The following is a 576,716-nucleotide window of genomic DNA, read 5'->3' as shown; positions in this document are numbered from 1 at the left end:
CTTTCAGAACCTTTTACACTGAATTGTTTACGTGGCAGATGGATAAAGCAGTTTATACAGAGGCAGCTATGATAGCTCTTATGCCTTCGCACAGTTTTTGGTGGGATGCCATGCTTGTCTGAGCACTAGTACTACTATAAAACAGCATCTACACTGGAAAATTTTGCCAGCATGATTATGCAAGGCAACAGGACCTCTCTGGTGCATGCTATAAATAAGACCCATATTATAAACAGATTGAGAACCACCACAGACTTCTCCCCTCCCATGGATTTGTTCATTGTTTCTCCATTACAATTGCCAAACCACTGACTGTAAAACTTCCTTCAGTCCCTGCTTTATTTTCATGGTGGGTCCCTCAGCCTTATCAACATGTGATATGCATAATGGCAGTCACTGCTGCTTTTTTTGCCATTCCCTGCTCTTCTGCTACTGAAATCCAACAGTGTTCCCCTCTGTACAGGAACAGATCTGTGGGGGTTTTTTCCAATCAGCAAAAAGCAAGGATTTTTAATGAGAAAAATCTGTGTGAGAAGGGAAGGGATGTGACACCTTATTAAGAAAAGGGCTTGAGCTGAGGACAGAAGTCTCAAATTTCCATTATTCCTGAAATACATCCCAAACTGTTGGCACTAGCTTTGTTGGCAGTGAAACATCACTCATTACATTGGAGCCCTCTCCAAAAGCTGCAACAAATTTGTTTTCTTTTTCCTTTAAAATGTTAGCATAACCAGTGCTTTATTTTACAAGAGTTAGAGTGGCATTGCTCTTTTGGATCAACAAGCTGGGAAGTGCAATGGTGTGAAGCAACAGTCAATGGCTCTGCTGTGGGGTGGGTTTTGGATGGGGATGTGATGCACATCTGGTCTGCAGCTCCTCTCTGGGAACAGTTCTAGTCACACTTTTTACACTTGGCCTCTGTTGACTTAGAAGCTCATTTGACATGCACATTGGAAAGGCAACACTGATGAAAAAGGCAGGGTACACTTTAAGAAAATAAAGCAAAAACAGAAGGAAGATTTTTTGCCTATTTTTTTCAATGTATTGTGAAAGAATATGTATGTTGGCTGACCAGTTTGAGATTGCAGCATTAGGAAAGCTGATGCAGTACGAATCAGTGAAGGTAATAGCAGGAAATCATACTCATGGCATTCCAAAATCTGCAAGGACAGGTGATACATTGTCAGAAAACAGCTCTATGATGTTCACATCTCATTTTCCATATTTTTTTCCTCTGTCTTCTATCATTTCTGGCATTCTAGTTTTGACATCTCTTTAATTTCTTTCCACAAACATCTGCTGCTTTCTATGCTATTTTTGTAGCAAAACTCCTACATGTATAGCTCTCATAAAATGAAGGTTTACTTTTTGGCATAGAGGACCAGGCTTCCCTCAGTTACCAACTGGAATGTTCTCACTTCAATGGATACTGAGAAAGTGTTTAAAGTTCCTGCTCTGTAATGTTAGAGACTGGCAAACCAATGTTCATCTAAATAACACCAGTGAAGGAGCAAGACTCCAATTTTATATATAAGCTTTATTTTATTATTTCTTTTTTTTTTTTTTTTTTTTTTTAGCTAGAGAAGAGAGATTTTTTTAAAAAGGAGTTGTAGATTGGATGAGTAAGTTTGGGGAAATTTAATTGCACAGAGTTCTGCTCTACTCCTCTCTCAAAGTGGAGGAAAACCTTCTCAAAGAAGAGGGACGCAGACAAAATTCTAGATGTTACAGTATGTATGGTATCGAGAAGCTGAACTTAAAAGAAAATACTGGGTTTTCACTATCAGCTTCACTGTCAGCCTTTATTCACTGTAGCAAGTACTAAATCTTATTCACCAAATAGTCTTACTGGCCTTGCTGACTGCTCACTCTGGGCGGAGGCTATTTGCTATACAGCCACTGATCTACTAGCATTTGTATTACAAAGTATGAAAGAAGTGCTGAGTTCACACATGGTATTATTTTAGATGACACCGCCTTTTCATGTGGTTGATTTTGCCCAAACATGTGATGGGGCATTGCAACAATGACTGCATAATGGAACTCTGAGAATGGTTTCTGGCTTCTGACATTTTAATGCTTCTTGGTTCCTCCTGAGAAACAATTCAGCATGATGGCCTGTCTTAGGTAAAAAGGATGAAAGGATCTGCTGTACAAGTGCAGCTTTTTTTGCTCCCTATACTATGCTTAGTATTTCCAGTGGTCTCTGTGGCATCTTTCCCCATGAATACTTGTGCTGAATACTCAGAGGATGAAAACAAGCTCTGAGTTTTGTCTGCTGGTTTAATTTCTGTCAAAATTCCTCTCTCCATCCCATTTGCCTTGTTCAGCTTCCCATGTCACGTCCAGTTCTTTTTCCTCTCCTACACATGGGAGCTATTGTTGCAGCTTGCTTGTTCTTCATCAGGGGTGTATGTGTGTATGTATGTGTATGTGGTGTGTTTCCTTGCAAGCCCACCTTCACTCTTTAAAAATAGATATTAAGTCTCCTCTTTCTTATCAGCAGCCATCCTTCCAAAACTTCATTCTTCCCATCCTAGCACAGGAATGGTGAATCAGGCTTTACAGATAGATAGTCATTTGAATCCCACTTCACATGCTCCTGCTTGACCTTTGGCTTTGAGTGTCATGTGGTGGCAACCGATGCCCTTTGCCTGGTGTGGCACTCCCCTGCCCACCCCTTGCTGCTTTGTGACTCTGCTTTTCTAAAGTTCAGTTGTGTGTCCTTCTCATTCTCACTTTGTCCATTTGTATTGGATTTGCATGGCAAAGTCTTGATAGCAGAGGGGTACGGGGGTGGCTTCTCTGAGAAACTGCCAGAAACTTCCCCCATGTCCAACAGGGCCAATGTCTGCGGTTGCATGACAGACTTTCCAAGGCCAAAGCTGAGCCCATCAGTGCTGGTGGTAGCACCTCTGGGGAAATGTATTTAAGGGTGGGGAAAGTGTTATTGTGCAGAAGGAATTGCACTGAGGGAAGCAACTCTGCAGATACCAAGGTCAGTGCAGAAGGAGGGGCAGGAGGTGCTCCAGGTGTGGGAGCTGAAATTCCCCTGCAGAACATGGTGCATACTGTGGTGCAGACCATGGTGAGGGTGCTGTGTCCCTGCAACCCACAGAGGTCCATGGTAGAGTAGAGATTCACCTGAAGCCCCTGGAGGACTCCACACCAGAGCAGGTGGATGCCCTGTGCAGGCTGTGACTCTGTGGGAAGCCTGAGCAGGATCACCTTTGCTGGCAGGACTTGTGACCCTGGGGAGGGCCCACACTGGAAGAGCCTGCTCCTGAAGGCTGCAGTCCATGGAGGGCCCACTCTGGAGCAGTTAATGAAGAACTGTAGCCTGTGGGAAGGACCTACTACATCATAAAGTTCAGTCTTGTTCTCCCATGGACTCTGGGACACCTCCTACCTCCATTTTTGAGTCTTCTCCTCTTCACCCAGAACTGCCTTTGCTCTTACCCATGTGTGATCATTTGCTATGCCCAAACTGAGAATCATCCCATCTTCCACATAGTCCTAAATCTTCACAAAGAATCTTCTGTGCTAGGACGTCCACCCCTCTTTTGCTGCATATTATTCTCAACATATACTTCTTCCTGGCAGGTGCAGCATAATTAATTACCACAGATGAGTAGTGTGGGCATATGCTGAATCTGAGTCTGATTTCTAATGGATTTGAGTTTTCTCATTGATCATGATTTCAGAGGGATTATGCTAAATCTGTAGCAGGAATATGCATCAGCACACTCCTATGGATCAAGACTTGAGGAATACTGCAACACACTGGAGAAACCTCAGTCTGACTGAACAGAGACATCAGAAAACCCATAACAGTGAGAAATTTGAAGACCTGGTTTATCTGCTGATTTGTAAGAATGATTCTCTAGCATTTTATAAAATGTAACCTCTGACTAAAGATTTTAGAAGTTAGACTGGTTGTAATAATTTTCTTGTCTTGGGATACTCCAGGTTATGTTGCAGAGGGTCATTCTTACAGCATTCATTTTTCTCTCTGTGAGAGGTCAGAGAGGGATTTCATCCTCTGGTTGGCTTCCACCTCCCAACAGCTACCAACAATATCATTCTTGTATTGGCTAACAAGGTCAAATCTGTTGGTATGCGATGAGGTGAAAGGGTTACCTCATAGAAACAGACAGACAATCAAACAGAACAGGATTCCTTAGGAAACTAGGCTGAAAAAACAAGAATGACCTGGAATGACAGTAAAGTGATCTATCTCCAGCACTTCAATTTGTGTACAATTATTTTGTGTGCTGCTTTCTTAGTATAAACTTCTTGGAAGAGAAATGTCCACTTATAATTCCACAGAGCATAGCAGAATCTTTGCATTCATTAAACAAATGGAAATATAGGAAAGTTAAATACTGGTCATTATCAAGTATGAGGATTTCTAATTTAAATGAGGGACACCAAACATTTTAAGGTCAAAGCCAATATAAAATCCCTTTTTTCTCTAAGACTTGAAACTTCTTAAAACAGTTCTGATGGTTTAGAATTACATTTGTGTTGGATGTCAGTTTCTGATTCTGTGCTCCAGATCTTGGACTTTGAACAGCTCACTTTGATTAATCACCAATGTTATTTTGAAACGTATTTTGTCCAGTTTCTTCTATGTCAGTGTTATCAAGTCTTTACATCTCATAAATGCTGGGTTTGATATCTTCAAATCAAAAATATTTTATATGCCTGGTAGAGCAGAAAAAATGCACAGCCATTCACCAGGTATGGTGAATATTGAATACTCAGCAACTGTGACTTACAATCTTTAACAACCTAAAAATATCTGCTTGGTTGAAATGATTGATGGTCCTTGTCTGAGAAAGTGTATCATGTCTCACACCCACTGAGATCAAAACATTGCAGCCAGCTACCTCCCAGCTGGAAAAGGCCTTGAACAATGGAATAAATAATGGGAAAAGCCCAGATTTTCTAGAGGATTTTTTTTAGGTATTTTTTTCTTTGTGCAGAATGAAGAAGCAGGTTTTGGGGCCAGGAGACACTTGACTGGGTGGCAGGATTGCATCCTGCAGGCCAGTTGGATTTCTCACTGGAGAGGGTCATTCTTCTTGTTCGAACTTGGTTCTGTATGGGTTTAAATGCACAATGTAGCTGGTGGCAGAGGTTCCCTCTGTAAAATACTTGCTTCTAAGGAACATTTGGAAAGAGGGGAAACAGTTTCCTAATGACTGTGTTAAGTCAAAGCAGACCTGTGAGGAGCATGGATCCTGATGGAATGAAATCACAACTTAGTCATCAAAACGAATGGTCATTTTAGGAATCTACTGAAAAGCCTTAAAAATTTATGTCGTAATGGTCGTAATGCATATTAACATTTCAGGCACTCTTTTATATGATGGACAGAAACCTGGCCAAATTTTCCTACTTTGCAAACAGTTCATACCACTGGGATATAAACTAGGAGAAGTATACGGGAAAACTGCCTTGCACCATAATTCATGTCTTAAAATTGTATTTGGGGGACTCTGCTTTTGACAGAAAGGAACAAAATTATTTACTTTAACTTAAGAGGAGTTCTTTACATAAATTACAATGATACAGAATTGCAGTATGTTTCTGCTTCCAAATTCTGATATAATCAGGGAGTAGCTGAACTTTTTTCAGGCTTGCACCAAGGTAAATGAGCAGAGCGTAGTATCACTCTTCTGTCTGGTCATTGTTAGACATACAGCCATCCTTTTGTATTGATTTGTAATACATTTTTGTGTGCAACACTACTACTGGCCTGAATCTAAGGGTTTGGGTTCTTATTTCAGCCTTAAAGTGTTGTTGTGTTAATCTAAGTTTACTTCATTTATTTGCCTGGCCTTTAAGCCGAAGGTTTCTACAACCCTTTTATGATCGTGTAATTTTGAGAAAATCCATTGATTAAAAAATCGCTAATGATCAGACAATTGCAAATTAAAATGATGAATTGAAAAGTCGTAATTTCAACTTGAACCCCATATCATTTGCACATGCAAATGGTCCCCTTCTTTTTCATGCATTGTCTTACCAAAAATGCAGATGAAAACACGTAAAACTTAAATAATAAAACTGTGAACATTATACAACTAGGTCTCTGTGGCATTACTACAATGTGTCAAATTGCCTAAGTAAAACTACCAATAAAATATCTGTGTTGCTGTAAACTACCATTATGCACACATGCAAGTCTCTTGTTCATAACAATCCGGGGGGAAAAGTATATGGCAGGTCAGAGAGGTACACAAAGGAGATTGTCTCTGAATAAGGTGATTGGTACTTTCATCATTAACTCTGTCTGCCCCCAAAAATCTGCCTGTCAGATTTTGTCTTTGAATTCTGATCTGCAGGCATGAAACGGATACTTCCTCTCTAAATAAATCCTTTTATATTCAAACAAACCAGAGCCTGAATGAGGAGACACAATCAGGACTCTTTCAACAACAAAACCATTAGCCCTGCCATATTTCTGCTGGCTCAACAAACAGCTGAGTGAGATTTATTTGCTGGCAGATGGAGGTGACTAATGATATAAGCAGAACTTTTTTGCATGGGCAAGTTCCAAATATTAAACGTTTAGCTAAATGATGCCTAGCAGGAAAGGCAAGAAGCATCAGATCCGCACGTTAATAAAGTGCCATTCTTTCTCATTTAGACCTTAGCTATTAAAAAAAAAAAATTGTTTTTTTTTTTCTTCATCTTTTTTTTTGAGGGGGGAGGGTTTGACTGGGACCTAGACCTATCCCTTGAGCTAAAGTGTCTGCTTAACACAAATTTAGTGGCATGTATCCATCCCCAGTAAAGCTGCATGCAGTTACTCTGTCTGAGAACAAAAGGGAGAGTGTTCTGATGAAATGGCTCTTACTTGGTTTGGCTAAAAGGTCCAGAATACATTACAGAGACCACCAAGTTTTAATGACTGTACTAGTCCTGCTCAATTCAATCACTTGCATAAGACTGGCATCACAAAATTTGTGAATGTGTCAGTCAAAACAGAACAAAATGAGGTTCCCTGTGGTGATCAGACATGTCCACTCAGAACTTGAAACCTCTAAAATGAGTCAATCTCCATGAATTGTGCTGTTTGAAGCCCTCACAGCCTTATTATCTGGTATTTGATTCTGAGGTTTGAGCTGGCTCTACTTCATAATTATTTTTGGAAGTCTGGAAGCTTTTAGTCTTTTATCCAGAACCTCTATTATTTCTGTCAGCTGACACCAAAGCACTTTCCTGCGGGATGTCCTATTTTCTCACATGATCAAACCACACTTTGAATATTCCCCTGGAGAAACCCATTCTCCTGAGATACTGGTCAGATCCCCTGGAAGAGTATGTTGCTATTCTTCAAAGGTGCAGTTGATTTGTCACTCTTCAGAGACCTTGTCACTGAAATCCTCCATGCTGGGGAGGCCACCCCAGCCCTGACTGTGGGAATCTGCAGCACTGGGACAGTGGGAATGAGAGCACCCAGAATTCAACTCCATGGCAAGGTTGTGGCTCATCGTTTTCTGGTAGTGAGCAGCCACCCTGCTCTGTACAATCACCAGTGTAATAACCCATAAATGTTTATGGATTTTGGAAAAAGGAAAATGGTTTCAAATCTGAGATGTAACTGTGTATTGTGGACTTGCTTACCGTGGTTATTGGAAGAGCAGCAAATATTTCCTTAGGACTGAGATTAATGGTTCACATGTACTTTATTTCTGCCCTTCTTGAATGTGATCGTAATGGCTATTGGTGATGCTTCACAGATAGTTCAAACAGTTGTTCTTCTTAGTTCTGAGCTTTAGTTTCCTCATTTTTGAGCTCTCCTTTTTTTGTGGTTTAAGACAACCGTAATCAGTTTGATTAACGTGTTGAAAGCATTAATTTTGAAGTGAGTTTTGCTTTGTGGCTCAGCTCCTGTGTGTCCTGAACTCACTTTTGTGCATTGCTGATGTGACAGCTGCTCTGTGGGATGATCCCTGTATTTTCAACACCTATGTGTGCAGCTGAAACTGTGCTTTGATATTCTTGAATATTGTGCTCTCAGTATTTTCTTGATTAGGAGATTAGGGAATATAAATCTACAGGCATATTTGTATTTTTGTCACGTCTTTATGGGAGAAATAAATCCTCCCTGCACAGACTGACGACAGATTTTAAAAATATCTCTCTGTTCTTCCTCCTCACACCGTTTATCAGGATGCCTGTCATCATAAAGTCTCTGTCATCATCAGATGTTTTATTCTATCAATGTTAATTTATGTTTTGGATTTTCTTTGAAGGATAATTTGGCAGGTTATTTTTAACTTTCTTGTTCATATAATATTTTGAACTGGGTTTCATGTCAGTCTAATCTTTTGTATCCAAATCAAACTTAAGTTTACCCAAGTACCTTCCCTCCCTCAATTCTCTCTGCCAAACCATTTGGAGTGTCCCTTAATCACTATCTGAAGAGTCCTAGTTGAAGTGAAACAGCATCAATTGTTTTGTTTGGGGTTTTTTTGCAATGTACTTTTCTGTCCTCAAGCTGTTTCTCAAGTTCTGCAGAAACTCTGTCCTGAAATGATGTAAGAACTTTTTTCAATTATACAAATTTGCATTTCTATCTAGAAAGAATATACAGGTCTATATTGAAGCTTATTGGATTTGATAAATATCTTTCCATTTCCATTGCATTTTTGATCCAGCTGTGAGAGACACATGGGAATCTTTCCAGCTAATTTCAATAGTTTCCCCAAGTATCTGCGTTTTCTCTTTAGGCATAAACCTATAGCCTTCCTGAGGGAAATAAGGTCTTATCTGGTGTATTTTTTTTATTTGAGGAAATAGCTGGAAACCTTTGACTTTTTATAGCTCTTCCTCATAAACTGACCCTGTCATGTGTCATCTGAAAGTGAACACTCCCTAAAACAAATGCCCCAAGTGATTACTTAGGAGAAATAAGCATATGGCAACACGATGAGGATTCTGCACGTTTTATTTACCCTGGAATGCAAGTTCTTAATGAGTCAGAATCCTCTTTCCCAATTTATTTCTTTATGCATTTGTGGTATTCCTAGAACTGCACTTGTTGATAAACCATTTAACTTCCTTCCTCAAAGTCAGGTGAGTGGACTTAAATTAGAACAAAATCCATGCTATTTGTGAGTGACACAGCCCAGCCAGCAGACATGACACACACTGGCCTTTCAGTGTAGCCCCAGGCTGTTACCTCTCTAGCTCTGGCTGTGAGGAGAGGAGAGCCCCTCAGTCTCCCATAAAAATGCTCTCTGAGTGAAGATTTCTTATTGACAAGGTAGAGGACAGCACCATGGGCTGTTCTGGGGAACACTACAAATGATGCTGTGCTCAGTGTAACTGATTAGGCAGTCAGGGCACACAAGTGGAGATAAAATACCCCATGCAATTTATTGGAAGCAATATTTTGCTGGACTACTAGACTTGTTTGCCTTTTTATTTGATGAGAGTGCAGCGTTTTCTTTTTTTCTTTCAAGGAAAGTGGAAAAGCCCTGCTGAACAAGTGCATGGTACTCTAAGAAGAGTCTAATTTCATTTTTATGTGAAATCTTGAGCTGGTTCCAATAATACTATTGGCCCCAGCCCTAAATTTCTCATAAAATTAAGTGCAAAGGGAAAAATTCAAGCAACTGTCTACCAGTGCAGAGCTTCAAGTACCCTGAAGGTTCTGCAAGCAGCAGGAATAACTCAGTGAGCAAGGCTGGAAGTACCCTGGTAGACCTGATGGGTCTAGGAAAGAGCTCCATGGCTCCAGCACCTCTGAAACATAAAAATGCACATTTCACTCTGTGTAATATTTTGGGGTAGAGAGATGGACCTAAATCTCTGCTGTGCCTCATGGTCTGCATAATCTGCTTTGGCTCAGACCTGTGTCAAATAAGCAACCCAAAACGTCAAAAAGTACTTTAGGGCAATTGAAATCCGTATCTGCTGCTTGTTTGCAAATGCATGAAGGAAGGGCAGGGGTGCAACAGGCAGACCAGAGCAGGAAGGACAGCAATTCTTTACAGTCCTGAAACCATTTTGTTAAGAGAGGACAGTGGCTCAGGGCCAAGTCCTCAGCTGGAGAAAGACCATGAGGTCCCTGTTCTTGCAGGGAAGGGGAATGATCATTGATGCCAGCAAGACTGCCTGGCCCAAGTAGCATTGTCCAGCTCTGTTGGTGTCTCCAGCCACAAGACACAGCTCTGATGAATGCCATGGGCCCCAAACAATCTGCTTTGGTTCCATATTGCTTGGAATCAGAGATCTCATACTCGATTCTACAGAAAGGAGGTAAAAACAGTGAGTCAGAATATTTGGCTGAATAAAATAAGGATAAAATTTGCCTGACTTTGGGCCTCAGGTAAACATTTTAAGACCCAAGGGCCCAAATAACAAACAGACTTTCAGATGCATTTTTGCATGTGGATCTAGAACCTTGAGAGTTAAACTAGAACACATCCATGACAACAAACAAGAAAATCAACACTTATGTAATGGATACTGTCAAAACATAAGGAATGGTTCCTCAGCTTGCATTGATTTTACTTCTTTCCCATTGCAGATTGCAGATACAGGTCTACATGGCTTTGGTCTATCAGATATGCTCAATGTTCAGATGTGCTGGGTTCTTGTGGTTGCTACCCCAGTCACTGTATTGTCAGGAATTTCTAGATTTATTTGGCATGTTTTGCAGTTTGAGGAACTTATACACACATCTGGGATTTAAAGGCTTTGTTTAAAACTTTCAGTATAATTTACACAAAGGTCTTGTACACTAAAAAGTATGAACAGTATACATTTTGGGCTGCAGGTGTTTCCTGAGGGAGGCAGTGAGAACCTAGCAATGTGAGACTGCACACAACCACACAACCCAGTGTTGCACCTAGGAATGGTTTCTATGTAATGGTAGGTATATTTTAATTCTATTTTAAAATCCATCTTTCAGAGATGCTTATTCTGAACACATGCCTGGCCTTACAATTGAAAAGCTGTGCTGGCATTATGCTTAATAAATGCACTAATTGTTGAAGTGAGGGTTCAATAACAGAGTTACAGAAATAGAGGTAGAGCTGATACAGATATTACAAGAAAAAACCCCCAACAATTATAGATCTCATCACAGAGTATGTTAGAAGACCTGAACCATCTTCATTTGGAATATTTATGCTATCAATGGAAATTAATAAAACTAAACCATAAAAAAAAATACTAAATTAAGTGATTAAACTGTGACATTGCAGGGGGTCTGCCTTATAAAATTGCTACAGATTCCTGCATAAGAGCTAACTATTTGAAACCTCTGAACTTAGAGAAGTGGTTGTTATTGTTTTTCTGCTGACTGTAGGCCCTTGCTTAGTGTTCATGATAAAACTAAAGCTTTAGGACAGAAATCTCAAAGTGTTATGCCCAAAATCAGTATTTCCCCTTCTCAGCTATGGGAAGTAGGACTGTGGAGGAATTAGGTGACTTGGCCAAGATCTCAGAGGTCTCAATAGCATTGCTAGGAATAGAAATGAGATCTTCTGGCTCTACTCAATTTTATGGGTTTCTGTGTGGCTGCTTTAGAAGGGGTTTAGTGATGTTTTTGATGTTTTTATAGTGATGGAATGCACAGAGAGAGCAGCCAAGGCAACTTTATCCCACACCAGCTCTTAGCTTTGGTGCACCTGTGTTTAAGCCCATAAAAAACTGAAAGTAATAAAACCTAGATTTTGAGAGCTTGATCTGAAACACGTAAGTACTTTGTTATGTTTATGAGCCTTGAAGTGTCCCAACTTGTGCACCCGAAGGGATAACTGAAAAGAGTTGGGGAAATGGTGCAGGATGAAGTCCTGTCACCTGCAGCAAGAGAATTTACAAGCCAAATTTCATGACTGCTTTTTCACATTCATTGAATTGTAGCACTGGTGAATAGGATAACCAAACTGATTGCAAGATACTGAGCTAAGAAGACTCTAGTGATGCATGGAGTTGAAAATAATGGCATACATCAACCTTAAAGATAAGGGTTTGTTAAAACCAATTTTTTATGCTAATCAGAATTAAGTAGTGGATCTGCCACATTTACTTATGTGTGACAAGCTGTAGCTGAACTAAAGACCCTTGAGCACTGTACAAAGAATAATTGATAGTTTTGTTTAAAGAGAAATAGTCCAAACCTGAGTCCTTTGGGAATCCAACATCTGTTTTGAAAAGGGGTTGAAGAGGTTGCCCCCCAGCCTTGTCCCCTGCAGGTTGGGACAGGAGAGGAAAACAGGAAGTTTTATTCATCTTACTTTCTCACTTTTCCAAGTTATAGTCTCCAGCTGTTTCCATCCACTTTGTTTTCTGGGGAAAAAAAGAGAGAGAGAGAAAGAGAGAGAGAAAAGATCTCTATAGAGCTCTTTAGCTTTCTTTAAGTGACTCTTTGTTGAAACCTGCATTGCATTTTTCAATAACTCCAGAGTAGTTTTCTTTCTTCTTTTCCCAAAACAAACATCTCTTACCCAGCTTCTCGGCCTGAGAGGAAAGAAATAAAAGCAAAATAAAAGCAGCAGACTAGAGGTGAAGGGAGAGGAATGGTGTCTACAGCAAGAAACATGGCCATGCAATGTCAGACCTTGAGTCTGTCTCAAGTGACAAGTGAAAGCCTACCTGCAGGCAGAGAGGGTGCCTTCCACTTTGCCTAAAATCAACAACATTTTACCTAACATTTCCAGGGACAGACTGACCATAGCACGTAGCAGTTAGGAACTAATAGGCTGGTATTTTAAGTGGCACTCATCACATGCTCTGCATCCCACTTGCAGGGCAAGTTCTCCCAAGTATCTCTGTTCCCAGAAGTGCATTAACCACAAGGACTGTAACATGGAGAAACTAGCTGCTCTCACCACTTGACCCCTTTTATATAGGAGCAGGGGCAGACACCCCTGTAAATGCTGGGGATCAATTAGCCAATTAGTCCTTGATGAGGTGGTTGAAATAAGTGACTGCTGTTCCTGAAACTATCAGGTGTTTTTCAGAAGGTGTCTGGAAGTAACTGTTTGAACTAGAGGGGGATACCCTGCAGAGGTGTGGTTTTATTTTGCAAGTCCAGCACATGTACTGGGGCCATGTAGCAGGAGGTAAACCAGCAAATCATGTTTATAGGCAACTGATATAAATGGTATTAAGATCAAATTGTGAATAGCCTTGGAAAATAATTTGAATACAATCTTTAATGCTTTGTCTTGTGTTGTTTTGTTGTTTTCTGTTTGTTTTTTGATGCTTCATATTAGTGAAGCATTAAAGATATCACCTGTACAGGGGGTTTACACAGCTGAAAATATAATGACAAGTTTCATACAACCAACCAGGTCTATCATATTGAAGACAGACCTATTCTGCTCACCCAAAACTCCTCCTGGTTTTCACTCACTTAAAATTTTATAAAACATTCACCATTTCAATGGTAAATGTCTGCTTTAGACTGATTCCTCCTGGAAAATTTCTGTAAAATTTTTAGACATTGCTAAGAATGAAACAATAGGGAAAGTCTTTTGTTGACTAAAGATTTTCTAAGGGAAAAATTATGAGTTTCAAATCAAAGTCCAGAACTGGAGCCTGATTGGAGAAACTATGTCTGATTGAATGAGTAGCTGTAGGTCTGAAAATGGTGCTATATCTATATGAGATGCAATGGGACTGGCCAAAGGGAAAGATAAGGACCTAACAAGGCTGAGAGAATAAGAAGAGGCTGGTGGAGAAATGAGCCAGGCATCAAGGCGTGTGTCCCTGCTCACTGGTAGTGGTGTCTGACAGCTATCACCATTTTCTGCATGCTGTTAGCCAAACAGCAGAGATCTCTGCAGTGCCTTTTAAAGGCTCCATTTATCTCCTGGCAGCCCTTGTGAGTGGCAGCACAGTGTCAAATATGGGGATTTTCTCCTGTTCTTGAAAAACAAGCAAAATACATGCCAATTGATGAAAGTACTATCAAGGGTGAAAACTTTGGTACTTCTCATGTTTATGCAAGTTGTCTTTCATGACAAGGTTCATTCTATAATCAGGACAGAGAGTTCCAGGAACTGAACATGGTTAAAGATTCCATAAGACCTGTTCCCACTCCATTGGTCCCAGAAACGGGAAAGAATATAGAGAATGAGACAGAATTTAGCGAGAGAACATATGGCAAGGGGGTGATGTTCTACCCTGGAGAATTGGATAGTCTCCCTTTTTCTGTCAAACAGCTCCCATGTGGTGATAGCTGAGTCACTCGAGCCAATCTTTTCAGAAGCTGTCAATAACTTTACATTGCTTTTATTCTTAGTGCAGGACTTGTAGGCGTGCTGAACTTTTTCAGCTGCAGATGAAGTCAGGGAAGCCATACTCCAAACACAAAATAGTATTTAAAAAAATCTGGTTTGGGGAATTTAAAATTTTGTCCAACATGGTCATGTTTGGCTTTACTCTTCCAGGGACTCACCAGATTTCAACATGAAGGGATACTGCCAAGCCCTCTCACTTTGAAGTGATACTGTGCAGGAAGTTCACTGTGAAACTCTGTCATGGCAACGAGAGATACTGTTTGCAGAGCAGGTTTTGAACATGGCGCAGGTAACAAGGCAAGCATGAGTTATGTTGAACAACTGGTTAACAAGTGACAGGAAAAGAGGAAATGTTGCACCAGGTTTTCATTGCATATTTAGAAAAATTTCTTCACCAAAAGGGTTGTCAAGCATTGGAACAGACTGTCCAGGGAAGTGCTGGAGTCATCACCCCTGGAGGTACTTAAATGATGTGTAGATGTGGCACTTGAGGACATGACTTAATGGTGAACATAGTGGTGGTGTTGGGTTGACAGTTGGATTTAATGATCTTAAAGGTCTTTTCCAATCTTAACAATTTGGTAATTCTATGATTGTATGTCTTGCTATCCACCAATTACTCCAAATTCTCCTCTCACTAACTGCGTTCCATGAACATTTAGTAGATTAGGAGTATAAATGAGGAAACAGACAGTTTCCCCAGTTCAGTCAATTTCCTGAGTGGGAAGACAGCACCTTTTGCACTTACATTTTGAAAAATAAGACTGTCAGTATCAGGGCAAGTGATCTCAGTCCTTTTCCAGGTCTGACAGCGCCAGCGTCTTCTCAAACCCACTCTGACACAAAACAAAGCAACTGCAAGATGAGAAAGAAGCCACTGAAAAACATACCCACTCTGCCCTGAACTACTGACTCCTTTCCCATTACATGATCACTTTATGAGCTTGTCTGAAAACCTCTTGAACTGCAGCTCTTTCAGTAAAGCAGCAATGGGCATGTTAGAAACATAATCGACTGACTGTTGAGCTGGGTGTGCTGTTTTAGGGGTAAATAAAGCAATACTATAACTTTTCAAGGTGACTGTGTGTAAACTTACATGAGCTGGGTAAAAATTTAAATAAAACCCCTGGGTCATAGGGGGTTCCAGCTAGGAGAAATTAATGTTTTCTGAAATGAGGTTTCTCTGATGCAATCCCATGTAATTGCAAAGAAAGTACAAAGCCCTCTTTTTCTTCACACAGCAAGAATTGCAGAAAAGGCATGGCCTCTGTTTACAGCTCAAGTCGATTTTCCATTAAACACTCTAAAAGCTCTTTTTTCCTTTTTCCCTTAGCTTTTCTCGGAGGCACATTCCTGGCCCTTGTTATGTCTGTGTTGTTGGCTTTTTCCTTGCCACCATCTGTGTCTTCCTTTGATCTTTTTGTCTTTCTCTCATAGACACCCAACTGATCACAAAACAATGGCCAGTAAAACCCTTCCACCCATGTGTCTTGCAGGTGCTCTTTTTTTGGACAGTGACGTGTGCTGGTGGTTGGAAGGAGAGCTACAATACTTCCAGCTTCTTCCATAATGAACTTAACTGTTTCTGACAACTGACCATTGCATAGGTAACGTTCGCCCTGATTTAGAGAGATTTTGCCCCAAGGGCTAATGAAACTGTTGATGAGAAATCAGACTGTTTCTCAGAAGCACTGAGAAACTTTGAAAGCAGAGCACTTAAGGCTGCTCCAGAGAGAACAAAGGTTCTTTCATCTTCTGGTTACAATCTCTGTGCTTCATCTAGTAATAAACTTGATGCTTTTTCTCAAAGCTGTTCTAACTTAGAAGTTTGAAGAAATGCACTTCATGCTTTCAAGCATTACCATACTTCTTTTTCATTCATTGTAAAGTTAAATATCGCTTGTCTTTGCCTGAGTTGTCTGAGAAAATAATATCTAGGTTCTCATCAGCACTGCTTTTCCTAGGTGACTCCTGAAGTTTATCCAAATAATTATGGAATTGCAGAATTGCTGGCTAGAACTTCTTCTGGAGTTCTCTGGTTCTACCTCACACTCACCACAAGTGTATTGCTGAAGTGAAAGCAGGTCAGCCACTGATTTGTCTACCGAGCTTTAAAAACAGTCAAGTAGAGAATCCTTAGCTTTCCTGGGCAGCCTTTTCCAGGGCTGCTCTGCCCTCCTCCTGGTGAAGCTTCTCCTAAATTCCTGCCTGGTGCAGCAGGTCTGTCCCCTCTGAGTGCCCCACATCCCCAGGTGCCCTTGCACAGTAGGTGCGCGTCTCTGCAAGTGGCACTGAGCAATGACAAGGACTATGGTTCATACAGCATGGGGGTGATGCTGAGGTGAAAGAGGTGTACACCTTTCATCAAAATCACTTCCATGAAGAAAAAGAAGGGACATTGTCAGAGGAGACTTTCTTAAGGGAAACAGAAGGCGCAACATGCAGACCTGACCCACTGAATCAAGTCTGCTGCCTCCCTGGGGCCCAGGCTGAAGATGTGAAGAGAAAGCTTCCTACCCTGGTATGGCCCTCAGATTACCCAGGTATGCCCTGAGATATTATTGATTTTTCAGGCAGGCAGCAATGAAAAATTGCTGCAAATGGCAACAAGAAATCTGAGGGCAAAGAAGAGACGCTTGAGGGCCTTGAGATGTCTACAAGTAATCTGATTGTTTTGTACAGGTAATATCTGCAAAGTTTCTTGCTGGGGTAAGCAGGGAGTAACCTGCACACAGCACTGTTCTATTAACTTTTGCAATACAGATAGGAAATGGTCAGCTCATTCTAGCAATGGTCATGAGTTAGGACAAGTAAAGAATGAAAAGAAGTCTTGCTTAAAACTCACTCCAGTATTTTGTTGAAACATTCTAGAATTTTTACAATTTTCTAAAGCAAAAAAAGCATAATGTTAGATCCTTTCAAAGACAAGATAGATAAAACTCATTTTGTTGCAGCATCAGGAAACTAAACTGAAAAGAAAGTCTGTATTCTATGTTCGAAGAGTATACAGCAATCACCAAAATTAAGACTTCTTCACTTCCTCAGAATAGAAAAGTCAGAATTTTAATAATTAGATTTTTCTTTGGACTAGTCTAGCATCCAGTACTTTCATCTGAGTAGATTCAGCAGATTCTTTCAATTCAAGACTGAAAGTTCCAGCAGGCTTAGGTTTCTTAGAAAAGTCAGAATTTTAATAATTAGATTTTTCTTTGGACTAGCCTAGCATCCAATACTTTCATCTGAGTAGACTTAGCAGATTCTTTCTTTCCATTTAAGATTGAAAGTTTCAGCAGGCTTAGGTTTCTCCTTTGAGACAAAAGCACTCATGGCATTCATTTACTTATGTAAGAATCTCATATTTGATTGGAAAGAGCAAAACAAAACATAGATGTGATGAATATTTCAAGACATCTCTTTCAAACAAGAGCTTTAATCCCACCAAGAGCTGATTCTTCATGTACAAATAGAGTGAGAGTGCCCCAGTACCTTCCTGCAAGGCCAGGGCTTTGGGTTCTGCTGGATATTGGGCTTTAGGACAAACTCAGGATATTTTAGGGCACAACTCGTTTTTTTATTTTTCTGGTTTAGAAAATTTGACTTCTGGAGTCTATACTTTTCAAAATGAACATTGTCAAATTGGAAGTTTCTTGGAAGAAAAACACAAGAATGATTCAGTCTGGAAAATTTTCCTTATACTGAGGGATTGAAGAAAAAGTTAACAGATTTCTATCTTGGTCTCAAAATACTTATGTAAGGAAATTATTTTTTTCTGGGAATAGATGACAAGTTATACAACAGCAGAAGGAGGTTTCAGCTCTGGAATCCAATCCTAGAGAAGATTATGCTGGAAAAGTGGTGCATGTTTTTAATAGCAACATTCATATGATGAATCCCTAATACTGGTGTCTTAGACATCAAGAATTAATGTCTTTTCAACCACTGCACATTAGCAGCCATGGGTAGGGCCAGGTCTAGGAATGACTGGTAGAGACTTTGGCCAGAAAATCAAACTAATACGGTAGTTGCTGACAGCTTTTGCAGACTGACTTTCCTGCTGCTGCCTTGTCTTGTCCTTCCTCTTACTTCCTACCACCTATTTTCTCCCCTGCCAGCTCCAGTTACTGCTTCTTGCATTGCTTCCTTGGCAACACCATCCTTCACTTCTGTTCTGGCTTTGCCTCCTCATCTCCCACACTCCCAGTGGCCCCATGACTGACTTAAGTAGCCCCACTGGCTTCTATTAGTTGCTGTGCTACTCTGTAATGCTCCTCAAGCTGCAGAGTGGGATGTCCCACCAGGCACTTTATGGGATTTGATGTGTGGATTTGATGGATAGATAGCAGTAGTACCTGGGGCTGAAGATCAGTAGAGGTGGTTTAAGGTTATGGCTATGTTTTACAGCTGTCCATGGCCATTTAGAAAACCCCACAAAAGTACCCGTCAGAAATCTGTTTGGGGAAAATAGGATGGGTATCCAGGCACAGAAGCATAATATGGTCTGCCATATCAAGTGCAAAGTAAGGTTTTCTTCCTCTTTTACTTTAAACAATGAAACACTGAAAACTAATGGACACATGAGAAAAAACAGTATTCTCTGTGAGGTTTCAGCTTTGATAAACCACATTACAGAATCCAGGTCTTCTACCATATAGTGAGACCTGATACACCTTCAACACTTTCACTGTTCTTTTAGACAAAAAAAATCAAGAGTTAAGGACTTGACAACACAAATACATGACTGAAAATGTGTGTCTTATTAGCACGAGAGTGCTTTTGGCAAGCCTGTTTTTAGTATGCCTGCTCTGGTGTTTTACTGGCTCTCTGCTGCTATAAACAAATCTGAAAGGGGAGGAAGATTCAGAAGCTGACTAATGAGTGTGAATGCTACACAAAGGAAATGACGATGAATGGCTATTGACCCTGTACTCCCTTATTAGACAGCAATTAATTTCTCAGTTGATAAAGCTGCTTCATCCTATCTGATCCCCGTGGTGGAATTAGGCAGTCAATACTTGGGAGGACCATGTTCCCAAGTAGCACCCACAGGGCAAGCCTTTTCCAGCCATCCTTGAGCCTTGTCTGGCTTTCTCCATCCTGGATTCCTCTGCTGTGGTTTTAGGATTAGCCTTTCTCTTAAATTGCCCATCTGGTCACATTGAAGGATGTTGGCACTTTTGTAGGCTCTGCTCAGTTTTGAGATAAAGTGGAAGGCTGCATCTTGGAGCCAAAACTATATGAAGTGGATTTCCACCTCCAGAACAGCATTGCAACTGATTTCCACTATAAAATGTAGTACAATCACAACATTGAGTATACTTTGTCTGTAGTTGATTCTCCAGCTGTTGAAACAGTATCTTTTTTCATTAAATTAAACCAAACTGTAGCCAGCATCAACATCAAGCTCCAAAAATGTAAATCTTAAGCCTTTTAGGCAGATGCTGATCTCTGAAACACTGGCGTGAGTCTAGAGCTAATGTATGTGAGATCAGCAAGCTTATTTTGGGCCACTGATCTGCTTTCACAGGTGTGCCTTATTTTAAGATGCCATCAAACTGACTTCTCCCCATCATTCCAAAGCTTTTGAAGGTTAAAGAGGAGCTTTACTGGTAAACAGAGAAACAAAGAAAAAGATGTGGAACAAAGGTTTGCTTTCTCTCTCAGTTAAATGCTACTTAAGGAAAAAAAGTTCTGGAACATTTCCTTTATATCAGTCATAGCATAATCAAAACAAGCTGGCAGAGTACAACTAAAAATGCTGTTTCTTAAACAGAGAAACATTCACACAAGCTTAATGATAAAGGCTTAGAAAACTGTGGTTTTTTCACTTCTTTTTTTTCCATTGTGTGTAAATCTTCAGGTTTTATTAAAGACAACTGCTGTAAGGTTTGTTCCATTGCACTCCCTGTTATCTTAGCTTGTCTTCGTGAGAAGTCCTTGGGGGACTTGGTGAGACACTGTTGTTCTGGTGGGGTTTTTCTGTTACAGACACTCAGCAACTGAGGAGAGAGAAATGGAATTAAACTGAAAAAAAGTGTATATATGGGAGAAGTGGAGGTCTCTGTTTTACACTGCTATCCCTCAAAAATATCTGAAGGGAGTTTTCCAACAATTTCCACATACCATGAACAGTTCATCCCTGGACTGGGACCAAACATATAAAGGATCATTCCCCAAAGGAGAATGTGGTGGAGAGGGTGTTTAAATAAAATGTGAAAAAGGAGAGTGATAATGGAAATCTGCCCATAAACAGAACTTTTGCATCCTATGTTGAAGGACATACTGCCTTAAGGAAGTATTTTTTCAGTATGCAATAGCATCTAAAGAGAAGTACCCAGGCAGCACTGTGCCTGTCTGATGTCCTCTGCTTTTGCACTGAGCTCAAAGCTCCCACAGGCATGGGCTTGGCACATTTGGAGCTGCACCAACCCAGTTGCAATTCCCAGGCATGTGCTGCCTGCTGGAACTATCCTGGGGAGACATGTCTGCAGCATGATACAGCACCATGAAAAAATATGATCTAGAGCCAAGCTGTAGATCAATGGCCAAGAATTTCACCCCTTCCTTGCTGTCCAAGATCGTTCTCAGGCACTGCATATGGGAATGCTGATGCTCCCAGTCATCATCACCTTTTGCAACATGCATTTCAAGATTTATTGCCAGTTTATCAAAGCTTGAAGAAAACAGCAGAAATCCCATGCACAAATTTTCTTGGCCAAGTACTGGGCTAAGAAATGTATATTCACATGGCCTCAGTCTGAAAATAAATCAATCCACTTCAGTTGGGGAGGCTTGGGAGAAAAAGAATACCTTTCTATGTTCCTTATAGAAGAAATTCCCCCATTTTCCTACTAGATTTTCATCAGTACAGTGACATGATATGATTATGTATTTATGTGTCAGCTTTTCCATTTTCTGTCATTTCAATAAAAACAAGCAAACAATGGAATCACTTAAGCCGTTAGTATTTGTAATTTAGTAACTCTTCCAGACAAGTCCCAGCATGTGGCAAGACAGCTTCATGTTTTGCCTAGATGGTCTCTTTTACTTCTTAAATGGTGTGAATTTTATCTGTTTCATAACATGAGAAAAAGAGGAATTCATGTCCCTCCTCATTTCTTGCCACCTCAAAACCTTTTATTACCTTTTAATTTAGCAACATGATATGAAATACATTAGTCTCGAATCCAAAAGCACAGTCTCATTGGTTTTAACATGAATTATGCATTGCAGGTTTATATGTATAAAGCAACATTGAAACCAAACTGCTTTCTGAGCCAAAGCCCTTTAAGCAACAGAATTAATATGGTGGCCATAAAACAGTCCAGAATAACATGATATTAGAAATTCAAGCTGAAATGCCCTTCCATGTGCATTAAAAAAATTACTTTTTAAAATAAATGACTCCCTATGTCATCTTTACTCTGTTTTATTACCTTTCTAGTAATGCTGTAAATAGATACTTTGGCTAACCTCATTCTTGTTTCAGAGAGCTGCACATGCCAAGAAGACTTGGCCACCAGTAAATTCTGCACAGCAGCTTACCCTCATTCATGGGAATACCCAGCCAGATACTGATCCCACTGATTCATGTGCAAATATCAATGGCTCTGCCTGGGCCTAGTGCTCTGTTTGCAATATTCTCATGTTCCACATTTTCATAGGGAGTCCCTCTTGCCTGGGATAAACAAACACAACAGCACACTCAAGAAGCAATAGGAAAACCAGACTGAAGAATGAGACGGCAAATAAAACAAACTCTAATGGAAAATAATGTGTCATGGCAGTATTTTAATTCAAATATTTATTATGCATTTGTATTGTAGCATTGCTTAAAGGCCAGGGCTACTTTGTGCTAACCATTATTCAGGCTTAACAAAAAGCCTGATCTCCAAAGGTGGGCCTGTCTGTCTCTATATTTCCATTTGCTGGTTTTATATCACTCATTTGACTTCAGGATATCAAAGCTTTAGAGGAAATCTCATCCACCTCCCTTTCTTTTAGACCTGAAATGCCAAGAGCTCAAATACAAATCTTCTCCTGTATATTTATTGCTTTCTAAATGAGATATGGGAAAGGATTATAACTCAGGCTGCAAAATTCTACCTTCAAAAGTGAGGAAATGCCAGATTAAATATGTAATAGCAATTCAGTTCTCTTAGGCATTATAAACATCATGATATAAGGTGTAATTTTTCCTTTCCCCTGACAACCTTGCCTCATTCACTACTTGCAAATGAATCAATGAGCCATGGTTCAATATTGCCTTTGATTAAGGGTAGTTGAATGAATGTCATATGCCTCCTTCACTGCATGCTAGTCAATGTCCTGGGTGAAAACTGGATGTTTTTCTCAGTTTTCTGTGATGCTTCTTGAACGTTTCAAGTTGGTTTTGTTTTGAGAAAATCCTTTTTTACATTACAGGTGAAAAATGATATGTGGGCTGGAATACTTCTCTTGCCAGATGGTAAAAATAGTGGTTGTTTTCATCAGAGTAATAGAGATACTGGGGAAACTGAGGTAGCTTTCTAGGATCTGAAGGCAAGTGTGCCCTCAGAGCACATTTCTTTCTCTTCCATGAAGCTTCTTCACCAGCCTTCTTGAATTTCAACTTTAACACACCTTCTTCTCTTTGGTTCCTCAATCTGCCTTCATCAGGCATTTCATGATGGTACATGTACCTTTGTCTTTTAAGTTTTCTTCTCTGAATTCTGAGTCCAGGTGACAAATCATACTTCTCAGCTCCTAATCTCTCCCTCTCCCATCGTTGTGGCTGTAATTGACATCTGCAGGGGCAACATGTGGGTGGATTTTGACAGGAGAGCTCCAGCCCCTTGAGGGCTACACCTGATTTCCTGTAGTGCCTTTAAAACCAAGGTCTGGGACTGAAAGCATAGTTTATTGGCATCCAACTAAGACTCCAGGACAGGAGTGGCCTTCTTGCAGGTATGCTTTCTTCCCTGTAAAACTCCCACCTTTTCTGAGGAATGCCTGAGAGCAAACTGTCAATGAACAAGCTGTCAACACTCTTCAGTGTTGTTAAATAACTATTTCCTTGCCCTAAACCACTTTACAGGATTATCAGGGACTATTCCAAGTTTCGAGAAAAAAAAAAGACAGGTTTCTAGCTTGTTGCATAAGAGTTGGAGATTAATCATCTGTGTTTGAGAGCTTTTTAGTGTGTGTGATCTGCAGGTGCTGCTGCAAGACACACTTATTTGGCAGTGCCATTTTCACAGTAAGAAATACCAGTGAGGTAGGATATATAACAGAGGAACAGCAGTGGGAAGTCTGCCAGGGAGATTGCCCACCTAGGCATGCTGTAGCTCTGGTTACAGTCCAGCACTGACATGCTTTTTCATCTATAAAAACCTTGACACAATCAAGTGGCAGATGAAAACAATGTGCATTTAGAGCTGCAATTGCACCAAGACTTTCAGTGTTACCTGTATATTCTGAGAACAGGCTGACTCAACAGTGCTTTGTAATACATGTAACAGAGCACGCATCAAAATGAGCATTTAAAGAAACACAGATCATCTTGTGGAGCAACCCAGGTCTTCATGCAAGTCTTTATTAAAGAAGCATGAAGAACAAGTGGCACCTGAAGCAAATGTGGGGGAATGAACTAACAGCATGCTCTGGTTTTGGTTGCCCTGAAGTGGCCTCCTTCTCATCTCAGTGTCCCCTGGGTGCACCTTGGTGATGTGACTCTAAGCAACATCATGGGCTGGCCAGAGGGGCCAGACAGCTCACACTGGGTCCACAGGTGTTCGACAGATCATCTCACAGTACATTCACACATTTGGAAAAGTGTTTGAGAAATATTACTGAAGTATCAACTCTGCTTTGGCTAGAGGTTTGTTGCTGCAGAAAGAGTGCATTTTTAGAAAGAGATGACTGACCCAAGAGACCCAGCACACTGAGTTAAAGTAATAGTCAGATTGCCTTTGATTACAATTGTTTAAGATAAAAGTGTCACAAACTTTACTTCTTGGATTCACTTATATTGGCTGTGCTAAAAACATTTAAAACCCTTGCAATTGTGATGTAGGTTTTTACATTAAAAGCCAACACCCTACAGGTCCCTTGGCTGTTGTGTGTTCTCCTTTTCCAGATCACTGCACAGGACCAAGCCGACGCACTACACGTCGCATCCACCAGCTGATGTCTCTCACCAACAAAGCATGAGTAGATTCTCACACGGGAGAAACTTCAGAGCTGTTTCACAGCGATCAGGTTTACAGACTCCATGGCTGGTTTCCCCTGCCTGCGTGGCTGCACTTCAGCTGTCGTGTTTTCCTCTCCCCCCGCAGATTTTGGTGCTCGGCAGTGACAAGCCCTGCTGCGGCTTCGCTGCCTCTCCGAGCCACCCCGGCGTGTGACAGCAGAGGGCAGCAAGAGGCAAAGCACATCGTTTCACAAATTGGGTCAAATTCCTTCCTCTGACATTTGCTCTTCGAATGCAGAGGCTGCCCAGGCTGCCCGCGGCTCCTCGGCTGCATCCCCAGCTGGCAGAGCAGCCCGGGGCTCAGCTCCGGGACATCCCGGGCAGGGCGTGTGCTCCACGGGGCCATCGCAGGCACCTCACCGAGTGGGTTAGAAAGGGAATCGTGCTGATTTTGGAGACTTTGCCCAGTTACAAGAACACCATATGGCATTTTATCATGCTTGCGTTGAAAAAGCTATAAAAATCTGAAATTAGCTGTGCTTAGCTTTCACCACACAGCAAAATGTAGCACTTACTTTAACGATGAATAAATAATTTCTTATATAATGACGAGAGCTGCTGAGCTGCATTCCTTTCTCCCTGTACTCTGCGAATCTCCAAAGTGAGGTGTATGTTTGGAAAATGTTTTGTACTGAAGGACAAAGTAAAAGGGTCCTTACTACTATGTGATTTTTAACAAATGCTATTTTTTCCACTACAGGCTCATGGAAATATGCCTTTCTTAGACAGGTGTATTTCACCTTACCCCAGGTGAGAAAACTCTAGGGCAATGCAGCTTTCCCTTCACTCTTCTGACACTATGTACCCAAAGCAGGTGGTTTTGGTACAGGGTGGAAACCCAGCAGCAGGTGTCCTCCCAGGTGACAGCATGAACAAACGTGGCAGCCACATTCCCTGCAGGGGAGAGTAGCTGCCCACAAATGTAGGAACTGAAACTGCTGCCACAGTTGGTCCTCATGCCCACCTGAAAATCACCATGCTGGTACCGTGCAGAGTGTGTATGACTTCAGGCAAGTACAAATGAGCTCTGTGATCTGGAATGAGCAAGTGCAGCGGGGTGGTTCCTCTGCTTACTTGCCCTTAGCACAACAGAAGGAATATCCAGCTCTGCAGAATCACAGAATCAGAGAATGAGACAGAGTTGGAAGGGACCCTCAAAGACATTCAAGCCCAGCTCCTGGCCCTGCACAGCACCATCCCCAGCTTGTATGTTTTCTTCAGTAATGGTTCATTAACTGAGAGGTGAGTGGCCTTCAGCTCTTCACATCATTAAGCTTCTCTGAACAGAAGATTTATTTCCAAGATGAGCAAACATTTACAAAATTCAGCACAATCTACATGTTAGATAAACATCTTACATCAATAGAATAATTGTGGAGGTTTTGTCCTACACAGTGAAAAGAGCAGTTGAGCTCACAGCCTTCAAAAATCTCTGTTTCTCCAATGTAGGGACAGAAATGTTAAAGAAACATGGCAAGAAGTGGTTTGGATGGATTTGAGAACTGTGCATGGGGGTTGATAGGAGACAGAGTATAAAGAAAAATCTGAAGGCACCTTCTCTTCTAATAAAAATATGTTTCAGAATAAGATAGCATTTTGACCTGGTTGTAGTTTTCATTTCTTTTCAATATTGTAAACTGAGACAGAGCACTGTCAGGCAAGCATGTGATAGAGTGAGGCTGTCTGGTTTTGTTTCACTGAAACTTCAAGAAGTTCATCCTAATTCAGATTCTCATTAATCTACTTAATATTTTTCCCACTAAGTAATCATAAGTGTGCTCTAGTACCTGTTTTACTTTTTGCAGCTACTGTCAAGAAGTGTGCACCTCTGCCAAGCATGGATCCAAACCTTGGCATTTCTTCCTTGCTGTCTCTGGATGGCCAAGTGATAAGAGAGTACTCAGCACAGCAGAACACATTTAGATGCTGTACAGCAAAAGAGACAGATCTCCAGATGCATGCAATGAAACTATTCCTGTGTACTTATGTAATGTATTCCTAACTTTTTTTTGGGGGTTTGTTGAAACATCTTCCATTTGGACCATTTTCCACATTAATATTCTTATGTTAAATTAAATTCTCTGATAAAATTAATAGTATTCAATGCTGCTATAATCTGAGAGCTGTACAATATAAGGGAGGGTGGGTTTCTGCCTAAACAAATTCTACTTATTATTTTTTTAATTCACAAGGAGCAAGATTTGGGCCTAAAATTCAGGGCAGTATCCATGTTGAAGTCAAAGCAACCACAATCTTTTCATAAACAGGCTGTGGTTGCTTATATTCCACAGTAATGAACAACGTAAAAAAATCACAGGGGGACACAAATTCAGGAGGCAAAATAATGAAACTCTGTGTGACAAATACCACTCTGCTGTGCAGAGCAGCCCATTATTCCTCACCAGGGGCTTTTCTTAAAAACTTTTTATATACTGGTCTAAGAAATGCCTTGTATGCTGATGTTTTTCAGAGTTCAATGAAGCTGTCAGCTGAGAACTTTTCAAGTGGACTTTAGAAACACTCCATGGTCCAAGAGAAAAAAACCCAACATAGTGTTTGTTGACCAAAACCCCACATTGTGGAAGCACATTCCACTTTACATTATTCAATTTAGTTGTGGTTTTCCAAAGCATGTAAAATACACAGTTGAAATTAAATGTAGTTTTAAATTAGAAGGGAATTTCTAACATTGAAAGGCTCTAACGTAAAACATGTAATACTGAAAATTCTATTCCTTTGTTTTTGACAGCAGAAATTGAATGCTTCTCATAAATTTGAAAAAAAAATTGTTTGTTAAATTACATATCTGGTGGACAAAACATATGTATAGAGTCTAAATACGAAAATTTTCTGCTTAGTCCCTGTCCTGCTCCTCATTAGAAATCTGGCCCTAAATGAATTTTCACAGAATTTAAATGACTGTAATATTTTGTAGATATCCATGAAAAATCTTGCAGAATATATTTTGCCAAAGTGCCATATTTCTCTGTTAATATTTTCCTTTATTGTTTTCTTGCCTGTATGCTTCCTGGATTACTGCTGCATAGTGAAAGCTCCTACATGCTTGTCAGTAAGCTGGAAGAAGTGCCATGTACCTTTGCCTTTAGGCACAGCTCTGTAACATCATCCCATACAATTAACTGCTTACCAAATGTTTATTTCTCTCACTGTTCACAGCACATATTATGGATTACTTGCTGAAATTTGTCTTCTCACCTAGGGCAGGAATCTGCTGCATGGCAAATTTCCAAAACACATCACCCAGGTGTCCAGATAGACTTACACTCCTTAGCATGAAAAATCCTTTTCCCCACCTGGAATTTCACAGTGATTGATTTCCTTCAAAGCATCTCACTCCAAAGTGAATTCAGGATTGGACTCAGCTCCTTCCTGCTTCAGGAACCAGGAGCATTTCAATAGCCAAATTCTTGTGCTAAGCTAAGTTTCTCCCAGAAGTCTTGCACTGAGCACACTGGACATGGTGGCACTGAGGAGGTGTGGCCATGAGTTCTGCTGTTCATTCTTCATTCAATCACATGCTCTGTGGGCTTGATCGAATAATTTGGGGCAACAGGTTTAAACTTCCCTTCATTTTGACATTTCCCACAACTGACATTTACTTAGTAAACCTTTTTTTCTTTGCTCCTGCTGCTCTGTGCAGAGCTGTTTTCAGAAGTGTCCAGTGAATCTTGTAGGTACTGACAAACAACTCTGTAAATCAGGTCGCAATTCACTGCTAATCCCCCATTCTAAGCAAGGCTGAAAGTCTCTTCCAATTTTCTAGCCTCACTGACCCAATCAGTGGGTTTTCCCCCACAGCTATAATCTGTCTCCCAGAAAGTTAAGTTGATTTCTGCAATAAAAGTGCCCAAGTACTGTTTTTTCTGCAATCTGTTAACATCATGAGAAGACACATTTCCAAACATTTGTTAGAGATGCACATTCTTCTTATAACTATTTAGCTAAGAAAAATGAATTGCCTCTCCTAGATTTATTTTGTTAATGATGCCTAGTTACAGTGCTGTTTGGTACATTGGAAATTAACCTCAATAGAGCTGGTCTAAAGAATTCATCTGGAAAAAACCTGAAATCAACTAAAAAGTTTTAGAGATGAAGGTGTCATCACAAACTCTTCTTATTTAAAGTATAAAGCATTTTGCATATGGCTTAATACTTTTATGCTGCATTTCAGTCTGATTCTGCTAAAAAGCAAACAGAAAATGCTTGAATAAAAGTAGGGAGGAAATTATTTAATGCATTTTTTCCTAGCAAGTAAAGGGGATTTGAAGCCTAAGAATACACATGTAGATGGCACAGGAGGGGCAATTATTATGATGGTCTGGCACATGGGATAGGCATACAGTGTTTGAAAAGCATTCCCAGAACCTTGGTATTATAAAATTCCTTTTTGACCTCAGTGCCTAACTAATAATAGAAGTCCCATAAGGTGCTCCTCTTGGCAGGGAGAAGACAATGTGGGATATAGACACTTTCTCTGATGCAGAATTTATGAACTGAGCATGGGACAGATCAAATAAGGAAATATTTCTTTACTGAGAAAAGTTCCTATCAAAGAGTTCAAAGAATGATAGAAACTCAGCTGAACAGATGAGTCTGGGCCTGAACTGTGGACCTGTCCTTTGCTATGCTACCTTTCTTTGTCCCAGCAGACATCAGTATGGGCTTCTTGTACCTTTCCAGCATTCTCCCTGCTCATTCCTGTGTGCCCACTTTTGTCTACACACTTGTTTATGGTTTATAGCTTTTGCAACACAAGGGTTTCTAAAGAAGGTTTTTATTTCAACAGCCTGCAGACAGTAGGGGTCTAGACAAAATGTTTACCTGCATGTCCAGCCCCATTTTTCTCAAAACTTGAGATTAAAGCTGTCCCCCTCAACTGTGAAAATCAGCTTCAGTAAAGGCCTTGTCTGGGTGATCTGGCAGCCAGTCACCATCTTACCAGGGCACAGTTTTTTCTCTCTATGCTCCCTCTTTGTTTCTTCCATGGGAACAGGAAATTGTCAGTTTCTATGTGTCTACAGTATTGATTGAGTACTGGGTTGTGCAATTTTTCTTCACGTTTCTTTGGTGAGACAGAACAGCCTGGAGCTATTTCACAATCAGCATCATCTAAAAAAACCTGGCTGTAGAAATACATTGACATTCACAAATCAATCACAGCCAGCCCTGAATTCTAAAGCTTTCTGCCAGCATTTATACCAGATGATACACTACATCTGTTTGTATCTGGTGGTCTTTCCTGCCTTCCATCTCTGGTATTTCTGACTCTTATCATGCACACCTGAAACTGTTAAGAAGAACCATGAGTTTTCCTTGGGAGACCCATGCCTGCTCTGTGCTTTTTGGGGAATGTTGACACATGCCTGATTTTGGCAAACTCCTATTGTTTCAGCTGCCTGGTTTTGAAGTGGAGTTTCACAACATTTAGAAATTCCTGTATTTATTATTGTTGTTATAGCATTACTACCTCCTATAATGAGATCTCTTTCCCTCTTTCCAAATCCCATCTCCTTTTACATGAGCAGATTTGAATTGAGGGGCTCAGTGCTGAGGGCTACAAGCATTGCTTTGTCTGTTCTCCAGTTAACAGGGCACAGCTCAGCATTGAGGCAGTCATTTTTGGATATCCCCTCAACTGGATTGTTTAATCACTGCAGTGTGCCCTAAATTCCACTGACACAAAATGGGACTGCAAGGTTTGCCATCTGTTTTTCTGTTAGCATCTCAAAGAAGCCAGAAACTAGACAGAGAAAAGTACTATGAAAGCATACTTTCCTGCCCTAAAACACAGGCAATTGCCATTGCATGTTGCATTAAAGAGATTTTTTTGATAAACATTTTTAAAAAGCTAAAGATTAAGTATTAAATATTGAAATTTCTCTTTTTTCCCCACCTCTGGGAATACGTTTTGCAATCTACTTCGTTCTACCAAAAAGTGCACAGAGCTGAGGATCAATGTGCTCTTTGGGATGCAAGGCTGTGTTTTGGGGAAATAAAACACTGGGGCACTTCACAAAGAATTTAAGCAAAGCTCTTTGGCTCCTGCATGGCATTCCAGTGCAGGCAGTGAGCTGTAGGGAACATACCAGGTAATTCATACCCAAAAGAATTCAAAAGGGAGGCATAAAAATCTATTTTTCTGAAAGCAGAAGTTCTAATCCTTAAATGAATGAAGGAAATTATTCAAACAGGATTTGCCCATAAGAAAATTGCATGCCTTGGGTGAGCTGACGGGTTTGTTCCATGGCCCATCTGCATTACAAGGCTGTGTAATGCCCAGATTGTGGCGTGCATTCATAGGCCTTTTCAAATCAAATGTGCCTGATGCTGTAACAAAGAGACAATTGCACAGATATACCTCTCACTCTTTCATGCCATTTAGGCGAAGCTAATCCTTTTACAGTCAAGATTGTAAACAGCTTCCAACCAAAAGCCCAATTTAGGTATCAACATTTCATTCTGTGTTTATATAGAGCCTGTGCAATGAGATCCTAATTCATGACTGGGCTTCTTTAGCAATACTGCAATAAGATTAACGGATCTTTCCTTTGTGCCAAGAGTACTATGGGGCCAAAGAAAAATGTCAGAATACGAGAAACAAAATGCCTACCTAGAAAAAAGAGGAATCCAGAGTATGCCTACTCTTTGTGGTCTAGTGATTAGATTTCTGCTGATATCAATCTTATTGAATTAACCAGTTGGTGGTCGACGTAAAAAACCACAGAGACGTAAATAATTATTTTAAAATCCTGGATGGTCATACAGCAAGATGTTTATCCATGTTTATGCATTTCTGAATGCATGAAGGAAAGTTCTCCTTTTGGATAAGAACTTCACAAGCTTGGCACTTGTGCTGATGAAATCTTGACTTCACATTTGCAGGTAGTCCTACTGCACTGAGTGGATTCCCTTTTGCATGTGGAGATAAATTGCACTGGACTGTGTGAAAATAACTACACTTACTAAGTAGTGCACCAGATAAACAACTGTTAGTCTGTTGTTTAGTCTTTCCACATCCAGTGTCCTCTCTGCAGAAAATTCAGAAATATGTATTTATTCATTTGCTTTTTGAATCCTGGGTGCACACGTGGCTGACATTATTCTCTTTGCAGTTTGAATTGCATTTTGCCTCTCCTGCCTTTCTTCTATCTCAATTCTCTTATGCTCTGTGAACTTACAAATTCCATAGAGATTAAAGGGAAGGAGAAAGAGCAGTTTAGCAGTTTATTACTCCCTTTATATAAGAAACTTCAAAATTTTCACCTATTTGTTTTCATTTTAGTCTGAAGACTTCTTTAGACTGAAGACTTTAGACTGAAGCTTTTAAGACCTTATAGATGAAATCATATGCCCCAAGGTGAAAGCAGATGAGATCTCTGATCCTTGTGAGTATAAGCTGAAGAAAATTCATTTTTGATCCCAAATCTAACACAACTGCACTCTGAGCAGATAACTAAGACTTACAGCAGGTTTTGTCTGCCAGTGGTGCTTTATCACAGCCCTTGGAGTGAGGGGAGAAAGTCTGACACACTGAGCCATGTTCATGGCATTTTCAGTCCATGCTGTACCAAGTCCATTGTGGAGGGATCCTGGTCCACACCCAGGTTTCTTTATCAAGCAGCTCTGTCATTGTGCACCACAAAATCACCTGAACTTTGAGCTCTGATTTTGACCACAGTTAGAGAATATCACCAGGTGTGACAGGAACACTATGGGTATGTCCAAGCTGGGTACAAGGAGGGGATGTGTAACAAAGGGAGTCCTGGCCACATGGAAGAGAAGCTGGATGAGTGCACTGACTATCCACCATTCACCTCTGTCCACTGGGGTTTTCATCTCAGAGCAGATTATCCTACTCCTCCAGAGCAGTGTCTGATCTCACATTGAACCCTGTTAAGGTGAGGTCCCATAGGAGGTGCCCTTGGGAATCTTGGACAGGGAGAGTCCTGGCTGATCTCTGATTGCTGTTGCTGCAGGACATCAGAGTCCTCCATGCCATCTGGAGACCTGGCTGAATTCCCTGGGGCATCTGAAAATAATACTTGCTACCTGTGTTTGGGAATCTGATTTGTGCACTTGGTAATAAGTTCCCTCTTCCCCTTACAGGCTGTTTCCAAGTATAAATAGTCACATATATCTAATCTTAAATCTCAAACAGTGTCCTTTCCAGCATGAATAAAGCTGTGCTCTGTTTCTCCCCAGACTATCATAAATCCTTTTTATGGTGTGTCATGTCTCTTTCAGAAGCTGGATCAGTTAAAAACATTTTCTGTGCTCTCTCTTGTAGTCCCACATCCTCCTCAATGTGTAAGCTCAGCAAAAGAATGAATTTTTCCATAGCAGCTTTACCCAGGCTGTGCACAGGGCCAGATTCCCTTTGCTACCTCTCTTCATTATTCTGTGTTTACTGAAGACTTATGGCAGTCTTTGGTAGTATTACTTCCAACAGTTTTGGCTGTTATCACCAGTCTGGGTCTCCTAGTCCGTGGTTATCTCCTGTGTCCCTGACTCCCAGGTGCAGGTTGGATGGTGACAGACTTACCTTGCAATTCAGATAACTCAGCCTCTGCAGTCAGCTATTCAATTATTTTTATTTTGATCTACAGTGAATGCCACTAGCAAATACTTCATGTTCCTAAATGATTGATAAACTGTTAATGTTGGCTCAGGGACCTGTCTCTATGGACCAGGCTGGAATGACCTTTGTAACAGATATATCTCCTTTAAGACATGATGAGATTCACCAATCAGGCAGTTTTTAGTTATTTTAATATGTACTTTGTTATTCTCCTTAAAATACTTTAAACAAAAAAACCCCCAAACCTGCGCCTCAATAAAATGCCCTGCAGAATTCAATGTAGACCATATCAGCCTATGTGGCCTTGGCAAATATGCCTGAGATTCCCTTGAAAAAAGGTATATTTAATGCCTTGATTTGCAGGTACATGGGACAGCATGAGTGCCATTTCATCAAGCATATGAAGTACAGCCTGAGGCACTCAGTTAATGGTGCGTGAAGATAATGCACTGATCTTGAAACTTTTTTCTAACCCTGACTAAAGAGTACTATTAGTGCTTTGATGAATGACTAGAGGTAACTGAGTTTCTGAAATTATTTTTGCATGCCATGATTTGCATTTTGGAAGGCTGATAAATGAAAAGCGGCCCTTAATTTACAAATAATTTTGATTTTAAATAAAAAAAGGCTAAGCTTTTCAGAAGACTGACATCTTTGTTCTGGCCAACTTTGCTCAAATACTGTAAATCATTTGGGTTTAGGACTGGTTGGCATTTTTTGCTGTTTTAAGTGATGGAGATCCCACAGTCAGAGAACATAGAATTATTCTTCATTGTAATTGGTTTCTTCTACCCCGTTTCTACTTTTATTTCTGCTACCTGAGAAAGTATCAGCTTGGAGGCAACTGGGCTAATGTTGCAGTTCTTTGGGCATAAATGCCCATACACTTTAATAAAGTATACAGAAGGTTTCAGTATAAATTAGTGAGCCAAATTCCACTTACATAACATTGTCTCCTGGAGACTTGCAGTCTGGACCATTACTCAATTGACAATTAAAATTCCAGCGACGCAGTAGACTCCTATTCTTAGGACTTTGCCTGTAATATATTATTGTGTGCCTTTTTGAAGATGATCTTTGAAATTAGAAGAAGCTTTATCCTTAGTAGATCTGAATATTTCAGCCCAGAAGATATAAAACAGATGATGATATGTCCCGGTTTTTCTAATTCAATTACCATCTATTTTTATCTCAGACAGAATTTGCATAGAAACAATGTAAGTGAAGGAAAATTATATCAAAGAATCAAATGGAAGGTAATCTAATTGGTGAGACCTCAAAACTATTTATCAATAGTTTGCACAGTAAGCAATTCTCTAGAATGCTTTTTATTTCTTATGCCTGTTCCTGTAGGGTGGCATTTAATCAAGCACAGCAAAACATTGGAGTAGGCTTGATCCCATTTCTCTTCATCTTCGAGTCGGAGAAGCTCAGCCAAAAGACCTATTGCTAAAAGTTGGTACATCCCTCTCTTTTCAGAGTGACTCTACGATTTGTAGTTCCCAGAGAATCCTCCTTTCTGCTCATATTTCATGGTCTTGAGAACATGGAGGTGTTGTAGGGGGGCTGCAGCGAGTGACCACTGTGGGTCCCTTGGGGACAGGCTCTCGTTGTGGGTCACACCAGCTGCCCAGGCCAGGGAGTGCAGTGTCAGGGGGGCTGCTGGAGGAGATAATGGGCACAGCTGCCTCGTGCTGCCTCTGCACAGGTAGGGAGAGCTTGGTCTGACCACCTGTGCAGCACCATCGTGGTGTGGGCTAACAAGGAAGAGCTCTTCTGCCTAAGTGGAGATTCACTGGTCAGTGAGACCCAAGAGCCTGGTTCCCAGCTGGCAGTGGAACCTGGGGAATTGTGATGCCTGGCAGAAAAACAGCCTGCCCACCCCTTATGCAGGGGTACACTACTCTAACCAGCAAGAGACTGAGAAACAACAGCAAAGTTACAGAAGACTGTGATAGGGAGAAGAGAGTCAGTGGAAGTTAGAGACTAAAATATAAGACTGAGAGAGGGGTTTTGCCTTTGTTTACACAATGCTATTACAATAAATTGGCAGGTTAACTCATTCTTGCAAAGAATAATTAACAAAGACTTCAGATTCTGCAGGAAGCATTAATCAACACCTTTAAAAAGTGATTGTTTGTCCAATCTTTTGCTGCATTTTGTTGCTGCATTCCACGCAGTCACTCAGTAGTTTCATAGTAATAAACCACTGAATTGCTGCCTGTGAAGGGTAAGGCAGAATAAGGAATTTAGTGATAACTCCGTGCCTACAGACTGCACAGGGAATTTGGTCTCCTAAAGCTCCTATGAGATCTGTGGAAAACCCCACATTCAGTATGCCAGCTCTGAAGTTTTGTGCCCCAATAGCTCTAAAGAGATTCCACTGCTTCCTCACCCATGGGGCTTTTCATAATACCAGCAGTGCCATCCCAGAGGCATTTACTTGCCTAAGTGGGAGTGGAATCATATGGGACTTAGAAACCAGAGCAACTATGCTGCTTCCCCAGCTGGAACAAAAGAGATTAACCAGAGAAATGCAGCAGACAGCATATTTAGCAGTGTGAGCAAATGCAAAGAGCTCCCCTTGGCATTCTGACTTGACCAGCTCCAGTCTTGGCTGGTGGAAACAGTGTGTCAGATGACAAATGTGGCAAAACATAGTGCTGTTTGCTCTGGGCTGGGTGTTTCCTGGATGTAATTGCATGTCTGTGGGAAACAGGTTCCTTCAGCCTTCCTGGCCAATTATAGGAGAACACGGGATGTTGAATGTTATTTGTACCATGAGGTTGCTGGTTCAAATATCCTCCCAAATGGCTTGTAACTAAATAGCATTACAATTTGATTAGAGCTCTGCCTGTAATATCAATTAGATAGCGAAAAAGGAACTTGTGGTTTTACCTTGATTCTTAATGTCCATATCATATCATACCAACTGAACCCTGTACAGCTCACCTGGAGTGGACAACTGAGGCATTTGGGAAAGCAGCTAACCATAATCCTGGAGGAAGCCATAGATGATAGTTGATGTTTCTGTACCCTTTGTGATAGAATACTTGACTTTCCAGTTCTTTTTTCTTTCATGTGTGATCAAGTTACTTTAATTATTTGCTTCTAATTAAGAATGGAAAGAGAGCACAGTTGTAGTAAGAGACTGATCCATCATACAGTTCAGGACAAATCCTTCTCCAGGATAAATAGACATTGCTCTAATGACTGAAGGGGAGCTTCAGTCAACTGGAAGTCTTCCCCATTAATTTGAGCAAGTTAAGCCCATGAGTCTGTTGTGGTCCTCAATAATGATTAGCATGCAAAAAATACTGGCATTGGCCTCTTGGCAATGATGTTTGATTTAATTATTTGAAGACAAAGTTCAGGGGAAGGAGGTCAGTCATAAATAAGAACAAATGCAAATTCTGTTCTCAGAGTGTTTTCTTACAGCTGTTCCACAGCCTCCTACTGAGGAAAAGATATCATACCTTAAATTGGGTGATGAGATAATAATGTGAAGAATAATTCCTGAGAAGATTTTATCTTCTTTGCCTTGCCCTGTATAATCCTCAGCTCCATAGCAAGAATGCTCTGATCACAGATCTACCACCTTGAACCAAACGCTATATAAACTGAGTTCAAAAGGAATACAAGGAAAATAGGAGCATTCCCCCATAATGTTAATCCATCATTTTATCTTGTAAGTGAAGGGTGTTTCCTACCCTCACCTTGAGTAAAAGACCACCTCCAAGATGCTGAGTTGAAAAGCTCAACAGTCTCCTGAGCTTCAAACTTCAAAGAACACAGTGGTAGTTTTTTAGTATTTACTCATATGTTTCAGATTCATGATGTAGACTAGAAGCTGACAAGAGGAAAAAAACCCACAGAACCCAAACCACTTGGTAACTGGTTGCAGCAAACCCATCAAAGTTTATTTTTATCCAGCCCCAAACTTTTCTTTAGTCAGAGTCCCTAAAATCATTCTATAGGCTGAAGAGAAATATGATTGTACAAACATGGGAAGAAATCTTTCTCTTCATAAGTAGAAAAATATGGCCTTTTATAAATGTTGACTTTTCTTTAGGTAGTCTATAATATTTTAATGTTGATAACAAAAGTAACTGAAATCCAGTACAATGAGCAAGTGGGTGGTCTGGAAAGAAAAGAAAAGCAATATGGATTGATTTACTTTTTTGTGGAGTCTGTGACAGAGTGGAAGTCTGTGAGACATTTTAGCTACATGACAGTTTGACTTTTTTACCTCTCTGATTATTCAGTATGAGATAGTAATAATGGTTGCAATATCTTTGAAAGCTTTGCTGCCTAGAAAGCTCTGAGACATCCTAGTAAACTCAGTTTTCCAGTGTTTATAAGGACACCAAACATATTTATGGAACTGGGCCAATTATAATATAGGAAGAGTATAGGAGGTTTTTGAGGACATGCTGAAGATTTTGCAGACAGAGGAAAGTCTTACTATGGATTTCCATTTTGCGTATTTAGTAGCTGATGAAAACTCCCAAGAGCTACACCTGTAATAGCAAAAGTGAAGTGTGAATCAAACATGACACAAGATAAAATTAATTGCTTTGAAGTCTTGCTCTTGATTAACAAAACTGGAGAGAGAAGGAAGGGAAAAATATCTTGTCTGTGACTAGGCAATTCCAAAGGGTTCATCTTGCCAGAGGTTATAATGCTGCTGCTGAGGAAAGGGCACTGGAGAGTCTCACAGGGCCACCTGAAGGGACTTGAGCAGCTTCTGCATCTCAGACCCCTCCCAGTGGCCCTGGGGGATGTTGTTCATTGAAGAAAAAAGCAGCACTTGTCTGTTTTTATTTACCCCAGAGAAATGCTCAGGGAAATGTAGTGTATTCATAAAAGAAATAGAAAGGCAACTCTTCCCAAACCTAGGAAAATAACAACCTATTCAAATAACGATGGTTCCATAATCTATGTGTTCTTTCTTACAGCTCATTGAGGAATTGTCTCAACTTTTGGCTGCTGAACTTTACCGTGTAGGGAATAGGAAATAACAAAAATGATGGTATCTGGCCACTGCCTGTTCTATAAAAAAAGCATGTGCCAAAACACTCTCTGGTAAACAAAACTGTTGTTTGATTATCAACTGTTAGACTGTTCAATAAAATGTTTGATATATAATTCAATGGAAGTGATAAAAAAATCGAACATCCTCTCTCTATTCATTATTTATGTTCATTGTAACTGTTTTTCAAATATGATAAAGTAATTTGGTGAGTGATAAGTTTAGTGCTGACATTTCTTTGTTGGAGCTGGATTCATAAAGATAAACTGAACTAAGCATTAGTCACAGTTTGCTGACATTAATGAACAAGGATGATCTCTATATGAATAAACTCATGGACACCTGCCTGATTAGTCACATGAGCCAAATTCACACAGAATCAGTCTGTGTTTTGTAAGGAACCTTGTATCAGATGATATATGTTTTTGATCTACTCTGTATTATGGGCATGGACTGAGCCATACTAAATCTGAAGACTCCTGAGGAAAATGTTTTACTGTTTGAACACAGGCCTTCATGTAAATGTCACAGTGGACCATGGCACCTTGGCTACAGCTGGGACCAAAATCTTATTCTATCAAACTTCCCCAGAGCTAAAGAGGAAATAAAAATCCAGCTCTGCTTGAAAAGGTCAGGTTAATCTCTAAAAATAAACACCAAGTGCAACTTTAAAATTACAGTGGATCGTGAAATCGCTGAGCAAACAAATAAGGTAGCACATCTAGTGTTTAAAAGCCACCATTTATTGACAGGTGTTGAAGACCAGTGCAAAGCCAGTGTTAGACCTGCAGCTTACACATTACAGCCCCATTAATTGCCTTCCCCCCATATTCAGATGTCAAAAGACTAAAAACTTTATACAGACATGTGAATAGCTGGAGATTACTCCATCTCTGATGCCTGGATTTTTTTCTCTGTCACAGCTCTTGCTGAACAACTCACATTTCCATACATTTGCAAAGCAGTGATCAGGACATTCCCAGTGGTGTAGTTGCTCTTGGTAAATCTCCCATGACAAGAAAACGTTTGCATGGAGGCATGAAAGGTAGCACCTTTTTCCAAGTGGATGAGGAGGGATGATTGACGACTGAGGTGGTAAGTGAGGGATGGTGCCAGATGCCCTCAAAACATGTGGTCACTGTGTGTCTCAGGGGCAGCTTTTGTTGGCAGGGTGAGGTAAAACCTTGCCACTGCCTCTTGTGACTCAATCATCAGGGTTGATGCAGCCAATGTCCCTTGCCCCACTTTAATGTTTCACAAAGGCGAACAAAATTTTCAATATTTACTGTGATTTAACACTGCCATTAAGTAAGAAGAATAGATTCATCTATTTAACCCAAAATCTTCAGGCTTTAGCTCAGGAGGAAAATGTGGGGATTCTCCCAGAGTTCTTAATATTGTCCATGGAATAATAAAAATATTTCAGAAGAACCATAGCCATCAAAATTTAGTGCTCATTTTCACTAAATTTTACTGGAACACTGGGAACTGAGTTAGCTGGACAAAAATGCAGACCTTGGAAAAAACCAGGACAGTTACATAAATCCCCAGAATTTCAGTAGTAAAATGAAGTCAGGGTGCTAGGCAGATACCATCAGCTCCCTCTTAAGGAAGCTTAACAGACCACATAGGTTTTTTTAACCCCTTTGTGTTATATTAGAATGCTGAGTAAACATCTGAGCTCTGCAATGCATGTAGACTGTATGAAAGATTAATGTGCAAAAAATAAACAACATTTATGTACATCTGGAAATAATTATTGCACATTTACCACTGGGTATAAATATTGTCATAATTCCAACCAGGAAGGCACAGGAGCTATGTGAGCTCATTAGCTTTTCCCCTTTAGAGAGACAGGTTCAAAACTTGTTCTCCAGTAGGAATGCAATGACTTTTGTTATTCTTGTTTATTTACCATGTACTTGGGTAGTCTCACAACCATGGGACTTGAGAGCATCTTATTCTGATATCTTGGGAGATACATCCCACCTTCTTTCTTGCAGTGTTCCCATTCACTCTTGCAGCCGTCCCATCCACAGTAGTGTGCTGGCACCCCGCAGTCTGCAAGGGCAGAGTGCACACGCTGACTGACTGGCTGCCCTCAGCTCAAAGCCACTGCAGGAGGCTTCTCTTAGAAATGGGGCAATGTTCTGTGTCTGAAACAGTGACCTGAGTGCTGTAATTCAGAGTTTCTGAGCAAAGCCTGTGTCCACTGCCCTGCTGCCATCTGGCCCGGGGGAGCTGGCGGGGCAGTGGTGGAAGGGAGGTGGCACACCTGGGGGAGTGCCATGGGGGCTGGCACTGACCTCAAGGTTTGCAGGACAGCATCTCAGAGAAGAGATGTGCACAAGATGCTTAACTGGGTTGTCATAGAATCACAGAATGGTTTGAATTGAAAGGGACTTGAAGATCACCTAGTTCCAACACCCTTGCTACAGGCAGGGACACTTTTGACTAGACCAGGTTGCTCAAAGCCTCTTGAATATTACCAGGGATGGGGCATCTGCAGCTTTTCTGTTCCACCTGTCCCAATGCCTCACCACCCTCAGAATAAAAATATTCTTCCTAATCTTATCTTAACTTACTCTCTTTCATCATGCCAATAGCAGTGGTAAAAGGAGTGGCTGCATTTTGGCTAAGAGAGGTTGAACACTGAATGCTATGCTCTTTTTGCATCCCACAAGTGATGAAATAAGTGGATATGGGACCATCTGTAACGTTTCCAGTATTTTAACACTGAAAAGATAGTGGTGGCAGTAGATGTCAAAAATTGGTAAGAAAAGCCCTATTGGCATAATTGGAGTAACTCCTTGTTATCCAGTCATTCCATCCTAAGTATACCCTTGTGCACAAACAGCACTGCAGATGAACACTTTGTAGTGATATGTAGTAGGTGGTTTAGAACAAGTTGGTTCAAAGGGTGTGTTCTGTATTTAAACTGCACTTGACATGACAAATCTTCCTCTTGTTTTCAAATGCAACACTAGCAAGGACATGCTTTGGCCTCATTTATTTCCCTCAAGAAGCAAAAGTAAAATGTGGAAATTTCTTGATCCTGCTGCAATCCATCAAAAACAACAATTATGCCCATGGTCTTTCAGGAGGAGACATAAATATTTTCCCCTCGAGGCATCTGAAATGCTGGATCAAATTTAAAATTAGAAGAATTCTATCTCATGAAATAAAATGGAGCACCAGGAAAGACACATGAAGGGGTTAAGTGGCAGGGTCAGAAGTAAAATGAGAGCCAATGCATTGATTTCCTGACAACAAAATGATGGGTTTCACTGCAAGGATTTATTACTCTGCAGTTCACAGTCTTGGACAATAAAGGCTTGGCTTTAATCTCAGTTACAAAATTAATATATTAATTAATCGTTTTCTCTCCCTCTACCCCCAGAATTCTTTAGGACTTTTGGTTGGGTATTTCCTGAAACTCATCTCTGTAGCTTAGATTACATTCTGAAGAGGAAGGTTGCTGGCAAGGAAGGTGTTCTCACATCCAATGTGTTAGTTGAGGTTGTGATCTGCTGCAATTAGCTCAAGACATGGCTGCATGTATTTTCAGTGTGGACAAAAGCATGACATAAACATGCACATTTCAGGTATGTGAATAGACAACATTTAAGGCATATTTTCCTTTTGAGGAATTTCCAATCCTCCAAATTTTACAATTTGATGAAAATCTTTTGAATAGATTTTTCAATCTCTTCCTGTGGGACTCTGCTTCACCATATCCCTGAAGTTACTCTGAGTGTTGTAATTATGCCTATGCAGCACACATCAGCAAATCACATGAAACTTGGTTTCAAGCTATATCTGTCCGTAGCATGCAGGTTTCCAATTCCTGGGATAAACACACCTTCAGATTATTTTTTTAATTATTTTTCTCAGTGCTTTGTGGGTAAGACAATAAATGATAATTACAAGAGTAATTTGAAGCTTTTTCTTATGATCAAAGAATGTACTAGGACTACAGTTTTCCTGTATAAAAAACATTCCTGTTGGTCATTTAAGAGAGGCAGTTCATATTAACTGTGTGGTTGTTTCTCTAGAAGGGAAATATTTTGCACTAAATATTCCTTCATAAAAGAAATGTTTGTTCATAAAATGCACGTGTGTATGCACAAAGATGGTGTTTATTCATCTCCTTCAGCTATTCCAGCTATTGCATATGGTAAAGAAATATCTCTTGAATCTTTCTTTTCTGAAATCTCAGTTTTTCCCCTTTAATTTTTAGATTGAAAAGAGCTGGGAACTGCGCCCTTGCCAATAAAAATAACTCCTGGTTATTTTGCCACCTCACATATGAGGTGAATTATTTGTTAATCTTCTGAAGGGGCAAAGAGAGGCAAAGAGGATGAGATGCAGCTACAGAAAAAAAGAAGTGACATGAGGGCCAGGATTTCACCACTAGAGAGTGTAATTCTACTACATAATTTGACCTTTTCTGCTCCTGGAGAGAAACTGATTCAAGGCAATCAACTGAGAAATATGTGATATGTTGACCAGGATTGCCTGAAGTACTTTCTTTAGGTCTTTTATCAAAATGAAAATCAAATGCTTGGAAGATAAATGCTTTACTTCCTCTGTGCACTACTTAGCATGAGTTTCAGGTGGCATTTTGCAAAGTAAGATGTATGTAAATTGGAATGAGAGCTTATATCAAACTCATCCTTGAGGCAGATGGTTATGTATTCAAATTTAAATTTCAGGCATTTTAATAAATGAAGTCAGCCAAAATGCATTTACATGTATTTTTTAATTTTGCTTTCAACTCTGTGTGTTCTATCACTATGCATTCCCCTTGGGCTGATGTTGCAATTTTTACCTCAAAGACAGTTCTTTAAAAATTCTGCCTTTGCTTCTGCTGGTGTGGCTACCAGACTGCACTGTGAAAGACACTGCTGTCCCATGGCTTAATGATAAGTAAACCAGGCATCTAGTGGTTAGAGAAATAGGGGAAACAAACCTGTCGCTTACATGTGATGCCACTTCTCTTTATGGATGCATAACTGTCATGAGGCTCACAAGGGGATTCTTCACTTGACTGCAGCAGTCTGTCTGCTTTTGGTCTCTTTCAGTGGTCACAGAGTCAGGCCTCAGGTCATATTTCACTTGTAAATGCCTGGGATTTCTCTGCCTTGCTGCAGCCTCTCTCCTTCTCACTGAATGGAGAGATGAAGCCACACAGCTGGCAGCCAGAAGCAAGAATTGGCACCTGCAGCACCTGCTGGAGGGCATGAGCTTTGAGGAAGCTCTGGGTGCTCATGGCATGAGTCTAGTCACAGACTGATGCTGGCAAAGAAAATGAGGGCTCTCAGGCTACCCCCTGTGGCCACTGTTAGATGATGTGAGGAGCCTGTGAAGCACAGAGTCACAGCTGTTGGGGCCATGGATGAGGAAAACGTGCAGCTTAGCATGAGATCTGTAGACAGCCTTAGCAGCCCTTGTTCCAACCAATGTCCAGCTTCATGAGAATGACCAGAAGGATCATTGAACCTGAGCAAGGACAAGGCTACTGAGTATACTCCTGTAATCCATGGTTAAGGGATCATTCATGGCTCCTATGTGTGTGCACAAGCATGTGTACCAAAAATACAGCACTTGTGGCTGGTATCCGGCAGGTTTAAGAACAGGCTAACTGAATTGTGTATGCATAGTATCTGTTCTTTATCATTCACTTCCCAAAGAGAAGGTATATTGGGAAAGAGTTGATATGACAGGTTCCAGTAAGCATTTAAATGCTGTCCTTGGGAACCTGGGAAAGAGTCATTGCATATGCTGAGATCTGTGAATGTGGCTACACCTCTAACAACATCCTTGAAAATATGTCTTAGTCTTCAAACTAGTGAAACAATTATTTTTGAGTGTAACTGCACTGATTTAAGCTGAGTTTAATATAAGGGTGAATCTGACTAAGTTTTTCTCTGCTGAAATTTTAAAACTTTACAGTAAATTGAGATATACACAACCCAGAACCTTTATTAGTGTTTTTAAAGCTTTGCTCCATTCTCTTTTCAAAACAAAGCTGTTATAAACTTACATCTCACATATACTAAATGCAGCAATTAACTCAGTTATAGCATGTTCCAAAGGACTCGTTGTTCTGTGACTGACCATTGAAATACCAAACCAATTATGCTCAATTCATGTATCATTTAGGCAGCACAAAGCATTTAAGAAAGAATGGATATTTTAAGGGAGTTTTATATAGTTTCCATGGTGATTGCACTAAAAGAAATAACAATAGACTTAAATATGTTTTCATTAGGATATCTTGAAAGAACTTGTTTGGTTCAGACATGCTGTGTTTACACTATAATTTGTTCCAAATCACTGATTATTATAAAAAGTAGATAAATCGGCGTGGCAGTATTGTTCAAACACTAACAGAGCACCAAAATAGTTCAAAGCTTGTTGCTCAATATTTTTATCCCAGCTGACATTAAAATGGGAAAAGGTTCCAAAAAGGCAGTAACATTATGATTTAAATTCGGTGCCACAGTTTTGCATTAGGCCATCTTCCAGAGTACATTTTGCTCTTGCTGTTTTATTATAGAATTCAGGAGCTTATCAAGAGACAGCTAAACTTTGTTGGCAGCTTCTCAGGAACACAGAGCAGCTCAAAACTGGGAGTATTTGCATAGGAGAGAGGGGTAGGGGGAACAGTTGTTATACAGATTACACTGATAGCTCTTCCTTTGGCCTTCCTTGAAAAAGATACTAAAACCACATCATCGTTGAGCCCACCTGCAACAAACAGCATTAAGGAATGGAGTGATGGTGCAATGAGTATGAAGTAAGGAACAAGGATTTGGGGGGGATTTTTGCAATGGAGATTTTCAGCTTGAACATCACTGTCTTCTGACTTCAAACAACTTTTTTAGTTACTACTGACTACAGGATGGAAGCCCCTTGAAAGGCTCTACTGCCTCTTGAAGCAAGGTAAGTGAGCCATACTAGTTATGGCTGCTGGGTTCAGCCAGCAGAGATACATATTCAAAGATATAGTTTCATTTAAATGTAGTGATATTTTGATTTAGTGTTTGTTTTCTGAATTAGCACCAGCGTATTGCTGAAAGCTGTACTTTGCAGTAAAATTTTCCTTCTCTCACTTTCAGGTGACCAAAACTAACAAAGTCTCTCTGAGAGGATCTGCTGCCTCCACTGAGCTGGGAAACAGCATGTGCAAACCATTTAGGAAAGCAAGGTAATTCTCTAAAGCCTCAAATTTTTCTCTGGCAGTGCTAATACCTTCCCCAGAAGGCAGCCAGGAGCATCTAGAGCTTGGCTTCTGTAGTGGATGGCCCTGCAGAAGTGCCTGACGGACTCCTCCAGCTGTGAGAGGTGCTGTGAAGATGAGCCTTACCATGCCAAAGACAGCATTTACAACGACCACTCCTCCATACACTTCATAACCATAAACCATATCCAGAGCCAAGTCTCTGGGCTTTAGATGGAGAGGGGAGCAAGATACCTCTGCAGGATGAATCGGGGTAGGTAGTGAACAACCTAGTCTTGGCCTCTCAACTGAGGAATGAGGTGAGTTTAGGCTTTTTGAAGCTTTGGCTTTCGCTAACTAGTGTAAGGTGGCAGCATGCATGTAAAACCCTTGTATACTTTTTAAAAGTCAGTCGAGACTAAGTTATGCTGTTCTTCTGTGAATTATAAATGCTGCAGCCACAGTTAGCTTCCAAGACACGGATCAAGCTGAGTGACATCTGGACTCTGAGGTAACCTTAGATGAAAATGCTCCTTCTGTGCTCGACTCAGGCTTCTTGGAAGTTTCTCCTCCATAAATGTTTAATAATGCACAGTAACTGCAGATAGTGGCCAGCTGGGATATGGATGCTTTTGTTCATATGCAACTACTTTGAAAAGCTGACATAATGCTAGAAAGACAACAGTGCTTGAACTGAGAAATATTCATGGTTATTTCTGCTTGACTTCCCCTCCCGTATTTGAATTTTGGCAGTCTTTCCTCAAATCTGCATGCAAATCTGTACTTTCCAAAAGAGTTTAGTACAAATGTGTATAATCATGTGCAAATGCACAAGGATGGTGGGTCATGAAAATGTGTGCCTGTGTTCTGAGACAACGACAGAGGAAGCAGAAACGTTACTGAAGCCCCAGCTTTTTGCTGGAAGGAAGTTTATATTTAGGGCAGGTAGAAATACTATACTTCTGTTTCAAAGCTGTCTCCTCTTTAAAGCACATTTACTCAGGACCTTCCAAAGAGAAACATGGCTTTACTTTTACATGAGATATTGGATTTTGGCTGGTATGCTTCAGCTGATCATGATGGTGTTTTGTAAGTAGAGACTTCTGCTCATACAGGAGGCTTGCAACTTGCTGCAGAGAATGTTACTGTTACTGGGTGAAATTCTCCATCCAATCTTATAGAGGTCAAACAGCCAAATCAGATTATTTTTGCCAAATTTCTTTTCTTTTTTTCTTTTTAATTTTCTTTTTTTCTTTTTTTCTTTTTTTCTTTTTCTCTTTCTCTTTCTCTTTCTCTTTCTCTTTCTCTTTCTCTTTCTCTTGCTCTTTCTCTTGCTCTTTCTCTTGCTCTTGATCTTTCTCTTTCTTTTTCTTTTTCTTTTTCTTTTTCTTTTTCTTTTTCTTTTTCTTTTTCTTTTTCTTTTTCTTTTTCTTTTTCTTTTTCTTTTTTTTCTTTCTCTTTTTAACTTGTAAAAAGGAAGCAATTATCACAGTGATTTCAAGCCCTTTCTAGCTTTCTGTAGGTCCCTGGCCTTGGCCACAGGCTCTGTGTAAAATACGAACATCTTGCCTCAGGTTTTCCAGGCAGTACATTATACCTTTAGACAAAGTCCACCACTCTTTTTGCACTGAGGTCAAAGCAAGATTTTTAGTAAAATTACTGGGGGGAGCTGTTGAGGGAAAAAAACAGAATAGATTTTGTCTCTCTTAGAACATCTCCTGTTTCCCTTTATCAGCCTGTGCATCAGGGAAAATTACCTCAGTTCGGGATAGATTTGACTCAGACCAACATTTATCTGTGGCTGTAGCAGCTACGCCCATGAGCAAAGCACAAAGATCAAGAAAAACAGTCTACTAAGTGTCAGAGGGTTGCAGTGGCCCAAATGAGACCCTGTACTACTAATAACTGGCTTTGCTGAGAAGTGTCTGAGGACTTAAAAGCAGCCTTTGTTTCTTTTATAGCAGGAGAAAAAAGGAAACCTGTTATACTTCAAGGGCTGCTCTGTGTGTGTGGTCTTTTCCTCACACAAGCTTACCTGAAAAGTCAGCGTTATGTTCATAAGCATCCTGCAGTTATTTTAACTTCTTTTTCTTGGCTGTAGTTCTAATACATCTTCTGCCCAAATATCAAAGTGTGCCACACACAAGTAACTACTCAGACAGCAAAGTAGGTTATCTCAGACCACAAAGCCAGCACCACACACACTGTATTGCACTCCTGTCTCTCATGCAGACAACCTTTGCTTGACATAAGGCACTTCTGCTGTAGAGAAAATTGACACATCTTTCATAACTGATGGTGATTTGCAATTAACTGTAAAGTGTAAAGCAGCTGTCCTAATTAAAACACAGGAAAAGAGGGCTTTTATCTCTTCACATAACATTGTACATATCCTGAAAGTCCTTGAATTATATATTCCTTGGAAATTACTTGCTGTCTAATTACAATCAGCAGAACTTCCTATAGTGATGCACCACTGTTTTCTTATCATCTCTACAACTATGGGGTAATAGAGCTTTCTGTTTTGATTCTAACAGCTTTATACTCAGGTGTCTCCAAGCTTTCTTTTTTTCTCTCCTTTCACAGAATCACAGAATGGGCAAGATTGAAAGGAATCACATTGGATCATCTTGTCCAAGCTCCCTGCTCAAGGGTGCTCATCCTAGAACACATTGCACCGGATTGTGTGCAGATGGCTCTTGAATATTTTTGTTACTGGATAGAATCACAGTGTTGTGCTTTCTGTTGAACGCTAAAAGTGAGCGGCAAGTAGATGAAAGTAACAGGCTGAAACATAAAAGTGCATTTTTGTCCATTTCACTTGTCTTTTAAAAATATTTTAAGTTTGACACTATAAAATACTGTCACTCTTCCTTTCTGTTTTACTTATGACTGTGATGGGGTGAGAGGGAAGATCAGACTGGATCAGACTTTTGAAATTTTTCCATTTGCCAAGAAGCCATTGAAATGTTTCTCAAACAATTCAGGAAGAGCCACTGGCCTGATATCCTGCAACCCCCTTCAGTGAGTTTGTGAGAGCACCCACTCCTGTGCAGATGTGCTCTGGGCTGTCTCCATGTTTTGGGCTGTGTGAGTGCTTTGGGCTGTGTAGATACTTAGTTTAAGCTGCCATATGCAAGAAAAGAGCCTGTGATCAGGTACATCCAGAAAGTCATATCAGAGATGTGAACCACTGTATGGTCTATTGCTCTTGTAAAGTACTTGCAAGATAAATTAGCAAAAGTATTATGGTACAGATAATGTGGTGGTACAGAAGGGAAGGAAATGGACTTGTGGAGTCCAAGGCTGCATGCACTTTATTTTTGCCACTTACTTTGATTTTTATTTCTGCCAGTAAATAAGCAATACCGTGATACACAGAAAATAAATTTACCTTTCATAAGGAAGACTGCATTCAGTAGGAACACTTTGATCCAGCCCAGCAGAGAATTTTACGTATTTCTTCTCATTGATGCAATTATCAATCCTCCAGAGCAGTGCATTGTTACTTTTTTGCAATATAGAGCACTGATTGTTTTTGAAATGCTGATGCAGTTTGTCAAAGCAATGAGGTTGTTCTCATTTATGAGAAGACTTTTTCTACAACTGGATTAGTGCAGTAGTGCACAGCAAGCTTTCAGAAAACAGTAAGTGAAGCTCAGTGCCTTTAATATGGCTGTATTTTTAAAGATTAGTTCTCATTACTGTCAGCAACTTTTATACCCAAGGAATCAGACAAAACATTGCAGGTAAACACACTAAAGCCTTTAGGGAGAAAAGAATAAATGGAAACTGTGATGGTTATAGGCTTTTTGATGGTCTATCTCTAAGAAAATGCTGCTTTAGGACAACTCTACCCCTACCAATATTCTTCAGCAGGCAGGCTATTTTTGTCTATTTATCAGACTTATATGTGCTATCAGTATTGACTCCTTTGATAATAAAGCAAAAATCAATGAAGCTGAAGTCAGGGATAGTTTGGTTTCTATTAGAGGTTCAGCATGATGTAAGAGGAGTTTTCCTTTGCTGGGTAACACATCGGAGTCTGAAATACTGGTGACTTTTGTGAGGAGAGAATTTATTACTTCAATATTCATACTAGGTATTTAGTCTTCCTATGTCTCCATGTAAATTCCAGGGGAGAAATGGTGAAATGGGAGAGATGTGGCTGCCTAGTTCTGCAGGCAGGTGTCATTAGTTTTATACTTATTTTTAAGTGGTACATTATGATATTAAACTTGCTGAAGATACTTGAGAGCAGGAAACAGGGCAAAAAAGGCTTGTAAACCCACTCACACATTTAAAATTACATTGCCAGATTTTCCAGTCTTTGAAGTCCCTGAAAATTATGGAATATTACTGGGAAATTATCTTAACTGTTCTGCAGACCTTCAGATACTATAAATTATCATCTTCCTACAGTAGTAGCAGTTTATATCACTTGAGAATTTTTTCCCTGTGTTGAACTTCTCAAGCAGTTCAAGCAACTTGCTGCTTAGAGGTGGGACCCAAAGTAGTGGTTGCAATGTGAATGATCTCTGTTAAATTCAAGCTCTGTTTGTGTACTCATTTATTGGAAAACCTGAAATCACTTAATGTTTCTCTTCTTTCTGACCAGTAATGCCACCAACTGATTATTCCTGAAGAGAGATCCCTCGAGAGAAGGCTGACATCTGCGTCACATATTGACTGCTCTGTTAGGAACCTACTGTTGTGTGCAGTTGGTGTCTGCTCAGATTTCATGTGCCTTGAAGTCCAGACAACGTGGAATGGGATATGCTTAGGCAGTTAAATCACATTAAATATTTAAACATAGAATTTGACAGCATCCATTAGTTCTTTTGCAGAATCTCTCTTCTTGCTACCAGAACTAACCACACAGCTTACAAATTGTATGGCTTTTAAAATGAGTAACACTATCTGCTTCCTTTGTCCCCCAAGAATAATTTTTATTTGTACTTTCCAATGTTTCCACAATATTACCAGCAATTTCTATGAAAGTTTCTAATCCTATTTCCACTGAAGACAATGTCACTAAAATTAGTTTTGTACTAATTTAAAGAGAAGAGAGAAATGAGAAGGGAACTTATAATTTATAGTACAGAAACGTATGAACAAACCTGGATGAAGGAAATAAAAAATTGTATCTATTTGTCAGTAAAATCTGAGTTCATCAAGCAAAATACTTTATTGTAAGACCTCCTTAGTCTAGTACCAAATCACCAAGGATCCCAGAAGGGAGGCTAGCAGTGCACTGTCAGGTCTTGGAATGAATTCCAGAACAAAGGAATTAAATATCTTTCTTGTGGCCAGGACTGATTTCAATGGCAAAGCTGAGGGCTGCAGCAAGGTTTTGTGACTGTCAATGCTGTCTTTAAATTGGTAGTATTTTGTTCTATGTTTGGAAGATGCCATGGTATCCCCATTGCTCTAGTTTGACTCCAGCTGTGGTCAGTTAATATTAAGTCCATACTCCATACATAAAGTAACAATACCATACCCAAACAGCATTTTACTTTCCTAGCAAGATTGGCACCACTCTAACAATGATGAAAACCCTCTGCATTGTGTTTTGTCTGATTTCATAATCTTGAAGAAATATTTATCAAGATACATTTATTCAAGAAAACAGATTCCTTTATGCACATCCCACTGTCTGTTTTTGAAAGCTGTTCTCTTCTAAGTCTTTGCAAGGCTCTGAGAAAAATCAACTTTTGTACTGTTTGCTATACATTTTTCTCAAATTTAGTGTTTTCTCTAAATTAGTGTCCTGATAAATGATTCTACTACAGAAATTGTTCAGTTTTCTTTATTCTGTTATTATTTAGGCCATTTTGCTTTGTGATTGCGATAGGATGGTAGTTTATGTAAGAAGGCAGAGCTAACTTGGGTGGTATTGTAATTTTTGCTGGATCTTCAGTAGCCTGTTGATGTGACATTGTGATCACTTTGAAGTAACATTCATGCTGAAATCAAAAAATGTGCTTTCAGGAGATGTTGACATAGAATATTTGTATACAAAATGATGCTATACAAGAAAATGAACTGTTATACTATGATAGCAAAAAAAGGGTGACAAATTATACTAGAAACAGAAACAATGAGTTGGGTTTTTTTAAATGCAAGAATTGTATGCTGCATTTTCTAAGAAACATTTATCTTAAGAAATGTAGATTTATGATTTATTTCAAATAGGTGGGCAGTATTGCTCATATATGAATCAATGTCATGGTTCTAAGCTCATTGTAGCTTCTAACCTAAAGGTAACTTCAGCCAGCAATGCAATTTTATGGGCAAGTGTAGGAGGAAGGTGACAGAAGGGTATGAAAATGATGACAGAGAGTATAGCATTTGGCCAGTAAAAATAACCTCCTTCTTGATCTATGTGGTCTGACTGTAGGAACCACTTTGGAAAGAGCTCTGTGACTGTGTCAGCATATTTGTGGGGAAGCAGAATGTATGTACTGCTTAGCAAACTCTCCTTACCTGTGGTGAAATGCATCTTGCTAACTTCTGTTGAGTTTTTCTGTAACAGGCTGTAGCATCCATCCTCACAGAGATTCTGTGCTGGATGTGTGTGGCTGAGCAGCCTTAGAGGAAAAAGTGGGCACAATAGGGGTGATGGCTGCCAGCTCCAGCAAGCAACCTGAAATTCAATGTGATGAATTTCCAGTTCTTGGGACTGCTTTACAAGACACCATGGGTGATGATGGTCCATAAGTCTTCATGGTAAGCTGCTCTCCCTGCCCTACAGAGTGATTTCTGTGAGAGCAAGAGCCCTTCTGTACAACTCAGTTTGAAGAGTTGCCTGCATGTGTGTGCTTTAAATTAAAATCAAATCAGGTTTTTGCCTAATCATTGGTAAACTGCTTTTTTCTTTTTTTTTTAACTCCAGCTGATACAAACCTGATTGATTTTCCCTCCCAAAGGAAGATGTCTGTGGTTTCTCGCATACACAAATCTGTGGATGATAAACAGAAAGATATATAGCACTGATGCATATATTCAGGGGGGGAAAAATCCTTTAATTGTACAAAATTTACCACTGAAAACAGATACTTTTTAAAAGGCCACAATTAAGACCTTCTGAAATTGGCATTTTCAAAAGAAAGAACAGCCTTCTGGACACAGGTTAGGGATAAGGTACAAAGGTCATGTGGGGACAGAGAAATATCTTTTGTCAGTACAGTCACCCAAAGGAAATAAACAGAACCAGGTTCCTTCCTTCTTCAGAATATCATCTCTGCCCTCTTCATCTTGATCCTTTGCAGCTTTCTCACCTTTCCCCCATATCCACAGCTACACTCACATGTCTGCAAACCTCCCACCTTCCCCATCTGCGCTTTCCTTGCCAGCCTGCCTCAGAGTGTGCCACACACCTAAGGAGTCAGCAGAAGGCATAATCTGCTCCTTTCCTCACTCTCTAACACTGCTGTGGAGGTTCAGTCTCCTCCTCACTCGTTATCTTTTACATGTTCTTGACTTGTCCAGTACAACTCTTGGAAAAAAATCTCCTTTTCTTCATACTGGAACTAGAATGTTGCTTTCTTGTCAACATGCAAGTCTTGTTAAAAGCTTCTGACACAATTCAAAGTTTTATGAAATGGAAGAAATCTCAAGATATCTGATTCCAGTTTTACCACTCTCAGAGTGAACTGTACAGTGTATTTTATATCATCCTGTTTTCTCCAGCTATAAGCCATTATTCACAAAAGTATTTTTGTCTTAGTTGCATTGCTGTGCATCATATTTTTTTCCTTTTTTGTTTTTATGTGGTTGTGCCTAAAGTTTTCCAGATGCCAAGTTTTGCTCTGCTTTTGCTTCTCTGAGCAATTTGACTTTAGCTTCTCTTTGCTTTTGAAGCTCTTTTGCTAGTGCCCTGCTTCATGATCTGAACAACAATGACCTTTGTGAAAGCAAACAATTTTTCAGTCTTAGCTTAGTAAAGAGCAGATTGAAAAGCAGTATCCCATTTCCTCTGAAAATGTCTGGGTTTTCTCCCCTGCTAAACTTTTGCCAAAAGAAATTGAACACTTCTTTCATTTCCAGTTTCTCAATGTGTCTTAGTTTTTTTGGCGCTGCCATCCAGCCTAAATTACCTTCCTTTGCTGAGGGATTTAATACCATACACTAAAGAGAACCGGCAGATACAGTAAAAGCTTCAAATACATTGAAGCAGTGGAAAAGCACAGTATAAAATAATTACCATTTTATTCATGTCATTAGGCTAGTCTGGCACAGTCCCTTTCAGCACACCATCTATCTTAGATTAAAATGGAAAAGCTTCTTATTAAATGATGCATTTGCCAGGGGTTCACAGCTACAGAACCAAAGAAATCTTTTAACATCTGTTCAGTCCAGAGAGATATGGACCTAAGGTACCTTTGAAAGAACATTCCTGAAATGGTGTTTTACTTCAATGGCTTGTGCATTACTTTTGTGCATTTGTTATTGTACATTTACTAATGTGGTTATCAAATGGGATTGTGGAAGGAACACCCAGTGGACAGAGTGGGCTTGTATGACCTGAGAGGGCCTACAGATATCCCTGGGCTTTTTAACTTCCCAAGTGCTTTCCAGGTTTTCAAACCTATATGGTGTGAGAGCTTGAAACTCTGACAGCTGTAAGAAGGCTATGAGTATGAGAAGAGAAAGGCACTATGAGATCACCAACACTGCTTAGTCATGGATCTTGCTTTGCCACCAGGCAGTGATAAATGGTAGCAACAATTGCAGCATATGTTCAGTCAGTAATGAATGCATTTCAGACTACAACAGTTTTTGCTCTTGTCAGGTTTCCACTGTGTTTGTTCACTGAAGAAAATGATGAGTTTATTCTTACTTGAGCATTCATCTCAAATGTGTTGGTGTTTAATAATCTCTTTGTTTGAAGCACAGGAAATGACTGTGTGCCAAAAAAAGGGACTAAATATTTAGATAGCAGTCCAGAAAGGTCATGCTATTATTCACAAGGATAAAGATAATCCATCTGTGATCAGCTGTCTTATTTAAAAAGCAAATAAAATGGCTACCTCCAGATACGATTAATATGTCTGGTAACCAGATCATGCATGCATGGCTGCTCCAGAGCTAGGATATAGCAAAGCTGCTGCTCTGCCACACAGAGACACTTAATCCAGTCGGTCCAGCATATGTCCATATTGACAGGCATGCACAGATTGATAATATGGACATGCAGAATAGTGCTGACATATCGGGATCTGTGTCTTCTGCTAGCCAAAAAGGCCTGGCTGCTCTTTACCTCAGGTTTTAAGTCAGTGAGATCCACTTTGACACAAAGATGCTGGAGGTGCAGGGAGCCAGCTGTCTTTGGCATCAGAAGGGTGGGAGCTACTGATGCCTAAGAATTTCTAGTTTTTACTCTTCATGTACCTGTAAGTTGGTGTAGTTCTGTGCTTCTTACAAAACACTAAAACCTCTGTTACCAGAACCTTTAGCCAAAACAATGCCTCTGAATAGAAATCCAAGGACACAGTCGTTGCCCTAGAATCCAAAGATATGTAAACAACGGTGAAATGGGGGGGGGAGTGGACCTGGGGTGGTTAACATCATCACCTAAGGGTGTGATTGGAGATTTAAGGGCCAATATGCTAATAGGACAAAACTTATAAAAGGTGAAGAGCTCATGGCTCGGCATCCATTTTGGGTGTAGCCTCACAAGGGGGCTTTGCTTGCCCTGAATGTATCATAAAGGTCTTTAATAAATTTGTCTGCTTTTATTCTCCTAACTCTGTCTGGCCTCTATTGCAGGTAGCCTGTTTTAGGCATCACTGCAGCAAAACCACCTCAGCCCCATGGGAGTGAAGCCAGATTGCTTTGGAAGATGGGCCAAGATGCATGGGGCAGCAGTGGAGTAGGACAGTTCTGTTGCCCAGTAGGAGAAGGGGTTCTCCTACCCAGCCAAAGTCCCATTAGCAGAAGAAATGACCAAAATATGCCTCCCAAGCTCATTATATCCTGGCTGTGTCTCCATTCTTCCCCTTTCTTCTTTCAGGGGATATATGAAGGAAAGCTTGGAATCAGACCATCATCCTCAGGGAAGTACACTAAACTTGTGAGATGATAAGAAGCTGTAAACTGGCTGGTCCATCACGTTCTTCTGCCACAGAGGTCTGGTCTTTGGTCTGATGCAGAGAAGTGGCGATAGAGCTAATTCTTGCAATCCCAACTTGATGGATGAGCAGTCCTGTTAAAACCAGCAGACCTACTTAGAGAGCAAAAATAAACACATGCAGGGTTTACCTACTCTGATACTGCCTTTTAAACAACTATTTAATGTAAGGATTAGATACCCAATTTCTCTGGCTCCTCACAAGTGAAAACGTAGTGATAAATGACACTTTGCCCATGTCTATCACTCATTCTGATGAGTCAGTGGACCACATTACTTGACTTAAATGTGCATTAAAATTTAACTGTGCTTAATCAAATTATCCTATTGCAAAGAAACCAACCTTCCTGAACTAATTTTCTCAGTGTGTTTTTCTGGTGTCTGCTTCTATGTTTCTTTTTTCTTGTTCGTTGTAAGAGAAAGGAGAATAAACGGAGTATTCAAACAGTTTCTGCCAGCTTCTCCAATGGAATGCATTCATCATCACCCTGCCAATTAGTAGTCATATAAACATAAATAGCTAAAATCCAGCCTTTCTCTGTGTGTGATGTTGCATTACCTGGGTTATTCTTGATTTTGATATGTGTGTAATATACCTAGAGGGAAAATCTTCTTAGGTCTTGTGTTTCTATTTCCTGGTAGTACATGTTTCCTAAAGAAAAATATATACCACATTAGCCATTTTTCTCCATTTAAAAAAGGAAAATTTGTTCTAGAACAGTGAAAAAAACATCAGACTACTTTAACAGAGAATTGGTGTCTGTTTCTTGTGTATTACTATCCATTATATAGCCCCTGTGATTACTTCCTCCATTGTATTTTGTGACAGTAATACTTTATTTTGCTAGATAGATATTTCTTTATAATTTGAATATTTCTTTTATCCAGCTGGTTTTTAAAAATCAAGTGTTACTTTCCTGATCCCATGACAGAGATAGAGTTCAACTTCAGTGAAAATTTCAGTAAAAATATCTGAATAATGTTAAGGTTCTTGTGTGGAAAAGCAGTGCAAAGCACAGGAGAGGTGATAAATTCATTAAACTGAGAGAGAGCAAAACCCAGAGCAGGTTTTCAGGAATCAAGCATAGCCCTGAAATGGTTACTCTGAGTAGCAAAAGGAAGATGAGGAATAGCTAAAAGTGGATATTGAAGGTGATACCAAATCATGACACCCCTGTTGCAACATTTTCATGTTTCAGCCTGTATTTTATGACTTGCTACAAATGAGGTATAAGGATCTGGGTAAGACTGAATAAACAGAGGATGCTTCTCACTTCAGCACATGTCAGATATAGCCCAAAAAATAGCTTGACAGGGTGGGTGTTATAGTTCAGAATCAAACATATGGTACAGTAAGAACAAAGATGCATATAAAGTTATTTGTGAATTTGTAATGTAATGTGGAAGATGCACTTTTCATATGGAGTCAGATGAGTGTTTAAAAATGGGCTTAATACTTGACATCTTTGGCTGTAAGAGAATTAATGAGGCAGGAAGATATGGTGTGTATGATATACAACACCTGTTTGCAGGGCGCCTTGTGACCCTGCCATTTGGGTTTCCTGATTATTAAACCCTTCACATAGCCCTGGCCAGGCATCTGGAAGCTTTTCATGAGAGCTCAGCTGTGGACTGCAGTTCCTGGTGTACAAAGGAGGATGGTTTCTATATTCTGCAAGGGAAACGAAGCTGAAAGGAAGAACAAGTGCCTATTTAAGCTGTGTTAGGTGTGGTATGTTTGTTCACCAAAGCCTGGAGTATGTTTTTGTGCAGTCAAGCAACAGTCATGGGGAATGGGAACCAAAAGTATGAGCTGGGTATAACTATACTTTTATGTTTTTCTGCTTGGGTTTGTTGGTTTTTTTGCCCCATGAACAAAGCTTAGGACTCTAACGTCAAAACATTGGGATAAAATGGATAATCATGACAACACTGAAAGCTGTTAAACATCTCTAAACATGGTCTGAAGGAAGCAGAGGTATGCTGTGTGACACTGAAAAAAACCGTAGTTCATGATAAGACTAAGAGTGGTGCTTGAGGCCACTTGCATCAGAAAGTGCATTCCCCCAAACAAAAAAGCTTGAGACACTCAGCTTGACCTTATCCTGCTGTCAGTCACAGGCACTTTTACAATGTAGCAAACTGTTGGTGACAATTTGAAAAATTAAAGAGTGATTGAAAGTCCAAATTTAGGCATCTGGAAATAAAAATGTGGCTTAGCACTGAAATTACGCCAGGTGTCCTCTACTATGCTGTATGTGGCATGCACTATTCTACTCTTTCAATTAACTATCTCTTCATCCCCTTGTGGTGCAGAAGCTTAGGTGAAATCAGTCTGGTTTGGACTCTTCTCAATGAACACGTCCCATCCCAGCTGCATTGCCATTTCAGTTGTTTCCTGGAAAAGGACATTTTCATGGTCAACACAGAGGAAACAGCCCCTGCCAAGCTGCTAATAGCCCCCATTGCTCTCTGCCTGCTTCCTGAACTGCATTGTTTGCTCATTGACTCAAGCTAAAATTTGCATTATTCATTATATTATTATTCAATTTGCATATTTGCAGAAACCTAGTAAAAGGTTTTCTTTCCCTAGCTGCCATCTCTCTCATGTAGCCTAGGCTAGGAAAGAAAATTACTTCAGTAAAAAATAATAGGACAGAAGGTAAAGCTGATACCTCCACAAAGACAGCACAGCCCAGCTACCAGGGATGGCAGAGCACAACAGACTTTGTGTCAGGGAAATGTTTCCAGTGCAGTGCATTGCTTATGGGAAGAGGATGGAAGAGTGCCATCTCAGCCCCATGGATCCTTTGCTGTGGTTAGAAAGTGCAGCAGTATATACAGGTTTCACCAAGCAGGAGGGAGGATATTGTGGCACTTTTTTGTGAACATGGAATGGCTACCTAGGCTTGAGCAAAATTTAAGGCTTAAGAATGCAGCAGTCAAAACCGAAGTTCCTAAGTAAAACTGCCATTGGCTTTAATTACTCAGGCATATGAAATCTGGTCTGTACTTAAAGGCCAGAGGATGACTAATATAGGCTGGTTTATTTAAATGTCCTCATTCCACAGTTTATAATATTTTTAAATTATATTAATGAAGAAAAATTATAATTATTATCTTTAGGATAAATTCATAGAAAAAACTTACAAGAAACTAGATCTTTTGGCCAAACACTTTTGTTTTAAAATCACAGTGCATTACAAAGCTACTTTTAAAGCCCACAAAAATTCTTTAATGTCTAAAATAGTGATCTGGAAACATCCTGATAAAGTAATGGTGACTGGGAATGAAAGGCAAAGTGGTCAGTCTTTTCTTTAAGAATTTTCCAGACACAAACCAGAATGACCAGGTTTTGTGACTAGATTAACCCTTGTGCAGCAGTTACCATCCAGCATGACTTGAATCTGTCACTTTACAGAGCACAATGAACAGTGAAGAGCTTTATTTACAAAAACTTGGTGACCAATACTACATTTGAGACTTCTTATAGTGGCCACTTCTCTTAAAGAAAGGAACTGGGGATCTTGCTCTACTTGCTCTACACAGTTTTCTTTCAGAAAAGTCAATGCATATGACCGTGAAAAAACCCAGGCAAGTGCTGCCTGCCAAATGTGGAAAAACCCTTAGAAAAAGATGAATAAAGAACTGGAGTAGCAAGTTCAGAATCTTGAAACCCTCCTCAGACCAGCACTCTTTCTGTAAAAGCCTTCTTTGTTAATGTCCCTGGTTCCAATATGGGTTTCAAGGGGACCTACTCACAAAAGCACATCATCAGCACTCTTTTTGAAGTGGAACAAAAAATTTCTGTCACTGCATCTAGCAATCAGAAAGTGCTGCTTCACACTTACGCTTCTTTTGTAGTATTTTTTTGGTTTTGTTGTTTTTTTCCTTGTTTTTTTGTGGGGTTTTGTGGGTTTTTTGGTTGGTTGGTTTTTTTTGTTTGTTTGCTGGTTTGGGAGTTGGGTTTTTGTTTAGGTTTTTTGTTTGTGTTTGTTTTTGGTTTTTTGTTTTGGTTTTTTTTTTTACTTTTTTTCTGTTTCTGTTGTTTTAGTTTCGGTTTTGTTTTGATTTTTGTGGTTTTGTCTATTTGGTTTTTTTTTAATGCCTGTTAATGTGAAATATCACTCTAAAAGAAGTCAGTGAGATATTCCAATAATGGTGAAATTTTTCTTTCTTGATTTCCCAAATTTAGCTTTTGTGTTTAACATTCATAACTGACATTCTTTCTAATAGTTTTAATTTTCCAAATGTTTAAAAGTTTTTATCTTTTAATTCAAGGTAGAAAGCTATCATTCAGATAAATAATGAGATAAATATAATTAATACAAAAAATTTCCACAGTCCAAAAGAAATTCCTTTACATACTTTCAATATATGACAAACCTACTTTGTTTCAAATTTGATTGACAGCAAGAATTAATTTGTGTTATCAGAACCTCCTTATGGTACAGAAATTCTGAATTTCAATCAGCTCTGGTCATTTCCAAACCCTGGGCTGATGTCTAGTTAGATGTGCTGTTATCTGCTGCAGTGCACATTTGGAGGAACTCAGGGGGGGAAGGTCACAAGGAAGAATGCCATGGTTAGTGGGCTCCTGAAATGGCCACAACTGAAGTAGCTCCTGACCTTGTAATTTTGGTGTTGAGCCATGCTGAGATGTAGGACTTCTGGCTCATCTGGATTTTAGCATCCACTGCAGTGTCTGAGCACAGTACAACACTGTCCTTATTTTGGTCAGAGCCACTGACACACCCAATGTAGAGGGAACCGAAATCTGTCGCTGTTGAGCCGCTAGCAGAGAAAAAAGACCCAGATTCTCAGTGTAGCATAAAGAGCTTTTATTATTTAATTCCAACTTATATAGATTTTCAGAGGTCACTCAGATTGGTCAGTCAGAAACCTCCCCCTAGGCCTGATTGGCCAGGCCTGAACTGTCCAAATCTCGAGACACTGTTTTAATAACATCCAAACTTTATCTTTGTTTATAAAACACAGGAAAAAATTCTCATGGGAAAGACCTGTGCTAGCCACAGAAATCCATGATGTATGGCATTTGGGAGCCAGCCTGGGTTCCCACTCCCAGGGGTTATCCTAGGCAAACACCCTTGTCTGAGCCCATACACTGAGAAGAAGTGCCTTTGTGGAGAAATGGGCTCTTGCTGGCCATTAGAGCTGGCAGACCCTTTTTTGGTTGGCAGGTATGAAGTTTTTCACTTATCACATTTTAAAACTGAAAAAGTCCAAGTGTTTATAGACTTATAAAGAAGGAAATTGGTAATAGGACAAATACCTAGGAAGATGGTTAATCGTTTACATGCCTGAGAGCCCTTGTTATTTCAAGGACCTGTAATCTGGCTTCCCTGACATGTCTCAGTAGTCAGAAATACCCTGTTCTCACCTGTGTTGGGCTGAGAAACACCTCAGAGATACCCTGAAGCTTTTGCAGTCATTTTGAATCACATGGGTCAGAAACAGCTGGTTTTGTGTCACATTTCACTGTAACCCTGAGCTGGATTAAGCTGAATATAGACACATTCTCTGCATCCAATTCAAGCTGATCTTTAAGCTCTGGCTTTGAAATCTCATCCAGGAAGACGGCAGGAACAAAGAGCAGAAAATTTCTTCAGAAGCTTTTATTTGCTTTTCATTCCTCAATTTGCCTTCTCCTTCCTTCCCACTCAGAAACAATAACTGCTTGTTTTTTCTTTCTAACTAAAAACAAACTATGAGAAAAGCAGGTATTATCCCACTCCAACAGCTGTGTGAGATTTACAGCACATATTGAGTATGTCTTCATTTTCATCACTTGTCTGAGAGCAAATGTAGCAGCTTGCAAGTGTGATCCTAAGAAAGTGCACAGCACAGAAGCACTGGCAATCTTGCACATTTGAAACAAGTCAGGCTAGGAAATTGCTCTATTATCTTGCTCACTGCTTGTGAGAGGTGTCTGAGGAGCTGTTAGCTTTGTCCACTGTGTCTGGTGGATAATAGCAGAGCCCTGTTCATTGCTATAGGCTAAGACCTCCTGCTTATGGAAACAACCACTACTTGTCTTATTTTAATCTGTTCAGATGTCTGTGGCTGTTAGTCAGTGCATTTCCAGAGGAGAAGAAAGTCTGAATGATTAACATCTCCCCTTAATTTATATTGGATTGCTGCTGGGACTTGACTGTATCAGGTCCTCCATTTATGCAGATCTGGACCAGGATTTTGACTGTTCAAGTGCACTGTACCCCAGGGTAGAACAATTATATAACTCAAGGAACCTTTCCTCATTTTATTCCCAACTCTGCCTTTTCGTGTTTTTTACCTAGCAGGGTTGACCTACAGTCATTCCATTTGCAGTGGAAGGTACTGATGTTTCAGTGCCTAATCAGGCAGCAACTCTCAGTAATACATTCCCTGTTAGAGACTAAGAAACAGAAGATTATTTTTCCTTACTCTAGCTCTCATGTGGCATCAGCACTGCAATGCTTTATTTTATGAGGCTAATAAATTAAACTTTCTTTCCATGTTCTGTGTAAAGACAAGAAGTTGTTATTTTTCTTGCAAAACCACATTAAAGAGAAAGCAATAGCAACTGGAGTATTGCTGTCATTGCTTAATGAAAACCAGAACATTGCAGTGGAAAACATGCTGGGAAGGACAGTTTCAATTAGAGGAAAGGGGAGATTAAAGACCACTCTTTTATACAACCTAGGGAAGGAATGTGAAAGAATGGGTTTGAAGAAGGCTCTAATTGAAGGATAAAATGGAAACGGTAAATGATAAGATCAGTAAGCAGAGACAGTGAAGCCGGTATTGCTAGGAATATGTGTAGAAGTTCATAAAACCCCCAAAAGCCAATTCAGTCTGGAATGGGCAGATACAGAGGAAATATCCCAGGAATTGTGAGTATGTAGAAATCCTATTGGACAAGGACAAAAGGTTTGAAAGGGAAGAATGTAAATAGTTTGAAAAACAATCAAGTATTGTTTGCATTAAAAAAAATATTCACTGGAATAATAGGAGAGTCAGGAAAATCAAGGTCTTTTCCTGAAGGAGGAATGAATGAAATTTGATGACAATTATGCACTGAAGATATCCCTGTAAACACAGAAAATTGGTCTTCTCAACAGAGAAAATCTGCATAGTTGGAAAGGTAAAATCTTTTTAACTTGAAACTAATATAACAATGTGTTATATTTCTTCTTAACACATTGTATCAAAGGTTTTGACTCAGACAAGTATGTTTTTAATTAATTTAAATCCTTAATTCAGCTGGGCTAAGAACAAGGTCAGGGAGAGAGGAAAGCTGGATGAAGGAAATTATTTCAACTTCAAAGAATGTTCAACTGCATTAACAAAAGAGAAATGGGAAACCAAGAAGAGGAGATTTTTTGCAAGCAAGTCCTCCGTCTCCCTAGCTTTTCTGTGACAGCTAAAAATTTTAGTCTTTTTGTTTGCTGCTTCTCTGATTTTGAGGCATGGCTAACAGACCTTGTTTTCACCCCACTACTGATGAGGAGAGCAGCTCTACCGCAGCAACCTGCCACTCTTATGTGCAGTCTTTTTTGCAGCAGTCCCCAGCTGGCACCACAGGTCAAGGGCTGCTATATCTTGTAGTTAGTATTGCCATCTGATACCACTGACCGTTTCACTTACTCCATGAAGTGTCTAAATGTGTCTGCCCTCATGAGAGGCTGTAGGTCCCATTTGTTTCTGCTCTTAACTGCTGCCTGCCCTGGCTTCATACCACACACTTGATTTTGTCACTTGGTGGTCTTTCCACCTTCTGTGCCTGTTCCACCAAGGTTCTTTCTCAGCTATTAAAAGCCCTGAGGCTAGCCCCGTATGTGTGCATAGGTAGGTATGAATATGCACATATGTATGTATTTCATTTCCCCAGGCCATGCCACCTCCCCGCTCCTTTTTGATGGCAGGTGCTTTGGGGATGATGTTTTGGGGACAGTTGCCTGGCACATGCAGACATCTGGCATAGTGGAAGGAAAGGAAGCAGTGCTTGAGAAAAATGGCTGCTTCAGGTCAGGCCTTAGAGACATAAGTATGTGAGGAAACTTGGCTGTTCCCTGCCGGTACCATATCTAGCTCTTTCCGATGCCCTGGATCCATTTATTTCATCAGTATTTAAAACCTCTTTGAAGTATTTATAATTTTTTATTGGGTGTTTCTAAGAGACACACATAATACAGTTGGTCCAACAGTAAATCTGCTATGATGTGTTTATAAGGCAGGCTTTAGAGTCTCCGCAAAGTTTAGTGTGGAACGATGCAAGTTTAGACTGAGCTAGAAATGTGAACCAGCAAATCTAGGTCATTATGGGAGAGTTTCTATTTTTACCTGAAGTAGATGAATATTGACTGACATCCTTATGAAAGGATGACACTGTTTTCTTATTGACTTATCATCACTGTGTTTTGCCTTTAGTTTAAATTCTGCCCTGGTGAAGCACTAGGGAATGTTCCTGTTGGAGCACCAGGGATATGTATGGTTATCACAATTTGACCTGTTATTCAATAAGGTGTATTCTTGCAGGCTAAACAGTATGCTGATGAAATTTGTAACTCAGCTGCTTTGCCTCCTAGGCACAGCTCTGTGCCATGTAGGCATGCTCAGATTGACCAACATGACCTGCTTGGTGAATGATACAATTTTTCCCCAGTTATATGTGACCATTAGAGGTTCACAACTGGAACTTGTGATCCTGTGATCCTGGCCATGAAGAAGAACAGGACCTGGAGCAGCTTTTGATCAACAACTACCTCTGGTCAGCTCTAACAGTCTGACAGGGCATGCTGTCCTTTACACCCACTCCAGGCAGGTGACTTCTACCTCCTTTTTTTATTCAGCACGTACATCTTTGTTAATGCTAAGAAAAGAGAAGTATTGCACTGGGTAAAGATTACCTCAATTTAAAATAGCTGCAGCTTCTGCAGTCAGTCTCTGTTCAGGTTGATAGGTCCATCTACCACAAGAAATAGGAATGGATAAAGGTTGTACCCTTTGTTCACTGCTGTGGCTGAGCAAGCCCAGGGAGGTGAGCAGTATGTTACTATGGACACTAATGGTAAGACAGGTTACTAGTCTTCCCAAAAACCTTTTGTGCTTTTGTGACTGCTTTACAAGCTAGAAAATATTCAAAAGCTATTTTTCAAGGAACAGGACAATGTCTCCAATTTAAATTTTCACGGGCTGGAGAAAGCCATTTTTCAGGCAGCTCTGATCAGGTGGATGTCACTGTGGCTTTTCCATCATCTCTGTCCTGCCACACAATGCTGCAGATCCTAGGGAAGGATGGTTCCATAAGGTGAAATCCTGTGTGGCAAGCACTGTTACTCATGTAACCTGTTTTTCTTGGGACTGGGTCTAGGGCCACAAAATAGTTGCTTAGGAGTGTTATAATGCCAGCTGCCTGAACAGCTATGCGGCAATTTGGAAGGTCACTGCCTTGTGCTCATGATTCTCTGAGAGATTTTCCTTTTTGATAATCTTCAGTCATATCCTGCACTTTTCTTGCATATTTTATGCCAATTTATCCTCAGGTCAAATAAATCTCAAAAATTAAATTGGGCTGTAAGAGTTAATCTATTCTTCTCTGTTCCTCAATTACTCTAAAGATGCAAATCCTGCAGAAGAAAGACCTTAACTACTATTTTATATAAAATATATATGTACATATCTGTGCTTACTCATTTGAAAAGGACTGCTCTACCTACTCTGAGGAGAGGCTTCATTGTGATTAATGTTTTATATATATAGATCGTTTACAAATCACAGTGTGACCACCTGACTTCGGAATTGCAGTGAAGCAGATTCTGTGTCTATATTATGAAATAATATTTCAGCTTTGACTTGCTTGGACAAGGAACTGCTGAAACTGCCTTTTAACATAAGCAAAGGTAGTGGAAATGATCTACCTTTTCAAATGCACCAGCTCCACCCCCCTTCCCTCCACCAAAAAAGGTTATTTGTGAAGGTATTTATCAAAAGGAATAAGGCTGAAATGGCCCAAGGCAGGTGTATTTGCTCCTGTAGGCAGCATTTGAGGTCATTAACATCACAGTAGTTTTACTATTTCCTGTTTTTAATTATTTTGAAGTATATTTGAACATAAGTGAAATTTTAAAAACTTGGTGTATTGTTCATGATGTTAGAAAAAGTAGTTTGAAGTTTTAATGGAGAACAATCTGTGTTTGAGATGGAAACTAAGTAGAAACCATAGAAATAAGGTGTAATAAGGTACTAAGTAAAGAAGGAGAATGATTTGTGACATATATTTTGAGCAGAATTGGTGGATTATGGTAGAGTTGACAGTGGCATGTCTGGGTAGTTTATTCCCTAGTGGGGGCAGAACAGCAAAGACAATAAAATCCAAGACTAGTGCAACTCTGGGCCTCCCACAGAGAACCACAGTCCTGCTTTTGAGGAATGAGCAGAAATAAAATCCTGTGAAGCACTATGGCAACCATCACCAGGGAGACCATCACAGACCTCAAACATGTTTATCCAGAAGAATTACAAGTCACAGAGTGAGATGATATACTTGGAAATGGTATTTTAAAAGTAAAAACACTGTTACCTGGTAATGGCAGTGGTATGGAAATGTGACACTTTGAGTTCTTAATAAAACAAAACTATTTTTAAGAGATACTGCAGTGAATATCTCCTAGAAACAGCTAAAGAGTTGTACTTGCAAAATAGCTGTACGTGAGAGAACTGCTCATTGTGCAAGAAGGGAGACCAGACCAACAACGTCACCACAGCAGAACTTGGTAAAGATCTTTAAACAAAATGGAAGTTAAAAAATTAATGAAACAAATAATTAAAAATGTTTTATGGTCCTTTATAAGACAAATATATGCTGACATCCACAGGTGATCATGTTTGCAGGTGAAACAATTCCCAGTGGGTGCAATGTGGTCCTCATAGATAGTGTTGTCCTAGGTTGCAATATAGATGTATTTAAGTATTCTATTACCACCGTCTCTGGGCCGTTAGCTGTTATCAGCTGCTAATGACCCACTCTGGATGACAGGCAATGGGCCATCAGGGACCCACCGTGTGACTCACGGACTTATCTCATCTCATTGTGGGATGCTCTGCCCAGGAGGGAGGAGCCAGGTGTTCCCACCTGGATATAACGTGGCCTTGGAACTGCCTGAGCTAGCCCTGTCTACTGGGTTCCCAGAGGACCAGAGCTACTACTGGATCTTCAGCTGGAGACTAGACCTTCACAGGATCACCGCTTCAACTGGACTACTTCAGTTGGACTGCTACCACCACCCTAACCGGGTGTCAGGTTGTATCTGACTTTGTCAGTACTTTTCCTTGTATTATTTCACTTATTTTTAATTTCAGTCTTGACCTGAGATCTCCCACTGGTTTGTTTTCAAACCAATACAAGTGTTCAGAAGAACTGTGCTCAAATCTGGCAAAGATGGAAAGCCCAGCCAATTCTATGCTCTGTTTTGTTTTAAAGAGGGAAATGGGAACTGTTATATTCTGGTCCTGGTTATACCATTGATCTATCATACTGAGCAATTAATCTGCTTGTTTCAAATTTCTATCCTACAGAGGAAGACAAGCTTGTTAGAATGTTATGAAGATGTGCTAGTTACCATTTATGCAGATCTTTACAGGTGTGGAGTGTTTGTTTACAAAATGCTCTATGATGCAATTTGTTGGCATTCTTCACAGTTGGCCGTCTTGAAAACTTTTCTGTTCCACCTATACTGCCCACAAGTCACCTCGTTTCTCCAAGAGCTTCTCAATGTCACTTAGCTCTTGTTGTCTCTGTCCACTCCCATCTTCTGCAGAGGTATAGGAAAAGAAAATGTTATCCGTGAGTACTGCTGAATTAATGACTGATCCTGTAAGAACAATAATGAATAGTAGCAGTTTGGGTAAACACATGTTTGTGAACAAGAGTTTCTTGCTGCCAAGCCTGGTTTGATAATGAATTTGAACAGACCTTGCTGGTGGTTAGATGGTTGCAGTCTCCTGTCCCATCTCTCTGGTTGTATAAATATCCACAGACCCTTGCAGATGACTCAGTCAATGAAAAATAGTATTAGAAATGATCCAGTATCCCACAAGTCCCTTGATCTATACCAGGAACACCAGCTGGTGCTGCTTGATTGCCCCATGGATGAGGCTGGTGTCCAGGAGCAAGACTGGGTCACCCTGATACAGCATCTCCATGTCTACTTTTACCCAGTGCCACTTGAGAGAGCCAATAATCAAGAGTGAAATCATCATCACTGATGATCCAGCAAGTGGAAAGCATCCTAGATCAGAAAAAGTATTTCCAGTTTGAGATCTGAAAGAAACAAGTAATGTTTTTGTATCAGGAGCCTGATTCTGACTTTGAATAACAAATAACTGTTTCTGAGTAACACAAAGGACAAAAGAAAAAGACAAATAAAATTATCAGAGACATATTCCTTCTTACTGTCAAAAATACTGTCATCTCTGTATTTCATTGTAACTTTTTTGACACTGATATTGTCAGTGTAATGTTTGCCTTCCAATATGACATCAAACCATTTCTCAATACTTACGTCTTAGCTTTGTTTAGCTTATGTGCTAAACAAAGCTTAAGCACTTTGTTCTTATGTATTCTTCAAAGAGAAGCACTTTGTCCTTATGTATTCTTCAAAGAAAGGAGCACTTTGTTCTTATGTATTCTTCAATATTATTCTTCACTGTTATTGGCAGAAATATGTTACTGTCACTCGCACACTGACACAAATTCAATCATTCTTTCAGGGAATGTCTTACCCAGATTAAATTGATCAGTGTGCATTTTATAAAAACATTTCAAGACAAAATGGATGAAGTCAATCAAATAAGCAAGAAGTCAAATGATTCATTACAGCTGATATCTTTAGTTATATTACTATTGCATCTTTAACGTTTATAAAGGCAATTTTTTCCCAGCCCTGATTTTCTTACTGCTAAACACATAGGCCTTTATAACTGAATTTTCTAGGAGTGGGGACCTGTATGACTTTTTTTGCCATCTAACTTTTTGTCCTGTTTTCAAGGGTGGAAGAATAGTTGCTTGGTCTGATGCAGGCTGCAGCCACTGTGTGGGTCACAAAAGCACTCTGCATGGCACCCACACTCTGCTTCCCACTGGGGCAATTGTTTCCTTTCCACTTGTGTCAGCATTTTGCCCACACTTTTCAAACCAAAGGCCACATCCTTATGGATCATTTTATTCTGAGTGATGAACCGTTCAGGTGGTTTTTCCCCTGGTTTATGAAGACTGAGAAAGATAGCAAAGCATCTCCTAATGATTCAATGTAATATTTTAAAAAGTCAGGGCTTATTTCTAGATGGATGTGGTCATCGTTTTCCCTTTATAAGTGCATGTGCCAATTACAACTCGACTGTACTGCCATATGAATCAGAAGTGCCTATGTAGAAAGCCTGCTGATGTGGGAGTTGCAGGCATGCTTTAGCAAAGAGAAGCTGTCACTCTACCCAAGTGTGTTTTGGAAGCTAGTCTCATCTCTGTTACAAACAGAAAAAACAACTACCTGCAGTAGGTACACAGCACAGATACTCTTTGCATTATCTAATCATGAAGACAGGGGTAAAGTGGAATGTTATTTCACTATGTATGAGTTCCTGTGAGGAAACCACAGAGCTACAGCCACAGGCTTGGTTGTTAAAGCATAGTTTAGATACTTGGAGCTCTCTCTTCTTGGCAATTATATAATCCATTTCTATAGCAAACTATATAGGAAGGGGATAGATGAATTTACCATGGTATTATGTATCAAAAATTCTAGGGCTGAGTTTCATAAAGCAGCTCCCCCATGCTCCCAAGGCTACACATATGAAATCAGAACCATTTGGTTAAGAAAAGACAGCAACAATTAAGGATGGAGGGTGGTTTCCATGTGGTGAGAATCAGTACATTTCCACAGCTCTCAGTAGACCTACACAGCCTATTTCAGCAGAGAACCTGGCTCCTTACTTTCCTACATGTCTTTTTGTCAAAGGTCACTCTGCTCTCAGAGGTGCATGCCAGAGTCAATGAGGTGATGGGAAGCCCCAGATCAAAAGATGCAAGACTAAAATAGCTGGACTGAACACATGTTAATACTGGGGGAAAATCTCTGTGCCTTCTTCCTTACTCCAAGAACTAGATACCACTGATGAAATGCCTTGATGGAAATTTTCCTCAACAATTTTCAAACTGGAATTTGTGAGTGTATTCAGTGTCAGACACTTTTGAATTTAGAGGTTGATAATGGAATATAAGGGACATAATTTTCCTACCTTTTTTAAGGCTTCAAACAGTGCAATTTACATAAAATCCTATCTGATTATTTAATCTCATTATTTATTTGATATAGTTCCTTTATGATGAGTCTGTCAACTAAGGTACAATGGGACTGGACTCTTTAATTTAACTAGATTTCATTAGATTCTTCCATTAGATTATAAGGTTCTCACTTGAATGAATGAGGAATTATGAAGAATTATGAATCACTTAATTCATGAAGAGCAGTAGTGAGCACAGACTGAATTTGAATGTATGGAGGGGGCAATGAGGAGCAAGAAATACTATTATTAGCTTTAAACTGCTGTTAAAATCCTCATGAGATCTATGGTTAAAAAAGAAATATAGAATGGGAATGCTTTGTTTGTTTCTTTTTAACTATAAATGCTTATTAACCAATCATAACATTCTCACATTTCGATAAACAGCTGTATGGAAACACAGTGTTTGAGTAAAGCAACTTTCGGCTAGTACCTTAAACTCAGTGTTACTTGCATTGAAATAAACTGATGTGTAAGTCCAAATAAACATCTCTTCCATTTTCCCATCTTCAGCACTGATTTCAGAGGAAGCAAAAGCAAGCCATTTAAGCAGCAATTATATACTCTTTGCCTATTTTCAAACCAAAAATTGGAGCAGAATATTTTGAATACCCACAAAATATTTGAAGTATCTTGCATTATTCTAAGTTAATACAAAAAAGCGCCAAAAGTTGAAAGAATTATAACAGAAATACTCTTATTTTTTGCTTGTAAAATCATTTATACTTATTACCATAACACTTGTATTCCCACTGGTATGTTCCCCAAGAGTCACTTTGGTGTGGTTAGTGGTGTTAATCAGTGAAACTCCAGCCCTTCCCAAAACCAGGTGACTTCCTGCTCTTTCCTGTAACAAGAGCAGATCGTTTACTGGTGAAACAATCAGCCTGGGTAAGCATCTCAGGGTCACAAGGCCAGTGGGCACGGGAAGAAGGACAAATGGTCTGAGGTGTGTATGGGTGCCAAGGGGACCCTGAGAAGAAGAGGAAGATGTAGGAATTAGGAGCTCTGGGCTTTATTGCCCACATGTCTCTGGTGTGTTGTGCTACTCCAGTCAAGGACTTTACCTGGACAAACTCCTGTAAAGGGCTTTACAGACTTGCTCCCTCTCCTGTTCCACAAGGCATAGGAGGCTTTTTGAAGGGGAAGAAAAAAAAGAGTGAATTAAGTAAATAATGACTACATAGTATGTCAGAATCTGTAAAATGTGGGTTTATAACTTATGTACACAGTAAACTAAAAACTTCCTGATGTGTTGCTATAGCAAATAATAAAAAAAAAGATCTTTGTAGGAGAGATTTTAGGCAGCTTAAATGCAAGTCATTTATGTGAAAAGGATCATAAAATTGTTAAAAAGTAAACATAATTTTCAATTTAATTTCCGTTTTCTCTGATATCAGAGACTGGAAATTTACTTCCACAGAGACAAAATACATACTGATTAGTGACTCAGGCAGCAAAGAATTATTGGGACACGGGACATTTTTATCAAAAGAAATGTAGCATTAGAATATATTTGATTATTTTTTTAGGGTTTAGTACATGCCTGCTCTAAATTCTCTTTACTCCTAACACCTCTGTCAAACAGACTCTTGATCAAACAGCCTAGAAGTTGTTTTTATTCAAGCTCCTTATTTACAAGTTGTTGTTATACAAGTCCTCAAATTACAGCCAGGTACTAAAAGAGAGGAGAAGAAAAATACTGACCTCCAAACCCTGCTGTTCCATGATGAACCACTCTCCTGGAGCTGATATCTCCTCCAGAAAACGGGCTTTTTTTTTTTTTTTTTTTTGGGAGATTGCCCTGGAAAGCACGGGCAAAACTCTCAGAGAGCTTATAGCAGCAGGAAATTCATCACAGGCTGCAAAAGTCCAATATCCCCACACTATATTTTCAAGTGCAGTAACATGCACCTAGTTGAGAGCATTATTATGTAGTTTCAATTAACAGACAGCTGGTTACTAACTGTCCTAGACAGCTTTCCAACACAACACAATAAAAACTGCTCACATTGACTCTAGTGAATGCCCCAAAGCACATTGAGTTGTAGCATGTAAAAGGCAGGATTTCTTTCCCATCTGCTCATGTGTATCAAATATTGCTTGAATGTAACGATGATAATTGGTGCCAGTTGGGAGTTATTTAGATGAGGTGCTCTGTTTTGAGCTCATCTTTCATCAGACCATTTTTATCAGTACCTGGGTCCATTTTGTCCACTGGCAGTTTTTCTGAGTTACAGAGGGGTTGCTGTGTTAGGCTTTTTATTAAATTCCTATTATGGAAGGATGGCAGGTAGGATTTGGGAGAAAGAAAAGCAGTGCTTTTTCACAGAAGGAGGAAAATACAGTTCCAGTGTGGGTGATTTCAGTGCCAGAATTCATCTGCTGCTAAGGAAATAAATTTTATTTGAAAAATAAAATCATAGTTTTCTCCTACTGCAACGTCTGTATTTGAATTAATATCTATGCTACAGTCCAGAGGAAACAGCAATGGGAAGAGAAGTTTCTGTTGCAAAACAATTGGGTGGGCATGGTATTAATACACATGGTATTAAGAATACTATTTTTTAAAAAGTAACAGTGGGATGACATTTGGTGTTCTCATTAGCATTGCAGGACACCATGGAGCACAAGGATGCTCATGCCCTGAAGCTCATGCCTGAGGCAGTCATATATCTCTTCTCCCACCACTCTCTCAAATAGATTTCCAACCTGAATGCATGATGCTCTTTGTGAGTGAAATTGTGTACTGACTGAGAAGCAAGTAAAAGGGGGTGATGTCTTAACTGTTTAGACAAAGTCCTTGCCACTTACAATTTCCTGTGTTACACACTTACATTAGTTATCTACTCCTCTGTATCAGCCAGCAGGAAAGGGGCACCAGCTGTCCAGCCTTCACTCCTTGTAAATGGATTTGAACTATAAGGCTTGTAAAACCCAGAATAGTCCTAACAGTGGGGTTAGTTGGGTGTGCTGCGCCTAAAAGCAATTATTACATACGTTTTTACATCAAACCAGTAAAACTTGGAACAGGTTTTGGGTCTGGATTTGACAAATCTTTGGATTTCCTGAAGTTTGGGAATGCTGAGGTGATTAGTAGGAGGCAAAGCAGAAACCAAAGAGTAAAGGAAATGCTTGGTGAATGTCCCCAAATGAAAGGACTAAGAATCACCAAACATTTTTGTTTCACATAACTGATATGGCTGAGACCAAGGGACAGTGACCTTGTGGTGTAATGTCCTTGACTTCACCTACTTGTTCTGTGAAGTGTCTCTTCATTAAGTGGAAAAATCCACCCAGTGACACAGCTTTGCTGACTTGTTCAAAGAAGCTGAGAAGGTTTGGTAGAGTCCCTTCCTGGCTCTGTGTGTGCTGGGTGTGGGGAGGAAGCAAAAGCAAATTATTCTGCTGTGGCTGGACAGCATCATAAAATTAACGTTCAGCTAAATGAAAATTTTCCTCTAGAAAAAAGCTGAAAAGCTTTTGCCTTTTCTTTGTTCTCTGACCAGTTAAAAGGGTCTGATAAAAATGGACATTAGAAATGAGCTTTTTAAACCACCAATCCACCACAGTGGCAGCTGAGGATGGTTCACTTCTGCATATTGCACATTGTTTGTTACAGACTCAAAATGTGGATTATTTGGAAGCCTGATCCATATGAGCTCCAAATGCCCATGTGGGCGAGGAGTTGCCCTTTATAAAGGGAGCACAGCATTTCTTACTCCTCTTCATGGATATTAACCCTTCCTTCCCACAACATTGCCATGACTTAGTTTTCTTCTCTGTTTTGCAGATATGAAAAATAAGATTAAAATGAAAGTATGAAACCCAAGAGTAAAATAATTTAAGGACAGAGTTCTGGAAAAAAAAGTTTCCATAAAAATCCTTACCTTTTTGCTATTTGACTTTATAAATCCAGTGAAGGGCTATTTCTTTTCTCAATTTGTTTTTGTTTGTTGGGTTTCTTGTTTGTTGCTTGTTTTTTTTTGTATAATCATATCCTTGTTAGGTCAGTTCTGATGATAATCATGTAGTCACTCTAAAATCATGCCAAGGGCCCAAGATAAGTAATAATAAGTAATGCTGTAAATAACATGATAATGTCTTATTATCAAAGGCATACATGGAAAATTATTATGGATGAGAAAATATTTTTAGGGGGAAATTTAGCTAAGCAAATACATGAAGAATGAGGCAGTACACAGTGCATAACCCATTAGCTTAATTCCTCTCTGTAAAAAAAGCAACCATAAACTGCCTAAGCTTGGAAAGAAAACTTCTTTCCCTTGTAAACTTTCCTCTCATTTCTTTCTAGGGAAGTGATCTTTAATGGGTCATTTATTTCATAAGCTGTCTGCAATAGAGTTTCCCCCCTTTCCTTTGAAATTGCTAGATATAGTCATGGTGAGAGACAGTGAGCTGAAAGAAACATGCAGCACTGTTTTTTGATCACTCTGGACCCGGTTATTTTTCACTGAGTTTGGTTGGGGTTACGAGGGGGTATGTTGCTTGGAAATAAAATTGAATAATACTGACCTTTTAATACTGAACTTGGAGCACAGTTGTATCAGTGAATTCATTCCTGCCACCTCTGGGTAGTTGTTTGTTGACTTTGTAGAGATCTTCTGTCAAATAGAAGTCAAGTACTCCTAATGTCTGCAAATCTCCCTCCTTGAAAGGAATGCTGCAATTAACTGAGGACTGCCTGAAAAGTAAAAAAAAAAAGTGATAACCTAATTATTGTGTCTGCAAGAGTAATTTAGGTTGCATCTTCTACACCTCTGATCTAAGCTCCATAGTTCTCTGGTTTATATAAATATTGGTCTACTCATTTTCTAATTGAGAAATAGAGGAAGAGAGAGGTTGCATTATTTGACCCATGTAAAATTAGCTCTTGACAGGGATGAGAATAGAAAGCACAGACTTGCCTGTCCAATTTATACACCTTGCTGCTTTCCTGAATGTCCTCTCTCAAAGGATGAGTACTATGAATGTGCCTAATAATATTGGCTAATAAATGGTTACAAAATTCAGTAAAGTTGGTGGACCGATATCGCAATCCCTTGGAGAAAGAGAAGCTCAGTACTCTTTCATTCAGTGAGAGCTGGAATAGTAGATGATACTGTCCAAAATCACAGGAGTAACAGGAAAAATAAAGAAACCCAAAAATAATGGCTAATGAGAAAGAAACCCAAAACACCAATATAAAGGGTACAGAATGTCACTAGAGGACTGCCACTGAAGGACGACCTGCATCTTGAGGTCTTTTTTCATTATGAAGTAGTATAATGAATTCAAATTTAACACAGTTTTGTGATGAAAAATGTTTCACCTGGGAGGCATGGCTCATTTTTGTATTACAGGGGGTTTGAGTAAAATACCTTTGGATAAATAAAGTTCAATTGTATATAGAGCATGGTGAATGAAGTGGTTTCTTTTCAGCTCAGTATCTGGAGATGGGCATTGGCTGCACAAGAGTCAGAGTGAGAGGTTCACTATATTAAGGGAACACATTCTCCAGGTACATTTCTTTTACCAGTGTCATGACAACTAAACACAGGCACTAAACAGTGAGCCTTTATTCACTGCTGTTACCACACAAACACTGGCCAGGCACAGTCTGTGCTCTGCAGTACCACTTATTTTAGGATAAACTGATTGTCTTTCCTCAACTTCTGTAACTGCACTTGGGAACAATAAATAAGTGTGAATGAGTAAAATTGCCATAAAATAAAGCTTTTTAGATTTCATGCACTGTTCTCTAAGTCACAGTAAAAATACAATTTATTATAAATATTGAATACTACCCTGAAGCATGGCAAAGCAAAAGTTTGGTTGATTCAATGTTGGTTGAAACGACATGACAGGATAGTGATGCAATCTGCCCAGAAATATACCCTAAATGTCAACAGTAGAATTAGTAACCTGTGCTTGAGCATTTAAAAATACCACAGTTGCAAAGGTTAGGGGGAAGAATTCTGCTTACCTTTTGGGCTTTATGTTGTTCTCAAGGCTGTATTCTGATGGGCAAGAGAGTGCCATGCTGCTGCCTTAGCCAGCACTGGACTCTGCCTGAACTACTCCTTTTGCAGAATTAAAACACTCTGTGACCTCACCTCAGAATGCTTTTGTTCATCTGAAAATGTAACTAGAAATATCCACAATGAAGAAAGAGAAATAAACCATAAATAAATTACATCATCCTTGCTTTACCTAATATTTTCTGCTAGTGAATAATAACTAACAATTACTAAGGAGCAAAAGAAATCGAATCCATTCCTTGGAAAGTAAAGTGCTGTAATGACAAACTTCCTGAGTAACTTTGGCTGTCCCAGTGCATTCCAGGCAAGATTAGCTGTTTCAGAAACAGCAAGGAATCAGGTTATACTGGAAACATGTACTCCAAGATCTGCACTTTGCACTGCACCCAGGAGTGAATAGCTCATCAAGGTAGCTACTAAGGAGCTGGTGAAAATGTTCCTACCAGTTCAACTGTTCTAGCTGAGGTGTGGCCAGATTCAGCTCATGTTGAAATTATCTAAAGTGCACACAGATTTTGGTACACATTACCTGGTTTCTACCATTTTCAGCAAATTAAGAGTTGGAAAATTATTAGATTATCAGGTAAAGTACCTTGAGGATGAAAAATGCTTCATAACTGACATTGAGAATTACATGATTAGTGAATAAATAAAAGTTAAGATTTTATTTGTGCTCCTGAACCTTGTTTTCAAAGAGCAATCACACCTGTAGTTCTTCTCCAGTGTTCATAGTGTTCCACACATTGTCATGTCTTACAGCTGCACAGAAAACACAGCTCTGCACATGAGAATTTTTATGAGGGGGTTCTAAGAAACTTTATTCCAGATTCTGTTATTACTAATCCCACTGTAAAGCTGCAAACCTGCCTGGAGCTTCTTTACAGCTACAGTGAAGTGATTGATCATAAAATTTGCTCTCTAAGCATTTGTGATGCCTAGTTTGCAATATTGGGTGACAACTGTATCTTCTGTTTCAACATCTTTGCTGTTCTGTTCTCTTCATGACTTGAATATTTTTTCTCATATGTGTGTCAAATGAAATCCAAAGGGTGTTTCACTCTGTCTTAATCTGAATTTCATTCAGCACTGACCTGTTTATTTTACCCTTGCAGTGATTCGGGGAAAAGTTTCTATCAGCCTCCATCTCTTGAGTTCTATTTGATCCTAGTAAGTCTCTCCATGCATCCTGGGACAACCTGGGTGTTGTCTCCTCTGGTCTTTCTGCATTCATAGTGAGATGAAATGCACTATTAGCACTAGGTGAAGTGTTTGTGACTGGTTAAAGTCTTCATTGTGCAGTGAGAGTGAGTGAAATTTAACAAGACAATGAAGTGATATTGAAGTATTTGTGAAAAAATTAATGAGGAACATTTTTTTCAGAACAGATAATTAAAATGGTCAGTTGCCACATTTATATATATAAAACGGCTGTCCTATTTTTCTTAAGAACTTTTACTGGATTTTAAAGTTGCACACAAGCATTCAAGGAAATTAAAAGCTCCAGAAAGGTTTTTTCCATGTCATGTATTTAGTCGTGTCTAATAAATATTGTTTGAAGTCTGGTGAGTACATTTAAATGAGTAACCTCACAATTTGCTGAGTTTTCATTTGTGATTAAATTATATTTTTAACATTGCTATGTTTATCTGGTGCACAGAATACAACCCAATCTAATGTAAAATGATGACTCTAACACAAATAAATAAAGAACAGAGACATAGGTAAACATCACACAGCTCCTAGGAAAGTGCATTTCTGAAGTGAGAGAAACTTTAGTGAAGCCCATATACAGTGATTGTAAGTCCTGCTGCTGGAAATTTTTCTTTGTTTCTTTATTTTCTTTATTTTCTTTATTTTCATATTTTCATTTTATTTATATTAATAAATTATATTTCTTCAAAATATTTTAAAATAGAGGATTTGTGATAATTTATTTTAGTCATATCCTGCAGTTATTTATTCAAAATAAATTTGAAGGTACATAAAAAATTTTTAATTTGAGAGGAACTATGTACTGTAAGATGTGAAACATTTTTCAGCCTAGTCCTTTGATAGTCTGATGTGCCATAAATCTTACAGTGTGTTAGCTATAAATATGACGTGCAGTTTGACAGCTGTGCTTGATTTTGGTTCCCTAAATGATTCCAAAGGAATAAAGACAATCCATTTAGACAGGAGCAAGAAACTCCAGTCTTTTATTTAACTCACTTTTGAGAATGTAAATCATGTTTGTTGATGAACAGCTTTAGGAAATCAGCAGACAACAGGAACTTTTCAATTCTTTGACAAAATTTTAGACCTCATCAGCAAAATCCTTTCCCACTCCAGTAGTCACAGGTAAAATCCCAGGCTAAAAGGGCTCACAGTTCCCTGAAGCAAAAGGCAGTTCAATTCTGGCTGATTTTTATTGTGTTCAGTTTTAGCTGAAACACTGAAGCTCAGAAACACTGACAAGGTCAGTGGTGTGCTTTTACTGGGTACAGCTCTGTCCTGCAGCTGTATGTATATTCCACCAAGGCAACTCACAGACTACATGCAAAACTTGTTCTCTTAAGACCCTTCAGAGGCAGTCAGCCCACGTGGTGAAATATTCCATAAAGTCACTTAAAACACAATGATCCCATTAAAGGAAATAAAAAGCAAGCATCAGTAGTCTCATCATCTGTAAGAGCACGGGTGTCTGACATGCAGAAGCATGTTGTGTAGCAACCAACATCAATGCTCAGCCTTAGGATGGCTCCAGCTGAAGTCAAAGCAAATTGAATGGAAGCAAGATCAGCTAGGGAGTTTATTTTACGTAAAATATAAACATGTTAACAGGAGAAAATACTGTTTTCTTATGTTACAACCTTAATAACCAACATGATTTTTATCTTACAGTTCTGCAGGTGGCGCAGGGTTCAATTACATGTACATGATGATTAAAAAGAGCAGATATTCATCTGTACACATACACTGAGTATTGTATGCTCTACTAAAAATCCAGTATTTTTATGTGTCCCCAGTTGTGTGCCTCATAATTTTACTACTTCTTATTCCATTTAAAAAACTAGCACAAAATTTTAAGTAGTTTTATTATGATTGCATCATTTTGACAAGGTAGGGAGGGACTATATATTTACAAACAGATACACATATTCAAAGCCTCTGAAAAAAACCCAACCCTTTCCATATTTCATCCTTTTCTCTTTCTTCTTCCTCCTACCCTACACTCATATTCATACAGGGTGTGGTAGCTTTATTCCTAAAGCATCATGACAAGTTATGGAGCTTATGTTAGGTCTTTTTTAATGAAAGCCACTGAGACTAGAAAATTGTCTCCAGGAAAAGCACTGGAACCTGTAACATGGCTGCCCTGATGTTGCTCTTGCTGTTAGAACCAGAGTTGAGAGAGGACTAGGAAACAATTTAGTTCATGGACACAGCCTGGAATGGGACATTTCAAACATCAACACCATTGCAAATACAAAGCTGAGGTTTAACCTCAGCCTGTTCAAGGAATGTATACTTATTAATGATATTTTGGAGAGCTGGGACAGGGGAGTTGCAAATACTCATTAATTATCTACTGCAGCAAGCAACATGTTTTGGTGAACTGCGAGATGTCTTCAAAAAGGGCTTACTCCTGCCACTTTGGAGTCCTAGTAGAAGAGTCAGGATTATCTAGAGGATGGAGGTTAGGAAGCTGCATGTCAGTCCAGCTTCTCCTACAGACCTAGTGTGCTATCACAGAATAGCTACTTACTCTTTCACATTCTTACATACAGTGAAGTTGCCACCTGCAACAGCCTTCATCAGAAGCATTAGGCTGTTTAATTGGCCACTGTGAATGGCACACACAAGTTAATTTATTTTACATAGTACAATAGTCCCAGTCTTGATAACCAAATGAAGCAGAATTTATTAAAGAATTATAGCAACTCTGAGACCATGAATAAAGGGAGTTATTTGCATTTTCATATTAAATCGTTCAGGCAAAACCAGACAGGAAACCTCCTAGAGGGTAAAGAATTATTAGTATGTAAAATGGTGTGGGTTTAGCCAGACGGTCCCATCAGGTGGGCACATACCTCCTGATAGGTGTTATTTGACCCTGTATGCAAAAGAAGTGCGTTATCTAAACAAATCTTGTAGACAAGTTCAAGCAATCTCTTTGAGGTAATGCATATTAACTGGAAAGAAATTAAATGGGTATCCTTAGAGGCTTGCAAAGGGCTATTTACACAGTAAGGGCCATGTTATATTGAGAAGAAACACCTCAGTATCAGAACTGACGCAAAAGCAAAAGGTCCTGGTCTTTTCATTGATCAAAGAAAATACAATATATAAAACACTAGGAATAACCCTTGCATTAACAAAACAGAAAGTCAGTGACTTTCTGATATGGACACCACAGATGTTGTCCTCTAAAAACCATCATTTCACACCAGCACTTATCTTACTTCATTATCTCTTTTCTTTATATTGGCCCAAGTGAAGAGAAGAAAAATGCAAAAATTTGCTCCCCTTGCCAGCACTCACACAGTGGCCAAGAATAAATGTGGCTAATCAGATTATTCACTTGAGACTGAATAGAGCACTGATAAAATGGCAGAGACCTGTATTATCAGTCAGCTGACTGACAGCTGACTCTGTATTTGGTAAAAGAGAATTCTCTTGTAAGAATTGGAACTTTTCTAAATTCTAGTAATTGATAACTCTGTCACAGGCTATTACAGTCATCCTCAGCTGGGTTAGCAGGCAGAGTGCAAAAGAGGCTGTGAAATGTGCATTGTGAGTGCAGCTCATGAAGTACAGACTGGTGTGTGTAGCAGACAAGCAGTAAATGCTGAGTCCTTTTTATATATGAGCAAATACATATGAAAATGCTTGGGCTTTCCAAATTTACAACCAAACTAGGACTACAAGCCTAAAAATGGAAATTGAGTTGTAACTACAGACATTGGATCACAAGCAAACAGCTTCAAAAGCAGGAAGAAAGAGGCAAAATGTTAAGCTGATTGGAATTTTACAAGATTGACATTGTTGCTTAAAGTGCTTGGGTTGATTAACGTAAAAAAACCAAAGTACATAAAAATTAAAGCACAACAACTAATATTAACTACATAAGTTATTATACAAATACAGTAACAGACCAACAAAAGAAAAATAAATTAAAACAAACCCTTCTAAAAGATACTAGCAAAGAACAGGTACACAGCCAAAACTTGTTAAAATTTCTAATATTCATTCAGCTGTAAGACTCTGCTCACAACTATCAGCCACAAGCAGCAAAAAAAGAGATAAAATAAGAAGGGTCTACCGTTGAGAGGCATCAAATCACCAGCAGCTGCCAACTGTCAGCTCAGGTGCCAAGCAGATGATGCTGGAACAGATGAGTGACTGAAATGTAATGTCTGTGGATAAAAGGTTGTGGTAGCACTTTAGGACCCACCATGTAAGGTGAATTTCAGTTTAATTTTATTAGGTTTTTAATATTTTTGTTAAACCTGATATGAAGGAAACTCCTGCTGCTTTGTTTTCTTTACTCCATCTGCTAAATGAACTAAACTCTTCATACTTAATCTAGTACCCTCAGGTAACTAAATTATTAAAATAGAATTAACAGGACTAATATTGGAACTTAATTTCAAAAAGGTGTTCTGCTTCACTGGCATGGTTTTCCATCACTCTGCTCTTCTGCCTCCTTCTGCTATGTCCCCAAATTAGAAATTCCATAAAGTCCCTACAGACTGTTCTGGGAAACATAAAAGTTGCATTCTGAGCTCATCCTCTAAGATAATTAATTCATCAGCACTGCAGTACTGTGGAAACATAGCACAACAAAAAAGATGGGATGTTTTCTAAGTAGAGAACACAGTAATAGGATTTATAAATGGACAGTGCATCTCAACAACAGTGTGGGAAACAATTGGAAAACTTCAATTGCTGTTAGACCTATTACACCTAGAACCTGACACCATAAAATCTAGTCATTTTAAGAAAGCACAGAATACTATCAGACACCTGTAGTAGCATTTCATTTTCTAGCTGCTAGCTGAAAACTTTTTATTGTCTTAGGTATTTTTCCGTTCTTTCATAAGGGACTGGAAATCTATGCACAAGCGTAAGAGAAAAGGGATTATGCTTTATTTAACCAAATAAAATGCTTTGCACCATATGATTGTTCTTGTGGGGATCCCAATCCTGCAAAACTTGTGCAAATGTGCTTAATTTGACAAAGAAGAGTTCCTCTGCCTAGACTAGCACTATTCGTGCAGCTGTGATGGACAGCTTTTGGACTGAAGTCAAGACATTCAGCATATTAGAGACTGGATCCAATTTATAGAATTGTGACTGCAATTTCTTTTCAATCAAAAGGAAAAGCCCCCTAATTTAGCTAGTGTTAGTATAAAGTGTGTATTCCACAATTTTTCAGAGCTGATGTCAGACTACTTATCTTGGACTGGTGTAATACTAGTGCTGTGATCTTTTCATGGTCTAGAATGCATTTAAAATGCTTTTTCATACTTTATGAAAGGCTTATTCTAGTCATTTTACTCTCAATAATTTACTGCAATGATCTGTATGTTTTACAATCTACAGCTGTCTTGCAGTGGAGAAAACCAGAGGTTATTATCCTGTACTTTAGCATTCAAATATTAATCCATACTATTAACATTTTAAAAAACTATTTTCACAGAAGTCAATTGAAATAAGGAATGTGTTTCCTAAAACTGATTTGAAAATTATTTTAATGAAAAGTTACTTTTCATATAAACACGAGCCCTGAAAATTCAAATGATACCTTAAGAATATCTGTTTTGTTGCTTCTTTTAAAACTAAAGAATATTGTTAGAATGTTCAGCAGTAAACTGCGAAATACAAACCTTTAGACCAGCGCTGGTTAATGCTGATCTAGAAAGTGATTTCATTCATGGTGAGGAAACCTTACCCATTTTAAAAGGCCAGTAATTATTATATTTTTATACAGAAATTCTGAATGCTTATAAATAAATTAATTAAAGAGGGATTTGCAGGTTTGGCTTTTCAGTGGTAAAGCTCCTGGGTCTCAGTGGAAGTTGAAGTCTCCTGTAAGATGTCTATCTTTTGTATTAGAGACAGAACAGTTAATTCTAATATCAATAAAAGAACAAGAGCTGCATCCTAATTATGCTTGTCTTGAGCCTGCATACCAGCCTTCATTCATGTGAGTGATCTCTGTAGACCACTACTATCATTCACTTAAGTCCTCTAAGGTTACATTCTACGTCTGTTTTCTTGCATCAGTATAATAACATGATAAATCACAAATAATCTTAGTTGAAAAGTCCACTTTTGTTTCTCATTCAGTGTAAAGTGCTACATAGCTTTAGTTTACAAAATGGCCATTGATAAACCAAACTGAGTTTCAAATGATGTTACAGTAGAAGCTAGTACTTCATTTTCACCATTATTTCACAAAAGGTATTTCACATTCACAGTAGAGTACAATGAAAAACATTATTCTCTCTCCTACAGAAAGTGAAAATATGAGATGCCACTGAAGTTCAAAAGCCATTTCTTGAAATGGAGTGTCAGCCATAAAGTGTCAGGCAGGCTTCTTAAAGAGAAGGACCAAAAGCAGCATTGTCTAATAAATACATAATGAGTGAATGAAATATAATAGGTAGAAATAAATTTTGTGACGTGAGATTATCTCCTAATAAATACTAGAACCAACAGTCAGTTCCCATGAAGACAAGAAGAGTGTTTTTGCTGTTGATGTCATTGGAATAGGACTTTGACTAGTGAAGTTCAAGAATTGTATAATGGAGTGAAAATGTCAAACTGAGCAAGGTGTCCAACTCAGCATTACCACTGACTCAAGCCACTATTGATCCCTTCGCATACCCTATTGATACTTTCTTCTGCATTTATTCTTTGCCAAGTTCAGGTATTCAGGTGAATTCAGACATTTTATTAGCCAGTGCATGACAAGTGCCAGTCAAATCCACCCAGGAAAATCACAAACTAAGCCTTTTGTACTGAGCCTTTTAATATTTTTCAAGCACTCCAGATCCCTATCTGTTTCTGTGGTAACAAAGTGCTGTCAAATATTACCAAAATGTTAGGGATGATATATACATGATAGTGTGTAAAGTAGTGGTTGCTATGAATTAGGTTGCTATGAATTAGGTTTCTAAGAAATGGACTCTGTCTTGAGAAATGAAAATGGGACCTACAGATATTTAGAAAATTGCAGGATCAAGCTGTGTCTTATGTACAAACAATGCTTTTTAAAATGGACTGGGTAATTTCAGTCCTGATGGATATGTTACATGTGAGCAGTGTTGCAATCTTTGCAAACTCAGTCTAAGTAAACAATCTATGATATCATTTTAACAAAAAGATAAGCTCAGTCTCTATAAATGTAATTTATCTCTGTATCATATGTGTCATCTTACTCCCTTTATTCCAGTGCTCTGTAAGTTCTGAAATATCACCTCATCTGTACTATTTCATGACAAACAAAGTGATTGAACACACAGAATTACTTAGTTCCAGTGTAATTTAAATCCCTCTATGTGAATTTTAAGTCTGTGGTTATGCACTGAAGGTTTTTAACAACCAAAATTGAAATTATTTTGGAAGAATATATTTTCTGCTGCAGAGTAATATGTAAAAAAATCCCCTATACAACCACAACTCCAATCATCATGAAATTGATTCTTTTCCTTACACTTAAAAGGGGTGAGTATATGTCAAGATGTATTTAAAGGAATGCTTTGTAAATCAACACACTCCAAAACCATTTAGAAAGTTTTAAATAATTTTGTCCTAAATGTAACGAACACTTCCATAAAAAATACTATTCTAGCTGGATTGGGTTTAACAGTTGACATCCAAATCTTATGATCTGTAAATATTAGTCCATATAAATTCCACTAAAATCTGACTTCAATTAGCTCTTCAATCAGACTTAAAAACTACAAACAACCCCCCTCTCTAAAACAAAGTTCTGAATGTCAAAAGTGGACGGTTATAGTCAACATCACATAGACCATTTAATAGGAGACAGAGTGTGTTGTTGTTCAACCATCCGAGATGTGGTCTGTGCAAAGTCAGTTCAGGGGAGCCATCACCTTCTTTCACGTGCAGCATCATTGTGTGCAATTATCATGGTTTGCCAAGTCACTCTCTTGACTGGTAGAATAAAATATAGCCAGACTCTGAATTTTTTGATATATCAGATGTCAGACCATAGAATTCTTCAATAGCTTGAGCATCTATTTTCTGCAAAATAAATATTTGCTTTTAGTATGCTGTTAGATAAAACAAATACCAAACAGAGATTAAATGACTGTATGAACAGAAAAGACAAATTCAGTTATTTGTTTTGGGGTAGCAATTAGCAAATTCTGTTTGCAGTTTAAGCAGTGAAAAGGTAATGTTCAGGAGCTGAGTCTTGCTGATCTCACTCATGGAAGTCATAGGCATGCTTCTGTTGCTGAACCTAACTGAATTGGGCTCTTTCCAGTAACAGAGAGACTCCTTGGAATGCAGCAGCGAACACTGTTAGAGCACATAAATGCAATAATATGATCCCATCTTTCTCAAATTCCCAGAAATCTTCTTCAAGACATGCCCCATCCAGCACCCCCCAGTGCTTAGTTTCCTTACTTTTTGGGAAATCAGATTTAAGACCTCAGTTTTGCCAGTGTTCCACAATGACATAAAGGATTTGCTTAAGAATGAACTTCAGAATGCTCAGACAGAATCTGTAACAGCTGTGGGACAAATACTACTCTAATCCACATTCAAGCAATCCCAGATTAACAACACAATTCAGACTTTCTTGTAACCTCCCTGTTTTTCAAGATTGAAAACTCTACAGCAATGCTAGCTTTACGTAGTTCAATTTTGCTAAGTGATAAGGTTTAAATGAATTACATTGATTTTATTACATGCAGAAACTCTAAATTAGAAAATTCAACTCTGAAAGTCTGATATTAAAAACATTTGATGTTGCTATAAAATAAAAAACTCCTCTGACATTGACAGAGCATAAACTACAGGATTAATAATTTTGTTTACAATCTTCCTAACAGAGTTAGGAAGTTGTCACGTAACTAAATGTTACATGACAACCAAAGTGTGGCTTTGAAGACTGGTAATCTCTACCGAATTCTGGATAAAAATTTTAACCCCAAGTAGAGAAGCAAACATAAATACAAAATTGTGTTTATGACATTCAGCATACTGACCTCTACAATGTCATCATCAAACAAGAGCCAAAATCCATGACTTTTCACAATAGTAATGTAATGCCCCCTATTCGGTCCACTAGAAAGCAAAACAAAAGACCAAACCACAAAATATTAGAAAATACTGTTGAGTCCATTTTGGTAAAACACATTTCTTTATGAAATTACAACTAAATGTTATGAAAAAGGTAGTAAACCCACCTCTGGTAGTACACTAGATATTTAGTCATTTCACCTTTTCATTAAGTTGTTGTAAAGTTTATCACTTGACAGCTAAAGGTGTTGTTTTCATCTGCCAGGACCATTTGCTAATTAACCTACAGAACACTTAACAAGTTGCTCATGGTAGGCAGCAAACACTTTTAAAACTTTATGAACTAAGTATAGGGGGGAAAATTGACCAAGGTGATCTGTTTGGGAGCCTACATGCTGACAGCCTCTGGCCCTCACAGAGTCCTGGCTCCCAACATTTTTAAGTGGTCTCATGAGGAAAGAGGTCGTTTCATCAATTTAAACCAAGCTTGTGACTTTTGAAGACCTGAGTACATTATTTCTTAAACAAGTATCGATTTATTGTGAGGGAGGTTGGCTAAAAGGTTCAGCCCAAGACACATGCAAGTCAGAGGAGCAGCAGGGTTTGAGACCTGCCTCCCACTCTACTCACATTCTGTCAGGGATGCCCCTGCCCTTGTCAAATGTCTGGCAATAGCTTGTGATACACATAGAAGTCCATTACCTTCCACAGTGAACAACAACAGCTACCAAGTCGTACATCCGATCTAGGTTGACAGCATCGCCAGATGTGTTGAAGAGACGTAACTCCAGAGGAAATACTACACGGTAAGACAGCTTAGTATACCTGTGCAATTGCTCCATGTACTTGAATCTCTTGAGGTGTAAGGCAAGAATCATTGGCAGTTTTTTTACTCTCATCCTGTGAAACCATTAAGAATGCACGTGATAAACACCTGATCAGTTCAAAGCCATTCTCTCTTCCCTTAATAAGCAATGTCTGCATTATAGAAGCACTTTGTCAATAGAAACAGTCAACTAGCAGTAGCTTCTAGACTAACTGTCTGCCAGTTCTCTGGTCCACACAGAGAACGCATTTGGGAGGTAAGGCTCCTAGGTGTCTAAACAAAATAAAGATCAAGAAGTAAATTTGTCACAGCCCAGGAGGGACACGGTGAAACAGCCTGCTCTTTGCTTACCTCTTCTGTGCCTCTTGTTTACTGCAGCAAGTTTCACAGTAGTATTTCTGTTCACTACATAGTGTCTCTGTGTTACTGAAGTCTCTGTAAATAAATACAATCATCAGTTCTTAAGGATATGAATACATTTGGCCCACTTGGGCTGATGAACTGGAACACAAAAGACACACAGGATGAAATCTTCACCCAGTCCAGTTTTCTAAAGCATCTGAAGCAACTGTACTGGTGTTTGCAAATGGACTTAAGGTATTTGGCTGCTATGATAAGCTATATTAGGAACTGAGGCCCTCCATATGATACAAATGGAGGGTCAGGTATCTCAAAATGGGACCTATATCTGGTCTCTCACACATAAAGGGGCTGCCCAGACTTAGGTACAGTCACCCAATCCATCAAGTTTCTTTTAAAATTATTTGTAAATTGAAGCAACTTCAAGTGCACTTCTGTCATCCCAAAATAGCTCACATTTTAAGGTGTTCTTCCATAAGATAGATTTGAATCCTCTTATGCAGAAAAAATAAATTAAACTCAGTTTCCTGCATCCTCTAAACTTTGCAAAGTCATCCAGAAGTTTTTAGATGGTACCTTTTCATTTTCTAAAATAGGAAAGAGGCAGCTGGGGTAGAAAATTTTTTAAATCCTAATCAAGTAAATACACTTGGAGATATTTCTGGATTGAGCTTTTGAAGTGACAAAGTGAAAGAGGAAGGTTGGTTTGATAGCATCTCTCAGTTCACAGAAAAGATTTGTTGAAAGTCACCGTGCTGATATTCTTTGGAGCAGAATTTTAGGTACCTGAAAACACTTAGCTGTAAAATTTTTAAAAAAAGCCATAATGTTTTTGTCACCTCTAGTGTTACATTGCAGCTGAGCAGGTGTTTTGAGAACTGTAAATGTAGATATAAGCACCTATCTTCCATTTTAAACACATGAGTTTTCTTGTAAATTTGGTCCTTAAACAGATATATCAGAAGTACAGAACTGTCTTACTGATTGCACCTACCTTGTACCTGACAGACTTCTGAACTCCAGGTAAATTCAGACCCATTCAGACCCGAAAAAATCCCATTCTACCATTGCAGTTTATATGCATGGAGGCTGAAGAACAATCTGCAACTTCAACTGCAACTGAAGCACACAATCTGCAACTTCAGTGCTCTCTCACAGTAGGCAGCACCAGAATGGTCTTACATGGCAAAGGGAAGATTCTGGATGATTATGTCTTCCTGACATCATTACTACAGGGGTAGATGGGAGAGATGAAGACTATATAGTTTGCTAGGGCGTAGGTATTAGAAGTTAATAACATAACTTCATACAATTTTAAGGTTGACAGAGCATGACAAAGAAGCTCTTTATATGACTGCATAATACTTTTAATAACTGAGAATACTTTTTCTGATTTATTTTCTGTATATGGTCTTAACATTTATAAGAAAGTGCTGAAATTTAGGAAAATACATCTTTTAAAATATAAGTTGCACCTAAACTTTGATCATACGTATATTTTTTCTCTAAAAGAAAGATAAAGCATTACCACTGGGAAGGATTTGCTTCAGTGGTAAACACTGATCTCAAATATCTGATTTCACATTTGAATTTAAACACAAAATTAACTGAATTCAGCCAATTCCTCTGAAAAACATGTTAACCTTTCAGGAAATCATGAGTGAAGAGCTGAAACTTTAGAAAACATTAGGGATGAGTTATATGTGCAGAGAACATAAAGTTGCAAGATTCAATAGAATATGTTTGTGAAAATTTTAGGTCTGCTGTTAGAGAAAGAGTATAAAGTTTATTTTCAAAGCCTAAAGTCTCAATTTAAAAAAAGCAAACAAATTTGAGAAATTTATTAGTTTTCTTCCTGCCTCAAAGTGAAGCAATGGAAATAATATTTTTCTAACATGAATAAACATGTGCAGATGGTAGAAATTTGATATATTGTTTTGTTCTATGCCAAGTCTCCCATGAAAATTAATTAAACTCCAAGAGTTTCTGAATTCCTTTTAAAATGTACTAGTTATTCTGATGTTATTAGTATCTATTATTAGTATTGTTTATTATTAGTAGTATTTATTTATTTAGTGGTAGTATTAGAGTGTCTATTATTAGTAGTATTAGAAAAAATTTGAGTGGAAGAACGGTTAGGTATTAAAATAATTGCAACTTCAGTAGCTCTTTCATCAGTTGAGAATTTTCAACACAGCACTTCTAACAGATGTTGAACAGGACCTCAAAAGGTATTGCAGCGTCCTTGCAGCTCAGTGGGATTTCAAACTGTCTTTGAATACCACGGGGAAAGGTAAGTAATACTGACAAGTTCAGGGTAGTGGCTACAGTGAGGAACACAAAAGTGTGCAAACAAAAGCCTGTAGTACAACACTGATTCAACTATCAGTTACTATGAACAGGTAAAAAGACTACAAGAGAAAAAGAGACTGCACTGCTTTCCAAAGCTTCTCCAGTTTGCTCACTTTTTACAGTGAGATAGAAGATACTTAGTGCAGTTATGTTATTCACTGAGAAATCACTGCTTTCTGACTCAGGAAATGGTTAGTACCCCACAGTCTTTCTATTTCTCTAACTATCAGCTTGGGATGAGACACCAAGAAATCCCTCCCAGGCATTCCAGAGTAACTGATAAACGCAATTTCAACCTTGATAGCAATTTTGGAGTTTGAAGGAGTTTGACTGATTGATAATCATTACCTTAGAACAGCAACATATTATCTTAAAAACAGGTGGTGGTTTACTGTATCAATATCAAAACTCTGGATATTTTAAATCTCTCAGAATAATCATGCAGGCAAGACTGAAAATTATTTTGATCTCCAAAGCAGAGATTTCTAAAGTTTTTAACAGTTAAGAATGTACTAGGAACAGAACTGAAATTTAGAATAAAAGACTCCACATAATTTTAGGATGAGACACAGAATAAGAAATTTCTGATAGAAAAATAGACTTTTGAAATCTTATGCCCTCTAGGGACTCTAGCACTCATTCTGCAAAACACACATTTAACTTTTAATATTCGCATAAGTCTTAATCAACAAAGCGCTTGTGTAGAAACTTAAAGATAAGCACACTTAAATCTCTTTGAAGTGAATTATTATTCTACAGCAATTCTTCCAGATGACAAGGCAATCAATTATTTTCCCTGAAAGATTAATTATTTTCCTCTTTCAAACACATACATTGAAAGAGAAAGTGAGTAAAGTACACTAATATGTGTTTTGTCATTAGAGGAAATATCTGGTTTAAAGTCTTTTTCTCTTGCTGAGGACAAGTTCAAAACTGAATGTTATTCTACTTTTCTATACCTACTGGACTTGAAAAATTTAGCAGTCAGACAGAACTGTCTGCCAAAGAGATGCATTCATTTACCTTAGACAGTGTGTAATCGATGTGTTCTGCTCCACATCAACAGAAAGGTCAAGAAAATCTTCATCTTTGCTACTAACCTATTGCAAAAAACACACATGTAAAACAGAGATGCCATACATCTAAATGTTGCTTTTATCTTTAGCAAATGCTAAAGATATTTATTTCTGTAGAAATTGCTCTCACACAAAAATAATTCATTTCAATGCTTTTAATTTCTCTTTTCTATTTCAGTGTAAATATATTTATAAGTAATTCTACCAATCCAGCTTTCATATAATTTAACTTCTGTCTACTCCACTTACCCAATCCCATCAGCCATGGGCCAGTAATGACAGCCTGCTATTCAGTAAAGGTGGACCGTCATCCCCTATATTAGTTGTGGTTGGTGCATTACATACATTTCCTTGTTATGCAACACAGTCTACTTTCTTATTTGACCAGAAATTTGCTTATCCTTTGTATAACATATTACACTATATATTCATATTTTATTCTTTTAATTATTTCCACTACATTCCACTTAATTATTTCAACTATTAAGGATGCAATGAAGAAATTTTCCAAATATGTGTCTGTCATGAAATGTCTAAATAAGACATTTAAATAAACCACCCTTTCTCTTTAGTGAGCATTCAAAAGGCTGGGTTTATATTTCTGGTTGACACAGCTACATTTCCCCATTGGATATTGTTTCTGGTCAATACATTTGACTAAAAAATTAAAATGTTAAAAAAATGGCTCTGATAATATTCTGCAAAATCAGTTTGGTACTGCCAATCTCTTTTTTTTTTTTTTTTTTTTGACAGAACAAGAGGAGAAAAAGTATAATAAGCAGTTTTTATTTAAAAAATTTAAGTCCAAGTATTTTCAGAACAGATCTTGATTTTTGCTTTGAAAATTATTTTCACTAGGAGTGTTTAACCTCAAAGGTGAAGTCATGTTAACAAAAAAATCATCCAAATGGATAATTCTTGTAATACTTCAAGCGAGTCAAAAGACTGCAGAATTACTTATTGCATGTGAATTCAGTCATATTAATAACAACTAATTTTTTAATAAAATGTTGCATGAACACCCCATATTTTGCCTCCTAGGACAGAATTTCCTCAGAATAACTAAATCACATGGGAGAATAGTGAAGTCCAAACCAGGAACTTCTGTGAGTGGATGAATCCATTGTTCTGGCAGAAGTCTCAAGCTCAGATTTTTGTAATTCTGTGGATGTGGTAGTTATGTACTACCTTGAGCTCATATTTGTGCTATGTCAGGCATCTCTAAGCTTGGTGAGTGCAGCCCATATCAGACCTGAATGCAGAGAAGCACCTTTAGCTGGACGAATTTTTATATTTTCAAAGATGTACAGAGACATAACACACCCCCAGCTGAAACAAACAGCAGTTCTTCAGAACTGAAACAAAAACTCCTCCCTGAGATGTGATTTGACCCACAGAGGACAGGAAACCACAGAACTGGCAGCAATCAACTGCAGTATAAATATACAGCTAAAATTTGAAAGATAAAGCAACTAAGCTTCAGAGAACATTGTGTCTCTACAGCTGGAACTAGAGTTCTGTCAGACACACTGAATATTATGAGAGGTTAAATACTTGGAAAGGTCCTTGGCAAGTATAGTGCTTCATGTGAATACCTCAAAGAAGCTAGGAATTCTGTTATTGATTTCTGTACATCAAATGTTTACTGGAAGGGAAGCTGAGCTACTTAGAGCTAGAATAATATGGACTAAAACTAAAGGCAGCTGGCAAACCAGATTCAAACTGCACTCTAAGTGAGCATAAGAGCTGCTGAAATCTGAACAATTCTTCATGCACTACTTAGGAATAATTTAGCAAAGGAATATCTTTTAATCTGTTTTACTATTTTCCTAAGATTTCAAGATATAATAATCCAAGAAAAAAATCTGGAAAAATATCCTGAGTAGTATACAGTATTTCTGCATTCAGAGGAAGCTGCAGGCAAGCTATATTGTTCCATAAAGCTTCATCACTTTGAATTACAAGTAAGGAATTGTGCAATTACACTGTTACCCAAGGACACATGCCCACTTCACTACAGTTTCTCTGAGTAAACACTAGATACTGATTTAGAATTAGGCCACAACCATTTAGAGAAGCTTGTCAGTTAAAAAGAATTCGAACTTCACACTCACTTTAACTTGCTATTACCTGAGGTTTTATAATTTAAATAGATTAAATAATTAATTTTCAGTATCTCTCTCATATGTTCACTTATACAAGCTTGTTCCAAACTTGCTCCAACTTGCTTTCTTCATGTTGACTATCATAGTTATCTCTTCTCCTCACCACCCTCCTCTGACCAAGTCCCTGGAAAAGCCATATTTGTTTTCTTGGCATACAGAGCTATTCGTTATGATTAGAAATATCAGACTGTGTTCTTTTACACATCTGGTAGGACCTAGGTAGGGCTTATCTCACTTCAGATGTCTAAAGATATTTAACCTCAGCTTGCTGTCTGAAGATACCTTCTCTGGGCACCTCCTCCCATCTTAATGCAGCTAATCTAAAGTTGTGTTTTCTTTAGAGGAAGCCCATAGTAGCAGCACTGATCTGAGTAAATGTACATTATTCTTAGGCCAGATCAATTTGTTGGCCCAGTTCTCAGCATTTCTGCAACAACAATTGCAACAGCTTAGTAACACCATGCAGCCAGGACAAGATGTTTGGAGCGAAACACTGGATACTGCTAAAAACTTTCTGTTTCAGGAAAAAGCCTAGAGACAGATGGAGTTTCCTGCAAAAGCTCCTTCACAATCTCCATCATCTGCCAAAGGAGTTGAGAAAACTAGTTCATCCCTGATGCCTATCAACTTTGCTTTACCAAGCAAAGGCTAGGTGATGTAAATTCAAACCTTTGCAGGAGGTCAGTCTCACTGTTGTCCCCAAAGCAGATGTTTTTCCTGTCTATGTTACTCGTTCATGCGACCTCACAGGAGCAATTGTAAAAAATTATTTCTTTTCTCTCTCAGTAGGAGCATGTGTTTGAAAAAAACAGTAATCAATAGGAAACTTGCAATCAGGCTTTCCAACTAAAACTAATTTTTACTTATGGTTCAAACAGAAGAGATTTCAAACTGACATCTTCATCTAGAAAATATTAGGGACATAACTGAAAATACATAGTTTTTTTTAATAATGAAGCGTTTGTATGCCAGTCACACTCTTAAGATTGAATTAACACAAATTCATCTTAACGTTTCACTTATTCATTGAATATGATGTGAATACCTTCTCTGAATGTTACAGTGCTGAGAAAAGGTATTGATTCACTAGCAAGGATTTTAACTGTAGAGATAAGTATTAGCACAGCAAAACCTGGCATAGATTAGCCAAGTAATGCTTAGAAAAATAAATCTTTAGAAAAGAATATACTCACTTCAAGAAGTAAATTCTACAGGAATATCCACAATTCTCAGATGTCTGAAAAGATTCATATATTTATATATATAAAAAATGTATCTATCTATTAATGAGCAACAACAACAACAACAAAAATCTATCCCAATGCTTACGGTTTCACAGTTCAAACATCTAGTTTCGTTAGTCAGCGTTCCCTGAAAAATCTCATGCACCCAGGTGAGTTCTTGTTTATTGTTCTCTTCAGCTTCATTCATGTTGCCATTTTTCAGTTTTCCATTTTGCTTTTCTTGTTTCTTCTCCTCTTGCAAAATGTCTGCAATGGTGTTGAGCAGGTAATTTAAAAACTCGTGTGCATCCTGCTGCATGTAGTTGTCAAAGAGATCTGTGAAGAAGAGAGTCAAGATTTGTACAGCTGAATATCCTTTCCTCCAAGAAAGAAAATTAATTTTTTTCCCAAATACTTGTGCTGGCCCTTGCTTAGCAAAGCATTTAGAATCATGCCAAAGAAGGACAGTTTTGCAGCCAGTCACCCTGGCTTCCGTGAAGCAACTCTGGGGGAAAACTACCTCTCACCTAACTTTAGCTGTCTAGAAAGTTACACACCACTGGAGCTGGGTGTGTAGGCTCCATTACAGTCAATGAAGAAAGCAAGAACATGAGTCATCCTAAATTATTTCCTTACACTAGACACTTGCTGCCTAACTCTAGTCAGCACTGATTTCCATCCATCCACATATTCCAAGTCTCTCAGACACTTAAGGACATCACTGAGTTTTGACAGTAAGCCACATGGCTGGTAAAACCGATTCCATTGGATGCTGACACATACTGGTGTACTGTGTCTGGCAGGGATGGAGTTTCCTTTCCTCACAGTAGCTCACAGGGTGCTGTGCTTTGTAGGTGTGGCTAAAATGGTGTTGGTGATGTCCCAGTGTTTCAGCTGATGTTGAGCAGCACTCACACAGCATCAAGGCTGTCCCTCCAACCCTCCTCTTTCCCCAAGGCTGATAGGCTGGGTGTGAAAGAGGTTAGGAAGGGGACAGACCTGAAGCAGCTGACCTAAACTGGCAAAAATCATATTCTATGCCATGTGACTTCATGTTCATCACCAAATTCTAAGAGAAAGATGGGTAGGTTTTCATTGTTAAGATACATCTCTTCCAAAGAAACACCCACACATGCCAAGGCCCTCTTTCTCAGAGAGTAGCTGGAAATCATCTGCTGATGGGAGGTAGAGAATAAATCTCCTTTGGATTTTTTTTGCGTCTGTACGTCATTTTTGCTTTTCTTTGATCTCAACTCATGAGTTTTTTTTATCTTACCTTCTCCTGCTGTCCTGCTGAGACAAGGAGTGAGAGACAGGCTTGGTGGGCACCTAGCAGCCAGTCAAGGTTAGCTCACCTCAAGCAGTAATAATAACACCACCTAACAAAGCTCATTTTTCACACACAATCTGATCAGAAGAGACTTGTCCTGTGCAATACAAAATGCTTGCAGGAAGAGAGGAAAATTTCCCAGTGGTGATTTAGTACAGACTTCTCCAGTAAAGGCTTAACTTACCCACCATGTCAAAGAAAAAAGAATCTGTGTTCCCAGAAATGTGTATTTTTATCCCCTTGCTCCTGAAAAAGTTCACATGGATTTCCTCAGAAAATATTGTACAGAACCTTTGGCTTTGTAATGTCTAGCCTGGACATATAAGCAGGGTAATACACATTGAGCCTGAACCTAATTTAAAAAAGCTGAAAACATAAGATCCAGTCTTTAAAAGTGATCCCCAACAGTGTGGGGGCCTTTATCACTAGATGACTCAGAGTTAACTTTTTCACAATTTCAAAAGTCTGCTCTGAAATGAACAGTCTGCCCATTTATATGCTGTTACCAGGAAGCAATTTCTTCCAGGTGTTTGACTCATACTTTTTCTCTTCATTCAAAGCCTCTCTGTTTCTAAGCATACCACCCACACTGATATGAATCCAGGCCAAAATGGAGCTATGACAAGCTTCTTTATCTCAATATGTTCTTCATATCCCTTAGACAGAACTGCTACAAGATTAGGTATACTCTATTGCCAACTTAGTGGTCCAAAGGGGTCTGATGCTTCACAAAATAAGACTGTGTCCACCACTTCCGAAGCAGGGCAGCAGCTGATGTGTAGTCGATTGACCACTGCACACATACCCAGTTACTTGTCCTCCAGGATGTTCTGGAGTTGGTGGTGCCTGTAGCCTTCCTAGGCCACACAGTTTCTATACTGCCAGCTGCCCTCACTGTTTGTCTCTGCCATACTCCACAAAAAAAGAATTAAAAAATTACAGCAGTGTCACCCTATTCCCAGCACCAGCTGACTCTACAGTAAGGTCTGTCCCACCATGCTGTGAAAACATCATTAATTCACACACCAGAGCATACGAAGTCTGGTATGGTTATTTCAAACATAATATCATGTACACAGCTACTAAAATAATGATACATCCCCCAAAGTACTAAAAGAAATTTACAAATCTAACCTGTATTTCTGATTAATATGATTACATTGCTCAATACTTATTTATGCTTTTTTGATCAATACATGCATACCTTAGAGGATTTCAGTTTTACACTTACCATTCTCTTTTCGTAACCTTGATATGAACTTCTTTGGTGGAATAACTCCAACTTTTTTCTTCTGAGTAGCAATACTGTGGAAAAGATCTGCCAGGCAAGTCAAGAGGTTTTCCTTCTTTTTCTGTTGGGCCTTGTATGATAATACATTTTCCCGAAACGGCCGGCAAAAATACAATGCCTGCAGCACGGAGTTACAGTAGCAGGTGTTCCCAAACTGCCATGCAAAATTAAAAACAAGCTTAATCCCTGTGCATCACAATAAAACTAGCTGTTCATTCAAATTCTGACTTCTGTTGCTGCCACAAACCAGCCATTTTGTAATATAGCTGCAGTAGCTGCAGTAGAAATATATTTCCACATCCCTCGTAACACTTCATGGAAAAAACTATGGTGTTTTAAATTAACTAGGATACAAAGTAAAAGTTTCCACTTGTAAGAGAAATATTTATTGTAGTGTATTTCATTAAATTTATTTCCATACCTGGGCTCTATCTTACTGCTCAGTAGCAGAATGACTAATATTTTCAATGGAAAAAATTACTATATCTGTATCATTTCTATGGGAATAAACAAGTGATTAAACACTCTTCTCACTCATTCTCTCCTTGGTCAAATAAAAAAGCTTCTTCTAGGAGTCCCCAATGCAGAATGTTGTACCTAAACTTGTGCATACTTTCATTGCTTCCTCCCTCCCATTTCACAGCTAAAATAGACATTTAACTTTAGTGAATGTATACTCAAATCCCTGGAAATATCCATAGAACAGTAAACTGTTCTCTCTGGGGTTATATGAAGCCATCTTCAAACATCTGATACAGTTTTGCAGCCCACTTTGGCTAAAACTGCAACCTGAGCAGCACTTAAAAAACCCAAAAAATGATACATTAGAATAAGATTGATAAGAGTAGGGGAGAGAGAGAAAAACAAAACAAACAAACAAGAAAAAACCCAAACAAAACCAAGAAACAAAGCAAATTTCACATAACATCAAAGCCATAGTACTGTGCTGCCTAATGAAAATGGTATTTATGGGTTGCATACATATGGGTTGCCTAATGAAAATGGTACTTACGTTGACCAATCCAAAGTAATGTTCATTGATTGGAAACTGCTCTGGGCCAATGTCTTTTTCCAGAGCAGAGGCATTGGTGCCCTGTACAAAAAAAAGGGGAAAAAATCAAAACCCAAACCAAACTAAGAAAATTAAAAGGGAAGAAATTATTTAGATTATTAAGATTCTAAAATAAAATTGTGGACAGTACCAAGACAGAAAATAATTCTTTCCTTTCTACTGTGATTAGCTAAGCTAACTCTGTCTTACTAATAGGCAAGCACAGCAGTCTCATGAGCCAATAAAAATATTTGCAAATCTGGGTAGTGGAACTGGCCTGGCATGGACCCTCTAGTAATGGCTGATTAGAAGTGAACAGGTCACAACAGTGGCTCTTCCTACACCTACCTCCCACTTATTTTTACTGTGTGCATGGACATCTGGATCCCATTACTCTCTTGCCTCACACAAAGATAATAGCTGATCTTAAGCACAACCCTAAAAACGAGTTCCTAGATGTAAGGCAGGTTTTCTAAGCATTACTGAAACTCTCCTGAATCCCTTTTAATTAATCATTGGCCTGTAACAATACTTGGGCTTCAGATTGGCACCTAGTTCTGGTAACAACCTCACAAATGCTAAAAGCAAATGTAATATACCTGTCATTTTGTCCTATCTAACATCAAAGAGCACATAAATCCAAGCACTGTTACATCTATTAGTCACTGCCCCGATGTGGCAAGTCATGTTCAGCTGTATCTTCACTCCAGCAGCAAAGTTGTTTAGGTAACTGCTGGTTGGTAATTACAACCACTAATTTGGTATGTTACCTGTCATTTTGCTATATTAAAATACCCTTTTTATAACAAGTTTAAATTACCGAGCGAGCAAGGTAGATTGCTGCCAAAGCAAATGTCATCACTCCTATAGACATTATAAGCTTGGCTCCATCCTCTGACACCCTCACTTCAGATGCTTATAGACATTGATGCATTCCCCCCCCCAGCTGTCTCTTGAGACTGAACAGGCCCTGCTCCCTCATCCTTTCCTCACAGGAGTGGTTCTCCAACCCCTTAATCATCTTTGTTTCCCCCCACTGGACTCGCTTCAGGAGCTCCATGTCTCTCTTGTCCTGAGGAGTCCAGAAGTGGACACAGCACTCCAGATGTGCCTCACCAGGGCTGAATAGAGGGGCAGAATCACCTCCCTCAACCTGCTAGCAATGCTCTTCCTAATGCACCCCAGGATACCACTGGGCTTCTCATCCGCATGGACACATCACTGGCTCATGGAGAGCTTGTTGTCCACCAGGACCCCCAGGTCCTTCTCTGCAGAGCTGCTTCCCAGCAGGCCAGTCCCCAGCCTGTGCTGGTGCAGGGGGTTATTCCTCCCCAGGTACAGGACCCTGCACTTTCCCTCATTGAATTTCCCTTCTGTCCATCTCTCCAGCCTGTTGAGGCCCTTCTGAAGGGCTGCACAGCTCTCTGCGGTACTGTCCACTCCTCCTAGCTTTGTGTCATCAGCAAACTTCCTGAGGATGTCTCTCTCTTCATCCAAGCCATTGATGAATAAGTTAAACAATTCCCAGTGTTGAAGCTTGGGGCACACTACTAATGTCAGGCTTCCAACTAGATCCCATGTCACTGATAGCAACTCTCTGGGATCAGTGAGTTCTCAGTCCACCTCACTGTCCAGTCACCCAGTCCACATTTCCTGAATTTGCCTATGAGGACATTGTGAGAGACAGTGTCGAAAGCCTTGATGAAGTCAATGTAAACACTTGCTCAGACTTCATCAGCTAAAATTTTCAAAGTAACTGGTAATCAGATATTTAGAATTCTGATGTCCCTACCCCATCTTCTCCCCAAGGCCTAGTTTGTGTTTCCTCACTGCACCTACCATCACCACTGCTTGCCAATTGATTACTGATTCATGACAACTCATTAAAAGAAAATTATTTTAGTCAACAGAATTAGCAGTGTGAAACTCAGCACAGGTGCTCTTTGAGAATTTGCAAGCCTTGAAAGTAAAACATCTCCTATAAGTTGGCAGGTTCCAGAAAAGCTCCAAAGAATTTTTTTTCACATCCCCTTCTCAGATCTTTTTCCATTCTCTCCCTTTCTCCACATACACAGAGTTCATTGCTCAGACCAAGTGTGTGTTATTTCCCAGACAATCCCTTCAAGACTGAAGTACTTTACAAGCATGTAAATGAAGCTTCATAAGGGATATATGTTCTCACCAGGCTCTGCTAAGCCTCAGTGAGAAACTTGGAAAAAAAGATTGATCAAAGCAATTATTGGCTACCATTCAACAGAGATGACAGTGTGATAATTATATAAGTCCCATAAAAAGATTAGCTTCATTGCTTGGAAAGTCAGACTTGCCAAAGATGCACATATTCAGCAAAGCATCTGACATTCCAAGAGAGAAGAAACTGATAGACATGTGCCTATCTGATATTAGCAGTGAAGAAAACAGCCACTATTACCCTTAAAACCTTGTCTGATACAAGTGAAACATGACTACAGAGGATTAATGCAGCTTCTGAGGAAAAATATTTTCATGTTAATACTCATTGTACAGCATTCAGATCAAAGCAAAGGTTTTCTTTGATTGACCTTTTAGCATTACAATCAAGTTCCCTAATGTAAGACTGAAATGGGTGTTTTTCCAGTTTTGTAGGAAGTATTCTCCATGCTGAAATAAATTATCCCGCTAAAGTTTATGGAAATATCTAAACGTAACCTCCTACTCTTTCATAAATTACAGGTTAGTGTATGCTGTTAGACAAATATGATGCAAGTGCTCTGCTAACTAGTTGCTCCTACATTACTCATTTGCCTTTCCTCCAGGGCCAGGGTTTCTTACTTCAGAGGGTGCCAGATGGTTGGACAAATCCTTTCTCGCATTTAAATTTTCTTGTAAATATTGTGAGAAAGAGCAAGAATCAGGATTTACCAAACAAAATTATCACTGAGAACCAAATAAATTCATGTGTACTAACCAATTTTCAGATAAAAACTCTACATTGCATGGAAATGTCCAAAGTACTTGCTGCTGAAAAAAAGCATATGCTTAGTAACATCTCATCATGGAGCTTTATCTCTCCAAAACCAGGCCTTGGCTGTTGCAAATATAAAATGAAGTAATGTGTGCCAGTGATCCAACAAAACAGGCTAAATTCAGTCTTTGGGTAAACTGACATAACTTGCTCAGACTTCATTAGGAGTCGTGCCTTCTTGTATCAAAGGCAATTTCAGTCTGGTTTATTTTGAGGTGTCCAAAAAGATACTGTTAAATCCATTGAAAAAGAAGCCTAGGAGCACAGGTAAGAAGCACAGAGACCTAATGCTTCAAAGAAGGATCTATTTCTTATATGGAGGAAAAAAGGTAGACAGGCAACTTAGTAAAAGTCAAACCATGTCTCATTAAATTTATATTACTTGTTTTGTATACGAAATCTCCTCCGTAAGTAGTTGACATGAGGACAGAAGAAGGAAATTTTTCAGCCAAAGTATACCAGCAACTGTACACCCAAGCGAGCTTTAAAATGGAAAAAAAGTGTTATTAGAGATGTGTTAAAGGTGATTCAGTATTCAGTTTAAATAAACCGTATCAAATATAGAAAACATGTTAGTCTACTGAGGTTAATCTACAGCAAAAGTCAACCATGGCTATTTAACATGGTTTTCAGCATGTTTGTGTTTGTTCTCACTCCCAGCAAGTTATTTTGGTTACTTCTATAGTGAAATCCTGCTCATTTTAATGCAACCACTCTCCATGGTTTTATGAATGCTTCAGCTAGGAGAAATATCCTACTGCAGATGAATCTACTGTAGTTCCACAAAACTAAGCAGAAGCAGCAGTGAAGCTACAGAGCCTGAAGTGAGGAGAGGCTGCATAAGTCAATGAAGTGGGATTTGGGAGTATTAAATAAATTCATATTAGAGTATAGAGACAGTAAAGGAGACTGGCTCCTTCTTAAAAGAGTACACTAATGAAGGAAATGCAGTGAAGTGAGACTGGCTCCTTCTTAAAAGAGTCCACTAATGAAGGAAATGCAGTGAAGTGACTGTGGTAGCCAGGCCTTATGAGAATGAGAACTAGGTCAATGTGGAAACTCCTAGTATGTATTCTGTGGTGTTGGTGAACCTTGATTTCTTAGAAGTTTTACCACTGAATTCAACAATCAGTATTCATCACTTGTAAAATGGCAAAGACACAGCTATGTGCTGGAGACATAGCCAAGCACAGGCCAATTCAGGCCAAGATTTCTACCACAGCATCACTCCAAAAACATTCTGCCCATATGACCTATATTTTGTTCTCTTGTTATTTTGCCCTAGACCTTCCAAAGGATAAGACTGCCAGTTTTCTTTTCAGCTGAAATTTCTGACAATGTTGGTAAGAGTTTCATTTGTGCTTTGCATCACAGGAAACAGATTAAAAAAAAAACCCCTGTATTCCTTTACACTTAAGCATGTAAAAAAAAAAAAACTTCAGGAAAAAACCCCCACCAAACAATAAGATTAGTTCATTAAAGCATATGTAACAAAGTAATCTAAATACAATTATTCTATGGAGGATAAGAAGTGGACAAGACTAATATGAAAGATAGCGTCAACAGAAGACAACAAATCAGACTAAATTTTGTACTGTGACAGAACTATAAAAAATGGCACTAACTTTCTAGAAATATGCCTGTGTTTAAAATAAATTAATATAGTAAAGAAACTAAGACTTTTCACAAGCCACCTATTAAGTGGGTATCACTAAATAAACAGAAACACTGTATGAAAACATAAAATTAATTAAATTTTTCTTTGTACAGAAAAATATGTCTGTACAAAGACAAAATAAGAAATAAGAAATCTCTTGTTCACAAGAAAATCTGGAAAATATAAGGAAAAAACCACATAAAAATTGAACAATTAAAACAGAAATTTAACAAAATATATAAAGAGCAAGAGATTAATAAAGGACGATGGCTGGTCCATGACAAAGGGTTTCAGATCATATGCCTCTGTAGACTAGATTTCTTTTTTCTTAATATTCAGGAAAAGTGGGAGCAACACGATAGAAACAAACTTGTTTCCTGAAGGGAGAAACCGAAGACTTAAGACAAACTAACGGTGATGTTTGGGCTAGTAAAGGAGAAATCAGAGTAAAAATAGAAATGGCTTCAGGGCTAGCCAGCCTAGATTTCAGGATTTTGGAAGACACAGCACATGGGAGGGAAGGGAAAAAGAAGATAAAGAAAGATGTGGAAGGCCTCATGGCCAACAAATGGCAGTGACAGATAAGTCAAAAAAGAGGAGGCAACTGTAAATAAACCCCAAAATTAACTCTCAGAAGCAATATAAAGAAACAAGAGTAAGAGAAGAGCTAACACTATCACAGCGTGCAGCATAAATGCAGCTACTTTCAATAGGTGCATCGCCTGTCACCAGTGCTGGACATTGGCTATCCTCAGGAACAATCTCAGCTTTCAGAGAGATATGGTGAGTAAATGAAATAGCTGAACCAGCCTTCTTAAAAACTCATAGATATTAAATGCCAAACCTGAAGCATTTCTGTAATTTTTAAAGTGTAATTCCCACAAGATGGTTGAACTTAACTACATTAGCTCTCTCTTTGTTCTGCAAAGAAATGTTTTTGTTCTTCCAGCAGAGGTATTTTTTGTCTTAGTTGCCACAAGGAAAAAAGAGGAAAGAGAGGGTGCTGTGAAAACACATAGGGGATCATAGTAAACACCAAAAGGACCTTGACTGACTGAAAAACCACTGTGTATTCATATTTTTGTAGGAAAGATGGTATACCAAAATGTATCTAAATAAATTATTTTTGTGCCTTTTTCCCAAAGAGTATTCTGATTATTAAGGCAAATTCTAAGAGCTTGAAAGGAGAGGTCTAACATTTGTGGGTTTTTTTTGCCAGCTACACTAAATGGTTTCTACATACAGATCTAAGTATCACATATACCGCAAATAACTTCAGCTCTTTACTGTGCGGTAACTAAGAAACAGATAAAAAATTGCAAGACCTGAAATCCTCAACCACTTAAAACCTTGGACTAAATTTTTAAGGCACTCAGTCTTACATAGCTGATAAACTTGGTTGTCTCAAAGCACAAAGCAACCAAGTACTGGAAGTGAGGTTCGTGTGAAGTGTTGCAAGTTCAGTGTCCATATCCATAAGAAATTTAAAAAGAAAATATCTTTAAACTTTCCAGGATTAGACAGCTTTTACTGAACTGCAACTCCATATTCTCTCATGAGTCTGCCTCTATCCCCAGCTTAACTGTTCTTTGACTAGTGGCACTCAGGCTTTTGCTGGAAGAAGTAGCAAAACTATTCATTTTGCCCAGTTTCCTTTTCCAAAGTGCATAGCATCAAGGTGGCTTCAAGAGTAAAAAAAGATTGAGATTTGCTTACAGACTATTAATTTCTTCAGTAACATTTTTTTCTAGGCCACCTAGACTGCATATGTGGTGTCTCAGAGCATTCTAAAAGCAAGGCATTGTCTAAATTCCATCACAGCTGCACCAGCTGGAATACTCTTTGATAACCTAGAGACAGAAACAAGAATATCTTCATTAAATCTCTCTACAAGATGAGTAATGAGGGCTGCAGTTATGTTGCAGGACAGGTTTAGAATTTAAAAAAAAATTTTTTACAATATTTTTCCTTTAGAGGAATTCTGTTCAGAGCTGAGACAAGTGCAAGATTCTGCACATGAAGAGAAGAATCACCATGTACAGAATGGGAAACAGAAGCACTGATACACTGTGGTGTTTAAGTACATAATGTACATAAATGGATATAAATGTATCTACCAAACAGCCAACCAAGGACAATATTTGAAGCTAAAAGAAGATCAGCAGAAGAGAATTGGCTGACTGCTTCTCTGGTTGTCTGGACTTACACTCCACAGACTGTGGCTCTTCAAATCCATCAAAACCTCACCTCCTGTGTGGCACTTGCCCACCACACACCGTTAATCAGGGTCCAGAGTCTGCTTTTAATGTCATTTCTTCCATAATTCAGATTCACTCAGCCTTGCTGAGCTGTAATTAAGAGTTTCCTTTATTGAGGTGTTTAGCATAACCACTGGTTTACTCTTAATTCAGCAACATGAAGCCAAAGACTACATGCATCTAAAAGAAACACACAGTAAACCACACATTGTGTTCATGAATTGTCCTTTTGTGCTTACCTTCTAAACAGCTAGTAAGTACATAATAACCACTTTTGCCATTAAAAGGCATTTATGCGAGAAAACCCTCAGCCATTACTCCAAGTTATACTTTGGAAATTATTAGGATGTTTCTCATTTTGAATATACTCCTCTACCCAATAATAAATATCCTTTGGGGACTTCTGTTTATCTTTTGATTAAGTGCACACTTTCTGTCTGTTGGTCCAGTACCCATTTGTCAGCCATACTATCAAGTTTCTCATTGCTTCAGAAAGTTATTACAATAATTAGACTTCATATTCTTCATACTTATACATATTTTTGTGACTAAATTTTATATGTCATACTGAAATTGTGCACCCTTGAGACTATGCTTCTAAAAACTGCATTGCTTGAACCGTCTAACTAATCTTATCAGTTGTGAAAATTTATTCTCCTTTATCAATCTAAATAGGCTTTCAGATAACTGTTTTATTGTCTGGCATATTTCGCCTTTATTTATGAGAAGATGTAAAAGACGTGAATAAATACACACTGCAGGTTGTCCAAATTAATAAATCCAGTTGAAAGTCATAGTGATCAATTCAGTAACCTAATAATAGTTATTGTATGAAACAGGATTTTACTATTTTTGCAGCTTTAAAATTGTAAATTTTTTGTATCAAGCATTTTCCAAATCTGTTTGTAGTTTCTCTCTTCATTTTACCGATGCCCTATGTTCAAATAAATCCTGCAATGAGTCTCTCAAATCATGCTATTAAAAAGAAATAAACAAAAATATCCAACATTTATTCTTGTTCCTGAATGTAAAGACTCTTAGGCTTGTATATTTTTTCTCCACAGTTTTTAAGATAGTTAGAAACTCTTTCTTTGTTTATTTCAAAGAGAAAGCTGAAATTCACAGGTATTCACATAATTCCTGATTAATTCTGTGAATGTTTTCATGCAGAAAAACAGCTATTTTTATGAAACTCATAACTATGATACTACGAGAAGAAAGAATAACATAATACACCAATAAAAAACCTAAATTAATCCAAATAACTGGAACTTTTTTCCAAAGGATTTCTATACAATGACTACCAGGAGTAACTGTGAGGTATCTCAGCTGATACCTTGTACAAGAGAAATCTGAATGTGTTTAGAGTACTCTGTTTATTAAATTGTCAGAAGTGCTAATTGGAATATTTGAAATACTATTACAAAATTATGAAAGAGGGGAATTAATACCTGTTCTCAACAGAATTCTAAAAGAAAGAAATATGGTCCACAGAGCTTGCTAGCCAGATAAGTATGAATATATGTCAATACATTCTGAAATGGTTAGATATCCTTCACTGCACATAACAGTAATATCCCTAGGCCACAGCTGTAGCATGAGCTTAACTCAGAACTCAAGGCTGTACCTAAAGCTCATCAAGAGAGAAGCATACTGAAGAGGATTTTGGTAGGTATGAAATGCCCAAATGCCTATCTATCTTTAAACCAGCATTCACTACTTGAGTCATTGGGTTATTTAACAGAAAAAATAACCAAAGGGACTACATCACATCCCTAGTTGGTGACTACATTCTACGGGTGTTACAAGGCACTGGCTGTTGGTATTCCCTCAAATAGAGCTTTTCCAGTGTATCTTATGCTTCTCCACATCTATTGTACCTGTCCTACACAAAAGATGACAATTGCCTATTGTATACATCCCTCAGTGGTGAACATGGTGTGCACACAGAGCGAATGAGCTTTTACAGTGTCTGAAGGACAGGTAAATTGAATATTTTGTGGATTAGACCTTCCTTTTCAATGAATGTGGCCCTCATGCCTACATTTCCCACCAATCCTTTTGGACACAGTTGCTTTCATCCCCTCCATCCCTTCAGAAAAAGCTTTAGCTCTTAGTTCTCATTAGAAAAATCAGTGAATAATAACTAGAACTATTGCTATTATTATAACTTAGGGTACAAAACTGGTAAAAGACAATAGAGGAATTTTGTTTAATTCTAGGAAGTTGTGCTAAAAGTTTAAATTCTTGTATTTAAATATTTGCTATAAATAAATGTGCCAAGTGGAAACTTCCTCAGCCAAATATTTTTTTCTTACTGGCTAGCTCCTACTGTGTCTGTCTCAGCATCTGAGAGCTCGTCCAGTGATACATAGTACTAAATATCTTTTGCAAGCAAGTTAAATACTGTCCCTGTCTTCCTTGTTTTGCTACTTGTTTTGATCCTTCCTGAAAAGACTAACCATCTCTACCACCTTTCGGAGGTCAAAATAACAACGCAAGATACCAAATGTCAGTCAGTCAACTTAATAGCAAATATACATCCAAAAATGCTGGCTAGCCAGGTTCTCTTGAGCTAAATTAATTCAGCTACATTTCAGCCATTTTTTTCCCTTCAGAACATCAGGGCACTTGGACAAAAGCACACAAAAAGACTTAGTCAAGAAAGGACTACCATTGAAGAGATAATCTAATTGCATTCAGGGAGGGACAAGTATTTCAGGACCAATTGCCATCTCTGTCTCTCTTCCACTACTCCCCCACCCCGCCCCAAAAGTCAACCAGAAATCATCGTTGGGATTTTGGGGGCTTTTATTTCAAAAAACAAAACCAAAACCAAAAATCCTCTGTGAACACTCTCAAGTGGAATGGGTAAAAATAAAGACCAGAACACTTATTGTTTTTATTACTGAGTTAAACCAGGTTAAAAAAATGTAGAAACCTACTATTATGAAGCATTATATAGAAAAATATATTATATTACCTAAGAATTACACAGCAATTTCTTAGTCCACAAATTATCAGTAGCTTAGTCTTTCAAGCGCTATAGTATAGTGTGGGAACAAAGTCTGGGAATCAGAATCTTTGTCTGATAGATCTCTACAGATGCCCTAAATCAAACTAGCACTGCAAATATTTAGGTTTTATAAAGGTTCACTTTTATACCTCTAGTCTTCTGGAAGGTTGTCATAGCTCCTTCTAAAGACCACTGAGTTCAAGTCCACCACCTAATCAGAATGGACATTTTTGGAGGAGCCATCATGCAGTGTTGCCAACACTTGCATGAATTTTTTTTTTATTTTTGCCTAAAAGAACTTCCAGTTCCTGTAGGTTATCCAGAAAAGATTAAATGTGACCAACACAATATAGCATATAGCATCTCTAAAAGCTAAGTACACAGACTTCAAGGAATATGTAGCCTTAAAACATCCTTATCATCATTATTGACTTCGCCTTCTGTCACAGTACCATGAGCTAGAATTGCCCTGAATTATGAGTCCTTGTACGCCTTTTCTGCTTGAGACTCTCCTTCTTCCCTTCAGTCTCTCCATCTCTCAGATGCTACTTTTGCAGGATATACTGGCAACGACAGCTGAGCAGCACACCATTACAACAACCTCATCACTTCTGCTGTGAATCTGTTCAGTCTTTGCAAGAAGTGTACTGCATAAAAGTGCATCTGTCTGAAGCAATCAAAAAAGTCAGAATTCCTAGTATTCTATGCCAAGGTGTTACCTCCACCTATGAACCTCCAACTCCCCTTCATGTGGTGCTCTTTTATACAGTTTGCGGGACATCACATCCACCATTAATCAGCAGTAAATACTGGAGCCTGCCTCAGAGAGAAGGTAAGTGCACTCAGATTTTCTCCTCAGTCCTGTACTGTTTCCTGAATCTCTCTTTGCAGTATTCCTGGTCGATTGGACTGGAAATCATTAAGAACAATGAAAAGTTCAGAAACCAGGTCACAGTTGGTGAAGAAAGGTGAGAACTGAGGTAATTATACCTCAAGTCTGGATTTTGTTTTAATTCTTTTAACCCCAGAACCAACTCACCCTCTCTGCATTTCAGACCCTAGTTCAAAGGGAGGACTGAGGTTGAAATCAAAACTATGCATGGGATTTCCCAGGCATCTCGTTTGAAACAAAAGAGCAATCCCACTGAAGTGGAAGTGTGGACACGTGGAAGGGGAGCAGGCTTGCAATCTGCACTCCCTCACCCAGACCCCGCAGGAACCAGGCCTCTGGGGCTGTGCCTGTTGCCTTACCCTAGAGACAGGCTCCATTCTCCAGGGCAGATGAATGGTATGTGTGGCATCAGCAGCACAAGGCATGCTGGGGCACCACATGGAGGGAAGCTGGCAACTGTGTGTAGCTGCTCTTGAAGAACCTGGAAATAAGGGTGAAAAATACAGACTAAAAACCCAATAAGTACAGAAATAGGATTCTTTTCTGTTTGAATTGGGGTGCTTAGCATGCAACTATTTCTTTGGCAAGTTTCCTACTGCCTCACTGTATTACTAAACCTTTAACAAAGTCGGAGCTTTCCCTCCTCCCCACAAGAAGTTTCAAAAACCTAAACCAAATTAGGTCCTCCAAGCTTGTTAGAATTAAAATTAAACCCAAACACATTGCAGAAAGCATCCTTTCAACTGTTTCATGGGGAGAAAAGTAGCAAAGTGAACACAACAAACAAAAATATTAATGTCTTCTTATTCCCTCCTAATTGCCTAGTCTGGTTTAGAGAAAGCTAAGTGATTCAAGAGTACTTTACAAACGGCAGTCCTCTTTGAGCAGCATGCAGTGCAAGTTATACTCTGTTAGCTCTAAAGCCAAGACTTCCTAGAACAGGTACCTAGCATCGGGATCCAAGAGTGTTATTAGGCATCTAAACATCCTCCTTTTCTGTGTCATATGGGGAGCTCCTGGCCCTGTGAGACCACAGGGTGCCTGCCTGAGAGGGTTAAACAGGGTCACTGAGTTAATGTGGATTCAGAACCCAATTTTGGTCCTTTCGCAGGATTATTAGGGCAGGAGGAAGGGCAGGAGGAGGAAGGGCAGGCCACGGCTCCGTCTGAAACGCGCCTCGGCCGGGGCCAGACCCGCTCCGGGGGGGCTCCGCACCGGTTCTGCATCTCCGTCCCTCCCCGGCCCACGCCCGGGCTGCTCCGGGAAAACTGCTGGGGACATCGTCACTCTCCGTCGGCCAACACCATCCGGCACTTCCCGGCGCAGCCTGCCCGGCTCCCCCGCCACCGGGGCAAGGGACGGAGTCGCCGAGGGCAGCCCCCCCAGCCGGCCCCCGCATGGGCTGCCGTGCCTCCCGCCCCCCGCCAGCACTCACCATATTACAGATGGAGGCGATGTTTCTGACAGTCATTAGTCTAAAGGTTGCAGCGATCCCACACCGCCATCTTTATAAGGTGAAAACAGCCCCGCTCATGGTGGGAAGAGCGCAGGAAGGGATAGGGGGCGGCGGCGGCTCCTGCTCCGGGGCTGGGATAACAGCAAGAGGAGGGGACTGCACAGGCACCCTTTGAGCCCGCAGAGCAGCGAGAAGGACAGACTTTCCCGGGCCTCCCTCCTGCGGGCGAGTGACCGGGAGCTTCAGTAGCTCGGGGAGAGCGGCCGCATCTCCGCTCCTTCCGCCTCTGCCTCTCGCACAGTCCGCAGGGCCCCGGGCTCCCGCTGGAGCGCTCAGCCGCGCCTCTGCGCCAGCCGGCACCGCGCTAATCTCTCCCTTCCTCCTCCTCCTCCTCCTCTCCTGGCGGCTGCCGCTGCCGCTCGCCGCTCCATCGCAGCGCCGCGCCCGCTGATCCGCTCTGACAGCGCCGGGGAAGGGAAGGGAAGGGAAGGGAAGGTCAGAGGCAGTGCCCGGCACCGGGCACCCCGGCGGGCCCGGCGGGGCGGCCGCCGCCGCAGCCAATGCGCTGCGGGGCCGAGGGGGCGCGGGGGGGCTGCGCCCGCCGCCCCTCCGATCGGGCGTTCCGAGAGGGGCCGTGGTGCCTCAGTCGTCGGGCCTGCAGTGGCCACGGGGCTGCGAAACTCGGCCTCGGCGAGTACAAAACCATACCGCCGGGCAGTAGGGTGAAGGACAGGAAGGCAGAGTGCAGGCAGGACGACCTGGATCTGTGGCAGTGACGGCGGCACTGCGCTTTGGGACAAGCTCTCCCAACCTAATTAGAGGTACACAGGAGCCCAGGCACTTGCAAAACCCAGAACCGTAGTCTGGAATGTAATTTACTGCCCACAGTCGGTGCTTTGTATTGCCGTTCAAGCAGATAACATTTATCTTCACAAATGCTGTTTTGGGACTGTGTCCACACCACGTGTGCAAGTGCTCACTCGCAAGTTCACAACATGTGGCATTTATAAAACACGGTTAATGTAATAACCTGTTTCACTTCAAACACAAGCAAGTCGAGGCCCGTGCCTTCCTCTAAGGTAGAGCAGTGTGAGTGTATTAAATTTACACTCGTGATAATAGACACATGGTTGTTAAATATCTAACTCGAGGTCATATAGTAAATCTCCAGGAGAAGCAAGAACAGAGTTCAGCTGGGGCAATCCTTATCTTAGAATTCCCCTTTCCTTAGCAGATGTTGCTTTTTTACAGCAGAAGCTTAGGGCCCATTTATTGTTGCTCTGCTATGCTGAGGAAATCATTCAAATGAAGAGAGAGAGCTACTAATATTTCTACAGACACCTCTGCTCCTAACAGCACCTGAAGTGTGACATGCTCATGTTTGGCTACGCATTTAATTTCATTTCATGATGCTAGAATAAAATAATTTCTGCCTATAGAGCTTGGATCCACAGGCTTTATTTACAGGAAGCATTCTAAAGTCAGTATTTTTTTAAATTATAATTTCAAAAGAAGGTCTATGATTACTAGTAAAAATCTGGCATCAGCAGTCCCATCTTAAGACAAATTCCTGCCCTGAGAATACTGTTAGTTAAGTGGCCTCAATCCAGCTCATTGTGGACAAGCGCCCACTTTATAAAAACAGTATCAAATTTGGCATTAGTTGGCATCCTGTTGACAGTTTCAGCAAAGAAAGTCAAAATGGAGATGTCACAGAGACAGAACCTCCTATCTTCAGTAAGTCAGATTAGTTATACTAAATCATTGCAGACATTCAAAATACAGGATGGAGAAAGATTTTTGGACATAATAGAGTGAAGTCCTCAGGGCCACTAAACTGCTTCATAAAACCACTAATCACTATGAGAAAGAGCCATCAAATAACATCACTGAGGAAAAAAAAATCTTTGGAATAATTCTATTAAGTTCATGGTCTTGCAATTATGAGTGAATTTGATCCTAAGTGTTAAATTTGCTTAAACTCAGAGGACTGGATTACACATAATATGACAGGTTTTCTCAACATAACCAGGGAACATGGGAATTAGTCAGGACTGAAGCAATGAAGGTCTGATCAGTCTCCAGTGCATTTCTAAGCAGCCTGGACTGGACAGTACTGCACTGCACCTGATTTTTAAACCCTCATTCCTTTTATTCCAGAAGCCTAATCATGTATTCTTTGCTGCAGCCTGCTTTTTCCAATTTACTCTGGAGAATCATACTTGCTGTCAGTGAAAAGTTATGAAGCAAATTAATGGGTTTGAAAGGTGATTAAAAATTTACATGAAACAAAATGCAGTATCTAATAAAGCCATTTGCCTCACATATGTTTTAATGTCAATAACATTATTTCCATAATACAAACTCCAGAGAAATCACAGAAAGTGTGAAAACAAAAAAGAAAAAAGCGTTATTTTCATAATTTTGCTTTTCTCAAATGCCAATTACTTGAATTCAGGGTAAGTTTTCAGTTGTTTCTGTTCATTAAACTTCTTGTTTTTTACACAAAATTAAATTGCTACTAATTAAGCACTTATTGATTATTCAAGGAAATATTTGTAAATATGTACATACATAATTCTATGAAGAATTCAGTATAATATTACTTAATGCTAATATAAATACTTTCATTTAAAGGTGGACACATTTCATGTCATATTTCTAAAGATTAATAATAAAAATAGGGAATAATATACAAGTATTTATGTGTCAGTTTGACAATAATCTAACACTGGCTTTTTTGCGCTTCAGACATATCAAAACAGGAAAGAGGAAAGAAACTTTCATTCTTGAAATGGACTGGTGTGTGTTTTTATTTTCTTCCGCTGTTGTCATTTTCAGGAATATAAACTTTATTTCTGTAGCTGTTTGAAGATTAAAAAAGTGCTAAGCAGTGCAACAAATGCTAGTTACAAACTTTATAGGAACTGTATAAATAAAGAACAGTGCACAATTGTTTCCACTCTAAAGCATTGCCCTATCTCTTTACAACAAACAACTGACCCTGTGTTTCTTCTGAGTGTTAGACAAAGAGAAGGAAAACAAAGGACTATTTATAACATAAGAGTGCTTATATAATTTCTGTTGAAAGGTCAAAAAATACCTCCTGCATTTAATTTTAGATCTGTCTTGGTCTCATCTGGTTATACACTTGAACATTTTTTTTCACTACATAAAATATGGATCTACTGTAAATATCCTCTTTGGCTAGCAGAGCCATGCACTCCCATAATATTTTCCATCTGACTTTTTCAGAGTACTTTTCAAGCATTCACTCAGACTTGTCAAATTATTGGGTGGCAAGTTAATATTAGCTTCTTTTACAAAGCAAGAAAATAGGCAGCAGAAATTTAGTGACTTGTCCGAAGTTACACAGGAAAGTTGCTAGCAAATCTGAGACTAGAATATCTGCTCATTCTGTGCTACAAAGAGGATACTGCATTTCCTCTCCAGAAATCTTGGAAAATTCCACAGAGGGTTCATTTATGTTTTTCTTGTAATAAACTCGGGTCCAGAAATAGGCAATCATTCGTCAGTTTGCTGAACAAGAGTTTGGATCAGATCAAATTTAGGATATATTTCCAACCAACTAAAAGGTCATTTAAATGGAAAAGGCAGTTAAAACAATACTAAGGTTTTCTGGAAGCATGTAAAATATATGAGAAGAATTATAAGAGAATTCAGATATCTGAAATACTTTCAGTGCTGACAATGTAGGATTAGAATTTTACAAACTTTTATGTTTTCTATTTCCAATTATGTTCTACCAAAACCCAGCAAAATGTCTTTAACAAAGTGGCAAATGTGTAGACACAAGAATGAGAAATCAGGATTTTCCATTAAGCTTGGCCCTCACTGCAGAACAGACTGATGGCTTTAGTAAAATGCCAAATGCCAACTTGCAGTCTGGATTGAATCTGTGGCACATGGCTCACAGCAGGTCCATGGAAACCATTCCAGCCTGCGCCTGAAATTCTAATGGTAAGAGTGAGTTGTAGTCCATTAAATATTTGTGGAAATCCATAGAAAATGTGGAGAGTCTACAACCAAAAAAACCAACCCAACTTTGGAACTACTATTCTTCTTTAAGACTGTCATCTTCAAAGCAACCCCTACCTAACACTTTCAAATTACCTGAGAAATTATTTCTCCTGATTGAAAACATTGTAAAACTTCATGTTTTGGTGACAGTATGACTTCTCAAGATTCTAAAGATAAAGCATGGAAAATAAAACTGCATTAAATTGATCCCTGAATCTTGCCTACCTTTTGCTATTGTGAACATTTTACTAGTTGGCAAGTAGAGAATACCATCTCTTCCTTTTTCTCAGAAATTGTGATTTTACAGAAGAAAACAAAACACATTTACAGCATCTGACCTCATCATTTTTGGCCAGACACCAGATCTGAAAGCCCAAAGACAGCAGAATAAGACAGATGCAAATATATCGATGTTGATGTACCAAAAGCTGACTGAGTAAATCCGAGGGGTCTAATTCTTCTCTAGTGAAAGCCATTAAATTCTATTCTAAGAAGAGGCTGTTAAAGCCTCTGCAGTCAGTTCAATGTGGATAATGGCCTAGAGGTGTGATTATCTCATATCTTACTCCTGTCCTTTTCCTTTTGCTTAATTGTGTTTCTGGTACACTGTGTTAAGAGCTTGGAACAACGACAACAAGAGAACTTCAGTGTATTGCTTTATCAGTTTAAAAAACACTAACCTGACCCACGGTCACTACTCAAATAAAAATATTCCTGCATTTCCAGAAGGTAGAAGCTTGAATAATGGCCTCTTTATCAGGCATTTTATTTAGCAAGGGAGCTCACTGGCAAACAAAATGTGCTTTCAGGTGGAAGAATACTGTTTAAATTCTGATCATACATATTGGTTGGAAAGTGGTAACCAAAAATTTGAACCATAGAAGTAATTTATCAAACAAAAGGAGACTCCCTGAGCAAAAATAAGAGAAACCTGAAGATTCTAACATAAATATATTGCTATTTCTGCCTCTGGAAAGGAAATAACAATTCTGGCTTGCCTTCCCCTTCTCCCAAGATTATATTTATTATTTTTATTCTATCTTACAGGCTCCAATTTTAACTCACAAACATTCTGAAAAAAAAAAAAAAATCCAAAGGACAGATAAGCTGTAAGCAGCATTTAGTCTATTTTCAGTATGAATTTAAAACAGCCTTTTCATTTTATTAAATTGTGCATAAATTAATTAAATTACTTTTTATTACAATACCATCTCAAAGTTTTAACCAAATTGTAGATATATAGTTATATATATATTTATATATACATATGTGTGTACATATGTATATATGTATGTGTATATATATATGTGTGTATATATATAAAAGGTTGTTACATTCTAAAGTTCCAAACCTAATAACATTTATTTAAGGCCATTGAGTACTGTAATTCACCTGCAAAGACTGATGGTCATATTGAGGTTTTACTTTCTTGAATATCAGTGTGGAGAAAGACGGTAAAATTGAAATGGTACATATATGACAATTGTGCATTGTGGTAAACTCATAATGCTTTTAAACAAGTGGTTTTCAAGAGTCTTTCTTCTGCAAGAAGTATGAAACCAGTGACTTTGTGACTTAATTCTTGCATCTGGCAAAGAGAGATTTGACTATTTAGGGCACCACTCTTCAAGATTTGAACAAGTTAATTCAGTTCATCTAACTCCTTAAAAAGCTCAACAGTAATCTACCCTGCTGCCACTTAACTAATTTCAGAATGGCCCCATGATAACTGAATTTCCTACAAGTTCTGCTCATGACCAGGCCTGTATCTCTATTGGTTAGTGATCTAGGTTAATCTCAAAATTAACCTGTACTCAGTTCCACCAATATTGTGTTCTTTCTCACAAGTCCCCAAAGTACCCATGTTGTAGGCAGGCTCAGTGCCCAGCCGAGAAGCTCATTTGGATAAAAGTTACCTCTCACAAACATGGAAACAGCAGATCTGCTCGTAGCCTTCTAGGCAGCAACTCAGTGGTTACGGCATTTTTCCAGGAAATGGGAGAAATAACCTGCAAGTGAAGAGGCTCAAATCCACATCTGACCCTTGCAGTAATTTATTAAAGGACAGTTATTTTATTCTATAGGGAGGGTTTGGAAAAGGGCAGACAGGTCAGGTAGCCTCTGCATTCCTTTTCTTGAAGTTGTGCCACTATCAGACATAAAATTAAGTTTCATGGAACCAGTGAGAAGACAAACAATGCAAACTTTGTATGGGGAAAACAGAAGAAAGCTTGTGAAGGGCAAGAAAAAGGCGTAGAATTATGTGAATTATTAAAATTCTCACCTGGGAGGAATACTGATCACTGGTTTGCTATGGTTTGCTGGTTTTCTTTGTAACGGAAGGGTGAGTTTACATTCTGTACTGGAAAAGAAGAAACCAAACTCTACGTAAATCCCATTGTCATAAGCAGTAAAAATTTAAAGGTTGGATGCCACTTCATCTTTTTGACTACATTACAAAAAGGACTGATCTGACTTAGGTGTCTGATTGTAAAAAATAGTCATTGCAGAGGAACCCACTTGAAATAACTTAAAACTACATGTCTCACAAATTTATCACCAGAGACTAATTTGCCTAGAGACCAGAGATAGGTTTGTAATCTTGATGCAGAGACAATAAACTTAACTGGCACAGGGTTAATCTGCAACAATGTTTTGAGTATCAAGAATTAGACTAAGAAGTGGCATGAAACAATTTTTAGAGTCACTCCTTGATTGCAACTATGTGGCTATTTGTTTCAGGCTGAATTAGATTGTTTAGATGTTGCCAGTAACTTAAATTCGGGGTTCAGATACGGTATAGTGGGCCAACTCGCTCTTTCCACAAACTTACGGGTGCTGTGCTGGTAGCAAATCGACCTGAGACAAGACATTTGTCTCTCGCTGAGACAGGAAGTCATGAAATATCAGCAATATGCACACCTTTTTGAGAAGCAGGGACTTTCATTCAACTCAGTTTGGACAATGCTCTCAGGCACATGGTGTGATTCTTGGGGTGTCCTGTGCAGGGCCAGGGGTTGGACTTGAAGATCCTCACGGGTCCCTTCCAACTCAGTATATTCTATGATATGTTGTGATTCCTACCCAGCAGCTTTGCTGGGCAACATACCAAGTCTCTGTGTTACAAATTACTACTTCCCTGTTTATACTAATCTGCTCGTAGTCACTCCAAAAGCTCTTAGTAGCATCTCCAGCCAGGCAGCACAATTTATCTGGGGCAGAACAGCAGCAGTGTTTTGTGCCCGTGCTGAGCGGGTCAGGACAGCCTGGTGCCACCGTGTCACCCTGACGGGCAGCCCAGCACGGCTGCATGTGCTCTGCGTCAGGGCATTAGCGAGGCTCGGGGCTTTGCCTCTCCATCCTCACAGACGGCTCCTAAGCCTCCTAAGCAGGGCTTAGAGAGAGTTTAGACAGAGATCAGCGGTATTTAGCGCCTCAAAACCGCTACACATCTGCCACTTCACACCGAAGACTCTTTTGTTTCCCTGCGTTAAGGACCTCCGGGCACCCAAACCCGGCCTGAGCAGGGATGACGAGCGCGTCCCTACGAAAGCCTCGCTGAATGAGCGCCGCGGGGAGCGCGGCTGAGCAGCCGGGCCGTGCCGTGCCGTCCCTCAGCTCCGGCCGTGCCCGGCTCCAGGCCGCCTCAGGGCCCTCTGCCCCAGCGGGCTTCTGCCGCCCCGCCCCGCGCGGGGTCACGCGCCTTGGCCCCGCCAATAGACAGCGGCAGCGGGAGCCGCGCGGGTTCTCGCGGGAGCGCGGGGAGGTATTTAATCCCCAGTGAAAGGCCACTCGTCCTTTCCGTTCGCCGGCCTTGGGCGCGGTAAGGTGGCAGCGGCTGCTCTCAGGGGGAACTGCCGTACTCTGCACGGACGGGCTGTGGGCCTGGGCCTGGGGTTGGGGGCGATGGGACCTGTGTCGCTTTCCCTTCACATCTTGCCCTCTCGGAGCTTGGCGGTGCTCCGGGGAGTCAACACGGGGGGATAGAGCAGCTCTCCCTCACTAAAACCCAGTGCGGAGCCCTTCCCTCCGTCCTGCATCCTGTCGTGAGGCACAAGTAGCCCCTCCCTCCATTCCCCCCAATGGCCCCCTCGCTGCCCGGCTGATGCCTCTCTCCCTCCGCAGTGTATCCCCAGGTCGCGGCGAGTCCTTCAGATGCCCGCGATGGGCAGGAGGCCGAGCGCGGCAGGCCTGGGCGGGAGGAAGCGCTGGCCGTGTGCGCTCACGCCTTTGGACGGCCATGGCTGAGGTGAGGGGAACACCGAGCTCAGCGCTCCTCTTACAGCCTGGGGCTGGGAAGAAAAGGCTTCGGCCTGCATGAGTGAAGGCTTTGAATTCAGAGACTTTCTAAAGACGAGTGTGTGTCTATAGGGTTGCTGCTCTGTGTCTCTGAGACAAAATAACTCTTGGTGAACTTTTGCACTATTCTGTTCTTTAAATCGCAGATATTGCGATTCACAGACCTTAAATCTGAGTCACTACATTAAGTTTTTATAGGCCATATCGAGAAAATTGCAGTTCTTACCTGCAGTGTTTAGGCTATAGACACTTAAGACTAAGGGCTCAAATGGGCTTCAAACAAAGAAAAGTCCCAGATTTCTTGGGCTTTCCCTGCAGCCTTCTAGTTCATCTGTAACAGTATCTTTTGATGTCTCTTTGTTGAGGTCTGTGTAATTTGTAACAAGGTGAATATATCTGTAAGTAGACACAAGGTAGCAAGGAATTGTCTGGCAAAGATTCAGTCGCATCTGCGCACTTACAGCTTACCTCGGTAGCGCCAGCACTGAAAGCAATTCAGTAAACTCCATTGTTTCTCATTAAAAGTGTATTTTAAAAGATGTTATCAATATGTTCTAGGTAGTTTGAGTGGGCTAGTGAAAAGTACCTTTTTGACAAATTGAACCACTGACTGCCTTTTGCTCTTGGTTTTGATGTGATAATCTACTTCATGTAAATGACTTCTGCAACTTAATAGAAAATTACTTTCAAAACACCTAATAACAGCTCTGTAGAATGTGGCTTTGAGAAAGCCTGTAGTTAACTATTACTTGCGATTTTTTTTTTTGTTTGTTTAGAGGCCTCACTTAACCTCATCCATGAGATGTTCTAGACATGGATAATCACACCTAAATGTGAAGCAATTCTCAGGGCTTTTTTGGAATAAGTAATGCCTTCTACTGGAAGGTAAGTGCACTCTCATCCAGTGACAATTGTCAATAGTTTTAAATCTTGCTCTTTGATAATTTTCAAATTTCAAACAAATTGTGATATCTCTTGAACAAATGGCAAGCTCAGATCATCTTAGTTAATAAGAAAACAATATAATATACTATAATCTACTCCCCTTTTATGCTTTGCCCTCTTAAGTCTGGCAGTGTCTTAAGTGGCCAACACAGAGGGGTAAAAAAGTTCTCTCGCAAACCCAGAGGTGAGGTTGGAACTCTTCTTTGGATCATGCTTACGAGGAACACATTCATAAAACTGCTAAACTTCCAGAATCTGCTAAATCAACTTTTTTAATGGCTTGTAGGAAGATTCTGAACTGTCCTCTTGTTATATATGAATCTCAATAGCACTTTCATGTAAATATTTTTCATATTTCTCAAATCTCTTTGTGCTTTGTGAACCTATGTGATAAATGTCTTGAGTGAAGAGTTTCTTGTCAATTCTTTGATCTCCAGGTATGTAATGTGAAAAGGATTATCAGATTATAGTGGATGCATTGTCTTTTATATCTAAAAGATTTTAATTTACTCCTTTCTGGAAAACAAGATAGTTTTGACTGGTGAAAAATCTGTGGTAACTATTGAAACTTTATGTAGATTTAGCCAAAAATGAATAGCAAAAAAATATGAGGAAAGCTTGTGATAGTTACTGGATAGGCTTATTCTAATACGGCTGCTCCTCAGGAATGGAATCCGTACTAATGGTATGGGAAAAGAAAATCCTGTCCTGTACAAATAATTTGTTGAGAAATGGCTCTGACCTAAGGGTTAGTGTCATGTAGAAGGTTCATGTAGATCAGCCTTAGGGTAGTTGCCTATTTTGTGTGTGCATGATGCAAGTTAAATAGAACTTCTTTTACAGGGATGAAAACAGCATGTGCCGAGGACTTGAACTGACATTAAACATCACTCCATGGTTTCCTGAGTGGCTGATTTCTGACTTCATATGAGATGATTCCAGTTGTCACCTCTAATGTATTGTCTTGGAAGTGGAATTAAGCAATGGCTAAAATTATATGCCTTCAATGATCATGTTTAACAGGAACCTCACCATTTGTTGAAACAGGTTTCCTAACAAAAATCACTGTGGTTTGTTACTGTGTTTGTGGATTAATTGAAATAAAATGAGTATGCTGCCAAAAGTTTGTATTCTGAGGGTTTCTTGTTAAAGTATTCCTTGTATGAAGACTTAGTTTCATGTATGTAAACACTTTTTTGCTGTCACACAGAAACATTTCTTGCCATGTGCAAACTTAATCCTAAATTTTTAAATCCATTGAAAAGGCTCTCTTACCATTTTTTTCTTGATCTGAGTTTTCTGACGTATTTTGTAATGCAAAGGCACAGAGATCAACCAGCCGACTCCTAAGTTATTTCTGTTATTACTGTATGTTTTTGCATAAGTTGCCAACTGTTCTATAGACCTCTGTCTTCTGTAGCCATGCTCAAGGATTAGATTTTAGTCTATTCAGTCTTGCATAATGGGGTTATGGCTTTATGTCTGTCCTGTGCAGGATTTCTAAATTGCTTCTCAAGTTCAGTGTTAACTGATTACATTTGGTATAGAGTGATTTCTAAATGTTTACTCCTGTTTTCCTTAACCAGCAAGCTTGTTTACATTTGATTGTTTGGCATGATGTTTTTTAGTGAGCTTTCAGAACTTTCCGAAGGAATCAGAAGCTGTCTCAGAATTAGGGTTGCTGTTTACCTTTCCAGGATCATCATGCATTAAATGGCATAAAATTCCATCTGCTGCTCTGTCCACAAGGATCTCGTCAGAACTGGCATATTTTGGAGTCTGTAGCCAGGATTAGTTCTGAGTATTCTGCCTTTTTTTTTAAAAGATAGTTTAACTGCTCTGTACTCTCCACTTATTTTCCCCCCCTTTCTTAAAAGGAGACATTTGTCTTAAGTTTCAAGGAGTTTATTATAGAAATGTTCTAGGATCTACACCTTTCTGCTACTGACAGCTGAAGTTTTGTTTTGTGTCAGTATGTCTGAAGTAGATGATATATTTTTCACATTAGTGGCTTACACATATATTGGAACTCTGGTGTAAAAGCTTGCCAATAGAATTGCTCTGTTAGTGAAGTCTTAATTTGCTGTAGCTTTTGAAGAGATGCCCACGTGCCACCAAGTGACAATTCTGCATGTCAGGTTCAGCCTTTGCTGTTCTCTTTTTATGAGACATCTGGTTATAAATCTTAATGAAAAGAGTCCATCATAGATATGAACTATTATTCTAATTTCACACAGCATAAATGGAGTAAGTTTAGTGTTTAATACATCTGGAGAGAAGTCAGGAATGAAATACTCTACTTGACTGGTGAACGCTTAATGTTTCACCAATCTTCAAATAACTAGGCAAATATAAGACATTGTTCTTTCAAAACTGAACTGACAACACAAAGTCAAAGCAGAGATTGTATTTTCAACTAAAGTATAAATTTCACATTTTTATAAGCCCTATGACTTTTTACATTTATCTATTTGTTATCATTCAATGGGGGCTATTACTCTATGCTGAAAGCTCATTTTGAAGAAACTGGTTGGAATGATAAGTCACATGAGAGTACTTTGTTCTATGACTTTGCATGAGTATAAGAAATCTCTCCTCAATTAACTTTGGCTTGCTTCTATTCCATCTACAAGCTGTTTGGGATGTAAATCAGTCACTTCAGGCATCACTCACGTAGCTGCATTTACGATACATCATGTTAAAGTAGTGAAGCAAAACAAAGGGATTAGTGTTAGTCTAGGTATGTGAAGTAGGTCTAAACCTGATAACTTCACTGGTGCAAATGAGCTCGTTTACCCTGAACACCACCCTGGAGGACTGTATGTTTGGGGCTGTGCAGTTCACAAAGAAACTTGGTTTGTTTGATGAATGCTATCCTCTAAATGAGTGATAACATTGCAATTTTCCCTTTTGTTACTCATTGGAGAAGTGAACACTCATGGGAGAAAAATAGCCAGGTTTGCCTGCGATTAGTCAGGGGCTACCTAGTTGGCTTACAGCCTTGTTATAGGCTAAATGACATGAAAACACTGCCATTTTATAAATTTTTATATGTGTGGTTTGTACAACAGGAATTATATGGGAGATTTGGGGAAAATAAAAAAGAGGGAAAGATATAATATAGGCATTAATTTGTGCACTTCTCTTTATTCTGGCTATTGATATGAATTATCAATAGCCAGAATTTAGGATTGCTGCTCTGGGTTTTCTTTGACTAAATCTGCAAGAAGGTTAATCTGTTCATCAAGACTGAAGACTGTCAAACAGAAGGGGGAATATTTACATATCTGTATTCCTGTTCTTGCAGACAATTGAAAAGCATGATATTTCCTATTTCACTTGCTTAGTAAGTTACAATTGATGAGACTCGATGAGCAAAGTAATGAAGAAAAAAACCAACTAAGAATATTATGAAATAAGGTATTTAGCCCTGGACAGTTTTCTATACACAGGGCTACATGAAGCAACATTGTGTCATGCTCTGTGCAAGGGTCTGACAAGGCACAAAAATGATTATTCTTTGTTGTTGTTCTTTGTTTGGGTTTTTGTTGTTTTTGGTTTTTGTTTTGTTGTGGGTTTTTTTTTTTTAATTTGTAAGGGTTGTTGGGAGACCGCCTTGAAAGTCTGGTACTCCTGAGAATTTTAGTTCTGAGGAAACTGTTAACATCAGAGCTTGTGTGGCTTCTTAGTAACACAGATTTGTGATCTCAGGAGTTTATACTGTGTTGTTTCTAATAATCTGAAGTTTGGATGCAGGTATTAATTCATGCTAGAGTGAGCTTTATGACTGCTTGTGACATATTAACAAAACATCCTTGCTGATATTCAGTGGGAAGCTTGGAGGTAATATGCAAGTTATAATGGGTACTTGTCCTACTTATTCTTTTGAGTTGATGGTTAGTTGACTGTGTCTTCCTTATTCCTCATCATGCCTTCCCATAAAGTTACAGTGGTATCCAGGATTCTTCAGTTCATGCGGAGAGGGTGAGAATGGATGCCGAATGCACTCGAATGAGAGAAACAATGTGCATTCATCCCATGTATTTTGGTTTGTATCAATGCAGGCAGACATTTCCTACCACACTAGAGTTTATGAGATGGAAAAATCGTGTTTCTGGTGATTACATCTTGGATCTATATAAACCACATTTTCTTAAAACCTTCTACTTTGGGTTTCAGATGCAAGTCCTATTGGATTTTTCAACACATCAATACTTTTGCTTACCTCAGTAAAGGTTGCCTGATATTTGCTGCTGCAGAGGACCTTTTTTGTTCAGTGAACTTTGATGTAAAGCTCAGAGATTTCCTCCTATTCTTTGATAATAACGTTCTACAGCTTTGACTCAATGCATAAATAATCAACACTATAATACCGAAAATACTCATACTTTTTCAGTTTAGAAATGCATGGAAGCTGTCAACAATGACTTGCCATCTTCAGATTGTACTGTATGTGTTTCCTGTAAGACACAAAGTTATTTAATTGACAACACATTCTAATTAATGTATTTCAACAAATATACTTTATTAAAAGTATGAGCAGGAAATAGGCAGAGGTCTAGAAAGGGCAGTGTGCATAAAACCAGGGAATGAAAAATGCTGGGAATTCCTTCTTTTAGCACTGCCTGAGTTTGGAGATGATAGGTCATGCAGATCTCTAGTTTTTTAACATGGTAGCAAATGAGGTCATTTTATTTCCTTCTCAGTGGTATATTGCACACCAAAGCAGAGGTGATACGTGGCCTATGTATCACCTTCAGAGTGCTTCTCAGGCTTTCTCCTTCTAAGTGAAGACTCACACAGTTTGGAAAATGGAAGAAAATCTATAGCAGATCTATAGAAAAAAATCTCAGCAAGCTACTCAAAAAAGGTTGCCAAAGGCAATGTTCTCAGGATCTTAGTAATGGACCCTATTAGGCTCATCACTTCAGGATTTTTTTTCTTCTGAAGTCTAAACATAAAATACACGCAACATACTTTTCTTGTAAATTAACTAGAAGGAAATAAAGCTAAGTACAGCACAGAGGACGCAGTCTGTTTCCAGAATTAAAGTATTCTCTTCCACATACCCAGACTCAAGACACTGATTTCAGGTCCAGTATGGCACAGCTTTTTAGAGTTGCTGGTATGCCATGACTTTGTTTTTTTTGTGTATACCCATGTGTTTCTGCAAAACAGCTGTTATAGACATTTCCATTGCTATTTCAATTTGCAGCGAGGTTATGTCCTCTCTGTCTTCTGTTGTGGGGTACAAAAGAAAAAAAACCTCAAAAAAGAACCAAGAAGAAAATAATAAAAAAGTCTCTTTGGCTGCTGTACATGAAATCTGTGGTTTTCATCTAGGTATGCTCCTGCTATCAAGGAAAGCCAGAAAGAGAAAAAAATGTATAATAATAGATCTCATATGTGTGCAATACAAATGTGTTAAATCTGTGATGTGTTTTTAGAGCAATAGTAATGCAAAACTTGTTACAAAGTATCTCCAGTAATGATAAGATGACATTAAGTCCCTCACAAATTCAAGCCATTGCAGCTTCTTATAGTGGATAATGAGTACAGTTATTAGAAGGCATATCAGCCACAGTCCTTTCAGTTGTTTGTTACCCCTTGTTCATGTACTGTTGATGGCAGGGCTTAAACAATTCTTGGCCTCATGCAGAAAGTTGCTGCCAAGCCATGTGTTCCTATCACCTTGTAGGGAGAGCACCCTAGGTTAGGTTACCTTAACTATAGGTCATCTTCTCTTCACACTGTTGCAGAGCTCATAACAATGTGCTCTTATTCCCACTTGTGTCACATTAAGGCTGAGAAGGTCCCATCTGCTCTCTTGTTCTGAGGTGGGAAATGATAGTTCCACATGCTATGGCTTTTCTCTAGCACTGTTTTACCTGTTTTACCATATGTGTTACTTAAAGGAAACTAGTTACACCAACAAGTAACAGAGTGACTTTTTTACTGCTACTGGGGTGCTGTACCTCCGATTTTTCTTCCAAATTTCTGTTTAATAGCTGTATCTGGTTTGATGCACAGTACTTCATCTGTTCTCACCTGGCTTGATATGAGACCTTTCAGTCTGTCAATTTACTGTGTGTCAAAGCAGAACAAAGATCACAAGATACTTCTATATGTTTGACCTAATTTAAGCCTATGCCAAATACTTCAGATTGCCACAATCTCTACAGGCTCCCCAAGCTGCAATCTTCCTCTGCAGCAGCCACGATTTTCACTTCTTATGGAGCTTCCTCCCTTCATCCAATTTGTGAACATTCAATAGATTTATTTTACTATTCAAGTTTTGCTGTTACTATGTCTCAGAAATGCTAAGCAAAAAAACATATTAAACTGACAGAATATGGAGAGGCAACTGCTTTTGATAAATGCTATGGAATATGTGTGCGTGATTTGAAAGAATTACAAAATTAGACAAGTTAAAACAAACACAAGTTTAAGATATGGAAAAATATTAGCTCTGTCTCATAGCTATCTCTGTAACCGTTGAATACTTACAATTAAACTTATATTTAAAAATTGGGAAAATTTGTATTTTTCTTTATTGCATGCCTACTGTTAGCATATTTTAGAGATGAGCAGGAAGAGAAAAATTACTGACATTGTCATATTTCCATTACTTTGTCATATTTTAGAGGTGAGCAGAAATTAAAAATTACTGACATTGTCATACTTCTGTAATTAAGTTAGCTTATGCACTAAATACTGTGTAGTCCACAATTTTACAAACTTTTCTTGAACCTCTTGCTCATTTTCTTTGAAAATTGGTAGGGAAAAGAAAGCATGCCAAGAATTCATCATAAGGCCTTGAGAATTTGAGTATTTGTATTTATGCTATTAGAGAGGGGCTGATGGTTTTACTTTTTGATTAGAATTATGACAACTGAATGCAGGTTCATTTATCAGATGGGACTTCTCTCTCCATGTTTGGATATAGGGCTTAGATATGAAATAAAAAGGTGAAGAAAAATAGTGAATATATTATATACCCTCCTAAATATATTATGTATCTCAGACTGCTTCACAATACTCAATTACTGTACTGCTGTCACCTCAGGAACTGTAAGCAGAAGCAGCAGTTGTTATGAAGTTAGTAACAACTCCCATGTGATCCTTGGACAGGATTTGATTTATGAGGAAGAATATATAGATAGGGGATGACCATTGTTTAATATAGTGAACGTTTTAAGAAAATTGTTGTATTTTCTTATTAAATGAAGATGTCATTCCATGTAAACTGTAGCAGGATGAAAGAGCTGTTCTCTCAGCTCTCTCTGGCTTTAGGCCTATCAATTATAATTTGAAAAGGCTGCTCAAATCTAGCTTTAAATCTTCCAAAAACAAGGTATGCACACTTAGTTGGAGGTCAATAGAATCTGTAAGAGAACTAACACAAATGTAGAGGTCTTCAGTCAGTTTCACCAAAATTCAATTGAACCCTGCTTGTTTACCTCAGCAGAGAGTCAGTCCACCCCTCCTTTGTAAAAGCCTTAGTTATCTTTCTGAGGTTTACATAACCTAATGTCTAAGAAGGTTTGAGGTTCTGTCCCTAGTCTTGCCTTATCTCAGAAGCTCACCACACCATTCCTGTTCAGTGCTGTGCTACTAGGTGCCAAGTCTGGTGTTATATAAAGTTGGGTTATTTGTACCGTTTCTCACTAATCTTCATGCTGTTAACCTGAACATGTCTTTGAACTTGTTCAATGGGGTGTCAAAAGATTCTAGCTTGACTCATACAGTTCCTCATGTATTAACTTTGCATTTCACTTTAAGAATTGTGATCTTTATTCTTCCATGTAATCGATCCATCCTTCCATTATGACTTCTGCACTTTAATTGTGAATTATTCCCATTTCACTAGTTTTTGGTTTTGTTTGGAGTAATTGTATTATTTCTGAGTCTACCTTAAGAAAGTTATTTAATATTTTGTATGTTTGTGTGAACACAGAGAGAAAAAAGTGCATTGCAATTTGTAATCAGAATCATTAAAGTAACTATAGACTGTGATTTAAGTGTCATTGTTTTTATTCAGTTGGATTTTTCCATAATTTATATATGTTTTTATTGTCTTGAGATCTGAGTACAAGTTGGACTGCCTGAGAGGGTCTTGCATAAAATTCAGTAGTGTAAAATGCTGTTGCCATTTTCTTACGGAAAAATAAATTATAACTGAATATTTCATGTATTGAAAAGGGTGTGGAGACAAATTGTTTTTCCTTCCAAGTAAATTATTTTCAGTTGTCAGATTTCAAAGCCCCAATTAAGAATATCGTATGGATCATCTGTTTTATTACATCCCCAGCTGCCCTTCAGATCCACTCTGGCAGAATTTCTTTTGGTAGATTCTCTAAATTGCATGTGTTGAAGTAATTTAAAATAAAGACTTTTAGGGTAGGATTTTTCAGAAGTATTCAGAACTGGATTCTTTCCAGTCTTTCTGAAGAGTTTTACTGTTGATATCAATAGAGCAAAATTTGGCCAGTGCCAAATAGTTTGAAAATCCCACTGCTGGTTACTAAAATAAAAATCTTTGGTATTCCTTAATCTCTTCAGGCAGCAGGATGTGTTTTCTTCAATCAGGTAATTTGGATTGTCCACACAGAAAGTCTTGTAATGTAACTGCATACTTATATCATGAAACAACAGGAAAAAACAATTTATTACCCTGTCAGCACTGAAGAAAATACAGAACGCACAGATGTGATTGTAGATAGTCTTTCTAGAAGTGTAAGTTCATGCCCTAGGTACCATAAAATACAGTAGAAAATATAAACAGTCTTGTAAATATGGACTATTTTAAAAGGCAGAAGCTAGATTTGAGAAAATTTTATTATTCACAATGCAGTTTGTTAAGAATCTGAGCTAGTCCTGTGTAAGAGTTAACTGCCTGATTGAATTTTGTTTCCTAATATACAGTCCTAGAGGTAGAGTTAATATTGACAGATTATACGCATAATCTGTAAAACAGTGCAGTAGCAACCTGTAAATGCATCCACAGAGCAAAAAAGCATCCACAGAGATAAAGATGTTTAGGGAAAAATAGATTTATATAGAGAATGGTATGGAACACAATCTAGAACACAAGGACAGTCTCAGAGCAGAGTGTGCATACCTCAGTGTCATCATGGTGGCATCACGGGGGTAAAAGAAAATCCTGATTAAACTATATGTAATTAATTGTAGTTAAAAGCTAGATAGAATATAGAGTTAAAATTATTAAACAAATCTACTCAGAAAATGACAGCTTGAAGAAGCACTATGAGATGAGTGAAAGAGGGTTTATAGCCATCCCATCCAGCACTGCTTAATTCTAATTTTACTTTGAAACTGGAAAGCTACCACAAATTTGATTTAAGTTTTTTGGCTCAGACTGAAGTAAAGTGTAGATATGGTTGTGTGAATGCTTCCCCTCCCAAAAAAAAACAAACCAAAAACCAAAAGGAGAAAGCAAAGAAGTAGTGATTTGTGTTTTGTATGTTGTTCAGGAACATTAAGAGTTTGGTTTGGTTGCTCTGGTTTGAAGTAGTTCAATAAACACTATTAACTGAGTATCTCTAAGTGTGGAGAATGTATTTTGTCAGTCATTAAAAACGTTAATTGAAGGGGAGAAAAAAATCAAAGTGCCTGCTAAAGGGATGTTAGGTTGTTTGTGACAACATAAGCTCAATAGTCTATTCCATCAACAAAGTGTTAATGTAAAGTGATTTACAAAATGTAAGTCAAAATGAGAATTGGTTGGTGTTTAAAACTTATCTAGAACTGATATAAATTTGGCAAGAACAGAACAAAACATAGAACAAAATACAGACATTTTGTGAAACTGAGTGTGTCTAGTCTGCATTGAACCTAAATTAGTTTTTTGTCTTGTTCACTAGCTTCTATAGCAAAACCAGAAACATTTTACACACCTCTCACGTTTCTGGTCTATAACATAAGCAAGAGGGGGGATATTCAACACAAGTAATTTTTTATCAGCATCTGTAGATTGATAGCTTAGGAGTCTGAAATACACTGCTCACAATCATAATCTCTTAAAACAATGTCTAAAACATAAGCTATATGATTAAATATATTACATAAAAATGCAGTACTATTGCTCTACAGCTCAATCTGGTATAATTTTTTTCCCTCCAAAACTGTTTGCACACAGCTTGTCCAGAAAATGAGTTATTCATTCAGGTAATTTCTGTTATTCAGCTGAAAAAACCCAAGTGTAATATCACCTCTGCTTCTTGGAAAAGCAGTGTGAAAATTCAGCAAAACTATGTTTAAAAAAAAAAAAATTGGTTGCATTGGCTGCGTGATTTCTGTGCTTACCTAACTAGAAATAGAGCTGTTTGAGATCAGACACTCCTGGCCCCTGGTTCAGCTATTGCTCTACTGAACCCCGTGCTGGGGAGTAGGTGACCCCATTTGCTTTCAACTTTTGATTCCAAGCTGTTTGGAGCAGGTCTGCTTATGTAAACATGCATATGGAAAGGATTGGTGCTCGGAATGGGTGGATATCTGAGACAAATCCAAACAGAGAAGATTCATCAAGAATGTCCATCTCAGCAGGCTCTGCTTCTGTGGCTTCAGAAGGGAATTAGAGAGTGAGGAGGGAATGTAATGGAAAATATAATTATATACCTGTGTATACCACTATAATTGTGTACCTGTGACAGTATCTTCTCAGATATATGTAGAACAGAAGGGTAGAGTTTCCTCACTCAGGAGTTTATTTACTATTCTCTCCATGGGGCTCCAAATTTACAAATTACCCTGAAGGGATGTAATCAATGCAGTGTGAAAAAAAATCCACTGTAATTTATGTAGAATCAGTCCTTGTTATGGTGGCAGAGAGGAACATGTTAAATAAACCTGTCGGGAACACCAAAACTGTAGCCTTTTTGCAGTACACAAATTAATCTGCTTAGACCTAATTTTGTGGGGCAGCTTGTGCCATGGAATCTGGAGATATCCTAAGGGCTCTCTATAGTGCTAGCATTCAGCAGCAGTGCAGGATGTATGGTGTTAATTTTTTTATCCCTAAGATAATTTTGATCTTCCGTAACTCTTTAATAGCTGGAATTGTGTGTAAAACAATAGGAGCAAATATATCTCTTTATAATTGTACTTCTATAAATAACTGATTTTACTGCATTGAGAAAATTAACTCCATCTGGCGTTATCCATTACCTCACTGTACCACAGCCAGACACCTTGGCTACCCAAGGACAAAGATGTCATTTTATTTAAAGACCTGCCCGTGCCCCGTTTATTCAGGGCATTGTAATTGTTAGGTTTGCTGCACATGGCAGCAGAGGTGCTTTTTCCCGAGTGATAGTTTATAGCAGGTTTACTCTGACTCACAACAACTTGAAAGAAGCCTCCCTAAATCCCAGAAATGGTAAAATTCTAATGAAGTGTTACATACACGCTTTTGAAACCTATTGAGTTGCAACAGAAAGACTTTTTGTCTGTTGAGGAAAATGTTAGTGTATCAAATCTAGGATATTTTGTATAATGAAGAGACTTTGCCTTGTTCAGTTTCAACACTTAAATCATGGGTTGGGCTGAAAGAATGAAAACCTGAAACAAAACAAGCGACAAAATACTGGACTGTGCTACTGAAAAGCAAAACCACTGCATGGTATCATCAACAAAATGGGAAAAAACCCCAAATTACTCTAAATTATTATGAAATGAAGTTTTGTAACCTAGGTTTCATTTTATTTTCAGTTTTGAAAATCTCAAACTTTCACAAAGCAAGGGAACAAGAGGAGAAAATTATCTAGAGGGTTGCATTAAGGTTTGCATGAGGCTGTGTAGGGTCCAGATCCACTGTTAAAACAACTAAGGTTAGTAATCAGCACTGAGGTAATATGGAGTTGGTAAGATGGGACTGGAGAAAAAACTATCAATGTTCTCCTCTTTGCCTTTATTTTGTAACTCAAAAATCCTGACAGATGAGGTATTTCCTAATTAGTTGCTAGTAATAATAATCTCATTTTAGAATTACTGCAGGTTTATGCTAGAACCTGGTGATTCTTGTTGAGACAGGCATCCTATGCACAGTTTTGTACTCATCTAATCTCTTGGCAAACGGAAAAAGCATACAGGTACATTTTGTTCTCAGAATAATTTTTGAAGAGGTTTCAAAATCATTCAGGTATAATGCTTCACCATTGGTGTTCACACTAGCCTACCCTCTAACTTATTCTTTTCTACACATACAACATTTAGTAAGTAAATGGGAAAGAACATTGTTGACCTTCTCGTTCCAGCATGAGGGCAGGGAACTTACTGCCACCATACTGTAACACTTCTGATAATTTTCAGCTGATATTGAAACACCAAGAGACAAAAATAACTGCATGTAAAGTATCATAAAAATCATACCTCCAAAGCCTTTTGTTACTAGAAAATAGGTCAATTTGTGCTATTTTTAAGGATGCTTGTGACCTTCCTGGTAACTATCCTGTTGGCTTGGTGATATGCAAATTATGATTCTATTTGAAAAATAGCACCTGGGTGCATTTGCTGTTAGGACACCTAGAAAGAGGACAAAAATCTTAATGAACTCCTAATTGAGTGCAACATGACTGGCCAACATTTGTGTTCCTGCTGATCAATTCTTCTGTTTTAGCAGCTCCTACAGCTGCATACAAATTCAGGGTATCAGAGCCCATTTTTAAGAATCCCACCAATTCAGTTTAGCTGCCTAAACTTCTTGTACCTTTTCTGTGTTTCTAGTTTAAAGTGGCAGTGCTTGTGAATGGTATCAGGTTGTCAGCACCAGAGAAAAGAACTGTTCCTTTTGTTCCCGGAACTGGAACTAGTACAGTGTGAGCCTGTGACACAGGATGACTTGGATGAAGAGGAGGGAAATAGTCTCATTTTTCTCAAGCAAGAGTTGAAAAGGATAACTGATTCTGTAGCTCAGCACTAGGCTTAACAGAAGAATTGATGCTGATTCCTGTGTGCACCAGTTCATGCTGGTAAACTCTCTCGCTCTCTTTTTTCATTCCTTTTTTTTTTTTTTTTTTTTTTGTGAAGACAGTGCTGAATAACTAAATCCCTTCTATCGCAGAGCAAAGAGCAAAGGTTCAGGGTTAAATATCCTACAGTACATCTGGACCCCCTTATTCGGCTGTTAAAGAGTAATTAATTTCTCATAGAATCATCTTCATATTCATAATGTCATCAAGATCAGAGTGGCCAAAAAGGTATGTCCTGAAGTACTTGCTGTTAATCAAATGCCATAAATCTGTTATCAAGGTTTCTTTGTCTTACTGTCATGGCTTAACCCCAGCTGGAAACTAAATACCACACAGCCCCTAATTCACCTACCCCTACCTCCAGTAAACTTTGTGGGTCAAGAATTTTATTTATTGAAATAAAATATTGTAATAATATAAGAAGAAGAGAGAGGGAGAGAGGAATAAACCCCAGAAGAAACAACTGGTGCACAGTACAATTTCTCACCCCTTGCTAGCTGATGCCCAGCCCATTCCTGGGCTGTGACCAGCAGCCCCCAGGCACCTTCCCCCAGCCAACTCGTGACAGCTTGTGTACTGAGCATGACATTCTGAGCTATGGAATATCCCTTTGGCTAGTTCAGGTCAGATGTCCTGGGCATTCTCTCTTTGGCTTCTTGTTCACCTGCTCATTGGCAGACATGGGAAACTGGGTTGTTCTTGACTTGGAGTAAGTACTGCTCAGTAACAACCAAAACATCAGTGTGTTATTAACTGATTCTCATACTGAATCCAAAGCACAGCCCTGTAGCTATTGCTAAAAAGAAAATCAACTCTATCCCAGCTGAAACCAGGACAGTATCCACCCCTCATTCCACGTGATTTACATCATGCCAGATCCCACACTTTCCAATGCACCATTAAACTATCCTGTCTTTGGAGAAAGGGATATGCAACTATCACTCCCTTAGCCTGTGGACAATGTCTATAGAAGTCTGTTGAGTTAATTTAGTTTGTGACCTGGAACTCCTTCCGTCTGTGGATCTGAGGTGTGTGGTTTTGGACTGTTGCATGTTGAAGCCAGTTCTGATTCTGTAACAGCTACACTAGTTCAGTTTCATGAAAATTCATTCTTTATTAACATGAAGATCAAAAGGGACTCAGATTCTGACCCCCAAATCTGGAGTGGTGGATACCGGCACCCAATGTGGTGATGGGCATAAATCCACCATGGAAATTATAATATGCCACATTATACAGCAATTAACATAATATATTTTAATTCACTGATTATTCTCACCCGGAATCAAATCCCCTTGAGGCAGGTACTAGACTACTCCATCCTCCCTCATTACCCACAAAGTGCACACAGGTCCTTGAACAGAAGCAATCCCATGGAGGGGTTTGCCTCTGCCTGAGGTAGAAATAAACAAGACTGTTTTCCCGAGCAAATTTTTAATGTGCACTGCAGGAATTCCAGCCCCTTCTACAGTACATAACAGTTTTGTCTGAGCAGGGCCAGCCCAACTGGCAGATCCCCTAGTGATGACTACGGGGGTGGCCTTTACTAAATGTGTATCCCACTGTCTGAAGATCCTGCCACCCATTGCTCTCAGTGCAGTGTTTAACAGTCTGTTGTATTCTTCAATCTTCCTAAAGGCTGGTTCATGGTAGGGAATGTGATTTACCCACTCAATGCTGCACTCTTTGGTCCAAGTGTCCATAAGGTTGTTTCAGAAATGATTCTCAGTGTCTGACAATTCTCTCTGTGGTACCATGTCTCCGTAAGGCTTGCCTTTCAAAGTCCAGGACTGTATTCCAAGCAGTAGCATGGAAGATGGGGACATGGTGTTTGCCTTGGTGGGTTTGTGGGAGTGTGATACAGTCAGTTTGCCAGGCTTCCCCATATGTATATTTCAGCCATCATCTTCCTTAGCAGAGAGACTTTAATCACTTGGCTTTCTTGACTGTAGTGCATGTTTCACATTCATAGAAAATCTGTGTGATAGTGTCAAACGGGTGCACCCCTTGGTCATGAACCCATCTATACATTGCATCTCTTGACAGCCCAGGATGTCATGGACCCACCGAGCTAGAAACCATTCACTCTTATGTTGCCAGTGCAAATCCACCTGAGCAAATTCAGTCTTAGCAACCTGATCCACCTGTTGGTTATTCAGTTGTTCTGCAGTGGTCTGGCTTTTGGGTACATGAGCATCTATCTACCTGATGTACCTTCACAACCAAGTCAAGTTCTCCATCGGGACCACAATACAGTATCCCAGATGGCACTGTGAGTTGTTCTGCTTCCATTGCTGTAACCACCCACACAGGGCATTTGCCACCATCCATGAATCAGTATGAGAGGTGAAGTATTGGCCATTTTTCTTGTTCAGCAATGTCTAAATCCAGCTGGATGGGTTTCACCTGTGCAATTGACTTTCCTTCTCCTTCAGCTGTTTCCACAGCTTGTCATAAGGGACTTCATATAGTTGTCTTCCACCTGTGATGTTTCCTACAGCAGGACCCATGATTAGACAAGGCATATTTCTTCTCACTTACTGGTTTACATACTGAGCATGACATTCTTGGGTGTAGAATATCCCTTTGGCCAGTTCAGGTAAGATTTCCTGGACATGCTCTGTCACAACTTCTTGTCTATCTGCTCACTGGCTGAGCATAGGAAACTGGGAAGTCCTTGAACTGGAATAAGCACTGCTAAGCAACGAAACATCAGTGTGTCATCAACATTTTTCTCATACTGAATTCAAAACACAGGCCTGTAGCAGCTACTGAGAAGAAAATGAATTCTATCTCAGCTGAAACCAGGACACTTACCTAGAAGAGGGAGTGGTTTTGGCAACTCCTGCTGGTGTAATTACTCTAATTCAGATCTAAAACATTGCTTATTCCTGTAAGGAAACAAATTTCCTGCACCTCCTTGCATGAAACAAATTCTTTGTATAGCTTCTCCTTAGCTGGCAAATACCGTTCTGTGCCCACGTGTTTCCTTGTCCAGAGCTGTCTCTGGGCTTTCTCCCCCAGTCCTGGACTTTTAATGTAATATTTCACCTCCATCAACATCTTCTCCAGCAGGCCTCCAGGAGAGAAGGGAAGGTGAACAGCAGTTTGAGTTAAATTATTTTCCCTCCAAAAGGTGAGTTTTGTTCCTCTGACATGTCTTCTTCCTGCTACTCACCGTCACCTCTCCTCTCTGCCAGGTGAGCCAGGGAAATCCACAGCCCTGCTGCTCAAGGTACAGAACACTTTGAAAATAAATAGAATAATATGGACCCATACATGTTTTAAACCACCGTGTACCAAGAACGCTATTAAAGCCAGTTGTAAATGATTTCATTATTCAGTGATTCAGTTGTGTATTTTTCACATAGGCTTGCTCTACAAAGAAATGTTTATTTTTAAATGTATTTTCAGGGTGAAGCAAAAGCATGTATTGCAAAATCACTTCTGTTAACATTAGAAAATTAGTTTTTCTATGATTTGTGGATTTTGGATCAGAAATCCCCTGTGTTGTATGAGTTCCCCAATGCTGCTGTGTAATTAGGCCCTGATGTTTCAGCAGAAGACTGCTCTCTAGCCTGCTGCCAGACCAGCACGCTCCCTGCTGCACCTGCACAAAGCTTCCAGATAACGCTGCTCCAGCTGGCACCTGAAGGAATGTGGTGTAGATCAGCAGCAAGTCACCAGTACAGTGGCTCCACTGTATCCTCAGTTAAGCTGTAACTGATATATAAACAGGAAAAAAAGCTGCCTTTTTGTTTGTAACAAGCAGTGCATAGAGTTAGAGCAGATTAGATTTGTATTTTGAAAAGAGGAAATTTCATTGGCTTTCAAGCACTTGGATTTGGTTCAGATCCTGCAACAATGGAAAAAGTTTGCAAATCTAAGCCCAAGCAGTCTCAGAATTATTATATTGGATTTTTCTCTATAACCTGCATTACTTCTCATAAATAGGACCAAATTAATAGTTTTCCCCTTTATTAAACATAGGTAACAAACATAACTGTTCTTCCAAAACTCATGTATTTTTTCTAACACTTTGAGTATGGATTGAAATTATGTGTCATACATTAACACTTTAATAATCAGCTAGGATCCAAGCCACATTCTGCTGAATTCTGCACACATTTGTCATGCTCAGGCAGTCTGCATTTTGGTAAGCTATTCAAATAAAACATACTATTTGGAAGAGAGAAGTATTTTTCTTAGCCAAATAAAGGTCACTGTAGAATCCCATGGACCAATAGTTTGGCCAATAGGATTCAGAGGGTCTGAATCACTGTCTTACTGACTGCTGCTCTTCACAATCCTGTTATATCCTGGATCTTCATCAAGCATTACAGGTGATAGACCAGCACCTAAAAGGGTACTTGGTATCCACGGCTCCCTTTATTTAGACAATTGGCTGATCAAGTTAGATATTACAAGGAAGACCAGATTAATTCTTGAGGTTATTTTTCTCAGATGTCCCATATACTTCTAGCTGAATTTTTATCAAGAAATCAGACCAGAGTAAGGGCCAGAAGGGGTCTGGGTGACTGATTTTACAGCTTTCAGATTGTGTGGCTCTGATAGCAGGTTGTGTGCCATGTAATGCTCAATTCTTCTGTGCCCTGCAGTGCTAGAAAATACACAGAACAGCCTATAAATTGCTTTTTTCTCTTTCCAATACCTTAAAACCAGATAAGCTCTTACTGAAAAGCTTTCAAATATCCTTCTGCTTCAGCTCTCCAAACAACAGACCACCGAGACAGTGTTGCTGTGAATAGACAACATCTCTCAGTGACTTGGAGAGTTTTCCTGACTGTAGATGTCTTCCTGACCCAAGTTCAAATCTGTGATGATGCACACCCTTTTGGAGCCACTTTTTCTGTGATATCTGGGTGGTTCTGGAGTCCTGAGTCTATTTATCTCTTCTGAGATAGTTACACAGTTATGGCAGCAAGGGAATCAGACTAGAATCTCAGAAATCAAAGATTATCAAAACATACTTGACCTTGTTAATATTTTACTAATGGTGTGGATGCATTTTTGCCATTTTTTGCAAATTTTTTTTGCAAAAATGGCCATTTTTGCATTAATGCCACACCATTAATGGTGTGGATGCATTTTTGCCATGTTTTGTTTTGCTTACATTCCGAGCTATCCTGATCTATCACACTTTCTTCGAGATAAATCCCCATCCCTTTTTAGCTTTGTTGCTAGTAGTGAAGTATCACTTGATGTGTTTAGTAATGATTTAATTATTACCCCTTCACCCAAGGTGAAAGAAGACAACAGAGGATATTGTTTTCAGAATATTATTTACAAGATTTCGCAAGAGGCGTCCTCTGACCCAGGCTGTGCCTCCACCTAGGCAGGAGGCACTTTTGCATGGGGGAACCTATAAAGGACTCCCACTGTGACATGGTCTCAAGGTCACCACAGCTGTGGTCTCAGAACATCTCCAGCTCTGGATAAATTATAGCCTTACAAACCTTTCATGTGGCATATACACCACTGCTGCAACAATGGGTTCATAGTGATACCAGCAGTGGAGGAGATGGCCATAAATGTGACAGAACATGTGTGCTACATGCCATTTATGGTGGCACCAGTTCCCACCAGGGAGGCTGGTGAGAGTCTTAGGGTTCATTTAAGAAGTTTAATGAGGGAAGGGAGACACCAGCATTGCAACCGAATTTCAGAATAACTGCTATCAGATTACTCATAGCTCTCTTACTGAGGGTGTGGGGGTGTATTTGAAGTGTTTCTACAAGACCAGATACATCCTACTGCCTTATTCATGAAAAAAAACTCACTTACTTTAGCCTGAAAGACATGTAGGAGGAAACTTTGTTCATTTTGTCCACAGCATGAGATTACCTTAATTTCTAACACAGCCAGTGTGGCTGTTGAGTTAGTGGTGAAGCTGTGTGCTGTTCACAGGGCATGATGCACTCCTGCCACGTGTGACACACTCACATGGGTGTCAGCAGGGTGAGGCTCATGTGTCCTTCATTTGTGGAAAAGGTGAAATTTAAAAAATCCCGAGCCTTTACTTCAGGACAGAGTGGGACAGGGTGAGCCATGTTACCAATCATTTTAACTTCTGATATCTGCCCTGTGCACATCCCAGTAAAACTCAGCTTCCCTTAGTTTTAGAGACTGGCTGTCTTTTTGAGTAGCTCAGAGATGGGAAATGCAAGGGCAGGTCCAGCTCAGAGCCCTGGCTGATTTGTGTCCAGCCCTGAGATGCTGTCAGTTTACAGACCACTACTGCAGCTTCATTTACCTGAGTCCTTTCTGGAAGACAGTCTTAGATGAACTAGAGACAAGGTCAGTTTCAAAGTGCAGAAGCTCTGGAAAGCTCTGTTTTAATGTATTTCCTTTCCTAAGCCAACAGAAGCTTGGCTAGAGGAGCCCCATGAAGAAGGTGGGGTACATTCAACAGCTGTGGTCTCTGAGTCACTAGTCACTAGAAAAAAAATATCTTTCAATTTATTTGTTTTACTTTACTTCTCCTGTTTACTTATTTTCATTTCATTTTCTCAGTCTGGGCAAAGCAAGGAATTTCTCCTTTTTCATTCATGTAATTAGTGACAGAATCCTCACACATCCATCTTCAAAATGTGGTATTTATTAATGTAAAAAGAAGTGCTTTTAAAATAAAATAGAAATTATTCATACCTGGTTTTATTTTACTGGTGGGGTTTAAATTTAGGCAAAGTTAGTCTAAATAATACCCTTTAGACAATGAAGCCCTGGCAAATATTTCTTTATATTATGTACTGTTACCCAAAGACTCAGAGATGTGGCAGCCAATAGGTACACATATCTATATCCACTTTGCCTGCAGTTAAATAAAGTTTTAAAGAAAATGCTCCATTAGCTCCTGATCATCAATCTTAATGTAATAATGGAGCTGTTTAAAGTCAGATAGGCTTCTCCCTGCCCCACTCCCCACCCCCACCCCATTCTATTAAAATATTTACATTGTAATAACTCAGCAGGGTTTGTGGTTTTGGGTTTTTTTTTTCGAAATTGAAGGTCTGTAAGTGGGTGAAAGTATTTTAAAGCAGGGTGAGACTGAAGGGACGTGACATGTTATTGAATTAAGGGCCTTAGAAGGTGAGGGCTGTGCAGTCATAAATTTCAGGAATGCGGATGTAACTCTCTGAATGTGTATATGAAGTTGACAGAGTTTGACAGCTACCATCTGTGAACAATAATGTATAGAGCAGCAGGGCTACATGATGCAGACTGGAATGTACCTATCAGGCTCTAAGGACTATAACAATTTACTACTCATTATCAGCGACCGTGGTCATGATTAGCTGCAGGGGTTGGAATGAAACTTGGAAATTAAGAGAACAAAGTTCCCCTTGTTAAAGCAGAGTAATTAGTTTAATACATATGAGGAGAAAACAGGCAGGAGATTTCCTTCTTTTTCCTGCTCATGAAAACTCAAAAAAAAAAAAGCACAGTGAAAATGGATAGACTGTTACCTCTTTCTGCATCACTTGAAATATGAGAAAATGCCTATTTTGTATTCATTCCCTTACTTTTCCAGGACTTTCCACAACTCTGCAACCTTTGCAGCATAGAATGGCAGTGACATAATTATGTGATAACTGTGTTAATGCTACATTCATTCATTAAAGCAGATTTCTTGTGGTCTGTGCTTTCCTATGTTCCATCAGAGCATAGCATTGCGGCCAAAATGTACCTTTGAAGCACAGCATCTTGAAAGTAAAATCTCTATCAAATAAAAATAATAATTAAAAAAAAACCCCAAAAAACCAAAAAACCACCACAACCAAAAAGAGCTCTTTGCTATTTTCTCAGGAGTTTGTATCTGTTCTCAGGAGTAGGAATTTGTTCTCAGGCAAACAAATCTGTGTTTTCCTTCAGGTTTATATTTTTCATGGTAGACATCATAAAGTGCAGTGCAGCTGGAGCCACAGAGAAATATTATGAGTTCTCATTTCAGGTTGCCCAAGTACACTATGTGTTAAGAGTGAGAGATTGCGTATTGCTTAGTAAAAAGGCACACGGGTCAGTCCCACTGGAAATTGTTTATACAAGCTGAGAATCTGTCCCAGAAAATCAAGAAAATTATCAGATAAAAACCAGAAAATGTGCAGTCTCCATAATACATATCTCAATGGCCATAATAATATATATTCCTTTTTTTTCCCTGCAAATATTTGCTTTTCTTACAAAAATGACATTAATCCTGGTCTACACACATTAGTCAATAGTGAACTCTGACAGCAGTTTAAGCTCCAACAGCAAGGTGCCCTGATTTCTAGGAAGGGCATTTGACTTTGAAAAATATCCAGCAAAAACAACACACTGAAAGAGAGAAACAGCAGGAAGTCTACTGAGCAAGAACAATATCATCCATCCTCTTTTAATTGAAAGAGAAGGGTTAGGGTTGGTCTAAAAAGAATGTGTGAGCAGACAAGAAAAGTATAGTAAGCAGTTCCTGTGATAGATGGCTTAAATTTAGTTGTTCTTGCCTGTGCTGGGGGTTTTGAGGTTGGACTGTGTGACCTTGTTGGGTCCCTTTTGCTGCTGTTTTTACAGGAAAGGACGAGGTAATTTCTCAGTTGGAAAGGTTGTATGTTTTTTCATTGCCTGCTTCAGAAAAACATGAGGTTTTCAATAGAGTGAGGTTATCAATAGAAAGCCATTAATATAGATAAACTGTGTCCCTGAGAAGTGATTGACTTACCCAGATCCAACTTAAAGGCTTGTCTGTCACAGTCACAGACATGCATCTTATCTCATAGATAAACGAGTTCTGAGTTGGCACCTCTCTGGTGTCCAGGCTACCTTGGTGTGTTTGTTTCTGCCTTGAGATGGCTGCAGGCTGAACATGCAATGGCAAAGGGCTGCAACAAGTGGGACAAGGTGAGACTTTTCTTTCTTGTGCTCCTCAGCTTGATGGGGAATTTTACCTACACCAGTCAATGCATACATAGCCTGACTAGCAGACCAGATTGTTTTCAGCTAAATGAAGTGAAAAGAAATCATTTAACATTTACCTCAACATTTTAACTTTTTTTCTTAGAACAAGCTGTATCTCAGAAATGGAAGAAAGGTGTGTAGGTTAGATTCTTGATGGAAATGGTTTGTGTTTCCGTGAAGTAAACCCCATTTTTCTCCAACTAGTTTTAACTACCCATGTATAAAAATAGGTCCTGAACAGAATTAACGTGATGACTCTTACTAGTGTGGGAAGGAGCAAGGAATGTAATGATTCAGTGTTGTAATGAGTTATTTTGATAATGATAAATTTGGGTTGTATCCTGTATAATTGTCAGGTAAGTGATAGCCACTGGACTGGCAAAGCATGGACACAGACAGATGCTGCTTCTGGTGCTATTGATGTACCATTTTGTGCCTTGCTTTCTTGTCTGGAACCTGTCTAGGAGCCTGTGAACCCAAATTAGTGGCATCAGCTTCATTTCTGCCCTTATGGTAGGCTTCCTTATTGCTTTGCCCTAACTGTACAGCACCTGTCCCAGCACAAATAATAGTCTTAATGATGATTGTTTGAAAATAAGTTAAGCAATGGGCAGGAGATGTTAAGCAGACCTTCTGGTCACTGCTTGCCAGGCTGGACTTGAGACAGTTTTACTGATTATTTCTGGTCTTGTCTCCAGTCATCCCTCAAGTGGTTTAAATCACCCATAGAGACACAGGCTGCCAAATATGCAACGAGTACCAGTCAGGAGCCCTGGGTCTTTGTGTTCTGAAAACTTCCATCCCTGCAGATCTTCTCTAACAGGTCTGTTCCCTTGGTATCATAGTTAACATGGATGTGATATGCAAAATACGCCCCCTGCTAACTGTCTGTGATAGCATTTGATGGTGCATGTGATTCAGTTTTGTCTGTAGGCTGTTCAGATTTCAGTGGGTGAGGGAGAGCTCTGTTAATTAGGCATAGTTATTACTTGCATCTACTGCCTATAAGACAGAAAAGTACCTATGCAACATGATGGACAGGCATGGACTGTCTGGAGCACAAACCAGCAAACCAAATATAAACTCACCTGGGGCAGTCTCTGCAGATGTTACAGACACGTGATGGTGTGAAAAGCCCTTTTTACATGCTATGTTTCTGATGCTATTGTTATCTGTAGTAGCAAGATAAAAGCTTGTGGAGGATTACCACACTATTTTGTGTCCTTTCTTTTTCTGTGTGGACATTTCCAAAGGCATTGAAGCCTTTGAGGCTATAGCAGCCTGTAAAAGACAACCATTTTCTAAGCCTGCCATTTTAATGCAGGTAATCTACTGCATTCCTTCAAAGCAGTAAAGAAAATAGCAATGAGGCTAAAATTGCCTGTAATTTTCCTCCTAGCATTTTGTAACAGGAGTAGTGCTGTGTTATTTTACCTCTCTTTTTTATGTGGCCGTAATTTCTGAGGCTTTGGGATCACATTTCTCTAAAAAGTCTTTCTTTATATGCTTGAAAATGTCAGTATTACATTAAAGTTGGTAGTGAAGCTACCAAACAATTTAATGCTAAGTTACAAGTATTTCTGATCTTTACCAGTGTTTGTTCCTCTCCCCATTCCAACAAGCCTGTAAGGTAGTAAGTCTGGGCAGTCTGATCTCATTCTCTACATTTCCTGCTTGCTCATTTTAAAACCTGTCAGCCAGAAATTTGTCTTACAAGTTCCCCCAGCTCCTAGTTCTCCTTTGCATTCAAGCTGTCTAGTAGTGATTAACCAACTTGTAAACACAGTAGGAATTATTACCAAAAATGGGTCTAACCTAAAAGATGGTAATCTCAAAGGGTTTTGTGGCTACTTCATGCCCTGCAAGTTCAACCTCAACAGCTTCCAGAGTTAACACACTAATTTCTGTGATGTGGTTTTGAGACATTATTGGGTTGTTGAGATTTTTAATCTGCCTTATTGTTTCTGCTTAAGCAATAAGTTTCTGAAGATATTTTCAAAATGTGCAACATCAGTCTAACTCAGCAACTATTTTTTGATTTTCATTGTTTTTCACTATTCCGCTCTTTTCTTTCCCTCTATTCCCAAGGCACTAAGCTGTAGATCTCAGAGGACAAAAGGTTAGTTCTAAAAGATAAGGTATGTTATGTCTGGCCTTGCAAAGCTTACTTCTAGTTTTACTGAGTATCTTCCTTTCCACTGAACACAGCTTTTTAAAGCATTTTTATTTCCATTCAAAGATCTGATATAAAACTTGACCTTTGTGCAGGGTTCTACTATGTTGAATATGCAGTGATTTTTGAAAAGCAGTACAAACACCTTTTATTCTGTGTATTTTTTGTCTTATTTAACTCAACTATTTCTAAGATGGTACTTCTCAGGTTTCAGGTACAAGGCAGACTTCAACATATAAGTGTCATGGTTCTTGTGAATTAATGTTTGGTGACATCTCTGGGTACCAAGAAAATGGATTCAAGAGTAAAATCTAATGCTGTCCTTTTAATAAGAAATCTGATAATGAACAGAAAGCATCAGCCTCTGAAAATGGACCGGAGCAGCATTAAACATCTCTGGCAGACAGGGCAGCATTAGCAGCAAGTCCAGGGTGCAGAACACATGCAGGCACATTGCCCTGTCTCCATATCCTGGCTAGTGGCTCCCTGCTTATCAAATAAGAAATAATTGAACTTGACCTTCACTCCCTCTCTCAGAATTTCAGAAGTCTGTATCACTCTTGGTTTCTATCCCCTGCTGTTCTCAAAAGAAAAGTCAGGGTGGCGGGAGAAAATGAACACCACAAAATCCATGCACTTGTTCATGCCCTTAACAAATCCACCCATCCCCCCCAAGTGGTCACTGTTAGGCTGCCTTGCTGCTGAGTTGGCAATCTTTGATCCCCTGTTATCACCACTGCAGATCTTACCCTCTGGCTGTAATAGTTACAGGACTGGTCTATGAAGTAGTGTCTTTGGACTAGCCCTGATTCCACCTGGCATGAGAAGGCTCCAAGGGAGGTCTGGACAGCTGCCACAGTGCATATGACTCCTTTTAATGATAGAGGTTGGCTTGAGCTTGTGTCCAGTTTGTGCTCTAGTGAGAGACAGAAGGTTACATTCATCAACAGAACAGCAGCCTCTACCTTTCCAGCTTGAAGTATGAAGGAATCATTGGTTTGCCTCTGCTCATGTGGGATATGGCATTCTAGCAACAGTCATTGTTGCTAAAGAAACCTTTTATTTTTCAAGAGAAGGACTGTCCATGTTAATTATTCTCACAGCTGGAATGGATCTATACAGCTCTTAAAGTCCTTTTACCATTCAGAGTTAATAAATGCCAATGAAGAATTCTGTATTTCATTAAATAAAAAGTTTTTAGCTGGGTATTTTCCCCTCTCAATATTTAGTGTTGTAAAGCATTGGCTGAAAATATATAAACTCTTCTGAAACCACTACCTCATTCCTTCAGCTGAATGTTGCAATAGTGGATGACACAGAGAGGCACTTTCTTGCTTGTTCTCTCTCTCTGGCCCTCTGAAACTTGTTTCTTGTCTGTTCTAGCACTCTGCTTTGAGAAAAGAGGCAGGGAATGCCCTGTCTCCACAGAATTATTCAGTCCAGAGGCTGGACAAGACTCCTGAAGGGAGCAAGATGTGGCTTTGACTCATTTCAGGCTGAGGAGAATACTGACTCTAGGTCTTCTGCTTTCTGGATGAGCTCTTCTGCCTCTCCTCTGTCATGGGCAGTCATAGGCAGTCTCCATCATTCTGCCCTCCGAAGCAAAAAGTGAGCTGAAGATCTGCACTCAAAGAACTGACCTGTGTCTCTGAGCATCACTGCCACTACTAAGTGTCTTAGTAAAGCTAGGTCTAAGAAACTGCACAGCATCAGTGTTCATACAACCAAGATCATCACGTGACCCCTTGGACATAAGGAATGGACTGGCTTTGTATCCTTCTGACTGACTCTGGCTGATAGCAAAGTCCCTGTCAAGCTCTGCTGGGCCACAGAAGGTCCTATGGATGTCCTCCTGAAGCTGCTTTGGCTATGTCCCAGGAGAGGATGACCACCACTGAAAGGAGCAGGCAAAGCCTCCAGACTTTTTGCCTCATCCTTGATTTAACTGTTGGTAGGTGGCTCTGCCACCTCGCCAAATTGATAAAAGTTAATCCCTCCTAGGGAATCATGAGACTTCACTCTCAGAAAGCTCCTCCAACCTTCATCCTTAGTCAGGACAACCTGGCCTCACTTGAACTTTGAAAGAACCTGCACTTTTTCTGTTTTTGCAAGCCATTATTTTACTAAGGATGCATCACAACTTGATAGTGCTTTTCATCCACTCACCTTTGTGTACTTGATGATGATGTGAAAGATTATTGTCTCATTCCAGAGATGGGCAAAATGGAAAACCAGGCAATTCAGGTCACTTTTGATACAATTCAGAACTGGAAGCAACATAGCTTTGCAATTAGGAAGTAACATAGCTTTGCAATTAGGAAATCACCTACATGTACTTTTTTTCCCCTAATGTTATTTTTGTGTACAGCACATTTCCTCTTGTTAAAGCTGATTGAATACTGGGGATTTCAAGAAGCAAGTATGTAGAAAGGCACTAGCAGAAGGCCTAAGAAACCTCTTGGAGCAATGGTGCTGGTTCAAGAGCTCATATGTTTCTTGTATCAGCGGTCTTGTTTGAGGTTTCTTACAGAGCCACATTAATCTTTAGCTGTCTCAAAAAAAGAGCATGCACCACAAAATCATAGCCCACTAGTACACAACACATATTGCTTCCATTCATCTCCTTGAAAGATACTGCATTTCCTTATCCACAATTTTGCCTCTCTGTGGGCTGGGGTATGTCTGAGCTCGGAGGAGCTTGCCCTGGCTGTGACTACCCGTGTGCCATCTGGGTCTGCTCTTTCTTCACAAAGGGCTGCAAGGCAGGACATGTCAGCTGAATTTGGCAGGCGAACAAAAGCCATTTGGAGACCATAGGAAAAACAACTGCTCCATGGTTTGGAAGCTCTTGCTGGATTGCACAGTGAATCAGAGCGTGTCCCTCACGCTTTCACTACAGCTCTGCTCCTCAGAGCACAGCCTTGCAGCAAGGCCAAAAACAAACCTTGTGGAGTATGGATTTTCATCTTGTAATAACAGCTTCATTTTGTAGACATGAAGTACATGTCCTCCAGTAATATGTGATGAAATGTAAATTGTACATATTCTGTATGCAGCCTCATTGCCCATGCTGGCAGCCTCTCGTTGGGAGCCTCAACAGCCCTGCACCCTCATCATGCTTATGTTTCCTCATACATTTCCCAACAAAGCCATGCTTGAAGGCACAAGCTTCACCTACAAACCACTGGCAATATCTTACATGATCTTTATGGCAATTAGCCAGGGGAAAATACATGAAAAGTTGTTGAGAGGACAAAAAAAATAACAGAAATAAAACCCTTGTGGGAGTGAACTTGCCATGAGAAGCAGGGTGTCCTGACCTCAGACCCAGGCCATTCACCTCCTGTACAGCACCACTGCCGTGTGCCAGCATCAGTGCCCATGCCACCAGTAAGACCATGAGGAGTTGTGAACCCCAAACTAGAGATGTCTCTGTGGTCCTCTTGGCCCCACTGGCATGGCAGCCAGCTGCTGTCTGGGGTGTCCCATCAGCACTGGTGGAGGATGGGGGAAGCTCCAGCTTCTTGCCCAGCAGGGCCTGAGGTGTGAGGGGGGCCTGGCACTGAAGCCTGCAGGAATGCCACCAATGCAGGAGCTGTGCTTTTGGCTCAGGACACCTAAAGACCTCTCAAGGCATAGCGTAGGAGCAGGCAGACAAGCATGAGGGCTGGGCTCAGCATGTGACTCTGTATGGGACAAGGGTGCTGGTGAGGAAAGGCATGGGAGTTTGGTTGGGCTTGGCTTGGTGCTAGGCTGGGTGACATGAAGATGGAGCCAGGGGATCGGGACATGTCATGTTTCATCCTGAGCTGTGACCAGAGGCAGAACCATGATCACTGCTGTTCAAGGTGTTGGCCATCCCTTTACATTTTGGTACCTGCTGCTGTCAGTGGTGGCTCCCAAGTTAACTTTGGGCACCTCAGGTGTAGCAGGGCACTCACCTCCTGGAGACTCTGAGACAAAGCCACCGAACTCCAGAATCCCTGGCGATGTCACTGAGCTCCAGATCTGGCCTTGCACTGAGGCTGGGCTGGACTGAGCAAAAGAGAAAAGTTACTTACTTACCCCTTCTGCTCATGGCAACAGTTCCTCTGTTTTCTGAAGCAAATGAATCTGCTTGCGTTTCTCTCTGCTCCTTGGATCTCCAGAGTCCATAGCTGCTGGCAGAGCCAGGAGGTGAGGCAGGCAGCAGGCTCATGTCTCAGTCCATAGGTGCTGCTGCCCATCATTGCTGTCACTTTTGGTGACTGACAGAACGTCAAGGATGTAACAACTAAAACAACTACCTGCAAAAAGTATGTCTGTATGGCTCTGTTTAAGAAACACAAGCATTATGGACTACAAAATATTACCATGTGAATGCATTCTTCCCACACCCCCCTTCTCAGAGTGCTGCCATGGGGCTCCATATCCAGCCTGCCCACAGCCTCCTTCTCTCTCCCCATCGAAAGTGTTGGCTGTGATTCACTTCCTTTGTAGAATTTGTTTTCTGTTCTCTGCTTGCTGTATGCTTCTTTTATCATATTTAAAGACTTTTTCCCTGAGAATATGTTGGGTAAATTTTTAATTGCTAGTGGGGTTACAGGCCTGAAAGACAACCCAAAACTCACATAATTTGCCTCTGTATTTTATTTAAAATTATGAGAAATGACAAATAAAATAACCTTGGTTAGGACTTCTTTGCTAACTAAAAGACAGTCCGTCCTAATGTTGGAAAAAAATGTAAGCTAAATTGGCATAGATGAGCTGCTGTACAGCTTCCAGAGAATCTTGGAAAAAAGTTTCTTTCTGTAAATGCAATATTTTCTTATAACTTTGAACAAAGTTTTCCACTTCTACAAAAGATTTAGCAGCCAAAGAAAATGGGACATCCTTTAATAAATGTAAATGTTGGTTTAGAAAATACTGTATGAGTAGAGTTTGAGAGAATTATTCTTTCTTGTACTCTCAGCAAGTTGTTCTGTTTTTTTCCCTGGAGTATTTTTATTGAGCACTGACTTTTTGTTCAGTTGTTATTTCAGAGTTAACAGTTCAGTCTCTCCCAGACCAGTAATAATGTAGTTGTACTGCTTGCTGAGAGAACAGAAGAATGAACTGCAACTTCAGTTTTTTCATAGCTGATTCACAGAACAAAAGAGAATGAATCTTTTATGTACCACTGCCTCCTGGTATTTTGAAAGAATACATATTTTGAAACAGCTGAGACTGCAGTTACTGCTCAAATACAAGTGAAAAACATTCTGGTTACGTGTTAATGTTTCATTCATTGCTATATGTAATATTAATGCAAAATACTTCTGCCTCTCAGTTAGAAATCCTATTATCAGTTTGTGATGTTTCAGCTATTTCAGATGTCAAGACGTTAGAGAACGTGGGATTTTAAGCAGTGAGTCAGCTGTTATCTACATCTACAGCTAAATAGTATGGCCACAATAACACCTCATTTGACTGGTTCTCTTAATTATTTTTGTGCAAAACCTACTCCTTTTCACACCCATGGGAATTCAGGAAAGATGCTGACAATAACTACTGGGGAGAATTACTGTTTGTAGTTAGACCTGCAGATACAGTGATTCTTTGTCTAGAATGCAGTAATAACCAATATGTATTAAATTTCAACATTGCCTAATTTTCCAGTAGTTGATTCTAACTGGAACTGCTCATAAGCCTGTCTTATTACACAATTTTTTTTCTATTGCTCTTAGCAAGCATATAGCTTGCTTTACAGCTATCTTAATGCTTTTTCTTAGTATTCTTTTCGGCAATTTGAAATAATGTCTTGAGTCACAAGGCAATCTTGGCCAGAATTCTTTTTCACTATAAAAGAAAAAATGTGTTTTACAAACAGAACTGTGAAAAAGCATAATTTCTCCCAGATTTTCTAGACACCTTTTTTCCCCCAACTTCAGACTATGGGAACACATTCTGTAGTCTGTAATTCTATTCCCATACAAAGGAAACTAATGTAAACTTTTATTAATATCATCAGTGGAATTGAACTCCTAGGAAGATACATACTGCATCAGTGGTACAGTGGTAAATAATTAGGCATTCTCTTACATACTCAAACAAAGGGATGAAGAGTAGTACTTTTAATTTAAAAGCTGCTTCATCTTAAATGTAAAGTGCAGTATTTCAGGTTGACATGGAGACTGTAGCTCCCATCCTCCCTTTGCCAGCTAATAGGTGAAGGCAGAGAAGCCCTGAGGTCAGACAAAGCCCACTGGTAGCTGAGCTGCCCTGAAGCCACTGCTCTGCAGCCTGCTCCCAGCACAGGTGAATGTCCCTGATGCAAAGAGCACAGCATTGTTGTGAGGCCTCAGGAGCAATACTGAAATGAGGATAAGCCATTGGCTGTCTTGATTGTTTAGGTTATATTGCAGAGAGTTTTATGTTTTGTAATAACAAAACCAAGCCCAGTACTACTTCCTAAATGGTGGCTAGTCTGCCGCTGGGAGCCCTGGAAGAGCCCAAAGACTTGCTGGCCTGTGTAAGGCTGCCATCAGTGCAAGCCATCTGTCCTGTCTGGACAATTGCTGTGGTGTATTTGCATCCCTTCTGCGGCCATCCCCTCACAGTGCGACTCCCTGGAAACCAGAAATGAAGGAAAACCCACATTAAACCAACAGATCCAGGTGGAAATCCCTCTGCTTTTAGCCAGCTGGTTTGCTCCCTGGGCCTCATACTCATACCTCTCAACAAAACTTGCTGCCCCAGCATACACCCAGGAGAGAGACCTTTCCCAAAGGAACTAGTTTAAGCTTAGGTTCCCTTTCATGTCTTCAGCTATGTCCAACAAGAATTAGTAGTGCCAGGCTATATTTGGGGCAGTGTGAACAAGAAACTTCCTCAGGTTGTAGTCCAATCTGGTTTGAATGACAAATACTTCCTAGGCAGCTGGATAAAATTCACCCCAAGCCATAGTGCATCAGGGCACCCTGGCACAGCCTGTCTGAGGCTCTTGGTTCTATAGCTTCTAGCTACAAGGTAGGAAAAAATCTGCTCTCTTGTTAGCATTTTTCTTTCTCATTTGGTGGAGATTTCTGTGACTCATTCAGAAGAAAACATGACATGTATTCATATGTTGAGACTTTTTATGTCTGTTTTTGAGAAATCAGTGAGACTGAGTTAAAGGTAAGTTGTAGTTCAGCCACAAAAACATGTCTCCAGGCTATTCCGGGCAAACAAGATTATTTCTTTTCAGAGTTCCTGCATATTTAGGGCAGAAGGTAAACGTGCTCTGTTATAGCATAAGACACACATGGAATCATTTTCCTTCTATCTGTAATTGATGCTTTTCTTTCTCTCTGTTATTAATATGCTATTATACCTTAAAATGTGCAATTGAATGTTCTGCAGCAGCGGTGTCCACTTCGACTTGGCCAGCCATGCTATTGCCCTGCAGGCTGCTGGGGATGCTGTGCCAGGGTGAAAGGAGGAGAAAAGCTGGAGGCTGGTGGGACCAGGGCCCCATTTCCTTCCTCGCCTGGGGACCCATTCCAGCCATACCACACCACAGCACTGCAGGTAGCGTGGGCAAATAACTCTGGGCTCTGAGCAAGAAAGCAAATACAAAAACGACCATGGAAATTGCCCAACTGGTTAAGTCTGGTTCCAGCAGGGAACTGAAGTTCTACCTTGAAATACTTAAATCCCATTTGGACGGCATAGATTTACATTCCAGATGAAGAATTAATGGCTTTCACACAATATCCTCTGCAGAGATGCCCCAGCATACCAACCTCTGTGTTTTCGGTAGATGGAATTTGTAACTCTTCCAGGAGCTGCACTCTTCCAAGTGTTCTTTCTATTTTTGGACTGACAACTTGTTTTATTTAGAAAAAAAAAAGAAAAAAAAAAAAAGAAAAAAAGAAAAAACCAAAAACCTGTGCTCTTTTCAAACTGCAGATGCCATATGAGTCATCTATACAATAGCACTAAACCATACTTCTCTGTTGTGGTGCAGTTCATCATTATCACAAAGGGGTTCATAGAAAACAAACACAGATGACAGAGTCTGCTCTCAAGCTTCCTGTGTTTAATCCTTGTGCGTATTTAGCCAGCTGAACAGTGCACTGTTGAAAAATGGATTGTTAGTAAAATGTTGAGTGTTGCAGTAGCTGCAAAGTCTCATTTTTTTGCTAATAAAAATTAATGCCATTCCTCTGACAATTTTTGGCTGCCTATCTGTAGTCATTTGCCTGCATAGTAATTGTGTGAATGCTAATGACGATCCTGAAACTTTGATGAATAAAATGTTTTTAAGACTCTTAAGACTGCCTTGTAGACAGCAATATTTTCTCATTTACATGCCTTAAAACACATCCTTCACAAAGTATCATCTGTGGTCTTTAGCCTCAAACAAAACAGAATATAGACATTTATGATACAGAAACACAGTGAAGCAGAATATAATCATCTTCTTGTAGTCTGCACACCTGTATAGCTCGTTAGTAGTATTTCCAAGTAGGAACCATTTACTTCACAGTTTTCCCTGTTACCTTTTTATTGTTTATCTAGTTTGGATATTGAAGAAATGTTTTGAATCACTTGGTTCCTTATGGAAATCTCAATAGTTCCAGGCTTTTAAAAAAACTGTTACAAATTGCTAACAGCAATTGCATTTGTAAAATGGTATGTAGATCCATTTCCTACTGCAAAGCAGGACGAATACAGTACCCAGCTCTTTTAAGTATTCAAGGTCTGCAAAACCCACTCATTAGGAAAACCCTTTGATGAGTTGCTCCTTGCTCTAAAGAACTCTGCTCTCTTCCGTGATCCATCTCTTGTGACTGGCAGCAGGTAATTATCATCTCCCCTCACAGGAACAATTTGCTAGGCTAAGCAAGCCCTCCTCCTCTCTTCTTGTGAAATTTGCATTTCACCTCTTGATTGCCCTTACAGCCCCTTGCTGCACCACTAACACCTGGAGCATGGGTGGGAAGACCTGGTACTGGTACTGCTGGGGAGCTCCCACCCACCCCATCACCCTTCCCTGCCAGGTACCTGGCCTAACATGCTCTACTGCCATGCTTGCTTCCTCTATATGCAAGTTGTCTCTTTCCTGCTTGGTTTCAAGGAAGCCCTTGGCCCCAGTTTGTGACACTTACAGAAGCAGCCCCAGAGATGTGGTCTGGCGTGTAGGCTGAGGTGTGGTTCTCTCAGTCTTCCTGCCCAAGTTGTTCCAGTGTCCTGAGGGATTTGACATTCATTCAGGTAAAGAGAGAGAAGGATTCCTTCCATGTTTCAGCTGCTCACATCAGAAACTTCAGGGCAGCAGTCCCTGCTTCAATGCAGTGTGTCTGTGGGACTTTGCCTCAGAGTACTTGGGTGTATAAAGAGCTGAGGTGTTTCAAGATGAGGTAGCAACTGGAAGGAGTTGGAGTGGCAGGTACATGCCAGGCTTAGGCAGCCTAGCTCACTTGGAGTTTGAATTTTTCTCATGCATCTTTGCTATACACCATAAAAAGCCTATGAAAGAGTTAGTAATTCCTGTACTAAGGGAATACTTCCTGTGTTGGAGCATGCACTGATTAACTGAGGATGTAAAAGAAATGCAGAATAACATTCACATCTTCAAGTATATTTAGGTTCTCTGTTCCTATGGGCAAATAGAAGACAGACTGCCAGTATGACAGGAGACAGTGTAATGGTAGAACATTATGCAGCTAAGGTTCTCATAAAATGCATATGCCTGTGGGAGGATGAGTTAAGGTTGCCCAGGCAATCTTATTTCTGGCATATTCTATATTTTCTGCATTTGACTTTACAACCTACACATTCACTCATCATAATTTTCTGTTGTAGTATGTAGCTATGACTTGAATTTACATCCTTCTTCCTAAAGGTGTTGTATTAGAAATGTAAAGTTTTCAGTATCTTTCGACTTCGGCACAAGGCCAGCTCAAGCCATGTTCAGGGCTGTGCCATCCTGGCTGAGACCCTGAGCAGGGCAGGACACGAGCACCCAGGACCACTCACCAGCTGGCCAATTGCTGCATGCCCAGAGGTGCCAGCTGAAATTTGGGGAGGTGTTAATCAAAGCTGCCTTCCCTCTCTGTAGTTTCAGGGATGTGACTTCTGGGTGACGACTCCACAAACTTAAAGGATCTGCAGAGGACAGACTTGCAGGTGGCACATGAAACAAACTCTTCATTTACTTAGCAGCTGAGAGAAACTGTACCAGCCCCAGAACTCCTCTGCCAGTGCCAACATCATCCCACAGTTGGCCTGGAAGAGCAGGACTTGTCATTGACCTTCCCTAACGCAACCCAGGCATTACCTCCTGATGAACTGACTCTGTTGTAACATCAGGTGAGATTTAGAGAGGCTGGTAATGTCACTTTAATGCCATAATTTTTAGAAGGCTTTAATATAGATCCTGAGGAGTTGCTAAAATGGCAAACAAAAATTCTGCAATGTTCTCTCATATACATTTTTTAATGAAGTATTAGAGAGTGTATTAATTCAAGACATTTTGTCACTGGGGCTTCCCCCCACTTTTCAGATCAAACCAGCACACTGTGTGCAGAACAACTGCTTGTACTGTGGGGGCACAAACCAGCACAAAAAATACTGACAGCAGATGGGCAGCCCTGAATGAAAAACAAAACCTTGAGCCTTTCACTTCTTGGATTAGTTTGGTAGCATTACATAAAGAGGAAATGGGGAAAAAAATGCAAGCTTAAAAGAAGATAAAATCTGATTAAAATGCAGACTAATATAATTGCAGAACATTACTCAGGCTTTCTTGTGGAGAGAGAAAAATGTCTGCTATTGTGCTGCTATAGAAACCACATAGGGCCTGTGAGTAGGTGAGAGTGCATGGAGCATGTCGTTCCCTCTCTCCCGCCTTTCTCTCCCCTGGAATGAAGATCCTATCTTGCTCTGTAAGCTTGGCCTTTGCTGGCTGGGAGATCTCTCCCAGTACAGAGAGAAGTTGTTTTCCTGCTTAAGTAGTTTCTTTTAATATCTCTGCTCCCTCCCTCTTTTGTTTTGCTCTTGGAAGGTGGTGCAGGGCTGTGTCGGAGGAGGGATGAGCTCCAGTCTTTTTGGGATTTTCACAGGGGCTGCTTCACTTGGCTTTAAATGTTGGGAGCATGGAACACATATGTTGTGCCATGGAAAGGGAGTTTTCTTGTATTTACTCTTATAAAGCCACAGAAAGACCTCACAGTGCTTTGGAAAGTAAATACTCATCTGGAATGAGCAGCCTTTGACTGTGCTTTTGCACACTGTGTCCACAGCACTTGTTTCTCTTAGGACATGAGTTAGAATTACCAAAGCACTAGATAACAAAGTAAGGTTTATTCCCTGGCTGTGAATGGAAATATGTTTATTGAAAGTGTAAACCACATCCAAACACACCCTCTGTACAGCAGCATAAAGTGAGCTATAGGAATACATCCTTGAAGTGTGGAAGTGTATTCCCACCAGCCCTGCTCCATGACCATCTGGCTAAGGCCTCGTCTCTGACAGCAGTAATTTCTGCCCGAAAGGATGATATAATAATTCTTTTATTTAAAAGGCTGGTGGATGAGAAAGCCTGTCCACACCACATTAGAGTTCCTTCTGGTCCATAATACTTAAGAAATTCGTGCAAAATTTGAGAAGATTATTTACTGCTGCTAATGAATTCTGAGGTAGCATGAAGTACTGAAAAATGCATCTCCTCCTTATTTATAAATGTGCACTCCTTTTATTACAGATATAATTTTAGTGCTTGTTCCAGTGCCTTCCTACAGAAATTGACTCAGTGACTCAAGTATGCATTTTAAAAGAACATATTTTGTATCTCAGTTTTTTCAAAAGTTTCACCTTTTAATCTGGCTGATTGTTTTGCTTTTGGTGTTTTGAGACAGAGGAAGAAGATGCTATTCTCCAGTTATTTTAGCACTTTTATCCAGTCCCTAATTAATAATCTCCTTTGTAAAACCAGTTTATTGAGGCGTTGTCTCATTTTCATCACCCTTTCCCGTTTCCTCTTTCTGTGGTTTCTACCACACCCCTTTATGTGTTGGAGACACCACTGCTGTATGCATCACTAAATGTTAGCATATTTATTTATGGAATGGTGTTAGAAATCTCTCTGTAGGCCTCTAGAAGGGATCATTGAATCTCACTGCCACTGAAGTACACCATGTATTTCCTTCTATAAAATCCTCCAGCTCAATTTTGCAGAAATTAGACTTGATTTTGCTCTTGCTGCTCTTGTTAGAGATCTGTTCCAGTGTTTTGCTTCTCTGACTGAGCTTATACTCACTTATGCTGACATTGGCCCTTAGTTTTAACTTTCCTGGCTCCTCCATTTTCTAAGCCCCACTTCTGTGTATTTTATTTTGTCTCAACTATTGGACTATTCTCTTACCTCAACCCATGAGCTTTGCTTTCTCTCTGATTCTCCTTCCAAGAGAGGCAGGCAGAGGAGAGTAAGCAAGCAGCTGTGAGGTACTTAGTTGCTGACTGGGGTTAAACTATGACAAACACTGATTTACTCTTGACTGGCTGACAGAATCATGCACTCTACTGCAGATATTTTCTGAAATTACTTATCTGACATTTCTAGGTTTACATTTCCCTTTTTAAATAGTTCCTACTCATCTTGAGATTAGCTAGTCTTTATTACCCAAGTGCTGAGCTTAATAGCCGATAAAAGAAATTTTTTTTATTAATATCTGCATGTCATTAAAGTTATCAAATTTAATTATATTTTCATTAAACCTGTTCTAACAGACATACAGTTTTTGCAGTACACTGCTCCCAGCTCTGTCAACAGCAGATTTCATAAGCATGCTTGTGTTCTTGATGACACTACTGTAATGAAAACATGAAGGATGACAGGAATATTGATGAATCACACAGAGCACTTTCCTTCAGTCTGACGCTTCCCATATAAATCACCCCTCTGTCATTGTCTCCTGATCCACATGCTCTTCTGATTCAACAGCTGTTTCCTATCTGGACAGCATCAGGTATTATTGATCCCAAATAGATTATATATACCACATTTCCTTTCTTGAAGAAAAAGGGAAACAGAGAAAGATATTTTGCAGAAGCGACATCTCATGTAACTGCATACTTAATATTTATTCCATTTATTCTCATATCTTTAATTATTCTTTCCTTCTAAATTTGTATAGATTATTGCAAATTATTTCCCCTCTTTCTTCAATGCAGTGTGCATTGTTCACTTGAGTGCTAGAGTGAAACTTTGTGCTCCTTTCACCTCATCCCCACACACTTGGCCTGTTTGCACTCTGAACAAGACCATTTGTTTTCCCCCACTGCAATAATTACCCATGACTTTCTTCCCATTACTCATCTTTCTTCTGCATCCATGCTTATTAAAATTAGAAGTAAAATGCTCTTGGTTTTCTAAATATTGTCAGGCTTCCTTCAATCTGTATGCCCCTCTGACTGCACGACTGCACCTCCCTACTCCTTTTTCCCTGGTTGAGGTAACTACTTCTAGCTGACATTATTTATCTTCTGCATTTCCTCATCTTGAAGACAAAACTTTCTTACGAGAGGGATCCTCTTCACTTTTACCTTTAGGTTCCCCATTTTCAATGACCTTAATTGCCAAGATGTTAGGTAATCTTCCATTAAACCCTTTCCTTTTGCTCAAGGTACAATGTCCAGATAATTTCTGTTGCATTGCCACAGAGAAATCCAGTCTTGCCTTTGTATTCAAGTCCTTGAGTCCTTCAGCCTTGTTGATTTTTTTTCTAATTGTATGTCTTACTCTTTCCGCTTTTGACTTTGAATACCTTTCCTTAAATCTGTTTTACCTATCTATTTATTTCAAACTGAAACTAGGAGACAATTTTTCCCCACTACGACCTCAGTAACCTTACAATACACCCACTACTCACTAAGCTAACTCACCATCGCCTCTGGTGGTGACCTGGTGGCCAGCGAGGAGAGCAGCTCCTGTGTTGTACCCAGCACTGCTCAGCCCCAGGCGTGCTTCATACTCTGCTCTCACCTCTCACAGCAAGGCAAGGCAAGGCAGGGCAAGGCAAGGCAGGGCAAGGCAAGGCAAGGCTAGGCTAGGCTAGGCAAGGCTAGGCTAGGCTAGGCAAGGCAAGGCAAGGCTAGGCAGGGCAAGGCAAGGCAAGGCAAGGCAAGGCAGGGCAAGGCATCCAGGGGTGGACACAGGAGGTGTGGGGCGGCCAGACTGACACCCACAGCACCGATGTCGCCGCCAGCCCGGGAACCAGGCAGGTGGCTGAGCCTCTATGGACGCCGCGCGTTTCCGTCAGCCTGGCGGGCTTTTGGGAGAAGACGGTGCTGTGATCTTCGGAAAAAACTCGATCCGCCGCCGTTGCGGCGCTGCGGGTGTATAACCCCCGAAGGGCGGGGAGGTCACACACACACCCAGACTCCTCAGTACGGACAGACCCTCCCGAGGCGCGGCTACTCCACCCCGCCGCGCCCCCGCCGCCGCTCTCCCGGCCGGAGGGGCGGGGTGAGGCTCGGGGCGTGTTTCGGGGCGGGACGGGGCGGTGTTCGGGCGCTCTGAGTGGCCGCCGGGGCCCGGGGCGGGACGCGGGGGCGAGAAAAGGGCCGGGGGCGCGGCGGCGGCAGCGGCGGGCGCGGGTCGCGGAGCGGGATGCGCCTGACGCAGAGCATGTGCACCATCGCCGAGTGCGCGCCCGGCGGCGACGGCCCCGCCAGCGCCCGGCCCCGCCTCGTCAAGATCGCCGTGGTGGGGGGCAGCGGCGTGGGCAAGACAGGTGAGGGGGGCGGCGGCCGGGGCGAGGGGTGGGGGGCTGGCGGCGGCCGGGGCGGCGGAGCGCGGCTAATGGTGCCTGTCCTTGCCTGCCCGCAGCGCTCGTGGTGCGGTTCCTCACCCGGCGGTTCATCGGGGACTATGAGCGGAACGCAGGTAGGCAGCGGCGGCGCGGCTTTGTTGCCGGCGGGATGGAGGGCGGGCAGGGGGCACCGCCGGGGGCAGAGCACTTTGCGGTGCCGCCCCTGCTGCTGCCCGGGCTGGTGGCGCGGGGTGCGAGCCCTGAGAGAGAGTGTGCAAACCCCAGCGTGGAGCCGGGGCACGGGTGGGAAGGGAAGAGCTCGCTCGTTCCCCCCGGGACCGCGGGGGCTCTGGGCAGGTGCTGTCCCCGGCCCGAATCCCCAGGGTGCGGCGGCTGCTGGCTCCCGGAGAGCCGCTTCCCTCCCCGCTCTGCTCGCAGCCCTCGGAGAGGGGCACGCCAGGCACAGCCACATGCGGGTTGTGATCGCAGCAGCTCAAGAGATGGGTTGTACCGCAGGTCTCTAACAGAATCCACTTTATGTAGTGAAAGTGCCCCTTTTGTGAAGGAGTCGTTTAGCTAAACAGGAACACATTCTGTAAACCAACTGTTGTATTGTTCTTTGCAAAGTGAGTGCCAGCGGCTACACGAGCTAGGCAGGGCCAGCTTAAAGGGGAAAATGGAGATGTGATGTTATGTACCTCGTTCAATGAGTACAGTGAGGAGTCTAAGCTAATGCCCGTGTGAAATATACAGCCTTCGGTTGAGGGAATTACTTGAAAAAGCCAAACAAATGAAAAAAAACCAACCAACCCAGAAAATCTTACAGGCCAGCCAACAGAGAGCTTCACTAAATTGTAGAAATACTAAATGACAAGAAAACTGCTTTTTTGTGTGAAAAAAGCTGGTTATTTTGCACACTTACCATCACCATTCAAGCTAAGACAGTCTTTAAGAATGATCAAGGGGCAGCAGAATGGGCAGCAGAAGCAACATTTGTCTGTAGCGTGGTGACTGTACTTGTGAACCTGCTGGTGTTTTTGTCAGGTAATCTCTACAGCAGGCACATCCAGGTGGATGGAGAGATGTTGGCCATCCAAGTGCAAGATACTCCAGGAGTTCAGGTGAGCTAGATGCAACCATGCAGTTTACCAGAGAAGCTCTAAATGTTTGTGTGCTTACATCCCTCTGTGCAGCATCTTGTTACGGTCTTTCTATAAAATATTTTGCTATCCATTTCAGAGTTTCATGTTCTGTGTGGGAGAGCTGGTAACTTGTGTTTTAACCAGTCAAGCCAGCTGTGTTGAGAGACTGTTTCACTGAATCATTTGTTCACTGGAGAGCCATTACTTTTGAGCGGCTGAATTACTGAAGTGCCTTATTCCTGTATATTGGGAACGTTAGGCACAAACCCAGAAACGATTCTGTGCAAATAAGGTATATGTGAAAACAAATGTCATGACCACTGCCCAGCAAGCTTCATAAATGCGTATGACAAAGTCTGCTACATTGTGGCTGTGCTCATTAGTGTGTCAAAAGTTAAAAGTTTTGAATGTATAGACCTGAGTAATCCTGGATTGTTGCCTTTTTGAACTGGGCAACACTCCAGGTCTAAATGCTTCCAGCTCATATCTTTGCTTCCCCAGACTTACTGTCTAGCCAGTTAATTTCCCATTCTGTGGAACTACAAAGTCTTTCTCTGCATGCAGAACTACTCAGGTCAATTTTCCATTTGAGTATAGCAAACTCCAGTGTTAAATTCCAGCTTTTTGCAGCTGAATCAACATCTGCATTTATTCGCTATGCTCAGATTAAGTTCATACTTACTATGTGAAATCCAAATATATGTCTGAAGCTGTAAAATGCTATTTGGCTTTACAGACTCTTGAAGACAGGTTCCTTTAATCTTTTATGACTTCAGCTATCTAATTTGAGACCATTCATTTTTCAGATCCATGAACACAGTCTGGATTGTAATGAGCAGCTGAACAGATGCATTCGCTGGGCAGATGCCCTGGTGATTGTCTTCTCCATCACTGACTATAAGAGCTTTGAACTACTCAGTCACCTTTACCATCACGTTCGTCAGCTGCATCCAGGGAACATGGTCCCTGTTGTCATCGTGGCAAACAAAGCTGATCTCTTGCATATCAAAGAGGTGGAGCCTCAGCAGGGACTTCAGCTGGCCAATATGCTGGGCTGTACTTTCTATGAAGTATCTGTCAGTGAAAACTATAACAATGTCTTCAATGCCTTCCATCTCCTCTGTAAAGAAGTCAATAAACAGCAAATAACCAGCACCCCTGAGAGGAGGAGAACCTCTCTTATTCCACGGCCAAAATCACCCAACATGCAGGATTTGAAGAGAAGGTTTAAGCAAGCTTTGTCTGCCAAAGTGAGGACTGTCACTTCCGTTTGACAGCGCTGCCCTTGATCTACCCAGCGTTTAGCTTGAGATTGAAACCTGGGGTGTTTAACACTACCCCATGTAGAATCCAAGGCATTGTGAAAGGAGGATGGTTTGAGTAGCCTTTTGCATGGTAGAAGTCTTTAAGCAATTGCTTAAAAAAGGAACATTATCAGATTAGAAAAGAAAAAACCAACCCAAAACCTCCTGAAAAATAGTTTTAGGATGTAACTTGCCGAACAGTATTTTCATTTGGAAAGGAAACTTTTTAGTACATGAAACAATTTGCCTTTTTTCCCAGTTGGACAGATTTGACATTCATTTTGCAGAAACAACCTTTTTGCTGAAACTCAACTTGAGCAGGGAAATGCCCTGAACTGCAGGTTGCTGTTCAGAAGTAACCACTTGAGTTTTGTTCTCACATGGATAAAGGACAGCATGACGCAACTCTTTAATTTTATTGCACAGTAGAACTTGGTTTTTTCTATGTATTTCAAAACAAATAAGCAAACAAGAAAAGTTTCTGTAAAAGTAAGTGTAAAATAAGTGGACAGGACTGAGCATCAAGACTGTAAACAATGGTCCTTTATTTTTACTAGCCATGTTATTGCTGACAACTTGACCAGTCTCTGTATGCAAAGCTATTGTCCACAGGGTGTAAACATATCTAATTACAAACAGCTCTTTTACTGTCTGAAAAAAGTACTCTCCAGACTAAATGGTCCAACACTGAGCTTCTGAGGAACGGGTGAGGAGTTGGAGTGTCTATTACAGATGCCATTCTAAGACATCCTTTTCTCTCTCTCCTGCGTGCAGTAGGCACAAAAAGAACAAAAGGTGTGAAGCATGGTTGGCTCCAGGCAATGAAGCTGATGGCTTGTTCTGAGCTGAGCCAGACCTTCTTCGTTCTTAAACACATGGCAGATTTATATAAATACTTACTTTTTTTTTTTAATATTGAGCCAATGGAGTTCAGAGCCTAAGGGCCTTATACACATGCACTTTAAAAAGCCAGTTGTGCTTTTGTTTAAACTGTAACTTATTTATTTCATGTACAGTTACTCCTTCTAGGGAGTGGACTTTTCATTCTTACTGCCTGGTACAACATTAAATTTTTGAATTGCATGTTTCCTTGTGTGTTCTTTGGGGGTGAGAAAAAACGAGTAACAACCACTGAAATGTTGAGACAAAGTAATAGCTTTCTCAAGGTAGTTAACATACATTGCAGAAACAGCAAGGTGTCCTTTCCTGCCTATGCTGTTGCTTTATTAGCATAAACCACAGCGGGGGAGCTCTCACAACTGCTTTACAACTTCCTTTTAAGAAATTCTTTTAGGAGAGGAACTGAATAAGGCAAAGACCTTTCAAATTAAAATGGGATTCTTCATTTCCACTTGTTAAAAATACTTTGGTAGTTCTCTCTAGTGAGAAAGGAATGGTGTGAGGTAGGTCAAAACCTGAAAGAACGTGAATTCTAGGTGACTGCAGGTTTTTTTTTTAAAGAATATTTATGTTTTGAGCTATATCACAATGAAGAACTTAATCAAATTGCAAATCTTCAGCTACCTTTTTCATGTTTAAAGCAGCTTTACTAGGAGCCTTCCTGAGGAGGAAGTTTGTGCTGGGACTAGGCTGACGACCATACAGGCTCACCTTGTTAGTACACAGCTGCAGTAAGTGGTGCAGGGAAACTGACAGGGTCCTGCTGATGATCCTTCAGACCATGAGTTACTAGCCAAGTGACTTAGGATTGGAGTTGCAAACAAAACTGAGCTTGCTCTTCCAGTCCAAGTTTATACCAAATAGTGCTTAGCTTATTAATATAGAAGTAAACCAATTTCCCAAGGGTGGCTTTATGTTTTTTCCTCTTATATATACTCAATACCTGTTGAGTATTGCTTGGTGTCACAGGCAGAGGACTCAGACACTCCCTGCCCATGCAAAATTCTTTGGTGCTGTTTCTACTCACTTGGAACTGGCAGGGAATTCCTCATCCCTCAGCCTTTTCCCCAAGCCCAGGTTCTGTGTAGCTGCTACATCTATTTCCTACAAATAAGCTTACTATTGCACTAGGGCCACTGGAAAGTCTCTGCTGTACTTTTGGTCTATAAGTGCTTAAGTATGAGATAGTGGCTGAGTTCCAGCATCAATCACCATCTCAGCCATGGTCCCACTGGCTGAGAAGATTCCTCTAAAGTGTGTGTGGGCCTGGAAAACTAGTTTCTGTCTCAGTCAGAGGAGTTACTTGACCCAGAGGAAGCGCAGGATCACCAGTGTCTACTTAGACTCACCCTCTGCCTTCTCAATACAGTAGGTCTTTAGATGGCCAAGTCAGAGACCTGAGAGCATTTGATGAAAGAGAGGTGGGGGAGTGAAGACCACAACTGGCAGCCTCCATCATCTCAGGAAAGCAGCAGCATCTCAGAGGTGTGAGTACCTGAGCTCAGCAATGGCCACTGGACATAGGTGAGCTTTTCTGCTAGGAGTGGAGTGTAGGAAATGTACTAGGATGCCTCCCAAAACAGAAGGTCTAGATTCCTAGGGGCAGCCAAATAACGTAAAAGGGGTTGCAGGAATATGCAGTTCTGGCACGTGTAGCTCTACACCCTAGGAAAAGGAGATGACCGATCAGGTTTGGCATTGTAAGAGCATTGATTTATTGATTACAGAACTTACAAAACAACCACATTCTAAGAAAGATTGAACAGTACAGAATGACAGAAAAACCAAGAGACTGGCTACTTGCTTTCCAGTTGCTCTAGTCAAACTATTCCTTGAGCTTTTAATACTGCAATCTCATAACATTTCTCAATTTTTATAGCACAAAGTTCCATTCTATAGTCATTCTTATAAATTTCTCTTCCATAGAGGCGACATTGTCCATGCTTTATAATCAGTCCATTGTTTCCTTCCAGCCACTCAAAAGTGAACTTAAACCAAAATGCACCCTTTTCTGAAGACCATTATAAACATTTAGGAGAACTAATGCTAGCTAGTGAACAAAATTTAAAAAACTACTTCCCATTTAATCTACTCCTTTGGCATAATAAGGAATACTATGATAGAGTGAATGTCACTTAATTTCACATTCTCATCTCAGTGTAAGCTGTAGCTGTAGCATTACTTGGATGAAGCAAGAGGATGCAGCTTTAGAGCTCCACCATTTTATGTTGCAATTTGAAAATCTTGGTGCTATATGCAATTAAAATCTCTATTGGCTGCTGCTCTTTCATCACGGATTGTAGCAAAGTTTTATAAAGAAAATTACATAACTGAATTTGATTGCAGCTCTTTCATGATCATAAATCAAAAATAAAAACTGTTCTCTAATCATGATGTTCAGAAATCTAGCTCAAGAAAGAATCTGTGCTGTGGCCTCTTGAAAATGGGATCATGCCCTTTTTTTCCCCTTCTCTCTTTTTCTTTTTTAAATGCATGTGAGGGGAGAATTCTTTTGGGGTTATCATAAAACCATCACAGCCCATATGGCCTCCTGCACAAATCTACAGAGACGTGTGCCATCAGAAACAGCCTTTTCTTCTGGGACTGTGGGTGGAGAAACTAGAGCAGGAAACGGAAAGCTGAGAGAAAAGCAGCCATGTAACCCAGCCCTTGAGCCTGGCTCTCTGCTTCCCTGCCTCTAAGAGTCCTGCTGAAAGAGCACCACAAGACTGGGAGCTGCTGTGCCAGCTAAATCAGGGCTGTGTTCTATAATCTCTCCAGAGTGAGGGACAAAGTAAGAGCAGAGGTTGTTAACATTGTATAAGGCACATGTTTTGGACGGTAGCATGATAGAGGGTGGATTTTGCTAGCCTTTCACTCCCTCAATAGCATTTCCCAGCAGCTGCAAGCCCAGCAAAGCCATTAGGAAGAAAGGTACTGCTTGGGGAGTGCAAACTGTGCATCACCTGGTCCTCAGCTGCTCCTGTTCTAGGGAATTATTACAAACAATCACCCTCACCATGCTGAGTGAGGCTGGGAGTGGTTCAGCACTGCAGAGTGCTATCGTTAAGGAGGAGAGATTTGTTGCATGACAACTGAACCATTTTGAAGAGATGCCCATGAGCTTCAGATGCTCCCTTGCAGCCAGATACCCAGCTGTTTCCCCTGGAGCTGTACCTGCAGCAGGTGACACGTCAGTTTTTGGAGGGCTATTGAGAAGAGTGCCAGACCAGGGATGTGATGTTTCCAGGCAAGGCATTCACTCAGCTTCTCCATAGCCTCCCCCATCAGATATCAGCATCAGGCTGGAGATGGTCTGGGGCAAACAACAACTCAACGGCACTGTGTGGTGTCAGGAGTACAGAGGAGAGCACAATTACCTGAACGGAAGGGAACAAGAAACAACAAGTCAAACTGAAAGGGATTGAGACAGTACTAATGAGCCATAGATAGGAACTGTTTGCTTTACCCAGCTCTAGACAGGCTGTCTGTTTCTGGTGTTTACTGACAGGGCAATACAACTTGTCCAGTGAAACTGTCTGCTCGCTAATAACTGCAGTTAAATCACTTTACGGAGCATAATGACTGGTAGCATTGTATACTTAATGAATGTGTGCTTTGACACATTTCTACCCCCATCTTACCCAGTGATTTATTGTGACTGCCATTGCATTTACTGCAAGGCACCAGCTGATGAAACTGTGGTTTCCTCTCCTATAGCACAGATTTGAGTGAGGCCTGTTTCAGCTGAAGGCAAGGTGAGCACCACAGAAGTTCCTGCTGCAGGGAGCCAGACTCCGTGTTCAGAAACATCTCTTCAGACCAGGCACAGGCTGTTCTTCACATCAGGCTCAACCTTCAGCACTGTCAGATGCTATCACCTTGCTTTCTTCCAGTTTTAAATCCCAGACAGGTCTGATGAATGAAACCATTGCTCACTACAACCATGAGACACATCCTGCTAGGTGCAGGTATCTGTTTTCCTTAAGTGAAAACCAGTATATAACTGCCTGGTGTGAAGGCTTCTCTGCAGGGCAAAGCTATCATCCAGGAGGGACTGTGTATACTCTTGCTGTGAGGAGCTAACCCAGGGTTGAAATCACAGGATACTGCTCTTACTGAGCCCCAAGTTTAGCAATGTCTGTAGGGTCAAGACTGCAGGCAGGATCTGGGGGCAGATTTAATCATACTAGCCCACTTGAAAATGAATTTGCTTCTTCAGCACAAAGGCAAAGAGAGGAAGCAGAAACATCAACAACAGAGTATGTCTGTGTGTCTGTCTACTGCAGCACCTATTAAATGCCTTGTACTGTCCATCACATGGCAAGTGTGTGGTAACACTGCATTTCAACTTTTTTTGTTGTTCTTTCTTTCATCTTTTCACTTCAGATACTGACAGGATCCGTTCTGTATTGGTGATAGGCCCCCCCCCCACTTCTCCTCTTCCCTTGTCCTCCCACACAATCTCCAGCAAACTGACACTGATTATCTCTTCCTTCATAAGCCTGAAAAACTCTCTGTAACTTGCAGATGCCAAAGACTGACACTGTCTCACTTATGTTACATGAGAATCAGACTATAGCACAGTATGTGCTCATCTTGTTATCACGCGGCTTAACTCTGAAAAACACTAAGGGACATGTTACCAAAGTTTTTGGGTGCACAAGCCAAACATCAACAATAGCCACTGACAGATAAAAGCAATTTCTTCTTGGAGTCCTACCACTGAACCCTCAGGGAATTTGTGCAACTAATAGCAAGGCCAGAGTGAAAAATGAGATCTGCAACTTCGATGTCTCAGTATGTCCTAGGGCTCATCAAGGGGGATAAATGTGAATGTTTTTTCTTTCATTTTTCAGAGAAGAGGGGAATTGCCCAGATAAGTAATGTCCATCTCTTCTCCAGGCAGCTCTCTTCAGGACAGTCCTTTGCAGACCTTCTCCTTGTTCCATACTCCATGCCTGTCTTACAGCATGCCTCTTTCATGCTTCACCTGAAGGGGTACCTCTCCTAGTGGCAGCCAAGGTGGAAGAGGCAGGAGCTCCCATCCTGACCCACTGAGCTCCAATGGCAAGTTCCCCCTCACAGAAGGCAGGGAAGAATGCAGCTAACATCTAAAGGTGCATCTGAAAGGGTTTATCTGTCTGCTTGCCTCAGTCACAACCACACAGAAGGTTGTGCATGTTGGGAGAAGGGAGGGGGAAACATTCTCTAATGCTTTCCCCTTTATTACTCTCCTGATTAAAGTAGAAAAAGAGAAGTAATTTCTTCAAAAATAGGATACTTCTCACTAGTTATGGGGAGCTATTTACCACTATCCAAAACCAAATGGTGCATAGGAAACACTGTATTCCTTTGTGCTTCTCCATGAGAAATAAAATTGTCATTCATATTCAGATGCAGAGCTGTTCTGTGGATGGAAACATGTGTCTCTTATTCTACATTTAAATGTCATTTGCCTCAACTCCAAACAGTTGCTGAAGTAATCAGTGCACCCTGTCAGTTTTTCTTCAGTTACTTTACTCAATTTTCGTATATTTGTCCATTTTTCCAAGAGCCAGTAATTAGTATAAATGTTAGTGCTTGGTTTGACTGGAAGGGACTTGGAAGACCAGTGTTTCCCTGAAGCCTGAACCTGATTGCCTGAACAGCACAAAAAGGCTCTGTTAAACCCTGGCTTGAGTTAGAAAAATGCCTGGCTTTTTGAAAAGAGAATAATCCTAAACAGGTGGTGCATATTCACAGCTATAGTGAAGAAATCCAGGTAAATCCAACAAACATATAAACTTTTTTTTGTGAGAGACTTGCACAACTGCTTTATTTCTTCTTTCTTTTCCTCCTCCCACCTCTCCCCCAAAGTCCTTTCACCTCTAACACAGCATATTTGGATAAAGGGCAAGATGCAGTAAAAGCTTAAAATGCTTTAGGAATCTGCCTTAGAGGGTGACCTGCTGCCAGGGTTAAGCCAAAGCAAAGCAACACCAGATCCTGTGTCACCACACTGTCAAGCCTTAAGTCCCTCTAGAAAGCCAGTTGAAAATCTCCCTGCATAGTTCTCAACCAACTCAGATATTAACCCTCTGTTTATCTTTCAGGGTGTCTTAATATATTTTGTGTGTGGATTAACTTGTCCATCAGTGTGTCACAACTTAGTTCCCCTCCAAGAGGGAAAAGAATTTAATTTGCTGTTTTGAGGAGATTAGCAGTAGGCTAATGGGGAAGAGACGTGTTATCAGATCAAAAAAATCACTGCTAAAAATGGTACTCCATCTTACAAAATACTGCTTGAGATTGCCTTGCAAAGACAACTGAAACATGGAAAACACATGTCAAACTGAGGGGCTGCTCTGCCTTTGGTTGGCTCCATTATGCTAATGATTTATCACTAATCAAAATTGCATTCCACAGTAACTGGAAACAAGATGTTTACAAGCCACCCTGGAAACTAGAGTTAAGTTTAAGATACAGCTGGTCACACAGCACTATAGAGTTTTTGTATTACCCTGTGCATCTGCAGTACTCAACAGACACCTGATTGGTCCTCCACAGTTAATGATGATTTTTAACAGCTGCTCACCCATCCTCCTCCTCTCCCTCCCTTCTCCATTGAGATGACAGTTTCTGTAGTCAAGTTCTGCTGCCAGAGACTGAATGAGGCAAAGACCAGCCACATGGACATTATTGAAGCTTCACTGTGGGAGTCAACCTCCTTCCAGGAGTCCAACAACACCTTCAAGGGAAGCAGAGACTTGGGGCTTTCTCCACATCACCTGCTTCAGGGTATTTAAGGTCTAGTGGTCAGGTATCTATCAGAGACACCTGGCCAGATGCAGGAACAGTATAGCTGTATCCAGGGTAATTTATTTTGCTTCTCACCTATGCTAATTGGTGGGCCTGCAGGATTACCACTGAAAAGTCACTAGGTGGTACCCAGACTCCTTCTGAGTATCCCTGCGCTATGTCCCGTAGATGGACTGCCAGGAAGCCTGGAGCCTTTTGGACAGCAAATGTTTCTGTTTATAAAGAATACAAAGAAACTAATCTTTTGAGACATGATGAAAGCTCCTTCAAATTAATGCCAGTCTGTTCTGAACTCTCCAACCTGAGTTTGAACTTTTGTTGCTGACTATAACATGTGAAAAAACAGACCCTTGGTGCCTGAATACTTTTTGCCTACAGATATTACACAGCAACATCCTAACATTGTTTCTGTGCATTTGGCTGTGTGCAAAACACTATTTGATGAGTTTTCTTACTTTTTGTTTGGATAGGAACTGTGTGTTTAGAGCTGTTTTTTTACCTGGGTACCAGGTTTGCGTGTTGCTACCAAATCCTTCACCATTTTGACCTCGGAGACTGACACTCCACCAACCATAAAGATAATCAGCAGAGGATGATCACCAGGGTGAGGGCGATTCACCTGTAAAATGAAGGAAAGTACTGTTTGTACTTGCTTCATCCAAATCCATGGATTTGTCCAAACCTAGGGATTATCAGTGATCAGCTCCCTGAGCTGCTCGAGGAAGACCAAAGAGGAAGCTCAGGAAGAAGTATTCATGGAATGCTGGTTTCTGTAGCAGCTGAGAGGGAAATCAATGCGATGATGCCCAGTTAGAACTATTTAACTGTTTCCAGGGAAATAAAGTCTCCATGGATTCCACTGAAACCTATGGGAGTTTCTCCTGAAGTCTCAGTGTTTCTCCCTCCTTTCCTTCTTTGTTACTTTCTTCCCTTTCCCAGAGTGGGAGGAGAGTACTTGGGTGGATGTTTATTTTGGATACACATACACATGAGACTTTAAGAAATGAGGGGTAAATTACTACCCAGTAGAAGCAAGGAGTCCAGCCTAAACATTCTAGAATCCCTGCCTGAGGTCGACAGGGAAAAGAATTTTATGCAATATGTTTTCACCAGTGCACTGAATAACCTTTTACCATTCATCCAATAAAAATAAATCAGCTCCATTGTAGTATAAAATCAGTTTCTAGCTTGTTTCAATTCAGAGTTTTCAATGCTTCTATGACTGCCTTGTAACTAATATAGAGAAACTTTAGCTCTAACGAATTGTCTTTAAAATGGCACAAACACCCCACTTCAGTTAAGACTTTATAGAACTGCATTTTCATTTAAAATGTGATGGCGATGTTTTACATCAGTTTCCTCTCAGCCACTTCTAGAAGTTTGATGACTTTACTGTTTCCTAGCAAACTGTTTCCTTCTTGAGAAAACACCCTCCCCTGACACTGCCTTGATCCATTCTTTGGGAGTGATGTCAACAGAGCCCATGCAATTGCTCTTGTCACATCACCCTGGAGTATGAAACACTCCAAATGTTTGGCTCTGAAAAGTGACAAAACAGTTTAATTCCTTTTTAGACTCTCTGCCTCCTTTCCTTGCATGAGCGTAGGCTTTTAACAGCATTCACTCAACAGGATGAAAGTGGTGTCAACCCATGTTTGGGCACAGCAGAGCTCCTTTGCTTTCCCCACCACAGCAGCTTTCTTTGATCCTTGTGGCTCCAGCTCCTGAGGGTACAGCTCTTCTTCTTTTCCTTATTGTGGCTTTCCTATATTTAGTCTTTTGGCACTTTTTCATCCTGCAGGTCTGTCAGGCTTTCTGCCTGGTAACCTTCAGCAAGGACTCTTCCTTTTGAAGGCAGCACAGGGAGATGGCATGTTCTCTCTCCAGGCTAGCTGGGTTTGATTACATCAGGCTCCCTGTTCAATGCTGCTCCCCAGGCAAGGAGCTCTTGAATTCCTGGGAGCTTGAAACTAATACAAAACCCCTTAGAAAGATGTATTAGTGAACTGAGTATTTGCATACTGGGTATCTTTTCTCTTACTCAGCCCCACTTTGCTGGCCATCTTCATTGAGCTGATGGCACAGATAGCATATATACTACAATTCCAGGGCACTGGAACAGGCTTGCCAGGAAAGTGGTCACAGAACCACGCCTGCCTGGATAATACTCTTGGGCACATGGTGTAATACTTGGGAATGGTGTTGTATAGGGCCAGGAGCCGGACTTTATGATCCTTGTGGGTTCCTTCCAACTCAGAATATTCTGTGATTCTGGGATTCTATGATTCTTAATATCTTTCCTAGCGACAACAAACTCATAATAAACATGCATGCAGAAAATTGGGCACTCTGAAAGGACACCCAGTATAAGAATTGAAAAACACAAGCTTTGAGGGTAATGCTAAAGAGAAAATGTCTTGACAAATCATTTCCTTCAGTCAAAATAAACCTAGATCCAAACACATGGTGCCTATATAAAACTTACTACTTTTCAAAAGACTAAAGTTCAAACCACAAATTCCAGAAATGCATATTAAAAATACTATTAGGCATGCAAACTCTAAATTAAATTAAATTAAAACAGAAATGAAAAGGGTCTTGGAATCTGTAATTTTGTTATGCTATGTGTAAGCATTTTGAAGGAGGACAATACTTTGGGTACAAAATATTTGGCTGAGTTAAGAATGCAAGTTTCTGCCAATTTTTTTTTTTGTTTGATAATACAACCACCCAAGACTCTCCCTTTTGAAGGATCTGGCTGCATGTAGCTAAACACAACTCATTTCAGTGATACAGAAGAAGAACTGAAATGCATTGCAACAGAAGTAATGGATCTTCTGGGATCCTTCTACAGTTCAGTTGATTTGGGACATTTCCAAGGCCTCTGAATTTACTGTGAAATTGGAATTTTGCAAAAATCCCAGAGTGAAATTCACTTGCCATACAAAATGCCATACATAAAAAAAAATGTTCCGAGAGCTATCTCAGGCAATTAGAAAGATTAACCAAAAAACCCTCAGTGCCATTATGGTGAAGTGAAGGAGCCCAAAGGAAGGGGGGATGGTGCCCTAAGCCAGCAGAGTGTCCCAGTAGGACATCAGGGCCTTCTCTCCAGCTCTGAGCTCACCATTCTGGGTATGCTCAGGACACTGGTGGTCAGAGGGCTCTTTGCTGGTGCATGTGTCTGCACAGAGGAGAGAGAGAGAGGAAGAGGTGGGAAAACAGGGTGGCAGTGCTCAATAAAACTCTAAAACTGAAGCAGGAAGGCCTTGGATGACAGGTTTGTTGTCATGGCTCAGGGCAGCTCACAAAACACAGCTTTTTTTCTCTGGGGAAAGTCAGCAGAAACAATATTCATTGTTCTGTGAGGGATAACTCACCCAACAAGGACAGCAGCACTGATGACTCTGGTATTTGTGACCAACCAGAAACCAATTAACTTAGCTAAATAAGGAAAAAGGAAAACAGGCCAATCACCAGAAACTAGGCTGCTGTGCAGGGCACTTGGTATCAATGACAGCGAGCTCAGATCATCAAATAACACATGTCATCTAGAGCAGCAGTCAAAACAGGAGTTCTTGAGGTAGGGAGGCCTTTTCTCAGCATCATCCTTTAACTTCAAAACAAACACTTCTGCCAGACAAACAACTTCTGGATGAGAGATATCTTTAAAACTCTTTAAAAGATATCTTTAAAAGTTGATATAACACACCTGAGGCAATCACCAAAGTATTTTTATGTGAGTTGGCATTCATACTCAGGCATTAAGAAAGAAACAAAAATAAGGAAGCTCACAAAATAATGACTGTGCTGATGGTGTGATTGTGTCAGAAATACAGGTTGGTCAGAAACTCATTCACACAGCAACTGAGCACATGCCAGCAAGCCAGGCTACAAACTAAAGAAACAAGCATGGACACATATCTGTGAGGTAGGGGACGATGCCTGTGAAATATTCATCCTACACAAAGCTCACTTGCTCATCTCTTAAATATTCCTTATAGAAAGATATTTGTCTCACCAGGAGAGGTGCACTTACAGGTACATATTGCCATAACATACTTATGTGTGTGTCTCTCTCTCACTCTCTCTCTCACACACACACACACACACACACACACACACACACACACAGAGTTAATAACGATAAAATAGTCCTCAAACTAGTTAAAGGCGTTGGTGTTTCCATCTAACCATTTAGGCCTTCTGAAGTCCTTATATTCTTGGGTTTTTTCTTTTTTTTTTTCTTCTTTTTAAGGATAAGCTATATTCCTGCTTAAAAAATCTGCAATAAGCAAAATACAATGAAATCAATACAATTGTGAGAATTACTGGTAAATTAAACCAACAATTTAAGAAATTACTTGGGTGCACCAGCTCAGTTACTTTGTTTGATGGTGAAATGTGTTTTTAATTCTACTATTTTTGGAACACTGGCATAAATTTTTCAGTTCTAACACAAGAATGGATATATATTGGGTCACTTTTTCTATAGCTATCCTCTGTTGTCTTGGGGCTTTATCATTAGCTGTGAAGAGCTGATAATTTCAATTTAGGAACCTAACTGAATGTATTTTGGAAATCCATTTCAACAGTGGAAAGAGATTCCTGAAAACAAGCACTGGATTTTAGGCTTATTTGCTTTTGTGCTCAATATGAGCTTTATCTGAAATAACAGAAAAACAACTGTTATTCTGACAGTGGCTTCTAGAATAGGACCAACACAACAGTCAAAACTATTTTTGTCACCTGCAGGTCTAGCAGGCATTTGCACAGAACAGAAAACACTTTTTTCTTTACTGTTACAATAGAAACACAGAATCAAGTTGGAAAGAATCTTTGTAGCTCATCTAGTTCACCCCCTGCCCAAAGCAGGGCCAACTTCAAAATTGTATCAGGTTGCTCAGGGCTTTGTTTGGCCAATCTTTGAATATCTCAGAGACAGAGAATTCTCTGGACTTAACCACTCTTACAGTTAGTATTTTTTCCTTGTATTCAACTGGAATTTCCCTTCCTGCAACTTGTGTCCACTGCATCACACAGTTTGCTGATGTCTCTTCCATGCTGAGGGGTGGTGGTGGTAAAACTGAAAGAAGAACACCAGACACAGTACTGAAATGTACTGTACTCATAATGATAGTATTGATGTGGTTTGATGTAAATTTGGGGTTGTTTTTAATGGAGAAATCAGAATATGCAGTAAAACAAGGCTGAATGTACAACATGCTGGCTACTCCACACTTCAACTCTGTAAATATTTAGCATGGGCTAATTTGTAAAGCAGAGAAAATTCTTGCACAGTGACTGTCTCAGATGCTAAGAGCATCCACAAAGTAATTTCTACCTAATAAGCTTCCTTCCTCCCCAGTACAACTGGAACCATATCAAATTATAGAAAAGGTATTGAATACAGAGCTCGTCTTTCAATTCCCTGTGAGACCAGATTGTTCATACTTACTTCTCTCCTATCTCAAGGCTGCTGGGTGTCCTTAAAGTCCTTTGATGAGGTGCTATGTGGAATGCCTTTTGGAAATACAAGTAGCTAATATGAATGGGCACTTGCTTATCAATTTGCTTGTTGGGTGTCTCCGAAGAGCTTTAAAAACTATATGTGAGTTAGGACTATCCTTTACCAAAACACATTGCCTCTTCCCAGACATATCATCCTTATTTTGGTGTCCATCATCACCCTTATTTAGATGTTCAGTCTGCTCCATTCCTCTTGTTTTTTTCAGCAGGTACTACCTGTCTGCACTGTACCTGCAATGTGATGCCTCAAGCTATTCCCAGTCCCCCTGCAAGGATCTAACCTCCCCTTAAGTTCTATTGAACAGTATAAATTCAAATATATAAAATCAGCTAGTTCTGCATGATGCTCTGACCTCAGGAAAATCTTACTGATGAACTTGGGAAGGCACATTACCTTCATGAACATGCTGAATCCAGTTTTAAGGAGATCAGTGAGGCCTGATGACATATGCTCAATATCAACAGGATCGGGCCTATCAGGATTACAGATCTCTTCCACCACCTGTTTCAGCAGAGGTTTGTAGGAAGCCTGCACAAAAAGAACAATGTGTTGTGAGCAAACCTGTTTAGACTCAGTGCAACCATGATTCTAAATATTTTATTTCTATTAAAGGTAACAGAAATAATTATCCCAGAAATGAAAGCATTCAGAGAGTTTGTGACCTTGACTCCAGAAGGTGTGCATCAGCACAACATCAAACTGAAAAGACTGGAAGAGAGCCACACATTTACGCTGCCCCATATGTGTTATATAGAGACAAGGAAGAAAGTGGGGACTTTTATTTTCTCTGGAATCTTTTTGGAGGTAGTATAGAAATGGATAATCATAGGGATGAGACTCTGCTGCCCATTATGCACCCAGATCTCATGCCCTTTTTAATGATTTTCCAAACACCTACACAGGGATTTTTCCTTAATTGACACTCCTGCCTTCTCCAAAGTGTCATGTCCCCACTGAAGTCTGGATGCCAGCAGGACAGGGAAGAGGCCAACTTGCCTATGTTGAGAGAGCAGAGCTAAGGAGTCACTGTTAGTCCTTTAGCTTCCATGGCCATGGCACTCCACATAATACTTCCACCTGTGGAAGACTCAAAAACCAGGCAAAACAACCCCACTGTTATCATGAATGTCAGAGCTTCAGAGAAGTCAGGGGCTAGAAAAAGCAGAAAATGTAAAGGTACAAATGGTTAACATGCTGGAAGGTCTACTCCCAAAGGATCAACCTTGTATCCTCTTCAGGGTCCACAAACCCAGGCTGAATGTGAATTAGTAGCCCAATAATTTCCACATTCCCATACCAAGGTTTAAACCACTCTGTCATCCTGAAAAAGTTTTTAAGATAAAACTTTTAGGGACTTACGGGAAGATGCTCTATAATGAAAATTCGGGCTTACTTGGTTTACAGATGGAGCTTTTTGTTACTGCTTTTAACTTTGCCCAAACTGCAATGGAACCGTGATCATTTCAGTAAGTGCAACCATTTTAGAAAATGAGCAGCTTTCAAATTAGCACATTTGTTTTCCTTTGGGACTAACCCAGGTATATATCATCCCCTAGATTTCTTAGGAGAATCAATTGTGATGTCATTAATTCTGTAAAGATGATATCTACAGGAGACATCTTGCAAGATAATAGTAAAAATGGTTGGAAAATAAAACACAAGCCACTTGGCTTGAAAGTAAAATTTTCTGGAGTCATTAAGGAAATGTTTTTCATCCAACACTTTGGAGTGAGAAACAAAGCTTACAGTTTTTGAATACAATCCTGTCAACAAAGATTTATACAACTCATCTAGTTCTTCTCACAACATGTGCATAATTTTTAGTTGAGCCAACAAAGCAAATTACAGCAGACATGAGCTGCAGGATCTTTTAGAACATGTCAAGATTTCTGTCAAATCTAGTCACGCAATAAACAACTGTTTGAAAATACACATGCAGGCATGAAGTCCTATTTATAAAAATCTGTTTAATATCTTCATAGATGAGGAACAGAAAAACATTAGGAATGAAATATTTTTGGAGCAGAGATCAAATCACAGTTTAACAGAGAGGCTTACTCCGTGAAATTAAAGGAAAAGTATCATCTGACTTCAGACAAAACTATGTACTCAAAAGACATTAAAAATATGCTATGATTTTGCTTGTCTGAATTTTCAGCACCAAAACTCAGTGCCCTTCAAAACAATCCAGTCAGATGACGAAGATACTAAAATACAGATAGCATGATCTCTTACCTTTTTTTTCAACTATAATGGTTTAAAATATTTTTTAAAACCTTCTATGACTTGAAATTAATCGACTAAATTTTTAGGAAGTTTTTATTTTTTTGTACAACCCCTAACACCTGCGTTGGTTTCTATCTCATATAATGAAACTTTTATCAATTTTAAATTTTGGCAGGCACAAATTGTGTTTAAAATAGCTGTTAAAAACCGCAATAGCAATGGAACACACTACAGACAATCTAATAAAGAGGAAAGAAAGAGAGAGAGAGAGAGAGAGAGAGAGAGAAAGAAAGAAAGAAAGAAAGAGAGAGAGAGAGAATGAGAAAAGGAGAGTGAGGGCTGGATGGAAGAAGGAACGGAGAAAGGGATGGAGGAAGGGAAGAAGGAAGGGAGAAATCTACTTAGATCAAGATGAAAGTAGTTTCAACAACAGGCAAAATAAACACTCTGTTCTTGCACGGTCACTACATGAACTGGTTTGAAAACCTGATGAAAACATCTATCATTTTATGTAAGACGTACAAACGACAACACTATAAAAAGTCCTTCTAAGAGGCTATCCAATGCCCACTTACTTATCCATAGAAACCTTTTTGTGAGTCTTAAGAAGAAGTGGAGGCTTCCCAGCTTTTAACAGATAAAGTGAAAAAGTATGTACAGGCTGAACCCATTCTCATAGCCCTAAGCAGGTTTGGGGATGAGTATGGTCACAGAACAGGCACTACTACTTCTGAAGAGTTAAACTGATCACACACAACACCTGCCAGTCAAAAGAGAGGGCAAGTTCTAGAGAGCTGTAAGTATTATGGACAATAATATACAGCCTGCTTATTTCTTTTATTATAACTCTCCTGGACTTCCCTCAGCAGAAGATTTGTCCTACTCAAGAAACCAGATCCATTGCATGGCTGGATTAAGGGGCTGCAAGGTGTTAATATATCCCTCGCTGTGTTCCAGCACTTAGCTCTAAGCAAGCAACCTGGATTACACCCAAACAACATACTGATGCTAATTATACTTCCAGGAAACTTTTCTTATTGTCTCACTGCCCCTGCACTGAACTGTATTAAATGTTTAACAGTTTTCCCCATTTCGGACACCAGACTGGTCCTAACTGCTAGGAGACTTCAGGAACAGGTTTTCTCCACCTTAGCTCTCCAGTGACATTTTGCAACTCTCATGACTTACATTCTTATAAAACAATGCTTAATTTGAACTACATCCCTTTGCTGGTTAGGAGTTTGGAAGGATTTTTTTCTGGCTCAGGGCTAGAATCAAGTTTTAAGATCTCTCTCTGATTCACTGCTTTCTGTTTTAAAACGCTGTTTTTAACTGGAAAAGGTAAAACCCTTCAGGGGAGACAGAGAGAAAGAAAATCACTGTCTGTTAGTCATGATGACCTGAAGTAGTATCACAGATCACGTGTTCCTACTTTAGAAACAGAAGCTGCATGTCACCTATTTACAAACATGTTTGTCTTACACTTACAGGGATGGGAGATAAAACACAAGAAGAATACAACTGCTGTATGGATGCAGACATACTGCTTCACTCTGCCTTGAGCAGTCTTAGTTGAGAGCCATCTTGACCTAGCCCTGCCTTTCACAAGCATTTATGTCATTCCACAGTGCTGCAGAGCAAAGCCCAAATTTCTTCCTCAGATAATTCTTGGCTGACATTGACATACAAATGCCCGAGTTTGGATGAAGGAAGTTCTTGATGATTAGGTCAATTATAAAATCTATACTTAAGTATCTTCTACATGGGCAGAATGTGTATAGGATTAGCACATCAACAAAATTAGTGCTGTAATTTTGACAGCATGACAGAGAAATAACAAACACAGGGAAAAGAAAGCTACACTTGCCTGGTGGGTGTTGCTGCCTGGATTATGTATGGAATTAAACTGTTTCATGTGTATTCGGACTCTGGCAATATCCCTGAGGGACCGAAAGATACCGTCCACTGCATCTGTGGCCTTCTGAGATGACAGGTTCAGTGACGAGCCACAGCCTAAAGAAATAAAGAAACATGCAGCTGAGTGAATGAAAAATTTTCATGTGTTTTGATAATAAACAGTAGGAAAAGAATAACTGGGAGGAAATTGTAAATTATTTTCATCATGTTATATTCTAGAAACTTAGGGGCTTGTTAGCATATCCTCAGCATGGCACAAGTCTCTGCAGCTAAGCAAGAAGGCAAAAATTCTGGACAGCAGGCAAAGTGAAGAGCATCTTTCTATTATTTGTAACCTAAATTACACAGCATTTTCATTGGCACAGAGTATGTTTTGCTCTCCACAGCAAACAGAAGGTCCTGTGCTAGCAGACCCCAAAGAAGAGCCCCCCATTACGTGGAAAGGAGCCAGCTGGTTTGCCAGCCTCCTTACTTCAGCCATGAAGATGGGAACTGCTCCTCCCTGGGTGGCAGCCTGCCTGCTGACTCCAAATACATTCCCTACCTTTGCAACAAGAAATATGGAAGAGTCTGAGCTAAATACAGTAGAAATGACAGCCACGCACTGGAAAGAGCTGCATTATCATAAAAAAGTTCTTATCCCTCAAATTGGCACAGTTATTACTTCCAATGTATTTTTCCAAAGCACTTCTGCTAAGGTATAATGCTCATCTTCCACTGAGGCCAAACTCCAATTACAGGACCATGTAAAAGATCCCTCCATGTGGCCAGGCAGTGCCTTGGAAAAGAGAAATTCTTAATCTTGGCTCCATCCCCCTCACCACAGGATCAATATTGCACAGAAGCATTGAAAAAAATGCTTCTCAGCTCAGCTGTTGATGAGAATCAGCCAAGTGAGAGATACGTGGGTCTCCTGATATTTTTATTGCCTTGTCAAGACACCTCTACTTCTTTTGACATCTCTGCCTACCTCTCTTCTTGCTTGACTCTTCATCCTCGTGGCTGAAGATCCATCATAAAATAACCCTTCCTGCCACATGCTCACACCAACACACTCACTCCTGCTTATTGCTGTTGTCTTCTCCAGGGATGCTCCTGTAGTGGCTTCTGTGTCCATCCCCCAGTTCTGCAACCAATCCTGCACCAGCAAACCTCTATGTGCAGAATCCCACTGAGAGGACAGGGTCTCCCTGCAGGTCCAGATTGCTGTGCCCATGGAGCCTGGAAACAGGCATCCAAACTGTCAAGAAGGTATCTGGATTTTTGGGCAGGAGAGCCCTGAACAAACTTTCCTCTACAACTGACAAAGGACAGAATCCTTATGCACAAAAAAAAAAAAAATTAAAAAGGTGGTATTTTCAAAATGTACAGGGAATTTTTGACAACTAATCTGGATTACTTTCACACCTTTGCATTCTGCACAATAAAACATATACATAATTTATTACAGTTATTGTGTATTTATAAAATTTATATAATATAAATGCATACACACATACAGAGTTCTGAAACTCTTCCTGCAAGATGGTGATTAGACACTGAGCTTTCAACTGTCTGAATATTTTTTGTTGAGAGGCTCCAAACTGGATCTCCAGCTGGTGTAGCAGAACAGATAAAATGACTGCTTCAGGGCTACATCAAACTGAGCTGCTGAGGATTTATGCCCTTATACCCCACAGAGCAATGAAGCGAGCATGAACTGGACCTCAGTGACAGTTATAATTCTAAGGCAGACACTCATATATTTTTGGATAGGCTCTTGAAATTGCTATTTTTTTTTTATGAGTGCAGAACAATTTATACATATATTTTTGTTGTAATGCTGCATGCTCTGATACTCTGATTGACCAAAATTCATTTCAAACCAGTTTATTACTTCTCATTTCCTGAATTGCAGGGCTGTTCCATCAAAGATGGTCTGTCATTGTAGCTGGAAGCCCCTGAAATGCTCCTCATCTTGCCTGGCTCAGCACATCTCACTTAGCTTGTTGTTACTGGGTCAATCTTCTCTTGAGCAATTTCTTGGTGAAGCGTAGCAACACCACTGTAACATCACTCATCACTTGAACCTCATTGCCAGAGAGATGCTGTCTGGAGCTTGGGCTTTCCTTTACAGCTTATGCTGACACACTCATGGGCTGGAGGAGGTCATGAAATCCCTCACCCTCACCATCTATTTCACAGGCCACATTGTTTCATTAACCAACACAAGAGCTGTGGGAGCTTTGCTGCACTGGGCTGTGTTCAACTGTGCCTTCTGGCAAAGCAGAGCGTATCTCGAAATACCACATTTGAGGAAATCAGGGATCTCTGTTTCCAGCCTGACACCCAGTACTTCTTTTTTGAAATGTAAATGAAAAAATGAGTTTTCTTTACAATCCCTTATTGTTGAAATTAAAATCTCTGAAGGGTGCTGTCTACCTGTTGCACTGTAGTAGGGTTATAGAGGGGAGCCAGGTTTCTTTCCAGCCTGGAGAACAGCAGAAGCTTGTTCTTTTCAAGTGGCAGGCAGCTACAGATCACCTCCCGTTCACACCTTCCCTGTGAATGGGGCTCTGCAGCATATGGAGAGCAGAACACAGTCCCTCTTCTCTGCTTGCTTCATGCTACCAAGAAATCTGCTCCTTTTACAACGGCGAAGAGGTGGAATATATTAGCTGCTGCACAGCTCATGCACTAATTAAAACACTTCCTGTTACTGTTTTTCCTTGGGAAGTTAAATGCCATTTGGAGAGCATGCTGCATGAATTCCTTTAAATCCCAAGCCCTATTATAAATGGGAAAAGGCATTTAAACAAAATTTGGGGATTTCCGGTCGGACTTGAAGAAGCCCAGTTGTGGCTAAAAAGAAAATGACCACTAACCTGCAGAGGACTAAAGATTTTAAAGAACACAACCTAGTCCTAGTAAGTGGTACCCAGCCTCACTGATACTGCTTCTGTTCTTCTTCTATCCACTTGTGCTGAATTTGAGGAAAATGAGACTGTTGGAGCTGCATTCAGTGCCTACCAGGATGAGATTACTGACCCTTATTTTTGACCTACTTTTGAACTTTTTCATCAGAGAAAGTAAATCTCCTCTCAAGCTACACATCTGCATAACCATTAGTACCACAACGAATCCATTTTCACAAGAAGTTTGAAAAAGGGAGAATGAACAGAGATGCTCTTCTCTACATTACTGAGTGACCCACTCAGTTTTCCTACTGATTTCTGAAACCAGAAGGAAAATGATTTAAGAAAAGGACGTGGGCATTGTGAACCCTTGAGATCTATAATTATAGAGCAGGATGTGATTGATTATCCTCCCACTACCCCCAAAAATGTAACAAACGACAATTTCAGACCTGAGTTTCAGAACAACTTTAACTGTGCTTAGTCTCTTTTGGTACCTGATAAAGGCATTATAAACAAACATGTTCCTTCTCTAAAGCAGTATGATAATTATCAACATTTTGTGAAGCACTTTGATAATTCTGAGACATCACTAGGCCTATGATTCTTACGAAGTTAAAAGTTTAGGAAAGCTGAAAGTTTACCATTCCACTCTGTTTTAGTGGTATTAACTTCAGCTCTCTCCACCTTACCCTCTCTCTCTAGCCCATTTACAGAAGTAAACAAATGAAAACCCTGCAAACCCTGGAAGAGAGCCAGCAGAGTAACCAAGCTGCTTTAGAGGCACGCATTGAATCATGGGCTAAATCAGAAAACTTGCACTTTGAGGAAGAGAAAATGCAGCATCAGGATTTCATTATGCAGGATTTCATTATTTTCTAGATATGCAGAGTTAATATGCTTGTCAGCAAAAGACAGAAGAACAAGAAAGATAAAGGGTTCCTTGAGGGTCAGAACTCAAAATACAGCACTATGATATTAAACTAATGAAAATCTTCAATTTTTATACTTCAGATAGCATAGCAATGTAACCCTTCTTTTTCTAGCAGATAAATCTAAGAACATACATATGTATACCCCAAGCCATATGTTTTAGAATAGTTTTGACATATTTGTGCATTAAGAATCTTTATGAAGAAGTAGGTACAAATGTGTATGGTGACACAGATCATTGCTGGTTTTTGCAGAGGAAAAAAAAAGTGTAAAACCAAAAACTAGGATGTAATTTGTAAGATTCTCCTGTCACTTTTCTTCCCCATGGATTCTGCCATATATTTGAATCTTATTCTTCAATCTGATTTGTACTGAATCGTCTGATGCTCTCTGGTGCATCTAAAAAGGGAAGCTGCTAAGTGAGTGTGACACTGTGGGACAAGGAAGAACAGGCCAGAAAACAAGACATCTGCCATTTCCCTGTAGTTACATCAGCAGAAGGTGAAAAATCGTAACTGATTCCGTTTTTGTTTGGGAAATTTCAGAAGAAAGCTGTGTTCCACAGCCCTTGGGAAGAGAATGTCCAGAGGGGACAGACACAGTGGTGCCTGTGACAGCTTCCCTGCAGTACATCCAGCCCTGGAGCTGGAGATGGTCCTGCTCTGTGCCCTCTCTGTCATCCACATCCCCAGCCAGAGCATGTGTGGTGCTGGATGGGCAGCTATGTCTGTGCTGCTGGCAGCTCACACTATTAAAAAAATAACATGACCATTTTGCTGAAGCCCTGGCAAAGCAGTGTGTTGGTGCTGCTGGCAGAGAGGGGAAGGAGCTCATCAGCTGAGGGAGGGCAGGCACAGATGTTCACAAACAATCCCTTCCCTATCAACATCCTTGTGATGCTCTTTTCCCATCTCCTACCAGCAACCATAGCAGATTTCTAAGCTATCATCTCAATTCAATCCCTTTTCTCACCCTCCCTCATCCCTCTGCCTTCTGGGATGGCTCCTTGCCCCAGTCATGCCTCAGCCTTTAGTGGCTTTGGGAAGCTGAACTCAGCTTGGACCATACAGATGCAAAACCACTCCAACTCCACGAAGGACAAGTTATTTCTACACCAGAAGTGAAGAGGCCCAAACTCCTCTGAGGTGTCCAAGAGATTAGCATCACTGCCAGACTGGGAATTTGGGATTTCCCAGTCCTGGGCTTGATCAGCCCTTCTGCCAGTCCACACAGCACTGAATCACAGAATCATAGAATGTTAAGGGGTTGAAATGGACCTTAAAGATAATCTAGTTCCCTGCCATGGTCAATGATACTTTTCACTTCACCAGGTTGCACAAGACCTTATCCAACCTGCCCTTGAACATTGTCAGGGGCGGGGCATCCACAACTACCATGGTCAGCCTGTTCCAGTGTCTAACCCTCACAGTAAAAAATTTCTTCCTAACATCTAACCTAAATTTCCCCTCTTTCAGTTTGTACCCACCACTTTTTGTACTACCACTACAAACCAATCAGGTCCTGATGAAGAGTTCTTCTCTGGCTTCCTTGTAGGCCCCCTTTAGATACTGAAATGTTGCTAGGAGGTTTCCACACAACCTTTTCTTCTGCAGGCTGAACAGGTCCAACTTTCTTAGCCTGTCTTCACAGGGGAGATGCCCCAGTCCTCCTATCAACTTCATGGCCCTCTTCTGGACTTGTTTCAACAGCTCCATATCCTTCTTACGTTGGGGATCCCAGAGCTGGATGCAGCACTCCAGGAGGTGTCCCACAAAAACAGAGTAGAAGGGGAGAATCACCTCCTTCAACCCACTGGCCCTGCTCCTTTTGAGGCAGCTCATAATTCGGACTGCGAATGCTAGCAGGCAGAAAAGACAGAGAGCAGGAGGAAGGGACAGACTAGCAGCATATGGGAAAAGCATTAGAAAAGGGAGGCAAAATGCACACAATATCAAAAATCAAAGCTCTGTGTTTCTATAAATGTAATTTATGATGTGATTGGCACATGGAGAAGGAAAACAGTGATGTGTTTTGGGGCAGTCACCAGCACCATGCAATGTGATGATGGTATGGATGTGGTGTCTGTGACAGGAGGAGAGTGTGTCTGAGCCACTTCCAAGGAAACCAGCACTGTGACCGACAAAGATGCAATTTGTAGTTTTACTCTCATCACAACAAACATCTCCCATTTGAAAAAAAAGCCCAGAATGGTTTTTTTAAAGAGTTAACTAAATTTAGAATCATGTTTCCCCGCTTCAGCTTTTAAATATGCATCCACACTTTAGCAGCGCTGAGCATCCAGGGATTCCACATGTATGTCTCCAAGGGCTTTTCAGCACAATATCAGATGTTTATTATATAGGGACACATCCTGCAAGCTCTGGAGTTCCCTGGGGAGCATGGTCGTCAGAAAGGTTGTTGTTGGCATCAAGTCTTTCAAGCCCCTTCTAGAAACTGCTCTTTGGTGTACAAGGGACTCAGAGCCCATGTGGATAACTACTTTGCTAGATCTCAAGCTCTAAAGCTGCACATGTAAAATTCTGGCAACTTACCTGAGTGATCAAATATGGATTTAAGAGCTACCTTTGGAGAGTAATATTTTTTTTTCAAATTTTGGCCTTAATATCTGTCATTTGGACATTTCTATTCTACAGGAATATTTTATTGCCTTCTTCTTGCCAAAATCCAACAGCACAACATGTAATATCAACTTTTATAAAGCATTGCAAGCTTAGTACTGCTGGTTCTCATGTTACATGAAATTAAACCTGTCAATTCAGCGAACAATTACAGGGAAAAACTACAGAACTTACTACAATAAATTACATAAATTAATTGCAGGAGGAATTTAAGTTAGGCTCAGATGTGCTTTCTGAAGGAAATTAATGTAACAAATTCATTAGGGAACCATTCAGTTGCTCCCTCAAGTCACCCATATCTTAATTAAAAAACCACAGATGCTAATAAAGCTATGGTAAATGCTCTGTAAGTCAAATAAGGCCTCCTAATAATGTTCTTGCAAGAACCCAGTAGAACTCCAGGTTTTACTAAACAATATAGAGCTTTATGAACATACCACTCCAGTACCCGTATGATCAAAAGTCCTCACTCATTCTTTTGCAAATTATTCTCAGATACCCTCCTTTTGTCTTCAGACTGGTGGCTGCACTGTGGCAAGGACAGATTTCTACTCCCATCAAGGCTTTCTTTCTATTCAGGTGGAGCATTAGTCAATACCTTCCAGTGCTGCTGCTACAATGTTTCACCCTTGGATCTGCTGCGTCCCACCTGGTCAACAAGGTATTCCAAGAGGTACCACGTATTCGAAGGACAAAGGACAAGGGATGAGGTTTGTGTCCAGGTAGCAGCAGGTGAGGCAGTCAGTACTACCAGAACTGGTTCTGCACAGCTGCCTTGGCCAGAAGATGTGCATGCACCCATGGGAGTCTAGATGCTTTACCCACTTGGATTTGGAGGGGAACATCCAAGTCCAAGTGGCAAGATCTGTAAATGTCTTTATCTTTTAAAAAAACCTTTTCTTCTTTATGTTGGTTATAATGAATCATACTTTTAAAACAGTAACAAAGTCAAATAAGTCAGTGCTTTTGTTTGATTTTACCATCTTTTTTTTTCCTTGGACAATGGAAATGAATACAAGCAATGTTTTTTGCATTCACAGTCCAATTTGTTTGTGTATTTCTCAAACTGCCAAATCAGGCTTGCACATATGATTGGAAAATGCTTCCTTCTGAAAACAACAGTCATATCTAGAATTTGTAAAAATGGGCGAAACTGTTTCAGCTCATGGATCTAAGAACGACAACAATGGGGAAATATCCAAGACACATTTTCTTTTCCAATTAAAGTTTTGAGCCAAACCAGAACTCACGGTATCCATAAACTAATGTAGGCAGCTTTATACAATAATGTAAATGTATAGAAATGTAAGACCACAATGAAAACTAATTACTGTAATCTATTTATCAGCTACTGAAACAAACCAATATTTTTAACAGAAAGACAAAAATAATCACATTCTAATGCTTTGTATAACTTTCTTTTCAAAAAGGCCTCCTCACTCTGTATACTATAGCACAGGTGAAAAGCCATCTGAAAACTGAGAAAGACAATGGGCAACCCAGGTTGCATTAATGGGCAATATTTAATGACAGAAAAAGAAAGATAGATTAGAATAATTGCAATTTAGACTTAGACAGCTACATCAGATACTGCTACTGCCTAAATAAAGACCTAAATAAGTCCAGGCTCAGTTCAGAGCAGATTTGCTGAGGGAGTTACGACTTACTGTGGCCTGCTGAGCACAAGGTGAGAAAGTACACAGCAGAGAAAGTCAGGTGCACGTCTCCCAGGGACTACATCCATTAGGAGGAGGAAGGAAGGGTTCCCTTTTTTCTATACTATCAAGCACCTGCCAAGCCATTAGAGAGAACAATTTTCTACCTGGCAGATTGCACAAGACGTTCTCTTGTCCTTCCATCAGTAGTGCAAGAGTCATGACATGCTGTGCCTCCCAAAACTGTCTACAATGTGTGAAAATAGTTATGATGCTGAAAAGCAGACAAATGTGGCTTGTGATGCTCTGCTGGAGACCTCAAGGCCAGGTGTTGTACTGGGCAAGGACCATATAACACTTTTTCTTTGTTCCTTATGCTGCTTCTGAAAATGGACATTAACACTTTGGACGCTGAGGTGGAACATGGGGACAAAACAGGGTAAGGTCAGAACAAATCTTTCATACTGCAAGTGAGAATAACTGAAGTATCACAACTTCCAGAGAAAAACCAGAAATATTTATGGTAAAGGGCTTAAATGTGTAGCACAAAAAAACCCCTTTTTAACAAATAATATTCAAAGAAACAGCCAAAATTCTCCACACTGAAATCAGAAATTCTACTTTAATAGCAACCTGCCATATTGCAAGTCACACATGACCAAAGACAAAAGGACTAAAAACTGGACCATTGAAAATTTCTGCATTTACACTGTGACAACACTTGTCCCTCACTGGAGCTGTTTTGTCCTGCCACCATCACGGGCACACAAAGAACTGGCTACATTCTCTCTGGTGTCCCAGCCTCATCAGGGGATGCCTCCAGCAAGGGGCTGAGGCTGTAGGAGAGCTGCAAAGAAGCCATGCCTGAGTCCCTCAGCTGGGCACATGTGCCAGGGGTGAACATAGAGCACACACATCCATACTCTGCAGACAGACAAGAAGTTACACTGAAGCACAGCCCTCTCAATCCCTTCCATCACAACAAATGGAGATCATGGCAAGGAGCTTGTGTGGTTTAATCCGTGCACAGCATCTACTCTATGTTACCAGCTCAACTGTATTGCACACTCCATAGAACAGACCCTCTGGACACAAACTCCCATCCTTGGTACTGTATTTGATCTACTGAATAAATGACCTAATATGAAGTTACTGTGTTTAAAATCTTTCTCTAAAAAATACACAGAGAAAAACTGCTGTTGTTGGTACAACTATTTATCTATTTGTAAAGTGCAACGTACATGTGGGCTTGGAATGCATGAGTCAATTTTTGAAGCCATGAATAATGAACAATTTAAATTTAGTTTAAAAGCAACCTGTATTATCTGTTACCTACCACAGTAATTTTTTATAATAAAATTCTTTGCATTTAGGTGATGAAGTAAAGGATAATTTAGCCTACAGCACAGGTGAATACGTTATTTGGAATAAGCATTATGTCTCTGATAAGATTAGGAAAACCACATTTTGCAGAGGCATTTGCTCTTCATGAATCTCATGGAAATATTTAAGCAAAACCAGTATTGCATTTGGAGTTGAAAATAAAACAGGAGAAGTCTTCACAAATTTCTCTCTCCAGCTTTGGTTTAAGTGGTTGTTTACATTTTTCATCACCTGCTGTAAAACTATTTCATTTGAAATCATTGCTGTAGTACTGTCCCAAAAGGTAACTCTTCCTGTTTTGGGAATATGTCACATCTGATTGAGGATAACATCCTATAAAAAGTACCTTCACAGAATATTTTTTTGCTTTATGGAGGTATAAATTATTTTAAAGTCCTTCTATATTCATCTATTCTTATAACCCATTGGAACTGCACTGCCCTTTGCAGAGATCATAAATACACAGCCCAGTCCAAACATTTTACAGTCTGTGGATGAACAAGAAAAGGCAAGCAAGTAAAAAGCCTGGGAAGAACAAGAATAAAGCAATAAAAAATGCAAGTTAGAAAGAAAGCACTACATGAATGATCCCACTTTCTGTTAATTTTTAACTTGAAACTACTTTATACAAGAGGCAAGACAGGCAGCATAAAGCATACTTTGGATGAAAAGCAAAATGAAAGAAGTGGGACTGTGGAAAGGATCTCAAGAGAAGAGAAGGAACCCTACTATGGGAAGATGGACCAATGCAGTGCTATTTTTTTCCAAAGAATGAACAACACAACCATGTGCCAAGACACCCCTTCCTCTGAGTACATGGGTGTTGCAGCTGCCACTACCAAGACACAGCAGATCTCCAGTTATGAACAACACAAAATTATACAACTAATGCTCATTTTTATTCTTCTTCTTGTCTGTTAATTAGAAACCATACTGTAGTGCAGATGGCAAGTATCAGTCAATGAAGAAAATGATCAGCAGTACAAGCCTCAAGTGCATGTAGGAGTATCCTAGAGTATTAAGTGGAATGAACTCATATTCATAAAACAGACAATAATTTGTAATATGTGCAATAGATAAAGATGCTGGCAGAGGTCTCATTTTCTGTTTTTTTTTAACAGAAAATGTAAACACACATTCAACTTAGAAGGTGTGACAGGATGGAGGTAGGGCAGTGGTTAAATGCCTTGTTGAATTACTCTCTGGTTTAAATTCAGAATTAATTGTGCTATTTTAATTAACAAACAATTGAATGGCTTGTGGAGTTGGTGTAAAATGTTTCTTAAGCACTCAAGAAATAGCATTTTTTGTCTTTAAAACCAATTGAAAACATTGGGTGCGTTTGTGAAAACAGCTTTTAATAGAAGTTTGAAGAAACAAGTAACGGACAGAAAATGCCTGAGATCTGTAGTCATTTCCATTTAGTATAAATTGTTAATGTTTTCAGGAAAAAGAAATAATGAAAAACACTAGTCATCTTGTAGTCAAGTTTCAACACCTGCTTATTTATTGTGGCCAAAAGAATAAGGATAACTTGATTTATGTTCCAAGTACATGGCAGAAGCACAGGGATTTTTTTGCTTTGAATTGTGCCTGCCTAAGAATGAAAGAAGACACGCAATTTCAGAATTAACTGAGGTTTTTTTGTTATTGTTGATGTCGTTTAGGAGACAAAGACATTACTAAGTGCAAACAACCAGTCAAGTCTGCTGGGCTGACAGCAGCAGTTTAATCATGAGGCTGATCAGCAGCAGCAAAATGCTGTTTGCTGTCCTGGGACTGGGCAGGTGCAGGGTGCTCATACAATGGCAATGGTGTAACTACAACAAAAAAATTAATATATAATATATCTAAGCTAATAGGTACTCAAATGATTAGTAGACATAGATGCACTTCCATGGATATCCACCTCCATGGAAGCCTGTGGAGGATAGGAGGAAACTTCCTAGACTCCTGCCATAACCATGTTTCATATCAGATAGGGAAATTACTAATTCTGATCCATCAGATTTACATGGAAGCATACTTTGAACAACAGAAGGCCACTATCAAAACCTTTCCCTGTGCCACTGCTGCTTGATGGACATCCTTCAGTCATTCCTATTTCCTCCTGCTATGAGAAGACACCACACACACAGAAGGAGATACACAGCACCATGCACAGTAGAGCAGCTCTGTCCTACTCAGCTCAGTGCTGCCACCAGAGCAGCCTCCATGTGCATCACTTCCTCCCTCCCAACAGCAATGTGTAGCACTAGGAGCCAGCCATTGGGCTTGGCAGCAGCAAATGCCACCCCAGAATTGAATCGCCCTGGAGTAGAGAAAGCATTTCCATCTTCAAGCTATGAAAAATATTAAATGAGAGAGTTTCCCCATACACTTCATCACTATGGGTTGTTTTCATTAGATAAGCAGGGCTGCTTACTGCAGATTATGTGCAACATTACAGTCTTGGCCAATATCATGGTGATATTCTAAACCATTCTCATTAAGAAGTTTTTACCGACGTCAGGTGCAAAATTATGATAGCCTCCATTATCTGTGATATAATGATGTCTTATTTTCCTTGTATTTGTGACCTACCTTTATTTTTTTAAAACAGATTTTTATTTTTGCACCAAAGGATTAGAAATTAAGCTATTCTATATGGCATCTGAAAAATACAGTTTTCTTGCACAGGTATTTTGTCTCTCCACTGGGGCAGAACAGCCCCAATAACTGAATAAAACCTGAGGGTAGAGCCTGGAAATCATTAAACAGCAACCTTTATGCTAGAGGAAAGTGGCAGGAGGCAGCACCATGCTCAAGTTCCTGGCCTGAGCTCAGTCTGTGATGCAATGCAGCAACACACTATTTTCAGCTCCCAGGAAAAACACTGACTTGCAAGGATGATACTTCATCCAAACCTACCAGGTTTGCCCATTGCAAGACCAGAATGCTGCAATTTCTGGACACAGCTGTTTTGCTTCCAGTTCCTGAGCTGAAGGGACTCACCTCAGCTGTCGCCAAGCAGAGCACACAGCCATTAGGTGTAATATCATGTTTAAGCTTCTACTGCAATGCCCCAGTCTTGAATTGTCCTGTCACAGCTTATTGTAACTCTCTGCACACCCACAAATTTAATTAGGCCATTTGTTGCTCTTGAAGAACAGCACTAGCACTTGTTTTATGTCGTTTATTTGCCATTAAAAATATTCTAGAGTGGGATTAATCTCTAACAATTAGCAATCTCAAAACCAGAAACCTATTCATTATCTCATCACAGGAAATCTCCTGGAAAGACCAACCTCTCTGCATTGACTAGAGGTAGACTCTAGAAAGTTTCACTTGCTAACATCAAACTCTGTGAAATAATTTCTGCTTTCAACTAAAGGGCCAAGTCATTAACATGGAATAAGCTAAAGCAATACAAATATGAGATAAGAAAAAAGACAAACTATTAATCTGTAGACCAAAAGAACTATGACAAACATAACAAGGCATGTGTTGTTTGTTTAAAAACCAGCTATGAATAGATGCTACCATCAGCCCCCAGCACATTCAAAGTCAGAAATGCTTACTCTGCAGATATAAATAAACTGTCCTACTTTCTCTGCTTTCACCAACACTACAAAAGGGAAAAAGGACAGAGATATTAGCTAGAGTACACCTTGTCCCGCAAATGAGAAATGGACTGCAACCCATTTGTGAAGAGTCTTTAATATGTATAATACTTGGCTTAATTTATTTGAGGTTTTTTACATGGTCTTTTTCATAGCTTCTCCAGAGTGCTGACCACAAAATTCAGGATCTTGCCCTCACAAAGATTACCTCAACCAACTCTTGGAGACAAAGGGAAAAAAGCAAAGGCAGAATGAGGCTTTGACTGAGCAGAAATGCAGTAGGATACAAAGCTGCAGTGAATGGAGCCAAAATGGACACAGGTTGGCTTAAAAATCTGAGCATATTTTTGCAGAGATAGCAGCTAGAAAAAACATATTTGCAGTTGTAAGTTGAGCAAATGTGATATGAGTCACAGTGGCTGTAAACATGCAACCCCCACAGAGCTGTTTGCAAATCATTTTTCTCCATATACCCACTTGCTTTCAATTGAAGACTGAATAACTGAGTAACTGCAGAACACCAAATACAGAATATAAACGTAGGGGAAGAGGACAAATTATACAGGAACCCACAGTTGAGTCATTTGCCTTTCAAACAGGCACAAAGTTCAAGCAGATTTTGAAATGAAAAACCAAGTGTGAAAAATGAATGAGGAAGACGGACAAAAGCTGACAGATGCAGGTGATAACCCAGCTTGCCTTATGTATTTCTGGGCGAGATAACTCACTGTGAGTGTTCAGCCCACAGAAGTCTGGATTTCAGTTAAACATTTGATACAATGTATCAGTTGTATAATTGTGTTACACCTGGAGATGGGGCTTCATAAAGGAGTTGAAAGGAACATGCAGAAGGTGAGATGACAATGGCCCAGGCTACATAGAGTCTTAGCAACGTTCCTTGAGGACTGGTCTTACTATGTTTAGTGACGACTTTCACACAAAAACTAGCAGTCTTGATGACAAAACTATGAGGTATTGGTAAAGGTACAGGGAGCTGAAATATAGAAGCTCTGAAGAACAAGAAATGAGACAAAAGAGACCAGTACAGCAATACAAAATGAGACAAACCTCACCCAGGCCATCAACTTAGTAGGCAATAACAGAAAATCTCTCCAGCTGGGACTCTGTGATCAAAAACAACAGGAAGAGAAGAATCTGGGTGGCATTAGTTGATTCAGGGACAACTCTGGGCTACCAGCACAGTATGAGACATGCAAAATTCATCAGATAAGACACTTCCTGTAGATATATAGACATGCTAGTTCTGTCCTAAAAATGGTAAAATTACCACAGAAACAATTCTGGTCACCAGTGCTTGAGATACTTGAATTAAAACTGCAATAGACTTAAAGCAGATCTGTGAGCATGACTGCAGAAATAAGAAACCATCTTTATCTGAAAAAATGGGGCTTATTCAGCTCAGCAACAGTAAAATTGGAGACATAAGCCAGAAAATGGAATGAAGTATCCAGCCACTAAAAAAGCCTTTGTGTGAAAGTAGCTGGATGCATCTGGAAATAAAAGCAGTTTCAAGACGGATTTTGATAAGTTTATAAGTGAGCTTATATAATGTTTGCCTTGGAAGGAGCAGGGGGTCTTGCCCTCTCTTTCCACATACACCTCTGATCATTGCAAACAATTTTTGTATTTCAGAGATTTAATATTACATCTAGGAAAAAAACCATGCAATTGCTCAATCTCTCTATAAATGTTCTCATAAATGCTAATGTAGGATTTTGACTATTAAAAGTGCAGCGATGTCTGGCAGCCTTTTTGAAAGCCTGGTTCAGTCTAGCTGCAGGCTGCCAGTGACCGATTTCACCAGGCACATTTTTCTGCCCTGACAAATGGCTCAGTGGATAGCTATGGGACAGCCTGTCTGAGAGGTTTACAATCCGCTAATGATGAAGTGCTCAAAGCTGGGAATCAGTCTCTAATAGAAATTAAAATATTTCTCCTCTCAGAAAGTAATTACAATTCTCATTCCTTCTCTCAAAACATAAATATTGAGTAAATTGTCTAGCTATTGGAAAAGCCTAGTAGGAATAGTAAAGCCATCAGAAAATACAGATGTGTAGTTCTTTACCTTTCCTAATAAACCAAGCTGCTTCTGCACTGAAGTGTGGAAAGGTTATCAGAGAGGCAAAGTAATGAAATAGTCAAGGATGAAAGGAAAACAGGCAGCTTCAAACTAGTGGTACGTTATATGTTTTTAAAAGGCAAGAGAAGCAAGAGGTTTTGTGGTGTACATGGGATTCTGTAGGATCTGCAATTTATTCTTGCAGGGAAGGACTTGCATCACATATTTCTAGGTGGTATGGCAAGGCAGACTCCCTTCCTCACTATTTAGAAAGCTTAGCTGAATGGAGAGAAGGATGAAGCAGGGGATATATCTGTTAAAAAGTATATTTTAAACTTCTTCTGCTGCCTGTGCTCCAGAGAACAGGGAGGTGGCATTTAGCAGCTGGCTGGTTCTACAGCCAGAGACATGCATTTCCTTGCTCCTCTGAAAGTCTGGGCAAGCTGTAAACCTCTGAAAGATCATCGCTCACACATGCTCAGCTAAGCCCTGCTGGATTTTCACCATTAAGATGTCTAAGGATGCTCTTGCCAAACATACTCCAGCCTTTCACAGGACATAGTGCTAACAGAGCAGTCCATCCATCATTGCTAAAGTGCAACAAGCTGAGATCTGTTACTTCCCAGCTCCTAACTGTCATCAGACAGCTAAAAATGTATCAGTTTCACAAAACACAGTGAGCCTGGCCCATTTCCTGGGCTTTACCCAGACCAAGGCTGCTCAGCCACTGCATGGGGTTACGCTCACTCCTTCAGCAAGGAGCAGACTACTAATGACACCCAGGCAATGATGAGGCTCTGTCCAGAGTCCATATTGAAAATGAGTTGTAGAGAGATTTTTTTATAAAATGTTTATTAAACTGTTAAACTAGAGAGGAATTTAACAAAAAAAACAACTGCATTTACCAATACATTTATGATACTGACATCTATTGATTTTATTAAACTTATTCCTTGCCAGGTTAGCTCCACAAAATTCAGCATCCTGTTTTTATAGAAGACCCAGGAAAAAGACATTCATATTTGAGATGCCTAAAGGGCTCCAATCATGCTCTTCATATTTACTAAGAATGTAAACAAAATGACATGACCTCAGTAGGAATCATTTACTCCATACTTTTCACAAAGGACAATAAACATATGGAAGGAATTACAGAAAGGGAGTCAGTTAAGAGGACTAGTTTATCAGAGAAATGGTTTGTATAAAAGAAAAGTGACAAAAAGTAGGCAAGCACAGAAAAAATGCTGAAGTGTGAGGAAGAGTACTCTTTACTTTGAGAATATATTTCTTGATGTTCTTGATGAAGTTTCAAGAGCAGCTGCTGTAAGAATGTATAATCAGATGTCAGGAAGCAACTATGTGTCATATTCAAGGATGGAATTTTATCAGGTTTGTTTTAGGGAGCCTTAAAATACTATAATCAGCAAAAAAATCACAAAAAGCATTTAAAAAACATGATTATGAAATACAGAAATTACTAGGAATATGGGACCAAATATGGCTGAGGTTTATTAAGAAGCATTGCAGAGGAATTGGAGGCAGCATACCTAAGAATACCTGGCAGTAAGCATGGAGAAGGAGATCAGAATGGACTGGGCATTTTCTGCTGCTTGGAGATCCTGCTCAACATGAGAAGTTCCCCAGTGACAGGACCTGATCTGCTGCCCTCAAGATGGAGAAAGCAGGAATGATCAGAATCAAAAATAGTGTGAAAGCCACAAGCAATACAAACAATCTTGAAGGTCCAAATCCTCATGGTTCTGTGCAGCTTTCAACTCCTTGGATTTTGGAACAGACTCAGTGATGTACAGCTAGACTTCCAGCTCAATAGGAATATACTTAGGGAGGATACACTGAACACTACCAGATGAAACCTCAGAAGACTGAGCAGCTGTGGGACATCGTGAACTTGGTTTCTCATTGGATACTACTACTTAGGTTTAGCTGACAGTCTTCTTACTAGCTTGTATAAGCTTGTTTCTACACCTTTATGAGGAAACAAAGTTAAGGAAAAAGCAATATTTGGAAGTGACATCATTGGAGCTACACCAAAAGGAGATTAGCAGTAACTTTGAGCAGAAGTTTTAAGAACCAAAGGCTCCAGAAGTATTAGTCACAGTTTAAACACATATTAATTAGCCTCAAAATATTGCATTTATGGGCTTAAAAACTGTTTTAGAAAGGCTCCTTTGGCTAATGGAGAGGTGGGAGATAAGGGTCTTGCCTTCTAGAGATGTGCTCTGGAGAGCTCTGTGTGGCTCAAATGTCTTTCTTCAGGCAATCACTGATCTTAACAGGAGCCCGTTCGAAAAAAATTATTCAAGTGATCTGAGTTGATAGATGCCTTTTAATTTTATGGATACCTGCAAATTAGAACACCAAAGCCAGCTTGGTCAAAATAAAAGCCAAATACTGAACTGGCACACAGAATAGCCTGGATCTTCCAGGGATGCTGGGAATCAAAATGAAATGTGTGCTGCTGCTGCTTTAGGTTTCTCTGCTTTGAGATAAAACCAGAGTTTACTGTTTCCCTGACTGTCAGTGTGTAGCTTCCACAGTCACCTCATTTACTTCACAAACTGAGAAGCCCATCTGCAAACACCATATATTTGTTACAACAGGATTTTCACTGCTGAAACTTCTAGGAACTATTAAAATATTTTAAGAAATGAACTGTATGGGCTGCACTCTACATTCAGTGAAAATGCATTTCATCCCTTGCTTCCCCAGGAGACACATTGAAGCAAAACTGAGCCCCAATGAAAATCGCATAATAGCTCTATTAATACAAGTCAGAGATGCTGGAAGTGTATTTTACACTAAGCATATTTTCAACTAGCAATCAAAAATGTTATGATAGATGTCAGCAAGATTGGTGGCCAGATTAATTAAATATTTCCATCTCTAAGCACTAAATTTAACTTGTTTTTCTTAAGAGAACTACTGGCATGCCAGCCTGCTGTACGGGTGGAGAACCTGAATGCACAGGGCATGCCAGAGCTGGTCACTAAGTGCTGCACTCTGAATAGCTGATTAAGCCTCTTTGCATCAGTGGCTACAGTCTGGCCTACTTAGACAGGTAGACAGATGTATTTAACCAATGGATCATACATTTAATATCAGATCAGAGTGATAGACATACACAAAAATAGGCAGTGGGTCAAACTCTTCTGGAGAGTACACCTGCATCCCTCTGGTTCATTTAGGAGAGATAGTCCAATGATAATATAGAGAAGCCATTTTTACAATAAATTCTGGTGTTTATTTTAAAGGTGAGATTTCTTCCTTTAAGATCCCTCCATAGTAAGATGACGGGGGAATTATTTCTGGTTTGAGTAGTCTATTACAATGTAACCAAGAGAAAGAAAAGACAGGTCAATGAACTGAACTAGTTTTAAAGCTCTCTACAGTGTACAAGGTATGTAAAATCACTGTTTTAAGCCATCATTTCAGTCCATAGTTTTATATATTAGATACTCTAAACAACTCTAAAACAGAGATGAAGTCAAATTTGCCAACAAACTCTGAAGCTCAACAGGGAGACTCACACTTTCTTCACAGTTGGAATCACTTCTCAGCAGTGATGGCCTTTGCATCTCCATCTCCAGGTTGCATCTTAGCCCTCCAGTAACTGCAACAAGTATTCAGCTATTCAATTGATGCCTGATGGGTTTTTTGTCCTTTTTAATTATACTTTTATACCCTTTTTATACTTTACATCCTTTCCCATTCCTGTACTTTTTAATCCCTGTACCTTAGCCCACATGTTTATAACCCTTGTACTCTAGCCTAGTTCAGAATTCTTTGGGGAAGATGAAACATCCCCAAAATCTCAAGAGCATGAGGCACCAACCTTGAACGGAGCCTCATCTCTGGAACATGTTTTTGTAAATTAAGTTGTAGCCTTTTGGGGGGGGGAGATAATTAGAATAAGGGGGCAATTACTTCATTTTTTAGGTTTCTTATTGGGGAATTTTAGATAGATATGCTAATTGGTGAGGTCCATAAAATTGTATACGCGTTGTACCCGGGAGCCTCTTTTCGTCGTGGTGCCACCTTTGACAATGGTGCACCTGGGATCATATTAAACCAAGGTAATACCCTTTTCCCTATACTGCAGTGTCTGCGTCTCATTTTTACCAGCACTTTAGGCATCACAATGACTTTAAAAACACTGAACACATTTTAACAATATTTTCAGGGCAGTTTGCAGCTACAGGTAAGAAAGGGGTACTTCTGCGGTGTGATCAGACAGCTCTGGGCAAAGACCAAGTAAATGTTTGGTCAATGCTTCCGTACAGGCTTTACCCAAGTCTTCTCTCTTTTCTCTCCTTTCTTTAGAGAAATCCCTTTGGTAATTCAATACTGCAATATCCTTCAAATGAAAGGAATTAAGACAATTGCTCTGACAGACATGTAGGAGATTCCCCAGCCTAAGGACAGAAAGCATGAATTTTAGCACAAGTCAGTGTGAAAAAGCTACATCAAAGAAACAGCAATACAACCCACAATTCTATAAACTACTTGAAATGATCCCTCTACACATTCATTAGACTGAAAAGGGGCATGCCATTGTATACAACCACTCCCAGCCTTAATGCTGCCTTCTGACCTCTGATGTTCAAGGCATGGCCTCAGGGAAAACAGAAAATTTAGAAAGAAGCAGAAGACTTTTTAAAGGTAGCTGTCTACCCAGTCTTCCTCCCTTGGGTAATAGCATGAGTCTCATCAGCTTCTATTTGTTACTTAAAAAGAGCTTTTGCAATTGAGAAGCTAACTAACAGAAAAAAAATATTAGGAAGAATTAAGAATTGTATGTTTAGTAATGTAGAAATGTGCTAAAAGAGATCCTTTGTAGAAAGCTGATGAACACACTGAGCGCAGGCAATTATCTGTTATTTGGTAGTGTTTCAGAACATACCCACTTGTGCTTTTAACAAATTAAAGGGCTTTCTCAAGTCAAGAACTTAAATTTGTCAAATTGTGTTGCATCATTTCCATAGAGCTTTTTTCTCCTCCCCCTTGAGGTGAAGTTTACTGATGCAGTATATTTAGCAGTAAATCTGTGTAGGCTGAAAAGAGGTCAGCACTGTTCATGCAGATTTTTTATGCTTTTAAATCTACCTGGTAAGAGAGCTTGGGATCAGATTGTTGATTCCCAGTGCTTGAGCATGAACATTTTAGAAATCAGATGAAGATAAGGCTTTTGTCATGTCCTACAAACCCTGCCCCCAATAATGTTTATTTCTAATATATCTATATTTACCAGCACTATTATCTTTAAAAGAAAATACTTTATACAAAACAAGTTTTATACCAAAAAACTTATGCTACTCAAACTCCAAGCCTAAGAATACCTAATAGACCTAAACATTACATAAAAAATATAAATCACACAACCAGCTAGCTAAGCCAGGACAGACATTAGGTGGTGGTGTCACTCCAGTTATCCACGCATGACTGTGCTCAAAGCCAGTTGTGTGTTCCCTTAAAAAATGCATGTAGAGAAGCTGAGAAGTAATTCTGATTCACTTTTAAAAGTACCTTTATGGTCCAGGCATTAAATCCCATTAGTTGCATCTACATTAGATTTTAGTTTGGATTAGGAATTTCAATCTACTTCTAGTTCCCATTTGCTGTGCTTTGATTTGCATTAGAAAGTAACCTTGGAGTGCATGAACTGAATTCCTTCTCACTGAAATTAAACCAAAAATGCCCTCCAATGACTAATTCATATCACAGGACCAGACAAGAATGAGTCTCCAGCACATCAAGCTGTATTCGCAGCATGAGATGTGACAGTGTGTATGGAGAATAAGCAGAAGGGAAGCAGAAAGTTACTTCACTCAAAGAGAAAATGCTATGATACACAAACTGAGCTAAGTGATTTAATAAAAGAAAAGTAACATTAGGAGGCAGCAAAGATGTGCAAAACTGCGATGAAACCTTCTGTTGTTTGAAAAGCTCTAAAAATAACAAATGACTGTGCTGCTAAGTTCCATAAAAGATAATGGTGTGGAAGTAAACATTTCAGAATTGTTAGGATAAAAGAGGGAGGAGATTGTTAGAGGATGTCTCTGAAAAGGAAAAAGAAAGAATGAAAAAAACATCTGTGAGTGAGTCTAAGTCACCCTTTTTCTACAAGGATGTACAAAGCAAATTAGACTTGTGCTCAAGGAATCACTAATGTCATTAAGGTCAGTCTTTGAACAGATCCTTTTTTTTGTTTTGTTTTGTTTTGATTGTGTTCCTCTCTACATCTCCTCTTAAAAAAACAAAAAAACCCCACAGTAACAACCACAAAAAAAAGCCCCAAGGCAAATTCTGTTGCCTGCTTTTTATTTCCATGCCCTTACTGTGTTTCATATTTTTATTTAGCTATGTGAGTAGAAAAGACCCACCATCAGTTCACAATAGCGAAGCTTGCAAAATAAAGACAGCAGTAAATGTATACGGGTTCACTATAGTCCTTCTCTGTCCTGTATCTGTAGGTTTGGGTCTTCAAAACTGATACAACTGGATACAACTGGGTTGAGGCATGCAGAGTTAAGATGCATCCCCATGCTAAGTTCTGTATCAGTGCTTGGCACATGGATGTTAGGAGGGATTTAAGGAGCAGAAGTTTCTCTTTTCCTTGTATTGACAACTGCTTGTACACCATCAGGTGGCATAGTGACCCCTAATAGATCTGTGCTACCATAAATTATGACCAGGTCTTTTCTAACAGGTTCTTCAAACCAGGTAGTTGGAAGTAATTGCATCCTTCTTTGTTATGCTAATATAAGGCTTCCATAGTACAAGAAATAAAGGGATTTTCAGGAAGAGTGCGACATCCAAGACAATCTCTGAAGACTAAAAAAAGGCTGTAGCTCAGCTGACCAATTTGCCTTACACCAGTCCAGTAAGTCTTCTGTGTCAAAAGACCAGACTGCCAAATTCCCACTCCCATCGATGAGCTGGCCTTGTGCTTTTAAAATTGTGTTTCAAATGCTTTTGTAGAGGGGAGAGGGGGGGATTTCCTCCCGTCTGGAGGATCACCTTCTTCCTCTGCCTCCAGTCACCCAAATCACCCTGTAAGAGATAGATTGTTTCGGTGGGAGTCAGAGAGAAAGCTCAGCAGGTGAGCCTCCTTCCAGGAGAGGTGGGGGAATTAGGATTGCAGGATGCACAGCAACACCGGGTGCTTATTCATGTGCCTGTTGAGCTGTACATCATTGAGGAGACATTACAGCACCACTGTTCTGTGAAAGAATTGCACTAAAAGGCTCAACTGCTGTCCTGTGTCAGAGGGCAAAACTGTCTCTCCTCACTTCATAGCACATGCTTGGAGTGCCTCTGGATTAAGCAGTGCCTCAGCACATTCCCCCTGCTCAGCCACACTGCAAATCCCAACACATGCAGCTGGATGGAGGGATGAAACACTGATTTTATTGCAGCTCAGAAAAGATACCTGAATACATGTGTCTAATATCCCAGATTATCCTTAGCTAAATTACAAGTTGCTGCGTTGCTTTTTTCAGTCCCCATAAGAAATGGTCCTCTCTTATCACAATAAATAAACCCAACATGTCAACAGAAATAATAGCATCCTTTAGTGTTAGCCACTAAACAATTCTGAATTTAATTTACAGTGTGTCTATGATACAAAAACATTTATCTGAAGAAAGCAAATGGAGTTTTAAGAGCTTCTCTCTTGTCACTAATGAGAACAAAACATGCTTCCTAAATGCCTGTATCCCTGCTCACCCTATTTTCCTCTGACAGTCTGGGTGCTCAGACACTCCTGTACTGCCCTCTCCTGTTCCAGCTTCAGCCTGCTGGGTTTGGACAAAAAATTAGCAGCTGGACAACCAAGCAAGCAACAGCTTATTTTCTTTTCCTATGAGGTAGGAAAAAATTAAGTTTCAATGTCAGCTGTCAAAACAAATACAGATTTGATTTTATAATTTTAAGAAAGGATAGAAACTTATAATGTTGACGGTAGGTAACATAGCACAGGTGGCACCAAAGACTGAAAGCAATTGCTTGACTGTATACAAAGCATACTGTGGTTTCTGTTTGTTCCCCAGTCTTTCACCTCTCCGGTGTCACACCATTCCCAAGTCTAACCAGGGTCATCTGAAAGATGCTGCACAAAGGCTACCTGGGAACCCAAGCACATTTCCTGATATCTCAGAAAATAGTGTCAAATTTATCATGTTTAAAACTGCAGCTCTCTTGTGAGAAATACACATGACAATAAACAGTCCTGGGCTGCTCTTGCAAATTACATTTTACATTACCAAGCTTTTAGGTATGCTAGGGCAAAGACTGAAACCTGCCCACAGTCTGTTGTACACCCTCCAGTCCTCCAAGTGACAGAAATGAATTTGTGGAGTCTCCAACCCCAAATGCTTTTTAATAACTTCTTTAGGTTAATGGCTGTGAGAATTCAGAGGATTCTTCTTAAATGCAGATTTTGTATTTAATACTGGTGAAAAGATACTGTTTTTTAACTGCAGAAAAACTAATCTGAATTAGCAATTCTTTTCCGGAGGAAGAAAGACACTGTTTTTGTCAGCTGAGGATTGAAATATCCCAAGTGCATTCTGATTTCTCTACTTCTTTCCTAATGAGCACACTGACCTCTGCTGTCTTGGGAAAGAGCCTGTTCAGAAACACAGCAAGGAGAACTTCCTCGCCTTCCTCCGCTTGATCCATTCCCTGCCTTATCCAGTGAATAAAGCAGTAGACATTTATTTCATTGCTCCTTATGTTAAAAGGAAGAGAAAATCCTTCGGATGTCTGTCTCAGCAGTGGAAAATCTATGGGAAACTGCTCTGTGTGGGCATCACCAGCATGTCCCAGAGGTGGTTTTGTTGTCCTTTATTTTTGTTCAGAGGGTGAGGTGTTGATCTTAAGGTTCCCTAAGTAAAGCAATGATTCACTGACTCTCCTATAAGATATAGGGATTATTTTTTAATCAACTGCAACCATGTCAACAGCTTCTCACAGCAGAAGAAGAACTGGTATCCATTTAAATCCATTCTGGGAATCATAAACAGCTTGTTGACAGAGGTCACATCCACAGGGGAGCTCACAGTTGATTAGTTCTCCTTCACAGAGCTTTTGCAGGCAGTGTGACTTGCGCTCCAGGAGAGGATTTAAGACAGGGATGTGCTGAACTAACCAGAAACAATTTCAAAAAACTGTGTTGTGTCTGCCAAGATGCCTAAATAAATGGGAAACAAAAATAGCCATGAATTTTGAACTCAGCTTTGCTACTTTTGCTGTGTGCTGTATGTCTGCATATTTGATGCATCAGCTTTTGTTCCCTATGCTGTGTTACACTGAATTCACAGCTTTTACCTCAATAAAAATACCTCTTAAATAATGACATGAAAATGTTTCCCATCACATTATTAACTTTGAACTACAAAAGTGCAGGTAATAGGGAGATTTTTAGTACATGTGAGACACATATCTATAGGAAACCAAATCCATCAGTTCTCATGCACTTATTCCTTCCCTCCAGCCATTTTATTGCATATGCTCCTTCTTAACTTCCTTTACAACTATTTCCACTGGATAGTATTGATTGAATTTCTACTTATTTACTTGCTGTTGTTTTCTTATCACTGTATATTTGCAAAATTCTCGATAAACAAACAAAATAAATGATAATATGCAAGGTATTCTAAATAAATAAAAGTCCCAGTATAATATATAACACGACTGTTCTACTGAATCAAAATTGATAAGTCAAATATTCCACTGTCTCTATTTACCCAGCCTGTTTATACTAACTGATGTCTACTACTACTAAAAGACAATGTCCCTAACCAATTATATTTTATACCTTCACCTGTATTGTTCTGAATGATTGTAATTTCTCTGTTAAATCCAGTTCTTTAAGCTCCCCTCTATTGGCTCTGTCCCCAAGGTATACTTCACAGTTTACCCCACTGGTGAACTTTGACACAATGGGCAATTCTTGCTTGCTATGTAATATTTTGGGCTAACTGCTTGTTTAAAGCATCTCATTAGGTGGAAACAATTATCAGAACTCTAATAAAAGATATTTTGCAACCCTTTGTCCATATATTTTCAATAGCTGTTAACATACAACCTGAAACAATATTTCTGTTTGCAAGTACTTTTTATATGTGTATCATTCAGTTCTGTTTAGTATCCTTCCAGTTATGTCTAATGTATTTCCCAGAAGGATTAGATGAGGAAATAAAAGGCACCCTCACTAAGTTTGCAGACAGCACCAAGTTGGGTGAGAGCACTGATCTGCTGGAAAGCAGGAAGGCTCTGCAGAGAGATCTGGACGGGCTGGATTGATGGGCTGAGGCCAATTGTATGAGATTCACCAAGGCAAAATGCTTCACACCAACCCCAGGCAGTGCCACAGGCTGGGGCAGAGTGGCTGGAAAACTGCCCAGCAGAAAAGGACTGGGGGTGCTGATGACAGCAGCTGAACATGAGCCAGTGTGTGCCCAGAAGGCCAAGGAGGTCAATGGCATCCTGGCCTGGATCAGCAACAGTGTGGCCAGCAGGATCAGGACACACTGATTGTCAGCCTTTACTTGGCACTGGTGAGGCTGCATCTCACATCCTGTGTCCAGTTCTAGGCCACTCACTACAAGAAGGATATTGAGGTGCTGGAGCGAGTCCAGAGAAGGGCAACAAGACTGGTGGGTGAAGGCTCTGGAGCATAAGTCTTATGAGGAGTGGCTGAGGGGGCTGAAATTGTTTATTCTGGAGGAAAAGGAGGCTCAGGGGAGACCTTATTGTTCTCTACAACTACCTGAAAAGAGGTTGTAGCCAGGTGGGGGTCACTCAATTCTCCCAGGTAATAAGTGACAGGATTAGAGGAAATAGCCTCACGTTGTGCCAGGGGAGGTTTAGATTGGATATCAGGAAAAATTTCTTCTCTTAAAAGATGGTAAAGCATTGAAACAGGCTGCCCAGGGAAGTGGTGGAAACACCACCCCTGGGTTTATTTAAATGACATGTAGACATAGCACTGAGAGGCATGGTTTAGTGTTGGGCTTGGCAATGCAGGGTTAATGGTTGGACTTGATGACCTTAAGGGTCTTTTCCAATTGAAATGATTCCATAATTTTGTAATTCTATATATATACACATGTCAAACAGGTTTCTGACTTTTGATTTCTTAACTTTCTAATGCCAGCAAACACACGCATACAGATAAATAATACTGAGAAATTGAATTATTACTGAACAAAGAGGTTTTACTTACTGTTATAAAAACTAGTATTTCTTAATATTCATATATATCAGTGGCTTAAGATTTTAATGGCTGTGCCATTAATGGCAGCAAAGGAGAAATGCTGACATATTGTATACTTTCCCCACTATCAGTGTAATAGCAGTGAAATATCTTATTTAAAGAGAATTTCCTTTCATGCTTCCGCAACTGCACATTGCTTCATAAAAAGCCCAAACAGACTATGACCTCAACCAACAACACAGAAAGAGGTAGAGAACACATATACATTCATACTGCCTTTAGAGAGACTCTATACACCTGAGCAATCCTGTAACCACATTTCCTATATCAGGTCTTACTGCAAGTCAGCGCATGCTTTGAGGACACTAGGGTCTGGATTTTGCCAAGTAATGAATCTTTAGTTGCATGAAATGTGACCTTTCCTTATCGCTGGAGCCACCAGAGGCAGTTAGTTCTAGCTGACAGTTGCCAATTACATGCAAAAGTCCTTCAGATTCTCACAATTCTGTAAAAACGTAATATTTTTTATCCAATTTCTCCTCACAAAGTCAATGTGCTCAGAATGAAGGAGTAAAAATAGTCCATCTGCTTCTGGGAAGAGAGAAGAGAAATTCCTTGCCATTTTAAATATTTTCAGCAGCTCTCTTTCTTATCTTTGCTCTAACACCTAGAAGTAGCTGGGAAGCTTAAATCAACTTTGAGATTAGGTGGGTATATATTTTACTGTGTCTGGTCAACATCCATTTTGATATGGCCAAGTCTTAAGTGTTTTTAAAGCACACAGCTGTAGCTTATGAATAATGGCAACTGAAACACTTAGGAGCAGCTTCACAGATCCCAGAACTGTGAAGCTCCAATCGCTGTATCTAGCTCCCACCTGGGGCTATTTCCACTGTTTATGCACAGCCCAGGCAAACTGAGGCAGGCAGCAATGACATAACCTGCCCCAGACCTCAGAGAAATTCACAGCAGCCCCCTGAGAAGATGCAGCTCTTATGCCTGTGCTGCAGGCTGATGGCTCCTCAACTTCCCATCCCTTTGGGAGCTGCCCGGCCAAATGTCGGGATGGGTCCTTCCTTGGACAGGAGGAATTTATATTCCCCTGGCTGCCTTCTGCCAGGTCTAGAGCAAGGAGGAAACACAGGGACAGGAGCCCCAGTCTTGAATGAAAAGGGTTCATTTCCTGCAGATTTTGTAAATAATGGAATAAAGCATTTTAAATGCCAGCAAGGGAAATGCAATTTCTTCATGTACAATCAAGGGTGCAGAGGAGATGAGCAGCTTCTCCAGCCAAGCCCCATTTCTGTTCCTGATAAAAGCAGAGACAATGTTGTCCTGCTCCTTCCAGTGACATTGCTAGGCATAGTGCCATACAACATGCTCCAATACTCCCTGCTCTGCTCAAGGAAGGCTCTACCTATCCCAAAAGGCAACTGGAAAAGTGGGGGAAAAAAAAGAGGATTCACTAATTGAGCCCAGCTCAGAAGATGGATTTGTGAATTATTACAGTTCTGACCCCCATAGCAACACAAATCCTGGGATGTGCCAAGAACAAATTAGGCTGTCTGCAGCTGGGACTTCTCCCCAGAAAAGAAGCCTGTTTTCTAGACATAAGAATGCCAGTGCTGGAGAACACACAGATAAAGAGTCCTTCCTGGAAGTCTCATTTGGAAAATTCAAGACTTTACCAGAATGAAGTGGGTTTTTTTTTTTTGGGGGGGGGGGGGAGGGGGAAAGGTGTTGTTTTTTCTGTGGTGTTTTTTGGGAGGGGAGGTTAAATTAACAACAACTTCCACTAAGTTCATTGCCTCCCATTTCTGTCTCTGTGTGTCAAACACATGCTCCTGGGGGCTCCATAATGCTTTAAAACAAGAGGTTTTGAACCATCTCCCTCAACTGCACCCAGGTGCTCGTGGGCTCTGGCTGAGGAAAGCAATTTTAACATCACTCTCAAGTATCCTGCTAATTTTCCAATCTCATTTTGTCTGTCAGACACAACTTTCCTTTCTCTTTCCAGGGCAAAATGAGATATGTGTAAACAAAGAATGTGGGATGTGATCTTTCCTTCCAAAAGCAGTTCTTCAGCAGAATGAATGAGAGGCAAAACATTAAACCCCAGGAGACATTGGAGAGAGCTCCCAGAGCTGCTCTGAGATCCCTTAGAAGGAAGCTGAAGTAAGTTCTTCAAAAATACACTTTTCTATAAACTGCTAATCAAAGCATTTATCTTCAGCATAGAATTAATTTGAGCCAAAACTAAAATTTCAGCCCTAACCAAACATGCAACCATAAAGAAAAACATTAGTTTAAAAATGATGGTACATTTTAACCTGTGCAATTTGTGTCAAGTTATAATGAAGGGGTAAAATATTTAGTTTTGCCAAGTTAATCTCTCTGTGCTGCTATACAGGCACATTGTTGATCCCTTAATTCATTTACGGTGCTCCAGTATAATTTTGCAGTATGACTGTTCTCGAGTAAGCTGTGCTATGCTGGGGGAAGTTCACTTGAGCAGAGATAACTCATGTTAATTCAGCTGTCAAAATAAAGCCAAAGAAATCTGAGAGTAGTGGTGCAGTTTCCTAATACTATCTTCCTCACTCATGTTTCATTCACTCCTGGGACTGTAATTGAGTTACTACTCAGTGTAAACCTTTTGCTCTACAGTCCAAATAGGAGAGAAGTGGCAAAAACAATCCATAGTATCACACTTCAGCATGCCTGGAGAAATTGAAGCACACTTGCATTGAGTGCCTGTGACTATTTTTGGTAGCTTGCTTTTTAAATATGTCCTCGTATTTTTAATATGTCCTCGTTTGTAACCAGCTAGTAATCTGAAAGTGAACTTTCCATACTGACCAGTGGCTATGCAGTTTATGCACAAGCCTTGGGTGATGGTGGTGGATGAAATGCAAGCATATTATCTGGAGGGTCTCAGCTGAAGACAGTTGATTTCTGGCACCTTCCCTACTCTACTTACTGACCACTCATGTGTCAGAGTTAATTCTGCAGAAGCCACATTGACTCTCCTCTCCAACATGACTGATGCAGACACTGGTTTATTAGCTCCCTTGTCTGTTACAGAGCATTACACCTCCAAAGCAGAGCAATGTCAATAGATACTGCTCAAGTCTGAATGTGATCAGAATTTTATGTCATTAGTATCTATGTTTTAGCACTTGATGAAGAAAATTTTTGAGGAGAATTTGTTCATGAGATAATAGTTTATTAAAAATAGTTGTATACTTTGGAGAAAGGCTCAGTTCAAGAGTAACTTTGTCAAAAAAGGAATACAAAAAAAAGTAAGTTACTAAATCTGACAGTTCTGATTAATCTGAAGCACACAGAAATTATGGGATTGTTTAGCACAGTGAGAAATAAGCTTGGAGAATGGAGTTTTTCCACCTGGTATACAAAGGGTTTCACTTCTTTTAAGCCTTCAATTTTACCCCTGAAACAGGCAGTCTTTGACAACAGCTAAATGGTATCCTTCACTTAACTATTTTGTTCCTCCAAACTCTCTGCAGTTAAATAAATAATATTAGGGTTTTACTTTGCTTAATGCTGGCAGGGAGAGTTGTCTGCATAATTTGATTAGTGTGAGTTACTCAGTTATTTCTGAATTAGCATTCAAAAATTTGGAAAAACACTTAAAAAGTCCATGTGCAATTTAAATTTTGAATTCTTTCATTGGCTTTGGCACATCTCAGGTTCATGTTTTCAGCCTCTTTTCCCAGCCACAAGGGATACCAACCCATTTTTTGTCTCAGCTAGTAGCTTAAACTCAGCCGCTGGAGTCTAAAGTGAAAGACCAAAACCTGACAGATGTGGACATGGGGCAAATGGAAGAGGGATGATAGAGGGAAGAATTGCAACTGACATTGACCCTGCCTGTACCAGCACTGAGTGGCACCAGGCCCATTTCTTCCCACAGCTTGGACCTGAGAAAGGCTGATAGAAAACAGTCTTCTTTCCATGTCCAGAATCCCTAATCAAATGAATTCTTCTCACAACACTCTTCTGTTTCTGACCCTATTTTGACAAAGCCATGCAGTGGATATCAGAGCACCAGGCTGTTTCTGCTCAGTGAAGGCTGCTCCAGCAGCTGAATGATATTTGTGTCCACAGATGCCCTTCATTCACCCTTGCACTGAAGCAAAACCACCTTGCACTTCCTGCTGTGCCCTGCTCAAGGTTTCACAAATCATGGCCAAAGCATCCTTCTCATACATTCAAGCAAAATTGCCCCCAAGACTTTTACAGTAAGATGATCTCTTTCCTCTGAGAGTGGCAAGTCTGCAGCTATTCAATTCCACCCAATAAATGGGAACCATATGAACATAAGGCAAAAGAAAGTGCAGCTAGTTTGCACTGCACCCTTTCCACTAAACATATCTCCAGTCTTTGCATGGGGAAAGCTTCTTCTGTGGTTGTCAGACCTGTTCATAGCTTGGGATAGTGCCAGTACAGATGTGGCCTCTTTTGTAAGTCCCTGAACAATTGTCAAATCTCTTTTTTACTCTGTCCTTTTTTTCCTGGTTTCTGTAGCTTGCATATTTATTTTCCTTCCCAGACTTTCCAAAATGTTTAATTTTCCCTCTGTGAATTTTGCCAGTTCTCCAGTGCTGGTTCCTAATCAAGTTTAAGGTATCTGAGCTCTTCCACTCCAAGGAATGCCAGTCACAGTTGTCACTGCTCCTCAGGGAAACTATGCAATTCCAAGTGGCCTAAACCCAACCTGAAGCAAGAGTCCAACAGCTGCCTTCTAATGCCTGAAGTGCAAATACCCAGGACAATGAGCTACTAGGTCTAAGAGATGTGCCTCTGACCATTCACACAATAATGACAGCAGGAAAGAGGTAGAGAGCACCTTTCTCAGGGGCTGACCCTAAAAGAGGTGCCTTATAGTACAGCTACTGAAGTACATCTACTCACTTGCAGAGCTATTAACATAAATGTAGTGGGAGGTGCTATGCCTGGAGTTCAGACTTCAACTGTTTACACACAGGTGCACAATGTTATGAAATGTAAATAATACCCAAACAGCTCTAAATTACTGACTTAGGAAAGTTGGGATGTTGTGCCAAAGGAGGTACTGTGCTCTACATGACCTCTGCGGCTGTTCTTTAATTCTCTACAGAAAACAGACGGCCAGGATTGCTAGCTCTTTGTTCCTACCTAGCACAACTGTGCTTGTTATTAGCTAATTTTCAGCTGCTCTTACAACTTCATCTGGCAAGATAAAGAGCTGTATTCCTGTAACTGCTGTTATCTGTACAGTGGGATCCTGCCTCCACCAAAAGGTGCTGCTGACTGAGTTGGGCACTGCCCGGGAACTGGAGAGGAAACACGCCTCTCCTACAGAGCTCACTTACCCAGGCAGAGCTGTCCTTTAAATAAGAAATCTGTAGGCAGCTGTCTTTCCCAATTTGCATGGTTGTCATCTTTCCTGTTGTGTTTTCATATGCTTGTCCCTACCAGACAAAAGACCTGCTCTCGCTTCTCCTAAGTCAGTGGGAATTCTGCCATCAATTCCAGTGGTAGCTGGATCGGGGCCAAAATGTTAGCCACTCCACTTCCCCTTAAGTCATTCACAAACAATACTTCTTTGATTACATACCAAGCCTGAGGGGTCTTAGTTATCTCCTAACCTTCTCCTTTATATCTACAGTATCTGTGGATTCCATAGTGTAGGCAGGAACTGTTTGAATAGAAGGGCCTTAATCATCAAAAGTACTTTCTTCCTCAGCAGTGTTTTTTCTCAAAGGGAGTTTGTTGCTAATTCCTTTGGGAATGAGATGGGGAAAAATGAAAAGGAAATGACACCAGTTTAAAGAGAAGCTAAACCAAAGGAACCCAACCCCACAGAAAGATACTGTCTGACATTTGAGTACTAATGTACCTATGATCAAATTCACCAGGAGAAAAAATATCCTGGTCTCATGGAAAATGGTGACTTTTAAAATTATACTGGATGCAAAGATGATCCAAGCCACAAGGGTAACCTTGGCTAGATTTTCAAGGGGGTTTGCAATAGAGGGCTGTGAAAGAGAAGAAAGGGGAATTCTTTTTATTTAGGTAGCTGCACAGTATACCAAGTCCAAAATTGCTTCAATTGATTCTGAATATCTTCTTGGACTTCTAAACAGTAATTGTGTTGTCCTTTAATTAGACACTGTGATTGCTATACTCTTCAATAAAGAGAAGACATACCTAGATATTTAGTTTTTAGCCACAGAGGGAAACACCACACTGTGTATGGTTATGTCTTACAGATGGGACTTGGTAAAGGAAGAAATGGCAACAGGAAACAATCAGTCTGACTCAGAAGACTAACACGAGTTTCTGCCCAAACTGAATCCTGCAAAAAATATTCTTGCAACTGGAGAACTTTGATGCTGAAGTTAGTATTGTTTATAAAAACACAAAGGAAAATTGATTCTGCTACATAGCTGAAGAGCTTCACTACAATTTGGACATATGGCAGATTTCCTATACTTCAGGTGAAATATATTCACTGTCCAAACAGGACAGATGAGAATTTGTTTTTCATTTTGCAAAATGAGCATGCGGCGAGGATAATGTGACAACTGCACTAAGCAATACACAGCTCTCCAATAGGCTGGGCATTACAAGAGAGGAAAAAGTGCTTTAAGAAAGAGTCACTGTATTTTACTCTTCCATCAAACAGCAGCTGAATAAAGGAATACATTCAATATAAAATCAATTAACAAATAAATTCAATACTAAATAAGCACATAATATTATAGGTTGTCTGTTTGCATTAAAAAGGCTAGGTACTGCAACATATCATATTTTACTGCTTTTCTCTGATTAGATATTTTTAGAGTAACTTCTAAGATTATGCTGAGTTGGGCCCTTAACATTTTGTTGAAGAATTTTGCACATGATATAATATTTGGGCTACTATATGAAATCATGAATGAAAAATGTCAAAATATTCATTCTTTATTTCATGCATGCAGGTCTTACTAAATATATGCCACCCTGCTAGAATAGTTGCCTTTCACAACATACTTCAAGAAGAAGGAGGCAAAGGAAGCTCTGCATGAAGAACCAGCAGGTTATATTTCTATCTGGCAAATGCATTTAAGGATTTATCTTCCACATCATAGGAATATCTTAGGGAAAAACATCAACACATCCAACCTGACTCTTTTGTGAGATTCCAGTGTGATATACAGAATTGGAAGGGAAGGATATAAGGAAAAAACAAGCAATCTATACTCTAAAAATGACTGTGAGAGAAAATAACTGTCTACATAGAGATGGTTGAGGCTACACAAGGATATCCAGAAGCTGGACTCAGGACACTTTTTTCTTCAATATTCACTGTTTACCACATAAAAACAACTGTCTTTTAAGTTATTCCTCAGAAAGGTTGTGGGATCTTTCTCTTCCTGTTTGACATTCACTGAAACAGAGCCATCGAGCGGATTTTTTTACACCATTGGTCCCCCTAGGAAGGAGAGTGGTAAACATGGATGTGTGCAAGCTCACTTTGTTTGATGTATTTGAATAAGACCGTGAATGCCCAAAGAGCACAGCAAGTCCAGCCTAGTTACAGCCACTTGGTGATACTGCAACACAACTCAGGAGGGGTTTCTACACTGGGCTAAAATACAGGACAGTGCAGGAACGGTTCTGAGAAGGACTATGTGAAGACAACCCCATACTTCATGTTCAAATCAGCTGTGTGCCAATACTGTAGATTTGGTGGTGGGATGGGGCTTGCTTGTGATCACCCACAGCCAGGAAGGGTGGATTCATCCCTCAACCTCTATATGAGCAGTTGAGAAATCCAGGTATGTGGCATTGTGGTTTCCTCACAAAGGAAGTCATATGAAACAGCAAATTTGAGGGTTGCACAAAACCACTCCTGAGCTCTAATCCTGATGGTGCTATAAACCACTCCGGGTGGCCTCGTGCAGGTCTATTGGATTCTCTCTGAATTTCTCTATCTGGGAGTAAGAAAAGACTTTCATGGAAGCATTGTGTGCTCCACCCAACTTACATTTTTACTGTACATTTTAAAATATCACACACCTGATTTGCCTTCTGCCAGATCTCTTTCATGTGAGTTGATAGAAAAAAGGCCTAAAGTTTGACCTATGCTCATTCACAGCCACTTTAAACTAATCAGAGCAAAGGACCTACCTGGGAACAAACTATGAGAGTCACATTCAACATGTGATCCCTCCAGGCATACTTAAAACATACCACCACCTTTTACTGCTTCTTAGCAAAGCTTAGGAATAATGAGGTGGGTTTGTTATTAGAAAGCATTTCTTTCCATAGGAGTTTTAAAATAGATCTGTATCTGAAAAGGAGGTATGTAAATTTGGTTCATTTAATAATTATAAAAGCTGAGCTATGAATAGCCCTGAATAAAGCCAGGCAGATTGCAGGCTGTAGCTACAGGACTTTCAAAATAGCAATGGCAACAAGCATCAGTCCCGCAGAAACCCAGCACTGCTATTTATGCTGAGTAACTAACTATTCATTTACTAAAAAGATTATATAAAATAAAGCTTATTTATCAGCTTGCTTATTCAATGTTTACCCATTTGTTTTTGAAGTTGAAAAGATTTTGTTTTGTTTTCCAAGCAATCCATGTAAGTTATTTATTAGATATTATACGCTATATCCATGTCATATGTTATATTATAACCAGTCCTACATTACCAAGGATTTAAGACAAGCTACTGTACAGGATGTCATTGCAGTAAATGCAAAGGCTGATTTCAGATGTCAAAATATGATCAGGCCATCTTTTAGTCCAACAGGAATTATTTTTTCCACATCCGTATTTCATTTTGATTCCTAACCACTAGCGTAAGCCACACGTCAACGAGTATGCTGTCTTTCACATTCCTCCACTCATCCCTCTTTCGAACTGAATATACCACCATGCCAGACTTACTGTTAGGAAAAATCCCAGTGTGACTATGTGGTTACCTTAATTAATCAAGGCCTAGCATATGATTTGGGCCTCTGGGAATATTATTACAATCAATCCTGCAAGAAGCCTGGGCATATGGATGGAGGATTTGCATATGTCAAAAATTAATTTCCTCTGTAGTCATGCAATTTAATCTTGGGGAAGCACTCTAGAGTATGTTAAAGACAATATTCTAATGGAAAGTTATCATCTAGCTTTAGAATTCTCTGTGATTAACAGTATATAAATTAACGCAAGTATTTACATTGCACTTCTGCAGAAGTTAACATTTCTGTCCTAAAGCTCCATTTATACTGGATGTAGTTCAGAAGTTAAAGACCAAAATACACTCAAAACAGCATCATGAAAACAAAATTGCGGTAAAAATTACCAGCATGTTTCTAGAAGGAAAAAACATCCTTACATTCAACAGGGGTTTTTACTGAAGCCCCAAATGCTTGTCTACTGTTTTAGGCTTAGAAATATTTTATGATTACTCACATATAATTTTGCCTAAGATGGAAAATGGAAGAGTGAGAAAGGGGCTATAATTTCACATTTTCTGCTTTGACACTCAGGACAACTTAATTTCTATTATAAAAACACTATTACAGGCCATACTTGCTGTAAAATCTTCATACTATATCCCTGTGCACCTTATGAATTTCACTACAACTTCACATTGAAAAAAAACCCAACCAAACAAAAACTGATTCCTTTCATAATAATAGCAAATAGTTCCAGCTTTCCACAGCTGCAGAAGTTTGCTGTCCCTAGAGATTTGCCATGGTACAGCTCTTGCTTCCAATCAAAACAGTGACATAGTGGCCATGATTTACAACTTGCAGGGGCTTGATTAGGGGATAGCACACTACTGATCAAATATTAAAGAACCATACTGAACTTTGAATGTGCAGCAGGGCTTTTAATATTTACACCCCCCAAAAAATTAAAAAAAAAATAAATTCCCGCACAAAAGCAAAGGGAAATAGGAGCTGGTACTTAAGACTTCTCTTCTTCTGTTGTTAGGTTTCAACAGAAGTGATCACCCATAAATGAGACTGGCTCTTTAAACAACTTCATCCTTACTATTTTAAATGGTAAACATCTGCACTGTTAACAGTAACAAAATGGCAAAACTTGCCTAATAGCAGGGAAGAATAATAAAAAGGCTTAGCATCAGGCTAAAAATGACTGTCAGGTAAAATCGGCAGCTTTCCTTATAGAATTACTAAGAAATAAATAGTGAGAAGAAAAATTAAAATCATGATAAATTATTTTAAAAACCAGTGATTTGATATATGAGAGGAACATTTGTATTTCTGTGTTCAAGCATAATGTCTTGATTAACATCAAGAATAAAAATTACTATGTGATGCCTTTTTGTTGTTTGCATTGAAGTTGCCTAAGCAGAATGGAAATGGTAACTATGCATAAAAAAGTTCCAGAATTTTTATTTTCTGTTAAAACAAGTCTTGAAACAGCCTACAGAACAATATAAAATTGCATGTAGCAGTTTTGCATGTAGATGTTTTGCAATTTAATTAGTTGCCAAGCTGTCGATTTTAATACCAAAGAATAGTTTCTACTCAAGTGTAGCAACTTCATTTTGAGAAAGTGAAATCTATTGCACAGGATTTGATAGTGATAAATTGACCTCCGTTTTCTTCAATAAAAGAATATATTAGATGAGTGAAAAGAGCATGTATTCTAACTGCTAATTCCTATCATTTTATTATATACTTTTGACTGTGAGAGTTGAATGAGATGCCAGCAGTTTAACGGTCCATATTTTTGCAAATTCCTGGCTTCACATGCAGGGTGATTTTTGGTTTTCTGTTTAAAATGCTGGCAGCTATGAAAAAAAGAAAACCACAATGATGCTGTATGGATTCACCACTTGACAGAGATCTCAAGCCACAAATACAAACGGTACATGAAAATTTTGAGTTATGGGGTCCAACAGTGAAATATTTGCAAATGTTGCTATTCCTCTTTCTGCAACTGCAGGGACATATCTGGTAAAAGAGAGGGGGAAAAGCCATGTTCAAGTCCTTAGTTGCAATGCTAATTCTGAATATATGGCTTAAAACTATTATCACATACGTTACTTATTAAGTAAAAAGCCTGAAGCTATTTGTCTGTCTACATTTAATCTGATAGTCTATTTTTGCTCCCAATAAAGGTTTTTAACAGACAGATTTTGGAGTACTTTTGTTTGCTGACAGCAGAATTCAGGTTTGCAGAATTATTTCATTTTCTGCAATTTGCAGTCTTAAGCAAAGAAAGTTTACTTCCAACACAGTTATACAGTGAAAACGCATCTGCATTTATGGAGTTAATAGTCCTCTTATTAATTTTACTCAGCCTTTTTTTTTTTAATAGAAACCTAATGAAAACCATGTTTATGTGCTCAAAGGCACAGAGGAAATTCATTACTCTGAGGAATAACACACTCCACAAGTGAAATGAAAGTAATCTTATTTATGACAGGAAGGGGCCTTCACTAGACTCAACTCCACCACACTTGGACTGATACTGGCTGCATGAAAGAAGCTGCAAATTCAGGAACTGGTTTCAAATGTAAGCCTCATCTCAGCAATAAACACATTTGCAGTTCAGTCTCGCAAACATTCAAATTCTGCTGAAGGGGAAGTATCCATTATTGTATTTACTATAAACATGTGACAAAAAGAATGCAACAATTACAAGAAAAGCAGTGCTATGGCCTCTCATTCCGGATGCCTTCCTTCCACTCAGGAATGAGTCTCCCCCTGTGCCTCGGTCAGCGTCCACCGCAACACCCACGCCTACAGCCAGCCTGCTCACTTATCAGATCTGGCCCTTTGCTTTGGGTTTCATAGCAGTGTTGCAGCGACTGAAATCCCCAAGTTTACATGCACTTGGTTGGGGGGAGAAGAAGGCTTATAAATACACTCGCCTGGAGAATCCTTGAGGAGTGGGAAGTGGAAGGCTGTGGGGAAGGATAGGTGCTGCAGGGCTGCAGCCTCAGCTTGCTAAAGAGCTCAACGTTCAGAGGGATACGAGGTACCCTGCACAGCTGGGTTATTCCATAAGCAGAAAAGGGAAATCAGAAATGCCAAAAACGATTTACTGTCCCATCCACCCAGCCCTGTATATGTGTGTGCCTGAGCATCTGGCATCCATGTGCATGTATGCCTATGTGTCTGAATTCGAAAGAAAGAGCAAAACCTTCCTGCAAACAGGGAAAATAATGAGAGAATGCCCGACAAGTTGCTACATCTATTTCTGTGCGAGATTGCATCTTTTTCTTGAACAAAATCAAACCAAAGAAGAAAAATGTTTCTTAGCACTGTAAGTCAAAACCTATGTTCATCCATTTCTGGAGACTTCAAAAGAGAACTTTCATTAATGGAAAGTTGTGATGTACAGCAAACTGGATGGCTCCACATGCGTTTGCAATTTCTGTATCTAGACCCACATGTTTTACATTCCTTGGGTTTCTTCCCCGAGTTTTCTTGATTCTAAAAGGGGCAGGCGGGAGGAAGGCGCTGCCGTGCCAAAGCTCCCATCCGGCAATAAGCCGCACTGCCCACAAGGAGGCGCTGTGTGTTAACAAATAGGACCACGCCAGGATTTCTGGAGCGAATTGAGCTTTTCCTTCCCGCCGACACTAAAGACCCAGCGCAAGATGTGTGGGTTTCTCCAGCGGCATGAAGGACAGCTGCCTTTGTCTGCCTGCAGATGTTTGGCCAGTTGCAGTTTGGATGCCTGACCAGTGAGTGAGATAAGCTCGTCAGCCTTGCACAAGGAATTAACTGATATTCTTGTACATCTTCCCCCAGAAAGCAACTTGTAACGCTAAAACAAGCTTGACAAATTTGAAGATTTAGTTAAAGAAAAACATATTTAGCTCTTCCTTTTTCATATTGCTTTTGCAATTACAGTATGTTTGCATTTGTATAGGCACTTCACTTTTCCCTCATGTGATCTAAATTCCCCCTCTGCTTCATGCCGCAACAAAACAATTAATCTTTTGTTTGCAACATTAGTCAGTTGTCATGGAAATTAATATGATTTCCTAAATTCAAAAGTATGAACATTTTTGGATCATATATTAAGAGAATAGGGTGTCATAGACAGACCATGTCTTTTAGAAATAGCTTGGTACACAGCGAGTGCATCAGAAAAAGGGTATAATTTATACCCTTTTAGGTATAAAGGTATATATTTATATTCTTTTGTAAGAATATAAAACTTTTAAAGCACATAAAAAACCTGAAGCCTTGCCTTGGTCTAAAGTATTGGAGCGTTTCTCCTAACAAGCAAATTGTACTTTAGATATTGAACATTCCTCCCAATAGGAGAACTGAACTTTAAATTATATGCAGCTTTGCATTTGCACAGAAGATTTCTCAATCTCTTTGTCTGGATTTGAACTTGTCAGCTAGGAGGGCAGAATTGAGACTCGCCTCTCCCCTTGACAAATGATCTATTTGCTGACAGAGATGAGCAAGGGAGTGGACAATCTCAATAATGTGTTTCTGTGGCCTTATTTTATTCCCCTCTTAATGTGAACACAGAAAAGCAGAAGCAGCTGCATTGAAGAAATAGGTGAAGCTGCTCTCTGTGATGCCTGTATACCTCAAATTGTTGGAAAATGCCTGGCATGGGCCAAAATTCTCCATAAGGACATGGCTAAAGTGCAGCACAGCCATGGCACAAGCAAGATCACTGCAGACTTACAAGATCTACTTTCAGGTAACGTATAAACCGAGACCCCTACACAATTCTGGATAAAACACTGTCTGAGCCTCATGAATGAGATGACAGATAGTGCCAGACGCCTGTTTGGGTTGTGGGAGCTGCCAGACTAGCTCTATATGGCTGAAAGATGTTGTACAGAGAGATCTGTCAACATTATCAGAATTGAATTAAGTTGAACTGGCAATAACTGTTGCAGTGAATTAGCAAGAGAGGTAGTATATGGAACTGCTTGCTTTCTAGCTGATGCCTCTTCTCCCAAATTAAGTTAGCTGCCCCCCTGCCCCAGCAGAAAGCCACCTACCCACACCTCATACATGCCACCTGCCTTGGGCTGTCAGGCACAAAGGGGACACAGTTTCCTCCCTTTCACACTTCTCACAGACACTGAACAGACTTGTATCACAAAGCACAAGCCATGCCAGTGTTCTTTGCTCAAAGATATGGAGGTGGAGTTTATAATGAGTATATTCACACCGTTTCAAGGGATTTTCAAAACAATGCTTGCCAACACTTACAACACCTATGTTCCTCCTATATGCATGCCACACTGATGTTAAGCATCTCAAAATGTAAAAAATGAAGGCAAGCTTGGGAGAAAATGTCAGCCTTAAGTTTCACTAAATCCCATAGCAATCCATAACCTACTCAGCATAAGAAGGAACAACGGGGCAAGTGTTCCCTTGCAACACAGGAAGCCAGTCTCAGTGATAACCACCAGCCAACCCTTTTCTGTCATGAAAGAGAAGTCCAGATTTATTAAAAAATATTTCTCATATATTCTAGAATATGTCCAATTACATTTTTTTCATTAGTGTATCTGGTTATATTAGAATGTTAGTGGAGCACTGGTATCTGAAAACCAATATTCCCCTGAAGCATTTGTAGTTCAATCCCTTGAGGACACTTTCAAGGAGAATTGGTTCAGCAAACAAGTCTAATTCTACCTCTTGGGCACACAACTCACATCTGGATTCAACGCTGGAGTGGGGCCACAGCTTATAAAAATCTGTGTAGATTTAACTCATGAAGCTACTTACTCCTAGGCAGAAAGAGTATAATTTATCTTTACTTTGATGAGATTGTGTTAGATCATCAAAATTAACTGCCAGGACACCTGGAATCTGCCACAGCATGGATGTTAACCTACCAAATTTTAAGCCCATGAGACACATGGACCAAATGAACTGTGTGAACACTAACCCGGATTTAAGTATGCCAAGATGCAATAATGTAATAACACAGTGAATCAGGTGAGAAAAGTCTGAAACTACACAAAGAGAAATGTGAGGCTGTGCTTTTATCTAGTATGGTAATCCTACAGCAGGCAATCAGAGGCAAATGCCATAAATCTGAGGAGCTTCATTTCACCCTGCATTAGGGTGAAACAGATTCTTTGTCACAAAGACAGCATTGATCCAATCAGCATGATTTTGGAAAGGTAGGTGCTTTGAAAGAGCCTTTTCTCAAGTTATAGCCAGTTGCCCTGAAATAAAAATGTACAAACCAGGTTCCCTGGAGTACTCATGTGCAACAGTTCAGCTGACTACAGCTTGCAAACACTTTGGGCTCATGGGTTTCCTTCTTTGTGCCTTTCCCAAATGCTCACAGACCCAAGGGTGATGCCAGCCACAAGTCACTGGCACCCTTTCAGATCCCACTCAACCCCTCCATTAGCTGAAATACAGTCAAGCTTACAGCTAACAATTTGCATCCTACTATTTTCTTTATGCTTAAATAGGTCTTTCCTGAAAATGGATCTCTGCATTATCTGTTCCAAAGATCATACGTAAACTCTTGAAGAACATTCAGAAAATATAGCACAGCTCTTGCCAGTCTAACCTTACTCATTAATAAGTACCTAGAGCATATGTTCATACATAACTCTGGGACTGTACTTGTACAATCAAATTAACCTTTAGACTGCTGGTGTTTGGCCATAATTTACTGCATCTAGTTTTCAACTGCATATACAGTGCTGCTAATAGTACAGAAGTACTATCCCATAAAAATCATACTCACTGATAACAAAGCGTATAATGGAGTAGAATGTTTCACTTCCACTACATTAGTAAAATTACCACTGAACATCCATAATCAATTGTGTCTGTATCACAGAAAAATGCTCTTATTTGAAGTCTTTGCTGAAACTCAGCCTTGAAATATTTCAGTGGGGGTGGAAGGGACAAAACAGCAAAGGCAGGGGAGGAAGAGACAAGTCAGTAACTTTCCAAGACACTGATTTAATTTAAAAGGGTAGTAGCTTTTTTTTAGTAGCTGGGCCACAGCATTGTTCCCACATTGCCTGCATTAGTTCCACCCCATTGCTAATTACTGTTTGAATGGGATGTCCTGTGCAGAGGCTAAACAGAGCAGTCTTCAAATCCTCCCCCAACTGACACTATCCTGCTGAGCAAGCAGGAGAGAGCTCTGATGAGGGAGGATGGCGTATGCTTGTCAGGCCAGGCAGAAGTGACCAGCCTCCATCCCACCCAAACCCACTAGAACACGACTCAACAAGAGCCTTCCCTACCATGAGTGAACACCAACAGCACATCTAATCTGAGGAGACACTAGCAGTTGTTCCCACTTCATCTGTTTGCTTTGAGCAGCTGTCTCCACTGATGGTGCCCAGACATTAAACCAACAAGTGGGATCTGTGCTGACCTCAGGTTTCCCCAAGTCCACAGGGCAACACACATTGCAAAAACTTTCAGCAGCACCAGCAGATAAGGGTGACAAACTTTGCATGGCACTGCTTCCATTTTCTGGTGGGTTCTCATGATGTGTAAATAAATCACCTCTCTCCATATAAAGACCCATTCTTCTCTGTGACCATTGAGTCGGAATTCCAACCTCAAAAAAAGCAAAATGCCTCTTTGTTGATGAAGAAATTATACAGGTGAAACAACAGCATTCAGAAATGCTGAGCTGGTATTCCTTTGACACATACAGTATTGGTTGACAGGGAAAAGAAAACCTTCCATTTTACAAAATAAACCTACTATATAGTAGGCTTATTATAGTTAATATTTTTTTATAGTTAATTCTACATATAAGAATATCCCACTAGAAAATGCAGGTTTTACTGTAATTAACTTGGAAATTACCTTAATATAAACCCTATGATATTTTTAAACTAAAACTAGCTTTCATAACCAGGTTTAGCATTTAACCTTAAAATACCAGAGCAAAGAGCAAATAATTTAAAATTTAAAAAAACAAAACAAAAAAAAACCCAAAACAAAAAACAAAATAAAAAAACCCACAGGAAAACCCCAAAACCTATTTCCTTTTCAAAATGGGTTTTTACTTTTTGACCTGTTTTGTGGAATAGCATAGGAATTTCTTTCCAAAGCAATGCATCACTACATGAATGTTTGGATAAGGATGTTGTTTTAATTGCCTGCTTTTACATTAGGAACACATGGCAAACTGAGGTGTGTGTGCAAATGAAATATTTTCAGCACAAAACTGTGAGGATGGATCTGTAGTGACCTGTTTTGAGGAGCTGTGCTCTGAAACTCTCAACAATGACAGACTAGGCTTCTATTTCAACTTGTGTTCAGCACAGCTTAAAAAAAAGCTGCACAATTTGTTTCTCATTTCTTACAGAAGAACAGTAAAAGAATGCTCATTGTGTAATACTTTGCTCCTTCTGTAGAAAAACCCTCATACAATACAGTTTGTTTCCTTCAAAACTGCAGTTTCTTTCACTTTACATAAATCATCACTATCTTTTATTGCTAAAAGAAAGACCTCAATGCCAAGAGATACAATGGATTGCCTGCTCTCCTGCAAGGGCTCTTGGCTTGAGAGAGACCTAGATAGGAACTGAGCAACCAACACCTCCTGAGCAACAGAGCCAAGACAGCAGCTGGAACTCATTACAGAGTGGGACAACCCAGTCCAAACAACTGAAAGCCAGGATCTCAGGGTACAAAAGGCTTAGAGGACATTGTCATAAAAAAGCAAGGATCTTCATGAGAGTTTGGATTTTTGGATTTAAAAGAAGTTTTGCTGGCTACTGAAAACATTCCTATAATTTTGGGTTTTTGATAATAATGTGAAAGGAGCTGTTCCCCTGGTACTGTGGCTCTGAACTGTCAATGGTCTTCTGGGAGAAAAACAAGAAAAATATAAGAGAAGAAAAGTAGGCTGAAAGAGCTTCACAATAAAAGAAGCAAAAAAAAAACCAAAAAAAAACAACTAAGTTTTAAGCTTAGAACTAGTAAATATCTCCTAACACACTCAGGAAACAGAAATTTTACCCCAAAGTGTTGCAAACCTCTGTTATGACATTACAGGTTTGCAGCCATTTTCAATAACTACAACTTACAACTTAGATTTCAATGAGACTAAAGATATGCAATTCTGTTCTGAGAAACTTTTGAAGGTAATCACTTTACGGTAAGGTTTCAATCCAAACTGGAGAAAGCTGAACGATAGGAAATGTGTAGATAACCATCTACTGCTGCAAAGCAATTCAAAACTTACCAAAGGACAGTTTGGAATAGAAACACTTCAGTTAGGAAGTGGGAGTGAGTGGGGTCTGTGAAATAAAGAAGGAGCACAAATCAGCTCAAAATACAGCAGTCTGTGCAGCCTCTCCCTTAGACAGGTCCAAGATGCTGTTTTCTGTCCGCAAAGTCCTTCCTTGCGGTGGTCCCGAAGAGCTGCTGCTGATTAGCCCATATCAGGAGCAGAGGAAGACTGAGGAAGATGAGCAGTTGGCCACAGCTGTAAAAGCCACGCCAGAGTGACACGGTAGGAAAGACAGAGAGCTGCCAGTACCCAATCACCAGCAGGATGGAATTCAAACCCTTCATTTCCACCCTACATATTGCCACAACATGGAAAACTCAGACTACAAGCTAACCCTGACTGCTGAAACACCAGCACCTGAAACGTGTTTTGTTCCTTGTTTATGCTATCTCAGTTTCTGTGAGGCACTCAGATACAACAGCCTGGGAATAGATTGCTATTTAGTAAGGACTTACAGCACAGGATAAACAACCGCAGATAGAAACCTGCTGTTTTCAGGGTCTGCCAGACACAAGCAAATACCAACGGCAATTTCCTCAAATCACTCATGGATTCTATTGCAATTGCCCCTCTCATTTTTGATAAACTTTGAATCAAATAGCAAGGCTACCTTCTCAAAAGTCCATATATTTAACAAAGGCAGGGCAAGAGGAATATTTGGGCTATATTTTTCATTACACAACTGCAAAAGCTATGACCACCAAAGCCAAACTCCACAAACAGATGCAAGTGAACTCTACAGGCAGTGTAAGCTCTGCAGGGCAACCACCAGAAAGCAGCAGAAAAGAAAAGGTGGGAGAACTGAGGTGGAGGAAGGACAGCCCAGAATGAGAAACAAAACTACCAGAGCAAATATGCTGGCAGTGGGTTAGTTAAAAACATGCCTCTGGCCTAGTTAAGTGATGGAGGGAGAAGAGGAATTGTGGCATCTCCTAGGAGAAAAAGCCCAGCCTGCTCATGATGGGGAGGGAGGGACATTGCTGTTCTGGATGTACCTTTGGGCTGGCTGCAAAGCATGCTTCCTGCCACTCTTGGTACTGGCTTCTCCTCCTGTGGGGAGTGACAACAGGACAACTCTGTAGTTCAAACTTGAATTCAGGTGAGAGGAGAGATTAATACCACCACCTTCTTAATGAGCTTGAGGCCAACAAAGCTTGCAGGCGTGAGAGGCCCTGCATGGCACAAGGGAGGCTGCCCAGGCTGGGAGGCTAAAAACAGCCTTAAGCATCTGGGTCTGCTGCTTAAATGGCCAGCAAAGACTGAGAAATGAGGAAAGGGAAATGATTCAGAGCCCCAGAAAAGAGCCAAAAACGACATTTGTCCAGCTTCAGGCAGCTGACAGATTCTCAAGTTTCTGGGTACAAAACCCAATACAAACTCAGGAAAAATAAGGTCATATTTTGAAGGGCTAATGTCTATGAACAAAACAAGGTGAAGGATCACACGTTGGGACACAGGAATATTGGGGAATCAAATATAAAACTCAGGATGAGAAACAGGCAAAAAATGAAAATGGTATCAACAATTTCTGGTTTTAATCACAGCTTAATAGCCAAGTCTGGAGCAGTTAAGACATGTGATGACTGCTTGGATCTCCTTAGGGACGAACTTGGCTCTCAGAGAAGGAAAACTACCCCTTACATGGGATGGATGGGAGCATGAGCAGGTCCCAACTATCATATTCCACCAGCAATTTATGATGTTTGACATGGATACGCCATAGTTTTTGCTCTTCAGATGCTGCTTTCCCTTTTTCATGAGGGAGCTTTTATTTATGCACCTGTCCATACAGCTTAGAGAATTCACTTTTTAAGACTATAATTAAAAAAACCCTTGGGTTTATTTTAAGAACACATGAACACTTTCAGTTTGGTGAGGCTGAGAATGACAGTAAGTAACCAACCACTGGCCTTGTCTATTGCAGGTGATAAGGAGGAAGGCAAAGACTCATCATGGTCTATGCCCTCGGAGGCTCTGCAGCTGTGCTGTTTCACTTTACATGTTTGTAACAAGCCCACAGTTATAATCCCTAGTGGAGGTGGTGCTCCAACGATAGACCACAATTAAATTAAAGTGAGAAGCACTGTTTGTTTGTGTCTGGATCAAGAACCGTTGCAATCAGACCTCACATTTCATGACCATGATCAGAACCAGATCATTCTACACAGGGCATGTCAAATGCACCCAGTGAAATTGTTTGGATTTTTTCTTAATTTTTTGTTTTCTTTTTCCCCCAAACAAAAATATTTTATTTGATTGCACTGAACAGTTTTTGCATTTTCATGGAAAGGATTTTTTAGAATTTCAATCTCAATTGTAAAATAAACCTGCAGGCTAAATCAGAAAATACTCTCCTCCTTTCTGAAAGCTTTGCGTGAAAGCTACACTGACCAAATTCTAGTCTGTTTGTGCAGATTTCCTAATGAAAAAAATTAAAAATATAAGTGAAATTAAAAATCAACAGAACAAACAAAAATACTGCTAAAGCTGTTAGTATATCCTATATGCTTTTTATCTATTTAATTATGATAGCTGGCTCACAAATGGTTGCCTTGGGGTGCAAAGAAATGGCAGAAAATTCTGAGTGCTCAATTGTTTCTGTAAATTTGGCCACACAGCTGTAATATTTCCTTTACAAATTACAAATTACAAAAATATTTTCCTTCCAGCCCTAGCTTTGTGCTAAGGCTGTGCACTCCCCATCTGAGATCTCATTTGATTTGTTAATAGAAGGTTTACAAACCTGGCAAAAGAGAACAGATCATAAGTAGATTCCAATCAAAATGATACTTAAGGTTATTTATGTATGGGCTATACTATACAGTTATACTTACAAGAAATGCAGACATACCAGGTAACACTTGCACAGTTAAGCATACAAACAACTGTACTCACACTTATCTTATTCCATGATAAAATTTTGATTACATTTAAAGCATTTGCAATCCCAGAGCAATGTAATGATGGAACTATCCTCACATCAAGGATTGTAAACCTGAGTTTATAATCCTTGATGTGAGGATAGTTCCATCATTCCTGAACCTTCTTTATCCTTAAGTCTTTAATTTTTTAATAATCTGTAAACATCCCTTATTTTATACATGATTATAAATGTCATATATAGTATTTCCATGGTTTGAAGCTATACAGTAATAGACATACATATATTTTTATGTACATATCCATTGCCATATCAAAGCAGATGGTGCACATCCACAAATAAGAAAAGTTTACAGTTAGTAAACCATCAGGGGATCTATGGAGCAGAGCAAGACAGCTGAGATCAATGAGCAGATCTGGTCCTTGGTATGTCAGCTGGAAGTTGATTGCAATAGATGTGCGAGATTGGCATTTACTGAGAAGGAAGATGGAGTCCCCTTCTCACAATGTCTTGGGGCTTTAGGAATCTGTGATTGCCTAAGCTACCCCAGAAATGGTGCCTAATGAGCAATGAAGCAAAAGCCAACGATGCTACTGGGAGCCTTTCAAGCACTGATGGATAAGCTGGTGTGCAATACATTAGGGCATCAGCAGCCAAGCTGCTTAATTAATGAAAGACAACTCTTGATGTGAATTATTCCAAATTATTCCTGATTTCTCCAAAACCAGCCTTGCAGTGACATTTGGCTTACATTTAACAACATGAAACTGAAATGCAGACCATGGAGTGCTTAACTGAACATTACCAACACACAAAGTTCTGCATTTAAAGGAACACATTTTTTTCAGGAAAACATCTCTGTATGTCTGAGGTCTTACCTCTGATATACCAAAACTGACTGGTTAATCTATCATGAGTAATAGCTAAACAGACAGCTTCAGAAGTAGGGCAATTCTCATCTTAAGCATTTTGAAATACTTTAAAAAATCTTTATTCATGGAGTAGGACTGCATGGACCAAATGCACCATACATGAGCTTCTGTCAAAACTTATTTAAAGGCAATTATACCAAAGGATCCACTGTTGGGATATATCCAGGTAGTTACATCTGCACTGCCTAAGCCTGTGCCAGGAGTCTTTGCTAATAACCGTTTACATCTTCAGTTGATTGTTTTTTACTTTTCCTTTTAGGATTTCCACCCTCATGACCTGCTTCTGTACTTGTGTGGCTATCAAAATTTCCACTACAAATGCTATTCCAACTTGCTGCAGTCAGTTGAAGCTGGTGACTAGCAGCATATCATACAGGCATGGAATAAAGACATTTTAGTCCTAAGAAATTTGGTTCCCAAGAATTTGCCACCAGCTTCAGCGGATTCAGGATCTTGATTACTGCTTCTAGACCTTCCAGAAAAAAAATAAAACAAACTCTACAACACACAAGCTCATTGTTCTAAACCTTAAAGGGATACAAATTGTAGTCTGGTATGTATAAACTCTTTTTTCAGGTTACTTAACTGCTTTTCAGTAAAAAACCCCAATAAATACGGGCCAACCTATTCTGAGAAATTAGGTAAAATAATATTTTTAAATTTTGAACAAATAAAGAAATTAAGGTTTGTTAAGCAAGTCCATAGTACAGAATAGTACAAAAATACAGTGTATTATTTAGTGTTTCATAAGACTTTTAACATGTGGTCTTAAAGACACACATGTACACCAGCTGTGCGGAAACAAAAATAAACTTCAGAACTCCAAGGGCCCATTTTGAGGTATCTTTTAGGTCAATCCTCTGCAAACTAGGAGTCTGAATCTGTACAACTCAGTAAACTAAAATCTCCGTGATTTCAGCTGCTAAGTAACATATCCTGAAAAGTCTACAGTGGATAGAAACTCAAGTACCTGACTCAAAGGTAGCAGGGTATTGTGCAGTCTGCTAGTATTTTCACTTTGATAAAGTGAAATGCTTGTCTGAAACACTCCCCACTCCTGGCATAAAGAAAGAAGGGTTGATCTTCATTGCCCCACACAATCCTCTCTTCCTACAAGTCTCAAAAAAATTATGATTGGCACAGCCTGAGTGCTGAATCTGGATAAGCCTTTTGATCCCCCCACCACTGCTATCTATGCCTGCCTGATCAGCTATTGTACAGTTTCACACTATGATCAAAATTATACACCTTTCTTTGAATAAAGGTTGTTTCTAGGCTTACTTTCTGTAATTGAAACACAATCTTCTAACTTACTGCTTTACAAGTAATATGGAGCAGGTCAATGAAACTAAGCATTTCCAGTTCAGCTAAATGGATTAACTTTCCAGCATTCATCCAGTGCAGCACTGGAAGGAAGATCACAGTGACTTCCTCCAGCCAATAGTGCTGCCAATTCACTGCTGAATATAAAATCATTTCAAGCTGGGGCTGCAAAACAAATGGAAGGCCTGCCAGCTGCAAGAAATCTAGGAAATAGGGAAATGTGCTTTTTACCGTTGAGAAGTTAAGGACAAGCCAACATGATGGTGAATTGCTTTGAGAGTGGGCTGTGTCCTGAGACAGGTCTGGGGTGAGTTAGGGACAGGCATTGCCACCACCCTCAGGGAACCAGCAGGTGGATGGGTTCCTACTCTTTGAAATTACTGAAGCTCAACTGAAGTTAACTCTTTAATTAAGGCCAAGTCTGGACTTATATGAGGGACTCAGAAGACATATCAACAGCTCTCATGCCCATCTGAAAATAAAGTTTAACGTAATTATAAATGTACACAAAACATAAATTTAGGGAGCACTAATAGCCAGAGATGAGCTGTCTTCACGAACCTTGACATCAGGTGATCTTTCCAAAGATGTCAAATCTTGGCAAGTGTGTGACTTTGTATCACAATAGCAACCTGTGAAAAGAACTTGTGGGGCCTAAGAAGTTCCTTTTAGACAGTCATGTCCTTCAACATCATTCTCACTACAGTAGTGTGTCTCTCCATGGCTCAGTGGGTCCTGCCATGGTGTGTCCAAGTGGTACCCAGGAAGAATGTTACAAAAGGTGTCAAAATTAATCTTTAAATGTCTTCTCTATGAATACAATCACAGTCTGTGGAGGAGCATTTAATCAGAATCCATTCTTTTGCAATGTTCATAATGTGTGGAAGTTTTCCAAACTATTTTGTATTCATAATTCTCCTCTCAACTCCCAATAATTCATATTCAGTACAAATAAACATATTCTCCCTCAGTCAAAAAAAGAAGAAATGCGTTGTTGTCAGTAAATGTCTTGAATTTCAACTTTTTTTTTTAATGCTATGAAAGTAACAAACACCAACTATTCAATCTTTTGTAAAGATTTTAGTTATCTGTGAGCAGGGCTACACTATTTTCAAACAGATTAAGTTTAAAGTCCTGACCCTGTTAGGCTTTAGATTCGGCACTTTTTTTTTTCTTTTTCACTCTTAAACGGTATTTAAGCATTTGTTTCCCTCATCCTAAAAAGGTTTTTGCACATTACGCATCTTCCATATATTGCTACGAAAATGTTGTTCTCTTTACTCAGATACTCAGTTGTTAAAAATATCTAAGATTTACTGTTGAAGCTATAATAAGAAATAGAAAGTTTCCTAGAAACTACATAACACAAATAAATTATAATTAAAGGGTTTAATTATTGTCTTGCTACACTATTTTTCAGTAAGTCATTTTGATTACATATTTTTCAGTAGTAACATACCTGATATGCTGCTCAAGTAACTATAAAAACATACCATTGCAGAAAGTTATTTCCTCTATTAACTGATTTTTAGAAATCACCCTTTTCATTATATAGATACACAAAAAATATCTCCTCAGCACACAATGACTTTTTATCCACTTTATATACCTGTATTGTACCATTTCTCCAAGTGGAGGACAACTTAATGCCTTCTAATATTGTGACAAACTAGCCCAATAACCAGGATTTTGCTAAATCAGGCCCGTGGCTGTATCTGTTAATCAAATGTCCAGCTGACTGAAGGTTAATCTACAAACAACCAGAACAGAAATAATTATGGGCAGATAAAAGACAATTTTGGCTAAATGGGGTCTGAAGAAAGCATGTTGCAGCAAGAGCTAAGCAGATCCCAGAAAAGAAGATACTAGCAATGGGGACAAGAAATGCTGGGACATGTTATCAGCCAAAGCAAGAATACATAATCACAGATCCCATGTCAGTGGCCAGGAGTTCAAAGTAAACCACAAATAAATGTATCATGTTCATGCACGTCTCCAAGGGTTGTTTAATGTTTTTGTTCCCTGCATTTCTGCATGTTCTACAAATAAATCATCCTGCATTTAGGAAATGTGTCTGGCCTCTCTACTTCTCTAACTCCAAAACATTTCCACTGCCAGTGCTACCATATGATCAAGAAAAAGCACCATCTGTCTCTTCCAAATGTGGTCTTATTCATTTACCACTTCCAACTTACAGTTTGCATATGCTGCTTGTCTCATACTTGCTTCTTTCCCCCAACTTCTTTTCAAAGCACAGAAAAAGAAGAAAGGGCAGCATAATGAAACAACACGTGGTAACCATGATCTAAGTCTTTTCAGATTAGCATACAGTGGTTAAACTTTCCTTTTTTCCAATTTGCACATCGTTGTTGTCTCAAATACGCATGCAAATATATCTCCCTCATATTGCAAGCTTTCACTAATTAATTTCAGAATTTTCAGAATAGGAACAAATACTCATTGAACTCAGAAGAGCATTTACAATTTACAGCATTATCATGCATCATTGACTCTCAGCTGTAGTTTCTTCTGGTGCTCAGATGTTCAAAACTTTTACAGAAGCAACTAGCAGAAGTGCCACTCTTTCTAAAACTGGATAATACCAGAATACACCCTTTTTGTGGTCAGAAAATTGCTGCTGTGTCTCGACGATGCAAAGAAGAAATAAACCTGCAGTTCTTTTTCATCTTTGGAACATATATACCAGAGCAATTTGCAGAATTTCCCCGCTGACTTTTACTTCACAGCAAAGAAAAGAAGCATCTGTCCCAGGCAGTAAGTATCCCAGTGCTTACATGGCAAAGACACAGTGGGAGTTGTTCACTACGCAGTGACAAAGTTGAAACAAAAATGGCAAAATGTTTTCTTTATGGACGGAGAAAGAATATTTTCATTATTGTGAATAAATGTGTGTGTATATTACATATAAAAATTTATATATATATATTAATGTATATATATTATATATATACATAATTAATATACATGTGACCAGTACATCACCCTATATCCACGACTTGCCACCAAACCATCCACAGAATGCATACCTCCAAAGAGTTGGGAGCATAAGGTGCTAAAGCACAAACATGACAAGAGCCATGATGTAACATAAGAGAGGCAGATTTGTAGATTTTTGATCTCTCAAAATTGAAAGAAGCCTGGACCTCCAGGAATGCTCCAGGAATGAGCATCCTGGCCTTGCGGCGGAGACAAGGCAGAGCTCCTGAGGTGAACAGGCTCATACATACCATGCTCCCTACCTGCACTCTCTGCACCCCTGCTGCTGCTGCCTCCAGGACCCCTCTGAGCTCAGCCCTGTGCTCACTCAGGGAAGGTCAAGCTCAGTCTGCCTCCAGATTCCAGGTGATGCTGTGGCTGTGTTTCCATTGTTTTCTAGAAAAAGAATCTGAGGCAATTCAACCTTGTCTGTAAGATGCTACAACATTGTACCCAAGGGCAATACAGACCTAAGCTTCCTGTGCTGGCACATCCAGTTCTCATCTCAAGCCTGTATCTATGTGCAAGTTGCCCTTCATATTCATGTAGAAGTTTGCCACCCTAGCCTAACACATAGTGCAATCATATGCAAGATATTAACGATTCACAGAATGAGCAATTCAAAAACTGAAAGGGAGAACATCCCAGGGAACAAGTCACAATTCACCACTTATCAGCACCATTAAAAATAACACTATTACCTATCTCCCGGGCAAACAAGGCAAGGTAGCATAATTTTGTAGTTCAAAACAAAACTACAAATCAAACAGCTTATCTTCTGTAATCTTATATTTTGATGGTTAAAAGTCTCAAAATATTGTATCAGCCTTTTATATTCCATGTTACAGCCCATTAGAATAGGCTTCTTTACAGAACTAGTGGCTCCCTGCCACTAGCAAGTTGGGGATCACCTGTGGTCATGAGTACACTTCCCTGTAAAGCACAGATTTGCCAAAGCTCACAGATCCACAAGTCTGCATTCTTGGCAAACATCTGTAATTCTTTTGCATCTCAGACTGACTCACTGCAACAGATGTCAGACCCTTGTAGGATGGTGCACAGGCACCTTGTCTGTCCAATATCACCACATGGTATCACAGCAAGACATTACAGGCTATGATGCAAAGGACTTGGCCAGGTAGACCTGACTGCTGCTGAGACTGTCTCATCCACCAGGCAAGTTGAGTTACTAAATTGGTAATAGAAAAAGTCATTACAGGCAGGAGTTTTCAAAATTTAATTTTTATGAACATCAGGAAACTTACTGAGATTGTAGGCAGCAACTACATTAGCAAAAACCTTGAAATGACTGAGTTCACCTGGTTTAGGATGGGAAAATGAAGAACAGGAACAGAAAAAGGATCTATATTTAGGAAAACAGGCTGAAAAACCTAAGCAACTTTGTATACAACACTACAACCAAATAAAAACTACAAGGTAAAAAGACTCCAGAAAGTTACCTTTTTCTAAAATACACAAATCAAGACAAAAGCATAAATTTCTCCCATGAGGCATAAAACCTAGAGAAACAGAAGGAGATCCTCTTGGCTAAATCATGAGGACTTTGCTGACTTCAAGAACAAAAAGTCATGGGAAGTGCAACTCAGCTCAGACAACTACAGATGAAATACAAGAACACAGGGGCAAAATCAGAACGAACAAAGGTGCTTTTAACATCCCAAGAGGGATGGCAAGAAAACACTTGAAGAAGGCAAGAGGAAAACAGGAAAGGAAGGAAGAAATTTCAGGGAGATGACAACAAAAATTGAAGACCATTATTAAATGCAAGGCAAATATACCCACAGTTATTACTGAGAAGGTTAGTAGGTTTGATGTCTCTTGGCTGCAGCCTTTGCTAGGAAAGATAGCGTAATCAGATGATTAGAATAATCATGGATAGATTAGAGGAAAACCAGACTAGATAAATTGAGACATTTTCATGTCAGCTGGGCCAGATGAATTGCACCTGAGAGAATTTCAAGAAGTCAGTGAACTAATCTTAGACCCATTACAGGCTTTCTTTGAGGAGGTACAGGCAATGGCTGAAATTTCAAAAGGCCAGAAGGAGGCAAGCAGAGTGCCTGTCTTTAGGAAGGGGAGCACAGGAACAATCCAGACTTGTAAATAGTGCCGCACCATGGCAGAAGAAGCAAGTCCCACACTAGGAATTACAGACAAATATCCTGTGAAAGAAACAAGAAATAATCCAGTCTTCTGCTCTGCAGAGATTACTCTCTTGCAGTATTGTTCCTCATTGTGACTACTGCACTTGACGAAACATGGAATACTTGGAGACACCCCAGAGCAAAGTGCCCAAAATCATCACACAGCTAGCAAAAAACAAAGTATAAGAGACCTTGGTTTGTTTAGTCTGGGGCAGAGAAGACAGGAAGGAACAGGGGAACATTTTTCAAATACTTTTCTTAGTCATGCTTTACCTAACAGACTTTTCTATGGCCAGTGAGGCTGGGGTTAAATTGCAGGAAGAATTACGGTACTGGATGTTAAGAGAAACTTTTGTAGTAAAAGGAGTTACATTACTTGATTTTCTAGGAAAGTTTTGGAAGTTTTAGGAGAGTTCACAGCAGTTTTCAAGAACTGTGCAGAGAAACATCTAGCAAGAAGGGTTTAGAACTGGGCCTGCTCAGGGTTGGCAGATGCACTGAGGGATGTTTCAGGATCCTGTCAGACTCCTTCTCCTGTAGTGCATAATGGGAGCATTGTCCCTCCCTCTGGACACATATGTACATATAAATACTTTACCCAATAAACTCTAACAGACGCATCAGTATGCAAATGCTGATTCTATGCCTCCTTAATTCAGTTTATAGATCTTAACTGTGACAAAAAGAGGAGAACAAAGAACTAAGGGCACCCGTTTATATTATGGATGGGAAAGAACATAAGATTGCAGCTAGGATTTCTCCCAGTGATGTCCAACCTGCCCCAAATGGAAAAGGAACATGATCTACCAGATGCGACAATGTCGAATAGTTCCAGATGTGCTCCCAATGAACTTGGCAGTAAAAATCTGGTAAAAATTTGTCAATGCTGTAATCTAGCTAGGGGATTTGTTGTAACACAGAATAACTTTTACAGAATGTTCTTGGTCCAACCTGACACGTTGATAAGCATGGGGTACAGCAAGAATGCTTGTCTTGCCTGTTTCAATTTGGCTGCCTACACTGACCCACTTGAGCTTGAAAAATCATTTAAATGAAAAGAATTTTAATTAACTTCTTTGTATATTAAGAGAATGAGATAGAAATATGATCATGTAAGATGCTTCTGGAATGGGAGAAAACAATCATAGCTCAAGAAATTAGACAGACAGTCAGGAAACTCTTGTTTCTAGCCCTATATTTTGTGGCCCTACCCTTTGTTATCCTGAATGTTTCACAGTCTCTGTTCTCGCATCCACAAGTTTATGATGGGGATGAAAGCAATGATCAATCTTTATATGGAATTTTGAGATACAAGGCTGGAAGATAAGAGTCAAAGTCTCGCATCTAGAAATCATGGATGCATTTATCCAAGGGTATTGCTGATTATATGAATAGGGTCAGCATATTAAATAAAGGCATGAAGCAGAGGATGAGATCTTCTTTCACACCCTGGCATCATGCAAAGGTCCAATATGGCACCAAGGAATCTGACAACTCTTTATATTTTCAAGGAAGACTTTCTGGTACAAACATTTTCACAGCTGTTGGCATGTAGAAAATGGTGTCAGGAGAGGAAGACGACACAGAAATTCTAAACAACTTTGTGTCCCTTTTAGTAGCTTTTAGCTGCTGCATTAAATTAGATGTACAATAAGACGCTCCTATCCCCAGAGCAGTGCATTAAGTAGGAAGATGAAAGGTGATGCAAAATGTACTGAAATTCAACACAGTCACTCCTCATCATGTTTTGCCTTTGTTTCTGCTTCTTAAGAGCTATGGACCAAAACTGTGTTCAGGATATTTCCATTCTTCATTTGGGAAATTTTGTGATACAGACACTTTTTTTCTTGTTGTATGGAAAGCTTTGGTCAGGGGAAAAAAACCCCTAACAAACCAACAAACAGATAGACACGGATTTAAATGCATATATACATATATGTACATAAGGTAGAACCCCAAAATTACGAACCTGAAGGATGGAAAATTCCTACAATGTAGCCAGTCTTTCCTTTTTACATTATGGAGCAGGACCAACAAAATTATGTGTGTCTGACACAGGTGGGGTATCTGAAACCCTTCATTTTAAGTCAGAGATAATCTCCTCCTGCTACAGCATCTCTTATAGTAGGTAATAGAGTTTTGGTTTTCTCATTAGGAGGGGGAGATGATCCTCATGAGAATCCTCAACGTCATTAATTCTTTTTAAAAAACCAACAAAAACGGAACCCTTAAACTAAGACTGATTGTGCTTTTTAGCTCATGGTAGATGGCTACCATTCTCTAAGGATGGTTACCATAGACAGACCCACAAAGGTTACCAAAATTATGGAACAAATTCTCAGATGGATTAAAACAACACAGATGCTCATATGGAACTACACCAGTTCATTCCTGTTACGAATTTGCCAGTTGTTCCAGATTGATATATCCACCCACCTGAGAGGTTAACAACTTGAAGCCCCTCAGATACCATGATGACAGCTCCAAAGACAAATGGAAATTGTGCTCTTTACTTGAAAGCTCATCATCATTACTTACTACCTACAAAACATCAACAGCGTGTACTTTGGGACTCAACAAAAAATGTCTACAAGTCAAGCCCCAGGATCAGTAACTACCTACTGCTGTTGTCATTCTATTGGGTGAGCAAAGCTGTAGACCCCTTTTTCAGTTTAATAACATCTGTAAACATAATAGCACAGAGAAGCATAAGACCATTTCAAATCCTAGGCTTTGTGTACCACCTTTCTACATAATGAAGTAGAAACAGTACAGAAATGTTTTTGGAAATGTAAATATACTGAAGGGAAAAAAAATATTTTCAGCATCTAAAAACCTTACACTAGGACCATCCTAGAAATTTGAGAAAGCACAAAAGAGACAGTAAAGCCTGCATGAACAAACATACCCAGCTGCTTGGAGCACAGATACCAACACTATTGTAAGCAAGACTTTTTAGTTGATACAAATTGTCAGAGCCATTGCAGGGGCATAAAACAAGATACTGAAGAGCTAACAGAAAAAGCTAAAACTACTAAGATGCTCGAACTACAAGGCTCACAGCTCTTCCTTGAATTGCTCTGATGTGACTCAACTGACCTTGAGGAGCAGATGATTTGAAACTGCGTAAGTGGGAGATGGAGAGGAATGGATTTTCAGTTCATTCTGGATCTTGCAAAAGCACCCCCACACCTTTTAGCAATTCTCAGGGCAAAATGCCCTTTTCATATTCTTGCTAAGAAATAATAGCATGCACACCAAAGCCAATAACTAGCATATACAAGCAAAATTACAGAAAACATGCTTATTTTTTTAAGAGTGAGCCTGACTCCAAGTGCTGCTCCCCATGTAGTCAATCAGATACAGAAAACAGAGCTGGCATTCACTGCATCAGTAGATATTAGTATTCCAAAGCTCAAAACAACACAGTGAATTTGGTATACCTAGTTTTCCATGTTTCAAACCACACAAGACCTTCCAGACTACTAAGTGTCCTCAGGGCAGAGGAATGGCTGCAACCTAACATCTGCCAACAAACAGGAAGGTTCTTTCTGCCTTAATTATCAGTTGTTAACCTCATGGCTGACACTGCCTTTTTCAACAATTTGGACTGAAATATCTGCATATTTTAATAAGCTTATTTTTAATTTTTATTAGCAAAAAATAGTTTCTGATAGTTGATATATGTATTAGGCTCAACTTTTTTCAACATATACTTTAAAGGTGGGGAGCTATGACTAACTTGAATTTTTCAAGCTTTAGGTGCCCAGCATGCAGTGCTTTATTATAATTTGCATATTCACTAATTAGAAACAAAACAATATATTTGGAGGTGTTGGATTTCCACAACGTTTGAAAACTTTACTATTTTATAATGGTCTGTTTTAGTTTCAGACAATTATAGACAGTTTAGCACCTTTACTTCTCTCTGGTGACCAGTGATGGAACCCAAGGAAACAGCAGGAAGCTGTGCCAGGGGAGGTTTAGGCTGGATATGAGGAAAAGGTTCTTCATCTGGAGGGTGGTTGGGCACTAGAAGAGGCTCCTCAAGGAAGTGGTCACAGCACCAAGCCTGACAGAATCCAAGAAGCATTTGGACAATGCTCTCAGGCACACGGTGTGACTCTTGGGGATGGTGCTGTGCAGGGCCAGGAGATCGATTCAGTCATCCTCCTGTCCAACTCAGAATATTCTGTGATTTAACATGCAGAAATTGTAGGCTCTTCTCCTCTTTTTACAGGTTATCAAAAAGATACTTGTGACATCACATCATTGCTGCTATGACTGCAAGAAAATGTACATTGGCATTTGGTGGGAAAGAGATGCTTAGCTTTCAAGAAAGAGAATTTAAATAACCTCTCTGAAGAGCTGTATCTTGGTACATTAATGAATTAATGTAATCCCACTTTTAGTGATTTACAGAGGAAGATGAGTGGGAATAAGGGTCCTTGAGTTTCCAAAATGAAGATGACATAACAGGTATTTAATTAATGAACATTGGCAATAATCCTAAGCAAGTGGAGATAAATATGTGGGAACATTAGGTAATTTAAGAAAGCAATGACTTCCAGCTCTGGCAACGAGGTAATACTTGTCTGTCTCAAATACCAGACTTGCACAGAAGTTTTGAAGGGGCTCTAAACACAGAGAAGGAGAAAGCTGTAGAAATAAAGGAGACAGAGCTCATGGTCTGAGGGGTGAGAGACAGCAAGAGATTTCCACAATGATCCCTGACACAAAAAATAGGCCATACCAGCAGAAGAAGCCATTTTCAACTTGAGAAAGGCATTCTTAATATTTTAGGTCAAATTACTCTAATATCAGAACCAGTTACATTACAGAAACCTTCTCTTTAAGTCACAGTACCTATCAATTTTTTAATTAAAAAATGTGCTTCCATCTATTTCAAATGCCCCTTAGTCTTGCAGTTTATAAATCCCAGAACACTCCTCTGCATTACAGTACTATTGTCACTACAAGATCCACCACTAGCCCCGAAAATCTTGTAATGCTCCAATAGCTGCAGAAATCAATGGCGTATCAGGAAGGAGATTCACTCCGAGAAAAGCAGGTTTTTTTATTTCCTTCTACTGGCCACTCCAGACACAGGTACTACCCTAAGCTAGTGTGTTCCTGTATGCTCTTCATATTTCCTTGGGGTTCTGAATAATTTCTGTTTAAGAGAAAACAAAAACAAAAACAAAGCCTTCCTCTCATTCCTGTTCAGGTTTGGCATTTCCAAAGTGCAAGCACAATCTCCACACTTCTTACAGTATTCTCTTTATGTATATGTTTTATAGAAACAATTTTAAACTACAGAAAATTCTACAAATATGTAAAAATGCTGAGTTCAGATGTTCATAAAACCTGAGTCACTACATTCCTGAATAAGAACAACAGATGTTTTCCATTTGCTTCTGTGCTACTGTATTTATTTAGCTACTCTTCCTTTTAAGAACAAAATTCAAAAGGAAAGGGGAATGCATGGTAAAACCAGGCAGCAAATAATGAGAACTAGATTTTTAGCAGAAAATGTCTCCTTTACTTGAGCAGCTTCAATATCACAATTTCTTCATGAGAAAACACCACCAGCACATTGAAATATTCAAAGCAACTAACCTCTTTAAAGTTCTTTAAGCACAAACATTAAAATAATGGAGCAAACCAAATTTTTTTCTTTCACAAAGCAAAACCAAGACTATGAGTTGGATTTGACACATTATCTGTGTGTTTGGAGCTTACAGCAAGGTCAACATCAAGTGAAATATAATGATGAATCCTCGGTGAGGGGAGGGAATCACATAAAGGAATCTGGCCTAGCTATCTGTGGTTAAAGCAATTTAATTACTTCAGGGTGTTGTGCAGTCAACCAGCCTCTATGGCATGGACTAGCAATCAGTTATTTCTCTTCATGGCATTTTTACCATGCATTTTTGTATTTTAAGTGTAAAAAGAAAACATAGTTACTGCACTGACACTTTTCAAGTGATATATTAAGTGTTTTTAAAATGCTCAGAAAAGCATGAAGTGAGTTTGCTGCTATTATAAATTTAAAGAATAAGTGAATTTTGATTGCATGATGGAATTTTGGTTATACAAATAAGTTTGTTTCAGTGATATATTTTGATTATTTTTAATTATGCCTCACTTAATTTGTAAAGGCTTCATACATACTCACTCAAGGTCTAGAACTAAAGCCTTCTTTGCCTCCCTTCATCCCCAGCTCTGCCTCTCCCACTACACCCTCTCATCCATTTAGCACTCTGCTATTGCCAAGGTCTGGAGAAAGCATGGGAAAGGAGATGCTTTGTGTGGAGTGGCTGGGAGGTCACCCAGCACATTAATTGCTCCCAAGCGGTGTGCTCTGCTCTCAGGCTCCTTGTCTTCAGACAGCAGGGTGGTCGACTTCAGCACCCCTGTTCCACTTGAGCTGAAGAGACAGGCAGCCAATATTCCTGTTAGCATGAGCCAACTGCTCAAAAATAACAGCTAAAACTTGAGAAAACTGCAGTCAATAGAAAAGGAAACTGTAAAGGAATGATACAATCGCTGGGAATCTCGCCTATCAAAACCATATTTTGCAACAGCTACAACTAGTGAGTTATTGGAAGATGTGTAAGAGCATGCAGTGTACCAGCAGCCACCCGCCATCACAGTGACTGCATATCAAGTCTTTTCACAAGTGAAGTCTGTTGTTTCTTTGATTCATTTTTTTTCTGAGGGATAGCAACACCTGGCACAGCAATTAACATCAAAATACAACCAGCACTGATAATGAAGATGCAGGTCTGCTTTGAATCTGTTAAAATGAGAAGTGCTGGGTTGCCGAATGCATGCTGAATTCTTTGGACAATACTTCCATTTTACAAGTTAGGTATAATGCAATTCACAGTACTAGACATTGAATAAGAGGGAAACATCACAAAAATTTAAACTTGCATTCGACTGTAGGAAGATTAACTTCATGTGGATTTATGGGTTTATAATGAGTTGAACTGCAAAGCACTACCCAAAGCTTTGCTGAGAATTTCAGGTAAGTTTTATCTTTAGCTTAGAATATTTTCCACTCTAAAATGAGGTTGTACAGACAAAAGAGAAGTCATGTTTTAATCCATAACAGCAGCATCAAATAGGAGGAAAGAACTTGAGATATTAGTATTTTAAAACTCCTAAAATAGCCAAAGAGGATGAAACCGGACATTATATATTAAAACATAAAGTATCATCCTGAAATCCACCATTATAAAGAGGCATTCACCTTATTGAACGGCATATTAACATTATAACACTAGCTGTCAGAAACTGAAGGTATTTGAGTTAAATTTTTAATCACTTCCATCTTCTTTTTATGGCATGGGAACATCTAAGGGCTGAACACTGAACTTTTTATGTTCATCTTTATGCAAGATACTATTGCTGGCAAAGCTGGAGCAAAAAGAAAACTCCTCTTATAACCTCAGTTTAACTTCAGACGGATGTACATGGTACAAAGCCAATGAAGTGATAAATAGTTTTTGGCAGCTCACCCTTCCTACCTTGAGTAGTGTTACAGTTTATCATTGGGACTCGCCATTCACCACAGGAAACAGGGGAAGCAGTGTCATGTTGTCTCAGACTATATTCACAGATACTTCATAGAAATCCTTGGCAAATAGTCAGCAAGTACTAAAAAGCATAAAAAGTGTCTTTATTTTGCGAACAGATATATCTCAAAAGGATCCGCTAGGAAGCCCTGGAGAGGGGAAGCCAAGGCTGGGGTTAAAATAGCTGGTTTATTCACTTCTGCACAGAGCACAATAGTTTTACTGATTCCATCCACTAGTCATTTGCTAATTTTGCACCTTGGAAATGAGTATGGGCACGCATACAAATCAACGTTTGCAGCTTAGACATGTGAAATTACTATTTCTCAAAGCAAATATCAGTGAAAACATTTTAATGATCTTATTACTATATGTAACAGATTCTTTGACAATACTGTAACTTAAGAGCCCAATTCTGCAACCATTACCACCAATAACCCATAGCAGCAACTTCAGTTGACAATTTGCAAGAATACAACTGAACTGTAGTTACAGAAGATGATCTCCAGTAATCTGAAAAGTCATTATTCTCTCAAAAGCGAAAAAAAAAAGGTATTAATAAAAACACCCTCTCTTCTCCTCAGTGCTAGCCCTTAGCAAACAGCAACATTCAGAAAATCGCCTACATATCAGCACAAAAGGGGGTCTACAAGAAAGCTGGAAAGGGACTTTTTACGAGGGCATGTAGTGACAGGACAAGGGGGATGGCTTTAAACTGAAGGAGGCTAAGTTTAGATTGGATATTAGGAACAAACTATTTACTATGAAGGTGGTGAGGCACTGGAACAGGTTGCCCAGAGAAGTTGTGGATGCCTCATCCCAGTTCAAGGACAGGCTGGTAGGGGCTTTGACAAACATGGTCTAGAGGAAGGTTCCCTGCTCACAGCAGTGGGTTTTGGAACTGAATGATTTTTAAGGTCTCTTCCAACACAAGCCCTTCTAAGATTCTATGACTCTATGAAATGACTTGTTAATAAAAGTATGGCTGATGTCACTTTTCCTAGATCTCACGTTATTCCTCTTTTACTGCCAACTTGTAGATGGCAATGCTAATTAGAGAAGTTAATTTTAAAAAACTGTTTTGAATTTAATGTCACAGCCTAAATGACCCCTACTGTAATGCCACTAAAACCAGTTAAATTGTTCCAGGAATTAATTGGTGTCTATGTGCTTAACGTTTGTTACTTGAACAAAGAATGAAAAAGGTGCCAAATTTCTTGTATTTCTACCCTGTATTTCTAATTAAACCAGCCATTGTGTGAGCCTTTACATCTGCAGGATTCCTCATGGAAAGAACAGATCATGTACAGCATAATGAGTATCAAATGCAGTAAAAATGTGCAATAACCTTTGTAGTGCAGAATTTAGAAACTGGCTGTTCTTTTGAAAATATCTGATCCTTCTCCCCTTCCCAAAACCAAGACTTGTCTTCTGCACTGGAAATTACAAGTCAGTGAAGGAAAAGTAAATAAGTTAACTGACAAAATAAATTCCTTTTGTTATTGACAAAAATAAGTTCTTAATGGAGACAGAAAAAGCAGTTCAATTTCATTACCATAATAAAAACTGTTCAGTAACATCTCACACAACAGAGTAAAGCCACTCCCACGTGTTTTTGCTGTTTGCAGAAGGCTCACCATCAGATCAGACTTAATGCTTAGAGCCCCCAGGTGGTCTGCATTTAAGAAGATAGTAAGGAACATTGTGATAGGAAAAGTGCAAGGAAGGCATGATCCAGCATGGCTCAGAGTGTTTGTAGCTTGACTTCCTGGTGCACTGTGCACCCTGTCCTAGGAGGGCACCTCTACACCACCCACTGACAAAGAGACAAATCCCCATATAGGTTCAGTGCTGTTAACAAACACTATTACTGTCACCAGTACAGCTGTGGAAGGTCCCAAAGCCTTGTTCCAGTTCCTCCTAAATAGGCTGGCTCAAGCTGAAGGCCTCATGTCTTATTTCAGCTGCTTCCTCATCATCTACAGCTCCTACTGTATATGGTAGCTGCATATACAGCTGGTGATAGCTGCAAATCCCAAAGCCTGAAAGATGGCTTTGTTCCTTTCCACTCTACCACTTTTACCAAAGTCCTCTGCAGTGTGAAATGCCTGTGACAGAGGCCTTTCTTAGGTCAGCAGAAATATGGTTTCCCCCACACCCCTTTATTATTAATGCTTCACAGAACCACAGAATAGCTGGGTTGGAAAGGGACCACCACAGATCTTCCAGTCCAACCCATCTGCCACCGAGCAGGGACATCTTCCACTAGACCAGGTTGCTCAGAGCCCTTTCCAGTCTGGCCGTGGACACTTCCAATTATGCATATGATCAACAACTTCACCACTAGTTCTAGACTGAACCTTGCTCATTTTAGACCTCACTGAGAGCACTTCTGGAGGAACTGCTACCCTTGATAATATGGAAAGAGTTTTGTAGCAGGTTTTGCCTTTCTATGCAGGAAGACTGCAAAATTGTCTGGGGACAGTAAAGTTACACGTTTTTGAAAACCAGATTAATGGCCAGCATGCAGGTGAGACTGTCACAGGCATGTGATAAATGACTGTCACATGACTACAACTCATCGTGAGACTCTGAGCTCTCCAGAATATCCAGTGTATAGGACTGTACAGATCTACTATTAAATACAGAACTACAGATACACACAACCTGCGTTTATGCTAGATAAAACATGATAATGAAGTAAGAGATCTCTGGACTCCTTTTTTTCATTCAGTAATAGACTAAATAAGAGAATCAGTTAATCACTCTAAGACTGCTCTTGCCATCATAGCAGAGTATTTTTAAAGTTGAAGGGGTAAAGCACAATGAAATTCTATGCCTGATAAATATTTTGTACACAATCTATTTTTCTTTTGCAACTAGAAATGTCATTATCAGCATGATGTGAAGTATGCATGTCTGTGTGTACATATGCACGCATATGGACACATTTTAATGCTTAGAATAATGTAACTGATCACTTTCCAGACAGGAACATGTGGCTCCCTTTCTTGCTGTGTGTCACGCAGCCAAGCAATTAATTTAGACAGGCTTTCTACTTGGAGGTTTGGGTTTATTATTTTTTTAGAAGTGCCTATGTTTAGAAAATGTTTTTGCAATAGGAAAATGCCTGTAACTAACTGGAGAATCATGACACATTTTGAAGACAGCTTCAAGTTACTTATTGCTATGGAAGTCAGGTACTAGAGCAACTGAGCAGGAAGGCACATGAATTTCTAGCTGTTGGGTGTATGTAGCATGTATATTTTACAGTTATGGAAAGAAGTCTTCCTTCTGGTCATTTTTTAACATGATCTAATTCATCTGTTTGAGAATGATGACAAGATTTGGGAAACCCTGAAAAGAACAGACCAAAAAAAAAAAAATGCACCCAACCTGACTTGGCTATGAGATTAGCCATGCTTATTTCAGCTGACTTTTTTTTAACTCCCAGATTTCAACAGGAGTTAGCATAAAAAAAGCACATTATCATCCAAAACATTTTTATTAGTCTAAAAGATGTCGTCTGTCCTTGCTGATGCACATTTTTCACATTTTTCAAGGGAAGGGGGAATCTTTTCATTAGTCTGGGGACTGGAACTTTTACTGAATAGGAAGATGTGAAAACTATTTCACAAACACATGAACCATCCCAACTCCCATAGGATGAAGTGAATGGATGGAGAAGTACACTTAAACACTGTACAGGTGAAACCCTAGCTCTGTAACACTCAGTGAGAGCTCGGACATTGACTTCAGGACTGGGACACCATGCTGCTCTCTCCCACACTTCCCTGTTGAAATTAAAGTATTTTTATGCTTTCCAGTGTTTACTAGTGAAGTCACTAATTAGGGCCTTTTGCTATTCAATGTACATTCCTCTTTTCTCCTGATATTTTAGCAATTTGTTTCAGTAACGCCTTTGTATCTGACATTTATTGGAGCACAAATCTATGTTAGATACTTGCTAGCTCATCAGGCCCAGCAGCAGACTACTTGAGTCAGCTTGACAAACGGCCAGAGTTCAGAGTCTTTCCATAAATAATGACTTTGTGTTGTCAGTTATTTTGGCCCACGCTTACAGCAATGCGTTTCCAGAGCAGATGGAGCCGCTCTCGGCTGCCATCCCCTGTCTTCTGTACTTCCTGTTCTGTGCATGGTTCTCATCAGCACCCATTCTGCAGAGATCACCTACTTCATAAAGTTGAAATACGTCTTTTTTAAAGCAGAAAGAAAATGGATTAATATCTTCTGTGGTTATAGAATTAAAAAAGCCCCCAAACAAACGTGCATTTGAATGAAAGTTTTAACCGCACTGACAGCTATGCATTGTTTCAGCTCAAAAAGAACCCTAATCTGAGCTTCAAATGGACTTAAATTCTATTACAGATTATTCAGAAACATCATCTCTTTCATGTAAAAATGTTTTTATGATCTTTAATTCTTGCTCACATAAATGTTATTGAAGTCACTCTTATTATTAACTTCTGCATTCATAAAAACATTTATTAGATTCTTCTGTCTTATAATTTTGAGGGCTGATTTGCACAGCGGTGTCTAAAGTGACCTTGAAAGTAAAAAAATGCATCAATTCTCTGCAAACCACCTCCCCTGCTGTCACAGTACATTATGTGCATTGTGTGATTCCCAAACACAGCTGTTCACAATTCTAACAGCTACGTTTTAGACGCCACTTTGCAAAGTTTATTTCAGTGCCCTTAGAAGTTAAATATGGGAAAAATCAATTTTAAAATATCGTAGATTTGTGGAATTATCAATTAAATGGAAGGCTTAAAGACGTTTACTTTTACAACAGCTATGTTTCCTTATAGAAGTTTAGAGACACACGTGTAGCCAAATCTAGCTACAATCCTGGACAAAAATATTTTAAGGAAAAAATATAGCAAATATATATATTTTCTAAATCTTTCAGTGTTGAGGTTCCCAATTCTCATCACTTTGAATTGCAGAAAGGAGTCACTCCCTTCCCTTACTATAATGTGTAGCAAGCCCACGTTGTGTGGCACAGGATCATTGCATTGGATGGATGGCTCCAGCAGACCTGGCCAGATGATGTTGTACAGTCATGGCACAGAATCCAGGCATGTGCACACATGGATCACATATTTCAGTAAAAGAAATGTCAGCTATGCAACAGTCTGTACATGTGCCGTGCAGCCCATTCAGTGTGTTGGGGATGTGCCAGGCCTGTTCTGTGTGCAAAACACAAATGCACTGCATAGTTGCTGCTGCACAACTACTGCTTTGGTGGAAAAGAGAGGACAGAAGCACCATGGAACAATGAAACTCCTTCCTATTGCTCCAAATTATTCTCTTGGTCTACTCCACATCATCCTTGTTGAATATTCAATTTTTCAAGTAATTAAGAAGGGAGATCCCAATTACACAGGTCTTGGCAGTCAGGCACACTCCAAGCACCCATTCTTAAAGGGAGGCTGAGCCCCACCATCCATGATGAAGCCAGAGACACGAATATGGAAGTGGATAGAGCATGCTTGGCAGACTTTGCAGCTCTTCTATACACTAATTTATTTGGTTCATCTCACTTTACAACCACTCTGAACATCTTTTGGACTGCATTATAACAACAGCTTCTAGATATTGCTAAAGTACTATCAATCACTATTTGAATCTGTATATTCCTGGCATGTAATGATTTTGTGAAGCCAAAAAAGACTTATTTTGCCTTTTGTTTGAAAGCAAGACATAAATGGGAGAATCTATATCTACTGTTAGGGAATGTGCCTATATTAAAATGGATCCTGCTCTGACCATCTTAAAAATGTAAAGATTTTTACTGCATTTGTAATGAAGATTTGTAAAACGTAAGACCTTTGATAGCTAGAAAGAATAGGAGCCCCTTATCATCTTCATTCAAGATGGTATCTCAAAAGGAATCTTGAACAGTAATTTTGGTAGGCATCAAATAATAAAAGCTTTGAATTGTTCAAATGCATGATTTTAATAGAATTAGAAATAGCTGAGGGGAGGAGGATGGAGCAAGATTTCATAAGGGAAATCCTCTCATCACCTGAGTGTTTCAAACGAGCTGAGAGTACCTGCCTTTTTCCCACAGGAAAGAGAGGTGGGTGTTCAGCAAAGCTGGAAGCACTGCTACTCAGTTTAAACTAAAAGAAGAGTAGATTTGTATTGACTATTTTATATTTATATAAGGAAGACCTTTTTTTTTATTATTATCTAAGTAGTGAGATACTGGAACAGTGCCCAGAGAAGTTGTGGACTAGCCATCACTGGAAGTGCTCCATGTCAGGTAAAACAGGGCTTTGAGCAACTTGAGGTAGTGAAAGATGTCTAGATGCACGAGATTATCTTTGAAGGTCATAATTCTGTGATTCTATGAATCTACTCAATTCTTCTCCTCTGACTGTAATGTCACACAAGCAACTTCACTAAGGCACTCCCCTTGGATTGAGGGACAAGCTGAGGAGTGTATACACATATTTCCTGGAGGGGAATTAAATCAGTAAGCTTTGCATGAATAATCTGAAAAATTAATTCATCCTTTATTGTCACCCCTGCCTTCAGCGTATCTACCATGGATCTAGAACAGTTTTTAAGAGAGCTGTGTTACTGACGCTCTGCTGTTTAGAAATATTTTGTTGAGCAGAAACATTCAAATAGAGGACTTATCTGACAGGATCAACTGAAGCATGAACTTGTGTCATACTGCATTTCCCAGGGTCATGACTGATACTAGCAAGACTGGGAGGCAGGAATTCCTCAAATGGAATCTAAGTCCAGAAGGAATGAGAGGACTCCAAGAGTCTTCCTTTGCTGTGCCTTTTGCAGAAGGCATGGAGTTCTCTCAGAAATTCCAGGGAATAGGAAGAGGATGTGGGAAGCTTTTAATCACCTTTTAGAAATTCATTTAGACTCTGCTGGTGAACCAATCAACAACTGCTATTCAAAACCTCAGCATAAATTTAATTGGACATCATTTACTGTAAACAGAGAAGTATTAGAGATGACTCCACATCAAAAAATGCATGTAGAAGACTTCTCTGGTACTTAGGAATAAGCTAGTTCTAATTAAAGCAAAATCCCCCAGGAATATCCATATGTACCCATCAATGTAAATAGAAAGCTTTGGTAAGTGAAAATGGGAGATAAGAGGATGATCTGCTCTGATGAAAAAAAGTAAGTCTATCTCTCTGTCTGTATTTTAAGTAATATTCGGTAACATTTACCTAAAAACTCAGAATGAAGAGAGTATGTCTATGTATCAAAAGGGCATACCCAGAAGATAATGTGTACATTTCATTTTTTTCACCCCTGTATCATCTGACAAGCATATTTGCCATCATCTAGACATTTCCATGTTGCAGTCCTATGTTTTTAATTTTTTTCCACCAATCTTCTGGGAAAATACAGTGAAATTCACTGTTTCCCACGTTCTTCTTCTGAACAGTTCTCCCTTTTTGAATCACATCATGGATGTTATATTTTGGTCTTAACTTTCTCTGGCTCTTTTCTGCCCAATTAGAGGTTTTAATTCTGTGCAGCCCTAGCATTCTGTAAGCATGGGTTCATGCTGTGCAGCTACCCTCTGTCTCCTAGACCTGCTTGCTCTTTGAACCACACTCCAAGCTGAGCTTGCTCCCTGTTAGTTATGAAAAAACCTCATCTGCACACCCATGAAGAAGCACAGTGACATGACTGCAGGAGGAGGAGTCCAAACAATATCCTGGCCAGCTACTCCTATGCCCATCACAGGAGATGTTTCAGTGCACCAAAGACACTTCTGCACAAGCCCAGAGGAGCACTGGGGCACAATGGCAGGTGGGGAACCTGAATGGAGGGCTCAGAGGAAGCAATTTATTTATATATACACCGTGTGTGCAGGTAGCTGCTAGGAATGCATTTTCAGCCCTGCTACTGGCTGAACCCGGGGACATGAAACTCCAGCAGCCTTCCATCTCATGGGCTGTCAGATCCAACAGAACATATTTTCCCCTACAAGTATGGCAGTGTATTTTCATTTTTTCTACTAGTAAATGCAATTTCAGAACAGAAAAAAAATCAGGAAGTACTTTTAAATGCTTGAAAGAGATAGCAAGAGAGATATAAACCCCTGCATAACTTGTGTTTAGCTTTCTAAAATCTTGTAATTTATGAACAAAAAGGACTGGAAATGTATCTCCTGACAATTATCAGTCCCTTGTTATAATTGCTTATTTTGTAGGCCACCCTATTATACAGTCCTACTTATTTACAGAGCACTGTTTGGAGAATAGGATGTTAGAGGGGGATTTCTGCACCCTTGGACCTACATACGAGTGTGCTACTCCACAGTTAGAAACTTGTTACTGGTTTTCTACATTATTTATTTTCAGGTTTATGCTATTTACTTTGCTATTATTTTCTACATTATTTATTTTCAGGTTTATTACACAAGTATTATCCTCTGAGAGATGCAGTGTACACCACTGTTTGCTTGGGTTTTGGCTCCCATGCATATTTACATAGAGCATCCACCTCCTCTCTTTGCCTTTGTAATGTTATGTAATTCAAACCAGCTAGTCCCCCATGTAATATACTCCTGCTTTGCTTCCTATTCTTAATCTTTAGCATCCAAAAACTTAATGCCTCTTTAGCATCCAAAAACTCATTCCTTAACATGCAACAAGGTCTCTTCTTAACTTGTTCCAGCTACAGTCAACCTTTCATGCGAGTAAACAGAACTAGAGGAAATCTCCTAGCCCAAATTCAGCAACATTAATGCCACATCTGCCTGGCTGTAATTTGTTGCCTGACATGCACCAACAAGAAGCTGTAGTTCAGGATCACCTGTCTGTAATCCCATGGCAATATACCACAGTCACTCTTTCCAGATGACGTCTCATTAGTAGTCTCAACATCTATTTTGACCTATGAAATTTTGCCCAGTCTCTAGTTCTTTGACACTGTCCAGCTCCTTCCTCCATGACAGCCCACCTTCCCCTGTACTGATAACTTTGGGTCACCAGCAACCTGCATGAGTGCACCCCTAATATGCTAAAGCCATTTATGGGACCCTATAACTGTGCTGAGTGCATGGAAGAACTTGGCCAGTTACCTCCCTGGATTCCAATCACTTCCCTCTCAGCATGACCCACTGTCGCCTCCACATCCGACAGCACTTTGTTCAAAAAACAGAGCCTTAAAAATAAGATCTGAAATGTGCACAAGTACACAGCTATCCAGGACACAGAGTTCTTGCAAATGACTTCCTAAACCATACCTGTTTTCTGAGACCTTTCTCAGGCCTCTTTCTCAGGCACCAGGAACTGATGCTCCATTTCTTTGACTGCTTTGTTGTAGAACAGAAACTGCACATAAATAAGTCAGTTCTAAACAGACATTGCTTTGAAGAGACTCTTCTCAAAACTGATCTAGCTGGCAGATACTGAAAGAATTACTACTTTGGCCATACCAAATGCACCCTAAAAACTAAACAGAAATATACACTTCTGGAAAGTGGTATAAACTACCAGATTGTTATCAGGGAGGAAGAAAGTTATCTGGAAGTGTCATTTATACTGACTTGAGAATGGTTATCAGGAATAAACAATGCCAGATCTGTTGCAGAACAAGCGCATCCTGTTCAGAAAAGCTATATAAGGAAGATTCTGTGCCCCAGCCACAGAGGCTATATTATCAGGTCTTTACAGCACACTTGAAATAGAGCCCTGTGTAGTTCTGTTTTGAAAGCCTCTGAAGACCTATTGAAATGAAGGATAGGGAGAACTGAAGAGGCATCTTAATTAAATTTAAAAAAATATCCTTCTTCCTTCCAATCATTCATGGACAAAGCAACCAGGCATTCCTACTTTGGCAGGAGTAAATATTCTGGAGTTTTATTTCAGCTATGACCCTGGGAACTTGGCCCTTTCATCTTGGTGTGGCAGAAATATTTTGAATATGCTCTTTTCTTGTAAAAACAAAAAAGGAAAAAAAAGTCTCTTCAAATACCTGCCAACATGCCTAACATTGGGGCTTTACCAAGCAGCTTTCCTACAGCAAGGGTTTGCAAGAAACTGCGTGGGTACTTGCAGTAATCAGCTTCATTCAGAGATCATATGCTTGGAGGAATAAGACAGAAAAGTAAGCTTAGTCTGTGGAAAGACTAGAACATAAGACCCATGTAATTGAGGCAACTAGCAACTGTATGATCAGTACAAAATTCCCAAACTGTCATCCCTTGTAGGATTTGGAAAGGCCTCCAAGAATTAAAGCCAATACCTGCCTCAGACAGCAGAATCCACTGCTGCCCAAGCACTACAAGGTAAACACCAGCCTCTCAAAATGAGTTGGATTCCAAAAGAGAGACTTTAAATCCAAATCCAGCCCACGCTCAGAGCTATAGCAGCGATTATTAGTTGCTGCATTTTACTCTTCCAAGGCAAAGCACTGTGGAGAAGATACAGATATTTACATTCAGTAGTAAGTAGAACCTGGAGTTCACACTTGTTTCTCAATTTGACACATCAAACCTTTTGCCTCCTACTTTGGTACTCCCCTTTTTGAGCACATTAAAAGTAGCAGCCAGCTACCAGACACTACATAACCTCAACACACAGCTGTCAGGACAGAAGTTTTTCCCCTTCACCAGGCAAGTTTTACATTGGTCTTGAGGACACATATTCATAAACACAAGTCTACATAAAAACTAACTCTGATGTAAAATTCTGAGAGAAATATTGGTGCACTTGAACTTTTCCTGCCAAAAAAAGTTGCGACACCTTAAATCCTGAATGAGTGCTCCAGTCAGGAGTTTTGTAAATACTGTTTAGGTGACCTGTGACATGAAGCAGATCAGAGGATTACTGGGAGAGGAGTATTCTTTGAAGTGTTCAACTGTGAAATATGGTATTTTTATTTTTATTTCTACCACATCATTACTGCTAATAGAATACATTTCAACTGTGGTTTTTTAAAAATATATACATATATATATATAATTTTGGCATTTGAGGGTTTTTTTCTGATTAAATGGTGCTAACTTTAAAATCATGGCACCTGACAGTCTGAAATATCAACATGTGTTCCCTGCAATGTGACTGTTTGCATCCTGCAAACTTTACTCAGGAAAAGAGCACAAGAAAGGAATTCAGCATTAACTAGATCCTGCCTCATCTCTTCCAGCCATGGGCAGACTTTCTAGAGCACATACTTTCATGGAAGTGCATGAAGGTGCATACGTGCACCATGCAACTGTGTGTCTCCTGGGTTCACACTAGAAAATGAACACAAAAGCTATACCTGAAACACCTCCATTGACAGCATTTTAACTGTCTATCATTTTAATTTCAGCGTCCCCATATTACAGGCAAATAAGAACGCTGAACAAAATTCTTCATATGAAAACTCACGGTTAAGACTTTTTTGGTTTTTTCTCCTGTCTTTTTCAAACTTTCCCAGATAACTGGTTCCTCATATACTCTTCTGGCTATTCACTTCCCATTGCTTCACTTTTCAGTTCTAATTTATAGAACTGAACATAATAAAGAGAAGGATGATTTCATTTGAGCACAGTGAATTTCTGTTACCAGTTTTCTAACTGCATAAGACTATCACAGTACTTTTGCATTTGCAAGTAGGATAAAGTGAAGAGGACTATGCACTGAGTAGCTCCTTCCTCCTCCCATCACAATGTAAGGGAGGCCCATCAGCCCACTGTTGATGATCCAGATTTCTGATGGCTACTGTCCTTCCATCAGGAGGAGCCGGAATTTATCCACAGTGCCATTAAAAACTGGGGTGAATTCCTGCATGGATCATTGCTGCCTCCTGCAGCCCTGGGCACTGCCCTTGCCTGTATCCCAGAGGTTTCCTGCCTGTGCTTACAGGTCTCAACAGTCATCTCCATCTCCTTCTCCTGCCTTTATACATCTCTCTTCAGTACTTCTCTCTTTGTGCCAGTAGGAAAGTAAGGTTCATAACTGTAGCCACTTTCCTAAATTAGGTATGCTGTCAGCCACACCTGTTTCTTTGTTGAAGTAATTGTTTTCAGTGAGTTACATGTGAATGTAACTCAGCTGCTTCCTGTAATTCTTCCAGTAACCTTGGAGAAAGACCCTCCCCTCCTAGTGACTTAGGAAAATGATGCTTCCCTCCCAGGCTTATCTTTTTTTTTTTCATTTTAAATAAATACCTGTCTCTGATGGCAGTTAACCTCCATCACCTGCACTGACACAATTATATGGAAAACCTGTGCTAATTTCGGAGACAAGCTGATGAATAAAAGGTATTAAAAACTGCCTCAATCAACAGTTTCATTGAAGTTGAAATTTTTTGCTTATTAAGATTTTTTTGCTTATTAAATTGAGATCATGCTGTTTTTTTAAAGGGCTATACTTATATAATAATCCCCATCACTGTGCATTTGGTGCTGAATTTTAAAAGAACATCAAAGTACTAAACTGGCAGAAATCACTGGCTGAGTCCTAGAGATCCACGTTTTTTGAAGTATTCATCTTTTGGCAGCTGCAGCTTCTCCTGCAGGTGCAGGGAGAACATTTTATTTAAGTCGCTTTATTCATGTAGCTCAATTCAAAGGCTAGTTCACTCAAAGCTGAGAAAATCCTTGGTTGTTAGATACAGAGAACCAATTTCCAATTTATGGATAAAACCCAGATAGCAACAGATGATGTCTAGTAAAGCGAAGCTTTTAGGACAGTATGATCTGTCATTTCTATTATTAAGTAGAAAAACTTGCATTTAAATTTATCAAAATGCCTTTGAACTCCATTTTTAAATGCCTTCAGCATATTTAAAGAAGCTTTGTATAACTGATTAAAAATAAAAACTGCAGTTCTAAAATTTAATTTCACATTTCATCTGGGCAAAAATTGATACTATTCATGGGGAAACGATAATCTATCAAAAAAAAAGCAAATAGAGGCTAAGGTATGTAGTCTCTTAAATAAATGTGGCTGGCTAAGACATAATTTTCTGGGGAACAAAGTTAAGTCCAACTATTGTGTTGAAGCATTAGTCCCTTGTGGAGCAGCATAACAAACAGCCGGTTATAAAGAATAAAGTACAAAAAAATACTGCAAGAACTTTAGCAAGCACATTGCCAGCACTGTGGTATTACTTCATAGCAACCCCATATCCTAGAAGCTATGTTCCTGAGGGGGGATTTAACCATGCCATACTGAGGCACTATAAAATTCCAAGAGAACTGGAAAACCTGCCTCAAGGCATTATTGCTAACCGGTTCTCCTCTTGCTGTATTTATTGGAGGTACGTGTTAAAAATGCAGTACTTTATAGAATCATAGAATGGTTTGGGCTGGAAGGGACATTAAAGATCATCTAGTTCTACCCCAGGGACACCCTCCACTAGAGCAGGTTACTCAGAGTCCCATCCACCCTGGCCTTGAGCACTTCCAAAATGGGGCATCCACAACATCTCAGGGCAACCTGTTCCTTAGAAGTTTTTCCTAGTATCTAATATAAACTTATCCTCTTCCAGTCTAAACCCATTCCCTCTCGACTGATCACTACATATCCTTCTAAAAAGTCCCTCGCCAGCTTTCTTGTAGGGCCTCTTTAAGTCCTAGAAGGCTGCTATTGGACCTCTCCAAAGCCTCCTCTTCTCCAGGCTGAACAGCCCTTGTTGTTCAAAGGCAAAATGTAGTTTGTGGCTCGACCATCTGTGTTCCACAAAGCATAAAACAGGACCTTCAGCAGCACAAGATATCTCCCTGAGACAACTCTCAGTGGGCCAGGGGAGCTCCCCTCGGCATGACTTCCCGTCAGGAAGAGAAGAGAATGATGTAAGGGAGGTAGATTAGATTAAAATGAATAAAGGAGAGTATATAAAGATATAACCAATGCCCTTAGAGAAAAATGCTGTGGGGATGGGGAGGAAAAAGGGAAGTGAGGTTTAGCACTCATCCAACAACATAACTGATAGGATGCATTTCTGCTATTATGAGGAGATAAAAGCTGCAGGACCATGGTAGCACCAGCTATGTGCTGAAGGGCACCAGAGGGACTGACACAAATTCTCCTATCTCCAAGAGGGTGCCTGCTATTTTATTTCACCAACAGTTCAACAACCAGGGTAAAAACTAAGCAGAAAGAGCAGGAGGATGCTGTGGTGAAAGCTAGGGAATTCATGAATTTGGCTGATTAAGTGCTAATCATGTGGAACAGAGCTCACGAAACAAATGTTTGTCTAGGCTGCCCAGCAGGCAGGATGACGGCAGGAGTCCTCAACCCTCCCAGCACCTTCTGGCACTGCAAACCGACTCCCTCAGCCATGCTGGTATAAGCTGATAGACAAGCTGCACTGTGAATCAGATCAAGGAATTAATCCAAGTTAAAACCAACAACAACCCGTAAAAAAGTGCTGTAAACTACTATAATTCTCCGCTGATTTACAGTGATCAAGAATGATTACAATTTTTCATTAGTTGTTCTTAGACTAATGGCCAGAAACAATCTCCTTTCTGTTGAATTATCTTGCATAAGGAAATACCTTCTTTGAAGGCATTTAAGAAAACTGAGCAAGCATTTTGCCTTATTATGTTAGTATTTATAATAATTAATAAATAGTTATGGTTATTTCATGGTGACCTTTTGCTTTTTCTACGCTGACCTTTACAAACAATGGCACTTGCTCATGGTGTAGCATTTCCCTGGGTGAGCTGAACAATCTTATCTGAACAAAACACCACTTGTACTCATAAGTAAGAACATATGCTATAAGGCTTCATGCACAATTTCAGGTATAGTGAAAGAAAAATCCGCCTCTTCCATTCTAAACCATGTAAATACTTGTATCCAAGACTATCTATAGAAAAAATCTACTGCTTCTTATGAAGTGCAGAAGATGCCAAAATTACACAAGAAAATAAACCATTTACTTCAATTTCCCCTTGTTAGAGAGAAAACAGAAGCAAGATACTGTTTGTAAAGAATGCAAGTTGACTGTGTGAAGGAAATTATGAAATGAGCTAGTGGATAAGGCTGTGTTTGGAGGAATATTTTCTTCCCATCTATTCCCACGCAAAAATCCAGATAACAATGACTTGAAGGCTAGCAACACTCCCTTCTCACTTCTGTGCCAATAAGTACCTTCCTCTTTGATAAACAGGATTTAGGAACGAAGCCAGTATTCACGGTGTGCACCTCTCCACTTTAATCACCAGCACTTGCCCTGCTCTCCATCCAACCCAGACAAGGTAAGGGAAAATATGGACTCCAGGGTTCAGCTTCTTCTCTTAGATAAATCTGAACTTCAGATGCCCTCAGTGATGTGTGGTGCCCTCCCAAGGGCCTTACAGCTTTATGATAAGTGTCCAGAAACCTGAGCTGAGATCCCCTCTGGGTCCATCTGCAAAATATCAGAGAAGCAATTTCTACCAGAGCTGGGATTGCAAGGGAGCACTTTGCCCGTGATGACTGAAAATTGTACTGAAGTGCCTTCTGTGATAAACTTTTCAGAGTAGCTGGTGATTTGTGTTCAAAGAAACTACTCCATCAGCTGGACCAAAAGTAACTTGAAGAAATCACGTGGACTTGATTCTCAGGAGTGAGGAGCACCAATCTAACCAGTCCACTCCTGGGCCAGTAACAAACATCTGTGGAGAATCTGCCACCATCAAAAATTACATTAATATGAACAATTAAATGCTAATAATACCAAGGCACCTCTGTGACTGAACTGTATAAAGTGTGAAAGGCCTTGCCCACACAGCTCCTTAGCAGCAGTTTCCTCAAGCACTGCTACATCTTAGAGACAGTATTTGATACGTTAGAAAAAATGTACCCAACAGAGGTAGGAGCACTGAGCGCAGGCATAAGCCAGCATTATTATTTCCACCCTTCAACAGTAGCTCTGTTTTTACTAACCCAGACACACAGAGGTTGAATAATCATAAAATGTGATGTATAAATACTTTCTATCCTGTTTCCCAAGGGAATAATTTAGCATGGAACAAAACTGGAAAGCAGACAACATTTTAGCACAATGATAGCAATTTATTTCAGTTTCCTTTTCATACCAAAAAAAATAAAAGCTATTTTAAAAATTACATTAAATAAAATCAAATGTTTTTAATACTATTATCACATTTCAGTAGTTTGTGCTTTTTCTTGCTGCAAAGATAAAATTCAGCGTCACACAGAAAAAAAAGGTACACTATCATTAAGGTTTCCAATAAGGTTAATACCTCTGCTAAACAAAAGCAAGTAAAAGGGTTTGCATTTTCAGATCCATGACTGAAGGACTTTCCATATTAGTATTTTTGCCAACTCTCAGTTCAGACTGCAGTTATCTAACAATGTTTTTGCCCTCCTATGAATATTCCTCTTGTGCCATTTAGTAAGGGTCTGAATAGAAATTAGCCTCATTTAATGCAGAAAATATTCTGCATCTCTAAGACTTTTCAGAGAGAATGGTGAAGATGCTTGCCTTAAAACTAAGCTTCAAAATCATGTAGTTTTTTTCAATTGCACATTTTTTTATCCTGAATTCATTGACTGTCTGGAATATTATTAATATTAGGTTATTTTTCTTCCCTTTCTTTTATTTATAAAGCTATTTTTTAAGCCCACAGGATTACTCAGCTACAATGTAATGACATGAAAGGGTTAAATACAGCCTTTTTATTTTGGGTTTTTTTTCATTTAGTGTTTTCCTCTGGACATTAATAGAGTAATGTTGCATACTATCATGTATTTATTTTTTTCTCCTTATTGTGAAACAGTACAATACAGTACAATTTACCTGAATTCTAAATTTTTAGGCTACTGAACTTTCTATTCCAAGTATGTTTGCATGATTCCTGATACAGGACTTCTTAATTGTTGCTATCATCTTCACCACATCTCTCCAAACATCTGTATTATATATACTATTGTTCTATCATGATTAAAAGACTTTCAAAACAAAGATCAAAACACTTTTTTTACTTTGTAGATGAACCAGCATTTGCTTAACAATTAAACACTCACATTCCAAAATCTTACACGGTGTTTTACTGCCCACCCCAACCTCTCATCACTCACACTGGTGTGGGCATGGGGTGGAAATGCCTCGATGTTTTCACCATGGTTAGGTGAAAGGTAACTTTCATGCAGCAAACAGTCCAACTTTTCAAGTGGGGTGTTTATCTTCCACTGGGTTGACTGGAGATAGAATTAGTACTTCAGTCTATCGTTGGTTTGTACTGCACCAGTTTTTATGCTGTAATCCCTCTTGGTTTGGCGAGTGAACACAACAGTTTATTAAGGGCATGACCCAGAGCATGCTGATGTAAGTGAAGAATTCATATTGACTTCAATGATCTTTGGGCTGATGCCTAAGTAAACTCAAAGATATAAGCCCTATTTAGTTAAAAATAGCAATGCTCTTGAGACTTTCTAATATTTTTAGGAGTGAGAACCATTAGAATCAAAAGATAAATTTTCAACTCAGTGTTAAGGATCCTATGGACAGCTGCCATTAGTAATTGTACAGGCTCTTCAATAAAGTTTTAATTTGTACAACCTGCATAGCTTAGACACTTGACTGCATGACTTCCATGAAAAATCAATGGGAAATCAGATTTGCTGGAGACTTAAACAGCAGCATCAAGAGCTTGCACAATTCCACTCAATTGCTTACAAATTGGAAAAAAATCTTTTGGAAATGTTGTGCCTTGGAAAGAATTTGAAGGCCATCTAATCACTTTAGATTAGAAAGCTGTTATAGACAAGAAAAAAGAAGAGTAATTAAAATTAAATTCCATTAAAATTAAGAGAAACGTAGAACTCATTAATCTGTGGTAAGTTAAAAGGAGATAGAAAAGCTTGTTAAGGGATGTCTTTGGAAAGTTTCAGTCTTTAAAAAAACATCCCAGAACTTTTTCATATTTGCTTTCCACTTATTTAAATGCTTTTCTGCAGAAAGAAAAACTTATCTGTCATACCAGAGGTGCATGCATCTTAGGTGAAACAAAAGCATAATTTCCCCACTTCCAGAACTCTTTCAGTATGAACTCTTTCCAAATTAAATAAAAATCTATCCAAAAAAATCAAGCAGAAACTCACACAAATTTTCTGGTGATTCAAATATAGAAATAGATTAACACCTACATCCCTAACAATAGCAAATTATTTATTGGTGCTATATGCAAATTAAAACAAATTATTATTATTAACTCATTTGGTGGTTTTTTTGTTATTTTTAGTTCATACCAGTCACTTAGACTCTATGTCTAAATCCTTTTTAAAATGAAAAGGCAAATTTTTAAAATTAGCGGGATAAGATAAAAATGTTTAATTAAATAGTAGTTTAGAAAAATAAAAGAGATACTCTGTGAATATTCTGCAGATGTTTTTATTTTGGCTACATCCTGACATAGTGAGTCTAAGAGAGAGAGATTCAGGCAATGCTCTGAACGGAGCGGCTCTCAAAGCAGGGTTTCCCTATGAGTTAGCCTGACAGCAGAAGCTGGTACAAAACCAGGACCCACCAGGGCACAAGGCTGGAATCAGACCGCCCAAAAAAAAAGCCGGGAGTTGCTCATCTGGCAGACAGATTTTCCTCAGAACAACTTAAATGCAGCATGTATCTTTTAAACCCAATAAAGTGGTAGGAATAGAATGAAAATCTAGACACACAAATGGCAAATTCTCACATGGCATATTCTTGGTCCAATTTTGCCCTGCTTTTTTCCCAGCATCTTCTTGCAACAGCTCTGAAGCCATTTTATACAGTGGATACTGATGAAATTCACCCTAGTGCAGCCAGTTGTCCTTCAATTTAACCCTTATGAAGCCTTTACAAAAGAAATTATGTTTATGGGGTATACAGTCTGTGATACCAATTTGTTGTTAGAAGTCAATACAGGACAAGGTAGTTTAGAAGGTACAAGGAACTTTCTCCCCAAAAGTCTGCCCCTGAAAAGAAGGGCAAACTAATAACTGAGAGATTTGCATGTTTCAAAAAAAGATCAGGCTTGCCACTAAATAAACAATTATTAATTTGAATTGATGATTGTCAAAACAGTCAAAAGACCATGCAGAAACCAAAATTACCACCAGAACAAATCCTGCAATTGCTGTGGAAAAAAAAAAAAAAGTATTTTACGCCACTTATTGCTATCTGTAAAGAAATCCCTACATTACGAAAGGGAAGTTAAAAAAGAAGCTGGGGGGAGGGGGGAAGGGAGGGGGAGGGGGTCATTTCTCTGAGATTAACTCTGTGTCAACTTTGGAGCCTTGAAAGACTGCCAGCTGTCTGGGCGTACATATTTTACCACTGAAGTATGCTTTTGTTTCAGAATGGTTGAGACCCCCAAAATGATGTAATCCCCAACGGAAGACTGACAAGCTTTGAGATATTCCAAAACACAGATGACAGACGAAATAGCAAGTAATCAGTGTAACTATATTGAATATTATCTTGCGAGAATCCAACAACACAAACCTAATGCACCAGATAAGAGCACTGCTTTGAGCAAACCTCAAGTAGAATATCACAAAGATTTCTGCAAAGAAGAAATCATTCAAGAAGGACAATTATCTACATGGGTGGAGGGAAGGAAGATGGAGGGAAACATATGCCTTTCATAATTAGGGGCCTGATTATACTGTAGCCGAAAGGGATTTTTTACATTTTAAATTTGATTACATTTCAGAATGAAGCACACTAATTGGTATTTCTGCAGTCTGTTTGAAGAGAACTTCATCTACTTAGGGAGGGGGGGAAAATAACAAAAACCAGTGACCTTCATACCATCTATGCCTAATATCTAGTACTTTTGCCTGAAGTATTCATGGTTTCTCTTCAATTGCTGAAGCTATCTCTGGGAATAAGAGCTTTATGACTCATCCCAGTTTATCTCCAGAAAACCAGGAAAGAGATATTAGCAAATATACTAGAATCAAATAGACATTAAATCCAACAATCACAGCTGCTACAAGGAAAAACAAACCTAAGCAGTCCATCCACCATTACAAATAAGAGACTGGAAGAAATTATTTGCACAAGCAACACCCAAGACAGCAACTTAGACCCAGGGCCATCGAGACAGTTAATTAAGGAAGGAACATGTGCATTGAAAAATGCAGAAACCCCTCCTCCCTACAAAACCAAAGGGATGATGCACCTCCAGTTCCTGTCTATCTGCCGAAAACACTGTGTTGAGGGAGAAGATGGTAAATTGGCATGAAAAATAGAAGCAAAAGTAACAAAGAATGTCTCATAAAACTTTAAAATTAGTATATATCGCCACGTATATATGTTCTTCTTTCTTGAATACATGCCAGACAAATGCATATTTCCTGTCTAAGCCAGAGAACTGAGAAGGAAACATCATAAACTTAACTTCAGGGCCATGAACTCAAAGTAAAATATCCAGACCTTTGGACAAGGACAGTGCTGGTCAAAGGAGATGCCCTTCCAATATAAGATGAACTTCCAATAAAAGACTATTTCTGGAGAAGAAGGGTTTTACAGAATGTAAAGGAAAGAGAAAAGCACAAATTAATAATTATGAACAGAAATAAAGCAACATCCAAACTTTGCAACCTGACCTTTGTTGACAAAAGCCCCCAGGGACAGACTGGGCACTGTCACCATCCTGCTGTGGCCCCTGGCAGACAAACCATAAGCCATGCAGGGATGCCTGCTCGGTAGGTACAGAACCAACTTTGTAAAGGATGGCTCCCACAGCTCTTCCTCTGAAATGGAGGGACAGGTACTTCCTAAAGCTGGTTCAAGACACTTAAAGGAACCAGATGAGTCATGCCCTCAGAAAGCTTCTTCTGTGTGCCATAAAAAGACAGACAGACAGACAGACAAGGTTCCTGTTTTAAACCTGCCTTGAAATAGGGTGGCAGGAACAAACCCAAGCTTCTTCACTTTCATCCCTGATCAGTACAAGTGTTTTGGGGGCCTAATGTAGGAGTGAGTTAATGTAGGCAGTTTTAGAGACCTATAAAAAAATAAGTATGTCTTTGTTTCATTTTCTTTATTTTTACTTTTTTACCTTTTTAAAATTAATTTCATAACCAGTTGTGGATGCAGCTGTCCCAAGTAGCTTACTCTGGGGAACAGAGGAGATCTATGAGTGGGATAGCAAGAACATGGCATTTTCACCTGGGGATACAGCAACTGGCCACTGAAGTCTCTGCACAATAAATGACTGACCTGAAATTAGGAATAACAAAGATACTTCACCTACATTAATGCAGCAAAAGTAGCAGACAGCCTACATGTGGGAGTCTGGTGAGACCAAATGCAGACTTTAGGAAAAGGTAAACAAAAAACAAGTGTAGCAAGGAGTTAAGGGCTGAATATGTGGCGGGGATGGAGAGACAGAGGGAAGAACTAAGGCAGCTGGCTGGAAATGGGGGCAGATGTGAAAACAGATGGACAGGGAGGAATATGTGATGCATGGTGGGGAAACAGAGTTGTGGCATGAAGAGACAAAAGAAGCTAGATACAGAAACAATCAATTAGCCCCTACTACTTCTTCTGCCATTTCTTCTTAGTGCACAGGATTTGCAGGAATGTGGGCAGAGTATGAAGAAGAAGACAGAAGGGTGCAAAAGATGAAGAAACTGAAGAATTCATTTCTCTTTCTCTGACTCCCAGTTCTCACCTGCTGTTAGGCAAGGGACCTGGAGGCATGGCTTTTTCCAAATTTTTGCTAGGTTTTTCTATTTTGCAGCCTCTAGTTTAATAAAGATAACACAAGATATCTGCTTTAAGATAACACAAGAGTGCTTCTGCCATTTCTATGTATTCTCCAATTGCTCAACATTTTAAGGGAAGAAAGTCAGAATTCCATCTGAGATCCTGGCATAGCTCTGGGGAGCCTTCTGGGTACAGACATGCTGATATTCAGAAACAACCTGGAAAAGAAAATGTCATCTAGGAAGTGCAGCTTGGTGAACCAGCAGCAGCACATCTCTGTGGCTATAAGCATTCCCAAAGACTGCTTTCCAACTCTAATTCTACCTCTCTTTCCCTCTTTTTTTTTTTAAGGTCTTGGTGGCTACATCAATACACACAGTGTACACAGACCTGTAAAACAAATATGCACAGACAGCACCAGAAACAAAAGCCTGAAGGAGATTGGAATCAACCAGGAACATTCACACATTATATCCACACATTCCTCACTTTAGCAAGTCAAATCCATATTTGTATTGTTTTTCACTAGATAAATTTGTCTAATTGGTTATGACTGGCTATTGCCACCTCTCATCAGGCAATTGCATCCACAATAATGTTTATTTTACTGAATAAAATGGGAAATCAAGAGAGAATGAGACTCAGTGATGCATTTGGCTCTTTAAAATTGTGTACAACACAAACATCATTCTGTTATTTACACAAAACTCTCAATTAACAAAGCTCCCTCAATCCAATTTTAGAAACATTGCTTTCCTTGCCTGAGAAATGATATCCGAGAAAGAAAGGGGAGGGGGAAAAAATCCTTAGGCTATGATCTGTGAGCTTTCCTGCCTTGACAGACCACAGTCCCAATGTCTGCAAAAGAGAGCAGAAGGGTCACAGCAAAATGTAACTTGACCTGAACTTTAACCACCAGAGGTGACATTTACTCAACTATAAAATTTAAAACTAAACAAGAACAAATAGGGAGAAAGTACTATGAGAGTGCCTTCTCCATGATGATTTAAAATTCAAGACCATGAAAGGTCTGCTTCTTAGTACTTTCTCACTAGAGATTGAGTACACATGAAGAGATTTGTGAGAAAGTACTGATTTAATAAGGTAGAGTTTTTGAATTTCTGTAGTACAGGACAATATTTGTATGTTATTGAAGACAAAAATGGTAGTAGCACTAACAACAGTTCTAAAGAAGGTAGAACTTAATTTTTATGTGGAAAAAAAGTTGCATTAGGCAAGGTTGACAGATCAATGAAAATATTTAATCCTGCTTATGCCTTAAGTCAGAATTGATCCATAGACAACACCAAAACAGTTTGATCCACCCCTTAAACTTGATCTCAGGACTGTTGCAAACACAAGGAAAACTATTTTTTCACTCCAATTTACACAAAAGCAGAACCTAACACTTAAAATATTGTGTATATGTATATGTGAAAGTATGTAAGAAAGCAAATTATCTGGACTAAAATGAGCAGTTGAACAGATGCCGAGAGCCAAAATCCATGAGTCTCCAAAAGTCTGAAATGAAGAGGGGAAAATCAGAGCATGCTGACTGAGTGAACTGCACGGGCAAGTGATGTATATTTAAGCCATAAATCCCTGAGCTATTTATTAAATTCTAGAAATTCTTTTGAATGTGATTTTTATAGTCCTGGTTCTCCTGCTGAAATGATAAGGTGACTAACACAGCAACGGTGTTGCAAGATAAAAGATTGTGTGGTTATTGTCCATTATTCAAAAGGAGTTCTTTGGTTACACTATGGTAATACATAACTGTAACTCCATTTTATGTGTGGGCTTGACTCCTTCTTGAAATACTGGATTTCAACATATTGCTTTATCATTAAAATATGTGGAGATTGTTAGCATGACATAGGTTGACAATCCAAAATTCAAAGAACAGAATTTACCTCTGATAAAATCTCATGGTAAGAACATGAGAATTGCCACTACCACTGAGCTGAATAAAATAACTAGAAATATCTAAAGATGTCAATTATTCCTCCTTGCCTCTGCAGAGGTAATGCTGTCTGTTCTTGTGCCATCAGATCCAGCACACATCGTGCTATTTAAACCAGATGCAAAATTGACAATAATTAGAATACTTAGAAATTCTTGCAAGATAGCACTCAAATAAACCAAGCAAAACTTTGCGATCTAGAGCAAATACCTTGATATTTGTGTCTGTGTACAAAAAACCCAACTCTAAAACAATCTCACTAGTTTTCTGTCATATGAGTCATGACTAACAAATCTTTCATTTTGTTTTGACAGTTATTTAATACTTCACCATTTTTGTTTTCCCAGGCTGGGTGTGCTCTGCAAAACAGTAAGAATTTACTCATAACTTTACAACATGACGTCAAAACTTGAAGGTTTGACAAGGAAGCGACTTGTATGAAAAGAAGAAAAAATTATTTAACCATGCCATATACATACAAAAGTACCTTTAAAAAAGTTGCCTAACTCTAAAGAACCTTCTGTTTTCATTTTATGCTTAAAGCAAGGATATATTTGCTGCTAGAAGCATCTTCTAAATGCTATTGAAATTGCATGCTGAAAAAGAATATAAATTATTAATGAAAATTACAGCGTATCAGTTTCCTGCTGCAGTTGGCTGTCTGCTAAGTTGGCAGTGAGACAGCGGCCTGCAGAGCTGCAGGCATATGTCTAATGTTAAAAAAAGAAAAAAGACTTCATGTTATAAACACTTCAATGAAAATTACTATCCAGTTTGGAACCAACTGAGAGCAGGTGTTAAAGACAAAATAAACAGACAACATATGAAAGGTTAAAAAAAAATCCCCAATGCCACTGGCCTTCCATTGGGATTGTCTTTTACCACGGATTTTAGTATACATCATGAAATCCAAACAAAATATACCTGCATGTATAGAAAGCAACCAGATTTTCTCATGTTTAGGACCATAGCTTTCTGACAGTGATATTTAAGTTATGCCTCGTATTTTTAAAACCTATAAAAATATGTCTATGCAAATTTAGATTTCAATTAATCTAGAAAACTACTGCAATTTGTCTTCAAAACAATTCACTAGAAATCCGTCCATATTTCCCAGCTGAGAAACAGGCCAGGAATCACTCATCTTTCACTTGCCATCCACAGATTTTGAACAGAAATGGGGAAAAAGCCTTTTTAGAAAGGTTACAGCAGAAAGGTACTGTGGTCTTGGAGAGCTCAAGGATCCTAAGGAGAGCTGATAAAATTTAGAATATGTGCATCTGCAGTCAGTGGCTAAAGCAGAGCAGGTCATTGCTTCAGTGCATACTAAATTTCTCCTTGTTTTTGCAGAGATCACAAAAATCCCCATGAATCCTTCTGACTGTTGTGTAAATCAGATAAATATCTTGGGAAACGTGAAGTGACCTTGTTTTGCCCAATGGCTCTGTTACCATGAAGCAAAGGACTGAAGTGTTGCAGCAGTGGCAGCATCTCAGGATTAAACTGCAGGCACTCCCTATGCAGCCCCTCTCAGCTGGCCAGACAGCAGCTTTGCTCCTGTCTTCCCAGTGCTCTTGGCAGCGTGAACACCACCTCCACCATCATCTGGGACTGCTGGACCACAAATGCTTTCCACTGGATCATGTCCGAAACACATTGAGAAATAGAGATACCAGGAGGTCATCTTACACACAGTCAGATAGGGTATTTTAGATGTCTATAGAATAAAATCAGTTGGGGCAACAGGAAAAAAGCCTCCTCAACACCCAGCTTTCATTTCAGAATTGTGAAGAAAATTATCTGGATTTTCTCTGTCTGCAGTAATGCATGGTGGCACAATGAAACTATTTAGCTCTAACAACAGACACTACATTTTGTTGCCCAACCCAAAAGGGAAAATTCATTCCAACTGCATCTTATCTGCATGCCATCCTGGGAGGGCTCTGCATGACAAGGACCTTCTTCTCGCTACTGGGGAAGCATAGGAGAAAGAAACATTGCCATAATATGAGGTTTTTTTTTTTATTAGAGCCATCCTATGAGAAAGCTTTTCTCATTAAAGCCATCCTATGAGAAAGCTTTTTTTCTTTGAAATGCACCCATGGTGGAGGCAGCAGCCCTGAAGTTTGCACAGCCACAGCACAGCAGCATTTGCAGCTCCTCTCTGTATTGCAGCAGATATATATAGATAGCTCTACGCAGATCATACTCTGTGACATTTCAGGCATTTGCCTTCACTACAGAGCTGCAGTTATGACTTGCAGGCAACAGAACAGAGATGACCCAAATAAAGCTGCACACAAACATTCAGTCTAACCTGGTGGAAAGAGGTCTTCCCATTTCAAACCAGAGTGCAAAGCTGTCCCACTAACATTAGGCATGAAAATGAGCCTTTAGCAACAGGAATTAGAAGAAGCTGATCAGTATTTCTGAGAGAAGCCTGTTTGGACCTTCAAAATGTTTAATTATTTGATGTGTTAAGGTATTTTCCCACCCTCTGTAACCCTTGTGATCTTTTAACATGAACTGTTTAGCTTGTTGTGCTGGTTTGGGCTGATAAACAGTCAATTTTCATCACAGTATTTGGTATGAGTCTGGTTTGGATTTGTGCTGAAAACAGGGTTGATAACAGACGGATATTTTAGTTACTGATAAGCAGTGCTTACAGAGAGTTCAAGGCCTTTTCTGCTCCTCACCTCACCCCAGAAGCAGTCTTGGGGTGCACAAGGAGCTGGGAGGGGACACAGCCAGGACAGCTGACCCCAGCTGACCCAAGGGATATTACAGACCATATGGAGTCATGCTCAGCACATGGAGTTGGGGGAAGAAGGAGGAAGGGAGAGGGGAGACATTTGGAAGGATGGCATTTTTCTTCCCAAGTCACTGTTACATGTGATGGATCCTGCTTTTCTGAGGATGAACACCTGCCTGCCCATGGGAAGTAGTGAATGAATTCCTTGATTTGCTTTGCTTGTGCACACAGCTTTTGCTTTACTTATTAAACTGTCTTTTATTTTATTTTGGATAAATATAGCCAGTTATAGTTCCCAACATAAATACCTACACTACATAGAAACGCCAGATTAACCCTTCTCTATTTTGTCTACATGTTGCCATTAATATGTTTCATTTTTTTTCAAGTCATGACTATTTTTTCCCAGCAGTTCTGCTGCAAAGCTCACAGATTACTTGGAAATAAGCTAGCATGCAAGGAAGCAGGTTGGTTAGCCTTCTCCTGAACTAGTGCAAACTTTATAAACTTTACAGAAAACACTTGTGGTAAAAGCATGGAAACTTTAAAATCACTCAGAATTTACTCTTGGATTTTATGTTTTAAACAATGGTCTATTTTTCTGAACTGTATGAATGTGTCTGGGGGAAAATAAAATCACTACCAGATACCTGACCTATACCTCTACTGTGAAGCTGGGAAAGCTCTCTCCTACACAAAACTAGTGACACATTCAGTCTAAAGGGGCTACAGTACAACCTCAGCCAATTTCATACCTACCTACCTACCTACCTTCCCATTATATAGCCACGTTTGGGAAATTGTTGCTCCAAACCAGCAGTGAAGACCACAACCAAATAAAAGTGTGTATGTCTGTCCTCTGAGAGAACTGGCTGTACCTGTCTAGGAATGCAAACATCTATTGCAAAGCCAGGATTGATTTTAGCATTAATGACACATAGGCCACACTGGCATTAGCATGCAACTTTATTAATATGGAACATGTCCCCCAAAAATCATGTGCTGAGGACAAGCAGAATCAGTCGGGACATGTCTAATCTAATATGGCAATGCCTACACTTCACAGAATCACAGAATCATGGAATCACGGAATGGTTTGAGTTGGAAGGGACCCTCTAGTTCCAATCCCTCTGCCATGGGCAAGGAATCTTCCACTGGCCCATAACCTCTACTCTTTTCTTTCAAATTTAACCCAAATCTATGAGAAAAGAGGAAAAAATAGGATCCAACCTCTCCTCAAACAACTAAAGATTCAGATGTACCTCCAGACAAATAAAAGATAAAGAATCTTATGATTCCCAGTCCCTAGATTTATACACAGGTCAAAAAGGCTACAATACAGACTTCAGACAGCTTGTACTTCTTTTATGCAAGACTCTAGACATTAATAGAATTCTGCATTTCCACTCTGGTCTTTACTTAAAGATTTCTCAGTTTGCTTTTCCCCCTGCATTATTTAACACAATGAATTTAGAAAAAGCAAGAGAAAGGTCCAGAAATCCATTTTGTGATTAAAAATTCCAGCAGTTCCTGGCACAAAAGAGTTCCTGTTACACATGTGCTCAAGAGGATGCAACTGATACAACCCCGCCAGGTGAAAGTTACTGCATGTGGGCAACACAGCCAGCTGCCTGTGCTGGGGCTGCTCTGCTGGTCCTCAGAGCACACCACAGAAGGCAGATCTGCTCTACAAAGCTCCCACAGAGACCTGCAGATGAAAAAGAGAGAATGGCGCAGCTGAAAAAATAGATTTTTTTATTGCTTTGTGGCTCTATTAGCATTGCTTTTGCAGACGTTTGCAGTTGCACACAGCTCTACACAGACATTTAGAAAACTAGATGGACAGATAAGATAATAAAATAAATATTCTATTTTGCAATGGTTTTTTTTCCAACAGCTGCCAAAAAGCACCACCCCTAAAGCTCCCAAACCTAGCATTCTGGGAAAAGCATCATTTTCCATTATGCTCTGGCCTATTCTTTTTCCCCTCCAATTTGTAACATTCTGCTGGAATCAGTGATGAAGAACATATGTTTGAGGTAAATTACACCCAGGAGAAATCTTGGAACTGTTACATTCAGTTTTATTACCCAAGGCATTAAGATAGGCTAGCACTACACTTATTATTTAACAGTTCCATCAAACAAGACAGTGCTAATGTATTTTTATATTATTATGCATGCAAAAATTAGTATCATATTTCTTAAAACTAAATGGGTGATTAATGCACTGAATTTTCATTTTACTTAACAGTTCCAGGATATTTTTCAGTGCTTCAATAAAGCAAGGTGTCACATAAATGCAGAATGTTATTGTACAAATATTTGGGAAAACATATGCTCAGGCAACAGTAATGCTGAGTATCCTAACACTTAATAGCCAGGAAATTGGAAGGGCTTGTGCTTCTTACACAATGAAAGCTTATGCAAGTGCTGCATCTTTAACGTATTCTGCAGAGGGCTGTAACCTAGAGTGCCTTAGGGAAACCTAGTGTGGCCAGTGGGACAGACAGGCCCTGTCTCTGACAATGGTTTTCTTTCCACTGCTGCAAATACCAGTCCAGTTTTACTAGGTAATACCAAATAGCACAAATATCCCCAGTGCACCTACGGGCTGCCTCTTTTGGGGGAGATTTGCACTAGCTCTGTGAGGTAATCACATAACTGGAGATTTCCTATAGGCATAGACTCATGCAAGCGTCAGCAAGTTTACATTTAACAAGTATAATAGGAATAAAAGATAACTAATATAAACCTGACTATTCCTCTGACTGATAATTTGATCTCAAAAGACAAGTCTTCTAAAGTTTTTATAAGGTTTTTCATTGTATTTCTCAAGTGACTCCACAGGACCAACAAATAAAACCAAGAAAAATGTGTACTTGTCAAGACTGCACAACTTCCATGCTTTGCAGGAAAGAAGAAAGCAAAAGGCTGAGGCAGCAGTTCAGAGCCTCAGCTAAGATATGGCTTTTAATTTTGATTTAAATGAACCACAAAGCCTCAGTACAGTGTTGGGTCCAAGCTAAAAACATCAGACACTAGGTGTATTGGGTAGCAGAGCACAAAGTCCCTTCTGTTTAAAGACATGTAATCACTAATACCTCAAAATGTAATTTAATGACTTTCTGCTTCAAGTTCCATAAAGAGGCACAAAACTGAGAGCACCAGTCCAGTTCATCAGCTGCAAACTGAGAGCCAGAGAAAGTTACTTGCTGAATATCATAATTCTCACTTACTTTATTAGTACTTCTTCCTCATGTGAAGAATAACTGAAGCAATATTGTTCTAGTTCTCTGTGGTGTTCAGTGTATGCAGTAAATGCAGACACAGCTCATAGAAAATACACTATATAATCATGAAATTGAAGACTGTGCTACAATGCACATGGAGTCAAATGGTGGTTACACGGGAAAGTTATTTATTGGCATTTCTCAGCTTTGAAGTGCTTGGGTTTGCAGACTACATATTACTTCTGCATGCCTTTTTTTACAGGCAACAGTGAATTTTGCTATCTGTTAGTACAACTCAAGCTGTCCAATTATGGATTGCCAGCAGGGTTTGAAACTTCAGCCTGGAGGTGAGGAATGAGCCAGCAGGCAGTGTCTCTAATCCACCCAATAACTGGCACAGCTTTCTCTCCTGATACATCCCATTTAACATTCTTCCTATTACTTACCTTGATGGACAGGTGAAAATAAAAGACCATGAATATTTTACTTTGTTCTGATCATGAATGAATAATTCTAGGCATTATTAATATTTATTTTAGTGTAAGATATTAATATTTATTTTAGTGTAATTAACTTTTTTTGTGGCCCTTTAAAAACAAAAAGGGTTTTCTTGTTTCTGACTTAAAAGTACAATCAGGGCAGAATGCTGTAGGTCTGGAATATGATCTGTCCAGACTCCTTGTTCTTGCCAATTTGCAGAGCTGTGTTGGCTCTGTGAAAAGATGCCAACCTGCACCTGCAAAAAGGAATAGTCAGTCTGTAATTCACAGATGTTCTGCTGGTAGCAGAAGATGTCTCGGCATTTTATCTGTGACTGTACAAAACAGAGAAACCAGCACTGCTCTCTATTTCCTGACTTTCAGCCCTGCTACAAGGAGAGTCCTCTGTGTCTTTGAAGGAAAGCTTGTGGATGCTCCTACAGTTCTGACTTGCTTTGTCTCTCAAGTAGCAAGCAAGATATCTAAGGTTCAGAGGACAGCAGGCTGTAGAACACAGGCCTGGCAAAATAAAGGTCAAGGAGGAGTAGGTCTAAGGCTGGTCAAGTTTTAACAGTCTTCCCAATTCAACTGTACTGCAAATACAGCAAATTGCAAATTCAGTGAATTCCACTAGCACTGAGAAAGCAAATGGTTGGATAAATAAAGGCTTGAAAACTATCTATGGAGTATTCCTAGAAATTTCATTTTATACTTTGCTGCCAACATGATGCTTATTTCTGGTCATGACAATAGATGTTCATTTTCCTTTGCCTCCTCCCATTAATAACTCAAAAAGAAATAAATAAGATGTAAACCCAAAAAACGCTGATGAACCAAAAAATTATGTAAGCAATACGTATGCAAAAAGTATGCAACACTATTACATAACTGTGCAGATTGCACAGACATGGTTGTGCTAAAACACAGACACAGAAATATAAGGATGCAAAGACTCTGGCTTTGTGTTATGCAATTAACTTCATCCCATAGTAACTTTGGGCTTGGTCTAAAACTACCAGTAGTGGGTCTCTCTTCAGCTTCTCTTTGGTACTTGACTGAAGTTTTAGAGACTTAAAATCTTCCAGTACTTACATTAAGCACAATGAGGAGAAACTGATAAAAAACCATCTTCAATTATAGGAGAAGGAGAAAAATATGAAATGGAGATTTAGAAATTTCTACATTGCATCCACTAGAAGACACCACTGAAGTTGTGAGGGAAGCACCATTTAGTGGACAAGATGTACAGTACATATTGAAAAACAGGAAAGCAAAAGACTACAAGAAGCCTGGAACACTATGGGCACTGTGGCCAGGAGTATTAAAATAACACCACAGTGCAAATATGACTGAGTGAGCCCATTCCTAACCTAAGTCTTTTAACTATTACAGTATTTTACACTCAAAGCAACAGCAGACCAGTTAGACCACACCGGTATTTTGAATTAGAAGTGTCCACAGGGAATAGCACCAGAATAACCAACAGCAGTATTATTCAACTTCCCTTGGGACTCCCCACTTAAACCCATTCTTGCCAAAGGCTTTCAATTTTAAATTCCTCTCAACAACTTGATTTATGTTCATATGCTTCCCACCGCAAAGACGACCTGGTCAATGACCTGCTCAATATTAGTAAATATGGAGAAAACTGATAGAAGAAGGTGAGATCCCTTCTGCCATGCTAGGCCACCCCTGAGCCACAGTTCACTCATATAAAATTAAGTTTTTAACAATTTTTTTTTTCTAAAATGTCAGCAACAAGAGTTTAGGGCTTTCCTACTCTATGAGTGCTCATCTAAAAAAAGGCTTAGCATGCTATTTTTAAAGGCTAATGTTCATGTTGTTTCAGCAAAAAGCTCAATGTTGGTTTTAGACACATTTCTTCTTTTATGCCATACAAACCAGCTCCTCGTATTCACAAAGCAGCTGTGGTTCACTGAACATGTTTCCAGGATTAATTTTGACTTCCCAGGGTCAACTTTACACCAATCAATGAAAGAAATTGTGGAAAAGATTACCTTACGAAAACACAAAAACTTAGCCAACCTTTAACAAAAAGAACAACTTGTAGAGCTTTCATCAGACTCAGCACTCTTCAAGGACAGCCTGTCAGCATTTGGCGTATTTGAACACAGGAGATGGAACAAATCTACAGGAAATCCTTGTGCTTACTCATGTACTCTCAGCACCACAGACGAGTCAAGCCATTTTTATACACTTCTCCCAGTTCACACATTCCCAGACATCTAATTTCTCACCACACAAGCAGAGTCTTACCTGTAATTTTCTGCAACAAAGGAGATGGTTTTGGCTCATCACAAATTGCCTTGACTAGGGCCTTCTTCACCTCTTCTTCAGCTGCATCCAGCTCTTTTCCACATTTGATTTCTCCAACCACAGAATATATGTATACCAGCAAGACGAGGAAGTCCTCACAGGTATAATCATCTTTTGTCCTTTTATTGTAAGACTTGATCATTGGCAATAACTGGTTCAAAACACTGGGCATTTCTGACTCACCAATAGTCTGAAAAACAGAAGGAAGATTGTGTTAGATTGCTGCCATAGTTCTTGTCAGTTAGGATCAGATATACTCCTGCCTGCACACCATTCAGTATTCACATTCTCAGTAGATGGTGCTGTGATTTATTTGCTGCTCAGACAGCAAATTTATTAGTTGTCTACAGTTTTTTTTCTTAGGGATTTATGATAGCAGCATCTTAGCACTTGAAAAACTTGATGATTAGATCTTCTCCAAGTACCAGTATGATGAGAGGATGAGAACTACACTTCTGTGAACTTTTGTACCCCACCCTGCTCTTGGCATGCAAGTTTTGCCATGGACCCATCTTTCCTGAGACTTCAGTGTGGTCAGATGTTATATTTCCATTTGAATACATACCTTGGAAAAGAATTTTCTAACTATCCACTGAACTTAACAGTAAGTGCAACAGCAGACTTGAAGCAGCAAATTACAAAGCTGCAGTGGTCAAAAGCATGTGGGAGCCAAGAAGGAACATTCTGAAATGCAGGAGGGATTGGCACCCTCTGTGTTTGGGCAGGGAGTGCTAAATCACATGCACAGTAAGTCCAAGCACTGCTCCACCCAGGAAGCAAATCTATGGTGCTTGGCACCAGTCTGGCATATGCTGGTAACTGGGCCATCCTCAAGACCAGGCTGTTAATTCCCAGATTTAAACTCTGCCCTGTGTCAGTTCAGTATTACCTCTTCTTTTCTTGAAAAGAGACACAAATAAATTCTCATCTGGATGCCAGTACAATAAATAACAGACCATTCATATCCTAAGATGGAAAAAGACAAAGCTTTAAGGAATTCAGAGGTATGCATCTATCATAAGGAAGCCATCTGCAATGAACAAAAGCCTGATCAGTCCTGAAAATCTGAGAAATCAAGATAAACCCAAATGTGGAGTTATTCCAGAACAGATAAACTTCAGTCTATATTAATGTGAATTCACTTTTATGGAGAGGCAAGACCTATGCCAGGTGTTATTGAACATCCTCTACTATCTACCGGCACACCATTTATTCCCCTCCTCCCCTCCCAACACACAAACTCTACTTCACTCCATCTCTAAACATCCCATAGCATGCTGATACACCACCGAAGATGAGTTCTTGAAAAAGCTGCATGTTGCATGCCCAGATTACCCACAGGCACAGAGCACTGAGGTGCAGCACATGATCATATAGAACAGTAGAGTGAACAGCTCCTGCTTGAGGACAGTAGCTCCTGCAAGTACACATGTACAGCATCTCCGGCAAACTTTCAAATATACATGATTAAAAAAAAATAGTGTCTAAACTTTCAGGGTGATTTACCGTAGGGCAGGCTAAAACTCAACAACTTCAAGTAACAATTGCCACCTCTTATCTTCAAAGTAAAAATGAAAGAGGAAAAAAAATTAAAGAGCTGTAATAAACCATTAACTTCAGAATGCACGTAGGGTCTTTCTGGGGTATGAACTTCTCTGGAATGTTTTTCCCCTTATCTCTTGGGAAATGGCACCGCAGAGGACTTCAAATGGAACTGCCAAGTTTCAGAGGCTATTTTGTCCAAACAGGCCAGTTGGACTGGACCGTGTATGAAAAAAAAGAGACTCACAACCTCACTGCAGATCATGGCTCCACAGGGAGCTGGGAAATTTGCCCCAGACAAAATCCACTGGCAGATTATCATTATCTGGCCACCTCCAATGATTTAGGGGCTCCCTGCACTGCCTAACAATCAATCAATTACCCTGATTGAACAGCCCTAGAACAAGTTTTTAAAATGTAACTACCCATGACCCAAATTTCCTGCTGGTTGTGCTGGCCTCAAGTTAGCCCTATTTGTCTATCATCAAGGGAGCCAATAAAAATAATAAAACCAGGTCAATTCTGAGCTTTCCAAAGGCTACATAAAAACATTAATGCTGCTTAATGCAGAGCCAGCTAAAAGGCCCAAGCTCTAACACTTTCTGCTCAGTTGCATTGTTTGGACATTTTAATGCTCTAATAATATATTCTCCAGAATTCAGGGACAGTTCGTGACAGATTTTTGTTGTTTTCCTTCTCTGTCCTCCACCCTCCTTAGTTATTTATTTTTAGAACTTAAGCCATGTAATAATCTGATGTCCCTAAGGGTAAATAAACTGATGTCAATCTGCTGATTTTTGCAAAAGACCTGAATTTTGGCAGATGGGACAATAGTGAAGAAAGTACAAAAATTTTGTTTGGGGTTTTAAACAGAGAACATGACATTGTGCTTCAAAATCTTATTTAAAATCTTATTAATAGGATCTGCAGGAATTAGGAGGAAGTGTAATAACCCAAGGAAAAATGTTTTGCAATTCTCTGAGAGGTATTATTTTTGGTATTAACAAAACCTGTAAGAATCTAAAGCCATATGTGTCAGACTTATTTTATACAACAGAAAACAGACTGAGTTCGGGAGGAAGAGGAGGGTCAGAGTTTACTTGAATTAACACGTGTCCCTGACAAAACTGAGAAGAGAACTGAGCACTCTAATCCCTATGCTTCTAGCCCACTGTCCTCAACTCATCATTAAAAATATTAAAGCAAAAATCAACTTCAACCAAGTGGAATTTATTTTCTTTTAAAATCCAGGAGGAAGAAGGAGATAAATCTTTAGAGACTACTTCACTATGTAAATATTCTAGCAGTTTTCCATTAACGAAGCAAAACATTTTTAATTCCTTCAGACGTTTCATGAGTTAAACAGAAATTTTTTTGAATGGGAACCACACACCTTTATACAACTGAAGAATTTTATTGGGGAAAACCAAAACTGAAAAACAGCCCCAAAACCCAGCTGCAGGTAAAACCAGCAGAAGAATCAGTGGAAACCCACAAGCCCTTGGGTAATTTGCTGCCCCATGCTCCTGGACTGGCCTATTTACTAACAGCTCCTTTTATTGATAACTTAGGTGGAAAAAGAGATGTGGGATAAGCAGCTTTCCAATGATGTCCTGTTTGATTTTTCATGTTTTACCTGGGTTTGACTTTTTGTAGTTCATGATTTTGCCACATTGCATATTTAACTTCCCCAGACAGAGGCAAGAACATTCTAGCTGCTAAAAGTGACAATGGCACCAAGGGAGGACCTCATGGGTATGTGAAACTGGCTCAGATCCTTTGATGGCAATGGATCTCTGCAGCAATAGTCATCTTAGTGAAAACAACAGGCGCTGCCAAGCTAAGGAGGAGTCCTTGCTGCCTGCAGTGCTCAGCTGCCCATAAATCAAATGCTTGCTGCAGTTCTGCTACTCGCTGTTTTACACTGTTTGGCCATCTGAGATTTGGGGTTGATTGCACATAATTTCCATATGGGTGGGAAGATGTCTGTACTCCCTGCAAAACAATTACTTCATGTATTTAGTTTTTATTAAACGGCCTACGGGTGACTAGTGATTTGACACAATCATTTAAGTATGATTTTACCATTCAAATTATAGCTTGCCACATGAAGCTCTAGGAATCATTAAAATCATTGACTTAGTCAGGTTTTGATAACAATGTACTTCTGCTTTGTCTTCTCTTTACATATTTGTAAGGTATGATTCAAGAATAAGCAACCCAGAACAAAAAACAAAGAAAATAAGTTTTTCAGAGTACCACACTCTCACCATTAGGAAACACTTCAATCTGTATATGCCAAAATACAGAGAATCCAGTTATTCAGACAGGAGATTTTAGATAACCTAAGTCCACTGTCTATATATTTCCTTTTGCAAAAAGTAAAATTTTAGTTTCAGACTTATATTTCCAGCTGAAGAGGGGCTGACAAAGCCTCTACATGCAGGGAGAATGAACAAACTTTGGCTTTAAGGAAATGCAGACAAAGCATTGAGTGAACTCACAGCAGAGTGAGAGTGGAGGTGTAAGATGCTGGCAGTAAATGGCTGCTTCCAGTAAAAAAAAAGTGTCAGCCATTGAAGATCAGGAGAGAGATCAATCGCCTTTTGTTGGGGACCAAAACAGCTTTATGGCTTGCCCCTGCCAATACCAAGAGACTGCATCTTCCTCTCTTGAAAGGCACTGTCTGTCTATTCACTTGATAAACGATACAGAAACCCACCAAGAATACGCAGATAAAGGAAACAGTGGAGAACTAAACTGCTAGTGACAGACACAGGAAACAGTAAAAGAATCTAGGACCTGTCTCCTCTGTCATTACTTTTAATGATTCTTCTGTCTTTAATGAAATATCCCTACAGAACCAAAACAATCTCTTATCCTCTTTTCTGCATTTATCACCCACTCTGAACAGCGACCAAGGAACTGTGTTATCAAAACTGTTTTCAGGCTCAAGACAATTTTCAGGCTCTCCTTGTAGAGAGACAGCATCTTAAAATTTTACTGTAAACAAATAAAAGAAAAAGAGTAAGCTTTCCAGAAGCTATTTTTAACCTGCCTCATACTGTCAAAGATACAGATGCACATTCATCTTACATGCATGCTCTCCCAATTAGCCTTCATTCTTCCATTCCACTCACCACAGCAGCCTCTTCTTTCTGCACCTGCTGGAGTGTTTCTGTGACTGTGCATTAAAACAAACCATTTTAACTATACTGGTTCTCTGCTTGAGTCTATTTCTTGACCACAGAAACACTTAGACTAGCTGTGAAGGACAAAGATTGGACTGCCTCCTTATGTGAGAGTGCTGGCTCAAAGCCTGGATGAACTAGAGTTTAGGGTTGCCAAGAGATAAAAGAAAATTATATAAATAATCACCTGCTCATTGGATGACTTCTTCAATACACTGTCATATGGCCTAGATGGTTAATTAGTGTCTATCAGCCAACACAACAGACATCAACAGTCCTTTGATATACCTGACGAGTATCTATCCAGGATGTTAGCAGTTACTGCAGAACACAGTGACAAGCCAAATGCAAGAAAAATTTACTGATAACATAGAACTTTTTAAAAACACAACATTTGTAAGCTCTTCTGATCAGAGATAATTTTTTTAATGTGTCTTGCATAATTCCAGAGACACAGCACTGACACTTAACAGCTAATATGTGATAACAACACAAGAATTTAAAACAATCTCTTCAAGCCCTATCATTTTTAAAACCAAAACAAAAGCAAAGCCCAGGACAGTTCTTTCTGCCAATAATTCCCTAGCCCGTGATCATGACCTAAGCAATTGGATTCCATCTACATCCCACAGCCAAAGTAGCATATTCCAGTATTTTTCTTTAAACTAATTTCCTTAAGATATAGAAGAAATTATATTTTGAACAACATAGTTAAGATTTCTTTGTAACACCCTTCTCCTGTCTTTACTGAGCACTACAGTTGCTTGACAGCTATTTCCTGGTTTTAATCATCTTACAACTTCTTCAGTTATTTTCATTTCTTCTGCCACAAGAAGCTGATTCTGTCACTATGCCAGTACTGCAAGACTTACACATACATTTTGAGAAAATTCAAATGCCCATTGATATCTAATCTTCCACAGCACCAAAATCACCTCATCGCAGTGAGTTATGCTGTTGGGCAATGCATCATGACATCATATGGTCCAGTTTTTCCCCTCTCTCTTTGGAGATCATCTACACATACAGCTGTATTAAGATGTTTTAATGGGTATGGGGGCTTGGGAGCAGCACTGTTTTGAAGAAAGGATATTTAATAAGTCTGGATTTTATTAGACAAAGCTCTGCAAGGATAAGGAGAATTTTACTTAAATCACCTCATATCTGACATAAGAGACTCATCGGCAGGTTAAAAAGGGAATACTTCCAACCTACTCAGTCAAAGCTTTTAGCTGTGATAGCTTCTACAGACATGTTTGGTAAAAACATGAATCAGCACAGCAAAAACAGTGTCAGAAGAATGAAAAAGCAATACAGGCATGGTCAAGATAAAACCTGTATCAGAAAAAGATCTTGGTGCTATGCATGTCAGGATTTTTTGTGTGTGGTTTTTGAGGCTGTTTGTTTCTATAAGCCTTGCAATATTGAGAAAATTGCCAGAAGATGGAAGGGGTTCAAAACTGAGAAAAAGGGCACAGGGATAACATAATATCCTATGGGGTTACAACTCATATCAGCTTTGAGGAAAACAATGGGAAAGCATTCATTCACTACAAAGCAAAGGATAAGAAACCAGAGGGACAGAAAACAAATAAAAGGGGTATAAATAAAAAAATACAGTATAACCAATTTGGTAATTCAATACTGCAGATCTGGTCATGAATACATGCACTCATGTGTGCAGAAGAAGGGGATTCTATCCCAGGAAATGGTTACTGAAAAAGATTTGAGAGATGCTCAGGACAAAGAATAGGATTGAATGCCTGCTTAGATCACTAGCTATAATCCTTCAGGTCAGAAAAATAGATGAACCAGTGGAGTGAAGAGGTCTAAAAAATCATGAGTGGACTAGAGAAGGCAGGTAGGGAATGGTTGCTCACTCTCTGTCTCAACACAACAACTAAGAGGCAATAAACAAAGCTTGTAAGAGCCAGTTTAAAGAGCAAATTAAATAGAGGTAGTTTCTCATGCAATTTGCTCAGACATGGAACTTCTTGCCAAATGTTGTGCTGCTAAATTCTTACTTGGGCTTGCAAAGATGATGGGATAACTCACAGGGGAAAAAATCCCATCAAATATTAGTAAATACACAGAAACTCCAACTGTTACAGAACTCATAATGGTTGGAACAGGGAGAGTATCATATAACCTTGTCCTCTTCTCTTAATCTTCTGTAGGCAGCTGCTTTTGAGCAGAAGTGAACTTTTTGTTCGTTAGAGAAAGCAAACTAGCTCAGCTGCATTTTTGATCCAATCCATAACAAATATACTTACCTCAAGGGCATGGCAAAAGGACCAATGTAAGTATAAAATACAGTGTCCATGAGACAGAATGTCAGGATTAATTCCTATGTATAGTGGCCAGTCCTAGAGTCCACATTTTTAAGAGGATGTGAAAAACTAGAGATAACATTGAAAGGAGTTACAAAACAATTGAAAGGGTAAATTTCTACATAGTGGGAGACAGTTCCTTATCAAAAGGAAGAACTACAGTTCATGCATGTCTCTCCAGACAGAAGAAAATTTCAGACTATGAGACAGTTCTTGAATCTAGTCAAGAAAGGCACATGAGGAAAAAGGGAAGTTGAAACTACGATTTTTCTAGTTCTCAGGTCGGTGAACATGATCTCAGTAGTGAGCACATTTCACAAATGAAATTTTGAGGGTGAAAGGGCAAAAAACAAGCAGAACAAGCATGGACTCCGAAGTCTCACACAATTGAACACTGTGCATTAAATGCATCTGGTGAATAAAATGATACACTGTTTGACACAGTTCTTAATTGGAGTGAAAGGAATTGTGAACTGTGAGGTAAAAATACTTCAGAAACAGCAGAAAGGATGAAGGCAATACATGCTGTGAAAGCTGTAAGCAGTGAGTCATAAAAGGAGACTGACAGTCAAAACAAGCCCATCTTGTGCTTCTCCTCCACATTCTTGCCTTTTCCATCATCTCTTTTCTCTCAAACCTTCATTTTATGCATCGCACTTCACTCCTACACCAATCTAACATCAGATGTTCCAGAAACTCCTCAGAGCTGCAAGAAAACCTCCAGACTTTTGGTGATGGGTCAGACCATGGTGGACACTGGTACCAGAAATGAAAAATGAGGGCTGGGGGCAACAGTAAAATGGCAAAACCAGTCCTATCAAGTGAAAAATAAAAGTCGTTTGGAGCTTGCGTGACTGTTTGGGTCCATTTGAAAGACATTTGTTTTCTAATTGCTTTTGGCTTTTAAGTGTGTTATCTTACCATCAAACTTTTTTAAACAAATCCAGTCAATTTTCACCCCTGCAAGTTTGATATTAACAGACAACCAGGATATCAACCATACATTGCCACAAGCCACAGTGCCAGTTTGCACCAAAGCATCACACAAATCTTGATTTCAACTAAGGTTGGGCTGAACATATACCTGATTATCTTTTAGTGATGCTTAGAGATCATACTATTACATAAAATATGCTGAATAAGAGTACTGTCTTGACCAAAACGTACCCCATTTCACAGCATCCCTGAGATTCAACTTTCTGTTAGGTATTTCAATGGAAATGGGTAAAGATCTGAGCAAAGCAGCATTCTCACTCCCTATCCCTTCTCTTTTGCTCCTTTATTTTTTAAAAAAGCAGCCAAGAAACTTAGTGAAAATCTACCAGTAAGACAAACATACCTACCAAAAACTGTTGGAATTTACCAAAGTACTAGTAACTGAAACTCTTATGTATCAAGAAACTTGAAAGACATTTAAAACATCAACTTGCATGAGATGGTTGTATGAAATTAGATGTCAGATCATGTTATATGAATTTAAACAATAGCTAATTTGAAAATGTTTTCCATTGTATTTGAAATATTTTTACACCTTGGTATGCAGATAGACAAAGACATAATACATAAAAATATATGGACATGGGAGGTTTGCAGAGATCTGACAGCTCTGTCCACAGCCCCAGCTGGAACCACAGGAAGGAGACACAACGGCAACACAAAGACACGCAAAGGCAGATTATCAGTCCACTGCAAAGCACCATGGCTGTTAATCAGTACAGTAAATGTTATCACAATAGAGTACTGACATTTCTAGCCCTTGTACAAGGCTCACTATGCTTCAAGCAGGATTCAGGCTTTCATGGTGATTAAATGCAGATGTCACATGTATAAGTTTGTAACTTGGGAGTGCCTGGCTCATTTTTGTGTGTGGAAGGAATCTTTCATTCACAGGACATCTTCACTGGAGAATGCTCACTGTGGCATGATTTGCACAAGGAAGAACATTTTTTTTCCCCTCTTCAGGTTGAGGAGAATAAAAGAAGGTAATTAGACAACCATATCTCATTTCATCCTATGAAACATATCAGGTTAAAACCTTAATTTTCCTGTCCAGTTTTCTACTACCATGAAAAACTAATCAGGTTACCATCTTTCAGAGAGCAGCAGATGGCAGAACAATGATACTTCAAAGAAAAGGACATTTTTTTCTCTATAAATGTGAAAATTGCAGCAACAATGATTACTCGGCATGTATCTAATATTAAACATCTAATTAAATACAGACACAGGCAAAATGACAGTTATGGTGTAAAACTACTGAAATCCCACTCTTTTAATCTTCTCATCCCATGCTGGAAATGCTTTCCTGCTATAGAAGCTAATAGTTCTCTCTTCAACCACAATTTAACTCCACTGCCTACAAGCTGTTTCTTCAGCTCCCTAACAGCAGGAATTTTCTGTGCTGGTATTCATCTGCAGTGGTGACCAGACTGCACAGCCTGGGTTGGGCACACCTGTGCATGGGTATGTGAATTTTTAAGATGCTAGTTATTAGAGAGTACATGCAACACCCATTTGTCAGTCATTATATTCTTTTACTCTTGGCCCATGTGTCCTTCCTTTGGTTGGCATGTGGCAAGTCCTCTCCTCTTTTGGTTCCTTCCATCGTTCCCATCATGCCTGCATGGAGCCAGGCCATCTGGGTGGCACTAGCAGTGATTTTGCTGTTGTCTCCTTGCTCTGGTTGGAAAAGATGTCAGACTGCTTTCCCACCACTAGCTGCAAGGGCCATGCGAGGGCATCCTAGCTGCCAAAGATTGCTGCTGCCACACCTCCTCCCCATCCATTTGTCCAGCATGAGCTACAACTAGAAAAACAATCCCACTTCTTGTCCCCCTGGGATTTCCCTCCCACTCAGCCAAACGCCTGAGTCAGCATAGCTATCCCTCATGACATCCCATTTGTGCAAAGGGAGACGACTGGAGCACAGGACATCTGGTCTCAATATCTAAAAACACTTAAATCATGCATGTCATTCCAAACATTTAAGGACCTCAGAAGTTTTCAGTTACTTTCATACATATTTCCTAGTTGCTTCATGCAGAAAGCATTTTCTGTGTTCCAAGTTTCACTCTGAAGATCTGGGCAAATGCATATTCCACCTCATTTTAACTACAAAAAAAACCTCCAGCCTTAAAGGTAAGACTAGACCTGGCTTAAGACGCTTTTATGTTAACTATTAAAAAAAAAAAATTAGGATAGTATCAAAATGTCCTGAGATACAACACAACTCAGATTCCATTAACAGGCAAAAAAAGGTGGTTATTATGTGCAATGTTAAAAAAAACCAAACCAAACCTATCCAACAAACAAAGGAAAACCCCACAAATTCAGCTGTATATGCTAAAAGGTGAGGTTCCGAGGTATTTTTCAGTTAGTTGCTCATTGTGCTTTTTGGTAGCAGAGAAAGGAGTCATGGCCCAGTGGTCAGCACCAGACTGATACTCTGGAGACCAATGCTCAGCTCCAAGTCCAAATGTGAGCTTCTTGCTTTTCTACACACTTGTAAGCAGCGGTAGCTTCTCATGCTACCAAATACTAATGTGAGTGCTCTGATAGCTTGATGCTGAGTCCTAGGTATGAGAAGTAACATTCATCACAGCCTTTATGGTCCCCTCCTACACTGAGAGTCATGGTGCGCTGATGCCAATACAACAGAGGCACACTCGAGCCTGCTGTAACCTATTTAGTGTGAGCATCAACAGCCATCAAGCTGTCGCAACATGGAACTCACTATCAACTGGCTTTTTTTTCCAGAAACTGGTATGGGTATGCCTATGTATCTCACACTCTCTCTTGCACAGCTCTTACAAGAGAGAAGATACAGCATTTTGATATAATTTCTTTCCTTCTTCTCTGGCTCTCCACACCTCAGGAAAGGAGTGCGCCCAACCTTTACCATTGTAGCACACTCATATCACTATCACAGCAGAAAAATCCAAATTTCTTCTTTAAGAACTATTAGAAAATTCTTCACCCCCTCCACAGCACAGAAAGCTCCCACTTTTCTAACAAGCCATCAGGACTTGTATGCTCTCAGGACATGAAAATCAGACATTTGGGTCATAAGTCATACTCCGTATGGAGACGCCATCACGGCAAAAAGAGGTCTTGGACACTTTAGTTTGATGAGAGAATCCAGAGTACCTTATACATTATAATGCACAAAATACTTTTAATAATTTATCTGAGTCTTGGATCATAATTTGGAAGGCAGACTAGTACTACAAAGCTCTTTTAGACACTGTTTATTAACGTCAAAATGAAATATGAAAAGCACTTTCTGTTAAATCCAGGATCTGAAAAACTCTTATAATGTACCCTAAATACAGTAAAATTGTATTGCAACAGCTAGAAATAAAATTGTTTTATTACTAAAAATAAAAAATAGGTTTTTTACTGCACTAGTGTATGTTTAATCCTTCTAAAAATAAACTTTCAAAACAACTTAATCACAATTAAGTTACCCAGGAATGTTACAAGGTGAGTAGCTGCTCCAGTTGTCACCTGGGACTCTCACATCCCAGACTACTTCTAGTTTTCCTGGAGCAAACATTTTGATCTTCCCAGCAGACAGTGCTGCAGGCCCTAGCAAAGATCACAAACCCCACAAAATTTCTGTGCTACTGTTTAAGAACAGCAGCCTCCACCAGGGAAGGGGGTGGGTGGAGATAAATCTAGACACAGTTGTTTTGCTTTAAAATTTCACCTTTTTGGGTTTTTTTTATAACCACTACAAAAAACCTAAACCAGTCTCAGGACAATCTCTTTTCCTGCTTCCAAGTAATTTCCCTCTGCCACCTCAGTCATCGCCACTTTTCTCAGACCCCAGCAAACTACTGGTTGGTGGTCTCGCTGTTCTACTCTGAGCCATATTTTAATTAGTAAGAGCATTGAGAAAAGATTAGTGTACAGATATTGGCGAATCTTCAAACAAGAGTACACGCTGTCCATTTTATTCACAATGAAAAAGCTCTTAAAGAGATTTTGATAAAGATTTGCCTCCTGCTTGCAGCCCACGTTTGTAATGTTTATATAAGTGAGGGATATAAATCTTTTTCAAATGAACCCCACGGTTTTTAAACCAGCCTCGTTATAAACTGCCTGTTTCCGTTTTGCCTGCCTAAGCAAGCAATGCAGAGCCTGCTTGGGATAGACTGGAACTAATTTAATGTGCTCCAGGTTTAATCCCCATCCTCCCAGCTTTTACTGGCAGATTTTACACAGAGGACTACTGCTGACTTTAACAATGATTCATGTGATAAGTGGGTTTGATTCATTTTGATTTGTTTTTCCACACAAGAAAACATGCAACAGAAATGCCACCAAAGTAATTTTAATAAAACATGGCCGAGACGGAGCCAGGTTGAAAGAAATAAGAATAATTAAACTTTGACACAAGAACCGTTTCTCTGTGTTTGAATTGATAAAGGTGAATTTCCAGCTCGCTTTATGCAGAAGAGGGGAGAGAAGTGTGCAGAGCTCTCCGCTGGTGTGAAAGGAGGCCGGCTGGAGCGTGGGACCTGGAGTGTGTGGTGAGGAAGGTGAAGCATACGGGTGAGGTGAGGAAGGGACAGAAGCGCACGCCCGGTTCCCGAGGGCACGGGGACAGAAGCGCACGCCCGGCTCCCGAGGGCACGGGGACAGGAGCACATGCCCGGCTCCCGAGGGCACGGGGACAGGAGCACATGCCCGGCTCCCGAGGGCACGGGGACAGGAGCACATGCCCGGCTCCCGAGGGCACGGCGACAGGAGCACACGCCCGGCTCCCGAGGGCACAGGGACAGGAGCACACGCCCGGCTCCCGAGGGCACGGGGACAGGAGCACACGCCCGGCTCCCGAGCCCCGGCCAGCGCCGCGCCCTGCAGGTGGCGCTGTGGGAGCGCGGCGGGCACGGAGCCGCCGCCTGCCAAACGATCCAGGCTGAGCTCGGCAGCAATTACCCAACATCAGGAAAACCCTGCTACGTCGTTTCTGCTGCGGACATGCTGCTTTGCTCTCTTCTTCTTCTTCCTTTTTTTTTTTTTTTTTAAATTTGTTTTAAATTCGCAGGAGCAAAACATGTTCATTAACACGGCACACACTGAAACAGGGACAGCAATTAGAGATGTAATAACAGTTTATTTTTACAAAACGTAACTGAATGACTGCTGCAGAGACCACATAGATGCTATTTGGCAATCATTTTCTCGTGTACCGAATTCCCTGCTCATTTACATAAACCAGATGTTTCCCCGCAAACCGAATTCCTTGAAGAAAAAACAGAAGTTGCTGTACTTCATGTCCAAAATAAAAGATGATGTGAATGTTCCATTAGCCACTAAAGGCAAATGTATACATTAAGTGCAACAGTTTCCTTTTATTTAGCACAACTTTTGTGAGGGCTTAGATGATCCTCAGCAGAAGCGTTACAAAAGAAAAATGAAGCTACTTAAATTTACCCACTGGTCTCAATGGCTTCCACTTCCCTTGGGAGTGAAATGTCTTTGCCAGATCTTGACACTCAAACCAGTCCACAGAGTGGACAAATACTCTGAAACAAGTAATCAGAATTCCTCCTTCCTGCAGGAGAGTTAGCTCCTGGAATCTTCCTTTATGATACCAGATTCCTTATTGAGGAATTAGAAGAATTATTTTTTACTAGTTTAGTGATCATTTAAAACTTGCATCCTTTGGGTACACACAAGTTAAAGTGAAGAACATGAAAAATACATATTTGCTGTTACAGAAAGAAGAAATGATAATCAGGAAAAAATTCTGAAATCTCTCAGTTACTCCTAATTCCTACTGCTTTTACCAAAAAAAAGCTTGCTAAAGCTCTAGATTACTACAGGAACAATAATGTTTTACATTTAATCTGAAGGGCTGAATTAATGAATGATGCCTGAAAGTTATATTTGTTACTCACCTCATCTTCCAGAGTATACCCTTATCCTTCCAATACATGGATCTACCGACTTTTGGTGTAAAGCTATTAAAATCTTGGTAAGAATGGGAAATCCTCAGACACAGAGCAATGGAAAATTCACAATAAAAGTAAAACATTCAGCCTGAGAATAACTAGTAGGTAACTGATCAACAACCACACGACCAATAACAACCCAAACATCAGGAAAAGAGCAAAGTGAGCTACAAAAGGCAGTATTTCATGCTGTTCTCTGCAGTGGGCTATGAAATGCAGAATATTTAGTGCCATGGCCATGAAATTCAGAACAGGTTCTGATGATGCAGGTAGGAATGTAAAAACCACACAGCAAAGGCAACTGTGTTGAAGGCAATGGCAAAACAATGGGTAAAATTTCTTGATTTGATAAAATCTTGGGATTACTGAGATGTCCAAACTCACTCTTTGTCCTGAGATTGAGGTATCAATGGGCTTTGCTAGAGCTGACTCAGCTTTCAGCTGTAAGAAGCACTCCTTGGAACCAGCACAACCATATTTTCTTTGCTCTTTTCAGCGCAGCCTAGCAAACACCAAGCCAACTGCAAAATAACTGAGAATTGGACATAAAGAACCACTCCACCAGTTGTCAGTCTTGAATTAGGTTACATATTTTACCAACCAACTCTCTCATCTAAATATATAATAAATTTAGAAGACAAGGTTATTAAATCTCTATATCGAACCACTCAAGGAATGTATGTGGTAACTTTACCAGTAAAGCAGAATTCTCCACATTCACAAAAGCTACACTGGGTGGCTCAAAACCCTCTCTACTTATGTTCCCACTTTCTGGCAAGAATGATTACATGAACATGATCATGTACAAAAGAATAAACATCTATCCACAAACTGAGCCTCCTGCCAACACAGACAAAAAAACTGACATGTGTAACAGGGGAAAAAAAGTTAAAACACTATTTTGACTGCATCCCTCCAAGCTGCAATGAGCCGTGAGCCTTTGGAATACATTCCTCCAAAATCACAAGTTCTCAACTTACAGTTCTCTCCACATAAAATAATGTGGCATGGTAATATGCTGGCAGAAATTTAACTCAGTCTAGAATAGCCTTCCCCCCAAATCTTATTATGCAAATAAATAAACAGGATGATCAATCCACCATTTTAACACAACATAATCAGAGCAATTCTAAGTCAGCATTTATGCCTTTTTTTTTTTCTTTTTTTATTAAGGGGAAAAAAACAACCTCTCATGATATCTATGGAAAAGATCGCTCATGTAGTTTGTTCCCAACACTCATCAGTAATACACACTAATTACCATCAGAGGTTCACTTTACACATCTGATATCACAGGGATGGCTGAACCCAAGCCCACACTACATAATTAAATACAGTGTTTTCATCTTATAGCAAGGACCAGACTGACAGCATGGTGAAGCAAAAGCCCTTATCTACACAACTGATAAAGTAAGTATGCAAAAGCTCAGGAGGTTAAGGGGTAGCCCGAGCTCCCTTACTACTCAATCTCTGCCAATTTGGCACCAATTAGACCCCTAAGAACCAGACTGATATTCTCAACTTACTTGGTATGTGCCATGAATAGCTGGGATGTAATACTTCCTTTAAACCAATGGTCTAAAACTACATTTCCTTGCTTATTGCTTACCAAAATCAGTGTCAAACTGATTCTTTCAGCCCTGTCTGATATTTTTCAAATAATCAGTAATGATCATTGCCTGACTGGAATATTTGTGATAACACTGCTTTATCTTTTAAATAATGTTGTATTTTGCCAGCTTCAAAGCTGACTTCACATTGTCAGGACTTCATACTATTGGTGGAATTTTAGTATTATTTCTACCAGGACTCAAACTTCTCAGAACTTAACTTTTATATTTAGAGCTATCCACTAATGAAGAACAAACAAGCCTCTCCAGGGATATGATATAGACACTATTTTAAAAACCATGGTGCAAAACTCAAACAGCTGTAAAAATTAAAATATCAAGTCAATTTTCCTGACACTACATAACTGCTCCCTAGAGGGTGTATTTTGTTCATAAGAAACTGTAGATGTGTGAAGAACTGAAAAAGAAACTTAATGTATTTTTCTGAGGAAGTTTGTCCCCAACAGATTTTTGTCAGAATGGCTCTGCTGGTCTGTATAACATCCTTTGCTTCTCAGTCTTCTATGCCTGCTACATTATTCAGCTGCTAGATTGGTGAATTATGAGGTTATGAATAACACGATGTTCAGTATTTATATGAAGACTACACTTCAGATGCTTTTTTGGAAGAAATGCAAAAGCAGCTTATTTCTCAACAAAAAAACTAAAAGCACATGCTGAAACAGACATGGAAGGATAACATTACCAACAGTGAGGAGCACTTGGAAGTTCTGCAATGGGTGGGGAAAAGTTGGGAAGGGCGGCAATTAGAAATGTTTTGGAAGAAGAAAACATTTTTAAGGGTGAAAGTTAATTTTTACTGTGCCAATCACAATTTTAGTTAAATTCAAGTTTATTTTTCCTCATTCAGTTTATGATCTCATCTAGTCATCAAGGATGATTGATGATGTTTCAGCATTTGGGCATTTGCCAGTTGCAAGTAAAAGGGAATTATTTATTTTTCTTTAGCACTACACTGCTGCCATTAACTGTATCCCACCCCTTTTGTTTACAGTCTGTCACTGAAGCCACAGCTTTATTTTAATGTGGTATAAGCTCTTGTCTGGGGTTGATAGCTTAAGTGATCTAGCAGATTTCTTGCACAAAGAGCAGCATTTTGCACAGAAAACACACAACCTTTACTTCTGAAATTATCCCTGACACTGATCCAGACAGGATTGTCTTCTCCCATTAAAATGTGTACTTCAAAGCCATAATTGAGCAATGGACACTGCCATTTTCCTTGTGGTAAAACCACGTTTATTTAATCCCTTCGAAAACAAACAAACAAGAAAATTACTTTGACCTTTGCCTTGGCGCAGGGATTCTCATTTGAAATGTGTATTACATGTCTAACGCCCTGTAACTGTGTCCAGCTGAACCAGGTCAGATTCACGTGCAATTAGGAAAAAAGGAAAACAAAACAATTTCATTTTCATGTTTGTTAACATGAAAACCTCTTGTAGGAGCATTAAGTTTTAACTGAAATAGAGTAATGAAAAAAGAAAGTACCAGAGAAGGAATGATCTGATAAAAACTGCATTAAATAAATAGTATGGACTTTCTCACTTGCATTTTTTCTGAATTAAACTATTAAAAAATGTGTGTTCAAATGTCCCCACTTTGGCTGTTCATAAGCCACAGGGAGGTTTTTTTGCATGAACTCTTCAACCTGAGAGTTTTAGCAGAAAAGCTTCTTTACAAGGCTTAATTAAAAGCAGGTTTAAGTCGGGGCCCTCACTCAGTCTGGGTTTTATTTTGGCCTTCTCTCTGTGTCAGAAGTCAAGTCCCAAAAGAGAAATGAAGTTCATTATTGAGTCAGGAGACTATTTTCTCCTTCATTCTAAGCCCAACTAAACATGTTTCAGGTTTGAGTTTGGGTTTAGGTATCTCCAAATGAAATTTTATAAAATATGCACCTAAGGGTGAAATGTAAGAAGATGCTATTCATGATCTCTCACTTTGCCCTACATAATAAATAATGTGTGAAAAGCACACTGCAATCTTCTTTGCATGCAACTGGTTTGGTACAGGGAAACATATATTCTAAACAGATGGTGTTCACAATGAGTGTACTTCACACCATCAGATGTTCACGATAAATGCAACATCATTGTCATGAGGTGTGGTAAATAGTCATGCAGTCACACTATAAAATGCACTGAGCAGTACACCAAACCAGAACAGCAATGGCAGATCTGTCCGAAAACATTCAACTTTTTTCAGAATGTTTTAAGTAGTAGATTCTTGGAGACTTTTGACATAGAATACTATGCTAGCGGTTTTTAAAGCATGCTCTGCTCAAAAGCAAGATCAAATTTTAGCATGAATAACTATTAAAAAGTTCATTCCTATCAGTCATTCTAATGCAAGGCAAAAGGGCCAATAGTCAAGCAGTTAATCACTTCAGTTAACAGGAAGTGTATTATGTTATCACTGGTGGTTTTGTAACTGGACAGTAGGCACAGCCTAGTGCATCCTGTTTGCAACCAATAGCAGAAGCAGATGCAAGACCATGATATTTGTCATAAGCATTTCTAAGAACAAAAACATGGTGATGTTTTTTCAAAAGGCCTTCAATGTTCACCAGATGTGGAGCACATGTGGCCCCTGAATGTGAGAGAATAATGCGACAATAAAGTTGAATCAAGACAACATGTGCCAGTAATCACACCAAGATGACATGCAAATGTTTTAAAAACAAAAATATGTAAATTATTTTTAGTTCTTCAGGACTGAAAAACAGGTCACCTGGTCATCCATGAGTTGCTGTTTCCATCGTCATTTGAGAGCCCATCTGCTTGAAATATGTTTCTCCCTGTCTGAGACAGCATCTAGCTTTTGTATTTTTACATAAAGAAATTACATTCCCATGCCATTACTTACTGAAAACATGTCAGAGTTAAGAGATTTAAAAGTATCTTCTGTCTCTATGTATTTTATGAGAATAAAACTCCTATGACCAACATATAGAGGAAAAGGACAAGAAGACTAGTGCCAGGACAGAGTGCTTTAGTGATGTCTTAAAATTGTGTCTCCTCATTTCACTTACAGAAGAGAAACAGAATGAGAAGAGGCACGCCACTCCATACTTATCTCTACTGCTCTGAAGTCCACCCATCAGATACTAACGAAACAACTAATTTTCTGCTAGTGTTCACTTCTAAAAGAGATTTTGCTCAGGCTACGAATAAAACATATATGCACACAGTGATAGGCTAGGAAACAATTAATTTCACAGAGGCAATGAAACCATTTACAGATGCTGATGTTTGAAGTTCAAACCGATAGTCTTACATGGGTGAATTCATACAGAGAAAAAATTTCATTCTATGTAGCTCAAAAACTGGGTGAAATCAGAGCCCAAAGCAAAACACTGAATTTTTGCATCCTGTTAACAGAATTCCCATGTATTATGTCCCTTAAAACACATGGTGGCATCCCAATCTATACATTTGTTACCAATCCTTGCAGTCAGACCCCTACCAAATAAATGCAGGCACATATGACTTCAATATATTCAACCTCTTCTCTGCAGTCAACAAGCAGAAGAAACTAAACCAGCACACAGACAAAGCCAAAGTTGGCATATGCCAGTGAGTGACACTCCCTAGAAGCAGCAGCATCGTCCATCCTTGTGCATCTGCTGCCACCTCTGTAGGCGCAATGAGAAGATGTCATGAACCATTTCTCTCCTACAGTAGGAACCTTCTCAAAGAGCCTTTTTTTCCAGGGCACAGAGAAAAAGCACATCTTTCCAATAACTGTGGCAAAAGCCAAAGTCTCACCAAGATAAGCTTGAAGGAACAGTAGATAAGAGGACACAGAAGGTGCTAAATGAGTTGTTCTAAAGCTCCCCAGAACTACTGTGGAATTCAGAGCACTTGAATGTCGTGTACTGACTCCTTGAGTACTGAGTATTTTTTTGTGGAAATTAAATAACCTGGTCAGAAAACACACCTACAGTCTGGAGAAAAACCTACACAGAGGGGTGGCAGGATAATCAAATTAAGTGAGAAAGCTATGTAAGCTTTTTACTTTTTTTTTTTCCTGCAAGAAAATACATTTTGAAATTTATTCCTGTGTATAGTTACAATCAGAAGAATTATGCCCAGCTGAGGCTACTGTCCATTAGAGATAATGAACTTTAAGTAGTGGTACATGGGATCAAGAATTTTAGCTTTTAAAATATTGTTTGTTTCTGATGTAAGCAGGGACTTTCAGAGTTTTTTCATAACCATACCTGTTAAAACAGATATAAGAATGAATTATTTTAAAATTTACTTTCAAAACCAAACAGAACTGAAACAAATCACACTGGCGAGAGCCTGCTCACCAGGGACACCAAAGCCTTTATTAAAATATCTGCTAATAAAAAAGCAGTTGAGGACCCGTGCCAGTCTTCCTTGGGGATTCTTTATGCTAACCACACTCTGATACTATTACTGGAAAACAATATTCTGAGCTGATACATTTAACATCTAGAGCTATTAATAGTTACAGATATCTTAACACAGTATCTACGTCTTCCCAAATTTAACTGTGCTCTGTTTCTGTGTTGCAGAAGAATACTGGATTAAAAAAATCAGATAAAGCCAGAGACATTTTTTTAAAACTGAAAGAAAATGCTCCTTATTGTTTATCAGAGAAGAACATTTCTCCTCCATTCAGAAAAGGCAACATTGCTATGCAAGTGTAAGTCAGATGCAACTATGAGGCATGCCTGAATCCTTTGCTGCCTATGGCTTAGAAGCTATTTAATTTTCCCTAGACTTGAGGATAGGTAGGGAAGAAATACCAGAAGAAAAACTGATGGATAGAATTAAGTCATGTTTGGAGAGTTTCTCATCTCTGGCACATTACCTTTTCCTCTTCTCTTCAAAATGCCCTTGTTAAAAAGAATTTGAAACTTTTCCTTTCCCCAGAGACTTAGACTATCATTTATGACTTATCCGTTATCTACATTGTATTCTCCTAAAGGATAAACCTACATCAACCTGACAGTTGTGCTGAATGGCAGTGGTTTATGGACCTAGTAATTTATTGTAACTGCAACCATATGTTTCAACCTGCTACAAAATTATGAAATACTTCCCATCAACAATCAGTCCAAGTTAGGTTTCTATACTGAATTGACTAATGTGAATGCACAGCATTTCTGTACTTCAAACAAACAGTGTGAGGATGTAAACAGCAGTTAACTCTATTCATGCCTTATTAGACACAGCTGCACAAATGGGCTGTCATTTTTCATTAGAAAATACTGTACAAGTTTTACATGTGCATAGTACCCTTCATTTCTGCAGGCAACACGACTACTTTACATTACAGGAACACTCACAGAACCATATGCTATTTGTTTTAAAGGCACATGAAGGCAAACAATCTGGGATGAGATGGTGCAGGGGGGACATCCAGAGGGAAATTTAATTTTTTCTCCTATGCCCACTACAGTTTTATAGCACAAAGCATTCTTATTTAATACATGAAAGAGTAAACACAAATACAATGCTACAGAAGCTTCAGAATAAGTAAATGCATGTAATTTCTGGTTATGAAGCAAATATTTCCTTTTGCTGTTTGGGGGAAGGTGGGATGCAAATGAGAATGAAACAGTCTTGTTACACGAGTTTGTCTTTTACAGCTCTCATACTGCTCTGCACTGAGCCAGGAACACCACAGCAAGCAGGCAGCTTTGAGCATAAATCCACTTTTGTCAGGCCTACAGTATGCTGACTTTAAAGTTCTTGTGCTCAAATATGGTGCCACAGTGAAACAGACAGGCTTCTGAAGAGGCATCCTTTTAGACTTGAGAGAGTCCCTAGAGAAACTTCATGGCAATGTAAGGTAACTTAGCTGAAGAGATGTGAACTGAGAAAATCTAAAGAAAGACAACCCCTAGAGGAAAATCTCTCTTCATTTCCCAAGAAAACTCAGGAACATGTAGGAAACACCTACTAGACTGAATAATTTGTCTGTTACACATACCCATGGAACAACAGATGTAGCAGTAACCTCTGATTCTAATATTCTAATATTCTTCACATCTCTAAGAGGGAAGAAGTATAGCAACTATTCTGTTTTAAGTATAGCTAACTGGTCAACTCCAAAACAACACCCAGCAATAAGTACTATACAGACAGACATCTGGAAAGCCAGATTTGATTTTAAAAATTATTTTTTATTACCTATTACAGAGGTAAAATTCCACTAATATTTTGCTGGCTGAGCCAGCATGTTGCTTTCAAACATGACTTGCTTTTCTAACCTAGACAAGGAGAGCTGAGCCTGCCTTCTTTACTGGAAATGAGCAAACAATATCAAGGAAGTCTCTACAACTGCAAAAAATTATGTAATAATTTATAATGAACAAAAATCCACCATGGCTCCATAGCTGGACCAAACCACAATCAGCTTGTTGTGTGGCAGTTCTTTTTGTGTAGCTTCCTTTGGGTGTGGGGTTTTCATTGAAAACAGCAGAGTTTTGTGAGTTCTCCAAGACAGTGCCAGTTCCATTTCCCCATGTAAAAGACATAATCCTAAATCAGGAAAAGATGTCCTAAACCACCCTCATCTCAGCTGGCCTGAAAGCTCAGAACATTAACACCACCTTGTTTTCCAGCAAATAAGCAAAATCGTATTTAAAAATATACTTGTTTTCCTACTGAAAGTAATGCGCGCCTCTACGTCTATACATGTTCCATGTGCTCAGAAATACCTGTGATCAAAGGAAGCGTGGGGGCAAGTGGAAAGTTAATATAACTCATTGAGGTGTGGAGACAGAGGAAATGCAAGGTGGCAGCCCCACTGTTAATTTTGGATATTGCCCACAGTAAAGTTTTCACTAGTTTTCAGCTGTGTTGTTTCTCTGCTTTTTTCTTGCCAGTCTGTAGGAAATAATCAAGTATATTCTCCAAAGGAGGGAAAACCAAACTGACAGACTAATATAATCATGCTCAAACCCAGATATACAGTGCTGCCACTATCAAACTGGTTTGCAGATACGAGATTTGATAGATGATTACTACCTTTGAGCAAAGAAACACAATTATAAGCAGTTCTTATGAATAAAGTTCTCACTATACACTGTGTTTTGTGGTGTTGATTTCATTATTAATACAACAGCATCTGTTGGGAGGGAGGACACCTGGGCTGTAAAAATAAGGCAATGTTCATTCCTTAAAGACTATACTATGCTAGTGAAAGTAGAAAAAAATCCAAAGGTAAACACAGTCCATCTCTAAAAAAGGGGCAAAACCAATTAGGATTATTAACTAAGAAATCCTATATATCATCTTAAAATAAACCCCGTGACATTCTAATCTAGTTTATGTCAAGCTGAGTGAAACATAATGACTGAAAGCATCAAAAAAAATTTCACCAAACAACTATTTTTATCAAATAAACATGAGTAGCATAATGAATGAAATGGATACAAAATAAAATGCTAGAACACAAGTGGAGCTGTCTACTTCCCCATCTCCATTCATATGTGACTTTGTCTGCCAGTAACACAAAATTAACATCAAATTCATGAACTTATTAGCAGAGACTTAACACCACAAAACCACACTTGACAGTACTCACCAAAACCTTGACAATTAACTTGTTCATCAAGAGCCTGATGAATGGGCATTGCTAATGGGATTTCTGCAGTTTCGAGGCAAAAGATGAACTAAAGGAATCTGCACTCTTGCACTGCTTACCTGTGACCACAGAAGTCACATCTAAAAAGGAACTGCTTACAAGTCCCTGCCTTCCAAGCCAAGAGTGCTTGACTCCTCCACTTTGTTAGATACAAAATAGTGAATGTCATTTTCCTGCAGGTTAACAAGCCATGAGATTTGCCATCTATTGGAGATAATTGTAATGTTTTAGGAAAAGTGTTTTTTAAAACACATTTCACATATGACTCAGACTTTCCAGTGCAAGTAAAACCAGAAAGAAGCAAGACAATTTTTTTTTGTGAGGGTGGTAAGAATCTCCTTAAGAAGGAGATGCTGGAAAACAGATCCTGCATTTAAAGGAAATCAGATAGTATGGCAACTTTTATAATTGGAGCATCGTGTAGAGCAAAGCAAGGACTTCCTTGGAGTGCATGCGACAGAAGCTTTGCCTCTTGGTGCACAATTATCTGTATAAGAGTAAATGATGATTTGTTCAATATGGGTCATATTGTTTCTCCCCCACAACTCCTCTACATATACTGGCAGGGATTGTGGGCACCTGCCCTTTGGTCCAGTTAATATTAACTCTTAAGGAAAGTAAGGAGTTAATGTTACATTCTAAGGAGAAACATCAAAGAGGAGAAAGAATGGCAAGTGGCAGGCAGAGCCATAGCTATGCACAGGGATTCCCAGGACTGGTGAAGGACTCTGGGTTTCACTCGGTTCATGTGAAACTGATAGTCATGCTGCCCTTCTGCAGCATGGGCTATCCAGATATCAACTACCATGAGAAAGGTATTAATTGTTTAAACTTCTTACAAAAAAAAAGTGCATGTGTGTAGAGGGGGTGATAGTGGTTTTCTGCTTTCCCCCCTGAAAAGCTGACTCCTATTACAATCATTTATACATTGGGATTCTTCCATTTTACAAGAAGTATTTCGGTTTTGTACATAGAACATTAATTTAACAGTTCCAATTGACTTAATATGTTTAGCTTCTTCCCACAAGGCTTTTAAAGTTTTATAGATGTTGACATTTGTTCACTTAAGAAAGCCATTTCTTCATTTAATGCTCTTTTTAGAGGCTCTAGGTGACCTGTGTCTGCATACAAAATATTAGCCCTTCCACAGGATGAGGAAGGGAGATCTTTGTGTTTTAAATGAGAGCCATAATGGCAATACTTGGCAATTTTCAGAATACCAAAAGATATTCTAAATTCCCATGTGATATGGTAACCACACTTAAAATATTTTAACCCCTTGTCAGCCACAGTTAGAAAAACTTCAAATAGTTTTCTTTCAACAGATTAATAAATTGTCAATAAAGATAGCTTCTGTTCACTCCCAAAGCATTTATTTAATGTTAAAACTATCCCAACCTGTATCTTATTTTCCAAGTAGTCTGTCAAGAGCATTCTACTTACAGGAAATTATTTTGACTAGAAAAATTCTATAAATACATACAGAATAAAATAATTTATACGTGTATATACACACACATACACATGTTTCTTTCTGAGCAAAACTAGTTGGAATGCCTTAATTCTTGCATGTCAAACCTAGGAAATGGCCCATAACCAAGCTCCCTAAGCCCATGGAATATGAATTTTAATCAACAAGCTCCTCCTCTACAGAGTGTTACAGAACCAAACACATTCAAAAGAGCTCATCACTTCCTCAAATTTAGTCCACTGTTTTACCTATATTGCTGTAGTACTAAGATGTCTCCAGAAGTTTAGAGTTCTACTTTATAGAAAGGTATAAAAAACACATAAACACATTTGAATTCCTGCAAAAACAAGGTATCACAAGCATAAGAAGCACTGAGCAAGCAAAAGAAATGAATGAATTGAGACCATGTGAGACAGGTTTCAAGAAGCAATACTACTTCAGGTTGTGTATTTACCAGTTTTTATGAATGGTCATGAAATTTAATATAGATTTTATGTAGACTAAATGCTTGAGAAGTTAAAAATATTGCATGTATAAGGGAAGAATCCAAATAGGTTTACATGTTCTGGAAATCACTCCAGTGTAAATGCAGCAAGCCTAACAAACAGATGTTTAAATAAGAACTAACAGTAAATAATCTGGAAGTTTAAGGAATTGATATATGACTATTTTCATTTCATCAACAAATTATTTTTGATTTTCTAGTTGTGTAAGACAGAATGTGTATCAGTGTCCAAACTGCAATCTCATCCAAAAGATACCAAATTCCAGAGGATGACCTTTGTAATCAATGTGTTATCATGCAAGACTCCCACCAAGACAATTAATTCCATATGTTACTCTATGTTGAAAAGTGACTGATCTAATTTCAAGATTTATTTTTTTAAATGTAAAATCTCTAATTATGGGCAGCTAACACTATGGGTCTTCTTTCCAAATACTGTCACATTATCTCTTCTAAAGAGATTAACTGATCAACATTGCAGGCCACCAAAAGGATAATTTATTGCACTGAGCTGAGCTATGTAATTATAAATTACACATAGAATAAGCAATATAAATAAAATCATCAAGGAATATCACTGATCTTAATCTATTCTGTGTAGAAATAAAGGTCTCTCCACAACTGACCTATGAATTATTCTTGCAGAGCAAGAGGAAGTAGTACAAAAGCTTTTCTATTTTCTCACTTCTTTCTATCAAATGGCTTGCTTCAGCAGACCGAAGCCCACGCTTAAGCTCTTGGTTTATACCACTTTAGAGTCAATAAATGTCACTAATAACTACTGTATCCCGTAGAAATGTTGAGAGGTCTGAAAACTACACTGAGTTTTAGACAGGGAAAATTTGTAAGCTCTCTGAAGGGTTTCCAAATTTATTGGCACAGGATTCTGTGCAGGCATGCATATATGAGGAACGCCTAGCCTATTATGTGCAAATAAATAATAATGTCACCCTTGATTAAGTAATGAGTCGTGTACCTTGCATTTGTAAAAATGATAGAGAATCACAGCACAGGATGGCATGGTTACTAACACCCTAGTTATTAGATCTTGCTACTGAAACATTAACTAAAATATAAAATACTCAGCAATATTGAAATTTTTCCACTTTTTTTTTTGCAAGTTTGAATGCTAATATTCATAAGAGAAAGAATGATGTCACTGATTAAACTCATAACCACTTTCCGCCAAAAGAAAAATAAAAACATTGGAATGACATCTGGCATTAACTTTCTGTTTCCTTAAAAACATGTTTGTACTTTCTGTTTCTCAAGACACCAAGGACAAAAATAAATCTGTATTCTGACAAATTTTAGAGCACCAAATTAGTACTAATTAGTACTTGGAATTTTAAACATGAAAATACTATACTGTCAAGAGCTCTCCATCTAAGTGTATGTACACAGCTTCCACCACCAGAGCATTTGACCTACTTATATTACTACCAGGAGTGACTAAAAATTCCAGTTGCTCTTACTGAAATATTAGAGTATTTTCTTTTTTATGGTAGCTGAAAGGATTTTTAGCCAGATAGGCATCATAAAGGTAATTATATCCACTGATCTATAGGATGAAACTGCGAATGTGTTAATGATTTTTGGTTATGGATTGATTTTTATAGTATTATTTATTATGAATTTAATTCACATTACTCTTGTGATTATGTGACATTAGTCAGCATCACAAAACAAAACTTTGACAGTTCTGAGATCCAATGGTAGCATCAAAGTTTTTAGGTCAATGCTGAAGCTGTCTAATTTCCAGGAAATTGTGAAATGCTCATCAGCAGGTGCAAAATATTTGTGGCACAAAAAAGCCTCAAGAAGCAAGATTTCCTTCTCCAACACTATAATAACAATTAATTTAATAATCTTCCAGATATCCTTATTTTCAGCAATCCAGCTATTCTAAGACAACATTGCTTGTATACTTGCAGTTTCAGAAGTAAGTTTAGCCCAGATACCTTAAAAAAGAAGAGAATGTCCTCATCCTAAAGAAGAAACACAGATTCCTCTTTTGGGAAGAGGTCACTGAAAAAAACCCTAATCTTGGAATTTAATGGTGGGGTTATTAATAAAATAGACTTCTACTCAGTATGGCAAGTGTTTTACTCTTAAATCTTGAGAATAAGTTATGCCAGAAGGATTCAGCCAATTCTAAGAGACAGCATCCAACCTCATATTTTTAGAACAGTGCTCTTCAAAGAGGGACAGCACTTTCCCTTGGGGCACATCATGGTCCCATTCACACTATCTGCTGGGTACTTTTAAACTGAAACTGGAGGCAGAAATCCCTGCTCAGTAAATATATGAGTAGTATATGTTAAAAACAGCAAATGTATTTCTTCTCTCACAGTGTCACATTTTGTTTACCCTGAAGACAGCTCCTTTTGTGCTTTAGTACTTTATCAGCCCATACTGCCTAATAAACCTGCATCAAAGACATAAATTTTAGAAGAACAAGGAATATAACTAAAAACTATGAAGTGGCAACACTCTTTCTTACTTAGTTATCTCCCTAAACATTAAGTCTTCACTTGAAGGAAAACAAGGTAGTCACATGAGGAGTACAGGGGAATTACAGGCAAAGTGGTGCAGCACTTAGTCCGTGCTCCCTTTTCCAACTAGCAGTTTCATGGATGGTCAGAATTAGAAAAAATAGCAAGATGATCCCAAGAGAAGAAAAATACAATGGGGTAAGATATCTCCTTGGTAAATAGGATAAACTGTTACAATTCACACTGCATTTAAAACTCCTCCGTAGCGAAAGCTCTATCATGTGCAGAGGTAGAGCATCAGAACACAGAGAAAACTTGGGATCGACAAGACGAATCATTTTGATGTATTACTCTTAGACCATGATCCTCTTTCCTTTGAGGTCAAGGCCATGATTCCATTGAAATCCAATTTCACTCTCAAACCATTCATCCAATCCAGCAAAGGAGAGAAGAACACTGTGTTAAGCATGCAGCTGCACTTTTAGCAGACCTTCAGTCAAAACCAAACTTCCTTGCTGCAGATGTAAAAAAAGTATTGAGCCAACACAGATCTGAAAAATGTAGAGATCTTTAGTTATGACAAAATAGTAGAAGTGGGTTGTTTTGACCTCTAGCAGGCCATTTTTAGAACTGAGTACTTGCAACTTGAAAAGGGTAAATCAAGGAGTGAAGAGACAAAGAAAAACATAAAAGGTTATTCAGTATAATAGACTAAAGGTTGCTTATCAACAGTGTGTTTTTTTTCTGAAAAGCACAAAGTAGACTATGCAGAGAATCATGAGACCCATCAGAGAGATCCAGTAATGACAGAAATTCCAACACTGTGCAGATTTATTTTTTTGGGGAATCTGAGATTCTAACACTAGCTGTTTTTATTGGGTTATCTCCTTTAGCATCAGCTGGAGCCTGACGTGCATCCATCAGCAAAAAATCTAGAATTTCTACATTGTCAGAGTCTAATAATATTAGTCCCAGTAGATCTTTCACAAACAGTTGTCTTCTATGTTGTTCCAATATACAACAGAAACAATACTACTTTCATGTTGAAACAAGTACTTTTTATTGAGGATTCTTTAAGATTTATTATTTTAAACTATATGAAACATAACAAATATGGCTAGAGAATTTCTCAGTAGTGCTGCTGAAATAAACACAGAATCAAATTTAGTGCAGTGTGCTATGTACCAGCCATTCACAACATAATGTCTTGGTTGATTTATTTTTTTAATAAAAACATCTCTAATGTCTTCTGGGTCTCAACACTTTGCTCTCTCTATAAACTTCTGTCAACAGCTCAAAGACAGGCTATGTGCTCAGAAGCAGATAATGCATTTCAGACTGTGTCTTCAAAATAGAGTCTATGTAATTCAAAATAATTGTTGTTTGAACTACTGAAAATAAGTATGTGCTTAAGGAACAGATACAAATCTTAGCCTAGAAAGTTTGCTTTGGCTAACACAGTTTACCTTAATATGATGGGTGGAAGGCAGAGGGTATAATCCAAAGCCACCTACGATTATGAGAGTGCTTGTTAAACATTTCTTTTTTATGAAATATATACTTTGCTTGTCCCTTACCTCTGTTTTCCCACTCCCTGCTGATTTACTGCATGGTTTTTATATAGGCAGCTGTCTGTTGTTGTGAAAACAATGCTGAGCTTGCAGCTTTATTTTGATTCTAAAGCTGAACTGGTTTTAAGATGGAACTTAGACAGCCTCTAAGAAGATCTATGTGACATGACTCACTGTGGGACAGAGAAGGGGGCTAGGGGCTGTCAGTCCCATCTTCTACAGTCCAGAAAAACTAAAGAATGGTTGCAACAAGATCATTTACCTGAAGTGTGTTTGTTTTTTAAACAGAAAAAGAAAGTTACCTATGGTATTCAAAAATATTTCAGTCTTACCATGAGAGAATACTTTTTAAAATCAATGTAGAAAAGAGCTTGCTACTCTCTAAGTTTTGCATTTTTTGCTTCCCAAACCTTGCAGAAATTCATTGACTACAGAGCTATGAGGTATGGGCATATTTTTCTTGAAGGACCAGGGATCATACCCTGCTGCCATAGATCACGGGGAGAGTCAAATTGATTGGTTGTTTTGGACACCCTGACAAAGACAGCTGGTTTTTACAGAAGTATCTGGTTTTAGCTGAGAATCACACTGTATATTTCACTCATTTAAAGTTGATTCTAACTTCATTAGGAGTTTGCTCTTGAAGACATGCTCTTGCTAGGGTTTCAGAAGATGGTTTCTCTAAAAACAGTAAAATGGCAAAGAAACAGCACAGGAAGGAAAGTTTTGAGTTTTCTGTGAACTTCAGCAGAAATTAGCTCTACTAGGTTCTTAGAAAAAACTCCTCATTTGTTTCATAGATCTCCAAAGGTTAGTAGGATAGAGTTCAATATACCACTAACTCTTAATTTCCCGAGAGAAATCCAAATGTGATACAAAATGGTACGTAAATAATACTGTGGTCACAAACAGGATGCCATAAAAAATGTGGTGGTGGGAAAAACCGAGGGTAGATGACAGTTGTGAACAAGGGAAACCTCACTCTCTAGGTGCATGGAATTTCCAAATATGCTTTCATCTACTCAGCAAGTAACACAAATTTAACGCTTACCTAGTAACAAATTCCTCTCTGCATTTGATTCAGCACATTACCTCAAGAAGCATACAATAATAATAATAATAATAGTAATAACAATAACAACAATCCTATCCAATGCTAAAAGTTATATCAACTTGGAACTTCATATAAATGCAAAACTGTCACCCAATTCAGGTTACTTATATGCTTCACCTTTAATGCCTACTCTTTCATTTATAAAATTTCTCAGACAAAACTATAAAAGATTAAATATGTAGGTTCCCATTCCTTTTACCCATTTGGTAATAGAGAACAGCTTTTTAGCAAGACATCCCAACACAACTCTTCATAAAAAAATACAAGCTACAGAATGCAATGGGAATTCAAAAAATTAAACAAAATGGGTACCTGCAGAAGTAATCTCTCAAAGGCAAGGAAATTGTCCCATTTGGAAGTCTGGGGGTGTTTCAAAGTCTGGACCGTGGCCAGCACAAGCTGTAGAAGACCACAGTGGTTCTCCAAAGCTTTGAGATTGTTTCTGAAAAGCTGAATGTATGAGCTGAGCTGTTCTGGGGTGACTCTGCCTGTAGAAAGGAAAACAGGACACAGCATTGAGTGGTAACAAATGGAAAACTACATTTTTTAAATTATAGTGAAAAGGTTATAGAGAACTTTATAGAGGCCTCTCTATTATGGGCCTGATCTTAGCTTTACTGCAATCATTGGGAGCTTCAGCTGCAGCAACAAGGTCAGGACAAAGACATCATCAATGAATTGTGCCTTAAGGTATGTAATATGGCAGGTTTTTAACAATACACAACAGATGGTGACATAAAGGGTAATAAATTTTTTGTTCTTTTCAGACATAGAGGGACATTCATTTAAGCTAGGGAAACAATACTTGATGACTACTTCTAAACAATCTTTCTGTTTTTACCAGAAGTCCAATGGGAATTTGTCAACTTTTTACCTTACAGCAAACTCGAACCTTCTCACTACTTAGTGAGAGTGCATTTTTGATTAGTCTGGACTCAAAAATTAAATATAATGTTAGTGATGCACGGAACTGATTTCTGGAGATATTTTGGCATGCTTCTGAGGCGTGACTCTTCAGTTTCCGACATGCAGTAACCACAGCATGATTTCACTGGCTATTTGAAAATAAACACCCCAGCACCCACACATGGGCCTGTACATCTCTCCTTATTAGAGGAGCATTAGAGGGGCACCATTTGGGCCAGACAAACACTACAGGATCAGCTGTTGTTCCATCCAATGTTAAAATGCCAGCTCAACTGATTTATATTTTAGAAGGCATCTCTTTCAGGAAGGAAGGCAGCTCATCTACCCCAAGAAACTCCTCACAGGCAATTGCACTTGCCATCAACAGGCAGGCAAAAATGGTGTCAAAACACCATACCAGCTGCAAGTCTGGATTGTGACCTAGTCCTGGGCTGGTTTCTGGAAGCGTCTGCCAGTAACAAGTCATCTTCCGCAAGCTAACCAGACCTAAAGAGTAGGGATATATGAGATTGAGTGAGGAGGATCCTTTAACTTAAATAGGACAATCTTTGGTGCCAGAAGGACATGAGGGTGTCCTGATGCTAAGTGATTCATAGCTTAGCATCACTGATTGATTTTGTCAGAATTTTTCCATAAAGGAAAAATCTTGTAAAACTGACACTGTGTTTCTTCTCTGTGTTTGGTTACATCATCACTTAACAAGGCTCTCCATCTGACTTTATCCTTTCAGTATCATATTAATGGTGAATAAATGATTCCAACAGCAAATAAATATTGAAAGCTCTTCCCCTTAGTTTCAGTGATGCCAAGGGCAGACTTTGGAAGAGCATTTAGATTTGGGAACACCGCTAAATAAAGCAAAAACACATATATTCTTTGTGTGAATTTTAATGGAAAGCATCAAACCAAAAAGTCAGCAATTTAACACACAAATCAAGCTGACACCACTCAGTAGGCCAGAGGGCTGACAAAAGGCTTCCACGGTTAGCCCACATAGGTTAAAACAGCAACCACAGCCATGTGTGTTTTTAGACTAAACACTGGAGTTTTCAGTCTTGTTTTATTTCTTTTAAAGCTGTGTCAGGCAGATTTACACGGTGATTTGAAAATGTCAGTCCATGATGCCTTGCAGCATACCTTTGATAATGACTGCATTATTACTCAGAGCAGTCCTGATATATTGTAGCATATTCAAAATCTGATAACTTGCTTCAATTGAGAAAACATGCAGTTGCCAGCCCTTCCCTCCTACGAATCAGAAAAATAGGAGGGCTTTCAAGACTTCTGATTTCAATTAAAAAAAAAAAATTCAAGAGTTTTGTTCCACATTGTTCCTTGTGAAAGTGAATCCAGATGCAACACTGCATCAGTTTGAGATCCATTCAGCATCATTTTAGATAAACAATCAAATTCTTTCCCACCCTCAGAGTCCCACCAAAAGGAAGTCCAACACATATCTAAGTATAAGGAAAATCCTGACTGTAGCAAGCCATTAACAAAACTTATATTGGCATTAAGGAGTCTAGCATGTCATCTGTGATATTTACAATACCCATAGAACCACTCAGATCCACGGTTTGAGAGTTCCAGCCAACTTCTATAAAGCGATCTCCCTGGACAGCTGGCTGAAAAAGACAACTATTCCAGTAGCTGAGGAAAGGAATTTGGGGAAGTAATTGGTGGTAATCAGCAATTAAATTACTTTTCCTGAGGCCTAAATCCTGATCAACTTCCCTGCTGCTTGCTCACAGAGGGAGATTTCAGCACAACAGACTAATGTTAATCTAATCTCAACCCTACCTGCCTGTTGGATTTTTAAAGTCCCTCTATTATTTAAAGCCATTTCATTGCCATGTGGCAGACAGGTCCTAAGAAATCAAGAGGAGATCAATTTCAACCACATTATGTCTCAACTATCATTTTCTTCTCCTAACGCGTATCTCCAGATTCACAGGCAGAACATGGCAACTACCAGTGTAAAAGACTTTAGTATGAGCATCTTCTCTTCCTGTTCCATCACAATCATACTCTGCTCCAAACTCTAGATTCATGCATAGCCAGATGTTTGTGTAGGCATCAAAGCCTGGCTTGTGAGAACTACATTAGGTTGACAAAGGACTTTTTTTTAATTCCTGGATATAGAAAGGAGAAGCCTAAGTTCAATCACCGTTAAAGGATTTAAAAAAACTGATAACATTTTTGCACAAAATCCAGGAATTCCATATTGTCTAAGAAATAATCTTTGTCATTAATAGTTATCAAGCAGAATGTGTGAAACAGTTACATTTGTCCCAAACTCTGTCAATTACATTAAATCCCAATCCTGGACTTGATAAAAACAACATTTACTGAAAGTAATATTAAAACAAAACAAAAACGAACCACACACACAGAAAAACAACAACCACAAACCTGAACAACAACAAAAACACAAACCACCCCAACACTCTGAAGCTTCATGCCTCTTCACAAGTATAACAGAGAGGATAAAATCAGTAGGTAGTCACTGGGAAGGATCACAGTGAAACCCAAAAGTTAACAGAATATAGGAGGATGGGGAGCAGGGAAGGAAAACAGTGAGTAATGATGACAGCCTGATGATGTGTGGGAACTAATTTAGCTATGAAACAATGAATGTCCAGTTTGTAACAATTAACGTACTTGTGCGCTAAAGAAATAATCTTGGGAAACAAAACTAAATAATAGTGTAGGGAATGAAACTGGACATTGCAGAAGTAACAGAAACATGACAGACTAGGAACCAATCTCACTACTGAAGGGTCTGTTCCATCCAAGAAACACTGAACATCCGCGTGATGAAGCAGCCCAGTGTTTTAGTACTCTGATAAACAGAAGATGAAAAGTAAGACATAACAGGGACTAGGCTAGCATAAGAAAAGAGAAAACTAATGTTTGTGTCAAAGAAATACTGAAATTAGCTACCTTATTAGCTGACATCAAGAGTATGAAAAGCTTCAGGACAAATGTCCTAGAAAAAAAATACCTTACATCACACAAAAATGTGGGATAAAATGCAAAGTATGTTTATCAAAGAATATGTCAAATTGATATGTAACCAATTAACAAATTAATTACAATATACATGGATTTTGCATAGCATTAACTGTGCCATAACCATATTTGAGTGGGAAAAGACTAGGATTAGAAGAATTGTAAGATACCTAAGAAACATCCAAGAGCAGATGGCAGGTAATATGCAATAGAGAAGTACTACAGTATAAAAAAAAAGGTAATATAAGAGTGTTCTTCTGTGTGCATGTACATATTTAAAGTACAGATTTTGGTAACAAATGGTGCCAAAGTGGGTGCTGTCAGAAGTTTGTAGAACAGTTGGATTGCTTTGAGTATTGAACTAACATAAGTGGGATGAAATTTAACAGTGTAAAGTGCAAAATGATGCATTTTGAGGCTAGGGTAAGCATCTGCTGTAAATGTGGAGTTAAAACCTGAAAATTACAGAAGAAGGAAATAATGTCTAGGCTTCTTCATTGTAAAAAAGCAGGTACAATCCCTATTGAGTGATACAGCTGCAGTAAAAACAGGGCCTCTCTCTCCCAGAGCACTCTGTGCAGCTCAAATCACTCCCATTCCTGGAAGTTTAACTCAAAATTGTGATGCATGCACAGAGGACTTACTATAACAATTAGGGTGATAGAGAACTAAAGTTGGGAGAGCAAAACAGAAACGTCTGGCTTATATGAGCTCCCTGCCCCAGCTGGAAGGAAAAATGAGGTCTCTATGAATGCATAAAAAATATTTACTTGAAGGTTCAGTACTGGTACTACAACCAACAAGGATAAATAATACACAAATATATTTACACAAGACATTAAGAAACATCACTGGATCAACCAATGTTCCGATAGTGGAGACAATAGTGGAGGCAAATAAATTTAACTTGTTCTAAGGTGAGGTTTGATGAGTCTCTAATGAGCAGCTGCATAAATGTTTACAAGACTTAATTCAATATTAATTGCCCTCTTCAATCCTTCATTTCTATGATAACTAATTTGTAAACAGATTGGTTGAATTCCGCCTCCAACTTTCAAGAATTCAGAGCAGATCCCAAAATAACTGCAGATCACTTTTGCTGGCTTCTAGATTACAGAAGTTGTTGCTTAGTTTTGGTTTTGGTTTTTTTTTAATAATTAATTTAAAAAATTTGTTGCTAATTATGAAAACAGCAGTACTGAATATCAAAATTTGCAACATTGTACCATATCAACTATACACAGTTCATAGTACATCTACAAATGATGACATGCAAAATTAGTCTGAAGGGAAGAAGTATTTATGTTACTAGCAAAGCAGATCATTTAAGATAGTCATACTGTGGCAGAAATTACCAACAACTGATAATAAAGGTCTGTCAAAAGTCTGGTTTTGAGTAGCAAGAGTAGACTGAGTGGAACACAAAGACTTTCACCTTAACAGTTAAACCAAATGTTGACTGGACAAACCACATTTGTACACATCAAGACACAATTCAGCAGCATGACTTTTTTTTCATTTGAAATTAATGTTGTAGTCTATGTAGTGTAATGCAGGCATTCCTTCAAGAATATAATTATTTTTCAAGACAGATATAGCAGTCAAGGTAATTTTTTAAAATTCAGAATCCGAAAGTGCTCATTTTTTTCCAAAAGTGCTTATTTTTTTAACGTAAAAATCTATGGATGAACAAGGTGTCTAAAGAGCAAAGGTCAGAAAAATCAATGCACTGTTGCAACATCTAGGCCTTATTCTTTTCATATAACACTTAGTTAATTACCTCCACAGGGACAAAGAAACAAGTAAAGAGAAAAGTACATTTTGTGACCAACAAAATCAGTGGATGCTCTTCCAAGACTGCAGGAACCGCCAAATACACACAGCTTTAAACTTTGTTCAGTTTCAGGCAAGAACACAGAGCTGCACTGGCTGGAGTGCTTTTGCTGAGGTCCATTTTTCACTTGTAAGAACCACGAATAAGAAACAATCTTGGCATGCTTATGTTCACAGACGAGATTTTTCAAGTGAGTAGAGGGCTGAAGAAATCCAGATAAATTGTTTTCCTTGTCCACAGTCTAAGGAACATAGACCTATCTCTCCCAGTAGCACTGCCGGATACTTGCGAGGAATGTAGAAAGCTCTTGTACTCCACAAAGCCAACTGGGCAGCTGTACTGCTAAGAGAGCTGGATATTTGACAAACCAAGTGAGAGCAATTTAGCAGGACAGATTATGCCCCTTACGTCTCCTTGTTAGTGTAATTTCCAGATGTTATTATTAACTCAAAATACTTTTGTACTTCTTGGAAAGCTTTAATAACAATATTTAACCGCAAATGCCAGAAAAATAATTTAATCTCAACTTTCGTTTAGATTACTTCAAAAGTCATCCAGCCCTTAAATTGTTAATAAAGAAGAGAAGAACATCAGCTAATCCCTAGTTATTTGGAGAGAGGGAAAGTAGGGCAGCATGAGATGCTGTTTGGCTGGCTTCTCCAGAATAAGGCTCTGGACCTGAAGAGCTGTAAAACTTACAGCAGACCGAAAGCAGATGTCCCAGACTTATTTCTAAGAGCGCATGTTCATCTCCCACAAACATGCACCCATCTGTTCTGAGGCCGATGGTCACTTGTAAGCCTCCCCCTTTTTTGTGGCAGAAACACCTGTACCCAGATAACCCCCTGGTCACAGGTATGAGTACAAACAGCAAGTCCCCACTAGAGCAATCCCAGGATAAGCCCATTTCGTGAGTCTGAGCAGTCCCTGAAGTACACTGCCACAAGGCAGTGGCAGCCTCCTGCTGCCTCACCTGCAGCACTGTGCTATCAAGGAAGAGCTGTGACTGGCCCTTACTGAGTCCCATTCCTCCTGCCACCTTAACAATATCTGCAGGACACAGGCACTGGAGGTCAGCCACTCTTCCCTATCTGTCATGGGTTTTCTAGTGCATCTCAAGACCATCAAGGAGGCAGAGCCTTCCACATCTCACATCTGAAAGTGTGTATTGCAATGGTTTTCATGGAGCCACTGATGATGGTGACAACTACACTGAGGTCTAGCAAATTCTGGAATAGAGGGATATACCCACAACAAATAAAACTGGACTCTATTTACTACTCAACTAGCACTCACCATGTGAGCTTGAACATCTAAACTGACTCGGCTTCAGTCTTATCAGCTGTAGCATTGAGTTAATTATCTCAAAAGCAGTTTATTCTGTATTACTAGAAGTGTACGGTATCATTAAATCATTGTTTTAACAGTGTTCCTATAGAGACCAATTATATTCACACAAATGCCATATGCTATTTTAGCTCTCTCTCCTAATAAGCCTTAACCTTTTATTATAAAATGGAAACCATGCTTAAATATCAGTTCTGTTGACTATTCTTTTGAAATTATTTTACGTGTCTTAAAACAAATAAAACCTAATCAATTGAGTAGGACAAATGTAACTAAAGCACTCTAATATAATCTTCAAGATTATCAGTTCTAAGCACCTAAATTCAGATGACTAAACATGACCCTAGTTATGATTTATGACTCTTAGATCATCTACAGTTTCATGTTTTCAAATACATCCTGAAGGCTTTGACAAATATATAATTTAGGTGTTTCAACATGAATTGATTTTTTTTCCTTTTCTGTCTTTCAGAGGTTTGTTTTGAAATGTTCTGGCCCTTCAAAAGATTGTTTCCATTCTTTGTGCACGCTGCCTTTCAGTTTTCCCTTTTTTGATTGTTAAGTCAGTATGCACAAAAAAGTAACAACCATCTCCTGCCAGTGTCTATAACATCTTCTGATTGCCCTCCCAAATATTACAGCAAATTTCAGGACTGTATGAATAAACAGGTGAAACCTTATCTTCCAGAATTAAACTTCCCAGGGGTTGTCATCAATATTAAACTTGCAATTCAATAATGGCATACCACAGTTTACTAAATACTCTTCTTAATCTTGAATAAATATGCATCTGGGTCGGATTTTATTACTTACTTGTCACCTCTTCCACCAAGTCAATAAATACAAAGTACTAGGCCAAGTCCCAAACAGAGAGTCTCTAGCCCTTAGAACCTAGTAACCCTTGAAAACAGTAATTCACTGTGATTGCAAAAGGAGTTGAATTCTACAAATTTGGTTGAATTATCTCCAGAACACTTTAAACTTCTCATAGAAATGAATCAACTTGTTTGTCTTAAAAATAACTTTCCCAAAAGAATGTCAGGTGGCTTGCGCATGTCCTCATTTAGCACTACGACATATGTTCTCAGACACTGAAGCACTTCATAGTGTTCTTGGCACACTGCTTTAGAGAGAAGGAGGTCATTGTTCTTCTTTGGTACATTATTCACAGGACTGATTATTTCTCAAATGATTTCTGGAAGACTTCTACAGCTGAGAATATCCTAACAATCATTTTGGGTGGTAAGCAACTAAATAGGGATGGAAAACATGATGATGTATGAGTACGTACATATATAATTGACCATGTCTCTTGTGTAACGAGTCATCCTTTGTGAGAATGAATGAAGAGGCTTACACAATTATGCCTGGAAAAAAATATTGGGCAGCCCACACAGTTTTACTGAATTGTCATGTTCCACCTCAAGTTTTACACCAACAGACTTTGCAAGCACACCAGCACGTATTGTATCTTTGGTTTAAATCCTTAGGCACAGGCTGTTTTCAGTGATACTTTGCTCCTTTACTTCTACAGCACTTTCAGCCCCTTTACGTTTGTTCCCTGTTCCTTTTTAATATAGGGAAATTCTGAAGTCCTTTCTGTGACCATCAGATACACAAAGCACATTACTTAGTGCTGACACAACTGCCATAGTTTTCTACCAAAGTGCAGGTGCCATGTGTTTCCACTGCATGCCAGAATCAGCATCTCCCAACCCATGTTCATCAACTCATCCTTGAAGCAAAAAACACAATCTTTGTGGCTGACGGACCCTATGAAATGAAGATATCACAGCACACATTACAGCCAGTTCTTTTTTTTCATTCAGGCTGCTTCCCCACAGACATTGAGAATAGCAATTGCAATGAATTTCATTTTCAGAATGGAAAGTATTTTATTTTGCACCCAGATAAAAAGCTCCTATATTTTTAGCCATGTCTTGATTATCACAAATGGACTGTCTACTGAACAGGGGCTTTTCTTTAAAAAAAACCCTTCAAATGCAAAAATTCAAAATATTTACTTTCAAGATTGAGATGATAGAATAGAGCTCAATATCAACAAAAAATAAAGAAAACTTAGTGGGTAAAAAAGTCGCTGAAAAGTGGTAAAAAAAGACCTGAAAATAACCCACCAAATAAATTTTTGCAGAAAACAGAAGATGGCAATACAATTACTTCTTTCAGGAAGTTGCATCAGCAACCAGTAACTGATGAGTAGCATCTTTAACATCTTACTTTACAAACATGTATGTGTGTGTGTGTGTGTGTGTGTGTATTTCTCTTTTTTTTTTAATTAACTTACTTTTACAGAGAAGGACTTTTGATCTAGCTTTATCAGAACACTGATTCATTACTACACAAAAACTGGAAGAAGCATTTCAACCTTTCCTGGACAGTTGGGTTTGTTTGGTATAAAAGTTGTTTGTTTAGAGACAATAGAAACTCTGACTTGCTACCACTACAGATTCTAGAAAATGAAGAAGTAATGTTAGTCATGAAATCCCTCAAAACACTACTAGTTGCCAGTATATGTAAAAGTAAATGCTATTTAAATTTTTAAGCTTTGAGTTCAAGTAATTTTCTTTTGATTTAAACAGTCCAAAAAAATTAGTAACAATGTAAATTGATGTTAAACCTTTGTTTCAAAACTTCACAAATGTTCATCTGCATATCAGTGTTTACTCCCAAGAATTGTGAACATCATCTGAATTGTCTAGAGAAAGATCATACTAACACAGGCTTTTCCTTATACTTTTAATAAGACAAAAAGATTTCATACTGAAGTTTATATAAGCTTTGCATTATTACTTTAGCAAATAATACAAGTAATGAAATGATACATTTGAAGAACTTCTGTAAGACAGCAATACTTTTAAATTTTTAAGAATTATCTTCAGTTCTAATCACAACCAGACACACAAAGCAACCTGGCCCCACATTCATATTTGTTTCAGTTTATTGTCTAGGAAAAATGTTGATATAAAAATAACGGAAAAATAAATCTTTATTCAAAAAAATCCAGGCATTTAGAAAGACTAATGTCACCTCACTCCCTTCTTAAAAGTAACAGCAAGATTAGCCAAACAGTCCTGCATGTATGTGTCAACTGCAATATAATCAGAGAAAACTACCAACATATTTCTCTGTTTCCCATCACTGCACAGGGTTCTGTGTTTCACTTCCATCTGCTAACTGTTTTACAGCAGTGAAGTGCAAAGCAAATGAGGTATGAGACACCAATATGACATGCTTTACAATTTTACTGGGGCTTGAACCATTACCCACCACATTACACCACAAGAAGCTATTTAGCATGCAGCACGTTATTCACAGAACAATGAGACAGTTGAGACAAAAATACATTTACTGACACTTTGAAAATTAACTTAACATAGGAGCTACTATTTTTGCAAGAATATGAAGTCACAGAATTAGAAAAATAGCAAAAACAAAATTCAGCAAAACCTTAGGGTAAAACATGGTACTTGGTACTTCCGAACCAGCTGAAATTTTTCTTTAAACTTATATCAAGAATCAGTAGCCCCAATATTACACTTCTTTTCTTAAGGTAATTTCAGAGAATGCATAATTCAGTAGTCATTAAACAAGCAAACAAAAAAACTCTAACCCAAACCAACCCACAACACTCAAAACAAATTTGAACAACACTTGAACTGCTAAATGAGAACAGCTAAAAGTAATTTACAGTCACCTGCAGGGAATACCCTCCTAAAATATTGAGGGAGAAATTTTGTGTCCAAATAAAATTGCAATAGAGAGGCTACAGAATGCTCCACAAGAATTCTTTTTTTTTTTCTTCAATACTATTCTAGGTAACTGCTCCACTGGTTGAGAGATCCTACACTTTTAAACTCATTGGTATTAAAGCATCACCAATTGTGTTTGGGGTTAAGACTGGTGCAGGGTAGCCAGACAGGCTGTGGAATTGCCACTTTTGGACACATTCAAAATTCAGCTCAACAAGGTACAACATACCTAGTCTAACTCTCAAACTGTCCTAGATTTGAGCAGGGGGTTGGACTAGATATACTCCAGAGATCCCTTCCAACCCAAGATTATTTCACTGTTCATCCCTATTTGTTGATAGCACTCATTCTGTGCATGATGGAAGCAGTTATCAAAAAGGGCAAAATTCCTGCCATGCCTTTTCAACCAACTTCATATCCCATAATTCTTTCTCTGGGATAAAAAAAAGATAAAAAAGGATGTGTATCTGTGCTCTCAAAATGAGCCTTATGCCACTGCCTTATCTCCTTCTATACCATCAAGCTTCTGTCACGCAGCTGCCTCCGCACCAACAGCTGTTTCTAAGCCCAATTCAATCTTCAACCTGCACAGGATTCACATCAAGACCATGAATACTTGCTCCTCATAAATCCCATGATTCTTTCAACTATAGGAACCTACATGTGCTAGACAGAAAAATAAGGGATGGGTCAATTGCAAAATATGCGTATGGACGTCTCACCTCACATAGTTCCAGTTATTTTAAGGTACGTTTGTTTCTCCTTTTGAGTAACTGTTTTATGCTCTCAAGGATGCTACTCTGAGTATCAGCAGGTGAGAGTGAAAAATAAATGAACTGGCACAACATCCAGCTTGAAAGAAGTATAATGATTAGTACAAAGATGCCTCCTCAGCTGGTGATGCTTCTGAACAACACTACACACTAATATAGTATCATTTCCTAATGAAAACCAAACTTCTGCTCCTGAATATCTCTCCATCTCAGTTATTTTGTCACATCTCCTGAAAAACAGACAACTTTGTTGGCAGGAATATCAGTATCCTTCATCTTTTCTGTTATATCTAATGAGTTATAGAGATTATGTGCAAAGTTTATTTAAGAAAAACAGCAGAAGGCTACAAACTCTCTGCACATGTAGAGCTTGGAACATAATTTCTTTAGTAAACTGGCAAACCCAGATCCCACCAGAAGATGGGATCTATTAAGTTAGTTAGGTGAACCCTCAGCAGTCGAAGCCCCGAGCTTCAGCCTGTTGTAACACCGCAAGGTGAAACAGCCATAATATCCACGTCTTACTACAGTTCTCAATGTGCTAATTACTGTTCCAAAACCACCTTCATCAACAGTTACCAGGGAAAGCTTAAACCCACTATACTCAAAGAGCGTTCCCCTGGGAATGCAAAGGCCTATACAGAAGCTTCCCAAATAAGAATGTTTCCAAATCTTACAGAACACTTCAAAGTCTTCAAAAACATTTAGCACACTGCGAAGCAAAAAGCCTTCCTGCCTCTGGGGGTGAGTGATGCAACGAAACATCTGCTATATTGACCATCACTGAGTCTGAGAACATTTGCTCCAGGTCAAGACTACGTTTTTAGTTGCACTACAGGGAGAAATCAGGAACTCAGTATTGCAATAGGCTGGAAAAAAATCCACTTGGCTAGAAAGTCCCACACTGCAGGACTTCTGTTAGTTTTTAAGAGACAAGGGGCAGCTAATTTAACTTAAGAACCACCTGCTCAGGATCCAGGCTGCACAATGGAAGGAATTCAGGTCTGAAAAAAGCACTGTTCCCTCTCCTTGGAAAAATGCCCTGAGAAGATCAGGGAGCCCTTGGAGGAGCACTGTGAGACCCACCACTAGACAATTGGGACACCACAGGCTAAGCCAGGCCTGTGTCAGTTGAGTTGGTACAGGAAGCCACTCACTCCATGAGGATGCCTGGAGAAGAACTTTGGCTGCTGCACCACTGATTCTGCAGCTTGCTCTCCTGAAGGAGACCAGATAAACAGGCATCAGAGAAATGCAATAAGCAACCCAAGAATCAGTCTACAGTACGATGTCTTCTCTGCAAAACAAGGGGCCATAGTGTCTCCAAATCCAGCTGTTATCCAGGTATCCATCACTTACTCAGAGCCATGCTGCAGAATACCTCAGAGACCACACTGAGCTCTGCAATGATGACTTTCCTTCTACTCCCTTATAAGAACCTCAGACTCAGACTGGTATTGTCTTACTACTTGACTCTATCACAAAATTGTCCTAATGGTTGGTGGATTTTAGATACTGAGATTGGACTTGTTTTATTTAGAAAGACATATATGTACTTACCTACTTTATAAGCTCATTTTCTTGGCTGGTAGCTTTTATCCCTAAAATTTTTTCCAGAAATTTATGGTATTGAGTATTTTTACATTGGTCTATTAAAGAACAAACAGCATGTTAAACACAATGCAACTTTTCATTAAAAAGAAAATGCACATTTTATATGCTTTATTTTTAAATAAAGTATTGATCTACTGTATTGATCCTGTCCAATTTAAGCTACTGCTCTAAACTCAAAATGTTATTTTGTATCATCACACTAGAATGTCAGCATCTTCCTACTTTTACCCAAATGCTAGAGTTCAATTCAATCCACACAAACCACCCCATTTGAAAAAGTTACAGTACTCTTTTGCTACTTCACAAAGACTAAAGCTTTGTTAATTTTATAGTGAGCTTGGTTTTTAAAACTGTATTTGTACAGTTCAACTGCAAAGAAACCAAATGGCTTTTCTTCTGCTAACAAGGGCCTGTGTAACAGCACACTGCACTTTGTTTCTGTTACTATACCAGTGTTTCGACTTTCATCAGTCTCCATGTCAGTAAAAAGACACAATAAAGGAATTCAGACTCAATCAAGGTTTACAGTGCTCTTTTCAAACAGAAGAGTAAGGCTGTTGCTAAAGCCACAAAAGAACATTTGTAGCAAAGTTTTTACCACTGCCAAATACTATGCTAATAGCAAAGCTTTCAAGGAGAGATTCAGGGGCTACCATGCTCAGAGGATGATTAAGATACGCATCAGACCTATGAAGAATGGAGCAGGAAATTCAGGAACAGAAAAAGCAGTAACCTCTTTGCTGCTCCAGAGCAGCTTCATTACAGTCACTTACCAAGGGGTGGGCAGAAGTAATCCCTTTCCAATATTTACAATTTCACTTAATTTAGCACAATGTTATAAATTTTACCAAAAAGCTACTAAGACAATCCTGTCTTCCAAAGAGCTTTTCAAAAGAATATTTTATTTTTTAAATAAAATATATTTTAAATCCCAGGATTTTTATTATGCCAAAATAATTTACACCTATGTATTTAGACCTACACAACAGGATATCTGACCAGAATTTGGCAAGTATTTATCAGCACTCATCTGGATAAATAGAACAAAAATGCAGCTACCTCAAAGTAAAAATGGAGCTGATGTATTTCTTAGAAAGTGTTGTTTGTTGGCTTTTGGGTTTTTTGAAGTGTGTGTGTGCATATAGATTGACATGGAGTATTTTAGTGCCTCTTTATTTAAATGGCATCTCGAAAAGGACAGCTCCACCTGTTTACATGCAAACAAATACTTCAGACATCCCCACTACCACTTCCCTTGATACAATTAAAACAATGAATATGCAAATCAAGAACACCTGAAAGCAGAGTTCCAATCTACCCAGATCAAAAAATGTGACCATAGTTGTATCCTTTATTTCTTTCTTCTCCTTTATCAGATCTCCTCTCCTCTCTTCCTACTGATCTCAATGGAAGAAGAAGGAGCACCCACTGGCCTGCAGACATTTGGAGGTGCTGGAGAGAAGATGTGTCCCCTTTACAGTTTTCCTACTCTCCTTCCTTCTCAGGAGGAGGAGGACACTTTCAGAAAATATCAGAAAGCAAAAACTTGAGCTTTGTGTCCTCCCAGAACTGTCATTGTTCCTGCCACAGGCAGCCAGACAGAGAAAGAGGAAAGCTGGGCATCAGGCACATTGCTTGCAGGGGAAACATGGGCAAGCACATGAACACCTCAGAGCAACGAGCAGCCTTTCAAACCCCAGAAAACACCAGAATTTATTTTCCCTTCACTGAAAATACAGAAACAGGATGGGATTGAGTTTCTCATTGCTGCACAGGGCTCCCATGCTGCCAGTGTCACATGTGATGCAGTTTTTCAGGCAGGTGGCCACTGCAGGAGGGCTCAGCTACACCAAATGGAATTCAAAGCTTTGCTTTCAAATGTAATTCACTCCTTATTTCCAGGGGGGAAAAAAAGCAAGAAAGTAGTAGTAAGGAAAATACTCTTACCATCTGACACAGCTGGTCTTAGTAAAGAGAGTAAGAGGAAACTTTAATGCTAGAAAAACTGACATTTAATATTAAGGCCATAAAAAACGCTGAAAATATCCTAAGTGTTGAGAAAAACAATGTGCAATGCACTGAGATCTTCCAGTACAGGCAGAACCTGAGGTAAAATTATAAAAACTCAAGTCTAAGCACAGAGCAGAGTGAAAACATTTCCCTTCTCTCCAGCCAACGTTGCCTCACATCACAGCTGCAGTGGAAGGTGCCTTACAAGAAAACACAGCAATTAGGACCAGAACAGGCCACTATAATTTTTTTCCTTCCTAACAAATGCAGCAATTGATAAACAACACTATTTCCAGCTTCCCTACAGAGAACTAAGGTTTTCTGCAACATGATGAACAAGCAGTGAACGCTGTAAATATGTCTGTTTCTAAAAGTCATTAACAAATATGTGTCACTGCATAATATGACATCTGGGTGTGAGCTTCGGGTTTTCTGCATTTCTGCTCAATAAGAATTTTTTTTTTTTTGTGGCTGCAGTGTTCCACTTTCCTAATTTCTGATTTTATTCCTGTTTATCATTTACAAGACTGCCTTGAACTTTATTTCACCCTCTGAATTTCAACCACAAAGTTAACAATGGATTATGATTCTAGTGCAAGCTAAATATACGATTCACAGAAGAACAAAATTCTGTGAATATTACTTTATGCTACATTTCAACAACAAAAAAATCAGGAATTTGTTTCACCATCAAATCCTAATGTTTCCATATAGCCCTGTATCAGGCCCATGTATGTCAGACTTTCAGTAAATGTCAGCTACTGTGATTAAGAACCAGGTCACTGCAGCCTTCACTGGATACCACAGGAAGGAGACACAGAGGAAAGGGTGGCTAATCTAATCATTCACACAAACGAGCAAAGGTCACATATGGATCATTAGCTCTCAAAGACAAGAATTAATTACTTTTATAACAAAGATGAATTTCAATATTAATTGTTTTTACAGTGTATGTCATAGAAAAATAGTGGGGGCTTCTTAACATTATTATGATGAATACTCATGCACACATTGAAAGCTTAAACAAGATTTTATTATTTACTGAACCTGTCCTCCTTCAAACAAATTTGTAATGGCCTTTTCTCAGCTGCTCCTTTCCCATTTCTTTAAAACAGCTTACAACATTACTGTTGCAGAAATCTAGTATTTCTGATTAATAATCTATTAAATCCATGCTCTAGGTATTTGCAAAGTCCATACAATATGTTATAGCTGTTAAGAGTTCATGAGTTGATTGTACATCTAATTCTACAATATCTTGGCAGCTTACTCTGGACTCACAGATAAAAGTATATTAATCTTATCCCATGAGGACCTTCCTCTCTTGATGAAAAGTTCAGCAAAAAAATAGACCTAAGAGTATACACAATACCAAAAAAATATTGTTGTGTAGAGGCAATACCAGTTTTTATATGCCTAACAGTATATCAATTCCCACATTTCACTGAGTTTGGTACATAATGAGAACAAGGTTGTAAAAGAGCTATTGAAAATCATTACGTCTTAATCTGTTTCTCCAATATTTTGAAAAATTCAGGTTTGAAGTGTGCCCAGATGTAGTTTTCAGCTTAAACTCACCTGAGCCAGGCAGACTTATTTGACATAAACCTCATCACCCATGTAATGTAACTACTACCTATACAATGTCATCATATGCAAGAGCTGCACAACTTCCAGTTGCTATTTACAATGCCTGCTTTCAGGACATAAATCCTGCTGGCTTTTTTAGAGAACCCAAATTTTCATGCTCTGTAAAATAAAAGCAAACAGCATTGCTAACCATTTACATGCCTTTAAAACCCTCCTTCTAGAACTCCATTGCTTCTCCATGGTTCTCAATATCTTTAAGGTTGTTGTATTAAAAAAAAAATTGTCTCTCACTTATATACCGGAAAGATCCTATAGTAGCCATGATCATCACCTGAAATCTGTTGACAAGGATGGGGATGAACCAAGAATGGGTAGATTTTTCCCAGGAGGGTTATGTGGAAAAAGAGGAGCTCACATCATCTTTCACATTACCACTACATAAGGCAGACTATGTCACATTACTCACCCATGCTCATCTTAATAGGTAAATTTTCTCTGCTTGCAGCTTCCACAAGGTGTCTCCTGGCCTCCATCACAGCTTCCTTTTGTTTGAGGTTCATGAAGGACTCCCAGAGAGCTTTGGCAGCTGGATCACTATAAGAAAATGACACTGTTACACTACACATTGCTTGAACAATGGAGTAAACTTAAGACAACATTTATGTTACAAGATGAATGCTTCTACTTAGTAATCTCTCAGGTGGGTAGGATACAAGCAAATATAAAGTGATATAAAAGCTTGATTATTCTTAGCAGAACAGTTGCTACAGTTTTAAAGAAAATAAGCTAGATTTTTTTGCTACCTATGATAAAGCATTAGAATTCACATATAATAAATAAGCATGTCATTCTTGAAGTAACCACTACTGTTCAACCAAGGGAATATCAGTCCAAACTTCTTCAGTTACTAAAAAGCTACAGAAAGGATGGGTTCTACCTTCCCCACAAGAGTTTATTTCCCAAAGCTAGAACTTCCAATGCTAAAGGCTGTTGTTATGAATTGATGAACTACTGTCACTTCAGATTTCATGGATTCTCCATATGTGAAATGAATAATCCATAGCAGAAAGTAACTGTCCTTATGATTTCTGTAATTACAGCTTTCCTTTTTATTGTTGCTGGTGCTAAACTTGAATTAGGCATTTGTGCAGCTCATCTGCACTCAGTTCCCTGTCAGTCTTCTCTTTCCTCCAGGACACTGCATTTGTTGCTGGTGTGAATGAATTCAGTGTTTTCTCAGTGGCAGGGGAGGATAAGAGAGGAAAATCCCTTGCTTGAGGCTAATGCCACACATTGGGATTAACTATGTTGATTTTTTTTTAAATTATTTTCTATTTTAAAGGAAAGGCTTCCCTCTGTTTTTTCCTCAGGAGACATTTAACTCCTAAATACATTTTGATGTCATTTACAACATGCTTATAAACATGCCAAAACAAGCTTTGTTTCATGGAAACAGAAATCCATAGTAGTTCATTTGATACCCACTCCAGAGCAGCTGTTATGCTCTGCTGCAACAGCAGGGCTGTATTTAGCAAATCTGTGCTGTCTCCCAAATCAGGTAAGAGGATAGCCAAGCCCCACTCCTGACATCCCAGCAACCCACATCCTCAGCCAAGGATTGAGTGGGTGGAAGGACTGTGGGAAGAAGGTTGAGTTACTCTCCTTCTGAACAAATCACAAATGAATAGGAAATGCAAATTTCACCCTACTGCCATGCTGTAAGGAAAAAAAATCAGATGACCTAACACAGTCTTTCCATTTCTCTTTTACACTGCCTGAAAGCAGTGCAACTTGACCTTCTTCTAGACAGAGAGGCAGGGGGCAGCACCTCCCAAAAGTACCTGGGGCATCTGCAGCAGCTCCCTCTACTCCATCACCAAGTGTGATCTGAGCATTGATGCTGAGACTGTTCATGGGCAGCAGCTCCCAGGAGATTCCTCACAAGAAAAACTACAGTGATAGGTAACATACAATTGTGCAAGAAATGAGAGGTTTCCAAAGCAGCTAGATGCTTCAATACAGTAAAAAAGATTCTTTATGGAAAAGGTTGTCAAGCATTAGAACAGGCTCCCCAGGGAAGTGGTAGAGTCACCATACCTGAAAGTGCTCAAAAATTAGTAGACCTGGCACTTTGTGGTATGATTTAGTGGAAATGGGAGCACTCAGTCAAAGGTTGGAATTGATGATCTTGGAGGCCTTTTAATGGCTCTGATTCTGTGATCCTCAGGTTTGCTATTTTTACAGATTATCTACTCAATTATGATGCAGTCCTCCCCACCCAACATCTGTATTGATCCTGTTCACATCACATTCATAGGGTATGTCTCACTGCCATTTGCAATTGTGCCTGACGTTTGGATTTTATAAGGCCACTGCACTGCTTGTTGACTAATCCCTCCCTGAACATACAGTTCCAATACCAAATCTATAGAGATCAGAAACTGGACCTGAAACAGCAGGAAGCTAGGTTTAAAAATACTTTTCCCCCTTCTTGGAAGAAAAGTCAAGCTGCTTTTAAAGATTTTTTTAACCTGTCGTCATTCTCACAAATCTCTCCATCACCACAAATGTGAGCACAGAGTCTCACATAAACAAGATACCAGGAGCTAAGCCTTTCAAACAAAGGAAAACAAGCTACATTAGGAAACTAAAATGAAAGCCTACCAGATTTTGCACAGGTTTTCGTAGACTCATCTTTCTAACTCCCATACTTCATAAAGATATTTAGCAAACAGTAAACTGTGGAAAACTCATCCCGAAAGCATCTATAGAAGTCAGTAGAAGTCGGAGTGTATGTGATAAGGTTACACCATTTTTCCATTATCCTTGCATCCTGCTCTCCCTTTCCACACCATGTGTGGATCAGTCCTGTCACTTTAGACAGCAAGGTCTTTGAAAACAACATGTATTATCATCCCATGTTGTATCATCACTACAAGTCCCTGTTCCAGCTGGTACTTCTACTTGTTAATAAAGTATAATACCCTTCAAAAATAACAGACATTTTTTTAAACTAAACAAAGAAACAAAAAATGAGTCATACTAATGCTTTAAAAAAACAAAAAAGGGAGGGGTGTGGATTTGCTTTTCACTTTGTAAACTCTTTCTTCCTCCTTTAGCCACAGCAGGTTTTTCTTTAATCCCACAATGAAGTTTGCAGGATCCCTGAGGGTTGCTTTAATATACCAAAAATAGCAAAAAGCAAAACAACAGTGGTACAGCCTAAAAGCAGATGAGAGTCAACCACACTCCTTTATGCTGCATCTCTGTGTCATCCAGAGTTTCTGCAGACTTTTTTTTTTTCCCACTGCTTTGCAGAATACTTGGTGGCTTAGGTATCATATATGTAACTATATATAAGCACGATGAGGTCAATGGATATCAACAGCTAACACAGTCAACTGACTAGGTCAATTCACAGAAAACAACAATTTTTAAGCTCAGCTATTCTTTTTTTATATATTATAGGGAAGATGAGCCACAGAAGTACTTGTATGTTTTCTGCTGCAAACACTTTTCCTGTTCCCTCTCTATTACCCTTTCCAAGAAGGACTTTTGCTTTGAACAACTGCCCACTCTTACCCTTGATCAGTAACAGGAATGACTGCTGGGAATGAGTCAGTAGGACACAGTACAGGGCTTTGGTGTTGCCTCTTGCCTGATCTGAGAAATTACCACAACATTTTCCTTTTAGAGATTTCTAACACTCGGAAAATATATTATCTTATCTTACCCTTCTGGAGAGACATTTGTCTGTGTCTGTCTTCCAGCTCTTGTCATTATGCCCTTCCCCTCCTCTTTTTTCCATCTGCAGTTCCTCTGCTTTGGTGCAAATGCCCTAATCCACTGACACTGGTAATCAATGATTTCTGTGGACCCCAATTCACATTTCTCCCTCATCTTGCATTCCTTGACTTCCCAAGAATTATGTATTGATTTTACATGTTATATAGTGAAACTCTGCACTCTGAAAGCAGTTTTCTGAAACTAAGCAGTTATTTTAAAAAATGTATTTAAAATATTCCATGCGTTACAAAACCCTTAAAAGATATTGTCTGAATGATGATGTTTTGCTAAAGAAAAATAAATCCTTTACAGTTACAAAACAGCTCAAGAACTCAAAATCATCCTTCGAAACAAATGTCACAAAATTAGGTAAATATTACAGTACACATTCTGTGCATTTCTATTACAAAATGTTTTGCAGAGCATGGCAAGCCTGACAAAGAGAAGAGAATGCTAAAATTCAGGGGCATCTCCAATTAATCAGTTTCACCAACAAGGTTAGAGTTTTTTCACGAATTTGATGCCATGTCCCTTCCTTTTGCTGTTATAGTCATTATACCAAATCAACACGTCATCTCAGAAAACAGAATTTAATAAAAACAAGTGTAGCAGTAACCTGGTAGAAAGCTTATTAAACAAAAATATCACAATAAATCCAGAGAAGAATCCAGAGAAGAAGCAGAAGTCTTTGAAAAGCCCCATTGGACAGTTATACAATTTGATTTAGATAAAGCAGTCTTTGACACACATCTCATAACTGCAAATTTCTCCCTCCCCCTCATACACAAATGTCACATTTTTTTTTTAATGAGACATTCTCTGTTCCAAAACTAATTAAAATTTAACGGCATATATTTTGTACTTTAAACAACAATGAAAAAGATTATAAAGAAGAAGGAGAAATCTAGACAACTAAAAGATGCAGCTTCCCTACTTCTGGTATTTGCATGCCAGTTTTCAAAGCTGAGTCATTAAGACAGAGGGAAAAATGACCAAATCATCAGACCCACAGTCTATATGAATCCTAAAATGAGACACCAGCTGGCAACACGACCAGGAAAAAGGTGCTGATAAGAACCAGTCAGAAAGACTGGGATGTTCCATGCTGACTAAAGTTTGATGCAGGTGTTTGAAAGCAGCTCCAACTTGTTGCCTCCAGAGGCATGCTTTCTTTAATTAAAGATAGGATAAATGGAAAAACAAAAATACAAATCAATAATAAAACAACTTAGCCATGAAGTGGCTAACTAGCTGGCTTCTCAAATTTACAATATCCAAAGGAAAGACCACACAATGAAATCTGTTTTTTACTGGTAGCAAGATGCAAGGGTGAAAAAGCCAAAACCCTGAGCAGAAGTAAGGGTACAGGATGGTAAGCAATTCTTTTGGTGATGGGGCAGTAGCTTCAGCAACATTCACTGTGAGGGAGATTGCTCTCATTCCCATGGAATTCCTTCCAGCAACACATTCTCATTGCTTAACTAATTTGCTTGATCTAGATGTTTACAGGTTGCTAATCAAATGCCTAATCTTGCATCTGTTACAATAATTGTAACACATTCTCTTGATCTGGTCTGGCCCAGCCGTACAAGGACTACACTGCTAAATTTATCTGATGACACAAAGTGCCCCTATCCATGATAGTTTGTAGGCTTAGTTCCCAAAGCTACTCATTTTGAACAAATTTGGGGAGAACAGGGAAGGTTGGTGGCACTGGAACACGCTATTAGCAAGCTGCAAGTAGTAGTCTAGAAATAGGTGAGATCAAACACCAGTCAATGGAGAGCAAACTCTCAGAGCAGATGCAAAGCTAGAGACAAAGACAGAAATTTGGGGGCACTTATAATCCTGAGGGGGTCCAGCGCACAACCCCACAATTTACCCTTGGCTGATAAGACATGCATCTTGCTTCACTCCACCAATATAGAAAGATATTTACTTCCCTTACTACTTCAGGTCTTGTCTATTATTTACAAATTATTAAAATATGGTCTTCCAGGTCTCTAAAGCAAGAGCAAAAGGTCAGGAAGCAATAAGCCTATACTAGAAAATATGTTCATTCAGTTACTAAATGCTCCCCATTTACAATTATGTTTTCAGTTTTATGAACAGACCATTCGTAACCCCCCTATTGCCAAACTATAGTATTAGTTTGGCAATATATTTTTTCAATAAGCATTGAATTAACCAAAAAACACAAGTCAAACATTCTTGCTCAAGCAGAGTACCATAATCACCAAAATTATCAGCCACATCTGTAGTCTTTGGCAAGCTATTGCAAATTATTTTAAAGTGATCTAATCTCCAGTCAAGGAAGATAAAAGTGACATGTACATTATCAATTACTGGATTTTTGTCTGGACTTCTTTGCCTAACAGGACAAATTCAGGTCATCCTGTTTTCTCCTTATGAAACACTGGCATGTCCTCAGGCTTACTGAAACACAGGTCAAGAGTCTCTTCCATAAATTTTTCAAAGGCCAAATTGAGAAATCAGTATCTACATACAATTTCCTTCACAGATCTCCTGTAGTTCAAATGAAGTAAGAAAAAGATGACCATGTGCAGTTTTGTTTTGGTTTTAAACCTCTTGGGGTCAGCTGAAAGCACAGCCCACATTGTAAAGAGCAGAAACAGCAAATAACCAGGTGGGGGACATCATCCGAACAAGATACTAAGAAAGAATAAGCAAATGTTCTTATTTATACACCTGGCAAAGGACATGAGATTTCAAACAGCAAATTGCTGACACAGGCTCTGAATAGGCAGAAAATAACTGTGAGTGGGCTTCAAAAATTAATCAACTGAAATGAAAGCATTTCAGCATAACAAAGTAGTTGTGTTTATACTTTCACAGATTAAAAAAATTAAAATGAAAATTGTGATAGTCTCAACATGCGACCATTCTGTGGTTATTTTATCAGCAAAGCTTTTACCTTTCATCCATATAACTTTACAGCTCAGCTGTGCCTGTATATTTTCACAAGAGAAAGGGAAAAGGGAAAAATTCAGTAAAGATTAAATTAGAGCGTCATTAATACCACAAAGCTGCCCAAAACTGAGTGACTGCTAAGAAAAAAAGCACACTGCCAAGTCTTGCCTTTGCAATAACACACATTTGTTTAAAGACACCCACATTAAGTGCACAGCACTTCAAAAAACACCACCAGGTGGTAAGAAGACCATTATTACGATGGACAAATCCATGGCTGAAATATGTCATTCAAATATCAATAAACCAAAGAGAAGTACAAGCCTGCGATAAGATGCAATGATTTGGCTTTGAGCCTGGACCAAAGCGCCACGTATCAAGAGACATTCTCCCTCCTCCAACTGCCCTGATGCTTCAGAGAGAGTGGAAGCTATGCCAAGGCTACACCGGATACATTGTGGATTCCTGGGGACAAGCGCCAGCCTGACAACTGTGGTGGGAACAGCTAAGTCCCTGACTGCACCCCACTCCACACACAGCAGCCACCCACTGGAAACAACTAACATCATCTGGAACTGCCTCCCTGGAACAGCAGCTCCTCCATGTCACAGGGATTGTGTGGGCATGCTGTGGGGAATGCCATGTGGATGAGAAGAGCTCCACACTGCCATGTTCCCAGAACACAGCTGGGCTCCGAGAATGAAGCTGCTCTTCATTTCACCCTTCTGAAAGTGACCAAACAGCTCCAACATAATTTATCTAAAATCTTCCATATGGAAACAGCTATCAGTATTTCCAGGAGTTCAGTCTCTAGCATGGCTGCAATTTGAGTGCATCACAAGCACATGCTCTTGATGGGCTAAACCAATGTGTGTTCAACTAAAGATTCAGCAATACTTTCCTCAGAGAAAAACACAGAATCTACAAAAATTTTCTTTTCAAATAAATGTAAGTTGCACATCCCCAGAAGGGACTAACATTATTTATTTCTAAGAAAGCAAAATAACTTTAAGTTTTAAAATGGTTAAAGTGGTTCTTAGCAGTGGACTGTAACTGTGCTGTTGAACATTTTGTACAGTTGGCAGATCTGCTCAGCCTAATTAAATGCAGTTCAGACAGTAGAAACTTGAACTATTTTTCAATCCATTCTAACCTTGGGGAAAAAGTTTACAAAAAGTTAATGTCATCTTGGTATTGTGCTTGCAGAAAACTGCAGGAGCATATATATTAACACCTCTGCCATAGATTAGTAAAAATATTGCAACATTTAACACCCAAAACCTTTTCAAAAACAAGTTCTTTGCAGCCCTTTGACTTAGAACATTATTCTCACATCCTCTCTTAGATGTACATTAAAATGCTTCCATGTATTGGTTTGATGATTAGAACATGCATATAGTAAAAAAAAAAAAAAGGGTCCAACAGCCAATATTAAAGAACATAAATATGTTCCTGAATAATTTAATGGTTATTTCCCAGTTTCACTCCAAGCCCTCAAGGCACTCGGTGGGTGTAATCTGTCCTAGACTCAACTGTGGCTGTATACTTTGGCACTGAGTCAAAACAGAGAGGTTATTGTTTGATTTATATGCCAAGAGCCTCTTAGATAAAGGGCTAATGGCAGGCTGATAGCTTCAGCCTTTGCATATGGTGTTTATACAGACCCTTCTTTCCTCTCCCCCCTTTCAGTGTATACTCCAGGAAGGCTGTGTCACATCAAGATCAAGTTAGTTAATTAATTAACTCATACTAGCATAATTTGATTGATAAAACAATTGATTCACTAAAGGTCACACAGAGTGCTGTTAAAACACCAACTTTTCTCCCTCAACAACACAAGGTTTTGAGATTTGCGTTTTTCCACACTGGAAACAGGAATTGTAAAGAAATAATCTCACTAGAAAAATAGATGAAAGAAGCTATGAGAAATTAATCTGTCAATTAAACTGCACTGCAAAATCCAGAAGATAATCAGTGCTTCATGAGATCTTTAAGCAAAAAACAAAATCACGTCCTACAACAGAAATGGTCACATAAATGAATTTTCTGTATTGTTAGTTCTGCAAACTGTTGAGCTTCCCCCAAAAGAAAACTAGAGGCCTTGCCTATGTGATTTATTTTGCTATTTACTATAGCCAAAGCAGGAGTATTTCCTAGTATATAAATTTCTGAACTGTTAAAATACTTCAGAACATAGTCCTGTATGACTAAATTTTTACTAGATGTTAGAAAACTTCATTATGAAATTATACAGTTAAGTAATTTCCTGCAAGACACAAGCTCCATAAAATTTTAATTAAAAAAATATAATCTAATTTCAAAAATATAGAAAAAGTCATTAAAATAAGACTAAATTCTTAAGAGCTTTTTGTCACCAATTTATTTTAAAACTTTTTTTTTAACAACAGACACATAAAACAGAAGCTGCCAGGCATTTTAAAAGCAGTTCTGAAATAATATTTGAAGTGTTGCAAATCAGCTTGCAGACAGCAAGGCTGAAGTGCTTTGAGCAAAACTGGGAGCTGCTTATCAGCCATCAGTTTTACAATAGATTCTCCTCTGTACTACTTGAAATATCTGTAGTGATAGTGTTGCTTCTCACCTGTAGTGAAAGGTGAGAAGAGAAAGGAGTTTGTCAGTTCACTGTATGTTGTTAATACCCAGGTATACATACCAAGGAAATACAGTATTTACTGGACTAATACAGTAGATCAATTTATAAAAGGGCAAGATTTGTCAATAACAGTCAAAAATTTCATAATATTTTGCCTCTTCCCCTGTTTTTGCTTTGGCATGGGTCTCTTTGTGCCAGAAATATTGATCCACCATGCAGAATCACTCTGCAAACCAAACCAGGAAGAACTTCCTTTGCCTACTGCTTGACAGCTGGGAGGGACTGCCAGGCAGTTCTACAGGACACAGCCCACATTTTCCTTCATTACTGGTTTTGTCTACAGCTGACTCAACATGGCCATGAAAACCTCCAACAGGCAGAGCAAAGGGGTTACTCTTTGAAAGCTGTGGCTCACAAAAGAAGGGTATGTTGCAGAGTGCACTGGGGAAAGTTGGTTAAAACACACCAGTACAACAAGGAACAGTTACTATATACAAGTTATTATATTCAAGCTATGATATTTAGCTTCATAGAACTGACACTTCAGGGCAATGCCAGTCAAGTCAACTTGACTTTCTGCAATCAATTTCAGGCACTGGATGATAAAAGACTACTGATTACCATTAGGAGAAGAGAAAATAAGATTCACAGGACACAACCAGTGACTAAGACAAACAGTAATAGACAAGTGTTCTTTGAATTTGTTATTGAACATCATGAGGGAATAAGTTTCTGTCCATCTTACAAAGAAGCATATTGAAGTACGGGACAGGATTTTCACAAACATAGTAGCAAGTTCTAAAATATGTTGAGAACACACAAAATCAAAAGTTTATTTCAGACAGAAAAAAACTGTGAAAAGAGTGATATCAAACCAGTTTTTAAACATCATAATTTTAAGTTGCAAAACCACTGTTTTGTACAAACTAAAAACTACTATATTCCAATAAGACCATGACCACTATACTCCAAACCAGGAAGAAATATGCTCCCTGTTATCAGTAGAGCATGGGAGAACTTAAAAACAAACAATTCAGGAGGTACTTATAAACACAACCCAAACACAGCAACCCCAAAATGTCCCATAACTTCTCTGTTTACCTACAGCTCTCTGCTTTGGGATGAATTCCTTTTCCTTCCTTTACAGACAATGCACAGCAAATCAGAGTCTCAACATTTGACTTATTTTTGGTCCCCAGGTGAACTGAATTACAATAAAATTTAATAAATAATTATTAAAAGGTTGGCAAGGATTCAGTTCACATGAGGAATTAATTAAAAAGAAGGGAAACAAATCCTCCCAACAAAAGTAAATTACAACATAGCATTCTACATTTTGCCTTTTCTTTCTTATGTAAAAAAATAAAAGATAAACTTAACTCTTTTTGGCTTGTTCATATATCTACTTTACAGATGGCCATACTTATAAATTAAAATATGTACACAAGTCTGATGAGTGTGGTCAACCACCATCTGAAGCACGTTCATCTCTTGCCAAACCCACCATCTTCAGCTTTATCAAACATTTCCTCAATCCAAGCATCATGTAAACTTGTAAGGACAAGCATTTTAATCACAGTCTTGTTTCATGTTGATCTAAATATAGACATATTTGTGTATATATATATATATATTCTGTGATACACATACAGTAAGTTTTTTGGCTTCAGAAAGCCAAAAAGTTTAACATATACACTTTCGGATCTGTGACACAAAACAACTTCATTTGCTAACAACCACATACATGAGACAATGCAGCTGTGCACAAATGATCTTACTAAAAAGTAATGCAACTCCACTCAGTGCTGCTTCCAATATCAAAGAATAATAGTGTAAACCAATGACAACAGTGTGCATTAAACAAAAATAGAAAAATAATTCAAGATAGCAGAAAAAAAATCCCTGGACTGTATTTTACCATAATACAAGTCAGCAGAAATGCACCCATGCACATGTACAAAGTACCTGAAAACTGATTTAGAAATCCTCTGATTCTATTTCATTTATATAGACAAGTAATACAGAATTTCTGTTTCAGCTTAATATTAGAACAGTTAGTGAAAAATTTGTTATAAAACATCCAGAGCTTTTTTTTATGTACATGTATGTATATGTATGCATATATATGTAATAATTATATGTATATATATGTATATTTTTCAACTGATATGGTCAGATTCAATAATCCTCTAGACAGACAGCATTTCTACAATGTTTCAGCTGATTATAGATGGCCAATACAGCACTTTCCTGTGTTATAAACCAAAACTACACAGTCCAACAAACAGCTTGGGGAGCTATGGGTTCTCGTCCCTTTTAAGTTCTGTTTATTCTAGCTATTCCCAAGATCATTAATATCCACTTGAACTTGTAAACTTGAAGGTCAGCAAAAGGTGAAACATAAGGAAGCAATATAATATGGAATATTCAACTGGATTATATACTGTGAAACATTAAGGCAGTTTCCTTAAAATACACTTTTTAAATTTTTTCCTTAGTAGTGGAAAAGATAGGAAGATAAACTACATATTAAGCCAGAGCTTAATTTGGAGTACTTACAGAATGACTAGTAATTCCTTTTAGTTAGTAATTTTAAAAGTTGATAATTCTGCCTTTCTAGAAAATGCAATGCAATCAGAACAAAATGAGTAGAAAAGTATTTATCAGTCCAAAAATGAAATAAAAATACATGATCAAAATGGTAATATTGTATAAATATCTTACCACTGTCACAAGCAACATAAACGTTCTAACCTAAGTCTACATTGACTGTTGCTGTTAAGCTACAGCAGTGACATTTTAGGTTATATGTATAAGCTTGTGACCAGCAGCTCTGAGAACACACAAAAAGCCTTACAAATACAACATGTCTCAAAAGCAAAAGGGATCTGTTGTGGACTAAACATCAAGTAAAATCTCTGCAATTCCTGGACTACCTTACCTCTCATAGCTATCCTTCTGCAAATGACTCATGCCAACACTCACGCCAAAGCTATATGTGCAGATAAATCAGATCATCTCTATTTGTGACATCAGAAGAAAATACAGATATAAATTGTTGTGCCCTACATGTGCTGTGGCATCCAAGTGTAGTACATCAAATCTGGAAAATAAACTGACTAAACAGAAGAGGATGATATTGCAGGGAGAAATTGCATGGATCAGGACTCTTCACCTTCCCCAAACTACCCTGTGAAAAGGAGAACTAGTGCTTAATTCCATAAGCCTTGTTGCCTGCAAATTATGAAATTACTGGATTTAGGTCACTGACCAGTACACCACAGCTCACTTTGGAAAATTCTGATTTAAATATAACACTGAAAGACACACACACTGGAAGTAATTTAAGCAAGCTGACTTAGCTTTCCAATTTCATATGGCAGGTGATATTGCTACAACATAATTTCTGCATCAGCTATCAAATGTTTTGGTAGAAAGAAAATGCATCTAAACAAGTAAGGCTGCTCTGGCAAACTACTGGGAGAAGAAACAGCACAAGCATGAAGTGGCTAGCAAAGGATCAGGCTCTCCCTAAATAAATTTCTGAAACCAGCTCTACTCACATTCTACAAAACCAACTGCCAGTGATGTTTCACACCATTACATGACTACTGCGCAAACTGCAATATGTTTGTTGTCATCATGCTAATTCTGGAAGATGTTACCCTGAGGCAAGTCTTGAGGAAACAAAGGCATGCTTGGGAAGGTAAAGAGTGCAGGATAAGGATCCCATGCAGAGCTGTTGCTGCTCGCCAGGCTGAAGCATGAATGGAAAGGAAGCATTAGTCACGCAAACAACCTGAAACAGAAGCCATGCCTGGCAATTGTACCAACAAGAAACAGATCATCATCCTCGCCTGAAGTCCTTTTATGACAGTTACTTATCGACTTCAAGAACCTCTGAAGTCTATAATCTTGCATGATTATTACCCTGCAATGAAAAGCCTCTGGTTGTCTTAAAATATATGAATTTCAGTGTGTCACTTTCAAAAGTTGGATTATCTCAAAAACTTTACTGAAAGTATATCAAGAAAAGAGGGATTTTATAAATCTTTTTTTAAGGCTTATTCTTTTTGATCTACAGCAAGTGTACTTAACAAACACAAGGTTGGATCATTTTAACCCTTTCTGCTGACAGCCTAAACAGAGGGAGCTAGCAGTTTACTTTGAGAGTAATGGAGAACAAACAAGATACATGTCAGGAAAGCAGAGCTGGTTTTGACAGAAGCCAACTGATGTTTAGGTTTTACTAATCCTTGAAGCATTAAATCCCACTAAGCTCCATCTTATATACAGACATGATTTTGAACATGTTCTGTGCAAAGAGAAAAGCAGATTAACTACCCACTGGGCAAAGTGTCCTAGCTCTATGATGTGGTCAGAACACCTCCAAATAATTTAATTCTATCCTTCCTCTAACCCCTAGCTATTCCTTTTAAAATTATGTTATTTAAAAATACATAATACATACTACCAGAATTTTTGTCTATTAACCAGCTGGTAAGGTTCCCTCCCTTCTGCAATTGCTTCACAGCACTTATTCCTGCAGAAGAGCCTTTATTACAGGCAACACATTTAGCTTCTCTGAAACTTTTCCATTATTCAGTAGTACTGAAGGGGCTCTTAATTATGGTGATAGTGGGGCACTCTGTAGATAACTATGCATCATACTTGAACTCGGACAAACAAGTTTCAGTTCCAACCAAATACATGGTAGTGCTGTCACTTCTTGACAGATATTCAGGACTAAACTTCTCTGTATTGACTCAGCATGAGACCAGACCTAGGAGTGCTCCTTCCTATTCTTCTCTTGCAACCCCAGCCCTACAGCCATAATACATTCTTTGGAAGTCTTCAAAGTTGTCTCAAAAGGGTCTCCTGTAGAAAGAATACAAAGGTAAGATGTGTAGCCTCGAATAGCAAGTGGATTCATTGTCAAGTAGAGTTAAAAATCAACCAAACAAAAGCCCAACAAAAAAAAACTGAAGAGTTTACTCCAGCTGTCCATCACCATTCAAAAGCAGAAATTACACCTGCTCTTTAGACCCCAGAGCAGCAATTAAGTTCAGGCTGGTCCAAATAAACAACTAAGCACACCACAGCAACTGGAGGACTGCCAGAAATAAAACGACTGACATCCAGATGAATGTTGAGGCCAGTTTGCTACCTTCAAGACAAATAGAATTTCACTTTACAATGATTTTTTTTCTTCTGTCAGAAGCAGAATTATTTATTGTGACCTGATCCAACCCTGTTTTGCAATTATAAGATCTGGATATATACTACTTCACAAGGCAAAGGGAAGGTTTGATGCTGAAAGGCTTCCTAGATATCACACAGTCCTCCTAGCCCTCTTGGCCACTGTAAGAAGGCAGAGCATCATTCCAGCATTACCCCAAAATTCACTCTTGCTCCTCTAACAGTGGCCAAACTCTGCAGGGGTGAAGGAAAAATAGTGCATAGAAATGATTTCTTAAAACTTTCTAATATTCATAACCATCACTTAACCCTGTCTGAGTTTCAACTGGCTGCCTTTCAGACCAACAAAATAGTTTGGCAAAATCTTTCATTCCTACAAGCTGCAGGACAGCTTATGCAGAATGCCAGACCAAGTTACTGCATGAATCAAGTTAATTGAAAGCTTCTGAGTAGGATTTTGTGCACTACAAGGTACAGCAAAATTCTTGGCAAGCAGCTCTTTGAAATGTGTATATTAAAGAGTTACCTGTCAGGGATTTTAATTTCAGTTTTGGACAAAGCAATGAATTATACTAAATATAAAGTCTGATACTTACAACAAGCGTATTACTTGAGAATATTACATGTAACACAATAGGTTACTTTAGAACATTCTGCTCTGTGTTTTAAAGCTATTGCACAAGGTTATTTTAATAAAAATGATTCCAGGGAAAGAGCAGTTAGTAATGAGGTGCTGACAATTGAATCTACATTCAGGGATTGCATTGGAGAGCCAAGTCCACTTTTACAGATGCGCTGTTAGCTATCCAGTAGATGTCCTCGAGGCATGTAAGACCAATGTATTTTAGGTCACGTTTGGCAGCAGAGACAGATGAGACAAGTGAAAACATTTACCAAGAACACATCTGAAGTGTGTTTTTCTTATTAGAGAAATGTAAGAAAATAAACCCAGATACCATGGAATGCCAGGAATTTCTTCTCCTCAATGTTTTTGATTTGCAAGACCACTTTTTGGTAGTCTCCTTTGACCTCCCTCCCTCATTTGCTTGCCTAATGCCTGGAGTCATCAATACAACCTCTTGACTAAGCCATTTTGAGGCTTTAAGGTACAAAAATACATCTTATTCACAGATGGAAACACAACCCTTTCCATTAATGATTCAGTTATCACAAAAATCACAACTTAGTAAGTTTTATGGTGTAACTAGTTAAAACAGTCAAAGATACTCTTTACGAGTTGAGAGCAAGTATTCAAGTAGATACTTTAAGATCCAAAATAAATAGTAAAAAAAAAAAATCTGAGGCAGTCTTTACATCTTAAACATGAGATGTTTAAACATGCAGAGCCAGATTCTTTGCTAGCCTGTTGGTGAAACTTAGATCATCTTGAGGGCTGGGTCCTGCATATCTTCATTATTCTCCTCTCTTACTTCAAAGTAGCATATTTGTCATAGTTTCTAAGCAAACCTAGAGCCCTAGCTTCCTCAGATCTCATGCAAACCTAATATGGACAATTCTAGCCTACAAAACCAAACTGACAGCTATTCAGAAAGAATAAAGCTCCAGCCTCAGGCTTTCATTTTTATAACCATTTCCATTCTCTGGTTGATCTGTCACAGAGAAGCAGATAAGGACTTCTGTCTACATTGCATATATTTACGTGTTCTGGGTATCTTCTCACAACCCCTTCTGCCTGCCACAGAATGAGTGATGAGAGCAGAATTTTGTCCTAATCCAAAATCTCTGGATTTTTGGTTACCATTCAATATTAACTCTGCATCCTCATCCTAAAAAGGGCTTCTATAATCAGGGTGTTTGGTGCCATCTAATTCCCTCCTCCTCCACACACACTCCTTACCACCAAACCAAGTATACTATTGATGCTATTTTCTGACCTGTCAAAGAAGGTCTGAAGCCACGACACATTCCCATCAAATAAGAGCTGCAGTTTTTTCTGTCAAGCTTAATTTCCCTTTTTTAAGGGGTAACTGGAGCTTGAGCATCCACATGCAGCATACACATTTGGTGTGTTCGCTAGCTATTTCCAGTTAGTGAAAATTACTCGACATGGATTTCTTATTAGTTATTTAAGTAAGTAGTACAGTTGTGCAGATAATTAGGTAAGGTCATAAAACTTTTTCTCTCCCACAGAGGATGAGAATATTTTTGAAGACCATTTTAAGAATATACTCACAACCTATGGAAATTCAGTGGTACCTGGTGGAGCACAGTTGTCCAGGATCTGCAAAAAGACTGCTTGGGAAGGACTGCAGTTCATCAGGGTATTAAAACTGGCTTGGTTTAATCAATTTTCACAACCACTTTTGAAACTGTGAAGAGTTATAAAGTAGCAATACCCATTTCAGCATCCCTATACTACACATCAGAAAAACAACACACACACACACACACACACATACATGTGAGCTGTAGATCTAGGCATCATGAATAATGTTCCAAAAGATCTGCCATCTAAATAACAGAAGCCAAGCTAAATATTATTTAGCTATGCTAAATAGCAGAAAAGAATGCTGGATTTTTGGCTCAACTAAATTATAATCAATAGTTGTGTATGTATTTATCTGTACAAAAACAGAGTATTTCTCTGTGCAAGGTTCTGTCTACTTTTCAAAGTAAATGCATCTTCAAGCTCTGACATGTAAATAGCTCACTTCACATAAATTTTACCTTGTGTTAACTTTGATTCCTGGTTCACATTAAGTCTGGAATCATGAAATAACCCCAATCATATAGTCAAAACTTGCAATCAGACTTACTGCCAACAGATAATACTGTTTCCTTCCCAAACATTACTTCGTCATCCAAATGAGCAGCTGTCATTTGTTCTTCTCATCAGTCTATCAGGGCACATTTCTTTCTGCTGTAAGATACAGCAGGCTTACTTTATAGCATGAAAATGATAAACTAAAACACCCCTCCAGGTCACTCTGTCAACTCTCTGTCTGGCACTATGGTTGAACAGCAAATGAGTAATTCTGCAGTATGTAATAAGGCCAATGCATATCATTGCATTTTAAAACCTCGCTGTTGAGGTCATTCAGGAGGCAAACTTGAAGGGAGTTGGCCAAGCAGAGTAAGAGCTAGTCTTAGAAAAATTTCACATCAGCCAAAGCAATAGTCTCTGGGAGATCATACTATAACACAAGAAAGATCAGAGCTCGCTTTAGAGAACCATAAAGTCTACTTGAACCGACACACTCTTTATGCTACTATTAAACTCTGAATACATCTGCAGGAAAATGTGCTGTGGCCACACCAAGAGAAAAGCAGTTTCCAAACTTACACAGGGGAAAAAAGAAACTCACAAAATTCACAAACAAAAGCATTAAGGGAACAAAAGTGATGTCAGTTTTAGAAGAAATGCTAAAGAGAGCCAAAAAAACATGGCCCCTAAGCAACATAAAGATCTTCCCTTTCTGTCCTGACTGCAGACATCAGTAGTTACTCCTTCTGTTGAGTCATCAGAAAGAAGTTGGTCCTTCTTGCTATCTTGCAAGGAATGAACCTGCAGGACACAGCACAATGGTAACTAGGGATTAGCTAGAAGATAAACTAGCTGAGGGGTTGTACTCACTGAATTTCTTTATAAGCATCAAGCTACTTTGCTCTGATAACCAGCTGAAGATGCAAGTACTCAGACATGTTGCTGGCTGGAAAACTTCAGGGTAATATTCAAATTTATTGTGTCTTTCCATGGACAAAGGAAAGTCAAAAACTTCGGACTTCATGACAGAACTCAAATAGAGATTATATGGAGAATATAAATACAGAGAGTCTTTCTTCAAAACTAAAAATATGTCTTCAAAAAATTAAGCATGAAGGGTTCTGATTTTGTCATTTTCACCTAACTGCTTCTACAGACAACAGCATCTCAAACCTCTTAAACCTTGTATTCTGAGGATTGCTATGATAGTGTCAGAGAGCCCAGGAAAAAAAATTTGAATTCTGTCTGAACACTTTTATTACTAAGCCCGGGTAGCCCAGACAAAGAGGGCAATCAGAGGTTCTCAAAGCACAAGAATGAAGTCTTGAGCAGTCCAGCTTCCCAAAACCTCCAGAAATCCTTTTTGTGGGCTGAGAGACATAGATAAGGAAGAGCTACCCAACTGATGCCAAGAGCTTGTCAGCCCAATTTTTTTATCTCAAGGAAAATAGGCTTCAAACTTTCCCTTATCTAGAACACAATTTCTAAGGCTCCTGAGCTCTGTCATAACATATGATTGACAAAAATGTGGCACCCATTAGGCAGGAGAATGGTCAGGCAAAGAATCCTCATGAGATTCCTCTGCTGGTTACTTCAACAAACCCACTAGAGCAGCAAACTGGGGTTTTGCAGGGCAGCAGCAAGGTCTTCCACCAATGCTGTATGTTACACAGCACAGGCAAGCTGGAGGTCTTGACCTCTTTCAAAAATTTTCCATTCTGAGCCCTCTCACCCCTTCCTTTTTTTCCATTTCAAGGAGGTCCCACGTTGAAAGGATCCGGGCAAATATACACATTTATTGTAAGATATAATAAATCTTATCAGCTTGTTCATCTCATCCTGTGGCAACAGTCAATTACGTTCATTTGATTCAGGCTGATTTGAAACTGAGCAGAAAGTGTCTCCTGGAAAGCTTGTCTTGACTGACAAACCCCAGAACCTCATGCAGCCAGGGCTCTTATTTCCAACAAGAAGATGCCTTGAGAAATTTCAAACAATGAGGAAATGCTGAATAGGCCTCAATTCAGTACTGTGCTTAAAGCTTGTATGAGTACAACGAAGTGGTGATCAGGAAGGCTGCAGTCCAGGAGCATGGAGGAGGGAGGGAGGAAGGGATGCTGTGTTTGGGTCATTCCTACTGCCCAATCCACCACTTAGTGAAGCATCTTTTGGCTGGACTGCTGATAAGGCAAAAGGTACCAATATAAAAACCCTCTAAAGCGCAATTCATTTCCCTAAAAATGGATCTTAGTGGCACAATAGGAGTCCTGGAAGCACAGGGTTGGGCTGCAATTTCACCTGACATTGGTGAAAGAATGTTTCAGAGATTTATTTAATGCAATGGGATGGCTGCTTTTCATATATTCTGCAGTTAAAACCTCCTTCTCTCTCCCAAAAGTGCTGCTCGCCTTGGTCAGAAAGGAAGATAGGAAACAGCTGTACCACGGGTGGTGGCTTTTTGGGGGGTTGGTTGATTTTGGTTTCTTTTTGTCTTGGAGGCATTGAATTTAGGTTTAAAACAATCTTTAGGAGCAGAGTTAAGCAGAGCACGGCAGCAGAGACCGGAGGCCGGGTCCCGGGAGAGCAGGAGCATGCAGCTTCCACCAGGGGGAAGTGTCCAGCAGCAGAAAAGCTGGAGAAACACCCCAGCAGCAGGGACACGCAGGGAGCACCCCGCTGTTACTGAACCACCACCAACATACCGGGGCAGATCCAAAAGCAGTTTTTAGCACGAAGCTGTCTCTCTCCCTGTCTGAAAGATCCTTGCCATCCTTTGTTTTGGGTTACCCTTTCTCCTGTGCGAGACTCGCAGTGGATATGAAGCAATATAGTCATGACATCTGGATTTTCTTACTGCAATAGTAACATTTCCTCTTTAATATTAACATTCCAGAAAGGAAAATTACTCCAATTTATGCCATAAATTTCCAGCTCATTCAAGAATAACACTGTTCAAAACTGCCTTCTTTTTATAACCTTCTAAAAACTTATGCGTGAAAAAAAAAGTTGTAGGTTTTTCTCCTAATTAGTATTTACAGCTGATGTAAAGGAAATATTTTTTAAAATTGAAAATACCAAAAAGATCCAAGAATCCTACTGTTAAAAAAAATCCCAAAAAACAAAACAGCAATATCCTTCAGATGCTTGTTCCCTGGTTAAAAAAAATAAACAAAAAGCACTCCAAGAGAATAAAACCAATAATTCAGAAAATGTCTATTTCCCAGATTAAATACAGACTTTATTCTCCTCCTCAGTTTTAATTTTTGTTGCCCTTTTCTTTGCCATACATGCACAAAAAAAATCCTCCATTTGAAATTCACATCATACATGTGATTGTTCAAAGAATACTGCAGTGTGTGTTACACAGAGATCACCGAAACTGTGTCATCAGTTCCCAGTAAAGAAGACCAGGTGAATAAAACTCAAATCTGTCTCCCTCCCCAGGGTAACAAAGCACTGTGAGTAGGAGTGGGAAGGGCACAGTACCAAAGAAAGCACAAATGGAGATCCTGTTTTTGATAGTCCTGACACTGTAACTCCCCGTGTATTCATCTGCACTGTTACTTGCACCCCCAAAGTTCAGGACCCCTAGGATATTTGTGCCTTCAGTCTGCAACCTTGTATCCCAAGAAACTCCCTGTTTTACTGGTTTAGAAAACAAGTTCCTTGGACAAGGACTACAACAGCTATCAGATGAAGAAAGAAATTAAGTGACCTGTCTGAGATCATGTTGCAAGCTGACAGCAGAATCGGGACTGGAGTACAAGTCCCCTCACCTCATGGCCTTCCTTTATGTTCAGTAAAGTTCCACCAGTACCAGAGGAGAACTGAATCGTCACATCATGCCCAAATGCAAAAATGCAGCTGGAGTGGAGCTTTCTTCTCCATCCAAATTGTAGCATTTGTAAAAAGGACTGATCAGTCCAAAACGTGAATAACAACCTCAGAACTCAGAAGGACTGGGAGATGTATTTTCAACTGCAATTAACATGAGACATTGCAATTTTATCATTCCATCTCCAGAAATGTCCTAATTTTTAACCCACTCCCCCAGCACACTTACCTTCCCACTCCTCATACAAAGACCTAAATAAAGATTTTTGAGGGATTCAAACATTTGGCCTGCATAACAATGCTTTCTGCATCACACACATCAACATGCTCTCTTCATTGTCAACTTGTTATTTCTCTCCCCAGTGCAAATACAGATTATTTAGTGGCTCCATCTGCTCTGTCAAAAGTGCCCAGACAGCTCAGCTATATTGCTTATTGAACTGCTTTAGGCATAGCAGCACAAACATGAACTGAGTAACATTAAAATTTTTCATCTTTATGGAAAAACACTTGCTGTAAGAATCCAATGGTTCTTTGTCTATTCTATTAAATAGATATATATTTTAAATAAAAAATCTGGACTTTTTAAAAGATTTTAACACCATATTGAATTCTAAGAAGCCTGCAAACTTCAAACATGGGAGAAAGGAAGCAAGACAGGAAAAACAGGCAAGAAATATCTATTCAGCAAGTTCTTGAAATATGCATAAGCAAATTAAATATTCAGTTTATTCAGCAAAATAGGAGAGCACATCAAAAGTGTTCCTAGCTAACAAAAAAGCAGATTGAAAATAGAGCAAACATGGATATTCCTTCAGCGACCCACAGCGTCATATGAATCTTTACTTTTTCTTCTCACACACCACAGACCTGATGTCGCTATTGAGCCACTAGCAGAGAAAAAGACCTGGATTCTCAGGGTGGCATGAAAAAAGAGTGCTTTTATTATTTGATTCCAGCTTATATAGAATTTTCAGAGGTCACTCAGATTGGTCAGTCAGAAACCTCCCCCTGGGCCTGATTGGCCAGGCCTGAACTGTCCAAATCTCGAGGCATTGTTTTTAATAACATCCAAACTTTATCTTTGTTTGTAAAACACAGGAGAAAATTCTCATGGGAAAGACCTGTGCTAGCCACAGCCTGTGACCAGGATTCAGGCATCTGAACCCTCATGTGGGGTTTAGGGAGCCATGGGGACTTCATGCACCTCAGCTCCCAGCTCGCAAGAGATGGAAAACATAAATCTACATCAAGATAAACTAATTACCGATAGCAAGATGCTTCAACACGCTAAAAAAATATTTTAAAACACAAGATGGGTGCTTTGAGAAACAACGTGGCCAAAATGTTATCAAATGTACCGGATGGATTGCTCACAAACACACAGAGCTTGATATCCATCCAAACAGGCAACACCTAGCAGCCACTACATGTATGCTTAAAAACGGAAGCTGAAATTTGGATTAATTCCTCCAAAAACACTGTATAGGTTATCAAAATACAAAGATCAGCAAGAGAACTGTGATCATTTTTTTTAAATCACCCCTACCACTAAGCTTTCACTACAATTCCACTTCTAGTACACATCACTTCTTTGAAAGGACAGAGTGGCTACTGTTTTTCTATAACAGAAACCAGCAGTTCTGATCAAGAGTGGATGTCTTTAGCTAAATAACTATGAACTATTTCCTTGCTGTTATATACATGCATCTGTATATAAAAATCAATAAAATATTTTGATACAATCTCAAAGAGCATAACTCTACTATCATCCACACTGGAACAGCAACATGTCAGTGACAACAGAAGGGCAAAAAATTACTCTGTGAGATTTTTGAGGCTAATAAGCCTAATAAAATCAAGAACTGTAGAATAGTTTGAGGGATTTTTTTTGAGAAATTCCCTTCCTCACAAAGAGAGTACCTTCAAAGTACAGTAACTCAAGCAGCATATGGCATTTGCATTTTCATCTAAATCTTTAAAGAAGCCCATTATTTCCCTAGATTTGAGAAAAGAACCCTGCTTTATTTCACCACACCAACCATAAATTATTCATTAATTCTGTTTGCTAACTCCGTAACTGAGCCCAGATGTTTCTGCTGGAGTGGCATTCCATAACAGAAGTTAAATATAGCAAGCTGTATGCAAGGACCAGACATTCTCTCTCTCCCCTCATGACATGTCGAAATAGCATGCTCAAATATTACTTCAGAGAAAATAATGAAAACATTTAAAAGATATTCTGAATATGCGAATCTGAAATGCAACAGTCTGATCACAAAATTTCATGTGAAAGAGCCCCCACACATTTCACTTGGGTGTAACTGAAGTCACTGGTCCTGTCTCGGGAGGAAGAGCTGGCACTTTCACTCATCAGAGTAAACAGAAAATTTACAAGCAGAGGAACAATCCTTGCCATACATAATTTACAAATAGAAATGAAGACTTAAGTTTTCAATTACAAGAAATACTTCTGAGCCAGCTACCAAGGGCAGCAAGCAAGTTGATGAGGAATTGGTTGTTTCTAAGGAATTGACACAGAAACTTACTGGTGGGAATTTTTAATCCATTTCAGTGCTTCAGAAAAACAACCATTTTACACTAGCAAAGATGATTAATGTTGGTATTTATAATCGAAAACTGAGAAAAGTCCTGTTGAACAGAATGGAAACTACCACCTTCAGCCACATATTCAGCCACTATTATGATTTCAAGCACTCTTCATCAAACTGTCTTAAGATAATTTGGAAGTGCCTATTTTAAACTAGAAACTATTCCTGATCATTACATAGCTGGAGAAGAAGTGAAAGACAGGTTGAACATCACAGTGTCACTTTCCTTGGAGTTTGGAGACTCTTCTAAGGTTCACAAATCTTCTTCAGTTGTGAAAAGTGATCACAAGAGAGATTTTCAGAGGTCATCTAGTCCCTATGCTCTGCTCCAAGGCAAGATTAAGACTGCTTAAAATATTTGTCAAATCTGTTCCTAAAAATTTCCTGAATAACACATTTTGTACTATGACTTTGCAGAGGGAGGGTATTCTGGAGAAGCTGTTATAGACTGGTCTGTTAATGGCACCACTGCTTCAGTACCAGGTATCAGCTGCTGTCATGTAACTTTGCCACACTTGATTCTTGTAGCCAAATCCTGCTGTTCTTTAACCAGTTGTGTCCACATGAGACTTTCTGAAGACATGTGAACAGTAACTACTGTTAACAGAGGGCACCTTCCCATCAGCCAGCAAATAGGCAAACAAACCTTGATGTATATATATATATGCTACTAGCCACCTTAGAACATAGTAAAACTCTGTCCACTGTTCTTAAGACATGACTATATGACTGAAGTCATAATTTAACCTTACCAGCCCTACCTTTAGTGTCCTCAATGTCAATATGGAGAAACAATGGAGTGGTAGCACAGGTCAACAATCTCAGGACAGTAAATATCTATTTTTTTTTTCCTACTCTGCACTGCCAGAATTTTGTGTGTGGTAGCTACTCAAAGTTATCCCAAACAGCTACCACAGAGTTCTACCATGGACAATGACCGCTTCATTTTGCTGTGCAGACAGATATTTAAAGACATATCACTTCTACATCAGGAATCAGCTAGAAAGCATGTAGTGAGAACAAAACCAGAGGAAATTTTATTTAAGCTAATCATCCCAGCAGCAAGTTAAAACTGAGTCCACCTCTAGGAGGAAACATTTCCTCTCCAACTTCTACGGAAGAAGAGAGGTATGCAATGCAAAACCTAGAAACAGGACCCAGTTACAGCACGTGTGGGAGATGGAAGGTGACAAAGGATCTGGAGGCTCTCAGAAAATAAAGACCATATGTTGGTAACCATGGAAATCTGTGAAATCTTTGTTGGGGGGAAGGGAAGAAGAAGGATACAGAGCAGGTGTGAAATCACAACAGGAGTCAAAAAAGAAGAACAGAAACTGTATTAAATAGCTCATCTCTGAAGAGAGCATTATAGTAAAAGAGAACTTTTAATCTCCTTTGCACTGCATTAATTTCTAGAGCACTGATGAGAATTTTTTTTTTTAGTGAAACCAGCACCTGGTATGTTTCCTTGTTTTTGCATAGTAACAGAAGCTGCAAGAACGTTTTGGTTTAGACAACTAAATTTAGAAAGTGAAATATCAATCTGATGCACTTTGCCTGTAAAGTCATAGCTACACATTACACATAGCTAAGTACCATTGTTTGAAGTTACTGCTTTTAGGTTGTTCTTGTTCAAGCAAAATGAGGCCCCCACGAAGCTGTCTGTACACCTAAATTTGTACCTTATTATCCTTCTCCACAGGTACTGTGTTTGAAAACAGGGATAAAACCTTAAATTAACAGCTACTCTAACAAAAATTCAGCATGCAGCTAACTTTATAAAGAGGCTTATGGGAAAAGGATGTCACAATTAAGACCTACCTGTTTGGATAACCTGTTACTTAGGCAGAAAAAGACAAGTCACAAGGAGAATTCTTGGTGTTTAATCTGTACTGATTTCTGCCACAGTAATCTACAGCAATTTAAACAACCCAAAGCTAAAAGGTCTTGAGATTCTCCCACTTGTGGAAGTCTTATCTTGCTTGCTCACTTAATGCACACGTATAGACTATTACATTCCAGCAGAATTACTACCAGATGGGGTTTTGTTGTAAGCTTGACAGTTTTCTTTTGCTTTTTTAAAGACTTGTTCACTGTTCATTTTTCCACAGAGAGCTACCAAACCTATTTAACATTAAAAAAAATAAATAAAAGAAAGAAGCAAAGAATGTTTACTTTGGTTGTGCTAAACAGCCAGGTGCTATAATACTGCAAGTTTCATCTGTAGTCTGCAGTGCTGTAAGTTCCACCATGTTAACCATCACATCAGTCTTGTGGCCAGGAATTTTGGGAAGCGCAGAAAGAATCTTCTCTGCAAGACTGTCACCATGATGACCAACTGCTCCTGAAGAAAAAGGAAAAAAGAAAAGATGCAAAAACTATCAGGTGTATAACTAGAAAAACAAATGAACACAAGGAATTGAAAAGAAAATATTAACTACATGTTTTGGGAAGAAGGACACTGGTACTAATAACATCGAGACCACACTTTAAAAAAACATGTTACTATAAAAATAAAACTAATTTCCGGAATGTGTGAAGTTAAAAGCACAACGTTTTAGGAAGATTCCTCTAAAAAGCACAAATTAGACTTAGTTTTACAGCTGTTAGATATTTACTGATTTTACACTTAGACATGAAGAACATTTTTCTTTGCCTAAAAAAGTTGTTAAATAATATTTGCAATGGTTATTAAAAAATATAGGCAAATATTTATATACACACTCACATGCACACCATACTTTCCTACCTAAACTAATATGGCTGTGCTTAAAAAGACTGTATACAAGTTGCATAAATAGCTACCCAAACAGGCCAGCCTAATATGAAAAGAAACAATTACCAATGGCATGCTACCATCAAGATCATCACTTTTATATGAACTGAGGGCAGATCAGGTGAAACAAACATGAAATAGCTAAACCAACCCAACTTACAGAGTATAAAATGTCAATTTGACCATATTCCAAGAGAAACTCTGAATTCCAGCTGGCATGTTTTCTTCAATTTTCCTGATTTCAAACACACATGCTTTTCTTTCCATTCATGAACTCTCAACATAGGCTCTACAACTAACTTAGAAAATATCAGGGCTGTGAGCGAAGTCAAAGCAGAAAAACATGACATATACTACAGATAAAAACGTCAAGAGAAAGGGAGCAGAAATCTTACTGCCTTTAGGTCAGGAACAAGTTGAAGGTATTTGTATTCTGCCACTTCAGCTATGGTTCAGCCATCAACACAGGGCAAGATAGCAGTGCTTAGCTTAGTATTGTTCTCCTGGCTTTAATCACAGAAAACCAGGAATTTTTGAAGCACTGCTGAGAGGCAGGAAAATGTTCTCTCAGACTATGGTCCCAATCCATCCAAGTCTGTCTGTGTGGCAGCCCTCTGCTCTTATCTTTTCATCATTTCCAAAGACAGAGAAGCTCTGTTTCAACAGTTGAATTAGCTTCACATGCTCCATAAATCCAAACAAGGCCCTTACATCAAGAACATTGCTGAGGTCAGATTATTAAGTGCTCTTGGATATGCAGAATATTGTCTTCAGCGATTCTACAGCAGCCAGGTATCCAGGCTGTAAACCATGGTTTTCCATGGTTTATCTACTATTCTGTATTGCAGAAGAAGTTGAAAAGAGAAGCAAGGACAAAGAAGGAAGAGAAAAGTGAAGTCAAACTCTATTCTGACAATGCCTTTATCCACAGAAAGCAAAGACAGCACATGTCCAGCATAGGGTGGTACTGTAGTGTGGACACTGATTTACTACCTATTTGTTTCACCAAAGACTGCAACAATTACAGAATGACAGCAACCTTCTCTTCTTCCATTCCGAGCCAGAGTTAGACCAGTGAAGTACAGATGGAATGAGCTGGCCTGTCTTTGTGACTCCCTAAGCTATCTTGTTCTCCAAAATCCCTACCTTCTTCTTACTAAATCAGTCACGTGTAAGGCACAATGCAACACTCACAAAGTTGCACCGGGAAAACTGACAGTGATCTTCTGAACCTCCACCCCCGTGTACTGGAAGCAAGGTCTGTCTCTCCACACTTGCTGCGTTTGAGCAACATTTAGCTAGACAAGACATTTGACTAAACTAGAAATCCCTTGAATACAAATAAACCCACTTTAATTATTAACGTTCCTCCTTTCTTCTTGGCATAGGGAGAAGACTCAGAGTACCCAAGCTGCTTCCATGAACAGCCAGTGCCATCTCTGTCTCCTTCCCACAACTGTTACTTCTTGGAGGTTTCCACTGGTCCACAAGTGCTACTGGTTTTTGCCTCATCAAATCAATCACAAAACATCTACTGGAGGTTTTAAAAATCACTGTCACCCCTGATCAACTGCATAAATCAACCACGGCTGAAAAGACAGTTAAACCTCACAAGACTGGGACAGAAAATCACAGGGAGTCACTTTCAAACTGCACTGACTTCAGAAGGGTGCATGGGACTAGTTTTGATCCTCTCTGCTCACCACTTCTAAGGACAGTCAACAGGCTGCTCAGCAGCTTCTCATGACCAACAGTGTTCAAGTCAGGTGATGGTTTTTAATACTGCCATAGTACAGACAGATCAAGTGTTCAAGTGACAAGAAGTTATCTGACCACTGCAAAACAGGAATTTTCATGCCAGGCTAACATCTAGCTTTCAGGACACAAGAACTCTTATGTATCATGCTGTTCTAATTTCACTCTTTCTTTACATTAAAAGTTACAAATTGAAATAGGTGACATTTGATACAAGCTGTAGCTGGCACAATTTGCAAAGTCAACCAACCAATTCTTTAACAGCAGCCATGAACTCACTGACTAACTCACTAACCCCCTGCTTCCCCCCAGAAAGGCATCAATGACAAGCATACAAGAAAATATTTTCCTAAGCCCATTACCAGCCCTGTATCACACCACTTGTATTCTTACTTTCTCCCACCAGCTCTACTGTTTGGTTGAAGAACAAAACAAAACCAAAAAAATAGTACATTTAAGGAACAACTGCATGCCACAGAAACAAAATGAGAGCTTGGGCAATGGGAAGACTTTAAAGTCAGTTGCTAAACATGAAGAGCTGGATTTGGAAAGCAGTTCTGCACTAGCCACCAAATAATGCAGCTAATTTCATTAGGGTTCATTATCTTAATTCAGCATTTTTCTCTCTATTCATTAAATACAACATGCATAAGCAATGCTGAACACACACACAAAAAAGTATTCAATCGAGTTCTAGATAAGAATGAAACATGAGCTAACAAATAAGACATCTGTTACTACAACTCCTTTAGAGATCATCTAGAGCCACCTCAACCTGTACTCCATCTAGGGCTTTGAGTTAGAAAATACTTGCCTTCTGATAGTCTGTTCAGAGGGACTCAAAGTCACCTTGTTCAAAGCAGTAGCCTGACTTAATTAGAAAGTGGCCTAGCATCTACTCTTAATGAACTTTCAGGTTGTTGTGGAAGTGCTTGGAATATGAAAGTATTCTCATAATTCATGGACACATAACCAACACTCATCTCTGCAGCCCACACTCTGGAAAAGATTCAGATCCAATAAAGATATATTCCAATATAGATTCCAATAAAACACAAATCAAATGTAAAATCTTGCATCTTTAGAGAGGGAACATTTAAAAAGTTATTTGAAATGAACTCCAAATAAAGTCTACCTCAAACACTTCAGCTGCACCAAATTGTCATTTGAAAAGAAAAATTACTTATTTTTATACTGCTGGCTGAAAATACATATTATAGCTTGAAAAAAGTTTCAGTGGCCCAGCTGCCAATACCAAGCTGAAAACTTTTAGATAGAAAGCCTTAGCTTTTACAAAATGCAAGGCTGAATGAAACTCAACAGACTCATTCACCTGAAGCCCAAGAAGTGGAGTCAGAGGTACAGGGCCAAGGAATAAAGTATATAAAAAGTGGAATGTACCTACTAAGAAAATTAAGGTCTCAGGTACAACTTAATTCTGCCATTTCCATTTTCTTTAAAACTGATTTCACAATTTAAATGCTGGGGGAGCTCGTGTATTTTTTACTGTACAATTTTTGGCAAACCAATGCAACAAATCACATTGCATTGCACTAAATTCAGGTCTATATAGAGCGTTACCTCTGAAATGCACTGGATTTATCTTCCTTCAGTTTGCATTGTACTTGATAGCAACAGTATCATGTCCAAAGCATAGGAATACTTCAATGAAATTACCAGTGAATTCTAGAGACATGTGCTGGTAACAAAAGAATGGTTGGATGAAGGGATCTTAATTTCAATCATGGGCACTGAGAACCTTAAAAAAACAAATCCTGTAACTTCTCATCCTTACTAAAAGAGCTTTGATGTTTCCTTCCAACACTGTGTCACTACAGCCCTAATGTTATCTCCAAAAAAACTTCTACCGAAGTACAAGATTCCATACTTCCCTTCCCAGGTTTAAGCTGGTACCAATTATCTCTCTTCATACCTCCTCAAGAGTCTCCTTGTCAGGCAGCTCCGTGTCATCCCACATCTGGTTCTTTTTCTTGTTTTCATTTCTTCTCACCATCTGAGGGCATAAATCCTTACCCAGTTCCCACCCTAAGCCAACACTCTTCTACAATTTCATTTCAAGGCTCCTTATCAAAGTCCACTCTCCTGCAGTGTTCCTCAGATCAATCTTCCCAATCTCAGCACAGCACTAACTGCCCAGATCCATAGCCGCTCTTTAGCTCATTGTTGACAGCTATGAAGGCTACAGCAGTGCAAGGATACACAATGGCAAAATTAGGGGAGAAAAAAAATACAGAGGAAAATTCAGAAACAGACGAGCTGCAACATTGTGCCAAGTATTTGCTACATGACATGAGGTGGCAAAACGTTATGACCTGAATTACTGACTACAAACAGAACCAGGGCCACACTGTGTATGCAGCAGGAGGTATATATGATGGGGACAGCAAATGCAGCCACTCTTATATCAATAATACACATACAGAAACACTTTCAGGTACATAGGTATAGCTTAGGGTTATACACAGACGTGTATCTGCTTAGATGGATATAAAGATAAGAGTGACAAGTGGATACACAGGATGCTTCACAGCAATCCATAAGGCTGAGTCCAAAACACGCAGACCATTTCCTTTACACCTCAGGGTAGCACACAGGCACAGTTAAGGTCTCTAGTTTGCAGCAAAATGGAAGTGCTAGAAACAAACCTTTGGATTTCCAGCAAAGTCTTCTGCTTTACTCTTCATTTCTGTGACCCACTGGGACACAAGGATGTGCAAGCAACTATCATGGCCATGGCATTAAACATGCTCCCAGTGTTGCCAGATGAACTGTTTGTACTCCTGGTGAGTTAATACAATGATTACTCTTCAAGCCACTAGGCTATGGAATGGAACCACACAATGTTTTCTCTGCAGGAGCACGTTAAACGTGAACTAAGAAGAACGGGACAGTAACCAGCTCAGTTATGGCAAGTTTTCTCGTAATGAGGAAAGCAGCACCAGTTCAAGGGGCAGTTAAGTATGACTTTGGGGTCTCCGACCACCAGGGACACCACTCAACCAAACCATTTGGGCTATTTGGGCTATGAAAGCATGCACCTTGCACTAGGGGTATCGGCACAGCATTTGGGGTCACGAAAGCAGCCTGTAATGTACTTTTCCAAACATGCAAACAACGTGAGTAAAGGATGATCTGGCTGCTTGAGAGCACTGGTAGCTGAGTGCTAGGAAGCACAAAAACTGACACTGGGACAAAAAATTACAGTATACATATCTCACATGGCAATAGCTGTTTTCAAACTGAAAAGAGGACATTGGATAGCTCCTGCACAATGCTGAAACATCAAGTTTTCCTGCTGGAGCAGGATGATGTCAAACTTTTGGTAACTTCTGCTTTGAACCCAGCCATGTTTCTCCAAGCTTGGAGAAATGCCCAGAGACCTACCATTACTGCCTGGTAATAATTTTACATGTGTATTCTAGCAGACCAGATCTCAAAAGCAACCCCACCCAGGACCCGGAACTTGAGCTATGTACCTATGGGAGGAGCATGGTACAAAGTGGAATACAGATTTTTGCTAACACCACGTCACCATCTGACACCCTCCCGGTGGGGTGGGTATGGCCCCACTAGAACGACAGCCCATACCAGCTGTGGATTTCTTACCAGCGAGGTCCAACGTCCTGTCCACAAAGATGACAGAGGCCTTGTTGGTGGCTGTCCTCCTCCTGTTTCTGGCTGGGGCGTAGCTTGCCAGCTCAGCTGCGACGACCCTGCTGAGGGCCCCCACAGCGAAGCTCTCCTCCCGCAGGCCCAGGGCGGCGAAGAGAGAGTCCAGGTCACCCACCAGGGCCCGCACCGCCGCCCGCAGCTCGGCGGGCAGCGCACCCAGCCCGACCTCTGCGGGGCCGGGGCCGCCGGGGCCGGGCAGCGGCGGGAGGAGCGCTGCCAGGGCAGGCAGCAGGCAGAGCTCGGCCGAGACGGGCGCCAGGAGCGGCGGGCCCCGCAGCACCACCTCGGCGCAGCCGCCCTCGCCCATCCACCGCCGCAAGGTCTCCTCCAGCTCGGCCGCCCCGCCGCCCTCCGCCTCGTCGCCGCACACCAGCACGCAGTGCCGCACGGCGCCCTGCTCCAGCACGCCGCGCACCGCGGCCGCCGCGCCGCCCCGCAGCGTCCCGCTCACCACGAACACGACGCAGGCCGCCCCCGCCGGCACCACCGCCTCAGCGGACAGCGCGCTGACAGCCAGCGCCCCGGCCGCCAGCAGCTCACCCGCCCCGCCAGCCCAGTGCAGCGCCTCGGCGGAGGGCGCGTCCATGAGGACGGCGGCGCGGTGCCCCCGTGCCAGCGCGGGCTCCCAGGCCCGGCGGCTCAGCTGCCGCAGCAGCTCCGGCACCGCCATGGCGGTGACAGCCACAACACTCCGCACGTGCCCCGCGCGCCGCCGGCGCCGCGCGATGACGAGGCGCGCGCGGGTTGGCTGCGGGCGGCGGGGCGGGGCGGGGCGGGGCGGGGCAGTCCCGGTGAGCGGCGCGGCTGCCGGGCGTCCCGGGCTCTGCCGGGTGACACCGCGCCAGCTGCTGCTTCCCCGGCACTCGGAACGTTCAGCACCGGATACGCGAAACTGCCGCCACTGCTCCCTGCCCTACAAACGTGTATGTCTTACGTTAGTGTTAACAAATGCACTGGTGGATGAGCTGGCAACAAGGAGTACTGTTGCTCAGTAAATGCAACTTTTCTCTGTACAGTTGCAGACGCATGGCAAATTAGTTTAATTCCATTTCTCCCTTTAGAAGCTCTTGATCTCTTAATCAGTTTCAAAGCTGACTAGAAAAAACGCCATAACAAGCATCTACAGATTCTTCTCCTCAGAGAATGGATGGCTCGCTTGCAAATCTGTGTTCTACACAGTACTTCACCTGGGCAGTACACGGCGAGGAAGATACCTTTTCTGACATAGCAGGATTAGGGGCATTAATGAAGAGATAAAATACTTAACTGCTGTTCTTAGGTCTCTTACAGGTTCAACTAGTTTCAGAACACTGAAACACAGGAACAATGCAGAATCACCAGATTTCCAGTAATTAAATAATTTCCTTTCAGTGTACTCCATTCCCATTCCTACCCAGATGCATTCTTCCCTATCTTTGTGCTGTTCTAACACCAAACTGTTATTTTAACTTCAGGGCATATAACTTCATGATGCTAGAAAAATATGTAAGTTAATACCCTTCTTGACTATTTTGACTTGAAAATGAATGCTAAGAAAGGATGGGGGATAGTTAACCACTGGGCCCCTGAGTTTATAAACAAGTAGAATCATTCTTCTCTCAGACTGAATTACCTCAGAGATCACATATCTGAGCTTTTGCTTTATGGTTGAGTGCCACAGTCAAAATCTAAATAAATTATTGCCCAATTATTGTCCAAATCTAAATAAAATTGCCCAACAATTTTAAAGGGGTTCTTCACCTTTAAAACTATTAAAAAGATATGGGGGGGTTGAGGGGCTTTTTTCAGACATTATTGTCAAAACAACAGATGCTTTTTTAAGAAAGTGAATTTTTTTTTACTTTATTAATACTGTATAGATTGCAACTCATTCTGCATATGCCAGTGTTGAGAAAAAAAAACTACTAGCCAGAAGACAAAATTAGGGTAACCAGTTTAAAGCAGAATGGTTAAATTAAAAACCAAAAGTATCTAAGCAGTTTTTACAGTTTATTTTATCCCTTGTGCAAGTTGACAACTACTGTGTTAAAAAAAAATTGTACTAAAGGGTTCCCATAGACTTGGTATCTTTTTGTAGGTTTCTGGAGTATAACCCATGAGTGAAGATGGTGATGCAGCTTGCAAAGATGTGTTCTATCTTCAGCCTTTCAGCTACTCAGAGCCTTAGAAGAAACAGTTATTACGGGCCACAACTGTTCAAGATGGATTTTTCTGTCACCACCAGCTCAGTGTGATTTCTCTTTAAAGGTTTCCACAAGGAAAACTGCTTTGAGGATCCACATCAAAGTATTTTAAGACATGCTATGTTCTTAGCCTGCTCTTGATTTCTATTCATTGTGTTTTCTTCAAACATGGTTTGGTAACAACCAATTTTTCCTCAAACCAGTGTTTCCAACCAATGTTTCCTCAAACATGGTTTTCTTCTTCCTTGTGTCTGCAGTCAAAGGAAACTATTAGAATTCCGCTGTGTCATTTCATGCCACCTAGAATTGTGTTAAATGGCAAAGTAAACAAAACAGGAATGAAAATTCAGACACTGATGTCTACTAATAGGTACTACACATCCAGACTTGTCTTATGAGAAACAAGTGACTCAAAATGGTTTGGGTGAAAAATGCCTTTGCTGGCTCCACAACTAGTTGTATAAAAAATGAAATTGCAAGATGAAAACCTACCCAATTACAGCACATAATTCATTATATGTACAGCATACTCAGACATTTAACTTTAGGTGACAGAGTTTTTGACTGGGTTGGTTGTTCATGTGAACTCCAGTGAAATGTCATGCCATATATGAAACCTTCAAATAAGTGTCTGTATGCAGGCAATTCAAATAAGCTCCCCCACTGAGAGTTGTGTTTATGTTACAGTCAAGTCCTCTAGTTTATTTTTCCCAAACTGACCTGCTGTGAAAAACCTGGTCCCTGGTCCCTGTTTTAGTGTTCATATACATTCTTAAACAGCACAAGCTTAATTTGCACACACAACTGGTCAAAACTTGTTTGGACAGTTGTTGGTACGTAAATTTTCTAATGAATCTTGCTGTTGTTGTCTAGCATTCACAGATGTAGAGTGAGCAAATCACCAGGAAAAATGGCTCACTACCTCCCACCGCTTTTAAAATGGAACCATTTCTTAAGGAAATTCATAGAAACACTTTGGTACAGTCACAGCTCACTAGGAATGTTAAACATTTACTGTAGCTAAAAGTAAAATCAGGAAATTTGTGGAGGAAAAAAAAATATCTATGAGGGGTTGCTAAACCCAAAATAGTACGTCCAGTTGGGATAGTCCCTGAGCCGAGAGCCGGACAGTACTAGCAGAAGCAGCGGCGTGTTTACCGCGTGGTTAGCTCCCCCGACAGCTGCCATCAGCCGCCAGTAGATGCACGGCACTGGAGTGTACGTGTGTTTAGCCAAGTCCTGCTTCTGGAGATAGGCAAGGATATTCTCCACGGATGGCCATGCTGCCGGTGATCCCTGTTGAGGGGACGGACGGGCGTTCAGGGACGCAGGAGAGCACAAGGACCACCGAGAGCCCAGGGCAGCGAGAGGAATGGAAGGCGGCTCTCGCAGCGCGCCTCGGGAGAGCGGCGAAAGCACAGCCGCGGTGAGTGGCAGCGCACGGCCGGTGCCCGGGCGGCTCGGCGGGAGGGCAGGCCCGGGGCCGGGCCCAGCCGGGCCGCAGCCCGTGCCCGGGGCGCCGCGGGGCCGGGCCGGGCCCGCTTCCTGTGCGTGTCACCACGCGGGGGGAGGGGAAGCTCCGGGCGGCGGCGGCGGCGGCGGATCCTCCGCGAGAGGCCGCGTTGCGCGTTCGCAGCCGCCCGCCAGTGCACCGCCCGGCCGCGGCCCGAGGCGCCGGGGGAGCCCGGGGGCGGTGCGGGGGGCGGCCCGGCGGCGGGAGGCGCGGCCGAGGCCGGGCTCGCGCGTCCCGCGGGAGGCGGCCATGTCTACCGGCGAGGCGGAGCGGCTGTCGGCGGACGCCGATGGGGCCGCCGGGGACGAGGAGGAGGAGTGGCTCTATGGCGGTACGGACCTTCCCCGACCCCCGTGCCCAGCCCGCCTCCCCGGCGGGCCGGCCCGGCGCTGCTGCGGGGGGGGGCCGCGCGGGGGTGCGCAGGCCGCGGCGTGCGCCGCCTCGCCGGGCCGCTGAACGAGGTCCCCCCGTCCCGCCGCCCCGGTGGCTGCGCAGCCCTCTCTCTCCTCCCGGCCACCCCCCGGTGGCGGCGGCTCCCGGCCCCTTCCCCTCCCCACTCTCGGCCGCCGGTGCCGCGGCCCCTCACCCGCGCCGCGCAGGCCGAGGCGTGCTGGGCCTGGGCAGCGAGAGCCCCGCGTGGTGTCCCTGCCCCACCAGCACCCCTGGGGGGCCGCGCCTTGCCCTGCTGCCCTCCTGCCCGGATTCCCGGCGCTGAAGTACTGAAGCAGCCTTAACCTTTTGTGCGTTAACTTTTTGTACAACTTTAAGGACTATCTTTACGTTCAGATGGTAATGAAACACGTAAACTAAGCCTTGCCCATGTGGTGAACCTGTCAGTGTAGAGCGCTGTGAACGCTCAGGGGTCTGCTCGACTGATTTCAAAATCAAAATGTTAAAAACCTGTCTCGATAGTAATCTGAAGAATTGCCTAATATTCTACGTGCCAAGATAGCTGACACAGTTGTTACGCTGGGGATTTTATTCTTAAATAGCGTGTTTCTTTTCTCTTATGGTAGATGAAAATGAAGCAGAGAGACCAGAAGAAGAAAAATCTAGGTGAGTATCCTGCCAACTGGAAGCCCTGTAATGTGGCTGCACAAAAATTGTATTTGCTACATTCTTCTTCCCAGCTGCTTGAAATTTGGTAGCACCTGAATGCCTGAAATTTGGTACGCATGCTCTGGTGTCTTTGAAAATGTCCTTAAGATAGTATGTTTGGACTTTGCTTTTCTGTGAAATGATTTGACCTATGAAATTGGGTGACTTGAGTATGAAAGTTAGTTTGACAGTATGGACAGCAATACCACCTCACAAGTTGCCATCAGGTATTTTATTTCTGTAATCATTGTGCTTTGTGGCCTTAGTAATGGATCAGGACTTAATTTGTTTGATATAATTCAGAAACTAAAGAACATCCTGTCTCCCGAAGAGTTTGCAGTGTAGTTACAAAAACAGGAATACAAGGAAGCAGTGGAAGATTACCAGGTAGTTTAGTGTACAGATCACATCTACTTAGGCTGTTGGGGTTGGGTTTGCGGTTTTTTTTGTTTTGTTTTGGTTTGGTTTTTTTCTGTGTGGTTTTTTTGTTTGTTTGTTTGTTTCTTGGTTGTTTGGTTGGGTTTTTTTACCAGTAAGACAGTATTTGAAAGAACGTTAGGAAAGCTTGGAAGTATTTGGGGGCAGCGTGCTTGAGTTACCAAGAGTTGTATGAGAGCACAAAGATGCTCCCTTGAAAATCTAGCAACTTTTTGCTAGATTAGTAACAAGGACTGACTGGAAATGGGAATCAGTCCCTGTGCTGAACGAAGGAAATTCTCAGAATTGGTAAAATATGGAAATAGTTGATTGTCAAGATATATTAAACAAGTAAAGGGAAAGTCAATACATAAAAACATACATTGTTATTTTCTAAATAGCTCTCCTTTTTTTCTATGAGAAGCCTTGCATTTAGTTAGCCTTGGTGGGCTGCTTGTTTATAAGCTTGCTCAGTTGCTTTTTTGAACTCATATCAACTTTTGACAAGCACTGAATAATAAAGCAGTAATGACCTCTACCACGTGACTACATACAATATCATTGTAAAGCAGCTACTAGGTGTAATTATTTGATTCCCATTATTCTGTAGTATGAGAAACAAAGTTTTTTTTCTGTCACTTTTTCCATGTTACTTAACAAGTTTTTAGACCTCCGTTGTGTTCATCTTGAATACCATCTCTTCCAGAACAAAGAATTTTAGTTACTTGTTTGCTCTTTGTTTAGAAGCTCTTCCATATCAGTTGATTCCTTATGTTCAGTTACCTTTTGACCTGGCATCTTTGTCAGTATTATTGTTATTTAAGAAAATTACTTGCATGGAGCCCAAAATGATCTTTAGAAACAGTGTACTCCAGTTTTTGGTCTGTCTTGTCTAGCTTGGTGTCTGGCTGTCTCAAGGCATAGTTCTGGACAAAAAAGCATAACAAATATTAGCTTACACATATTAGGGGTTGTTTGGAACTGTGGAAGTATGGGGACAGTTCACCTGTTAAAAGTTTTGGTCTCTGCCTCTCAGTTTTGGCATTGTTTGTGTATACAAAAATTACAAGGTGTTATTCAGATTCTGTAGCTAGTCTGTTACTTTACCAGCTGATGAAGTGAAATGCTCAAGTTTGAATCCTGAGGCAATACCTGAGCTGTATTGGGTGCAACACTCATGAGTGCATTGCCAACAGAGTAGGGGGTTAGAATCATTCTATTCGATAAAAATTGGCAATTGCTCACTCTGTTTCAGAAATAACCTTTTCCATGAAAGAATATTGTTGCTAGATGGCTCCCTGCTTACTCTGCTATTTGTGGTGTAGCATCCTGACAGCTAATGGGACTGTGGAAGCTAAAATATTGCTGTGTAAGAAATAGCAGTAGGTAGGCCCAGTGAGACAGCTTATTTGCATGGATGTTACAGTACTGGTCCTTTTAGGTGGACCAGTAGTTATATAATTTTTACAGTTTTCAGTCTACATTTAAAATATAGCTGAATTAGTCATTGCATTGTAACTATTCCATATGGTAGAAGAAAATTTCACAATGCCAGTGTGGGAATTCTGTTTCAGTGAAACATTTCTGTGAGTGTTAAAATGTTTTTTCCCATTATGTCTTAGAAAAGTGTCAGTCTGCAGGAAAAATAACTCAAGCAACTTATTCTCCCTTTATATGGTTCAAAGTATTTCAGTTTGATTTCAAAAGAAGATCCAGATGTAATGCCTTGTTACTTCCAACTATTCTACAAACATCCAGTTAGTATAATTTATGGTAGCTAAATCTTGCTAATATAAAGTTATATTAATCTAGATTGTTTTTAGTAAGTTGAGTTTTTAAAAATTCATTCAGAAGACAACTGGAGCTTTGGCTTTTCACCTGGAATAATGTAGCAAAGCTTTTTTTCATCGTTATTGGATACCTGTGAAATAATGCCTGCATAAATACCTAGTTTCATCTTTTTCTGTTTGTTTTTATTTAAGTGTTCCACCCCCACCTGGAAGTGAAGAGGAAGCTGCAGAAAACGGCGTTGTGAAAACGGTAGTTTTAAAAGTGTTTTTGAAATACTGCTTTAATGTTTTGATATTATGACTTAATAGTACTTCTAGTTTTTGCATGGGGGAGGTGGAAAGATGGTGCTTGAAGACAGCTCTCTTTTCTCAAAGACATCGTTTTGAAAGTGGTGGTCTATTTTCTCCCGCTGAAAAGAAAATAAAGTCCTCTGATCATTTTTCTTTTTTGAATGTGATAAACAAGCAGCATTTGCAGAGCCATGCGAAGGTATGAATCAAGAGATGAGTTATGTGTGCCTTTCAGAGGCAACATAGCAATTGTTTTGTAGTAGTCTTCAATGTTTAGTATGTCTGGTAACTTCAGTGTTAGTATGATGAAGGAAAGGACCAGAAAATTTAATTTTCAGTTGCGGTGTTGATTAAAGGATTCAGGTTACTATGAATGGGAACAATTTAAGTATGTTCTATGAGAAAATTGTAGTTTTACTTTGCTAGGATTTTTTAGCTTATATATTGCAAGAAATGTTTTAAGTGATGCAGAAACCATTATTTGTGCAAGTTTCAAAGACTGGCCTCTTAGTGAAGTACTTTTTTTCCAGTTACTCTAAGGCTTTATTTGTGAAAGACATTACAACATACTTAAAATTGGAGAAAAAGGTATTAAAACTTATTTCAGTTTAAACTAGAAAACTACTTAAAGTGCATCAAGGGTGTTTTGTGTAATAACAACGTTGTGAGTGGGTGGTAAATTTCTCAGGTAGAAGGCAACAATAATTTTTTTGGACTTGCTGATCTTAAAGTATTTCTGGACATCCTTATAGGCTCAGTTTTCTTGCACTTGCATATTTTTGTATTTTTTATCTATATAAAGCCTGGCATTGTTAGGATATCATTAGAGTGTCTTCATAAAATTGAGAACTTCATGGTAAATGGTATCCATGAAGGTTCAGCAGCAGCTTAGAAAAATGGGCATTGTTCAAGCTGGTTGAATAGGAACAGGTGAATATTTTTGTGAGAAGGGAACTAAGAAATCATTCATTTTAAGTGAAATGGGGTTTGGTTGCAAGGGTGCATGGTCCAGATGAAATTTTAATTCCTCTTTGATGCCTGTTCAGTGTCTCCTTTACTGTGTGGGCTGCCTGGTGAGTGATGAATTCACACTTTTCAGCCATATGGCATTGAAAGACTGTCTTTAGATGTTATTTACAGAATATATTTACTGATCTAGACTTTCCCCCTTCCCCCCACCCCAAGAATGGACTCTTTCATTGTTATGTAAATTACATTAATGTTGTGTAGCAAGGATGAACTGTACTCCAACATGTTGTCTTCTAGGGAGCTGCTCATTTTTGTCTAATTCATGTACCAGGCAACTTAATAGACAGTGTAATAGATAAGGACTAGAACTCAGCTGTGCATGGATAACTGCAGGCTGCCAGGGCAGAATCAACTTGGCTTCGATGAGTTCAGGCTCTTGCTGAAGGATTCCAGTATGTGAATAAGGGTGATTTGGTTGGAAAAGTTCACTTGGATTCCACAAAGTTTTTAAGAAGTTCCTCAGCAAAGGATTAAAAAAACCTATGCAGTTACAGAATGAGTCCTACATGGATAATTGATTTGTAAAAGATAGAAAACACAGGGTAGAAGTCATGGTTCTGTTTTTACAGGGAAGGAAGGTCACTTCCAGGGGGGATTCTCTGGAATTTTGTGCCTAACCTGTGCTGTTTAACTTATTTACTTGGAAAAGAGCTAAGTTGCAAAATCACAAGTTTTCTGATGATACAAAGTTTATCAAGATAGAAGAAGCAGGGACTAACTGTGAAGAACTGGCTGGTTAATACAGGGTTATTGAATTCTGCATAGAAAAAGAAGAGTGATGTTCATTGGGGGGAAGAAACAGACTTGCAAATAAAATTATCTGAATTGATCATTACCACTTAGGAGGGGCAAGTTCAGTGCTAGTCTGGAGTCTAAAAATCAGTTAAACCTTGCAATGTAGCAGAAAGTGAATATAGAACAAAATGGAAGATAAACCATAAAGTCATGGTTCAGTTGCACCCTGAATTCTGACTGTTATTCTTTCCCTTCATTTTGTAAAAGCTTTACGACAATTGGGAAGGTTGAGGGAAGAGCAGCAGGAGTAATGGTGGTAGTTCTCATATACAGAATGACTGATTAGCCAAGAACTTCTCAGCTGGGAAGACAGGCAAATGTAGGAAATGATGAAGGCTAGCAAAATCATGTATGGAGAATATAAATAAGGATTGATTCCACATAGTTCTTCCTTTAGAAGACTGGGACTTCTAAATGAAAGGAGTCAGGGTGAAAACAAAAGAGGTTGGATATTCATGCAGGAAACAGTGCTTTGGAACTCCTCTCCAAAGAATGTCAGTGCTGGGAATTACACAAATCCAAAGGAAGTCTGGACTAGAACTTGAGAGTAAGATCCATTGGAGATTACTAACACAAACCATAACTGGCTTAGGAAATGTCCTTAGCTGATAATAATTAGCAGCTGAAGTTAGGGAGGAGCATCATATGTGCTTTTTTTCTGTCCCCTGTGGTCTCTGTAAGGGGAAAACCAAACCAAAACACCAAACAAACCTGAAACAGTGGACTAGATGAACTCTTGGTATGCACTGGCACAATTATTTAACCAGCAAGCTTGAAGGCTGTGGGACAGCATACATGCTCTTGTATCTGATTTTTCAGTCTGTTTGCTGAAATGTCTCAATTTCAGCAAACTTTATAAACTTTATGTAGTTTATTGATGTTAGGAACTAAATAGATTTCTCTAAAGTGCCATGTTCAGCAGCAACTGGTGAAACATTTAATTGAGTTACTCTGGATATATAATTGATGATGGCAAGAAGCTAGTCTTGCTCGTCTTTTAGTTCTTTCCTGAATGACTGGGTAAGAGTAGAACCAGTGTGTATGAGCTAGATAGAGAGAAGAAGGCTATTAGATAGTGGAAACTCTTTTATGCTTGAGAAACTGAACTTAGTATTAAAGACACTTCTCTTTTTTGATCCAGATGTTTCAGATACTTGTAACCTCCTAAATTTACTGTTAATGCTACTCAATTCTAATGTCTAGGAAGATGAGAATTTTCTTCTTTCAGAGATTCCTAGAATGCATAGTTTTGTCTGGATTGTTTTTCCATTGTGAATGTAAGTGACTTCTTTTTGTCTAAGCAATGACTTTTTCTTTTGTAGAAGGTGGCAGAGGCTGAGGATGACAGTGATAGTGATAGTGATGATGATGAAGATGATGTTCAAGTGACCATAGGGGATATTAAGACAGGAGCTCCACAGTTTAGGTAAGTTATTTGCAAACATAATCTGGGGAAGCTTTTAAGATTACATTTAATTATTAACACAGTCTCTTTAATACTTGCCATTTATTTTCCATTTTTAATATTTATATTTTTAATATTTTTGTCTTTGTATTTGCCATTTAATACTTGTCAAAAATGTCAAATTGTATGCACAACTACTATCAATTAAGAATTTTTTCAGCTCTTTAACAATGTTTTTAATGATACAGTGGCTTGAAAACAAGTGAAATGAAATCAGTGGAGTACAAGGAAGAGTTTTGTATGAGTTTAAATTGTGTTTTCAGATTTTGAGAAGTAACTATATTAAGTTTGTAAAGGAGCAAATTGTTTTTTATTTTGGAATGGCTATGTTATGTGGCATTTTTAGGGTTGTTACTGTGACTGTGGCATTTTTGTTGCAAGGGATAGAGTGGCAAGAACATGAGAAGTGTTTGTCCCTCATCCTGTTTGTAGTGGATACAGTTCTAATTAGACCTCTGTAGTTTCAATTCCTATTGATGTTCTCAAATAAGATTTTAATGATCTAAATGATGGAGCTGCGAGCCTCTGGAGATTATTTCTCAAGATCGTGGTTTAGGCATTTGTACTGTTCTTGCTACTTGTATTGTCCCATATCCCTTCTAGTCTTGAGAAAGGACTTTTTCCCTGAACACTTTCATGTTAATTTTACCCAGAATTATGAAATAACATTTCCATTGCATGGAAATCTTCTGAGGGAAGTAGTTCACTTGTTTTTCTTGGCAACCCTAATATTTTTATGCTTATTAAAACCAGAGTTACTAGGGTGCCATTTCTTAATAGAATTATGAGTCTGCAGGCAGGTCTGACTCATGTATATTATTGTCTTTTTGACTTTAGAATGCAGGTGATTTACTCCTGTTTGAAACGTAGCATTTTTAAACTTCCAGTATTTTGTATCGTAAAATACTGTGCAAATCACTGTAATATGATAAAAAACTGATTCTTTCAGTTCTTTGTTTTTCTGCTTTCAATAACTTGCAGTATTCTTGTGGTCTAGGCAGTGACTTCAAATTTTGTGGTACTAAAGCAAAATGAGGTTTATATTCTCAATGGATTTGCTGATGCTCTTCCCATGTATGCAGGAAACAATGAGCTGATGATGCTAAATCTAATTAGAGTAGAAATTTTTATATAGAAATTTCTATTTTCTGAAAAACTTTTTTGTCTGGGCAATTGGACAGCAGGTTCATGGAAGAGCAGCAATATAAAGCAAACTGAACATTGCTGTTAATTTAAACTGCAGTAGAACAAGCTTGTTTTATAGGATCAAACAACTTTTCATACAGTAGTCAACTGCGGTTTAAGAAAACCCATTCTATTTGTTTGACAAAGTCATGCACAAATACAGCATGGCAGATCAGAAGGTTAAATGTTTTGTGTCAGTTTTGTGCTGTTATAGCACTTAAATGGAAAACTAAAGCTGCATGGAAGTGGATACTGTAAACTATAGCCTTGGCTTCTAATTATATGCTAATCTCATTATGTTTATGGGTCACCTGTGAGGATAAGTTACATTGCACACAAATGGCAGGGAGAGCAAGATCTTCATATTACCAGTTACAAAACTGTAATTCCTGAGATAGGTACGTCTGTTCAGGAGTTAGATTTCTGAATGCATTTTTATGAAGAAAGCTCTCAAGTATTTCAGAAAGAAAAATTGCATACTTTTCTGTTGGTCACGATGATAGATGATTGCTAGAGGTACATTGAAACAGCATTTCAGTAATTTTAGAGAAATGCTTGTATTTTCCACTTCTGTACGGATTAAATGGAATGATCATGAAAAGAGAAAATTATCCATCTAAACCCTTCCTTTCTCTTTTGATTTATTTTGTTTTTACTCTAATCCCCAGACTGTCACCTGTATCCCTAAATGAACTGCATTTTTCCTTTCTCTCTCTTCTTCTGGTTCTGTCCATTCTTGTTTCTATCAAGGTCTTTATCCTTTCAACTCAGGAAGAGTGACTGGGACTTGCTTCACTACTGTTTATTAGTTGGAGAAGTTGCTACTGAGCATAGAAAGGTACTCTCTCTTCCTCCTAGGCTGATCTCTTTACTTTTACAGTTACCAGCTTGGAAAGCTAGAGATTCAGGATGGTGATTGAGCCTGGGTCCAATTCGTTTCTGGATCTAGCTATCTCTTGTTTTGTGTTTTCTTCTGGTTTAAAAATCTTCTTTGTCTAATTCATTTTTTGTTAATTTCTTCAAGTTATGGAGCAGCACCTGTGAATCTCAATATTAAGGCAGGAGGACGAGCTTATGGATCTTCTGGTAAGAAAATTTACGCAGTAATATTAGTAAAAAGTGGAAGAAAAAGATTGTTTTGCATTAAGGAAATAATTTTTACTTTTTAAAGTTTTTGATAAATTTGTCTGGCTTAATTTCTATTTTAAGTGTATTGCTACTGATAAAATTCCATTTGGTAGAGACAGAAGGCTCTAACTTTCCAACTTCTCTTCTCAGGTGCAAAAGTTAAAGGACTGGATCTCGATGCACCAGGGAGTATTAATGGTGTGCCACTTCTGGAAGTAGATTTAGATTCTTTTGAAGATAAACCTTGGAGAAAGCCAGGTAATGTCTGGTTTATGTTAACTGATACATAGGTGTTCGGTAGTTTCCTTTAACAGTGATTCCTGTTGACTGAAAAGATGTCATCTCGCCTATCTGTGGGAGGTACTGTGCAGTGTAACTTGGGAAAAGCAACTATGTTACTTGTTGCCTTCCTGCTGTGCCACAGAGTGTTTGGGTGTGCTATGTTTCTTAGTATACATCCCAATCACATGTCAGGAGAAAGAAACAGGCTTTTTTTTAATACAAGTGTATCCTGAACTCTCCTTGTAAAGCTGCATTTCTGTGGAGATTACTGCTATTGCACTGTACCATGGAACACAAGATAAAGCAAAATGGAAAATAATTGTAGCAGGTTTTAGCAGGAAGAATGGTGAAATGTAGCTGCCTGTGCTAGGTTGTGTTCACACATGTACATCCATGAGCTTTGAATAAGAAGCTGGGACTTTCCACATGGACTTTCCATGAGACTGCTTGTATTGTCTTGTTGGCTCAAGTTATTTGTCCAGACCTTCCTAATAATACCAGCACTGATTGGTTTTTTTTAGTAGGAGTATGTCTTGTTGCTGCATATAGCTTTTTTCTAGTGTTTGTATATTGCTTTGGTAATACAAACAGTGTCTACAAAATGGAAAAAAAAGAAGCCTTTGATGATTATCTGATGTTTGAACTATTAGCTATATTAAATATATTCTGTGCATTTGAGTTACAACTGTTCTCTCTCTTACAATAAAAATACTTCATGGCATGAAATGAAGCTAGGAGCCAAAACAAAATGAGAAGCCAAATACAGAACAAGCAAAACAAAACAGAGTGGTTCTTCACTGAACATACAGCAAACTTATAGATCTTATATTTATCTTACTGTAAAGATATGGGGGATTATAATACCCTATGATATTCTCTACTCTTGATCCCCACTTCATGATACTAGGCAAGCTATTGTTCCTGACTAAATTTTAATGGGTTTGTGGTCTTAGCCATGAATACCCTCTGTCTACTGATGAATTATACATTTCAGTTGTGTATTTTTAGATCAATACCTAATCAGTTTTGATGCTCTAAATAGAGGTGTATATATATTTAGTGGAGAAAATATGAACTTTGTGATGTCCTAAAAAACCTCTGCTTCTCTACCAAAGGGGCTGATCTCTCCGATTATTTTAACTATGGCTTCAATGAAGATACTTGGAAAGCTTACTGTGAAAAACAGAAAAGAATACGAATGGGCCTTGAAATTTTGCCAGTTACCTCAACCACAAATAAAATTACGGTAAATAGTGCTTTTTTTGTGTCACATATGTTTTTTCTCCCTGTAAAGCTGCTTGTGTGTCGTAAGCTTGTTCTGCCCAGTTCAGTACCTCTGTTAGAGTTTGCTCCTGACTCCCCTCCCCGAACCTCGAGTGTTACTGTGTTGCTTCACTGGCAGTTGTGTGGATAGTGTGACAGACAGCTACAGCTAGATTGCATCTGTACCTTTATTGAGATTGTGGCCCATCATTTAAGAGTTGTATGGTAACTTAATGGGCAATGTGTTATTTAACTTAGGCTGAAGACAAAGCTATGGAAGTAAGACCAAGTGCAGAGATTCTCGATGGCAGATACCATCTTTTTAAGGTGAATTTTAGTAAAATTTTGTTGGTTGCTCTCATTTTTCTTGAGTATTGCTTCCCATGCCAGCCCAGACTGATAGAAGAACAACTGATATGGACACAGCCATTGTTTCATACTCTCATCTTACATCAGTGACTTTCTGTATGTGTCACAAAATGCGGATTAAAAAGTGTTGCTTTGTTCGTCACTCTTCTGCAAGCATGTGAGTTAGTGGTCTGGTGAACTAACAGATTTCCTAGTGAAATTAATTTTTCTTGATGTGATGGTTTATTTGTAGTTGTAGTGTGTTCGTTTGTGCAGATTAAAGAATTTGTGGAGATGTGGTGGGAAAGCTTTTGTAGATTATGGCATGTTTATTTTTCCTGTGACATTGTAGCTCTTACTGTGTTTTGTAAGTTATCCTTGACAGCTCTGATACGAAAATCAATCTTCCATATTTTTGTGTTGTCCTTTTGGGGTTAGCTGACAATAAACCAAGTTATGTATAATAATTTTTCCACTCAAAAATGCTCATTTTCAGAGAATAGGAAGATCTACATGACTGCATTTGCCTTAAGGATTGAACTTTCCTTTTATCTTCTCACTTTCTCATTTACTCTTTTGTTTGATACCAAAGTTAAAATTATAATCCAAAGGTTATTTATTTTACCTATTCTCAGTATGTAGTAATTTTCGTTCTTGATCTGCCTTTGAACTGACTTGGAACTGTTTCTTTCTTCTGTGACAGACCTGTCAATTGCAGACAGATATTTTTGTTTTCTCTTATATGCTACTTGAGGATATTCAGTTATTTTGATTTTATTTTAGCAAGAATAGATTAGAAGTTCTCTGGGGCTTCATACCTTCTTCAGTTATCATTATAATAGTGCTGTGGGACAGTAGAAATAGTGGGCAATAGGAGTTACAATTTGCAACTGTCTATAATCTCAAAATTCTCTGAAATGTTCTGAAGGAGGAAGGATAAGTAGTCCAACCTGAAACCTCCCCTATTTCTAGCTCAGCATTGACTCTGGTGGTCAAACAGTACAGGTAATAATTGTGTTGTAAGAATTTGTCCTGTTTTACAATGAGTTTACATGTAATTATTAATTTCATTAAATTTTTCCTTCTCTTCTGGAACAGTCTTATGTAATTTACATTATATTTACATGTAATTTGGATTAATCTTCTCATAACTGGCAAGAAAGTCTCCTACATTTTCAAGTTACTCATTAATTTGTAGAAGTCTTACAGACTTTTGAGATAAATACTTACATCTTTTCCCCCTCATACTTCTGGATAGGAAACATTAATTCAATTTTTAATGAATTTTAAGAATTTGTGTGCATTTATGTGGCGTTCGGAAAGATGTTCCCATGTTTAGAAGAGAGATTCTGCAGAAACATAGTAGTTCACTTGCCTACAAGCTGTGAGATCACAGCTTATATGATGCTACAACATGGGTGAACTAGCTATGTAGCGTGATGTAGCTGTGTGGTTGATACAGTGGGAGTGACTTTAAAAATTGAATCAGTATAGATTTGTCTTAATTGCTAACTCATATAGGTTTCTCTTTCACATATAGCTGCTGCTGACATAAAACAATATTTGAAGTGCTTGCACCAAAGGTTTTACATGGCTTTAATGAAAAAAAGTGTCTGGAATTTTGCAGTGCTTCAGAAACAGCAGGGTGTTTCTGAAGTATTCAGTCTGAACTAATGAAAAATCTTTTATAGTTTGCGTAACTCAGAGTATGAGGCGACTTCCCGGTATGACTCAGAAATTAAGTGGTTACTAGATCTCATGATCAGTGGGGCAGACGGAGAATCCATTCAAGTCTCTTGTCTCATGGTTTGTTGGTGCTGGACAGAAGGCTTGTTAGATATCTCTGTTAAGAGTATGAAGACTTTTTTAAAAATAAGTTTGCTTCTTTCAAAAACTAAGATGTAATTTTGTTCATACAGGAAATTCTTCAAGAAAATCAGTTTGGTCACATACAAATCGAATGCTTGGGGAATAAATATTTAAACTGTCTAATCTTCTGTAACAATTGGCATATTGATTCTTATATTAAACACAGTACTTAAGTAATATATCAGTACAAAATATGTAATTTTGCTAGCTATGCAGAGGTGACAGTTTTGGAAATTATGGTTAAAGTTGGACTTACTTTCTTTTTGTGTTGGCTATATGTTATGTTGAGTATTGGAACTACTATACTTGTGAGGGTAAACTAATGATGAAACATTATTTTGAAGGTACAGCAGGGCAGAACTGGAAATTTGGAGAAAGAGTTGGCCGTGCAGTCGACCAAACCTGATTTCACATCTCCTCCTGCCTTATTCAAATCAGGAATTCCAGCAAACAGGTCAGTTAGCTGTAATTTAAGACTAAAAAACTCCTTCTACTGTTGCCTCTATGTCTTTGAAGTTTATGATTTTTGTAGGAAGAAAAAGGCAAATATGTTTCTATAACAGGTAGAAATGAGGGTAAGAGGTATCCTAATCACATTTAGCATCGTAACACATGAATACTGTGCTATCTTCTTGGCTATGTGGGAAAGAGAAGGTAGAAGAAAAAGGGAGAAAAAGCAGCAGGACCAAATAGCAAGACAGTTATAAAAATCTGGTTGTTGACTTATGACACTGTATTTTCTGTGTACAATTAGATTTGCCATCGTAGTATTTCTGGTTTGGGTCCTTATGAGTATTAGTGAACTAATCTTTTCAGTTTAACAAGATGGAATCTGACAGCTATGACTTTAACAAGCAGAAGAACTCCTGGAACCTAGTCTCTTTCCTGCAAGGTAGCTTTAGTTTCTCCATATTTGAATATTTTATTATACTTTCTTTGAAATGAGAGAAATTATTTCCTCATTAGGGTCTTTCTCCCAGCCCCAGGCTTTAATAAGTTGTGTCCTTTATCTCTGAGCCACTGCTGTTTGGTATCTTGCACTTGGCTTAGAATGAATCCATGCTCCTGCTTTAGTTATTTAGCCATCCTGTTCAGAAGTTTTGGTTCTGTGCAAATGAGAAGCCATTATATTACTATCATTACAACGATGGTAAGGAAGGTAGAACATTGGCAGCCATTAAAGATTAGGAGCTGTGACCTGTCTTTAGCATATCCATGAGTTCCATGACTAATTTAGAGGCACTTGTGTTCAGTTATTCCATCCTATAAGAGTTAATTCTACACCCAAATATATTTTTCTTGAATGGGGGAAAAAAAATCAATCATGCCCTTGCCTGCACTTTTCTTTCGCTTCTAGAATATTTCTTCTGGTACCTTAAATTTTTCTCTGAGCTGTCAGGTTATGCTGCTCTGTGTTTAGTAGATTTTAGTTCTTTGTTCTTCTATTTTTCTTTGTCAAAGAAACAAGATGAGTCTTCCAAACTTTGTGCCAACCCTGTAGCTATTTTTAAAATTTCCTTTTCTGAATTGCTTTTAATGTATGATGTTCTTGTAACAGAGTTCTTAAACTGGAATGTATTTTTCACAGGGTAAGGATTCCAAATCTATATCTAGCATACATTTTGTTAAAAGATTTCAATTCTTCATCCATCTCAGTGGTGGACAAACAACCTGTAAACTACTTTAGGAAGTAATTAATGACCAGGATATTAAAATGTAGTCAAGTTTAAAGTTGTAGAAAAAATGCATTGCTTAGATTCTGTGGTTGTGTGAAATTTGCAGTTGTTGTGACAACTGTGTCGCTTTGTGTCATTTACTTTGACATATCACTTTGTGACATATCATTTTGACAGTTGTATCACTTGTGTACTCCAGTAGTTAGAATAGGTTGTTTTGTATACATTTTAGTGTGAATACTGTAATTATAAGTTGTTAAAATGACAAAACTGACTTCTTTTGTTGTTGAACACCTGCTCCTATGGATACACATGCTTAAAATAGATTCTTCTGTAAAGAACAGCATTTCTACCAAGTGGTCAGAAGAGATTTTGAAAGAAAACTATGCTCAGAAGTCTGAGAGTAGCTCAGTAGCTGTGTGGATTATATACACTTCTACTTCAATGACTTTTCCATAATGCATCTATTATTTTTTGTTTATAAGAGCCTGTATTACTAACTTCTGTATAACCAATCAATGTTTTATAGGTTTGGACTAATTTCTTTCTTTAGTTAGAGTGTTTATTTTAGGTAAGCAGAAAATTTTCAGCAATACAGCTCTTCAATAATTTAAAATAATTGCCTTTATGCCATGTGACATTTGCAAAAGCCTTGTTGAGAAATTGCTGGAAGCATTTTTCCTGTAGCAGTAAAACTTCCTTCAGCTTCTAGCCAGAGTTGATATATTTTGGGAAAGGGAGGGAAAATTGATACAATTTGGTATAGCAGCATTGGTGTGGGGGTTGGTAAGAAAACAGAAGGACCTAGGCAATTGACCTCACCAGAAGAAGCAGCAGCTCTTCTCGTTTACAAACAGTGCCTCCAGAAAAGACAGTTCAAGCATCAGAAAGTGGTAGGAACAATACAGGAGACACAAATAACGGGAATTAAGGTAAAGGGGAAAAATGACTTAGGGCATGATGTTCATTTAACATTTTAGTTCCTCACTTACTAGTCAGAGTTGCAATATTGCTTCATGGGTGATTTTACACGTGGACATTGTGTTACATATTGCTCTTCAATTGCAAGTCTGGGGACAGATAGTTGTATTTACTTTTGCTTCATTTGTTTGTAAAAAAACATTAAAATAATTTTGTGCTTATGTTTTTACCTTTTTTGAGTACAGTAGTTGTTTGCATGTGATTGCAAATTGTCTCTAAACTCCCCCAAAAACCTCTGAGCAATATTAGTCCTAATCAATATGAAAGTTGTAGTTGACAAAGTAGAAACAGTAATATCGCTCACCAGCAAATAAATGTTGCTAATTCACTAGAATTGGATCCTAAATGTGTAATTAAAAGAAAAAATCAGTGCTTGTTCATACAATGTATCTCTGGGAAGTGTTGCTTGAACAGTGGCTGTCTTAATCATAGCTGAGGTATTAGTTGTTAAGAAATGACACCTGAATTTCTTGCCTTGATTCTGTGATACTTAGAGCTATTGAGTAGCATAAAGTGTTGAATAACCCTGAAGGAGGAATTAGATCATAATGGAAATAGTTTAGTAAATGAACATTGTATATAAACAATAAGGTATTTGTTCTCTACAGGGAGTTAATTAAAGATTTCTTGTGTGTGCTGTCACAATTATGGTACAAACCTGAAGGAACCTCTTTTGATTATAGTGCTTTCTAGACCATTGAGAGGATTTCACATATTTCAAATGTGTCCTAACCAACTGCTTCATAGAAACAACTTATTTTCAGACCAGTGCTTTTCCTTATGTCATTTTTCGAGGACTGTGAGATAGTTTTTCTTTAGTAGTAGAGAAATAAGCATAAGTCTCATTTATAAGCTGGCTGCAAAGGCTTGTATTTTCTCATTCAAGTACTACCTATAACAGCTCTCCATCATTAAACTTTTTCTGCCAGTTTTTTAGTTTTAGACCTCCATTTATGCTTTTTAAATGTAATGCTTGTACATTACATTTAAATTAATTTTGCTTTCCGAGAAATTAGCCTGTCTGTGCAATGGGCTATTTATCAGCTTTGTCTGTACTTAGGTCTTCTCTGTAAACAGATTTTCTATAGAAAATGGATTTTTGATATTTCATTACTGTGAAAGTATACCAGTTTCTCTTGTTCCATTAACTAGCTTTGCAAGACTAAGTGATGGAAATGCAGATATTATTTTGAAAAAAAAGTCTATTTTCTATACAAATGGTTTTGTGGTAAATCTGTTTGGTTCTTATTTATATCGATTTGTGGTGAGCTCAGCAAAGTTGAGGCTGTCCTCAAGAGAAGGAAAATAAAACATGTAACACACAAGCAAAACAAGAAAGATGAGCATATTGCAGCATATTATAATTCCATACATGTTAGACTATACTGTAAATCTACTAAATAAATGTGGCATCCAATAATTAGTCTGTTTCTGAATTCTGAAAAATCATATAGGGGTGTTCCAAAAAACAGATAATTTATTTAATCTGTGGTAAGAATAAGGATTTATGAAGCCATGAACTTGGAAAATAACTGGGTTTGCCTTCTTTTTTTCTTCTTCTTCCTCTTTTTTCCCCTGTTTCTCTTCGTTCTTTAGAATCTAAACTCAGCTTGCCAAATAAGATCGAGTTATCTTTCTGAATTAAATCTCCATGGAGAGTGGTATTCTTAGTGCAAATAGCTCATAAATAACCATTCTCTAATTAGGGTGAAATAACTCAAGAGTTGCTGGAATGTTCCTTTCAAGCTACACTTTCTATGAACTCTGCTGTGGGTTCATGTGCATCCCACACATGTGGACTGCCTTTTCATGTTCCAGTGGATCCATCTGTATCCCAGGAGAATGCATCTGTATCCCAGGTGCCTTGATTGCGTAAGGGGCAAACCAAGCCCTTCCTTCTCTTTGCTTGCGGCACTGAGACAGAAACTGCAGAGTGCCTGCTTAACATCTTATCACTGCTCTAGATAATGTCTAGGGAGTCTTGGAAATTTTTCCTTGTGCCAGCTTGCTGTGACTTAATGTGTGTGTGACTTAACCTGTGATTCAAGGTGTCATCTGCTGCTCCATTTGCAACTGAATCTATGCTTCCTCTTGTTCAAGTTCAAGCTCTTTTAGCAGAGTACTTAATGAAATTATTATTGCAGTCTTGGAAATAGAGAATTTGTCAACTTCAAGGTATGATGGCAAATGCCCAAACTCATCCATCATTATGAAAATTAAATCTCTTGGCAGTTGTTGGGAAGTACAGTGGACATAATCCTATACAACATTATTTAAATATTAATTATAAAGCACCATCTCAGTGAAATTGAGTGAGTACAGGTGTACTCATCAGAATCTAAAAAAAATTAAGTGAAAGCTCTGTTCATTTGAATAAAATTGATGTCTAGGAACCAACTAATTTGTAGCCTAGGTTTGCTTCATGTGATTTTGCAGTGGTGTGTTTGGGCTGCTTCCCAAGCCCAGGTTAATATTATTGTAATATGTTTGAGGCATATATTGCTTTAATGCCCAGTATTCTTGCACTGGTGTCACTGTGTGTGTTTTCAGTGCTGATTCCAAGAGTTGCTGACAGTGTGCAAACAGTACAAGAGAGGAAGAGCCTTAATTCTGCTGTGTCCATTGCTCCCAAGGGGAAGCCCTGTAAATCAGTGGGGTGAGCCAGGCAGGGACTTTTTGCTGTAGGCTAGTGTCATCTGTTATACAGAAAGACTAAAGCTAAGTAAAATGAGTTTTCCAGGATATAGTTTAGATAATTAAGACAAGATACCAGTGATGGAGGAGAACAAGTGTCTTAGAACTCTAAAACCAAATGAACTGTCAGTGAAAACTCAGATGGTGAAAACAGTTGTCTTAATAACTGTTTTGTAGTACCTATGGTCTCAATTTCGTTACTGAAAGCAAATTAATAATTCAGTGCTGGAAGGCCATGCAAGACCACTGGGGAAGTTTAGAAAAGCAGGTGTTGATTATTGGAACAATCTAATTTCTAGGATGAGGTGTTAGAAGACCAGAGAATTTCTTAAATTTGTGTTATTGTTGTAGAGTGTATATTGCTGTATAGTATATACTGTTTTATTTTGCAGATATGTTCTCAGAGTCTTGTCATATTGCTCTGGGTTTTTTTTTACTCTAAACCGTTGTGCTTAATAAGCTTGCTTTAAAATCCAGGAGGAAGCTCTAAGCCCAGATAGTGAAAAGCTTAGAGGACAGGCATTTGGATCATCCTCAGTATTGCAGTCTGCTAAGGAACTTCAGATTATCTCTGGGATAACTGTTTCTTCATGCTCTAGTGTCTGCTGTGTCTTTTTCAGTTGCATTGGAATCTAGGTATCTGAGAACTGGAGTCCAAGCTACCAGTCTGGCAGAACACTGAGCCTGTAATTCCAATTTCCAGTTGTTCTGCCTAATATTTGTATTCATGGGGTTAGTAGTACACTAGATATAAAAAAGACAAGAACTTGTCTTCTGAAACTGGAAGTATTTTTTTCTTTCTGTGGATTTTTTTCTAAGGAAATTTCAGGAAGCTTTTTTTCCAATCATTCTTTTACTGTTTTATATCATGCTCTTGGTAAATATTATCAGTTTTATCTACTGTGGTTTCCCTTATAGGTGAGACATAGCTATGCCTTAACCGTCAGCACTGTAGTATTTTTACCTCATTTTCTAGCAGAATTGACCTAGGTGAATCCTACTTTTTAACCTCTTTTAGAAATCAACAATGGGCTGCAGAGCAGGTAGAATCATAGCAAGTTAAGGGGTTGTAATGGACTTTAAAGATCATCTACCCCAACCTTCCCTGTCATGTGCAGAGACATCTCCCCCTAGACCAGGTTGTTCAGGGCTTTAATCCAACCTGTTTTTTATAACTCTTAGACAGACAGCTTTGGTTATAACTGCATCAAAGTTATAAATTTTCTATAAACCTTGGTTGCTGGTGTTTCAGGGCTCCGAACAGGAAAATTCACTGTACTTTAGATTATTCCTCTCATCAAAATATAGTCACAAATGTTCCCATTGTCGCAAATACCAGGTGTTAGTTTTACTAGGTGACTTTCAATTACTTGTCATATTTTCTGGTCTGGTGCCTGGAGCACTTCTTTTGTATCAGTATATTCCCCTGTGGTTAATTTACTGAAGATTTTGAGAGATTGATTATACTTTGAATTTTAGTGTTTATGTTTTATGCTTACGTTTTTTCTTCTATCTTACCTTTGTTTGATCTTCCATAGGATCTTTCATTATGATTTCATGCAATTTAGAAATTATTTCTAATTGATAGTTTATAGCTATTTTACATTAGATGTTTGCAAAAGTTCCGTTTAATATACTCTTATTGAAGTTTTGCGATATTTTTATTTGTTTGGGGATTTTTGTTTTTTGGGGTTTTTTTGTAACAGAAGAGTAGAAGTATTATTTTTTATAGGGTGGAAGGAGACTGCAGTAGAGTCTGCCTTTGTGTTTGTTTATTCAAGGAGTGCTTATTGTTACATTGTTTAGTTCTATACACTTGCATCATTCAGCAAAGGTATCACCTTTAATGTTCTTCAGAAACAGTCTTATAGTTTCTACAGGAGAAAGAACTTTTGCCATGTAGAATGAGAGAAGTACATAAAGCTTTCTTCTCTCTTTTTTTTTTTCCTTTTCTGATTCTGCTTGTTGATTCCGATTTGTCCTGTGTTGCAGGCGAATATCTGGCACAATAGATGTGATTGGACAGAGCATCACTATCAGCAGGGTGGAAGGACGACGGCGTGCTAATGAAAACAGCAACATACAGGTTTTACACTGCAGTTTTGCATTCTGTTTTTGACTAAAAGAAGTTTTTGCTTTGCCCATAGTTTCTGATTAAAATGTCAGCATATATGAATGAATAATACCTAAGTAGCTTTAAGTTCAGGAATAAAGTTTTGGCAGTTATGGAAATATATTAAGATAAAATATTTGATAAATTTCAAAAGAGAAATGTTTTGGTATATACCTGTTAATGAAAAGAGATGAGCGATGTTGCAGACTTACAATCTAGGAGATAGCACTGGCTCTGCTAGATCTGTGTGATATTCTGTTTTGTTTATGGAGTGACAAAGATAAATATTTAAACTGCCCATTTGTCCCCTATTCCTGCCAGACACTAATGCTGGAAGTGAAAGCCCCCTTTTATGCAGTTTGAGAAATGCCGTCTTATGAAAATAAGGTGTGAATGAGTTAATAGTTAATAGTAGGTTGTTTTTAATTATATTGTAGTATTTTATCATAAATTGCAAGATTAGTCTTTATGGTTTTAATCTTCAGGCTTTTATTATCCTAACAAAGCAACTAAATCTATTAAGATGGAATAAACTTCTCTCCTGGAAAATCAGAGAAGAGAGAAGGATCAGGGTTGCTTGGTGCCCTAATTGCATTTTCTTGCCAACTTAGGTTAAGAGTAAACTGTGAAAACAATAATGGATTGTAGTGCTAATATTGAAAACATTGCCATGTGTTTTTCATCTGTTTTCAGACTGTTTAAGTAATTTACAGCCTTGGGATGTTTTCATGCTTTTCATATTGATTTTTAAACGTTTTCCTTTACATAAATTTAAGGTGGTATTTTGGACCATATTCAGATGGCTTACATTCCCACTCAGGTCTTAGGTTTGTTGTTCCCTGTTGGCTGCTCTTAGAACTTTAAAGGCACTTGGCAAATAGGGGACACTGAACATAGGTATGCAGGTTGAACTTACAGCAGCTGAATAGGGCTCTTTAGATGTGCAGTGATACTTTCCTATTTTAGTTACTGGAAAGAGTGGAAACCTGTCTTTTACCCTTTTCACATAGCAATTGTAACTAGAGTTTGATATTTTACAGGTTCTTTCAGAACGCTCTAATCCTGAAGTAGACAGTTTTACCAAGCCACCTCCATTTTTCCCTCCAGGAGCTCCACCTACCCACCTTCCACCACCTCCTTTCCTCCCACCCCCTCCAACTGTCAGTACTGCTCCGCCTCTGATTCCCCCACCAGGTAAATATTCTGCACTAGGTAGAATGTGAATAATGAGAGATTTGTTAACTTCAAATGCTTGAGGTGCATTGTGCAGAATTTCAGAATTTTGTGTTCTGCTCTTTTCTTAAATACATCTGTAAGGCAAAACTAGAAACTTATTTTTACTTTCTCAGTAAGCATAATCCCATATAGTAAATAGTTACCTAAAGACTAAATGCTGGTTCTTGTGTTCTTGAAAATGTTTGAAGTGAGAAGCTGTTTTCTGTAATTCAATAACTGTTAATGCAATTGAGAGGTACATGTTGACACATCATTCTACAAACCTTTTAACTAAAAGTATGCATACCATTAATTTGTGTCACAAGTTTGATTCTCTGATGTCTAAGGTCAAAGCTGCAAGAGGAGTTCTAATTCCCCTTTTCTCTCACAGCATGTATGAATTCCTGAAAGTCTGATAAGTATTGCATTTGTGCTGTATCCTCTTTTTCAGTTAGAAGTCCTATTAGTCCCTGACGTTTTTTTCTGGTGTTCTGTGTCTATGAATCTTAGAGGAATCAAGGCTCTTTGAGAACTCTTCCCATTTTTAATCTGTTCTGAGATTTACTGATATTTGCTGAACATTTATTGAAATTTGATATATATGGAAATTTACTGGGAGAAGTGCCATGGGCATTTGCACAAGTAGTACAGTTACATGTACTTGTCATTTTAAGGCATTAAGTTCAAAAGGAATTGGCAAGAAACTAAGAAGAATGGTCAGTGAGAAATTAAAGTAGATGAAGAATCTTTGTGCATTTGATTAGGAAAGTGATGCATTTGTCTACAGAAGAGACTGGTTTAAGGTGGAGCTTCTTTCCTTATTTCTACTGTTCTTTGGATTCTTTTGCTTGACTCGTTCTGAAAATCATGCTGAGCAGTTTATTTGCTATTCAGCTTGCACAGGGGATCTTTTAAAAGGTTCTCTTAATGCCCTTATGTATAAGCAAAGAAGTAACATTATTTGAGTGCAACTAACGTGGGCCTTTATAGGGTTTAAACCCTCATGGAAGAAGTTGCTTCTTCAATTGCCACCCCTAATTTTAAAAGTTAACTCATTCTGCCTGGCAGGCTCTGGCTTTCTGCAGAGATGGTCATGCACAAAAATCACAACACCTAGAAAACAGGGGAGAAGTGATATAAAGATTAAATAATTCTCTGCTTCTTTCCCTTTCTTTTTTTCATAAATACAAAATAATAGAGTCTCCGAAGTGAGAATATGCTAGTGCTCTAGCAATTTTGTGATGTTTCCTTACTGCAGGGGAGGAGACAGAAAGAGAAGGAATGCTTGCTGCAGTTTTAAGCTTCATTTAAACCTTTGTGATAAAACAACATCTTTAATGCATTGCAAGTTTTTAGAAAGTAATTATTTTAATTGTAATTAGGTTCAGAAAAGGTGTTCTAAGCTGTATATTATTAAAAACCTTAGAACCACCCCCAGAGACACCCCAGATGCACTTGGTGCAGGGATGTCACATACAGGTGACATACTGGACTGTTCTTATGAAACCGCTCACCTGTCGAGTTTTGAAAAGTGAAAGAAATCCACATGTGTTGTGGATCAAGCCAGCAGGTTTGGCTTTAGTCTCATGCTTTGCAGGCAGGTTTATGACACAGGCTTGTTCAGAAGGTCTTCTGGAACATCCTTCCGTGCTTCGAGTAGATTTGAAAATAACGATTAAGAGCTGTGGATTTGGTTTCCTCAAGTCTGCGTTTTAATTGTGCTGTTGCCAGCTTTTTATCATCAAAGCTGTTCCTAAAATAGACTCTGCCATCCCTCCTAGGTTCACTGGAGGAGGAGTAAAAAAACTACACTTACCCAATATTAAACTGGGACTACTTGCCAGAAAATTTAAGTATTCCAAATATAAAACATCCTCCAAAAGTGCCTTTGAAAAAAGATCTTGCTTTGAAGTTAGGTCTCTTGTTCTGTATTCATTCACTCTTGTGATTCAAATCTTTTTTGAGGAACAAGTCCTGGAACAATTCAAAGTGCAAATGTAGAAAATTCTCAAATAGTCCTAGAAGATGACTGGCTGTGGCAAAAAAATGTACTAGTTTCTGTTTGCTAGGTTTATTGCTATGCTGGAGTAATTTTCATCTAAAGCAACACATGGGTGCTTGTTAACTTGGCCTTAAAAGTTGATTATGTGCTTTGGTTTAAACATGTAGTTAAACTGTGACATGTATTTGTGACATGATTTTAAAAAAAAGAAATTTCTCTGAAATATTGAACTTCTGTTGCATAACTTTGCAATATATACCAGGATGAGTGACTGCTCAGCCTCAGCATCCTAAGCGTGTAGTTTTTATCTTGTGATACAGAGAATTTGACCTAATTTAGCCTGTGGCAAGAGATCCAAGTTGAGTTATATTACATTTCTGAAGGCTGTTATATAGTTCAGCTAATTTGCAGTATGTTGTTATGCTCTGACAGTGTTGTTCATGTTTGATTTTTTTACTCCACAAGCAGAGCACATGTGGCATTGCTTTCCTTTAGTAAAGCATACTTGATTTTCTGTAAATATTTAGCAGCCTTGAGTTAGTAGGATGGCATACAATGTCCTGAAAGCAATTTTGAGCATGTTAGGTAAAATGGTGCACTAACGACATTTGGGTTGCTTTTGACACACAAGTCTGAGTATATAGGTTTAGAGTGGATGTATCTTTGTGGCAGCACAACGATGTTGTAGAGACATGACAAGGTCTATACTAAGCCACCTTCTTGCACTGGTACAACGTAGTCCAATGTAGCAAGAAATGACAAAATAGAGTGGTTTTTTGCAGAAGAAGGAATTGCCAGGTGATGCTACAAGTATATTTTTGTGCACTTAGAAGGCCAAGGAGTGAAGAGTTAAGAAATTATTTATTTTCCATTAACTGACACTTACGATTTTTGTTTCTTGCTTTGTGTCATATTCTTGTGTTAGTGAACGAGGTGAGGAAAAACCTTTGTTTAGATCTTTTTAGATCTTTTAGATGTTTCTGTCAACTTGGCACATAGAATCTTTCATTCTTTGTGATACCATCAAGTAAATTAGCTTCTGTTTTAAAATTATATAAGCATTAATTGTGACTCTCTAGAAGTTCTTAAAGGTTTTTAAGGAAAAAAATGCATGTGTGGGGTTTTTTTTGTGTAATACCATGCATTAACGAATTAAAGTTATTTGGACGTTTGGTCTCTGGGTATTAGTTGTATTCTGTCTTTATTTTGCTTGAATGGCTCTCAAGTGAAATTTTTTATTTGACTTCTAGTATTGTGGTGATATTTTTACTCTTAATTCTGCACAAGATAAAATTCTTGTGAATGAGGAATATATTAATTGTTTAATACAAATTTTTTTCTTTTTTGTAATGAATAGTTAGCTGATGGATCTTCAGGCAGTTGCGCATGTGTGGTGCTAACAGTATACTGGTTTTAGTGCAGCAATTGAAATCTTTCAAAGTATAAGGCAGAGCTAATAAACCACTTCGAGAGAACTTCTGGTATTTTTCTAGTTTATGTTCTTAACATTGCTCTATTATATAATATATACATGTTTAACATTTATATATTATATATATTTTTTATATTTTAGGCTCATGAATAACCTGTTAATTAGAACAATTTACCAGAAAATAGTGAACACTCTGGCTGTGCAACAGTTTGAGTTCTTAGTCTTGATTTTCTTTCAGGAATTTTCATCAGGAGTGTTTGGTTTTTTAAATGTTTCACTGTCAAACATTTTATGGTGTGATACCCAGTGTTCTTAACAACAGTAGTGCGCATTGGAAAGCTTGTGTTCTGGTGAAGAGAAAATGACTCATGCAATTTAGAAATTTGGCTGTTGGAGTTCACTGTCTCCTGATTTACACTTTGGCTAAGAGATGAGATTTTAAATCTTCAGGATTGGACAGAAAGCTCAATTATATTTCACAGTTTGTTTAATCCTATGGGATTAATGCTAGTAGGAATTCATGTCAGGGAAATCACCAAGAATTAGTGAACCTTGATATTGATCACTCTTCCTCAGCTTGCATATTCCAGAGAACCCAGCGTCATTCTTCACTATTCTTGCCTCTAAATAAATAAGATCATAAAGAATAAGAATTTAAATTAGAAACTAGATTTCATAAGGCTTGTTTAAAATTTTAACATTTGGTATTAAGGTGAGATCTTGATATGAGGACACAGAAAATGTTATCATTCTTCTTGATCATGTATGTAGTGAAAGCTCGATCTGGTTTTAGATCTACAGATAATAAATTATTACTATATCTGATATTTGTTGTTTTTTTAGGTATACCAATAACAGTGCCACCACCAGGTAAATTTGCTTAGATTTTTTTCCACATTTGGTTAAGAGATGAGAACTTAACTGATGTGCAACTTTTCAACTTTCTTTCAATTAAATAGATGAAAGGTCAGATATACTAAACCCTACATGTATATGTAGGCTCAGTTGTTTTGATGCCAGGCAAAAGAGAAATTGTATGAAAATGCTGTTGACTAGTAGACCTAGTCAGCCAGTTTTCTAGATGTATATTTCCTTCTTTTCTTTAAAATATTTTCTTTGTAGCTAAGCAGTAAAGGGTTTTGATTGTTGTTTATTAAGTATTGTTAGATCCTCAGAAATTTGGCCAGGCTTCTAAATTATCGTGTTTTTAAGAATGATTAAGTTTTTAATTTGAAGCACTGATAATACATGTTTAATGTTTTACTCTGTAAAGCTGGAAAGTAGTTTTTAGTCTGACAAAATAAAACCCATTTGTGCAGAAACAATTTTTACTTTTTTCTCCCTGGGATTTGTTTGCCTTTGTATACTTAGCCTAGTTCTTTTATGTTTTGATGGGTGGTAGTTTTTTCTTTCTCCCTTCCTTACCTAATTTATTGTTACAGGTTTTCCACCACCACCTGGCGGTCCTCCACCTTCCCTCATACCCACAATAGACAGGTGATTATCTGTTTGAAATCTTGCTAAGCAATCTGTCAGTATTCTATAACTGAAATGGATAAATACTCTTGCGTGGCCCAGTGTTTTATGGATTTGCATCTGGGAGAGGGGAGACAGCTTCAGATTTTTACAGTAATTTTATAGAAATGTTACTAGTCTCACCTATCAGCATATTCTTTGAGTAGGTTACTTGGCCACTTACTAGCTTAGTTATGACACAATATCAAAATAACTAAGTAGTTATGGTTTTGGTGGTATATCAATGCCAAGACCTAAGGTAATGATTGTTTAAGTATTCTTTAGTAGTCTGAAGGCTTATTTACATGAACTGTATACTTTTAAGCTATCATATCCTTTTTTATAGATGTTCACAAAAATTTGAGCACAAATTCAAGCCCCCATAAACTATAGGAAGTGCCAGAGTTCCACAGAATCCAAATTTGTATTTATGTTCTGTTTAAATGTTCAGCCATAATAGGCCTAACAGTACTTTTTCAATATAATTTTTAAATATGCATTTATATGTATATGCATACATCTATTTGTATAGATAGGTATAAATATATAAAAAGAAAGAAACATAGTCCTTGAAAAATACTTGCTTTTTGCTGGAGGCCAAAACCAGGTCATATATAACACTCATTTAAGATGGTACAAGCCTCTTGTATGTATTGTATATAACACATATATTATATATAAGTATATGTTTATTGAAGGAGGTAGCTTTGTTGCTCCAGCTGAGTTTTTACATGTATCTTTAAAATGTTAAAACTGGTTTTTCATGTATTTTCCACAGTGGACATTCTTCTGGCTATGATGGTCGTTCTGTTCGTGCATTTCCATATGGCAGTGGTAAGTAAGTAAGCTTGCTGGCTTTGGAAATTTTGACTACTGTGATATTGTTTGATACAGTTGTGAGGGTTTTAGCTAGAAGACTGAACAGGTCCCATCAGTATTTCATTATAAAAGCTCATTGCTGACCATTGTAAAGAGATACATGCTATTGCAAATTTAACCACTTGTGGTAAATACTATTGGTTTGCTTATTAATTAATATACTGGATATCTTTTTCTGCTGCTTTTGCAAAACTGTGATTTTGAAACATTATATATCATAATATGGACTGCAAGTCAGGGAGAATTTTTCAAGGATTTATAAGCAGGAGAACAATTACTGTTGAGATATCATCACAATTTTAACTAGCAAGACCAATCATTCAGAAATCCTGAGTGATGTACCTTTCCTTTGAAAAACCATTTGTCTAAGACACTATAACCTTGAGCTTCTCTATTGCAAAGACAGTAAATTTTTTTTCTTTTTTTTTTAATTACTCTTTTGGGAAAAAAATCTGATGCTGGAAAACTTGACTTAGTGTTTTTTCAGTAAAAATGAAATAAGAGTGAAATAAAAATAAAAGAGTGAAATAAAATAAAAGCTTCACTGTGTGCCACCAAATGGGCATCTAGAGAATGTATGCTGAGTTTAGAACTGTTACCTAGCACAGCTCTGCTTCTTGATACAAAGGAGAAAATGGGAAGAAAAAGTAGATAGAATCGTAGAATGATTTGGGTTGGAAAGAACCATCAAAGATTATCTATTTCCAGCTTCCCTGTCATGGGCAAGAACTAGATGAGTTTTCTCTAGATGAGTTTGCTCGAAGTCCCGTCCAACCTGGCCTTGAACACTTCTAATGGTGGGGCATCCACAACTTCTCTGAGCAACCTGTGCCCCACCACCATCGTCATAACAAATTTCTGCCTTATATTGAATCTAAATGTACCATTTCTCAGAGGAAAACCATGGCCCGTTGTCCTGTCTCTACAGGCCCTGGCAAAGGGTCTCTCTCCATCTGTCTTTCTTATCAACCCCCTTGCAGTATTAAAAGGCTGCAATAAGGTGTTCCTAGAGTCTTCTTTTCTCCAGTTTAAACAATCTAAACAACCTAGGAGAGATGTTCCAGCTCTCAGATAATTTTTCGTGGTCCTCCTCTGGACCTGCTCTAACATACCTTGTACTGGGGTCCCAAGAGCTGGATGCAATACTCCAGGTGGAGTTTCATGAGAACACACAAAGAATCACCTGCTTCAACCTGCTGGCCATTCTTCCTGTTAGTGCAGCCAGGATACAAGTGGCTTCCTGGGCTGCAAACTCATATTGCTGGCTCATATTTAATTTTTGCCCACCACTATCCCCAAGCCCTTCTCTGCAAGGTTTGCTTTGAATAAGTTTGTCACCCATTTTATACTGACATTGAGGACTCCCCCTCACCCAGATACAGGACCTTTCATGTTGCCAATGGCTACCTCTGCCCTCCGTGCATCTGCCATCCAGCCTCCTGCCCAGTGCCTTTTCTTTCAGCTAAATTCTGTTGCCTTGCTTCTTGTTCCTTTGAACGCTAGCTAGAGGTGAAATGTGGGGAAAGTTTTGGTCCATTTCTGAGGATGTGCAATGTTCAGCAGAGATCAAATGTTCAGCAAATCTATTTCCCAAATGTTCTGAAGTCTAAAGCATGGATATACAAAATGACATTTTGTAATGGCTTGCAATTTCTTGAAGTTGTAGCAATTCATGGAGTAACAAGCAGTACTTCGTTGACATTGTAAGGATCCTCATCAGTTATCAAATGTTTGCTTTCATGTGTTGGAAGCTTGCTATGTTTTCAAGAATGCTTGATGTGCATAAACAGCTGCTCTACACAGATTTCTTTTTTAGCAGTAATTGAATTGTGTTTTCTGAAGTTTTAGCAAAAAGTAAAAGCTGAGCCATACAACTTGCATGGTTGTTGCATACAACTTTCCTTATGATACAACTGCATGGCTTGAGCCATACAACTCAAGCCATGCAGAGTATCATAAGGAAAGCAGTCTTACTAACACATACCAATGTATGTATCTGGCATCTATTACATAGTTTCTAGCGTTTTTCACTTTTGTGTCTCTTTTGTTAGAATTTTCTATTATGTCAAGTACTGCCAGGGACATAAGAATATTTCCAAGTTTTATGTTGATCTTTAGAGTTAATGGCATGCTTGTGTTGTTGCAGCACCAATGTTAAAGGGTGACTTTTACCATGACCACATCAACATTTAATTTGAACTTCTTCAGCAGGATTAAAAAATTGTTTGCCTTTGTACAATTATGGAGACCAAGGAGCACGGTCTGCTCCTGTATTCCCAGTCTGCTCCCAGTGTATCTGGTATCCCTGTTGCAGCAAAAGCTTTCATATTTGCTGCACAAAGCAATTGTCTGTCTCTAAGCTGTCCCTGTCATACAGACTTTTGGATCTGTAGAGACTCAGTGGCATTTTATCAGTGTTGCTCATCTCTTAGTGAAAAATGTTTTCCTGGTCAGCATCATACTCTCACAGTCCCTGTTGTGCAATGTGATCGCTGGTCAGTGTTTTAGCAGTGCTCTCTGTGAGTCAGAACTTGGGGACATTGAGAACTCCACAGCACAGTGCAGTACAGATGATCCCTGTGATTTACAACCACTAAGTATATTTGTTTAATAGTTGCTTTGGATGATAACACTGAATCTTCAACCTCTTGTCTCCTTTGACAGTCTGTGCAGCTCCTAGCTTTGTCAAAATTGCAGGGGAAGATGTGCAAATGGAGCACATTACAAAAAATACCAGTCTTGATTAAGGTTCTAGCTTGTCTTCTTCCTATTCAAATTCCTCAGCTCATGCTTTGGTGTCTCTTCCCTTGTGGTGAGTCAGGTTCCCCATTGCAAGCCCTTTAGGAAGGTTACATAGTAAAATAATATTCTTAACTCATAGCTTCAAGAATGTCTGTTTTGGTTTTGTGCTCTTCCACTGCATCAATGTGGCTTCATCAATTTGCTCTTAAATTCTTTCACAATTCAGTGCTACCTTTGCCATCAGATCTTTAGTTTTGCTTGAGCTGCATTTGATCTGCCACTGAAGTGCTTTGTATTGTGTGCTTGTTTGCTTTTTCCTCAAGCAGTTCTCTGGTCCATGCTCCAAATGTTCTTTGTATCTTAGGAACTTGAGAGACATTTAACATTACAGAAACAGTTTGCGAGTCAGTATTTTTTGAGACACAGTGAAGATGCATTAAATGGTTTGCCTTATGCCATGAAGCTATAAGTTTTTAAACTGTCTCCAAAACAGGGCTCACGTATCCAAAATGAATACTTATTCAAAGTTCCCTTCCTGTTTTAAAAAGAAAATAATTTATTTCAAGTAATTTTATTTTTATCAATAAATTTTATCAATTAAAAAATTCATAAATTTTTGAAGTGTCTTTCTTTTTGTAGAAATTATGGGATAATCCATGTAGACATAATGGAAATGACAAATTACTTCATTTAATGTAGTAGAAGTAGAACACCAGTTCATACTAGAAAGTAAGCTTCTGGTGTGTTGTGAGTAATTCCTAGTGAAAATCTAGATATATAAAAAAGTGCAGTATGTCAAGTTACTGTTTTATCTTTTTTTACTGGGGTAAAAATACTTCTGTCTGGTGAGAATTACTCTAGATGTGATGGAGTATCCAAAATGTCTTGTAAAAGTACGTACTACCATTAATAATTGTTTTGTAGTATACATTTAAAGTTAAACTTAAGTTCAAACTTTAGATCAGAATATGCTGGCAGCCAGTGTCTCGTAGACCATACATGTGTTGTTGACATAGTGGCAAGTCAAGGAAATTAGCAGTCTTTTAAATCCAGCTGTTTTTTTGCTATTTCTGGCTGCTTTCCTTCGAAGAATTTCAGGTTTTGGCAGTATAATGAGCAGCATAATATTGTATTAGGGCATTTTTTTCTGTTAACCCTTCATTTTGCCTGTAGACCTGAAGTTAAACAGTGTCAAGCATTTTATTAGAGGCAAAACCTTGTATAAATGCTTTTTTAAGGAATTATACTTTTCATTGCAAATGTATTTTAACAATGAAGTGTTTTTTCCTGCTCCCCTGGCTGCTCTAAAGGTCTTTTGTGTTCCTCCTCTGGATGCTTGGCAAACTGTTCTCTTAAGCTTCTGCCAAAGCTTTCTGGGGCAGGCATACCTACCCCAGACGTTACAGGCAAGGCAATCTGAACATAGCTGTCAGAAGAAGCCACTGGTTTTATAACTCAACAGTATTAATTACAGCGCCAGTAACATTGTTTACATTGTTCAGTGGATATTCATGTTAATTGTACTGTTAATCTCTTTGTGACACCATGAAGTCAAGTAAATATTGTTCTCATATTATAGATGATGAAGTGGAGCTCAAAACAAACGATTTATTGAAAGTTAGGAAAGCTAGCAAGGCAGATAAGCAGAAAGGGAGAAGTCCTCAGTACTGTAAGTCCGCTAGAGAGTGCTGTTTCCAGCTAAATACTCAGCCTTGTTTTTCCTTTACAGGATGCGTTCACGGGACTTCTGGCGAGGGAGGGCAGACAGAACAATTGGGGCATTAAGAGTAATAGTTCTGTGTTACATCCAAGTTGGCAAAAAGCGGTGGAGAAGAAGTTCCTTCTCCCCATTGCTGGCTATCTGAAAAAGGTTATGAGACAGTGTTGAGACTTCCTTCTTAACATTTTAATATACCACTTCTAGATTAAGACTATGCTTAATTTTCTTAAACTGTTCCATTTTAGTGGTATTAGTGGTTGTGCTGAGTGTTCATAAATGTTACCTTACAAAGCACAAGTGGGGGCGTTATTTCTTCTCCCCAGACCGAGTTTATTTCTAAAGCTCCTTTTACATCTGTAATCAGAAAAGTATTACAAAGCACAGTATAGAATATAAATTAGTGAATGAGCATAACTAACATTGTATTTAAAATACAATGATTTTAAAGTAGAAGTGATAAAAATAATGACATTTAAATGTAAGGTTAGAAGTGGCCTTTTTTCCTCTTTTTCTGAACTGAGATTTCAGAGCCCCTGAGTTTCAAAGGCAGTTTTGTTTTCTAGTTGTTTTTGTTTTGTTGTTCCCCCAAAATAAAGCCATTTGATCACATAAAATCAGATTCTTTGAGCAAATGTTTGCACAATTTTTTTCCCCACAGAAGTGTTTATACAGACATATATTTGGGGTGTATATATCCTGGTTCTGTACATCCTTGTAAGAGGTATTTAAATGAGTGCTAGAAGTTTTTATAATCATTACAGATTGTGTTTGTGGTGTTTGCTTAGAATTAACTCTAATGTGAAAGGGGAAGATAGAAAAATGTTATTGAAGGAAATTGACAAATGTCTTGTTTTCATGCGTAAGTTTCCATATGATATTTGATTTTGTTCTTTCTAATACCTACATCTCTTTCTTCAGTCACCTTTCCACACCCTGCAGGTTCTGCACCCTCATGGTCTAGTCTTCTGGACACCAGCAAACAGTGGGATTACTATGCACGAAGAGAGAAGGATAGGGAACGTGAGAGAGAGAGATCCCGAGATCGGGATCGCGACCGGGACCGAGACAGGGATCGGGATCGCACCAGAGACAGGGAAAGGGACCGAGATCACAGTCCATCTTCGAGTGCGTTCAACAGGTCAGTGACATGGCTTACATGTGCTGGAACTCTGCTCAAAACCCTTGTCTCTGGTAAACAGTGTACTTCCACATTCAAACATACTGTTCTGCTGTGTATTCCAAAGAGCTGGGCAGTGTGGCTTCCTCACCTTCACCCTTTTCTCTTGGAAATTATCGTTCTAAATTTCTGCATGTAAAAGAGAAGTGGAAGAAAAGGACAGTATACATCCAGACTGGTCATAGTGCTTTACAGGTTAAAGGTGATTTAAGTGTTGAGAATGACTGAAATATCCATAACTTTTGACATCATTTGGTCTAGAAAAAAATCTACAGAAAAATGTGTCGAAGTACCAAATGACTTTGAATTGCCAATTCAGTACTAAGAGCAGTGTGTTGCAACATTTGACTTTAATTAATGGTGTTACTACCTGCTAAAATGGTTAATGTGGTTGGTAATACTGGCTGAATAATAATCTCTCCTCTCTTTTTAAAAACTATTATTTCAAGGTCAAGAACTTTTTCATTTTCATGTAGATTACGGAAATCATGTCAGATAACTTTATTCAGCTTTCTACTCTAATTGCTTTTAAAAAAAAAGCTGCAACTGTTCTGTGGTTCATGTGCTCAAGTACAAAGCATTTAATGTTGAGCTCACTATGGCTCCATAGAACAGAGGATTATTGGTTTGCCAGATTTTTCTGAATGTCCTCTGCTCATTATTTACTGAGCATTTTGGGGTAAATATCTGATGCTTTTCTCTGTGTTTGTTGTTAAGTTTCAATTTTTGCAGAATATATATGTTAGCTATTAGGCAGATTGTTTTTACTAATGGTTTTACGCCGAGGGGAATGAGAGTCAACATTACTGTGGTTGAGAGATGACAATTTTTGCATGATGATTGTCAGCTGAAGACCCAATCCGGGTGCAAGATGGGGGATTTTCCATGTATGCCAGTGTGGTGATGTCCTCTCCTGTTGCATATGCTTTGTTCCAGGGTCAGTTTCTGAGAACCCAAGACCTGTCTAAACATCTGTTTTTCAGACAGCTTGATTGAAGGCCAGAAAGAACCCTGGTCATTCAAGGGTGCTTGAAATGAGCCTTAATAGCTTCCAGGCCTCAAGAAATCTCTGTGCTGCTGCCAGAGTTATCTGCAAAGGAGGGGGAAGAGCAGGCCTCGACTTTATGTGACTAAATTATCCACCATCTGTAGCAAAGCTGTTGCCACATGGCTGTGTAAGAAAATGGGAGGCCCTGAACTAGGACAAGTTGGTTTGGGAATCACAGAAGAGGTGGGAGAGGCTTAAGGAAGAACATGCAGATACAGTATTTCTTCAGAAGGTTTATTTTCAATTTTGTGCACTTAGGAAAATAAAATTAATCGACCTGTGGGGAAGAGAAGAATGTGAACTATTTTAGAGACTGCACAGATTTATAGCTTTTATTTATATTCCCTTTGTTTAAACTTTGATCAAGTGGTACTTCATTGGGGTTTGTAGTAAGCATCAGGTTTAGCTTTTTACTGCTCAGAAATTACAGCTTTCAATGTTTTTAGCAGTTGTTTTCCAGGTAAATAGCCTGTGTTTTTGCTACAGCAGTTCTTAAAATTATAAGAAAATAGGATTATGTTTATTCTATTATAACCAAAATGTGGTTTAAAAATGAATTTTCAGCTATCTTTGTGTTCTGTTCTGCTTTTACCCTGCTATCCTCAGAGAAAAGTGTGCATTTTTACGATGTATCTCACTTGCCCCCTTGAGAAGATGCCGTTATTTTTGGACTGTTTCCCTTCTGCAAAGACATGGGCTTTATTTTGTTTTATTTTATTTTGATAGTTTCAAGTCAGTTAGTTACCACTAAAAATTTAGACTTTCTAATATGATTGATATGTTAGCGTTTTGTGGTTCTTCCTCAGCAATTTGCAAAAACTGAAAAAAAAAAATAAACCCAAACCCCAGCAACTATGTCTCTAAGGCCCTGGAATGTAATAATCTCATGCACAAGAGCAGATGAGGGTCTGGCTGGCTGGGTTGCAGTTTCACAGGACTTGGTGTCCTGGTGGTCAACAAACTGAAGGAGACTCCAGGATCAATGTGCGATAAAGGTCAAAAACATTGAGCAGCATTGGAGTGCTCCTGAAAGCTCCCAACACACTGGTCTTGGCAAACTGATTTTTTGCTTTACTTAGAGAAGTTGTTTATTTTCATCAGACACACTTACAAGCTGTCATGGTTCTTTAGTAGTTTGCCAAAATAAAGTTTAAAAAGGAGTATCAGTAATATTTTTAACCTTTTCTAGAGTGTTTTAAAATAGCTGGGTAACAGAACAAATGGAGAGTGTAGGTAATTGTTGAAGGCTTTGGATCTAATCTTTGAAACCAAGCCATAAGTCTACAAGTAGCCATCTAATTTCTTATGGCAAGCTTATCAGAAGGTACTGTTAGACATTCAAATTTTAACCTTTTCATTAGATACTGATGATCAAAATATTAGTTGTGGGACGCAATATAAGATACGGGAGGAAACTATAGTTGCACAGAGACGCTGGGGAGTCTCCATCCTTGGAGATATCCTGCAGCTGTCTGGACATGGTACTGGTCAGCTGGTGGTGCTGATGGCCCTGCTTTAGCTGGGGTTTGGTCCTGGTGACCTCCACTCATGCCTTCCATCCTCAGTTAGTGTTTGTGCCATTTGATCACAAATGTGCTTTGCAGGATTTGATCAGGTTACTCTCAGATCTGTGGTTATAAATGCATTATAAAATCAGTGTAGTTGTATTACTCAGTGGCAAATCATAATTTTGAGTTCTGTAGTTGTAGCTGTAGTCTTCTTGTTTTTGATGTCTGAATAAAAGTATTCCCTTTGAAAAGCAGGATTTTCTATGGGGTGGTTAGTGCTTCTCTTACACTGTCTTAAACTACTATTTTCTGACATTTCCTTAATGATGTAATCATACAGAGTTTCATAAAAAGACTACTTCTGTTGCTTCAGGTGTTCCCCCTTCTCACTCTGAGTTTTCATGCATAGCTGTAATAATCATTAATGTAATATCCTCACTTGAGAAATGGCCAGAGGATCCAAGTTGTGGCAGATAAAATGGGTTTGATCTCAGTTCTCACTGCTCCAAGACATGAGAAATCTCTTCTGTCTTGAGCTGTTCTTCTTGTGTGATCTGTCTGATCTATTCTGTTGCTGCCAGTGATCTCAGGAAGATACTTTCTTTCCTGGTAAATGTTGGCAAAGGCAGAAACACTTGCCTTGTGTTAGGTCAACAGTATCTAAATTGTTACTGAGTTTAATTACTGCTTTAGGAACCTGGTTACATTGTGAAAACCTGGTTACATATTGTGCCTTTTTTCAGGACTTGTTGGAGATCTCCCGAACTATGGTTACAGAAGACTTAATGTGATACATAAGTAATTACATTAAATTCATTTGTGTTGAAGTTTCATTGTTAAATGATACTGGGTAGGATTTTCTTAGTAGAGAAATTATGAAATGATCATGCCTTTTTAAGCTATACTAAGGTAGTATTTGAGTGGTGTTGGCTAACAATGGATAGTGTTCTCATCTTTTTTTGTTTTTTAGATGCCAGTAAACTCTTAGAACTGCCCTTTTCATCAAGTCAAAATACAAAAATATGTTTTTAAGTAAAGCCTTTGAATTGTCTAACCTTTGATATTTAGGGTTTTTTACCAATATTGTGGCAGGGCAGCATTTCATGGTAATCCAAGAGAGAAGTAGAGTCAGCAATAGCACTCGAGAAAAATTAATTTCAAAAGCAACCCAAAACATTTGGTATATTTTACTCTGTGTACTTAGCTTTTCCTTTTCTTGAAGCATGTGTAAAGAATTAGACAACTGTACCAAAATCTAATTTTAATTTACTGAAATTGTATAATAGTCAAAAAGGGTGCTGATAAGTGTTGAACGTTTCAAACATTGATCTTAAAAGCATTACTGAAGTTTATGTAGGATTGGACTTCCTTCACATTTAGATAGAAGTTCAAGCTAATAGCTTGATAACCCCTGTATAAACTTAATGGAACATTGTTATATTCTTCTTTCTTTAATTTTTAATGAACAATTTCCTTTCAAAATTGCATTAACTGCAGAAGTCTAGTGTATAACATGAAGACCTTTATTGTCCTTTTAGCTTTGGAACTCATTTAGACACCCAGAAGCAATATTAAGATTTTCCTGTCATTTAGCTTGTTATTTTTACACTCCTTGGTCTTAATGTCCTGCAAATATGTTCTCTCTGAATCAGTGATGAAGAACGCTACAGATACAGAGACTATGCAGAAAGGGGCTACGACCGCCATAGGACAAGTAGAGAGAAAGAAGACAGACACAGAGACAGGAGACACAGAGAGAAAGAAGAGACTCGACACAAGTCATCTCGAAGGTTGGATTTTTTTTTTTTTTAATAGGATACGAAAGACTTGCCCAATTTAAAAAAAAAAAAAAAAAGAGTTAACTTTTAAAAGAACCCCAAACAAACAGGAGTTTTTTGGAAAGACTGTAAACACTTAAATGTGCAACTTGGACCAAGTCTGCCTTATAAAACGTGGACAGACAGAAAGCAATACTGACCCTGTGTAACCTAGTACTGAATGATGTATGTGACAGCCAGTATGTGAACAGAAATTAGGACTTTGGGGAAAGAATGGTAAAAAGGGTGAGGCAGAAAAAGGTGGAATGAAACTGACATTCAGCAGCATGAACAGAAGTCAACAGTCATTCTCAGTAAGTAAAATAACCCTCACAGTCACTTGATAGAAATTTTTCTACATGATCCATTCTAAGTTAGACATAAAAGTTAAGTTGAGAAAATGGGGTCAACAAAAATGTCGAATTATTGAGAAATGCCAATAGGTACATGACATTGTTAGAAGTATTGCTATTAGAATATGGGTTACAAATGTGAAAAATCATTCCATTTTACCCACAAAAAGTACAGGATGGGTAGATGTATGTTCCATTCCAGGAAAAATTCGGTTGCGCGCTGACATCCAAGTACTCTGAGTTGGAATGGGAGCGGGTGCCAGCTTTCAAATATTAATGCAGAAGCTGTTTTTTTGGTACTTTTTAATTAAATAGGGACTGAAGTGTCAAGTGTTTGAGGCATGTTTTCTCTCTATTTAGTAACAGCAGACGTCGTCACGACAGTGAAGAAGGGGATAGCCACAGACGGCACAAACACAAGAAGTCCAAAAGAAGCAAAGAAGGAAAAGAAGCCAGTGGTGAACCTGCTCCTGAACAGGAAAACACTGAAGCTGCCCCTGTGGAATAGGCTTGTGTGATTTTTGCCTACTTGCATATATATTAGTGCCAGAAATAGATTACTATAAATCTTGTTATTTTTCTGGGAATTATAATAATTTGCTCTTAATCTTGTTCTCTTAGTTTGAAATCAAAGGTTACTTGGGTTTTTTTTTGAAAATAAAAGGACGAATTTTTCATGTTAAGATTCTTGGACTGACTTTGTCTTTTAAGAAACAGTGAAAAACATCTTACAGCTAGAAGCTTATGCTCTTACAATATAAGTAGGGCTTAAATTCTTTGTATTAAAATGTCTCCTTTTTTCATAAGCCAACGGGAAGGTCATTCTTATACTGACTTTAGAAACTGTGCATTCATTTTATTATATACCAACATCTGGAACACTGTGGGTTTAGCTTTTGGAGTCATATTTGGAAAGGTCATCCTTTACTACAGGGACAGGAACTGCAGACTCTTCAGAAACCTTGTAATAATGTGAAGCAAAAAAAATTAGGGAAAGTGGGAAAGGTGCCGATTGTTAGTTGAATGGAACACTGAATGTGGTGATGATACACTTGGTAATTATGTCTGGTTTGTGTGGGTGCACGAGGATGAATTAAGCTGGATAATCGTCCCTACTGCTTTTCAGTGGCTTAAGAGAGAGTTCATTTTAGTCTTTGTTCTAGGGGAACAGCTGTCCTTAACATGATAAAGATTAACAAACATATCCTCTTCCCACTGTAAGCTTGTGAGATAAAAACAAGACTGTGGAACACAAGTAATTTGCAGAGAAAGACAAAGCACTATTTTAAGAGACATTTAAGACCATCATCACTTTCAGATTTACTTCATGCAGAACAGTATCAAGTGTGATTGATAAGGCAGTTATACAAAAATTGTACTGCTATTCAGAAGACTTGATGGCATTAGTAGGGTGCAGTGTACTTCTTTAAAAGTAATATTCTATATAAAAATCCCAGATTAAATAAAATTAATCAAAACAAACCAGGGAAACGAGGTAATTTGGTTTTGGATGAAAATAATGTCTGTACAAGTACACATTTACAATTATTTTTAATTATTTTAGAAATTTCATTCACAGTTTTACAGACTAACAAACAGTACTTGAAAGTCTTGAAAATACCAGCTTCATGCTGACCATGAAAAGGTACACATAATCAAAGTGCTATTAATGTGATAAAAACCTTCACCTGATTATTGCAACTAGAAAAATTGCAAGAAATATTTCCATAAGTTATTCAAGGTTTCCTTTTTGTAAATCAAAATAAAGTGGATGAGCAGAAGCTGTTGCTCCTTAAATTTTGTTATAATTATATGCATTAAATAGATATATAGATATGTATAAAAAAACCAACAAAAAACCCTTAAGAACACAGGGAAGGAAGGACTGAAGTCTGTACCTTGGATCCTTCTGAGGTGATTTTCTGACGGGTGTCACTGCTTTGCCTAAACTTGACTTTTCTTGACATGCAGGTTGAAATTTCACAAACCTTTTCTTTATAAATACATACTTGACCCCCAAAAAAAGCAAAGACTGATGTTCCTTTTTTTTTATTTTTTCCCCATTTAAGTTACTTGTCATACTCTCCGTGAAGACTTGTTTTATAAAAAAGTGCCAGGCCAGGACACGATTGTGAGAGTAATTTTTCCTTTTAGTTCTTTGAGCATCCTTGCCAAGCAGGCATGCATCATTCCTGATGTGTTCCTGCCATTGACAGCAAGGAGGATGTCACCGCATCTGAAAAAAACAATTGCAAGACAACAATTAAACAAGGTGACTTCTTCTCTTAAATGACTGCAAATGCCAAAGCACGATCTTAAGGTGGTGGGAAGGGGTAGAAATGAGTATTATGGTTCATTCTCTGGCTAACTACCATTCATGAATAAGGGAATAAAGCATGTGAAATTACATCACTTGTTTGGATTTCTTACAAATTTATAATTAATTAGACGTATTTGAAAGAAAACATGATACAGTTCTCTCAGATGGGAATCATCATCACTGAATTGTACAAGGGCTTCAGTTGAAGGGACTTCAAAGATAATCTAGTTCCAACCCCCTTTCTTTGGGCAGGGACACTTTCTACTAGACCAGGTTGCTCAAAGCCCCAGACAACCTATCCTCCAATATGGAGGAGGCACCCACAACTTCTCTGGGAAACTTGTTTTTATGCCTCACCACCCTCACATTAGATAATTTCTTTTTAATATCTGGTCTAAACCTTCTGTCTTTCAGTTTAAAGCCATGCCCCATTGTCCTCACAATACATGCCCTTGTAAACAAGTCCTTTTCCAGCTTTCTTGTAGGCCCTCTTTATATATTAGAAATGATCTGTGCTCCGAACAAATTTACCTTTTAAGCCTTGTTAATTATGTAAGCTTGTGCCATGACTGTGCATTTACTCTCTTCAATTGAGTTGGTGTTTGCAGGGAAGGCTTTTGGTTGGGGTGTTTAGAACTGGGTATGTGGGAAATCTCTGTGCTGGCATGCTTTGTACCACCCCAGAGATCAAATTGACTCATCTTTTAACTTATTCACCTACTAGTAGATTGCTAGACATCTGAAAACATTCTGCTATGAGGGCAGACCTGTTAAACTTCAGGATATTTAACATCCTGTTTCCAGATCTCCCACAGTTAGTTTGTATCAATGAGTCCTTCCCCTTTCCCCCTCACTGGCTTAATGAAGACATGCTTTTTTAAAAATCTCTACAAGTTAACTGGAAGACAAACTTAAATGCTACTTTTTTTAGATAGTTATCATTACCTAATTCTGCCATCATTATATGCTGGTGTTCCCCCAACAATGGATTTGATAAAGAATGGTTTGTTCCCAGTATGTTCTTCATAACCTCCTACGATGCTGAAGCCAAGACTTCCAGATGTATTTCTTCGTAATACAATTTCTTTGCAGCTGTACAAATATCTGAAATAAACCAGTTTAATTAAATGTCTTACAGTTAACTTCAGATTCTGATGCACCACTAATGATGAATCTGCCTTTTCATGCACCCATAGAGTGTTTTTAAGAGTCAAAATAGCACCATAGTTCCACTGTATTAAGCACCTACACTTCTGTTTCTGTAGTACTGCTTTTTACCTAATCCACAACCAGTTATCCCAAAAGTAAAATTATTAGGTAATCTTGGGCTTAAGTGTAAAATAAGTTTTTTTATAGGATAGAAAGCTATGCAAATGATCTAGCTGGTGTGATGGAGAAAAGCGCTTAAGACTGGATTTAATGTTTGTAAATCATCAATTCAAAAAACACTGTTTCATCTACCTTGTACAGCCCAATGACTTGTTTATCTTCCAGATATGAGCCTGTATATGCTTGACTATGTCAAAATGGTCAGGCCTTTGTTACTGTGGTGCATGTAAAGTGAAATAATTTTAAGGCCAATAGAATTAATTACAAAAATGACACAAAAATGACACAAAAATGACACAAATTACAAAAAAGACACAAAGACAGGTATTGGTGGAATTAGGGATCCTGAGCTTGTTGAGTAATGTGATAAGTCACAGCATGAAAGATGAGAGAAACTTAACCATGCGAGTCAGTGCTTTGGAGTACTGAGTCTGCCCTCAAGAAGATAGCTTGTCCTCACTGTAATGATTAACACAAGATTTTATGGTAAGAGTGCTGAAATCTGCTTCTCCCTCCATTTGTCTTTTGAATGTATTTTATGATATGTATGTTATGCTCAGTCAAAGCTTAGGTTCCAAAACTAGGAATAAGGGAAAACAAGAATAGAATTATTGGACTCTTAAATGTTGCCTATTGCTCTGAGTACATTCATTTCTGTTTCCTTTTTTTTTTAAACAAAATAAATTCCATTAGTTACAGAGTGAGTGATAGAAATTTCTGTCCATAGTACTTAACCCACTCATTAGTGGTGTACCCAGGAATGACTGAAATTACTGAATGACTGAAAATACATTTGCTACTCCCAATCTTAAAATATAGACTGACCTACAGCAGGCAACTGTTACAAGCTCTATTCAGAGACTTTTTAGGTTTCTAAGAAGCACCTGACACTTCCATAGAAGGATAAATAGCCTTTATCTTAAAGATTGATATGCCTAGTGTTTTAAAAATTGTATTTGTCAAATAATGCATTTGCTGTCTTTCACAGCAGTAATACTAGATTAGTCCCCCAGGACCTACAAATATTCACCTGCTGCCAGGATGGTAGGTATGTAAAACTTGCACAAGAACTCACTGGCTGCTAATGTAAGAAACAGGTGACATTTTCTTCTTTCCTCAGCAGCCAGGCATTATTACTTTAGCATCTGTGGAGTTCTTCAATGTGCAAAATCACTTAAACCCTCTATGTTTAATGGTACTTATCAAGGTCATGACCAAGCAATGCCAGGATTCAGCCATTAGTGCCATAATTCAGTGGTAATTTTGGGGCAGGGGTCTCTGCTGCCCAGTGCTACACATCACTGCCTTAAGGAGCACATTCCTGAAACAGAAAGGTAATCAGCTAAATCCTAATGCCATAAAAAAGCAGTAGACAAACAGGTAAAGATAGGAGGAGAACAGGCATTGAAGCCAAACATGGCTTATGTGCATTCTATACATGCAGTCTATAAGGTTAGTAGTTGCATTGTCTCCATCAGTCCACAAAGTATAAATATGTATTTGCTAAGTGTATGATGAGTTTAAATAAAATAGACACCGCATAATAACACTAGAATTGTTCTCTCTGCCAGAGCAGAGAAAACATGGGAACCAAGGAACACCACTGTCCTGCCTCCAAGCCCGTGCTTTTGCCTTACCTAAGGGACTGGCTGTAGCCTGCTGTGACAATAAAGCAATGGAGACATGGAAGTCAGGAGAAGAGGTGCTGGTGTGATGCTCAGCTTGTGAAAAGGGGGTTCCCCAAAGTGTTTATAAATTTGTCCCCTTTGGTTCCCAATACCCAAACTGGTAATTAAATGTTTTAAGTTCTACAAGCCAAGTCTGTTTTGGCCACAACAGTAATGAGTCAGTGATGTCCCTGTCGTTTGACCCATAAGTTTACTTGCTCTTCCTCTTTTCTCTCATCCTGCTGTGGGTGGTGCTGCAGGCAGGTCCAACCCATCACAACAGCCATAGCTAGAGACTGACTCTTGACAGAATAGAGTGTCTAGGATGTGTCTAGGAGCGTCTAGGATGCCTTTAACCTGATATTTTCTTATCTCCATCCCACGGGATAGAGGTATAAGCATGGCAGTGCATCATCCATCAGCTGTTTGTCAGTGCTGTCAGAAATGTGAAGAGGATGCTGGCAGGCAAAGCTGAGCTGTGTAATGCAGCTACTGCCTGCTCTGAACAGTTCAGTGCCTAAATACAGATGCCTGCTCTGCCTAAGCAAAGAGCAGCCCAAAGGGAGTCCATTCATGTAGGTCTGCTTAATCATAAAGACAAGCTAGAAAGTACCACAGAGAGAAAAGAAAACCATGCAAAGATGCTTAGTGTGTTTGAATAGATTATACTTCTGTGGTAATCAAAGCCCCAGTTTTAACCCAGTCAAACTTCCACAACCCACTGAACTGCAACCAGTCTGAGAACCATCTCCTGCCTTGGAAGAGAGCAGCTCACAGTCTTCTGCCTCTGTCTGTAAATACTCCAGAAGATAAGGATAGGGTATAATTTATGTGTGAACCTGCCTCCCATACAAGATTTGGGGATTTACAGTGTCTAGCCACAGGGTCATATCCTAAGAAATATTACAACGGAGCATCAGTTACTGATGCATGAGGAATTTAAAAGTGCCAGTTTTCAAGCAGTTAAATGTACAGTTCCCAGCTGATTTTCATGAAGCACAAGTAGCCTTATGCTCTAGGAATGAAAACGAGCCCAACTGCAGGAGGACTTCAGCAATAACAACTCCCTCCTCCCACCCCACTACAGTACCCAAATGGCAGCAAAGTAATATTTGAGAATTGCTTCCATCAGAGTCCTACAGCCTGGATTGAGTTACTTTGGGGGTGTTTCTGTCCTAATTTCATGTTTTATGTCTTGTTCTACCCCAGGAGTTGCAGAATGACTTTGGCCACCTCCTGTCTTTCCCATCTCATTTTGCAGATGAAGAAAGGCAATTGTGCGAAGTATTAATGTTTGTAAATGTTATGACAGGGTGATCTAAAAAGTATTTTAGGCACTAGCTGAGTGAAGGAAATGTGAGCAGAGCAAAGAAAAGAGAGCAGGAAAACAAGCAAGAGTAAAAGCAGCATCACGGAGCTGGGGAAATGCTTTTTTGCCAGCTGTTCCCTGTTACTTCCTTTGTGCATGCTTCACAATAACATGTCCCTCTACCAATAAAGGAGATCTGTCTTTCTAAACAACAAACAATTAAATTAGCTACCCTGAAATAAATCTTCGAGCGAGAATGCTTAAGGTCCTGCATCACTGTTTCCTCCCAGCCCGCAGCCCCTCCGCTTGCATGCAGGCCAAGTTTTGACAGATGTCAGATGCACATGTGCACGTATTTTATAACCACCACATATTGAATCAGACTACAGAAAGAACAGAGGAGCTGTTTATGTATTATTAAACCATACAAACGTGAAAAAAAACAATTCTAAGATCAAGGAAAGGACCAAAATTTGAGTAAGATCCCAAATGTTAAATTAGCAAGATGGCTTTTCCAAGTCTTTGAGCTTGAGTGCAAGGGATCAGATGACTTGATTCTGCTGCTACCAACTGCATCCAGAAAAATGGTATAATTCCCTAACTCTTAATATTTGTGTCCCTTGTCTGTACCCATCTCTGTAATATGCATGCAGTCCCTGGGAAAGGGGAGAGTTCTGTTCTAGTATGGAAAATCAGGCATTTACAGTAAGCTGCTTTCAATAACTATTAATTTTAGCCCGTTTCCCATTTCATTGGTCATGGACAGAAGTCTGTAGACATGCTCTAGTATTTAGTTCAACTCAGCACATTTTATGGGGCCATTCACAAGATTTTCCTCAAAATTTCAAGGATTTGGAAGACAGAAGGAAAGACTCTACTGTCCCCTCAGTTTCCTGAGCCTGAACATCCCACTATAAGTCAGGAAGTCAGGCTGCCTCTGAACACCCCACCTTGCTTGCTGTGAACAGATACACACACTGCACTTTCAGGGTTTGTCTAGAGCCACATTTTTCCCTTCTTAAAATAATTTAAATAATCTACTATCCAGCCTCAACTTTTTTAAACCATGCCTCTTTCTGGCCCACCAGTTTAACCATGTTTTCTCTTTGTTCAGTTTGTCTTACATAAGTGTGCCCCTTCCTGCCCATCTTCCCAAGTACCTTCCATGATCCTGCATAATCATGATTTTAACATTTCTACTTTTCCGTTAGCTGTGCCAAACATTCTTAGACTTGCATATCTTGGAGCAGTCCCTCTAGTAAATGGTTTTATTTAAAGTAGATGATTCTTCAACATTTTGCCCCATAACTCCACATCAGGCACTATTTCCAGGATGGACCTGTTGGACACCTATTTAGACAGAATATAATTTTCTCTAGTAGTCTGGAAAATGTCATGAGACTGCTGACAATATCTTGGGATCTAGTGAGATGTGATCCTTGCCAAAAGCAAAAAGAAAGTCAGATAGAGAAAGGTTAACTGCTCAACCTGGAGCACAATGAGTTAACATGACACACATCCGAGTGAGAGAACTTGCTGAAGGACTTCCAGATGGCTGATATGGACCCTGGAGAATCAGAACAATAAGTGGGTGAACACTCATGCTGGGGAAGACTGAAGGATCTGCTAATATCTAGTGAGCCATCCCAAACCTGATCCTCTTGTGCCCCTACTCAGCCAATCAGCTGCTAATAGGAATACAGTGCACCTTTGTTACTGTCACATCCAAAGCGTGCTGGTCCCCATCCCAGGCGCTACTCTGATGTTGGGAGCAGCATCCCTGCTCAGCATACCAATCTGCCCATGGCTCTTTGAAGGAGAAGGGCCATGCTGTGTGCTGTGCTCAGCCTCGCAGCTGGGGATGGAGTTACAATGAACTCCTGTCTTCAGCCTTGCTGACACTGGGGTTGATTTTCCTTCAGACCAAAAGGCTTGGAATGCGTTCACACATGCAGCCTTCAGAGCAGGAAGGACAGAGTGAGCTCAGAAACTGCTTTTAAAATGGGAAAACCATTTTTTTCCCCAAACTGCAAAGCAGAACTGTCTGATGTGAACTCTGGGTGCAAGCCTGTAGTACCATGGAGCTCTGCTCTTTATCTCCCCTATCATGCTAACGTAGTGGAAACTTCAGGCAGCTGTGAGCAGATGATGATGACCAGGCAGCTCAGGTTTTCTACAGAGCCCAGTGAAGGTGGCATAGACAGGTTGCAATTATTTCAGTCCCTCTAGCAACGGATGGTGATAGAAGGCAAGACTCAGCACTGCAGATTGCAGCATCTATAAGGCCTCTAGTCTGTTGCTGTCTGTTTACTGAGAGCATTACCCATGCTCTAGTGCCTTCACCATGCTGCTGGTCAAGCTCAGGAGTGCAGAAAAAGTCAGCAGGAGTGAGGACCTCCCTGGGCCTGCCTGTCTCCATAGAGACTGGGTGAGAAAAGTTTATCATTGCCTGGGGTAGCAAGTTAAGGGTCATCCATTTAATGCTTTTCTTTCACAAGTATAAAGACATAGGCCTCTCCACTGAAGGAGGAACCTTTTGCCTATTGTGGAACCTTTTGTGGGTGACAGACACACAGCCTGCCTTCTGCTCTTGCAGTGCTTCAGCACGTTATACAGTTATTAGCATCAGACCAAGCCCCGAAAAATATCTGGCCCTCAGCAGACCTTGCTGAGAGGTGAATGAGCTCAAAATGGCTCCAGCTAGAAAGAGGGAAACTTGTTATGCAAGAGTAGGAAATGGAGTCCTGAAACTGTGCCTAAAGAAAAGCCCACCTGTTCTACAGGCTATCTTTCCATGACCTCCTATAAAAGAGAGACACTGAACTGCTGCCAGCATTAGGAGTACAGTCAAGAGGAACTTATAAGCTAAATTCTTCATTCCTTAAACCCAAATATCAGCTTCAACTCTGTGATCCCAGCTTTGCATACTCACAGACTCACAATGTGTCCTCATTTAATACTTTATGGAATGTCGTGGAGGCTGTAGGTATTAAACCATGCATGTTGAGAGCTTAGTGACATGCGATGTGGCTGTTATTATCCTTACTGAAATGACAACACAGCTGCTTCCTGTGTATGACAAATGGACTTCTTTCAGTCGGGGGTGAGGTTAAAAGAGGTGATTTGGAGATACTGGCCAACTGCAGGAACTTTGTAACATCTGGGTAAAGTCAAACAATTCAGCTGGATTTGGCTAAGGAGAAGAGCTGTGCAGCTTGAGTGTTGCAGGAGGGGTATCTCTGCCTTCTGCAGGGTGGTCGAGCCTAGACTCCAGTTCAGCAAGTTCCTGTATCACTGCAAGATTTTCCTTTCACTCCCCAAGTGTCAGATAGGTTTTCAAGATTGAAACAATTCAGGATCCTATGCTCCCTTGCTAGGGGAACTGTGTGTCTATTTTACCATGTACACGTACCCATTTAGAAAAGGGAGGTATTTAGAGTCAAGTCAGTGACAGAACCTGGTTTTAATAAAGATGTCAGTGCAATGAATCAAGCCAAAAGAAAGAATTGCCAGAAAACACAAATCTTTCCTCCCACTCCCCCTCAGCAAGAGGTTGCAATCTGTGGACTTACCGTGGCAGCCCCAGCCACATAACCCAGGACGGTGACCACTCGCTGCTCTCAGAGGTGGCCTGTGTGTCCTCAGGGGGTGGCAGGTGACCCCGTTCCTCCTGGGCTTCACATGCTCTCATCTCCAGGGCTTTGAGTACCACTGAGGAGTTGGTGTTCTTCAGCAGGGCAACAGCCTCACTGCGGCTGACTCCTGTCAGATCAATGCCGTTCACATTCAGGAGGATGTCACCTGAGACCAAAAAAAGGATGATAAAAACCCTGCAAGTGCTTCCAGGATCCTCTCCCTACCTCCACAAACAAGCAAGTCAAAGCCATGGTCAAGAACTGGCTGTCTGATGAGGCGTTGTTAATCCTATCGTTTAACATGGATATGAAGCATATGCTAGTAAACATGCCACAGACATGAGGGAAAGGTCTAGATTCCTGTACACAGAACCATTGCATGGCTGGACAGAGGATTTGGTCCTGGTTTCTTTCCACATCATGTCCTGCATCTGGAGCTGAACAAACAGATGGGCTCCTGCTGTACCTAGAAGCTTTGGTATGGGTGCCTAGTACTGGTCCAGGTCTCTAGAGTCCACTTCCAGCTAACAACTTTTGTACTCAGCCTGAGCTGGAAACCTGACAGCTCAAAGATGTTTTTCTCCCAGCTCTCCCTAAGCTGAGGACTGCATTCCAACTGGCTCTTCCTAGTTTACTTTGTGGAATAATGTGTTATTATTTTCATATTAATGCCTGTTTGAATGGCCCCAAGCCAAACCATCTTTCTGTATGCCTTATTTATAATGTAGGCACAGCAGCTTCAGAGAAAAATGCAAAGATGACCTCAATCATTACAGGGAGAACAATAAAGACATCACTAATGTCATGCAAGCAGCCACAGTGCCAAATGCTCTGCTACCCTCCACAGCAGGCTCCCCCTCCAGGACTTTCCTGGGTGCCCTCTGTGCTTGGTCTGGGTGCTTCTTCATGTAGAGATGCATCATTGGCAGCCCAGGCACTGCAATATGAGCATTAACCTCTGCTTGTGGTCTGCCCCCAATGACAAGGGCAACAGACTAGGAGCTGCTCTAAATCAGAGGCCTATGGCGCTGTTATAACTTTGCATATTCATTTGTTTCTAATTTTATCAAATTAACTAGGCTGAATTTTCCATGCTGCCTCATGATGAATATTTTTTGGAAAGTGTATCCCACTGAGAGGCAGTCATTTCCCAGCAGGAGGAAAGGGGAAACCTGCTGTTTTGCTCCTGTTGTCATGTTCTCACATGGATTTTGTTGAGCAGACACAAAGGGGAGATTCCCATGTGTGCCAATTCTAGGTGCTGAGACCCAGGCTTGTGGGGCCTGGCTGGGTTGCAGCTAATCTGCCCTATTTTTGGGTGTCTTCACTTCCCTCAAACTCAGGATTTCCCTCTAGCTTCCAGGCAATGACTGGACTGAAGGAGAACACAGGGGATGAAGGGCAGGTGAGGTGTGTCACTGCTGCATTTAGGCTGCTGAGGGATTTGCCTCTGGAAGATGTAACATCCTGAAACCTAAGTGTTTATTCTTTCTTCTGCTGTCCACCTACCCACACAAAACCAACTGATAAAATATGTTCTTCATCTTGCTCTAAAGGCTTATTCACCCAGAAGCAAAGAAACTATTAGCTTTATCACTCTGTTACATCAGGAGCCAAATGGAGTCAGGAAGCCAGTGTTTCCAGACATGATGTTGAGCCAAAGGGCACTAATGTGGCTTCATATACTATGGTGTCCTAGGTTGCAATATAGATGCATTTATTCTATTACCACCTCCACAAGCTGTTAAAGCAGGTGGGGCACTGGTTGTTATCTCCTGCTGTGACTCACCCCTGATAACAGACAATGGGCTATCAAGAACCAACTGCATAACTCATGGAATTACCTCATCCTATTGTGAGATGCTCTGCCCAGGAGGGAGGAGCCAAGCATTCCCACCTGGATATAACTTGGGCTTTGAACTGCACAAGTCAGCCCTGTTGACTGGATTCCCAGAGGAAAAGGGCTACCACTGGACCTTCAGGAGGAAACCAGACCTTCACAGGATCACTGCTTCAACCTAACTACTTCCCTTGGACTGCCACCACCACCCTGACTAACAGGGTGTCAGGTTATATCTGACTCTGTCAGTGTTTTTTCTTGTATTATTGCATTTATTTTTTTTAATTTTCCTATTAAATTATAATTCTGACTTGCAATCTCCCACTGGCTTGTTTCCAAACTAATACAGATGGGAATTCTGGTCCTGTATATTTCATTCAAATTCATGAATGCAATTTTAAATAAGCATAAAAACTACTTTAAAAACACATGAAGGTTGCACAATTAATGTATCAGACATTAGGAGATGGTGGTGCAAGCTAATTTTCCTACCATAATATTCCTGCCTCCTACTTCACAGAGATGATTACTGCTGCATATTATGCCTTTTCTGGTAGCTGACTTGAGACTGTCTAATCTGACACATCCGAAAATCTATAGGATTGCTGAAGATGTCAGAGTGTGAAGCTCTTTCACTATCCCTCAGTTTTCAAAAGAAGCCCTTGATTTAAAGCAGGCTTTCAAAATCCATCTTTTTTACCTGTTTTTATCCTGCTGTCTCTGCTGATAACTCCTCCGGGTTCCACACTTATCACATAGATAGGCAAATCCCATTCCCGGTTAGATGCTCCGCCTGCCACAGTCATCCCCAGCGACTCTGTGTGATCCTTCCGGACAGCCACCACCTTCTCATGACAGGTGACAGTGTGGAGGGTGCTCTGTGATGGAGAGAACAGCAACAACAAACAGAGTTTGTTGGGAGCATAGCGACCTCCCCGACAGCTTTGGCATTTTCTATCAAAACAAATACTCGTGGAGGGAATACCAAGGCACTTTCCAGCCACTTGCCACATTTGGCCTGATGGCTCCCTCTGGGGCTTAGGCATCTGCAGTCAGAGATACCACAAAGGTAACTGTGCTTTAATAGTAAAATCAGGCACTGCTCCCACCGAAACCAGAGCTGTGTCAGTGATAAAGCTAATAGAACCAGGTCTTTGAAATGTAAATAAGGAATTTTATTAAAAAAGAAAAGAAAGTTCTTGGTATTAATCACTAGTGGATCTCATATCTTTGACTATCAGGTTGTTCTTCTTATATTGCTGTTTGCAGTCTGAGCATCATTTGTACAGCTAGTGAGAAGTAGTCCTTTTGGGTTTAAGGAATGAAGCCATTGGGGACATATTAGAAGACATACTTCATTTGGTCTTCCAGATATCTGTGTTTCTATATAAGTTATGGGAGGAAACACACTTGAAGAATAAGTGTTTTTGTCCAGGAAAAGAGAAGGACATTTACAGTGAAGAGCCAGCAGTTTTCAGGATGCTCTTAATGCTTGTGCTTGAAGGGACACTTTGGTACAGTCATCCCTGTATTTCTGCCCCTGAATAGGAAAAGTTAAATACACACAGCTGGTCATGCAATAACTAGTGCATAAGTGAGGGTGAGACAAACCCACAGGTACCCTCAGGATGGAGAACCACTGCAATGCAAGCTCCAGCAAAACCTGTGAGCTGATTGTCATGTTTACCATGTCTTCAGCTCTTACAGAAGAGTTTGAAAGGCAAATAAAATCTGGATTTAAATGTCAAGTGCTTTGCTTTCCTTAAGTAATTCATAAGCAGTGCTCCTGTCATTAATTCCCGACAATCCCAGCCCTTCTTGCAGGAACAGCATCATCCATTCCAGGGTTACATATAATAGCATGCTTCTAAATACATTTCAAATGTATATTAAAAAACCACTTCTCATTCACAAATGTGACCTCACATTCATTATACACAAAAATAATCTGTAAAACTCATCTAAAGCCACATTAATCTCTTCTTAGAAATCTGACTTCTCACAAAGACATTTCACCTTGATTCCTGGGCCAGTGACACAGAAAGTGGAGCAGATGAGTCCACAATGTCTCCCTAAGTGACAATGATGGACAAAGGAAGATTACAGCAAGAATTTTTTTATAGGAGTAGGGCAGACCATGTCTTTGGTTTGTGGTTTTTTTTAAAGGTGTGATTGGTGGAACTAACTCCACGTCAAGATTTCTGTAATGCAACATTAACCACAAAACACAGGACCTTCTAGAAGCTTAGCAAAGGACTTCTATGTGCTTGAGCTGATGAACAGTGGCTGCCACATAGTTCCAGTAGAGAAAAAGCAAAGAGCTTAGTGGAAAGAGGAATTCTCTCAGTCTTTGGGAGAAAAACCAAACAAACACAGTTGTTTGGGCATCTTAGACCTGGTCTGTGCAGAACACAGGCTTTATGTCAGAGTAATTTGGCTTAGGGCATGCAAACAAACCTAAAAATTTCTGAAGTTTTTAAAACCTTCAGAAAATGTTCTGGTCCAGATAATTTTAACCTTTCACCTTTGTCTTTACAGTATAAATATTTTAAACACAGTAGTTCTACCTTTATGCAAATTAAAGTTAATGTTTCATCCATGTTTTTTTTCCCAAAATGTCCTTTTTCCCTTGGCAAGGAATGGCTTTCTATTGGGAAAAGGCCACTTCCTGAAACATGTGGGATAGGGGCACTACTAATTTTCACAAAATTGCAGTCTGAAATTTTGTAACAAAACATGAAATTGGGATTCTATTCATGGCTCTGAGTGACAGAGCAGTCCTGTTACTTATGCAGCATACATCATGTCTCAGACAACAAAAACACTAGAGCATTAGCTGGTTTATAATTTTTTTTTTTTTGAGGAATCAGCACAGAGATAAAGATTTCAAAGTAGTATTTGGGAAAAAATTTTCCTACTTTATTTCAATGAAGAATTTTAAAAGTACCAGTACTTGTATGCTCAACCATAATGGACCAATTTTCCTTTGAAGCTACTCTTTCCCATGCTGTTTTTTACATGGCTGCAGACAGAAAGGATTTGGGGTGACTTGACTGAGACACAGGCAGTGATGAAAGGGAAGTAAAGCCTTTTTTATAAACACACGTAGAGCTCGCTTGGAGGTATAATTGATAGCAAGTAAACCAGTTAAAAGGCAGTGTTTATCAGTGACTGCATTTCAGTGCATTCTCTTCTAAACAATTGCCCTTCTCTGTCATTTTGAAGTGACCTTCAAGGGCAGGGGAAGAAAAACATAACAGTTCATCTCCTCCTCTTTTTATTTTTTTTTCTTTTTCTGTATATTTACTGGAAAATAAATATTTACAGCAGATTATCACAACATCAAAGCCATGACACGTGTCTTGCAGGCAAAAACCGTGGCTGTATCTGTTTGGAAAATGTACTTCACCTGAAGGTTAACCTGCTCATATGGTCAGGAAACATTGTCTGCTCCAGGAACATTTTCTTTGCTTTAAGTACCACTCATTTGAAAGAAGTAAGAAAACAGTTACAATTAAAAACAAGTGTTATTTAATTAATGGCAAAGCTCCCACTGACTTCAAAGGAATTGAATTTGGCCTGTTTATGCGTTACAGCCTGGCTTTGCAACCTCAGCTGCACAAGAAAGTGTTTCTGACATCTCCTCTTTTCTGATTCCTGGCAGCAGCCAGAATAGTTTGGGCTGTGATTCCCCAGTCTCTGTACAGAGGAAAACAGAGCCACGAGACCCTGTGCAGGACCAACCTCTTGGCACACCATACACCTGGCATCACTGCCACCAGAGAAGGGCATGGTCAGAAGAGATCATCCTCCTCTTATCCAGAGCCTCGTGGGCCACAAGGCTGGTCACCACTGGGCTGCCTCCTCACACCATACAGAGGGAGGTTGGCTGTCTTGAGGCCAACAGCTTGGCCCAAAGTGGTCCTGAGCTACCACTGAAGCCAGATGGCTGCTAGAAGCTAAAGTTTATTCTCGATGCTGAATACAGCCAAGGGTTAAGAGCAGATTTTAGCCCATGTTTGCGTACGTGCTCTACAGTGAGAGCAGTCTCCTTCAAAGAGAGCATTCCTGACCTTCTAATACCACCTCCTACAGTAAGCTCAGGGGACAAACAACACCTTAAAATTAACCAGACTTCAAGGCAGCTAGCAATCCTCTATTAACCACACATAATAAAGCAATCCCACTGATGGCAGTAGGTAGCAGACTCATCAAACCACACACACGTAGGAAGCTCCCCTGACAGTGAGGTCCAGCCAACAAGCATTACCCTGGTTTTGGGCAGGAGCCTGTGCTGCATTAGGACGCTGTACAGGCCCTAGGCTTGCAAGCATTATTCCTGCACTAATGTCTATTTAAAATAAATAACGTTTTTTAAGTCTTCCAAAGCCAGCTTAAAGATCTTGAACTGCAAATTTATTCAGTTAAACCTTCAACAAAATAGCATGAAAAATTTAAATGGACACAGTCATGCCCCATAAAAGGGCAACTAACACTCCAGTAATGTTTGTATCAGACCAAAAGTCCACAGTTCCTGAAGCTCACTGCGTCTACTGGCTGTACTGATCTGCTGAGCTATTGCCAGAGCATTTCCTCTGACAGAAGCCATCCACTATGTACACACAAAGCTAAAGGGAGTTAGGAACAGCTCAAGATTTTCTTAATTCGGCTGTGATCTTTCCCGGAAAGTGCCCAAATGGTGGCAATGGACAGAAGCTCACAGCAGTACACCCACTCATGTGCTTATGTAATACTCATCTCTTGTGGCAAACTGTAAACCCCCCTAAAAGCTGTGGTCTATCCAAAAAGAGATGATTCATTAGTCTTTACAGCACTTAGTCATTAGTCTTTCAAGGACTGCTACAAAGCCAACACTGTGCCTTCAATTTCACAGCTACCCAAAATAATGTTTGACTTAACAAGAACTCCCATCTAATACCTCTTGGTACAGGAAAAGAAAATGAGGATCTCAGGCAGGAAGGAGACAAGTCATGTTCTCAAATAATCCCATGTGGTATCAATTAATCAAATCAACATGATAGAACTAGCAGGTGCTTGGAGCTTCCCTAGGAAGCATAGAGTAACAATAAAAGCTAATTGCTGTCCTACACGTATCTTCCTAAGGAAATCATTCCTTCATTTAAAAGTAATGCCTTGTAGATGCATGATTAGCTGGGCACTACTTGCTACTTGGTAGTAGCTACTGAACATTGACTCTGCTTTCTGCTTTAACTCCTGCTAATCTGTTCCCACTTAACAGGAGCTGTGTTTGCAACTTTGTGGAAAAGGAAAACTAAAAATAGGTAAATATATACTAGTATCTTTTAACACATATAACCACTGAATAATGTAGTTTTAAAAGACCTGCAAAAATGGGTATATTTTAATATTTGTAAAATCCAGAGCTAGACTTGTCTTCTGGCTAACAGCTGTGCACCTGATATTTGGTCCAGAGGTCCCTTTAAGGACACAAGTGGCTATCCATCAAGCAGGATGAATTTATGCCCTGTCTGTACACCTCCCCTGTGCACCCCTGGCACTGGTGGCCAGGGTCAAGCTTCCATGGGTTTGCCTAACTGGTGACACTGAGGGTCATAAATGTAAATTAGCCAGGATATGACTTCAAATTTAGTGAAATAAATTTAGTTCAAGGACAGGCCTTGCTGTGTCTAAAGTGCAAAGAATAACACTAAATAAACTCAGAAAACTAGTTGCATTGGTTCCTATTTTAAGACTTCATATGTCTGAGCACCAGCATCTCTCTGCCTCATGCAAAGAGCATACTGCAGGTCTAAATGCACTACACACATGCTGTGACCAGGTGAACAGGGGGAGCTGGGGGACAGTTTGCTAACCACAGCTTTATGTGAGTGAGATGGGTGCCCTGTCCCTGGCTTGGGTCAGCTGTGTTGCACAGTGCCAGCCCTTGCAGACCTCACATCACGCAAGTTCAGGGTGCTGTGAGAGCAGAACCAACATACTTTGGGTCCAAAGCTCCAAGCAGTCCTCATGCTCACAGCAGCCAGCGAGACCAGAGCTGCCGTTTTCTGCCAAACTGCCAGCAGGGTCAGGGCATGGGAATCTTAATAAATAAGGAGCAGCCCAGTAATTACCAAAATTTCCAAGTTGCTTATGGGAATCTTTCAGGCCAGTATATGAAAGTTTTTTGTCTGAAGACTTTGCTACAGAGGGAGAAATTTTAGATAAACCTTTTGTTTTTGTTGGAGTGCATTGTCCTCTGCTGGCTCACACTGCTGGTCAGATCTGTGGCCATGGCCAGGATGCTGTGTGCATGTAAGCATCTGCCCATCTGCCCCACCACTGCCCACTGCCTTCTCTTTCCCTCCCCACCCCAGGCAGAGTCAGGGCAGAACCACTGGATAAATAGTGAGCAGCACAGCTTTTGTGTTTCCATTGCCCAGTGACATGCTTTTCCTGGTGACAGAAACCAGAGATAACACCCTGGAAAACACCAGCTGCCCTCCCATTCCCCCATCCCATGGATGGCACAGAACCCACTCAATTGCCCTCACCTTGCCGGGGTTGTTTCTCTCGGCGGGACAAGGCAGGGAGCTGCCAGCACTGTAACTCCAGCCCGTCTCCTGCAGGAGGTCAGGGGTCTGCTGCCTGGTCTGCCGCGACACGATGAAGTGAACCTGCTTCTCGCTGGCCTGTGGGTGGGAGGAGGTACAGCGTGAATCCCACTGCCCCAGTGCAGCAAACCCCTGCAGCTCTGCCCCAGAGTGTTTGCGAAATGTGGGTAACACTTAAACGTTGCCTGGATTTCCCATTACTGTGGTTGCAATGACATAAAGCAGTAGCATCAGTTCAGGTCAATAAAGTTCATAAAAGTTTGCTGCCAGCTACTTAATACTTCTCTTGAAAATTTGGTGTTAACCCCAAAAATACTTTCTACATGCCCCAAATTTGGCTGGAAGCAGTGATCCATCACAGTGAGTGCTGATCAGCTTTCACCTACACCTGTGTATACAACTGCAAAGCAGTGATTTGCCTGCCATGGTAGAGACACAGACAGACAACCAGAGCTGTTACTGGCCAATGGATGGGAAACCTGAAAAAGATACAATTAATCCTGAAACATGTGTGCTTAGGTCTTGTCTGGTGAAAGTGGGGAATAAACAATGTAATTAAATCCACCTGCATGCAATGAGCATGACAAGCGTAAGGAAGCTTAAAGAAAGGGAGAAAAGGGATTTCATTCTGAGAAATAAAATCCTACTGCAGCAGAGCATGGAGAAAGAGGGTGGTCATAAGCAAGCACTCAGAGCAATGGAGTTTAGGATGGTAAGTAGCTCAAACTCTCACTCTAGGAAGAGTAGCTTCAAAAGCAATTAACCCAAGCTCAAAGCACTTCTAGGCCTTTTTGCACAATGCAGTCAAAAATACTTGTGTACCTGAGAGATGTGCAATGCTTCTACTGAGTAAATGCTTGTTTGTTATTTTTAAGGTGCTCTGTCTGTGCCTGATATTAGTGTTAATTCTGCGTACAGGTGTTTTTTTTCTGTCTTATTGAATTCTGTTTCCCTGCAAGTAAATGGCTTCATTTGCTCCTCAGTGAGGCTTATATGAATCTGTTCAAGACAACAGTGCTACAAAGATCAAGCTGAGGGGGAGTGAGGTGTTAACAGATAAATCATAAATGTCTGCCACAAGGCCAAACCAACATACTGAACTGAAATGAAGAACAGTGAAGAAATAACCTCAATGCTATACTCAGAAGATGTAGAAATGAATCCTCTAATCCCCTTCTCTCTAGGCTAAAGACCTTAGTGTTGTGCCAGGCAGGAGGAGTTCTTAAGGAGCAGTGTGCAGAAGGAGTCTTGCCTGCTTGTTCTCAGGTCATACCCAAGGAACTGCTCAGTATCCAGTGTGAAGCCCCCCACAAACACATCTAGAGGCCTGATGCCCCCAGGGCTGTAGTTGCAATGCTTGTTGGTACTGCAGCCCCGGGGGCATCAGACCTCCTGGCTCGATTGCTGGCATGGTGACATACCCTACTCACTGGGGAGAAGCTCCAAGGAAAGCTGGCGTTAAACAAGCAGCTGAAAACCAAATCCAGATCCAGTTGCACTGTTGAAATCAAATCTCCCACAGACAATTAACAGAAGCCAGAGGAAGCTTCTGGGATATTTGTTTTTATAGCTTGGTTTGCCCTTTCTGGAACTGAATTCACTAGCAGTAGCTGAGTTTAAAAAAAACTTTGGAAAAATGTCATTTTGGTTAAGAATAAGCCACCCACCTCTCCTAAAGCTCCAACTTGAAGCCTGAAATATATATGTTCAAGCCGTGCTCTTTTCAATGAAGTAAAAAAATGTGCACTTGTTTGTTGCTTTCCCAGTATCTTGGGAGATGCCATTTTTTTTACTAGAAACTCAAATCTGCACAGCTTCATAATATATCCTTCGGTGCATACACACATATTTCAGAATAACTTTCAAGACATTTTTAACAGATCTGGTTCTATGGAGTATTAATTCATGGACTCTGAACTCAACTGGTACCCACAAGCAGAATTCTGTACATTGGGAGAAAGGAAACCACCCTGGTCTCTAGTTTATAATGTGACTGAGGTGGAACAGAACAATACAAGATTAAACCTCCCAAGGACATGTGGCCCCATGAAAATACAATTTTCTCTAAAATGAATAATTTCAACTTAACACAGCTTCTTTTTAAAATTCATCTGCTGCCACATGGTAAGCCTCAAAGCTGGTTATTTAGAGAAAGGTTGTAAACATGATTAATTCTCATAGAACAACTAGCAAAAGTTCAACAAGAGTCTCTATTGCAATGTCACATTTGTCTACAGGCCAGTCAAACTGAGTAGTTTCTCAGAACTCAGAGTGATTTAGAAAGTTATCCAAACAACAAGAACAGCTTTTGTATTTACATGCATATAAAACCCATTAATGTTTCTACTGATCAGAATATTCATTGTTGATTCATTCTGATCTCTCCCTCTTACCAATTGCTTTTCACACAATTCTTTCTCTTTATTTTATGCTGAAGTGAAAATTAAAGAAAGGAGGTTATCTTTGATACTGAGTGCAAGTAATATCTGAAACAATCTACTAGAATTAAAATCTGTTACAGCCAAATCAAGCAGGAAGGCAGAGATGTGGTGGCAACTTCTGAGCATACAGTAGGTAATTCCCTCTTAGAAAGAGGCAGCAGTGCCGCTTTTGGCAGAAGCTGTCCCATCTCTCGCAGGGATGCTGGAGCATAGATATGCTCCACATCACAACCTGCTTCTGTTGGGAAGAAGAGGGGCTCATCTGTCCCTAGCAGCCGCTATGAACTTTGGCGAGGGAAGGTGCTGAAGAGGAGGGTGAACATCTGGGGTCAGTAAAGTCTGATTCATCCCATGTAGCTTGGCTTGATGTGCTCACATGAGCAGCCCTGATCTGTTACCTTGCTCCTTTTCTTGTCACTCTCATGGAAAACAGATGTGGAATGTCTCATTATTTAGATTCAAAGTGCCACTTCTGACACAAGGCCATGGCTAAAGATGACGTGACAAATAGGAGGCAGCAAACTCCCAAGTGTTACGATGTGTGCACGTTCCTTATTAGCTCTTACATGTTTTCTTTATTTCAGTTCTTGTGACAGAGTTTAGAGCCTATAAACAGCCAGACATCTAACCTACTATTTAACAACTGCTTCACATATGCTAGTGTATAATTCCCATAGGCCTCAAGAATTAGATTTGTCTCAATTATTCATGATTTAAAAGTCAAAAATAATCAGATTCCACAGAAATCCAACAGTCTTCCAGCTGTGCTTGGTTTAACAAGCCACTGCACCTGTTAGTAAATGTTAGTTCTGTTTTTAAAGAAACTGATGGCGTATTTGTAGCTTCCACCACCATAAATTAGAAGACCTCAAAGCACTTCAAGTGACACACTGAGGTCTCAACAGGCACGATGCTATTGAGAAATCAGAGGACACAGTGAAATATCCCTTCATGAAAGAAGCAAATGCAAAACATTTGTGGCTTCAGTAAAACGGTTTTCTCTGGCATAACATAGAAACAGGAAAGGCAAATGATAATTGATGAAAAAACGTAACAGAAAAGACACAGGTTCTGGGAATTTTGCATTAGACAAATGTGATTCATGGAGCTCACATCAATGCAGAGTAATCCTGGCTGTTTGGAAACCTGAGTCTCCCCTTTGATGGGCTTGTTGTTTAAATTCCCAGGGAGTGGTATGCATTTCAAGCATTATTATAAGAAACATCCACTCTTTGGAGGCCAATAAGGGTTTTAGTTGCAGTTTTAAACACTTGTATTTGACTAGCCTCATTAGTAATTTTTTCCATTTCACCCCTAGGCTGCATGTGTTTTTTGCTTATGAAGCACTGATGCCTTGTTTTATAGCCATAAAGAACTATTCCAAGAATACTATTTTTTTAGAAAGCTTTTCATTCCAGACTTGTTGCCTTCAGAGAATTTAAACCCTCCCCTTTCTGCCTTCTGTTCCCAGTTAGTGAGCTAAATAAGGTAATCCAGAAAGATGCTGGACCAGAATTTCAACAAATGGCATTATGTAAGGGAATGACATTTTCTTCACCTATGCCATAAACATCACAATAAAAGTTGGCTACAACCAACTGTGAATCCATGCTAACAGAGAAACCCCTTCCACAAAATGCATGGATTTGACTGTTTGTTTCAGTCTGACTTATATGACCATGATTATACCTGTCAGAAAGGGGAAGCAGCTGGCCTGATTTGACATCTTATTACTGAAGCCCAGAAATTCTTCGATATGTAAACACTCTTCATGCGTCCAAATGAAATTTAAAATTGCATAAATATAATAACAGCTACAAATATGAGATAAAAGCAAGAAGAGATTCTTGGCTTTGATTTTTATGTTGAAGTTTTCTAAAAACATAGTCTGTAAACAAAGAGAACAAATTAAAATGGTTCCGGAGGGGAAATGAGGCAGAAGTTGACCAATTTTGTAGCTGAGAATGGCACAAGAGTTTTTTTGTTTGACAGTTTTGTGTTAAGACTGGTTAGTGCATTGCAGAAGCACTCATTTAGTACTCCACAAGAGTCTAAACAGAGATTTATAAAAACTATAGCTACAGATCCATTTTCCCCATACATCTGGATTACCATGTATTGAATTTAGGTAATAAATATCTATAAGGTGTGGACTACCTTCAGTTGTAAAGCAGATACATGGGAAATCACTGAGTCTGGGTGGATGACGTTCATCCTGAACCATGCCATCCACTGCCTTAGGCTACTCTGGTTTACTCCAGAGATGAACCAGAGAGCACTGGGAGTCCTTCTGAGGAAGGACTACAAGAGGAAGAAGCTACAAGAGTAAGGATCCTGCTGGAACCAGTGCTCCCAGGGTCCAGGCTGGCATGCCTTTTGGCAGCTAGCATCCTTCTTTGGTGACACTCGGAGTATACAGATGTTTACATTGATCTATACATTCCAAAACCTGATGGTAGCAGGCTCTCTTTTTGAGAGTCATGCCCGTGTTCACACTTGTACCCACAGTGAATCCAAGCAGCTTTTAGAGAAGTAAATTCCCATCCAACCTTGACTCCTTCCCTCTTCCAAATAAACACAGTGTTTGGCCCCTGCTTTGCAATGGATGGTGAACAAACACTGCTCGGTTTTTGCACAGCCCAACCCTGTGATCAAAACGGTGATGACAAACCTGTATCAGCTGGGCTGCGCTCTCTGGGCTGCCGTAGCGATGGTCGTGCCCATTGATGGCCAGCACCCGGTCGTTCTCCTGCAGCTGTCCATCGCGGGCAGCCATGCCACCTTCCAGCAAGTTGAAAATAAATACCCCTGGCTCGTCAGCCTTGCGGACCAGCTTTATTCCCAGCTGCTCATCTGGACTGCTCTTGTTTAGCACAACATGGAAGCTGTCATCCCTATTGCAGTGAGCATCAAAGGAAAGTCCGCTGTTTCGGCACCGGTACCTCTGCTCTCGGAGCACCGTCAGTCGGAGCACGTGGCAGGGCTGCTTCAGGATTGACAGGGCATAGTTGTGAGGCACATTTTTGATGTCCATGCCATTTACCTGGAAGAGAGACGTGTAAATCAGCAGCAGAAAGATGGTTTATTCTGAGCTGGAAGTGGGGAGGGCAGATCTATTTACACAGATGTCTTCATATGAAGTGACATGTGCTATTTCAAACGGTGTCACACAGGAAGCCAAGTTTGTGGTGCAGAACAATCTTCCCCCGGAGGAAAGGATGTGCTGCACAGTCAGTTTCTGCCCTTTTTCTTCCCCTTTCTCCCTGACAGTCTCCAGACATACATGTTAGTTTTCATCTTTCTTATTGCTCTTTCCCAAGCTTTAATATCCTTTAATACATCTTATTCCACTGGCCTCTGATTTCAAATGACCTTGCCAGCCTTTCCTTTCACTCCTACTGCTTTCCTGCTGTTTCTCTTCTTCATTATCTCCCAGCTGCTCTAGGTACAGTAAAAAAAAAAAAAAAATGTTCCTCATTAATGAATCTCTAATTAAAAAGCAGGAAAGAGCCTCAAGTAGAAGTTTAAATGCTCTCGATATTGACTACCCACACCAGAGAATCAGACTTCTTTTCTCAGTGTTTTCCAGGTAAGATTTAATTCAGATGACAGTAAAACTGCATAACTACCACTTTTTCAATTTGGCTGGGGAAAAGAAAGAGGAAAAAAAGAGCTTCCAGTTAATCCTGTCGAGTTCATATGTGTAAGAGTGACTCGACATTGCTAAATGAAAACCAGTTGCAAGATTTTATTTCATCACTGGCTAGAAAACCTGAATCAGACAAGTTATTTCCATGTAGCTTTACATTGCACAGGTTGAACTATTTAAACGTTAAGAAACACCTCCAAAATGCAACAGAAATACTCCCCAGCATGGACAAAAGCATTTGGCTGGTGTTTGCTTTTGCAGATTGGTATGTGGGCACAACAGAGTTGCTCCTGCTGCAGTATGGTGGGTAGGACTGCACCCAGTGAGACACTGCTCAACTATCTTGCTATCTTGGGTACCACAAACAGCATGAGCTGCACCAGGATGGGGCTGAAATTCATGGGAATCCTTGGTAACTCCCTGGGCAGTGAGGCATGGCTGGACAGAGCTAGGCAGGGCCCATCCGTGCTACAGTCACAGCTTCATTGTGCAGTTTGGATGTGCCCTGCAGGAACAGCTTTGTCTTAGTGATGCAGTTAACTCTGCTGCTCTGTGCTGGCACCAGGACAAAATCCCTCCCTGAAACCCACAGCTGGGTGGTGGATGCTTATCCAGCTGCTGTCTGGAACCACCATCCAGAGGCATTTTTATACACTGCTGGAGTGAAGTATGCCCACATTGTGACCCTGGGAAATCCCTTTGGCCATGTCTGTCTGACATAAAGCAGAAGGCATGGTACAACCTTGCATTGCCTCAAGTGTCCTCAGCTACCACTGCGGTCAGCAAAAGCTAGGAAATCATAGTACCTTAGAGGTGGTGCTCTGAACTTTACAATGTCTTTCTGCCTGCAACATTGCAAATGTCATCATGATTCTTTGTCAGGATATTTTTATCTCGTACCTCCACAGTACTGTACCTTTAGTATCATGTCTCCAGGCAGCAATCTTCCATCTCTGGCAATTACCCCATCTCGATAAATATGCTGGATAATAATGTGAACCAAAGGGGTCTCACTGCCTCCCACAATCCTAATGGCCAGATTTTCATGGGGATCGGTACGGCTGATCTTAATGCAGGTAATTTCCCCATCTGGAATCAGGTGATACAACCTGGGAAAACCTGGAAATGCATATTGTAAGGTATTTATTTGACAACACAGCTTTGCTTTGTTGAAACATGCACTGCACAGCCTCAAGTACCTGTCAGTTAGTCAAGCCAGGTTTCATGCATGGATGTGATTTATAGTAAGTGGGGAGGAAAGGATAGGTAAGCTTGCTGAATGGACTTGGAAGGCTCTTTTTACAATTAATATATTCAAACTTCCTTTTTTCTCCCACAAAATACAGCCTTAAACTGTTTATGTAATCAGACAGATGAAATATACTTAAAGATAGTTATACATGTCAATATTTTAAGGTAATAAAATACATTTTTAGTCACCAGAGACACCTCAGAACCAGTCCACAGTTTATTGCCTAGAACAGATGAGCATGGGCACCTCACCAAACATCCATCCCTGCTGTGCTGGGTTGCAAACCTTGTCTCACTGGTAGCATCCCAGCTGTTTTCTCCATTTTTGGTGCCATAGTGGAGGACTGGGCACTTGTCTTGTGACATCCAAGGAAGCCTTTTGTTTATTTTTAGCTAACATAAAGACAAGATTTTTTGAACAATCCGAAGCACACAGCAGTTTACCTACCACACCCCTCTCCTTTCATCACTGCTTGAACTCTAGGAAGTAGAAATGAGTGGCTCTTACTGTGATGTGTCTGTATTAAAACCACAGTATCCTCAAAGTACCTGAAAGTACCTGAAAGTACCTGGAGGAAAAGATCTCTGCTGGCCCTGGCAATCTGGCTGTGGGGAGCAGGTACTAATGGCGGGCAGGGATCCTTTTTGTATTTATAACACACAGGATAAGAGTATCCTCTTCCAAATCCTACTTTTCAACTGGCATGTCTGATTTCACCACATGTCACTAATTCTTTCTTTCTAGGTCAATTCAAAATTTTAATCCATATTCAGCAGTGAGCAAAGTTGAAGTAAAAGCAGCAGTGAGTTTTCCAACACAGGCATATCAGCCTTCAATTATTTTGAATCCCCCACAGCTGAGAGAATTCTTTTGAACTTTTTGCACGAGTCTAATCCAGTGCTTACATGACAAACCTGTAAGTCAAAAAATTAGCTGCTAATATTTTTTCAATAACCTATTTTAGAAATGAAAGTTCAGTGACTGTTATTGAATAGTGGTAAAGTGTAAAATGAAACGTTACAGACCAGTATCTGAGATAGAAGAAATATTTGTTACTACAGAACTAGCAGGCAACAAACCAGCAAGGCACCAAAACCTTTTGGGAGAGAGCAAGTGGAAAGAAAGAAAAGGGAAAAAATATTGAGAAACACCATGTTGCATCCCTTACCACTTCTTTGATCATATGCTCTTCAGGGTGGGAAGCTGTCCTCCTCCACGTCTGTAAAAAGCACCTACCGGTAGCACAGACTTCGACTTTGTGGTTTTACACAGGCTTGACAGGCAATGAAAGTCTGTCTAGATAACTACACAACCTTTACCAACCTGATACCCAATCATTCATTCTTGCAATAGCAGTTTCTGTGCTAATACATGTTTACTTCAGTTTTGCAGACAAATTTAATGTCTTGGAAATGGAAGGTGCTTCATCTCCCCACGCTCCTTTATTTTCTAAATGCTATTTGCTCAGCTCATAATTTGTTCAATTCTCTCTAGCCTGAAGGGTCGATTCACTTGATCTAAATCGAGGCCTCTAAGTCAAATGCACAATTTGGTGATCTACTTGTTCTGACTTCCTCTGTCGAGCACAGACACCCAAAGGGAGTGACTCCTGTGCTAAATCACCCCTGGAGGTGCCAAACATTCCCCACTGCTGTGTAAGAAAAGAAGCACTTAACTCTGGCATCTCAGTGGGATGCTTAAAGTCAGAAAAAACAAATACTCCACAAAAATCACCAATGGCCTGATTCCTGCATCAGAATAAGCATGCATATTTCACACTCTCAGTGTGGCTAAAAGGGTAGTTATGTGTAAAAATACAAATGAAAATCAGGATACCTAGATCTTCCCTGCACACAAATAAACTAATATACATATACGTATTACAGACTACCAAAATAGTGCTATAATAGAACTACTTCTATTATAATGACTCACTTCACATCCTAACAAAGTGTGCTTTTTGATTCTGATGTTCATTTTACCATAGCTCATTCTGAAAGCTTTTCTATAGTAATTCTCCAGTTACATTTCTTGTCCATGGAGAACTGTGGGCTGAACAAGTTATTGACACGTTCATGTTATTTCAGTCTGAAATTATCCCAGAGCAAAATCAGGGCAACATGGCAGTGAAAAAGTCTCTATACTTTTACAAGACTTACTCATATCTTTACATAACAAATAAACATAAATAGGTTTCTTTGCATCTTGAGCAACTCCTTACCTGGTTTTTAAACTCTTGCAGTGGCACTTGGCTGACTTTCAATATGACTTTATGCAGATTCTTTTAGAAGAATTTTTAATGTCTAATTTCCTTCTGATATGTACAGTCTACAACAAAATAAATCTTTCCAAGATGTTTTTCTTGCATGTCTGCAAGTCTCTAATGCTACTCCTTTATAGTTAGCAGGCTGTACTGCCTCACTTCCTGTCTTCATTCAATTTGTGTTCTCTACCAAATATAATTAATAAACAGAACCATTTTCTCCTCAGATGGGCTACGCAACCAAAATAACTCCATGATCCAATAATTTCTGCTCTCTTCTTTGAAGGGAATTCTTCTTTTCATTCCAGACATATACAGGGACATGTGTATTATCAACAACCTAGACTGTTGTAAAAAAACCTCCAATGGCTATTTTGATAAACTAACAGTAAGTTTGTCAACCTAAATAAGTAAAGTACACAAACATACTTCTTTTTAAAGAAAAAAATGCATAATTGATTTTTCACCAAACAGTCTGCAGGCACTGTGTGCAGTGGGATCAAAACTTACCATGCCTGTTTAAAGATGATGCCATGTCTAGAAAGCAATGTCTTCAAACTGAATTTTTTAATATATATACCAGACCCAGAAAAGGTGGACCTGACTTTAGCACCTGGTTGCATACAGTGATTGGGACCTCAGCAGTCCAATTTAAGAGACTCCAACTGAGTTGAGGGCTTGTACCTTTCAGATATATATACAGCCTTTTGTGAGGCTGGAGTATCCTTTTTACAAAATCCATTTTCCAGCCCTTACACTCTTATTTAGAATTCGCCATTTTCTTTGGTCAGGTTTTCCAGAGCAGGAAAACCCAGGAGTATTGCATACCTTTCTTTAGCATTTTATATTTCCAGTCCTTAAATATTGAAGAGCTGCTGAATCTAGAAAGAAGGAAACTTTCTGTCTTGTTTTTGGTGTCTCTTCCAGGTTTTCCCACAGAGTGCTGTGTTTTTGTCACGGGGGGTTGTATGGAGCATTCTGAATCTGTCAATATAATAAAATGTCACCTGCATTCAGAAAGATTGTGTAGGCTTTTTTATCAAGCATTCTCTTCATATTAATGTGAAATTTTATTGATATTTTCACACTTCCCATTATGGTAAAAACAGAGGAGAGACCAGCTTTGCACCATGAACTCTGCTTATCTGGCACAATTTGGGACATCAAGCATTCATTAATACAGTGGCCACAACAGAGTATTACAAAATTTTAAATATGGTTACTATTTTTCCTCACAGTTTATAATATTTAATGGTAGTGTTCCTTCAGGGCTCAGGTTGCTACTGATTTCTGTGTGTATTGTGCTCCTTCTGACAGTGCTGCCATCAGGGTTAACTTCTGTCTTCATTCCCAGGATTCAGTGTGACAATGTGCAATGTTTGCTGTGACTCCTGAGTCCACATTAATCAAAGATCACTGTACACAAAACTTGTATCTGTGGTTCCAAGTCCTCATTTAGATCAGGCAGCTTGACTAATGCGAGGTGCCAGCTCACCCCCACGAATAGGACTATCTGCAGGAATGCACACTCATGCTTCCCAGCATCTGGACACCAGAATTTAAATTAAGCTTGTGTAACCTAGTCTTGGAAAATTCATGTGTCTGTGAATGTCACATGCCCTTGTGCTGGTGGGGAACTTTATTCTGCAACTTTTCCTTCCCAATAAATTTTCATTTATCATTTCGTTCTCCCAGAAGTTTGCCATGATTGTGATTTAATGCCTTCCATTAATTCTCCAGTGATGTTGCTCTGATGGAGGGGCAGGTAGAAGGCAATGTCAGTTCTAATATCTCTTCTTGCTTCTGGACATTCCTCTCATCAAATGAATCCCAAAAGAACTAAAATGAAACTGTTGCCAAGTAGACTGTGTCTCAAGAGAATTGTGACTCTTACTTACAGCAGGCAAATTTATCTGTCTGCACTAGAGGAAATGCTACAATCTCTTTCTTCTGGAAATTGCCTGGCTCATTGTTCCAGAGCAGAGTACTTTGAACCAGTTCTGTAACAGCTGTTTTGGGAAATCAGAATGGCAACTGAATCAAATCGCAGAAAAATAGGAACAGAGTGGGATTTCTGTGGGGTGTAGCCTTCCTGAGACAGCAGTTGGGCTGCACTGGCTTGTCCTGAGGCTGGATCAACAACTTTTTTCTGCATGTAGAGAGCCTTAATGCCATGAAATGGTTGATACCATCTATGTTTCACTTACTTTTTTTTTTTACTGTACTTTTCCAAACATTGAAGTATTTATAGTATCTATCTGTTTATCTATCTATCTATCTATCTATCATCTATCTATCTATCATCTATGTATCATATATATGTATGTGTATATATATATATATATATATATATATATATGTATATATATCTCAAAAATACAACAGGGTTCACACTGAACAGTGCAAGAGGGAAGGCTGTTCTGTGGTTTTGCCAGTGCCTGCTGGGGCTGCCTTCGTCTTGACTGCTGCAAAGCAATAACAGATGGTAGAACTGCATCCACCATGAGACTGAGTTTGACTTTGAAAAACATTTGCCATCCTCAAGCAGTCATAAATTAAATTCCTTTTACAATGGCTCAACTGCAAAATGAAATAAATTTATGTTTTTTAAAGTCAGAAACACAGCTCTTTTACTGTAAAATTATATAGAAGCTTTTTTCAATTGTACCTACACATTCTTGCCTCCTAAAACATTTGCTGGTTTACAATTTGTATTTGTAGATCAGTTTGAGTAAAGAGTATAAATATCGACAGTCTTTCTTGGAACTGAATTTAAAGTGTAAAGCCGAACTAAGAACCCAGTGATACAAATAAGCATAGCAAAGCTGGAGCCGTCTTTGCTGGGAGATATTTTATCATTTAAGTAGATTGTCAAGGTCATTTACACTAGTAGACCTAGTCAGACAATATTACATCTTAAATGCATCAGTGCCTTAAGCACACCCCTGTCACCTTCCCTCACATCTCAGAATGAAACTCTTTCTTTTAAACTTTCTAAACTCCTACTTCCAACCTGGAAAGCTATTTGCAGCTGTAAGTGCTTTTAATGAAATTTCTCTCAGGTAAATATCACAAGCTTGGGTACTGACTACAGACAAATATTTCTTTGCATGGGATTTTACAAATAAAATATTATTAGAAATGAGAAAAATCTTAACACCTCCTTCTCTCAAATATTTTCTCATTAGTATTTGTAGTTTTCATTCACCTCTAACTTTTTTTTTGGTTTGGACATTTAAAAATTCTCAACTGAAAAAGTCACAAAAATGTTTAAACAGAGAAACAAAGAAAGCCTGAATCATTTAAATCCAAAATGAGCACATATAACATTGTTTAAACAAGTTAAACCACAGGATACAAATGTAAATTGTGAAGTAATCTTCACACTGGAGGATGGCTACCAGCTCCAGGTATAAGATAGCATTAGTCTGTAACTATTTCTCTGCTGTAATTGTAACAGGAACACATTTGATATTATACATCATATTTTACAATGTCCCTGGGTGTCAAAGGAATTTTCCAACACCAGTACTGGATTCAGCTTTGAGTCAAGTAGAATTTGAGTATTTTTCTCCCACATCAGAAACTATTATTTTGTCTTGCACCCTCACAGTCATGTTGCAACTGAGCATTGGTTCAATAAACAGCAGCTTCAGATTAAAGGCACCTACACAACCTTCTGCATGAAGGGTTGCTGAAAGTAACATAGGTACTTTGCTATGGTGTTCATTCTCAGACCTCCTTTGACTGAAATACAGGCAAAACACAGATTAAACATGGACACATGAACTAAGATGGGGGAATTCTGAAAACCAGAGTCAGGTGAATTGTACACTGAGCTTTTCCAGATGATCTTCCAGCTCCTTTATCAAGAAGAGGTTATCAGCAAGAATGGGTTATATCACTCTGTGCTCACTGTGAGGATGGCATAGCCTCAGCTTCATTCTGCTCATGCATTAACTAAACCTGGTGAGGAAAGGGGTCACCAGAGAGTTGGTGAGGTGCTGTCCCATCTCCCGGAGCAGTAAGTCCTGGCTGAGTTGTGTTCTCAGATGGTCCCAGACATGAACCTGTGAAACTCTGGACAAGACAGCAGCAGCTTTCACACTGGGTGTGGGGACCGCTGAAGTCAGGAACCACTGCATCCACTGCCACAGGAGCACCTCCATTCCCAGGAGAGTGGAGTGGCATTGTGGTGAGACAGATATATGGGGCTCCCTTTTCTTCAATAGGCAAGACCTTTAGTGAGCACAGGGCAGAGCATGCAGCAGCTATCCCTAAAGACTGAACAACAGCTCTAATCAGAAATCTAGCTGCAGACTGTTCAGAGCAGCTGAGGATTAAAACAAAAAACCAAACAAATAAAAGAAGAAAACATACAGAACTGGAGAAGAAAAACCAGTCTCCAGTCGGCAGGATGATAATTGCTACAGAAAGTACATTCATTTCCTCCTTCAACAAAAAGAAACAGACAAAGCCTTTGAGATGCCATTACACAAAGCACCTATTGCAAAGGACTGATTAGGAATCTCTGTTCAAGTTGTATTTGTATTGCTGCAAGTTACTTGCTTCCATTTTTTTAAAGATCAAATTCCAGAATTGTGTAATCAAAATGCATTCTTTGCAAATGTAATTAATAAAGCAATTTAGGTACCCAGCTTCTGTGATCTCATACTTAAGAGTAACTGCTTATTAAGTAATTATATGCCTACCTGGTTTTTCCAGTGCAGCAGAATAGATTTGGAAATTTACAGGCATGCTTGGTGCAGAGGAATGAAACCACAAGCAGAGCCAAGGAGAGTAAGATAATCTTGACACTGTCAGTGAAGCCCTGGAATGATTGCCATTATACATCCCTTATAGAAACAACAGTGCTTTTCATTTGTTGGAAATGTAAAGGCCAGTGTCATCTTCACACCTTTCTGCTAAGTTCTGTTAACATCTGCACTGCACTGGGCTACTGAATAGGTGTTGTTGACATCCAGATTATCTGCACACCCTGGACATGACACCAAGATTTCAGTGGAATGATTACTAATGTCAGCTATATGCCTAGGTAGAAAGCCATCTGTATCTCATCCTGAAGAGGTGTCTTTTGAAAAATATGAACCTGAGGCATGGAGAACTTCACTCATTCTGACAAATGGGCAAGTTTTCACTCATAGTGGACTGAAGAGTTGCCATGGAATGAGAAATATATCTGCCTGATCAAACAGAGATATAAACAACTTCCTTGCAAAATTTTACTTAGGGAAAAATAATAACATATTATTTTTAATAATAAAAATAAATTAAAATTATTAAAAATAAACTAAAATTATTCATGATGTTTCCAGGTCAATGAGTATATTCACATTCCTTTTATGGAAAAGGTTCACAATTTTGAATTACCAGGTTTTATATCAGCTCTATCAGCAAGTATGTGAAGTAGGAGAGTAAGTACCAAGAACACAGTAACACAGTGAAACTCTCCTGAAGGAATAAGCAAACAAAGCAGAAGAATATTAAACATGGCTCTCCAATTCACTGCAATCCACAATGCATCACAATGATGCTTGAAAGTAGCATTTGGAAGCCTTTTGTCCTTATTTTCTGTGGATTTCAATGAGAACTGGAATACAGAGCTGAAGAAGTTGGATATTTTGTATTCTTAAAGTCTGCATCCTGGACACTTGATATAGGAAGAGACATGAGGTGCTGAAGTATCAAGCAAAGGAATAATAAGCTCAGTGAAGACCTTGATTAAGACATTGATTCCCATTCTGTCATTACTTCTTTTTGATGCATGAATGCCAATGTTGGTTTCATAATTATGGTCCAAATTGATTAGTAACATTTGCTTATTGCTTTGAGAATGCCAAATGTTAAGTGTTACTGCCTGCTGGACCCCTCATCCCTGACATACATCAGACAAACTTGCCTATCCCTGCTGTTTAAGAGCAGAGCATTCTTACCTCATCACCTGCCTGGCTGAGGTAATAAAAGGATCCCACAGAAATGTTGGAATAATTACAGTACTTTGCACTTTCATACCATTCTCCCATGGGGAATTTCCAGTGCTTCATAAACATTAGCCAAAACTCATTAAGTTCCTCTAAAGTACGGTTACTGTGATCCATTTGCTTTAGAGGGACAGGCACACGCCAATGAAGAGACTTGAACAAAATTACAGAGCAAATCAATGACAGCTCCAGTAATAGATCCCAGACGCCCAAATCCCACATCCCGTGGGTTAGATACTGGGCTGGCTATAGCATGCAGGCTGTTAGCAGAACAGCCCTACGTGAGGTCCCACACACCCCAGCAATATTCTTGCCTGCCAGTCAGTAACATCTTTTGAAAGAAGAAAATAAGGAAAGATTGCATTTTCTGGTTTGTTTTTTTAATCACGCACACCCCACCACATGAAAGGCACGTCAGTGGTGGATATCCAGTTCCCACATGGATGGGGTCCCTCACCCCGTTTGAAGTGCTAACACAAGATGAACAAAACATTACCTTCCTCTCCAGCAGCAGAATTTCCAACAGTCTCTCTTTCCCGGTCAGTCTGGTTGGAAACAGCACTTCCACTTTTTGTCCTTCGAAGAACACTGAATGCCTTGTTTATTTTTTTAAAAGATCTGCTTCTTATAGTGGAACGTTCAAAGTGTCGAGCTGCAACAGCAGGAAAAAACCAAATCAATACAGTTCATCAGTTCTGAGCTAGAATCACAGCATTTCTCCAACCCTCAGCATGTGATGGGATAGCACATCAACAACAAGGCTGCCTGTACTTCATCTTTGCAGCTGAGTCCTGCTGATATTACAAGGTTGCGCCCACCTAAATCTGGGTACAATTACCCTACCTTGGTCCCACACCCTCAAATTGCCCCCTTCCTGTCTGTTTTCCAAACCACATGGAGAAATCTCCTTTGAGTGTGGTAGCCTTGGAAAGACTAATCCTCCATCAAGACAGAATCAGCAGCAATCCTGTGAAAAACAGATATAAAGGAAGAAGCACTGCCCTTCCCAAGCTATACGTGTTTGACCACAAAAAGCTGGAAGTCATTGCTAAAAACTCTTCTTGAAAAAAATCCCCACTACTACTACTGCCTCAAAACCCTGCAATTCTTCCAAAGCCACCAACAACTGCCAACTATTTCATGTCAAAAATTCAAATATTATAAGGTGGGAGGGATCAAAAAAAATCACATATCCTGACTTGGGTAAGGCAATACAAAAGAAAAGTCATAATACTTTCAAAACATGTCACTCTTTTCCATCCTGCTAAAGATATCTTCATGACTGTTACTGTTCGGTCTGTTCCAGCTCTGCATGCTAGCCAAACATTGTAATCTAATAATACAACATTCCCTCAAACCAGACTGTGGCCTCTACACTCAATAAAACTGACAGAATTTATTGAGATTCTGGTGCTCTCTTCCTGTACCCTCCCTTTCCTCGCCTCTCTAAACCCTGGCACACAAAAGGACAGTGCTTCTCATTTTCTTGTCTTTCTTCATCCCTTCATCCATTTTCGCAACACTCAACTGGTGGCACACAAGGTGGGCTATCCACTTTGACTTTAGAATCCTCAAAGACAGGCTTTGAACTCACCATTAACATTTCTGAGTCTGCCTTTGGCCAGGCCATGTTCTTCAAATATGACACTCATCAGAGAGTATCAGGTCCATTGTCACAATGTGAAAGATCAAGGCAAAGTTTCCTGATGCAGCTTGTCCCCGACTGTTGTTATTTCAGCAGTACCAGCTCCTCCAACCTGCCCCTTCCCAAGAAGCTGGCAGATATCCCCTAAGCTCCTAAGGCAATTCTTAGGGCTTTTTTTCTTCTGAAAATACTTGGTAAATGCCAAACACAGCTCCCAACAGGATTTTGGGTAGGTGTCCATGTCTGTGGGGGTTACTTGGGCCACCAAGCTTTAGTGAAGACACATTACACAACTACACCATCTCCCCAGCACATTAAACATAACATTTATCTTCCAGCTGAGCTGACGAGTCTAAATAATCTTTCTACAGACTTGCAGTTTACATGTGTGCCATTAGTTCATCTTCAGCTTGATGCTGCTCCTGGCCAAGCCATTTTTTTTTCACCTCAAATCTACTGGGTCACTGAGTGCTCAATTTGATAAACTGTATAAAATGAAAGCTATCACTTCCCCCACCCCTTTTTCTTTTTTTTAATACTCCAGTGACATATATTTAACAGAAAAAAGGAATGTTGAAAGGGGCTACCAAGCTCTGAAGCCACCATTTTCAGCTCTTACTTCTGTTCCGGTTGCTGCGGTGCAGGTCTCCGGGGCTGCTGCCCAGCTGGCTGTCCTCGGAGGTGGGGCTGAAGGCCGGGTTCACCAGCCCTGGCTCATCTGTCATTAAGGCGATGGCCGCAGCTGCTGAGAGCTCAGGGCCCAGGGCAGCCACTGCTAAGCTGGAGCCATGGTCTGGAGAGCAGTCTTGGGAACGCCTCTTCCGTTCCTTGGTAAGGCCATAGTGGGATGCTCCTTTACACCTAAGGAGAAGGGAGGGAAAGAGAGACATGATAGCAAGTTGCATTTAAATGCTGTGTACTTGTGGAAATCATTGGTTCCAAGGAATCACTTGGAGTACAAACTGTGGGGATCATGGTGACCAGTGAAATATGGATGATTAACAGGAGGGAAAAATGACAGTCTTGTCATGTTACACAGATTTAAAAAGAAGGAAATGTGTGCTTCAAAGGAGGTGAGTTACCACCTTACATGGGAAGACTTCTGCTGGTCAAGGAAAAATAGAGAGCTTTGTGTGTAGTCTTATGTGTATAAATAGTTACTGTGGATGCAAGAGGACAAGAATAGCAGGTGGCTAATTAAGCCAGAGACTACAATCTGTAATTTCCTACTTACCTCTGATTGACATAGTGTGGTCAATCTATGAGGTCTGACAGCTTTTCTGGCTCTGCTGCTTACCCAGTCCTGCCTCCTGAAAAACCCTCCCAGTCACCAAGGCGGTCACACATGGAGCACAGCACTGTGGCCAGTAGAGAGCAGTCCAATCAATAAAGGGAGGGCTGCAGGTGGGAGCCGAACACCTGGGGGCTGTGGGAATTCAGGCCCCACACAGTGCCTGCACAGGCCATTTATTACTTGAACTGCATCTGATTAACTATTTAAAATTCAGCCACAGAGACGAAGTTGCCAACTCTGTTATTCCAGCTTAGTTGAGACACTAAAATAGGCAGGTTATTGCTTTGACAGAGGAGGAGGTGCAAGTGGGGGTAGGGGGTCCCACTGGCCCTGCAGCCTCACCTGAGTCAAGGAGGGAGTGCAGAGCTCCAACCAAGGGACTGTGACCAGGTCCTCAGACCCTTGAGCTTGGGGAGCTCAAGGCAGGTTCTAAAATACTTCTGGGGGAAAATCCTCTGTTCCCAAAAGCATGTTCCCAAAAGAGCTGAAGATACAGCATTGCAAGGGACAAATTACAAACCTGCTTTGAAGCAAACTTAGTTGAGCTTCCAACTATCTGCTCTAAATTCATCCCAGACACCAAAGGCAGGACCATGCATGGCATTTCTTTTTTAAGACTCATGAAAGAAAGTCACTTGAATGAAATTAAAGGTCACTGTACTCTTCATGAGTCAGTATTCAATTAAAGCTATAAAATAACTGGAAAGACAGAGTGACCAAGGACACAGCACCTGTGACTTCTCCAGCACCACTTCTGCTCAGTGTGCACCTACTAGAACCACATTCAGTGCATTTAAAAAAAAAAATTGCCTTTTAATCATAATCTAATGAGCTTGGCCTCCTTTCAGTTACTATTATCTCTTTCTTCACAGCAAAGGCTAACTGATGACTTTCATGAAAGTGCCCTGTAGGACAAACTCACAGAAATAGCTACAGAAACCCTTAGGGATAGAAAGCTCTTCGTAATATATGGCATGCACAAAAGGCAATGCATAAAACATACAGTACACAACGCTGGTGGGTTAAGTGTCATGAAAAGGAGTAGTACATTGAACAGAAGCCTTGGAAGAGAAATTATTATGGAACCAATTCCTGGGACAGAAAGATGATATGAAGAGAAGTCAAAGAGCACTCTCTATCAACTTCAGAGCAGCAGTTTAATTTCTCTCATGGTACTGACTTTTGATGAGACAACTGAATTAGAACCTTTTTTTGGGCACTAAAATGTGTTTTACCATCATTTACTTCATGCTGCTTCTGACAACTTTCATTTTAAAGAGAGGGAAAAATACCTAAACCAGCCTGATGCAACTGTGTAAGGTCTCTGTATATGCTTTAAGGCTTGGATGGGAATGGTTGTAACAGAAGTTATTTCTGAAACCTTTCACAAGCAAAATGAGGCATCTCAGAAGATAATACTCTTATGGAAGAGAAGGTTGGTCAACTACTTCAAAGGACCAATGCAAAGCTATTTGAGGCACCTATTGCAAGGCAAGACTGCAACAATAATCATATAAAACAAGAAGGAAGAGCTCTTCTCCCTCCACTGCAGCAGGTATTTTTCTAATTCTTTCCAGATTTTCTCAGTCCCCCAGAGCCCTAAAGCATGTCAGGATGCTCTTCTTTAGATTTCATAGGAAACAGAAGCAAAAAGGCCTTTTCCTCTTGCTACTCAGCTAAATTTCCTCAACACAGTGTTTTAGAAACCAATCCTTGACATCTCTCTCTTCCAGTAAGGTCACATTTGCTAATCCAGCCTATGAATGCTTGACAAGATAGTTTAAAAAAAAGTCTAAAAGCCCAACGCAATTAAGTGAACACAAACAAGTGGCTTTGGGGAGAGCTGTTTTCTGTTCTCAGAAGACAGTCTGCTTTACAGCAATCCTGCAAAGATTCAGAATATGATAAGAGATATTCCTACTCCTCCCCATTTTATTTCATTTTCCTGTGTTTTTCCCATGTCAGTAAAGTTTCAGTGGCTGATACTAGAGCACCAGCCCTGCGAATGGGTTCTCAAATGCAGATTTTTTTTATATTTGGTGGGTTTTATAAAGATCAGTATGAAGATCAGAAGTGGCTCTGCCCAATAATTACTAGTTATTTGGATTCAGCCACTGCCTGGTGCCCATCTGCACTTTGCTGCTACAGCCTTCACTTTCTGTGGAAATCCTGACTTGCTGCTGCTGGCTGCACTGCAGACACAGAGTCAACAACTTCATTCCAACAGCAATGAACAGAAGACAGCTACTTTGAATGTAGAGAGGGCTGACACAATTTAAGATGTGGCTTATTGGAGAAGACAAGTTGTCATGATACAAAGCACAAAGCATATCTTTCTAGCTCTGCCAGAAATAGTTAAAGAAGAACCAGAGCTCTTCAAGTATGATCACTGAAGTTATTTCTTAAATAATTGTGGCAGGCATAAATGAACACAAATCAAGCCCTCTTTCTTCAGATTAACACAGTGTCCTTGAAGAAGAAAAAAAAGTCCCAAGACCTCAAACTTGTAATAAAATCTGCAACAGCATCTCTTCACTTTCATTGTTTTGCTTGTGCTGACACTGCTGTGATAACAGAAAACAGAAGAGATGACTGTCTAAGTGGAATCATATTTATAGTGTCTAAGCTACATTTTTCCATATGGTTGGATTTGGCTCCCAGAAAAGAGAGAAACATAAAACAGCTACATGCCAGTAGTAATCAGCTCTCTCATTGTGAGTATTAATCACAATGCCTGATTTACAGCTGGAAGAGTGGGATACCTGATTAACGTAGGCCAGTCAGAAAGTGAACTCAACACTGTCTGCAGGCCAACGTGAACTAAATTTATATTCCTTCTCAGTTGCACTGGACATTGAGTACATCTGTGCAGCCGTATGATACTGAAACAATTTGAAGGCCAAACCCCAGAGAGATAAACAGACATGAAAAATGTGTGTTGTACAGTTTGTGCCATTAAAGTAGTGTCATTAGGTGTGCACAGGAATCTAAGAAAATAGTTTTTTCTGTTTGCGCAGCCTCTTTTATGAAGCAGAAATGTGCTGTCCGAAATTCTGGCTGTATGAGCTAATGACTGGGTAGTGGGAGAGCAGTGGTGGCTGCTGAAATTTCACCCAGGGCTGCAATTCTGGCTGGTATCAATACTGGCAGCCATAGGGCAATCTTTGCCCTGCACCCTGTTCCACGCTCAAGGGAGATTCTGCACTCCAGGCTTCAGGAGTGGCACATCCCAAGAGCTGGAGCAAAGAGATCCAAAACCCTGTGGCTGCCTTAACTTGGTCCTACCATTTGCAAAAACAACCTTTGGTTAAACTCAAGGGCAAGAGAAACATATCCACGTCATTTGAAATTCAAATTAAAACAGTGGTTTGAAAAGAGGGTTCTCCTTGCAGCATCCCTGACTTGTACAGCAAAGGACGGATCAAAAGTAAGATTGACCTTAAGGATTTCAATTACCCAGGCTAACATAAGGAAAAAATGTAAAGCCAAAACATAAGCAAGGACAACTGCATGGATTTTTTCACCTCTCTTCTAATGATCTAAATAAAACAGTTCCAGATATATATGTATATATTTGCCCATGGCAGGAGGACTGGAACAAGGTGATCTTTACCATTCCTTCCAACCCAAACTATTCTATGATTCTATGATTCTATGATTTATAATGCATTTGTTCTTAAAAATGCTCTGCTTTCTGTGTTACTTCATAGTCTCTGCCTGGGCATGAAACAGGGGAAAAAGGTGAATCTAAAGAGTCACAGGGCTTGTGAGCCAGGCCTGATGCAAATAAACAGAGCAGGAACCCTCCCCTGCCCAGTTCCAGTAGTGCTTTCTCAACCTAACTTCCAACACCCCTCATATTTTGGAGCTGTTTTGCTTTAGTGCAGCAGCAGTGGACACATTGTCTGAATGCAATTAAGAATAATGTATACAAAGCACTTAAGACTGCCCAGCAGAAGAAAATACTGCATAATGGGCTGTCATTGCAGATCCAAAGCTAAACCCTGATCAGGGTAGACAAGTATGTTTCAGCTATGGTCTCAGTGCTAGCAGCCTCATCCCTGTGTAATTTGGTCTTGACACAAGCTGGGTTCCAAAGTTATCACCAGTGTGTATCATACTCCTTATCATACAAACTGCCCTGACTGCTCTAGCACCCATGAACTAATCCAGTGGAAAGGATGATGGAGAAACCAAAGTTGATCAAAAAGGAGCATCCTGGACAGCCTGGTGCTGATAACCTCACTTGTGAGACCCTGGTGAGAGGCTCCTGCTGTGACTGAGAAGACAGGAGAGATGGGGTTCAATTGTAGAGGCTGACTCACAAGAAGGTGTTGGCAATTCCTGCTCCATGGGAACCATTCACACCATGTGTGCATTAGCAGTGATAGTAGTCCAAGCAGAACCTAAATTTCTGCCACATGGATTTCAGGCCAAACACCTAAACTCTAAAGTTTTCTGAAACTCTGTCATGAGGGAGTGAAGTGACTTGATCAGTTCTCAGATAGGGATGACACCAACTCTTCTGATCTCACTTTTGCCAACAGTGCACCGAGCAATGGAGTCAAATACAAAAAAGAAGCAAGGCACCTGAACTTTTACAAAATCCCATGTTATAGATATAAGCTTAAATGCAGCAAATAAAAAACCTCCCATCCAGTCCACCCACACTGGTGCTTAAGAGGTCAGAGACATCAGTGTCTTTGGCAGTGAAGGTGACCACTACCCTACTGCTCTTTGAACCCAATGACATTGTATCATCCCTGCTCAGAAAACTAGCTTCTGTGAATCTTGGTCCTCTGTGGAAAATTTCTCTTTTTTTTTCTTTTTTTTTGCTATATAGGGAAATCAATCCTGGAACACAGTGCTAAACAGAAATTATTTTTCCTTGGTAATTCTGAGTTCCTGCAAGGATTAACCATTGTGTGAATGTTGCATATTGAAAAAAGCTTCACAAATAACTACCTGATTTTTCTTTTTTAATGCATGTGCCTTTTCTGCCTTTTCTAAAGAACACTCTCACGTCAAGAACATTCCTCAAGCTACCGTAATCAGCAGCTGTGGCTAGGAAGATCCTGCCTACATTAAATCTTCCTCAATATTGATAAAGAAGGGAATTAGCCATGTAAAATGCAAAGCTTAAAGTCATGGATTACAGTTTGCAGTGAACATTTGCTGAAAGACGGCTGCAAAACCCATATCTAAGCAGGCAACTAGAAACAGGCTGATCTGCACCTGCACTTGAATTTCTTAATGCCAGCAACATTTCCAGGTGCTTGCCACTGCTGTTCTGTGCACTCTGTACCCTGGCGTTGATGCACTTGGGTATCCTCTCCCTGATGATCTCTAAGTGTCGGAGGCTTGCCATCTTGTTTGGGCGAAAAAAAAAAGTGTATTTTTCACTTTAGTGGGAAATTGTCCCAGTTACTACTGCTCTTTCACTTCAATAACCCTGTAAACAAAAGCCTTTTAGAGACAGCTTCCTGACACCTGGGGCATCAGGGCTGGCTGGGAGGGCAGCATGGGCCAGTGGCCTGATCCCTGTTGCCTCTAGAGGGCTGAGGTTCAGCAATTCCTTCCTGCACTTCCATAAACACTGCTCTTCTCAGTGTCAGCACAGAGATAGCTACAATAGAAGCTGAGGCAAATGGCTTCTCTGTCTAGCTGTCAGAGAGATTTTCTCATGTTATTTGCTCTCTATTGTCAGCCAGAGGCCTTTGCTGTAGTATAAACATGTAACAGATTTAATGGTTCAGTATTTCTGCATTACTAGTCTCTAAATATTTATAAAGGTCCTTATAACATTTATTTCTTTAAGCTAAAGTTATTTAGCTTAAATACTTTCCCACAAGATAGGAAAAACCTCTCACATATCTATCTTTTGCAGTCTAATTTCTGTATGTTCCTGTTATGGTTTCCTAAGGGTTTTTCTACACTTTTTGTATCAATGAAGACGTCAAAATCCAAAAAATTCTGGAAAACTACCTTACTAGCAAAGCCTAAAATTGTGTTTTGTCCTGTCTGTAAAGATCTGACCTCAGGGAAGGGCTGTCATTTTCACAATGCTTTTGCACTAAGGTGCTGTCAAACACAATATATTTGTGCATTATATAAGGAACGTGTGCAGGAGTATCTGTACACTTATATTTCCATGTCAGCTACTCTGTATGAATTTGGGTCCACCAGTAGAAAAAGAGGTTATAGTTCCCATAGATTAAAAGAGTAAGGTCTTCTAAGCATATGAGGAAAATCAGTATTGAGAATTCTTGATAATTATAATTCAGTCATCCAGTCATCAGTTATAGTGACATACTCCCATTTCTGGGATTTGTTTGCTGAAAAGGTGGAGCAAGCATGGCACATTACAGGCCCTTGAAAATATTTTGCATTGATGAAGAATGGAATTGCAGTTCAGAGCTCAGACTCCACAGTTCCCAAAACTACCAATGGACAAAGATTTGGTGTCAGACACAAACTGAACAAGCATTCAGTGAAATCTCTATTTCATATTTGACTGCTCATACTGAAAAAAGGGAAGAATCTCCATACATCCAACTAGTTTTCAGGAGAATTGAAAGAACTTGGAACACAATTTTAATCTGATATATATTGTAGAGCCTAAATTTCATGTGCATGCTAGAAAAGTATCATGTAACATGTGGTCAAGTTTAAGATTTTTTTCCCCCTTCTCTTTAAAACTCAGAAAGCTGTATTTCAATCACCATCTTCAGCTTCTATGATGAAATATTTTAAAAGACACATTAACATCTATCATGGGAACAGGAAATTGGAAGAAATTGGTAAACAATACTAGTTGCCTGCAATTGTAGACAAAAATCATGGCTGGGATTATTGTGCAATGATTCCAGTTTTTTTTGGGAATAAGTACAAATTGCTGGTCCATATCATGTTCTGTTTCCCTCCTGACACATCTTCCAGGCCATTATTCTGTCACCGATGATTTTGAAACTACAACTGTACTGATTTTTATTCAAGGTTGGATTATCATTTCAACTTCTAGTCTTAAAACATTCCAACAAATTTCAGCTGTTCTATATATAGGAGAATGGAGTTATAAATTGCTAGAGAGAGCTGAGATGGGCAAGTTGGCACCCAGGCTGGAAATGTCAACTTTTTTTTATGGGTTAGCACACTTTCTGTTTTTGCTTAACATAACTACCACTTTAGAGGAGCCAATATTCACAACTGGCTTTGTGACTTCACCTTCTATGTCCTTTCTCACCTGTGTCCAAGTCACAAATGCTCTGAGAATGCAAAAAGGCATCAGCAGTATGTTCCCACTCTGCTCACATAAGGCATAGCCTTGAGTTGCTTCTAGAGTTTCTTCTACCTTTTGCAATGCTGCCTTTAAATGTAATGCCTGTAGAACACAAGTAGACCTGGAGCAACAAAACTGAGGAGTTAACCAGAGTGAAAGACCACAGTCAGCCTATTATTCACTATTTATGCCTAGATGACTATAAACAAACATTGCCAGGAGTTACTGGCCAGAAGTACAGAACCAGAGTGATCTTGTGTGGTATAAAACAACAGCAGTATTTATTTATACTGAACTTAATTAAAGACTGAAGCTCCCCAAAATTATCTACACATCTCATGGAATCTACTCAGAGCAGCTGACAAGCAAGGAAAACAGAGGTAACACACTATCTCTAATTCCTGGTAGGTGCTCAGGTACTGACACAGCAAGGAACCGATGAATACTTGGTTAGGAGATTCAGAGCAAAGTAAGAGTGAAAAACAAGACCCACGGGACTAGCAGATCTGAGCTTATGAGAGCCTGTAAACCTTGCTGATGGCTTCTAGCACTTACAGCATTCAACATATAATACATGATTTAAACCCACTAATCCTGTTCAAGTGTTGTATTAAAGTACTGAAGTACTAAAAACTCCTCTAGACTTCAGCAAAAGTGAAGCTTGATGCAAATGTTACCAGGTGTTTTCATCACCTTCCAGAATTGCATCATTATCTATGAAACATACTTAAAAGCTTCAGCTTTCACCACTTAGAGTCCAACTCGAACACTTTCCAAAAGAAAGCGAGAAAACACAAATTAGAAAGAGAGTTTTCGTCATGGAAAATGTGGGTACTTAACAATATTTGTACATTCTTTTATCTATAGAAGTTGTGCATGAGGGAGCAATCACAAGTAATGTGTATCAGTTGGGTATTTGGAAAGCAACATAAGACCTGCCATGAACAGCTGTGAGCTTCACATCTGCTTTTCAAGTCCATCCAAAACCACCCAAAGAACCAGTACTTGGCAGGCAATCTTGACACCTGATTTTGCTTTATACTAATAAAATAATGATAATACAACCTTTGTACATGAGAAATTGGTATTGTAGATAAGGAAGCTGCAGCAGGATCACTGAAAATAGTCCCCATTTAGAACATTAGCTAAAAAACCAGCCTAAGGAAAATCACAGCATATATATGCAAAGGCTCAAAAAATGTTAATGCGGCTAAAATCAAGTATCTGGGACAAAAATAACAAGTGCAAAGACAAAGGAATTCTTAAGGCATTGCAATGCTCTTTCTCATAGTCCTGCACAATCCAATACGCTAGATTTTTTCAAACTGTGTGGGTACACATATAATTAATGTTAAGAATAAGCATTCAATCTGTTGATTCATATGCTTTTCATTTTTATTGTTCAGTCTTTTGATCACCGGATTATATTCAACAGGTATAACTTGTCTCCTGAAAATTAATATCTCAGCATTGTCTTCCCCTCCTGCTATCCCCACCTATGCTATAAAAACTTCATGATGTGGTGAGAAAAATATGTTTGCAATGGGACAAGGAGGTTTGGTTTTTTAACAAGACTGACAGGATCAGCGTAATCTGATTCTTGCAGCTACAGACAGAAAAGCTTGACAGACAGAAACTTTGTATTTACCCATACTTAGCACACGTTTATTTTTAAAATACAACTACTTACAATATCTGCTATGTCAGAGACTGAAAGCCTTACTAAAGCCAGCATTACTGAAAGCAGGTGTGAGGCTTTTGTTGGCAAAAGCAGTGACACATGCACATAAGTCTCTAAATATAAATTAATAAAAAGGGAATGCTGTGTTCAATTTCAAGATGTTTTCAACCCAAGGCTTCGGTTTACTACTGTGTTCTCCACTGGAATTTGAAATTATTGGAAACAACGGAGCTGCATCCAGTAAATAATGATGCTGTCTTTATACTATCTTATTCACAGAACATGCTATGGACAGCCACCCACCAGCTCTAGCTCTGGTGGCACTGACCAGATTGTCTCTGACAACAACAGGTCAGTTGTCTCTGACCACTGCGACCCAAAAGTCACATAAGATCCTTTTTAAGTCAGTATGGGTATCTAAATAATATTGTTAACACATCTTGGTACATATCACTCTCTAAACACATACTACTTCCTCGTACAGAAGGTCTCAAAAAAGGAAGTCTTAGCACACCTCAGCAGTTGAAAAACCACAAAGATCCCTGTCAGATGCCTGAGTTATGAGCAAATATTTCTGCCAGTACGACTAAGCAGCTTTTTAAGATGTCACAAATGTTTGCCATATTCGTATAGAATCCGATGTCTAATATTCAACAAGGACCCCAAAGCAGTCCTACAAGTAAACTGCATTGCAGTCTTCTCTTTTGCACATATGGTTAGAAGAGGGTGGATCAGAGGGACATCACAAGCCAGTTTTCAGAACAAATCCCCCCAGACACACTGGGCATGCAAAAATCTTCACTACTTGTGTTTTATAGGTTCCACCCAGTTGAATATGAGATATTTCAGTGAGATATATCACCCGTCCATTTAAAAAACCACACATTGTAAAAGCATTTAAGGGCTTCAGAAAGTCCAAATCCAGCCACAGCACAAGTATTGCTGGAATGTTGTTTACAGTCTCCTGAAATCTCACATAGTAGGAAATGCTCAGTTATGCTGTAAAAATTGTGAAAAATTAATTTTTTTGGAACATGCTTTTGTAACAGAACTATCAGAAGTACTTTTAACCTGAATTCCTTTATCCAAATCTGAAAAAAGCCTAATTCACTCACACTTCTCCCCATATAGGCACCTACAGACAGTGCTGCGTTCAATGTCATGGAAAGCATCCAAAAAGTCAGTGGTGTGGTTTCCCTCCTGTTGTATGCAGACTGCTGTAGGCTCTCACTTGGCAGCAGAGGCTGAAGAATCTCACACCCTCACACTTCAGTTTTCAGGAGTGCTCTAACCACTAAAGCTCAGGCCAGGTAGGATAAGGCTGATCTCCTCCCACTGAAGCTTATTCAGAGAGGTGTATTAAGCAAGAAAGAGTCCAATGCTGTGTCCAAATGAACACTCTCACCTGGGGAGGGAGAAATTGAGTCATGCTTCAGAGCCTGCTGTGGCTTTTCAGTTGAATTTGGGAGACATTCACAAGAAAAGGTACTGTCCTCTCTTTGTCCAACGAGTATCCTGCAGAAAACCTGGCAATACCATCTAGGCACACAAGCCTTCAGTCTGAAACTGAAGAACTTGCCTTGGAGGCTTCAGATACAGGTTGAGAACCCATCTGGAAAATTGTGTTTTGTGTTCTTAGATAACCAGGATATAACTGGTGAATCATTGAATAAAACACACAAATTAGGGTGCAAGCAGGAATTCAACCCTGAAACTGCTTAATTACCAAAAGATGCCTTCAGAAATGGGTACCACAGTACCAACATCACCAAATGACAAAGAAAAGTACCATAAAATCAAAGAAGAGCCTAGGCTGGAAGGGTCTCAAACAGATCACGGGGTCCAATCTTTCATGGGAGAGGAAGCCTAGATGAGATTATCTAGCACTCTCTCAAAAACTTAAGTGATAAAACTTCTATCTAAAGTGATTAACCTTAAGCATCTAGAAAACCTTAAGAGATGGGAGCTGTACTACATCCCTGGGGATGTTGTTCCAACGAATGATTGTACCCACTGTAAAAAAAGTAGAAGGAGAAAGTAACTTTTGCTCTCTATCTTCCTTGAAATCAAATTTTCTTAAGCTATTGCTCCTTTGTATTCCTTACAGATGTTACATGTTTCTTTAGTTTTCTTAGTCACTTCTATTCTCTCAGATTTCATGTTATTTTTGCACTGTATAAATAAGAAAAGCTCATAAAATGGTTCAGGTTGGACTGAACTTTAAAGAGCATCTAATCTCAACCCCCTCCTCCCATGGATGGGGATACCTTTCACTAGACCATGTTGCTCAAGACATTATCCAACCTGTCCTTGAACACTGCCAGGCTTGGGGCTTCCACAGCCTCCCTGAGCAACCTGTTCCAGTGCCTCACCACCCTCACAGTAAAGAATTTCTTCCTTATTACAAACCTAAGTCTTCCCTCTTTCAATTTGCATCCATTACTCCCTGTCCTATCCTGTAAGTCCCTGACAAAAACTCCCTCTCTGGCTTCCCTCTAGGCCCACTTCAGATACTGGATGTTTTCACTCAGTTTTTTTCTTTAATTATTCAATTAAAAAAAAAAAAAACAACCAAAAAAAAACCCCACCAAAAAAACTCTTCAGGATAAGAGGCAGCCATTTCATATGTCTTGTTACAAAACACATTAACTTTTGTACCCATCCAACTGAAATATTGGAAGAAGAATTAAAAGATCCAAGATGTTCCTCTGGAAGATGCAGTTTCCTCCCCCTTTTACAACATTGCAGCCTTGGAAATTCCAATATACAAGCTCTAATGGCTGGTTTTGCTTTCAATATTAAATTACAAACATCATGTGTACAGCAGGCTACCTAGAATGTGGTGGGAAAACCTGAGCAGCAGGTTTGGAGTACTGAACCATGAACATGAGCTGCAATTATATTCCCCTGGGTAATACAACTCAGTGGCCTTACTCTTGCTGTCCTAGGAGAAGGAATATCCTCCCTGACCTTGCTGCTCCCACAAAATGGGTTGGGGCTGCTGTGCGACAGCCTGTCCTGAAATGAATCCAAACCGTGAATTCTCTGTGACAGTTTGTGGCATCTCGGTGACTCAGACAGCCTCTGTGCCTGAGGCTGTTCCAGCCCAGGCTGTGATTTTGTTAACGTCACAATTTAAGTAGACTTGGGTCTTGTTAGTAGTAATGATGGACTCCCTGAAGGAAAACCAAGGTGGCATTGGAAATGATGTCATTTCATGATCAGCTCTGAGATGGGGATAATTACATCTGTCTTCCTCAAACTGAGATGACCCTGGTCCTTCAGAAGGCAGCTGGCAATCTAACTTCCAGCAGCATGCTCATGCCATGCCTCATCATCTGCTAATTTTCACATCAAAGGCATCACTCAAGGTGACCCAAACCATCATCAAAAGACAGGATCTCCAGCTGGACATTAATACTAGTGTACAGTGGACAGCAGCATGCTGAGAGTATTCGACATGTTTGCAGCCCTGACTCAGACATACATAAAACAAATCCTTCTTGTTTCATGCAAATATAACCACAGCACGCTGTCAAGACAGATGGCTTGACAAGCCATATAACAGAGAATAGTCTTACAGACACAATGAGAAATTTTCCAATGGTTTCAAAATATCCACCTCAGCCTGACATGGACACTAAACAAAATTGGTAGTGCATTTAAATATTTGTATTAAAAATTGAGACATGGGTTTCTGTTGTAGTAATTTCTCACAATGTTTTGAACCAGTGGTTGGCAGTTTACCTATCTTCAGAGGAACTTCCTTAAGTGCACTGAAACAAGTTTGCTTCCTGAAGGGCAAGGCCAGATACTCAGCACTGTGTGTTTATAGGAGTGCAGTACAGAGAGCAAAGGAGGAAGAAGAAAGGGAAATAAACACCTAACAATTAGTAATTGTAAACAGAACAGCCTCATGGCAAATTGTTTTCTTTTTCTTTAAAAGTTAATTGAAGATGCTACAGCATCATGTTGCAGGGTTTTCTGAGTACTTAGATACTGGCATTAAGATGACCTTCCAAAATTGAACTCAAAGTATTCTGTAAAGGTTAACCACATTTGGTTTACAGAGGTGGTGCTGCTTCTTAGGGGTTGTCTGCAACAGGGAAGTACATGATTACTGTAGTGGTTGTGGAATGATACCTCAGGCACACTATGTATATTATATGTGAAGACACACATGTGTGAGAATAGCTTCCCTGGAGACATCCCCATTCCAGAGTAAAAGTATTCGCTGGAGAAGCTATCCTAGAGTAAGAACAGTATTGTCACTTCACACCCAACTTTATTACTGATTAACTTCCCTGTGTGTTCAAACCACCTTTTTGGGATAATTTCTGCTCTTTATTCCTTGCCCTTTCTTCTGGGCACCAATTGTCTCACCATTCAAGCGCTGGGTCTCTTTGAGAGACCCGGTCTGCCCCTCAGTATGCCACATCTTGAAAATTAGTCACAGGTTTGCTTTGTTTAAGGTGTAATAAAAAGTTCTTATGGCTTACCATGTTTTCTTTGTTCAACATCTCCCACAACAGAGGGTTTGGCTCTTTAAACTACCATAGCACAAAAAGCAGTAAGAATCAAAACATTGCTCTAAAGCCCTAACTGTAGGAGCAGCACTTTTATTCCCTCAGCATCTCTAGCAAAAAGGATTGAGGGGAATGAAAGTAACACCCACTTACCTCCTAAAAGCACAAAGGAGCTTGGGAATTCAAACACCCATGTGTTACTAAATATGTCACTACATCCATGTGTGTGTTGTTAAAGATGCAGAATCACCTGAATTTCTGAGCTCAGCCATGGACCTGACAACTCACCATTGCCTTGCAAGGGTGAGGACCATTTCTCTGCAATGTGACTATTTCAGAAGACCTGGAAGAAGCACTCTTTGCAAAGTAGCCAGAAGGGCGGGGAGGATAACATCAGCAACTGTTTCCCTGGCACAGGGGACCATAAGCAGCACAGCTGTTCTTTTTGGAAATGTCAGAGAGGGGAAAAAAATAGGTGCCGAGGGAGTTGTCATCGTCAGACAGCACAATAGGTGATTCCAGAATAGTGCTTCACAGAGTCATAAGCTTTTCTTGAAAACATTTCTCAGGCCTGTCTAACTTTCCAAATAGCAAACACTGCTTGAAAAACAGATATGTAAATTATAAAATTACTTAGGATCCAGTTCCTCTGTTTCTCTCTGACAAAGGAGAGAAACAGGCGTGTCTCAGTGCAGATGCTGCAGCTGAGGTAGCCCTATATGAGCCCTCTCCTGCCCAGTCACAGATATTTCTACAGAATGTCCCAGCAGGATTTCATGTCATACTCATGACTCTACCTCTCTCTCTGTGACTGCCCCCTTGGCAAGACATTTGGTCCATGAAGGGCCAGTTGTCCCAATAAAAACAACAAAATGCTGCTTGTTCCTGGGTTCTGCAGGAACTCACACACCTTCAGAGGCAAAACACTGTCTCAAGGCTGTTTTAAAGTCCTGCCCATGTATGCCCATGCAGCAAGCCAGAGCAAGTCTCACGTGCTATCTCTTGTCCTCCTTTGTGTCCACAGCCTCCCTAGGAAAGAGGATGGGAACAGACTGAGGAAGGTGTGTCAAATGGTGCCAGACCTACCCCACTATCAGGCACTGCCAGGAGAAGAGGAAAAGAATCACACAGAAGATTTTGAATGAAGAAACAGTAAGCCCAGACTTTTCCTTCAGTCAACAGAAGAAAAACACCAAATCTCAATCCTCTGCTTCCTTATGCCTGGCACAGCGAGGTGAAATGGAGACATCAAACTGATTCCTACTTCATACCCATCACTGTGGTCAGTGAGAGGTGGTGAGAGGGAACCAGGATTAATCCTTAGCCTATAACTGTGCTGTTCAGCTTCTTCAGTAAATTATGAGACAGGCAGCAAGTCTGTTCATCCCTAAATCCACTGAAGCCTTCTGTGGTGGCATGCATGACCCTTGCAAGGACTTAAAAGATTCAGAGCTGGAGACAAACAGTAACCTTTCTGCACCCTGGCCCGTCAGCCAGCAGATCTGACCATTCAGCAATGGGTTGCTGTTTTATCACAAGTCCTTCTGCTCTCCTGAAAACATCCTGCCCCAAAGGGACTTTCTGGTCAGTGTTAAAGTCTTGGAATTTGTGTTTGCCAATGCGGGGAGATAAATTTCAACAACAAAAAAGCATGAGAAAAGTCACTATTTTTTAAGATCTGTTATCATACAACTACCATTGTCACAAGGAACAGGAAAAGTGCAGTCTGAGGTTTTACAAAGCTCCCATGCAGAGTTGTGTATTTTTTGAGGGAGGGAGGGGTTGTCACAGAGATTGCAGAAGCTGGAGTCCATGATATTTTATTCATATTGTTTAATCTCATTCACCCACATGACCTTAAGGGATGTTGATTTTTAAAATTGCTGTTTCTGCTACAAACTGCACGGTGTGAATTAGCGTGATTAGACTCTCCTTAACAAAAACTATTTTTTTGATCTCTACTATTCTATCTCCCTGCTCTACTATTCTCTCTCTGTTCTATAGGTGTGAAAAACAGAAGTTTTCCCATGTATGCAAAACCTTATTTTCTTCCAAATTAATTCAAATGAAATTCGAGAGAGTAATTTGTTGAAGTCAATGGAATAATATGTATGTAGAATTAATTTAGGTGAGGAAAAAATCAAGCATGTTGATATTGCGGTTTTCATTACTTCTTCCGTAGCATCCTCTGTCTAAGTACTGGAATAGTAGACAGAGAACAACTACAGCAAGGCTCTTGAATGAAACAAATCAACTAAATCAAGAGGAATTGAATTATACAGGGAGAGAATTTATGACCCCTATTATTTTTTGGCTTATTTTATTCTCACCATTTGTAGTGGGTTTCATAGGACAGTTTACGACTCTTTTAAGAATTTCAGTTCAGATGGTAATTTAACTAGGCAGAAGATCAGTTGATAAAACTGTGATTAGATGTCAGCTCTTCAGCTGAGCTATTTCCACGACCTGCCTTAACCTATGTTTAGTTTAACAGATAAACATTTAGAATTCACTAAGACTGCTAAAGTGAAGTTATTATAAAGGGAGTCTAACTAAATCTGGTCAACCCATAAAGATTTCCTTGCTTTTAGCCTTCATCTTCATATGTTTTGATGAAGCTAAGTTCTACAGTTTAAATTCACAATACATTACTCCTCCATTAATCCATAAATTTAAAGTAAGACACATAATCAGTTCAGAGTTTTGCAGTACTGCAACAGTGCAAGGTGATAGAGGACACATTGCTTGGTGTGTTCAGCACCATTGGAGTCAACCACAAGGGTCCTTGACAGATCAAGTCAGCCAGTTTCTCTCTTTTCTTCTTTCTCTTCTTCAACAAGACAAGACACTCAAGGGAATAGTCCTTTCACTGGCTATCACTATTACACAGATGAAAGAAGGAGGCAAAGAGTGCCTTGCCACCACTGCAACAGAGGACAGGGCTTGTGCAGCTCCAGCAGAAGTGTCTATCAATGGATTAATTGAACCTACCAACTTTAAGTGGTTTTGAAATTACAGTTGGTGAACTCTATTCACAGGTCAACCCAAGAGCACCTAACGTTTTCAAACTAGTTCAGTTCTCCTTTACCAGGGAGAAAAAACATGTTGCTGTCATGCTGTTGAGTGTTCAAAGCCACACTTCCCTGATAAACTTGATTCCTTGGTATAGCTGAACCTATTGGGTCAGATGTGTGGGAGAGGCAAGAGGCAAAAGCAGAGGTGTAAAGAAAACAGGAATTGAGAAGAAGCAAGGCAAAGACAAAGATTTAGTGTAGCCAGGAACAGTCAGGTGGAAAATGGCTAAAGAAGCCAAAACACAGACTGGTACTAGTGATGATAGAGACTGAATGAGTTTTACAAATCTTGTCAAGAGAACCAACAGAAGAACCTATTTAAAGACTCAAACCTGCACCTTTTCTCAAAACATAAATAGGGCAGAAGCAGCCAATTCATGCTTGGTAGGTAGCGCCCAGAGAGTTTATGTAACACTGCAAAAAGATAAGCACCTATTTAAGAGCAAAGCGTTATTTTTAGCCAACATGCAAACAAATCAAGCTCTTTCATCACAGACTAAACCCTCATGCTGTCAGCTGCGAGTTCCCTTGGTGTTGTAAAGCACCACAGGGCACAAAATCACTATGGTATTTTTTGTGTTGGTTGTCAACTTCTGTTTGCTGGAGACTTGAAAAACAGAGGAGACATGAAGCACAGGAAGATCTGAGCAACAATTAGCAGCCCTTAACAAAAAGCAAATCTGTGAAATGCATTTTCTCTCTAAGAAAGAGACTGTTAACCTCTCTGCAAATATGCAGTTAGCAAAAATATGAATGATCTAACTTAGCATCTGCTGGAGCAGAGCGGAGAGGAGCGGAGAGGAGAGGACATTGTGAGGTAAGTGGAACAGGAGCAAATGTTTTCTTAAAATATCTGGTATGGATTACAGTTCATCAGCTCCAGAAGAGGGTTACTCCGTCTTGGCCTCCCCTCATGAATTTCTTTTGTTCACTTGGGTCACTTCACTATTATCCAAACCTAGACTATGAAAAGGGTAGATTTGCTGGACTGAATTTGTTTGCTTTGTCAGCTCAACATATTAAGTGCAAGTTTATATGCATACAATATATCTTATTAGATGCTGTGTCCTGTTTTGGTCCGTTCTCTTCTGATTTATTTTGAACTCAAAGACCATAACTGTAAGCGCCTTCAAACTTACAGATACTTAGGCCACTGGGGAAAGAGCGGAAAAAAGTGAAATGCAGAAACCATTACTGTCCAACTTCATTACACTCATGCCTTGGAAGAATAAAACAAAAATGTACTGGAATTTAATCTCCTCTGAGGGAAGAAACTGAAAGCAGCACGTTTGCTAGAAACTGCACATATTCAATCCACTAAAATTCCTCAAGTTATGCAAAATTTAAATGCCATTTAAAAATGGACACTGAAAAAATTTACAGACATGGCACCAAGGAAAGTACATTTGTTTGGCCATATCCTTGACCCATGACAGCACAGTGCAGGTGGAAAGCAGATGTTGAGAACACAGCATGTTCCCAACACCGTGGGGTGTGTGGGATGCACAAGATTCTGCCAATTTTATGCCAGGGTCCGGACTGTAGCAGGGCGACACAAGGATGGCATGGGTTGCAGTAGATACCACTGGGCATCCACAGCAGAATCTTCTCAGCATATCTAAACTAATTAACTAATTTGGTAATATTATTAGTATCAATGTTTCCATCACAGTCTGGGTTGGAGCCAAGTAGTAGCAGCAACTGGCACTTTCAACTCTGCTCATCCCCTCAACAGATCCCAATGACAACTGCTGGCACAGGAGTGCCAAGAACAAAAAAGAAACACCAGTATATACACACTGCATTTGGAAAAGAATCTTAGTCATCCTCTCTCCAGCAGTGCCATCTTCCTGCTGTAAATACAAACCAGGTAGTAACGCTTGAAGGAGAGATGTGCCAATTGTTTAAATCAGAACCAGAGGTGATGCTCCTTTGGGAGCTGCCAAGGGCAAGCCACAACCAACTCCTGGGATTCCTGCTCCCACTGCAAAACGCGCCTGGCAAAGGGCTGAGTTGCAACATGTGCTTTTCATATAGAGCGCTTATTTCTGACTGTAATTTAGCCTCTTGGCAGGAGATGTTCATACATATTGAGTGAAACAGCTTTGCTCATCCATATCAACCTACACATCCTATAATAGCAGCAGCACAGCATACTCTCTGCTTTCAGTGGTCTCCCATGGATCACAGGACAGATTTGGTTAATCATGCCCATCGCCTCTCCATAACAGCCTGCTCCACAAGGGATGTTTTCTGGCCTTTCATACTGTTGAATTATAAAATCTGCAAGTGAAGAGGCCTCTGTGGATGTTTCTGTGAAACCATTCCACTACTCCTTCTACATGGGAAGGAAAATTAAAATGAGTGGAATATCATCAGTGCTAACTAGATGTTTGTTAAAAATAACACGTAACAGTAATGTTTATCACATATGGGAGGAGAAAAGAAAATACCCGAATTATGCCTTCCAAATTAGTACTGTCTCTTTTTAATAAAACACAAAAACCCCCAGGCCATAAGTCTACTAATCTTATCCATTCACTAAGTTCTGCAGAGGAGAAAGGAGAATACAATCCTTGGAGCATGCCAGATTTCCCTTGACTTCTATTTAAGAGGTTGCTAAATTATTGAAGTTCTACATTAAAAATATATTACACACTGTCTAGTGAATGATGGGACTGCAATGCGTAATACAGAGAGAGGTGTAAGCTTCCCAACATATGCACAAGAAATGACTTGCTGATCTAAAACACTTGCTTCCTGCCAACGTGATTTCAGGAGAGCTGAAGAGAGAAAAACAAATTACAGAGTAATACACTAATGATTGACTTTAAAGCTGAAATTTATAGGTCTAAAGGCATCTTATTAACTTATTTTACATTATTCAGGTAAATAATATGCAGTGAGATAGTAGAAGAGCAAATAAAAATTAAAATGGCTCCAGAAACTGCAAATATCTTGTCTTAGCCTATTTCATGCCATGTGCACAACAATGTTATGGAACAAGACATAAAACAAGACTCCATTAAAACAGAGGAGTCAATGGTGATTTTTTACTCCTCACCCAGGTATCCTCTGTACTCAGCTCAGTGTCTTGATAAAAAGAGAAAATGAGAGCAGATACAGTCAATGCAATGTGTCATTGTTACAAATCTGGTTGTGTGTCTGCACTGCTGAGGAGATTAAGACTTTATCAATAAAATTTTGAGGATGCTGCCAGAAGAAATCCAGCCAAAGTGAGAAAGAAACTTCCTGAAAATATGACTCGACTTGCCCACTGTTACAGTCAGCCTAATTTCTTTTGTATGGGGAGGATATATTGTACAATATGTAAAAGTTATGGATGCTTTACAGAATTTTTCCTTTGTGCAAAAGTTGCACAGCATCTGTTGAAATCTCCAGCCGTTTCACTGGGCTGCTGCTGAACTTGCCTTGCTTGGTATTCAGAATCTGTTGTCAATTAATAAATTAAATTAATGGATAAAGCATGTTCTAGGGAGAGTCCAAGGATTCACTGGTGAAATGCAGTCTTCACCAGCTGCAACTTGGCTGAGGCCAATGGGTGCATTCAGCTTTCTATGTTACAAAAAAAGTTCACTTTCTTAATTCCAAAATAGAGTTCAGATCTAAGCCAGCAATTCTTTGGGGGTAGTGGGGGTTTAGTCATTACATGTGACATGTCATTGACTAACAGACACCTCCACTGAGGTACCAGTTCAACACAGAGGGACAGGCCTGGACCCTCCTTTTGAAACAGGAAGCCTCAAGCAGTCACATGCATGCTACCACATAGGCTGTTATTAGACCAACATTGCCAGTGGTGTTACCACTGGCAATAAAACCTCTGCTCTTGTGTCCTGTGCTGTTGCCATCCTTGTGCATTCAGTTACTGCATGGCTCAGGGAAGCAGTCTTGACATGCTGTCACACACCAAGATGCAGAAAATCAGTGCTAGTTCCTGAACAATAGCTGTTATCATGGAGAGGGTCATGAAATGAGATTGGCTACCCTGTGGACTGGCGTCCTTGAAGGCAGATTCACCCAAAAGGTCAAGAGTGTTAAAAATATCCAAGAAGACCCTCAGACCTACTAGTCTGCTTCCCTACAGTGTAACAAGCCACATTGCAGTTGATCTCAGTACCAGTATTCAGCACAGGATTTAAGCTATGACTGGCATAAGAGCTCTGCAAGAGCAGTGCTTATCCTCACGTTGCAGGACAGCCCAGTTCTGGCAGATTTGTCAGAGAAATAGCTAAAGGAAAAATATCCTTGTCATGCTGCCAGTGCCAGTGTTAAACTAGGTTAATTGTCAGAGAGATGCGGAGGTCGGCCAAACTTGCAGCATACGGCCTGTGTGGCTTAATGTCAGACAAGAAACAAGTCTGCTGCTTGTAAGTAATAACCCACCTCCTGCAACTCCCACCACCTCATTCCTTCCTCTTACCCCACCAGACCTTTGGTGCTTTGCCCTCTTTGGTCCCCATTTCAAAGTGGATTACCTGCTGTGAAGGAGCCTCCAAGTGGTATAAGGTTTGACCCCTCTGTGCTCCTGTTACATGGGCCAGGCATGTAAGCACCCTTCTTCTGAGCAGCTTACACAAAAATCAAACATAACTGAGACATAAGTCATTCATGAAAAGAAACCTTTCTGCCAACCATAATTGTTGCATTGCCTTTCCATCTTGGCAGGGTTTTACTTTTTTTTTGGCTGGCTCAGGTTTTACTTTTGGCAGCAATATATGTTTGTTGAGATTGACACTGGCCAATGTTAGCCTTTTCCAAAAGTGTGAGAAGCCTTGAAAAAAACAATCCAGAAGAATAAAAGGTCTAATTCTGATCTCAAGCATGCGCAGGTAGCTGTGAATGGAATAATTAAAGGCAACTTTCTTGTATGCATAGAAGGAAATTAATTAGGATCTTTCTCAATCGATAACTGAAATGCCAACTTTCCTTACCCACAAAATTCCCAGGCAGAACCAATGAATTTTTAATACTCTCAGGGGGGTTTTGGTTTCTGGACTGTCCCAGACAAATTTATTTCTGCACCTAGAATCACAGTGCTGGGGAAAAAAGTGCTAACCAGTAACACTTAATCATAACACAAAACCTCAGCACTCTAATCTGTTGAGAAGCCAGGAGGGATGTGCTGGTGGGGAAAGGTACTGCCTCTGGGAGAGGGTAGCAAAAGGTGGGGGAGAGACCCAGGTCCCACTGTGCTGCTAAAAGGTGCAATTAATCTTTGGTCAAAGAGCGACCAGACCCAGATATTTGCAGTCAGTTAAATGACTACTTTCTGCTGCACTCCTATGCTAACATAAAACGTTCTTGAATAACAATGTATTTAGAAAATTCAATTTGGGCACTTCAATACTAAGAGCTTAGATTACAGCTCCTCCTGTATTTCTAACAATAATACAGCATATTTGCAGTTCACCTACATGGCATTCTACCCGTGGACTTTCAGGCCTTATTTGTACTAAAATTTTAAGCTTTCCTGTGCAAATCTAAAGGCTGGAAATACAAAGAAGCACAACAGAAGCAGGATCAAGGCATGAGAGAGGAGGGGAATAAACAAAGGTAAGGACCAGAAGAGGTATGAAGCAGAGGACAGGAGTAGAAGGGCAGGTGAAGAGGGTTGGTGGAGTGGAGTCAGACAAACAGCAGTGAAGGACTAGGCTGAGAAAGGGACACTAGTAGGTCTTCGCTGGAGATTTTGGGAGAGAGCTCAGAATTCTGAAGGAAAATCAGCTCCGTGTTTCCCTGCTGGCCCCTTTGTGAAGCTGTAGCATAGGGGTGGAAGCTAATGGTAGACTTTGACACACTCATGCCTTTCTGCTTTAATTCACCTCAGTTCTGCTTTCTGAGAGACATGCAATTTTAGCACCCTGGAGAAGACCCTCTGAATTTTATCTCAGTATGCTTGTCCGGGCAATTTAAGGCAGATATCCTAAACATTTCATTTATATTTTCATTCAAGACTATTTCCATTCAAGCCTTGCTTTCCAGCACTTTCAGCTTTAATTAACCTCACAGTTTAGATCTGACACAGATTTCCATAAACACGGCTTCGCAGAGTAAGGAGGCCAACATGTGGCTTTTGCAGTGGACTAACACATGAGCCCAAAAGGTGCTCCAGGCTTATAAATTTTGTCATGTTCCCCAGCCCCTGTGTGGCTAATTTTGCAAGGACAGACTTGAAGCCAGACAAAAGTTTCCCCACTGAGTTGAACAGAAATTAAAAAGCTGGCTGCACAGTTAAGCTCAGTGTTGTAAGGGGGCTGGGAGGATGCACTTCATTGTTTTTACTGTAAAAAGGATGTGCTCAATGGCACTAGAAGACAGCTGGCACTTGCATCTCTTATTTTTGAATTAAATGAGCAGAGAAACTAAATTTTACTGGTTGTTCCAGTCCAAAGTGCTGTTTTGAAATTTAAGAGAGTTGTTATTGTATAAAAGTTATATGGGGAAACTCGATCCAGTTAATTTGGTGAGATTCCTTTGACTGTTTCATGTAAAACTCAGGAGGGGTAAAAAAAAAATAATTTTTTTCACATGTAGGAGTAGATTGTGCATTTCCCTCTAACAAACAATAGATTTTAAAAAACAATGGCTTGATTCAGATTAGTGGGGTAGATCTATCTGATGTATTACCAGCAGGGACCAAGGCCAGGAGCTGTTTAATCCTTTGAGGGAAACAGTGCCAGCAAGAGTGGCTGCCAAGGACTCCCCAGTGCTCGACCTGTGCTGAGCACACGCGATGCCCAGCCCCATCCCAGCACTCGCTCAGTCAGCACGGCCACGTGCTGAATTGGGATTAGGTTGAAAACCACCCTATGCTTTCACGTGACCGATGTCCTTAGGAGGACAAGGTGAGCTAATTCACTGCCTAGTCCTGCAACTTCCTTCCATTTAATTTTATTTCTAAGTGGTTCTTGGTGCAGAAAATCCTGCTAGTGAGAAATATCCCACTGCACAGGTCCTCCTAGGAAGGGAGAGGGATAGCAATGGTGTGAGCAGGGCCACCAAGTCCTCACACTTTGGAAAGCCCCACAGGCTGCCCCTCCATCCACATACCTTGTTTTTAACCTGAGGGAATAATATATCTCAAGTCAAAAGAATGCTTCGGCAAGTATTTCCTTTCTGAAGATATCTTAAATAAGAAAGAAAGAAAGTAGAGGCCTTTCAAAGCCCCTTTAAGGGGATATAAAGGAGGAGGCATAGACTCTGAGGTAGGGTCTCCTCAACACCCATGTAGACCCTTACAAAGGTGAGAGACATTGGGCTGGTGTGGCTACATCCCACCATCTCACAGAGATTCCTCAAAGTAGACCTCACAGGTTCCTCTTGTTCTTCTGTCAGATGTTTCCATTGGCTTCTCTTCAAGAGGGAGGACCCTGGCTTTCCACACTCTGCTCTTCATGATTTGGCAAAGAGCAGGGACAAGAACAACATCTGTGTCAAGATTTTTGCTACAGGAGGGACAACTGACAGCGGCCAGGGAAGTGGTTTTAGTGCAGGTGACAACATTAGGGGACATGTATTTGCTTCCTGACAATACCTATAATTATCAGACTGCTAATAGAAAACTAAAAAGACTGTCACCCAACATCAATCGCATAAAGTTCCACTACAACACATCCACGTACCTTTCTTTCCTACTTGTGTGGCACCCAGCTGAACTGCAAAGGTCTGGCACAGCCTTTCCCCACCTTCATTTCTCCTCTTCAAATCTCCTAAAATCTCTTTATTTCTTAGCTGGATTCCAGAGCCTGCCTCTCCAGATGGGTTTTGTGCTATACTGTAATCCCTATTCCCCAAGCTGCCCGTTCCACATTTAGGAACAAAAATGCCCTGGAACTAAAGCAAACCTCAACAATGCAATACAAATAACATAACCTTTGACGAACAGGGTAGAAAGGAAGAGAGGGATTGTGTGAGAGGGATTGCGGTGTGAATCCCAGTGCCCTTTTTCTTCCTCTTGTGCCAGCCCCAGTGATGGTAACTGCACACCCACTGTCCCCCAGCTCCTTCCTTGTTTCTAGCAAACCCATCATCCCCCTCTTCCTCCTCAACTGGTATCTCTGGTGGCTGACAGCCAAGGGAATAACGAGTCCTGACTGAGGCCAGTGTTTGTACTGGCCAGCAACCAAAGATAGTGTGATAATAACAAAAATGCTTTCTGCCTATCATAGTCTAGTTTTGAGCCATGGAGCAAACCATCGGACACACTACACACTGCAGGGACTCTTCAGCTGGCTGTGGGGAGAGATTTACAAAACTGCTTGTTTGGGGTACAAAAGATCTGTGGCAGTTAACCTGTGCTCCCGGGTGTCAGGCTGTCCTGAACACTAGAGGCTATGCTGCTCCACTCACAAAACTTTGCATTAAAAACATCCAAGTACCCAAGCAACTGAAGTAGCAACCTGTAGGTCACAACATTAGTATAAACTAATTAAACAGGACTGAAAACATTATTTATCTTTTTCTTTCAACTGCTGTTATTAGAAAGGACCTTGAATCCATCCCACAGATAAGTATGTCAATACCTTGTGCAGCATCCAGCAGCAGCCAGAGGCACTACATACACGTGGAGGAGAAGGAGAAATTCCTGAAAGGAGGTCAAACTGCCTGGTGCCCTTTTGGATTGTGTCAGCCCCAGTAAATCCCACTTCCTGTTGCCCTGGCTGGAGTTGGCGTGGCGTGGAAGATCCTGAGCATTGGCTCCCAGCAGCAGGATGCCAGAAAGCATCCAGGGCTGGGCACTGGAGATGAGGATGTGCAACTCCCATTGCTGACAACTGAAGATGCACGTCCAAACCCCAGTCCACACCCACTCCATTAAGAACAACTGCCGACATCCAGCACAACTCACATCTCTGTGGGTTAGAAGGCTAAATAAATAAGAGATGAATAGCTACCGTACATCATAGCTTTTTATCCTGGGAGAATCAGTGAACCTGAATTCCCCAAGAAAAGCAAGTAGGCTGCATCTGCGCCAGTGCTCTGATTAATCTCATTGGTTTGTTTTCCTGGAAACTAGATGTCCCAGATGCCATTGTTTCCATTATAAGTGTTCATCTGCCCTGCTTTGAGCTTGATTGCTCCTGTAGCCTGCTTGGCTTAACTGTTTTTTGTTTGGTTGTTATATGTGTTTGTTTTGGTTTTTTTTAGATTAACGTGCTTAAACAAAATGCCAGTAAATTAAAATGAGGATATAGCTGCAACCCTCAACACTAGATTTGTTAAATGTTTAAAAACACCTATGACACACAGAAATCCTGAGCTGTTGTACACAGTGTGACTAAATTATTAATAGTTGCCATGCACATCACACAAGAATTTCAAAAGGGGGCTTTGTGTTTCTGTAAAACACTGCTATTTTTGTCTGAGAGTAGAGACAAAATCATTTGAAAATTAGACTTTTTGGTACTAATCACAACTGTTACTAAAACATTCTGACTGTAGGCATAATACAGTCATTTTTCATTTTTTAGCAGAATTAGACATTTCATTAATCATCTCAATGAAGATCTTGAAAGTTTAGAATTTGTTAAAATACAAATAACACATAGTTAATGAAAACATACCGAAACAAATGTCTGTTTCTAGCCATAAAAGCTCTACTAACTAGTACAATAACATTCAAGCACAAATTAAAGTAGTAACATTTACAGATAATACTACAGAATATTTGTTTTATGGGTTGGAAAGATCAGCTATGGGGTTGTTCAATGTGTTTTTTTTTAAACATGAAGATATATGAATGGATTAGTACACTTAAATTTGCTTTTCAGAGAAAATAACATTTTGCTGTGGGCAAAAACAGAAATACGGGAAATTTCTGTCTCCAGTGAATTATTTCTGGTGAAAGGCTTCTCAGCGTTTTGCTACAGGCATGCAGCTTTACACACAGAACATTATGCATGTACACAGAGAGAGTGCTCTACTGGGGGTGTCTATCCTGATGCCGTCCCCTATATCCAGCTCCCTGCAAGGCTATTTATGTGAAATAAAAAAAAATACAGATTCAGAAATGGAAAAAAAAAACCAAACCAACAAACACTTAAAACATCGGCACAGAAAAGCAAGTTGACAAGGAAAAAAGCAGCTTCACTCAGTATGTCTCAGCTGCTTCCAAAGCAGAAAGCAATGGGGATGTACTGCTATTATTAGCCCTCCGGATGGGAAGCAGCACGGTGTGAAGCTGTTGGCAAGACGTTGCAGGATTTTCTTCGCACGTATGCACAGGCACAGACACACAGGCAGACAGACCCCCCAAAACGCTCATGGTGAGCCCCTTCCCGCCACACGGCTGAGACAGACAGACAGAGAGCACGACGCCGGCGCGACTGTGCGTACTCACAGCTCGGAGTACAAGAAGTGCAGGTTGCCCACATTGTCTATGTAGTTTGCAGGACTTAGCCAAGGTAGGACCAGTAACAGGAGAGCCTTCATTTTCAGTGCAGTGCTGGCACTGCTGCTAGGTTTCCTCCTTCCCACCGTCTCTCTGTGCTGGTGGGACACACGAGAAGCTTTCGTGCCAGCCAAGCCCCTTCTAAGCAAGCCTTTCCATTTCAACGCAATGGTAGCACATTATGAATCGAGCTTAAATCCCTTAAACGAAGCTACACTGCAAAAATCATTGACCTGTAAGAGGATTACTCGATCTGACTCTCAGATGGGTAGATGTGAGGGTTTAGGGACAGCACAGCGTGGTTGGCGAGACAGTGACTTATGCTGCAGAGGAGAGCGATGCTCAGGGAAGAGACCTGCCTCCTGCAGGATTCGGAGTGGTTCTTCAGAGGCAGCTGGTATGTTTACATCACTGCCCACAAGCAGATGGGTTACGAGCTAAACTGCATCACGGAAGGGTGTAGCTGTCTGACAAGGGGGGAAAAAAATGCCCCCCGTGGAGTTTTGTAGCAGATGATATCAGAAGACCACACCTTTTTAAAGTAAAACACTGCAAAAGATCACAGCCAACTGCTGGCTGTTTGCATCTCAGTCTGAATTCCCCAAATCCAGTCAGATGTTTTTGTATAAACATAAATCATGTAATAATCCAAGGACATGTCTCTTCTCGGGGTTTTTTTTTTTTTGAAGGATGCAAGAGCAAACATTTTAAATAAGGATGCTTTCAATGGACTGCTCCATGGTAACCGGTGTTTAAAAAAAATGATAAAGTTCTCTCATCAATTACAAAGCATAAAACAACAAGCTCACCTTGTCCCATCAGTGACCTCATCTCTGATCAGGGCAAATTTTTGTTTTCTCTCTGAGAGCCAGGACTGGTCTGATCCTGAATCATGCAAGAAATGTGAGGACTGCTGACCACCCTGGTGACCCTAGCAGCGTCTACTTTAATTTATTCATCGAGAACACAGTAATGTTCTGTTGAGATTTCAGATGGGCTCTGAACTGTTCTCACTGCAGGCACCACATATTTAAGATTATTATTATATTTGTTTTATTAGCAAAGTCACACATTTCCTCTCTCCTCTATTTTTTCACCAGAGTTAAAGAGAATAGCATCAGCCCAGTCTGCTCAATCTGTCCCTAGGTGTGACAGAGCACAATGTCCTTCTCTCTGCCATTAAATGGAGATGGGACGGCAAGAGAGGTTTCTGCATTTCTGAGAATTAGGCAAGGGCATAAGAAACCTTAGGTGATAATTAATGCTGTACCTTAAAAAAAAAACAAAAACAGTACTGTGCAGTATCTGCAAGCACAAGGATGCAGAACTCCACCTTTAGGGATCACTCAGAAGGTTCCCTCCTATTTCTTCTCTCATGTGGGAATGCTAGTGAGGCTGTATTACCTATCCCCTGTAAAGCTGAAGCCCCCAACAGCAGAAGTTCCCTGTGGTTTCCTAGCCTCCTGCCTCTGCCCTTTGGCGTTAAGGTAACTCAGCCCTCCCAACCATTCTGAGGAAGGAAAATATATGTCATGAGTAGCAAAGAAGCAAATGTCCAGCCTATGTAGCAATGCTTTGTGCTGCACTACCTTAGAGGCTTTAGGGGTCAGGGAACGAAGATCCCTGCTCTGTCTCTCCAGTCTTCTGCTCCTGGGGTTTGCAAAGCTGGGATCTGGTGCAGGAAACCTGACACAGGGAAGAGGGAACAGCAAGACATTGTGGGAACACGTTACTGAGACAATTCTTTCTATCCCTGCTTGGGCTCAGGCCAATAAAGCCAGAAACCCAGGATCTTGAAGATCCTGTGGGGAAGATCCAGGCCATTGACATTCAACAGTAAGTGCAAGAATAAAACCTGCCAGGCTTTTACAGGACCAAATCATGTTTTATAGCACTGCAATTGTGTAAGATATGTAGTGAAGGGTACCTTTACCACCATCTTAAGGAGAAGAAACTAACACACTGGAGTGACTTGCACATATCCACATAGGATAATTGACACTAGAAATCAGGAGTTGTGCTAGCTATGTGGCTTCCATGTAAAAAACAATATTCCAATTTGTTTATTTATTGGGGGCTGGGGGTGAATTTGGAGTGGGTGTCCTGCTAATTTTATGGCCACATCATCATGTCCAAAAAAATGAAGACAAACAGGAAGGTCTAAATTCAGCTACATGGACAGCAATGGAAAAGGGCATTTACATTAGGGGTTCAAGATTTTGTGGTTGGAATCTGTACAAAAACAGAATTTCAGTGACAACAGCTCACAGAAGACTGACGGTCCCCTTACCTGCATTACTATGGAAATTAGCATTTGAGGCATGTCAGAGCAATACTGACCTAAGACAGAAAATAATGAGTAACTTTGCAATTTTGTCCACTTATCAGCACACAGTGAAACTTGCAGAGCACTGCTGGCCTGGGCCAGGGCCTGCTGCCACTGCCTCTTACACCATGAGCAAGCAGCACCCTCACAGGGGAAGCCAAGTTCAGAAATGGGGGGACAAGGTCACTCAAATCCACAAACACCAAACCTACAGCATGTGAAAAGTGGTCTCATGACCTTTGCAAGACATCAATAAACTCATTGCTAATGTTCATTTTTTTGTTCTGTTTTAGTAATGCAAAGTGGTCACATTTTTGGTTGGTTAGGACACTATAACTTCAGTAAATATCTTCAAGTGAATAAATTCCTAGTGAGAATCCAGGTGCTTCCAGAAATGAGGTCTCCAGGGCAAATGGGGACATATTTGAATGGCAGGCTGCAGAGCCATTTCCAGTTGCGGACTCCCAGGCCGTGAAGTGTGCAGTATGTGAACACACCTCCATTCTCTGGCTCACCAGTGATGTTCTGACCCTCAGTACTGCCATGTCTGTGCAGGAATGAGTGCCCAGCAGCAGTCTGGAGCCCTATGCTGGTTGCTCAAGGTTTCCTTTGCAAAGCACATGGAGTTGTAGACACCTAGCAATACCATTTACACCTGCAAACTTCAGGGGTAGTAATTTCACTGGGCAACAGATACAGCTCACAGAAAAGGGCATATCTTAGACCCCGTCTCTCCTCAGACCTGAGGTGCTATTATGCAGACTATGGCAACATGTTTGTCTGCTGACAGAAATCACAGCCCTGAATGTACCTTTTTATCCTTCTGCCTTTGTTTTTACAAAAGACAGAACATGCAAGACAAAAGCAGCAGCACATGCTTTTACCCTGCAAAACAGAAAATGATTCAGTTCTCTCCTTGAAGAGGAACCAAACCACTCCCTGGAGGGTTCTCTCCCAGAGGCAGGATGGAGTGTGTCCTGGCTCCCAGGAGGGATAAGCCTCGAGGGGGAGTCCAGCCAGGGCACTCTTCTAGACTGCCTCTCTGTGAGCCCCATGGTGCCCTGGGTAAGTGCTCACCTGGAAGAAAGGAGCACTCAGGTCCAAAGACCAATACCACACCGGAATATTTTCTGCTCTACTTCTCATATAGGTCATTTGTGATTCAAAAAAGGTTTGAAGAAAGGGCAATTATAAAACCCTTAATGTGCTATTAAAATATTTATAATAGCTCAGCTTCCCAAAACTCACAGATCTCTTCGGACTACATACACACTGTCATTGTGCAGCTAACCACAAGGTATTCACCCAGAGCTGCTAACGATAGCATGAAGTACCTTACATGCATTTGATTCTAAAAAAAGCGTAAGATATAGTCTTTCTTGGACATAAATGCACTAAACTCAGCTCTAAATTAATGATACTGTAGGTGTTCATTGGGAGTGAAATCAACAACTCTTTCTTTACATTAACTGTCTATTTTGATCAATACTAATTGAGAGTATTTTTTTCTGTACTCAAAGATAGAGTGAAAAATGGTCTATCAGCAACAACTTACTGGGTTTGGAAATGCTGTTCGAGGTGACCCCGTTGCACGACCTCTGAGCAGTGTTCTGTGAAAGGGCAGCTAACCATTAGCTTGTCCAGGAGGTTATTCACTAGTATGCTGGACTTCCTGCACGTCTGGAGAATCACAAGCTTGCGGTCCATGGGGCAGAAATCTTTTTCCACAAGGAAGTTCGTAAGGCAGGCTGTGCAGAAGGTGTGACCACAGAGCGTGTCTAATGGCTGAAGCAAAGGTTGCAGGCAAATGTGGCATATCAGATCATCATCCACTTCTTCGGTGTAGCTGTACAAGTGGTTTTCTTCCGGTAAATGCACTTGGCCGCAGGTGACACAGAGTGGTGGGGAGCTATCCTCCATTTCTTCTTCTTTCTGGCTCATAATCAGAATTGGTGCAATTCAAAAGGGGGCAGGTGGGAATACCCAACCGGTTTTCTATTTGTCAGAGCTGTAGCAAGGCTTGTGTGCCATCAGATCTGTGGGGAGGAAAGACAAAGGATTATGTTATGGGTTGAGTTTTCTTGCCATACTTGCAGTATGTATCTGGATATGAAGTACTAGAGCAGGTATTAGGAAAGGATTGTGTCTCTAGGATGGGAGGGTAAAGCAAAGAAAGGGGCAGGAAAAAAAGAGAAACTTAACTTCAGGGACTTATTTTCTCTTAACTCTAGCTCAGTTTACCCAGTTACTCTCATTGTAAAGAAAGATATCAAGATAGAAGAAATACTACAGGCATTTAATGGTTGAAAACCTTAAAATAGCATATAATTGCAGTTCCAGTCAGCTGATTTTGTGGCCACATTACTTCTGGCAGAAAAGCAACATTGTGTGTGGCCAAACCCTGCAAGACTGTGTGCAGAAATACAGGTAAGAATAAAGGTTGCTGGCCAAGCTGCCTGCTCAGCACAGCAAGGGAGAGCAGCAGCTTCACCTAATACACATGAGCATACAAACACTGTATGTGTGGCCAGAGGGAGGATAATTTGGGTCATAAGAATTTAGAGCTTGGGACCCTGTAGACCATTCTCATACCACAGCAGCAAGGGACTTGGACCGCTGCTTGCCTGAAGTCAAGCAGTTATAACCATCTGCACCAGCATAGTAAGTTCAAAACTTCATTTGCTCCACAAAGCGCCAAACACCTCACATACTAAAGTGAAGTTCACAACAAAATCCTGAGTAGTGTATTGCTCAAAATGATGCCTATTCCCTTCATAATTTGTAATACAGAAACCCAGTATGTCCCTAACTACAAACCCAATTAGCTCTGGCCAGAACACCTGCCTGCTGGTATTTTAAAGACATAAACTCTGTGGGTGGCAGCAAAACCAAAGAGTAATTTGTAGTTTTTTCTTGATGAGCCCCAACTGCTTATTGGAGCACTTATGTCTCATTACTTCTATGCTTATTTTGATACAACACTTTGAAAATAAACATGAAGATATAAAATATGCAATGGCCTAATTACTGCTCTTGCTTGAAAATGTAAATCTTATTTGCTGCTTTACCGTAACACTGTACCCTTGCTTCCAGCTTGACTTAATTTGCTGAGACAATGTGTCAGCCTCAGACACCCATGTCTGAGGGCAAATGAGGGAAAGAATAATAAAAAAAATCTGACTATGACAGAGCATATTTTCATATAAATAAACTCTTACTTTTATGCAAAGCTCATGGGCTCTAAACCTGAGAAATTAAACTTCAACAAAGCAGGGATTTTCTGACATGAAGGTAAAATAATGGCCCCACTAATTCTAACCAGATGTTTAAATGTCAAACATTCTCTCCAATGCTTTGCTAGATCCTATTCTTATGAAGCAATTATGTTAAGTGCCTGTTTTTGCTTGCAATACAGAGTTCTGCATAAGCTCTGTCTCCTGATTAGCAGTAGCTTCAGTGGAATTAAAATCATTGCCTGTTAGAACACTTCCAAATATTTTAAATACACTATACTGGGTCAAATGTTTCCTTTTGTAAAAATATTCTCCAGAGCTTTATGAAAAGCTCTTTGTGATGAAACAAACATCTCTCCATAGTGCAGGCAGCAGGTCTACTTATTATCTTAATATAGGAATCATTATTTAGTTCTACTACGGTGACACACTGCAAAAGAAAACAAGATAAAAAATTATCAGAGGCTGAGGTGGGGACTATTTGGGCACTGTGAGTGGGTCCTGTAGGAAGCCCTTGGATAACTTTTTGATGAAGTGGGGTGGAGCTGGTGTTCAGCTGCTCTCTGCATCCTTCACTCATGGAGGGAGCCCATCTCAAGTCAATAGGACTGCTTGCAAAAATGGCAACACATGGCTTGGGAACTTCCATGATTGTGGCTTTAAAAATAGACGTAAAATGGATTAGAAACCAATAAAGCACGTCAAAAATAGCACTGTTACAAACTTTTTCTCTTACATTTTCAGGATACCTGGGGCAACCAGGGATGTGGGCAATATCATGCTGCTTCCCAACTCCCCCGCCACATCCTCTTGTACCACCACACACCGGCACATCCATGTGGGTGCTCTCCCCATGCATCACCCACCAAAATACAGCCAACCCCGACATTTTGTTGCCTAACAGATGTTCTCAAGGACAGAAATTCTTGCTTCTTGCTGGCAGGAGACCCAAGACACAGCCCCCATCAGCAAATCTGCTGAAAACTAAAGCCAAAGCCCTGCTCTGAGGAAAGAGCAGCCCCCAGGAAAAGGAACATGGGCATGTGAGCTGCCTCTTCCCAACCTCATGCCGTAACCCTGAACTTCTCCTCCACTTCCACATGTACAGCATATCAAGTCCTCTGATACAATTTAGGTGCAGCTGGAGACAGTACTACAGCTCCAAAGCTACTGCAATTATTTTCACAATGACAACAGAGAAAGAGAGGCATCACTGCCCTAAGGCCATGTTCTGCTGCAGCAAAAATGATGAGAAGCCCCAGAGGAGGTAAAGTCATACTGTCCTGGCCACGTTACAGATACTCTTTGTGAATCTGACATACTAATAATGGACCGCTAGTGGAAAAGGGCAGGTGTGTGGAGCTGTACCTGAATTTTGCAAGTTTTACATAAATCACAAATACTTGCTACAGCACAGGGAAACAAAACTATCCACATATATTAGTAACAGGCACTGAATTTTTAGGAGAACCTAATTCAAGTCCTATGGCCTCTATTATTTAGAAAATGTTGACTACATAATATAAATTCTAAAAAGAAAAAAAACTCAGCCCCTTCTATCTAACCTGGTCCATTCACCCATGAAGCTTCATAAACTGCTGGTCATATCAAACAATGGACTGATTACCATCTTTGGAGGTGATTATACCACCAAAAGAGTTAGCATGGAGAGTGTGTGGTGGAGTTGTTACACAGATCCAGTCAGAGGCAGATGTTCTTTGCAATGTTTGCACTCATTTGTATTTATAACATTTATGTGCTGTCATAATAGCTACATAATTAGTATCATGTCCTTTTAGGAAGCTTAAAGTCTTGGTTCCCCTGGAACATTGTAGAAGAGAGGGGAGAAGGGATTTAAATTTAATCTGTTGATTACTAGTGCATATTTCTACTTCATCTATTACCTACGAATAAAAACCAAAAATACGCTATAAGCAAGAAAACCTATACAGGTAGACAGCAAACCACAGTGAAATGAAAAAAGGTAATTATTTCCCAGCTGAACCTCTATTCTTCAATCCCTGTTCTTGCAGAAGAAGAGGAATCCTACATTTGAGTTGATGTCAACCACCACTGGCAGTCTCAGTGGGGCATAGAAGTCACCTTGGCTGTCTCATGTTTCTTAGAGACATATTGACAGAGGATGACAATATTGACAGTTCTTGCAAGGATGACAGGCAGGAGAAGCTTTTAGAGGAGGTGGTGGTGCCATGTCAAAGCATATATCACCAGAATTTGCTACTTCCCTGCTGTGCACAAAGTTTTCAACAACTCAGGTCCCAGATTTAGCATAGTTGTAAAGCAACTAGCACAGACTGGCTTGGATAAAGAAAATCAAGCACTGATTTGTAAGAATGTCACAGTGTTGTGACACTGTGGTGAACCAAGCTTTAGGCCAAGGCAGAGACCTGAAGCACAAGAATACAGTGCAAATGATGAAGGAAGAACATTGTTATCTGGATATCTATATTGTCAAGTTTTCAGCCACAAGCTGTAATGACAATGATCACATCAGGGCATAAAATAACCCCAGGGCTGTGACCACAGTGACAACCACATTTTTAAAAAAGTTACCCAACAGGCTGCACTGATTTGAAAGAATTTGCATCTTACTGGTCTTCACTGTTTAAGAATTTGCAGCCACCAGAAGCATTTAAGAGAATAACAGAACAACTCCCGCAAAAAGCCTGGACAGTAAACATGGAGAGTAGGTACAGAGAATGCCTTTCATCTCCTTGCACTAAGAAGCCCATAGTTGTGGCATCCCAATGAAGCATTTAACCAATCTTAAGCTTAAATACTGACTTACCACCACAGTTACACTGGCAGCACTGTAGCAAGAGGAGGGCTCTGCAAGCAGAGTGGCAGAATCCCACTGCCTCTGCCCAGCCACCATCAAATATTAACCCAGCAGATCAGGAGGCTGCACTTGGAATTAGCATGACATGAAATGGAAGAAACTTCAGGTAACAAAAGTGAGTAACAAAGGCTAAAAGAAAAACGAATAAGTGATGAAAGATATTGAGGAAGTGGCTATCACGAAAAGAAAAAAACAGATGCCTAAAGGCCAGAGAAACAGTGACATGGAGTCTGGAGGGACAGCTACTGGCTTAAATCACAAATGATGAAAGATAAGCCAGTGAGCAGGTGTCACTGGAAAACAGAAGAGCAAAACAGAGGAACTGCAGAACAGTTAGAGGAATTTAGCTCCAGTAGCTCTGAAGTTCTGTGGCTTGGTGGTAATGAAATCCTCAGTCAGTGGTAAGGGTGGTCAGCACGTGTAAAGAAAATGGATTCTAAATAGTACAGTAAGATTGACAAATATTAGTTTGGGGTTTGGTTTAGCTTGTTTTCTCTCTGTGTTTAAGTCACACATTTTATTAATGCTCCTGTTTTATTTTGGACTCTAAGCATGTGTGTAACAAATCCTGGATATGCTGATTAAAACAGATGCCTTTTCATACCCTGTTTCTCTGTTGTACATCCCTGTAGGAGATGAAGGTACTACCGACAGAGCTGTTGTGCTCTTCTTAGCTAAACTGTGACAGCAAAGTCGTTCTGCATCCTTTCCCCAGTCCTGGCATGGATTGTTATCCTACGAATGTGCATCTCTGGGTGAGCCACAGCCATCCATTTCTGTGGGTCAGCAAGTCACTGTAAGGCCAAAGGGGCCAGTCTGAAGGCATGTAAGGAAACTTTTCTGCCACAGCAGCATTTCCAGCTGACAAGGAAAGTTAGAAGCTACTTACTCTTCCACAGATGCTTTTACCTGGCCTTCCTTTCACCACACATGGTGAGCATGCTGCAACCAATACCTGCCTTACTAGATACTCAGCTTCTTTGCTGAGGGTTTAGAGACGGCCATTTCACCTGTTCGTGTTAAAAAAATACCCACATCAAATTGCTAGGAGGCTTGACAGCTTCCACAGTTAGAGACTTAGCTCTTTAATGAAACCTCAGCCCAGCTGCCCGTGGCTAAATGTGGGCAGGTTAGGAGATGTGGCCATTGTCCCCATCTAGTGGTTCACCCACACTGGGGAGAAGAGTGGATCAGGGCTAGGAGGGAGCAGAGGTCCTCCTTCAACCTCTGAAGCAGAAGCACAAAGCCCTCTGGTTACTCAGGGTGAGCTGTGATCTTATTGCTCCTGCCAGCATCTCGGTTGCAAGATCACACCACTTATTTCACATTCAGGGTTTTATAATGAACTATCTGGTTGAATGTTTTTAGAAAATTTTTAGATTTTTTTTTAATTTAAATTTTTGTTCAGAAAAATTTTAACTGTTTTAACTTACTATCTTTCATCAAACTGTCTTCCCTGGTAACAGCCTCCCAGGTTTCCCCCTACCGTGGTTTGTACTAACTGCTTCTCTCCAACTGAAGCTTTTTATGGATTACATTGACTTTACTGTTCAAGGTGGTACTATACAACAGTTGTGGAAAACATTATAGAGTGACCCATACTCCAATAATATGTATTATACAGTATTTTTAAGTCAAAAAGACAGTGATTCACATTTCAAAGACCTGGCTATAAAATATCATGTAATAAGTTGCACCAATCTTGGCATAGCTTCACTAAAGGTCAGAGGGGTGAGTCAGTTTGCCTAGACTTGAAACTTTGTTCGAATGAAGGTTATAAAACTCTACAGTGCCCAAAAACTTATCATGCCGTCAGACCAGAATTCCTCCTACCTATACCTTACTCTCTTTTTTCCCCCCTTTCCACTTATTTCTAAATCTATTCTGACTAAAGAAGAATCACAACATTTTCCTTCTGCCTGATGTGTAATTAGATAAAGATTTTTTAGGGGAAGAGGTGAGATGCATACCTCCAGCTAAAAAGCCAGTAGCTGCAGGAGAGCTGGGGGTCCCAGAGATATTAATTTAGCAGGTAAGAATTCAGCTTGACTTTTAAGATGATAGGAAAGTCTGTTATAACTGGCTCTTAGAGGAAAAAAGTTGTATTTAAAGGTTCAGGACATCAGTACAGAATGTCTCTGAGACAACAAACAGGAGCTCCAAAACCTCTCCTCTGCCTGGCCACAGTTTTAAGACAGCTGGTTTTTCAAAGTTATTCTTAGTCAAAAAGTCCTTCTCAGAGCTTACAACAATCAAAGTACTTTGCAGAGCTTTTAGTGATGAAAGACATTTCCAACTGAATAGAAAAATCCAATGGTACAGTACAGTAGGTGAATAACCCCAACTTTTTAAGTTGTAGCTCAAACTGTGAGACCTAATAGCAATGTCATACTGTGCCTGCACACAAAATAACTTCTAAAACCAGAACCAGACTGTTTGAAAAAAATTATTTTCTCTGTGGCTCATTTTGGAATTTACAGAATAAACCAATGTTGGAAAAAGTTTTTTGTTGTGGAATTATGTAGCTGAAATGTCTGTTAAGAATGTATAGAAATATATTCTGTTTTTTCATGTCTGTCTCTCACACACCCACACAAACCTGGATTGCTCTTTCTGACAATTTCATGGATACCAAACTTTACTCAGCATGTTAAAATTAAAAAAAAAACAACAAGCCAGAAGCACTGACAATATTAGGAACAGCTGGACAAGGTCTGAGTGAAGAGAAGATCTGAATAAGACAGTACATATCAGGCAGGTTAAGATTACCTTACTACAAGGAACATGTCCTAGGAATGAACTCACCTTAGTAGAAAGTTGTACTTCTGAGAAGACTTGTTGCTGGCATGTCTCTAGCTGTCAAATACTGTGATGGTTAAGGTAGTAACTTCTGTTTCTTGCTTTTTTCAAAGCTCAGTAAACCCAAACTTGGACCAACAGCTTATGCCAGAACTACAAGCTGAGACTCCAGGTGCAAAGATGAGTTGTAGCAAAATGGGCAGGCTGTGGGTAACTGCTTCCCAAAGGCACACGGTCTACCTGCTCAAAGGAAGTCAATCATGTGGTCCAAGCAAAGCTATGTGAGCAATTATGATTGACTCCTTAAGGGCTTCCTAAACATATGCTCATCCTAATTGACATAATAAATGCCATCGGCATTTCACATACTAAATTATAAAATTGCATGCCTAGTTATGTAACAAAAGGTGCGCTTCCCCTCTGATTTGGCTGATTGCTCTGTCTGACTTCGGCAAGACTGGCAACCTCACAAATTCCACAAGCTTGCTTTCAGCCATTTGAGCAGATGACAGAACTGTGTTTTTGTGGCTGGACAACCACGTGCCCCAGCTGCCTTCTAAGATGCTGGTAAACCAGGAACAGGTAGAACAATCCATGCAAACTGCATAAGGGAGAGCATCCCTGGTCCTTGCTGCAGGTGTGTCTGTTTTGTCTCTGCAAAGGGGACTGCAGACCATGTGTTCTCTGTGCAGGCCTGCCCTACTTTACTTTAGAATAAAAATACAATAGGCAGAGTAAATTGCATGGGATTGTGAAAATCTTAACTTAATACAGCTTCACAGTAAATCTTAATCTGTTTTTGCAATCCTCTCTCAGGGCCCCAAGTGGGTCAGCAGGGAAGGTGGGTGATGTTACTTCTCTGCCCTCTCAGTGCCAGGGGATGGAAGAGCTGATGAAGAGGATGCAAAAGGGAAGTGAAGGACTTCTTCCCCTCAAGACACTGAAACCTTACCTCAACCTGCCTCCCACACCCATGGTAGCTGCCACCCTTAGACCACACAGCATCTTCTAACATGTGACCACGAGATAACATTTAATAACTACAAAGTGTGGAACATGTGATGGATAACCCTGCTAATAACACATAATAAAATAAACTGTGCTTTAATTACACTGTGCCTTTACAACTGCTTCTCTGATCCAGGAGTTTCTTAATACTTGACAAACTACTTAATGAGTTCTCACAACACCCTGTGGGGACCTTTTCTTAGAAGTAACCCACATGGTTAGAAGCACCTACATGGCTTGGTGAGCAGGGGAGGGGGCAGCTGGCTGCTCCCATGCCATGGGGCCAGTGCCCAGACTGTCACAAGAATTCTTGTGCAGCAATGTGACCACAGAGATGCTCTCAGACCTGATCTGAGGGAAAGCCCTCACGAACTCCTGACTTCTAGGACTGCATCCTCTGCTTTATGGACATGCACCTGCAGGGAGACAGCAGCAACTTGCAGCAGTTGGCTCCCAAGAGTAACTTGTCTAAACAAGAGAAGCAAATGCTTGAGCTAAAACCTCTGGCCCATTGCACTCAAAGGAAAAATTAAGCCAATTCAATGGAGTAAGAATTTAGTCATCTGTATCTTGAGTCTACTTATGTTGCATCTAACTCCCATACTATGATTTAGATATTCATTATATGATACATAATAAAATAAAAATATTATTAAATATTATATAATATATATAATTAAAATTATAGGTCTATAAATGTCTGTGACTTAAATTATATCTGTATCTTACTCTTTCCTCCTCCTGCTACTTGGATCTGCAAAAATGACTGAATAAACAAATTCTAACCAGAAAAAACAGTCTCTATTGAAGAACTGCACAGCACAGTGACACTCTGCTGTTTAAAGTAACACAGTCTGAAAGCATTCCTTGCCACTCAGTCCCAGGGTCACAGCTGCTGGGGCCCAGTTCCATTCAGGAACCTGGAAAAAGGAGGGCACAAGCCCTGGCAAGAAAGTCAGCAGGTAAATTGCAACAACCTAGGGGAGTGGTACAGCCCAGTGGCAGCCCCCCCAAAAATGGGCAAACATACAATATGCAGCCATAAGTGGAAATTTCAATGGTCAAGGGGAAGAAATTTTGATGAGCTTACATATTTTTTTGCAATGCTGAGTGCTGAATTTCACATCTAACAAAAATACACTCTTGGAAAGAGTGAGACATAGCACACTGAAGGGGCTGAACACAGCAGCCCAGTTACTGTGGTCTGACTATCAGTTTTCTGGGGCTAACACAAGTTACATTTTGGCTCTTGAACAGACTTCTCTTACGAAGTAGTGCTGACAGTGCCCATTTGTATCTGCTGATAGCCCCTATTGCTCATTTGGGAGTGAGCTGTGCAGTAGAGCTTATAACTCCCTTTAAAATGGAAAGGACTAGGTAAACATGAAGTACTAAAGCAGAAGTGGAAGCAGCTCTCTCTAGATGAGGCTGTGCAATAGTTTCTGTTCCAGGGCACCTTTTTTTTTGTAGCAGGATAATGACTAAGATCCCTGCCCAACAAAAGTCTTGGCAAGTAAATTTTGTTTATTATAGTGACCAAACCGTCAGCTACCAAAACACATCCTGTAGAGTCTGGTTCTGCCTTCTTCTGCTCAGTGCTGGGAAACAACATCCCTGACTACGGCACTACTCACTTGACTTGATTCATCAATTCTTTAATTGGGGCTTCGTGGGAACTCCCCCAAAGCCCATTGCTAATTAACATGCATGTCTTGCTGATGGCCTTGTAATATTCCCCTTAACAACAAGTGGTTTTGTCAGCCAGGACACGCGAGTGACACCAGCCTGGGAAAGATAGTTAAGTCTGTGGCTGAGTTAATATCTGCTTCCAGAACCGGTTCTGTGGGTTTGAAGACCAATTGTGTGCTGTTTAGTCCCGTGATGAGAAACCAATTAGGAATTACGTGCTCAAACTGTCCTGCTTCCTGTATCCTTTCTCACGATTAGATGTGATCTGCTGTGTGTAGACAGGCAAGGGGATTTTTTTAATTCCTTGTTATTCTCCTACAAGTCATAGTTATTCCAGTGCCTCAGACCCTTTTTGACTGGATCTAAACTGCAATATTATTTTAAATAGCAGTAGAGTGATTAGATGAGTTCTCAGACTGAAACTATGAGAAGCCAAAGCTATACTTTGCAGCACTGGGTTCTACTTGTAAAATGCTGTGAGAACTGATACTGTTATATATATAGAACAAAATCAGCTTTGTAATAGAAAGTAAAATTAAATAATAGCATCACCTATACTTTATTAACATCATAATTATAACTGTATCTATACCATCTGCAGTAAGGATGGAAAGCAAAAGACGAGGGAAAAGACAAGCAAAAAGTAAACAGGAATTATATCCAAAATAAGATCAAAATTTATCTGCTTTCAAACAAGCTATTTTCTGAAAGATTTATCAATCTGGACAGAGAAATAGGAAGCATTCCTTAATAAGAAATTACTGGCACATAAAACCCATTTATTTTATCAAGACTTTGTTTCAGTAAGAATGTTGAGGGTGTATTAAAGTAAAACTGGAGGATAGACCGATGAGGGGGTTGCCAGGAGCAGCTAGACAGGTGGGAATTTTGAGTGTTTATCTCCTTGCAAAGGAGCAATTGATTTTTATTCAGAGGAATGGGAACAGTATACAGTGGAAAGAAGTTGTACACAACAGGATCTGCCAACTAACTGTTCCCTGAACATTTATTGAAGGTGAAAGTTTGTCTTCTGTGTTGAATCCCTTTGAATCACATGATTCAGGTAATGATTGCTTTTACAGATTCAGGTTGAGCCTTTAGGGAAAGCCTTGAAAGATCAACAGCATATTTGCCCATTCCAGCTTCTAATTTCCGTGAAAGAACTGGACATGCACTGCAAACAAATGCTAAGTCAGGCAGCCTTGCATGACGTCCATGTCTGTCCACTCGAACAAGAGAGGTGTCTCATTAGCTTCTCAAAAGGCTCTGGCCACAGAGTCCCTCCAAATCAGCCACAGGCCTCCATTTGCCCTGACAGTGAGAGGAGCCAGGTGGCAGCATCCAGCCCTGCAGACAAGGCTGACATCTCCAGAAATATTTGACTGCTTCCCTCCAGCAGCCAGCCTGGAGGAGACTCTCTACATTTGAAAGGCTGTATTAATTTACCTTCCTTCTGGAAACAATGCTTCTTGATTTCCTGGTTTACAGTGAAATGAAGCTAATCTATCATCTCATCCTGCGTGCAAAATTTATTCCCATTTTACTAGAGAAAAGCTATGCTAGGGGAAGATGCCAGCACCTTCAAACTTCTTCCAAAAGACAATTCAATTTTCTCTTGTAATAGACAATCACAACCCAGAGCCAGGAACATTCCTCTTTCCAGCTCTGTGCTACAATGAACTCCTGATGCAGTTAATGTGCAAACACATGGGCTTGGAATACCCTTCCAAAAGCAGAACCCATGTGAGCAAAGAGGACGACACTTCCACAGAACCACAAACAAGTAAGAGAAATTAGCAGGGGGAGACTATTTTCAGGTGGCAAGGATAAGATAATGATGAGACAAGTTTTCCCAGATTGATTTGATTTATATCTTTGGAAAATACACATAGGCTCGGAAGTTTGGGGTGGAAGAATATAAAAGAGCAAATTAGTAACAGATTACTTCCTTAAGAGGAATTTTCAGGCTTAGGAAAGTAGATGGGAGTATTGAGGATACAACTCCTCACATGGCAGCATCTTTCCAAATTCCTGACGGTGAATTCTGGCTTTTATTTGTAGATCAGCATTTGTGTTTTTCCAACACCAGCAGATAAAAGACACTGCTGTTTCAATGAAGTAATGGAGCTGCCTTGATGTTGTTCTGTGTGAACCTGAATGAGCAAATGATATGTGTTTTGGACAGTGGGAGATCCATTTCTACAGAGGACTGTGGGAAAACAAGTGCCTTGTATAGTGCCCAGTACAGTCACTTAAGGTTGCCTTTCTTTTCCAGCTGTTGAAGGAGCCCTTTCCTAGTCATCAGGCAGCATGGGAAAACATGGCATACAAGTCTAATGTGCACCTTTTCTGGTTTTTGTGTTTTTCTTTGGCAGATATCGAAGTGGCTGAGAGCTTGATGCAAGCAGTCCATCCCTCGTCGCTAAAAACAACCCAAAACATTATGAAGTTTAAACATATGAACAGGTCCATCTGATTTATGAACTTGTACCTTCTTGTCCACCGAATACTCCATTTTGGTGAGTGAGGATGTCCACGTATCCTCATTGCTGTTCTGGGTTCTGTGCTGGCACTGTGAATATGCACACTCTCACGTGAACTGTCAGTCTTATGCATGGAAATAAAACTTATAAGTTATGCCTATTCATAAATATTCACAGGTTTGCAGCTGCTGCTGAATTACAAGAATGCTGCTGAATTACCTGTACTGAATTACAAGATGTTTTGAAGAACTGAGTGTAAGTTGAAGTAAGTGAGAAGAACATGAGCTAAAGATAAAAACTAAACCAAGTTTTCTTTCTTTCCTCACCTCAGCTGCAGTTATATGCATAAAATCAAGCAGGAAGATACAGCAGTAGTGAATGTAGCCTCAATTTACCTCCTGCAGCTGCAGCGAGACTTTGTGGGTTTTAACTGGGGGAGGGGAAGAAATGGGTTTCCAGAGGATTAATAAAACAATGGGCTAAAGCAGCTGCAGTAAAAATGGCACCTCTCCACATATAATCAGTTGGATTTCAACACACTTTACTGAAGAAATAAACTTTCTTAGCAATGGGGAAGACAGAAGCCCAAACACATCTAGCTAACAAAAAGGTTATGAACTAACTGCAGTATTTTTGCATACCAGCATGTATGCACATAAGTCGTATTTTAACACTGCCTACCAAAGCAGCACAGCAACCTAGAGGTACATTATATGGCCTTTTCTGTTAGATTATGGAAATAATCCCTCCATTAGGTTATGGGGAGGCTGAATCACTGACGACAGCCACAGCAGGTATTTATCACTGCCTGGCTGCATGGCACTCCGTGGTGTGCAGGCTGAGGTTTGGGCCCACTCCCCACTCCCCCTGCCCCTCAATGGGGCTGCTTTGTTTACCAGAGCGTTTTCTTCCACCTTTGCTCCTCTGGAACAGCTCATGCCGCGCTCAAGGCAGAAAGTAGGAACAGCACAAAGAAAGACACAAGTCTTTAACTCACGTGTGTGGCTTTGCCGTGTCTCTCCTGCGCTGCCGGCAGTGGTGCAGGTGTAAATCAGCGGGCCGGGCAGGGCCTGCGCTCACCTCTCAGCCCCGCTGCGGCTGCAGGCACAGAGCAGCCGGTGCCCGGGTCAGATGGAGAAGCCTGTGCATGACAGAAGGTACAGAAAAGCTGAATTGCATAAACCTGAGCAATTTAAGGTTTAAAAGACCACACCCTCCCGGTCATGTCTCCCGCAGGCAGATAAGCAAGTGCAGGCTGCTCATACAATAGTGTAACTTGAAGCTTTTACTTTTCTTTCCGGCATGTATCAAAGTTCATTTGCAGTCAGGTTCTTCCTTGCATTTCTTTTCTCTTAACCTGACAACATAGCTCAAATTTAACAAAGACAAGTGAATCATCCTAAAAATTTCTTCAGGACGGAAGATTCATGTTGTCTTTCCCCTTTGAAAAGGAAGATGATGTCCACAAGTTCTAACTCAGAATCCATGGTTTGGAATCTGAATCTTCACCTTGCTCCTTCACACTTGGGGGTGAACACTTGAACCACGTAAGAGCAAACTGTAAACTCCAGAATCAGCTGTCTGAAAATACAAGCTCTATTAATTTTCTGAACATTGCAAAATTAAGACTGCATAAACACTCTTACCCAGTGATTTTCAGTTTAAAAAGCACCCAAGAAGGTGAGAAAATGTTGTAGTGTAGATAAGGTGTTGTGCTGCTGCACTGTCATGCAACAGCTGATTGTGAATGTTAATAGCAAAAGCAGCAGCAGCAAAAAAGATCTTTTTTCCAAAAAATATTTTCAATCGAGGAAAAGAAACACTCTTCTTCCAATGACATGACCCACTAATAAATGCAATGACTTCAGTCATCTTAAGCATTTGCTCCTAAGGAAGGAAGTGTTATGCAGGAAGCAGGGCAGCTTTGGAGATGGACTTGAATCAAGCAACTGCAGCATATGGTGAAAACAAGCAGGAGGAAATCCCCAGCCTTTGATATAAACATCTATGGCTACTATGTCTTGGCCTCCAATTCATTCTTGTACAAGTATGTTTTCCTTCAAACATTTTGAAAGCATGCTTGCTACTTGTGATTATAAAATCCCTCGTTAAATATTTATTTTAAGAAATCATCAAGGGACATGTCAAGTCCTACAAGCAAGTGTGGCAGTTGTACTCTTAGCCTGATGGATGCTTCTTTGCAGTAGTATTTGCTTTTTCTGCCCTGACAGCATAGCACCTCTGCTCCAAGTTGCCCAAGGAAACCTGGGATGGGTCCCTGCCAAGCCAGCATGCCAGTGCTCAGTGTACAGTTGTCCAAAACCCAGGCAGTGCTATGCTGGATCTAAAGCACTGTGCAGCTGCTGCTCTTCCCCTAGGATGGGTGCAATACGGAGAGACACAGACTGCATGGGAGCAGATGTCCATGGCAGTCACACGGCCAGATATGCAAGCCTCATGCGTCAGTCATCTGCAAAATTGAACTATGCATATGAAATGTACTTTTAAAAACATGCTTAAGCTACAGAAGCTTAAACATTAGCAAATACATCCCCACAAAGCAAAGCCAGTGTTTAAATCCTTCCTTGCATGGGAGGTCTCTCCAAGGCTGCTCACCCTAGATCAGAAAGCCCAGAGCCTTGTTGTCACAGGTGACCACATCAGATGCTCAGTAACAGACTTAATTTCCATCTTAGAAACTAGCCAAGTTTGCCCTCCCTCCCACTGCTGGGAGGCTTTTCTAAGTTTCCAGACTAAGGGCCAGCTCAGACTCATTTGTTCTCACGCCAATGTTACTGGATTGCTTAAATAGCCTTTCCTATCTCATGATATGTTTTCCTGTTTTCCTTTCCACTCAAACTCCATTAATCTCTGCTTATACAAAAGGGTCTCTGCTCTCCTGCTCACCCAAACAGCCCTCTTGGGCGCTCATTCCTGTCCAAATTCTTCAATTTGCTTCAAACTATTCCAATGCTGGAATAGCATTTATACTTCTTTATATATACCAGCAAATTATTTTCCTAGAAGGTGAGTAATTTATTGGCTCTGAACCAAATCACTCGTGAGCTCTTTTGTACCTGTTGATGGAAGATCCTAGATGAACCTGTCTTTCATCTGCTTGGAAGGAACATAGAAGAACTCCTTTGAACTACAGCATGTGTACTGTATTATTTACCTGTTCCCTCCTTAGCCTGAAGCTGGCCGAAGGCTCTGGCAGATTTTCTTCACCAACAGCACAAAAAAAATGTGAGCATTTTCCTACTACAGTTCATTAATTTGCACCAAAATGACAGCAGTGTATCATAGATTTGACTGGTGTATTGATAGCTGTTTGATAAACTTCTAATTTCCCGGTATAGATTCATACATTTGGAGGAAAAAAAAAAAGTTATGTATTTAGCTCTGTTTAATTTTAAAATAAATTTGTACATTTATCTCAAGCTATGCAAATACAGGTTAAAGAAGAGACATTTCAAGTTGTAGATATTCTTTACTTCATTACTGCTGAAATTATTTCCAGGAGGACAACATGCCATAAAATCTATTGTATTAGACTTACTCATTTATTTACTTCAACTAAATTATTTCAGCATACATTGAAAGCATTGGCAGTACACACTGTGCAAGCTAAGTTAAAAGATTAATCAAGTCAAATTAGGGGAAATTGTAATAGTCAAATGTTAGTTGATAATATTGTAATGGATGCCATCTGTGTTGGGTTGAAAAGATCACTGTGTCCTGGAAACACAGAGGCCTGTACCTCCTCCTGTGATGCCCCATGAAACCAGAGCAGAAGAGGCAGGGGTCAGGTCAGCTCTTTGCCTGCTGCTGACCACTCTCTCCCAGTCCCTGGTCCAGGCCAGGCAGCAGACCGCTAACAAAAAAGGAAGTAAAAGAGCTTTCTCCAGTGCATGTTACATTCCTGTCCATACATTTCTGGCAGGGGACTGAGCCATGCTGTCAACTCCAGAATTCAGACCAGCATTTTCATATCAGTTCCCTCTCTTGTATCCTCTTTGTGGAAAATGAACAACCTGAATTTGATCACAAAACATAAAAGGATTGCCAAGCACTTGAACTATGGACTCTCTTGGGACTACTGAGTGCCACTGATAGTCTTCTTGGAAATTAGACTGAACCCTGCAGTCATTAATCACCAATATTAAACAGCAATTCTGTACAGTTTGACAGTTTAAATAAGATGTTGACTTCCAGAATTGACCTACTTGGTATAACTTACAATTGGCAAACCTCTTACTAAGTGTATGTTACTTTGGAAAGTCATGTCTCATTTGTCATGAACATTTACTGGGTCTTTTGTATCCAGTATCTTTACATTTTTAGATGACTCCTGAGAAGGAGAACAGGAGCATAATGAAGAAATTAAATTCCCATTATTAAAACAAGTTCTTGTCCTCAATTAATGAACCAATAATAGTACCTGACTTATATTTTTTTGAAATGGACAGCTTTCATGGAATAAGAGAGCACAGGATTATATATGGCCCTACCGGGAAAAATCCCAGAACAGCAACTTGTGCCATAGCAGCAACTAAAATCATCCCACCAAAAAGCCTGTGTGGCATCTGTCAGGAAGAGCCCTGACTTGGAAAGTCTGCAGACCCAGCTGTAAAAACTCATGTGAAACTTGGGGTCCTTCCACCTTCCCCAGAAAAAAAATCTGTGAACATGTCAGCTTTACATACATAAGCAAAACAAACATTCAAGTGGTCAAATCACTCTGGCTGTAGGGAGAGGATAATATTACAGATAGGCGGGCTCTATATGTTTTCCATTGGGAGAAATTCTTGAAGTTAAAAGATTAATCTGGTCTCTCAGCACATTCATTAGTTAAATTGCAAAGCAAACTCGTTACATAACCAGTCCTAGGACAATTATATTTATCTCATCAAGGTTCACAGTACAGATGCATTGCTGACCAAGGTAACATGAGTACCTTCTGCAGGGTGAAAGCTCTCTGATCTACTTGAAACATCAGCTCCATGCCCTACCTGGATTTTCAGATTACTTGTGCCTTTTTGGAAGAATACATTTGCACAGTTCCTCCCACAGGTCTCTCCAGCGTGAAGAGAGGAACTGAGGACTGGTGGGATTTTTTCTCTAGAAGTGGGCAAATCGAGGCACAGAAATTAAATTGTTTGCTCCTAATTACCAAAGAAGTCTCTGGCATAAAGAGCATCTCACTAATTCTCCCATACTTTGTTAGACACAGTAAAGGAAATATTTTAAGGTGGAGTGAAATGTTGGTACTAAAAGCATGTACAAATACATAGTGTGTTCAGTCTACTCTTGAATTAACTTTTACATCCAGGTTAATATCTGGCAATGATTCATAGAGTTCAAGGTTTGTTGAGAGATGAAGGTCATCTTGTCTGATTCCTTGCATGTCACAAGCTGCACATCCTCTGCTCTGTCCCTTTATGAAACCTGCTGCCTGGGTTTAATGCTATCAGGAATCTTTCTAAAAAAGCATTCCACTCTGGTCTGAAGAACCAAAAGGTGGGGGAAAGTTGTCTCTTTGGTATCTTATTCCTGGAATTAATTGTTCTTACATGTAAAAACACATGGAAAATTTATTGCTGATTTGAAGACACCACTTCAGATTATTGTCATCAATTCATGTTATGCATTTCCTGGCAAGCTGAAAGAGCCCTTCATGAGCTGCTACCTGTATCTTGTACCTCTACATGTGTTATATTTGTACTAACATCCTCATCTGTTTTTCAGGTGGAACAAAAAGACTGTGCTGTAGACCTGCCAGTATATCAGGTGTATTAGCTAGCTCTTATGTAAGATTTTTGCTGTTCCCTGCCTTCTCATCCAATTTTTAAATCCTCTTTTAAAGTGCTGGCTGTCATGTGTAAAGTGATGGCTGCTCCATGAGTCTCTCCATATGCATACATACTATAAACACAGACAAAATCAGACCTTTGCTCTGACTTGACTTCTGCGCACATATTCAAGGATCACACCAGATATTTTGCCCTGCCAATGAGCTCTGACTGCATTCTAAGGTCATAGGTCTACATAACTACGTTAAGGTCTCCAAAGTCTTTCCAAAGTTTATTTTTTTTTTCTGGGGCTGTCTCCCCCATATAGTACATGTTCCCAGTTTCCAGGTTTATAATTTTGTGGTTGACCATGTTAAAGCCACTTTTTTCAGTCCGAAGTCCACATTTTAGGCAACTCAGATTCCCTTTTCTCTAGAAGCATGCATAATCACAGTCTGGTCCAGTATTTTTCCTGCAAGACTAAGTAGTAAGTATTGCTGGAAGAGGGCTGAGTCCTGACCTGGCTCTGGAATCTCACCAGAAAAATTTTTTTAATGTGATTTTGCAACAACTCCTTTTAATCGACCAGCTCTTAGCTACTTGGCATGTTCTTAAACAAGAATGTTACATGCTACATTTTTGATCAAATTATGGTAGGATATCAAACTGAAGACTTTCAGTTTCTATTAGGCCTATGGTAGCTCTTTTAAAAAAGCAAGCCAAGCTTACCTGACAAGACCGGAATTCAAGGAAAACATCATTAGCTGCCATTAACAATATTCCTGTTCTTTATACTTGAATTCCCATATCAGCTTCTCTATTATTTTGCTGGAAGTGAGGTCAGGCTGACTGCCCTGCTGTTATCAGAATTATCCTGTTTGTGCCATTAGGGCATTCGCAAAAAAATGAGCATGCTTTCAGTCTTGTCAGATTTCTCCAATGTTCCCAAATTTATCAAAAGTTCTTATCAGTGGGCCAGAAAATTTCTCAGCCAATTAAAAAAAAAAAAAAAGTTTAGGATGCATAGCTGTAGGAAATACGGGGGCTGCTGCTTTAAAGCTGGAGTTGTCTTACATCCTTTTAGTTGCAGATGGGCTGGAAAAGTATTCATCCTCCTCACATGATATATATACACCAGCCTGTTTCTTTCTGAACATAAACCAGAAATATTTTCTGAACATATCAGCCATCTATACATTTCTTAACAGTTTTAGTACCTACAACCCTTGCTTGTCCCACAGCATTGCTAGTTTTTTTCTTTATATAAATTTAAAACTCATTCAGAAGACCATTTGCTTGCCAAGAGTAGATTTTAGTTTAGGTTTTACTAGTAATTTCCATACTTAATAACATAGAAATATCAGTGGACATTTATCTCCCTTTTATAGTCTATTTTTCCAACATACAGCCATACAGTTTATTTAAATATGTAAGAACTTCATGTTTGCATGGCCAGATATGTGTCTATAGATATGTACACCTATGAGTCCCATATATAGATATGTGTGGGCAAATTAATACCTGTTTAAATATATGCATACAAATGTGTAAGTCCATTTCTACTTTCTGTCTTATTTTGCCACACATGTTGTCTTAATATTTTACTCATTTAGCAAGCTCTAGAAAAAATCTCTTTTTTCTTCATGCCTGCATTCCTCTGCTTATTCAGTTTTATTAAGGGCTGTCCTTGGCTTTGGGAAATTGGCCTTTTCAAAATAGCATGTGTGAATATTGTGGTTCGGGACTGTATTGTCTACAAACATATGTAAACAGGTCACAGTCATTTCTTCCTGAGATGACACCTGATTTCCAGTCTAGTGGATAAATTCACTTTTATCTATCAGGCTGCCTGAAAGCAGAATTCTTCCACTCCAGGTCTAACAACTTTTTTGCAGAACTATCATCCAATATTTAATGCTACTCTAGTGAAATTTCACCAGTAGCTAAATGAAATCTCCAGCAACTATGCAAAATAAAGTTCCCCATAATTACACAGTTGCCTCCCCACATGCAAGAGTAGGTCATGCTGCCTTTAGATTCATTTCAGTGACATATAATGTCACCTCTGCCCACCCCTGCCCACCTCTGAGCCTTGATAATCAACATATTTATTGTGCTGGATTTCCTAAGATCCTGCACTTCCTGGTTCTGAGATAGACAGATATATATGTCACCAGGTCATAGACAAAGTCATTCCTCCCACACAATTTCTTTTACTGCCCTTGGTCTGCTTAAACAATTATACAATATTCTAACATATTGATCCCTCTAGCACTGTAACCTGATGAGACAATTAAGTTGAATTTATCTTGATTATTGATAAATTCTGATTCTTCTTACTTATTACCCAGATTCCCAGCTTCAGCATATAAGCATTTCCAAATGTATTTCTCTTTGGATCCTCTACCATGCTAATTTAATTTGTTCCTGACAAGGAAAATTTGAACCACATTTACTTTCTTAACCCCCTTCTGCATGCAGTTGCTTTAAATACAGTTGTGGCAGTTCCCAAGAGCCAAGATATTTTGTCCCAGCCACACCTATTCAATCTCTCCATCTTTAGTACTGCATATACTACAAGCCAGTAAGGGTTTAGCTCCATGGTGTGTAGTCAGTCCAAAACCAACATGGATATTTTGTGCTGACCTGTGGAATGCTGACACAGGCTGGCTGGGATACAATCTTTGCAGCACTGTTTAGAAAATGGCATTCAGCATAGTTCTTTCTGCGTAAAAGTGTAGTGTTTTTGCAGGTGTCTTTGCAAAATAATCCAGCAAATAAAATATTTAATATCAGTGTAAGTACTCCTTATAGGCCACACAGGCACAGCTTATCAAGGAACTGCAGTCTTCTGCAATACTTGCAATAACTTGCAGCCAAAAGGCTCAGTGTTGGCCTGAGCCAGTCGTGGAAACTCTCTGAAGAGACCCAGATGTGTTCCACACAGGAGAAAAAAAATGCATTAATAGCTGTGCATGTCTCACAGTTACCCACTTGTAACTGTCTTTTTTTTCCCACACAGCACAAACTAGGGAGTTCTGCAGAACCATTCTGGGAGCAGGCAGGGGCCCATGGACATCTTGGATCTGCTTGGTATCTGCACTGCTGCCTGCCTTCTCATAAGAGGACAAAACTCAGCGCTGAAGTGGAATGGAAGGTATTTAGCTCAGTGATGTAACCTAAAGCTCAAATGAGCAAGTGCTACTCTGTCTGTCCTAAACTGCTCTACTTAGAAAGCCAAAGGTCTGAAAACAGTGGATAGAGGAGCAGCTGTGTTGCTGACCTTTCCCATGTAGAGCAAGCCCTGCCCTCTTTCACAGGCTTCTACCCTCCTGTGACACAGAAAATGCATTTTGAGCAGCTCACGTCACTGTGCTTTTGTACCTGTCAGTCTCCAGGAACCTATAATGACTTTTGGATTTAAGGAACAATTTCGACCACTTCTGACAGATGACAGGGGTTTTCAACAGCAATTAAACAAGTTTGGTGATAGCAGGTAAGCTCTCTGGTGGAGATGAGAGGCTGATAGCCTTACACTGAGAGAAAAAATCTCTCTGAGAAAGTCTTACTAAAATGCAGAGCTCCTGTTCCTATCATGGTAAAATGGTCTTAAATATTCAAACATCAGGAAAATCTCCTGAAGCTCACAGCAGTCATGAATCTAGAGCAAGATTCTTTGACTTTGGTCATCATGGATCTGTTTAATTATAGTTGTTATCTCCTCTGTATATTTAGATGTTGCATATTTAAAAAAAACATAACAAATTGATATATAACTGTATAATACATTATATATAATGCATACACATATAAAATTCAACAGACTATTGAGTGATATTTGAGCAGTTCATAAAGGAAATATTAGTAGTAGTAGTAGTAGTGGTAGTGGTATTGAATTTTTCTGGGGTCTACAATGTCAATGCTTAAGTATCATTTCGAATGAGCCCTCCTTGAGAAAACATTTGTTTTGTACGTTGTAGCATGAAACATCTTAGTGTGGCAACTCCAAAAAAGCTATTTAAAAGAAATTCAGAAACTCCATTTAGCTGACTAATTAGATCAGGTCAGAGCATGGTGCTAATAACACCAAAGTTGTGGGCTTTATGCCTCTATGGGCCATTCACTAAAGAGTTGGACTTGCTGATCTTTGTGGGTCCCTTCCTACTCAGAATAGTCTGTGATTCTAGAAATCTCCTGTTATTGGGTCATTGTTCTAGTGTACTTCCCCTTTCAATGTGTTCTGGGCTGCAGCAAAACTACAAAAAGCTCTTCAGCAAAACAGAGAAAATAAGATTTATTTTCTAACCCCTTACAAAATTATAAACTCAGCTTTCAAAGTCCGGTGATGTTTTGAATGTTTTGTGTGGTTTTTTCTAGCATAATTATTTCTGAAGAATCTCTATTTAACTGAAAATGTGAAAATTAAGGTCTTACCCAGGCATACAAAGCAGAAGTTTTTGAAAAAGCACTTGTACCATAGTTCATCTATTTGAATCTCAGTTGAGAATGTTGACATAATGTTTGATGTTGTAGGCCTCTGAAAACCACATATGCTGAAATATTCCAGGTGTGGGACAGCAAAACCACCAGACTATTTTAATGCATGATATGATGGCAGGAGCTGAACCCCAGTCTCCACAGGTGTAACAATGACACACCTGTGCTTCGTGCTACTGACCTCTCATGTTGTTTTGCCAGGGAACTGGTGCTGGCACTTTGCGCTATATGAGGTATTTACTAAGGGTAAATGAATGGCATTACTATTATCTGTTAAAGGCTTCAGACTGAAGCAGTTTTTCGGAGCATCCCTGGTGCTGACAGAACAAGTCTATATTCATGCCCTGTGGACAAAATCGCCATTCGTATTTAGATTTGCACCACGTTCACAAAGTTCTTTGGAAGATCTGTTTGCTTTGTATGTGGGGAAATGGATCAGAAAATACTGACAATTTTCAAAATGCTTGCTTTGAATTTCAATGTCTCCTTCTTATACTGGCTAACAGTGAGCTACTGTTGGTACACACTAAGTCCCTCACACTGCACATAAAGTAAGTTGACTTGATGAGTGTGTAGAGATTGCAAACTCCCTTGCCTACCCCTCCCTTCCCAAAACACCAGCAATGGACCATTATCTTTGATTTTGACATCTGAAGAGAGAATGCAAATGCCAGGAAGGAAGTTTTTAGAATCTGTAAAAAATACTGTCTAAAAGACCTTCCAAAGGGAATATTACAACAGGATACAGTAAAGAAAAACAGGAGAAGAATTTGAGGGGGAGACGCTCACAATATAAATGAAAAATACTTCTGAGAATAAACACAAACAAAAGCACATCCAAACTTACCTCTGCTTACTAGAAAATTACTGAATTTTCTGCTTAAAATACTTTCAGCACATTAGTGAAATACTTCAAAATGTCTAATTTATATCTTCCGGACTGTGCAGTGTAGTACAAAGAAGATGAAAGTACACTCAGAATTGATGTTGGGGCCGCCCCCGCTAGACCACCAAAGCAGAAAGTGAAATCCAGAGGTTACAAGCTGAGTACTCAGATGCAAATTCTCTGAAAAATTTCCTTTACAGCACCAGGGTATCTCCTCAAGAATCATGAAAAAATTATCTTTAAATTCACTGAACTAAAGATTAGGAAACCCCAGTTTTTCTGAGCATCTTGGTAATAGTTGGTTGCTATAAAATTGCCATTACTTATTTTGTTTTGGGGACAGTGACCAGATTAAGGCTACCTATATTCTACACTAATTCAACATGCAGTGTAATAGCAAACATTACCCTAATTGCAGCCCTTCTCCTCTCCCAGTTTCTCCTGCTAAAAACTGTCAGAGTACACTGTGCTGTGCAAGCCACACAGACAGTCAGCACATCAAAGACTTTGCAAGCTAAGCAGCTGAGATCAGGAGACTAGATCTGCACAAGAAATTCCAGAATAACTCAACATTATGTGCATCTGTACAGGACTTCATGCATAACATGAAAGAAATTCTGAAAAGACTGACTTTCAAAAAAGGTAGGGGATGGTGACTTGCTGAAGAAGGCTAAAAAGATCTGAACAGTTGTGAAGCGCACCTGCTTTTCAAACAAATTCCTGAGCTGGTGAGAAGCTGTCCTAGGAAAAAAACAGGACAGAGCACAAGGCAGCAGCACTGACTTGGTTTGTGATTTCTCCTGTGTTTTCAAGCAGCAGGTTTTTGACAGAATGCTTTTCAGGCCTAAGGACTTTATGAAAAACTCCAAACAGACCCTTACAGGTCTACATGAGAACATGCAGTTTCATTACAAATTAAAATTTGCTGGTTTGAACTGAAATTGCAATGAATGATCATAGAGGAGGAAATTAAAGGAAAATTATTAAAGGAAAATTATTAAACTTAAGGTTGAAATGATGCTGAAGTCTGAAAGGAAAAATATAGAGCATCTTGGCTGGTGTTTTCATAAGCTAGGGGGAATTGCACTGGTCTGTAGGTGGTGAACATGGGGAGCAGAGCTTGAGTAGCCCTCACAAGGCTCTGAATGAGTGACAGGACTGTGCTCTGTAACCCAAACAGTCAAAAGTTATCCTGGAAAGAAAAGGGTGTCATGACAAGAGGAAAGGGTATAGAGAAGAACAATTCTTATAAGAGGAAATTTTCTGCCTGTCTACCTTTAATTAAGAAATTAGAAAATGCTCAGCATTAGAGCTTTAAATTTGCCTTCCCCCTAATTAATAATTTATCCTTGACCCAATTTCTTAGGGAAACAAAGTTGAGGCAATCACATCTTTGTCTTTCTGTGTCTATGTGTCTTCCCTCTATATCTTCAGAGTCAGTGGCCTTTTCCAGTACCTTAACTTTGACAAAGGACCGTGATTTCAAAGATATTATGTGCACATACATATAAAGAAAATAAGGTAGAATAATAGAGGAAAGAGACCCCAATAAGCATTCATATGGAGAGAAAGACTGAGGCATAAATGCACTGAGGAATCAACAAAAGGCTTGAATTACCTGAATGCCTCATGGGAAACACTTCAATTAAACTCACATCTTTCTAAACATCAGGAAATGCAGCTACTGGACACAAATCTGTAAAAACCTAGGCTTCACTGGCTCAGCTGCTACCCAGCAACTTCACTTCAGCAAGCAAACCCATTACTACAATTGGAAAATACCTGTATGTCGCCGGATGGAAAACGCAGCAAACAGGCTCTTGGTGAATAATCTAGGCATGAAAAATGTCAAGGAAGCAGTTTCCAATTAGCAGTCCTCACCAAAGAAAGCTTCCACTCTACCCCCCTCCAGGGCAGCATTTTCGGGAGCCCATGGGAAGGGGCCCTCGGTGGCCAGGGGCACACAGGGCTGGGGCTGCTGTGCGGGGAGGGCTCCCTCGCTCAAGGGGAAGCGCAGTCGCGAACCCAAGAACAACAAAACAGCATTACACTTAATCCACTGCCATCTGGCTTCATTTTGACAATCCACAAAATCAGACACAACATTCTTCCGCAAAATCCCTGAAAAACAACACAGAACTAGTGTCAAACCCAGTGTCCCCTCCCTCCCTGGCCCCTCTGAGGGCTTGAAAGAGAGGTTTCTCATAAAATGAAGAGCAATTTCCCCAAGTGACATTTCTGCAGGAGCATTCAAGCTGCAGATGTTTCCACTGTGGAAGAGGAGTTTGTATAATGCAGCACCGCTTGTCATATTTGTGGAGGCAGGGAGGGGGGAAGGGGGTGAGAAACAGAAAACAGGAGAGGCTGCAAGCAATGGTGTTGATCCATAGGCGATGAACTGCCTGAGGCTATCAGCTCTGTGTATTTGCTCAGCTCTTGACCTGACCAAGGGAGAGCAAGGACCATCCATCTTTCCCGGCAGAGACCAAGCAGCTGTTCCTGAAGGGACAAGGCAAACCACACAGCCTTTAAACTAGCTGGGAACACAGTATCTCTGCAACTCAGCAAGACAAATCCCATTATTCTTATGCTTCTTAATGTTATTACTATTATTATTTCAAAAATGTGTTGCAGGAAGCCTTGGTTTGCAGCATTTGCATTGTTACTGAGGCATTAATGTAGACTGCATAGCCTTGCTAACTGAGCTCAAATATCACTTCATAGCTGACAGCTCTTGTAACTTAACAGAGGTGTTTCTTTCCACAAGCAGAAACACAACAAAAATATTGAAATAATGACTGATTCATGCTGAATTGTGCTCCCCTTGACAAACACTGATTATCTACAAAAAACAACTTGCTAGTATTGAACCGTGTTTTTATTGACACCTCCTAACTTAGAGTTGCAACTCAACTATTGGGCTTCTCATGCCCTTTCATACACTCAAATGCTGAAGATGCCTGGCCTCCATCATGACATGGACTTCCTGTAGTTCCTGTGACATTGCTGCCAGCTTTGTGTGGGTATCTCACATAATCTGGGATCTCCCAGTTAACACTAGATGCCTAAATTCAGGCATCTGCATGAGATATCAAGAGTCACCACACAGAGGCTATATTCTCTCCTACAGCATCCTCATGTAATCTATGTTGTGATACACCTTCTTGCATTTTTTTGGGTGCTACCTATGATAGGAGCAAGTGTGTATGTCTTCCCAGTTGCCAAAATTTGTGGACTAGCATGCAAAGCATCCACTCACTAAAAATAGTTCACTCACTAATGATACTTCGCTCAGTTCCCATATAAAAACTGTCAGGACAGAAAACAAGGCAGACTTCATTTGCACATCTGTCTTAGGGCTGAACACCACAGGAATGTCTTAAAGCATGGCCTGTGCTCTGCTTCTTAGCATGGCTGAGCAGCCTGTCTTCCAGAAAGCACATTACTGACAGCAGCATTAATGTTAACAGGCACATCTCTGTGGAGTGCTGCATGTGCACATGCATTAATCAGGCATCTTTCTTAATGTTCAGGATTATGCCAGGGAACAGTCTTGCCTGGCCTTCACACAGGGATTAGAAGATGTGAGGGGAAATGGAAAGAGTAAATTCCCTGTGCTGCAGCAGTGTCACCTGCAAGGGACATGTAACTTCATAAAAGTTTATCCTACTGAAACTCCCAAATGTTTCCAGTTGTAACATATAAAAGACCCCATTCATATCACAGCCTGAGAGGAGGAAATGGCACACTTGTGCTAAATACTAGGGGATTGGTTTTACAGCAAAAACAGTATCTGCATGAGCTTCAGCATTAGAGATAGAAAAGCTGTGCTGTCACACACCAGCAGCTCAAGCAAGTACACACCTGGAAGGAGGGGAAGGGAGAACATACTCTCCTGTAAAACCAGAATTGTAAGTAATAAAAAAGAAACATTTATATTGATGAAGACAGTAAAGAAGCAATGAGAAAATGAGATATTTGTATCTCTAATATTAAAAAAAATATTACAGAAAACTTGCTTATGACCCAGACTAAAGGAACTGAGGAACCTGCACTATGATGAATAATGCTGATTTGTGATTTCTGATGTTAACTGATTTTTAGGGTGGTTATGGAAATAGTGTGACTAGCAACAGGCTTCAGGCTGAAATTACTAGCTGCTGTGATGGTGCTGTTTACATAGCTGTATGTTTTGTGAAATAGTATATTTTGCAGGTTCAGTTTGTGGGTTTGATCATTTCAAGATGTAGGCTTCTGTCACCTCTCAAATGTCCATCCTCCAAGGATGCTACAGCAGCATCCTCACTACAGATGAAAAGTTACTTGTGCCGCTTTGCTTCACAGACAACAAAACTCTAAAAGGACAGTGGAATTTGAATTACAAGTTTTTACTGATAGCAGCAGACTGCAGGATTCAGTTTCTTTTTTGCATAGATGCGCCTGGTACCTCCCTCTCTTTCTCCCTCTGTCCTTTAAGTTCTTTCCATACACCATGACTAAACAGTAACTCACCTTAGAGCTAGGCTGAGTTTCTGATGGCATTAGAAAGGTTTTTCTCAGGGACTGAGAAAACAGATATATAAGGCAAAGATGATGGAATTGCTGAATTTTGAAAGGGTATTTCTATTTGGTTTTTGGAAAGAATAAACTCCATTTTGTTCCACTTTCATAAAGGGCCTGTTCAAAACTTCATAGTGATCACAAGAAGATTTGACTTGGTTCTTTGCCAAAACTATGTCCTCTGTATAATCAAGTAAGAGATTTGCTTGTCAAATGTTTAGATGGTTTTCTTCTCCGTGAAAGCAGAAAAGTTCCAAACCACCCATTCCAAAGAAGTCCCTTTTTCCACTCCAGGAGGTTATGAGGGCTTCATAAAAACAAGTTTACATCCTCTTATGCTCATATAGCCACACCTTGGGCAGCAGCTACCTGTTCAACATCGCTGTTAAAATGAAAACTGCAGAAATCTGACAATCTTTCATATGCCTTCAGTGGGAAGAGTTTTCTCTGTGTATTTTTGAGCATGTTAACTGTATCTGTTGAGAAAATTAAGGCTGAATACTATAACATTTCAATAACTTTTTCCAATAGAAAAAAAAAAACCAAAAGAAACCACCACTGAAACATGCCCTTCTATATTCAGGTCACTATAATATGATTTATTTACTCCTTTCTTTCATCTTATGAGACATACACAGCAATGAGTTTCCCTGTGCCACTGGTATTATCACAGGCCTACCAGTGGTTTGTCAACAGAGGTTGGAATTATCAGTCTGGAGTTACTAAACTTACATATTCAGAACCAGGTGCTTGGAGTACATCCTGCTTCCCATCCCTCTTGCTGTGCTCTGCCTTCTCACTTACTGAACTAGAGCTTCTCCAGGCAATTTGAACCAATAACTATTTTCAGTTGATGCTAACTGATACATGACAGGAGTCTGCAACATTAATCATGCCCAAAACGAAATAATTTCAAAATTGTCTCACTGTACCCTACCTTCATTCCTTTACTGGAGTACTGTCAGACTTTTAAGTGGAAAGAGGGTCTTTGTTTTAAAGATGTTGCTTTTGCTTAAGTATTCTCCGTCTCTGTATTGCAAATTGGCAATATTCTTGGAAATCTTTGCTGAAAGAGGGTATCCTATTGCAATTAAGGTGTCTCACAGAGCTGTATAAAACACTAGAGGAAAATGGAGTAAAAGTAGTGAAAGACTGAAATATTCATCTCTTGTCATCTGCTACACAGGATATATGCTATTTTAATTTGTTTCAATGCCTGTAATCTTTCTATGTGCAGCAGTTTAAAGCTTTGTTCTGTTTTAAAATAGAAAGGTAAGGCTTTTTGTCACACTTCATTTACTGGCCAGCTGGAACTGCACTGCCTGTTCCTGCTCATTTATGAGAGTTCAGAGGAGAGGGTTATGGGCAGCACCCCAGTTTAGCTTCTCTATGAAAAAAAAATTGACAGGAAACAAGGGGAAAACTGACTATAAAGGTCTTCCTTAAAAGGCAAAAGAGGTCTTACAAGAACTGCACTCCTTAACTTCATCTCACAAATAACATTCTCAAGGCCAAAATCACTCATTCAGAAAGGATCTCAGAGACCAACCAGAATATGCTGCATGGCCTCACAGTGTATGCTGTTGCAGACTCAAAACTTGTGCCAAAATATCATTAGAATACAATTGTAGGACACAGCACAACAATTGTGGAAAAGGAAAGTGCGTAACAGCAGAAAATAAATCATAGCTAATTGAAACATCATTTTAGAAACTATTGTGGCTCTTGTGATAAAACACGCAAAAAATTGTCCTTGCTCTTTTTAATGGAAAGGTTTTGTTTTCATTTTAAAAGGGTACACTTAATAATTTCTTTGCTTAATACTGTGCAATGTTATTTTTTCACCTTTTTGTTTCATCTTCCTTCTACCATTTAGTTACTTCACAGAGTGCTAGCTCAACACCAACAAGAAGAAAGTTGAGTAGATATTAAATATTTCTGGCAGATTATCATTAGCATTACCAAAATGCTGTTCAAAATAGTCCCTCTCATTGTCTCCAAATGCACCCCTACATGTTTTTAAAACAAAGTGTTAATAGTAAGTGGCTGCTTTTTGGCTCATTTGCCAGTCAGAATAATATCTTAGCAGACTCTTTATCTGGATAGCAATTTCTATAACCACCTTTCTGGTTTAGTTTTTTTACGCTTCTCTCTCAGATCATGGAAAGACCCATTCTAATTTTGATGCATGTCACAACCTGTTTTAAATAAGAAAAGATTCTCTTTAGGTCTTTTCCAGCCTAGATTGTAGTCAGCATGGCTGCAGTTGATGAAAGAGGTCTCACACTCTGGACTTGGCACTGGAGCTGCTCAAACTAGACTGCTGGCCTACTTCAACAGAAAAGATACCTTCCTGTAGGAGAGGCTCAGCACTAACCCTGTCATCCTTTCTCTCTTCCAGCTGGTGGAACTTCGGCTGTGTCTTTGGTGAAACAGGGCCAGAGGCTTTGCTCCCTGCTGTTCTCTGCATGTTAAGATGGATAACTATCTCCAGCTTATCAAATGGCATTATTGAAAAAGTAGATCCATGGGCAACCACTGTTAAAGTATTGCTGGCTGTGAAATCCATGGCACCTCAAATTGCTCTAGATTAGCTATCAGAGAGAAAAAAAGTACAAAACTGAAACCGCCCAATGAAAAAGTTTTTGTAAAAGAGTGGGAAGTTGCTTTACATTAACCTTGTAGAGAGGGGAAAGACATGATTTGTCACGGTGGTCTCCCATCAGCTTTGGTGAGCTGGAGCACAAGTGCTCAGGCAGGAGTATCTGCCAGTGTCCTTTGTATATACGAGAGCTGCCTGTGCTGCAGTCAGTGTGGGGCAGACCTCCAAACTACCCTTGCTGCCTGCAGAAGTACACCCATGCAGAATAAGAAACACAGTGGTGACCAGAATTTCCTTCATCTGTCAGGGAAACTACAATTGATGAAGCATCTGTGCTGTGGCCATTCTTCAGAGAACAAAGTCTATAAAGTGATACTTTTCCTTATAGAGGTGTGTTTCAAACCCAGTGATTTGATTTACCTGTTCACTGCTGTCGTGAAACATGGGAAAGATCCTATTCAGAGTACCTTGATGTGCTGAAGACAATCTTTTAAAACCAAGTTACTACATGTCCAGAAGGAAAATGAAAGTACTTGTGGAACGTGTTGCACAAGCTCATAAAAATGTAGCCTTTAAGAAAAATAAAATAAGAGTTGAAGTGCGACAGTTACAGCAGGAAAGAAAATGCAAAGAGCTGCCCAGATCTGGAAAACAAGAACAGAGCGCTTAAGAGTAGAAAGAAATTGAAGAACATTTCTTTCAACTTTCTGCAGAAAAATCTAAAATACCTGCTACTTGAAAATCCATCTACAAGTTAATAAAAGACTAGGAAGTGTCCTGAAAGCAGCTGCAAATTATTCATCCACCATACTCCTGCAAGCTGATGTGGAGCACCCTCCTTTTCAAGCCTCTGGCACACAGATCTTCAGAGGAGAGACTGAATGAGTCACAGCTGTATCTTACTAATTGCATTTCAATTATTGAAAGGAAGGCTTGACTTTGACCTATGCATGAAAAACACCAGCTCCCAAGGATGTTTTTCCCAGTGGGTGTTGTTGTTTGGGGTTTTTTAAAAAAACCCTATATTCTAAGTCTCTAATGAAAAATGGAGATTTGGTATCCTGCTGGTAGCATAATCAGTTTGCCTGGATCTGTTAGGATCCACAAGGAGACTATATTATTAGGGAAAGAGAGGACAAGACTTCTGTAAAGGCACAAAAGAGACAGCATGGTTCTGGCAGAGGCAGAGAGGTTTCACGAGTTAAATCAGTTGTAAATTTCAGTCTCAACAGCCCAACCCCACCACTCAAAGGGACCTGCATTTCAACTCAATAGCCAAATTGCCAGCTGCCTCACACACAGAGTGTGCTGTGATGCTAGCAGAGGAACACAGCCCGTACGTCTCTGCTCCCAACACACTCCCAAGTCAGCCAAGCAGCCGTAGGGACCAGATGTGCAAAACCTGCAGGTGGGCTGTGTTTTGCACAGACCAAACGAAGGCCAGCAAGGCAGTACAGTGGGGGTTTACATGAGAAAATCATCAGAGATTGTTTCAGTTTGCTCACTCTGTCCAGGCTTCTCAGAGTGAACATCACCTCTCCAACAAAGTTGATGCAGCTCAGATACCTCTTTCCCTAGCTGGGGGCTACTATGCTGGAATTTCCCTATCCCAAAGTGGCATTGCATGGCTTTTCTTACAGCATAATCTCTGAACAACCATCACACCTAGGAGAGTCTTAATCCACATTTGCAATAAAAGCTCCTGAGTTCTTTGGTGTCTTTGGCTCCTTTACAAAGTAACCAATAAAAGCATTGGCAAAAAAGAAGGCAAATGGCAGCTGGCAAGTTTCAGAGGGAACATTGGCTATGGTTTTCAAAAGTGAAATGTCTTTTCCTTCTTACTGCATTTCCTGTGAGATCCTGCCCTTTAACCTGTCACTAAATCTCAGTGTAATTACATCATTAATTTTCTCTCCCTACCAAGGCAAAACTTAGCCTAAACTGGCTTGGACAGCATAACCTGAAATCATTCTTCATTGCCCAAGTTAGCTCAAATGTTATTTGGGATAAGAAAAAGCCATATGCAATAGTGGAAACAATGGTAAGGCATTACAGACTTTCCTGTAAGAGGGAGTTGATTCAGAAAGCCAAGAAGCAGAGCTCATGCTGGGGGCAGACACAGCAACACAACTTAGAAAACATGTTAAGGGCGCAATGATTGTCCTCTAAAAAACCCCAGAAATCTAGAGTTGAGGTCAATTTGCAAAGCCATACACATTCTGAGTCACAAAATCAACTTGCTCCACAAGAATAGTAGATATCATGAAAACACTTTTTACCAAGTTGAATCGAAGCGGGTCATGCAACTGGTCTGAGATCTGAGCATAGGTGCTGGTATCACTCACATTCGTCTCCCACAACCTCACAGTGGGCAACTGGAATTTATAATTTACAACTAGCAGACTGCAGACATGTTCTCTCAATATGTTAACTGTTGTCTTGATTTGTTTTGTTTTTTCCTAACATCACAACTTTTTACTAGCCTTTGTTGTGGACAAGGTTATGTACGTGGCAAAACTTCCCATATGGAATGGTTTAATCACTCTGGGATATCAATGCAAGCACTGTGGTTTGCAACAGATGGGGCTTGGTAAGTCAAGGAGCCAGTTACCATGGAAGTTTTTACAATTGTTTTAAGCAGTTCTCCTATCACTACTTAGAGATAAAGCAGAGAAGAAACATCTTCAGAGATGGAGAGGCTGGCTAGAAAAAACATGTCGGCCAAAAGAAAGAAAGAACCAAGGAAAGAAGATGGACAGTGGATAATGTCCACAGCTGCATCTGCAGTTCAATCAGTTACCAGTCCTGTAAGCGCCACTTAGCCCCTGATCTTACTATCAGCCATGAAGTGGCCGTTAATTCTCCTCTGGGCTGTGACTGATCCAACCAGTCAGGCTAACAGCAAGTGCAGATACAACAAGCTCATCTCCTCCAGCTGTTTCACCCCTACTTTCACTTTCTCCATCCACTTCCACCCCCAGAGATCAGGATGTGTTGTGCAAGAACACACATGTTAATGTCACTGTGCGGGCAGAGAAATGTATCTACAACCTCAGCACGAAACCCTGGGCTGAAACATCACAGCCCAAGTAACGCATCAGAGTCCTGAAAAGCAGATGCTTTTCATGTGAATCCAGGTCAGGTTCAGGCTGGAGCTATGTTCTAGAGAGTAAAGGTGATGCACATGTTCTCAGCTTGGTATTTCCCTCAGGGTTTCTCCCTTTGCAAAGCAATGTGGCATGACCCCACTGCCTGCACATGCTGGCTACCACTTGTAGTTTGTGTTTCCTCAAACCACCCTGTTTCAAAACTACCCTGAGAGAGGCAGATGGTGGACAGTGGTGAAAATGAATCTGATGAAGATTAACTGCACGCATTCACTTCTGCTAATTTTTGAAACAGGCTGTCGAGAAATGCCGAGAGCCTAGAGGCTCATCAAAAGCATGTGGAGCAGGTGAGGGGCAATGTGAGCCAAATGCTTCAGGAGACTGTGTGGAGATGGAAACACTTCAGCTCTCCCCAGCTTGGTTCAGAGAAAAACCTACCTTTGGCCCTTCCACAGACTCTGCTAGTCTCAGACATAATGGAGGCACAGATCTCCTCCTCTCAGGGTCAAGAAGCAAAGAAGAGGGCAGGGTCTGGGCAAGTAATGAAACAAAAATTAACTGAAACAAAGAAGAGCATTTAGATGAGGAGAAGAAGGAGGAGTTGTGTAAAAGCTGTGACATTTCTAATGGAACAAAAAGCATATTAGCTGAAAGCCAAGTGTTGAATCCAGGGAGAAGTTTTGAATCATCCCCTTGGAAATATTCCACCCTTAATAAAATATTAACTATTCATTGAGAGAGAGCACACGTGTGTGCATGAATTAGTAGCCTGGCGGGCCTTCTTTTGAGAGGTTAGACTTCCTGAGCACCAGTCCCTCTTCTAGTAAATGTTAATTGTTTATCTAAAGTGGAACAACTTCAAGAGGAGAGGCTGAGGTCCTCCTGACTGTCTCCGCCTTGGTCAAGGTAGTGAGACAAGTGGACAAATTCCTTAACTACTCCACCATTTAGTAGAGGTGACACCCACAAACCTCTTCATTTGTTTCCCAAAAACCAGAAATATTTTGAGGTTTGGTTGGAAAAAACCCTGGAAACCAGAATCCCTCTCAATACTGTCTGACTTGGATTTACCCTTGCACTTTTCCACTTGCAGAGCAGCCCCAGTATTGACCCAGGGGAAAGAGCCCTTTACAGCCCCAGCTCTCACTGTCATCTCCAGCCTTGTAGCTGCAATCACAGACCTGCCAGAAGATTTGTGCTCTCATTCAAACATAAGCTGACTAGATACCATACAGAGGCAATTCTACAAGCGCTGCCAAAAGCAGCCCCTCTTATAGTAGCCAGGAATGGCTCCTCTGTAACAGCCAGCCACTGGTCTTGGGCTTTGCCATGGCCACAAAGTCAAAAATGGTAGTATGTCTGTTTTAATTAAACAATATTTAAAATGTAAATCAGCTAATCTTGCTTACCTATATTTGCTGGTCACAATCAACTCTTGGCCAGTATGTTTTTAAAACTTATTTATGCTTGACATGGACTATTTCCCAGGGGATCAACTCCTGCTAGCAGTCTGAATGCTTGAAAGCAGTGTTTTCCAGCTATTTAAAAAATCATAGAGCAATCTACCATTGCGGGGAAAGAGAAGCCACTGTCCTTGTATCTCTTTTTGTTATTAGATGCACACTTTTTCTTGGGCATTTCTAGTGAGAAAAGTTATGTTCCCATTGCTAAGACCAGAAGGTAGGGTGTTTTGTAGCTACCATGTCTCCTTTTATCTTCCTGTGTCTTATGAATCAGCCGTGGACTGCAAATCACAGGCTGCACAAGACCACTCTATGGCAAATATTGCCAGCCTGTCATTGTTTACTTTTTCTTCTGTCTGGGGAAAGCAGGTATTTTGCTCAGTCTGTAATGGGACTGCACTGCTTATCCTGATTTACACCTCAAGATGCAACGTGTATGTGTGGAAAGAGGAATCTGCCGTGTCATGCACATACTGAGTGGCAGGAGCCCCGTGCTGAGGCATTTTCAGGCCAGGGGGAATGCAGCAGAGCAGAGGGAAGCAAGAGTGACAGCCCCAGGAGCAAAGCACCTTCACCTGAGAGGCACAGACCACTGCCAGAACTCCCACAAGGTACTTGGCTTCCAGGGCACAGGATGGCCTCGGAATACTGTTTCCTACTACAGAGATCCCTTGTTGTCTCCTGGTGCTGGAATGAGAAGGAAACTAGTATTCTTAGCACATCAAGAAAATTTCTCTACACTGGGACATTATTAGTTGTTTTGTAACTCAAACTTCCATATAGAACTTAAAGGGGCAAAATTGCACTGAAACAGTTGGGATAAGAGTATGAGGATCACAGGTTCTAAGGAACAGGCATGGACAATTTGACCATGCGAATTGTTTGGAGATCAAGATGAAAAGCACCAGATGGATTGTTTTCCTGCCACAGTGGAGCTCTTCCCTTCTCATTGTGCAGTGCCAGTGTCGCCCGGGTGCTTTGCATTCCTTTCCAATTCATAAAACTCAACTTTGTGAGCCATCCAAGAGGATGGCTGAGCTAGATCAAATACAGGGCATGCTTTGCTAAGTTAATTAAGAAGTTAGTAGAAAAAGGATTACACCAAACCCTAGGAATTGCCTGGCACATCTCTGCTAGACAGAAAGCAGCAGCAACTTGCACATGAATAATCCTCTTTTTGGCAGGCCTGCCATTAGTCCTGAGCAAATCAATCTAGGCAACAGAAGCACAGAAGATATACCAGACTGAAGTATCTTGAGAGTTCATATCTTAGAAAAAATGTCATTCCTTTATTTGCTTCTTCTTAAAGGCATGATAGATGTGCTTAACATGCAGGAGAAGTTTTTTGGTCTTGCTAAATATGAACAGGTGCAAAACAGCTCCAGTGTGGAGCAGAATCACAGAACCACAGAATACTTGATGTTGGAAGTGGTCTCTGGATCCTTCCTGCTCAAGCAGAGCCACCTGGAACTAGTTGTCCATGACTGCATTCAGATGATTTTTGAGTATCTCCAAGAATGGAGACTCCACATCTCTGGGCAAACTGTGCCAGTGTTTGGTCAAGAAAAACCTAAAAAGCCTCATTTATAAAAATGATAGCAGTAAGAGCAACCTACCAATGTGAATTTCCTTGAATATCCCTAAATTTCAGAGCTAGTCTTGAACACTTTCAAAAGCTGCCTAGGAAACACCAGTCTGGCCACAACACCACATCCAGGCTGGGCCTGTATAATATAGCAAATACTTGAATGTGTCTGCTATAAACACATATTACTTGTCCCCAAATCATATGAATGAGAACAGAAATTATACGCATCCTCCAAATATGCATCATTACACCCATGTTCTATTATCATGTGTGCAGAAAAACACATTTTGCATAGAATCATGTGTATATGGGACATACATACATTGACGTGCATCTTCCCCCACCTTTCTCAGCCACATTGGAAACAAAGGCAATTCGTTTCACCAAAGCAAAAAAGCCTCTCTTAGAGGAAATGGAGAAGACTTAGCAGTCTGTCTTTCAGGCACTTGTATAAAATTACAAGTTACGCTAAAAATCTCCTTATTGTTAAGGAAAAGAGTTATATTTGTAATTAAGCAAGAGATCACACTGGTGTAAAAAAAAGAAAGAGATAAAATAAAATCTAAGGTATCATAACAAAGCAAATATAATGTATTCATGACACCCCAGGAAACCTGCTATTACTATGCAGAAAAAAAAATTTCAGGTTCCTTGCAAGCCAACTGCTAAAATCATTAAAGCTTCCTGGAATAACAGTATATTCCCTTATGCCTTGGCTAGATCTGTCAACAACAGGAGCCCTGAGGAATCTGCCATGTTTGCTGGTTACTGCTCTCCTCCTTGTGGTCTTTCAAATCACGTCATGGTGTTCATCTCAAGGGCACAGCACAGCTGTCTAACTTCCTCTGGAGCCTATCAGGACCATTCCTGGAATGATCCCACAGCTGCGGAGGGGCAAACCATGAGCTATGTGAGATGGCTACTTTGGACATCTGGGGCTCTCCACAGGACATGGTCATCTCACCCTGGCTCCTCCTCCTCCTCCTCTTGGGACACATCCATTTCTTTTCTTCCTTAACATACCCTCTCCCCTCATCTGAAGTATCCTTTACATTTATTTATTGTCACGGCACACATAGCCTGCATCTCCTTTATCTCTTGTTCCCTATCATCCATAGCCACTCAATCACTCACCCAGAGAGGAGCAGCTCTGCTCAGATGGAATGGAGCAGCACAAGCAAGCTACTGGGCACACCTTGGCTCATGTTCAGCCACTGCCACCAGCATCCCCAGTCCTTTTCTCCTGGGCAGCTTTCCAGCCACTCTGCCCCAGCCTGTGGCACTGCCTGGGGTTGGTGTGACCCAAGGGCAGGATCCAGCACTTCACCTTACTGAACCTCATACAACTAGCCTCATTGATCCAGCCTGTCCAGTTTCCTTTGTAGAGCCTTCTTGCCCTCCAGAAGATCAACACTCCTGCTCAACTTCATGTCATCTGTGAACTGACTGAGGGGGCACTTAATCCTCTCTTCTCTCAACCAGTCTCTTAAACAGGTCAAAGTCTGCCCTCTACAAGTCCAAGGTGACAGTTCTACTGAGTCCCTTCTCACTTCTCTGTGAGTCAAAACTCTGTCAAGTTTTGAAAGAGGACTCCAAACACAACCAGTCCTTCTCTGTTCACAAACACCAGATCCAGTGGTGGACCTGGCTCCTTCACCAGCTCTGTCAGGCAGTTGTCTGCCACACACTCCAGGAATCTCCTAGACTGTGTCCTCTCCTGTGCTGTATTTCCAGCAGACATCTGGTAACCTGAAGTCCCTCCAAAGGGCCAGTGACTGTGAGACTTCTCCCAGCTGCTTATAAAATATTTCAGCTGCATCTTCACCATGGTTGGGTGGTCTGTAACAGAATCCCACCAGGACACCTGCCTTGTTGGCCTTCCCCCAAATTCTTACACATAAACAACTCTGTCATCACTGTCATTAAGCTCTAGACATTCAAAGCTCTCCCTAATATATAGGGTTACCCCACCACCTCTCCTACATTGCCTGTCCCTTCTGAAGTCTTTATAGCCATCCATTGCAGCATTCCAATTGGGGGAGTCTTCCCTCCATGTCTCTGTGATGGAAACTGAGTCAATTTTCCTGCTGGAAAATGGCTTCCTGCTCCTCCTGTTTCTTCCCCTTGCTGTATGTACTGGTGTAGATCCACTTAACTTGGGCTTTTGATCCTACCATCTTTTTGGAGGGAAGAAGCCCTAATTCCTACATGACCTACATTATAGTTGCTAGTAAACAATCAAACACAGGGGATAATACATTGCTTTTGGGGTGATGCTACTCCTTGTATTTATCTATTTTTTCTCTAACCAGATTTCTTAGGGGGAAAAAAAATCATAACAACCCTTTCCATAGGCCTCATGATTATTTAACTGATACTAATCAGGCCTCCTGATTAGTATCAGTCCATTCCCTTAGCAATGGGAACATAACTTTTTCTCACTGGCACTGTCCTCATTAGGTGAGGACAGTGCTGATGCATTATCCTCCTGAAGAACAAGCCATGGATGAAGCTTTTAAAAGAATGGTGATTTCAACCTTGCAAACACTATTAGGGATAGCTTGGATCCATGGCTAAATTTAAACTTAAAAGCAAATTCTTACCTCTACAATGAGCTAAGCCATACAAAGACAAGGGAGTCTTTATTCTTGAGCAGATTCATCCTAGGTTGCAATATAGATGTATTCTATTACCACCTCCACAAGCTGTTAAAGCAGGTGGGGCACTGGTTGTTATCTTCTTCTATGACTCACCCCTGATAACTGTTAATTGGCTATCAAGAACCAACTGCATAACTCATGGAATTCCCTCATCCTATTGTGAGATGCTCCGCCCAGGAGGGAGGAGCCAAGCATTCCCACCTGGATATAACCTGGCTTTGAACTGCAGAAGGAGCTCCTGTTTGGGTTCCCAGAGGACAAGAGCTGCCACTGGACATTCAGGTGAAGACCAGACCTTCCCCAGGATCACTGCTTCAACTGAACTACTTCACTTGGACTGCTACCACCACCCTAACAGGGTGTCAGGTTGTATCTGACACTGTCAATGTTTTTTCTTGTATTATTGCATTTATCTTTAATTTTGCTATTAAATTATAATTCTGACTTGTTATCTCCCACTGGTTTATTTTCAAACTAGTACAATTTGAAACAATGACCAGTGAATCAGGATAAGACACTCAGAGCCAAAATGTTCTCATCTGCATAATTTTTTGCTTTTGACAGCAGATTTCTCCCCAGATTATCTAGTTCTAGAGAATAAAAAAGGGTATCCTTGTCCAACTTTGCCTGTCCATAGTGGAACAATGAAAAGGTCTTAGAAATGAGGATCCTTGTCCAATGGTTTGAAGTCTAGCAGCAATGTCTGAGCAAATTTGCTGTGTACTCTATTTCAGAGGATTTGGCTATGCTCAAATAACTTTGTAAGTAAAAAGGATAAGAACCAAATTTTGGGTTACATTTTTGTAACTTTACAAATCAAGTAGTGACATAAATGTAGAGCAAAAAAAGAATTGAAATTATGTGCCTGATCTTTAGCTTACAAATCTTCAGTTTTTCTATTAGGATAACGTCACACTTTCATGAAAGCTCTTCCCAGTCTAGGCACTTAGCTTTTATATATATGTATAATTAAACTTGTAGTATGTCAGTATTGACCATAAACAACAACAATGTGCAAGCCAAGTGCAAACACATGGTAAGACAAAGAATCGAAAAGGAAGGAAAATCTTTTGCTACAAATAAGAAACTTGTTACATGGAAAGTACTTTACCTATCCACAAAGTATTTTAGGAAGATAAGTGTTACATACAGAACTATATTGAACCAGAAAGTACAGGCACACACCTCCCTTCAAAGGCAGATATAAAATGCTTCACTTATTACTTCCTGGGTGGTTTTAGACATTGACAGGCAAAGCACCATTGGGTTGTTTGCACACGTGAAGGAAGAGCACATTGCTGTCGTCTGAGCATCTCAGTTCAGCTCTGCTCACCCAGACAGTCCAGGAGAGAGCAGCTCCTTCCTTCTCACAAACAAAAATTTCCACCCAAAATTTCTGCAACACATGAACATCCAACCTGCAAAAACAGGAGCACAAAGAAACTATTTCCGTGAAGTTTTAGCAGGATCTGCAGTCACAGTTGGCAAAGACTTTTGCTAATGGGAAACAGCAGAGGGAACTGATTTAACAAGTAAATTAAGTATTTTCTACACCTTGTATATGCAAGTCTTTTACCCTGGGGCATAGTGTCAATGAATGCAACTGCAGCTCTCTCATGGCAGCCCTGCATTCAATACCACTTTTGTCAGGGGGAAAAGTGCTATTACAGTTTGCTTTCAGGCAAACTGTAACAGCAGGTCATTGCTTGCAGGCCCTGAGTCTAATTATTGGCAAAACAACATTTGAAGATTTAGCTGTAGTTTGCACTGTGCTTGTTCTCTGGCCATTAGCAAGTATCTAAATAGAATTAATTGGCTACTTGCAAGGTCACTTCAATAATTATTGAAACAAAGCCTGGCGAGTTCTCACACATGCAGGGTAAGTGGTACACAGAGCTCAGCCTGCTAGCAATGAAGTCTGTGTGCAAGACACAGCCACAGTGACAGAGATAACTATTTCAGCCCTCAGATTAGGGACCATTTTGTCTATGCAGAACTCCACATAAGCATACACTGTGTATAGTCATCCCAATCACTCTATATTTAGGGCTCAAACCCTTGAGAGAAATGGTAGGTGAACAAGCAAGGTGGAGGAAGGCTGGAGAGAAAGGAATTAAATTCTGTGGATAGCTACAAACTGCTCTTTTCCCCCCTCCACCCAAACTCATACATTTACCTTTGAGGGGAAGCATGGGTCAGCAACACAGATATGTCCTAAGGGATTGCTTTTTAAAAACACTCATATATTCCCATTCTAAATACAGCCTTTCTCTCAGGTGCACTTTGTCAGGAAAGAATTTAAACTCTATGCTTCTTTTGTGGTTAACAGCTGCATTAAATAATTCAATTAGCAACAGACATTATACAATTAGTAGTCTATTGTGCTTGAGCCAGTCCTAAATTAAGAGCTAATGTGTTGCTTGATTGCGAAGTTTGCATAATTAACACAATGCATATTTTAAATCCTATCTTTGCTCATGAAGTTGCAACAACCGGTAAATCAAGAGCTACCTACTGTAGATCATGAACTTCTCACAACCAGTCATTAAACTGTTGATGTAAAAAGAATTAGAGAGGAAAAAAAGATCAAAAAATCCCCCAAGAATAGGCATGCAAGTCCTATAAATGTTCACATAGTTCTAATAATACTACAGCAAAATGAAAGATGTGATATATTCAAGCATTTGTGAACAGCGTGTTGTATGCTTGCCCTAGGAGATAAGTTGCATTTTGTAATAGCTGACTCAAAATGGATAATCAGAGTTATGACATATTGACAATTAAAACTAAGAAAACAAAGTCATGCTTTGTCATGGAATTACACTTTTTTTTTTTTCCTAGAGCTAGCATAGGCATAAGAGTTTTGATTATGTAACTTTTTCATGTTACAGCTGGATTAGTACATTAAAAGTAGTATACTATAGAAAAATGTCCCTAACTATACCTTCAGTAGCCTCTAAAATAGCCATTACTATGTGGAAGAGAAATGTCAGTATCACTGGGAAAATGTCAACATATTGCTCTGGAGACACTATATGAAATATCAGAAATTATTTAGAGAAGAAAATATTTTTTCCACTGTATTCATCGGTGGATACATTCAGAATTTTTTTTTCCATGAAGAAGTAGTAGAACTGCAAGAGATCAAGACAGCACAGGAGATGCAATGAAGATCTATTAAATCATGAACGACATAGGGGAAAGTAAACAGGGGATGATTATTCCCTTTTCCTTAACATGGAGTAAATAGGCAGCAATCAATCAGGTTATTGAGCAGATGGCTTAAAACCAACACAAGGAAATACATTTACAACCTCTGAAAAAGATCCAAAGTATGTCTTGATCAAAACCTAAACTGATCAGAGCCACAGAACATTATTCTTCTATGTATTTTAAACATAATCGCTTATATTCAAATTGTGGCTCAAGATTTCCAAACCTGGAAAGGCTCCTGAAGGTGCCTTCAGGCACTCTGCACAATTTCTTTCATCTCTTCCACTGGTTTTTGTTACTGCCCATTTCTGAATATAAGGTTCTGAATTCTGACTATATAGACCACTATGAAGAGCTCTTGTGCAGCAATTAGCCCTGGTGTAGGAACAGATATAAACAATGCTCTTAGCAGAACTTACCCTGGTTTGGAGAAGGAAAAGAAACCAAGTTGATATAACGATCCAGAAGTTACATCCTTAGCAGAGCTCTTCTTCTCATAACAGTGCTGGTGAAAGTATTTGGTAAGCTATTTCATAAGCTTTGTCTATGTTTCCGTGCTCATGGAGAATATGAGAAAACTACCAATTAATATGTGCTGGCACCAGGACATTCAGAGACCTACAAGTCTCTGCTTGGCTTAATACAGAGTTCACTCTAAATAAGAACAGAGGCAGCATTATGTATTTTCTAATTGGTCATAAGCAACATTTCATATGTGGAACTAAACATTCCCAAACTATTTTATCAGACTTTAAAAAGAGACTAGGCTAAAATAAAAATCTATTGAGTCCATTTGTTCTGCAGAAAAAGGCAGTAAATTATCTGAATTAATGTTGTCATTGTGAGTTCTTTGCTCAAGTCCCCTAAATAAGTGAGCAATTTAGCTAGTTCTCAAAACCAGGGATGATGTCACATAGGAATCAAAACTGAAAAGTTCCATGACCAAAACCTGTGCTGTCATAACTTACTGTCATAACAGTCTGGCTTTGTCTGCAAACTCCCTGTGCAGCTCTGTGTTTGCCCATGCATCCTGAGAGAAGTGCCTGAGCTCAAGCTTGCACATTGCCTTGTTCTCCAGGCAATTTACATCAAAACAGGAGAATTTTGTGGTGAACTCTCCAGGATTTTTTGAAAGGAAAACTAAAGAGCCTCTCTCAAGACTTTTTATTAAGTCCTTCATTTAAAATATCTTATTTGGTTATTTATTAAAAGATCTTTTAAGATGATAGTGCTTCATCTGAAAGAGCTTGGTAATCAAAGGAAGAAAAGTTAGTTCTTTCAACTAATTCCTGTCAAATTGGCAAAGAGATGACACATTTGGTTGGTTTTTATAAACAAACACAGCATCAAAATGCAAAAAACAATGTACCAATTTTAAAATACCTCAGAAACAAGGTAAGCAGCCATACAGTGTGGTGGTTTACAGAGATTTACATGGCATCTATTAATCTCAAGTGTGCACTATTAAGGAGAAGTTGCCTGAGTGCCACCTGGTACAGTAAGACAGCAGCCAGAAGCTGTATTCTCAGACATTCCCATCGCTATTGCCCTGACCTCATTCTTTTGGCTTTCTTAGTTCTATAAGTTTTTGCATTTGGTGGGCTAGCTGAAAACAAATACTATTGCAAATCCTTGAAAAACCAAGTGTTGTACCAAAGGTGCTTTACCATTTTAGAGAACAGGACTTGGGCTCTGAAGGAGAAAGGAAGCTTGAGCTGCTTTCAGATAAATTAGAGTCCAAGAAGGAAAAATCTGTGCTTTTTTTTTTTAGGTAGGGATTTCTTTTTCAAATGTTTTATTTCTAAAAACCAAGACTTTCCCACCTTCCTCCTTACACTGAAGGAAAAAATGACAGGACAATTTCCCTATAGACAATGAGAAAAATGCAGTAATGCTGCATTTTTTAGGGTGAGTGGAGGGGAGAGCCCACACTCCAAGCACAGCAGAAGACACCACCACATGCACCAGGGAGAAATGGTAAATACAGTAATGGGTGAGGTGGAATTGGATATAAGACAGTGACTCCTAGAGGCGTCACTCAAACATTCCATTCCCCAATGTGAACTCCTGGCCTAGCCTAGACTTTACTCAGGACTTTTTCCCTGAGGTCCGTGGGTTTCATCTGCGTACCTACTCTGCCCTGAGCCCAAGAGCAGCAAAGATACTTTGCTGTTTGCATCATGCCAGTGCAGTTAATTTCCTGGCCTTTTGGTTAATATTACTGTTCCCACCAACCTTAAACAAGACTGATTCTGCTTTCAGTGCATAGTTGTAAAAAGCAAAATTTCCATATTTTGGGAATTAAAGCATTTATATGGGGAACAGGAGATCTTGGCTGGTGGCTAGAATTGCCAGTGTTCCTTTTGAGTATGAATTTCTTGCAATGAACACCAGAAAAACCCCATAGCAAGAGCAGAATGATGATGTCAGTGAGACTGGCAGGTACTGTTTATTCCTAAACTGGTTTTCTTTTTCTGACTCCCAGCTGGATTTTTGTCCCATCCAGTAGGATGTACTGTTCTTGCTGACAGTGGTTAAGTCCATGCATAGAAAAACAGTTGCACCAAGCCAAAGAGAGGCAGCACTTCTCCAGCACTTATTTACATAGACTCTGCTTGTATTTTTGGCCCAAATTACCCCTTCAAATGCTGCACATTTTTCTTCTTTGCTAGAAAGGACAGGATGAAGTGGAAACTCAGTCTGACTACCACAAAGCAACCGATGAGAACTTCCTGCCTTCTTGGTTTAGCTCGTGGAATAACAACCTCTGCAAACACCACCTCATCCCTTTCAAAGAGCCTCACAGTAGGCTTGCCAGACGTCTCAAATAATGATTTTTCATGTTTTCTACTTTTTTGAAAGCTAATAATCTGTCCACTCCATTTCAGAATGGAATGCCTACATACCTTCCCAACTGCTCAGCAGAGACCTGAGAGCCACAACAGAGTGCAGCTCTGCAGCACTCTGCTGGGACTCTCCATGCTACTGCAACTCAACTGGGACGGTTTTCAAAGGAAGATAGAGGAGGACCAAAAAAATACTCCAGAAGCCAGTAAAATTATCAGGCCCTCAAAGAAAATGTCCTATAAAGAGGAGCACCCATTTGCTGTGTAGGTAACTGCATGGGAAAGTTAGGGAGAGATTTCTGAGGGAAGGAGGAGCCTGATGGTACAAGAAAATGCCAAGCTAGGTATTTAGAAGTTTGTGGTTTCTGCCCTCAATTTTTGGTGTCTTCATGTATCTTAAAATGTGGCCACCTATCAGCACAAGGAACAGCAAAGCAGGAGTCAGAATCAAGCTCCAGCTCTAACAAGATGGCAAGTGTGGCTGCCATCAGCCTGAAAGGCATGTCCTTCTGTCATTTTAGCTAATAATTCATGGCCGGTTGATATAAACCTATAAATAAATCAGTAGGCTTTCCTATAGGAATGGGCTGCCCTGGCTTTGGGACTGTGTGAGCAGTGATGCTGCTGCTGCCCCAGGGTCTGGGTATCAGCACTGCTGCAGTTGTCACTGACTCAGTCCTCATCATGCCTGGCTAGTGGCATCAGCTCTGCCAGGGTGGCCAGGAGCCAGGCAGGGCCAGTGCCATTCTGCCAGGAGAGCTGTGGGTTTGCTAGGAACCTGCCTATGAGTTCCTGGGAGGCTGCACGGAGGGTAGCTCTATGTTTTACTGCACACACAGGCTTAAGCTAAGATTCAATTACCTGTGCATTCTCTAAGCATGTCTAACTTAGCTTACAGCTCTCCCAGCCATGTGGGCAAATCCCAGGCAGAGAGCCACACAACATGGTGATGTCCTGCCACTTGCAGACTGCTGCAGCTGGAGCTGCAAATTTGCAATTTGCCTTGCATATGATTTCTTCCATGAGTTGACCAAGGCTGAATCAATACAAACCTTTTCTTTTACATTACAAGGATTATTTACATAACCAAAAGAAAATAAACCTCATAAGGAGGAATCTTATTGTGAAGGGTGAAATCTTTGACTTGTTCACAGCAGTAAATTCCGTGGAACTAAGCCAATGTAGGCCAGCTGAGTTTCTATCCCTATGTGTTTAATGATGGAGGTAAATGATCCTGGTCCAGAGCTTTATGATACAAAAATGCTTTATAATGCAAAACAGAACAACTCCATATAAATGTTCCCAACAGAACTTATTTTCATAGCAACCATTTCAGAGAGAGCAGCACAATATTGTGCCTTGAGAAACCTTTACTAGAATTAGACCAAGAAAAAAAAACAATCAGGAAACAACCATTAATGTCCAGGGCAATTTTCAAAACCTCTTCCACAGTTTTCTCCTCCCTCCTTTTTACAAATGTGGGAACAGTTAACCACTCAGGAAGAACACTTTGTAAATTTGGAAACTTGAAGAATTCCCCTGTTAGACTCAGCCCACATTAAAACAAAGAGTTTAGATTTTTTTTTATCTAGGGAAGAATAATCATAATATTTTGTGTGACAAAATACCAAACAGAATTCCCCCCACCCCTCCATTTCAGTCAGCTGAGATTTTAAATAGCTCTTAAAAAGTGTCATGTAACAACCAGGCTAGCAGTAATGCAGTGCAATAGAGAAATCTTTCTGACTATTTACACAGCACACAAAGAAAAGAAACCCAGCCCACCAGAGACCAGGTCTTACATCTCCTCTGTGAGATGAAAGGACTTTGTTACAGCTACAACAAGTCTGCACAGTAGTGATCGTGTCAGACAGAGTAAGACTAGTTAGAAATGTCTTCTCCCTTCCAGCCAGCAAGACTCCCTATCCAGCCAGGGAGATTTTGCACAGCTCACAGCGTGAGCCCTGCTGCCCTGATGGGAAAGAATGTCTATGAAACTTGGAGAGAGCCTGGTCAGAAAGCTGTGACTCAGCTCCATCTCACAGCTTTCCTAGCAGCTTGTATAACCCCCTCCCTCCTTCTCCATCTCCCTCCAGACCTCTGACACTGGGCCCTTCTGATCAGACTTTTTTGTGCACGTGTTTCAAAACCCATCTACTTTTTGATGGAATGACACGTCATCATAATATCTTGAGGGGATAAATCAAGCCTGGGTTCAAAGAGGCCAGCTTTGACCATAAATAGCTGGTCTTTCCTGCAGTAAGAACACAGATACTGTGCAGTCTCCAAGCATTTTTAAATGTGCCAAGAAAAGCAGAAGAGACCAGCATCTCCCTCCTAGAAAAAGGCATCTGTTAGCTCAGCCAGCAGGTGTCTTGGACCTTTGTGCAAGACTGTTGGTAGATAAAGAGGCAACAAGGTGTCTGCCATGCTACACACATTATTCATAGTGTTGTCTGCTCCTGAGAAGTTCTTTAAACCCTTCAGAAATAAAAATCCCTGCAAGGTTTGAGAAATACAGTGCTTCTCAAAACCAGCAGACATTTTGCCTAGCACAGTGTTTGCCTACTTGGTGTTAATAAGGGTGCTTTTCTTTTTTGTGAATATTATTTAAGTTGATCATGCCAGAATGTGTTGGGCTGATAAAGGCAATAGAAAAGCAGAGGGGCAAAAAGAAGTTTTATAATTACCAAAACAAAAACCAAAAATTAAAAAGCATCTCTCTCTCTGAACTGCATAATTTTTTTTCAGCCTAAGCACAGCATGAAATAATTTTGTGTTCACATATCTGCACATCTTCTTAACAACCAGAAAAGTTGCATGTGGATGAAAAGATCTTTTTTGACCAGTTAAATCCATGAGTAACACAATCACAAAAGCTGGCAATTTCATGCTGTCCTGTATCCACACACATACTAGTTTGCTAGTACATACCTACCTGTACATCTGTTGTATGTTGGGAAGCTCAAAAAACCAGACCCATGGTCTGGGTGTAAGTAAAAGATATTTACTGCATACAAACCCAAGCACTCTATCCTTATTAAAATTCAACAGGAGTGATATATTAAAAACTTTGCAGATTGCTGTGAGAATTTAGCTCCAGGGAGGCTGACCTCTTTTATTGCCACAAGAAAGATTTTTTTCACAAAAATCTCACTTGAATGCAGTTATTATTACAACTGAAAATCTTTCCATATTCCCATGAGATGACTGCATTACATGTTATCCCAGAGACAAAGATTGCAGGACAGACTTGACAAATCCAGACAACATTAAAAGTAAGTGGATGACGATTTTTCTGCTGGGAGAAATCCAGCAAGTTCTAGACTTGTTTACTAGCCCCAGACCAGAACAGTTCATCAAACTGCAATAATTAAAACAAGAGTTGAAGCTCTAATATTTAAAAGTGTGTTTTGGAAACAGTCTGTGTACACTGAAAACCTTGGACTGGATTCAAAAGTAGCATTTGAAACTGCCATCTCCTAATTAAAACAATACACTCCTAGATGCTCTCTTCAATTGATACCTTAAACACTTCTTGTTGACTGAATTTGTTTAGTGAATGGAGATAGAAAAATTTCCTTACAATTAATTTTCATTTATTTGAATGTCTAAACAATTTTACAGTCTCATGTTTCCTCCTGATCAATCTGACTTACAAGTGCTGAAGATTGGGGTACAGTTTAGTCAATGTCTTCCAGATTTTTGGCTTCTTGATTGTATAAATTCTGGGCTGATACTGAATGGAAATTTCAGTGTTTGATTCACATTAAGTTGGTCAAGGCTTTAATAAAATCTTGTGGAGTGAAAAAGAAATATCCACACCTTATTTAAAGGTGTTGAAGATTTTTATTGTAAATTTCCTTTAAAAACCAGCATCCCAGTTTCCCATAGAAAATACAGAGTTTCAGAACTTTTAAAGGAAATTCATAAAGGAATATCCAGTGGCTTTCGTTGCACCTAAACTTGTTAATAATATTCTCCTGGTAAGAAAAATATAATTCAGAATAAAATTGAATGCAAAATTTTATGTTCATAAAGCCTACATGCAATGTAAGTCCTAAAGACACTGATGACCATTTGGCACCATATAGGTAGGACCTCAGCCAACCACTACTTTTTTTCACTGTTGCAGAATAACTGAAGATCAGTGTATTATGGAAACTGAATGGATTTATTCTAAATGATTATTACACTGTTAAAATCAATACCAGTTTTCTACATGCAGGCTGGTACTCATACTTTAGGTGCTGAAAAGTCTGCAGAGGGTAAAAGGGAAAGACAAGAAGACACAGAGGACTTGAAAGCAGAAGAAAATGTAATTTACTGAAAAGTTTAATGAATGAAAAACAATTTTATTTTAAAAAAAGAAAATGTGCTCTGAACAGCAAAATTCATGATGCATGAATTCATATAAATTTTTGGTGTAAAGGGGTTTGATGTAAGCAAAACTTGGGAAAAACTCTCCCTAGTTTGGTGTCTTATGACTCCCTGAACTTACGCTGCAGGTGGCCTGTAAATACATTCACACTGACTGGCTGGCCCTGTGCTGCCAAATAGTGTGTAACAGCTGATCTCTCCTTTCTCTCAGTCTCTCTCCTCTACTCAGACCAATTTTCTCTCTTCGAGACTTCTACACTCTTTCAAATTTGTTTGAAATCAGCAAAGTGTTCCAAATATCTTAGATAAGAGAAGGTGTTGGACAAAAGAGCATCACAAACATTTTCACGGCAGGATCCAGACACAAAATAAGGCTGACTTGAAGACCATGTGGACATGTGTGAACCTTCACTAAAAAAGGACTAAGAGTGCTCTTTAACCTGAAAAAGGCACAACACCTTTTTAACCTGAAAATCTTTGCCAAATTCAATGCAGAAAGGTTGACTTAACAAGTGAAGGCAGTGATTTGCCATGTCAACAAGTCACTGAAGAGATGATTCTACATCTCTTATGTGTTCAACACTAGAGGCTGATTTGAAAAGAACATCTTTTACCCAAAGTGGATGAAGTATGATGCTATAACAAAGGCAGGTCAGACAGTGGATCGTAAGGTCTTAAGTTCTGTGAACCATTCTGCATTCGTTGTGGATGCTGTCATGCAATGGGTTGGTGTTAGCAAGAACTCTGTGAGTAGTCCCAAAAGCTGGGCTGATTGGGCCTGCTGTGAACATAAGCCTTCAAACAGCAGAGACTGCAAACTCTTCAAAACAATTTTCTTTGCAGCAGCAGCCCAAACACCACCCTGCTTGGGCTCTTTATCTAAAAACCCTATAATCCATCAATTTACACAAGTAAGCACAGTTCACAGTATGCCACCGGAAGGGATTGCTATTCCTATCCATAAATGCTGCCTTGCACATTTTCTTCAGGAGTGCTACAGCACCTCACAACTGCTCAGCACAGTGGTGAGGCAATTTAGGGCTGCAAGGACTAGACACAGCAAAACTCTTTTTGTGGCAGCCTGTGCCAGCCATGGTGTAAGGATCACCGTGTCCTCAAACAAGTGCTGCCTTAGCAGGAACTCTGGGAAAGTGAGCACTCAGTCCAGTTGGAGTGATCTGGCAATTTCAGACAACACTTGCCCCCTTTTAAGCTGCTATGAGACTGCGAAGTGTTCAAGACCTCATTCTGTGTCGTTATTAGACAAGGTGCCTTGTTCCTGTAGCCTGCACTGCCTGGGAACACTTCTGCATTTCCAGCTCAGAAGGACAAGTTCCAACTTCCAAGCCTCTGTCTTCTCCACCACATGATTTCTCAAGGATCCAACGAATGCCTGACCTTACTTGGCTTGGGAGCATTTACTGCAGCAGACACAAACAGAACTGTCTGTAAGTGGAACACTTCCTCTGGGATTGCATCCTCCCTCCATGCTGAGTCTCACGGGCCAGCCTCAGTCACTGCTTGCTTGGGCAGGCTGACAGCAAGGAGTGTCCCACCAGAACCATTTACAGAGCAAGGCTGATGGAACCTCATGCTCTGTAGTGAGAGTATTGCAAGCAAAATGCATCTGGCAGGAGGAGAAAACTTGCAAAAAACTAGAGTGAGAAGAGCTGAGTGTTGGCAACCCTAGCAAGCTGGATTCCCAAAATGAATTTGAAGGATTTGGCAGAACTCAAATTACATTTTTAAACAGTTACTGTAAGTGTAAATGTTATTTTATCCACCCCCTTGAGCTGGATCATCCTGGCCAGCCACCAGGCAACCACACCCACGCTCTTACTTTTACAGCTGCAGAGATGGGGTCAACATTGTCTATATTCTGTGTAACTCTAATCCTGTTATTAAAGTAATTCATTTGCAAATAAATCATCCTTGTTATGAAGCTCCAAGTAAAAGAAGGAATAAAATAAGAGCTTGAGAGCTTGAGCTCATTTGCTGAGTGCAAATCCTCCTCCCTTCTCCAAACACATTTAAATCGTTAACAAGAATTTGGTCACCAAGGGAGCTCCTTATTTCATTCAAATCTGGGGAAGTTGATACAGGAATCATTAAAGAAAAATAAACAACAACAAAAATACCCCAAAACAAACCACAAGGTATATCAGGTAATGGCTTTTCACAGGGAAACAGAAAAGGTATTGCAGCACTCAAAGGTCTAACACTGAGCCAGAACATGACAGAGAACATTATTTTTTCTTAATTTCAGCAGTACTTTTATCAGATCATGAGAAGATAAACCTGGTCTCAGCTGAGTTAGTAAAAAGCCCCACGAATGGAGAAAGGATCTCACCTACTGTAGAAGGTTTGAAAACTGTCACATGATGTCTGGGAGGAAACAAGTAGCCTTGTTTTCTGTAGCCTTTTACTTTATCCAGCTCTAAATACTTAGGGGTCCAGTTCTGCACTTGTTCAGCACCTCACACCAGACTGCTCAAAAGTTGTTTTTTTCTGGTGGTGGGTTTTTTTTTAAATTGTCCCCTTTCATCTTCTTATGGTGCCACATTTGAAAAACATTTTTTCTGCATTTACAAGAATGTCACCAAATCTTTTGAATGATAGGCCAGAGGCATAACAAATTTTTTTTAGTTTAAGGTTAAAATTCTAGGTTTATTTACTTCTGCAAGTCTGCACCTGGTTATTTTTCCAGTACTTTCTTCCATGATTCTGTAAGATACTGGATACGCATGAGAACTGCAAACAATTTCATTGTTAATCAAACCTGGCCTTCAAGATTCATTATAACTTTAAACAAAATAAATAAAGGAATAAGTTGTTATTAAGTATAATGTTATTTTGTGCCTACTAAAGTGTCCACAAATATACATAAGATTAGTCTGCTTTCATGTGAGGAATTAAGGCCACGGGATGAGCTTTAAAGGGATACCACATCCATAAAGATATTATTCTGAAACTGAAACAGCCAGAGCCAAACTTTTGCCTTACATTATGCTATAGAGAATTCTGAAAGTAATTTCCACAGGCTGTATTCCATGATTTTAAATAGCCATTTCTATTGTAGTGTACCTTTGACTCTGTATTATAGGGCCTCTGATGTCTAGCCACCCACTTGCTGCTGTGGCCATAGACCAGACTTTAACCAGTATCTAAGCTGAAATAAATATTATATATTTATATTTATGTTTATATTTATATTTATATTTATATTTATATTTATACACACTTTTGTAATAACTACTTGAAAAAATCTCACTTTAGAATTTAATTAAGTTTGCTTACATTCTTCACTGTCTACAAAAGCATAAGGTTCATTTTGGATGTCTCTAAAGATGCTGTTCTTCTTCTCAATATGTAGTAACATGGCCTATAAAATTAAATTGACTTTTTCTACAGAAAGATTATGTTTCCAGTATTTTTTTCCATTCCTTTCAACTAACACTTTAACACAAAAAAAAAAAAAGGAAATATTTTTATATATTAATATTTGCAATATCTGGAAGTCATTACATTTTCTGAATCCCAGACTAAAATTAAAGAGGATCTAGTACAAGCAGCAAACATATTTTTGAAGGCAGCATACTAAGCCCCACCACTTTTTTCCTGCCTGTGGGCTACGTGACTTAGACCTCGGCTCCCTCACGGGCAGAACCCAGATCTTGCAAAGCGCCTTTCTGAAAGGAACACTGTGAGTTTCTGCTCAGAAATTTTTAGCAGCTTACAGGAGAGAAACAATAAGCCATCTATCATGCCAAGTCTGTGCTGTTACAACCAAAGGGAGAACTGAATGAAAAAAAATATGTACACACAGAGCAGTAATTTATTGTTTTCCTCCACCTTCCCTTGTCTTTCCCTCCATGGGACCTACCTCAGACATCTACGGAGCACAACTGTGGTAACAACCTGTGAGGAGACCATTCCCACCACCAGCTCTCCTGCCACCGTAGCAGCACTGTGCACCCTTCATCTGGAAATTACCTCATCCTTCATCAACACGTGTCTAGTTGTTAGAGGCTTGGGAACTTAGCAGTGATGCTCCCTGGTTTTGCCAGGGAATAGCCTCATTTTGCAAGCTCAGGATAAAATTAGCCACTAGTACCTGCAGAGTTGGTACTCACTTCTTGTCCCCTGTTTTTAGGTCTTCAAATTTGTAAAAATCAAAGTGACACACTATTTTTACACTTCAGAGAGCAACATGCCAGGCAAAGGACACACATGAGATTTTGTGGGGGGAAACATATCAATGGTCTCTTATTCACTCATCTTCCAAAAAACAGCACCACCAAAACAAAGGCACAACTGTTCCCACAGGATAAAGGGAGCATTGATAGTGCTCCTAAAAACAAGCTAGTGCACTCTTGACATTCCTGTCTTGTTGAATCTTCACTAAACTGTTACAACTGCTCAATTTCAATTTGTCATGATCACCAACAACTAAAATTGCCATGAGAGCAAAGGAAATGCGTGCTTGGGCAGCTCCCCACACAAGCAAAGGTACCAAACGAGGTATTAGAACAACAGCAGGGCATATATAAAGTGGAAATTCCAAGTAACTTATCTATTGCATCTGGATAATATTTACTCAGTAATATTACTTTTCTGGTTTTAACAAAAGTCAATAGCACTGTGTCCAACTTTTTAATTATTGATGCACACCCAAAGGCATCAGTGTCACAAGAAGTCACATAGGAGCAAGTATCAGACAGGAAAAACCCTGCCCAGGCAGAATTAGAAACAAAATTGAAAAAAAATTTTAACAACATTTTTAATTCTATACCTTTCTGTAATTTTGACAGGGCTATAAATACAAGGCCAAGGGGCAATGCATGTGATTGATTATCTGGTGTGATGACAGTTCTGCTAAAAAAAAATTGTAGTTCCTTTTCAAAGTTTTCAGTAAACCAAAAGAAATCATTTCAGTTAGGAAGATGAAATATTTGTGTTCAAATTTGCAAAGCATTTTGGAACAAAGTAGTTTTTAGTTATAAAATATTTTATTATATTTTTAATATGATACAAAGGCTTCTAAAATGATGGCCTGTCTTCCTCCAATAGAAATAATTTGCTGTGATAAGCCCTTTTCTTCCAAAGCGTATTAAATTGCTGTCTAGATTCATTAAGGAAGTCTAACTAAAATATTTTGCTCAGCCCTTACTCTCTCAGTCTTGTTTAGACTGAGGGATCAGTTGTTGATCTAAGGGAAGAGCACTGGTACAGTCTTGTTGTGCTATCAGCCAACATTGTACAGAAAAATGTGTGCTGTTTTCCAAAAAAATAACTGTAACAAGCACTCAGGGAAAGCATTATCACTATATGAAATATGAAGGGTGAAAAAAGAGAGATAATTTATTCCTAATCTACAGGAATGTTGAAAACTGAGATGTATAGAGATGCTTTCCAAATACTCAGAGCAAGAACACTGCAAAGTTTATCCCATGAAGCTGAAACAACCCAGCATGATAAATATGACAGTAATTTTGTTGTCTTTATTGAGAGGACTGCCTGTGAGCTTTTAGAAAAATTTTTATTGAGCAAGGTCTATGAAGCTGTTCATCCTGCCTGCTGTTCTTAAAGCAAAATGAATTAGTTTTCCTTAATGCTAACCTATGAGCAGCATCTTTCCAATTTTTATCTTTTAGGACCCAGGACAATTTGCCACACAGTTAGGCTGAAGCTGCTCTGCATGAATAATGTGAACAGAAGGGAAGTATGTGTCCCTGTGAATGGATACCTGGCCCAAAGGAGGGTCTAAAGAACAACACAGGAATAAAATATTGTTGAAGAAAAAATAATTTCTAAAATATGAAATTTGAGTAAATATTTAAAAACACAGCAGCAAGTTTTAACAAGGTGAAAAACTGCGATTAATTTCAGACACTGGAAGCTGATAATAGGATTCCACTTGGACACAAGTCATGGTTGCAAGACAAACAGTGGTGACTCCTAAAGAGATGCAGAATATTAAACATCAATGTTTATTATTAGTAAATAATGTTTAGTGATTTGCCTTTTTTATTAATAAACTCCAGAATATGCCTCCAAATGAGTCTTTTTATTTCACTTGTTCATTATCCTCTACTACCTATGCTATTTTGTGCTTAAAACATATCTTTTCAATGAATTTTACAAAAAGGACAGATGTTTCTTATTTTCCTCTATATGCATGACAACATAGAAATGTATTGTGGAATCTGGCACTGACTCATTCTTGAAGTAGATTTACCACATGTCCCAGTCACAAAACAGCAACACATAGTATAATGTTTCTGGAAAGAATCTTGCTGCAATAAAGTGGATCACAGAAAGTTTGCAATCCATGAATTCTGCCCAGAATATAAAACACCAAAAATTCCCCTGATTAAGTATTTGAAATTGGAACCAATTCACAAACCAGGGTGGAGGCGAAGAGGAGGGGGTGGAAGTTAGTTGTACTTTACAGGAAAATGCATTCCTGTTCAAAAATCAGTGCAAACTGCTGGCCACAATAAGTTTTTACAATCATGCAGAATGTATTTTGCAATCTGTGAAATATATCCAGTGAACATTCAATTTGGAGAAAATGTTAATAAATTCATAAATCAAAAGGTGTTGCACAAGTATGCAATTAGAAATGCCCTACTACATAGGTGAGAAGGCTACCCTGAATTAATGCCAGTGTGAACTAAACACATCCATTTAAGTGAAAAATCAACTCATGGTTTCAAAAACTCCCAGTGATGAGGAATGTACTGTAAAACTTGGTAGGTTTCCTAGTTAACAGCTTGCTGTTTGTCACAGGGTGTGTGTCCCTGCTTGAGGGTTTTATTCTCCAGGGTAGTGCTTACAATCTTCAGATTCCCTTCATAGCCCTTTTCAAAAGCTGAGCAGCTTGGGCAGAATTTTTCAGCACACATACACACACACACACACACACACACACACACACACACACACACCCCCCTCCCTTCCCTCTCAGACCAAAATTTGTCTCACACCAATGGCATCCTTGCCCTGGACTGAAATTGCCAGAGCATTCCATGAATCCATATTAAAAAACCCATTGGTACTACACTGCCACTTTGGGAGCTCATGAGCAAATAAATAAAACACAAATACCCTTTTTCTCTTTTCCAGTTGCTGCTCATAAGGTCCAGCATGTTTCCCGCAGATTAGCAGACCACTTTTCCCAAGAAACACGGAGCTGAGGAGCGCACCAGCCTGTCCAGGGCAGCAGGTGTGCTGACAAAACACATCTGCTCCCACCCTGCTTGACCAAACGCCCCATTAAGGTACTCTGGGCAAGTCAGCCTAAGCCTTGGCAACTTATTTTGCTTTAAAGATAAAACATGGGGATGGACAGCAGGGACAAGTGGAGTGACTTGTGCAGACAAGCTCAGGAAGCTGAGGGCAAATTTCAACCCATCCCTCTCTCCAATCAAGTGACCAAATCAAGGCAGTGTGAAGTGTTCAGGATGCCACTGCCTGGTGGGGTGACTGGGTAACAGCTGGTGCTGACTAGCAGGATGCTGCCCCACCGTTCAGGCTTCAAGGAGATCCTTCTGGTTCTTCCTTAAGGGAAAAATCTAGCAAGTCAGGAGTGGGGCAATATCTCCTGTGGCTGCTCCAGCACAGCTCTACCCCAAGAAGGAAGCTTCACCAAGTTTCACAGGCTGCTGGGAAGTTTCATATGCTGTGTCACTAATTGGAAACTTTCTTCTCAACCCAACAAGAAGACTTTCAGGAAACTCATGTTAGAAATGGGAAAGAAATTATCAAACAGTTAAATAAAAATGAGAAATGTAGAGAAACAGAATGGAGATGGAGAGGAAGACAGACAGTATTTTAGCATAGTTTCTAGATGACAAATCTACCACAGGGAAGCTGCCAGGCATGTCTAATTTTCCCATTTTTTTACATGTCTTTTTTTTTTGTCTTTCCTATGTAGACTATTTTTTGATAATTTTTAATTGTGTATGTATATATGTAATGATATATATTTTTGTAATTTGTTTCATAGAAAGCTATTTTGCATATTACAGCCAAAGTCCACCAAGATACAAATGAATAGAAGCACTTAAGACACACTCCAAATCCTCCAGGCTTCCTACTTCAGAAATAAAGGAAACCAGCAGTATCAACAAGCACAACAAAGCTACAACAGGATGTAGGATGACATTTCCTAAAAGTCAACAGTCATCCTCAGGATCAGTGCAACACTTTGTCCACTCATCATCTGTGACATGCTTCAGAGGAGATGGTGAGAGCAAATGCATGTCCATGGAGCTGTTCATTATCAGATGTCTGGAATGCTAATGTAAACACCTTGCATTTATTCATGCCTTGCCTTTAAAGACTTTTGCCAGCATTAATAATAATGCTACTACTCATAGAGCTTTTGTAAGGATTAATTTGCTATGGTCATTAGAGTCCACTGCTCTTTACCACAGTCATGTTATAACATACTTGCTGTACTCACCAAAACAAACAAAAAAAGAGAAAACAAAACAAGAAAAGGAGGACAGCTTCAGTACACTAACATCTGCTAGCAGGAATCCGGTGATTTTTTTTCTTCACATGTTCTGGTGTTGATATGTAGCCACATACTACAGTCTTATATATCACATCTGCCCTAATCTTCATATGCCCATCATCACAACATCTGCTCATCACCATTTCTTCTCTTTCATGAGGGCACTTGCAGAGTAAGCTGATGTACCAAGCCGAACTGCTGCTGGAACCCTGTGAACACTTCTTTCCCCTGAGTGTGGTTCACCCCACCCTCCCAGCCTCTTCCAGAGGTCTGTAGAAATATAGCAGCTTGCCTGTCACTTTGTTTTCCAGTTATAACGGAGAATCCAAGCTTTGGCCTGACAAGTCCATAAGGAAAGGCTAGCACTGTTCAGATCCTCATGAGATACTTGGTACACAGCACTGGTGAACAAAGAAACAGGCTGGGGCTGATCTCTAATTTAAAGCTCCCTGCCCTTCTTGCCATTACTTTCTCATCAACATTCCTCACTATGCTCCACATATTCCTCCTCCTCACCCTTTTTTGGACATAAAGACCATTTCTCCTCCTTCAGAGATGAAAATTGATGGCTTTTACCTGTGGGTTAGTCCTTCATGTCAGTAGTAGTAGTAGTGCCTCTTCTTTTCCAGTCTCTTTATATTTTCCCAGCCCTTCCCCATCTCCTCAGCCCCCTCCCCAGTTTCTGAGAAATAAAAGGCACAGAGACACTGTGGCCCAGCATCATCCCTGGCTCCTCCGGAAAGGAAGCAAAGCTCCTACTTCAGGCAGATCCTAAATTTAGCTGGGTTGAATCTGGGATTAGACCATCAAAGCAGGGAATAAAACTGAGGCGTCTCAAGTATTAGGCTGGAGTCTTAACACCATCAGCTAGGATTGCTGCTATCCAGCAATCCAAGTGTGCAACATTAAAAATTGACACTGATACAGACCAGCATTGAAATCAAAGCAAGCAGAGATCAGACCTTAAAAAAGGACAATATTTAGCATACATCATCACTTCCACTCTTCTTTTTAGTTTTCTATTTATTTTTTAATTTTTTTAGGGGGATTAATATTTGTATTAAGCCTGATGTTGTTAGTATAGTGCTGGAGCAATATCTAGCTTTCCATATGCACATGCAGGGGGGTGCCACCCTCCCTCCCCCATGACCTGGCATCTTTACAAGGTAACTTCATTCACCAGGCTGCCATGGCATGCTGCAGAGCAAATGGACCCTGTGTTTTGCTCCATGATTGTGTTTAATTGAGTCTGTGAGCAGTTGGACAGGTAGACAGCCCTCCATGAGTCACGGATGCTTGTGCTCACAGAGCTGTGCCTAATGGAGGTGATTGCATAACTTTGGAAAGAGCAGCAGAGCCAAGGCACACCCCTGGATAAATGGTGCCTGATGGTATGCTTAATTATAGGTAACATGCCTGGCTGTATGATCTCAGAAATCAGAGATGGAAAAGACCTGCTGCATAACCTAACCACAGCCGTGGTGAAGCATGTCTCTCTTCCTGTTGGAGGCAGTGAGCCTTTCACTGCTTTCCTTCACAGGAACAGTCCACATTATTTACCATGCTCCTGCTTCTTGATGTCTCTTGTTATTATCTTTCATTATTTTCTGAGTCAACCCATTTCCAGCAGTTAAGAGCTCCTTACAGACTCCACTTCCCACCTGCTTAGTGCTTTACTGAGCACACTGACTTGCACCCATCCTTCAAAACAGGGAGTGGAGGTGGCTGCAGAGAACCCTGACCTCCCCACAGCCACAGGAGGTTCCTGCTCCCAACCACAGGTTTGGGGTGCTCATCCACAGGGCCATGGCCCAGGACAGGAGGCTTGACCCTGTAACCATGGATGCTGAAATTCTTTCCCTCCTCCCACTGCCTGTGCTGCTTGTGTCTGTCCATCTAAGGCACCCTCCATTTGTTTGCTGATTTCTTTCTGCTCTGCTTGGTGTGTAAAAGATATCTTGATGGAAAATAATAGGAAATATAAAAGGGTTGCTTTCCTTCAATTTTTCTCTTCTCACTGGTGTTTACACATTTTGGTGGTGCTTGCTCTGGGCTTCTTACATTTTTGCAGCATCACTGGTGCAGCAAGTCCCTCTAAAAGCGGACCCTGCATGCACAGTGCTAATCCCAAATCACAGCCTTCTTGCCTGTTATTATCTGTTGAGCTCTGATGTGAGCTGTGTCACCACAGGAAGTTCTTCCAAAATTTTCCGTCTGGTAAGTGAGGAAACACCTCATATATACAACAGGGAGTTCAGATGTGCATTTCTCCACACCAGATTCTGCTATTTATTTATTTATTTTGGTTTTAATCCTGAGATGGCTTCTGTGCACTTTTGACCTGGTCTCAGTTTGAGCAGCAATTATCTTTTCACAAAATGGAAATACATATGGCATCAGTGATGCATTTATTTAAGTATGAAATACCAGCAATTGCAGTGATTTATCTCCCCTTCTATGCATTCAGCACTGGAGATAAACAGCAGTGAAAAGAAAGGAATGGGTCTGAAACTCAGAAAAGAGCCTCCTGTGTTCTGGTGACAGGTTCTTAAGCAAGCTGAGGCTGCCAGCCAGCTCAGGAGCAACATAAGCTTTCAGACTTGTAGCCATAGTCTTTTAGTGGAGCTCTTCAGGCATTTGTCAGGAATACAATATTTTTACAAAGAGGTTAAAAAAAGAAAACAACCAAATTTTTGTTGTCAAATGCAGAAAAACTCTAGATAAAGTATTTGAGTGAAGCCTAACTAAACTTTTGTACAACACTGCAGAAATGTCTTGGTGCTGTGATTTGGGACCAACCAAATGCTCTCTGACACAGTCCTTGGGAGTGATGCTGGAGGAGAACTGCCTGTGTCACTCCATCACATTTGTTCACTTCTTTTTGCTATTTTGTAGTTGTTGGCACAAAATATGCTGAGAGATGCCTGGTTTCCTGAAGAAGGGCTTGGTGTACCCTGGTGGAACATGTCACTGGCTGCCAAGCTGGAGGCAGCCACACAGAACAGGTTCTAGGGGACTCCAGGGATGGTAAGAGGATGTTAATGCACCAATTGAGAACCTGACTTTCCCAGAAGTCCTGATATCTAAAGGATAGCACCTAAAGTTGAGAACCAAATGAAAACAACCTTTTCTCCCAAAGAATAGCTCAGAAAGAAAGAAAAAAAAGGCAGACGTAGGGAGGCCACAAAATCCAGAACAAGTCAGAGACATCCAAAGATCCAAAATAAAGCTTTAAAAAAAGGAAAACTCGCTGCATAATTTAGACCAATTGGTCTCATTGCATTATTCTTACTCTGCAGCCCAAAACAAGCTCCTGACTACCTAATGAAAAATAGCTATTTTGCTTCCAAAATTCATCATCTTCTCTGAATTTAAAGGAAATTGAAATTTTATAAGTTAAATAAAGGCATATTTGGATAAAAATTATCTGATAATCTTCTATGTCACTTTGACATGACTATTCATTCCAAGGGACAAAAAGTGATACAAAAAAAGCCTGAATGATGCTTTAAAAAGTCAGCAAGAAGCAAACTTGTGAGCATCTGCTCTGGGCTGACACCAAAGAAGCAGCAACAGCAAAATAAAATATTTATTAAATGTGGTTCAAAAATTTATTTCAGAACTCAACAGGAAAAGGTTAATCATCTCTTCTGCTCTTGAAACTTTTTCACCTAAAATGGCCAAAGATTTTGCAGTTGAAGAAATAAGAAATATTTTTAATTTGAACTGAATGAGAAGAGGGATGCTGTCATTCTTGCTTGCACATTGTTTGTATTTCAGAGGAAAGCCACATCTCACACACAAGAGTATGTTTTCTTCTCTTGGTGGAAAAGAGATGATAATTCCTCATGGCAGTCATGCTATTGCAGTGCATCACATGAACCAAAGATCTGCTGGAGATCATCTTATCCAGGGAAACACAAATCTCAGGTACCCAAAGAGAAATTTCCATTAATGTTTGTGGCATCTTTATAGAAAAAATATTTATGCTTGGGTCAAATGTTTTAGCCTTTGGACAGATGAATAAATAAACAGCACTTCTGGATATGAGATGAACATAAACTTTTTTTCTAAAAGAAAAAGAAAAATCCACACAAATCACTTATAATTGAAAAGTAGGCAAATCTTGAGAATATATTTATCAAAGATGGGTTTGTGTGAAAATACATATTCTAGAACAGCTCATCTCTGAGTGACAGACCAGTTCCTTCTAAAATGTAGCTCACACAACTTGAATCTGTACTTGGAAGTGCTGCTCTTATTTAGTGCATCAGAAAACAAAGTGGCTTCCACTGCTGGGAAGAGGAACTTCCACAGTGGGAGCTTTGGCAAATTTATGCAAGATTTTGCCATCCTCCTGTGTCCCCAGTTTGCTGGGAGGTGCAGATAGCAGCCTGTGTTTTTTTCTGATAAACACCTTAGAGCTTCATTTCCCAATATCAGACTTCTGGGAATCGTGTTTATGTTTAATAAAAACCCAGTAATTTAGATATTAAGAGCTACTGCAGCTGCACTTTGACTATCCACTCCACAGGGGTATCTAAAATTTCCATGTAAAACTTTTTCTCTCCAAAGCCATGGAATTCCCATTATGAGTTATCCAATGCCAGAGCCAGTCTAAACGGAAACTGTAACTATCAAATGCAGTTGAAAAAAAAAAAGATAAAAGGGAAAGATTTTGTGCTGATGCTCTTTCCAGGATTCTCAAGAAAAATGAATGAAATTCATAGTCTTCTGGCACTTGCAGCAGGTCTAACCTGAAACCATCATGCTTATTAGAGCCTTGCCAAGAATATTTTCAGGTTTTGACTGAGCAATTCACCTGAAACAAATGCTGAATTCTCCCAGACATTGACTGCAATGCTTTACCATTTCTACATGCTGTGAACACATACATTATACTCTGACCCAGGGCTGCATCTTGACATATGGAAGTTCTTAACTTCCTATGCTCTTAAGTGGATGAACATAGTTTATGCTTCTGCAAAATTCCTTTAAATTACACATTCTAACATTTTTGCGTTTCTGAACAAAAACCAAAACATACTGAGCAAAAAATGGGTTTTTAACTGAAGTCAATAAAATGCCAGGCATAATACACCTCAAACGGGAAAAAAGAAACAATCTGGAATTGCAACACTGAGATTAATTTGTTTTGAACCTTCGTAATGTCCAGCATTGCCCAAGAATAAATCTGCAATGAAATTGTAAGAAGTTTCAGTTTTAGATACAATGTAATTTATTAACTCCTTCATGAAGAACAAAATCTATGCTGAAAGATTGAGGTCAGTACAGATAGAAATTGAATGGCTGCTTTCTGTCAATGGGGATGACTTAGGTGGGCAGGGAGGTGCCTGGCAAGCATCCCAGAAGGGGAGGGCAAGGAAGAGTGGGCAGATTCCCTGCTGCCTCCCTGTCCTCCCAAGAGGGAGAACAACACTGGCACTCAGCTGGAGACTTTGCAGCCTTGTCACAGAATTGATGCCCAGGAGCCATTTCCCTCCTCCCCAAAAAGAAAGTTTTTCCCAGCATTTAACCTGGGTTTTATTGGCTGAATTTAAAGTAATTAATTTATATCTTTTTGACAGATGCCAATGAGGACAGAGTAGAACCAATAACATTTATGCATCCTTTAAGACTGCAGCTTGGTCCTGTACCACTGCCCTTTTTAAGACAGCAGTGAGTTTAATTCATCCATCCTCCCTTCAGTGATCACAGGCCCCAGAAACATGACCTCTCCCACTGCTGCTCTCTGGACTAACTCCAGTTTCTCCAGACCCTCTGGAAATGCATCATCTGCCATACTCCAGCTGAGGCAGTATCCATGTGGAGCAGGACGGAAGGATTACTTCACATTTCTCACAGGCTATGTGCCTGTTTATAAAGGCAGTGGATTTTTGCTTTTTTTGTGGCAATACAACTCTACTGACTCACAGGCAGCTTGTGACACCCTGCAGCCTCCAGAGCCCACTCCCTGTGTGCACCACCTGTGCAGCCACCCTTCACCCCACACCTGAATGGTGCTGCCTCTGCTGACTGCTGCCATGGGCAATTCTTTCCTCATCATGATCACACTAAATGAAGGGGTCCTGGGGTACTCCTGAAAATCTATAGAGCACTTCATTAAATTATTATTTTTTAAAAAAGGCTTCATTGTCAGCAGATGGTAGCCCAGCAGATGGCATGGGCATGGTTCAGAGCCCATGCCACCAAGGTGTCCATCTTCTCTGTCTGCTTTGTAGGGAGAGAGGAATATTGATCCAGAAACTGTTTTCTGGGTGAGTTGCTGCAGAGCAGAGAGCAGCCCTGGGTTAAAGCTTTGCAAAGAGTGGCTCACCAGCTCACACCTCCCCTGATTCCAAGGGGAAGACTGGGCTCAGCATGCCTGCAGCTAAGCTACCCAAGCAGAAAGTCCATTTCTGGCATCACCCCCTTTGCAAACAGTCTTTCCTCTGTAGTTGTCTGTGCTCATCTGGAATCAATCTAAGGCCGTGATGAAATACATGCCCTCCACACGGGGAGGTGGGAATTTTGCTTGGGGGTCCTTGCACACACAGACACACACAGACACACACAGACACAGACACACAGACACCTCAGCCGTGGGAGTCACTGGCTGGGGTCAGGTTCCCAGCTGACCCCAGGACCATGGTGCAGAGAGGGCAGAAGCACAACCCCCTCCACAGACTTGCCATCCTTCCCAGCCCTACAGGGATGATGTGATTTGGGGAGCAATAAGCCTTCTTTCTCCAAGTGGTTTTGCTCAAACAAACACCACACAGGGTGGGACTTTCTGTTCTTATTTGTTTTGTCCTTTCACATTACATGGGAGATACTCATGCAGTAAATCTAATTCAATCAGGTATTTATTTATCATACACTCCAGAAGGAGCCTAGGCTCTTGAATAAACATGCATTGGACGAAGTGGGGCTGTTTTTTCAAAATGCCTCTATAGCTTTTTTTCTCTGTGATCTGTGCAAAATCGCAGGTTTATAAACAAATTGCTAGATCTATTTATACTATAGCTCAAGACATTTAGACAGTAGCATCTCAGTGACTTTTGATGGAGGCAGTAAATGGGGCTGGAAGTTGATCTGACAGGAAATAAAAGCTAAAACTGTTTTTCTAAAAACCAGCAGATAACATTAACAAGCTGGAATGAATAAGAACACGGAATCCAGATCAAGGCGTTGGATGCAGCACTCTGTGTGCTACAGAATCCTCTGTCAACTGAAAGAGATTCACATTTATAGAAGAAAAACAACAGCATATTTCAATCACACAAGAAAAGAAGTGGAGCAAAGCTACCAAAATCCCCAGCAGGATCTCATGTTTAGCAAGAGAAAATTTCATGGTGAGCAATATACAAAACAATAAAATAAAAGCCAAGACTAATAAATGACTTGAATCCATAGACATATTTTTTGGATGACTGGTTGGGAAGGTCAGCATGATCTCCATAGTTTGTTCTAGAAGAAATCTTGATTAGATCTGTTCATACAGATCTTTATCACACATGTGAACTTCAAGTTTTACCATGACTCTAAAAGCAAAGAGCAGATGCAGGATGGAAATCATCCAAATTAAAGATGGAAACAAATACTCTTGCAGCAGTACAGTTGTTAATGCCTCTGGAGGGGTACAGCTACACTGAAACACACACAAAAAAATACAAATGTAGCAATTTTTTATCCTGGTAATATAAGTGTCAGATAAACAGTTCCTAACGAGTTCATGCAACCAAGACAACTGGGGGAGGGAAAGCCCACAGCACCTGGATCACTAGTATTAGACATAATGAGAAGGAAAAAACAGCCATAAAATGTTAGCATACTGCAGCTCCTGAGCTGCCTGTGTACACAATCCATTTACAGCCTGAGCAGCTCTGGCGGAGCCTCTGGAGGAAGCAGTGTTCAGCAGACAGCTTTGCAACACCAGCTCCAGGAAGTCATCAATCAGCCTGGGGAGAGTTATGCTGAGATTCTGCCCAGATGAGAGGTTATCAGCAGAAATAATGCTCCTGCCGACAAAAATGGAACCAAAAATAGAAGATTGAATACCTAATCAAATCGCAACCTTGTTGTGATCAGCAGGGAAACTCAACACCCTGTGCCAGCTGGATGTCCCTGACCTCCTTCTGAAGGCCCTGTGGAGACATAGCAGTGCTGGTGGTAGCATTTCAGCATGTCCAGGTGACACATCGGCAAGAAATAAGCGAGCTCTTACATGAGCTAGGCAGTTTTGACTGGAAATGAAGTGACTCACACCCAAGTCATAAGCAAATACAGCCCCATGGGGTCAGTGAGGATCCTGCCCAGCACCCTGATCCTGCCCCATGGGAGGTGTCTGGGAATAAGCAAGAAACCAAAATACCCACAGAGAGATGGTTTCCTGCTTCCTTCTCCACATCACCTGTGAAAGAAGAACCTTGACCAAAGATTCCCATCCTCCTCGATAAAGAATCTGTACAATTGAACTGACGATTCAAAGAAATGAAGGCACTGTAAGTAATACTGCTCTCAGTGAGGGACTACACATCTGGATACAGAGGAGCAAATAAAATAATAGACAGCTGAGGTGTGAAGTGAAAAGGTGTGAACCCCTTCAGTCCACTTCAAACCGCAGGGGAGTTATAAAGAACATAGATAGTGGGGCTCTAGGCTCCTGATGTCTAAAGTATCTGACGGCCAGGAATGTTGGCAAGAAAAAAATAGCAAGAAACTTTTATTTTTTGGCATAATCGCAGTGTCTGGATCAGGGTTTCAAAGCCAAATACAGTTTCATATGACAAGGTCAATATTTTCTACTGCCATGAGTGTTGCACTCATTGTTTTCAAGCATGTCAAGTCCAAGGATGAACTGTGGGGATCATACCTAACTGGCAGAAACTACTCAGATTTTGTGGGATTCCTGTCTAGAAACAGCCCTCCCCTTCCCTCAAAATGGCTATCTGCCACCTAACAAATCTATGGTCAGAAAAACACCCCCCTGTGGTGTTTAGATAAGGGGAATATTTTTCCTTTTGACACAATTAACTGTTACATGCACAAACTGACAACCTTTGGAGTCATAAAACTATACATGGAAATCTGTACTTCAGCAAATACTCAAGAAAAATGTGTGTATTTGCAACAACAAAAAAACAAGTCTACATCAAATTTCTATGAATTCAGAACAATTGAAAACATAAAAACCCGTTAGCATTTACTATTGCCCAAACATTTATAAAAGAGGTATTTCTCATTCCCATTCATTTAATATTCTTCAGGAATGTTGCCATAATGTGGATTTATTTTTCATATATTCTTACTATAGGTACAGTTACTAAACAAGGAGACTTCTACTAAGATTTCATGTGGAAAAAATATGTAGATCCTCTAAAGATGAAGACTGATTTCCACTTGCATAGTCTGAAAGATGAATAATAAAACTCTTCTTTTTCAAAAGAACAATAGTAGCTCAAGTTAGCCCTTTTGCTGGCCCTAGCAAATCATAAGGATATCCTACAGTGCCTTTTATACCTTTACCCTCCCTTAAGATCCAAGTATATTCTAGCCGTGATGGTTAAGAACTCTAAATGAGCAAATCTTTTGGAATCTAACTTCAGAGGATGACTACAGGTGCTGCACATCTGGTTGTGCACCTAGTGGTAAATATTTGAAAGTGCTCAGCAAAATAAAGGAAGCAGAGATCTTAAACAGGAAGGGAAAGTGGAAAAGGGGTCAGCAAGGGGTTAGCAAAGAATCCTGCTAGCAATGTAAAAATGAAAACACCATCAAAATTCCACACTAAGAAATGGAAATTAATCAAACTTATTCCACTGAAAGCAAGTTAGAAGTCCATGCTGTCCTAGGAAGCAGGAGGCTCTGTGACTTCAAGTCACAGTGTCTCATTAGATAAGTTTTTCTAATTTTTAGCTCTGTTTCAGTGTTCTCATGATTTCTCCTACTTGTACTATGATGTATGATATCATCTGCAAGGTCACTGACCAGCTGTTATGGACCAATTTCCTTACAAGCTGACTTCAGATCAGTTGCAGATGACCAGGTTTTTTTGTGCCAATGATGCTGAGCATTTGAAATTGTTTTATCATGCAGACAATTGCTTTGTTTCTGTGAAAGGAAAAATTTAATCTACTCCATTTTATCAGAAATCCAGAATGCATTAGAATATTTTTGTCATATAAACATTGTAAATTTATATATCTATGAAAATCTCAATATACTATGGCATTTCTAAGCCATTTATGGAGCTTGACAATTTTGCAAAAATATTAATGTTAGCTGTAATATATGATCCCAGAGAGAGATCATAAAATCACCTCTCTGTTGTAATAATAGTTTGATAAAATATCCTTTTTTTTCCACTGCTGTTTTCAATGCTAAGAGATTACCCAGCTGATTCTTATACCACCACCATATCAAGGCTGGAAAATGCTCTGTTTTCTCTTTTTAGATCTGAGCTGCAGGTTGCATGTTTTGTTCAGGAAGCCTGTCCCCAAAAAATGCTTTACAACTATACATTTTGTTTACAATGTCCTTTTAGTGCTTGGAGTTGTTTGTCTCATTATCTGTTGCTTATTTTCATTTTGTAGAGTTTCACTAAATGCCACACTCCTTAGTGTTTTCAGTAGGGATTATTATACTCTTACTTTGATTGCTCAACATAAATCTTTTCAGATTTACTGTGTTTGAGACTAGATTTTAACAGCAATACTAGAACTGTTCCCATCTCAGGCAGACTATTTAACTATACAGCATAGAAATCTCACTTTTTTTTCTTTGTGAAAAGGAAGAAAGGATATTTCTACTCAAAGTACGTAGTACAGATTTGCCTTTATCCAGAGCAGTATTTTTTAAAATGAGTCATCCATAAAACCAGATAGGTTTAAATTACACAAAAAATGCTCTGCAAACTAATTCAGTGTTGCAAAAGCAGAAACAGCTCAGGAGACCTGGAGAGACTCCAGTTCCACGGCATTCATCCATTCCCCCAGTCCCCAGCCGTTCAGTCTTCCTGTCATCCTCCCTCCTTTTGGGAAATTGTTATGTTTTGGTTCATGCAAGACTAAAAATCTGTCCAGAAATGGATGTGTTAATAAGGAGTAAGAAACAAGGCATTCTTTTATGATTTCCAGTAGGAGAGTCACATTGTAGATGCTGTACTGAGTTTTGTCTTGTAGTCCCTATCATGAATTTTGTTACATACATAAATTTGGAACAGCATATTCAAGTAACAGATAACCACAGAGCATATCATCCAGTGTGTTCCCTTGCCTGTTCATGAAAAGAGTTGACTACCCAGCACAGTGTTTCTGTCTGTGGTTTTGATGAGCTGAATCCAAACCCAACCATTTTCTGTTCCATCTGGGACCATAAAACTCAGAGCCTGTCCTGGAAGTACAGGCATTTTAGATGCAGAAGGAAACTTTCTCAGCAATTGTAGAAGAGCCTGGATTACTCTGCAGTGCACATAAGGTTTAGGCTGTCAATTTTTCAAAACCTTTCCTGCCATGAAACACTGAAACATGAACTTATCTATCTCAAGCACATATTTCTTTCTGTCTTGTGTTTGCAGAGTTCTGCTCAGGGACAGGAGATGAAGCAGAGCTAAATTTCTGCCCCTTGTCTCCTCACCAGCCAATGCAGCTGGCCAGGGCCACAGCAGATAGTTCATCTCAGCCACCACCCAGGCACAATTACCATATTTCAGCCTGCATATAGTAATTTGGAGAAGTGGTTTTCATAAAACAGGATAGTCCCATGACTTCAGAAACCTTTGCAAGAAAGACTCTGTGATGTGTGTACTTCTTTGCAGAACAGTGAACCCTGAATCACATTTATCATGAGTCAACATCAATACACACTGCTGACGGCCTGAAGATTGTGCTAGAGGGAGCACTACACTGTGCATGTCCTGATCTGCCTTTCCCTGAAAATTTCTTCTGGCCACCATTTAATCATAGAATCATAGAATGGTTTGGGTTGGAAGGAACCTTAAAGATCATCTAGTTCCGAACCCTTTGCTGTGAGGAGGGACCTTTCACTAGACCATGATACTTAGAGATTCAACCTGGTCTTGAAGACCTCCGTGGATGGGGAGTCCACAACCTCTCTGGACCAATTCCAGCATCTCACCACCCTCACAGTTAAGAATTTATTAATAATACCTAACCTAAACTTACCCTCCTTCAGCTCAAGGCCATTCCCCCTTGTTATATTGCTATATGCATTTGTGAAAAGCTCCTCTACAGCCTTGTTGCAATCCCCCCTAAGTACTGGAAGGTGCTGTAAGGTCTCACTGGAGCCTTTTCCTCCCCAGGCTGAAAAGCCCTGATTCTCTCTGCCTATCTTCATAGGGGAGGTGCTCCAACCCAGTGATCAATGTAGTGGCCCTGCTCCAGACTCATTCCAACAGGTCAATGCCTTCCTTGTGTGGGGGGCCCAGACCTGGATGCACTACTCCAGCTGGGGTCTCACAAGCACAAGGTAGAGGGTGAGAATTACCTCCCTCAACCTGTTGGCTTACCTAGTCCTCTCCTTACAGACAGGTCTCAGGCCTATGGTACCTGAACTGTGCTCCTAGGAAGGGGAAGACAGAAAACATGGGAAAAACTGGGATAACAATAAAAAGCAGATCAGATAGTGATTTCTCTCTATCCTAGGTAAGAAGGAAACTATGCCGTGGTAGAAGCTGGCAGAACTGCACAGGATCTGATTCTCTGAGGGTTTTCTTGCCTTCCTCTCCTAATAATACTAAAGTAGATCTAACTCAACAGCTTCTCCCCTCTTCCCCTGTGTGACTGTGTTTGGCAGCAAAGCTCTGTACAGAGGCCAGCGCCAGCCCTGGGGAGCCCTGTCTCATGGTCTGTTACAAAGGATTGCTGAAGGTAAGGATGGAGAGGCACACAACACTTCCAAACTTCAGCTTTTACCAGCGAGTATCTGTGTGTCTTTCAGACACCTTCATAGGTGTTTAACATTTCAAAATGCTGAAAGCATCTCGTCTTGGCATTCATTTTTTGTTGGAATTTTGTAGAAGTTTGTAAATACTAACAATATGAAATATACAGGGAGGTTTGTGGGGGAATTTTTAACATCTTCAAGATTACCCCTACGAATATTTTTCAAATATTTTAATGAATCAAGTACACATTAAAAAGAAATATTTTGTCCATCTTGCTTTGTTCAACTCATAAAACTCCCACCAAAACTGCAATATTTTATTTCTACAGAATTAGACACATGGGAAGAAAATCTGTAAACATTTTTTATGTCAAATGAAGTACATTAACTGTCAGACATCTGTATTTGCATTTCCATTCTCCAAACACAGTTTGTTAACAGCTATACAAATTCACAATATTTCTCCATGGCACTGAATACAGATGCATTGTTTACATCTATCATCTCTTCCTTTCTCCTTCTCCTTCCCTCTACCTGTCTCCAAAAAGACTGAAAAATTTGACTGAAAAATTGCACCCAGCTCAATTACTTCAGCTTTTTGAGGCATTTGGCTGCCTGTGTGCAAAGGCTGAGGATGGGCCCCCAGCTTTGAAATCAGACAGCCTGTGCACCAATACTTGCAGCTTCCAATGGGAACATCTTACTTCTGTTCTCCTTTCCCATTATTCTTTTTCCTTTCTTCTTTCCATGCTCTCTTGCTCATGGTTGAGGGAGGCATAAACAGAGTCTCACCATGCCCCAAAATACATAGCAGCACTTTAGGAAGTTTGACAAACTGCAATACATGTTTAGATTTCCTGACTCAGAGACAATGCAGAGAAGAGGGTTCTGGCAAGCTTCCTGGAGATGGGATGCAATTGCTCTGCTCTGCAACATAAAGTATGGGTTACAGGCACTTTGAACATTTACAGAGCACCAGTTCAAGAGGAACAAATCATTTTTTAATCTTTGGGTTGTAATTAAATGCAACTTAGTGGATTTTCTGTGTATGAGAAAGCTGACTGGAAAGAAATCAGATTGCTGTGAGCTAAAAAGAAATTACACATGACACTGCACAGAATGTAAGTATGGCACAGTTCCTTTCAAAGTGCCTCTCAAATTTTGTCATCTCTTCCTCCTCTGACTTCTTTAGGAAATATGTACCCCTTCATCACTTCCTTATCTGTATGACTACTCATTTCCTGCACACATGATATTTGGGACAATTTGTAAATTTTCACCAGATCCATGTAACGTGGGAAAAACAGATTGGAATTTCCAGGTGATATTTGTGCACATCACTATAAAAATTATCTGATCTAACTTCACAGCCATACAAATAACCTCTATTTCCAATCTTGGTAGCAGATACCTAAATATATTTGAACCTTCCCTGGCTTAGTTGGCCCTCAGCTTGCCTTCTCTACAGTGTTCTCTCTTTTGGGCATCCATGGCTTCCTCACCCACAGCTTTTTCTGAACTCCTTCTCCTCCATGGCTGAACTGCCTTCTCTTCCCCTTCAGTGCCCACAAATCCCCTGACAGGCAGATCCCATCTTCCCCAGATCTCCTCTGTGTCAGCTCCTTGCATTCCCCCACATTGCTGTCCCTAAGGCAAGTGAGACAGAGGTAGGTGGAAATTATGCTAAGAAATTCCAAATTCTTCCCATATTTTAAATTAGCTTTTTCATTCCAAAATTTAGATAATATTTTAATGAAGTGAGCTTGTACTTGTCAATAACATCATTATTTCTAATGCACTTTAACTCCAGTGATCAGTTTTAGTCTTCATCAATTTGGATTTTTATTAGTGGGATTCAACAGACCCAGATTTTCAAAACCAGGAAGCTAACGTTTTCTGAAAAGCTGAACAAGTAGCACAAGAGGTCAAGCACACTGAAACTGATCTCTCGAATTCAAAGCAGCTCTCGTGCAAAAGCAACGTTGTTTTTTTTTTTAAATAAGCAGATCATAAAAACTTTAAATGAAGCCGAGAAACACTTCATAAAGATATTTTTGTCTCAAAGCACTTATCAATAGTTTGTCTAGAAAACTCAATGCACAAAACACACTCCTGCCCCTAAGGCGCTCAGCTCCCCCTTGCTCTGTGGGGAGATTGCTTAGACTGTGGGGAGATTGCTTAGACTTAGAGCACATGATTCACTCTTGGAGTATCAGTATAATAATCATAATCATAGAAAAATATTCTGGCTGATTGTTTTCTTTTTTGGCTCCCAGTCAAAAAAAACAACCGTAAACTGCTTTGAGAATACTGAAGGGTTTTTTTCCTTTCCATGTGCAATCACATATATTTTTCCTAACAGAAATGACAAAAGCATTGGTAATGGATAACATCTTAAAAAATAAACCTGTTTCAGACACACCTTAGCTAAAGAAAAGACAGACTAAAAACAAAGCTCCACCATACTGCAGTGACACTGAGATTTTTATTCTTTAAAGACAATCTTTCTCAGTACAGGAAACCTCCAAGGGAATAATAAGGTAATTCAAATGTATATATGAAGAAAAACAGGACATACAGAACTTGAGACAGCTTACTGCATTGTTCTGAAATGATCTGTTCACGTAGGCATGTTTTAACTCACAGGCACTTAGAAATGATCTTGCTGCATTCTGCCAGATCATGTTATCTATACGAATATAGGTAGACAAACATTTTAATTCATGAAGTCACAGTATTGGTTGCAATCATGAAGGATGTGCAAATAAAATTCACAGAGAAAAAAACTCAAACTCTTCCTAAATGAACAACAACAACAAAAAAAAAGAAGACCTTTAGGGAATAGGTTTTAGGAAGCAGTAAATATGTCTGAGAGAGGCAAGGTTATCTGGGATTTATAAATTTTTCCAAATATTTATGCCAGGTGCTAAAATGCAGCATTGCCCTTGCTTAAAACTATTTGGACAAGCAGGCTTACAGCTTCCCTCTCTGTGTAAACAGTGTAGCAGCATTCTAAACAGATTAATAGCAGTATCAGTTCAAGTCAAATATTTGTGTAAGCTAGATGAGTGGAAAAGGTAGTCTAAGGGGAATATTTTAACCACAAATTCTAAAAGTTACAGCAGTGTCCTGCCTGCATGTGACCAGCCCACCTTGACCAAACCATTCTGTTTAAAATGAAAAGGTTTCATGACCTGATCCATTATTTCCGGCAACCTAAGAAAGATTTTCTCTCCCTTTCAGTGCTGTCAGAGATATTTATGTTTGTGCTAACCATCAGAGCAGAGAGGTACCAGTACAAGAGCCTTCAAAAACAGGATTCAATGACCAAGCACTAGACTGAGAAGGGATCATTGATTCTTTCTGATCTTACTGTTGGTTTATGATACAATTAATTGTATAATAATATGAGAATAACTAATGCTCAAATTGTCACATCTGTGCCCAGACAGAAGGGAAAGCCATGGGGGAGAGATGGGAACCACACTGCTATGCCTTGTCACAGCACAGCAGAGCCCCTGGTCCTCAGATCAGGCTGCCTGGACACAAGCTGATCCCATGTGAAGTTATTGCTGCAATTTTTTGAGCAGTAAGGGTAACAGAGGCGAGCATGGCGTATTTCCCATAGTCCATAAAATCCATTGGAGAAACACAGATTTTATGGTGGTGTTCTGGGTCAGACAAAATTGACAGACACTAAACCAGTTTGAATTTATGAAGACTGAAAAATTCTCTCTCTCTCATACCCATGATCAATGGGTTTGAAGAAAATGTTAGACATCCCCTTGCATATGAATCAACATCGCTTGTTCGTTTCTGTCTTAGTGTTTTTAATTTTTAAATTCAAGTAAGAATTCATTTCAAACAATGAACAGCTATGGAATTAGAGAGGCACATCACAGAGGCTGAACTATTTTATAGTTTAAATCTGATGGGTCATATTTCACCGGTGTTTTCAACATCTGCAGCTTCCTCTTGTATTGTGGAAGACAGAAGTAAAGGTCTTGCAGGACAGGCACCCAAGAGAAGCAGCCAAGATATTTCAGTGGCACAGCTGTACTGCCTCAAGAGCTGGAGGGAAAGCTTACTCTGAGAGCAAGGGGAGCGAGGAAGCCTGATAGAGCTACGTGCATTCACCACTGGTTTGTTAAACTGGGCACTTGTCTTCTGCACACAAAGCCAAACAGCAATGGTTAATTGACCTGCATCACAGAGAGCCTGGTGGGAGCAGTCAGTGCAAGGGGAAATCCCCTTCCCCTAAAGCCCAGTTACTAAACACCAGCACCTATGGGCTCTGGGGAGGCTACAAGTCCAGCAAACCTACCACCTCCAGGACTTGCCCATTTCTGCACCTCAGTGGCTGGCAGCACAGCCCTAAATCTGGTGGTTTTCGGAACCTCAAGCACAGTTTGAGAGAGCTGAAGGGGAAGAGGCACTGCTGGGTGCATCAGGAGCAAGAAAAGAGTATGCTTGGAGGCAAATGGCTCCAGTGAAAGTAAGCAGGGAGCCTGTTAAGCCAGTGGCTAGTGACTTTTTCTGCTTGGCACAGTAAGGGGCATTTGTGTGGCCCAAGCACTACGTGGGAGGTGATGCACCTGGTGTGCAGCACTACTAGGTCATCCTCTCTTCTCCAGCCTCCGTGTATGGTCTGAATTTGTCTCTCTGTTAAGCTGGAGATCCAAACCATGACAGCAGAAACCTATTAATGAAAGGAAGAAAAGGAAACTAAATCCTGTATGTTCAAGAGCTGCAAACAAACAAACAAAATCTTCTGCAAAGGAGCAGCAGTTTGTCAGGGCAGAGTAGTTTTTTCCTCCATTGTTTTTTTTTAACTTCATGCAGAGATGTACAAGCAGGTAATAAAGGCTTTTGAGAGAGACACTGTCTCATTGAGGATACAGGAACATCTTCACTTGCTGCAAGTAAGTGCCCTGGAGGAGTGGGGAGGGAGATGATACTGCTTCTGCAGTCAGAGGGATGAGGGGGAAGGAGGAGTATCAGGTGCTCCCAGAGGAGAAGGCTGTGAGCTTCAATGCTGACACAGCCAGGAGTCCCTACTCGGAGTGCAAGAGTTTCTGAGCCAAGGGTGGCCAGCACACCACTTCCCAAATGGTGTCAATATCTTTATCAAAGAGCCGCGGGCTTTTGCAGAGATAGCTCAGGTACATGCTGGCCAGAACTTTTACTCCTTTGCCTCACACCCTGTCTTCATTTGCAGGGACAAGGGAGTCAGCCCACACGTAAGTCTCACATGAGACAAAGCACCTGACAAAGCACCTCGTGCCATCTCTGGTTTGGAAAACCTTCAGGATCAGCGGCTCACGCTGCTCAATTCCTTCTGACTTCTTTTTGCCGCACAGGCTCCAGTGAAGAAGCCTTGCACAGGACCTGGTTTTCCAGCTGGTTTTCAGCACTCCCAGCTGAGCTTTCTTGCAGGAAATGTGCACCTTGGAGCACAGCCATCTGCATCGGCTGTAATCCCGGAGGCCTTCCTGTCTCACTGGGGCTGGGGATAGGAGCGGTGGAGCCTGGCACAGGAACTGGTCTGTCCTGTCCCAGCCTCAGAAAGGCAAAAAGTTAAAAAGAAAACACAAAACAACCCAAAATACATGACCACAATCGACTGTTGCTCAGCAGTGGCCTGGTCTGATTGCTGCTGTTCACATGAAGTTTAGAAAGTCCTTGTTCAGCCTGAAAAATGTCCTCCCATCTGAGTCTCAGCGTGCATGAGATGCTCCCAGTAAGAAAACCCACAACTGTCAAATATTAACTTTTGCATGATTACATTCAGGGGCTATAAATCCTGGGCTCAAATCTGAGACTTAAATGGGTTTAGATTAAATAGTTAATCTTCAGAGGCTTGAGTGCTGAATTTCAGCTCTTTTGTTCAAATACAGAGGTGGTGCTCTAAGCAGATATACATGTTTCCTGGAAATGTCATTGCCAAAGAAAAATTGCTGAGGACAAGTGGGACTAGATTAGAGCTTATTCTAGAAGATCAGGAAATGGATATAGTGTTTTCACTTAGATTTAGATGCCTGGTTTTCAGAGGAGTCTCCTCAACAAGCAATGCTTCCACTGAGTTAGATTTGTAAAATGAATGGATTGCTGTTTCAGAGGATGATGACTCCTGGTAGTCACAGCCCTGGCTCTCGTGCCACAAATATTGGCTTTCAAATGTTTGTAATTACAGTTAGTCTTACAGGCACATTTCTCCAGAATGTTGGGTTGCTTCAAGAATACTGGCTAGGATCTTTGTCTTGGATGATGATACCTCTTCTCCTTTCAGGAGTTACTGGACTGGCAATTCAGTTAGAGTCATGTAACTGGTCAGACAAACTGAATCATGCAAACCAGTCTCACTCATCAGAGGAAATTTCAAATTCTTGCTTACACAGAAACACAGGAAAGACTCCCACATTTTTGAATGACTAATCGAAGATATGGTCATTTGTGAAAGAGGTTGAAAGTATGGCATTGTCCTTAAACTGGTGTCAGAAGTGCTATAGACACAACACATACTTCTACTTTGTACCAATAGATTAGTGCAAATCTACCAAACATGTTAGCACCTATTCTAACCTACTGACAAAGACACTTGCAGAGTGTGGAGAGAAAACAATTATCCATCTCATCTAAAAATAAAAATAATAGCTCTATTGCATACAGGAAGTATGAAATGCTCTTCAAAACAGGAAGGAGAGGATGCTTTCTGGATGAACAACTCATCTAGATGTGCGTTGTTTTCTAGTCCAAGTGGATTTTGTTCCAGATGAGCATCTTTTTTATACTGTTGCTAGTGTAGGTGGGATACATTGCATGTTTGTGCTTCTTTAGTAGACTTTAGTTTATTCAATTAATAAATATTTAAAATAAAGAAGTTCACAGAAGTCTGGTGTTTTAGCTATAGCTCTTGAATGTAAGACACTGCATAGAAAAATAAAGTAACTTAAAATGTAGTTTATATGCTGGTAACTTTTTTTTTTTAACATCTTGATGTTGTACGGTAATATTATACCATAAGAGGGGGAAAAATACATGTTTGGGGGGTGTGGGGGAGTCTAAAACAAGGATTTTGAGACTGAAACAATTTTTAGAAAAGTTACAGGAAACCCAGTTAAATGTATGCCAAAAATTTTCCAAGAAGCCAAGCCAAATTCAATGTAATCTAAAGAACATCAGAGGAACACTCAGAGCCTTGCTATGATTATCTGTGTCTGTGCCTCAACACAGTCCAATTTTCAGTGCAGTGCGACTTAGCAGGGTGTTCATAAACCTAACCTTCCACTTAAGTCACATTAAAACTGAATTAATTAACTGAAATAAGCATCCCACTGAAGTGCCATACCACGTGCTCAAGTGCCACAAGAGGTATTGATTAAAGGGGAAGTGCAATTATTCCAAACTGAGAAATACCTGAAGCATTCTTGCCCTCCAGCAAATCATGTACTACAATTAAGCTGGCAATGGCTTCCATCCAGCTAACAATGTAATGATTTCTTATACTCTACAGAGATGGGATTATCTCATTCCGTCCCTCCCTTCTCTTCTTCTTACAATTTAATGACAACTAATATGCAAACATACTAAAGAGCTTTATTCTTGAATGCACTGACTTGTAATTTAATACATGGAACATCCAGAGCTAGTCCATTGCCACATCAGCAGAGATACACCACTCTCTATGGATGTAGTCTTTCCCACAGCACCCTCTGAATTCAGAGACTGGCAGAAACCAGAGCTAGCTGAGCTCTCATGATGGATCAGTTACACTTAGGAGTCTCACACACCTCCACCCGGACAGAAATAAACTGCACTTAAAATAGGGTTATTCTTTCCTCTATCCTCCCCCTGCTTTCTCATCTTTTAGATAGATGTATTCTTTGGCTTATTCCTACTCACAAGAGGAAAACAGAGGACGCACTAGGCTGGTAGTTCAATGTACAAAGATGAAAGGCTAAAAATCGAGCTAAAGAATCATAAAACTTTCAAGGCTAACTGACAAAACCTTCTGGATTCTGACTGAGCATATATATTCGTGTGCCTTTACAGATTATTCTGCAGATGAGGAAGGACCCTTCATATATTTTCTTTCTACCACCTCAGCCAGTCTAAGCAAAAGAGCAAGCCTCAATGGCTCATGCTTGCACCTCCCAGCCCTGCAGCGCAGGATGCCAAAGGACCCCTCTTGCTGGGGATGGTCACTGAGAACAGGGACTTTGAGGCCAGGCTGCCCTATTACAAGATGTCAAAGCAAAAATCAAGCAGACCCGTGGCTGTGCAGTGGTCAATGCAATGAGCAGAGAGCTGTGGTGATCTTCTCTCAGCAATCCAAACTGCTGGAGGCCAAATGAGAGAGTCTGGGACAGTCACAGCCAAACTTAGGTCTGGAAGAATAATTCTTCATTGGACAGAATGTCTGTTGTCCAGCCCAGAAATCGCAGATGTGGGTCTCAATGGCCTATCCAACAACTGACGGTGGGGAATACAAATTTGCAGCGCACTACGGATGAAAGGAGATGCCTTGAGGAGCTGCCTGACTATCCAGAAGCAGCAAGGCGCCTGGAGGGGCCCTGTACACCTCGTGGGGTGCCTTGCCAACACCATCACGACAGAACCTGAAAAACTCTTTAAAGTATCTGTGTTAGACTAAGAGGTGACCCCTGCTCAGACTAAGGGGACAGTCATTCACAGTACAGAAAGAGCAATACAAAATACTTGATGTTCATTATGCACATCATGAGCATCAGTCCTTCCATGGCACCAAGTAAAGCTGTCACAGTGTTGTTTTTTCAGTCTCTGGCTTTTCACTTATCAGACAGTGATGAGCTGTGATCACCTGCCGTCCTAACCAAGGACAAGCCTCACACACCCAGTCACAAGCAGTTTGGGTCCTGGAAACAGATGCTGAAAGAAATACCCTCTATAAATCAGAAAATTCTTCTAACATCTTACAGTCAAAAAAAGAGAAAAAAAAAAAAGTTCCTTTTCTCTCAACAAAATACATTTCTCAACAGCTCAGAAAAGCTGTACTTTTTACACACAGAGGCTTCTATGGTGCTGGTTATTTTCCAATTGATTCCCTGGCATTAAAGCAGTGCTTTGGCTGGAGGATTTCCTTGGCCAGAACAGCTGAATTTGAATTTCAAATCTCATAGTGTACATAGTGCAGACTTCCCTTTCAGGAAGCACTTTAGTCTTCTAAATTTCAAATTCCAGGTTTTAGCAGACTTGGCAAAATACTAGGATCCGTAATTGCGCATGCAAAATATTGAAAGTGTGAGTGGATGCCAACAATCCTATCCTGCGCAGGCAGGACAGCTATGTTTGCAAAAAATCCTCCCCTGAGAAGGACTTCTGGTCCAGAAATGTATTATAACTGTTACAGCTCTTGTTTCTATCGTACAGTTATGATCTGAAATAAGACTGACTTCCCGTCTGGTACAGGAAAATAGTGGTAGAGAGCATCAAATCTAAGTAATTTTTCTGGCTTTCATTTCTTGGGTACCCACAGCTGGGCAGCAGGCAGTGTCAAAGCAGTAGGAGGGTGACTAGAGGAGTCTGGCTTGCCTGGGGACCTCCTGACTGCAGAAGGCACCAACCACTTGCCATCCCACTGGCAGCAGCTGAGCAGCAGGTTTCCCCAGAGCTTTGATCTGGGCCAAAATACAGCCTGTTCCCTGCTCTTCAAGACCATCACCTCCTACAGAGAAGGATATAGTCTCTTGAACTCATTGTGGCTCAGCATGATACCCAAACCACTCCAGATTTTGGAGCCCTAGATGTATGGCTTAGTGTAAAATACCTCAGGAGATGGAGCTGAACAATTGCAGGAAAATGGATTTTAGTTGTTACTTTTTTTCTTGTGTACTGACTTCTTATCTTGATGTGCTGTTACAGTTCCCTCACCTCACAATGAATCAGGAAGAGTAAATACACATGGACTTGAGGCAGTAGCCTGCTGGTAAGTCTGTTCTGCTGCTCACTGGTACAATCTAGTGCTGTGTGTGATAAAATCAAACCAACCATCTCCCACGACACACAGTCTGCTGTAGCTGTATTTTTTTATTTTCTACAGTGACAGCAAAGTAAGTTTGTAAAAAATTATGTGCACCTCCTGTACATATATATGTAAACATATACATGCATATAAATTCCAGTACTGTACTTAGCTATGAATGGAAACAAGTCAACTTGACAATTAGCCAATATAAAGAGAGCTAAAAGAAATTTTAGCTCATATACCCATCCTTACTTCCCTGCCAAAATGTGGTTTAGCCATCACTTTTTCCTATTAAAAAAAAAGAAGTGTAAATGTTTCCTCTGTTCCTGTGTTAAGACATGTAAAAATAGGAAAAGTTACTAACACAATGACTGTCTGGACAAAACTTCATAACTTCTATACCCAAAGGGTAATATTTTGGTATTATTGTGGTTGACAGTACTCAGAAATCAGCAGAACCAGGATTCCTCCCCCAATCAATTCAAATGCACAAAGTAAATAAAATGTAGAAAAAGAGAGAGACTGTAACATGTTTGATCTCATGCAGTCATTAACTTCAAGTATGGCTGCCTTTAGCACAATACCCCTTAAAAGTTGTGTAGTTCGTCATTCTTAAGAAACCTCAGGAGAGAAGGCTCTCAATCTGAAAAAAGTTTTAAGTCATGCAGCAGTGAAGCTGCAGAAGGATTTAAGTGACTTGGTGAAACTTAGGAGAATCAGCATCAGAGCTGAGAGCAGCACAGCCTTATCCTGTTTTAAACCCTTCTCAGTCACTGTGCAGCCTTAATCCTTTAAAAATTCAACACACTGCTCAGGTTAGGAACCTTCACTTTTTCAGGAACCTACTGTTTGCAACATGAATTCCCTGAAAAAAAAACACAGGTAAAACAAAAAGTAAAATGAAAAAGGAGCCTAGATCAGAAAGCAGTATCATACCTTTAAGTGCTTTGACAGTTCTAAGTGTTTTCTTCCTGCTCAGGAGGCTTGTTGGCAGCCTTAGCCGACCTGCAGCCTGCTATGTCTTTAATCATGGGCTTCTGGCCATGGTTCATCTGGGAGCTGCTTCTGCGTTCCTGGTTAATTTTAGCCTTCCCCATTAGCAGCAGGGGAGATGTGATGTCTGGCATGGAGGTAGAGGGGGCACTGGCCTTCAGGCTAGGGGATAGGGTGGAAATCTTACTGTAATTGTGGCAGGCTTCAGCTTATGCAGGGAGATGTGCAGTTCTTTCACCAACACATAGCACCCAGGTCACACGAGGCCAAGGACCAGTGCTCTGCTTCCCACTGCCAAGGGGGCAAGAGCTCCCTTGCTGCTCACTTTCCTCTCCTCCATAGTATTTAAGGATGAGAGCAAAGGGAAGAGCTTTGCTGCACCTTTTGGGGCCACCTGCTTCCTGTGGCCTGAAGAGAAAGGTGTACATGGGCATATGTTCCTCACAAACATCCCCAAGCAAGTCACAGAGCCTGAAGAGCTGCCAGCAAATCTCTTCTTCCCCCAGGCAGAAAGTTGGGCAGACTCTGGCCATCAATCACAGAAAGAAAAGTCAGAATGACTTAAACTTTTGAAATCTTGCATAAGTGGCAAGAGCAACAGACACTGTAAAGGAAAATGCTCTGGATGTCTCTGTGGTAACTTTAAGAAGACACTGATATCTTCAGAGGTCTTTTTTCCCTCTATACATCATAATTCAAGAGACATGGCCCACATTTGTGGGCAGCAAATATATGAACTGTTTCCCAGGACCATCACAGTAGGAGCAGGATCTTTCTGGCGCACTAATTACAGGGAATGGTGAGGATGAACAAAGTGCACTCCAAAACTCCTTGTAGATGCATTAAAGATGACATCTCTGCTCAGAGGCTCTCCCAGAGCATCCCGTCAGACTCTACTAGTCATGTCACTTCATATTATTTGATGTGATGCCATACATGGCTGATAAAACCAGACAGACATACACAACAATAATGTAATCGTGCCTCCAGAAAATGGCAAAATTAGTCCCCTGTGACATTGTGACCAAGTAAATTAAAGCCAGGGTGGAAAAAACATGTTTCACATGTATTTTTATGTGACTTAGTATAAAATTATTCATTTAGTTTTACTCTCCCAAACTTCTTGCAAGCAGCTGGCCCTATAAAATGGGGACAGTCCTACGGAGGGAATATAAACTGGCCTTTTGTAAGCGTAAACGAAGAGCAGCCACAAAACACATCCTGTTGACAAAAAGATATAAAAACCACTGGAGAAAGGGAGTAAGTTAGGTATGCTGCAACACAGCATTTGTTACTTCATCACCTCTTTCTGGGAAAATGATGATGCTTGCCATCATGTCAAATTAGAAGGCACCTTCCTTTCAATTTGACACTGTGTTCCTAGTCCAGGCCTCTAGCCTCCAGGATTTTAGATCCTGAGCTGTGAGTCAGTAGAGCTACTGCATTGCTTAACTGATTCAAGCCTCACTCACCAAGCCTTTATCAAAGGGATTGCAGTGCCATTAGCTCCCTCCTGGGCTATTACCCCACCTTCAAGGAGCTGAAGCTTTCCATCTATCCTTATTTGCTTCATCAAAATCTCTCTTTTGTTCAAGCTGCCATACTGGATCAGACAAAAGGTCCATTTCACCTGAAATTGTGGTGTCTAACAGCACTCCATGGCCCTGGTATGCTGGCAAGGGAAACACTGTTCTAGCTTATCTCACCCACGGTACTTTCTCTTGAATTAATACATTGGTTGGAACAATCATAAAGTATAAATATTTTTGGCATGAAATGGAACTATTATTGATGTTAAGTCGCCCTATAAAAGCACTTATGGTAGATTTCACAGATACTGGATAGCATATAAATGCTTTCTGCTGTCAAGCACTGTTTTGGGAAATATAAACACCTTAAGTTCTTTACATATATAGAACACAGACTGCATGATTAGCCTGACCTGTCTTTAGCACTTTTCAGTGCTTTCCCAGTTCTATTACAATTGCCCATTTTCCCCTTTAAGACAGTAACAACAAACATCAGAAGCAGGACTGAGGGAAACCAAGCCTAAATTCTTCTTCAAACACATTTTTAATAGTTTGAGCCCACATATTTCAGTCATTTCTGAGTACAAAGCCTGAGGAAAAAAGCATTTTTCAGCTCACATTAAAAAACCCCCTGTGCACTTACAAGAAAAACACTCAAGCCTTCCTGCTCTGAGGGTGGGACTTGGGATTTGAGCACAGGAGCACAGGGACTGTGACACCCAAGCCATGACTGCAAGAGTGGGAAGCCTCAGAGAGGAGATAGCAGAGGGACAGCAAAGAATACAGTACATGGGCAGAAATGGCAGGAATCAGTGGGCAGAGATGAGAAATACCCCCATACAAAGGCATTGCTTACCAGAGCATCTCCCCGTCCTGAGGCCAAGACTGAGCCCAGCTTGCCTGAGGTTCACCATCCCTCTGTGCAAGGAGATGGTGACCAATAGCCTCTCTCTCTGCACTTGCCTCGGTCCCTATGGATAAGCAGCAATTATGGATGGTCAGGAACTACATTATTTAAAGTGCCAGAGATCTGTGTAATACTTTTTAAGGCCTCAGGTGCAGCCGAGGTACCAAATAAATGCCTTTACAATGCTGCGTTGCAAAATGTTTCAGGGCAGAAATAGTCTTTTTAAAGCAAACTGGGAATTTATACACAGGGAAACAGTAAAGACCAGTACTTATAATATTAAGTTTAGCAATATCAGCTAAAGCCTGAAGCAAGGCTGTCTCTACAAGCTTAAAGCAGTTCCTTTTACTCTTGTTTGTTGGGGTACTGTCTTGCAATTCCACAAGTACTTAGAATTTTTTCCATACAATCCCTTACCAGACTTAGTGTGAGGGAAAGAGATGCTTCAGAAATACAATAGACTTACATACAATATAAAACTGTTGGTATGATCCAGATTCTGAAGAAAATAACTTGTTTTGGGAGTTGATGCTGGGGATCCCAGATGAAAAAGTTAGTTTCACATGTAATGCAGCAGAATATGGGCCAGTAAATCAGCTTTACTGTTCACTTCTTCCTAGATAATACTAGATTAGATGAGCTAAACTCTTCACTGGGCTACTGCATATTCCTCTTTTGTTAGGAACCTGAGCTAGGCTGCTCTGAGCTCTTTACTGAATTGCATGAGCATTCACAGAGTGGACCCCTCTACCCCCAGAAAACTCCCAAATCCCAGATTTTTCTCTTTTACCTTTCTTTGGCTGACATCCCTTGCACAAAGTCATCATAATGTACACTTATTTCAATGAAGCACCAGAAAAATAACTGTGGTAATGTTTGTTAAACACCAAGTTTCACTAACATCAGACTTAGCCAGAAACAAGCTGGTTTATCTTAAGTATCACAGAGTAAATAAGACAGAATGCTAAGTACTGAATAGGAAAAAGCTGTAATATTACTTGAGAAGCAGTCATCCACTCTAAACAACTAGTAGGAGAGACTTTGCCTTCATGTGGTTAAACACTACTATTAAAGCAATGGAGATGAGTTAAGAGTGCACTGCAGCTTGATTCCTGGTATTTCTTGAGTGTCTAATTTTACAAGCTTTATGACATTCTTTTAATATTTCTCCTGGGTAAGCATTTGATGTAAGCCAAAAACAAAACAAAGCAAAACCCAAACAGGCAAACTCTTTGATTTTAGGGATTATAGCCCAATGCTTGATAAACTTTGAAAAAACACCTGGTAGAGTTTTAAAGTAGTTCTCTGAACCAGTTCAATTATCTTTCTGTAAGTGAGCACTGTTTAACACTAAACTAACACATTGCTCTTGCAATGCTTTCCCAAACTGCTGAGCTACCATGCCTACTTAGACCTGATCAGACACTCATGCAGCAAGTCTGGGGAAATGCACCCACTTGGGCAGGAAGAGCAGACTACTTCTTTTTGATTCTAGAGCATCTAGCACAGCCCTGGGACATGCTGATAGGAAAGTGGCTGGCCCAGAGCACATCTGTGTAACATATGCATTTTACTAGGGTTGATGATTCATGATTTCTATCTACCAGTGCCATCTGGTTATTGTATCTGACAGAGTAAGGAGATTCCATAATGTGTGCTCTGGAGCCAAGGCAACAGTCACTCATTTCTCCCCAGCACCCTCATATGGGGATGTACCAACACCTGGGCTCACCCACTGGCACCACTCGCTGTAGAGTTGGCTTTTTTCTCTGCTCTTTCCTGGAAGTAGCCAATGTAGGCATGGATGTGTGTGTGTGTGTGTGTGTGTGTGTGTGTGTGTGTGTGTGTGTGTGTCTGTGTGTGTGTGATTTACTCTGCCTCATCCCCTACTAGATGAGCTAAACTATGCCCACCCTTAATTTCCCTGAGTCCTACTTTGCTGAGAGCTGGCTGATTCTGATTTGCTCCTCTTGCACCAGGCCACACTAGCCCCAGTGGGAGCCCACCTTCCCAGCTCATGTCCTGCCCTGAGCCAGGAGACCAGCCCCAGAGCTAGAGCTACTTCCTTCCTCCCACCTGCCATGGGGCAGGCAGGCTGGGGAGTAATGCTGGCTGTCCAGGTAGCTGACTGGAACTCTTCTCCTTGTGCTTTGGGGGCTGGTTCCTTTGCGCTGATTGTCTCAGAGAACAGAGCAGCTTCTTACCTGTATGTGTAATCAGTTTGCCTCAGTGCAAAAATTCCACTGTGGCAGGAAATTGCTCCCCTGCCTGTGGGAAACCTAGCAGAAAAAGTGGGAACAATAAGATTTTCCAAAAAAAGCTGCCCAGCTACTGAGAGGGTCCCTATCTGGGCTGAGAGAGAGGTTCTCAGTCTCTCTGGCTCCTCAGTGGCATTGGATTGTCAAATATCTGAACTGCAGAAATGCCTTCTTCCATTTGTGTGTGGCCATGAAAGGAGCCCCACTATGACAGAGGCCAGGATCCTATCAGATACAGGTTTGGAAATGGGAATCCAAGCAATGGGAGTGCCCTGTCCTTCACTTTCTGAATGGAGGTAGCTACAACACCAGCACATAAGGATTTATTAACTGTGCTATTCAGCAGCACTGCTCTACTACAAAACAGAAGGGTAAACACAACACTTTGGAGTCAGACTAGGAGTACAAAGATTCTTTCTGGTCTTAGACCACCCAATTTCCAAACACAGGTCAGTGAAGGCTCATCCATTAAGGCACTGCCAGGTTTGATAGAGCTGTTTATACTATGTTGTATGCATTTTGTCTCTGTAAAAAGGCAATCTGATTTGGCAATAGTTTACTGAAGGGTGTTGCTTGAAAATGGAAGTGGAAATAATATTTCTATTCTGTTTGTTTGGATGGTTTTCCATTTCATAACTTAAGGGAAATTATTATTTAGAAGACATATCCATCAGTTATGAAGGATTCACAACCTCCTTTATAGTAACAAAAACTGAGAATGAGCCATGACTCCACATCTATCAGTCCTGCATGGACTTTTAACTTTTGGATGCTAGTACTCTCTAAGATATCATGTCAGTGAAAAGTTTTGAGAAAATCTAGCTCATAGATGATAAGCCTAACATAGTTACTTTATGGTCCAGGCTGCAAGCCAGCAGATATGTAACCCTGGAATGGACCACAAGCCTAGTCTATCCCCTTAAACTATACACAGAGAAAGGACAACCCAACCATCCACAACAGACCTAAGTTAACCTGTTCTTAAAAAAAAAAAAATACTCCAGAGAAGATGATTCTGCTCCACTTGCAATTATGCTGAGAACACAATAATCTTTGCAAAACTTTTGTCAGCAGAAATTTAATATTTTCCTAAAGGTGATTAAATACATCATTAGATATCAGTGTATTGAATACTGGCCCCTGTGTCACTACACAACCAACCCCTGTCTATTTAGTTACATTTTTCTTTTGATGACCTCATTTGGAGATATCAGCTAGCCATACTTTAAGTAACTTATTAAGTGTCTTGCTAGACACATGAAAGCACTGCTTTTCAATCAGGACACAGCATGGTGTTAGTGCACCACAGAAGTTCACTGTGTCACTTACTTGTCCCACTCACCCTTGCTCTAGAGCTCTGACATCAGCAGCATTTTACAAGTTCCATTTTTTTCTGAAGCTATGTTGACTTAGCTGTAAGTACAGACCCTTTTTTTTGTCTTTGTCTCTCACTTAAGCTCCTGAATAGGTAGCTGACACAAGTGATATCAAATTAACCAATTTACAGTTAGTTATCAAGCATGACAGAACTCTATTGCGATGGGATTTTCAAAATACAGTAGAAATTACAGGCAGTGTGATTTAAATCCCTGCAGACAGCTGTTTACGAAGCCTAGTCTGCAAGTGAAACAGGACAACAGCAGTGGAAAGGATGAAACCAAATTTGTGTCCTGCTTCACCTTTCCACCCCAGGCTCCCTTTTCTGGAGCTTAAGTGTGTGAATCTGGCTGGCCATGTGGAAACCTGAAGCCACAGGCTATGGGCAGCTGGCCAAGATATACCTGCAGACTTGGCTACAGCTGTCTGCAGTCAAACAGCATGGAGAGCAGCTGAGTTTTCCTTCATGGATTGAAGCATTAATGGGGTTTTTCTCCTCTGCCCAGATGTTGATTTTCACAAAGTTTGCGGGGGCTGATATTTGTGAAATATCTCCTCTGCTAAATTGGTAAGAATTATTCTGTGGGTTTGGAATTATTTGGACAGAATCTGGCAGACTGAGATCCTTTTGGCCTCATTTATGTAGGAAACCAAACTGGAAACTCTTCTTCTGCCTAACTGGTCTTTTTTCATATCTGCTCAGTCACTGAGAAACTGGAAAGCACTTCATTCTCATGAGATCCAGAGGTAGCCTGTCACTACTTTTAAAATGAGGCAAACACTTACTGAATCTCTTTTCATATCATTAGCAGTTAACCATCATGAGTGATTCTGGATAAAAATAATGTCTCGCTATATGTCTCGCTATATGCTCGCTATTATTATATATAATAATGTTCTTCAGTTTCAAAATTACTTTGTGCCCAGGCTCTCACTAAGTGTCTTCTGTGGTTTATCTCTTGAGAAGAGATTGGGACTAATAAATTTGAAGACAAGCAAAGCACTCAGATCACTCAGGGGTAAAAGTTTAAGCCCTGCTCCTCTCCTCAGCACTGCCAGGTTCTCAGCTCCGTGTGTTTGCCTCTGTCTCTCCACACAGGCACCAACTTTCCCATTCCCTTTGTGGGCAGCCCAGCATCCACGTGGACAGCGCAAGTGGAGATCCAGGGAGATGCCTTAATGAGGGGCACAGCAGAATCCCTGTCCTTTGTGGATTTACTTTGGGGCGTCTTAGAAAACTTGGCCCGAAATACGAACAACAGCAAGCAGTTTATTGCAACAAAATTCTTTAATGAGTCATGATGGGGCTTTGGGGGCGTGAGGAATACAAAAGACACTTGCTGACTGCATAAATATGTGAAATTCTGGTGATAAATGAAGATTTCCTTCCTTGTGCAATAGAATTAGTCTTTTAAATTTTAACAAGGTCTTTCAAAATATTGCGAACTCCCCTCCCGTCCTGCTGTGCTGCCACAATTACAGCAGAAAATAACTGGGGAGAAAATTACCAGGACATTGCTGATACTGCTACTTTTTTAACATGCTTTTCTCCCTTAGTTTCCCTAATAGCAGCAACAGCTAAAAATCCCAGGTACATAACCTTGAAGACACTTTCCCCATAGTAAATTAAAGATATGTCGTTCTCACATCAAACATGTGCTGACATGGAACTGTCAGACCCTGGTGTGGCAGCATCAAAAGATTTTTTCTGAAACAGATGTGGCTTCCACAAAGAACCCCCTTAAGTAAAATAGGTGATTTAATGTGTTTTTGATAGGGAGAAAAGCCATTACATTCTTGACTTTGGGAAAAGGCAAACCTGCATAGATCCATATTGTCCCTACATGATGGACTGCCGTGCCTGAAAGAGCTCTGAACCAAAGCATGCCTCAGTTTTGAAAACCACCTTTTTTATCCTTTTATTTAGAAAGATCTTTTGATAGTCTCAAAGCCTAGAATTCAGGAAATGAAGCACACACTAGATGAAGGTTTAAGACAATGGCAGAAACTTGCACTTTGCCAAGAATATGTGGTGTGTTACCTGTGAGTTTCATGCCCCTTTGAATAGTAAGATGGAGGGAGGATTTGTACCACATTTAGACAATAAGACCTCTTTAAAAGTCATATGATGCAGAGACATAATAGCCTATTTTCTAAGCAACTGAGCAAATCCCTGTTTACATGATGGATAAGATATCTTCTGATTGCACAAAAAGTGCACATTGACATTTTAATGATGTAAAACATGTGCTCTTGAAGTGTTCCAGAGATCACCACACATGAAATTACAAGAGCATTATTTTGAAACACTAGTCATGAATGTTAAGCTTCTAAGTTAATGTTTATGTTCCTAGATATGAATTACAGAAAGATCAATTTATAATCCTAATACTAAGTACCTACTCTGCACTCAAAAAAACCCCAACTTTGTACAAAATATTAGGTCCTAAAACACATTCTTTTTTCATTTCATCTTTTCCAAAAATAAAAAGTAGAAAATTGAGGAAGTACGAAGCAAAAGAGCAATCAGAAGGAACGTGCAGTCTTTGTGATGATCTCAGCACTGAATTAAGGGACAGAGACTCTCCTGTCACAATGTCCTAGCAAGCACAATTAAAATAAATGTTGCTGCTTTATGTAAAGATGAGAAAAATTTTGGAAACTTTGGGGTTACTAGACATCTGCTTTGGTGGAGTCCAAATCGGAGCTTCGAGGCTTTTTCTTTTACAGAGAGATGTCAGAGAACTCAAAATGTTTTACAAGAAGAAGCAACTTCCATTCTTTCCATCTCCAAATATGAACACTATGGCAGAGGTGATGGTTGTCTACCATCCCAGGGGCACAGCTGAAGGAGCAGGAGGCCACATCAGCTGCCCCTCTGAGACATTTTCCTGCTGGGCTGAGGGAGAAAGAGGCTGTGGGAGATTTGGGATATGACTAGAGGAAACAGTTTAACATGTTCAGAAAAACAAGATCAGAGGTTTATTTAAGTTAAGTGGCACTTTGAAGCCTTTAAGACAAAATACATGTTAAACCAACTAAATGATTAATGTTGCAGCTAGTAAGGATGTTTTTTTACTAAAAATATTATAACATCTTATCAAAGATGAGTGTGGGGAAATGGCAAGGACTGGTTTCTCCTCCCTTCACTGGCCTGATGCACAGCAACTTCTCTTCTAACCCAGACTCATAAGAGAAGGAGAAGAAAGAAAGGACCCCCTGACTGGAGATACCAAACCCAAACTCATTGACTCACTATCTCAATCCATGCATCAGTCCCATGCCAGCAAGTTGGAGGGCATAAACCATTTGTCAGGATGAATCAAGGCAGGACATCATGTGAGCATTTTATGCTTTGGTACAACCACAGACCTTGCTTGTTCCCCTGGAGAATTTTCTGCACACACATAATGGCAGTAATAGTAGTAAAAATTTCCAGGCTCTGTTGGGTCCAAAAGAAATCACTTCTAACCCTCCCAGTATTCAATCATCCTCTTATTGCTAGGCATAAACCACCCTGTGCTGGTGGGAAAGACAAGGCATTTCAATAATAGTATGCTCTGCCAAGGCTGATATAAACTCTCATTCACATATCAGCTTGTTTCTGTGTAAACCCATGGGCTTTTTTCCATTATGGGCTTTCTTCCAACATCAGGTTGTTGCACTAGCTAGCAAGTAGCTGAATTCCTAAAAGTATTGACAAGGAATATGTCAAAGCCCATGTGGACTGATACCAAACAGATCTCATTCCAGAGGCATAACCTTTTTAAACAGGACGTACTTGCTGGAAGGCCTGTTGGAACGGATGGGGCTATTGGCTATCCGATGCTGGGCACTGCAGCCAAGGACCTGAACCCCTTCATCCCCGAGCTAATCATCCAACAATCTAATTACTTCAGCAGATACAAAATGGTTCCAGAGGCTATATATCTACTCTTGGACACACATAGGCAATCCCTAATGATTTCCATGGCATACTGCTATTTTTACATCCTCTTCATTTTTCAAGTGTGAAGAGAAGTTATCTAAGAGGCCAACAAAGTGTGACTAAGGATCGATTTCACACAGATTTTTGCAGCATGAGATGTATTTGTATGAAGACCTGGCATTATATCCTGACATCTCCCTGAAGACTCATCTACAAATGCTCCTGAGCAACACCTTTTCCTAAAACATTTTGTAACGTTTTATTGTACAGCTAAAAGCTGCCTGGAGCAAATCTTATTCTGTACCTTCCTTATAACTGTGGCTGGGCTCAGCAGCCTATACCACCACCCAGAATTTCTACAACTCACTTTTGGACCTTTTAAATCTATATCAATCCACCCCTGTTTTGCTGCTCCTGACAGCTTAAGTCTCCCTGGGCTTTTTCTGTCCCCTTTCTCGCTTTCTTGTCAGCTCTTTGTGCATGAGTGCTTCTCTCACATACCCTGTGGCTACAGCTGCATTGGCCTGTGTCACCCCTCACCACGTACCCTCAGGATACAGCTATTATTAATTGTTTGCCATGCCCTGTACAAGGAACCCTTCTTTGAGGACAAACCCCGTACTGAACCTGGACAAGACAAAGGAGGACATCAACTGCTCCCTGAGTTTGTGCCTTAAAGATAAAGAGAGTGCTTCTGCAAAGAGGTTCCTCTGTACATCAGTCAAAGAATGAAAATACCTGGTAGCGTTTTACAAGATGTGAAGGAATTTAGAATGGCTCAACCAATAAAATGGAAATGCAGTTAGTATTTTGGGTGAGCCATTTTTCAGTCATTGCGTTTGAATGACTTCATTTTTTCATACATCATATGATGACTTTGTCTAAACAAGAAATATATAAGTGTAACATCCGTGGTAGAAAAACAGGATATATTTCAATGTGGTATAATGCCAAGTGGGGGGACTTATCAACAAGAAGAAAGTTATGCTGTTGTCAAATGGCTGGTCCTATAAGCTGACCCAAGTAAACTAATAAGAAATGTTCTTTTAACGCTTTCTTCTCCAATGTAAAAATTACTTCTTATAATTTGAAATACATTTGTTCCAAATGTTTCTAGAAAGCTGAATGTATGGCAAGATCCATAGCATTTACTGGCAGCAAAAGTGATAACTGCAAAAAGCTGTGTAACTACCTTTTATTTCCTGAACTTTGAGGCCAAATTCTACCACAAAATGTAGTGAAATGGCGTGTCAGACACTGGAGAATCAAACAGTACTTGGACTGACATAGGCACCATGCTCTGCAGGAAAACCTCAAAGCAGCTCCACTAGCTCAGTGTCCTGAATTGTTCATAAGTTGTAATTCATACAGTTAACAATTCTGCTGTTGCTGCTTTAAAACAAAAACAAAATGCACTTCTGAGAAGATATATTTATCATACCTGGGGTTTGGCAAAACTAAGTATTATCCACTCCTAGGTTTATAAATTCTCTGAGATAATTTCAGTGTGGAAAAGCACAATCTTCTTCCAATATAGACATTTATTCTATTTACATTTGTGTCAGCCCTAGAATTCTGCAAAGCAAAATGCAGTTTCCCTGGAGTACAGCCCAGTGAGGAATTGGTGAATAGTTTATATTTTATAACAGTGCCTTAAGTCTCTGTTATTAGTTATGCATTTGGAATAGGACATTTCCTCAGTCCTTATTTACTGCCATGGTATTACAACATTAAATCAAACTTTAGGTTTGTGTTTGTTTGTTACTTTGGGAATTTTACTCATTTAGAGGTATATTGCTTTGCTACATGGGTAGGGGGAAAGAGACAAAGAACAAAAGACTCTTGTTTTGAAGAAGGAATTATGGTATTAGGGGTTGCATTACATGTGTAATAGGAAAAAATACATATAATTTGTACCACCTTGCATGCTTCATTTAATTTGTATGAGGATTTTCTATTCTCAAAAATTAATAATATTATTTCCTTTAGTGTTCTATTAAAGAATCAACAGTAATTTAAAATCATTAAAATCAATATTAATGCAGATGTGCATGCAGAAAGGGAGTTGCAAAGGACCTTTTTAGCAGAAATAAATACTGAGTTGTTCAAAGCAAATTACTCCCTTGATATTTTAATTTAAACTCAACATTTAGGATGGTTTGGATTTAAGCACATTGGATTTCTTTTACTTTGGATGCATTAATTTTTTTTCTTCCTTTTTCTGTAGCCTGCATTCTTTTGGAGTGTCAGGAGCTGCAATTTGTTTCACTAAAGCCAAAAATGTGGTTTTGCTTTGGATACTTAGCACTAGTTTCTATGTAAGATACACACTGGACAAATCTCAAGTAAAGGTCTCTTCCAGCAGAAGGTCAGACGCTTGGTGCCTTTTCCATATGTTCTGAACTGTGTTGCTGGCTGGCTCTGTGTTGAAAAGGAGCTTTGAGAAAGAAATCAGTCCTCCTTGCACATCTGGAAATGTTGATGGTCAGTTACATTTTAAAGCATTATGGTCATTCTCCACAGCAAAGATTCAACATACCTTCAAGGCAAAAGCAGTGATTTCCAAATGCTCATGACATTCCAGTGGTCATTTGAAACTAAGAGAGAATGGATTTAAAAAACCTAAGAAGTGACCTTACACCCCTCAGGGTGCTCCTGCCAGTGTCTAAACTTTTACACTGCTTTTGCAGTAAGACAAAACACTTCTGTTGTTGTTTTTTAGAGTCACTTCAAATTGTCAATATTACTTACATCACAAAGCTCATCCTGAAAAAAGTTAAGGAAAAAGGAAGACAGAAAAACATTCTCAGGTAAGAAGAGAGCCCTGGGTTTCCCTAAGAAAAGGAACAAACTAATTGTCCCATACATTCCTGGCTAAATGGAAAGGTACCATGCTTTTAAAGATACAAATATCTTTGGAGATAAAACATCTCTTATTCACAAAGTACTGTGTTTTATGTATATGGCTCTTACAAAATCTTCCTTCTTCTCAAAAAAATATTGTATGTTTATCTGCTCTCCTGGAATACAGAGAAGGGACATATGGTGAGCATTTTTGGACCATCAATCAGATTCTAGTTCATCAGTCAAATCTGTGCAATGTAAACACTGTCCTAAAGAGCAAGGTTGTTTCATTATTTCTTTATAAGTGTAATTTATAATATTATTTACTTGCAGATTCTACACTGAAAATATTTCAAATTTCTCAGTGTGAGAGTTTTACCACCTGACATCACTTCAAGAAATATAGTTTTTCTGAAAAGAATGGATAAACACCTCTAAAAATCAGGCTTGCCTACATCTGAAAGCATAAGTGCAGAGATGGTCAAAATCGTTTGTTGCTTTAGTTAACTGTTGATTGACTCAAGACCCTCTGTACTTCCCCAAAGACTTCATATTTCTCACTAGGATCATTGATTCTCACTTCCTTTTGCTTGGCCTACTTGTTGGGTTCTTTTAATTTGTGTTTGACATTTAAGTGATTTTCCTGAAAAGATTTTGTCTTAGTTTATATCTGTTTCCAGCTAATTTGTTCATCTGATTTTTCAGTATCAGAAGTCCTACAAACTAGTACAGAGATGTCATGTTACAGGAGATCAATGACTATCATTTGCAGACATATCAAGTGAGATAACTGCAGCACAACCAGGTGATTTGGGAGTGGGCTAAACATCATGCCCTGGGAGCTGTGGTGTTTGCTCACACTGCCTCTAGTTACCTCCAGTATTGTATTCCCCACACATGAGATAAACTCTCTTAAACCCTTGCCATTTAGACATGGGTGGGTCCTGCAGGCTTGAGATCAAATTAGTAATTTGACTTGTGAAAATCTTGATGTATTGGGTTAAATGCTGCTGACTTGCCACACTGTGGAGAAGTTTATATGGCTCTTAAGAGGTCTTATCTTCCAGTGTAAGTTTAGCAGGTAGCATGAAACAGGAGGCATGGAGCCTCTGCTACCTGGCCATAGCTGCAAATAGCAGCCTACTGCATAGGCAATCCCTTTGGATTCAGCATTTACACATACAAAGCTGGCTAGAAAAGCATCAGAACTCTCTTGTCTTTCATTTGTGCCACTTCCAGTGCATGTAAATTCCAGGTGTGGGTTTCCTAAGGCATAGTGTGAGCTTTGGACCTTGGAGCAGAAAGGTAATGTCAGCTCTAGATTTGAAAGAGTGACTCCCTCCTCTTCTCTAAAGGCCCTAGTTTAAGGGTCAGGCTCTCTCATCCCTCTCTCCATTTACATTTTTCTATATGAAATAACTATCTATTAGAAAAAGTTTACAGAATGCTTAAAAATCTCTAAAGATAACCCTTAAATTATGAAATAAACTTTTCAGACACTGTGTAGACTATCTTTTAAAGGGACCAGTTGTGGTAAATAATTTGGAACACAGATAAACAAGATGGGTATTTTTTCAGCACGCTACGCCAATTGTTTGTGAAACATTCTTCAAAATCTCTTGAGAAAATGCTGAGAGACATCGTGGAGCTGCAGGGATGCATGAGGCTCCACGGGGCAGGCAGAGTGGAAGATGACACCAGCAAGATTCTCTGGAGCAGTCGCTTTGGGGTCTGAGCCCAGACCACGAATTGCAACAGAAACCTCTGGGAAGTCAAGGGAAACACAGTTCAATAAATTCATCTGAGAGCAAATCTTTCCCAATGCTAAAACTAGCTATGTAGGTTATGGCTTGGGTGGTGGTGAGGTAGCATGAAGTTCACCCTGGGCCCCAGTGCCCAGCTTTGGCCTGTGTGGCACTCAGAGCTGGCATGTCCAGTCTAGTTTTGCCTACAACAGCAGCCACAGTGTAGGGGTGGCCATGGCATCCTGTAGATATTCCCAGAGACTTGTATTGCAGGTGATCTCTTCCTTTACAAGCTATGGATTGATTTTAAGGGGCTTTAGTGTAATAGGCTTAGCTCTGGCCATGTTTAATCCATTAATCTTTTTGACATGCATTAGTTAGCTAAGAGGCAAGGCAAATTCAGGATGACAGTGAAAGGAGACCACATTCAAGCAGTAATTGTTTCCATGTCAAAGACTAAGGCCTAATCTGCATAAAGCTGAGATTCCTTTTAAAGTTTAGCATAACCAGGAACACTGTTAATATCTCAGGCATTACTTTATTTCAGACGTGGCACACAGATCTGAGATAAATTAAAAAGCAATTAATTTTCAGCTCTGATTCACCTCTGGGATTTCCTGAGTGTCCAGCACCTCCAGCCAGACTAGCCTTGCTGCTGGCCACCCTGGTGCCAAAGCCATTGCTACTGCCACACAAGGTGAAGGGCCAGCAGGTAAATTCTTGAGAGATGGATGGGATTTCCAAATACAACTCCAGGAAATTTCCTATTATCAAGGATCTAACCATTTAACACAGAGCAGATGACTGATATTAATCACACTGAAGTAAACAGGCGATGTTCTTGATTACAGTGTAGTGCCTGTGCTGACTCAGGCCTTGTAAATGTGTTATGCTCAGACATTGTTCCTTCAGCTGTACTTTACACTTCTCCTGCTGCCAGCAAAACCCAGTTCCCTTGAGTAATACTGGTGTTTAAGCTAGTAAAATTGATTTTAAATTAAGTTCTGTGACAAAAGAACACAAAAGCAAAAGCACGAGAAGACAGAGGGCAAGACTGTGAATTCATTATCTTGAAGGTGACTGTTGGGCACTTGTGACTTCTAGTCCCATGCATACTGTGAGCCTCAGCATTCTTGGTGTCCCAGAGAACTTCAGCAGAGGAACCTCTAGTCCTGGATCTAAGTTCAGCCAAAGCCCTGGGCACATCTGGGAAAGCACAGTAGCCCTAAGTGCCTGGAGACCCTGAAGAAAAGGAAATGCCTATGTCATTTGAGTGCTTAGCTGGGAGATTAGCTGAGCAGGATCTTTGTCATCATGGACTGGGGCTTCCCCTACATGTTCCAGATCCTACTCAAGTTGTTAGAGATCCTCTATCAATCTAAGATGCTTGTCTAAGACAGAACAAGCAACTGTTGCCTCATCTGTTCATGGGATGGCCAGCACAGTCGATGGTCCTGTCTCTCTGGGCAGAGTCAGACAAGCTGCTATGGCTGGGTATTGCAAGAGGCACACAACCCACCCATGGAGGCATCACACAACAACCCCCAACACCACACTGAGGAGCAGAAAAACCTAACTTACACCTCTCAGTCCAGCTCAAGAACAGGCAAAAATGTCCCAGCAAACCAATGGAGAGGAGCATTATCACCTCATAGCTGAGCCCCATTCCGGTATCCTGACTACAGTAAGTCCATCCTTGCAGAAAACCACCTCTGCACTCTAGTGGGTAAAAAAAAGACACTACTTTGGCTAACACCGTTATGTTTCTACTTTGACAGGAGAATAAACACCTCCAAAGTATGGCAAAAACCTCAGGATCAACACTGCTTCTTTCTGTGAGCTGGGAAGAAATATTACCTCACACTCCCACTGCATACCTCACACTCAATCCTTGTCACACAAAACTTCATGTACAGCAAAGCAACATCATTTCTCGTTTCTTGCAGGGCAAGAAGGTTCTATTTGCTTCATTATCAGACATTGCTGCTTGGCTTTGATACTGCTCCCTCTTAAGTCAAAAGGGATTTAACTTGTCTTTAACTCTGATGTAGCATTATACACATTTCACACTTGCTCTCTTCAAGAGAACTTTCTTGTAACTCTTAAGGGATATTGTGCCTGTAGCATTGTGGCTGCTCTGATTTTTGGTTTGTCGATGTTATATATCCATTTAGTTTAGCTATGTTTCAGACACCTCATCTAAAACCCACACGCATTTGATAATTGAAACACCTACAGAATTAAAAAGTTGTGAAAACTTTTGAAAAGCTTCCTTGAAAAAATGCATCAGTGCATTTTGTCAGAGCTTGACTATTAGCCATTAATTTTCTGGCTGGATGCCAAAACTTTTAAGGAAAATATCATACCAACAAATTAATCTGGCAGTAAATTTTTAATAGTCACTAATTCAATGTTTCATAGACAAAGCACTGAAAAAATGACAAGACATTCCGGTGATAGTTATAAAAACATTCATCCTTTAACAAGGACACATTAGTTAACCAGCCAGCTTTGAAAATAGATTGACTGTAGCTGTTTTCAAAAACAGCGCTGAAAAGACTGCGAGCACAACTGCTGCATGTTAAACTGGAAAACTCTGGCACCTGAAGAACTGTTACATGCGATGTAAGGACTGTCAGACCCTGCAATATATCCCACACCAAGAACTCTGTGCGATGTAAAGCAGGTTATGTCAGAGTCAAGAAGCAATGTTAGACTCTGGATACAGCAGACAGTAAAGATTTTTCATGCTGTTTAGGGGGAGTGCAGGCAAAGCAGCTTGCTCAAGCTGCGACTTCTGCTGCAGAAATCAGGCTTTAGAAACAATCTGTGAATCATCCCATTAATTTATGCCAATGGGGAAAAGGGCCTACTGTCCTCTCTTCCTGCTTCGCACTGACTGCTGCATGGAGCCTCTGCACCTCCTTCTGTAGGCAGTGTGGGTGGGGAGCTAGCTCCTGGGTGGGGAGCAGGACCAGCAAGCCGGCAGGTCCTGCTGCGATTCCTGCAGGGATCTGGCAGCGCTGCCTTCCCCTAGAGGAGGGGATCCGGGAAGCAGATATGATTCAGCTGCTAATGATTGAGCTGTACCTAAAACAGAGCTTGTAGCAGAGCTGCATTTTAACCCTTGGGTTGCTGGTCTACAGAAACATTCATGTACATCACCTGCTTCTCCATGTAACGGGAGAACAGCCTCTGCTTTCTACCAGGACACTGGAGGTAGGAAGGAGTCTGACAGAAGCAGGGAGTTTCTTAGCCTGATCTGACCAGCAGCAGCCCAGAGCAACTCCAGATGCCCTGCCTCTTCACCCCAGGGACTGAGCTTCCCATCTAATAGCTGGGCTGCTGGTATCTGAGCAGTCCTTAACTCTTGCTGGCTTCTCACCCAGCACACACACTTTGATTGAGACACTGCAGGTGACAGCCCTGAGCATCTCAGGCTGTGAATGTCCCCTCCAGCAGGCAGGCAGGCTGGCAGGCAGCAGAGGAGAGGAGAACTCTCTCTGGATGGCACGAAGGGAACAAAGAGATGTGCGTGGCAAGGGATGAGCCTCAGGTTGCAATAGTGAGACAAGAGGGACAGAAACAGGATGGAGGTCTGGGTGTTTCCCAAGATGGATGCCAGAAAATTCAGGTTTCCCTTGCTCATTTCTATGCTGCAGCTGCTCATCACCAACAAATCCTGCAGTGTTTAATAAATTGGGCTTTTGAGCTCCCATAAGAAATTAGGAGGGAGAGAAGAAAGGGAGTGGGGTCTTCTGAGGGTAGCCCGACTTTGTTCTGAGTTTACTGAAGTGCATTTTGGGACAAGCAGGCTGAACAGGGGACAGAGCCTTGACCACAAAATAGCTAAAAGCCCTTTCACAGATTTTACAAAGGGAGTGGTCTGGGAAAGTTTTAGAAAATGAGAAAATTATGCAACTTTCTCTTAGAGCTGGAAAATACTAAAATACATATATAGTGTGCATTGAATATAGTGGTTGTTGGTTGTGACTCATCAGCCACATGAACTTCTGTTACCTCGAATCTTCCATGAAATGGGGGGAAACAGGGAAAGTCATCCACAAAGATTTTTTTTCTGTGTATTTTGTTTCTTCTGTCTTTTCCAGTCTTTCTGCTCTAGGTTCTGTACACAGAACTGTATAATTAGATGGAAACACTTGCCATGAAAATACTACCATGGTCTAGAATCCACCTACTGCAATGTCAAAACACCTCTTAGAGGATTAAAGCTAGGGCAAGGAAGCGCAGCTTTGTTTAGCTCTGTTTTCATTGCGTGCAAACTTTAATTTGCTTCTGTGTTTTTTTCTTGATTGCTTTATTTGGGGGGTTTGTTCCTACTACATCCTTGGGCTTTTTGCTTCCCCTAAGTAACACCTGCTGTTGAGAAATGTCTGTGTGCTGTTGCACATACACACTACACTCCTGTGTTTAAGTATTCATTAAGTCTAATGGAAATCATTTGCTTTGGGTGGTCTTCGCTGCATACACTAATTTCCATACAGTACTCTACAAGAAGCCAAGAAGGCAGCAGGGCCCACAAAAAGTGCTCTGCCAAACAAGCCTGTTAACAGGGTTTTGAACAAGCCAAGGCACTGTTAAGATCAATGGTTTGGTTCACAGGGATATCCTATGAATATTACTGCAAGTCACAGATTGCTATGTGTAGATGTTTACCCAGAAAGAGAGAGTGCAGTCTGCCAGGCTATTGGATGCAGAAAAGCTATTGTGGGATTGTGCTGCTCAGGCATCAGGAAATAGTGAGGAGCCCACACCAAGCCAAGTGGATTGGAACATGCTGATAGTGAAAGTGCCAAACCTCTTAACAGAGAGAAACTCTGGGGAAGCTGAGCCTCTCCAACACAGCTTTCTTCCCTCCCCAACATTGCTTTCAGTCTTATCTGGCTCTGATTCAGTAACTGGTTTTCATTCAGTTATTATTTCAAGTAGGCCCAAGAGAACTTCTCAGGCATCTTAGTCATTTGTAAGTCCCCTGGGAAATACAATGCAGAGCCAAAGCACCACGGGCACGGTACTGTGCAACAGGCCCGGCTCAAGAGCTCTCCTGGAAGAGTTGTGCACCACAGGAGTGGATCAGGCAGGGGAGGAGCTGGCTGCCCCCGCAAACATGCTGAGTGTCAGCAAAGCCATTCCCATCAGGGGGCTGAGGGAAAGGGCTGACACTGCCTCAACATTATCTAACTTATCAGCCGGCCCACGAGCTGCGTGGGATTTACCAGTAGGTAGAGATGAGGAAAATCAGACCAGGCTTAGCCAACTCAGCAAGAACACAGGAAGTTTTCAAGAGTGGAAGCCTTTTCTAAAATAGCACTAAAGCATGAAATGGTAAAAATTGGAAATGACTATGCATGACAGTGCTGGGGAATAAAATTAAAAATTTAATTTAAGTTAAAATTTCCTGTCTAAGCTCAGCTTCACCCAGGACATGAAAACCCTGTCCTGTTTGGTGGTTTGTGCTGAACTGAACCACTCCCCCTTCACAATGTCCTGTGGATTTGATGTAGGTATTTGCATTTTCTCAACATGTTGCCTGTCACTAGTGCTGTCTTGCTGTCCTCCCCCAGCCAAAACAGAGAAGCCATGGTCTCTTTGTGGTCCCATTGTCTCACCAGCAAGGCCAGTGAAGTAGATGTGACCTTGTAATTTCCTTCTGCTCTTGCAGTCGTGGAAAATAATCATACAGGATTGTGGCCACACTGAACCACTCCTCATTTCTGATTTCTCTTCCCTGAGCAGATAAGAATGACCTAGGGCCTCTTAGTGTGTTTTACATCAAAGACTGATGAAGAGTCCTGACAGCCTTGATGTCACTGCTGTAAATAAACCATTAATCACACTGCCATTCCAGGGAACAGCCTTCTCCCAGAGGGCATGAACCTCCTTCAGGTCACTAATATAAACCACATCTCCACTAATCCGGTGGGGTGGCTGCAATGTCAGGGCTTTCAAGGTGGACTGGCTCTGTGTCAGGGGGACACTCCATTACTCTCGCTGTAGTGCATAGGTCATTGTTATGGTTCCAGTGAATTGTAAATGGTCAATTAATGGAGAAAGAGTTATAATGGATTGAATAAAGTGTATTGCAGAAGGAGGTACAGTGAGAAGTGGAAAGTATAGAAGGTTCAGTGTATTGCTTAAACTTTTGCTCTGAATTTATGCAGTTGAATACTGCATAAAAACTTAAAATAAAGGTGCAAGAGAAATAGGTCAGTGATCTAGCAGGCAATCAGAGCAGTGAGGTTCTAGTAGAAACTGCAGAGCCTAATACCATGAATAACAACATGTATCTATTATTAAAAATTGATCTAATTTAAAAACCCATGCCAGACCACTGTCTTGCAACACTACTGTTCAGTAAGATTGTCAGTGGAAAGAACATATTTTGTATATATAAACAAGCACGACATATATATATATATAATGCATGTTATTATATATAATACATTATATGTATTAAATTTTTACACACGTATATACATATCAAAAGAGCATATTGGTGTGCTTTAGAAATACAACTAAAACCAAAGTCAGTTGAAACTGTACTCTGCAGCTGAATTGTTCAGCCATCATGGGTGAATTGCAAACAGAAATTTGGCCTTCTGACAGAGTAGCCTTTGCAAACTGCCTCATTAAGCATGGCCGTCTGCATGTCCCAGAGAAAAAGCAGCACAAAAATAATGATACAACAGAGCTGATTTCTGCCTCTCTGCTTTAGAGACTCCTGAGGGCAGCCTGTGATTCCCAGAAGTTACTCAAAGTAGCCCTAAATCAGAGAGTTCAGGGCTACTCTAAGCTATACTAATACATTTTTTCATGCAATAGATTATATTTCTAAAAAGCGGTCCCAAGGGCATGTGAGCCAGATAGTGCTGGCCACTTTCACACACTCCCTCCACACCACAGCCTGGCACAGAGACTGCTAACACAGCTTTCTGTGGCCAGAGGAAACCCCCACACTTTCCCTCTGGAGGCTGAGCCTACGCTTTAGGGCTGTGCACTCTGGTTTACGTGTTCAGTGCAGACAGCAAGGTTTTGAAGTCACACTCACAAAGCTTCTGCAGAGCAGCGATGGCAGTGAGCGGCTGCAGGAAGCTTGGGCACATCACATCCTTCTTTTGGGAAGGATCTCTGTGGTATGGCCAAGAGAGGGTTCACACCAGCCCCCAGGCTTCCCCAGCTTCACCAGCTGTGCTGGTTTTAAGTCTCCCAATTGAAATGCAGTAGCTCACAACTTGACTTCTCTAATTACTTTAAAACCTGACACTTGGTAACCCAGGTGGACACAGAGTTGGATCTTCACAGCCCAGGCCACTGTCCAAAGGCAGATTCCTTACAAGGAAACCACCCCACTGGTGTGCTCTGCATGGCAGAGGAGGTGCCACAAAAGCCCAAGCTCTCACCAGTGCCACAAACATAGCCAATAAATTACTAACACTCAGGCAACTAAATTACAGCTCTGATGGGCTCCATCTATTTAAAAAACACAGGCAGTGCCAGAACTAAAATTGTGAACGTCCCCTGCTAAAAATCTGGGTGATCCTCACTTGCCTTATAACAAAACAAACCAGGGTGTGTAGGGGTGTCAGTGTTAGCATAAGCTTGACTGTAAAAGCCTGACTCCCTTGCTTGATGCCTTAACCAGGACCAGAAGACAAAATTGCTGACTGGAATGGAGTTTCTTAAGAGAAAAATTAACTACAGAAATGTTTTACTCTGCTGAAGCACGGATTGTCTTTGGAGTCCAAAACACTGCTATTTAAAACTGCCTTTTGCAAACCATGGGTCATGAGTTTCCAAGCTGTCAGAAGACTCCCTCTCATTATAACCATACGTAGGTCAGGATCCAGCACTGTCCAACAGTGAGATTCATGAGCTGGGCCTCCCACAAGCATCCTTGGGGAGAGGAGCACAAGGTAAGCTGCCTTCCACTTCTGTCAACAGAAGCTCAGCTGCATTCTCCTAAGCCTCATGACACAGTCTGCACACTTACCTTTCCAATATAATATTTATTTCAATTTTAATTTATAAGTTTCTTTAAATACCTACTTCAAGGTTTTTCCATGCACCTCCAGCATAATGTTCTGAACTTACACTCAAGTTACAGGAATGAGCCCCTCTTCAGCAACCACTACTTTCAAAGTAACAATAGTAAGATAAAAGTATAAAATTCTGGATTTTGCCTTTTAGTACTTTCTTAAGGAATATTTGCTTTGAAGAATATAGTTCATAAAATAAGGAAAGAAAATTTGTATTTAAACCATGTTTAATCTGCTTAAGGAGATTTTAGAACTCAATTTGTTATAAATAAAAACACCTGAGTCATCTTCCCAATATATAGACTTAAAGCTATTCTGATAGCCTGGGGCAATAGAAGAGTACTAGCTTTATTACCACCTACATTTAACTGAAATAAAGTTTCAAAAAGCACCTGTGAGCTGGACAGAAGATACCCATGAAGTCTTGAGAAGCAGAGATAGGCACACATTAGTGCTTCTTCTGACCCAGGCTGAGGTTTCTGTGTGCATTTCTGGAGTTGCCAATGAGCACTTTGGTAAAAATGAACCCAGAAAATACACACATGGTCCATACACAAAAGTCCTCAATGCCTGTCTGGTCTCACCACATCTGTCTGTCTGTGCAAGCTCGCCATCCCCCCTCCTATCATACCCTCTCCCCTATACCCTGTCACAGCCTGCCAGAAAGGCATCAGTGGGGTCTGCAGCTAAGGGGAGGCTGGGTTTGCTGATCTTCAGCTATCCTGAACATCTTTCTGTATTGCTGGGCCTGGACACAAGTGGCTGCTTCCCTTTTACCTTTTCCTTTTTACCTCTTCCCTTTCCTGAAGAAGACACAACAGCTCAGAATGGGAAAAATAGGCAGCAGGACCTCCTGGTGATCCTAAGCTGCTACTAGCAACCTGATGCCCTCTGTGCCCTGGTTGATCTTTCATGGTGCCTAAACTGGTCCCAACACACTTGGCTTTCCTCTCCAAAATGTCAAATACAGCCTACAGCCCTGAAGCAGCCTGAAATTTGGGAGGCTGTTTCAGATGATGTAGCCATCCATGGTCACAGTGAAGGCTCTACAGTTCACTTCCAGTCCAGGGAAGAGCAATTGCTTGTAAACAAATGAATATTGTTTAGAATTAACTGGGACTTCCTCAGTCTGATTAGTATTCTACAGTGTATCAGAAAATATCTTTCTTCTAAACAAAAGGGAAACTAAGTATAAGCAATTCATTTCAATACCCTTAAAATGTAACACAAGGCTGTTTTGGGAAGGCTGGTGGGGTACTCAGCACTAAAGATTAACATTACCTTATGAACAGGACTTCTTAAAGTATATTAAATATTCTTGTACATTAAAAATTTACAAGGAAATACATATTTCTCAAAATCATAATTTACTTCCAATCTACATTCTACATAATGTAGGCAAATGTTACATTTAAATCATATGGATAAAGGAAAACCCCATGTGGAAGTTCATTAGGACTGAAGCCTAAGTCTGCAAAACTTCAGAGACACAAAAGCAGCACACATTGAAGTAAATTCTTTTTCTGATGCTTACAAGTGTAATAGATCTTTGATTTTACTGATGAGCAAAAATGTATACAGAAACTTGAAACAGTTTCAGAATTATTGTTAATTACAAAGCCCTTGAAAATGCCTGTGAGCAAACCAGATAATTTTATTTATTTTTCTCTTGTCATACAATGTGTGCTATCAGGAACAGTAATTGTTCCCCCACAACAGAATTTCTGCTATTTGAAATACACAGCATCTCCTTCCAACCTTCGTTTTGTATTAAGGAATGGATATATTTAAAATTAATAAGGCCACTTTTTGCATCTATTTCTGTAAGTGCTGCTGGCTATTGCATTGCTGCAACACATCATCAAGGAAATGGCCAGTGGGAACAAGAGTTCTGCAGATTGACAAGACAAGCAACTTTTATTAAATGCAAACTGTCAACTTTTGTACTTTAGATAAATGCTTTGATTTAGGAGGGTCAGAGACAGGCAGAAGGTGTCAGCAGACAGATTGGAAGGTTTCTGGGACTTTTCAAGAGATTTATAAGTTGACTTTTGTTTAACAGCTTGGTTTTTAAGCATTTTGGTTTCTTTGAGGTACTCAAACCCAAGCTGACATACCTTCTAATTTTGCTGTGTGCTGACTGTGCAAGTTTAATAAAAACACTGCAAATTTTCACTGTTCCCAGTGATTTAGCAGGAAATCTCAATAATCTTATAGGTAAAATGACCTAGAAATAGCCTTTGATCTGCAGCCTATGTATGCATCATAAAAACACAGAAACACAGTCAGCACAAAATGCTGCAATCTGGGGTTTTTGAGTCACCAGGCTGCAGTACATTTTGTAGTAATGAAATTGTCATTGCTCCTCCACATCGATAAAACAGTCAGATCAAACTTCTGCTGACCTGTGGGTAGGGAGAGAGGCTGCTGTTCTCTACTCAAACACATTTACGCTGTCAGCCCCAGAACAGGTTCTAGCTCTAGGGAGAGCCTGTGCCAGGAAAGCAGTTTTTACTCTGTCATTTGTGTGAGAGATGTGGTCAACAGAGAGTCGCTGAGGGAAAGGCAGAAGCATGGGGTGCAGAAATATCTCTGTCTGTCCACACTCAGTTCTCCTTTTCCTTTCTCCTGCAGTATCTCCTGTGCAAGGAGGTAGGTGCCAGGGCTCATCCTGAGGCAGGGAAAATCATCGCTCCTCATGTTGCTCAGAAGCCTTGGGGCAGTGTGGAAACACTACTGCCAAACAGCCTCCTTACAAACAGGAACTGGTGGCTGAAGCCCCCAGGCTCCAGCCCTTCACGCATTTCCTGAAGGATCTGATGGTTAGTAAGGAGCCCTGGTCCCAAGGGCACCATGAGCATTTCTGCTCTGGACCCTGTACGTGTCCCCACCACTGCTGTTAGACCACTTGTGATGGAAGAGTCATGGTGAAATTTTCTCTTGAAAGCTCACTTTTTTAAAAATAGCAACATGGAAAGCAGTTCTTTGCTTTGACTTATTATGGAAAACGCATGTGAGTAGAAGGTAGTGGGATCCACCTCCTAGAATATCGTGCCTAGTCCAATATCCTATGCATTGCTTTTGGAAGTCATTTAAAAGAACATTTTCAACTTTTCCACACTGCTAGCCAGTTTGAAAAGGAGATTGCTAGTGATGTTACAATAGCTGCTTATTTTTATTCATGATATCTGCTTTTCTGTATGTGTTTTCCTGATGTTTTTGCAAAGAGGTTATTTCCTTGACCTTCACATGGTTTCAGGAGAAAGGTTTGCATTTCAGATTTTCATTTTAATTTTGTTCTAGTGTCTAAAGAACAAAAATGAGACTGTAAGCTCCCTGGAGGATGTTTAAGGTATGAGCTGTGAGCCAGATGTAAGCTATAAAAACTCCCCAGTTGAGACTCCTTGCAGGCAGCTGTAATCACCTATCTTTGGAGACTTCAGGGCCCAGCGTGCATTGAAGCCAAACCCCTGGGGTCAAGGGAGAATATTTAATGCTCCAATGACCCAGGGCCTCCTCAGTGGTCATGCCTATCTTAAAAGCATAGATGGTTATCCATTTGATTTTTACACTAATTAATTTTTCCCTCCAGGACTCCTCGCCAGAGAAGGCTTTCATGAGATACCATAGGCTTCTACACATAAAATAGTTATGGTAAAGGAAAGTCTTTCCTCAAATAAATGCAGCATAGAGATGCAGATTTATTAATATTGTTGCTTTCCATCTTGCATAGACTGAAATTATGTTTTTTCACTGCATTAATCCCATGATCCATGAAAGAGATAAACCTACTGCAGTATTATTGGGAAGTTCCCAGCCACCCCAGTATACCCAAATCACTGACAAATCCAGCAAGCTCTCCATTTTGAAGTTAACATTGCTGGTTAAATGCTTTAAGTACCCAACTCTGTGACAAGAACAATAAAGTCCTTAGCCTAAAATGCCAATCTTAACAAGGCTTGTATATATCATTAACTGTGCAACACACACAATAAAAGAGTTATAATCTGGGTTTTCTCACTGCTGTCACCCAGTTTGAAAGAGATCCTCCCTGGGTCACAAACAGCCAAGTCCAGAGCTCTCAAGCTGCAGGAATTCATCACCATCCCAATCAGAGGTGAGTTACACATCTTATATCTGCTCAGAAATGGATGAGAAGCATGACGGAGCCCTGACATGTTTTGTCTGAGGGTAGATGTTTAAGAAAACAAGAACAATAAGTGGCAGGAAATGTGAAGAGAAACACAAAGAGAGAGACTTAAGACACTCAGATCCAAAAAAGCATTGACAGGACAGTCCTCAGGCTTTGGGTCAGGTGCTGGGTCAATAAAGTTTGGGCTATTTCATCCCATGTGTGTCTGCAGGACTTTATTGAATGCCTTGGAAATCAAAAGGACCATGGTTATGACATCCATGTCCATCATCACCATTGTGGCCCAAAATGTGGAATACCCTGCATTTTTGGTTACCAATTTAGATTGAAAATAACTCCATATCAAGATACAAAGTTAATTTATGATGAGTTCTTATCATAGTTCCAGAAGTCTGCAATAACCATGAGATACTGTAATAACTATTTCTTCATTCAGGATACTTTTGTACATGTTATAAATGTGTAAAATAAGTGTTACAAGGAGTCATGACTTGCATTTTAAATTGAAACACTGGAGCCATCTCAGCTCACAATTGTTTTCAAAGATTAGTGGCATAAAATAACATCTTAAATTAGTCCATAGGCCATTTCAAAGCACCGTGCTGTGTAGAAATAGAAGTGAGTGGGCTTTGGATGTCTAATTAATTTAGGTGCTTTTCTTGCAAGTCTATTGGTGTCAGCCCTATAGGTGTTATTGCTAAGGAAAATTTATCTGTGTTCATTTAAATGTTGAGAGGCTCAGTGATGAAAACTGTTTAATTGCATTAGACAGATGATACCAATTAGAATTTATACATAAATCAGAGGCAAAGCTAAATTCAAAAATTAACAGATTTTGTTTAGATGGCTATGATCATGTTTCTGCTTACTACAAAAAGAAGGGTTTCTTTCCTTAAATAATTTTATTTGTTTGTACTGGCACAATGTGTTCAGCACAGCATCTAATGCTATGTCCAAGTCATCTGTTAACTTCATGCACTTTCTCAGATGTTTATAGTTCCCCATCCTATATAGAGTGAAAAATGAACTCCAAAGCCACAGGGTGACCTGAGCTGACCTAATGTTTGATTGCCTCCATCCCAGTTTGTGGGTGAGAGCTGGTGTTGACTCCCAAAGTCTTATGCACAGCTTGTAATTGATTTCCATTTGACCTGCAGTGTTTAATTTCGTTCACCACCAAGTTTCTAGATCATCTTGGTTGTTTGTTTATGAGTGGGTGAGGTCAGTGCACCATATGCAGGCCTGGGCCACAGGAGGTCACTGGCAACTGTCACCTACTGAGGGACCACCAAGGTCCATTTTAGATGCAGAAACAACCCTTTCATCCATGAGCACTGGGAAACACCACAAAATTCAAAACATGCCAAAATGAAAATATTCCTAATAAAAACTAACAAATTTGTCTTCAGTATTTTATTTGACAAGTATTTTTGAACATGCAGACACCTTGGTTTTCAGAAAGAAATCTGCGAAGACTTCATGCTGGTGAAATGTCAGCTCTGTTGTCCATGTGTCCCCAAATAATGGCACAAACATTGTAATAACAACTGGTATGATTTTGCCTTTAACAAGTACCCAAAGAATAAAAGATTTCTGAGCAAGCACAACAGTGTGCTCCCAGGAGCCTGGTCTATGACCTACATTGTCCTCCCCAGTGCAGATTTGAAAGTTTATTCATACGGTCAAGGTAAATAATATCAAGGTGAAATTGTGTAAGTCCATCAGGCAAAGGAATTATCAACCCTTCCAAAGGTATGACTGTCAGTAACACAAAGAAATTCCCTACACTCCACTTTAGAACTCACCTTGTTTTTCTTTGTGTGTTGGTATGTGTAAATGCAAACATGGCCATCTCATATTTTGCTTATTTATTATTTGCTTTTGCTGTTCATAGAAGAAATACTTCTGTTTCCAAACAAGTATCTCAAAGCTGGTTGAATCCTGCAGGAAGATGTAGTTACTGCATGATGTGGAACATCACCCTTATTTATATGAAGGTGCTTCCTGTTAGCATGGTATCCTCCATTCCCTGGCTTCATATGTTGTCTGGTGAATATAAACAGGAAGGACACTTGAAACACCATCTAAATAAACCCTGGTGTGTATAATTCTTTGGTAGGTTAATGAGGAAGAAGTTGGCCAAAAGAAGAAAATTGTTGTGTGCAAGAGAACAGTTCTTATGAAAGTCTTTGTATATGGGACCTCCATACTGGCTAAAACCACACCATAATTAGAAGTCTAAACAAAAGGAAAACCTAAACTTGGCTGTTATGTGTGTTTTCTCACAAGCAAAAGCACACACATGTTCAGTCCCCATGTGGCCTCAGGTGAAGGCAGCAGAGTTACATAGAAGGGATTATTTTGCAATCCATTTGCAATTAGGTGCTGTGCCACCCCTGGCTTTACGACTCCTCCTGTGACGTTTACACCACCAAGATGCCCAAAGCAGACAGTGTGGTCAGGCACTGGGCCCATCATAAGCAAATGCTAAAAAAACATCTAATTTAAGATGGACAGTAAAGCTGCTGAAAACTTTGCATCAATTCTCAACTTTTTGTCCCTCTTCCAAAAACTCCCAGACTCTTGTTCTTCAAATTAACTTCTATTTTCTAACACAGCAATTGTTCAAATAAGCAATGCTATTTTACTTTAGTTCTCAGACTGGTCTTTATTCCATCCAGATGTTACTGCTCATACTCCTGTCTTCATTTAGAGCAACACTTTGTAGAATACCTAATCTTTAAGTCACTTTTACTTTAATTCACCGCCATATTTTTTAAATGACTGTGTTTGACATAAACCACTGGCTGGTTTCACAACTGTGGTGTTTCCACCTTTGGCAAACTGTTCACTTATTTGTTCCATCCACATTTAATGGAATTGCTGGAACCACTTAAAATCCATTAATATACTACAAATTACAAGCACAAATCATATTTGGTGAATTACTGCAGTTGGGAAGACTGAATAACTTCTACTAAGAAGAAATCAAGTCCATTGCAAATATGTAACAATAGTTTCCAAAAATGTTAAAGATTTTCCACAAATATTCAGAGTCAAATCTATGTTTTGAAATATATATCTACTTTTGATTCTTTTCTTTTATTTAGTTTTCATTTGCTAACACATTCTATAGCCTTTACGCATAAAATTTGTTCTTGCTAACTCTCAGCTACAAATGCATCTGTACACACTATGTTAAGCAATTATAATGCTTTTATTGTGTACACTTGCATATGTATTATTCCCATCCATTCCACACAATAAAACATTCCTCAGGGACTAGATTGTCTGCTTGCTTATGCCCCTTATTGAATTCCATGTTGATGTGCCAGACAAGAACCATTTCTTGGCTTTGGCCAACCAAAGAAAAACTAACATCACCTCACAGCCAGTGCTGAAAGTTCATCTTTTCAAAATGAAACTTTCTTTAAACAACCTCAAAGTTTTCAGTTAGTGTCTTCAAATGCATTTTTTCGAGAACTTAAAGGATTTAAGAAAGCAGATTCTTGAATTAGACTAAATGACATTTAAGTCGTGAGGAAGGTTTGGACTAAAATGCTTTGGAAGCTGATTTTAAATTCATAAAAATTGTAACTTTATCATGAAAACACATCATAATTCTCAAAAATAACACAAGCACTTAAAAGAGAAAGTAAATAGTTGGAACCCCTGCTTATAGAACTATGTCACAGCAGGGCTTACACCCAGGCTAAGCAAGGGGAGAACTCCTTGGTGTGGCATTAAATGAACCAACCCACTGCCTGTCTGGACTATTGCAGCAGTCTCCTAATGCACCCCACAGCTCTGGCCAAAATCTGACCCTGATTATATTAGAAGGGCTGTTCTCCCAAGTAGCCAAGACAGGAATTTATTCTGCTATATTCCATTCTCTCAGTTTTACTGCTGGTTTTGGGGAAGGTGAAGGAAGCAGCAATATGATCTCCTCCGCCTTACAACCACCCTGCATCTCTGAGACTTTCCATCCCCTCTTACCATAACAGCACATTTTCCACTCACTTTTTTTCCCAAAGATAACAAGCAAAGCTGAAACCAAACATAACAGCTGTAGCTACCTCAAACATACGCCCTGCCTTTAACGTTCCATTTCTCTCCTGTCCCAACACACAGCCATTTTGCTGTTGAAACATTTTGTACTTGTATTATCTTTGCTCACTTTCTCCTCCATGTTCCCCTTCTCTTGTGCCTCTTTCCTAGGAGAAAATTACTTGCTGGAAAGATGAATGTCTTTGGATTTGTGCTGGAAAGAAGTCAATTGCTGCAGGTGTCCAAACTTGTCAGAACCTGATACTTCCTTACAAAACAGGGTGGTGAAGCAATTTCATATTTCACCTTTTCTGCTGTTGCAATGGACTCTTGCAAATGGTGGCTGTTTGCAACACAAAAAGCATCCAGAGAACTCCCAGCATCTCTTGTTGTTTGGTTTATGCTAAGAAACACTGTTGCCTCAGACGCCTTGAACCAGCTTCAGCTGCAGCACAAGGAGAGAGTAACATTATATTTTTTCTCCCTCCAGAAGAAGAGTAAACTCCTTCCTGGAGCTCACTCCCTGCTCCTCTCAGGCATCAAGGGAGAGCCACACCATGCAACGCTCACATCCCAAATCACAAAAAGTCCATGCAGATCTCATCCTGTTCCAATTAATTGTACTGCTCAGTCTCTCAATCGGTCTTCAAGACATCTTTGCTCTTTGGAGACTGAGGGGACCAGAAAGATGCCAAATATTCAGACCTCAGGGCTCCCTTAAGAAAGATCCAGTTTCCAGAGAGGAATATGATTACAAGCAGCTTTCAGGCAACAATGTGTTTTAGGTGTCTGCTCTTGGGCCAGCGTGGAACAGAAACAACAGCCCCAGCTTTGTCCCAGCAGCTTTATACTGTGCTGGCTTCTCCAGTGAGCGTTCCTGATTTATGCTGACGTAAAAGAGAGAGAGGGGAAAAAGAGAGATGTGTAAGGGCTACAGGGTTTTGTAATTGGCACAGCCAAGAAGTAAGAAGGAAGAAATCTTTCAAAAATCTTTCTCTTAAAAAATGCAGAGTAAGACTGAGTAAGGCATTTGATGGCACTGATTTACTGTCAGGGAAAGAGACAAGTATGCACCAGTATCTGAAACATATGAAAAAACATTTATTTTCATTGCTGTTCTGATAGAAAAGATTCAGTTTCAATGATTGGCCCAGACCTTCACCAGTTCTGGTTTGTTCCATATCACGTTCAGCTCATCTGTCAGAGAGTGGCAGGCAGTGTTGTCTTTATCAAAAGAAAGAAAAATCACGCCAAGAATTCAAACTGAAAGATGTGATCTGCCATAATAAGAAAACAATTAATTTTTTTCCTCTGACTTCTCCCAAAAATGTGAAAGCTGTGCTATCTCCAAATAAAAAAGATAAATGAGACTCAAATCTGCATTATGTTAGCAAAAACCACCTGCAGTTAATTACAACT

General features: G+C 39.8%; 5 protein-coding genes, 6 long non-coding RNA genes and 2 other non-coding genes across 25 annotated transcripts; 7 read left to right on the top strand and 6 right to left on the bottom strand.

Moving 5' to 3' along the window:
* The first annotated feature begins 12,969 nt into the window (after positions 1-12,969).
* Positions 12,970-16,721, top strand: LOC146438378 (uncharacterized). The gene is made up of 4 exons (XR_014852068.1): positions 12,970-13,094; positions 14,427-14,735; positions 15,773-15,883; positions 16,241-16,721. It is a non-coding gene; the product is annotated as an uncharacterized LOC146438378 (long non-coding RNA).
* Positions 16,722-44,766: 28,045 nt separating this feature from the next.
* On the top strand, positions 44,767-56,189 carry LOC146438377 (uncharacterized). 2 transcript variants are annotated; one of them, XR_014851751.1, is made up of 4 exons: positions 44,767-45,083; positions 45,260-45,348; positions 47,947-52,089; positions 55,132-56,189. It is a non-coding gene; the product is annotated as an uncharacterized LOC146438377 (long non-coding RNA). The 2 variants fall into 2 exon arrangements; XR_014851752.1 differs by having other exon boundaries at positions 51,896-52,089; positions 55,132-56,183.
* A 10,714-nt stretch (positions 56,190-66,903) lies between these two features.
* Positions 66,904-71,619, bottom strand: LOC146438376 (uncharacterized). The gene is made up of 4 exons (XR_014852067.1): positions 71,540-71,619; positions 70,900-70,965; positions 70,566-70,679; positions 66,904-67,305 (listed from the first exon to the last, which is right to left on the bottom strand). It is a non-coding gene; the product is annotated as an uncharacterized LOC146438376 (long non-coding RNA).
* Positions 71,620-78,648: 7,029 nt separating this feature from the next.
* On the bottom strand, positions 78,649-110,633 carry USP46 (ubiquitin specific peptidase 46). Of its 3 annotated transcripts, XM_085058968.1 has the most exons (11): positions 110,070-110,633; positions 109,581-109,679; positions 108,994-109,115; positions 97,769-97,849; positions 96,697-96,910; positions 94,242-94,471; positions 90,695-90,771; positions 87,311-87,394; positions 86,836-87,033; positions 86,100-86,178; positions 78,649-85,128 (listed from the first exon to the last, which is right to left on the bottom strand). In XM_085058968.1, exons 2-11 carry the CDS (start codon positions 109,585-109,587, stop codon positions 85,027-85,029), a joined length of 1,194 nt encoding a protein of 397 aa, XP_084915094.1. In that variant the 5' UTR covers positions 109,588-109,679; positions 110,070-110,633; the 3' UTR covers positions 78,649-85,026. The 3 variants fall into 3 exon arrangements, with proteins under 3 accessions (XP_084915094.1, XP_084915095.1, XP_084915096.1); XM_085058969.1 differs by lacking the exon at positions 109,581-109,679; XM_085058970.1 differs by lacking the exons at positions 108,994-109,115; positions 109,581-109,679 and having other exon boundaries at positions 110,070-110,632.
* A 1,768-nt stretch (positions 110,634-112,401) lies between these two features.
* On the bottom strand, positions 112,402-117,786 carry LOC146438374 (uncharacterized). Its single transcript, XR_014851750.1, has 3 exons — positions 117,299-117,786; positions 116,416-116,493; positions 112,402-116,140 (listed from the first exon to the last, which is right to left on the bottom strand). It is a non-coding gene; the product is annotated as an uncharacterized LOC146438374 (long non-coding RNA).
* Positions 117,787-117,848: 62 nt separating this feature from the next.
* LOC146438371 (uncharacterized) lies at positions 117,849-120,498 on the top strand. Its single transcript, XR_014851749.1, has 4 exons — positions 117,849-117,954; positions 118,257-118,380; positions 119,207-119,315; positions 120,219-120,498. It is a non-coding gene; the product is annotated as an uncharacterized LOC146438371 (long non-coding RNA).
* On the top strand, positions 118,068-118,190 carry LOC146438373 (small nucleolar RNA SNORA26). The gene has a single exon (XR_014852131.1). It is a non-coding gene; the product is annotated as a small nucleolar RNA SNORA26 (small nucleolar RNA).
* Positions 119,486-119,604, top strand: LOC146438372 (small nucleolar RNA SNORA26). Its single transcript, XR_014852130.1, has one exon. It is a non-coding gene; the product is annotated as a small nucleolar RNA SNORA26 (small nucleolar RNA).
* Positions 120,499-158,049: 37,551 nt separating the features above from the next.
* On the top strand, positions 158,050-161,777 carry RASL11B (RAS like family 11 member B). Its single transcript, XM_085058966.1, has 4 exons — positions 158,050-158,230; positions 158,326-158,382; positions 159,293-159,369; positions 160,197-161,777. The coding sequence occupies exons 1-4, from the start codon at positions 158,107-158,109 to the stop codon at positions 160,662-160,664; spliced, it is 726 nt and encodes a 241-aa protein (XP_084915092.1). The 5' UTR covers positions 158,050-158,106; the 3' UTR covers positions 160,665-161,777.
* A 1,508-nt stretch (positions 161,778-163,285) lies between these two features.
* On the bottom strand, positions 163,286-353,000 carry SCFD2 (sec1 family domain containing 2). Of its 2 annotated transcripts, XM_085058964.1 has the most exons (9): positions 352,228-353,000; positions 346,245-346,413; positions 320,835-320,962; positions 303,804-303,979; positions 272,994-273,243; positions 178,019-178,164; positions 174,319-174,453; positions 168,895-169,014; positions 163,286-164,974 (listed from the first exon to the last, which is right to left on the bottom strand). In XM_085058964.1, exons 1-9 carry the CDS (start codon positions 352,961-352,963, stop codon positions 164,882-164,884), a joined length of 1,953 nt encoding a protein of 650 aa, XP_084915090.1. In that variant the 5' UTR covers positions 352,964-353,000; the 3' UTR covers positions 163,286-164,881. The 2 variants fall into 2 exon arrangements, with proteins under 2 accessions (XP_084915090.1, XP_084915091.1); XM_085058965.1 differs by lacking the exons at positions 163,286-164,974; positions 168,895-169,014; positions 174,319-174,453; positions 178,019-178,164 and adding an exon at positions 267,954-268,713.
* A 1,103-nt stretch (positions 353,001-354,103) lies between these two features.
* LOC146438368 (uncharacterized) lies at positions 354,104-356,709 on the bottom strand. Its single transcript, XR_014851748.1, has 2 exons — positions 356,576-356,709; positions 354,104-355,772 (listed from the first exon to the last, which is right to left on the bottom strand). It is a non-coding gene; the product is annotated as an uncharacterized LOC146438368 (long non-coding RNA).
* FIP1L1 (factor interacting with PAPOLA and CPSF1) lies at positions 356,029-394,504 on the top strand. 7 transcript variants are annotated; one of them, XM_085058956.1, is made up of 18 exons: positions 356,030-356,320; positions 357,006-357,045; positions 359,487-359,544; positions 362,732-362,835; positions 365,084-365,145; positions 365,338-365,445; positions 366,585-366,715; positions 366,991-367,059; positions 369,294-369,403; positions 376,293-376,386; positions 377,454-377,607; positions 381,906-381,932; positions 382,505-382,559; positions 383,356-383,411; positions 387,778-387,867; positions 388,837-389,056; positions 393,304-393,441; positions 394,182-394,504. In XM_085058956.1, exons 1-18 carry the CDS (start codon positions 356,239-356,241, stop codon positions 394,327-394,329), a joined length of 1,746 nt encoding a protein of 581 aa, XP_084915082.1. In that variant the 5' UTR covers positions 356,030-356,238; the 3' UTR covers positions 394,330-394,504. The 7 variants fall into 7 exon arrangements, with proteins under 7 accessions (XP_084915083.1, XP_084915082.1, XP_084915087.1 ...); XM_085058957.1 differs by lacking the exon at positions 381,906-381,932 and having other exon boundaries at positions 356,029-356,320; XM_085058958.1 differs by lacking the exon at positions 366,991-367,059 and having other exon boundaries at positions 356,031-356,320.
* Positions 394,505-395,355: 851 nt separating this feature from the next.
* LNX1 (ligand of numb-protein X 1) lies at positions 395,356-505,309 on the bottom strand. 3 transcript variants are annotated; one of them, XM_085058953.1, is made up of 13 exons: positions 505,220-505,309; positions 475,430-475,573; positions 461,916-462,396; positions 430,386-430,627; positions 428,618-428,773; positions 422,948-423,103; positions 419,521-419,723; positions 417,627-417,998; positions 412,455-412,592; positions 406,622-406,799; positions 404,019-404,247; positions 397,087-397,245; positions 395,356-396,057 (listed from the first exon to the last, which is right to left on the bottom strand). In XM_085058953.1, exons 3-13 carry the CDS (start codon positions 462,299-462,301, stop codon positions 395,922-395,924), a joined length of 2,355 nt encoding a protein of 784 aa, XP_084915079.1. In that variant the 5' UTR covers positions 462,302-462,396; positions 475,430-475,573; positions 505,220-505,309; the 3' UTR covers positions 395,356-395,921. The 3 variants fall into 3 exon arrangements, with proteins under 3 accessions (XP_084915079.1, XP_084915080.1, XP_084915081.1); XM_085058954.1 differs by lacking the exon at positions 422,948-423,103 and having other exon boundaries at positions 505,220-505,307; XM_085058955.1 differs by lacking the exons at positions 422,948-423,103; positions 461,916-462,396; positions 475,430-475,573; positions 505,220-505,309 and adding an exon at positions 457,984-458,416.
* Positions 505,310-576,716: the final 71,407 nt, after the last annotated feature.

Source organism: Lichenostomus cassidix, chromosome 4, assembly GCF_008360975.1.
Source record: "Lichenostomus cassidix isolate B80296 chromosome 4, HeHo_3.0, whole genome shotgun sequence".
NCBI lineage: Eukaryota > Metazoa > Chordata > Aves > Passeriformes > Meliphagidae > Lichenostomus > Lichenostomus cassidix.
Note: the sequence above shows the minus strand (reverse complement) of the source record. Positions and strands in the feature narration are given on the sequence as shown.

Excerpts from the sequence above, each read along its gene's own strand:
- SCFD2 (XM_085058964.1), bottom strand. The coding sequence starts at position 352,963 with ATGGCGGTGCCGGAGCTGCTGCGGCAGCTGAGCCGCCGGGCCTGGGAG. Across the intron at positions 346,414-352,227 it reads CAGGACGTTGGACCTCGCTG|GAGCAGTTGGTCATCATGGT; the intron begins GTAAGAAATCCA and ends CTTTTTCTTCAG. Across the intron at positions 178,165-272,993 it reads TTTGTTGCAGAAAATTACAG|GCTGTGGCTCGTCACTGAAC; the intron begins GTAAGACTCTGC and ends TTATTTCTTTAG.
- FIP1L1 (XM_085058956.1), top strand. The coding sequence starts at position 356,239 with ATGTCTACCGGCGAGGCGGAGCGGCTGTCGGCGGACGCCGATGGGGCC. Across the intron at positions 357,046-359,486 it reads CCAGAAGAAGAAAAATCTAG|TGTTCCACCCCCACCTGGAA; the intron begins GTGAGTATCCTG and ends TTTTTATTTAAG. Across the intron at positions 377,608-381,905 it reads GCCTCTGATTCCCCCACCAG|GTATACCAATAACAGTGCCA; the intron begins GTAAATATTCTG and ends TTGTTTTTTTAG.
- LNX1 (XM_085058953.1), bottom strand. The coding sequence starts at position 462,301 with ATGAGCCAGAAAGAAGAAGAAATGGAGGATAGCTCCCCACCACTCTGT. Across the intron at positions 412,593-417,626 it reads GCGCAGCCCAGCTGATACAG|GCCAGCGAGAAGCAGGTTCA; the intron begins GTTTGTCATCAC and ends TCCCACCCACAG. Across the intron at positions 406,800-412,454 it reads AGAGAAACAACCCCGGCAAG|AGCACCCTCCACACTGTCAC; the intron begins GTGAGGGCAATT and ends TCTCCATCACAG.
- USP46 (XM_085058968.1), bottom strand. Across the intron at positions 97,850-108,993 it reads GAATGGAGCCTGTCTCTAGG|GGCACCAATGCCTCTGCTCT; the intron begins GTAAGGCAACAG and ends TTTTTTGTACAG. Across the intron at positions 96,911-97,768 it reads ATTACTTTGGATTGGTCAAC|TTTGGGAACACCTGCTACTG; the intron begins GTAAGTACCATT and ends TTTGCATGGCAG.
- RASL11B (XM_085058966.1), top strand. The coding sequence starts at position 158,107 with ATGCGCCTGACGCAGAGCATGTGCACCATCGCCGAGTGCGCGCCCGGC. Across the intron at positions 158,383-159,292 it reads GGACTATGAGCGGAACGCAG|GTAATCTCTACAGCAGGCAC; the intron begins GTAGGCAGCGGC and ends TGTTTTTGTCAG. Across the intron at positions 159,370-160,196 it reads AAGATACTCCAGGAGTTCAG|ATCCATGAACACAGTCTGGA; the intron begins GTGAGCTAGATG and ends TTCATTTTTCAG.